At 46.7% G+C, this 529083-nt stretch overlaps 4 protein-coding genes, 1 long non-coding RNA gene and 2 pseudogenes across 6 annotated transcripts; 5 read left to right on the plus strand and 2 right to left on the minus strand.

Annotated features, from left to right (window-relative positions):
- The first annotated feature begins 32038 nt into the window (after window positions 1-32038).
- Window positions 32039-143683, plus strand: LOC138657448 (oocyte zinc finger protein XlCOF22-like). Its single transcript, XM_069745242.1, has 7 exons — window positions 32039-32195; window positions 53461-53610; window positions 53740-53919; window positions 54002-54125; window positions 54205-54299; window positions 54499-54589; window positions 138998-143683. Exons 2-7 carry the CDS (start codon window positions 53533-53535, stop codon window positions 140332-140334), a joined length of 1905 nt encoding a protein of 634 aa, XP_069601343.1. The 5' UTR covers window positions 32039-32195; window positions 53461-53532; the 3' UTR covers window positions 140335-143683.
- On the minus strand, window positions 63840-183103 carry LOC138657476 (uncharacterized). Its single transcript, XR_011317049.1, has 5 exons — window positions 183014-183103; window positions 180097-180246; window positions 137678-137893; window positions 67382-67534; window positions 63840-64778 (listed from the first exon to the last, which is right to left on the minus strand). It is a non-coding gene; the product is annotated as an uncharacterized lncRNA (long non-coding RNA).
- A 19-nt stretch (window positions 183104-183122) lies between these two features.
- LOC138657461 (gastrula zinc finger protein XlCGF66.1-like) lies at window positions 183123-198503 on the plus strand. 2 transcript variants are annotated; one of them, XM_069745257.1, is made up of 6 exons: window positions 183123-183256; window positions 191350-191496; window positions 191799-191978; window positions 193133-193256; window positions 193421-193518; window positions 198060-198503. In XM_069745257.1, exons 2-6 carry the CDS (start codon window positions 191407-191409, stop codon window positions 198183-198185), a joined length of 618 nt encoding a protein of 205 aa, XP_069601358.1. In that variant the 5' UTR covers window positions 183123-183256; window positions 191350-191406; the 3' UTR covers window positions 198186-198503. The 2 variants fall into 2 exon arrangements, with proteins under 2 accessions (XP_069601358.1, XP_069601357.1); XM_069745256.1 differs by lacking the exons at window positions 183123-183256; window positions 193133-193256; window positions 193421-193518; window positions 198060-198503 and having other exon boundaries at window positions 191295-191496; window positions 191799-192562.
- A 1724-nt stretch (window positions 198504-200227) lies between these two features.
- LOC138657472 (zinc finger protein 850-like) lies at window positions 200228-322298 on the plus strand (annotated as a pseudogene).
- Window positions 322299-401840: 79542 nt separating this feature from the next.
- LOC138658423 (zinc finger protein 84-like) lies at window positions 401841-415660 on the plus strand. Its single transcript, XM_069745841.1, has 2 exons — window positions 401841-402034; window positions 414484-415660. The coding sequence occupies exons 1-2, from the start codon at window positions 401845-401847 to the stop codon at window positions 415500-415502; spliced, it is 1209 nt and encodes a 402-aa protein (XP_069601942.1). The 5' UTR covers window positions 401841-401844; the 3' UTR covers window positions 415503-415660.
- A 20447-nt stretch (window positions 415661-436107) lies between these two features.
- On the minus strand, window positions 436108-439135 carry LOC138658455 (uncharacterized protein C6orf62 homolog pseudogene; annotated as a pseudogene).
- Window positions 439136-478292: 39157 nt separating this feature from the next.
- Window positions 478293-524200, plus strand: LOC138658395 (oocyte zinc finger protein XlCOF22-like). Its single transcript, XM_069745838.1, has 7 exons — window positions 478293-478410; window positions 479686-479832; window positions 480135-480314; window positions 495268-495391; window positions 501858-501955; window positions 502078-502195; window positions 522946-524200. The coding sequence occupies exons 2-7, from the start codon at window positions 479743-479745 to the stop codon at window positions 524151-524153; spliced, it is 1818 nt and encodes a 605-aa protein (XP_069601939.1). The 5' UTR covers window positions 478293-478410; window positions 479686-479742; the 3' UTR covers window positions 524154-524200.
- Window positions 524201-529083: the final 4883 nt, after the last annotated feature.

The following is a 529083-nucleotide window of genomic DNA, read 5'->3' on the forward strand; positions in this document are numbered from 1 at the left end:
TGCTGGAGACACTGGGGCAGATTGCTGGAGACACTGGGGCAATGCTGGAGACACTGGGGCAATGCTGGAGACACTGGGGCAGATTGCTGGAGACACTGGGGCAGATTGCTGGAGACACTGGGGCAGATTGCTGGAGACACTGGGGCAGATTGCTGGAGACACTGGGGCAATGCTGGAGAAACTGGGGCAGATTGCTTGACACACTGGGGGTAATATGCTGGACACACTGGGGCAGATGATTGCTGGAGACACTGGGGCAATGCTGGAGACACTGGGGCAATGCTGGAGACACTGGTGGTAATATGCAGGACACACTGGGGCAGATTGCTGGACACACTGTCTGGGGGCAATATGACGGACATACTGGGGCAGATTGCTGGACACACTGGGGGTAATATGCTAGACACACTGGGGGTAATATGCTGACACACTGGGGGTAATATGCTGGACACACTGGGGCAGATGATTGCTGGAGACACTGGGGCAATGCTGGAGACACTGGGGCAGATTGCTGGAGGACACACTGGTGGCAATGCTGGAGACACTGGGGCAGATTGCTGGAGACACTGGGGCAATGCTGGAGACACTGGGGCAATGCTGCAGACACTGGGCCAGATTGCTGGACACACTGGTGGTAATATGCTGGACACACTGGGGCAGATGATTGCTGGAGACAGTGGGGCAATGCTGGAGACACTGGGGCAGATTGCTGGAGGACATACTGGGGGGCAATGCTGGAGACACTGGGGCAGATTGCTGGAGACACTGGGGCAATGCTGGAGACACTGGGGCAGATTGCTGGAGACACTGGGGCAGATTGCTGGAGACACTGGGGCAGATTGCTGGAGACACTGGGGCAGATTGCTGGAGACACTGGGGCAGATTGCTGGAGACACTGGGGCAGATTGCTGGAGACACTGGGGCAATGCTGGAGACACTGGGGCAATGCTGGAGACACTGGGGCAGATTGCTTGACACACTGGGGGTAATATGCTGGACACACTGGGGCAGATGATTGCTGGAGACACTGGGGCAATGCTGGAGACACTGGGGCAATGCTGGAGACACTGGTGGTAATATGCAGGACACACTGGGGCAGATTGCTGGACACACTGTCTGGGGGCAATATGACGGACATACTGGGGCAGATTGCTGGACACACTGGGGGTAATATGCTAGACACACTGGGGGTAATATGCTGACACACTGGGGGTAATATGCTGGACACACTGGGGCAGATGATTGCTGGAGACACTGGGGCAATGCTAGAGACACTGGGGTAATGCTGGAGACACTGGTGGTAATATGCAGGACACACTGGGGCAGATTGCTGGACACACTGTCTGGGGGCAATATGCTGGACATACTGGGGCAGATTGCTGGACACACTGGGGGTAATATGCTAGACACACTGGGGGTAATATGCTGGACACACTGGGGGTAATATGCTGGACACACTGGGGGTAATATGCTGGACACACTGGGGCAGATTGCTGGACACACTGGGGCAGATTGCTGGACACACTGGGGGCAGGACTGGAGGCATGGGCAGAATGTAGACACGGGGCATGATTGGAGACACGGGGTAGAATGAAAGACATGGGGCAGGATTGGATCATGGGGCAGGATGGATACGATGGAGACAGATGGGGCAGGATGGGGAGATCATATGGTGTAGAATAGATACTCATGAGTGCAGGATGGGAGAACATATGTGCAGGATGGGAGAACATATGGCTGGAGCCAGGAATGAGACACACGGGGCCAGGATGGGGAATATTATTACCATAGGTGCTAATTAAGGGATATTATTACTGCAGTGATGTATTTATTTTATTTTTTGAGTATACTGTTTTAAATGGGGGGGGGGGGCCGTCCTGTTACTGTGCAGAGTGACTATATCGCCTTTTTTTCTTCATGTGGTGTAATGTAGAAGTTGTGAAAAATTAAGTAATGTGTTCTGCAAGTGGAGCTCGAGATAACTTATTTCCTGCAGAGACGAGTCCTGGCTGGAAGAAATGATGGCGGTCTGTGCTGGATGAAAGATGAAGGACTTCACCTAGAGACGTCACTGGTGAGTCAGTGTTACCTATACACTGACACTATACACTGTATACTATATACAGAGGTCCTGTGTACAATGTCACCAGTGATCACTGTATTACCTCTACACAGACACAGCATACTAAGTACAGATCTCCTGTGAATACTGGCACTTATGGTGATAGTATTGTTTTTTTTTGTTTTTGTTTTTTATTACTGATCAGTATTGTAGTATTCGGTCACTATGTGGTGGTAATATGTGGTCTGGAAATGGTGTTGTGGTATTTGTCCCTTGTATGTGCTATTTGGTCACCAAGTGGTAATATGTGGTCTTGACATGGTGCGGTGGTATTTGTTCCTTGTATGTGATATTATTCGATCACTGTGGTTGTAATTTGTGGTCTTGACATGGTGCGGTGGTATTTGTTCCTTGTATGTGATATTATTCGATTACTGTGGTTGTAATTTGTAGTCTGGTCATGGTGCGGTGGTATTTGTTCCTTGTACGTGATATTATTGGTCAAGATATACCTAAATTGTATTGCAGATTTTAACAAATATTTAATAGGTTACAATAGAGTAGGGCCCGGCCATTTTTCTGGAATAATCTGGTTCGGGTATATCATGACCCCCGTCACATGACCCCCGTCACATGACCGTGGGGGCCCACAGTGTGTGAACAGCCCGGGGCCCTGGCTACCCTTAATCCACCCTGGGCTCCTTGCATCTTCTCGCCCGACCACTTGCACCAGTGACCCCATTTCATCACATCTCCTCCAGTCCCTTTCCCCGGCAGTCACCTCTCACCTAACAAAAATATTCAACCTTTCCCTCACTTCCGGTATTTTTCCCTCCTCATTTAAGCATGCCATCATACAACCATTATTTAAAAAACTATCCCTCGACCAAAACTGTGCCGCTAATTATAGACCTGTCTCTAATCTTCCCTTCATCTCTAAACTCCTCGAACGCCTGGTCCACTCCTGTATTACCCGCCATCTCTCAGATAACTCTCTTCTCGACCCTCTTCAATCTGGCTTCCGCTCTTTACACTCTACTGAAACCGCCCTCACTAAAGTCTCTAATGACCTACTAACAGCTAAATCTAATGGTCACTACTCCATGCTAATTCTCTTGGATCTCTCTGCAGCATTCGATACTGTGGATCATCTGCTCCTCCTCACTATGTTCCGCTCCATCGGCCTCAAGGACACCGTTCTCTCCTGGTTCTCCTCCTATCTCTCTGACCGATCCTTCACTGTATGTTTTGCTGGTTCCTCCTCCTCTCACCTTCCCCTTACTGTTGGGGTTCCTCAAGGATCAGTCCTAGGCCCGCTCCTCTTCTCTTTGTATTCTGCCCCTATTGGACAAACAATCAGTAGATTTGGTTTCCAGTACCATCTCTATGCTGACGACACCTAATTATACACTTCTTCTCCTGTTATCACGTTGACCTTTTTAGAAAACACCAGTGATTGTCTTACCGCTGTCTCTAACATCATGTCCTCCCTCTATCTGAAACTAAACCTGTCAAAAACTGAACTCCTCGTGTTTTCTCCCTCTACTAACCTACCTTTGCCTGACATTGCCATCTCCGTGTGCGGTTCCACCATTATGCCCGCTGCCTTGGGGTCATCCTTGATTCCGAGCTTTCATTCACCCTCCCCCCCCCCATCCGATCACTGGCTCGCTCTTCTTATCTACACCTCAAAAACATTTCTAGAATTCGCCCTTTTCTTACTTTCGACTCTGCAAAAACTCTTACTGTTTCACTTATTCATTCTCGTCTGGACTATTGTAACTCTCTACTAATCGGCCTCCCTCTCACCAAACTCTCCCCGCTCCAATCTGTCCTGAATGCTGCTGCCAGGATCATATTCCTCACCAACCGTTACACCGATGCCTCTACCTTGTGCCAGTCATTACACTGGCTACCCATCCACTCCAGAATCCAGTACAAAACTACTACCCTCATCCACAAAGCACTCCATGGCTCAGCACCACCCTACATCTCCTCTCTGGTCTCAGTCTACCACCCTACCCGTGCCCTCCGCTCCGCTAATGACCTCAGGTTAGCATCCTCAATAATCAGAACCTCCCACTCCCGTCTCCAAGACTTTACACGTGCTGCGCCGATTCTTTGGAATGCACTACCTAGGTTAATACGATCAATCCCCAATCCCCACAGTATTAAGTGTGCCCTAAAAACTCATTTGTTCAGACTGGCCTACCGCCTCAACACATTTACTTAACTATCCCTGTGTGGCCTATCATAAAAAAAATAAAAAAAAAACATAATCAGGTTCCTCGTATCATGTTCTCATACACTTTATGCAGTTAATAGCCCTCTGTGTCTGTACTGCTACATACTTAGGCAGTTAACTGGTTCATGCAGCTTTACATGAACACCCGAGCCTTACACTATGGCCGGTCCGAACAACTAAAGCAATTGTTACCATCCACCTCTCGTGTCTCCCCTTTTCCTCATAGTTTGTAGCTTGCGAGCAGCAGGGCCCTCATTCCTCCTGGTATCTGTTTTGAACTGTGATTTCTGTTATGCTGTAATATCTATTGTCTGTGCAAGTCCCCTCTATAATTTGTAAAGCGCTGCGGAATATGTTGGCGCTATATAAATAGCATTAAGCTACTTACTGGTAGCGGCATTTTTCAGAGGCCCATGACAGCACACGAGAGAGGGGATCCGCCCTTAAGGAACAGGAAACCTACAGATACAAAAGGGCGGCACCTCTCCCCATGCATCAGTTGTATTTCAGAGCCTGAGAGGACTGCCGCGGTTAGTGGTACACAAATATACATTATATACATTATATACATTTTGAAACAAAATAACCCATTATTGTAATAAGACACCATACGTGAGATTTACATATTACGCTATATACATATCAGGAAGTGCTACCCCAACGTGATTAGGGAGGGAACTAAGGGTGCTGTCATGGGCCTCCGAAAAATGCCGCTACCAGTAAGTAGCTTAATGCTTTATTCGGACTCCCATGACAGCACACGAGAGATTTACAGAGATGTAAGCTACCTTAGGGAGGGACTATAGATTGTAGCACCCTTAACCCAAAGGAAAGATCAGAGGAGGACCCCAAATCCAACCGATAGTGTTTAAAGAAAGTGGAAGGGGATGACCATGTGGCCGCCTTACATATCTGCTCCACTGACACTCCAGATCTTTCCGCCCAGGATGACGCCATGGCCCGGGTGGAATGTGCCTTTAGATTCTGCGGAGCTGGCCCCCCACCTGCTGTATAAGCTAGAGAGATAGTTCCCCCAATCCATTTAGCCAGTAAATATTTTGATACTCTAAACCCTTTCCTTGGACCTTGGAAGGAAAGAAGCAGTGCCCCATCTTTCTTCCAATTATCAGTAGCTGAAATATACTGAAGAAGAGATCTCCTGACGTCTAACGTATGAAGCTCCTGCTCTTTAGGATTAGAGGGATTAGGAATAAAGGACGGCAAAACTATCTCCTGTGATCTATGGAAACGTGTCGCCACCTTTGGTAGATATGCTGGGTCTGGTCTAAGGACTACTCTGTCTGACAAGATTTCAGTGTATGGAGGAGCTCTGGAAAGTGCCTGTATATCCCCTATCCTGCGAGCTGAGGTTATGGCAATCAGGAAGGCTGTTTTGAGTGTCAACATTTTGATCGAGGCCTCCTGCAGAGGTTCAAAGGGGGGTTTAGTGAGAGGACAGAACTAAATTTAAATCCCATGGAACGGTTCTGTCTTTATGCAGTGGTGTAGATCTACTAACTGCCTTCATAAACCTCGCTATCCAGTAGTTATTAGCTATATTACAGGAAAACAGGGCACCCAAAGCTGAGACCTGTACTCTAAGGGTACTAGGAGAGAGTTTTAACTCGAACCCCTTTTGTAGGAACTCTAAGATTTGTTGTATTGGCACCCCGTCTTGGATATTAAATTTTGAACAAGTCAAGAACTTTCTCCAAGTCCTAGAGTAGATTCTCGTAGTTATTTGCTTTCTACTCTTTAGGAGTGTCTCTACTAAGTTTGGAGAGAAGCCTTTCCCCACTAATAGTGACCGTTCAAACTCCATGCCGTTAAATGGAGCGCCGCCACTTGTGGATGGGAGATCGGTCCCTGAGAAAGCAAGTTCGGGATCTCTGGCAGTAACCAGGGGACCACTACGGACATTGTCTTGAGCCAGGCAAACCAGGTTCTTCTGGGCCAAAAGGGGGCGATAAGGATGACTTTCGCTCGATCCTCCCTGATTTTCCTCACCACTAGAGGTATCAGGTTCAGTGGTGGGAAAGCATAGGCCAGTGGAAAATCCCATTTTATCAGAAACGCGTCCACCGCCAGGGGATTCTCCCTGGGATTTAGGGAGCAAAAGAGTTTTACTTTTCTGTTGTTTCTGGTGGCGAATAGATCCACCACTGGTTGACCCCATCTGCGGACGATAAGATTGAAAATGTCCTCGTTGAGAGACCATTCTCCCTGTTTTAACACATTTCGGCTGAGGAAATCTGCTGCCACATTTTCTTTTCCTTTGATGTGAAGAGCTGTCAAAGATAGAAAATTGAGCTCTGCCACCTGGAACAACCGACCCGTGATCTGCATTAAAGTTTCGGAACGAGTTCCCCCTTGCCGGTTTATGTAAGCGACCGCCACTCTGTTGTCCGACAGAATTCTGACGTGCTGGCCCTGCAGATATACGAGGAATTTTTTAACAGCCAATTCAACCGCCAACAACTCCCTTTGGTTTGATGAGAATGTTGTGAAGGGTTCCCACTGTCCCTGGACCACCATGTCCCCCATATAGGCTCCCCACCCTGAAGAGCTGGCATCCGTGGTTATCACGTGGGTGACATCTACCATCCAGGGAACCCCTGCTGATAGATTCCGTTTATCTAGCCACCACCTAAGGGAATTCAATGTTATCGGCCCCAACGTCAATTTTCCATTCAATGCGCCTCCTAAGGCTTTGTCATTGAACAGGACTTCTTTTTGTAGGGACCTGGTGTGGAACTGAGCCCACTTAACTGCTGGAATGCAAGATGTGAGTGACCCAAGTAGAGACATTGCTTGCCTAAGTGTCATGGAAGGTGTATTGATTGCTCTTAATACAAAACTCTGAATTTGGTCTATTTTCTCTATAGGGAGGAGACACTGCTGTGTCACTGAATTCAACATTAACCCTAGGAATTTTTGAACATTTAGGGGCTGTAATTTCGATTTTTCAAAGTTTATGATCCAACCCAACCGTTCTAGTTTGGTTCTAGCAATCTCCCATTGTGACAGACAATGATCTACCGAGTTACCTACAATGAGGAAATCGTCTAAGTAGGGGACTCCGCGTCTGTATCCGGGCACACTTCTCCTCTCACGCTAACAGCTGGGATTAGGTCCCTTAGTTTACGTTACTCAAAGTTCTCCAAGACGCTGCGTTCAGTGTGCACAGAGACACGTTTGTCTCTCCATTTATCTCTAAGTACGTTACTGATGAAGGTCCTGTTGTATTGGACCGAAACGTTTATGAGTACTACATTAAATAATTTCACCAGAGCATCTAAGTTGAGTGCAAGGTCTTTCTTTATATAGCTGTAAGATTTATCAGGCTTCTGGATTAGGAACAGGGGAGAGTAAAACCCTTTCCCTGCCTGAGAATACGGCATTTCTACCAAAACATTTTTGGAGCAAAGAGTCTTCACTTCTTCTTCTAGGGCGAATTGTTCAGTGGGAGATGAGCGCCAGGGTGTTAAACTAAATTTGTCCTGTGGAATATGAACAAATTCCAGCTTGAGACCATGGGAAACAGTGTCTTTTATCCAAACGCTGTTTGTAATTTTCGACCACTCTGCCGAGAATTGCAATAGTCTCCCTCCCACTGGAATTGCCAGTCATTGGTCTTGTTTTTTGTTTTCCGTTTGGTTACGGCGAAACATGAGACCTGTACCTCGTTTTCGCCTATCCTCCCATCTGGGACGATCTCTCCCTGGTGAAAAGGTGCGCTTTCCTCCCCGGTTGAACCTTCTTTTGTTGAAGGGACGACGGTATGGATTGAACAGGTTGGGAAACTTTTTCTTATCATCTCCTGCTTTCTCCAGGAGTTCATCCAGGGTAGGCCCAAACAAATACTCGCCTTTACAAGGGATAGCGCAGAGCTTTGTTTTTGCCTGCATATTCCCCGGCCAGCATTTCAGCCATAGGGCTCTCCTTGCAGCATTAGAAAGTCCTGCTGCTCTAGCTGCCAATTTTACGGAGTCAATTGAGGCGTCCGATAAAAAAGCCGCCCCCTCCTGGATTACAGGTAATGCTGCGAGTATGGACTCTCTAGAGGCCCCTTGTTTTAATTGGGTCTCTAACTGGTCGAGCCAGACCATCATTGACCTTGCCGTGCAGGTTGAAGCTACCGCAGGTCTTCAGGAGCCAGCTGCCATTTCCCAGGTCCCCTTTAGGAAGGTATCTACTTTCCTATCCAGAGGGTCTTTAAGCGTTCCCATATCCTCAAATGGGAGAGAAGATCGTTTCGCAACCTTGGCAATTGCTGCATCCAGCTTTGGTGCTTTCTCCCAGTTACCTACTGCTGGGTCATCAAAAGGGTACCGACGTTTTTGCGCAGGTGGTAAGGAGCCTTTTCTCTCCGGTTTTCTCCACTCCCTATTAATAAGATCCTGTATTTTCTCATTTAAAGGAAACACTCTGCGCTTTTTCTGCTCCAATCCACTGAACATCATTTGTTCTTTGGATAGTTGAGGCTTGGGTTCCGATATACCCATTGTGCCTCTGACCGCCTTTACCAATTTGTCTATTCTTTCTATGGGTAGGCAAAACCGAGCAGCGTCTTCTTCCGAAGAGGAGGATGATGCTGAATCGTCCGATTCTTCAGACTTGTCCTTTTCCACAGATGAATCAGATGCCCACTCAGTTCTCTGCCTAGAACCTCCTGACTGTGAAAGGTTTTTAAAGGACTCCTTAACCTCTATCCTAATCATCTCTTTGAGACTGGCCGTAAGAGAGGAGGATTCTTCGGCTACCTACGGGGATAAGTAAGGTAGACTAGAGTGTAAATCTACATGTTATACCCCCTCCCCTCCTTCCAGAACCTCACCGTCTGCTGGATACAGGGGTCACATAGTTTTTTAGGGTGTGAGTCAGGCAAGGGAACCCCGCAGATGGCACATTCCCTATGCTTCGCCTTACTGACGTTTTTCCTTCCCTGCATAAGACATATGAGGGGAGACTAGTCACTAAGTGAACTTTCTCGAAGATCACTTACCAGTGGCTGTTCACACCCAGAAATACCGAAGCACGAGGGGGATCCTTTTTGGCTGATCCTCCAGACCCCTGTCTGGAGGAGCTTCTGCGGCCCGAACCATCGCTCCTCTTTTCATGTTCCTTCTCCTTGGGTTTCTGGGATGCTTGTTCCAGCAGCACAACCTGCTGATCCTGATCCGAATCCATTTTTAGTAAATTGGAGCCAGAACCCGGGAACATGCCGCTGGAGCCGCCTTATAAAGCCCCTCCTTCGGTCAGCGCACCTTGCCCAGCTTGCTCGTTTAATTTTCCCGCCCTCCCGCAGCTGTGGGGGATCAATCGTCGCTCAGGAGGGATTGCGGCATGATCTCCGGTGGGCGCCGCCATCTTGGAGCCCCTGCGCATGCGCAGGAGCTCACCGACCCGGAAGTCGTCACAGGCTCCGCCCCCGACGTCACCACAGCTTACAGCGCTCCTGTCAGCGCTGCAGCGATCGTGGAACGCCGAGGCCGGCCAGCTACGTTCCGATCGGCGCCCCCTAGACGCTGCCGCGCCCCCCCTGCACAGAGAGACCCACAGCACACGGGAAGAGCGACTTACCATATGCTGGCCCCGGAGACCGGACACCCCCTGGCGACCGCTCCACGCTGTCTAGTCACCGCCGTGCCGCCCTGCCAGGGCCACCGTGACTACTTCAGGTACCCGCACCGGCCGAAGTGGGAGACCCCCTTGCCACCAGAATCGGTCCGGCCGGCCTGGACTCCTGTAGATTCTATAGGCATCCAGTCCCTTCAGGAACAGGAAACCAACTGATGCATGGGGAGAGGTGCCGCCCTTTTGTATCTGTAGGTTTCCTGTTCCTTAAGGGCGGATCCCCTCTCTCGTGTGCTGTCATGGGAGTCCGAATAAAAAATTATTATTATTATTATGGGTATATGGGCACTGGACTATGGGATGGAGGATATCTATGATGGGTATATGGGCACTGGACTATGGGATGGAGGATGTGTGATGGGTATATGGGCACGGGACTATGGGATGGAGTATGTGTGATGGGTATATGGGCACTGGACTATGGGATTCAGGATGTGTGATCTCGCGCTTCAACTACTTCAACATCCTTTTCTGTGGCCTCCCTGCTAAAACCCTTGCACCTCTCCAGTCCATCCTTAACTCTGCTCCCCGATTAATTCATCTCTCTCCTCGCTACTCCTCCGCTTCTCCCCTCTGCAAATCTCTTCACTGGCTCCCATTCCCTCTTGCCTTGTCCATGTATGGTTTGGACCAGTAGCCCATTTATCATCAGATTGTCCTGGTTCCTCGACATCTGACGCGGACCTTGTTAATCCAGGCGACGTCTGAGCCGGCATGACTCTCTTTGCTTGTGACACTCTCATGTTTATTGAGGTAGGCACCATAGTGTTATGGACCACTACTGGTATATTATGTCCACAGGGCAGAGCCAGGATTTGAACCCCAGTCTCCCACATTGGTGGCTGTGATTTTACTAAACGAGGCACATGTATTGCCGGCTTCTATTATGTCTTTTACCAAATGTTATCGACATTTTCCGATCTTAGGAAAAATGCTTGTGTTACTGAGAATGAATCTGAATGTACCATATTCGTGCTGAATTTATGTTTGGAGATCGTTTTCCGAACATATCCACTCATCTCTAATTATGGCCACCACAACCTGCTACACAAAATAAAACCCCCAATAAGTATGGAGGCATTTACCGTCCACCACAACCCCAGTATAATGGCCCCTACCAGCCACACAGTCAGTATGAGAGTCCCCACAGCTCTTCTCTTAATATGATGCCGCCACAATTCCTGATATAAAACCACACACTACCCAGCCAACCCGGATCCTGAGAAGCGCTGCTCTGGTCTGTGCGGTGTGAGTACTGAGGCTCCGCACTACAGGTGTGATGTAGTGACGTCATTGTGCCTGCAGTGCACGGAGTCTCAGACTCAGAAGTGAAGGCTGAATGGTGGATCAGGAGCTTTCCACTCCTGTTATGTCTGCTAATGAAAGGTGTTATGAAGGCAATCCAGAGACACAGTGTGCCTAGCAATCAGAGCGCACACAGTGATCTGACAAATACCCAAAAACAAAAGAACGAGCTCTGAGACGTGGAAACTCTGTAGACTGCACACCTGATCCTATCCTAAACACAACTAAAAGTGGCTGTGGATTGCGCCTAACAACTACCTATGCAACTCGGCACAGCCTAAGAAACTAGCTAGCCTGAAGATAGAAAAATAGGCCTGACTTGCCCCCAGAGAAATACCCCAAAGGAAAAGGCAGCCCCCCACATATAATGACTGTGAGTAAGATGAAAAGACAAAACGTAGGGATGAAATAGATTCAGCAAAGTGGGGCCCGATAATCTTAGACAGAGCGAGGACAGTAAAGCGAACTTTGCAGTCTACAAAAAACCCTAAAGCAAAAACCACGCAAAGGGGGCAAAAAAGACCCACCGTGCCGGACTAACGGCACGGCGGTACACCCTTTGCGTCTCAGAGCTTCCAGCAAAACAAAAGACAAGCTGGACAGAAAAAAAGCAACAAAATAGCAAAAAAGCACTTAGCTATACAGAGAAGCAGGTCACAGGAACAATCAGGAGAAGCTCAGATCCAACACTGGAACATTGACTAGGAGCAAGGATAGCAGCATCAGGTGGAGTTAAGTAACGAAGCAGCTAATGAGCTCACCAGAATACCTGAGGAAGGAAGCTCAGAAGCTGCAGTACCACTTGTGACCACAGGAGTGAATTCAGCCACAGAATTCACAACAGTACCCCCCCCTTGAGGAGGGGTCACCGAACCCTCACCAGAGCCCCCAGGCCGACCAGGATGAGCCGCATGAAAGGCACGAACAAGATCGGGAGCATGAACATCAGAGGCAAAAACCCAGGAATTATCTTCCTGAGCATAACCCTTCCATTTAACCAGATACTGGAGTTTCCGTCTAGAAACACGAGAATCCAAAATCTTCTCCACAATATACTCCAATTCCCCCTCCACCAAAACCGGGGCAGGAGGCTCAACAGATGGAACCATAGGTGCCACGTATCTCCGCAACAACGACCTATGGAATACATTATGTATGGAAAAGGAGTCTGGGAGGGTCAGACGAAAAGACACAGGATTGAGAATCTCAGAAATCCTATACGGACCAATAAAACGAGGTTTAAATTTAGGAGAGGAAACCTTCATAGGAATATGACGAAAAGATAACCAAACCAGATCCCCAACACGAAGTCGGGGACCCACACGGCGTCTGCGATTAGCGAAAAGTTGAGCCTTCTCCTGGGACAAGGTCAAATTGTCCACTACCTGAGTCCAGATCTGCTGCAACCTGTCCACCACAGAATCCACACCAGGACAGTCCGAAGACTCAACCTGTCCTGAAGAGAAACGAGGATGGAACCCAGAATTGCAAAAAAATGGAGAAACCAAGGTAGCCGAGCTGGCCCGATTATTAAGGGCGAACTCAGCCAACGGCAAAAAGGACACCCAATCATCCTGGTCTGCAGAAACAAAACATCTTAGATATGTTTCCAAGGTCTGATTGGTTCGTTCGGTCTGGCCATTAGTCTGAGGATGGAAAGCCGAGGAAAAGGATAGGTCAATGCCCATCCTACCACAAAAGGCTCGCCAGAACCTTGAAACAAACTGGGAACCTCTGTCAGAAACAATATTCTCAGGAATGCCATGCAACCGAACCACATGCTGAAAGAACAAAGGTACCAAATCAGAGGAGGAAGGCAATTTAGCCAAGGGCACCAGATGGACCATTTTAGAAAAGCGATCACAGACCACCCAAATGACTGACATCTTTTGAGAAACGGGAAGGTCAGAAATGAAATCCATCGAAATATGTGTCCAAGGCCTCTTTGGGACCGGCAAGGGCAAAAGCAACCCACTGGCACGAGAACAGGAGGGCTTAGCCCTAGCACAAATCCCACAGGACTGCACAAAAGTACGTACATCCCGTGACAGAGATGGCCACCAGAAGGATCTAGCCACTAACTCTCTGGTACCAAAGATTCCAGGATGACCAGCCAACACCAAACAATGAAGTTCAGAGATAAGTTTATTAGTCCACCTATCAGGGACGAACAGTTTCTCCGCTGGACAACGATCAGGTTTATTCGCCTGAAATTTTTGCAGCACCCGCCGCAAATCAGGGGAGATGGCAGACACAATGACTCCTTCCTTGAGGATACCCGCTGGCTCAGATAAACCCGGAGAGTCGGGCACAAAACTCCTAGACAGAGCATCCGCCTTCACATTTTTAGAGCCCGGAAGGTACGAAATCACAAAGTCGAAGCGGGCAAAAAATAACGACCAACGGGCCTGTCTAGGATTCAAGCGCTTGGCAGACTCGAGATAAGTCAAGTTCTTATGATCAGTCAATACCACCACGCGATGCTTAGCTCCTTCAAGCCAATGACGCCACTCCTCGAATGCCCACTTCATGGCCAGCAACTCTCGGTTGCCCACATCATAATTACACTCAGCGGGCGAAAACTTCCTGGAAAAGAAAGCACATGGTTTCATCACTGAGCAATCAGAACCTCTCTGTGACAAAACCGCCCCTGCTCCAATCTCAGAAGCATCAACCTTGACCTGGAACGGAAGAGAAACATCTGGCTGACACAACACAGGGGCAGAACAAAAACGACGCTTCAACTCCTGAAAAGCTTCCACAGCAGCAGAAGACCAATTAACCAAATCAGCACCCTTCTTGGTCAAATCGGTCAATGGTTTGGCAATGCTAGAAAAATTACAGATGAAGCGACGATAAAAATTAGCAAAGCCCAGGAACCTTTGCAGACTTTTCAGAGATGTCGGCTGAATCCAATCCTGGATGGCTTGGACCTTAACCGGATCCATCTCGATAGTAGAAGGGGAAAAGATGAATCCCAAAAATGAAACTTTCTGCACACCGAAGAGACACTTTGATCCCTTCACAAACAAAGAGTTAGCACGCAGGACCTGAAAAACCATTCTGACCTGCTTCACATGAGACTCCCAATCATCTGAGAAGATCAAAATGTCATCCAAGTAAACAATCAGGAATTTATCCAGGTACTCACGGAAGATGTCATGCATAAAGGATTGAAACACTGATGGAGCATTGGCAAGTCCGAACGGCATCACTAGATACTCAAAATGACCCTCGGGCGTATTGAATGCAGTTTTCCATTCATCTCCTTGCCTGATTCTCACCAGATTATACGCACCACGAAGATCTATCTTAGTGAACCAACTAGCCCCCTTAATCCGAGCAAACAAGTCAGATAACAATGGCAAGGGATACTGAAATTTAACAGTGATCTTATTAAGAAGGCGGTAATCAATACACGGTCTCAGCGAACCATCCTTCTTGGCTACAAAGAAGAACCCTGCTCCCAGTGGTGATGACGATGGGCGAATATGTCCCTTCTCTAGGGATTCCTTCACATAACTGCGCATAGCGGCGTGTTCGGGCACGGATAAATTAAATAATCGACCTTTAGGGAATTTACTACCAGGAATCAAATTGATAGCACAATCACAATCCCTATGCGGAGGTAGGGCATCGGACTTGGGCTCTTCAAATACATCCTGATAATCAGACAAGAACTCTGGGACCTCAGAAGGGGTGGATGACGAAATCGACAAAAATGGAACATCACAATGTACCCCCTGACAACCCCAGCTGGATACCGACATGGAATTCCAATCCAATACTGGATTATGGGTTTGTAGCCATGGCAACCCCAAATCGACCACATCATGCAGATTATGCAACACCAGAAAGCGAATAACTTCCTGATGTGCAGGAGCCATGCACATGGTCAGCTGGGCCCAGTACTGAGGTTTATTCTTGGCCAAAGGTGTAGCATCAATTCCTCTCAACGGAATAGGACACCGCAAAGGCTCCAAGAAAAACCCACAACGTTTAGCATAATCCAAATCCATCAGATTCAGGGCAGCGCCTGAATCCACAAACGCCATGACAGAAAACGACGACAAAGAGCATATCAAGGTAATGGACAGAAGGAATTTGGACTGTACAGTACCAATGACGGCAGACCTAGCGGACCGCTTAGTGCGCTTAGGACAATCAGAAATAGCATGAGTGGAATCACCACAGTAGAAACATAGCCCATTCAGACGTCTGTATTCCTGCCGTTCAACTCTGGTCATAGTCCTATCGCACTGCATAGGCTCAGGTTTAACCTCAGGCAATACCGCCAAATGGTGCACAGATTTACGCTCGCGCAAGCGTCGACCGATCTGAATGGCTAAAGACAAAGACTCATTCAAACCAGCAGGCATAGGAAATCCCACCATGACATCCTTAAGAGCCTCAGAGAGACCCTTTCTGAACAAAGCTGCCAGCGCAGATTCATTCCACTGAGTGAGTACTGACCATTTCCTAAATTTCTGACAATATACTTCTATATCATCCTGACCCTGGCACAAAGCCAGCAAATTTTTCTCAGCCTGATCCACTGAATTAGGCTCATCGTACAGTAATCCGAGTGCCAGGAAAAACGCATCGACACTACTCAATGCAGGGTCTCCTGGCGCAAGAGAAAATGCCCAGTCTTGAGGGTCGCCGCGCAAAAAAGAAATAATAATCAAAACCTGTTGAACTGGATTACCAGAAGAATGAGGTTTCAAGGCCAGAAATAGCTTACAATTATTTTTGAAACTTAGAAACTTAGTTCTATCTCCAAAAAACAAATCAGGAATAGGAATTCTTGGTTCTAGCATAGATTTCTGACCTATAGTATCTTGAATCTTTTGTACATTTATAACGAGATTATCCATTGAAGAGCACAGACCCTGAAAATCCATGTCCACACCTGTGTCCAGAAACACCCAAATGTCTAGGGGAAAAAAAAAAAGTGAACACAGAGCAGAGAAAAAAAAAAAAATGATGTCAGAACTTTTTCTTTCCCTCTATTGAGAATCATTAGTGGGCTCCTAGTACTGTTATGTCTGCTAATGAAAGGTGTTATGAAGGCAATCCAGAGACACAGTGTGCCTAGCAATCAGAGCGCACACAGTGATCTGACAAATACCCAAAAACAAAAGAACGAGCTCTGAGACGTGGAAACTCTGTAGACTGCACACCTGATCCTATCCTAAACACAACTAAAAGTGGCTGTGGATTGCGCCTAACAACTACCTATGCAACTCGGCACAGCCTAAGAAACTAGCTAGCCTGAAGATAGAAAAATAGGCCTGACTTGCCCCCAGAGAAATACCCCAAAGGAAAAGGCAGCCCCCCACATATAATGACTGTGAGTAAGATGAAAAGACAAAACGTAGGGATGAAATAGATTCAGCAAAGTGGGGCCCGATAATCTTAGACAGAGCGAGGACAGTAAAGCGAACTTTGCAGTCTACAAAAAACCCTAAATCAAAAACCACGCAAAGGGGGCAAAAAAGACCCACCGTGCCGAACTAACGGCACGGCGGTACACCCTTTGCGTCTCAGAGCTTCCAGCAAAACAAAAGACAAGCTGGACAGAAAAAAAGCAACAAAATAGCAAAAAAGCACTTAGCTATACAGAGCAGCAGGTAACAGGAACAATCAGGAGAAGCTCAGATCCAACACTGGAACATTGACAAGGAGCAAGGATAGCAGCATCAGGTGGAGTTAAGTAACGAAGCAGCTAATGAGCTCACCAGAACACCTGAGGAAGGAAGCTCAGAAGCTGCAGTACCACTTGTGACCACAGGAGTGAATTCAGCCACAGAATTCACAACACACTCCCTGATCCACTAATCTATTCAGCGGTATCACCGTCATGGGAATGTGGATATCGCTGACATTGTGATGATGGGAAGGAGAGGGTGACCAATACCGCACCCCACCGAGCCCTGTCAATTCATAGGCATCATAGCAACAGAGTGGGCTACCGTTATGGATGACACACTCCTGCCTATCCAACTATTGTATGGTAAATATCTCATAGATCCTGGGTTCATTAGTATCTGCACCAAGAATGAGGCTAAGTGAGAATTTTATTAATTGTCGGTGGTCGGAGGTAGTCAGTGAGGTGGATGGTACCATATTGTGCATGTAGGGGGCAGTACTGTGGGGACATTAGAAAGTGGGGGATGGCAGAACTGTGGGGACACACTGTGTGTGAGGGGGATGCCTGTACTGTGGAAATGCAACACCCCAGGTAACAGGTTGTTGCAGTGATGTTGCCTTCCTTTTGGGGTGGGCGATGTCATGCGTGGAGGCAAGGAGGATTCGCTTTACCAGGTAAGCACACGCATTCAACACATTCTGAATCCAGGCCAGGAGGGGGAGATCAGGACCCGGATTCAGGGGAGCTTCCCTCAAATATGGATATATATCCTGGTCTGGAGGAGTTAGGCAGTCTGAGAGAGACACAAAAGGAGAAGAAAGTCTGAGACAGCAGACATTGGAGCTGGCAGCCAGGATTGTGCTGCGGCTCCAGGGAAGAGAGAGAACCTGAAAGGTTGTTGCATGCAGTGGAGCATTGAGGAAAGGAGCACAGGAGTGGAACAGGGCTCAGAGGGGAACTAGACCGGGCACCCTCAGAGCCAAAGCACAGAAAACGGGTACCGGGAGCCTGAGGCTTTTGTGGGACTCTAAGACACGAAGCAGAAGCAGAGGGCAGTAGACTACAGCAGTACTCTAAGAGCCCGGGTCGTGGTAGGGACCCTATAAAAAGGCTGAAACTGCCCACCGTGCAGGCAACTGTCCCAGGACAGGAGAGAGAGGATTCCTTGCCAGCAAGCTACAAGCAGCAGGGACCTCGCCATCTTAGCGCAAGTAGGAATGGCTTACGGACCTCCCCTGTGAGAGGGATCACCTTTGCCTCCAAGCCGGCAGGACCACACCACAACCCGTGCCTGGTATCCTGGACTGTGGCCTGCTAATAACAGTAAACCAGGTAAAGACTTTACAACTTGTGTCCTCCACTTATTCATTGGCATACACCATTTTTGCCACACACCTAGGGAGCCCTGTGGACCCCGCTTCATTTGTGGGAAGCGTCACCATCATTGCTGCAACAACATCCCCCAGAGGACCCCTTTAAAGCAGCGCCGGTCACCCTGACCGAAAACCACAGGTGGCGTCACGACAGACTTTATCACAATTCCCCTTTAAAGCAGGTTCCCCTTTTACAGTTAGTCCCAGGGCAACAGAACGGGTCGCAGCCACCGTGACATCCCCTTTAACAGCGACCGCCCGATGCCGAGTATCCCGCTGCCCTGTGTCTGTAGTTAGCCACTATTGTTGGAACAAAATACTAAGTTTGGTGGGATGATGGTACTGAGGGAGCTTTATACTGTGTGTGGGGGTATGGCGGTACTATGAGAACATTATACTTTGTGTGGGGGTATGGCGGTACTGTAGGAACATTATACTGTGTGTGGGGGTATGGCGGTACTATGAGAACATTATACTGTGTGTGGGGGTATGGCGGTATTGTAGGAACATTATACTGTGTGGGGGTTTGGCGGTAATATGAGATTATACTGTGTGGTAGGATGGGGCACTGTAGGAACATTATACTGTGTGTGGGGGTATGTCGGTACTGTAGGAACATTATACTGTGTGTGGGGGTATGGCGGTACTATGAGAACATTATACTGTGTGTGGGGGTATGGCGGTATTGTAGGAACATTATACTGTGTGGGGGTTTGGCGGTAATATGAGATTATACTGTGTGGTAGGATGGGGCACTGTAGGAACATTATACTGTGTGTGGGGGTATGTCGGTACTGTAGGAACATTATACTGTGTGTGGGGGTATGGCGGTACTATGAGAACATTATACTGTGTGTGGGGGTATGGCGGTACTATGAGAACATTATGCTGTGTGTTGGGGTATGGCGGTACTATGAGAAGATTATACTGTGTGTGGTAAAATGGAGGTAATGTAGGAACATTATACTGTGTGTGGGGGTATGGCGGTACTGTGAGAACATTATACTGAGTGTGGTGGATGGAGGTACTGTGAGAGCATTATACTGTGTGTGGTGGGATGTAGGTACTGTAGGAACATTATACTGTGTGTGGTGGGATGGAGGTACTGTAGGAACATTATACTGTGTGGTGGTATGGCGGTACTGTAGGAACATTATACTGTGTGTCGGGGTATGGCGGTACTATGAGAACATTATACTGTGTGTGGGGGTATGGCGGTACTATGAGAACATTATACTGTGTGTGGGGGGTATGGCGGTACTATGAGAACATTATACTGTGTGTGGGGGTATGGCGATACTATGAGAACATTATACTGTGTGGGGGTATGGCGGTAGTGTAGGAACATTATACTGTGTGTGGGGGGTATAGAGGTCCTGTGAGAACATTATACTGTGTGTGGGGGTATGGCGGTACTATGAGAACATTATACTCTGCGTGGTGGGATGATGGTACTGTGAGAACATTATACTATGTGTGGGGGTATAGCGGTACTGTAGGAACATTATACTGTGTGTGGGGATATGGCGGTACTGTGGGAACATTATACTGTGTGAGGGGGTACGGCAGTACTATGAGAACATTATACTGTGCGTGGGGGTATGGCGGTACTGTAGGAACATTATACTGTGTGTGGGGGTATGGCGGTACTATGAGAACATTATACTGTGTGTGGGGGTATGGCAGTACTATGAGATTATACTGTGTGTGGGGGTATGGGGATACTATGAGAACATTATACTCTGTGTGTGGGGGTATGGCGGTACTGTAGGAACATTATACTGTGTGTGGGGGTATGGCGGTACTATGAGAACATTATACTGTGTGTGGTGGTATGGTGGTACTGTAGGAACATTATACTGTGTGGGGGGGTATGGCAGTACTATGAGAAGATTATACTGTGTGTGGGGGTATGGCGGTACTATGAGAGCATTATACTGTGTGTGGGGGTATGGCGGTACTATGAGATTATACTGTGTGTGGGGGTATGTGTTATGAAAGGCAATTCAGTTCCACAATGGACATAGCGGTCAGAGCACATACAGTGATCTGACAATAACCCAAAATCATAGAACGAGCTCTGAGACGTGGGAACTCTGTAGACCGCAATCCCTGATCCTCTCCAAACAACACTAGAGGCAGCCGTGGATTGCACCTAACTCTGCCTATGCAACTCGGCACGGCCTGAGAAACTAACTAGCCTGAAGATAGAAAATAAGCCTACCTTGCCTCAGAGAAATACCCCATAGGAAAAGGCAGCCCCCCCACATATAATGACTATGAGTTAAGATGAAAAGACAAACGTAGAGATGAAATAGATTCAGCAAAGTGAGGCCCGACTTTCTTAACAGAGCGAGGATAGGAAAGGTAACTTTGCGGTCTACACAAAACCCTAAAGAAAACCACGCAAAGGGAGCAAAAAGACCCTCCGTACCGAACTAACGGCACGGAGGTACACCCTTTGCGTCCCAGAGCTTCCAGCAAAACAATTAGACAAGCTGGACAGAAAAAATAGCAAACAAATAGCAAAGAAGAACTTAGCTATGCAGAGCAGCAGGCCACAGGAAAGATCCAGGGAAAAACAAGTCCAACACTGGAACATTGACAGGAAGCCAGGATCAAAGCATTAGGTGGAGTTAAGTAGAGAAGCACCTAACGACCTCACCGCATCACCTGAGGGAGGAAACTCAGAAGCCGCAGTACCACTTTCCTCCACAAACGGAAGCTCACAGAGAGAATCAGCCGAAGTACCACTTGTGATCACAGGAGGGAGCTCTGCCACAGAATTCACAACAGGTATGGCAGTACTATGAGATTATACTGTGTGCGGGGCTATGGGGATACTATGAGAACATTATACTGTGTGGGGGTATGACGGTACTATGAGAACATTATACTGTGTGTGGGGGTATGGCGGTACTATGAGAACATTATACTGTGTGTGGGGGTATGGCGGTAGTATGAGATTATACTGTGTGTGGGGGTATGACGGTACTATGAGAACATTATACTGTGTGTGGGGGTATGACGGTACTATGAGAACATTATACTGTGTGTGGGGGTATGGCGGTACTATGAGAACATTATACTGTGTGTGGGGGTATGGCGGTACTATGAGAACATTATACTGTGTGTGGGGGTATGGCGGTACTATGAGAACATTATACTGTGTGGGGGTATGGCGGTAGTATGAGATTATACTGTGTGGGGGGTATGGCGGTACTATGAGAACATTATACTGTGTGGGGGGTATGGCGGTACTATGAGAACATTATACTGTGTGGGGGGTATGACGGTACTATGAGAACATTATACTGTGTGTGGGGGTATGGCGGTACTATGAGAACATTATACTGTGTGGGGGGTATGGTGGTACTATGAGAACATTATACTGTGTGGGGGTATGGCGGTACTATGAGAACATTATACTGTGTGGGGGGTATGGCGGTACTATGAGAACATTATACTGTGTGGGGGTATGGCGGTAGTATGAGATTATACTGTGTGGGGGGTATGGCGGTACTATGAGAACATTATACTGTGTGGGGGGTATGGCGGTACTATGAGAACATTATACTGTGTGGGGGGTATGACGGTACTATGAGAACATTATAATGTGTATGGTGGGATGGCGGTACTATGAGAACATTATACTGTGTGGGGGGTATGGCGGTACTATGAGAACATTATACTGTGTGTGGGGGTATGGCGGTACTATGAGAACATTATACTGTGTGGGGGTATGGCGGTGCTATGAGAACATTATACTGTGTGGGGGTATGGCGGTACTATGAGAACATTATACTGTGTGGGGGTATGGCGGTGCTATGAGAACATTATACTGTGTGGGGGTATGGCGGTGCTATGAGAACATTATACTGTGTGGGGGTATGGCGGTGCTATGAGAACATTATACTGTGTGGGGGTATGGCGGTACTATGAGAACATTATACTGTGTGGGGGTATGGCGGTGCTATGAGAACATTATACTGTGTGGGGGTATGGCGGTACTATGAGAACATTATACTGTGTGGGGGTATGGCGGTACTATGAGAACATTATACTGTGTGGGGGTATGGCGGTACTATGAGAACATTATACTGTGTGGGGGTATGGCGGTACTATGAGAACATTATACTGTGTGGGGGTATGGCGGTACTATGAGAACATTATACTGTGTGGGGGTATGGCGGTACTATGAGAACATTATACTGTGTGGGGGTATGGCGGTACTATGAGAACATTATACTGTGTGGGGATATGGCGGTACTATGAGAACATTATACTGTGTGGGGGTATGGTGGTACTATGAGAACCATCAACAGCAGAGAAAAAGAAAATATGCGGCACTCACCCCGGGATAACTGTGAAGATTGTGGTCTTTATTGGAGAAAAATGCAAGTAACATCCATCAGGACATCAGGTATATACCAGGGTGCGGTATAGGAGCTCAGACGACGGCCGTTTCGCACACACAGGTGCTTCGACGGGTCCGGATAGTAGATTACAACACGTCATTTCCTTTTAAAGGATATCTGACGTATAATAAAGAACGTGATCTGAATAAACTAATCAATGTGCACAAACTGTGAAAGTGATAATGCATATAAATAATACATATAAATAATCTACATTGCAGACTGACATATATCTGAAGAATATATTAATCTAATAATCATAGTGTTATTTACGAGAATCATCCGGAATATCAATTATAACACTAACCAAGACTATTACCTATAAGGAATTTACAAGAATACAGACATATCAAGACGGTCATTTAGACCAATAGGTCCTTGTGCATTTGCATTAAGGATCCATTTGGCTTCTTTTTGTAATAGAATCCTATTTTGATCTCCTCCCTTTTGCGGGTATGGGACTATTTCAATGCCGGCAAAGCAAAGTGAGTCTGGGTTAGCGTTATGTTTTTCTCTAACGTGCTGAATTAATCTTAAGCACCCTTTTCCCGACATAATAGAGTTATAATGCTCTTTAAAACGCACAATGGCGGTACTATGAGAACATTATACTGTGTGGGGGGGGGTATGGCGGTACTATGAGAACATTATATTGTGTGGGGGGGTATGGCGGTACTATGAGAACATTATACTGTGTGGGGGTATGGCGGTACTATGAGAACATTATACTGTGTGGGGGTATGGCGGTACTAGTGCGAGCGATGTTCTTCGATTTCTCGTGTGCATTTAACTCCCTGCAGCCACTTTTACTACACAAAAAGATGACTGATATCAAGGTGGAGGAGGGGATGAGAAATTGGATAACTGACGACCTATCAGATCGGCCACAGTTTGTACAGATGGGAGCAGTGGTGTCAAGCAGATTATTGAGCAGTGTAGGTGCCCCCCAGGGAACGGTGCTTGCGCCCTTTCTATTCACACTGTATACTTCAGACTTTCAGTATAAATCTGAACTTTGCCATCTTCAAAAATTTTCGGATGACTCTGTGGTTGTGGGATGCATTAGGGGAGATCAGGGGGATGAGGAATACAGAAGGGTGGTGTCGAATTTCGTGGATTGGTGCAATGGTAACTATCTGCAGCTAAATGTTAAGAAAACTAAGGAGTTGGTGGCCAACTATAGCAGGATAAAGTTGGAATGCTTACCGATCACTATTGCTGGTCAGGAGGTCGAGCAGGTGGAGAGTTACAAATATTTGGGGGTCCATTTGGATAGCAAACTGGACTGGAGATGCCACTCAGAGTTTGTCTACAAGAAGGGGATGAGCAGATTGTATTTCCTAAGGAAACTGATGTCTTTTAATGTGTGCAGCAAAATGTTAGAAATGTTCTACCAATCTGTGGTGGCAAGTGCCATCTTTTTTGCAATCACGTGCTGGGGTAGTAGTGTGCGGGCCTCTGATGCTAATAAGCTGAATAAGATTATTAAGAAGGCAAGTTCTGCTGGGGGCTGCAATCTGGACTCTTTTGGGGAGGTAGTGGAGAGAAGAACTCTGAAAAAGTGTATAGCAATTATGAACAATAATGCACATCCATTATATGAGCTATTCATGAGACAGAAGAGCACCTTCAGCAACCGGCTTATACTTCTGAGGTGTAAGAAGGAAAAATATAGGAAATCGTTTGTGCCAACTGCCATGGGAATGTACAACAATAACATTAGGGTTAAACCACCGAGGTGAAAGTCTACTTATTTCTCTACATTCAGTTCACTCGTTGTGTATGTCCTATTCTAATGTATAATGTTCTTCTGTCAACAAACTGTCATGTCAACTATGGAATTCCTTTATGATTTTTATGATTTAAGTTGTGCTGCTGTGATACCATAATTTCCCACGGGATCAATAAAGTGTATCGTATCGTATCGTATCGTATCGTATCGTACTATGAGAACATTATACTGTGTGGGGGTATGGCGGTACTATGAGAACATTATACTGTGTGGGGGTATGGCGGTACTATGAGAACATTATACTGTGTGGGGCGTATGGCGGTACTATGAGAACATTATACTGTGTGGGGCGTATGGCGGTACTATGAGAACATTATACTGTGTGGGGGTATGGCGGTACTATGAGAACATTATACTGTGTGGGGGGGTATGGCGGTACTATGAGAACATTATACTGTGTGGGGCGTATGGCGGTACTATGAGAACATTATACTGTGTGGGGCGTATGGCGGTACTATGAGAACATTATACTGTGTGGGGGTATGGCGGTACTATGAGAACATTATACTGTGTGGGGGGGTATGGCGGTACTATGAGAACATTATACTGTGTGGGGGTATGGCGGTACTGTGAGAACATTATACTGTGTGGGGGTATGGCGGTACTATGAGAACATTATACGGTGTGTGGGGGTATGGCGGTACTATGAGAACATTATACTGTGTGGGGGTATGGCGGTACTATGAGAACATTATACTGTGTGGGGGTATGGCGGTACTATGAGAACATTATACTGTGTGGGGGTATGGCGGTACTATGAGAACATTATACTGTGTGGGGGTATGGCGGTACTATGAGAACATTATACTGTGTGGGGGGTATGACGGTACTATGAGAACATTATACTGTGTGGGGGTATGGCGGTACTATGAGAACATTATACTGTGTGGGGGTATGGCGGTACTATGAGAACATTATACTGTGTGGGGGTATGGCGGTACTATGAGAACATTATACTGTGTGGGGGTATGGCGGTACTATGAGAACATTATACTGTGTGGGGGTATGGCGGTACTATGAGAACATTATACTGTGTGGGGGTATGGCGGTACTATGAGAACATTATACTGTGTGGGGGGTATGGTGGTACTATGAGAACATTATACTGTGTGGGGGTATGGCGGTACTATGAGAACATTATACTGTGTGGGGGTATGGCGGTACTATGAGAACATTATACTGTGTGGGGGTATGGCGGTACTATGAGAACATTATACTGTGTGGGGGTATGGCGGTACTATGAGAACATTATACTGTGTGGGGGTATGGCGGTACTATGAGAACATTATACTGTGTGGGGGTATGGCGGTACTATGAGAACATTATACTGTGTGGGGGTATGGCGGTACTATGAGAACATTATACTGTGTGGGGGTATGGCGGTACTATGAGAACATTATACTGTGTGGGGGTATGGCGGTACTATGAGAACATTATACTGTGTGGGGGTATGGCGGTACTATGAGAACATTATACTGTGTGGGGGTATGGCGGTACTATGAGAACATTATACTGTGTGGGGGTATGGCGGTACTATGAGAACATTATACTGTGTGGGGGTATGGCGGTACTATGAGAACATTATACTGTGTGGGGGTATGGCGGTACTATGAGAACATTATACTGTGTGGGGGTATGGCGGTACTATGAGAACATTATACTGTGTGGGGGTATGGTGGTACTATGAGAACATTATACTGTGTGGGGGTATGGCGGTACTATGAGAACATTATACTGTGTGGGGGTATGGCGGTACTATGAGAACATTATACTGTGTGGGGGTATGGCGGTACTATGAGAACATTATACTGTGTGGGGGTATGGCGGTACTATGAGAACCATCAACAGCAGAGAAAAAGAAAATATGCGGCACTCACCCCGGGATAACTGTGAAGATTGTGGTCTTTATTGGAGAAAAATGCAAGTAACATCCATCAGGACATCAGGTATATACCAGGGTGCGGTATAGGAGCTCAGACGACGGCCGTTTCGCACACACAGGTGCTTCGACGGGTCCGGATAGTAGATTACAACACGTCATTTCCTTTTAAAGGATATCTGACGTATAATAAAGAACGTGATCTGAATAAACTAATCAATGTGCACAAACTGTGAAAGTGATAATGCATATAAATAATACATATAAATAATCTACATTGCAGACTGACATATCTGAAGAATATATTAATCTAATAATCATAGTGTTATTTACGAGAATCATCCGGAATATCAATTATAACACTAACCAAGACTATTACCTATAAGGAATTTACAAGAATACAGACATATCAAGACGGTCATTTAGACCAATAGGTCCTTGTGCATTTGCATTAAGGATCCATTTGGCTTCTTTTTGTAATAGAATCCTATTTTGATCTCCTCCCTTTTGCGGGTATGGGACTATTTCAATGCCGGCAAAGCAAAGTGAGTCTGGGTTAGCGTTATGTTTTTCTCTAACGTGCTGAATTAATCTTAAGCACCCTTTTCCCGACATAATAGAGTTATAATGCTCTTTAAAACGCACAATGGCGGTACTATGAGAACATTATACTGTGTGGGGGGGTATGGCGGTACTATGAGAACATTATACTGTGTGGGGGGGTATGGCGGTACTATGAGAACATTATACTGTGTGGGGGTATGGCGGTACTATGAGAACATTATACTGTGTGGGGGTATGGCGGTACTATGAGAACATTATACTGTGTGGGGGTATGGCGGTACTATGAGAACATTATACTGTGTGGGGGTATGGCGGTACTATGAGAACATTATACTGTGTGGGGGTATGGCGGTACTATGAGAACATTATACTGTGTGGGGGTATGGCGGTACTATGAGAACATTATACTGTGTGGGGGGTATGGCGGTACTATGAGAACATTATACTGTGTGGGGGTATGGCGGTACTATGAGAACATTATACTGTGTGGGGGTATGGCGGTACTATGAGAACATTATACTGTGTGGGGGGGTATGGCGGTACTATGAGAACATTATACTGTGTGGGGGTATGGTGGTACTGTGAGAACATTATACTGTGTGGGGGTATGGCGGTACTATGAGAACATTATACGGTGTGTGGGGGTATGGCGGTACTATGAGAACATTATACGGTGTGTGGGGGTATGGCGGTACTATGAGAACAATATACTGTGTGGGGGTATGGCGGTACTATGAGAACATTATACTGTGTGGGGGTATGGCGGTACTATGAGAACATTATACTGTGTGGGGGTATGGCGGTACTATGAGAACATTATACTGTGTGGGGGTATGGCGGTACTATGAGAACATTATACTGTGTGGGGGGTATGACGGTACTATGAGAACATTATACTGTGTGGGGGTATGGCGGTACTATGAGAACATTATACTGTGTGGGGGTATGGCGGTACTATGAGAACATTATACTGTGTGGGGGGTATGGTGGTACTATGAGAACATTATACTGTGTGGGGGTATGGCGGTACTATGAGAACATTATACTGTGTGGGGGTATGGCGGTACTATGAGAACATTATACTGTGTGGGGGTATGGCGGTACTATGAGAACATTATACTGTGTGGGGGTATGGCGGTACTATGAGAACATTATACTGTGTGGGGGTATGGCGGTACTATGAGAACATTATACTGTGTGGGGGTATGGCGGTACTATGAGAACATTATACTGTGTGGGGGGTATGACGGTACTATGAGAACATTATACTGTGTGGGGGTATGGCGGTACTATGAGAACATTATACTGTGTGGGGGGTATGGCGGTACTATGAGAACATTATACTGTGTGTGGGGGTATGGCGGTACTGTAGGAACATTATACTGTGTGGGGGTATGGCGGTACTATGAGAACATTATACTGTGTGGGGGTATGGCGGTACTATGAGAACATTATACTGTGTGGGGGTATGGCGGTACTATGAGAACATTATACTGTGTGGGGGTATGGCGGTACTATGAGAACATTATACTGTGTGGGGGTATGGTGGTACTATGAGAACATTATACTGTGTGGGGGGTATGACGGTACTATGAGAACATTATACTGTGTGGGGGTATGGCGGTACTATGAGAACATTATACTGTGTGGGGGGTATGGCGGTACTATGAGAACATTATACTGTGTGTGGGGGTATGGCGGTACTGTAGGAACATTATACTGTGTGGGGGTATGGCGGTACTATGAGAACATTATACTGTGTGGGGGTATGGCGGTACTATGAGAACATTATACTGTGTGGGGTTATGGCGGTACTATGAGAACATTATACTGTGTGGGGTTATGGCGGTACTATGAGAACATTATACTGTGTGGGGGTATGGCGGTACTATGAGAACATTATACTGTGTGGGGGTATGGCGGTACTATGAGAACATTATACTGTGTGGGGGTATGGTGGTACTATGAGAACATTATACTGTGTGGGGGGTATGGCGGTACTGTAGGAACATTATACTGTGTGGGGGTATGGCGGTACTATGAGAACATTATACTGTGTGGGGGGTATGGCGGTACTATGAGAACATTATACTGTGTGGGGGTATGGCGGTACTATGAGAACATTATATTATGTGGGGGTATGGCGGTACTATGAGAACATTATACTGTGTGTGGGGGTATGGCGGTACTGTAGGAACATTATACTGTGTGGGGGGTATGGTGGTACTATGAGAACATTATACTGTGTGGGGGTATGGCGGTACTATGAGAACATTATACTGTGTGGGGGTATGGCGGTACTATGAGAACATTATACTGTGTGGGGGTATGGCGGCACTGTAGGAACATTATACTGTGTGGGGGGTATGGCGGTACTATGAGAACATTATACTGTGTGGGGGTATGGCGGTACTATGAGAACATTATACTGTGTGGGGGGTATGGCGGTACTGTAGGAACATTATACTGTGTGTGGGGGTATGGTGGTACTATGAGAACATTATACTGTGTGTGGGGGTATGGTGGTACTATGAGAACATTATACTGTGTGGTGGTATGGCGGTACTATGAGAACATTATACTATGTGGGGGTATGGCGGTACTGTAGGAACATTATACATTATCGATGGTACACCTGGTCAGGAGACCTTGATGACGCAGTTACTGATATTATAAAGGCCGGAGCCCCAAAGGCAGAACAGATTTGGCGCCAAGCCGAGGAAAGGGGTGCGGGGAAGAATCTGAGGTACCAGCTCATGGTAAAGTGCCCGAGGCAGCTGGGTGTGGGGCAGAACCCCGCTTACAGGGCATAATGGGGGCATTACACTGTGTGGGGCCAAGAAAGGGGCCCTGTAGTAGGAGAACAATCCGCTCCCTCACTTCCTGTCCTCCATAGTTGGCTCGTATGTATCTATTACAGGAAACAGAACAAAAACGTTATGATTCTTATAAAGTGGCAACAACAACCCCAAAAGAGTCTCCGTGCAGAAGGGGTTAATGTCCCCGCGCTCAGTAAGGGGAATCTCCACATACCTCCACCTGCAGAGCCGCACTCCACATATACAGGTCCTTCTCAAAAAATTAGCATATAGTGTTAAATTTCATTATTTACCATAATGTAATGATTACAATTAAACTTTCATATATTATAGATTCATTATCCACCAACTGAAATTTGTCAGGTCTTTTATTGTTTTAATACTGATGATTTTGGCATACAACTCCTGATAACCCAAAAAACCTGTCTCAATAAATTAGGATATCAAGAAAAGGTTCTCTAAACGACCTATTACCCTAATCTTCTGAATCAACTAATTAACTCTAAACACATGCAAAAGATACCTGAGGCTTATATAAACTCCCTGCCGGGTTCATTACTCAAAACCCCCATCATGGGTAAGACTAGCGACCTGACAGATGTCAAGAAGGCCATCATTGACACCCTCAAGCAAGAGGGTAAGACCCAGAAAGAAATTTCTCAACAAATAGGCTGTTCCCAGAGTGCTGTATCAAGGCACCTCAATGGTAAGTCTGTTGGAAGGAAACAATGTGGCAGAAAACGCTGTACAACGAGAAGAGGAGACCGGACCCTGAGGAAGATTGTGGAGAAGGACCGATTCCAGACCTTGGGGAACCTGAGGAAGCAGTGGACTGAGTCTGGTGTGGAAACATCCAGAGCCACCGTGCACAGGCGTGTGCAGGAAATGGGCTACAGGTGCCGCATTCCCCAGGTAAAGCCACTTTTGAACCATAAACAGCGGCAGAGGCGCCTGACCTGGGCTACAGAGAAGCAGCACTGGACTGTTGCTAAGTGGTCCCAAGTACTTTTTTCTGATGAAAGCAAATTTTGCATGTCATTCGGAAATCAAGGTGCCAGAGTCTGGAGGAAGACTGGGGAGAAGGAAATGCCAAAATGCCTGAAGTCCAGTGTCAAGTACCCACAGTCAGTGATGGTGTGGGGTGCCATGTCAGCTGCTGGTGTTGGTCCACTGTGTTTCATCAAGGGCAGGGTCAATGCAGCTAGCTATCAGGAGATTTTGGAGCACTTCATGCTTCCATCGGCTGAAATGCTTTATGGAGATGAAGATTTCATTTTTCAGCACGACCTGGCACCTGCTCACAGTGCTAAAACCACTGGTAAATGGTTTACTGACCATGGTATTACTGTGCTCAATTGGCCTGCCAACTCTCCTGACCTGAACCCCATAGAGAATCTGTGGGATATTGTGAAGAGAAAGTTGAGAGACGCAAGACCCAACACTCTGGATGAGCTTAAGGCCGCTATTGAAGCATCCTGGGCCTCCATAACATCTCAGCAGTGTCACAGGCTGATTGCCTCCATGCCACGCCGCATTGAAGCAGTCATTTCTGCCAAAGGATTCCCGACCAAGTATTGAGGGCATAACTGAACATTATTATTTGATGGTTTTTTTGTTTGTTATTAAAAAACACTTTTATTTGATTGGATGGGTGAAATATGCTAATTTATTGAGACAGGTTTTTTGGGTTATCAGGAGTTGTATGCCAAAATCATCAGTATTAAAACAATAAAAGACCTGACAAATTTCAGTTGGTGGATAATGAATCTATAATATATGAAAGTTTAATTGTAATCATTACATTATGGTAAATAATGAAATTTAACACTATATGCTAATTTTTTGAGAAGGACCTGTATGGCCGCTCTGTGCGCACAGGACCTGTGATGAGGTCACAGGGGGAGGAGTCAGGGGTCACGTAATCAGGAGCCTCAGGGAATGCCTCGTCATGACGTCTGCAGAGGTCCTTCTGGCCACTTTGGATTTAGCCTCTACCCTCACCCCTCTGTGCCGCGCTCAGTGTCTTGTGCGCCTGCGCAGTGCCCGTCCTCTCCTCACACAGCAGCTCCGGGATACTATAGCCTCTAATGCTGAGAAGGGGGCGGGCTGTAGTAAACGAATGACGCCCAGTGAGCGGTGACGTTGTGCTAAGCCCCGCCCCTCTTTTCCATGTTGCAGAGCGACATATTCCCGCGGTTTCTATTCCAAGACGTAACTAGAGCGATGAGTGACGTTTCACGGAACCAATGAGGACTGCGAGTCGGGCGACCAATGCAGGTAGTGGGCGGGGCTGCAGCGTGAGTTCCGGGACTCCGGACTCTGCTGAGGCGTCATCGCTCCGGGCGGCCGGACTCTGCGTCCCCTCGTCTTCTGGTGGCGGAGCAGCGGCCATGCCCCCGGTAAAGAGACCCAAGATGGAGCACGAACGTCTCCTGCAGGCCTTCTAGAGTGAGTGCGGCCGCGTGTGCGAGAGCGGCTCGTGTGTGACCAGCGCCCAAGAGCCGCAGCGAGAGATCTGTGTTTATAACGCGCGTGTACCTCATATTACCGCTCATACTGCCTCGCCGGCACCTCATATTACCGCATGTACCTCATTACCTCATATTACCGCTCATACTGCCTCGCCGGCACCTCATATTACCGCATGTACCATATTACCGCTCATACTGCCTCGCCGGCACCTCATATTACCGCATGTACCTCAATACCTCATATTACCGATCATACTGCCTCGCCGGCACCTCATATTACCGCTCATACTGCCTCGCCAGCACCTCATATTACCGCATGTACCTCATATTACCGCTCATACTGCCTCGCCGGCACTTCATATTACCGCATGTACCTCATTACCTCATATTACCGCTCATACTGCCTCGCCGGCACCTCATATTACCACGTGTACCTCATTACCTCATATTACCGCTCATACTGCCTCGCCAGCACCTCATATTACCGCATGTACCTCATCACCTCATATTACCGCTCATACTGCCTCGCCGGCACCTCATATTACCGCATGTACCTCATCACCTCATATTACCGCTCATACTGCCTCGCCGGCACCTCATATTACCGCGTGTACCTCATACCTCATATTACCGCTCATACTGCCTCGCCGGCACCTCATATTACCGCATGTACCTCATCACCTCATATTTCCGCTCATACTGCCTCGCCGGCACCTCATATTACCACATGTACCTCATATTACCGCTCATACTGCCTCGCCGGCACCTCATATTACCGCATGTACCTCAATACCTCATATTACCGATCATACTGCCTCGCCGTCACCTCATATTACCGCTCATACTGCCTCGCCAGCACCTCATATTACCGCATGTACCTCATATTACCGCTCATACTGCCTCGCCGGCACCTCATATTACCGCTCATACTGCCTCGCCGGCACCTCATATTACTGCATGTACCTCATTACCTCATATTACCGCTCATACTACCTCGCCGGCACCTCATATTACCGCATGTACCTCATTACCTCATATTACCGCTCATACTGCCTCGCCGACACCTCATATTACCGCATGTACCTCATTACCTCATATTACCGATCATACTGCCTCGCCGGCACCTCATATTACCGCATGTACCTCATTACCTCATATTACCGATCATACTGCCTCGCCGGCACCTCATATTACCGCATGTACCTCATTACCTCATATTACCGATCATACTGCCTCGCCGGCACCTCATATTACCGCATGTACCTCATTACCTCATTTTCTGCTCGCTTTCTACAACTGAATATGGACAAAACAGAATTCATCATCTTCCCCCCATCTCACTCTACCCCTCCACCCGACCTATCCATCAATGTCAATGGCTGCTCACTTTCCCCAGTCCCACACGCCCGGTGCCTCGGTGTGATCCTCGACTCTGCCCTCTCTTTCAAGCCACATATCCAAGCCCTTGCTTCCTCCTGCCGTCTCAAACTCAAAAATATTTCCCGGATCCATGCTTTCCTTGACCGCGACACCGCAAAAACACTAGTGCATGCCCTTATCATCTCCCGCCTCGACTACTGCAACCTCCTACTCTCTGGACTCCCCTCTGGCACCGCTCCAATCCATCCTACAGTCTGCTGCCCGACTAATCTACCTGTCTCCCCGCTATTCCCCGGCCTCTCCCCTATGTCAGGCCCTTCACTGGCTTCCTATCACCCAGAGACTCCAGTTCAAAACCCTCAGGCTATGTGCACACGTTCCGGATTATTTGCGGATTTTAAGCGTTTTTGCGCTATAAAAACGCTATAAATCCGCAAATAATCCGCATATTTTATGCATCCTATCATTTTACATGAATTCCGCAATTTTAATGCACATGCTGCGCTATTTTCCGCGCAAAAAACGCTTTGCGGAAAAATAATGAGCATGTCCATTAATTTTGCGGAATTTGCGCGGATTTCCCACTGGCTAAGCAGTGAGAAATTTTTGGGAAAATCCGCGCAAATTCCGCGGTAAAACCGCGGTAATTCTGCATGCAGAATTGTTGCGGAATTCTGGCAGAAATGTCCGGATTTTCTCCGGAAATTTCTGCTTGAATTCCTGAACGTGTGCACATAGCCTCACAATGACATACAAAGCCATCCACAACCTGTCTCCTCCATACATCTGTGACCTCGTCTCCCGGTACCTACCTACACGCAACCTCCGATCCTCACAAGACCTCCTTCTCTACTCCTCTCTTATCTCCTCTTCCCACAACCGCATCCAAGACTTCTCCCGTGCTTCCCCCCATACTCTGGAACTCTCTACCCCAACACATCAGACTCTCGCCTACCATAGAAACCTTCAAAAAGAACCTGAAGACTCACCTCTTCCGACAAGCCTACAACCTGCAGTGATCCTGAAGTTACTGAACCGCCGCGCAACCTGCCCTACCCTCTCCTAGTGTTTCATCACCCATCCCCTGCAGAGTGTGAGCCCTCGTGGGCAGGATCCTCCCTCCTTATGTACCCGTGTGCCTGTTATCTGCTCATGTTTAATGTATTTCTCTATATTTGCCTCGTATTCACATGTAAAGCGCCATGGAATAAATGGCGCTATAAAAATGTATAATAATAAATAATAATAAATTACCTCATATTACCGCTCATACTGCCTCGCCGCAACCTCATATTACCGCATGTACCTCATTACCTCATATTACCGATCATACTGCCTCGCCGGCACCTCATATTACCGCATGTACCTCATTACCTCATATTACCGCTCATACTGCCTCGCCGACACCTCATATTACCGCATGTACCTCATTACCTCATTATTATTAAACATTTTTATAGCGCCAATTATTCCATGGCGCTTTACATGTGAATACGAGGCAAATACAGACAAATACATTAAACATGAGCAGATAACAGGCACACGGGTACATAAGGAGGGAGGACCCTGTCCGCGAGGGCTCACAGTCTGCAGGGGATGGGTGATGAAACACTAGGAGAGGGTAGGGCAGGTTGCGCGGCGGTTCAGTAATATTACCGCTGATACTGCCTCGCCAGCACCTCATATTACCGCTCATACTGCCTCGCCAGCACATCATATTACCGCGTGTACCTCATTACCTCATATTACCGCTCATACTGCCTCGCCGGCACCTCATATTACCGCATGTACCGCATTACCTCATATTACCGATCATACTGCCTCGCCGACACCTCATATTACCGCGTGTACCTCATTACCTCATATTACCGCTCATACTGCCTCGCCGACACCTCATATTACCGCGTGTACCTCATTGCCTCATATTACCGCTCATACTGCCTCGCCGACACCTCATATTACCGCATGTACCTCATTACCTCATATTACCGCTCATACTGCCTCGCCGGCACCTCATATTACCGCGTGTACCTCATATTACCGCTCATACTGCCTCGCCGACACCTCATATTACTGCGTGTACCTCATTGCCTCATATTACCGCTCATACTGCCTCGCTGGCACCTCATATTACCGCTCATACTGCCTCGCCGGCACCTCATATTACCGCGTGTACCTCATTACATCATATTACCGATCATACTGCCTCGCCGGCACCTCATATTACCGCGTGTACCTCATTACCTCATATTACCGCTCATATTACCACCTCATATTACCGCATGTACCTCATATTACCGCTCATACTGCCTCGCCGGCACCTCATATTACCGCATGTACCTCATTACCTCATGTTACCGATCATACTGCCGATCATACTGCCTCGCCTGCACCTCATATTACCGCGTGTACCTCATTACCTCATGTAACCGCTCATACTGCCTCGCCTGCACCTCATATTACCGCATGTACCTCATTACCTCATATTACCGCTCATACTGCCTCGCCGGCACCTCATTACCGCATGTACCTCATATTACCGATCATACTGCCTCGCCAGCACCTTATATTACCGCGTGTACCTCATTACCTCATATTACCGCTCATACTGCCTCGCCTGTACCTCATCGCCTCATATTACCGCTCATACTGCCTCGCCTGCACCTCATATTACCGCATGTACCTCATTACCTCATATTACCGATCATACTGCCTCGCCGGCACCTTATATTACCGCGTGTACCTCATCACCTCATATTACCGCTCATACTGCCTCGCCAGCACCTCGTATTACCGCGTGTACCTCATTACCTCATTACCGCTCATACTGCCTCGCCGTCACTTCATATTGCCACATGTACCATATTACCGCTCATACTGCCTCGCCTTCACCTCATATTACCGCATGTACCTCATATTACCGCTCATACTGCCTCGCCGGCACCTCATATTACCGCATGTACCATATTACCGCTCATACTACCTCGCCGGCACTTCATATTACCGCATGTACCTCATTACCTCATATTACCGATCATACTGCCTCGCCAGCACCTCATATTACCGCGTGTACCTCATTACCTCATATTACCGCTCATACTGCCTCGCCGTCACTTCATATTGCCGCATGTACCATATTACCGCTCATACTGCCTCGCCGGCTCCTCATATTACCGCATGTACCATATTACCGCTCATACTGCCTCGCCAGCACCTCATATTACAGCGTGTACCTCATTACCTCATATTACCGCTCATACTGCCTCGCCTGCACCTCATATTACCGCATGTACCTCATCACCTCATATTACCGATCATACTGCCTCGCCGACACCTCATATTACCGCGTGTACCTCATTACCTCATATTACCGATCATACTGCCTCGCCGGCACCTCATATTACCGCATGTACCTCATATTACCGATCATACTGCCTCGCCGGCACCTCATATTACCGCGTGTACCTCATATTACCGATCATACTGCCTCGCCGGCACCTCATATTACCGCATGTACCTCATATTACCGATCATACTGCCTCGCCGGCACCTCATATTACCGATCATACTGCCTCGCCGGCACTTCATATTACCGCATGTATCTCATTACCTCATCTTACCGATCATACTGCCTCGCCTGCACCTCACATTACCGCGTGTACCTCATTACCTCATATTACCGATCATACTGCCTAGCCGGCACCTCATATTACCGCGTGTACCTCATTACCGATCATACTGCCTCGCCGGCACCTCATATTACCGATCATACTGTCTAGCCGGCACCTCATATTACCGCATGTACCTCATTACCTCATATTACCGATCATACTGCCTCGCCAGCACCTCATTACCGCATGTACCTCATTACCTCATATTACCGCTCATACTACCTCGCCGGCACCTCATATTACCGCATGTACCATATTACCACTCATACTGCCTCGCCGGCACCTCATATTACCGCATGTACCTCATTACCTCATATTACCGATCATACTGCCTCGCCTGCACCTCATATTACCGCGTGTACCTCATCACCTCATATTACCGCTCATACTGCCTTGCCGGCACCTCATTACCGCGTGTACCTCATCACCTCATATTACCGATCATACTGCCTCGCCGGCACCTCATATTACCGCATGTACCTCATATTACCGATCATACTGCCTCGCCTGCACCTCATATTACCGCATGTACCTCATTACCTCATATTACCGATCATACTGCCTCGCCTGCACCTCACATTACCGCGTGTACCTCATATTACCGATCATACTGCCTCGCCGGCACCTCATATTACCGTGTGTACCTCATTACTTCATATTACCGATCATACTGCCTCGCCGGCACCTCATATTACCGATCGTACTGCCTCGCCGGCACCTCATATCACCGATCGTACTGCCTCGCCGGCACCTCATATTACCGCGTGTACCTCATATTACCGATCATACTGCCTCGCCTGTACCTCATCACCTCATATTACCGCTCATACTGCCTCGCCGGCACCTCATATTACCGCATATACCTCATTACCTCATATTACTGATCATACTGCCTCGCCAGCACCTCATATTACCGCATGTACCTCATTACCTTATATTACCGCTCAAACTGCCTCGCCGGCACCTCATATTACCGCATGTACCATATTACCGCTCATACTGCCTCGCCGGCACCTCATATTACCGCATGTACCTCATTACCTCATATTACCGATCATACTGCCTCGCCAGCACCTCATTACCGCGTGTACCTCATTACCTCATATTACCGCTTATACTGCCTCGCCTGCACCTCATATTACCGCATGTACCTCATTACCTCATATTACCGATCATACTGCCTCGCCGGCACCTCATATTACCGCGTGTACCTCATTACCTCATATTACCGATCATACTGCCTCGCTGGCACCTCATATTACCCCGTGTACCTCATTACCTCATATTACCGCTCATACTGCCTCGCCGACATCTCATATTACCGCGTGTACCTCATATTACCGATCATACTGCCTCGCCGGCACCTCATATTACCGCATGTACCTCATTACCTCATATTACCGCTCATACTGCCTCGCCGGCACCTCATATTACCGTGTGTACCTCATTACCTCATATTACCGATCATACTGCCTCGCCGGCACCTCATATTGTCGGGGTCGTCACGACAATACCCTTCATCCACCAGTCATTCCAAATCAGATTAGGAGCATGTTGGTACCGGATAAGAATGAGTCAGACACAATGCTGGTTCAAACTCATTGCACGCTCGTGTGTAACGTCACAGCAACAACTCAACTTTATTTCCTAAAACACAATATTACATGGTCCATTGGGGGAAGGTGTGCAGAGGGCGGGGTTAGGCGGGGGTTAAGCAATGTATCTAGTATTCAGTCCTTCTGATTGGCCTGACGTCATATGATGAATCTTTCTTTGTCCACATCTTGTTAAGTTTCCATTTCTCCAGGGACGATACTTCAGCTTCAGAAACGAAAGTAGATTCTTGGCAAGAACAAAAACTAAGGCATAATGTTAAGTTTCGGTTTACAGAGAAATCATCCTTGGCTTCTGGAATGTGAAACTTATTTCTTTAGCCTGAAAGTAGGGCAAAGGTGAATACTGGCAGCCATCTTAAAGGGACTCTGTCACCTGAATTTGTCGGGACTGGTTTTGGGTCATATGGGCGGAGTTTTCAGGTGTTTGATTCACCCTTTCCTTACCCGCTGGCTGCATGCTGGCTGCAATATTGGATTGAAGTTCATTCTCTGTCCTCCATAGTACACGCCTGCGCAAAGCAATCTTACCTTGTGCAGGCGTGTACTATGGAGGACAGAGAATGAACTTCAATCCAATATTGCAGCCAGCATGCAGCTAGCGGGTAAGGAAAGGGTGAATCAAACACCTGAAAACTCCGCCCATATGACCCAAAACCAGTCCCGCCAAATTCAGGTGACAGGTTCCCTTTAAATACAGTCAAATTTGCGTTAGCAAGCATAAGGGGAAAAACTTATTGTTTCACAGCATAAGAATATATATATAGTACAAAAGAGTATAAAGAAAATATATTTTCACCTTGACAATCCCCCCTAAACACTAAGTTTTTCCCTAAAAAGAAAGATCCTTCGAGACTGTCCATGTGATGGGGAAAGGGGAGGTGGATTTCTTCATCCAGACACCTCAGAAGCTCTCCCCTTGTGAGAGGCCACCAGGCAGCTGAACCCTTCACTAGCTTCACATGGAGTTCTCCCACTGTCCCTAAACTAAATCTCTTTACATCATCTGAGAATAAGGGGTTTTGTCTATCTTCTTGAGGGGGACGTACTTAGAGATTTCCCCTGGATCAGTGCCATCGCACTCTAGTGGGTCTACCTCTTGGTTGAGGAAGGTGCCAGTCGGAGTTGCCTTAGTGATAACCTTTTTATACAGGGGAATAACACAACAGAGGATTATCGATCCAACTACAAGGAGAGCAATCAGTGCTAGACAAGTTCGTTGAAGGAATCCTTTGAGCCCACCCAACCAACCGGAAAAGAAAGATGTGTCTACTCCAGCATTAGTTTTTAATTCTGCTGCTAACCCATTGATCTTTTTAAGGGCTATCATGGTCTTTCCATTTACCCCAGAGTTCTGAGGGATATAGGTACAACATTCCTCTCCCACCATCCCACAGACTCCTCCTTTCTCAGCTAAGATCATATCAAGGGCTAGTCGGTTTTGGAGGGTCATTCTAGTGTTAGGGCCCAATTCCTCAACTATACCCTGGAAAGCATCACAGATAAAATTAACAAACCTTTGTTCACTGTAATATATATAATTGATCCAATCAACATTTTTATTAATCTGCACTTGTGGAATTAAAGAAACAAAGCTAGCACAGATCTGGTTCTGGGCTTTAAATTGGTCAGGCACCCCCCTTGGCACTCCAATGCCATCGACATATACCAATGGATTTTCTTCATAACTCATATGGAGCTGATCGAGACTTCTCCTCTTTCTGGTACATTCATCAGGTATCTCTGGATCCCAAGGTAAAATCTTGAACTGCATAGCTAGTTTAACAAGGGTGCATTGACCTGTCCAGGTATTAGGCAACCTAGGACGGAGCTTACCATCTCCACACAACCAATAAATATCGTACATGTACTGTGTATGATTAGCTAGCAAGTCAGTATCCAGGGAACTGTTCCCTTTGCAGAAACCTGTCTCGAAGACCCCTACTGGTGTACCTGTAGTGTCGTGGGAATTATAACATGTATAATTATCAGCAAATACGGTTATCCCTCCTGGGACCTTTAGTTTAGGTTCTTCATGAATTAGTGGGACATAATCTGAGCAATCAGTGGGCTTTAGACCCTTCAACAGATTCATAACACAGGTAGTGGTGTTGTCATCAAGAAAAAAAAAAAAAAAAAAAAACAATGCATGTGTGTATAGATGTGTATTTGCTGCAGCACAAGCAATACATCCTACAGAGATATTCTAAACTCTTACATTGTATCTTACCCATTCTAACCATAAATTTTTCCTTGGGGCTGTTTGTGTTTCTATGGAGAAGACTTCTTGCCAACTGAGACCTGGAATGGGGATTACTTCGTTAACTATATTTTGCAAGCGTTCACCTGGGCCTGTTTTAGCTATACTGGTAACGGGGGCCTTGGTTGGTCTGAAGCTAATATCCTGGAGCTGTATATAGCCTAAATTCCCATAGTATCCACTATTAAACACATTATGAAAATATCTTTCCAGCACAATTGTTATCTCTGGTAACACATATACAATACTGGATAATTCCCTCTACCGCCCGCTGAGTCTCGGGGCACTTGACTACATCGCAGAAATCAAATCACCAGATATTTACCGGGGCCGTTAGGTTTACCCAGAGAATAGTGGCACCGGAATTCTTATTTACAATGGGGGCCGGAAAGGTAGGGTCGAGGATGGCCCCCGGCCTCAGGACCAAAAACAACAACAACATTTTCCTTCGATCACTACTGTGACTAAGCGCTGGTTCGGTCTCCTTTGCAGTGTAAAGCGTAGATCCAGGTGCTCTTTCCTTCAAGTTTTACTGACATAGCTTTTCACGACCATAAAACCACCAGGCTTCAAATTGTGACCAATATCGGTTTCTGCTGAATCTGGAAGGGAAAAAGAAACTAAAACATGGGTGTTAGCAACATTTTTACTAAACTGAATAACATATTGAACAGCACGGTCAGTTTCTTCTGACAACTACTGAGACTGAAAATTTGCAACTGAGAACCTAGCACCAAACAATATCTCCTATGGGGACAGGCCATGTTTTGCAATAGGGGTAGTACGAATATGTAAGAGCCCTGGCCATGGAGCCGTAGTCTCCTGCATCACTTTGGTCAATTGTTCCTTCAGTGTACCGTTCAGCCTCTTAACTTTCCCACTAGATTGTGGAGAGTATGGAGGGCTACAGTGGATCCAAGCATTGTCAGAACCTCCTGATACACATGAGAAGAAAAGTCCGGGCCTTGGTCACTTTCAGCAACTTCTGGAACACCATATCTGCATATAACTTCCATCACCAGTTTCTTCGCTGTGGTCTTTGCAGTCATGTTGGTAACGGGGAATGCTACTGGCCAACTGGAGAACATGTCGACAACCACCAGACAATATTCATACCTTCCAGACTTAGGCAACGTGAGGTGGTCCTGTCGTCCACCTGGAGCTTTTGGAAAGGATAGTCGGGCTTAGCAAGATGCTTCGGGGTTACACGTTGAGGTTGACCGGGATTGCAGATCTGACAGATACCTCGATATGTGGGCCCATGCGCCCACGTGGCAATAGCAGGGTACATCCGCTTAGGGAGACACAGAAGTTAGTCCTTTTTCCAGCGACCACGTCCATACGTGCTCCATCAGCTTTCCACTGCTTCACTTCTTCCTTTGGAGACATTCTCTGCATCGTCATTAAGCGGTCTTGCGGGGTCCGGCAGAAAACCTCAGTCTGTCGTAGATCATCAGGTTCCTGTAGAGTCAGTGTTTCTTGTAACTGTTTACGCTGAGAGCGTGTGGTCACCATAGCTGGTATGGTCTGTTCAACAGGCAGGAGAGCAGCAGCTTTTGCTTGCATATCCGCAAAGGCATTACCAACAGTCTGTGGACTGTTCCATAGTACCATGCTCCTTAACTTTGATAATGGCCACCTGAGTAGGTAATTTGATTGAGTCCATGAGGGCTTTAACAGCTTCAGCATTCTTCACTGAGTCCCGGCAGTAGTAACAAATCCTCGATTGGTCCATAGAGCTCCGAAATCATGAGCAATACCAAATGCTTACAGTGAGTCTGTGTATATTAGCCCGCCTGTCCTTGGCCAAAGTACATGCAGTAGACAGAGCCTGACGTTCTGCTTCTTGTGCTGACAGGATGGGAGGGAGTGCGGCTGCGTGCACTACAGTGTCTTCCGTAGTAACAGCGTTTCCGGTGTGGAGTCTGCCAAAATCCTCACCATATCTTGAACAGTCTTTCAGGGCCTTGTAGAGAGGCTGCATTATGCGGGATGCGTCCGGTATCCACTGACAACAATAAGTACATAGTCCAAGGAAACGCTGGAGCTCAGTCACATCTTTTGGGAATGGAAGGGAGCTGACGGCTATTTTTTTTCTTCTGTGAGGTGTCTGCCACCCTGAAGGAGACAGTGACCCAAAAATATCACTTGACCAAGGCAGAACCGAAGTTTCAAGGCCGAAACCCGACAGTTCAGATCTGCCGGATACTTGTGAAAACTAACAGTGGCAACAATGGCTTCCTGCTCTGTCTTCTGTCTGTGCACACAACAAAACAAAAAAAAAATTACCCACATACTGAAGCAGCATAACATAGGATATTCTAACTGACAGGGTTAAACACACTATCCCCCCTATTTTTTTTTTTTTTTTTAACGTCACAGGCATTATTGGGGGTGGATCTGGGCCTATCAGGGCCATCATAACCGTGGAAAGGGCATGTAAGATATACATCTCATTATACTCATCTACATAGGGGTTATATAACATAAATACCATCTGACCATCATCTTGGCTCACCAACTCTCTAGGTCTGCTTAGGTGCACTTATACGTCCATCATATTATCTTTGTCTGTATAATGGGAAAGGTTTGTTCTCAGGGTCAGCCAATTATTTTAGCGTAGCTAGCTAGTCAGAGGGCTTCCAGGGATAATATTCCTGTATCTGTCTTACACTACCTGGTGTGGTTGGTTCTCTAGTGGTGAGGGTGACTAGATGACCGGTTGGGGGTGACATGACATGCTGGTCTACAGCTCCTTCCCAAAATGATTACTGTCAGCCTACTCCCAAAGTTAATGTCCCCACTACCCACTATCCTGTGTCAGCTTCTTATATCACTACATGTGATAGGTTGAGTTGCAGCACAGATTATACAAGCATTTCTCCAGTCTGGGTTTGTCTGACCGCAAAATTTACAAATCCATCTGTCCTGTCTTGGTCTGAGAATTAACATGGCGAGAGAGATTTCCAGACACAGGGTTAAAATGAATATTGGAATATGAGACTAGATTTGTGTAAGGGAGGGGGAGCTGGAGCTGAAGTGTTCTGCTTCTTGGGCCACTGATAAGGAAGCGAGCTGCGAGTTGTGTCCTTGAAGCTGCGAGGGGAGGGGGACTAGAGAGCGAGTGAGGATCGCTGCAGCTGCTGATACAGACTGGGTTAAGTTCTTCTGGAAACTTTGGCCCCCCTTTTTCTGGCCGGCAGCACAAAGAGAAGTCAGAAAAACAATTTGCGCAGGGGTTCACCCCTCCCATGGGGTGTTTTGGAAAACCACAGTGACGGAATACAGCAATTCTCAGACTCATTTAATTTCTACAAAACCTTCACACAATTCCTATGCCAGAACACCTCAGAAAAACTAATAATTGAGGTATTTTATAACCAAACACTAGCTCTGCATCCTTTCATCTTTCCTCTCCATCAACCTTTTTGCTCGTTCTTTATGAGATGGTGCCATGTAGACAGCTGCAATCTCCCTGTCGAGGGCAATCCTACATGCTCGTACACCCTCTCGACATTCTTGACTGCCTTCTTGCCCTCCCGTGACTCTACTATTGTCTTGACTTCCACAGCATCCTCATCTAACTCGTGGGGCACAGACTTCTTCTTTAAGAGACGTAACATGACTCACAGAATACTACGCCCTTCTGCAGTAGGCCGCTGACAGCGACAGCAACACGTGTGTCCTAACACGGAGCCTCGCGCTCCACGTGTTATGAATAAAGAGCCTCGCGCTCAATATTTTTCCCTAACCTGAACACCAGTGATTACAGTCTGCCCTGTCACGATATTCTAAACATTGGGAGGCGGTCTCCTAGTGAGACCCCTCCACTGAGATTCTGGTGGTCCCCCACTCGGGACGTCTTAATTACCAATGCGTGCAAGTAAGTGATTCTGGTGGTCCCCCCACTCGGGACGTCTTAATTACCAATGTGATTCTGGTGGTCCCCCCACTCGGGACGTCTTAATTACCAATGTGATTCTGGTGGTCCCCCCACTCGGGACGTCTTAATTACCAATGTGATTCTGGTGGTCCCCCCACTCGGGACGTCTTAATTACCAATGTGATTCTGGTGGTCCCCCCACTCGGGACGTCTTAATTACCAATGCGTGCAAGTAAGTGATTCTGGTGGTCCCCCCACTCGGGACGTCTTAATTACCAATGTGATTCTGGTGGTCCCCCCACTCGGGACGTCTTAATTACCAATGTGATTCTGGTGGTCCCCCCACTCGGGACGTCTTAATTACCAATGCGTGCAAGTAAGTGATTCTGGTGGTCCCCCCACTCGGGACGTCTTAATTACCAATGTGATTCTGGTGGTCCCCCCACTCGGGACGTCTTAATTACCAACGTGTACAATATCACAGAGGCTGCGTCTCCTATCCCTTTCTCTCAGCCGCCCCCAATCCACAACTTCTTCAATCTTTCACTCTATCACTACTAGGCAACAGTCACGGGTAGGGTGGTTGAATGGAGTACAATGACCGGTGGAGGAGGCGTGGTGTACACGAGGACGCGCAGAGTGCGACGTCTCTCAGTTGCTGGTTCGAAGAGTGGCACGGGATCGCGCTCTGTCTCACCACTCGACCGGTCACTCCCCAGACCCAAGGAGACCACAGACTAACCAATAATGGCTGAAACACTAGCAAGTGTGACACATACATAGTATGCGATCTCCACTTACCGTGTTTGGAGGGTGATCAGTCCTCGAGGTCAGCCACTACGGGTGTCGTCCACGGACGTCCAGGCATGGGTCCAGGGGGTCTCGGATCGCGGCCACGCCCCACGTTGGGCGCCAAATTGTCGGGGTCGTCACGACAATACCCTTCATCCACCAGTCATTCCAAATCAGATTAGGAGCATGTTGGTACCGGATAAGAATGAGTCAGACACAATGCTGGTTCAAACTCATTGCACGCTCGTGTGTAACGTCACAGCAACAACTCAACTTTATTTCCTAAAACACAATATTACATGGTCCATTGGGGGAAGGTGTGCAGAGGGCGGGGTTAGGCGGGGGTTAAGCAATGTATCTAGTATTCAGTCCTTCTGATTGGCCTGACGTCATATGATGAATCTTTCTTTGTCCACATCTTGTTAAGTTTCCATTTCTCCAGGGACGATACTTCAGCTTCAGAAACTAAAGTAGATTCTTGGCAAGAACAAAAACTAAGGCATAATGTTAAGTTTCGGTTTACAGAGAAATCATCCTTGGCTTCTGGAATGTGAAACTTATTTCTTTAGCCTGAAAGTAGGGCAAAGGTGAATACTGGCAGCCATCTTAAATACAGTCAAATTTGCATTAGCAAGCATAAGGGGAAAAACTTATTGTTTCACAGCATAAGAATATATATATAGTACAAAAGAGTATAAAGAAAATATATTTTCACCTTGACAATATTACCGCATGTACCTCATTACCTCATATTACCGCTCATACTGCCTCGCCGGCGCCTCATATTACCGCATGTACCTCATATTGCCGATCATACTGCCTCGCCGGCACCTCATATTACCGCATGTACCTCATTACCTCATAGTACCGCTCATACTGTCTCGCCGGCACGTCATAGTATCGCGTGTACCTCATTACCTCATATTATTATTTATTATTATTTATTGTTATAGCGCCATTTATTCCATGGCGCTTTACATGTGAGGAGGGGTATACATAATAAAAACAAGTACAATAATCTTAAACAATACAAGTCATAACTGGTACAGGAGGAATGAGGAGCCTGCCCGCGAAGGCTCACAATCTACAAGGGATGGGTGAGAATACAGTAGGTGAGGGTAGAGCTGGTCATGCAGCGGTATTACCGCTCATACTGCCTCGCCGGCTCCTCATATTACCGCATGTACCTCATTACCTCATATTACCGCTCATACTGTCTCGCCGGCACCTCATATTACCGCATGTACCTCATTACCTCATATTACCCTCCATACTGCCTCGCCGGCACCTCATATTACCGCATGTACTTCATTACCTCTTATTACCGATCATACTGCCTCGCCGGCACTTCATATTACCGCGTGTACCTCATATTACCGCTCATACTGTCTCGCCGGCACCTCATATTACCGCATGTACCTCATTACCTCATATTACCCTCCATACTGCCTCGCCGGCACCTCATATTACCGCATGTACTTCATTACCTCTTATTACCGATCATACTGCCTCGCCGGCACTTCATATTACCGCGTGTACCTCATATTACCGCTCATACTGTCTCGCCGGCACCTCATATTACCGCATGTACCTCATTACCTCATATTACCGATCATACTGCCTCGCCGGTACCTCATTGCCTCATATTACCGCTCATACTGTCTCGCCGCCACCTCATATTACCGTGTGTACCTCATTACTAGTGATCAGCGAGTATACTCGTTGCTCGGTTTTCCCAAGCATGCTTGGATGGTCTCAGAGTACGGTATTTGTGACTGCTCTGACATTTAGTTTTCGTAGCCTCAGCTGCATGATTTACGGGTGCTAGACAGGCTGACTACATGAGAAATACCTGTTAGAGAATTCCGTCGTGTATTCAGCCTGTCTAGCAGCCACAAATCATGCAGCTGAGGCGACGAAAACTAAATGTCCGAGCACTAGGGTTGAGCGACCTTTACGAGCGACCTTTTACTTTTATAGGATCGGGTCGGGTTTCACGAAACCCGACTTTTTCAAAAGTCGGGTCGAGTGAAATCGGCCGATCCTATAAAAAAGTCGGGGTCGGCCGAAACTCGAAACCCAATGCAGTGCATTGGGTTTCCATGGTTCCCAGGGTCTGAAGGAGCGGAAACTCTCCTTCAGGCCCTGCGATCCATATTTTAGTGTAAAATAAAGAATTAAAATAAAAAATATCGCAATACTTACCCTCTGACGCGCCCTGGTACTAACCGGGAACCTTCCTTCCTTAGAATCAGCCTTCCAGGACCCTGCGGTGACGTCGCGGCTTGTGATTGGCCGCGCGGCCGCCCATGTGACCGCTCGCGCGGCCAATCACAAGCCGCGACGTCACCGAAGGTCCTGGAAGGGCTGATTGTAAGAAAGGAAGGAAGGCTGCCGGAAAGAAGCAGGGCGCGTCCGAGGGTGAGTATATACCTAATAGGAATATACTCACCCTCGGCCGTGCCCTGCTTCTTTCCGGCAGCCTTCCTTCCTAAGAATCAGCCCTTCCAGGACCTTCGGTGACGTCGCGGCTTGTGATTGGCCGCGCGAGCGGTCACATGGGCGGCCGCGCGGCCAATCACAAGCCGCGACGTCACCGCAAGGTCCTGGAAGGCTGATTCTAAGGAAGGAAGGTTCCCGGTTAGTACCAGGGCGCGTCGGAGGGTAAGTATTGCGATATTTTTTATTTTAATTCTTTATTTTACACTTAAATCTGAATTCCGATACCAATTCCCGATATCTTAAACATATCGGGAATCGGTATCGGAATTCCGATTCTAGATTCAAAAGATCGCCGACTTCATGGCCGACCCCACACTCGGGTCGGGTTTCATGAAACCCGACCTTGCCAAAAGTCGGCGACTTTAGAAAAATTTCGACCTGTTTCGCTCAACCCTACCGAGCACTAACAGATACTCGGAGATCACCCGATATTGCTCGAGAAACCCCAGTAATGAGTATACTCGCTCATCACTACTCATTGCCGCCTCACCGGTGCCTCATTGCCGCCTCACGGGCATACCTCCCAACCGTCCTGGAACCAGCGGGACAGTCCCAATTTTGAGCTTGTTACTTTTCCCGCACTGTCAGGGCCACCATCGGCATTACTGCCCTGATTGTCGTATGGGGCCCGATGACGAGAGGGCCCACATCGGGCCCTGTCTCTTCTGGTCATATGGCCCCAGTGGCAGGATCTTTACGGTTCGGTAGCTGAACCTGTATCTGAGATTCCGGTTTCGTTAAGCTCTAATTCTGTGCGGGCCCGGACCGCCATGGCAATAATTAAAAGAAATCCAGCCATATAATCTCATAGTACCGCCATACCCCCACACACAGTATAATTAATGTTCCTACAATACCACCATACCCCCACACAGTATAATCTTCTCATAGTACCACCATACCCCCACACACAGCATAAAGCTTCCACAATAGTGGCTAACCACAGGCACAGGGCAGCAGGATACTCTGCACAGGGTCCAGTCGCAGTTAAAGGGGATGTCATGGTGGATGCGACCCGGTCCGTTGCCCTGGGACTCACTGTAAAAGGGGAACCTGCTTTAAAGAGGAATTGTGATAAAGTCTGTCGTGACACCACCTGTGTTTTCGGTCAGGGGGACCGACGCTGCTTTAAAGGGGTCTTCTGGTGGATGTTGTTGCAGCAATGATGGTGACGCTTCCCACAGGTGAAGCGGGGTCCACAGGGCTCCCAAGGTGTGTGGCAAAGATGGTGTATGCCAATGAATAAGTGGAGGACACAAGTTGTAAAGTCTTTACCTGGTTTACTGTTATTAGCAGGCCACAGTCCAGGATACCAGGCACGGGTGATGTGGTCCGGCCGGCTTGGAGGCAAAGGTGATCCCTCTTCCAGGGGAGGTCCGTAAGCCTTTCCTACTTGCGCTTAGTTGGCGAGGACCCTGCTGCTTGTAGCTTGCTGGCAAGGAATCCTCTCTCTCCCGCGCTGGAACAGATGCCTGAACAGTAGGCAGTTTGAGCCTTTTTATAGGGTCTCTACCACGATTCCGGCTCTTAGAGTACTGCTGTACCTCATGCTTGGTTGGTGTAGGCAGTTAACGCGTAGTCTAGTGCCCTCCTGTTCTGCTTTGTGTCTTAAAGTCCAATAAAAGCCTCGGGCTCCCGGTACCCGTTTTCTGTGCTTTGACTCTGAGGGTGCCCGGTCTAGTTCCCCTCTGAGCCCTGTTCCACTCCTGTGCTCCTTTCCTCAATGCTCCACTGCATGCAACAACCTTTCAGGTTCTCTCTTCCCTGGAGCCGCAGCACAATCCTGGCTGCCAGCTCCAATGTCTGCTGTCTCAGACTTCCTTCTCCTTTTGTGTCTCTCTGACTGCCTAACTCCTCCTCCAGACCAGGATATATATCCATATATGAGGGAAGCTCTCCTGAATCCGGGTCCTGAGCTCCCTCTCCTGGCCTGGATTCAGAATGTGTTGAATGTGTGTGCTTACCTGGTAAAGAGAATTCTCCTTGCCTCCACCCATGACATCGCCCACCCCAAAAGGAAGGCAACATCACTGCAACAACCTGTTACCTGGGGTGTTGCATTTCCACAGGCCTGGCCTCCCCCTCACACACAGTGTGTCCCCACAGTACTGCCAACCCCACACTTTCTAATGTTCCCACAGTACTGCCCCCTATGTGCACAATATGGTACCATCCACCTCACTGACTACCTCCGACCACCGACAATAAATACTCACTTAGCCTCATTCTTGGTGCAGATACTAATGAACTCAGGATCTATGAGATATTTACCATACAATAGTTGGATAGGCAGGAGTTTGTCATCCATAACGGTAGCCCACTCGGTTGCTATGATGCCTATGAATTGACAGGGCTCGGTGGGGTGTGGTATTGGTCACCCTCTCCTTCCCATCATCACAATGTCAGCGATATCCACATTCCCATGACGGTGATACCGCTGAATAGATTAGTGGATCAGGGAGTGGAAAGCTCCTGATCCACCATTCAGCCTTCACTTCTGAGTCTGTGCCTGCAGTGCACGGAGTCTCAATGACGTCACTACATCACACCTGTAGTGCGGAGCCTCAGTACTCACACCGCACAGACCAGAGCAGCGCTCCACAGGAACCGGGTTGGGTGAGTAGTGTGTGTTTATATCAAATATCAGGAATTGTGGGGGCATCATATTAAGAGAAGAGCTGTTGGGACTCTCATACTGACTGTGTGGCTGGTAGGGGCCATTATACTGGGGTTGTGGTGGACTGTAAATGCCTCCATACTGAGTGGGGATTTATTTTGTGTAGCACCTTGTGGTGGCCATAATTAGAGATGAGCGAATATGTTCGAAAAATGATCGCCAAACATAAATCGGGCACGAATATGGTACATTCGGATTCATTCTCGGTAAGACGAGCATTTTCCTTAAGATCTGAAAAAGTCTGTAACATTAGGTAAAAGACATAATAGAGGCCCGGCAATACATGTGCCGTGTTTAGTAAAATCACAGCCACCAATGTGGGAGACTGGGGTTCAAATCCTGGTTCTGCCCTGTTGGACATAATATACCAGTAGTGGTCCATAACACTATTATTTATTTATATAGCACCATTAATTCCATGGTGCTGTACATGAGAAAGGGGTTACATACAGGGTTATAGATATCTTTACCGTAAACAAATTTACAGTGACAGACTGGTGCAGAGGGGAGAGGACCCTGTCCTTGTGGACTTACATTCTATGGGATAGTGGAGAAGAGACAGAAGGTCGGGGCGAGGCGGCAGAATGGTTATTGCAGGCTGTAGGCTTTCTTGAAAAGATGGGTTTTCTGGTTCCGTCTGAGGGTGGTGGATAGTCGGACGTGTTGAGTCGTGGAATTCCAGAGGATGGGGGATATTCGGGAGAAATCTTGGAGGCGGTTGTGTGAGGAACGAGTAAGTGTGGAGGAGAGTAGGAGGTCTTGGGAGGATCGGAGATTACGTGAGGGAAGATATTGGGTGCCTACCTCAGTAAACATGATGTCACAAGCAAAGAGAGTCATGCCGGCTCAGACGTCGCCTGGATTAACAAGGTCCGCGTCAGATGTCGAGGAACCAGGACAATCTGATGATAAATGGTCTACTGGACCAAAACTATACATGGACAAGGCAAGAGGGAATGGGAGCCAGTGAAGAGATTTGCAGAGGGCAGAAGCAGAAGAGGAGAGAGATGAATTAGTCGGGCAGCAGAGTTAAGGATGGACTGGAGAGGTGCAAGGGTTTTAGCAGGGAGGCCACAGAAAAGGATGTTGAAGTAGTCGAAGCGGGAGATCATCACACATCCTGAATCCCATAGTCCAGTACCCATATGCATATCATACATATCCTCCATCCCATAGCCCAGTGCCCATATACCCATCATACATCCTCCATCCCATAGTCCAGTGCCCATATACCCATCACACATCCTCCATCCCATAGTCCAGTGCCCATATACCCATCACACATCCTCCATCCCATAGTCCAGGGCCCATATACCCATCACACATATCCTCCATCCCAAAGTCCAGTGCCCATATACCCATCACACATCCTCCATCCCATAGTCCAGTGCCCATATACCCATCATGCATATCCTCCATCCTATAGTCCAGTGCCCATATACCATCACACATCCTCCATCCCATAGTCCAGTGCCCATATACCCATCATGCATATCCTCCATCCTATAGTCCAGTGCCCATATACCATCACACATCCTCCATCCCATAGTCCAGGGCCCATATACCATCACACATCCTCCATCCCATAGTCCAGGGCCCATTTACCCATCACACATCCTCCATCCCATAGTCCAGGGCCCATTTACCCATCACACATCCTCCATCCTATAGTCTAGTGCCCATATACCCATCACACATATCCTCCATCCCATAGTCCAGTTCCCATATACCCAACATACATCCATCCCATAGTCCCGAGCTGGGAGGCCCCCAAATACATTATATAGTCGCCCAAACCCCCGAAATCAGTGATTTCCTGGAACTTTAGTCTAATGTGTATGGGGGCGGTAAAAGGTAACTTATTGGATGCAGCCTCTGGCCTAATAGACCTTCATACATTGCAGCCCAGACCCCATTATTAGGCATGTAAGTATCGTAATAACTAGGCCGCCCCATACTATCCAGTACTTGGGGGCGGGGGGCGTTCAGCCAAACTCTGTCAGACCTGAGATGTAACGTGATAGAAGATTCCAGTGCGGGGAAGACGGGAAACCTTCATATAGAGGCCGGTGGTGATGGAGTCAGTGACCGACTCTGGCCAAATCTGTCTCTAGAGCCGTAGTAGAAGATGAAGATGATCGTCCTCATCATGGAGTAGTTATTTCTCATGTCGCGGGTAATGAATATCTCCTGCAGTATTGCTAATGCCGATTCCAGGTCGGTAAATGAGACGAGAATTAGTCTACGAGAAGATGAGTCTATGAGAAACGTATTCAGCTGCCGACTCCGAGGAGGAAACTGCTTGTTGTCTGTGGCCTAAATATATAGGATTTATTAGTAGATGTAAAGAAGGAAACTAAATACTGTAAAATAATAAATCTCCTCATATGTTTCCCTTATTATCTCCAGTAATTCTATTATTACACAGGATTCTTATGATACATCGGCTCATCTTCTCATTCAGGTCTCTACAATATCGGATCCGCTCAGTGAAGATCTTCCACAAAAGAGAATTTTCCTGATTTACCCATCAGTGATGGATATGGACAGAGACAAGATGGCGGAGAGGATATTACACCTCACCCTAGAGATCCTCTTCCGGCTTACTGGAGAGGTGAGAGATTCTGATGACGTCACATTACATCATTCTTATCTATGGGAATAACAGATGGACAGAACTGGAGAGGTGAGGACTCTGGAAATGTCTGTAGTGAGATTTATTAATGTGTCTCTCCATTACCAGGATTACACAGTGGTGAAGAAGACCTCTAGTGATCGCTGTCAGGACCCTGTGTCTGAGGGATGGGAAAGACCCCTGAGCCCAATCACGGGGCCTCCACCTCACCCCCTGATCCATGAGGACATCAATGACCAGAAGATCCTAGAACTCGCCTACAAGATGATTGAGCTGCTGACTGGAGAGGTGACACTGCTGGGAATGCTGGGACATTATACAGTAACACTATGAAGGGATCGGGGGATGACAGTATCATTGTATGTGTCAGGTTCCTGTAAGGTGTCAGGATGTCGCCGTCTATTTCTCCATGGAGGAGTGGGAGTATTTAGAAGGACACAGAGATCAGTACAAGGACGTCATAATGGAGGTTCCCCAGCCCCTCACATCTCCAGGTAATAGGACTAAATACACACGGCCTATAATTATCTGTATGTAAAGAATGAATTCACTCCCTGTATGTGTTTCCTCCAGATCTATCCAGTATGAGGACAACACCAGAGAGATGTCCCCGTCCACTTCCACAGGACTGTAACCAAGAAGATCCCAATGCTCCTCAGGATCACCAGGTAGATGGAGAGAAGGTGTCAGGAGATCTCCACTATGATGTGTAGACGCCGGTGAAGGTCTTGTGCTCAGTCTTGTTTTATCCACCAGTATTATATATTTTATACTTGTGTAATGAGAACGTTTGGAGATGGCAGGATTAGAGCTGATCATAGATGAGACTTCTCCATCTGTTGGTGACTTTGACAATATTTGTTTCAGGGTGAAGATCTGACCCATATTAATACTACAGAGACATATGTGAGGGGGGATGAGCGGCGTCAAGAGGAGATTCCTACATATGGCTACCCAGGTGAGTAGTAACCACTAAATGCAGAGAAGTCACAGATTTTTCTCAGTCACCGGCTGTGGCTGCTTTATCGGTGGTGTAGTCCGGCCGTATTACCATGATTGCCATTTTGCCTCTAGACCACAACATTCTCCTTCTATACACTGACCTGAGAGGCTTCCTGATCATCACTGCGCATGAGAGGAAGCCTCTCAGGTCTGGAGACCCGGATGTCGTCATGACTACATGGGGTCTCCATGGCAGTGATCGAGACCACTCATCATGCCACAGGGTCTAGGATCCAAAGGCAGAGGGGCTGTCGGCCCATGTAGTGAGGGACCAGCGACCTGTCATAAGCCAATACAGATGCATATGTAATCAGCACACCACATAAAGCCCTGCCCACAGCCCCATCTCAAGACTATCAAGGGATTCTAGAGAGAAATGTGCTGCCCAGTGTCAGAAAGTTTGGTCTCGGTCACAAGTCATGGGTCTTGCAACAGAATAATGACCCAAAACACACAGCTAAAAGCACCCAAGAATGGCTAAGAGGAAAACATTGTACTGTTCTGAAGTGGCCTTCTGTGAGCCCTGACCTAAATCCTATTGAGCATCTTTGGAAAGAGCTGAAACCTGCCGTCTGGAAAAGGCAACCTTCAAACACGAGACAACTGGAGCAGTTTACTCTTGAGCAGTGGCCAAAATACCCGTCGAGAGGTGCAGAAGTATCATTGACAGTTACAGGAATTGTTTGATTGCAGTGATTGCCTCAAAAGATTGTGCAGCAAGAGGGAGCGTGGCCAGCAGCCAAAGGAGCAGGACGTGCCTCTCTGAGCTCCCTAAGCTGCGGGGACAATCCGCCGGTTTTTCGGCACTTTAGAGGCCCATCCAAGCTGCAAAAAGCAGCAGCATATAGCCCCTAGGCCACAGAAGTAAAACCGGGCCGCGGTGGTGAGAGGCAGACTGGAGTTGCGGCGCCGGTTTGGGGCCTACTATCAGGCCTGAAGCCTGAGAGACGCTGGCGCAGCCCATCTCTGGCTGGGAGGCTTTTGGCGTCTCCCCGCCCTCTTGGAGCAGCCCATACTGTGCCTCCCCGGGAAGCCTGTACCAGCCGGAGCGGAGGGAACCGGAGGCCGCCGCACAGTAAGTCGCGGCAGCGCCGCGAGACCGCGCCCTGCTCCGCCTCCTCCCGCTCCTTGGGGGTGACGTCGCGGACCCCGGCTCGCGCTGCTGGAGCATCGGCGGTGCTTACCTGCCGGTGGCGGTCCCGGAACCTCTGCTGGACTGTACCGCCCGCTCCCCTATGCGCTCTCCTCTGAAGTGCGGGCCCTGCGGAGATCACTGCTGCCGCTGGGTGGCGGGTAGCCCACGCTGGAAGCCGACTGCCCAGGAGACACACAGCCACTAGCTACGGACTGGCGGGCGCAGCACACCGAATCCCTGGGGCTGCTGCCCTGACAGCTCTGCCATAGGAGACCCAGCACCCCCCGGTAGACGGCAGGCCTACCAGCACCCAATAGCAAAGGTGAGAGACTTTTGCTACACTCCCCCCCCCCCCCCTCCCCCTCTGCTTGAACTACCTGTGAGGAGAGTGGGATCTGGAGGCTGGGGAACTGTCATCCCCCTCGGCTAGGCGCACACGACCGTGAGAGTCTGGAACTTTTGCGGTGTTCTGCCTCCCGCAGAGAGCACCCCACGCCACCGGCCTCCCGATCTGTTAATCCTTCTCCACTGGCACAATTGTACAGGGGACTATTTTCTAATGCAACACCTACCTAGTAAGACCCAGCCTACAAAATACCCCGAAATCGCTGCAATGCCCTAACCTTCCCCTCATACACCTGCTAGGGGATACAGCGCAATATGCCATATCCTAGACTTCATTCTCTTTAACCCCTTCATGACCTTGGGATTTTTCGTTTTTCCGTGTTCGTTTTTCACTCCCCTCCTTCCCAGAGCCATAACTTTTTTATTTTTCCGTGAATTTGGCCATGTGAGGGCTTATTTTTTGCGGGACGAGTTGTACTTTTGAACAACATCATTGGTTTCAGCATGTCGTGTACTAGAAAACGGGAAAAAAATTCCAAGTGCGGTGAAATTGCAAAAAAAGTGCAATCCCACACTTGTTTTTTGTTTTGGCTTTTTTGCTAGGTTCACTAAATGCTAAAACTGACCTGCCATTATGATTCTCCAGGTCCGTACGAGTTCATAGACACTTAACATGACTAGGCTATTTTTTACCTAAGTGGTGAAAAAAAATTCCAAACTTTGCTTAAAAAAAAAAAAAATTGCGCCATTTCTGATACTTGTAGCGTCTCCATTTTTCATGATCTGGGGTCGGTTGAGGGCTTATTTTTTTCGTGCCGAGATGACGTTTTTAATGATAGCATTTTGGTGCAGATACGTTCTTTTGATCGCCCGTTATTGCATTTTAATGCAATGTCACGGCGACCAAAAAAACGTAATTCTGGCGTTTCGCATTTTTTTCTCGCTACGCCGTTTAGTGATCAGGTTAATGCTTTTTTTTAATTGATAGATCGGGCGATTCTGAGTGCGGCAATACCAAATATGTGTAGATTTGATTTTTTTAAATTCATTTATTTTGATTGGGGCGAAAGGGGGGTGATTTTAAACTTTTATATTTTTTTTATTTTTTTCACATTTTTTTTTTTTACTTTTTTTTTTTACTTTTGCCATGCTTCAATAGCCTCCATGGGAGGCTAGAAGCAGGCATAGCACGATCGGCTCTGCTACATAGCAGCGATCACCAGATCGCTGCTATGTAGCAGAATTGCAGGTGTGCTGTGAGCGCCGACCACAAGGTGGCGCTTACAGCTGCCGGGGATCAGTAACCATAGAGATCTCAAGGACCTCTATGGTTACTATTCTGACGCATCGCCGACCCCCGATCATGTGATGGGGGTCGGCGATGCGATCATTTCCGGCCGCCCGGCCGGAAGCGGTAGTTAAATGCCGCTGTCTGCGTTTGACAGCGGCATTTAACTAGTTAATGGGTGCGGGCAGATCGCGATTCTGCCCGTGCCTATTACGGGCACATGTCAGCTGTTCAAAACAGCTGACATGTCCCGGCTTTGATGCGGGCTCACCGACGGAGCCCTGCATCAAAGCAGGGGATCTGACCTCGGACGTACTATCCCGTCCGAGGTCAGAAGGGGGTTAATATGGAATATACATCACGGGGATCTACTTCCACCCATATTCTAATTGCCCTCATGCCTAAAGCGCGTAGAGCCAATTCAAAACAACCTAGTAACAGGTTTGCCGCATTAACAGACTTGGACGCCGACATGTCTTGTGGACCATTTTCCCAGTCGGAGTCCTCCAACTCTTCCATGCCTGACTGAGCAGACTCTGAGATGATTCCGGCTTCTACCACCAAAACCCCAAACACCCCTACTCCGGACCAAACGGCTCTACTGTCACAGTCCAATCTATCTTACATTCTGAATTGCTCAAGATTTCGGACAAGTTGACTAAGGACATAACCAAAGAGATCAGAGAACTTGGTTCCCGTACTTCCGACCTTGAAGATAAAATGGAGTCGACCCTTCTAAATCTAGCAACCCATGAAAAAGATATTGAAATGTTACAGGACGAGATCCTCACCCTAAACAGCAAGCTAGAAGACTTTGAAAACCGAGACCGTAGGAGCAATATTGGGATTAGGGGAATACCAGAAACAGTCACCGACCTCCAGTCCACTGCGACAGCTCTGTTTCAAGAACTACTACCGGGGATCTCCATCGAGCGCTTAGAAATGGACCGCATCCACAGAGCCTTAATTAAATGTAAGACAAATGGTCCGCCGCGAGACATCATCGTTAAAATGCACTTTGACAAAACTAAGGAACAGCTCCTACAAGCGGCAAGAAAATCTGCACCGCTATCATTCCAAGGCCACTCATTCGAGCTGTTCTCAGACCTGGCCCCTACCACCATCGCCAAGCGACGAGCTATGAAGCCATACCTGGAGATTCTACGATCCAATAACCTCAAATATCGCTGGGGATTCCCCTTTAGGCCGGGGTCACACTAGACCGTAATACGGACGAGTGCAATGCGATAAAAAATCGCATAGCACTCGTCCCAATGTTAATCAATGGGGCAGCTCCCATCATCCGATATTTTCTCGGCCGTATTCAGGATCCGAGTGAAATCGCAGCATGCTGCGATTGTCAGCGTTTCTCTGCCGAGAAACGCCAATGATAGTCTATGGTGGTGAGAAAAAATAGCACAGCACACGGACCATCAGTGTGCCTTGCGAGAAATTCTCAGGCATTGGGCAGGTGACAGGAAAGGCTCAGCCATTATTTGCTCATTTTGCAAGTGTGTTAGAAAATCTCACCATACGGATGCCATACGGATGTCACACGGATGTCACACGGATCATTTGATGCGAGAAAATCGCATCCTCGCACTGCACACGGATCACTGTTTTGGTAACATTTGTGCGATTCTCATCCGTTAAAAACGGACCGTTTTTTTATACGTTGTGTGTGTCCCCGGCCTTAGACTCATATTCTCCCACCTTTATATGACCCACACAGTTTTCTCTGCCAAAGTAGGGAGCCGTTGCTTGGCTAAACTACAAATCATGGATCCCTCTTTGCCCCCCCCCCCCCCCCCCGCTTGCTTCCTCTCAGCCTCGGCCAGAGAGTTGCCGATCATATATATATATATTCTATTCTACCGGAATGTTTCAAATACAACACAAAGTTTTATAACGGCTTCAGTTAGTTATGCTATTGGGCGTAGTTGTTATCTTTTGTAACCTGACCTATGCCCTCTATTTACTAGCCGCTACAATAGGTTGATAAGATAGAACATCATTGAACACCCCCTAGAAGGTTGAATCAGGCCCCCAGTTCGACTTTATCACGTATTTGATTACATTTCCGTTACGATCACATAAAGTTTTTTTCTTGCGCTGCCCCTAGCAGACCTTTATGACCCCACAGTGTCCTCACACACTGCCGCTCAGCACATAGTGCTTAGCCAACACTACAGTTACCCCTTCCCCCTTTACAGACTTTCTCACCCTACCCAAACTACAGGCACCTTTCAATCTACCCTATTCCCCAACCCAACCACTTACCCGGGCCCAAACTACCTGCTTAGTTCATTCTGCAATGCCTCCTCTGCTCCTACTGATAAACCACAATCAACGATAACCACAAGCAAATCACACAACCTTCTAAAATGCCACTCAAAATCATATCGCACAATGTGAGGGGACTTAACTCCCCACATAAACGCACCAAGGCCTTCCGCTACTATAGATCCCAGCAGGCAGATGTGGTATGTCTTAAAGAAACGCACTTTTCAACTAAATCTTGCCCTAGATTTTTGGCCGCTTCTTACCTGCTTTTTCTATACAGCAAACGCCCCAAACAAAACTAAAGGCGTAGCTATCTGTTTTAAGAAATCTGTCTCGTTTGTTTTTAAATCTTCAGTAGCCGATAAAGGAAGGTCACTATATCATGGTGACAGGCACAATAACTGACGAATTGGTGACCTTTGTTTCCTACTATGCCCCTAATACCCACCAAGCCGCCTTCTTTTCTCAACTACTAGAATTGATTTCAGAGTATGCCCAAGGCACCACAATCTTATGCGGAGACTCCAATTGTGTACTTAAAGCTAGCCTAGACAAGTCCTTAAGCCGCCACTCATCTACTCCTCCGCCACCATACCCTTCTGCAGACTCAGCCACCCTCAACAAACTCCTTTCCCAATACCACTGGATAGACCTATGAAGGGAACTTCACCTTTTTCTCTGCACGCCACCTAGTGTACACTAGAATTGATCATATTCTGGTTCATCCTTCCTTTATCCCAAATGTATCAAATATCTCAATCCAATCTACTCCCTGGTCGGACCATTCCCCAAATCTAATCACATGCTCAACACTCCACCCACGGCCCCGCTCATTCAATTGGACCCTTAATGATTCACTGCTCTCCTATCCTGAAATCGCCCAAAAATTGAAAAATCATATCGATGAATATTTCTCTTTGAACAAACAATCAGCCTCTTCGCCGATTTCCTTATGGAAGGCACACAAAGCAGTACTTAGAGGTCTCTGCATCCAAGAAGCCTCTCGCAAGAAAAAAGATAGAAATGCGAAAATAGCCGATTTGGAGAGCAGGGTGTCAGCTTTGGAGTCCCAGATGAAAACCACACCTTCACCCACCACATATCGAGACCTCCTCCACGCTCGGACAGAACTAGACCTTCACCTCTCCGAGAACGCCGACCGTGCTATACGTTGGTCACAGCAACGCTTCTACGCCATTAATAATAAAAATAATTCTAACCTCACCCGCCGCTTAAAATGCAATTTTCTACCTAGACCCCCATACGCTTGCGCACATCCACAGGTGTTACAACTAACCCACAGCAAATTATTCATGTTTTCCAGCAAAAACTAAAACAGCTGTATAATATAACGCCCCATCTACCACAAATATAGATACCGTGGAGAACTTTTTAGACTCTGTCCCCCTCCCGACCCTTAGTTCTGATATGGTCGAACTTCTTGACCAAGCCATAACCGCTAATGAAATCGAGATAGCCATTGAAAATTTGAAAATTAACAAAAAACCAGGCCCTGACTGGTTTATGGCCCTTCATTATAAAAAATATGCCCCGGCACTGACCCCGCACCTCACTAATTATTTCAACTCCCTGAGAGATGGTAATAAACCAGGCACAGCCTCATTAATGGCTGCAATATCCATGATGCCTAAGCCCAACTCAGATCACTTATTTTGGTCCAATTATAGACCAATATCTTTAGTTAACATAGATCTTAAAATACTGGCTAAAATCCTATCCCAAAGGTTGAATTCAGGCTTAGGTGCATTAATACAGAAAGACCAAGTAGGCTTCGTCCCGCGCCGACAAGCCTTAAACAACATACGGAGGGTCTCCCACTTACTACATCTCTGTAAGCATCGCAGCATATCAAGCGTGTTACTGTCATTAGACATCAAAAAAGCCTTTGACTCTGTATCGTGGCCTTATCTGTTTGCGGAGATGGAAGTTTCCGGAACACTTCCTCTCTTGGATCTACGCTCTCTATAGTTCCCCTTCCGCCAACGTGCGCTACAGCGGCTTCTCCTCTACACTAAGCAGAGGTACCCGACAGGGTTGTCCCCTCTCACCCCTATTGTTTCTCCTAGCGCTCGAACCACTGGCTATCCAGCTGCGACTCAACTCCAAAATACAGGGCGTAGAAGTGGCAACAGTCCCACACAAGCTATTCATGTTTGCAGATGATATTCTACTCCTTCTATCGTCCCCTCAGACGTCCTTACCGGCCCTTCTCCAGACCTTACAAGATTTTGAATCTATATCCGGTCTGCAAATAAATACCGCCAAATCTTACGCAATGAATATATCCCTCCCGCAATCAACTATAACACATCTCCAAAAAGATTTTCCGTTCCAGTGGGTTACTAAACATTTAGATTATTTAGGAGTAAAACTGACGACTAATTTAGACTCCCTCTACACAGCCAATTATCCACCCATGCTCCGAAAACTTCGCCTTTTGCTTCAATCCTGGGAGAAGCTGCACCTCTCATGGCTAGGCCGAGTGCGTGCCTTGAAGATGTCGATTCTTCCTAAGCTACTTTATCTATTCCGTGTCCTGCCAATCCCTATCCCTTCACACTTTCTTAAAATGGCCCAAAGATTAATAGATACTTTCGTTAGGAGGGGAGGTCTCCCCAGAGTAAATAAAGTCACCCTCTACCGTCACCGCCTGAAAGGGGGCTTGGGTGTTCCCAACCTTTCTGAGTATTACCGCGCCGCCCAGTTGGGCCAACTGACCCTATACCACGCCTACACTGAACCTCCATTATGGCTATCCATAATCCACAACCCGACACCATAGATACAATATTATGGATTCTCCCAACCCAACGAAAACATATCTCGAAACCCATTATAAAACTCTCTTGCAATCTGGGACTCACATAAATATTCTTCAAAACTAATTTCACCCTTTTTGCCCCTCGCTCCACTATGGGACAACATCCTATTCCCCCCAGGCATGAGATCCCTTAGATACTTCCATAAGTGGATTGAAGCGGGGATAACTAGAGTTCACCATCTCTTCAATGTGGACGGGATTATCCCATTCCTGGCTCTTAAAGAAAAACACGGTTTTCCCCCTGGAGAGATATTTAGATACTTACAACTAAAGAACTTTGTCTGCTCTTTATTAAAAAATTCTACCCCTCCATACTCCTTTACCTCATTTGAACAAAGGTGTCGTCAAAGCCCCCACGCCTCAGGTACTATATCTCTCCTCTACTCACAAATAAACTCCCCCTCACATAGAAGCTGCTTGAAATACACCTCTCGCTGGGAGTCCGATATTGGGTCTACCATGTCTGACTCAGAGTGGTCCCAAATCTGGTCCTCCTCCACTGGAGGAATACTAAATACCCTCATGCTGGAAACCAACTATAAAGTTCTGACCCGTTGGTATCTGACCCCAGCTAGAGTGGCCAAGGCAGTTGCCAACTACTCCCCAAACTGCTTTAGAGGTTGTAACTCTAATGGAGACATGTTCCATATCTGGTGGCTATGCCCAACTGTTATGAGACTATGGATCAGAATCTACCATTTAGTGTTCTCTGTCACAAATATAAATCTCAGAAAAAATTCCTTTGGAGGCCGTACTCAACAAACGCATCTCCAACATTCCCAAACACACCCAGGCTCTTATATCATTCATATTTTTAGCAACCAAGCAAACTATAGCTTTGGCTTGGAAAAAATCAACCATAGACTTCTCCGCAGTTAAAACACGCCTCTCTTGGTACATGGTCAATGCAAAACGGTCAGCTATTCTTATGGACAAAGTGGGTAAATTTGAGAAAGTATGGCTACCTCGGGCGGAATATAGTAATCACACTGCCTTTGCCGTACCTATGTTTTACTTAACTAACCCTGAACCATCTGACTCAGAATGATTTTCCGCAATTATCGCCCCCCTTTCCCCCTTCCTCCCCTCCCCCACCTTTTTCTCACCCCCCCCCTTTCCTTACCCCCTCCTCCCTTTACCCCCATTGTTGTTACTCATACAATCAAGAAGCACTCGAGTATGATGTACCGGAGAGCGAAAGGGCTCTGCTCTCCCTAGACACAAACAGGGTGTCCTATCACTGGGACCACTGCAAGCAAGGATAAATACGAATAGATAGTGATAAAGTCCACAAAGACATAATTCTATTAAAATATCAATAATATTTTTATTATAAACAGAATATACCAACAAACATATAAAACATGAGTCAAATGCTGCAAAAGTGTGCTGTATGCACCATGAAAGCTAGGGAGGGACAGTAAGGAGGAGACATGACGGAAATAGAGCAAAGGAGGGAACGCTCCTAGTATATCCTTATATCGGTGAGGAAGTGCTAATGCATTCTTTCTATACAGGGTCCCACAGGTATCCCATATACATAACTGGCAAAAAGTTACTGGTAACACATTGCAGGCTTACCCATTATAAGTCTCAGGAAGCACGCCCCCTCCTTCACAACACCCCCGAACGCACGTTTCGCCAAATGGCTTTATCAACAGGGTTCACAAGTGACACGTCCCATGCTGTTTAAATAATAATAGAACCGGAAGTAGCGCCGGACATACCGGCGCGCGTCTTCGCCGAGGCCGCTGCAGCTGGGCGTGCATGTAGGTGGAACTCCACCATGTGACGTCGGGTGACAAGCACGCCCAGCCCGTATCGGCGGCGGCAGCCAGGACGGGCAAACCAGGCCACAGCGGGCATGCGCACTGGCAGTGGCCATCTTTAAGAAGACCACGGTGGCGGCCATTTTATGGAAGAAGAAATCGCTACATACTCCTACAAGGTGCTGTTACATAGAAACAGTGCATCCATAAGGACAATTATAATGAGAAACATAATTATTAATACATTTATCAGAGAGAAGGCTAAAAAATCTACCCCAACTGGGGTTAAAGCACTAACATTATCAAGAAATAGTACAGTGAACAATTAAAGTGACAGTGCAGTATATAACGTGCTAAGATGTATGGCCGAGATAGACATATAGACATAAATGACGGCTTCAGTATCTTGACGTCCAACTGTGATAGAGGGAGTCCAATGTAGCCCATATAGCGTCCAAAAACCGTGGTTCTATAGGAAATAGACTGGAAATGAAGATAAAAAAACACACAAAACAGTTAATAACAACATATACTAAAAACAATGTTGGATATACTCCTTTTACTTCAGAGAGAGAAGAGGATAGAGGTCCCCAATATTACACATGTCCCACGGGCACGGCGAGGCAAAAATACGGTGTACCATAATACCCAAGCACCACAGGGCCAAACCAGTCAAAGGAAGGGGGCGAAGCTTAACTTCTCGTTTAGGCCCTTCGGAGTCAAGGTATCAAGGGTAAAAATCCACTTACACTCTCGTTGTGCTAGTAGTTTGACCATATTACCGCCCCTGATACCTCCGTGTATCCTGTCGATGCCTCTAACTTTAAGGCCTCGAGGATCAGAGCCATGAAAAGTCCGAAAATGTCTCGGCAAGGTCTTAAGACTCGACAAATCTACTGCTTCCTTAGCGGCCAGAATGTCCCGTACATGTTCGCGTGTCCGAACTTTTAACTCCCTAGATGTGTGACCGACATAGACCAAAGAACAGGGGCAGGTGGTGTAATATATAACGAATGATGTGTTACATGAGATAAATTCCCGTATTTTGAATTCCCTGCTCCCATCTGTGGTCCTGAAGGTCCCACATCTAAGGATGTTCGGACACGCGACACATGAGCCGCAAGGAAAGCACCCCTGTCTTGGGCTACTCGCACCCAGGAAGTTTCTATTATCATTTCTCGCCACATAATGGCTCCTCACCAGAGTATCTTTCAAATTTCTTCCCCTCCGTTGCGTCATTAGAGGAACCTCTGTTAAGTGTGAGGCCAAAATCCCATCCGTCTGTAACACAGACCAATGTTTATTGAATACTTCCCGGATGCGACCCCATTGACAGTTTGAGGTCGAGATAAATCTTACCCCGAGCTCATTATTCGATCTGGGCCTCTTTGGCTGAGAGAGTAAATCCTCCCTTCGTGTGGATTTAGCCCTTCCATACCCTGCCCTGACACACCTGCGGCTGTATCCCCGTGCTTGAAAGCGCTCCATAAGGATAGCGGATTGTCTCTCGAAGCGGGTCTCCGTGGAGCATACCCGCCTAGTCCTCAAAAACTGCCCAACTGGGATGGCTTTAATGGTGGAGTAGTTATGTGCCGAGGAGGCGTGCAACAATGAGTTGACAGATGATTCTTTGCGATAGGTCAGTTTCAACAGAGCCATCCTCGGCAACATATAGGGTAATGTCCAAAAAATTGATTCTACTTGCATGCCAGGTGTAAGTAAATTTTAAGTTGAAGTTATTATTATTCAACTCCTGCATAAATTTGGGTAGGCTGGCCTCGCCACCGTTCCAGATCATCAGAACATCATCAATGTAGCGAAACCAGCCCACCACTGGGTCTGCGGCGTGTGCTCCGTCCCCCTGGAAGATGTCTTTCCCAATAACCCACGAACAGATTTGCATATGACGGAGCACACGCCGCACCCATTGCAGTACCTTGTAATTGCAAGTAGAATCTGTCCTTAAAGGGACACTGTCACCTGAATTTGGCGGGAACAATCTTCAGCCATGGAGGCGGGGTTTTTGGGTGTTTGATTCACCCTTTCCTTACCCGCTGGCTGCATGCTGGCTGCAATATTGGATTGAAGTTCATTCTCTGTCCTCCGTAGTACATGCCTGCACAAGGCAATCTTGTCTTGCGCAGGCGTGTACTATGAAGGACAGAGAATGAACTTCAATCCAATATTGCAGCCAGCATGCAGCCAGCGGGTAAGGAAAGGGTGAATCGAACACCCGAAAACCCCGCCTCCATGGCTGAAGATTGTTCCCTCCAAATTCAGGTGACAGTGTCCCTTTAAAAACAAAATAATTATGATGTAAAATAAACTCAAGTAGCTCCAAAATAAATTCAGAAAGATGTCCATCCCAGTTGGCAGATTCAAGGAAAAAGCGGGCAGCCCTTAGACCATCTTCGTGTCTAATCGATGTGTACAAAGTCTCAATGTCAGTAGTGACAAGGATCATACCCGCCTCGAGAGACAACCCATCGACCCTTCTTAATACATCAGTAGTGTCCCTGACATAGGAGGGGAGTGTCTCCACTAAGGGTTTCAAGTAGAAATCCACGAATTTACAAATGTTTTCACACAACCCCCATATGCCAGAGACAATGGGGCGCCCTGGTGGATTAACAGCCTCCTTGTGTACCTTGGGCAGGGCATAGAAGGTAGCAATCCTAGGGAACTTAGGCAGAAGTCCATCAAGTACTTTTTTCGGGACAATACCCGACTCACCAACCAGATCCAGGATGCGTGTCAGTTTGCCAACAAAAATTTGGGTGGGATCCTGAGGTAGTGTGCGATACGTATCTTTATTCCTAAGTTGTCGCAGGACCTCTCTTTCATATTTATCAATTGGCCAGATCACTACGTTCCCCCCCTTTGTCCGCTGGTTTAATAACCACCGTATCCAGAGCTTGTAGTTCTCCCAATGCTCGTCTTTGGTTAATCGTTAGATTATCATTATATACCCCCCGCGGTATCTTCATAAGATCTTCAATTACCAATTTACAAAAAATATTGACCTGGGGGCATAGGGACAAAGGGGGGAACGTAGATGACCTGGGTGTGAGAAGAGGGAAATTTACCTATAGGATCTGGCTGTTGCTCTCTGAGTAGGTCCTCCAAGGCCGATAAGGCAATGGCCTCCGCCTCACTTAGAGAGTTAGCATCAAGGTTTTTCTGGCCATGCAGTCTCTTAAGGAGCAGTTTACGGCAGAACAGATGGGTATCCTTAACAGCTGAAAAAAGATCAAATTGATTAGTGGAAACAAAATTTAGCCCAAGTTTCAAAACCTCAAGTTTCAGTACTAAATACCCTCATGCTGGAAACCAACTATAAAGTTCTGACCCGTTGGTATCTGACCCCAGCTAGAGTGGCCAAGTCAGTTGCCAACTACTCCCCAAACTGCTTTAGAGGTTGTAACTCTAATGGAGACATGTTCCATATCTGGTGGCTATGCCAAACTGTTATGAGACTATGGATCAGAATCTACCATTTAGTGTTCTCTGTCACAAATATAAATCTCAGAAAAAACCCTTGGGAGGCCCTACTCAACAAACGCATCTCCAACATTCCCAAACACACCCAGGCTCTTATATCATTCATATTTTTAGCAACCAAGCAAACTATAGCTTTGGCTTGGAAAAAATCAACCATAGACTTCTCCGCAGTTAAAACACGCCTCTCTTGGTACATGGTCAATGCAAAACGGTCAGCTATTCTTATGGACAAAGTGGGTAAATTTGAGAAAGTATGGCTACCTTGGGCGGAATATAGTAATCACACTGCCTTTGCCATACCTACGTTTTACTTAACTAACCCTGAACCATCTGACTCAGAATGATTTTCCGCAATTATCCCCCTTCCTCCCCTCCCCCCACTTTTTTCTCACCCCCCCCCCTTTCCTTACCCCCTCCTCCCTTTACCCCCCATTGTTGTTAGTATATAGGATTGCGTACTACTCGTTTACATGCATTTCTGCACATATTGTATTTACAGCTTTGTAACGATACTTTATTACTGCACCATATGTAAATTGCAAATTTTCAGTAAAAATTTATTGTTGGAAAAAAAGATTGTGCAGCAAAATATTAACCCTTTTGCGCCAATTTTTTCAGTTCTGACCAGTGTCACTTTATGAGGTCATAACTCTAAAACTCTTCAACGAATCCTGGTGATTCTGAAATTTTCTTGGGACATATTGTACTTTATGATAGTGGTAAAATTTCTCTGATAGAACTTGCGTTTATTTGTTAAAAAAAATGGAAATATAGCGAAAATTTTGAAAATTTCAAAATTTTCATTTTTATGCCCTTAAATCAGTCATATCACACAAAATAGTTAATAAATAATATTTCCCTCATGTCTACTTTAAATCAGCACAATTTTTGGAAAAAAATTTTGTTAGGAAGTTATAAGGGTTAAAAATTTACCAGCAATTTCTCATTTTTACAACAAAATTTACAAAACAATTTTTTTAGGGACCACCTCACATTTGATGTGACTTTGGGGGGTCAATGTAACAGAAAATACCCAAAAGTGACACCATTCTAAAAACTGCACCCATCAAGGTGCTCAAAACCACATTCAAGAAGTTTATTAACCCTTCAGGTGCTTCACAGGAATGAATGGAATGTGGAAGGTAAAAATAAACATTTACTTTTCTTTCACAAAAATTTTCTTTTAGACCTAATTTTTTTTTACTAACGCAAGAGTAACGTGACACAATTTTGGAAACTAGACCCCTTAGGGAACTTATCTGGATGTGTATTGAGCACCTTGAACCCAGAGGAGCATCACAGAAGCTTATAATGTAGAGCTGTGGAAAGAAGAAAAAAATAACATTTTTCACAAATCTTTTTAGCTCCATATTTTGCATTTTCATTAGGGTAACAGGAGAAATTGCTCCATACAATTTGTGGTACAATTTCTCCTGAGCACGCCGATACCCCATATGTGGGGGAATACTACTGTTTGGGCGCATGGCAGAGCTCAGAATGGAAGGAGCGCCATATTGGAGAGCAGATTTTGCTGGAATTTGTGGGTGACATGTCACATTGTCAGAGCCCATGAGGTGTCTAAACAGTGGAAACCCCCAACAAGTGACCCCATTTTGGATACTAAACCCCCCCAAGGAACTTATCTAGATGTGTGGTGGGCACTTTGAACCCTCAGGTGCTTCACAGAAGTTAATTACGTAGAGCCGTGAAAGTAAAAAATATTTTTTTGTGGAAAAAATATGATCTTTTCGCCCTCAATTTTTTTTTTTCAAAAGGGTAACAGGAGAAATTGGACCCACAAAAGTTGTTGTTCAATTTCCTTTGAGTATGCTGACATCCCATATGTGGGGGTAAACCACTGTTTTGGCACATGGCAGAGCTCAGAAGGGAAGGAGGGCCATATTGGAGAGCAGATTTTATGGAATTGTTTGTGGGTGACCTGTCACATTGTCAGTGCCCCTGAGGTGCCAGAACAGCATAAGCCCCCAAAAGTGACTGCATTTTACAAAATACTTCCCTGAATGAATTCTTCTAGTGGTGCAGTGAGCAAACTGACACCACAGCTGTTCCATAGAAAATTGTACCATTGGGCAGTGAAGAAAAAATAAAATTTTACCACTAAAATGTTGTTTTAACCCCAGATTTTACATTGGAAAATAGGTAGATAGGTAAATGGTCACTATACCCATAGATGAATTCTCAGAGGGGTGTCATTTCCAAAATGGGGTCACTTCAGGGGGGATTCTGCTGTTACGGCACTTTGGAGAGCCGCTAAGTAACAGAATTCCCCCTGAAGTGACCCCATTTTGGAAATGACACCCCTCTGGGAATTCATCTATGGATATAGTGACCATTTTCTCTACATGGTTGATTTCCAGAAACACGTAGTGGAAGTTTTAGAGCAAAAATTGCAAAAATGTCATTGTAGTGCCCAATATATTGTGCCCAGCTTGTGTCTCTGGAGACATCCCCCCACCTACCCCTGGAAATTATGTCAGCTCTACTCAGATGTCTGTCACTAAATAAACCAAATGCTTGAATGTCAAAACAGTGTAAAAACGTGGTTCTGTGTGGAAGATTGTAAATCAGTCATGGAGGCATAAGGCCGGCAATGATGGGCATTGTGGGCAATAATAGCAGGTATCATGCCTCATTCCTCTCTTGGAACATACACGACATCTTCTCTGGGGGCTCTTTCTTGTTTCAGTTGCTGGGATAAGTGCAATAAAATGTCGCTCAATGAGTCTTCTGACATCTTCAGATTCTAAAGGATTGGCGGGGATAATATTTTCAAAAACAAGAATTTCAATGAGGTACCAAGAGGTTGCAGTCCAATAAGCTTTATTGCAAAATCTTCATTAAAAGCATGGACAACCGAGAATAGAAAAATGGCATAAATAGCAGGGGTCCCAGACACAGGTTTACACGTTTCAGGGCCAAATATGCCCCTTAGTCATAACCTAGTGTTATACCAGTGAGTCAGGGTTTATATAAAACGCCCCATCACATGGTTCAGTTATTTCACATCCACAACATTAAAACTTTTACCAGTACAAAAATACAAACTTAAAACCAACAATATGCTGCTGTGATTATACACAGTCAAGAGGTTGGTGAACAATATTAACCCCTTTCTGACCTCGGACGGGATAGTACGTCTGTCAGAATCCCCACTTTGATGCGGGCTCCGGCGGTGAGGCATTCCGTCACTAAGACCAAAGGAGCACCACCTCCCTCCTGTGACCTCACTGGAACGCTGCACGCCCACCCACTGGAGCGCAGGACTCACTTCCGGAACGTCACATCCGGTCTAGCGAACACAGGATTACCGCACTATTTCACTGGCGGTTGCACGGAGCAGGACACGCATCCCTCACTCCTTTGACAAGCGGTGGACACCGCGTCAGGCCGAGGACACACAGCCAGCAAGGTTCCGGAACGTCACATCCGGTCTAGCGAACACAGGATTACCGCACTATTTCACTGGCGCTTGCACGTAGCAGGACACACATCCCTCACTCCTTTGACAAGCGGTGGACACCGCGTCAGGCCGAGGACACACAGCCAGCAAGGTAATGGACACCCGGACTCTCTCCCACAGCTATGTGATGTCTATATACAGGCACGATCTGAGGGGAATTTTCATGCTTAATTTTACAGCATCTTGCGATATTTCACCCCTCTCCACCTGACCGGAGGGTCATACTTACCATAACCACCCAAGGTAATCCTACCTAGTAGTGAGCACTACTCACCACCACCGACCTCTGAATAACAGCACGTGCACATATATACTTTATTATATCTACAGAGTAGATGGCTCACGTTAGACTCTGACCAAGCTGCGGCATTCTCACTCCTAAAATTGCAGTCGGTATGCTACCCATTTACTTATGAATGTGCTATATATGCTATATACATGTGAATACAGAATATTTCATGGCTCCCTATCGCGGAGTTGAGATTTCCATATTTAACATACGACCGCATTACTATTTGTGTATATACTTTTGTTTGGTTTTTCTCTGGTTTTCCTGTTTTTCTATTTTCTCCTTCGCCTCATTGGGGGACACAGGACTATGGGTGTATGCTTCTGCCGCCAGGAGGCTGACACTAAGTAAACATTAAAAAAAAAAGTTTAGCGCCTCCTCCATCGTATACACCCTGACACTGGCTACCAGAGAATCCAGTTCATGCTTAGTGTCTGAAGGAGGCACACTTCTGGGTCCCGGATCCTTTGGACCCTTTTTTCATCTCTACATCATATGGATTGAGAGGGGCGACGGACCCTTTTTTGAGGGGGTCCGTTCTCCCCAAACCAGCAACGGGCAAGCACGTGCAAGTATCCTCCACGTATCCTTTCCCAAGACGTGGGATTGCAAACCGGACTTGGCCCTGACCACCCTAAGATATTTAAGACCATAGGCTGTACAGGTGCCCACAGATGTCCGTGTGACCCCCCTGCTTTTTACACCTATGTTTTGGCAGCGGTGATAGCGGGGTGGTGGACGGTCCCTCTCCTTATCCCAGGGCAGAAAATGGAGCTAGGGTTCCTGCACCGTCATGTATTCTGCTCTCCCCCCGCTAGATTTTTAAAACCCACGCTGGTCCTCTTTTCACAGAGGGTTCAGCTTGCAAAAGAGGGGCTCCTGATGCAGCACAGATTACCTTTTAGGCAGGTTCGAGCATCCCGGCGCCGGGTTAATATGCGGCGCCGCAGTCCTCCAAAGTTCCGGTCGGCGCTGCTGTTCGTCCGACGCTTGTCAGCGCTGCAGCTGTCCAGTGCGGCTTTCCAGAGGCTCCAGGCTCTGGCCTACCATCCCGGATACACTTCCGGGTCAATCAGGCCCGCCTTCCGTCCTGGACAGACGGCGCTGTGAGGCTCCGCCCCCTCCGGCGCATCTTCTTCCGGTCCTCCCCCTCCTCTCCTCGCTGGGGCAAATCGAGGCCCCGGCTTCGGCCCCCTGAGGTCAAGTGAAGATAAAGGTGGCACATTTGTTCGTCTTTCTGTGTTCGGACTGTATGCGGGGGACACAGGACTGGGGTAAGTGCTTCTCCCTCCAGCCTGACAGCAGAAGCATTATTTTTTCCCAGTCTAAGGCCATGGGTAGAGCATTTACAGATCACTGTCTAGAGGGATCAAGTCTCACACGGTCCTATATACCGTTTGTGTAGCCTGTCGTTCTGCCTTCCCGCATGCCCAGAGCAATTGTCTCTGTGAGGCCTGTGACTCCGAACGCGCTCAGGAGCCCCCCTCTGCTAGTTCCCCTGCAATCTCCCCGGCGGGTACTCCTGCCTTTCTGGCAGAGACTGGGGTGGTTCCACCGGCATGGGTCACGTCATTATCGCAATCTATGGCGTCCCTAACTAAAGCGATCGAGTCCCTTCAGTCCCCGGCTGGAGTCAGGGACAGCAGTTCATCTGTCTTAGAGAGAGCCTCGGATTCTCAGGGGTCTCTGGCCTGCAGGGGCCGCGCTCACACTAGGCAGACGCAGGGGAAGCGAAATCTCACAGCGTCTCCCGGGCCATCAGGTGCATCAGCATCCTGGAGTTCAGTCTCGCGCTCTCCTTCCCTAGCAGAAAGCGGGGAACTCTGGTCAGAATATGATTCAGAGGTGTCCCTTAATTTAGAGACTCCTGGGTTTCAGGAGTCAGTAGATAGCCTGATTGAGGCTGTCAATCAGACCCTGGGAATAGAAGACGAACCCTGTTATGAACAGGTAATTCAGAACCACAATGGACCTTGAAGTTCAGAGCACACAAGGTGACCTGACATTTACCAAAAACATAGGACGAGCTCTGAGACGTGGAAACTCTGCTGACCGCAATCCCTAATCCTAACACACCACACTAGAGGTAGCCGTGAATTGCGCCTAACGCTCCCTATGCAACTCGGCACAGCCTGAGAAACTAGCCCTGAAGATAGAAAAATAAGCCTACCTTGCCTCAGAGAAATTCCCCAAAGGAAAAGGCAGCCCCCCACATATAATGACCGTGAGTAAAGAAGAAATACAAACACAGAGATGAAATAGATTTAGCAAAGTGAGGCCCGACTTACTGAATAGACTGAGGATAGGAAAGATAGCTTTGCGGTCAACACAAAAACCTACAAACAACCACGCAGAGGGGCAAAAAGACCCTCCGCACCGACTAACGGTACGGAGGTGCTCCCTCTGTGTCTCAGAGCTTCCAGCAAGCAAGAAAACCCAATATAGCAAGCTGGACAGAAAATATAGCAAACAAAAATAACACAAGCAGAACTTAGCTTATGCAGGATAGAGAGGCCACAGGAACGATCCAGGAGGAATCAAGACCAATACTAGAACATTGACTGGAGGCCAGGATCAAAGCACCAGGTGGAGTTAAATAGAGCAGCACCTAACGACTTAACCTCATCACCTGAGGAAGGAAACTCAGAAGCCGCAGTACCACTCTCATCCACCAAAGGAAGCTCATAGACAGAACCAGCCGCAGTACCACTCACGACCACAGGAGGGAGCCTGGCCACAGAATTCACAACAGAACCCGTCTTACCCTCGGATCACAAGGTTTCTTTTAAGCGGGCCAGACTCTCATAGTGTTTTCCTCTCACCCCGAGTTTGAGGACCTGGTTCAGCGAAACCGGGAGCACCCGGACAAACGTACCCTTTTTCTCCTGAGCTACGTAGTAAATAATAATAATATAATAATAATTTGTATTTATATAGCGCCAACATATTCCACAGCGCTTTACAGTTTAACAGTTTCAAACACAACTGTCATAAGTAACATTAACAATACAATAATTAAAGCGAAAAAAGACGACCCTGCTCATGAGAGCTTACAATCTACAATGAGATGCGGGAGATACAAAGCACAGGTTTGTAGTTACAATTATGTATTTACAATGATGGTCTAGCCATCTTCAGGGGGTGGGTGATAGATGGAGATAGTGAATGGGCTACGCACACACAAACATAAAATGACTTTGATTATTGAATGTGATAGGCCGCTCTGAACAAATGTGTTTTGAGCGAGCGCCTAAAGCTATGCAAATTGTGGATGGTCCTAATATCTTGGGGTAGAGCATTCCAGAGGATTGGCGCAGCGTGGGAGAAATCTTGGAGTCGGGAGTGGGAGGTACGGATTAGTGCAGAGGTTAGTCGAAGTCATTTGCAGAGCGCAGCGGTCAGTTAGGCCGATAGACAGAAATGAGGGAGGAGATGTAAGGGGGTGTCGCACTGTGGAGAGCTTTGTGGGTGAGAAAAAGTACTTTGAATTGTATCCTGTAATGCAGGGGTCCCCAACTCCAGTCCTCAAGGCCCACCAACATGTCATGTTTTCAGGATTTCCTGAGTCTTGCCCAGGTAATAATTGCATCACCTGTGCAATGCAAAGGAAATCCTGAAAACATGACCTGTTGGTGGGCCTTGAGGACTGGAGTTGGGGACCCCTGCTGTAATACAGTGGTCCCCAACTCCAGGCCTCGAGGGCCGCCAACAGTGCAGGATTTCAGGATTTCCTTAGTATTGCACAGGGGTTGGATTCCAACCCCTGTGCAATACTAAGGAAATCCTGAAAACCTGCACTGTTGCCGACCCTCGAGGCCTGGAGTTGGGGACCACTGCTGTAATGAATGGGCAGCCAGTGTAACGACTGGCGAAGAGCGGATGCGTCCAAGTAATGATTAGCCAGATGGACGACCCTGGCTGCTGCATTAAGGATGGACTGGAGAGGGGAAAGTCGAGTGAGGGGGAGGCCAATTAATAGAGCGTTACAGTAGTCCAGGCGGGAGTGGATCAGGGCGACAGTGAGGGTTTTTGTTGTTTCCATGGTGAGAAAAGGGCGGATTCTAGAGATGTTCTTTAGGTGTAAGCGGCAAGAGATTGTATATGGGAGATGAAGGAGAGATCTGAGTCAAACATAACACCCAGACAGCGTGCCTGCTATCGGGGTGTTATTATGGTTCCACCCACGGAGAGGGAAATGTCAGATTTAGGGAGGTTAGTAGATGGCGGGAGCAGAAGAAGTTCAGTTTTGGAGAGGTTGAGTTTCAGATAGAGAGCAGACATGATGTTGGAGACTGCAGACAGTCAGTGGCATTCTGTAGTACAGCCGGGGTAAGGTCAGGGGATGATGTGTATAGTTGTGTCATCAGCATAAAGATGGTACTGAAAGCCAAATCTGCGGAATGGTCTGTCCAATTGGGGCCGCGTGGCGGAATCTCCTTCGGTAGATCCGCCTGTGTCCCGCTTAGCCTCTAACACTCTGTTATCCCTTCCAAACGGCTGTTCTATTAAGGATCCCACGGATCGTCTTAGAGAAAGTTTGGCCCGTTCTGTTTTTGCATCTTCAAGTTCAGCCCTGTTTCCCTCTTTTGCGGCAACTTGGGTTGCTAAGGCTATGATGTCTTGGTCAGAATTTTTGACAAAGGCTCTTCAAGAGAGAGAATTGCCAGCAGAATTGACAGAAATGTCAAGTCAGATAACCCTTGCTGGGAGCTATCTGATTAATGCATTGTTAGATGCGGCAGACTGTGCTGCTTCTGCAACAGCAAATGCAATTGCCATTAGAAGGGCTCTCTGGTTAAGAACTTCACGGGCAGACTCTACCTCTAAAAAATCTCTTACAACCCTCCCGTATCAGGGGGGTCGCTTATTCGGAGAGAAGCTGGATCAGCTTATCTCTGATACCACAGGGGGGAAAAGCAATTTTCTCCCACAGCAGAGGACTAGACAGCCTTTTCGTCGCCAATTTCATGCTCGTTTCAAACCCTTTCGCAATACCAGATGGACACCAGCATCAGGTTCCGCTACGCAGGTTTGACCCAATCTGGACCGAGACAATTGGATCTCCTATAGAGCCAACCCGGGGGAAGAAAACGTTCCCAGCCGCCTAGATCCAGGGGGTCCATGTTTTAAAGGTTTTCAGCTAAGTGACTGGAGGCATCCTCGGATTGCTGCCAACAGAGTAGGCGGGCGCCTACTTTTGTTTCACCAGGCCTGGCTCCATTCAATTCACGACAAGTGGGTAGGAGAGCTCGTGCCCTCAGGGTACAAGATAGAGCTGGTTTGTCAACCCCCACACCAGTTCTTCCCATCCCGTCTTCCCAGGTTCGAGTCCCAGCGTCAAGCCCTTTTTGATTCTATAGAGTCCCTTCGTCTCCACAGGGTCATCAGTCCTGTTCCAAGGGAGGAGAGATTTCAGGGGTTCTATTCCAACCTATTTGTAGTACCCAAAAAGGACAGATCAGTAAGGCCCATTCTGGATCTAAAAAGCTTAAACAGGTTTGTCAAGATTCGTCACTTTCGGATGGAATCTCTCCGGTCAGTCATTGCGTCGATGGAAAAGGGGGAGTTCTTGGCTTCGATAGACATTCAGGATGCCTACCTGCATATTCCCATTTTTCCTTCCCATCAAAGATTTCTACGGTTTGCCATAAACAACTTACACTTCCAGTTCACGGCTTTACCCTTCGGGCTGGCCCCAGGGTGTTCACAAAGGTCATATCAACTGTGGTGTCCATTCTGCACTCCCGAGGCATAGTAGTCTTGCCATATTTAGACGACCTTCTCATCAAAGGGCCGACCTTTTGTGCCTGCGAGGAGAATGTCAGCATTTCTCTAGACACACTTTTCGTCTGGGTTGGCTAGTGAATTTAAAGAAATCATCCCTGGTACCATCCCGGAGAATCTCATTTCTAGGGATAATTTTCGACACCTCTCAAACCCTCTCGATCCTTCCCCAGGACAAGGTCCTAGCCCTTCGGCGAGAGGTGAGGATCCTTCGACAACCATACTTTCATGCAATCCGGTCCTGCATGAAGGTCTTAGGAAGGATGGTTGCAACAATAAAGGCAGTACCATTTGCACAGCTTCATCTTCAGCCTCTCCAGCATGCACTTTTAGCAGCATGGGACAAGAATCCATTCTCCCTCAAACTCAGGTTCCGGTTTTCTCCCCTGGTCAGGCAGGCTCTTTCATGGTGGTTAAACAGCTCGTCCCTACAAAAGGGGAAACCCTTTCCTTCAACTAATTGGCTAGTGGTTACAACGGTTGCCAGTCTCCTAGGTTGGGGAGAGTTGTTCTTTCAAAAATAAATACCAGCAAAGTTGAGTTTGACTCAATTCCTCTCTCCTATAAGTATTGTCCAGCCAAGAGAAAATAATATAAAATATAACTTTTAATCATATTCAAATAAAAAAACTACCCAAAACAAGAAAAATAATGATAAAGTTAAAATCTCAATATCAGTATTTATTGTCCATCCGGACCAACATCACATAGGGATATGGATACCTCCTCAGAGGTCCCTATTAAACATATACTCAATTCAGTTCTGATCAGATTAGATGCCTGATCATAAATTACTGGACCGAAAATTAAACCATCCCGACATCATACATGATGCTCCTATTGAGGGGATATCTTAACGGTCCCTATGTGGACTAATTAGCTTGGTTACATACTTCATTAATTATACTCAAAAAATATAAAGGAAAGATCTCACCCATCAGTAGTGCAGGCATCGATCATCCCCTCTTTGTTTCCAGGCAACCAAGCTACTTCAGAGGGAGTGGATCCAAAAAATGACCTAGTATGCCCTGTATAGGCTAGTATGGCCCTGATCCCAAAACTCCCGCCCTTACAAGGGCAGTCCACATCTGACCCTTATATAAAATAGCCCTATTTGTCCCTGTATGTCCCGACGCGTTTCGTCTCTGCCACGACTCCTCAGGGGACCTATATGCTCAAATAGGGTACTTGGCTACTGCGTAAAAGACTAGGGTTCCATTCTGGTAATCCACGGGCTTGCAATGGCAATTCGTCACGCCCACTTTGATTACCTTTATAAGCTATACACAGCATGAAAATCAGGTGTCTAATCAAAATGACTCACCCAGTCCAATACCGCCGCTTGTGCACGCCATTACTAACACTCCACGTGTCTTCTAACATGGCCGCTATACTTCCGGTTTACTAATGTGAGATCACCATTCACCATGGTAACGGTTGCGTCCTCACAGCGAGCCGCTCCATATCCGGTACACCGCCCGGAAGTAGACGCTGGAACGCAACTTGCGCTTCAGAACAATCTATTACAGCGGCCGCAAATAAACTAACCACAGGTCGCCGCGTATACGAATCGCTATGGAGACCTACCTACGTCATACGGTGACCATGCCACTCATGACAACACCCGGAAGTCTCATCTGGAACGCAACCTGCGCTCCACAATACCTATTAAAGCAACCACTATTTATGACAGCTTTTTGCATCATCACATTTAACTTATTCAAGAATAAAGAAAACATGTCGCGGCGGAATTGTTATGTTGATGCATCTAAATTATGTACTTATAAACCATACCATAATATTCTAAAGCTCCGCTTAAAGAATGGTAATAGAATCGGTGACACAAATTCAGAATAACGGGTATAAAGCCTCAGAAATGAAACAAATAGGTAGTCCAGATCTTAACAAGTATTGACAGTACAGAAACCAGAAAGAAACTAACAAGCAAACTCTCATTTATAGTATCCTAGATAAAACAACTGTAATTAAGCTGCTCATTAAGCCCCCTCGGAGCTACAGTATTCAAGTGGAAAATCCATCTTGTTTCTTTTTGCAAAATGATTTTATCCCAATTTCCTCCTCGTATTGGTCTCGCCACTTTCTCGATGCCCATAAATTTGATAGAATCTGTATTACCTCCTTGACAGATATTAACGTGTCGTGCGACCGGGGTATCTCTCCTATGCACCACATCTCCAATGTGCTCCCCTATCCTTCGTTTAAACTCCCTAATGGTTTTCCCGATATATTCTTTCCCACATACACAGGAGGCTTTGTAAATGATCCCCTTCGTACTACAATTGATGAATTCTCTCACCATGTACTCTTTCCCAGTAACATTACTGGTAAACCTGTCACCTGTGATGATGTGGGAACAGGCAACACAATGACCACATCTAAAGCAACCCTTTGTGTCACTGGATAACCACGTTTTAGATATAGGGCTTTTGAAATGACTCTTGACAAACCTATCTTTTAGTGATCGACCTCTTCTATAGGTGATTAACGGTCGCTCCATTAGTTGATTACCAATGTCCGGATCCATCAACAAAATGGACCAGTGTTTAGTTAAGATCTTACGCACTTCCTGTGCACCATTATCAAACGTGGTGATGAGTCTCATTTGTCCCTCATTGTCAACTCTACGAGCTGGCCTCAACAATTCAGACCTACTCTTGGTTTTAACCTCCTTATACGCTCGCTTCAGGACATCAGGAGGGTACCCCCTTTCCAGGAATTTACCACGCAGCTCTTTTGCCTGTAATTCAAAATCTTCTTCTGTAGTGCAGTTCCTGCGGATCCTAAGATACTGGCTTTTGGGTATCCCTCGTTTTAAATGAGTTGGATGGCTACTCTCCCATTTAAGTAATGCGTTGGTTGCTGTAGGTTTTTTATATGTACATGTAGTCACAGTGCCATCTTCCCCCTTCTTAATCAAAATATCCAGAAATGGTAGTGTTGACGAGTCCATGACTGATGTAAAATACAGACCTAGGTCATTTTGATTTAGGGTGTCCACAAATGATGTAAAATTTGTTGCAGAATCACCCCAAATTACCAGGACATCGTCAATGTAACGGGTCCACAATTCAATGGACCCGATACACTCCATTTCACTCCTCAACACGCAAGTCTCCTCCCACCAGCCCAGGAACAAATTTGCGTACGTGGGGGCACAAGGGCACCCCATCGCAGTGCCCCTGAGCTGGTGGTAGAATTTTTGATCAAAAAGGAAAAAATTGCGTGTCAGGCAAAACCGCATTAATTTCAGCACAAACTCATTGTGGCTGCGAAATTGACAACCCCTAGTCCGTAGGAAGTATTGAATGGCCTCAAGGCCCTTCTCATGGGGTATAGAGCTGTAGAGAGCCTCTACGTCCACACTACCCAATTGTACCCCAGGGTCCACAATTAAACCCTCCAATCTACGGAGCAAATCAGGCGTGTCCTGTACAAAAGATTGCAAAGATGACACAAATGGTTTAAGTACCCGGTCAAGGTAAATTCCCACATTTTGGGTAACATTATCTATGCCTGCCACTATGGGTCTCCCTTTTAAGGGGGACACCCCTTTATGTATTTTTGGCAGGCAATAGAATGTGGCCACAACCGTATTCTTGGGCATTAAAAAATCATATTCCACCTTATCTATAACTCCAGCAGCAATACCTTCGTCCAAGATAACCTTTAACTCAGCAATATATTCAGCCGTTGGATTATTAGTCAAGATCTCATAGCTATTACGATCACTTAAAAGAGACTCACACATATTGCGGTATTCTGTAACATCCAGGACAACCACATTGCCACCCTTATCCGAGGGCTTTATGACAATGTGGCTGTCCTGTTCAAGTTGTCGAATCACCGCCATCTCTGCCCTGGTACAATTGTACTTCTTAAATATATTTCCCTCTTGCAGTTGTTTAAGGTCCTGCACCACCAGATTCTCAAAGACATCGATTGCCGAGATATCACCCATCTGTGGGGGCATCTTCACACTCTTATTTTTAAGGTCCGTATAAGGACCCTTACCCACTGAATTAGGGTTTACCTCCCCGATGCTCTGCAACAATCTCACATCTGGTAAAAGATCCATAGGTATACCCATATCGCCACAAGTACGTGTGTCCTGTTTGTAAAAAAATTTTTTCCAACGTAACTTACGCAGGAACAGGTTGAGATCCTTTATTGCTCGAAACACATCAAAGTTACTACTTGGGACAAACGAAAGACCTTTCTTCAGGACCCCTATTGCCTCTTCACTAAGTACTTTTCCAGAGAGGTTGACTACTTGTATATTGCCTTGGGCTGGACCACCTATACTTGAGGTGTCTATATTAGCTAACGTTTTCTGAATGGGAATATATGTTCTAAAGGGGTCCGCTACTTTCGAATCTGCAATCGATTCCTTAGAGGATAGCTTTGGTCTAAAAAAGTACCTCCTTGCGAACTATCCACTCTCTCAAATCCTCCTCGATTACCACGGCCCCTACCCCTTCCTCTACCTCTTGATGATTTACTACGTCCCTCAGTATCTGAGAATTCTGTATCAGTAGATGATAGATCTGTTTCTAGTTCCAAATTATTGGCCCTCTGTCCAATGACCATATAAGCTTTATTGTCTTTGAAGTCTTGTGTATCTCTCAAATATTGGCGGTGTTTACGCTCTTTGAGATGATACTGGAACCGTTCAAGGTTCCCCTGTAGTTTACTCTCTTTTACAGAAAAATCTGCCTCAGTTGAGAATTTTTTAGTTACTTCAATCTGTTCTCTCAACTGTTCATTAAGTATACTGAGGGTTTTTTTCTCTTCCTCAAGAAGGAGTTGCATAAGTCGCAGGGAGCTACTTGTTGCTTCCTTTTCCCATTTAGCTATAAAATTAGGATTTTTATGTCTAGTCCCTGTGGAGATGTTAATCCTCAACCCTCGTGGGACAATACCTGCCTTCAAATAATTTTCCAGGCTCTGTACCTCCCACCACGATGTTATCTGGTCCCTATAAATTTTTGTTAATTCTTTAAATGCTGAATTATATGTTGGAAGATACTTTTTTTGTGTGAAAGTCTGCTCTGAAAATACCTCTCTAGCTTCAACAAGCCACTGGTCCGTATTTAAGCCTGTTGATAAAAAGCCTGCCATACCAAATGCACTAGTATAAATACCAGCAAAGTTGAGTTTGACTCAATTCCTCTCTCCTATAAGTATTGTCCAGCCAAGAGAAAATAATATAAAATATAACTTTTAATCATATTCAAATAAAAAAACTACCCAAAACAAGAAAAATAATGATAAAGTTAAAATCTCAATATCAATATTTATTGTCCATCCGGACCAACATCACATAGGGATATGGATACCTCCTCAGAGGTCCCTATTAAACATATACTCAATTCAGTTCTGATCAGATTAGATGCCTGATCATAAATTACTGGACCGAAAATTAAACCATCCCGACATCATACATGATGCTCCTATTGAGGGGATATCTTAACGGTCCCTATGTGGACTAATTAGCTTGGTTACATACTTCATTAATTATACTCAAAAAATATAAAGGAAAGATCTCACCCATCAGTAGTGCAGGCATCGATCATCCCCTCTTTGTTTCCAGGCAACCAAGCTACTTCAGAGGGAGTGGATCCAAAAAATGACCTAGTATGCCCTGTATAGGCTAGTATGGCCCTGATCCCAAAACTCCCGCCCTTACAAGGGCAGTCCACATCTGACCCTTATATAAAATAGCCCTATTTGTCCCTGTATGTCCCGACGCGTTTCGTCTCGGCCACGACTCCTCAGGGGACCTATATGCTCAAATAGGGTACTTGGCTACTGCGTAAAAGACTAGGGTTCCATTCTGGTAATCCACGGGCTTGCAATGGATTTGAAAGTAGCGGACCCCTTTAGAACATATATTCCCATTCAGAAAACGTTAGCTAATATAGACACCTCAAGTATAGGTGGTCCAGCCCAAGGCAATATACAAGTAGTCAACCTCTCTGGAAAAGTACTTAGTGAAGAGGCAATAGGGGTCCTGAAGAAAGGTCTTTCGTTTGTCCCAAGTAGTAACTTTGATGTGTTTCGAGCAATAAAGGATCTCAACCTGTTCCTGCGTAAGTTACGTTGGAAAAAATTTTTTTACAAACAGGACACACGTACTTGTGGCGATATGGGTATACCTATGGATCTTTTACCAGATGTGAGATTGTTGCAGAGCATCGGGGAGGTAAACCCTAATTCAGTGGGTAAGGGTCCTTATACGGACCTTAAAAATAAGAGTGTGAAGATGCCCCCACAGATGGGTGATATCTCGGCAATCGATGTCTTTGAGAATCTGGTGGTGCAGGACCTTAAACAACTGCAAGAGGGAAATATATTTAAGAAGTACAATTGTACCAGGGCAGAGATGGCAGTGATTCGACAACTTGAACAGGACAGCCACATTGTCATAAAGCCCTCGGATAAGGGTGGCAATGTGGTTGTCCTGGATGTTACAGAATACCGCAATATGTGTGAGTCTCTTTTAAGTGATCGTAATAGCTATGAGATCTTGACTAATAATCCAACGGCTGAATATATTGCTGAGTTAAAGGTTATCTTGGACGAAGGTATTGCTGCTGGAGTTATAGATAAGGTGGAATATGATTTTTTAATGCCCAAGAATACGGTTGTGGCCACATTCTATTGCCTGCCAAAAATACATAAAGGGGTGTCCCCCTTAAAAGGGAGACCCATAGTGGCAGGCATAGATAATGTTACCCAAAATGTGGGAATTTACCTTGACCGGGTACTTAAACCATTTGTGTCATCTTTGCAATCTTTTTTACAGGACACGCCTGATTTGCTCCGTAGATTGGAGGGTTTAATTGTGGACCCTGGGGTACAATTGGGTAGTGTGGACGTAGAGGCTCTCTACAGCTCTATACCCCATGAGAAGGGCCTTGAGGCCATTCAATACTTCCTACGGACTAGGGGTTGTCAATTTCGCAGCCACAATGAGTTTGTGCTGAAATTAATGCGGTTTTGCCTGACACGCAATTTTTTCCTTTTTGATCAAAAATTCTACCACCAGCTCAGGGGCACTGCGATGGGGTGCCCTTGTGCCCCCACGTACGCAAATTTGTTCCTGGGCTGGTGGGAGGAGACTTGCGTGTTGAGGAGTGAAATGGAGTGTATCGGGTCCATTGAATTGTGGACCCGTTACATTGACGATGTCCTGGTAATTTGGGGTGATTCTGCAACAAATTTTACATCATTTGTGGACACCCTAAATCAAAATGACCTAGGTCTGTATTTTACATCAGTCATGGACTCGTCAACACTACCATTTCTGGATATTTTGATTAAGAAGGGGGAAGATGGCACTGTGACTACATGTACATATAAAAAACCTACAGCAACCAACGCATTACTTAAATGGGAGAGTAGCCATCCAACTCATTTAAAACGAGGGATACCCAAAAGCCAGTATCTTAGGATCCGCAGGAACTGCACTACAGAAGAAGATTTTGAATTACAGGCAAAAGAGCTGCGTGGTAAATTCCTGGAAAGGGGGTACCCTCCTGATGTCCTGAAGCGAGCGTATAAGGAGGTTAAAACCAAGAGTAGGTCTGAATTGTTGAGGCCAGCTCGTAGAGTTGACAATGAGGGACAAATGAGACTCATCACCACGTTTGATAATGGTGCACAGGAAGTGCGTAAGATCTTAACTAAACACTGGTCCATTTTGTTGATGGATCCGGACATTGGTAATCAACTAATGGAGCGACCGTTAATCACCTATAGAAGAGGTCGATCACTAAAAGATAGGTTTGTCAAGAGTCATTTCAAAAGCCCTATATCTAAAACGTGGTTATCCAGTGACACAAAGGGTTGCTTTAGATGTGGTCATTGTGTTGCCTGTTCCCACATCATCACAGGTGACAGGTTTACCAGTAATGTTACTGGGAAAGAGTACATGGTGAGAGAATTCATCAATTGTAGTACGAAGGGGATCATTTACAAAGCCTCCTGTGTATGTGGGAAAGAATATATCGGGAAAACCATTAGGGAGTTTAAACGAAGGATAGGGGAGCACATTGGAGATGTGGTGCATAGGAGAGATACCCCGGTCGCACGACACGTTAATATCTGTCAAGGAGGTAATACAGATTCTATCAAATTTATGGGCATCGAGAAAGTGGCGAGACCAATACGAGGAGGAAATTGGGATAAAATCATTTTGCAAAAAGAAACAAGATGGATTTTCCACTTGAATACTGTAGCTCCGAGGGGGCTTAATGAGCAGCTTAATTACAGTTGTTTTATCTAGGATACTATAAATGAGAGTTTGCTTGTTAGTTTCTTTCTGGTTTCTGTACTGTCAATACTTGTTAAGATCTGGACTACCTATTTGTTTCATTTCTGAGGCTTTATACCCGTTATTCTGAATTTGTGTCACCGATTCTATTACCATTCTTTAAGCGGAGCTTTAGAATATTATGGTATGGTTTATAAGTACATAATTTAGATGCATCAACATAACAATTCCGCCGCGACATGTTTTCTTTATTCTTGAATAAGTTAAATGTGATGATGCAAAAAGCTGTCATAAATAGTGGTTGCTTTAATAGGTATTGTGGAGCGCAGGTTGCGTTCCAGATGAGACTTCCGGGTGTTGTCATGAGTGGCATGGTCACCGTATGACGTAGGTAGGTCTCCATAGCGATTCGTATACGCGGCGACCTGTGGTTAGTTTATTTGCGGCCGCTGTAATAGATTGTTCTGAAGCGCAAGTTGCGTTCCAGCGTCTACTTCCGGGCGGTGTACCGGATATGGAGCGGCTCGCTGTGAGGACGCAACCGTTACCATGGTGAATGGTGATCTCACATTAGTAAACCGGAAGTATAGCGGCCATGTTAGAAGACACGTGGAGTGTTAGTAATGGCGTGCACAAGCGGCGGTATTGGACTGGGTGAGTCATTTTGATTAGACACCTGATTTTCATGCTGTGTATAGCTTATAAAGGTAATCAAAGTGGGCGTGACGAATTGCCATTGCAAGCCCGTGGATTACCAGAATGGAACCCTAGTCTTTTACGCAGTAGCCAAGTACCCTATTTGAGCATATAGGTCCCCTGAGGAGTCGTGGCCGAGACGAAACGCGTCGGGACATACAGGGACAAATAGGGCTATTTTATATAAGGGTCAGATGTGGACTGCCCTTGTAAGGGCGGGAGTTTTGGGATCAGGGCCATACTAGCCTATACAGGGCATACTAGGTCATTTTTTGGATCCACTCCCTCTGAAGTAGCTTGGTTGCCTGGAAACAAAGAGGGGATGATCGATGCCTGCACTACTGATGGGTGAGATCTTTCCTTTATATTTTTTGAGTATAATTAATTAAGTATGTAACCAAGCTAATTAGTCCACATAGGGACCGTTAAGATATCCCCTCAATAGGAGCATCATGTATGATGTCGGGATGGTTTAATTTTCGGTCCAGTAATTTATGATCAGGCATCTAATCTGATCAGAACTGAATTGAGTATATGTTTAATAGGGACCTCTGAGGAGGTATCCATATCCCTATGTGATGTTGGTCCGGATGGACAATAAATATTGATATTGAGATTTTAACTTTATCATTATTTTTCTTGTTTTGGGTAGTTTTTTTATTTGAATATGATTAAAAGTTATATTTTATATTATTTTCTCTTGGCTGGACAATATGGAGAGTTGTTCTTTCACCACACTGCTCAGGGGCGTTGGTCCCCCCGGGAGTCAGCTCTTCCTATCAATCTCTTGGAGATTCGGGCAGTTCGACTGGCTCTACAGTGTTTCCATCATCTTCTGGCGGGTCGCCCTGTCCAGATTCAATCGGACAATGCCACAGCTGTGGAATACATAAATCATCAGGGGGGCACCCGCAGCAGGGCGGCCATGCAGGAAGTAAAGCAAATTCTGTACTGGGCCGAGAGGAATCACTCAGTGATTTCGTCAGTCCACATTTCGGGCGAGGAGAACTGGGCGGCGGACTTCCTCAGTCGGCAGGGCCTGGCTTCTGGGGAGTGGTCCCTCCATCACGAGGTATTTCAGCAAATATGCCATCAATGGGGGACTTCGGACGTGGATCTAATGGCGTCCGGGAGGAATGCCAAGGTACCCAGATTTGTCACCCGGTATCGAGATCCACAGACAATCGCCGTGGATGCGCTAGTTCTGACCTGGAACCAGTTTCATCTCCCATATCTGTATCCCCCTCTGGCACTATTCCCGAAAGTAATCAAGAAAATCAAGTCCGAGAGAGTGCCTGCTATTCTGGTCGCCCCGGATTGGCCGCGGCGGTCATGGTACGCAGACCTAGTACAGCTTCTCTCCGGAGCTCCGTGGCGGCTCCCCGACCATCCAGATCTTTTATTTCAAGGGCCGATTTACCACCAGAACTCAGGAGTCCTGCGTTTGACGGCCTGGCTGTTGAATCTTGGGTGTTAACTCAGGCCGGGTTCTCCCAAGAGGTGGCTGATACCATGATCAGTGCCTGAAAGACAGTTTCGGCTCGGATTTATTATCATACTTGGAGGGTTTTTATTTCGTGGTGCAGAGAGCGCGGGCTGCCTCCTGCTTTTTTCCGTTCCAAATATTCTTGCTTTTCTCCAGGCAGGCCTGGATTCAGGACTGGCTCCAAGTACTCTTAAAAGGCAGATTTCAGCCTTGTCGGTCCTTTTTCAGCACAGGATTGCTACTAACCTGCAAGTAAGGACATTTTTTTCAGGGAGTTGCTCATAAGGTCCCTCCTTATAACACTCCGTTGGAAGCTTGGGACCTTAATTTGATCTTAAGGGCTATACAGGAAGTTCCTTTCGAACCTCTTCAGGATATTTCCTTAACTTTCCTTTCCTGGAAGGTCGTTTTCTTAGTGGCCATAACTTCCATAAGGCGGGTATCAGAGCTGGCAGCCCTTTCCTGTCGTGCTCCTTTTTTACGGTTTCATCAGGCTAAGGTGGTGCTCAGACCATCGCCCTCCTTTTTGCTGAAGATTGTTTCCTCATTCCACATTAACGAGGATATAGTTCTTCCTTTTTGTCCGCCACCGACGCACCGTGTGGAAAAAGCTCTCCATACGTTGGACCTAGTGAGAGCGCTGAGGAGGTACATTTCTTGAACAGCTCCTTTTTCGACAGACGGATGCTCTGTTTGTTCTCCCAGAGGGTCGCAGGAAGGGATTCGCAGCCTCGAAATCTACCTTGGCCATGTGGATACGTTCAGCTATTCAGGAGGCCTACTGCGCCAAGGGCATGACGGTCCCGGCTGGAATCAAAGCTCATTCACTAGAGCTGTAGGGGCTTACTGGGTGATTCGGCACCAGGCCTCAACAGAACAGGTTTGCAGAGCTGCGACTTGGTCTAGTCTGCATACCTTTGCCAAGCATTACAATGTCCACTCCCAGATCTCTGCAGATGCAATTCTGGGCAGAAGGATTCTTCAGGCAGCAGTAACGCACTTATAACGACAGCTGCTTGGTTAATTATAACGGTGAGTTAATTCCAGGGTGTATATGACGGAGGAGGAGCTAAACTTTTTTTTTTTTTTTTTATGTTTACTTAGTGTCAGCCTCCTGGCGGCAGAAGCATACACCCACTGTCCTGTGTCCCCCAATGAGCGTCTCGGGAAAAGGATTTTACGGTGAATAACGCAAAAATCCCTATTTTTTCCCTTTCCCGCCCCCCTCCCCCCCTTTTCAGTTTTTCTTATTTTTCATGTTAACAGACAGCTTAGTCTGTACACCATGTCTGTAACATTTTGTGAACTGTGGTATGTCACGTTATCTGTACCTCTGAATTACTGTTCTCTTGATTATTGTAGCAAATGAGGAAGGTCTCCTAGACCAAAATTTTTTATTGGTACTACAATAAAAATACGGAGTTACTCACACTTAAGTTGAGTGCCAGGTTCTTTTGTGTATCTGTGAACTCGTAATGACCTGGAGAATCATAATAGCAGGTCAGTTTTAGCATTTAGTGAACCTAGCAAAAAAGCCAAACAAAAAACCAGTGTGGGATTGCAATTTTTTTTGCAACTTCACCGCACTTGAAATTTTTTTCCCGTTTTCTAGTACAAGATATGGTAAAACCAATTATGTCATTCAAAAGTACAACTTGTCCCGCAAAAAATAAGCCCTCACATGGCCAAATTGATGGAAAGATTAAAAAGTTATGACTGAGTGAGGGGAGCGAAAATCCGAGAAGCTGGAGCCATGAAGGGGTTAACAAAACAATATTCTATCTGTGCGCTGATTTGCATCGGTGGGACGTGCGGTCTCTATCATTAGGATAAAGTGGTTTCTTGGCTAAGAAGTTTTTGTTGCAGAGTTCCGCCCCTTCTGGGCTTGCTGACCCATTCCATTCTGAATAACTGGAAACCGCTCAAATCGCCACCGTGCTCCTGATAAAATGTCTGGAAACATTAGAGGGATTAGGTCTCTGGTCACTGGATCCCTGAGATGTTCACTGAGGCTGCCGGAGTTCTCGTGTTCTGCAGCCGATATAGGAGAGATCAGATACTGCAGGTAACCATGTACAGCGCCTTGCGAAAGTATTTGCCCCCCCTGGAACTTTTCAACCTTTTCCCACATATCATGCTACAAACATGAAGATACCAAATGTAAATTTTTGGTGAAGAATCAACAAGTGGAACACAATTGTGAAGTTGAAAGAAATGTATTGGTTATTTTAAATTTTTTTTGTAAATACAACAACTGAAAAGTGGGGCGTGCAATATTATTCGGGCGGAGTCCTGGGTTCAAACCCCACCAAGGACAACATCTGCAAAGAGTTTTTGTATGTTCTCTCCGTGTTTGCGTGGGTTTCCTCCGGGCACTCCGGTTTCCTCCCACATTCCAAAGACATACTGATAGGGAATTTAGATTGTGAGCCCCATCGGGGACAGTGATGATAATGTGTGCAAACTGTAAAGCGCTGCGGAATATGTTAGCGGTATCTAAAAATATAGATTAAAGATTATTATTATTCAGCCCGTTTACTTTCAGTGCAGCAAACTCACTCCAGAAGTTCATTGTGGATCTCTGAATGATCCAGTGTTGTCCTAAATGCCTAATGATGATAAATATAATCCACCTGTGTGTAATAAAGTCTCTGTATAAATGCACCTGCTCTGTGATAGTCTCAGGGTTCTGTTTGAAGCACAGAGAGCATTATGAAGATCAAGGAACACAACAGGCAGGTCTGTGATACTGTTGTGGAGAAGTTTAAAGCCGGATTTGGATGCAAAATGATTTCCAAAACTTTAAACATCCCAAGGAGCACTGTACAAGCGATCATATTGAAATGGAAGGAGTGTCATACCACTGCAGATCTACAAAGACCTGGTCGTCCCTCTAAACTTTCATCTCAAACAAGGAGAAGACTGATCAGAGATGCAGCCAAGAGGCCCATGATCACTCTGGATGAACTGCAGAGATCTACAGCTGAGGTGGGACAGTCTGTCCATAGGACAACAATCAGTTGTACACTGCACAAATCTGGCCTTTATGGAGGAGTGGCAAGAAGAAAGCCATTTCTCAAAGATATCCATAAAAAGTGACATTTAAAGTTTGCAACAAGCCACCTGGGAGACACACCAAACATGTGGAAGAAGGTGCTCTGGTCATATGAAACCAAAATCGAACTTTTTGGCAACAATGCTAAACGATATGTTTGACGTAAAAGCAACACAGCTCATCGTCCTGAACACACCATCCCCACTGTCAAACATGGTGGTGGCAGCATCATGGTTTGGGCCTGCTTTTCTTCAGCAAGGACAGGGAAGATGGTTAAAATTGATGGGAAGATGGATGGAGCCAAATACAGGACCATTCTTGTAGAAAACTGTTATGATCCGGTGACCTTGGAGCCGCATGAAACTTTCTCTGGAGTAGGTGGTAACTGTACTGACCGCAAATCCTGAACTAACACCGCAACTGGAAGTAGCCGTGGAGTGTGCCTAACAATCCCTAGACACCTCGACACAGCCGGAGGACTAAATACCCCTATAGATGGAAATAGGAATTCTACCTTGCCTTAGAGCAGAACCCCAAAGGATAGGCAGCCCCCCACGAATATTGACTGTGAGTAGGAGAGGAAAGACACACGCAGGCAGAAAACAAGATTTAGCAAAAGAGGCCACTCTAGCTAAATAGGAAAGGATAGGACCGAATACTAAGCGGTCAGTATTAAAACCCTTCCAAAAATATCCACAGCAGATGATACAAAAATTCCACCATCTAACTAAAGACGTGTAACGTATATCTGCAACTCCTGAGAATCCAACTAGACTGAGTAAATACTGACACAATCTAAGCTGGACAAGAAAAAACAAATGAATAGCACTGAATTATCAAGCACACAGCATGTGTGCCACAGAAACAAAACCAGACACTTATCTTTGCTGATTTGGCAGCTAGGCAGGAGGAACCAGACAGAGGTCCAACACCTTCCAAAAACCATGGACAAATGGCAAGGACTAACGAATCCTGCACACCTAAATACCCCAGTCAGAACTGCAATCAGCAGATACACCTGACCAGGACTGCAACCCAGGGACAACTGCATTACCACCTACAACCACCGGAGGGAGCCCAAGGGCAGAATTCACAACAGTACCCCCCCCCCCTTGAGGAGGGGTCACCGCACCCTCACCAGAGCCCCCAGGCCGATCAGGACGAGCCAGATGAAAGGCACGAACCAAATCAGCAGCATGGACATCAGAGGCAAAAACCCAATAATTATCCTCCTGGCCATAACCCTTCCATTTGACAAGGTACTGAAGCCTCTGCCTCGAAAAATGAGAATCCAAAATCTTCTCAACCACATACTCCAACTCCCCATCAACCAACACAGGGGCCGGAGGATCAACAGAGGGAACAACGGGCACCACATATTTCCGCAATAAAGATCTATAGAAGACATTATGGATAGCAAAAGAGGCCGGAAGCGCCAATCGAAAAGACACCGGATTAATAATCCCAGAAATCCTATAAGGACCAATAAACCGAGGCTTAAACTTAGGAAAAGAAATCTTCATAGGAACATGACGGGAAGACAACCAGACCAGATCCCCAACCCGAAGCCGGGAAGCAACACACCGACGACGGTTAGCAAAACGTTGCCTCCTCCTGAGACAACACCAAATTGTCCACCACATGAGTCCAAATCTGCTGCAACCTGTCAACCACAGAATCCACACCAGGACAGTCAGAAGGCTCAACCTGCCCAGAAGAAAAACGAGGATGAAAACCAAAATTACAAAAGAAAGGCGAAACCAAAGTAGCCGAACTAGCCCGATTATTAAGGGCAAACTCGGCCAATGGCAAGAAGGCCACCCAATCATCCTGATCAGCAGACACAAAGCATAAGGTCAAACTCGGCCAATGGCAAGAAGGCCACCCAATCATCCTGATCAGCAGACACAAAGCATCTCAAATAAGTCTCCAAAGTCTGATTAGTTCGCTCGGTCTGACTATTTGTCTGAGGATGAAATGCAGAAGAAAGACAAATCAATGCCCAGCCTAGCACAAAAGGCCCGCCAAAACCTAGAAACAAACTGGGAACCTCTGTCGGACACAATATTCTCCGGAATACCATGCAAACGAACCACATGCTGAAAAAACAACGGAACCAAATCTGAAGAGGAAGGCAATTTAGGCAAAGGCACCAAATGAACCATCTTAGAGAACCGGTCACAAACAACCCAGATAACCGACATCCTCTGGGAAACCGGAAAATCAGAAATAAAATCCTTAGAAATATGCGTCCAGGGCCTCTCGGGGACCGGTAATGGCAAAAGCAACCCACTAGCACGGGAACAACAAGGCTTGGCCCGCGCACAAGTCCCACAGGACTGCACAAAAGAACGCATATCACGTGACAAAGAAGGCCACCAAAAGGACCTACCAACCAAGTCTCTGGTACCAAAAATACCAGGATGACCAGCCAACACAGAACAGTGAACCTCAAATCACTCTACTAGTCCATCTGTCAGGAACAAACCGTTTCCCCACTGGACAGCGGTCAGGTCTATCTGCCTGAAATTCCTGAAGAACCCGTCATAAATCAGGGGAAATGGCAGAAAGGACCACCCCTTCTTTCAGAATGCTGACCGGTTCAAGGACCTCAGGAGAATCAGGCAAAAAACTCCTAAAGAGGGCATCAGCCTTAATATTCTTAGAAAACGGAAGATACGAAACCACGAAATCAAAACGGCTAAAAAACAAGGACCATCGAGCCTGTCTAGGATTCAGACGTTTGGCAGACTCGAAGTAAATCAGATTCTTATGATCGGTCAAGACCACAATACGGTGCTTAGCTCCCTCAAGCCAATGTCGCCACTCCTCAAACGCCCACTTCATAGCCAACAACTCCCAATTGCCGACATCATAATTGCGTTCAGCAGGCGAAAACTTACAGGAAAAGAAGGCACACGGTTTCATCAAGGAACCAACAGGATCCCTCTGAGACAAAACGGCCCCTGCCCTAATCTCAGAAGCGTCAATCTCAACCTGAAACGGAAGAGAAACATCCGGTTGGCGCAACACCGGAGCAGAAGTAAATCGGCGTTTAAGCTCCTGAAAGGCAGAGACAGCCGCAGAGGACAAATTCGCCACATCAGCGCCTTTCTTCGTCAAATCGGTCAAGGGTTTAACCACACTGGAAAAGTTAGCAATGAAACGGCGATAAAAATTTGCAAAACCCCAAAATTTCTGAAGGCTCTTCACGGATGTGGGCTGAATCCAATCATGAATGGCCTGAACCTTAACCGGATCCATCTCCATAGATGAGGGAGAAAAAATGAAGCTCAAAAAAGAAACCACCTGCACCCCAAAGAGACACTTAGACCCCTTCACAAACAAACAACCGAAAAGATAATGGACACCAGAGCTAAAAAGATAACAACTTTATTAAGAAAAAATATATTAAAATGTTACACGTAAATATTAAAAACACAAGTAAAGACATGCAATGGAAAGGAGGGAGGTGAACCTAGTTCCACGCAAGGTTACAACTATCCAATGAGGAGCAAATCAGCAATACTGAGTCAGAAAACCGTACATCTAAACATAGTAACATAGTAAGGCCGGAAAAAGACATTTGTCCATCCAGTTCAGCCTATATTCCATCATAATAAATACCCAGATCTACGTCCTTCTACAGAACCTAATAATTGTATGATACAATATTGTTCTGCTCCAGGAAGACATCCAGGCCTCTCTTGAACCCCTCGACTGAGTTCGCCATCACCACCTCCTCAGGCAAGCAATTCCAGATTCTCACTGCCCTAACAGTAAAGAATCCTCTTCTATGTTGGTGGAAAAACCTTCTCTCCTCCAGACGCAAAGAATGCCCCCTTGTGCCCGTCACCTTCCTTGGTATAAACAGATCCTCAGCGAGATATTTGTATTGTCCCCTTATATACTTATACATGGTTATTAGATCGCCCCTCAGTCGTCTTTTTTCTAGACTAAATAATCCTAATTTCGCTAATCTATCTGGGTATTGTAGTTCTCCCATCCCCTTTATTAATTTTGTTGCCCTCCTTTGTACTCTCTCTAGTTCCATTATATCCTTCCTGAGCACCGGTGCCCAAAACTGGACACAGTACTCCATGTGCGGTCTAACTAGGGATTTGTACAGAGGCAGTATAATGCTCTCATCATGTGTATCCAGACCTCTTTTAATGCACCCCATGATCCTGTTTGCCTTGGCAGCTGCTGCCTGGCACTGGCTGCTCCAGGTAAGTTTATCATTAACTAGGATCCCCAAGTCCTTCTCCCTGTCAGATTTACCCAGTGGTTTCCCGTTCAGTGTGTAATGGTGATATTGATTCCCTCTTCCCATGTGTATAACCTTACATTTATCATTGTTAAACCTCATCTGCCACCTTTCAGCCCAAGTTTCCAACTTATCCAGATCCATCTGTAGCAGAATACTATCTTCTCTTGTATTAACTGCTTTACATAGTTTTGTATCATCTGCAAATATCGATATTTTACTGTGTAAACCTTCTACCAGATCATTAATGAATATGTTGAAGAGAACAGGTCCCAATACTGACCCCTGCGGTACCCCACTGGTCACAGCGACCCAGTTAGAGACTATACCATTTATAACCACCCTCTGCTTTCTATCACTAAGCCAGTTACTAACCCATTTACACACATTTTCCCCCAGACCAAGCATTCTCATTTTGTGTACCAACCTCTTGTGCGGCACGGTATCAAACGCTTTGGAAAAATCGAGATATACCACGTCCAATGACTCACCGTGGTCCAGCCTATAGCTTACCTCTTCATAAAAACTGATTAGATTGGTTTGACAGGAGCATATAAATCAGCCCCCAGGTATAGCAAACATAAAAGCCCAAAACCAAATTGTAACACAGGATAGTGATGGAAGAAAGTGGGCAACTCTTATCCACGCACGGCAGCAGCAGGTTGGTATATGGTTTATGCTATACCGGATACTTTTGAACCCTCTCTCCCCTATAGCTACTTGGTAGGCATATGTTTCGGCACAGCCCTCTCTTTCTCTATACATGGGATTTCCCAGGACTATTTTCTTAGTATATCTGTATGGGTGTGCCAAGATAGGGTGAGATACCATTTTATACATGTATTTATATATTCGGTTCATAACGTCTAATCTACTACCTTTACCCCCCTGCTGTCTGCATATATAGATTTATCTTGGAGCTTTCTCCCTGGTGTAGTTGCCCACTTTCTTCCATCACTATAGTGTGTTACAATTTGGTTTTGGGCTTTTATGTTTGCTATACCTGGGGGCTGATTTATATGTTTAGATGTACGGTTTTCTGACTCAGTATTGCTGATTTGCTCCTCATAGGATAGTTGTAACCTTGCGTGGAACTAGGTTCACCTCCCTCCTTTCCATTGCATCTCTTTACTTGTGTTTTTAATATTTAAGTGTAACATTTTAATATATTTTTTCTTAATAAAGTTGTTATCTTTTTAGCTCTGGTGTCCATTATCTTTTCGGTTGTTTATTATATTTAATATGGCGGAGCATTTATGTTGGTTGCCCCCTGTATAGGTTTACCTTCACAAACAAAGCATTGTCACGAAGGATCTGAAATACCATCCTGACCTGTTCCACATGAGACTCCCAATCATCGGAAAAAATCAAAATATCGTGCAAATATACAATCAAGAATTTATCAAGATAATTCCGGAAGATATCATGCATGAAGGACTGAAAAACAGATGGAGCACTAGTGAGCCCGAATGGCATCACAAGGTATTCAAAATGACCTTCGGGCGTATTAAACGCAGTTTTCCATTCATCACCCTGCTTAATACGAACAAGATTATATGCCCCTCGAAGGTCAATCTTCGTAAACCAACTAGCCCCCTTAATCCTAGCAAACAAATCGGAAAGCAAAGGTAAGGGGTATTGAAACTTGACCGTGATCTTATTCAAGAGGCGATAATACAGGGTCTCAAGGAGCCATCCTTCTTAGCAACAAAAAAAATCCCGCTCCCAACATTGAAGAAGATGGCCGAATATGCCCTTTCTCCAAAGACTCCTTAACATAACTCCGCATGGCGGTATGTTCAGGCACAAACAGGTTGAAAAGTCGACCCTTAGGAAACTTACAGCCTGGAATCAAGTCAATGGCACAATCACAGTCCCTGTGCGGTGGAAGGGAACTGGACTTGGGCTCATCGAATACATGCTGAAAATCAGACAAAAACTCTGGAATTTCAGAAGAGGAAGAAGAGGAGATTGACATCAAAGGAACATCATTATGAACCCCCTGACAACCCCAACTAGTCACAGATATGGACTTCCAATCCAACACAGGATTATGTACCTGCAACCACGGAAAACCCAGCACGATAGCATCATGCAAATTATGCAACACCAGAAATCGACAATCTTCCTGATGGGCTGGCGCCATGCGCATGGTCACCTGTGTCCAAAACTGGGGCTTATTTTTAGCCAAAGGTGTAGTATCAATGCCCCTTAAATGAATAGGGTTCTGCAAAGGCTGCAAGGGAAAACCACAACGCCTGGCAAACTCAAAGTCCATTAAGTTCAAGGCGGCGCCTGAATCCACAAACGCCATGACAGAAAATGATGAAAATGAGCAGATCAAGGACACAGATAACAGAAATTTAGGTTGTACAGTACTGATGGTAAATGAACTAGCGATCCTCTTTGTCCACTTAGGGCAGACTGAAATGACATGAGAAGCATCGCCACAATAATAACACAACCTATTCTGACGTCTGAAACCTTGTCGTTCCGTTCTAGACAGAATCCTATCACACTGCATTGGCTCAGGAATCTGCTCTGAGGACAACGCCACAGCGCGCACAGTTCTGCGCTCCCGCAAGCGCCGGTCAATCTGAATGGCCAGAGACATAGAATCACTCAGACCGAAAGGCGTGGGAAACCCCACCATAACATCTTTAACGGATTCAGAAAGAGCCTTTCTGAAAATTGCCGCCAAAGCATCATCATTCCATTTAGTCAACACAGACCATTTTCTAAATTTCTGACAATACAATTCTGCCGCCTCTTGACCCTGAGACAGGGCCAACAAGGTCTTCTCCGCTTTATCCACAGAATTCGGTTCATCATATAATAATCCTAAAGCCTGAAAAAAGGAGTCTACATTAAGCAAAGCCGGATTCCCAGATTCCAGGGAAAATGCCCAATCCTGTGGAACGCCACGCAGCAGGGAGATGACTATTTTAACCTGCTGAATGAAATCACCAGAGGATCGAGGTCTCAGAGAAAAAAACAGTTTACAGTTTTTAAAACTCAAAAATTTGGACCTGTCACCAAAAAACAAATCAGGAGTAGGAATCTTCGGCTCTAAAACAGGAGTCTGAACAATATAATCAGAAATTCCCTGTACCCTAGCAGCAAGCTGGTCTACATGAGAAGCTAATTCCTGAACATCCATGCTAGCACAAGACTCCTCAGCCACGCAGAGAAAGAGGGAAGAGAAGACAAAGCAGACTGCAGGAAAAAAAATGGCTCAACACCTTTCTTCCCTTCTTCTGAGATGCATTTAACTCATTATTGGCCAGTTGTACTGTTATGATCCGGTGACCTTGGAGCCGCATGAAACTTTCTCTGGAGTAGGTGGTAACTGTACTAACCGCAAATCCTGAACTAACACCGCAACTAGAAGTAGCCGTGGGGTGTGTCTAACAAACCCTAGACACCTCGACACAGCCGGAGGACTAAATACCCCTATAGATGGAAATAGGAATTCTACCTTGCCTCAGGGCAGAACCCCAAAGGATAGGCAGCCCCCCACGAATATTGACTGTGAGTAGGAGAGGAAAGACACACGCAGGCAGAAAACAAGATTTAGCAAAAGAGGCCACTCTAGCTAAGTAGGAAAGGATAGGACAGAATACTAAGCGGTCAGTATTAAAACCCTTCCAAAAATATCCACAGCAGATAATACAAAAATTCCACCATCTAACTAAAGACGTGTAACGTATATCTGCAACTCCTGAGAATCCAACTAGACTGAGTAAATACTGACACAATCTAAGCTGGACAAGAAAAAACAAATGAATAGCACTGAATTATCAAGCACACAGCATGTGTGCCACAGAAACAAAACCAGACACTTATGTTTGCTGATTTGGCAGCTAGGCAGGAGGAACCAGACAGAGGTCCAACACCTCCCAAAAACCATGGACAACTGGCAAGGACTAATGAATCCTGCACACCTAAATACCCCAGTCAGAACTGCAATCAGCAGATACACCTGCATTACCACCTACAACCACCGGAGGGAGCCCAAAGGCAGAATTCACAACAGAAAACCTGTTGGAGTCTGCAAAAGACCTGAGACTGGGACCGAGATTTGTCTTCCAACAAGACAATGATCCCAAGCATAAAGCAAAATCTACAATGGAATGGTTCACAAATAAACGTATCCAGGTGTTAGAATGGCCAAGTCAAAGTCCAGACCTGAATCTAATCGAGAATCTGTGGAAAGAGCTGAAAACTGCTGTTCACAAATGATCTCCATTAAACCTCACTGAGCTCGAGCTGTTTGCCAAGGAAGAATGGGCAAGAATTTCAGTGTCTCGATGTACAAAACTGATAGACATAACCCAAGCGACTTGCAGCTGTAATCGCAGCAAAAGGTGGCGCAACAAAGAATTAAGTTAAAGGGGCCAAATAATATCGCACGCCCCACTTTTCAATTTTTGAATTTCCACAAAAATTTTAAATAACCAGTAAATTTTGTTCACCTTTACAATTGTGTCCCACTTGTTCCTGACTCCTCACCAACAATTTACATTTGGTATCTTTTTGTTTGAGTATGATATGTAGGAAAAGTTTGAAAAGTTCCAGGGAGCTGAATACTTTCGCAAAGCACTGTATATGACACATGTACTACTGCAAGTCATAAAGTCACCAAAAACCATTGTTTCAGGCCTCACTTAATAAATTGCTTGGTATTTCCTGCTTATTTACATGCGGCACATTTTCCCCCGCAGCTGAAGAAACCTTTAGTAGACATCCAGGTCGTTCTACCAGGACCATCCATTACCAGACTAGGGGTCAGCAGATTAGGAAGGGTGGGAGCTCTCCTTGTGGAGAATAAATCCCCTCCTGAAGAATACTCTCCAGAGCAGGATCGCTTCTGAGCATTGGTGAGTATTTATTGAGAATCATCTTTGGGTGTATTCTCTGCTATAGGTGGTGACAAATGTGGGTTTTTGATCCTCTTGTTTCTTTGTTCTTTTTTTATGCAATTTTACCAGGTCAGTTCTGGGTATTTTTTCACCAGTTTTTTTTTTTTTGCTTTTTCCAAAGCCCAATTCTGATGACCTTTCTCCATCGCCACACTGGGGGACACAGGACCGGGAGTGTATGCTGCTGCCACTAGGAGGCGGACACCAAGTAAATACAAATCGGGTTAGCTCCTCCTCTGCAGTATACACCGCCCACTGGCTCCAGATAATACCAGTTCTTCCTTAGTGTCCGTAGGAGGCACACGGTGTCTGATTTTTTTTTTTCCCAGACGTTTTATTTTTTCATTTTTATTTTTATCTTTGCGCAAGAGGACGAAAGGGGCGAAGGAACCCTTTTAACCCTCTCCCAACCTTTGACGCACCGAATGCGTGATGAAAACCTGTGCCATTCCGACCTGTGACGCAGCATATGCGCCATGGCCGGATTGGGCTCCTGCAGGCCGGGTGAAAGGGTTAACTGTAATTTCACTCAGCCTGCAGGGACAGGAGTTGTACTTTAGCCCGGGGGGGGGGGGGGGGGGGGGTGGTGTGTGGCTTAACACCCTTTCCCCCCCCCCCGTGGTTGCGATCGCTCTGATTGGCAGTTTCACTTTCAACAGCCAATCAGAGCGATTTGTAATATTTCACCTAAAAAACTGGTGAAATATTACAATCCAGCCATGGCCGATGCTGCAATATCATCGGCCATGGCTGGAAACACTGATGTGCACCCACCCCACCCCACCGATCGCCCCCCCCCCACCGATCGCCCCCCCCCCAGCCCTCCGATCTGTGGTCCGCTCCCCTCCGTCCTGTGCTCCGCTCCCCCGTCCTCCTGTCTGCTCCCCCCGTCCTCCTATCCCACCCCCCGTGCTCCAATCCCACCTCCCTGCACTCCGATCCACCCCCCGAACTGCGATCCACCCCCCTCACTGCGATCCACCCCCCCATGCTCCGATCCACCTCCCCGTGCTCCCCCCGCCACCCCATCATACTTACCGAGCCTTCCAGGGTTCGTCTTCTTTCCTGGGCGCCGCCATCTTCCAAAATGGCGGGCACATGCGCAGTGCGCCCGACGAATCTGCCGGCCGGCAGATTCGTTTCAAGTGCATTTTGATCACTGTGATAAAACCTCACAGTGATCAAAATAAAAAAAATACTAAATGACCCCCAGCCCTTTGTCACCCCCATAGGTAGGGACAATAATAAAATAAAGAAAATTTTTTTTTCTTTCTTCCACTAAGGTTGGGATTAGAACTAGGGTTAGGGTTTCGGTATGTGCACACGTATTCTGGTCCTCTGCGGATTTTTCCGCAGCGGATTTGATAAATCCGCAGTGCTAAACCGCTGCGGATTTATCGCGGATTTACCGTGGTTTTTCTGCGCATTTCACTGCGGTTTTACAACTGCGGTTTACTATTGGAGCAGTTGTAAAACCGCTGCGGAATGTAAACCCCTGCGTTTCCGTGCAGTTTTTCCGCAGCATGTGTACAGCGATTTTTGTTTCCCATAGGTTTACATTAAACTGTAAACTCATGGGAAACTGCTGAGGATTCGCAGCGTTTTCCGCAGTTTGTGCACATACCTTTAGAATTAGGCTATGTGCACATGGTGCGGATTTGGCTGCGGATCCGCAGCGGATTCGCAGCAGAGTTCCATCAGGCTTACAGTACCATGTAAAACCTATGGAAAACCAAATCCGCTGTGCCCATGGTGCGGAAAATACAGCGCGGAAACGCTGCGTTGTATTTTCCGCAGCATGTCAATTCTTTGTGCGGATTCCGCAGCGTTTTACACCTGTTCCTCAATAGGAATCCGCAGGTGAAATCCGCACAAAAAACACTGGAAATCCGCTGTAAATCCACAGGTAAAACGCAGTGCTTTTTACCCACGGATTTTTCAAAAATGGTGTGGAAAAATCTCACACGAATCCGCAACGTGGGCACATAGCCTTAGGGTTAGGGTTGGAATTAGGGTTGTGGTTAGGGTTATGGCTACAGTTGGGATTAGGGTTAGGGGTGTATTGGGGTTCGTGTTGGAGGTAGAATTGAGGGGTTTCCACTGTTTAGGCACATCAGGGGTCTCCAAACGCAACATGGCGCCACCATTGATTCCAGCCAATCTTGTATTCAAAAAGTCAAATGGTCTTCCCTCACTTCCAAGCCCCGACGTGTGCCCAAACAGTGGTTTACCCCCACATATGGGGTACCAGCATACTCAGGATAAACTGCGCAACAATTATTGGGGTCCAATTTCTCCTGTTACCCTTGTGAAAATAAAAAATTGCTTGCTAAAACATTTTTGAGGAAAGAAAAATGATTTTTTATTTTCACGGCTCTGTGTTGTAAACGTCTGTGAAGCACTTGGGGGTTCAAAGTGCTCACCACATATCTAGATAAGTTCCTTGGGGGGGTCTAGTTTCGAAAATGGGGTCACTTGTGGGGGGTTTCTACTGTTTAGCCACATCAGGGGCTCTGCAAACGTAACGTGACGCCCGCAGAGCATTCCATCAAAGTCTGCATTTCAAAACATCACTACTTCCCTTCCAAATCCCGACGTGTGCCCAAACAGTGGTTTACCCCCACATATGGGGTATCAGCGTACTCAGGAGAAACTGGGCAACAACTTTTGGGGTCAAATTTCTCCTGTTACCCTTGGGAAAATAAAAAATTGCGGGCTAAAAATCATTTTTGAGGAAAGAATTTTTTTTTATTTTTTTTCATGGTTCTGCGTTATAAACTTCTGTGAAGCACTTTGGGGTTCAAAGTGCTCACCACACATCTAGATTAGTTCCTTTGGGGGTCTAGTTTCCAAAATGGGGTCATTTTTGGGGGGATCTGCAATGTTTAGGCACACAGGGGCTCTCCAAACGCGACATGGTGTCCGCTAATGATTGGTGCTAATTTTCCATTTAAAAAGCCAAATGGCGTGCCTTCCATTCCAAGCCCTGCCGTGCGCCAAAACATGGTTTACCCCCACATATGGGGTATCAGCGTACTCAGGACAAACTGGACAACAACATTTGGGGTCCAATTTCTCCTATTACCCTTGGCAAAATAGGAAATTCCAGGCTAAAAAATAATTTTTGAGGAAAGAAAAATTATTTTTTATTTTCATGGCTCTGCGTTATAAACTTCTGTGAAGCACCTGGGGGTTTAAAGTGCTCAATATGCATCTAGATAAGTTCCTTGGGGGGTCTAGTTTCCAAAATGGGGTCACTTGTGGGGGAGCTCTAATGTTTAGGCACACAGGGGCTCTACAAACGTGACATGGTGTCCGCTAACGATGGAGATAATTTTTCATTCAAAAGGTCAAATGGCGCTCCTTCCCTTCTGAACCTTACCATGTGCCCAAACAGTGGTTTACCCCCACATGTGAGGTATCGGTGTACTCAGGAGAAATTGCTCAACAAATTTTAGGATCCATTTTATCCTGTTGCCCATGTGAAAATGAAAAAATTGAGGCGAAAAAAAAAATTTTGTGAAAAAAAAAAAGTACTTTTTCATTTTTACGGATCAATTTGTGAAGCACCTGAGGGTTTAAAGTGCTCACTATGCATCTAGATAAGTTCCTTGGGGCATCTAGTTTCCAAAATGGGGTCACTTGTGGGGGAGCTCCAATTTTTAGGCACACGGGGGCTCTCCAAACACGACATGGTGTCCGCTAAAGAGTGCAGCCAATTTTTCATTCAAAAAGTCAAATGGCGCTCCTTCCCTTCCAAGCCCTGCCGTGTGCCCAAACAGTGGTTTACCCCCACATATGAGGTATCAGCGTACTCAGGACAAATTGGACAACAATTCGTGGTTCAGTTTCTCCTTTTACCATTGGGAAAATAAAAAAATTGTTGCTAAAAGATCATTTTTGTGACTAAAAAGTTAAATGTTCATTTTTTCCTTCCATGTTGCTTCTGCTGCTGTGAAGCACCTGAAGGGTTAATAAACTTCTTGAATGTGGTTTTGTGCACCTTGAGTGGTGCAGTTTTTAGAATGGTGTCACTTTTGGGTATTTTCAGCCATATAGACCCCTCAAACTGACTTCAAATGTGAGGTGGTCCCTAAAAAAAAAAATGGTTTTGTAAATTTCGTTGTAAAAATTAGAAATCGCTGGTCAAATTTTAACCCTTGTAACTTCCTAGCAAAAGAAAATTTTGTTTCCAAAATTGTGCTGATGTAAAGTAGACATGTGGGAAATGTTATTTATTAACTATTTTGTGTCACATAACTCTCTGGTTTAACAGAATAAAAATTAAAAATGTGAAAATTGGGAAATTTTAAAAATTTTCGCCAAATTTCCGTTTTTATCACAAATAAACGCAGAATTTATTGACCTAAATTTACCACTAACATGAAGCCCAATATGTCACGGTAAAACAATCTCAGAACCGCTAGGATCCGTTGAAGCGTTCCTGAGTTATTACCTCATAAAGGGACACTGGTCAGAATTGCAAAAAACGGCCAGGTCATTAAGGTCAAAATAGGCTGGGTCATGAAGGGGTTAAGGGGGCCGATCTCCCCCGAAACACCAACAGGCGAGCATGGCGAGTTTACTCCCCATACCCCTTCCTGCGACGTGGGATGTTCGGCCGTGAACTGGCCCTGTGAAATCCTAGGGGAGCGAACCCTTAGGATACACAGAGGCACTTTCCCTGAGCAGTCCGGCCGCCCTCCCTCTGCACCACCACTGTGGAACAGCGGTGCTGCATGGAGCTCCTCAGTCCCTCTCCACCCCCTCATCAAGAGGGGGGGAAAAAGGTTGACTGCACCTTCCCTCGTACCTCACCTGAAGAGGACCACAAGCGGTGAGTCTGATAGGGTGGGGGGGCTCCCAAGCCCACCGCGGGCTCGGCCGCATTTCGCGGCCGGGCATCGCTAATTTAGTCCCCGGCTTCAGCCTCAGCTAGGCCGCGTTCCGCTCATAGCGCGCGTCACTCGCGAGGCCCCGCCCACCGCTTCAGCGCTTCTCAACTCTCGGTGGCTATCTGGACAGAAGATAGAGCTCCCGGTGTCTCTCTGGAGCCTCAGAACGCCACCAAATCAAGGAGTACGTCCCTCTCCGGTCTCAGTGCGGCATCCGGACACAGGACCTAGGAAGGTGCGCTGCACACTTAACACAGGCCCTCCTACTCCTGCAAACAGTGCTCTGCTCACTAGCTGCACAGGTGCCCCACAGCCCTGCACGGAGGTTAACTGACAACATGTCTCTGCATAAACCCAAAAAGTCTGCAAAAACAGTGTTCTTCACTTCTTGCACCTCCTGTCAGGCTGCGCTACCAAGCGGGCATACTGCTCCGCTCTGTAATGCTTGTGACCCTAAATGCGCTCAGGAGCCCCCCGCCGCAAATGAGCTCGCGGTGACCAGTCCCCCTGAGTGGACTTTGTCACTTTCGCAATCTATGGCTTCTTTGACCAAAGCTATCCAACCTGGAGCCGGACCACTAATCCGCCTATTCAGGATGTTTCCCCTACGGCTGCGGAATCTTCAGCCTGCAGGGGCCGCTCTCATTCTAAGCACAAGCGGTCATCTAGGAAGCGCGTCCGTAGCTCGTCCCCCAGGCCCTCTGGTGCCTCGGCGTCCGTTAGCTCTGCTTCCCGCTCTCGCTCCCCAAGCACCTCTTCCGACCAGAACTCTGATCCTGAGTCTGATGGGCCTCTAGATCTGGAGTTGCCAGGTTATCAGAGCACTATAGATAGTCTCATCGAGGCTGTCAACCAGTCCCTTCAGGTTGATGAGGAACCGGCGACCATCAGTACGGATAATTCGGTGTCTTTCAAAAGGACCTAACGTACTCACAGGGTGTTCATCAATCACCCAGACATAGTCCAGGGACATAGGGAGCGTCCAGACAAACGCTTTCAGGGCCAGAAATCTCTGGAGTCCAAATACCCCTTTTCTCCTGATCTCCGCAAACAATGGACAGAACCCCTCCTGTGGATCCTCCTGTGTCATGTTTGTTTTCTAAAAACTGGGACAAGGCAACTATTTTCTCTAGTAGCCTTCCACGACAGCCACCAGGAGAAATGCCAACCAATTCTGTATTTAGGGAGGGACCACAGCTTGAAGAACCTTTCGGCCAAAAGCAAGATCCCGATTGGACCAGAAGTCCAATCTATAATGCTTAGTAAATGTGTGTAGAGAAGACCATGTTGCTGCCCTGCAAATCTGCTCTGTTGAAGCACCAGCCCTTTCAGCCCAAGAGACGGAAGTAGATCTGGTGGAATGAGCCTTTAGGTCCGCAGGAATAGCAATATTCTGAGTTAGGTATGCTTCAGAAATGGCCTTTTTTATCCAGTTGGCAATGGTACTCTTCGCTACCTTCTTGCCTTTGTTTCTGCCAGAAAGATGAACGAAGAGATTTTTGTCAATTCTAAACGATTTAGTATGTTCTAAGTAGTATAACACTATACGTCATACATCCAAGGTATGAAATCTGTGTTCTTCCGGATTTGAAGGATTGTGACAGAACGATGGGAGGACTATATCTTGTGATCGATGAAATTCTGACACTACCTTCGGTAGCAAACATGGATCTGGACGGAACACGATGGAGTCATCCCTTATGGTAAGATAAGGCTCTCTCACTGAAAGGGCTTGTATTTCCCCCACTCGTCTAGCAGTAGAAATTGCAACCAAGAAGGCCGTCTTGCAGGACAGAAGTTGCGAGGAACAAGATGATAATGGCTCAAATGGAGGAGCCGTAAGACCCTTTAGAACTATGTTTAAGTCCCATGATGGCACGAAAATTTGTTTTCTTGGACAATGTCTTGATGCTGCGACCATAAACCTCTTTATCCAACGATGACCCGCAAGGTCTTGATCGAAGACGGAGCTCAAGGCTGACACCTGAACTTTCAAGGTACTTTGCTTCAGGCCCAACTCTAATCCTTTTTGTAAAAAATCTAATATTTGTGAAATATTAGGATGAAAAGGGTCAGGTTTATGAGGATGACACCACGAGGAGAATCTATTCCAGATTTTGCCATATATGGCATTGGTAATAGGTTTTCTAGATTTCTGTAGAGTAGAGATTACTGACTCTGAAAGGCCCCTAGCTCTTAGTACCTGGGCTTCAATAGCCAGGCTGCCAGTTTGAACTTTTGTGGTTCCGGATGATAAAGGGGGCCCTGGCAGAGAAGATCTTCTGATGCTCGAAGAAAGACTGGACCGTCCACCTTCAGCTCTTCGATGAGGTGGTACCAGCTCCTCTTCGGCCATGCTGGAGCTACTAAGATAGCCTGGACCTGATCGTCCCGGATCTTCCGGAGGGTCTTCGCAAGTAACGGTATTGGAGGGAACACGTATGCCAGATGGAACCTCCAAGCATGAGCGAAGGCATCTACGCTCGTAGATCTGGGTATTTATTATAATGGAATATAGGCTGAACTGGATGGACAAATGTCTTTTTTCGGCCTTACTAACTTTGTTACTATGTTACTCCCTGAGACCTGTCCCTGGGGTTTAGGGAGAAGTAGTTCTCGACCTGTGCATTCTGGCAAGACGCTAGAAGGTCTATATCGGGAAGACCCCATCTGTCCGTCAACGTTCTGAAAACGTCCGCCTTCAGGCTCCATTCTGGATGCAAGTCGTGACAACTTAGGCGATCTGCATGAATGTTCACTGACCCCCTGAGGTGTATTGCTGAAAGTGAGAGGAGATGTTTCTCTGCCCAGCAAAATATTTTGTTTGATATTGGTCTTAATTGGTTGAACTTTGGACTTCCCTGGTGTTTTAGATGCGCAACAGTCGTCATATTGTCCGAGTAAATTCTGACATGCTGACCTATAATGAGACTGCTGGCTGCCAGAAGGGCCCTCTCCACTGCCAACAATTCTCTGGAGTTGGAGGAACTGGAGCTTTCTCTCTGATTCCAGTGACCCTGGAATGGGATTTGCGAGACCACTGCTCCCCAACCTTTTTGACTGGCATCTGTTGTCACCGTAATCAGCGGATCTTGCACCCAGTCTACTCCTTTCAGCAGGTTTGATTTGGATCGCCCACCAGGTTAACGAGGCCTTTACCTTCCCTGGAGTGTAAACTCTTCTGTCTAGGGAATTTGGACTCCCGTTCCAGTTCCCTAAGATGTGTGCCTGCAACATTCTGGAGTGGCTCTGAGCCCACTGGACTGATTGTATACAGGCCGTCATCGACCCCAGAAGAGACATCGCAGCCCGTAGAGTCAGAGAACGTTGTTTCCTGAAGTGTGAGACCTTGGAAATTAGATTTATCCGGTGTTCCCCTGGTAGGAAGGATTTTTGACCTTCTGAATCCAAGAGGACTCCGAGGAATTTCCTCACCTTTGATGGTGATAGCTGAGACTTTTTTAGATTTGGAATCCAACCCAAAAGCTGTAAGATGTTCAGGGTTTTGGAATTTCTCTGAGAACTTCGGCGGAAGGACCAATTATTAACAGGTCGTCAAAGTACGGTACTATAGCGATGTCTTGGCTCCTGATATGGGCTACTGCTTCCGCCATGACTCTGGAAAACACCCTTGGGGCCGAGGAGATCCCGAAGGGGAGAACATTGTATTGGAAATGTAAGATTTTTTTGGTTGAATTGGACCGCAAATCTTAGGTATTTCCTGTGACGAGGATGCATTGGAATATGGAAATAGGCATCCTTGAGGTCTATTGTTGCCATATATGAATGAGGAGCTATTAGAGGGATGGCTGTTTTTACTGACTCCATCTTGAACTTGCGGTAGGTTATGTATTTGTTGAGAGCTTTTAGATTTATTATAATCCAAGATTGCCCGGAAGGCTTTTTTATCATGAAGATACGGGAATAGTGTCCTTCCCCTTGCTCGTTCGCCGGGACCATGGAAATAGCTCTTGAGTCTAGCAAGTCCTGTATTCCAGCCATCATCAATTTTTGAGTCTCCCGAGATGACGGGGAGGTGACTCTTAAGATCCTGGGAGGAGGCGCATCAAACTATCAGTAGACCCTGTTGGATAACACTCACCACCCAGGGGCTGTTGGAGATATTCTGCCAACTGTGAACGAAGTTCGAAAGCCTCCCCCCCACCGGATCGGAGTAATTGCTTTTCTTGTTGTGTTTGTTGGGGAATAAGGATGTTTTTAGGCTTCCCCTTAGCATAACTACACCTCCCGGTTTTTCCTTTCCCTTTACCCTGGGAGGGCTGGGGCTGGGAGGGTCGAAAAAAACGCTTCCTGGGAGGTCTCTGTTCAGGAAGGGTTTTCTTTCTGTCTGTGGCTTTCTCTAAGATGTCATCTAAAGAGGGCCCAAACTCATAGTCATCTTTAAAGGGAATGGACCATAGTTTTATTTTTGAAGTAACGTCTCCGCTCCACATTTTTAACCAGAGAGCTCTTCTGGCTGAATTTGTCTGGACCAAGGATCTGGCGGCCACACGGATAGATTCCAGTGAGGCGTCTGCAAGGAACCCTGTTGCTTTGTGCAAGATAGGCAAGGAGTCCAGTACCTCCTCTCGGGGTACCCTGAGAGATGTGGCTTTCTAACTCTTCTATCCAACGGAAGAGAGAGCGGGCCACGCAGGTGGATGCTATATTGAATATGAGGGCCGAGGTAGACGTTTCCCAGGACTTTTTGAGAAGGCTCTCAATCTTCCTATCCAAGGGTCCTTTAATTGAGAAGAATCTTCGAACGGCAGAGCCGTCTTCTTAGCCACCTGGATATCAATTTTTGGGATGCTCCATTTTATTGAGTCCTCATCAAGAGGAAACCGATGTTTAAAATCTGGAGGCGTTGTTAGCCATTTCTCGGGCAATTCCCATTCATTATTAATCATATCTATTATGCTTTTATGGACGGGAAACCCAGGTTGTTTTTCAGTATGTATACCGAACAGTTCGTCTTGTATAGACTGAGGAACTGATTCCTCTTTTAGCCCCATGGTGTTCCTCACTGCAGACACCAATTCCTCAATATATTCAGAGGAAAAAAGGTATCTCCTAATTTCCGCAGATTTATGGGGTAACACATCTTCCCATTTGACAGAGGAAGACGTATAAGACCCCTCAGACTCTGACTCAGAATACTCCTGGATTTTCCTCTTTTTGGGGAGTGATGGACCAGGTGAGGATGGTGGTGGAGGTGGGGCGAGTGTGGCCAGAGGTTTGAACCTCCTGCCTAACCAAGGAGCGAATTTCATCAATCAATGAAGGGTGTTCCGCTCGGACGATTTTATCCTTACAAGGTTGGCATAACTTTTTCTCCCAATCTAGTGGCATTTTCACATTACAGGTGGCACATTTGCATTTGGAAATGCTTTTAGGGCCAGGCTTGACTCCCTGCAATGAGAGAGGAAGCAGTATAAGAAGGTATATTTAAATGTACCTTTAAATGGGACCCCCTCTGCCACACTTACTATGGCTTGAGGAGCGCTGGGCTCTGCAGCTGCAGGGCAAGACGAATCCATGCTACAGCTGGCTTACCTGGGACGTCTTCGCAGCTTATATAGAAAATAAGCCTGCACCAGCGCGTGGCAATTAGCCACCCCTCCGCAGTCCCAGGCAGGCGTGCGAGGATGCAGCGTGCCTCGCACGCCATTCGGTGATCCATAGCGCTGGACTGTGTCGCTCCTGTACAGGAGCGCCGACCCGGAAGTGGAGAGTCACCTGACTTCCGGGTCGCCGAACAGCGTGCGCTGGAGGGAGAGACGTCTGAGAGCTCAGGGAGGCCTCCGGGTGGGCTCACCGGCCAGCTTTGTCCCCGCAAGAGGACGCAGGTGGACCGGGAACGCGGTCCCAGAATCCAGAGGAGACGGGAGGCACAGCGCAGGAGGAAGCCACGGGGTGCCCGACCATTAGTGCCCGGCAAAGAAATAAAGAACAGGTACACTGCTAGAGCCGCCGCTGCAGCGCACCAGGAACCTCTCCATGCCCCATGGGGGACAGGAAAGACACTGGTTAATGGGAGGTGGGAGGGGTTTTTAACCTCTTGTGCTTCCTGTCCCCCATTAGGGTATGGAGACAACCTCCTGGTGGCTGTCGTGGAAGGCTACTAGAGAAAAAAGGTTAGTTATTATTGTTCAGATAAATCATAAGTTTGGGAATCTCAGAAATGTCAGTGCCAATGCTCAGAAACGATCCTGCTCTGGAGAGTATTCTTCAGGAGGGGGTTTATTCTCCACAAGGAGAGCTCCCACCCTTCGTAATCTGCTAACCCCTAGTCTGGTAATGGATAGTCCTAGTAGAGCGTCCTGGCTGTCTACTAAAGGTTTCATCAGCTGCAGAGGCAAATGTGGAGCATGTAAATAGTCAGGAAATTCCAAGCAATGTGTTAAGTGAGGCCTAAAACAATAGTTATTGGTGACTTTATGACTTGCAGTAGTACATGTGTCATATACATGGTTACCTGCAGTATCTGTGATCTCTCCTATATCGGCTGCACAACGAGATCTCCGGCAGCCTCAGTGAGCCCTTCAGGGATCAGTGACCAGAGATTCACCTAATGTATCCAAACATTTTATCAGGTGCACGGTGGCGATTTGAGCTGGTTCCAGTTTTTCGGAATGGAAAAGGGTCAGTAATCCCAGACTGGGTGGAGCTTGGTGACAAACTTCATAGCCGAGAAACCCATTGGATCCTGGTAATGGAGACCACCCATCCCACCGGTGTAAATAAGAGCACAGATAGAATATTGTGTTATTAATATTGTTCACCGCATGATATTGTTGGGTTTAAGTTTGTATTTTCGTACTGGTAAGAGTTTTAATGTTGTGGGTGTAAAATAACTGAACCATGTGATGGGGCGTCTTATATTATTTATTTATAGAGCACCATTGAATCAATGGTGCTGTACATGAGAATGGGTTACATACAAATTATAGATATCACTTACAGTAAGCAAACTAACAATTACAGACTGATACAGAGGGGTGAGGACCCTGCCCTTGCGGGCTTACATTCTACAGGATGGTGGGGATGGAGACAATAGGTTGAGGGTTGCAGCAGCTCCGGTGTTGGTGAGGCGGTATCTCCGGTAGTGGTGAGGAGGCAGCTGGGTCAGTGCAGGCTGTAGGCTTTCCTGAAGAGGTGGGTTTTCAGGTTCCGTCTGAAGGATCCGAATGTGGTTGATAGACTTGTTGGGGCGCAGAATTCCAGAGGATGAGGGATATTCGCGAGAAGTCTTGGAGGCGGTTATATAAACCCTGACTCACTGGTATAACGCTAGGTTATGACTAAGGGGCATATTTGGCCCTGAAACTCGTAAACCGGTGTCTCAGACCCCTGCTATTTATGCCATTTTTCTATTCTCGGTTGTCCATGCTTTTAATGAAGATTTTTGCAATAAAGTTTATTGGACTGCAACCTCTTGGTGCTGGATTTTTTACTACTTGTTGGATTTTCCTGGGATGGCAGCCATGCACAGAGTGGACAGATGAGCTGAAAAAATGCTTTTTTTTATTTACTTAAGAACTTCAATGACCGTTTCCTGATAATCAAGGAAAGTATCTGCATTTCTGGCTTTTTTGTATAACACAAAATAATTATATGTGGCCACCTGAAACAAATAAATGACTAACTTATTATACTAGATATATGATTTTCTTGATACCTGGTATGGCTTGCAGAACCTGATCTAGAAGGTCCGCACCCCCAATATACTTGTTGTAGTCAATGACAGACACAGGTTTTGAAGTGGTGGATCCCTGTTGGTCTGCAGTGGCCCTTGTGGTATCTGTGTGGATCGAGCTCAGGATAAAAATAACTTTTTTATCCTTGTGCTTGGGGGCAAGCATCTCTCCATTGCGTAAAGCCCCTGACTGGCCCTTTCGGAACTTTTCATTGACCAATGATTGTGGAAACCCCTGACTGTTTTTGCAAATGGTCCCACAAGCCCCCATGTTATGTTCAACCAGACTTTTAAAATAGGCGTATGCTGGTGTAGTAGTTGTCAACATACAGATCGTAGCCTTTATGTAATAATGGAGTTATCAGCTGCCCAAAATTTTTTCCAGATGTCCCCAGATAAGGAGGGCATCCTGGTGGGTTTAGTTGGCTATCTTTCCACTCATAAATGCAAAAAGCTGATGTGTATCCGGTTGAAGTCTCGCACATTTTATAGAGCTTTATTCCGAAACTTGCCCTCTTAGAAGGAATAAATTGCTTGAGCTGCAGTCTTCCTTTGAATTTTACAAGGGACTCATCAATGGAAATGTTTTCTGTTGGGGTGTAAAGCTTTAAAGGGAACCTGTCACCCCGTTTTTTGAAGATGAGAGAAAAATAGCGTTAAATAGGGGCAGAGCTGTGCTTTACATTAGTCTATATTTTGTGCCTTTATTGCCCCCTATGCTGCCGAAATACCTTTGTAACGTCGCCGTTTTGCGCTGTCACTCACGCTGGTCTGGTCATATGTGCGTGGTGACATCCCTGTTTGTCCCCCAGTTCTTGCTCATCTTTCCGCTGGTGGCGTAGTGGTTTGCGCATGCCCAGCTGCCCAGTCCACTGGGCAGCTGAAGAAAAAGAGCGCGATCTGCGCTATAGTATGGATTAGCGCTGGCGGCGGCCATCTTCCGGAGGCCACGCCTGCGCAGATGGTAGTGCTCGGCTTCCCGGGCTTCCGGTAAAATGGCCGCGGAATGCCGCGCGTGCGCAGATGGAGATTGTGGCGGCCGTTTTCCTGAAGCCAGTTAGGGATTTCCCCGGAATGATTTCTTCAGGGGCTGCCAGTTCGGGTCGGATGAGGGTTCGTTCAGCCCAGGTGTCCTTGAGGCCTGTAGCAACATGGCCTCCCACCGTGACGTACTGTACGTTGTCACACACCCTCCCAACCACACCACCCACCAAAAGAACTGCTGCATTAGGCCCTGGGGCCTTGGCTGGGAGGTTCTTCTGCTTGTCTGGACAGTAGGTACTGATATGACCAGGCCGCTTGCAGTGGTAACACTGGCGAGGTTCGGTGGTAGGTCTGGTGTTGTTGGCCACGGGGACAGGACCTCTGGTTTATTGGCTGGCAGGGGTACTGGCGTTGGTTGCAGGCTTACCCCCTCTCCAGCTGGTGGTGACTGGCTTCCGCACTTCCGATCTACGGTTGGCCTCATAGGCATCGGCAATCTGTGCTGCTTTCGTCACGTCTTTGGGTTCTCTGTCCATCACGAACTGTCGCACCTCAGCTGGGCAAAGATGGAAGAACTGGTCTTTGATCATCAGGTCTCGCAGCTGTGCAAAGGTGGTCACTGACAGTCCTTGGGTGCACAGGTCAAAGTGGGTCCCCAGTCCATGCACCACATCACTGTAACTGTCGTGTGGGCCACGTTGGAGGGTCCGGAATTTTCTACGGAACACCTCGGGTGTAAGCTGGTACTTGGCTATCAGAGCCTGCTTGATGGCCTCATAGTCACCATCTTGTTCTTGAGGGAGGGCAGCAAACGCCTCCAGAGCTTTGCCTCTCAGCCCTGGTGTCAGGTATCGGGCCCATTCATCTGTAGGCAGCCGGTACTGTCTGCAGGCTTTCTTAAAGGCCCGCAGAAACGTGTCCAAGTCCCCGTCCTTCCCCATAACAGGGAAGTGATCGGGCCGGGGCTTAGGTATCTGAGCGCTGCTGGGCTCACGACTCTGGGCGGTGGAGGGCATCCCCCCCCCCCTGCCGGAGCATCTCCAGTTCATGTTCTCGCTGGGCTTGGCGCTCGGCTCTCTCAGCCTCCCGCTCGGCTCGCTAGGCCTGGGCCTCTCGCTCGGCTCGGGCCTCGGCCTCCTGCCGGTATTGCTGGATCAGCTGCCGACGTCTCTCATGGTCGTTAGTAGGGAATTCTTTCAAGGCCGCCTGCAGGTGGGGTCCAATTCGCCCTGGTTGCTGGTCGGGCCCATATTCAGTAGTTGGACCTCTGCTGCACCACCTCTGCTCGTGCTGGCTTCAGCGGCCACTGGGCTCTGAGAGTGGTCTAGAGCGGCTTCCCATTGCACAAGATCTGCGACCAGTTGGGCTTTGTTTTTGCCTGCAAAGTCCATGTGCTGTGACTTGCATAAGGCAATAAGGGTGTCTCTGGTCTGCTGCTCATAAAAGGTTTCTCCCAGCACAACCATGGTTGCCAAATAAAAGATAGGACAGAAAAACAAAGAGAAAGGGAGGGGATAATTACCAGTACACAATTGTCTCAAGACTAATAAACACTGAGTTCATTCTCCAAACTTAAGGCCCCGTCACACATAGCGACGCTAAAGCGATCCCGACAACGATACGACCTGTCAGGGATCGTTGCTGCGTCGCTATGTGGTCGCTGGTGAGATGTCAGTGAGATCTCCCCAATGACGCAGCAGCGATGCGGCGACCTGTACAACGATGCTATTTCATGACGATTCAATGGGACGTCCTGTTAACGAGGTCGTTGGTAAGGTGTCAAACACAGCGATGTGTGCTACCCAGCGGGACCTCAACGATCAAAAAATGGTCCAGGCCATTCCGACACGACCAGCGATCTCACAGCAGGGGCCTGGTCGCTGCTACGTGTCACACATAGCGAGATCGTTACTGAGGTCGCTGTTGCGTCACAAAACTTGTGACTCAGCAGCGATCTCGCTAGCGATCTCGCTATGTGTGACGGGGGCTTTATTTGCGCAGAGTCCTCGCAAGAACTTTCTGCAAGTTGTGAGAGGAATGAATGCTTAAACCAAAACACTAATGCTCTAATATCCCACCACTGCCACCAATTTGTCACGATTCACACCGTGACAGTCACCCCTACCTCCCGAATCGGGGTGACTTTAGGCCAACAGACTGCTATCACATGTGCAGGGGGGCTTATCTTAGCTATCCCTCCACTCCACAATGTGATGAAAAATCACACAAGGCTATTGAACTCTTAGTTTACAGCAGGGGCTTATTTTAGGTATCCCACTGCTCTTCAATATACCACGAACTGCAGGGATTTATGTATATCCCGCTTACAGTTCCCCTTGAAACTTGCAGCTCTCTGGCGCCCCCCTTACACTCAGGTCAGATTAGGTACTGCACCCTGGGTAATTAGTCGCCAGAAAGGCTGCCTGCTATGTACTGGCTATTGGGCACGCTGCAGCGACGCGATTAACTACTCCCGCTCAGGCAGGAACAATAATTATCAACGCCGCAGTCGCTACGACATCACCCAAAAGCCTGCACATGGTAAGCTGCCACCAGCTTCGATTAAACGGGTCCGAAGCTAACCCAAAACAGTTGCGTAATTCCCTTCAGGAGACAGGGTACGTTTTAGAACAGGAGAACGAATCTAGTATATTAAATATTATACTCCATAATTTTTTTTTTTTTTTTTAATTCGTTTATTGATTACAGGATAGATCATACACACATTTGCTTGTATTCATCATTATCCATTAATTACAGAAAATTATCATACATAGCCATGTATAAAATATTATAAAGATAATAAACTGTGCATGTTGATCATTAACGTCTTATTTTGAACCTTAACCCCTTAATCCCATATGACGTACTATCCCGTCCAGGTGACCTGGGACTTAATTCCCAGTGACGGGATAGTACGTCATATGCGATCGGCCGCAATCACGGGGGGAGCGCGGCCGATCGCGGCCGGGTGTCAGCTGACTATCGCAGCTGACATCCGGCACTATGTGCCAGGAGCGGTCACGGACCTGGTCAACCTTTATCCTCGCTTGCCTACTCTGGCGCCATGGGGGTGACTCAGTATATGCTCCAGGTACAGCATGTTTTTAATGTGGTCTTGCATTTAGTTCATTTAGGAGGCCTTTATGGCACAGCGAATATAAAAAACGTAGTGTAGGACTGCCCCAATATGAGATTGCCGTGAAGAGGCGGGGTGGCTCAAAGAATTGATCAATTGTTTGCTAAATGTCTCATTTTGATAATACAGTTAGAAATTAATATGTGCATTTGCACTTTATGTATTGCGTCTTAACCTTAGGCTGCGCTGGCTTCTCCCCTTTTTTTGCTGCATTAAATATTATACTCCATAAATTTTTTTATTTTTTTTTAATTCGTTTATTGATTACAGGATAGATCATACACACATTTGCTTGTATTCATCATTATCCATTAATTACAGAAAATCATACATAGCCATGTATAAAATATTATAAAGATAATAAACTGTGCATGTTGATCATTAACGTCTTATTTTGAACCTTAACCCCTTAATCCCATATGACGTACTATCCCGTCCAGGTGACCTGGGACTTAATTCCCAGTGACGGGATAGTACGTCATATGCGATCGGCCGCGATCACGGGGGGAGCGCGGCCGATCGCGGCCGGGTGTCAGCTGACTATCGCAGCTGACATCCGGCACTATGTGCCAGGAGCGGTCACGGACCGCTCCCGGCACATTAACCCCCGGCACACCGCGATCAAAGATGATCGTGATGTGCCGGCGGTACAGGGAAGCATCGCGCAGGGAGGGGGGCTCCCTGCGTGCTTCCCTGAGACGATCGGTACACGGTGATGTACTCACCGTGTACCGAGCGTCTTCTCCCTGCAGTCCCCGGATCCAAAATGGCCGTGGGGCTGCATCCGGGTCCTGCAGGGAGCACTTCCGGGTCGCCTGCAGGTGCTGGTAAGCCTGCAGCGATGTGAGTGAGATCGTTGATCTTACAGAGTGCTGTGCAAACTGTAAGATCGGCGATCTGTGATGTCCCCCCCTGGGACAAAGTAAAAAAGTAAAAAAAATAATTTCCACATGTGTAAAAAAAAAAAAAAATTACTAAATAAATAAATAGAAAATATTATTCCCATAAATACATTTCTTTATCTGAAAAAAAAACAATAAAAGTACACATATTTAGTATCGCCGCGTCCGTAACGATCCGACCTATAAAACTGGCCCACTAGTTAACCCCTTCAGTGAACACTGTAAGAAAAAAACAAAGAGCCAAAAAACAACGCTTTATTATCATACCGCCGAACAAAAAGTGGAATAACACGCGATCAAAAAGACGGATTTAAATAACCATGATACCGCTGAAAACGTCATCTTGTCCCGCAAAAAACGAGCCACCACAAAGCATAATAAGCAAAAAAATTAAAAAGTTATAGTCCTGAGAATAAAGCGATGCCAAAATAATTATTTTTTCTATAAAATAGCTTTTATCGTATAAAAGCGCCAAAACATAAAAAAATTATATAAATGAGGTATCGCTGTAATCGTACTGACCCGACGAATAAAACTGCTTCATCCACTTTACCAAACGCGGAACGGTATAAACGCCTCCCCTAAAAGAAATTCATGAATAGCTGGTTTTTGGTCATTCTGCCTCACAAAAATCGGAATAAAAAGTGATCAAAAACTGTCACGTGTCCAAAAATGTTACCAATAAAAACGTCAACTCGTCCCGCAAAAAACAAGACCTCACATGACTCTGTGGACCAAAATATGGAAAAATTATAGGTCTCAAAATGTGGAGACGCAAAAACTTTTTTGCTATAAAAAAAAGCGTTATTGTGTGATGGCTGCCAATCATAAAAATCCGATATAAAAAATGCTATAAAAGTAAATCAAACCCCCCTTCATCACCCCCTTAGTTAGGGAAAAATAATAAAATTTAAAAAATGTATTTATTTCCATTTTCCCATCAGGGTTGGGGCTAGGGTTAGGGTTGGGGCTAGGGTTAGGGTTGGGGATAGGGTTAGGGTTGGGGCTAAAGTTAGGGTTGGGGCTAAAGTTAGGGTCAGGGTTTGGATTATATTTAGGGTTGGGATTAGGGTTGGGATTAGAATTAGGGGTGTGTCAGGGTTAGGGGTGTGGTTAGGGTTACCGTTGGGATTAGGGTTAGGGGTGGGTTAGGGTTTCAGGTAGAATTGGGGAGTTTCCACTGTTCAGGCACATCAGGGGCTCTCCAAACGCGACATGGCGTCCGATCTCAATTCCAGCCAATTCTGCGTTGAAAAAGTAAAACAGTGCTCCTTCCCTTCCGAGCTCTCCGGTGCGCCCAAACGGGTTTACCCCAACATATGGGGTAGCAGCGTACTCAGGACAAATTGGACAACAACTTTTGGGGTCCAAGTTCTCTTGTTATCCTTGGGAAAATAAAAATGTGGGGGGCTAAAAATCATTTTTGTGGGAAAAATAAGATTTTTTTTATTTTCGCGGCTCTGCGTTGTAAACTGCAGTGAAACACTTGGGGGTTCAAAGTTCTCACAACACATCTAGATAAGTTCCTTGGGGGGTCTAGTTTCCAATATGGGGTCATTTGTGGGGGGTTTCTACTGTTTGGGTACATCAGGGGCTCTGCAAATGCAACGTGATGCCTGCAGACCAATCCATCTAAGCCTGTATTCCAAATGGCGCTCCTTCCCTTCCGAGCTCTGCCATGCGCCCAAACAGTGCTTCCCCCCCCCCCACATATGGGGTATCAGCGTACACAGGACAAATTGGACAACAACTTTTGGGGTCCAATTTATCCTGTTACCCTTGTGAAAATACATAACTGGGGGCTAAAAAATCATTTTTGTGAGGAAAAAAAAGAATTTTTATTTTCACGGCTCTGCGTTATAAACTGTAGTGAAACACTTGGGGGCTCAAAGCTTTCAAAACACATCTAGATAAGTTCCTTAAGGGGTCTACTTTCCAAAATAGTGTCACTTGTGGGGGGTTTCAATGTTTAGGCACATCAGGGGCTCTCCAAACGCAACATGGCGTCACATCTCAATTCCAGTCAATTTTGCATTGAAAAGTCAAATGGCGCTCCTTTCCTTCCGAGCTCTGCCATGCGCCCAAACAGTGGTTTATCCCGACATATGGGGTATCAACGTACTCAGGACAAATTGTACAACAACTTTTGGGGTCCATTTTCTCCTGTTACCCTTGGTAAAATAAAACAAATTGGAGCTGAAATAAATTTTGTGTGAAAAAAAGTTAAATGTTCATTTTTATTTAAACATTCCAAAAATTCCTGTAAAACACCTGAAGGGTTAATAAACTTCTTGAATGTGGTTTTGAGCACCTTGAGGGCTGCAGTTTTTAGAATGGTGTCACACTTGGGTATTTTCTATCATATAGACCCCTCAAAATGACTTCAAATGAGATGTGGTCCCTAAAAAAAAAATGGTGTTGCAAAAATGAGAAATTGCTGGTCAACTTTTAACCCTTATAACTCCCTAACAAAAAAAAATTTTGGTTCCAAAATTGTGCTGATGTAAAGTAGACATGTGGGAAATGTTACTTATTAAGTATTTTGCATGACATATCTCTGTGATTTAAGGGTATAAAAATTCAAAGTTGGAAAATTGCGAAATTTTCAAAATTTTCGCCAAGTTTCCGTTTTTTTCACAAATAAACGCAAGTTATATCGAATAAATTTTACCACTAACATGAAGTACAATACGTCACGAGAAAACAATGTCAGAATTGCCAAGATCCGTTGAAGCGTTCCAGAGTTATAACCTCATAAAGGGACAGTGGTCAGAATTGTAAAAATTGGCCCGGTCATTAACGTGCAAACCACCCTCGGGGCTTAAGGGGTTAACTACACTAACTTCTAATAAAGCCTCTAAGACTAACATAGTGCCTCTTGCAGGAGAGTTCTAAATAGATTCCTCCCTGTGAGTAAATAGTGTCCGCATAATCGTACACCCTTTTCTTATGCGTATACTGAGTCATTTTGACCTAAACAGTATGACAGGATGAGTTCCATCTTCCCCATATCTTCTCAAATTTGGCTGGACAACCCCTATTTTGATACAGCGTCCGCTCATACGGAATAATTGAGTTCACTAAGTCAATCCATGCTCTAAGAGATGGACAAGAACCTCCCATCCAACGCATTGCCAACACCTTTCGCGCCATAAACAGCGATTCCCTCAGAAAAATTCCCGTGTGGTGATCCCAAGCCTCCGCCTCCCATACTCCAAACAAACATACCAGTGGCTCAAGTGGAACAGGGATCGACACCAAGGATGTCAATAGTACCGTCACCTCTCTCCAATATTGAAAAACAACAGGACATTTCCATATCATATGGATAAAATCTGCGTCACTGGAGTGACATCTCAAGCAGTCTGATGAATGAAGACGGCCCATTTTAAAAAGACGAGTCGGGGTCAAGTAGGATTGATATATGATATACAGTTGGATCATCCTATTATTGATTGATGGTAAGACCTTAGTTGGAGATTCCAAGATTTCATCCCATTCTTCTCCCAGAGCATCTGGAAGTAGCCTCCCCCATTTTCCCTTAATTGAATCTATGGTAGATTCTTCGCCTATGGATAACAGGTATATAAAGAGGAAATAAGTCCCTGAGGACCCTGTGAATTGAGAATTCCTATTAACGGTAGAGTTGAAATAGCTCGACTTGCACCCGTATTCCGTACATATGATTGGAAAGCAGATCTTAATTGTAAGTAGTGGAAAAATTGAGATCTCGGTATATTATGAGTATTTTGTAATTATTCAAAGGAAACAAAAATCCCCAGGCTATGTATATCACTCACTGTGAGGACACCATACGATATCCAAAATTCAGTAGACGGGTGGCCTAATAATCCCGGAAAATAGCCATTGTTCCATAGCGGCATTTCGGCTGCTATATCGACAAATTTTGTTACTTTTTTAATTTGCCTCCATATCGATCATGCCAATCGGAGCAAAGGAAGCAAACGAGGGACGGCAATTTTCTCCATCTCTAAAAAACCCAGCGGGCAATCAATTTTAGCTGAATGTAATATATGGCTTTCAGAGTTAGGAAGAGATTTCCCGGGCATCCACTTATTTATCATTTTAGCCTGCCCAGCAAGGTAATACAGATAGAAGTCCGGCAAGGCCGCCCCGCCCCCCTGTTTGGGTCTCTGCAGGGTGGATAATTTAAGTTTAGGCCTAGCCTTCCCCCATATGAAAGATGTAGTAAGGGAATTCAGGGTTGCAAAAAAAGATTTAGGTATTAAGACGGCACTATGTTGAAAACAGTAGCTCAATTTTGGGAGCAATATAATTTTGATCAGGTTGATACGACCAGCCACAGATAGCGGGAGCTTGTCCCAGGTAGCCAATTTAGATTTAACACTAGAACTACTGATGGAGTCATTTTGACTCCTTTCGTTTTTTATTTCTCTTCTGTGACTACATTTTTCAGAATTCCGGCTTGAAACTCGGTGACTTTTCCTCAAATATGATGTGAAAAAAGATTTTGTGAGAATAAATAATTTTGGTAAAAAATTTGCGCGTTTTTTTTCAAAATTTACCAAGAACTACTGAAGGGAGTCATTTTGACTCCCTACTATATTTTGAGGTCCTTTTGTCACTAAATGTTGCTATAAAGTTTTGTGCATAATTTTTTCACTGTCTTATTTACCCTGATGTACATATAGATGTAGTTCAATTTACATGTCAACTTTTCACATTTTCCTTGTGTTTTACCTGCTTGTATTACTGTGTAATGCTGAACAAAATAGCTTGTTTACTCTAGGCTCTTATCTTATGCTAATGAAGGATGGTGTTTTTCTAAGGTCCTAGCAGGAGACAGTATTCTGGATAGTAACTTTACTTTCAGTTCAGCTGAAGAGACAAAGAACAGACTCAGACATACGAGCTCTGAAGACTCATACAGGTATGAATTGTTACGAAATAGTTTAGCTGTCTGTCAACTGATTCAGCCCACCTACTTTTGAAGGTGGCAGAACAGTTATTATTTCTTTTAGTTTTCATTTCATTTCTATTTTTCAGCAGGGAACTATATAGAATTATGGAATTTGTGAGGAATATGGAGAGAAGACGTTTGATAAAGCCTCAGGATATTCTGGCTACTTTGCAATCCATACCGGAGGATGAATCGGAATCCGAATTGCAGGAACATGTATTTGATTCTGACAGTGATGAAGATTTCATTCCTCAGAACATATCAAGTGAATCTGAAGACTCAGAAGGAACAAACCAGAAGGTAAGTAGTTATGTGTATTTATTTGTTCTTCCACACTCTGAGTTAGGGCCTGTGCACACTAGCAGAATTCTGGCTCAATAGCCATCTGGATATTCTTGCCTCCAATACAGGCCGTACCTGCCCGCTCATGCCTGAAGCTCCGCTCCGAACCCCGGGCTGGAGCCGCTGTCAGGGACAGAGCAGCGCTTGCTTACGCGCGAGCACGGCTCCGTCCCAGACAGCGGCTCCAGCCCGGGGTTCGGAGCGGAGCTTCAGGTATGAAACTCCGCTCTGTACCTGAGCGGGCAGGTACGGGCTGGATTGTGGTGAGAATATCCGGTCGGATATTCCGCCGCTAATCCAGCCAGTGTGCACGGACCCTTACAAAACAAAAATTCTAAATATTCATCAACTTTTTTCCAGATATTCCAAGCACATCAACTGGGGATCGGGCTCATGCAGTTATGTTGCCTCGTGACCATCCTCCTGGTCGTGGACAGAAAAAATCAGCAAAACGTCCCAGAAATGAAAGAACAACAGATAACGATGGCGGCGAAGGTAATGCAACAACAAACACCAGAGAAGGCGAATCTGAAGGAATACTAGTTTCAGCGGATGGACAACACTTGCCTGGTAGGCGTGACAGCCAAAATATTCTTCGAGAAGCACCTGGCCCTACAGGATACGCCAGAAGAAATATCATTATCGATAGTCCTTTGAGCGCATGGCGTTTATTTTTTGATTCATATATATTGACACATATAAAGAACTGTACGCTTGCAGAAGCATGCAGGAATAATAATTTACAGTTTACTCTATCTGATGAGGAGCTAGATGCATTCATTGCGATATTCTATGCTCGTGGAATATCTGGCACGAACCGTCACTCGATTAGCAGTATTTGGTGTAATGACTGGGGAATACCGTTTTGCAAAGCGACAATGTCTAGGGACCGCTTTGTTGAAATTATGAGGTTTCTCAGATTTGATGAGAAATCTACTCGATCGGAGAGACTGCAAACGGACAAGTTTGCTCTATTTTCTACTGTGTGGGACAGGTTTATTGAAAATTGTATTGCGTGTTACAAACCTGGCCCATACATAACGGTGGATGAGCAACTTTTCCCAAGCAAAACTAGGTGTCCATTCACGCAGTACATGCCTTCCAAACCAGATAAATATGGCCACAAATATTGGCTAGCTGTTGATAAGGAGAGCAAATATCTGGCAAATGGCTTCCCTTATCTAGGCAAAGATGACACACGCCGTTCTGAGGACCGTTTAGCTGACCATGTGGTAATGAAGTTATTGGACCCGTTTTTGAAAAAAGGTCGCAATGTTACAACCGATAATTATTTTACTTCAGTAAAATTAGCTAAACAGCTAAAAAGCAAAGGAACAACCATCGTGGGAACACTGAATAAGATAAGGCGAGAAGTGCCTAAAGAAATAAAATCCATGAAAGAGGAATTGTACAACACTAAAGTGTTTAGAAATGAAGACAATTTTACACTTACAGTATATCAAGGAAAGCCCAACAAAAATGTTGTCATTTTGAGTTCCGTCCATCCAGATTTTGTTGTTGCGTGCTGATTCCGCTAAAAAAACCTCCAGAAACGGTAAAGTTTTACAATGAAACAAAATATGGAGTAGATGTAGTGGATCAGATGGCACGAAAATATACCACACGAACATCCACAAGGAGATGGCCTGTTCATGCATTTGAAAATGCCTTAGACTTTGCGGGTATAAATGCATGTATAATATTCAAGGAGATTACCCACCAAAAAATGTCACGCAAGGCATTTTTGCAAACGCTTGTGAGAGAGTTGAGTGGTCCTTATGTCACAGATAGGGAAAAGGGTTCCACGTCCCAAGTTTCTACATGTTCAGAAGTGATGGTTCAAACAAAATTTTGCCAGATCAAAGAAAAGTGCAAGAAAAATAGATCTGTCGGCAATTGTAAGACTTGTGGTAAGTCTTTGTGTGGGCAATGTACTGCCATAAATCAAAGGCAATGCCTAAAATGCGAAACACCAAATGTTTAGAAGGTGAATTCTGCGCCATATTTTCATTTTTATGCTCCTCCACCTACATTTTCTCTGCTTTTTGTTCTTCAGTTGTTGTTTATATGTGTGCACTTGAATAAAAAAAAATGTTTGAAAAACGTCTATTATAATTATTGTTATTTTCTGTAGAAAAATAAGAAAAGCAGAAAAAAAAACAATCAAAAGCATTACTGTTGGATCTCACAATAATACATTACAAAAAATATAATTATTAATAAATAACCACAAATGAAACTCTAAAAATAAACGAAAACAAGCAAGGAGTCAAAATGACTCCTTTCAGTAGTTCTAGGCGGGGTCACGAGTCCAGTAGTCCTAGTGTTAAACACGTCCAGTAGTGGATATATATTGACATGCAGATCAAGGTGACTGCGCTGAGACATATGTATTCCAAGATACTTAAAATTGGAGACAATGGGCAGCAGCGAGAGGGTTTCAAGGCATGGCATTGGCAGACTTATCCCAATTTATATATAGGCCAGAAAACTTACTAAATTTATCAAACATTATTACTTTTGGTAATGTATCTTCTGTCTGGTCCATAAACACCACCATATCGTCAGCATAAAGACCAATAATGTCCACTCGATCAGCAATATGTATCCCTTTAATGTCTACAGAGGACCTCATCCGTATTGCCAAGGCTTCTATAGCCAAGGCAAATAGAGCTGGGGAGAGAGGGCATCCCTGGCGAGTTCCCCTATGCAAGGAAAATGGTGCAGATATAGAGCCGTTTACCACCATACGTGCCCCAGGCTTCGCATATAGTGTACCTATCCCTCTCAGAAATTTATTCCCGAACCTATATTTCCGTAGACATGCAACTAAAAAGGACCACTCAAGGGAGTCAAAAGCCTTGGCTGCGTCCAGCGAAGCCAATGCCCACTTGTTATCCGGTTCTAGTGAACTATATTGAATGACCGATTGCACCCGTCTGATATTAATAGAAGTATTTTTCCCGGGCATAAAACCGGTTTGATCTAGGTGTATGAGATCTAATATGATCGCATTCAATCTAGTAGCTAGAATTTTAGTAAAAATTTTATAGTCCACATTCACCAAAGAAATTGGTCTATATGATCCACAATCCAGAGGATCCTTCCCTTCCTTCCTGAGCACGATGATAATAGCATCATAAAACGTTTCGGGCACAGATTCTCCCTCCCATATTCCCCTACGTACCTTCAGCAACATAGGTGCCAATTTACCACGGTATTTCCTATAAAATTGAATGGGAAACCCATCAGGTCCCCAGGCCTTCCCAGTAGCCATATCTGCTATAGCATGTTCTACCTCTTCCAGAGTAAATTCAGCCTCCATAAGGGCTCGTTGGGATGGGCTTAGCGAGGGGAATGTTATATCCGATAAATAATCCAAGCATTCATCAACATCAAAACCACTATTAGACTTGTACAGCGAAGTATAATAATCATAAAAGCCCTGAAGTATTCCATCAGTAGAGGACACCAATGAGCCATCGGACACCCGGATCTGCAATATTGTGTTGGAGATGCTATGCTGACGCACCAAGAAGGCCAGGAGTGTGCTGGCCTGATTCCCCAGCTCAAAATAGGACTGACAAGTGAAAAATAATTTGCGTTTTGACTTAGCGTCTGCATGTTGGGTATATAGTCTCTGGGAAGTAAGCCACTCAATTCTATTACTGCTGGACTGATTGGCTATATAAGTGGCCTCCGAGTCTTTTAATCTTTGCTCTATCTCCTCGTCCTCCCTCGCCGTCACCCTCTTGATATAGGAAATAGTAGAAGACAAGCATCCTCTCAAGTATGCCTTCAGGGTATCCCAGAATAAACCAAGGTTTTGGAGTTCCGAATGTGTTAGCATAAAACCATTCAACTGATCAACTGTCCTATCACTAGAGTCTATCAATTTTAACCAGAAGGGATTCAATTTCCAGGACCTATTGTTGTTATCGGATTGCCCATATTTAAGTTTAAGAATAATTGGGCTATGGTCTGAGATCCCCCGATTACCATGTTCAATGCTATCCACCCGTAATGCCAAACCACCCGACCCAAATATATAGTCTATTCGAGATAGAGACTGCCTAGTAGACGAGTGGCAGGTGTACCCTTTAACTTTTGGATGATTTATTCTCCATAAATCTAGCCACCCGCTCCCTTCCATAAACATTGCTAATTAAGAGGGGTGTTGAGGTAGAGCTTCCCCTGATGCTACGTCGTCCAATCTCAATCTATCCATGGATTGATTCATAATTAAATTAAAGTCTCCCATACAAATAACATTGGCTTCCGGATATTTTAAGGAGAAACCCAGAGCCATACATAGGATTGACATGTTGGCAGGAGGGGGGTTATAGATACATAACAACACATACTCTCGTGAGTTAATAAATGCATGCACAAAGACGAAACGACCCTCTGGATCACGTCTCGCCTCCTTGGCCTCCCATCTGACCTCCTTGTGTATCAGCAGAGAGACCCCTCTTGAATAGCTAGTGTGGAATGCGTGTAGGGACCATTGTACCCATGGCTTTTGCATACATCGAGCCGTGTCTCTTGTTAAATGTGTCTCTATTAGTGCTACAACATGAGGGTGATATCTTTTTATCTGCGAAAATACCTTAATTTTCTTTCGAGGGGTTTTTATACCTCGTATGTTCCAGGTCATACATATAAGTTCAACCCCCATGTTTACTCTTAAAGGGGGAATTAATGCATATCATTATTGTTCGGGTGCAGTTCAGCGGCATCACACAGAGCAAAGAGTTAGTATTAGAGGCAACCATATTTAGTAAACAACCAAAACTAGTACATAAAACTGAACTAAACAAAACTTGAACAGTAGGGGAGTATATTTCCATACTCCCACAGTCAAATTGAAAAGGGGATACCCTCACTGGATTCAGTGTCCGGTATTGTTGACATTTTCCGCACCCAGACAGAAAGCTCTATCTATATTGCCATTAATCAGGGAACCCAGGTTAGGAGTCTTCCGCATTCGACCCCCCGCGAGACCGCAGCCACTCGGTCGCCTCCGCTGGGTCCGTGAAGAATAAGGAGGAGCCCTTATGGACGATACGAAGCCGGGCTGGATAAAGCATGGAGTAGACGATGTTCTTATCTCTAAGTTTTCTTGACATCCATAAGTCGTGCCCGCTGCTTTTGAAGTTCCATGGAAAAATCTGGAAAGATCGATATGGTAGCATTATCGAATTTAATGAGGCCCTTCTGTCGCGCCAAGCGAAGGATGGCATCTCTGTCTCTACAATTAAGGAGACGTGCCAGGAAAGGCCGTGGTGGAGCTCCAGGAGGAAGAGGTCTCTTCAGGACCCTATGGGCCCTCTCCACCGAGAATGTCGAGGAGAATCCATCTCCCAATGACGACTTAAGCCATTCCTCCAGAAACTGCTCAGGCTGCTGACCCTCCGACCGCTCCGGGTGACCTATAATAAGGATATTATTGAGGCGCAGTCTATTTTCCAAGTAGTCTGCCTTTTGCTTCCAGGCATTTACGGATCCAGCAGCTTTAGTCAGTTTAGCTTCCATAGGGGTGATAGTGTCTTCTATATGAGACACCCTCGTTTCAACCTCTGAGATGCGCCCTCTCATAGCTTGCATGTCATGTCGCAGGCGTCCCACCTCAGTATGCACATCTTCTATTTTCTCCGTAAGAGATGATCTAGTGAGGGAGCCTGCATCAACTGCTCTGATGCCTGTTTAAGAGTCAGTTCATCCTCTCCTCCCTCCTCATTACTATCAGAGGGGTGACCTTTACGCTGGGATGGTGCAGGATTATTTCTAAGATTGCGCACATTATCATGAGGATCGTCTTTGGCATATTTGTTTAATTTTTCAGCAGCCGTTGTTCCTCTAGAGTGCTGCATGGTGGGTACTCACAAGGGGATCTCACAAAGCGACCTCAGGGGTAGTTATGGATAAGTTATATTCCGATTTCTAGTCTTGTACTATGAAGCCCAAAGTTATAAGACAAGAGTCCGCTGAGAAGGCAGCTTAGGGTATCCGGTATATTAAGTGTTATGACCTGGTGGTTAGGAGCACCCGGAATGACCTGATAGTTAAACCTCATACAGGACAAGCTCTGGGATGTGGGAGCTCTGCTGACCGCAAGCCCTAATCCTATCACACACACTAGAAATAGCCGTGGAGCGCTCCTGACCAGACCTAGGCGCCTCGTCACAGCCTAAGAACTATCTAGCCCTAGAGATAGAAAATAAAGCCTACCTTGCCTCAGAAATTCCCCAAAGGTAAAGGAAGCCCCCCACATATATTGACTGTGAGTAAAGATGAAAGTCACAAACACAGAAATGAAACAGGTTTCAGCAAAGGGAGGCCAGACTTACTAAATAGACAGAGGATAGGAAAGGTAACTTTGCGATCAGCACAAAAACCTACAAAAGACCATGCAGAGTGTGCAAAAAGGACCTCCGCACCGACTCACGGTGCGGAGGGGCCACTCTGCATCCCAGAGCTTCCAGCTAGCAAGACAAAATCATGATAACCAGCTGGACAAGAAAACAGTGAACAAATAATGACTATCAGGAACTTAGCTTCTGCAGGAGAAGGCAGGTCACCAGAGAGATCCAGGAGCGAACTGAACCAATGCAAAAACATTGACAGCTGGCATGGAGTAACGATCTGAGAAGAGTTAAATAGAGCAGCAAACCAAAGGATAAACCACGTCACCTGTGTAAGGAACCTCAGAAGCAGCAGCTTCACTCATAGCCACCAGAGGGAGCCCATAAACAGAACTCACCGAAGTACCATTCACGACCACAGGAGGGAGTTCAACAACAGAATTCACAACAATTAAGATAGCCGCTGTAACACAAGCCGTGCAGTTCCACAGTTACCATAAGGGGAGCAGCTAGAAAGGGGTTAATCCCTGTAATGTTATGGCGTTAGCAGGGAAAATGTCCACCCGACGGGGGCGCAGGTCCCACTTTCTCAGGGCACACGCTGCACCACCCCTACTTCTTCAGGCACACACTCACCGCCCAGCGCCGCTGATAAGATTAAAAGCGCAACTTCCCGGGGGGGCGTGTCCAGCAGCCGGAGAAGAAGGACGCATGGTGGAGAGCTCCAACAAAAAGGAGAAAAAAGGTCTTCCCCCGGACCTTAATCAAGCGTGGACCTCCAAATATCTCCAGGCAACTCACCCGGACCAAGGGAGACCCTCAGCCGGTGATCCCCTTCCACAAGGAGACACCGCACCGGAACCACAGGCCTAGAGCGGCCGTACAGCACAGCTCATCGAGCACAAGCCGGCACAGCGGGCGGCGCGTGGCGAGGTGAGCAGCGGCAGCAAGAAGCCCGCGGACCCCCGATGAGCTGAGGGGGGCAGTGAAGGAGAGTCCCTCTCGCCCCTGATTCCCTGCGAAGCTCGCCGAGGGAGCGCCGCAGGCGTGCTCTGCTGGGACCCCTGCGGGTGAATCCCTGGGGAGTGCGCGGTCTGCGCTCCATCGGCCCCCTCAGGCTCTGCGGGCGATACAGGAGAGCTCGGCAGACAGAGCGCGGTGAGCACCCGCGGGGAGAAAACAGCAGGCGTGCTCAAAAGGAACCCCTGCGGGTGAATCCCCGAGGAGTGCGCAGACTGCGCTTCACCGATCCCCCCGGGCCCTGCAGACGGCACAGAGAGGCTCGGCAGACGGCGCGTGGTGAGCGCTCACGGAGAGAACGCCGCAGGCATCCTGGAATCCCTGCTGGGGGAACCCCGAAGGGCACACCTCACTAAAGAGGAAGACAAGGAAGGTAGGACTGTTATAGGTGGGATAGGAGAACCCCTGGGGCACTCACCATTGTGCCGTCAGCGTGGATTGTTTTCCCGCCATTGAGAGGGTGGACGCCATCTTGGGGACGGAGCCCATCATAGAGAAGCGCCATTCCAGGGCGGGTGTATTCAAGATAACCGGCACCCCTGCATACCATTCTGCTTATCATCCCTGCTGTAGAAGCGGTGCAGCCACCCCACCATAGCCCCTTACTGGGCCGTCATTGTGCCTTATTTACATTATTATTAACAAACAGAACCCCAGCACACCACGTAACAAGTCTACAATATTCAAGCTCAGACCTCTGGTGACACCTAGTGCTGGAACTGTGTATAACATCTAAAGGCTCCCTTTCCTGGATCAAGTCATTGTATATGCCCCACTAACTTCAAGATCATAACTAACGCACCTCGGAGGGGGCTTGCTGATTGGGGGCTTTGCCTGATGTGGTGACTGATACTCCCTCATGCTCCCCTGAACATTAATATGGGCAATTTATAGCAGCAGACATATATGGGTAAAACTAAGAAGACTTCTGGGCAACCCACAAGCTTACACAAGGAGCATCCTATAGAGGATATGGAACGGTTCTTAAACCAGCCACTCCAAACAAGGAACACCAGATCAACAATGTCGCAAACCCCGCACAAAAATAGTTCCTCCTTAAAAGAGCCACAGACCTCACATACCTCTCCTAAAAAAACAACAGGCAACAATAGTGGAGATGGAGACATGCCTGAGGACATGAATATAGCTGATCTGAGTAAATACATTAAAGCTCTTCCAACTAAAACGGATCTGGAAAGTTTTGCGTGCAGGCTTGAGAACTCGTACAAAAAGGAGATACATAATTTACAGACAGAATTTACATCACGTATAGAAGAGGTGGAAAAGTCACAAGAGGATATCTCACAGGAGCTCCGGGCACACAGAGAAATCTTAATGGACCACACCATGAAACTGGAGAAAATGTCATCTGGCCTTGAAGACCTGGAGAATCGCAACAGGCGTAACAATATTCGTATTCGTGGCCTTCCAGAATCTGTCAGTCCTCAAGACCTAGACCGTACGGTCCAGAGAATATTTCTGGACATTCTCGGCGACCACGAGGATAACACCATTGAGTTTGACAGGATTCATAGATCCCTTGGTCCTAAACCCACGTCTGAGTCGCGCCCAAGAGATGTCATCTGCAGGGTGCATTACTTCAGAGTTAAGGAGACCATCATGATGGCCTCTAGGAAAAAGGGACCCCTTCAGTTTGAAGGCCATCCAATCTTACTCCTGTCAGATCTATCCAGGCGCACCCTATTCTTGCGCAAAGCTCTGAAGCCCCTGCTGGAGGTTCTCAAGGAAAGAGATATCCCCTACAGGTGGGGGTTCCCATTCCAATTAACAGCATCCAAAGGTGGCAAAAGCGCTTACTTCCGCCGGATTGGGGACTTGGCTAACTTCCTGGGCACGTTTGAACTTCCACTTATAGATCTTCCAGACTGGCCTTTGGTTCCGACACTCCCAGATATGCTCCTCCAAGGTGGCTCAAGGTTCCCCGTTCCAAGAATCGTCATACTAACGAAGGCTCCTCAGATCCTCCATGAAGTTCTTCTCTCATCTTTTATTCCATTTTCTTCTTAGTTTCAATTAGTTTCTATTCATTGTTGCTATGTACTCAGATACTCTGCTGCAGTTGAGTGGTTTCATGAACACTTATTGTTAATAGGCTAAGTCTTCTGGCGGGGCGGTCTGTTTCGCCATGGGCTGGCTTTGGAGGTTTGATCTTATTTAAGCACTCGGACGCGTGGTGTCCGGCATGTCATCGGTGAATTTGTCCCCTCTTCACCCCCCCCCCTTTTTTTTTTTTTTTTACCACTGTGTTCTCTGATGACATGCGGGACATATCGCTGGTGCAAGGACTATTTTTCTGTTCAACTAGACGTTATGTTTGAAAGTTCTCGTTCATGGGACCTATCAAGTTCGGGGGGGTTGGGGGAGATCGGTGTCTCCCTCGGCTTCCTTTATCCAACTAAGGTGCACGGGTGAAGGGAGGGGAGGAGACTTCTCCTTCTCCATTCTTTTGCCCTAACTACACGGATACATAGTCTGATTTGGTGCGTCAAATCTAACGCACCTTCTTTTATGTTTTCCATGTTCTATTATTTCTTCTCTACCCCACCTTTTTCTCTTCCCCCCCTATTGTTTCTTCCCTTCTACCCTTGGTTGTCGTGTGTTCTGGCGGATGGAGCGCATGGGATGGCGTAAAGGTATTTGATAATGGATGAAGTTAAATTTTGCTCCTTCAATGTAAAGGGGCTAAATATACCAGAAAAAAGACGGCGGGTCCTATTTGATAGCCACAAAAAGAAGGTCTCGGTGCTACTGCTCCAAGAGACACATTTCAAATCTGGGGTGGTACCACACTGTACCACGAAAAATTATCCCAAATGGTATCACTGCCCAAATCCATTTTCAAAGTCAAAAGGTGTCTCAATAGCCTTCCACAAATCCTTTATGCCTGAGATCTTAGACTCACAAATTGATAAAAATGGCAGATATATCTTCCTACTCATCACATGGGCAGCACGTAAGCTTGTAATTGCTAACGTATATTTCCCAAACCAATGGCAACAGAAGTTTGGAGCCGATTGCAAAAGACGTCTCGAGGAGTTTGCTGGTTCCTCTCCTGTGATACTTGGGGGCGACTTTAATATTCCTATGAACCCTGCAGTGGATGTCTCTTCGGGTAAGTCTTCATATCCTACATCTTCTATTAAAAAAATAAAATCCCAGCTGCGCAGCTTGAGACTGGTAGATGTCTGGAGGGTTCTTAACCCAACAACTAAAGATTATAGCTTCTTCTCAAAAATACATAACACTTAGGGTATGTGCACACGTCTGGATTTTTAGGGTTTTTTTTGCGGAATTTCGCTATAAAAACGCTATAATTCCTCATCAAAAACGCTAAAAATATGCATCCTATCATTTAGAATGCATTCCGGAATTTTTGTGCAGATGGATGCGTTTTTTTCTGCAAAAAAAACGCATTCCGCAAAAAAAATGAACATGCTCATTCTTTTTGCGTATTTTTTGCGGATTCCCTAATAAAAGGACTTTCAGGGAAAAAAAAACGCAAAAATTCCGCGCAAAAAACGCGAAAAATCAGCGCGGAAAAAAACGCGATTTTCTGCCAGAAATCTCCGGATTTTCTCAGGAAAAAACCTGACGTGTGCACATAGCCTTACAGTAGAATAGACTACTTTTTCGTCTCACATAAGTTGCTTGATATGCAGGTAAAGGCGGACGTGGGGTCAATATTGTGGTCAGATCACGCCCCTATTTACCTAACAATCTCACTTCATTCTGCCTTGAGATCAGGTTTCTCATGGCGCCTGAACGAAAATCTGCTACAGGATCCCATATGTAAATCTAAGATTCATCAAACAATCACAGATTTCCTGACCGACCACGAGGAAGACACCACGTCCCCCACTGTAAAATGGGAAGCTTTGAAAAGTGTAATAAGAGGCGTCCTCATCTCTCATGGCGCTAGGTTAAAAAAAGAAAGAGCAGCGGAAATACTTAGCCTAACAGAACAAATCCACCAATTAGAAAACAAACATAAACGAGACCTTGAGGCCAGCACATTTGCTAGGCTCTCCTCGGCTAAACAAAAACTGCTATCTATAATAGACCAAAAATCCAAATGCCTCAGAGAAAGACTCAAGAGTCGCTTCTATCAGCTCGGCAATAAAAGTGGTAGACTCTTGGCCAGAGCCCTTAACCAACGCAACCCCAATACCTACATTACTTTTATTAAAAACAAAGAGGGGAAGAAAGTGTTTAATACCAGAGATATTCTTTCTAACTTCAGTGAATACTACAAATCTCTATATAACATAGCGGGTCACTATAAAGAGGCTCCACTACATTCTCTCCGTAATAAAATCAAATCATATTTACAGGAACATAAATTACCCACACTGCCGGAAGGCGATTTACTTGATCTTGAAAAGGAATTCTCAGTGGAGGAGGTATCTGAGACCATCGGCGCCTTGAAACAGGGCAAGAGCCCGGGCCCCGATGGATTCTCAGCAGGCTTTTACAAGTCATTCAACACACTACTTAGTCCTATACTTCTGAAGGCGTGTAATTTTGTCTCTCTTGGAGGCTCTTTCCCTACTCAGGCACTCATCGCTCACATAACACTTCTCCCTAAGCCTGGTAATGACCCTTCTACATGCGATAATTACCGCCCGATCTCTTTCATAAACCTGGATATTAAAATATATGCAAAAATGTTAGCCAATAGATTATGTCCCCTTTTATCAAAACTAATAAACCAGGATCAGGTGGGCTTCGTTCCAGGGCGAGAGGCGAGAGACAACACAATCCGAACTATTTCTCTAATAGACAGCGGGCAGAGAGGGGGACCCCCTGTGTATCATGTCAATTGATGCTGAAAAGGCCTTTGACCGGGTCCATTGGGAATTTATTTCTCAGACCCTAGAGGAAATTGGCCTAAAAGAAAATATGCTGCGTAGGATCTCCGCCATATATTCTTCTCCTAGTGCTCAGGTTAAGATAAACAGCACACTATCAGATATGTTCCCGGTCAGAAATGGTACAAGGCAGGGGTGCCCACTCTCCCCCCTCTTATATATCCTAACAATGGAACATTTAGCTGTGGCCTTGAGAAACAACCCATCAATTAATGGTATAAAACTACGTTCTGACGAACATAAGCTAGCACTTTTTGCAGATGACATTCTCCTATATATCACGAACCCCTCTACGAGTCTGCCAAACATCATTTCGGAGTTACATAAATTTGGCCAACTAAGTAACTTCAAAATGAATTCTCATAAATCCGAAATCCTAAACATTTCACTCCAACTCCCCTTGGTGGATCAATTAAGGAAGACCTTCCCATTCAAATGGAGCTTTGATTTCCTTACTTATTTAGGTATTAAAATTACAAGCAAAACGTCTAAACTGTATGAAACCAATCTTGCGCCAATTCTACAGAAAACAAACTCAGACTTAGAGAGGTGGCACAGACTCCATCTGTCATGGCTGGGTAGGATCAATGCAGTTAAGATGGACCTCCTGCCCCGTCTCCTATATTTTTTTCAAACAATTCCCCTATATCTACCAGCCTCTTTCTTTTCCCGCCTCAAACAAATAATTACCCGTTTTATTTGGTCTCATAATCGGGCACGTATTTCATACACAACATTAAGTAGATCTAAACTGGCGGGTGGACAGGGTCTCCCGAATCTCGCGATTTATAGTTATGCATCAATGGGAACTTGTATCCTAGACCTCTATCACAGTAAAAACAACAAAAAGTGGGTAAACCTAGAAAACGATCTTAACGGGTGCGATTCCCAAGTTGTACTTTGGACAGGAGGCAAGGGGCTAGGGCCAGGCACCTATATACCCTTCCTCACACGAAATATATTGCTTCTTATTAAAAACCGAAACAAAGACCTTCAGATCACAACTCTCCCGGGCCCCTTAATCCCAATTTATAACAATTCTACTTTTCCGGCGGGGCTGAATAGAGAGACATTTCTAAATAAGAGAAAAGATTCCAAACCCATCATCCATGACTATTTAAAAGAAACTGGGATGAAGTCCCTTCGGGAACTATTCCCAGAGGAGGAAACACGCTCTGTTGACTGGTTCTTCTATGAACAACTTAAAAGTTATATCCACTCAATTTCTAAACAAACCAATATCTGCAGGCCGCTAACTCCCTTTGAGATGCTTTGCATATCAGCGAGCCCCCCAGACCATACTGTCTCGCTGCTATATAAGATCTTCCAAGAGGGGAGGGCTCCACTGCAGGGTTGGCCATTGTTTTTCTCGAAATGGGAGGGTGATTTGGGAAGGCCCTTGTCAGCTGAAGACAGAAGGAAAATTCTTCTCTTCTCGTCTAGATCGTCATTATGCGCGGTATCACCAGAGAGGAGCTATAAGATTCTAGCAAGATGGTATAGATGCCCCGTCATGGTGCATGCAGTGTTCCCCACGACCCCTGACACCTGCTGGAGATGCTTAAAGGAAATGGGCTCTTACATGCATATCTTGTGGGACTGCCCCCCCATAAAGGAATTGTGGTTGGCTGTCTTTGAACTCCATAACAAGCTATCTATTACACAGATCCAACCTTCAGCAAGTCTAGCATTGTTGTCCCTAAGCAATTTGTCAATATCTAGGTTCAAGAGGGGCATCCTTAGACACTTTCTTACCGCAGTCAGAAATCTAATACCTCGGTTTTGGAAACAAGAAAAATTTCCTACCCGTACAGAATTTGTGGCAGACATTTATAGAATGGAGCAGCTGATAAACCAGTCATCAGGTAATGTAGAAAAAACCTACAACATATGGGCCCCAAGGATCGCTTTTAGGGAAACTCCTGAACTAGATCTCTGGGTTTCCAGAACCCGACACAGTATGTAGCTTATTTTCGTCTACTTCCGGGCCGTTTCTCGGCATGCGTTCTGTCCGCTGGGATATGGAGGCAGCCACACTCCTTCCTTGAATTCCCCACACCCACATCCTTCCCTCTCTTCTTCTTTCTACCCCCTTTTATTTCCCCTTTCTTACTTTCTCTGTTTGTCTTCCTCATATCCAGTTTTGATTATACATATTGTATTTTAAATAACTACAAAGGAATCTAACAATGGTTGCCAAATATCCCGGCTACTCTTTATTGTTATCACCTCATAATCTCGGGATAGCCATGAGCATTATTAAACAGAAAGTTAAATCATAAGACTTAAATGCTGTAACTATGCTCTTCCTGTTTGACTTGAAACTATTGCATATCATTGCACAGATGTACCAGTTTGTACTGTTTACTTTTATTTTTTATTGCTGTGACCAATAAAAATGATTTATACAAAAGCGCAACTTCCCTACCTGTCAGGGTGTGCGCTAAGTTGATGGCCGCTGCCCCAGGCACGTACCGCCACTTGTCAGTCCTCACAGCTCTTGCGTGCAGGCACCCCGCCGCGCTCACCAGCACCATCCACCGCCGCTGCTTCTGAGATGAAAGGGACCCGGCTCCAGCAGAGAGCAGCGCCGCGTCCCGTATGCCTTCCCAGCTTCCACATGTCCATAAATGATTTTAAGGCACTGTTTATCGAAAAATATTACAAGGATGTTACAAAAGAGACAATTGCAAATATGTACAAGGTAATTATAAAATATACAGGGGTTAAATGAGAAGTAACACTTACATGTGCTCAGTTCATATCAGTTCAGGCAACCAGGCTAGTGGGCTTCCATCTGTCCCAATGAATTAGGACTGGTTAGGTACAGCCCTTCAGGTCAAACTCACATGGCTTCCAGCAGACAGACTCACTGTTGGAATCTGGCCAGAAATCTTATAGCTGCAGCTTGTGACATCACAGAAAGGGGTTGGAGTACTCCGTCCCTCCTACCTCCTCAGTCTTAGTAATTCAACCTTAAATTTGTCTAATTTCTATAACTCTGCTCCAGAACATGTCATAGTCATAACAAACCCAGCATTCATCTCGTATTAACGTTGGCATTCTAATGAGATCAAATATGTCCTAAGTAGAAATCCGTACTTTATTCCCTGATGGAGTTAGAAGCTCATGTTTACCGTGATGGATAGATGCTCCGATGGACTTTAGCAATATCTATCTAAGATTCTCTTGGCCCCAGTCATTGGCCCAATATCTTACAATAATGGAACAAAGGACTCTCATGGATTCTAGAAACTTCTAATCCAGTTTCTGCTAGAGGAAGATTCCAGCCTGGTCATAAATTCCTTTGCTCTCAGAGCTAGAGGCAATAAAATCTCCCCCACACGCATTGAAAAGGAAAGCTAAACACAGTGAAGGGGGGGTCGCCGCCCACACTATATGTGCTGGCAGGGAAACAAACTTATATGATATTTCATACAATATCGTGACAATGGACCTGAGTGGGGACTTGTTTTTTGTGAGAAGAGAATTGGTATTATTTTTGCCTACATAACATTGATTGGTTTCTTTTTATTCGATATTTGGGAGGCAGAATGAACAAACGGTTGATCACTACACACTACTTGTTCATCCAACAAGGTTTTCTATTAGACTGTGAACTGTCATTGTCTTGGTAAATAAAGTATTTTTTACATGGCTTGCCATTTTATGGACTGTTTAAGTAGAAATGTTAAAAAATATAAAATTCAAGAATATTTTTATAAAAAAAATTGTTTTTTTATCTTAGATGACTGTACCAGGAGATCAGAGGGACAGCTGACATCTTCAATTTTTAAATCTGATGATCTTGAAATCCTACAAGATACAACTGAAGTGATTGCTTTTACTCCAGATATACCATCATCCATTCACAGCAAAGATTTGTCATCTGATCCTATGAAACAGGTCCCATCTTCTGATTCATTACTGACTACTAAGGAAAGTCAAAGTAAAAAAAAAGGCATTAAAAAACTAACTGCTCCTAAAGCAAAGAAGTCATTTTCATGTTCAGAATGTGGCAAATGTTTTAGCAAGAAATCAGAATTCATTTATCACCATAGAACTCACACAGGAGAGAAGCCTTTTTCCTGTTCAGAATGTGGGAAATGTTTTGCGCGTAAATCACTGCTTGTTATTCACCAGAGAACTCACACAGGGGAGAAGCCATATTCATGTTCAGAATGTGGGAAATGTCTTAGCAACAAATCAGAATTGGTTTATCACCATAGAACTCACACAGGAGAGAAGCCTTTTTCCTGTTCAGAATGTGGGAAATGTTTTGCGCGTAAATCACTGCTTGTTATTCACCAGAGAACTCACACAGGGGAGAAGCCATATTCATGTTCAGAATGTGGGAAATGTTTTAAATTAAAAAATACTCGTGATAGCCATCAAAGAACCCACACAGGGGAGAAGCCTTTTTCCTGTTCAGAATGTGGGAAATGTTTTATCCAGAACTCACATCTTGTTAGCCATCAAAAAACCCACACAGGGGAGAAGCCTTTTTCCTGTTCAGAATGTGGGAAATGTTTTGCGCGTAAATCACTGCTTGTTATTCACCAGAGAACTCACACAGGGGAGAAGCCATATTCATGTTCAGAATGTGGGAAATGTTTTAAATTAAAAAATACTCGTGATAGCCATCAAAGAACCCACACAGGGGAGAAGCCTTTTTCCTGTTCAGAATGTGGCAAATGTTTTATCCAGAACTCACATCTTGTTAGCCATCAAAAAACCCACACAGGGGAGAAGCCTTTTTCCTGTTCAGAATGTGGGAAATGTTTTATCCGGAAATCACATCTTGCTAGCCATCAAAGAACCCACAGAGGGGAGAAGCTTTTTTCCTGTTCAGAATGTGGAAAATGTTTTAACCATAAAAGTAGTCTTGTTACACACAAAATAACTCACACGGGGGAGAAGCCTTTTTCTTGTTCAGAATGTGGAAAATGTTTTGCACATAAAAAAGTGCTTGTTAATCACCAGATAACTCACACGGGGGAGAAGCCTTTTTCCTGTTCAGAATGTGGGAAATGTTTTAACTATAAAAGTAATCTTGTTACACACACAATAACTCACACGGGGTAGAAGCCTTTTTCTTGTTCAGAATGTGGAAAATGTTTTAAATGGAAAGCGCTTCTTGTTAGACATCAGAGCAGTCACTCGGAAGAGAAGCCTTTTTCATTTTCTTAATGTGGGAAATATTTTACTTGGAAATCAACTGTTAATAAACATCAGAGACATCACTTGGGGAATGTTGGAATAGTTTTAACCAGTGATGCGCGAGCACTAAAATGCTCGGGTCGAGCAAATTGGAATTCTCGGGTACTCGACCAGAGCAACCAGCCCAATGTAAGTCTATGGGAAACCCGAATAATTTTACCTCGACCCCCTCGGGGGTCTTTTTAAGGTCTAAAAGTGTCTGAAAATGAAAACTCTGCTCAAGTGACCCAGGAACATCATGGGGAATCGCCCCTGGAAGCATTTCTGACTCCTAGGTCACAGCTGTAAGCAATGTTGTCAGAGTTTCACGCCATTTTTACAGGTGCACAAAAAACATACGAAAACTAAACGAAAATGGATTTTGCTGGGAAATATGTTAAAGTACATCCTTTCCAGGGTAATGAGTTGAATATAAGGCAAAATTATTAACCCCAGACCAAAATGTTCCTCCATCACTTGGACTATGTTCACACGCAGAGTTTTTGATGCGTTTTTCAACTGTAACATTGCTTTCAACCAATACAAATGCATTCACTGGGAAATGTCATTGTAAGATTTAACAACCCTAGCTGGCCATGTGGTGTATGACACATAAGGAGACATCTTGTTTCATTTATGAAGGAGGGACTCTTAAAGTCACAAAGCCTATTTTTAGAGGGGCATTAGGCGGCATTAATATTCTTAAAGGGCAATTATTAAACAGTGAGTCTCCTATGCTGTTACTGCCTATGAAGTGAGTGATTGGGCTGCCAAGAATTACAACGCACCCCAATACCCCTTTCACGAGAGGTACAGGAGTGCTTCCTTAAAAAATGTTGAATTGAAAGCAAGGCCTGCCCTGCTTTCAAGTCATATGCATCCCAATAAGTCTATGCACCCAGGTACTGGATGGCCACAGGAAAGCCCACTTCACATTATTCAGTTGGTCCTGCCATACTGTTTTCTTATGCATTGAATGCAAGAGCCGCCTTGACCCAAATTTGCACGCACCCCAATCCCCCTTTGGAAGAAACATGGAGGAGGGCCTCATAAAAAATAAAAAAAGTCCCATTACAAAGGAGCGGGTCTCCTAGACTCGTAATACCCATACACTAAGTGTATGGGCTGACAACCATTTCACCATGGGGGTACATTTTTAAACACAATTTTTTATGGGGATCATAGACACCCTTGCCAAAAAATTGACTGGCTGTAGCAGCACGGAACACGTTAACCCTGGTGATCTAGTGGCAGTGGATGATGAGATGTGGAGGAAGGCCCTTACACTGAGGCTATGTTCACACGTTGCAGATTTTGCTGCGGATCTGCAGCGGATTGGCCGCTGTGGATTCGCAGCAGTTTTCCATGAGTTAACAGTACCATGTAAACCTATGGAAAACAAAATCTGCAGTACACATGCTGCTGAAAAAAACGCGTGGAAACGCTGCATTGTCTATTCCACAGCATGTCAATTCTTTGTGCGGATTCCGCAGCAGTTTACACCTGCTCCATAATAGGAATCCGCACAAAAACTGTCACAATTCCGCAGTAAATCCGCAGTGCGAATTTCCTGCAGATTTACCAAAATCATTGCGGAAAAATCCGCACTTCTTTCCGCAACGTGTGCACATACCCTAAGTGTATGGGCTGACAAACATTTCCCCATGGGGTAATTTTTTATTTTTTTTTACATTCAGCCCAAAATAGTGTTTACTGTTTAGAGCTAGGGTAACACACAGCAAAAAAGGTGAATGGAAGCCTTAAAGACACTTTGTAGACCAAAGATACATGAGGTGTGTCACGGAGATACCACACTGTAAAATATGTGGCCTGTGTTTTTATTTTAGCCCCAAAATAGTGTATAGAAATCAGGTCAAAGGCAGCAAACAGTGGAATGTAGCTCTGAAATGCCACAATTTGTAGGCCACAGATTCATCTGGCGTTTGAGATACCAGATTATTTAATATGTGGCCTATATATTTTTTACTGCTAAATAGTTTTTATAGCTAGGGTAACACACTGCAAAAAAAGGAGAATGGAAGCCTCAAAAGCACACTTTGTAGCCCACCGATAGATGAGGCGTGTCACGGAACTACTGTACCACACTGTAATATATGTTGTTTTTTACCAAAATAGTGTATAGACCTAGGGTATTAGACAGACCAAAAATTGGAATGTATGCATGAAAAACAACTATTTTTAGATCACACATAGAACGGGCATCGGACGTAGGTAACAGACAGTTTCAATATGTGGCCTGTATATTTTTAAAACCACAAAATACTGTATACACCAAGGGTAGCAGACCAAAAACTGGAATGTATGCCTGAAAAGCCAAGATTTGCAGACCACAGATAGACTAGACGTGTGACTGAGATAACAGAGTGTTTCAATACGTGGCCTGCATTTTTCACAATTTTAAAAAACAACAAAATACTGTATACACCAAGAGTAGACTAAAAACTGGAATGTGTGCCTGAAAAGCCAAGATTTGAAGACCACAGATAGACCAGACTTATGACTGAGATAAGACTTTCAATATGTGGGCTGTATTTTTTACAATTTTAAAAACAAGAAAATACTGTATACATCAAGGTTAGCAGTCTAGCAGACCAAAAACTGGAATGTATGCCTGAAAATCCAATATTTGAAGACCAAAGATAGACCAGGTGTCTGACTGAGGTAACAGACTTTCAATGGCCTGTATTTTGTAAAAAATTTAAAAACAAAATTCTGTATACAGCAAGGGTAGCGGACCAAAAAATGCAATGCATGCCTGCAAAGACACAAAAGAGCACAGTGAGGCCAAAAATACTCTGTTGTAAAAAAAAAAATCACAGTAATAAGCAAGTGCTAGTTAACCCCTTCATGACCGGGGGATTTTTCATTTTTCCGTGTTCGTTTTTCGCTCCCCTCCTTCCCAGAGCCATAACTTTTTTATTTTTCCGTCAATTTGGCCATGTGAGGGCTTATTTTTTGCGGGACGAGTTGTACTTTTGAACGACATCATTGGTTTTAGCATGTCGTGTACTAGAAAACGGGAAAAAAATTCCAAGTGCGGTGAAATTGCAAAAAAAGTGCAATCCCATATTGGTTTTTTGTTTGGCTTTTTTGCTAGGTTCACTAAATGCTAAAACTGACCTGCCATTATGATTCTCCAGGTCATTACGAGTTCATAGACACCAAACATGACTAGGTTATTTTTTATCTAAGTGGTGAAAAAAAATTCCAAACTTTGCTAAAAAAAAAAAAAAAAATTACGCCATTTTCCGATACTCGTAGCGTCTCCATTTTTCATCATCTGGGGTCGGTTGAGGGCTTATTTTTTGCGTGCCGAGATGACGTTTTTAATGATAGCATTTCGGTGCAGATACGTTCTTTTGATCGCCCGTTATTGCATTTTAATGCAATGTCGCGGCGACCAAAAAAACGTAATTCTGGCGTTTCGAATTTTTTTCCCGCTACGCTGTTTAGCGATCAGGTTAATACTTTTTTTTAATTGATAGATCGGGCGATTCTGAGCGCGGCGATACCAAATATGCGTAGATTTGATATTTTTTTTATTGATTTATTTTGATTGGGGCGAAAGGGGGGTGATTTAAACTTTTATGTTTTTTTTATTTTTTTCACATTTTTTTAAACTTTTTTTTTTTACTTTTGCCATGCTTCAATAGCCTCCATGGGAGGCTAGAAGCTGGCACAGCACGATCGGCTCTGCTACATAGCAGCGATCTGCTGATCGCTGCTATGTAGCAGAATTGCACGTGTGCTGTGAGCGCCGACCACAGGGTGGCGCTCACAGCGACGGGCAATCAGTAACCATAGAGGTCTCTAGGACCTCTATGGTTACCATTCACAAGCATCGCCGACCCCCGATCATGTGACGGGGGTCGGCGATGCCGTCATTTCCGGCCGCCCGGCCGGAAGCGGTAGTTAAATGCCGCTGTCTGCGTTTGACAGCGGTATTTAACTAGTTAATAGGTGCGGGCAGATCGCGATTCTGCCCGCGCCTATTACGGGCACATGTCAGCTGTTCAAAACAGCTGACATGTCCCGGCTTTGATGCGGGCTCACCGCGGAGCCCTGCATCAAAGCAGGGGAGCCGGCATCGGACGGTATAGTACGTCCGATGCCGGAAAGGGGTTAAAAGATGGAAAAAAACAGGGTATTTAATTGATACTTTTTGTATACAAAGCTGCTCCACCAATCGTCAAGGTATACCCAAATAGAGCAGTCCTATCTAATGTATATAGTCCCTATCTGATGTATTTAAAAACCTGATCATCTGTATAGTGCCTGTATAAGCAGGGTTTAGAGAGGGAATATCCATGTGGACATGCTGGATGGAACAGCTTTAGTGCAAATGACCCATAAGGAGTGGTGGACTCCCCAATCTTGTAGAAACAAGAGAACAATTATCGAACCAGAAATTATCGAACCAGAAACACATGGACTGCTCTCTATGGGTATACCTTGACGATTGGTGGAGCAGCTTAGTATACATTTTATTGCAAAAAAAAGTATCAACTAAATACCCTGTTTTTTTCCATCTTTTGACTAGCACTTGCTTATTACTGTTATTTTTTTTTTTTACAACAGAGTATTTTTGGCCTCACTGTGCTCTTTTGTGTCTTCAAGTTTCTTGGTGGTGTGTGAACATGTTCCTACAGACTTGTTCAATGTGCAAGTAGCCCATGTGTTTCGGGTCCGTATGTCTGCAAGGCAAGGATTTGTGTCATGATCCCAATGGCAGGGGATCACTAAAGGACAAGCACAGATACAAACAAGCTCTAGGGCGATGGAACCTGAGCTGACCGCGACCCTGAACCTAACACACAAATAAAAGTAGCCGGGGAACGTGCCTACGATGATCCTAGACGTCTCGCTCCAGCCGAAGATCTAACTTCCCCTATTAGAAAAAACACAGACCTCTCTTGCCTCCAGAGAAATACCCCACAGAAATAGCAGCCCCCCACATATAATGACGGTGAAATGAGAGGAAAGCACATACGCAGTATGAAAACAGTTTCAGCAAAATGAGGCCCGCTAAAGCTAGATAGCAGAGGATACAAAAGTGAACTGCGCGGTCAGCGAAAAACCCTTCAAAAAACCCATCCTGAAATTACTTGAACTCATGTGCCAACTCATGGTACATGAGGAGCAATTTCAGCCCACTAGAGCAACCAGCAGCAAAGAATCACATATCTGCAGGCTGGACTAAAAAACCAAATAAAGCAAAACACCAAAACAGGAAAATCCAAACTTAGCTTGACCAGAAGGTTCTAGGAGCAGGGAGCAGAGGTAACAAGACACACTGGATACATTGATAACCGGCGAGGAAATGCCAGCAAAGCCAGGTTAAATAGGAAACTCCCATATCCTGATGGAACAGGTGGAACCCAGAGACCCAGGAAAGACAAGTCACCCAGTACCATCAGTAACCACCAGAGGGAGCCCAAAAACAACTCACAACAGTACCCCCCCCTTGAGGAGGGGTCACCGAACCCTCACGAGAACCACCAGGGCGACCAGGATGAGCCCTATGAAAAGCGCGAACCAAATCATCAGCATGAACATCCGAGGCAACCACCCAAGAATTATCCTCCTGACCATAACCCTTCCACTTGACCAAATACTGGAGTTTCCGTCTGGAAAGACGAGAATCCAAGATCTTCACAACATACTCCAATTCTCCCTCCACCAGCACTGGAGCAGGAGGCTCAAGCGAAGGAATAACAGGTACCTCATACTTCCGCAACAACGACCGATGGAACACATTATGAATAGCAAACGATGCCGGGAGATCCAAACGAAATGACACAGGGTTAAGAATTTCCAAGATCCTATAGGGACCGATGAACCGAGGCTTGAACTTAGGAGAAGAGACCTTCATAGGAACAAAACGAGAAGACAACCACACCAAGTCCCCAACAAGAAGTCGAGGACCCACGCGGCGACGGCGATTAGCAAACTGCTGAGCCTTCTCCTGGGACAACTTCAAATTGTCCACCACATGACTCCAAATCCGATGCAACCTATCCACCACCATGTCCACTCCAGGACAATCAGAAGGTTCCACCTGACCAGAGGAAAAACGAGGATGAAACCCCGAATTACAAAAGAGAGGAGAAACCAAGGTAGCAGAACTAGCCCGATTATTAAGGGCAAATTTGGCCAGCGGCAAAAAGGTAACCCAGTCATCCTGATCAGCAGAAACAAAACACCTTAAATAAGTTTCCAAGGTCTGATTAGTTCGTTCAGTCTGGCCATTCGTCTGAGGATGGAATGCAGACGAAAAGGACAAATCAATGCCCATCTTAGCACAGAACGTCCGACAAAATCTAGACACAAACTGGGATCCCCTGTCAGAAACGATGTTCTCAGGAATCCCATGCAAACGAACCACATTCTGAAAAAACAGAGGGACCAACTCAGAGGAGGAAGGTAACTTAGGCAAGGGTACCAGATGAACCATTTTAGAAAAACGATCACACACAACCCAGATGACGGACATTTTTTGAGAGACAGGGAGATCCGAAATAAAGTCCATGGAAATGTGCGTCCAAGGCCTCTTCGGGATAGGCAAAGGTGACAACAATCCACTGGCCCGAGAACAGCAAGGCTTAGCCCGAGCACAAACCTCACAAGACTGCACAAAAGAACGCACATCCCTCGACAAGGAAGGCCACCAAAAAGACCTGGCCACCAAGTCTCTAGTACCAAATATTCCAGGATGACCAGCCAACGCAGAAGAATGGACCTCGGAGATGACTCTACTGGTCCAATTATCCGGAACAAACAGTCTCTCAGGCGGACAACGATCAGGTTTACCCGCCTGAAACTCCTGCAAAGCACGTCGCAAGTCTGGGGAGACAGCAGACAAAATCACCCCATCCCTAAGGATACCAGAGGGCTCAGAATTTCCAAGGGAGTCAGGCACAAAACTCCTAGAAAGAGCATCCGCCTTCACATTCTTTGAACCTGGCAGGTATGAAACCACAAAATTGAAACGAGAGAAAAACAGTGACCAACGCGCCTGTCTAGGATTCAGACGCCTGGCAGACTCAAGGTAAATCAAATTCTTGTGATCAGTCAAGACCACCACACGATGTCTAGCACCCTCTAGCCAATGACGCCACTCCCCAAATGCCCACTTCATGGCCAAAAGTTCCCGATTACCAACATCATAATTCCGCTCAGCCGGCGAAAACTTTCTAGAAAAAAACGCGCATGGCTTCATCACTGAGCCATCGGAGCTTCTCTGTGATAAAACCGCCCCCGCTCCAATCTCGGAAGCATCAACCTCAACCTGAAAAGGGAGCGAAACATCTGGCTGACGCAACACAGGAGCAGAAGAAAACCGGCGCTTAAGTTCCTGAAAGGCCTCCACAGCCGCAGGAGACCAATTAGCAACATCAGCACCCTTCTTAGTCAAATCCGTCAAAGGCTTAACAACACTAGAAAAATTAGTTATAAAACGACGATAGAAATTAGCAAAGCCCAAGAACTTCTGTAGACTCTTAAGAGATGTAGGCTGCGTCCAGTCACAAATAGCCTGAACCTTGACGGGATCCATCTCAATAGTAGAAGGGGAAAAAATATACCCCAAGAAAGAAATCTTCTGGACTCCAAAGAGACACTTTGAGCCTTTTACAAACAAGGAATTGGCCCGCAGGACCTGAAACACCTTCCTGACCTGCTGAACATGAGACTCCCAGTCATCAGAAAAAACCAAAATATCATCCAAATACACAATCATAAATTTATCCAGATATTCACGGAAAATATCGTGCATAAAGGACTGGAAGACTGAAGGAGCATTAGAAAGTCCGAAAGGCATTACCAAATACTCAAAATGGCCCTCAGGCGTATTAAATGCGGTTTTCCACTCATCACCTTGCTTTATTCGTATAAGATTATACGCACCCCGAAGATCAATCTTAGTGAACCATTTAGCCCCCTTAATGCGAGCAAACAAATCAGTCAACAATGGGAAAGGATACTGATATTTTACGGTAATCTTATTCAAAAGACGATAATCTATACAAGGCCTCAAGGAACAATCTTTTTTGGCCACGAAAAAAAAACCTGCTGCCAAAGGGGACAAAGATGGACGGATATGTCCCTTTTCCAAGGACTCCTTAACATAATCCCGCATAGCAGTATGCTCTGGCACTGACAGATTGAACAAACGACCTTTAGGAAATTTACTGCCTGGAATTAAATTTATAGCACAATCGCAATCCCTGTGAGGAGGAAGCGAACTGAGCTTAGGCTCCTCAAAAACATCCCGATAGTCAGACAAAAACACAGGAATCTCAGAAGGAGTAGATGAAGCGATAGAAATCGGAGGTGCATCATCATGAACCCCCTGACAACCCCAGCTTAACACAGACATCGATTTCCAGTCAAGGACTGGATTATGAGTTTGTAACCATGGCAGACCAAGCACTAGGACATCATGCAAATTATACAGTACCAGGAAGCGAATCACCTCCTGATGAACAGGAGTCATACGCATGGTCACTTGTGTCCAGTACTGAGGTTTATTCATAGCCAAAGGTGTAGAGTCAATTCCCTTCAAAGGAATAGGGACTTCCAGAGGCTCCAGACTAAACCCACAGCGATTGGCAAATGACCAATCCATAAGACTCAGGGCAGCGCCTGAATCCACATAGGCATCGACGGAAATGGATGATAATGAACAAATCAGAGTCACAGACAGAATGAACTTAGACTGTAAAGTACTAATGGCAACAGACTTATCAACCTTTTTTGTGCATTTAGAGCATGCTGATATAACATGAGCTGAATCACCACAATAAAAGCACAACCTTTTTTTCCGCCTATAATTTTGCCGTTCACTTCTGGACTGAATTTTATCACATTGCATTATCTCAGGTGACGGTTCAGACGACACCGCCAAATGGTGCACAGGTTTGCGCTCCCGTAAACGCCGATCAATCTGAATAGCCATAGTCATAGACTCATTCAGACCAGTAGGCGCAGGGAACCCCACCATAACATCTTTAATGGCCTCAGAAAGGCCATCTCTGAACCTTGCAGCCAGGGCGCACTCATTCCACTGAGTAAGCACCGACCACTTCCGAAATTTTTGACAATAAATTTCTGCTTCATCTTGCCCCTGAGAGAGGGCCAACAAAGCTTTTTCAGCCTGAATCTCTTGGTTAGGTTCCTCATAGAGCAAACCCAATGCCAGAAAAAACGCATCCGCATTAAGCAACGCAGGGTCCCCTGGTGCCAATGCAAATGCCCAATCCTGAGGGTCACCCCGCAGGAAAGATATAATAATCTTGACTTGCTGAGCAGGGTCTCCAGAGGAGCGAGATTTCAAAGAAAGAAACAACTTGCAATTGTTCCTAAAATTCAGAAAACGAGATCTATCTCCAGAAAAAAACTCTGGGACAGGAATTCTAGGTTCAGACATAGGAGCATGTACAACAAAATCCTGTATATTTTGAACCTTAGCGGCAAGATTATTCAGGCTGGAAGCCAAACTCTGGACGTCCATGATAAACAGCTGGGATCAGAGCCATTCAAAGATTAAGAGGAGGAGGAAGTAGCCAGGCTGCAATAAGGCTAGGCAGCAAACTCTGAGGGAAAGAGAAAAAAAAAAAAAAAAACTTCCTCAGACTACTTATCCTCCTACTTCAGCCAATACAATTAACACTTTGTGGGCCGGTTATACTGTCATGATCCCAATGGCAGGGGATCACTAAAGGACAAGCACAGATACAAACAAGCTCTAGGGCGATGGAACCTGAGCTGACCGCGACCCTGAACCTAACACACAAATAAAAGTAGCCGGGGAACGTGCCTACGATGATCCTAGACGTCTCGCTCCAGCCGAAGATCTAACTTCCCCTATTAGAAGAAACACAGACCTCTCTTGCCTCCAGAGAAATACCCCACAGAAATAGCAGCCCCCCACATATAATGACGGTGAAATGAGAGGAAAGCACATACGCAGTATGAAAACAGTTTCAGCAAAATGAGGCCCGCTAAAGCTAGATAGCAGAGGATACAAAAGTGAACTGCGCGGTCAGCGAAAAACCCTTCAAAAAACCCATCCTGAAATTACTTGAACTCATGTGCCAACTCATGGTACATGAGGAGCAATTTCAGCCCACTAGAGCAACCAGCAGCAAAGAATCACATATATGCAGGCTGGACTAAAAAACCAAATAAAGCAAAACACCAAAACAGGAAAATCCAAACTTAGCTTGACCAGAAGGTTCTAGGAGCAGGGAGCAGAGGTAACAAGACACACAGGATACATTGATAACCGGCGAGGAAATGCCAGCAAAGCCAGGTTAAATAAGAAACTCCCATATCCGGATGGAACAGGTGGAACCCAGAGACCCAGGAAAGACAAGTCACCCAGTACCATCAGTATCCACCAGAGGGAGCCCAAAAACAGAACTCACAACAGATTTGGACACCACAGATACACCGTGCAATCAGGGCATTACTGCCCTGAGTGGCGTATGAGGCCCGGTGGGCAGAGGGGGCTCTGTCTCTTCTGCTCACCAGGCCCCTACCCACAGCCGCAGGCTAAACCGGGCCCTTAGGGTGCTGGCTGAGCACGGAACCCAAGCCCACTTATCATTTGAGTGGGAAAAAAAGACTCGAGGTGAAAGGTTTCCGCCCATCCTGACGTCACTGCCGCTTATTGGGTGCCTGTACTTGACTGTTGTGATAACTGATATGAAGGCAATTCAGTACCACAATGGACATAGCGGTCAGAACACATACAGTGATCTGACAGACACCCAAAATAATAGAACGAGCTCTGAGACGTGGGAACTCTGCAGACCGCAATCCCTAATCCTATCAAACCACACTAAAGGTAGCTGTGGAGCGCTCCTGAGCAGAACCTAGGCGCCTCGTCACAGCCTGAGAAACTAGCTAGCCCTGAAGATAGAAAAATAAGCCTACCTTGCCTCAGAGAAATTCCCCAAAGGAAAAGGCAGCCCCCCACATATAATGACTGTAAGATGAAAACACAAACATAGAGATGAAACAGATTTAGCAAAGTGAGGCCCGACTAGCTGAATAGAATGAGGATAGGGAAGATAACTTTGCGATCAGCACAAAAACCTATAAATAACCACGCAGAGGGGACAAAAAGACCCTCCGCACCAACTAATGGTACGGAGGTGGTCCCTCTGCGTCTCAGAGCTTCCAGCAGGCAAGAAAAACCAATAAAGCAAGCTGGACAGAAATATAGCAACAAAATAACATAAGAAACACTTAGCTATGAAGAGCAGCAGGCCACAGGAATGATCCAGGGAAAAACAAGTCCAACACTGGAACATTGACAGGAAGCATGGATCAAAGCATTAGGTGGAGTCAAGTAGAGAAGCACCTAACGAGCTCACAAGATCACCTGAGGGAGGAAACTCAGAAGCAGCAGTACCACTTTCCTCCACAAACGGAAGCTCCCAGAGAGAATCAGCCGAAGTACCACTTGTGACCACAGGAGGGAGCTCTACCACAGAATTCACAACACTTGACTCTGTTTGGCAGCAAAAGAGAGCTGGGTCTTCCTGTTTATGTGGCTGCTGTGAGGAAAGAACGGGCCGCAGGGACGAAGGACGGGTCCATGCACAGTGGGGGGGATGCGGGATGTGGGAAATGCAGGATGGGGGGAGCCGCTAGTGTGGACGGCTGATAGAGCAGGGCCGTGCCTACCGCAGAATATACGAGGTCGGTCACCAGGTCAGAAGTGGCCTGTGTCAGAGTGCATGTCTCATTTCCGCTGGGCATGCTGCCTCTGTGTTATTACTCCCTGGTCCCAAAGACATGGGCCTCTGTAGATAGTGCTGATGGTCATCATGGTCTTACAAGGGGGTGTGTCCAAGTAATATTCTGAGGGTGTGCCTTTTGACTGTGCCGCATTATTACAATGTGAGCCACGCCCTTTTGTATTTTTACTCTATATAAAAAGTCCTTGTGTGGGAAAAGGGCAGAACACTGGACACGGGTAGAATGCTGGACACACTGGGGCAGAACGCTGAACACATTGGGGCAGAATGGAGACTGGGCAGGATGGAAGACATGGGGGCATGACTGGAGACAGATGGGGCAGAATGGAGACACGAGGCAGGATTGCAGACATGGCATGATTGGAGACGGGGCAGAATGGAGATACGGGCATGATTGGAGACACTGGGGGCAGGATTGGGAGATCATATGGGGCAGAATGGATACTCATGAGGGCAGGATGGGAGAACATATGGCTGACGCCAGGAATGAGACACACCGGGGCCAGGATGAGGAATATTATTACCATAGGGGCTAAATAAAGGATATTATAGGGGGGCAGGCCTGGTACTGTGTAAAGCAGTGTTCCCCAACTCCGGTCCTCAAGAGCCACCAACAGGTCATGTTTTCAGGATTTCCTTAGTATTGCACAGGTGATTGAATGCTTGCCTGTCCAGGTGATGCAATTATCACTTGTGCAATAAGTAGGAAATCCTGAAAACATGACCTGATGGTGGCTCTTGAGGACCGGAGTTGGGGAACACTGGTGTAAAGTGATACTATGTCGCCTTTTTTTCTTCATGTGGTGTAATGTAGAAGTTGGGAAAAATAAGTAATGTGTTCTGCAAGCGGAGCTCGAGATAACTGTTATTTCCTGCAGAGATGAGCCCTGGCTGGAAGACGTGATGGTGGTCTGTGCTGGATGAAAGATGAAAAACAAAGATGAAGGACTTCACCTAGAGACGTCACTGGTGAGTCAGTGAGTTACCTATACACTGACACTATACACTGTATTCTATATACAGCGCTCCTGTGTATAATATCACCAGTGATCACTGGATTACCTATACACTATATACAGAGCTCCTGTGTATAATGTCACCAGTGATCACTGGATTACCTGTACACAGACACTGCATACTAAGTACAGATCTCCTGCGTATAATGGCACTGATGGTGATAGTAGTGTTTTTGTTTTTTTTTATTACTGATCAGTATTGAGTATTCAGTATTTTCCTCATAGTTTGTAAGCTTGCGAGCAGGGCCCTCATTCCTCTTTGTATCTATTTTGAACTGTGATTTCTGTTATGCTGTAATGTATATTGTCTGTACAAGTCCCCTCTATAATTTGTAAAGCGCTGCGGAATATGTTGGCGCTATATAAATAATTATAATTCAGTCAATATGTGGTGGTAATATGTGGTCTGGTCATGGTGTTGTATTTGTTCCTTGTATTTGATATTATTTGATCACTGTGGTAATATGTGGTCTGGACATGGTGTGGTGGTATTTGTCCCTTTGGATGTGATATTGGTCATTTTAAAGATTGAAAAAAAATAAAAATATACCTAAATTGTACTGCATATTTTAACAAATATTTAATAGGTTAGCGTAGAGTAGGGCCCGACCAAAAGTGTCTACCGTGTCAATTTTGGCGGCTTAAAAAAATCTTTTGGCCATAACAAAAGCTGCCGGCTATATGTGTGATCTGGTGATGGGAACTGTTAATGTGTGATAGGTGAGAAGTGGAGTTTTTCCAAGAGAGCGGTGGGACTGTGGACAGTTCGAGGGGTGGAGCCTGGGCGAAGTCTCAAGGGGGTCCCAAAAATTTTGCCAGTATGGGGCCCCGAAATTTCTAGTGGCAGCCCTGCGTGCATCTGACGGAGATGATAGATTGATTAAAATCTGGCCTTGATTTTTTTTGGGATGACCCAAATTGTGTCAATAAGTAGGCTATGACACTAAAATAAAAAATTTGGAGTAATAAAATTGTACAATAATTAGCGCAATGATATGCGATGCGTGTGGTGTACAAATCACAGTGCTAAATATAAGAACTGTAGCTAGATTTTTTTCCCAGCTAAAGATTTTTTGGTCACCAAAATGTTGCCAAAAATGTTGTAAGACACTCCCAAAAAAACTATAGTAAGGCCAGAATTTTATGCCCACTCACATCTGATGCCTGGGACAAAAACAACCTTTTTAAATTGTTCAATTTTAATGCTCTTGTATTAAAACTTCCTGACTGTATCCTGCAGTGTGCCCAAGCAAATAAATGTAGGGTTGAGCGACTTCTACTTTTTTAGGATCGAGTCGGGTTTCGCGAAACCCGACTATCTCAAAAGTCGAGTCGAGTGAAATCGGCCGATCATCGCGAAAAGTCGGGGATCGACCGAAACACGAAACTCAATGCAAGTCAATGGGGAAGCATAGTCTGCAGTGAGTGGAGGCCAGGAAACCACCTACAGTGCCCATTTTAATGGCACAAACATCCATTCTTGTTACTGAAGCTTGTCAATCTTAATTTACCTTATAATAACAGTTAGGCATTGGAAATTGGGGGTCATTTGGCTAAAGTTGTAGGGGGTAAGGCTGGTTCAAGTATTTAGTGGGCCCAGGAAATCTGGACCACGTCACGGCAGTGGAGCAGGGAGAGGTAAGTATTACAACTTTGCAAGTGCTGTGATCCTGAGCAAGCAGGGGGGGCCCACTCGTTCGTATTGGCACTGGCACAGGGCCCCTCAAAGTACGGCGGTGTGTTTGCATGGTGGGGGCGCCTCCAACCGGCAGCGACACTTTTGCGTACTATGAGGGGCCCTGTGCCAGTGACGTTGCCAACGAGTATTCCCCCCCCCACCTGATGAAGGAACCTGCACTTTCATCTGCACCTTCCTCTTTGTCCCCGTGTAAGGTGGTATGGTATGCGGGAAGGGGAACCTGACTTTCAGCAGGGTCACATTCTGGCTGTGTAGCGTGCAAGGGGAATGTAGTGGTCTGGGTCAATGTACCAGCAGACTCATCTAGCACTGGCTGGGCAATGGGCAGGATGAGGAGGAACCACAGATATAGGCCCAAATAATAAAGTGGGCTAAAAGCATTTCAAAATTGGTAACAGGACTAACCAGGCGGCATTCCTTTGTTCAGTGGAGGACAACTGTAATGAGAGGCTGACACAGTGAGTAGGCCCAAATCAGTAAGTAGGCTAAATGCAGTTCAAAATTGGTAACAGTAGTAAACAGGCGGCACTGCTTTGTTCAGTGGAGAACAGCAAGGAGTGGCAGACACCGTTAGTAGGGCCAACAAAACTAGTAGGCCAAATGCAGTGTTATATTAAAAACTATTTAACGAGGGCCTGAAGATTGAAGCTCAGGAAAGGCAACCTGGAAAACACCTTGGAGCGGCAGACACCGTTAGTAGAACCCAACCAAACTTGTAGCCCCAATGCAGTTGTTAGATTAAAATTGGCTGAAAACCTGACAATTGCAGCTCAGCTTTTTTAAGAGGACAGCTGTATTGAGTGGCGCAGACACTGGTAGTAGGCCTTACACCACAAAGTTGGCTCAATGCAGTTTAAAAAAGGTTACAGGGGTACACGGGCAGCATTGGTGTGGTCAGCGGAGGACAATTGGAAGGAGGGACCGCAGACAGACTAGGCCTAAAATAAGAAAAGTAGGCTCTATGCAGGTTTAAATAGGTTCCAAGGGTACTGTTATGATAAGGTAATTCAGTACCACAATGGACATAGAGGTCGGAGCACATACAGTGACCTGACAATAACCCAAAAACATAGAACGAGCTCTGAGACGTGGGAACTCTGCTGACCGCAATCCCTAATCCTCTCCAACCACACTAGAGGCAGCCGTGGATTGCGCCTAACGCTCCCTATGCAGCTCGGCACAGCCTGAGAAACTAGCTAGCCTGAAGAAAGAAAATAAGCCTACCTTGCCTCAGAGAAATACCCCAAAGGAAAAGGCAGCCCCCACATGTAATGACTGTGAGTTAAGATGAAAAGACAAACGTAGAGATGAAATAGATTTAGCAAAGTGAGGCCCGACTTTCTGAACAGAGCGAGGATAGGAAAGGTAACTTTGCGGTCTACACAAAACCCTACAAAAACCACGCAAAGGGGGCAAAAAGACCCTCTGTACCGAACTAACGGCACGGAGGTACACCCTCTGCGTCCCAGAGCTTCCAGCAAGCAGAAAAAAACAAATAGACAAGCTGGAAAGAAAAAAACAGCAAACAAAATAGCAAAGCAGAACTTAGCTATGCAGAGCAGCAGGCCACAGGAATGATCCAGGAGGAAACAGGTCCAATACTAGAACATTGACTGGAGGCCAGGATCAAGGCACTAGGTGGAGTTAAATAGAGCAGCACCTAACGACTTCACCACATCATCACAGGCAGCATTGGTGTGGTCAGCGGAGGATTATTGGAAGGAGGGACCAATATAATGCACAAGATAACCATAAAAAATACACTAATTTTATTAATAACCACAATGTAAGACAGACATATACCTGTTGCAGGTACTTTTCCCACTTCTGTCACACGCAGATGTACCACGTTCCCCCCCTTTTCACTTTGTCCCCAAATTGATATCTTTAATAGATTAGTACTGGAGGACTTGAAAAAAGTCTCGTGTGATAAGAGGGGTAACAACTTAACATCCGCACAGGGTAAAGCTATAAAAGAACTTAAAGCTATGCGTGATGTTGTAATCAAACCTGCGGATAAGGGGGGGAACGTGGTCGTCTGGCCGACAGTGAAATACGAGAAGGAGGCCTTCCGCCAGTTAAGAGATCGAGAGGCTTATACCCCTTTGGCGTGTAATCCATTATCCAGATACTCGAGTGAGTTGTTTGAGATTCTGGACCGGGCCCTGACACGTGGTATTATAACCAAGAAGGTATTTGAGGGCTTGCTTGTGGAACATCCGGTGGTCCCTACCTTCTACCTGCTGCCAAAAGTTCATAAAGACTGTTACGCCCCCAGGGCATCCGATTGTCTCGGGCATAGGGGGGCTATGCGACCCTGTGTGCAAATTTGTTGAACATTATTTACAACCTCTAGTTGAGTCGCTCCCCTCCTATGTCCGGGACACGACGGACGTCCTGGGTAAAATTGATGGCCTTACTTTGGAACCTGATATGGTTTTTGCCACTGTCGATGTAGAATCGCTCTACACTAGTATCCAACACGAGGATGGCTTGGAGGCAGCTGAATTATTCTTGGGTATGAGTAATCTGGATCCCTTGATACAGGCCCTGATCCTGGAGCTTTTACAATTCATCTTAACAATTTTTTCTTATTTAAAGATCGTTTTTTTTACAGAAACGTGGCACTGCCATGGGCGCGGTGTGTGCGCCTTCGTACGCTAACCTCTTTCTCGGACTTTGGGAGAGGGAGGTTTTCGGCGAGGGCGCATGCACCGCCTCCCATGTGCAGTGCTGGTACCGTTATATTGATGATGTGTTGATGATTTGGCAGGGTCCCGAGGCGGCACTCGTTGATTTCATCCGGGATCTTAATCAGAATAATCGTAACATCAGGCTGACCCACAGGATAGCGGGGAATGAGATTGACTTTCTGGACATTAAAATCATGAGATGTGTGGATGGGGAGATTCAGACCGACGTTTTCCGTAAGGAGACGTCGGTCAATTCTCTCCTACATTCCACCTCAGCACATACGCGGTCCACGATACGTGCTATACCTGTGGGTCAGTTCCTTAGAATGAAAAGAATTTGTTCTGCGGATGAGATCTTCGAGAGGCAGGCTCGGGACCTTGCCGAACGGTTCCAGGATCGGGGCTATAGTAACCGAGTCATTAAAAAGGGTTACTTTAGGGCCAGAGCATCACCCAGGAGTCAGCTGCTTCGGCGACCCCCACGATCCACTCCATCTAAAAAAATCTAGCCGTTGCGCTTTATCTCCACCTATAATAATAGGTGGGATGAGATTAGGGAGATTCTGCAGAGACACTGGTCCGTATTGAGAACGGAACCAACTCTTAATAAAATCTTGCCTGACCGCCCTCTTCTTACTGCAAGGAGAGGGAAGAGTCTAAAGGATCAGTTAGTTAGAAGCCAATATGTTCCGGCCACATCGGGTATTTTCGGATCAGGGCCCCAGAGATGGGGGTGTTACCCATGTGGGTCATGTAAGGCCTGTCAGAACATCATTAGAGCCACTAATTTCTCGGCGGCAGGGGGGGTAGGGATTTCCGTATTACGAGCTATATCTCTTGTAGCACCACTTATGTGGTGTACTACGCCACATGTGCGTGTAATTTAATTTATAACGGTCTTACATCCCGTGAACTCCGTGTCAGGGTCCGGGAACACGTTAGGGGGATTATAGCGGCGAAAGATGCACTTGAGATAGCGGAACTTCATACCATTCCAAGACATTTCAGGCTGTGTCATGCTTGCAATCCGTCATCATTTAAGGTACGAGGAATTGACAGGGTTCATGCCGGAAACAGAGGGGGAGATCTCAAACGCATTTTGGCACAAATGGAGTGCCGGTGGATAGTTGCACTGGGCACCATGTCCCCCAATGGTCTTAATGAGCAGCTGTCATTTGTTCCTTTCCTATAGACCTAATGGGGATATCCTCTGTTCTCTTGTTTTTAGTTTATCTGTTGTTTGGCTTGTTTTTAATTTTTGTGTTTGTTTCTGTGCTTTTTTTCAGTATTTTTTATTTTAGTTGTTTACGCTGTTTGATATTTCTTATATCTATACCAGTCTGGAGCAAGTGTCTGCGGCTTGAAAGTCTCTACAGATAGCTATGCCTGGGAACACTGGAGCTGTCTGCATCTATGTAACACCTTTCAACATGACGTGGACGTGATTTGTACAAACATCACCCAAGTGGAGCGCTGCGATATATTAAGATGTCCCGACATGACATGATATGGACTTGGTACTGGAAAAATTGGAACGTTCCATCTAAAGGGTTAAGGATTGAGTTTCGGTGCCAGTGTTATGTTAATTATCGGGATGTATTGTTTGCGATATGTCACTTGCTAGTATAGTACTCCTAGTGCTTTAACTGCAGTGTTATTTTGCCAGCATACTTGCCCTCTCTCGTAATGGTTCCCGCAGCGGTGCGCATGCGCGGTAGAGTGGTGGTGACGCCGCGCTGCTAAAGGCTTCCGTACATCGACGCCGAGCTATACTGACGTCACGAGGGACTTCCCTCTTTGCTCGGCGTCGATGGGAAGGCCGGAAGCTGTGCGGTGTTCGCTGCCTTCACTGCCCGCATGCGCCGTACATCGCTGTGGCTGATTAATTTCAGATGCACACACAATATAAAAACTGGGAACATTAGAGAGACCACACAGCCCCCCGAGGAAGCATCTTAATACGCGAAACGCGCGTCGGGGCTTCCAGCAGGACACTTTATTATTGGGCATCTATACGACATGGGTAAGCACTGGAGGGGATAACTTCGGACATTTCCGCGATGTTATTACTGGTTGGGTGGTAGAAGCAAGCGGCATTACACCGTAGAGGCATAGGTATTAGTACCATGTTGGGTGTTCAGGTTATATTATCCTTATACCTGGTATCTTTATTTAGCATGCATATGCAGATGCACTCTGCTTTTCTATGAACAGGCAGTGCCTCTCTTTACATCCAGGGCTGCGTTAGTGTAGTTTCTCTGCCGGTATACAATACGACCCAGTGTATGCACACAGGTGCGGGCTATTTACCCTGTGCACTTTGCACACGTCACTTTCTATGGCACTCGTTTTTTGTGCCTATGTGTCTGTATACATTCCCATAGGAGTGTTCGGCTTGTTTATCATTACCGTATTCTCATATGTATATGTCTGTCTTACATTGTGGTTATTAATAAAATTAGTGTATTTTTTTATGGTTATCTTTTGCATTATATTTATTTATGGGGCATTTTGCTCCCTGGTTCATGTAAGTTTAATATATTGTTGGGGAGTTCTGTCCCGCTTTGTCCCCGGTGGTATGCCATGGGCATGCCATATAGAAGGGATTTTTTTCACTTCTAGTCACGTCCGCAGTGTCGGTTTTTGTTTTCAGGTTTAAATAGGTTCCAGGGGTACACAGGCAGCATTGGTGTTGTCAGCGAAGGAGTATTGGAAGGAGGGACCGCAGACAGACTAGGCCTAAAATAAGAAAAGTAGGCTCTGTGCAGGTTTAAATAGGTTCCAGGGATACACAGGCAGCATTGGTGTGGTCAGCGGAGGACAATTTGAAGGAGTGTCTGACACAGTTAGTACTCCAAAATAATAGATGTTAATGTCTAAAATAAATAAACAGGTGGAATACTTAGGTACAGGGGTGGGCTCCTTTGCTGACTTTCAGACATTGGTATTTGGCGTAAAGTATTTACTGGTGTAAATGTAGGACAGGGCCCCTGAATATTTTAACTAGCATCATACAAATTGGTATTGCCAGTGCGATTGAAGGATTTAACCGCATAGACTAAACAGTGGTGGAGCAGTGAGAGATAATTTTGCAAGTGGTAGAGCACTGTTTGAGCGGGGGGGGGAACACTCTCTCGTGGTCGGCGGTACTGGCCCAGTGCCCGTCATGTTACAACGGTGTGTCTGACGTTGGGTGCGCACCACCACCGCCAGAGGCACTTCACTGTACTATGAGGGACCCTGTGCCAGTGCCGTCGCCCAAAAGTGGGCACACCCACCTCTTCAGACAAATGGCACTCTCACGGGTGCTTGCGTCAAGTGGTGACCATGGCCCCGTGGGGGGAGTCAGCCCATTTAGGGAGGTGTAAACATGTTTTATGCTGGACATACAGCAGCTGCAAATTAAGAGATTGGAACAGTCAGTGAGACCAGTCCAAAAGCAAGACCTTTTTACAGGAAAGCTAGGTGTTAGCCGGGAAAGGTGGGGCAAAATCATTAGAAATCCATGAGTGGTTCATTTTAATGAAGGTTAGATCATCAACATTTTGGGTAGCCAGACGAGTCCTTTTTTCGGTCAGTATTGAACCAGCAGCACTGAATACTCGTTCTGATAGCACACTAGCTGCTGGGCAAGCAAGCTCCTGCAATGCATATTCGGCCAATTCAGGCCAGGTGGCTATTTTGGATGCCCAGTAATTAAATGGGAATGACGGGTGAGGGAGAACATCGATAAGGGAGGAAAAATAGTAAACATACTGGACAAATGTCTCCTGTCACTTTGAATTGATGCTGCAGTACCTGTCCTGTCTGCGGTCATTGCGAAATCACTCCACAACCTGGTCAGAAAACCCCTCTATCCAACGCCACTTCTGATTTGTGCACCTCTAACACCTCTGCCCTGTTGCCCCCTGCAGCTCGTGTGAGAACCATCACCGCCGCTGTGTGCTGGGAATGCCTGAATCAAACGGTCTACAAGAGTTGCTTGTTTAGTTGCCAATATTTGTTCAAGTTTCTCATGTGGCATATTTTGCAATTTCCCTTTATAGTGTGGATCCAGGAGGCAGGCCAACCAGTAATAGTCATCGGTCATCATTTTTATAATGCGGGGGTCCCTTTTTAGGATACGCAAGGCATAATCCGCCATGTGGGCCAATGTTCCAGGTGTCAATTCAATGCTTGTGCTGGGTTGAGGAGCACTTTCTGGCAAATCAACGTCACTTGTCTCCATCAAAAACCCTTACCCTGGCCTTGAAACGCCACCAGTTTCTATTGCCCACTGAGAAGCTTCCTCATCCCAAAAATATTCATCCCCATCATCCTCGTCCTCCTCCTCTTCGCCCGCCACCTCGTCCAGTAGACTTCCCTGACCAGACAATGGCTGACTGTTATCAAAGCTTCTCTCGTCCTCGGCTGCAGACGCCTGCTCCTTTATGTGCGTCAAACTTTGCCTCAGCAGACACATTAGGGGATGCTCATGCTTATTATGGTGTCGTCTGCACTAACCAGGCGTGTGCATTCCTCAAAACACTGAAGGACTTGACACAGGTCTTGTAGCTTCGACCACTGCACACCTGACAACTCCATGTCTGCCATCCAACTGCCTGCCCGTGTATGTGTATCCTCCCACAAATACATAACAGTACGCCTCTGTTCACACAGCCTCTGAAGCATGTGCAGTGTGGAGTTCCACCTTGTTGCAACGTCGATGATTAGGCGATGCTGGGAAAGCTTCAAAGATCGCTGATGGTTCTGCATACGGCTGGAGTGTACGGGCGAACGGCGGATGTGCGAGCAAAGTCTGCGCACCTTCAGGAGCAGGTCGGGTAACCCCGGATAACTTTTCAGGAAGCACTGCACCACCAGGTTCAAGGTGTGAGCCAGGCAAGGAATGTATTTCAGTTGTGAAAGGGCTATGGCAGCCATAAAATTCCTTCCATAATCACTCACTACCTTGCCTGCCTCAAGATGTACACTGCCCAGCCATGACTGAGTTTCTTGCTGCAAGAACTCAGACAGAACTTGCACAGTGTATCTGTTGTCGCCCAAACACTTCATTGCCAACACAGCCTGCTGACGCTTGCCACTAGCTGTTCCATAATGGGACACCTCGTGTGCAACAGTGGCAGCTGCAGATGGAGTGGTCGTGCGACTGCGGTCTGTGGACGAGCTCTCGCTTCTGCTGGAGGAGGAGGAGGGGGGGCGAACGCCTACAGCCAACTGTTTCCTAGACCGTGGGCTAGGCAGAACTGTCCCAATATGGCTGTCCCCTGTGGACCCTGCATCCACCACATTAACCCACTGTGCCGTGAGGGACACGTAACGACCCTGGCCATGTCTACTGGTCCATGCATCTGTTGTCAGGTGCACCTTTCTACTCACAGATTTCCTGAGTGCATGGACAATGTGGTCTTTTACATGCTGGTGGAGGGCTGGGATGGCTTTTCTCGAAAAGAAGTGTCGACTGGGTAGCTCATAGCATGGTACAGCGTAGTCCGTCAGGGCTTTGAAAGCTTTGCTTTCAACTAACCGGTAGGGCATCATCTCTAACAAGATTAGTCTAGCAATGTGGGCGTTCAAACCCTGTGTACGTGGATGAGAGGATGAGTACTTTCTTTTCCTAACGAGAGTCTCTTGTAGGGTGAGCTGGACTGGAGAGCTGCATATGGTGGAACTAGCGGGGGTGCCGGTGGACATGGCAGACTGAGAGAGGGTTGGTGATGGTATTCTTGCTGTTTCCTACCACGAACCTGGTGATTCCCTGACTGCTTTGGCCTTGCGACGAAACCTCCACATTTGCTGCAGGTGGTGTGGTAAACGGTGGGCTTACAGTGAGGGAAGGAATGTAGCGTTGCTGACTAGATACATTAGGAGAGGGTGCAACAACGTTACGGGACGTTTGGTAGTTAGTCCAGGCTTGCAAGTGCATGGTGGTTAAATGTCTACGCATGCAACTTGTATTTAGATTTTTAACATTCTGACCTCTGCTGAAGGTCCTTGAGCATTTCTTACAGATGACTTTGCACTGATCATTTGGATCCTGTTTAAAAAAGTGCCAGACTGCACTCTTCCTACTATCGGATACCTTTTCAGGCATTGCACACTGAGCTACTTTAACCGGATAGCCACGCTGTCCTCCATCTGTTTTTGGTTTTGACACACGTTTTTGGCCAGATACGGACCTGCCAGATGGAAGCTGTTGCGATGTTGATGCCTGCTGCGGCTCCTCCTCCGCTTCAGAGCTACTGCCGGCGGCACCCTGTTCCCCCAATGGCTGCCAATCGGGGTCAACAACTGGGTCATCCTTCACCTCCTCTTCTATGTCCTGTGCACCTTCCTCTGTGTCACCATGTAAGCCGGTGCTATAGCGTTCGGGACGGGGCACCATAGTCTCATCAGGGTCAGATTCTGGATAAGTACACTGCGAGGGCAATGTTGTGATCTGAGTCAATGGAACAGCATAATAATGTGGCTGTGCATCTGTGCACTCCATGTCCGATTCATCTTGTAATGGGCATGGCCTGTTAACAATTTCCCTTTCTAACCCAGGCACGGTATGTGTAAAGAGCTCCATGGAGTAACCCGTTGTGTTGCCTGACGCATCCTTCTCTGTTGTTCTGGGTGAAGGACACAAGGAAGCGACTTCTTCCTGACCGGGAGCATCCACTGATGACGCACTGCTTTTAAATTTTGCACTTTCCGAAGTGGAGGCGAAAGAGCTAGAGGCAGAGTCAGCAAGGAAAGCAAAAACTTGTTCCTGCTGCTCCTGCTTTAAAAGACTCCCAGAAAAGCGAGCGTTCGAGGCCTTGTGTAGCCAGACGATGACGCTGGCTCAACAACTCGAGACTTAGGTGCTATATTGCTTTTCCCACGACCACCTGATGCTCCACCACCACTACCATCATCACCAGCTGGCAATGGCCGACCACGGCCTCTTCCACCAGACTTTCTCATTCTTGGAAAAATGTAACCAAACTAACAAACGTTATATGGTACTGTAAAACCAGTTAGAAGGCCTGCCAACTCTCCTGACCTGAACCCCATAGAGAATCTGTGGGATATTGTGAAGAGAAAGTTGAGAGACGCAAGACCCAACACTCTGGATGAGCTTAAGGCCGCTATTGAAGCATCCTGGGCCTCCATAACATCTCAGCAGTGTCACAGGCTGATTGCCTCCATGCCACGCCGCATTGAAGCAGTCATTTCTGCCAAAGGATTCCCGACCAAGTATTGAGTGCATAACTGAACATTATTATTTGATGTTTTTTTTGTTTGTTATTAAAAAACACTTTTATTTGATTGGATGGGTGAAATATGCTAATTTATTGAGACAGGTTTTTTGGGTTATCAGGAGTTGTATGCCAAAATCATCAGTATTAAAACAATAAAAGACCTGACAAATTTCAGTTGGTGGATAATGAATCTATAATATATGAAAGTTTAATTGTAATCATTACATTATGGTAAATAATGAAATTTAACACTATATGCTAATTTTTTGAGAAGGACCTGTATGTGCTCTGACCTCTATGTCCATTGTGGTACTGAATTACCTTTCATAACAGTAAGGGTTGTGATTATGGTTAGTGATTAGGATTATGGATCAGGTTGGGATTAGGGTTAGGGGTGTGTTGGGGTTAGGGTTGGAGCTAGAATTGGGGGGTTTCCACTGTTTAGGTACATCAGGGGGTCTCCAAACACGACAGCCAATTTTGCGCTCAAAAAGTCAAATGGTGCTCCCTCCCTTCGGAGCTCTGCCGTGCACCCAAACAGTGGGTTACCCCCACATATGGGGCATCAGCGTACTCGGGATAAATTGGACAACAACTTCTGGGGTCCAATTTCTCTTGTTACCCTTGTGAAAATAAAAACTTGTGAAAAAAAAATATTTTTCATTTTCACGACTCTGCATTCTAAACTTCTGTGAAGCACTTGGGCATTCAAAGTTCTCACCACACATCTAGATAAGTTCCTTGGGGGGGTCTAGTTTCCAAAATGGGGTCACTTGTGGAGGGTTTCTACTGGTTAGGTACATCAGGGGCTCTGCAAACGCAACATAATACCCGCAGACCATTCTTTCAAAGTCTGCATTCCAAAACGGCGCTCCTTCCTTCCGAGCTCTGCCGTGCGCCCAAACAGTGGTTTACCCCCACATATGGGGTACCAGCATACTCAGGACAAATTGGACAACAACTTTTGGGGTCCAATTTCTCTTGTTACCCTTGTGAAAATAAAAACTTGGGGGCTACAAAATCTTTTTTGTGGAAAAAAAAATATTTTGTATTTTCACGGCTCTGCATTATAAACTTCTGTGAAGCACTTGGGCATTCAAGGTTCTCACCACTCATCTAGATAAGTTCCATGGGGGGTCTAGTTTCCAAAATGGGATCACTTGTGGGGGATTTCTACTGTTTAGGCACATCAGGGGCTCTCCAAACGCGACATGGAGTCCGATCTCAATTCCAGCCAATTCTACATTGAAAAAGTAAAACGGCACTCTTTCTCTTCCAAGCTCTGCGGTGCGCCCAAACAGTTGTTTACCCCCACATATTGGGTATCGACGTACTCAGAAGAAATTGCACAACAACTGTAGTGGTCTAATTTCTCCTGTTACCCTTGTGAAAATAAAAATTTGTGGGCAAAAAGATCATTTTTTGTAGAAAAAATGCAAATTTTTTTTTTTCACGGCTCTACATTATAAACTTCTGTAAAGCACATGGGGGCTCAAAGTGCTCACCACACATCTAGATAAGTTCCACAAGGGGTCTAGTTTCCAAAATGGGGTCACTTGTGGGGGGTTTCCACTGTTTAGGCACATCAGGGGCTCTCCAAACGCGACATGGCGTCCAATCTCAATTCCAGCCAATTCTACATTGAAAAAGTAAAACGGTGCTCCTTCACTTCCAAGCTCTGCGGTGCGCCCAAACAGTGGTTTACCCTCACATATGGGGTATCGACGTATTCAGGAGAAATCGCACAACAACTTTTGTCGTCTAATTTCTCCTGTTACCCTTGTGAAAATAAGAATTTGTGGGCGAAAAGATCATTTTTGTGTAAACAAAAGCGATTTTTTATTTTCACGGCTCTACGTTATAAACTTCTGTGAAGCACTTGGGGGTTCAAAGTGCTCACCACACATCTAGATATGTTCCTTAATGGGTCTAGTTTCCAAAATGGTGTCACTTGTGGGGCGTTTCCACTGTTTAGGCACATCAGGGGCTCTCTAAACGTGACATGACGTCCGATCTCAATTCCAGCCAATTCTGCATTGAAAAAGTCAAACGGCGCTCCTTCACTTCTAAGTTCTGCGGTGCACCCAAACAGTGGTTTACCCCCACAGATGGGGTATTGGCGTATTCAGGAGAAATTGCATAACAAAATTTATGGTTACATTTCTGTTTTTACACTTGTGAAAATACAAAAATGGTTCTGAATTAAGATGTTTGCAAAAAAAAGTTAAATGTTCATTTTTTCCTTCCACATTGTTTCAGTTCCTGTGAAGCACGTAAAGGGTTAAACTTCTTGAATGTGGTTTTGAGAACCTTGAGGGGTGTAGTTTTTAGAATGGTGTCACACTTGGGTATTTTCTATCATATAGACCCCTCAAAATGACTTCAAATGTGATGTGGTCCCTAAAAAAAAATGGTGTTGTAAAAATGAGAAATTGCTGGTCAACTTTTAACCCTTATAACTCCCTAACAAAAAAAATGTTATTTATTAACTATTTTTCGTGACATATCTCTCTGATTTAAGGGCATAAAAACACAAAGTTTGAAAATTGCAAAATTTTAAAAATTTTCGCCATATTTCTGTTTTTTTCATAAATAATCGCAAGTAATATCGAAGAAATGTTACCACTAACATGAAGTACAATATGTCACGAAAAAACAGTCTCAGAATCAGCGGGATCCGTTGAAGCGTTCCAGAGTTATAACCTCATAAAGTGACAGTGGTCAGAATTGCAAAAATTGGCCTGGTCATTAAGTACCAAATTGGCTCTGTCACTAAGGGGTTAATATTAACTAAAGACACACACACCCATGTAGGAGCATTAACATAATTAACCTACATATGCTGTAAAAAAAAAAAAAAGTCAACTAAGAAACCTGCGTGAAATGTATTATTAATGCTTATTTTTCAAAAAAAAAAAAAAAACCTCCATGGACTCCCGCGTAATTTTCATAACCAGCAGAGGGAAAGCTGACAGCTGATGTTAATATTCTGGAGGAGCCAATAACCATAAAGATTCCCAGGCTATTAATATCAGCTCACAGCTGTTTGCTTAGACTTTACTGGCTATTTTACTGTGGGACACAATATTGACATGGGGACCCCCTATAAAAGCTGTAGGCTGATATTAATAGCCTGTGAAGAGGCCATGGATATTGGCAGCCCCAGAGGCTAAAAACCATCAGCTCTCAGCCATCTCAGAAATGGCGCATCTTATAGATCTGCCAATTCTGGAACTTAGCCTCGCTCTTCCCACTTGCCCTGTAGCAGTGGGGTTCATATTTGTGGGGTTGATGTCACCATTTTATTGTCAAGTAACATCAAGCCCACAGGTTAGTAATGGAGAGGCATCTATCAGACACCTCTCCATTAGTAAGCTGGCCTACTGTCACCTTACAATACAAAGGTGACATTAACCCCTTATTACCCCATATGCCACCGCTACAGGGCAGTGAGAAGAGAGGCTGAGTGCCAGAATTGGCGCATCTTACAGATGCACCTTTTCTGGGGTGGTAATAACCATATGTCCCTCTCTAGGCTATAATATCTGTCCTCAGTCACTGACTTTCCCTCTGTGGCACAGAAAATTGTGTGGGAGCCCACGCCAGTTTTTTCAGTGAAAACATTTTTATTAAATACATACAGGTCCCAAACTTTACACACACACATACTACTAACCGTATTAGTCACTGACCTATATAAATCTAACCGTTCTGCAATGGTTTACTGTATGTAAACCATGTCTCCTATCCTGCAATGATTTGACAGAAGCTGACAAATTAACTATTTGTAAATATTGTAAGCGGTCTGTGATTTTACTGTACATTGCACCTGAATTGCAAGCCTTTCAAAGGACACCGTTGCGTATTTCTCGCAAGTCACACTGATGGCCCGTGTGGTGTGAGTTTTTCTTGCATAAACAGACTTTCATTGGGGATTCTCGGCTGATATACGGTGCAAATCGCAGCATACTGCAATTTCACTCGCACATATAATACGGCCGTGAAAAAAAAAAAGTGATGGGAGCTGCCCAACAGATTAACATTGGTCCGAGTGCTATGCAATTTTTTTTTTCTCGCATAGCACTCGTCCGTATTCCTCTCTAGTGTGATTCCGGCCTCAAAAGGAAAATCATTCAAAATTTGAAAATTTCTATTTTTTTTTAATTTTTGATATTTTTACAAAAAATCAGAAATACATATTAGCCCAAACTTACCATTATCATAAAGTCTAATATGTCAGGAAAAAAAACAACCTCAAATTCAATAGAATATGTTGAAGCATTCCAGAGTTATTAGTACATAAAGTGACACTGGTCAGATTTTAAAAAATTGGCCCCATCACTAAGGGGTTAAATGCTTGTACAAGTGAACATTGTTTCAAAAGTGGTTTACCTGTCTAAGACTGGTTTCACACCAGCGTTCGGCAGCCTTCTTCCTCCGTTAAGCCCCGCCCACTGCTACACCTCTTCTTTCAGCTCCGCCTACATCTGCATGCATCCCCTATCTTTAACATTGGGTACACAGGCACGTGTCGTTTTGCGCTGAACTGCGTCGAACGCAACATGTTGCATTTTGTTGCGGTCGGCACGTTAAAACAACGCATGCAGAGGCATCCACTTGGCCTGCGTACCCAATGTTAAAGATTGGGTATGCAGGACGCATGCAGACGTAGGCGGAACTGAAGGAAGAGGTGCGGCATTGGGCGGGGCTTAATGGAGGAAGAAGGCTGCCATCCGCAGCCCTGCCGAATGCTGGTGTGAAACCAGCCCAAGGCTGTTATTATAGCACCTTACAAGTCTTAGGCTAGGTTCACATTGCGTTAGTGCAATCCGTTAAGCGCATAACGCTAGCGAATTGCGCTAACGCAATGCTTCTAGAGGGTCGGCGTTCACCCTCCCCGCTAGTGCAGATCCCCGATCTGCGGTAGCGAGGAACGGGCATCGGACGCACCTCAGATGCTGCAAGCAGCGTCCGAGGTCCGTCACAAAAGAACGGCACATCGCTAGCGCGTGCCGAAAATGGCATGCGCTAGCGATGCGCTTCAGCTAAAACTAACATTGCTGTCAATGGGTGCGCTAACGGACCCGCTGTACGGCGTTAATTGCGACATTTTTGCCGTTAGCATTAACCCATTAACGCAATGTGAACCTAGCTTTACACAGATACATCATGGGCTTGTCCTGCCCTACGCATGAAATGAAAGACAAATACAATGTGGAGACTTAACCCCTTAGCGACCGCCGATACGCCTTTTAACGGCGGCCGCTAAGGGTACTTAAACCACAGCGCCGTTAATTAACGGCGCTGTGGAAAAAGTGTATAGCGCCCCCCACAGGCCGATTTTCTCCGGGGTCTCGGCTGCCGAGGGTAGCTGAGACCCCAGAGAACATGATTCGGGGGGTTTTTAACCCTCCCCGCATTTGCGATCGCCGGTAATTAACCGTTTACCAGCGATCGCAAAAAAAAAAAAAAAGCGATCTCTTTTTAATTTCTCTGTCCTCCGATGTGATCGCACATCGGAGGACAGAGAAAAGGGGTCCCAGGTGGCCCCCCAATACTCACCTAGCTCCCCCGATGCTCCTCGTGTCTCCCGGTGGGCGCCGCCATCTTCAAAATGGCGGGCGCATGCGCAGTGCGCCCGCCGGCCGGCACCGGGAGAATCTTTGGGGTCTCGGCTGCCTGGGGTAGCCGAGACCCCAAAGAGCATGATCGGGGGTCGGTTTTAGCGACCCCTGTCTTGCGATCGCCGGTAATTAACTGTTTACCGGCGACCGCAAAAAAAAAAAAAAAAAAAAAAAAGTAAAGTGTAATTCTCTGTCCTCTGATGTGATCGCACATCAGAGGACAGAGAAATAGGGGGATTCGGGGACCCTAGCATACTCACCTAGGTCCCTGGATCCTCTTGCTGCTCCTCCTGGCCGCCGGCAGAAGAACATGGCGGACGCATGCCCAGTGCGCCCGCCATCTGTCTCCATCTGCCGGCCGGCAGGAGAACAGCAGTTAGGGCTAAAATTAGGGTTAGGGTTAGGGGTAGGGTTAGGGGTAGGGTTAGGGGTAGGTTAGGGGTAGGGTTAGGATTAGGGGTAGGGTTAGGTTAGGGTTAGGTTAGGGGTAGGGTTAGGGTTAGGTTAGGGTTAGGGGTAGGGTTAGGGGTAGGGTTAGGTTAGGGGTAGGGTTAGGGTTAGGGTAGGGGTAGGGTTAGGTTAGGGGTAGGGTTACGGCTAGGGTTAGGTTAGGGGTAGGGTTAGGTTAGGGTTAGGGGTAGGGTTACGGCTAGGGTTAGGTTAGGGGTAGGGTTAGGGGTAGGGTTGGGGCTAAATTTAGGGTTAGGGTTGGGGCTAAATTTAGGGTTAGGGTTGGGGCTAAATTTAGGGTTAGGGTTGGGGCTAAATTTAGGGTTAGGCTTCTTTCACACTTACGTCGGTACGGGGCCGTCGCAATGCGTCGGCCCGACATACCGACGCACGTTGTGAAAATTGTGCACAACGTGGGCAGCAGCTGTAGTTTTTCAACGCATCCGCTGCCCAATCTATGTCCTGGGGAGGAGGGGGCGGAGTTACGGCCACGCATGCGCGGTCAGAAATGGCGGATGCGACGTACAAAAAAACGTTTCATTGAACTTTTTTTGTGCCGACGCTCCGCCAAAACACAACTGATCCAGTGCACGACGGACGCGACGTGTGGCCATCCGTCACGATCCGTCGGCAATACTATGGGCAAAAAACGCATCCTGCGGGCACATTTGCAGGATCCGTTTCTTGTCCAAAACGACGGATTGCGACGGAATGCCAAACAACGCAAGTGTGAAAGTAGCCTTAGGGCTAGGGTTAGGGTTGGGGCTAAAGTTAGGGCTAGGGTTGGGGCTAAAGTTAGGGTTAGAGCTGGGATTAGGTTTAGGGTTTGGATTAGGGTTGGTATTAGGGTTAGGGTTGGCATTAGGGTTACGCTTGGGATTAGGGTTAGGTTTGGGATTAGGGTTAAGGTTAGGGTTGTGATTAGGGGTGTATTGGGATTAGGGTTAGGGTTGAGATTAGGATTAGGGGTGTGTTGGATTTAGGGTTTTGATTAGGGTTATGGTTAGGGTTGACATTAGGGTTGTTTTGGGGTAAGGGTTGTGATTATGGTTAGGGTTAGTGATTAGGATTATGGATCAGGTTGGGATTAGGGTTAGGGGTTGGAGCTAGAATTGGGGGGTTTCCACTGTTTAGGTACATCAGGGGGTCTCCAAACACGACAGCCAATTTTGCGCTCAAAAAGTCAAATGGTGCTCCCTCCCTTCTGAGCTCTGCCGTGCGCCTAAACAGTGGGTTACCCCCACATATGGCACATCAGCGTACTCGGGATAAATTGGACAACAACTATTGCAGTCCAATTTCTCCTGTTACCCTTGTGAAAATAAAAACTTGGGGGCTACAAAATCTTTTTTGTGAAAAAAAAAATATTTTTTATTTTCACGACTCTGCATTCTAAACTTCTGTGAAGCACTTGGGCATTCAAAGTTCTCACCACACATCTAGATAAGTTCCTTGGGGGGTCTAGTTTCCAAAATGGGGTCACTTGTGGAGGGTTTCTACTGGTTAGGTACATCAGGGGCTCTGCAAATGCAACATAATACCCGCAGACCATTCTATCAAAGTCTGCATTCCAAAACGGCGCTCCTTCCTTCCGAGCTCTGCCGTGCGCCCAAACAGTGGTTTACCCCCACATATGGGGTACCAGCATACTCAAGACAAATTGGACAACAACTTTTGGGGTCCAATTTCTCTTGTTACCCTTGTAAAAATAAAAACTTGGGGGGCTACAATATCTTTTTTGTGGAAAAAAAAAATATTTTTTATTTTCACGGCTCTGCATTATAAACTTCTGTGAAGCACTTGGGCATTCAAGGTTCTCATCACACATCTAGATAAGTTCCATGGGGGGTCTAGTTTCCAAAATGGGGTCACTTGTGGGGGATTTCTACTGTTTAGGCACATCAGGGGCTCTCCAAACGCGACATGGCGTCCGATCTCAATTCCAGCCAATTCTACATTGAAAAAGTAAAACGGCACTCCTTCTCTTCCAAGCTCTGCGGTGCGCCCTAGCAGTGGTTTACCCCCACATATTGGGTATCAGCGTACTCAGGAGAAATTGCACAACAACTTTTGTGGTCTAATTTCTCCTGTTACCCTTGTGAAAATAAAAATTTGTGGGCAAAAAGATCATTTTTGTAGAAAAAATGCGATTTTTTTTTTTTCACGGCTCTACGTTATAAACTTCTGTGAAGCACATGGGGGTTCAAAGTGCTCGCCACACATCTAGATAAGTTCCTTAAGGGGTCTAGTTTCCAAAATGGTGTCACTTGTGGGGGGTTTCCACTGTTTAGGCACATCAGGGGCTCTCCAAACGCGACATGGCGTCCAATCTCAATTCCAGCCAATTCTACATTGAAAAAGTAAAACGGCGCTCCTTCACTTCCAAGCTCTGCGGTGCGCCCAAACAGTGGTTTACCCCCACATATGGGGTATCGACGTATTCAGGAGAAATCGCACAACAACTTTTGTGGTCTAATTTCTCCTGTTACCCTTGTGAAAATAAGAATTTGTGGGCAAAAAGATCATTTTTGTGTAAACAAAAGCGATTTTTTTATTTTCACGGCTCTACGTTATAAACTTCTGTGAAGCACTTGGGGGTTCAAAGTGCTCGCCACACATCTAGATAAGTTCCTTAAGGGGTCTAGTTTCCAAAATGGTGTCACTTGTGGGGGGTTTCCACTGTTTAGGCACATCAGGGGCTCTCTAAACGTGACATGGCGTCCGATCTCAATTCCAGCCAATTCTGCATTGAAAAAGTCAAACGGCGCTCCTTCACTTCTAAGTTCTGCGGTGCGCCCTAACAGTGGTTTACCCCCACATATGGGGTATTGGCGTATTCAGGAGAAATTGCATAACAAAATTTATGGTTACATTTCTGTTTTTACACTTGTGAAAATAAAAAAAATGGTTCTGAATTAAGATGTTTGCAAAAAAAAGTTAAATGTTCATTTTTTCCTTCCACATTGTTTCAGTTCCTGTGAAGCACGTAAAGGGTTAATAAACTTCTTGAATGTGGTTTTGAGAACCTTGAGGGGTGTAGTTTTTAGAATGGTGTCACACTTCATTATTTTCTATCATATAGACCCCTCAAAATGACTTCAAATGTGATGTGGTCCCTAAAAAAAAATGGTGTTGTAAAAATGAGAAATTGCTGGTCAACTTTTAACCCTTATAACTCCCTAACAAAAAAAAATTTTGTTTCCAAAATTGTGCTGATGTAAAGTAGACATGTGGGAAATGTTATTTATTAACTATTTTTCGTGACATATCTCTCTGATTTAAGGGCATAAAAATACAAAGTTTGAAAATTGCAAAATTTTAAAAATTTTCGCCATATTTCCGTTTTTTTCATAAATAATCGCAAGTAATATCGAAGAAATGTTACCACTAACATGAAGTACAATATGTCACGAAAAAACAATCTCAGAATCAGCGGGATCCGCTGAAGCGTTCCAGAGTTATAACCTCATAAAGTGACAGTGGTCAGAATTGCAAAAATTGGCTCGGTCATTAAGTACCAAATTGGCTCTGTCACTAAGGGGTTAATCAGAGCAATGTTTTATTTACATTCAGAACTGGTTTTAGAGGTAAACAATTACCATTTCTCACAGAAATCTCAGACCTTTACTTATAGAAATACTGGATAAATATGATTTTAACATTAGATATAGAAATATTTCTAATTTTATAAAACTGCATTTTTTTGCATTGAAAAACTTTATGCCTTTCCTTGTTTAATTTTATGCATTTCTAAAGTATTGTAAAACTGTAATATGCTGTTGGTGCATGCGGGCAGGACTGTCGGTAGGGTATGCGGCTCTGAAGCCCCCCCCCCCCCCCAGGCCTGCCTCCGGTGTCTGAGGTTTCGGTGTCCCGGACCAGAGATCATAATACCGGCCTTGAATTGTGAAGGACACCGCAGCCGACCCTGAGAAACATCCAAGGTGGGAACGCCCCATCATGTCGAAGAGAGTCTGCTAGATCCAGGCCTAGCAGACCAGTGCTGGTGGGTTCATGGATGCCAGGAGGGAGCTGGCCTAAAGGAAGGTCTCGTCTTTTCCTGGTGGGTCGGAGAGTTGTCCCGTCGTTTTTTTGGACAGAACATTTCCAAAACAACCAAATTTGAACAGATCTCTTGGGAGGCAGACTTTAGTCCTCTGTTGCAGAAGCGAAGTACTCTTAAACTGATAGGCGCAGAGTAGGACGCACTAGAAAGTTGGCGTGCATGATTGTTCAGGGCGCTGGCAGTGTGGACCGGCCACCAGAGAAGGCCTAGACCAAAGCCTGGATATTTTAAGAGCAGAGTCACAGGAGCCTCTGGAAAACGTGGAGGCTGCATGAATAGGAAGGTTTCCTCAGGAGACGTCCACATTGCTCAGGGGAAAACTAGGACATATTTGTCTTTTTTTTTTTTTTTTTTAACCCCTTTACCCCCAAGGGTGGTTTGCACGTTATGGACCGGGCCAATTTTTACAATTCTGACCACTGTCCCTTTATGAGGTTATAACTCTGGAACGCTTCAATGGATCCTGGTGATTCTGACATTGTTTTCTCGTGACATATTGTACTTCATCACAATGGTAAAAATTCTTTGATAGTACCTGCGTTTATTTGTGAAAAAAACGGAAATTTGGCGAAAATTATGAAAATTTCGCAATTTTCCAACTTTGAATTTTTATGCAATTAAATCACAGAGATATGTCACACAAAATACTTAATAAGTAACATTTCCCACATGTCTACTTTACATCAGCACAATTTTGGAACCAAAATTTTTTTTTGTTAGGGAGTTATAAGGGTTAAAAGTTGACCAGCAATTTCTCATTTCTACAACACCATTTTATTTTAGGGACCACATCTCATTTGAAGTCATTTTGAGGGGTCTATATGATAGAAAATACCCAAGTGTGACACCATTCTAAAAACTACACCCCTCAAGGTGCTCAAAACCACATTCAAGAAGTTTATTAACCCTTCTGGTGCTTCACAGGAATTTTTTGAATGTTTAAATAAAAATGAACATTTAACTTTTTTTCACAAAAAATTTAATTCAGCTCCAATTTGTTTTATTTTACCAAGGGTAACAGGAGAAAATGGACCCCAAACATTGTTGTACAATTTGTCCTGAGTATGCCAATACCCCACATGTGGGGGTAAACCACTGTTTGGGCGCATGGCAGAGCTCGGAAGCGAAGGAGTGCCATTTGACTTTTCAATGCAAAATTGACTGGAATTGAGATGGGACGCCATGTTTCGTTTGGAGAGCCCCTGATGTGGTTAATCATTGAAACCCCTCACAAGTGACACCATTTTGGAAAGTAGACCCCCTAAGGAACTTATCTAGAGGGGTGGTGAGCACTTTGACCCACCAAGTGCTTCACAGAAGTTTATAATGTAGAACCGTAAAAATAAAAAATCATATTTTTTCACAAAAATTATCTTTTCGCCCCCAATTTTTTATTTTCCCAAGGGTAAGAGAAGAAATTGGACCCCAAAAGTTGTTGTACAATTTGTCCTGAGTACGCTGATACCCCATATGTGGGGGTAAACCACTGTTTGGGCGGATGGGAGAGCTCGGAAGGGAAGGAGCGCCGTTTGACTTTTCAAAGCAAAATTGACAGGAATTGAGATAGAACGCCATATTGCGTTTGAAGAGCCACTGATGTGCCTAAACATTTAAACCCCCCACAAATGACACCATTTTGGAAAGTAGACCCCCTAAGGAACTTATCTAGAGGTGTGGTGAGCACTTTGACCCACCAAGTGCTTCACAGAAGTTTATAATGCAGAGCCGTAAAAATAAAACAAAATTTTTTTCCCACAAAAATTATTTTTTAGCCCCCAGTTTTGTATTTTCCTGAGGGTAACAGGAGAAATTGGACCCCAAAATTTGTTGCCCAATTTGTCCTGAGTGCGATGATACCCCATATGTGGGGGGGAACCACTGTTTGGGCGCATGGGAGGGCTCGGAAGGGAAGGAGCTCCATTTGGAACGAGGACTTAGATGGAATGGTCTGCAGGTGTCACATTGCATTTGCAGAGTCCCTAATGTACCTAAACAGTAGAAACCTCCCACAAGTGACACCATTTTGGAAACTAGACCCCCTAAGGAACTCATCTAGATGTGTTGTGATAGCTTTGAACCCCCAAGTGTTTCACTACAGTTTGTAACGCAGAGCCGTGAAAATTAAAAAAAAAAATCTTTCCCCCCAAAATTATTTTTTAGCCCCCAGTTTTGTATTTTCCCGAGGGTAAGAGGAGAAATTCGACCCCAAAAGTTGTTGTCCAATTTGTCCTGAGTACGCTGATACCCCGTATGTTGGGGGAAACCACCGTTTGAGCGCATGGCAGAGCTCGGAAGGGAAGGAGCGCCATTTGGAATGCAGACTTAGATGGAATGGTCTGCAGACGTCACATTGCGTTTGCAGAACCCCTAATGTACATAAACAGTAGAAACCCCCCACAAGTGACCCCATATTTGAAACTAGACCCCCCAGGGAACTAATCTAGATGTGTTTTGAGAACTTTGAACCCCCAAGTGTTTCACTACAGTTTATAACGCAGAGCCGTGAAAATAAAAAATCTGTTTTTTCCCACAAAAAATGTTTTAGCCCCGAGTTTTGTATTTTCCCAAGGGTAACAGGAGAAATTGGACCCCAAAAGTTGTTGTCCTATTTGTCCTGAGTACGCTGATACCCCATATGTTGGGGTAAACCCCTGTTTGGGCACACGGGAGAGCTCAGAAGGGAAGAAGCACTGTTTTACTTTTTCAACGCAGAATTGGCTGGAATTGAGATCGAACGCCATGTCGCGTTTGGAGAGCCCCTGATGTGCCTAAACAGTGGAAACCCCCCAATTATAACTGAAACCCTAATCCAAACACATCCCTAACCCTAATCCCAACAGTAACCCTAAACACACCTCTAACCCTGACACACCCCTAACCCTAATCCCAACCGTAAATGTAATCTAAACCCTAACTGTAACTTTAGCCCCAACCCAAACTGTAGCCCTAGCCCTAACCCTAGCCCCAACCCTAACCCTAGCCCTAACCCTAGCCCTAACCCTAGCCCTAACCCTAGCCCTAACCCTAGCTCTAGCCCTAACCCTACCCCTAACCCTAGCCCTAACCCTAGCCCTAACCCTAGCCCTAACCCTAGCCCTAGCCCTAACCCTAGCTCTAGCCCTAACCCTACCCCTAACCCTAACCCTAGCCCTAACCCTAGCCCTAACACTAGCCCTAACCCTAGCCCTAGCTCTAGCCCTAACGGGAAAATGGAAATAAATACATTTTTTTAATTTTTCCCTAACTAAGGGGGTGATGAAGGGGGGTTTGATTTACTTTTATAGCGGGTTTTTTAGCGGATTTTTATGATTGGCAGCCGTCACACACTAAAAGACGCTTTTTATTGCAAAAAATATTTTTTGCGTTACCACATTTTGAGAGCTATAATTTTTCTATATTTTGGTCCACAGAGTCATGTGAGGTCTTGTTTTTTGCGGGACGAGTTGACGTTTTTATTGGTAACATTTTCGGGCACGTGACATTTTTTGATCGCTTTTTATTCCGATTTTTGTGAGGCAGAATGACCAAAAACCAGCTATTCATGAATTTCTATTGGGGGAGGCGTTTATACCGTTCCGCGTTTGGTAAAATTGATAAAGCAGTTTTATTCTTCGGGTCAGTACGTTTACAGCGATACCTCATTTATATCATTTTTTTATGTTTTGGTGCTTTTATACGATAAAAACTATTTTATAGAAAAAATAATTATTTTGGCATCGCTTTATTCTCAGGACTATAACTTTTTTATTTTTTTGCTGATGATGCTGTATGGCGGCTCGTTTTTTGCGGGACAAGATGACGTTTTCAGCGGTACCATGGTTATTTATATCTGTCTTTTTGATCGCGTGTTATTCCACTTTTTGTTCGGCGGTATGATAATAAAGCGTTGTTTTTTGCCTCGTTTTTTTTTTTTTTTCTTACGGTGTTTACTGAAGGGGTTAACTAGTGGGCCAGTTTTATAGGTCGGGCCGTTACGGACGCAGCGATACTAAATATGTGTACTTTTATTGTTTTGTTTTTTTTATTTAGATAAAGAAATGTATTTATGGGAATAATATTTTTTTTTTTCTTCATTATTTTGGAATATTTTTTTTTATTTTTTTTTTACACATTTGAAATTTTTTTTTTAAACTTTTTTACTTTGTCCCAGGGGGGGACATCACAGATCGGTGATCTGACAGTTTGCATAGCACTCTGTCAGATCACCGATCTGAGAGCAGTGCAGGCTGCTTCACAGTGCCTGCTCTGAGCAGGCTCTGTGAAGCCACCTTCCTCCCTGCAGGACCCGGATCCGCGGCCATCTTGGATCCGGGGCTCGAGCAGGGAGGGAGGGAGGTGAGACCCTCGCAGCAACGCGATCACATCGCGTTGCTGCGGGGAGCTCAGGGAAGCCCGCAGGGAGCCCCCTCCCTGCGCGATGCTTCCCTGCACCGCCGGCACATCGCGATCATCTTTGATCGCGGTGTGCCAGGGGTTAATGTGCCGGGGGCGGTCCGTGACCGCTCCTGGCACATAGTGCTGGATGTCAGCTGCGATAGGCAGCTGACACCCGGCCACGATCGGCGGCGCTCTCCCCGTGAGCGCTGCCGATCGCATATGACGTACTATTGCGTCCTTGGGAAGTAAAGCCCACCCCACATGGACGCAATAGTACGTCTAATGGCAGAAAGGGGTTAAAGTAGCCCCCTTACTGCCTCGTAGGATATACCAGTCCTTAAGATCACAAATCCAGATCACAAATCCTTTTTCGCAGACCGATGATTAAGGGTACGTTCACACTAGCGTTGCGCCGCCCTGCGTCGGCGACGCAACGCGCGACGCATCGAAAAACGCGCGCAAAAACGCGCGCGTTTTGCGACGCGTGCGTCGTTTTTGACCAAAATCGGACGCACAGAAAATGCAACTTGTAGCGTTTTCGTGCGTCCGACGCCAGCGTCGGAAACGACGCACGTGGCGAAAAACGCAACCAAAAAGACGCACGCGTCCCCTATGTTAAACATAGGGGCGCGTCGCCGCTGCGTCGCCGACGCAACAGCGGCGCAACGCTAATGTGAACTTAGGGTAAGATGGGCATGGAATAACCTGGACGCAGAGGGGCGAGAGGGTAGGGGGATTCGTGGCATGAACGGTCCTCTGGGGAACCCCAAACACTCTTGATGTGTTAGGGCCTTGCCTCGTAGACAACAGATGATACGGTAGTGACAATTCCACTGTCGCCCTCAAAAGCCATATCTGGGAAGAAAAAAAAAAAAAAAATCGTTAATAGAAAAAAAAAAACCCAAAACCTAAGGCCTAAACTGGGCTGGGCGGTCCAGACCCATGTCTTCCTCCTACTGACATTAAGTTAAAACGGATTAGCTTCGTGCCAGTTGGTGGTGTACCCTCCTCTACAGGAAATACCTAATTTATTTTTTTTGCATAGCATAAGCAGCATACACCCATTTTTTGTGTGTACCCCAATGAAGCATTAGCCACCCCACATCAACCAGAAGGCCGCACAGCATAACCTCGCTCCCCCAGTCAGAAACCTCCACCTCACATTAACCAGCGGACCCCACAGGATAAACCAAAAGCCCACCAGACATTCCCTCCCACAAGCGTAAATCCCCATATGACGCCCCCTGCCCCCAACCATAAATCACATCAGACACCCCCCCCCCCCCATCGGATGCCACCCCAGCTTAACTCCCCAGCATAAACCCCCATTGGACGTCCACCCCTCCTCCAAGCATAAACCCCCATCGGGCGTCCACCCCTCCTCCAAGCATTACTCCCATCGTACACCACGCCCACCCAAGAATAAACCCCCATCGGACGGCCGACCCCCCACCGGACGTGGACCCCCCACCCAGCACAAACCCTTATCGGGCGTCCACCCCCGACCCAGCCTAAACCCTTATCGGACGTCCACTCCACACAGCCTAAGCCCTCATCAGCCCCCCCAAACCCAACCCATAAGCAGGTTGTCCCCCAATAAAGGGGATCCCCCAGTAAGCAGCAGGTCATCCCCCAATAAAAGGGATCCCTCCGTAAGCAGCAGGTCGCCTCCCCACGTCCCACCACAGGCAGGTCGCCTCCCCACGTCCCACCACAGGCAGGTCGCCTCCCCACGTCCCACCACAGGCAGGTCGCCACCACAGGGGTCCCCCAATAGCCTGCAGCAGGTCTCCCCCCACATCCCACAAGCAGATAGCCCTCAAATCCCACCACAGGGGTACCCCCCAATAGACAGGTCACGCCCCCCCCAAACCAAACCACAAGCATGTCACCCTCAAACCCCACCACAGGTGTCCCCCACTAAAAGGGGTCCACCCCGTAAGCAGCAGGTCACCTCCAAACCCCACCACAGGGGTCCCCCCCAACAGCCAGCAGGTGCCCCCCAACAGCCAGCAGGTGCCCCCCAAAATATCACCACAGGGATCCCCCCACAATAGCCAGCAGCTGCAGGTCCCCCACAACAGCACACCACAGGGTTCCCCCACAACAGCCCACCACGGGGGTCCCCCACAACAGCCCACCACGGGGGTCCCCCACAACAGCCAGCAGCAGCGGTGCCCCCCCAAAAAAGCCCACCACGGGGGTCCCCCACAACAGCAGACAGCAGCGGTGCCCCCCCCCCAAAAAAAAAGCCCACCACGGGGGTCCCCCACAACAGCCAGCAGCAGCGGTGCCCCCCCCAAAAGCCCACCACGGGGGTCCCCCACAACAGCCAGCAGCAGCGGTGCCCCCCAAAAAAGCCCACCACGGGGGTCCCCCACAACAGCAGACAGCAGCGGTGCCCCCCCCAAAAAAGCCCACCACGGGGGTCCCCCACAACAGCCAGCAGCAGCGGTGCCCCCCCAAAAGCCCACCACGGGGGTCCCCCACAACAGCCAGCAGCAGCGGTGCCCCCCCAAAAAGCCCACCACGGGGGTCCCCCACAACAGCCGGCAGCAGCGGTGCCCCCCCCCCCCACAAAGCCCACCACGGGGGTCCCCCACAGCAGCAGCGGTGTCCCCCCACAAAGCGACCACAGGGGTCCCCCACAGCAGCAGCGGTGCCCCCCCCCACAAAGCCCACCACAGGGGTCCCCCACAGCAGCAGCGGTGTCCCCCCACAAAGCGACCACAGGGGTCCCCCACAGCAGCAGCGGTGCCCCCCCCCACAAAGCCCACCACAGGGGTCCCCCACAGCAGCAGCGGTGCCCCCCCCCCACAAAGCCCACCACAGGGGTCCCCCACAGCAGCAGCGGTGCACCCCCCACAAAGCCCACCACGGGGGTCCCCCACAGCAGCAGCGGTGCCCCCCCCCACAAAGCCCACAACGGGGGTCCCCCACAGCAGCAGCGGTGCCCCCACCACACAAAGCCCACCACAGGGGTCCCCCACAGCAGCAGCGGTGCCCCCCACAAAGCGACCACAGGGGTCCCCCACAGCAGCAGCGGTGCCCCCCCCCACAAAGCCCACCACAGGGGTCCCCCACAGCAGCAGCGGTGCCCCCTTCCCCACAAAGCCCACCACAGGGGTCCCCCACAGCAGCAGCGGTGCACCCCCCACAAAGCCCACCACGGGGGTCCCCCACAGCAGCAGCGGTGCCCCCCCCACAAAGCCCACAACGGGGGTCCCCCACAGCAGCAGCGGTGCCCCCAGCACACAAAGCCCACCACAGGGGTCCCCCACAGCAGCAGCGGTGCCCCCCACAAAGCGACCACAGGGGTCCCCCACAGCAGCAGCGGTGCCCCCCCACAAAGCCCACAACGGGGGTCCCCCACAGCAGCAGCGGTGCCCCCACCACACAAAGCCCACCACAGGGGTCCCCCACAGCAGCAGCGGTGCCCCCCACAAAGCGACCACAGGGGTCCCCCACAGCAGCAGCGGTGCCCCCCCCCACAAAGCCCACCACGGGGGTCCCCCACAGCAGCAGCGGTGCCCCCACCACACAGACAAGCAGGTCGCCCACCACAGAGCCTCTCCCCAATAGCGAGCAGCAAGTAGCATTTTTTCACCCTGAAACCACCAACCTCCATGTGCCATGGCGTCCACAAGCTACAATCAATCCTGCTGCTTTGCTTTGCCGCCTTCATGAAGTTCATGATGTGACTGAAAACACGCCCCCTCCCGATAGGACACGCCCCCGGAAATGACGTCACACCTGGAAGGAGCCCATACACTCTAGCATTTACCCTCAGTGCAGCAGCTCCGTCCTGGTTGTGTGCAGCTCGTGTTCTCTGGTGTCAGCCAGCAGCAGATTTCCCGCCATTCCGGTGAGATTACAGGAGGGTTTGTGGTAAATCTGTGAGAGGAGAGTGTGGGGTGAGATCAGAGCTGTTCCTGTGGAGGCTCCTGCTCCCTGTGACTGCGGCTCCTCACTGTTGGGGACGTTAACCCCTTAGTGACGGAGCCAATTTGCTACTTAACCCCTTCATGACCGGGGCTGTTTTCGTTCTTTGCTCCCCTCCTTCCCAGAGCCATAACTTTTTTATTTTTCCCTCACTATGGCCATGTGACGGCTTGTTTTGCGGGACGAGTTGTACTTTTGAACGACATCATTGGTTTTACCATGTCGTGTAGGAGAAAATCGGAAAATAAGTGCAATCCCACACTTGTGTTTTGTTTGGCTTTTTTGCTAGGTTCACTAAATGCTAATACTGAGCCGCCATTGTGATTCTCCAGGTGATTATGAGTTCACAGACACCAAACATGTCTGGGTTATTTTTTATCTAAGTGGTGAAAAAAAATTCCAAAATTTACTTAACCCCTTCATGACCCAGCCTATTTTGACCTTAAAGACCTTGCCGTTTTTTGCAATTCTGACCAGTGTCCCTTTATGAGGTAATAACTCAGGAACTCATCAATGGATCCTAGCGGTTCTGAGATTGTTTTTTCGTGACATATTGGGCTTCATGTTAGTGGTAAATTTAGGTCAATAAATTCTGTGTTTATTTGTGATAAAAACGGAAATTTGGCGAAAATTTTGAAAATTTCGCAATTTTCACATTTTGAATTTTTATTCTGTTAAACCAGAGAGGTATGTGACACAAAATAGTTAATAAATAACATTTCCCACACGTCTACTTTACATCAGCACAATTTTGGAAACAAAATTTTTTTTTGTTAGGAAGTTATAAGGGTTAAAATTTGACCAGCGATTTGTCATTTTTACAACGAAATTTACAAAACCATTTTTTTTAGGGACCACCTCACATTTGAAGTCAGTTTGAGGGGTCTATATGGCTGAAAATACCCAAAAGTGACACCATTCTAAAAACTGCACCCCTCAAGGTGCACAAAACCACATTCCAGAAGTTTATTAACCCTTCAGGTGCTTCACAGCAGCAGAAGCGACATGGAAGGAAAAAATGAACATTTAACTTTTTAGTCACAAAAATGATTTTTCAGCAACAATTTTTGTATTTTCCCAATGGTAAAAGGAGAAACTGAACCACGAATGTTGTTGTCCAATTTGTCCTGAGTATGCTGATACCTCATATGTGGGGGTAAACCACTGTTTGGGCGCACGGCAGGGCTTGGAAGGGAAGGAGCGCCATTTGACTTTTTGAATGAAAAATTGGCTTCACTCTTTAGCGGACACCATGTCAAGTTTGGAGAGCCCCCGTGTGCCTAAAAATTGGAGCTCCCCCACAAGTGACCCCATTTTGGAAACTAGACCCCCCAAGGAACTTATCTAGATGCATACTGAGCACTTTAAACCCCCAGGTGCTTCACAGAAGTTTATAATGCAGGGCTATGAAAATAAAAAATAATTTTTCTTTTCTCAAAAATGATTTTTTAGCCTGGAATTTCCTATTTTGCCAATGGTAATAGGAGAAATTGGACCACAAATGTTGTTGTCCAGTTTGTCCTGAGTACGCAGATACCCCATATGTGGGGGTAAACCACTGTTTGGGCGCACGGCAGGGCTCAGAAGGGAAGGCACGCCATTTGGCTTTTTAAATGGAAAATTAGCTCCAATTATTAGCGGACACCATGTCGCATTTGGAGAGCCCCTGTGTGCCTAAACATTGGAGATCCCCCACAAATGACCCCATTTTGGAAACTAGACCCCAAAGGAACTAATCTAGATGTGTGGTGAGCACTTTGAACCCTCAAGTGCTTCACAGAAGTTTATAACGCAGAGCCATGAAAAAAAAAAAAAATTCTTTTGTCAAAAATGATTTTTTAGCCCGCAATTTTTTATTTTCCCAAGGGTAACAGGAGAAATTTGACCCCAAAAGTTGTTGCCCAGTTTCTCCTGAGTAAGCTGATACCCCATGTGTGGGGGTAAACCACTGTTTGGGCACACGTGGGGGCTCAGAAGGGAAGTAGTGACTTTTGAAATGCAGACTTTGATGGAATGGTCTGTGGGCGTCACGTTGCGTTTGCAGAGCCCCTGGTGTGCCTAAACAGTAGAAACCCCACACAAGTGACCCCATTTTGGAAACTAGACCCCCAAAGGAACTTATCTAGATATGTGGTGAGCACTTTCAACCCCCAAGTGCTTTTCAGAAGTTTATAACACAGAGCCGTGAAAATAATAAATACGTTTTCTTTCCTCAAAAATAATTTTTTAGCCCAGAATTTTTTATTTTCCCAAGGGTTACAGGAGAAATTGGACCCCAAAAGTTGTTGTCCAGTTTCTCCTGAGTACGCTGATACCCCATGTGTGGGGGTAAACCACTGTTTGGGCACACGTGGGGGCTCAGAAGGGAAGTAGTGACTTTTGAAATGCAGACTTTGATGGAATGGTCTGCGGACGTCATGTTGCGTTTGCAGAGCCCCTGGTGTGCCTAAACAGTAGAAACCCCCCACAAGTGACCCCATTTTGGAAACTAGACCCCCCCCAAGGAACTTACCTAGATATGTGGTGAGCACTTTGAACCCCCAAGTGCTTCACAGACGTTTACAACGCAGAGCCGTGAAAATAAAAAATCATTTTTCTTTCCTCAAAAATGATGTTTTAGCAAGCAATTTTTTATTTTCTCAAGGGTAACAGGAGAAATTGGACCCCAGTAATTGTTGCGCAGTTTGTCCTGAGTATGCTGGTACCCCATATGTGGGGGTAAACCACTGTTTGGGCACACGTCAGGGCTCGGAAGTGAGGGAGCACCATTTGACTTTTTGAATACAAGATTGGCTGGAATCAATGGTGGCGCCATGTTGCGTTTGGAGACCCCTGATGTGCCTAAACAGTGGAAACCCCTCTAACTCTAACACACCCCTAAACCTTATCCCAACTGTAGCCGTAACCCTAATCACAACCCTAACCCCAACACACCCGTAACCCCAACACACCCCTAACCCTAACCACAACCCTAATTCCAACCCAACCCTAGCCCTAAGGCTATGTGCCAACGTTGCGGATTCGTATGAGATTTTTCTGCACCATTTTTGAAAAATCCGCGGGTAAAAGGCATTGCGTTTTACCTGCGGATTTACCGCGGATTTCCAGTGTTTTTTGTCCGGATTTCACCTGCGGATTCCTATTGAGGAACAGGTGTAAAACGCTGCGGAATCCGCACAAAGAATTGACATGCTGCGGAAAATACAACGCAGCGTTCCCGCACGGTATTTTCCGCACCATGGGCACAGCGGATTTGGTTTTCCATAGGTTTACATGGTACTGTAAAAATGATGGAACACTGCTGCGAATCCGCAGCGGTCAATCCGCACCGTGTGCACATAGCCTAATTCTAAAGGTATGTGCACACGCTGCGGAAAACGCTGCGGATCCTCAGCAGTTTCCCATGAGCTTACAGTTCAATGTAAACCTATGGGAAACAAAAATCGCTGTACACATGCTGCGGAAAAACTGCTTGGAAACGCAGCGGTTTACATTCCGCAGCATGTCACTTCTTTCTGCGTATTCCGCAGCGGTTTTACAACTGCTCCAATAGAAAATCGCAGTTGTAAAACCGCATTGAAATGCGCAGAAAAAACATGGTAAATCCGCCATAAATCCGCAGCGGTTTAGCACTGCGGATTTATCAAATCCTCTGCGGAAAAATCCGCATAGGACCAGAATACGTGTGCACATCCCGAACCCTAACCCTACCCCTAGCCCTAGCCCTACCCCTAACCCTATCCCTACCCCTAAGCCTATCCCTACCCCTAAGCCTATCCCTACCCCTAACCCTACCCCTAACCCTACCCCTAACCCTAACCCTAGTTCTTACCCCAACCTTAGTGGAAAAAAAAAATATATATTTTTTTTATTGTCCCTACCTATGGTCGTGACAAAGGGGGGGGGGGTCATTTACTTTTTTTTTTTATTTTGATCACTGAGATAGGTTTTATCTCAGTGATCAAAATTCACTCTGGAACGAATCTGCCGGCCGGCAGATTCGGCGGGCGCACTGCACATGCGCCCGCCATTTTGGAAGATGGCGACGCCCGGGAAAGAAGACGGACGGACCACGGGAGGCCAGGTAAGTATAAGGGGGGGGAGATCAGGGCACGGGGGGGGGGCGTCGGAGCACGGGGGGTGGATCGGAACACGGGGGGTGGATTGGAGCACGGAGTGGGGGATCGCTGTGCGGGCGGGTGGATCGGAGCACGGGGGGGATCGCTGTGCGGGGGGGGGATCGCTGTGCGGGGGGATCGGAGTGCGGGGGGGTTTGATTGGAGCACGGGGGTGTGATTGGAGCACGGGGCAGGGGGCAGGAGGACGGGGGAGCGGAGCACAGGACCGAGGGGAGCGGACCACAGATCGGGGGGCTGGGGGGGCGATCGGTGGGGTGGGGTGGGGGCACATTAGTGTTTCCAGCCATGGCCGATGATATTGCAGCATCGGCCATGGCTGGATTGTAATATTTCACCATTTTTTTTAGGTGAAATATTACAAATCGCTCTGATTGGCAGTTTCACTTTCAACAGCCAATCAGAGCGATCGTAGCCACGAGGGGGTGAAGCCACCCCCCCTGGGCCAAACTACCACTCCCCCTGTCCCTGCAGATCGGGTGAAATGGGAGTTAACCCTTTCACCCGATCTGCAGGGACGCGATCTTTCCATGACGCATATGCTGCGTCATGGGTCGGAATGGCACCGACTTTCATGACGCAGCGTATGCGTCAAAGGTCGGGAAGGGGTTAAAAAAATTAATATTTTGCGCCATTTTCTGATACCCGTATCGTCTCCATTTTTTGTGATCTGGGGTGTTAGGTCTCGAGTTCCCGCTTCTGCACAGGGGGAACCTCGGGCCGTCTCCGCTGCGGTCTCCCATTCTTGTCCAGCCGCAGTGGAGTCTGCTCAGCAGGGACGTCGGTCCCAGCGTCTTGCTCATTCTCACTCTGTACTGAGAGTTACTGCTGCTTCTTCAGTCTCTGCCATTAAAGTCAATGCTGGTCAGCAGCGAGCGGACTTCTCTGGGACTAAGTCCTTGTCTGCACACACTGAGCATGCCCAGGGCAAGATCTCCCGTTGGAGATCGAGGGTCATGTGCTCAGGCTCTGCAGCACATTCCATTGGTCGTCTTGGAAGGGCAAAGTTTCTGTGGCCACTTCCTGTGCTGCAACTATATAAACCGCATGACCGCACAGCCATGCGCTAGTGTACAATTGTTAATGTGTGTATGTTGTGAGTGCAAGTCGTCCTTGGATACCCCTACCCTATTGAATGTCTGTTCGCGGAAGGTGTATGGTTGCTATCTAGCGCACGACTTAGCCTACAGCACTAATCACACATTACAGCGTCCAGTTGCTGTGACCGCCAGTACGGCGCCGTGCACTTCCTCTGTGCTTTCCTTACCCAAGCCTGGGTGGTTAGTGGCGTTCGTCAGTGCGGCACCGCATGCACTCTTGTGCCTTAAAATTGTTATTGAGTTTCCTTACACACCCAGTTGCGGTGTTGTGCCAGCAAGGGTCTAATCGGACTTCAATCCTAGTTGGGGTTGAGTTCACTGACTACTTGCTCGCGCTCTATGTGCGGTACCGCGGTCCTGTGATGCAACAGGATCGCTTCTTTCACGCTGGGTGAAGTTTAACCCACGTGTGTATACTTATGAGTACCGCCATATAGTCCGTCATTACTTGGCAGCAGGTTCCATCTCTGCACGGTGGACCCCGGGCTGCGAACGCACCATACTCTCTGTCTTATTATTTGGTGCGTTCCGCTAGCCCTAACATGGGGTCGGGTGAGGGCTTATTTTTTGTGTGCCGAGCTGACTTTTTTAATGATACCATATTGGTGCAGATACATTTTACCAGCTATCATCACATCAGAGACCAGAGCAGAAGCCGCGTCTGTCCGTGTCCGATCCTCGTCTGGTCTCAGGTCCCAGAGATGAGAGCGGGAGGAATGGCTTCTTACATCACCTGATGGAGGAGAGATTTACGGTGGGAAATTATTATCAGACCAGTTCTCCCCAGATTACTATACTCAGAGACAAAGGATTGTATAACACACAGACCCTCTATATAGAGACATCATTTACCACCTTGCTATTCACAAGTACAATACTCTCTGTCTGGTGATGTAAAAGCCATTCCTCCCGCTCTCCCATCTCCGGGACCTGAGACCAGACGAGGATCGGACACGGACAGACGCAGCTTCTGCTCTGGTCTCTGATGCATCGTATTTATTTTAAATTTGGAGCAATAATCACAGATTAGCGATTGCAGGTATCTCAGCCAAAATTACCGTATATTTCGGACTAAGAGACGCACCGGACCATAAGACGCGCCTGTGTTTTAGAGGAGGAAATTAGGAAAAAAGAAACTGAAGCAAAAAATTTGGTCAATTCTGTACTTAATGGCCCCTATCCTGGTAAATAAGGTTCCCTCATACCCATCCTATTAAACATGGCTCCTCATCCCTATCCTGGTATGCATGGCTCCTCATCCCTATCCTGGTATGCATGGCTCCTCATCCCTATCCTGGTATGCATGGCTCCTCATCCCTATCCTGGTATGCATGGCTCCTCATCCCTATCCTGGTATGCATGGCTCCTCATCCCTATCCTGGTATGCATGGCTCCTCATCCCTATCCTGGTATGCATGGCTCCTCATCCCTATCCTGGTACGCATGGCTCCTCATCCCTATCCGGGTACGCATGGCTCCTCATCCCTATCCTGGTACGCATGGCTCCTCATCCCTATCCTGGTACGCATGGCTCCTCATCCCTATCCTGGTACGCATGGCTCCTCATCCCTATCCTGGTACGCATGGCTCCTCATCCCTATCCTGGTACGCATGGCCCCCTCATCCCTATCCTGGTACGCATGGCCCCCTCATCCCTATTCTGGTACACATGGCTCCTCATCCCTATCCTGGTACACATGGCTCCTCATCCCTATCCTGGTACACATGGCCCCCTCATCCCTATCCTGGTATGATTGGCCCCATCAGAAGAGATTAATAAAAGCAAACCATTACACTTCCTTCCTCCGCTCCCTCGCAGCGTCCTACTCCGTTGCCAGCAGCTGATTAATGCTTGTAAGCAGCACATGGCAGGAACGTCACAAGCAGAGCACAGCTGCCGGAATACTCACCGGGACTGTTCATCGCAGAGGGCAGTGAGTATTCATTGCTCTTCAGTAGCGCGCACTGTGAGCCGGAGCCTTCCTGCTGCTGCCGGCAGTCACGTCCCTGCCATGTGCTGCTTACAAGCATTAAGCAGCTGCTGGCACCGGAGCAGGACGCTGCAAGGGAGCACCGGGAAGGTAAGTGTATTGGTTTTGTTTTTAATCTCTTCTGATGGGGCCATGCATACCAGGATGCTAAAAAGAAATGAATTTTCATTGCCCTCCACGCCCATGGGTGTGGAGTGCAGTGAATATTAATTTCTCTTTAGCAGCTGCTGCTCTGCCGAAACCGCTCCTTACCACAGTCAGAGTCGGTATATCCGGATTATACGACGCACTCCCCATTTTTCTCCCCATTTTGGGAGGAAAAAAGTCCATCTTAAAGTCAGAAAAATACTGTAGCTCTCCTTGGAAGGGACTATAGCAACAGGGATGTACAGCATCTCCTCATCTCACAGCCTCCGCTGGCACTGTAGTTACCGCGTTGACCGTCCCCCTCTGGCGGTATAGTTACCATGGTGACCGACCTCTGCTGGCGGTGTATTTACCAAGGTGATTGACCTCTGATGACAGTGTAGTTACCACAGTGACAGTCCCCCACTAGCAGTAGAGTTACCACATTGACCGTCCTCTGCTGGAGGTGTAGTTACCACGGTGACCGTCCTGAGCGTCCTCCTACGAGGCTGATGATGAGCGGTCAGATCGACGGAGGAGGCCGCGATGGAGTTTTGAGTCTTTTCCTCCAGATTCCTCCTGATAAATGTTGATATTTGGCAGAATTTAGTGATTGTCGTTCTCTCGTCCCCTGTGATTTCCATCTTCTCCTTCATCATGAAGACGCCGGCAGGACGAGATCCCTCCAGCTGATCCAGTGCTCATCCCTCCTCCTCCTGAATGACCCCGAGGATGGACGAGGACAGGGATGAGACCACCAGAAGATTATTCCACTTCGCCCTGGAGATCATCTCCCTGCTGAGCGGAGAGGTAACTCCTCTACATTTCTATCAGCTTTATTGTGTTCTGTGACAAGTCCGACATCCAGAATAGAGAGAAGGATTCTTTACTGTAAGAGCAGTGATTGTGTGGAGCTCTCTGCCCGGAGGAGTTGTCATGGGGATTCCCTATAAGAGCTGTAGAGGGGCCGGGATGTCTGTCCGGAGGGGAATAATATTCCCGGTTATGGCCCCAGATTACTGGAGACGGTTATTGATCCCGGGATTTCTACTGATTGTCAGATCTGGAGTCGGGAAGGAATCTTCTCCCTAAGTGTCTCTCTCCATACACAGGATTACACAATAGTGAGGAAGACACCGGGGGACGGTGTGACTCCCATCATCCATCTCCAGGAGTCAGGAGGGCGGAGCCCGGGCCCCATCACAGAGCCTCCCCCGCACTCCCTGCTACATGAGAGGAACAAGAAGATCCTGGAGCTCAGCAACAAGATGATTGAGCTGCTGAGCGGAGAGGTGACTGCTGGGAGATTATACAGCACTGGAGGATTCTGGGTGATGAGCGGAGAGGTGACTGCTGGGACATTATACAGGACTGGGGGATTCTGGGTGATGAGCGGAGAGGTGACTGCTGGGACATTATACAGGACTGGAGGATTCTGGGTGATGAGCGGAGAGGTGACTGCTGGGACATTATACAGGACTGGAGGATTCTGGGTGATGAGTGGAGAGGTGACTGCTGGGAGATTATACAGCACTGGAGGATTCTGGGTGATGAGCGGAGAGGTGACTGCTGGGACATTATACAGGACTGGAGGATTCAGGGTGATGAGCGGAGAGGTGACTGCTGGGAGATTATACAGCACTGGAGGATTCTGGGTGATGAGCGGAGAGGTGACTTCTGGGACATTATACAGCACTGGAGGATTCTGGGTGATGAGCGGAGAGGTGACTGCTGGGACATTATACAGGACTGGAGGATTCTGGGTGATGAGCGGAGAGGTGACTGCTGGGACATTATACAGGACGGCACTGGAGGATTCTGGGTGATGAGCGGAGAGGTGACTGCTGGGACATTATACAGGACTGGAGGATTCTGGGTGATGAGCGGAGAGGTGACTGCTGGGACATTATACAGCACTGGAGGATTCTGGGTGATGAGCGGAGAGGTGACTGCTGGGACATTATACAGCACTGGAGGATTCTGGGTGATGAGCGGAGAGGTGACTGCTGGGACATTATACAGCACTGGAGGATTCTGGGTGATGAGCGGAGAGGTGACTGCTGGGACATTATACAGCACTGGAGGATTCTGGGTGATGAGCGGAGAGGTGGCTGCTGGGACATTATACAGCACTGGAGGATTCTGGGTGATGAGCGGAGAGGTGACTGCTGGGAGATTATACAGCACTGGAGGATTCTGGGTGATGAGCGGGGAGGTGACTGCTGGGACATTATACAGGACAGCACTGGAGGATTCTGGGTGATGAGCAGAGAGGTGACTGCTGGGACATTATACAGCACTGGAGGATTCTGGGTGATGAGCGGAGAGGTGACTGCTGGGACATTATACAGCACTGGAGGATTCTGGGTGGTGAGCGGAGAGGTGACTGCTGGGACATTATACAGCACTGGAGGATTCTGGGTGATGACGGTGTGATTGTTGTCAGGTTCCTATAAGGTGTCAGGACGTCGCTGTCTATCTCTCCATGGAGGAGTGGGAGTATCTAGAAGGACACCAGGATCGGTACCAGGATGTGATGATGGAGGAGCTCCGGCCTCTTACACCACGAGGTGAGAGGAAACCTTCCCCTGACATCAGATTGTCTCTTCAGCGTTGGTCGGTTGTTATTAGTGATGCAGACACAGATATTTGTGTTCTGTGGTCACCTACTACTACTCCCATCATCTCATCATCACATAACACAATCTATTCCATCACTGTGTGTCTCCTACAGATGGATCCAGGAGGAGGAATCCACCAGAGAGATGTCCCCGTCCTCTGTATTGCCAGGACTGTCCGGAGGAGAATCACAACATCCCGGAGGATCATCAGGTAGACGGTGCTGAGCCCTGTACCGGATCTGTATATGGGGGGACATTTCTGATCGAGGTCATAATGTCACAGAGTTTGGTGGTTTCTTGTATTTTTTTTATTATTATTATCATTATTTATTTCTATAGCAGCATTGATTCCATGGTGCTGTACATGAGAAGGGGTTACATACAAGTTACAGATATCACATACAGTAAACAAACTAACAATGACGGACTGATACAGAGGGGCGAGGACCCTGCCCTTGCGGGCTTACATTCTACAGGATTATGGAGACAGTAGGTTGAGGGTTGCAGGAGCTCCGGTGATGGTGAGGCGGTGGCTCCGGTGATGGTGAGGCGGTGGCTCCGGTGTTGGTGAGGCGGTGGCTCTGGTGTTGGTGAGGCGGTGGCTCCGGTGTTGGTGAGGCGGTGGCTCCGGTGTTGGTGAGGCGGTGGCTCCGGTGTTGGTGAGGCGGTAGCTCCGGTGTTGGTGAGGCGGTAGCTCCGGTGTTGGTGAGGCGGTAGCTCCGGTGTTGGTGAGGCGGTAGCTCCGGTGTTGGTGAGGCGGTAGCTCCGGTGTTGGTGAGGCGGTAGCTCCGGTGTTGGTGAGGCGGCAGCTCCGGTAGTGGTGAGGCAGCAGCGGGGTCAGTGCAGGCTGTAGGCTTTCTTGAAGAGATGGGTTTTCAGGTTCCGTCTGAAGGATCCGAATGTGGTTGATAGTCGGACGTGTTGGGGCAAAGAATTCCAGAGGATGGGGATATTCCGGAGAAGTCTTGGAGGCAGTTGGATGAGGAGCGGATAAGTGTGGAGGAGAGAAGGAGGTCTTGGGAGGACCGGAGATTACGTGAGGGAAGATATCGGGAGATTAGTTCAGAGATATATGGAGGAGACAGGTTATGGGTGGCTTTGTAGGTCAGTATTAGTAATTTGAACTGGATATGCTGAGGGAATGGGAGCCAGTGAAGAGATTTGCAGAGGGGGAAGCGGAGGAGTAGCGAGGAGAGAGATGAATTAGTCGGGCAGCAGAATTAAGGATGGACTGGAGAGGTGTAAGGGTGTTAGCAGGGAGGCCACAGAGGAGGATGTTGCAGTACTCAAGGCGGGAGATGATGAGGGCATGCACAAGCATTTTAGTAGATTGAGGGTTGAGGAAAGGACGGATTCTGGAGATATTTTTGAGCTGGAGGTGACAGGAGGTGGAAAGAGCTTGGATGTGCGGTTTGAAGGACAGGGCAGAGTCAAGGGTTACTCCGAGGCAGCGGACTTCCGGTACAGGGGAAAGCATGATGTCGTTAATTGCGATAAATACGTCAGGTAAGGAAGATCTATGAGATGGAGGAAAGATGATGAGTTCAGATTTGTCCACATTGAGCTTGAGGAAGCGAGAGGAGAAGGAGGAGGATATGGCTGATAGACACTCCGGTATTCTGGACAGCAGAGCTGGTACTGGAATCCATGGGACTTTGAGTTGTCCCAGGCCGAGTGTATAGATTGAGAAGAGTAGGGGTCCTAGAACAGAGCCTTGGGGGACTCCAACAGAGAGAGGGTGGGATGAGGAGGTAGTGTGAGAGTGGGAGACGCTGAATGTGCGGTTGGAAAGGTAAGAGGAGATCCAGGATAGGGCGAGGTCTTTGATGCCAAAGGAGGAGAGGATCTTTAGTAGGAGGCAGTGCTCAACTGTGTGGAAAGCAGAGGACAGGTCAAGAAGGAGGAGTACAGAGTATTGTCCGTTAGCTTTGGCTGTAAGTAGGTTGTTAGTAATTTTGGTCAGGGCTGTCTCAGTTGAGTGATGGGGGCGGAAACCAGATTGTAGATTGTCAAAGAGCAAGTTAGATGAGAGGTGGGAGGAAAGTTCAGAGTGGACGTGCTGCTCCAGGAGTTTGGAAGCGAATGGGAGTAGCGATATTGGGCAATAGCTGGACATAGCAGTTGGATCGAGGGTTGGCTTTTTAAGGATAGGCGTGATTGTGGCATGTGTGAAAGCAGAACGGAATGTGCCAGAAGTTAGTGATGGGTTGAAGAGGTTGGGTTAGGGATGGGATAAGAGTGGTAGTGAGGTTGGGGAGGAGGTGGGATGGGATGGGGTCGAGCGCACAGGTGGTGAGGTGCGATTTGGAGAGGAGACAATTAAGCCCCCCTTCAGTGATGTTGGAGAGGGAGGTTATGGGGTTTGGGCATTGGTCTGGTATACAAAGGGGTTGTGGTGGTTGAACAATGAAGACTTGCCTTGTTTGGTCGATCTTATTTTTAAAGTGTGTGGCAAAGTCCTCAGCAGAGATGAGGGAGGTTGGAGGAGGCAGTGGGGGGGCGGATGAGAGAGTTAAAGGTTTTGAATAACTGTTTTGGGTTGTAGGATAGGGAGGATACGAGGGTTGTGAAGTCGCCTGTTTAGCAGAGGTGAGAGTAGATTTTAAAGCGAGTGTTGCCTGTTTGAATGCAGTGAAGTCATCTTGTGAATTTGTTTTCATCAAATGCCGCTCCGCAACCCTGGACACTTGCCGGAGCTTTTTAGTGCTGTTATTGTGCCAGGGTTGTCTATTGATACGTCGCACTCTGCCATGGACGAGAGGGGAAACTGTGTCAATAGCTGATGCGAGAGTGGCATTGTAGAAAGCAGTGGCACTGTCTGTGTCGTGGAGTGAGGATATGGATGTCAGTGGTAGGATAGAGTCAGGGAGTGTGTGGGTATCTAGGTGTGCAAGGTTTCTGCGGGGGTGCGTAGGTTGCTGGACGTAGGTGACCGGTGAGGAGGACAGGGATGAGAAAGTGAGCAGATGGTGGTCGGTTAGAGGGAGAGGGGAGGTGGTGAAGTTAGATAGAGAGCAGAGATGGGTGAAGACCAGGTCTAGGGTATGTCCATCTGTGTGGGTGGCTGAGGAGGACCACTAAGTCCAACAGATGAAGTAAGGGATAGAAGTTTGGAGGCTGTTGACTGAAGGCCATCAGTGGGGATGTTGAAGTCACCCATCATGATAGTGGGAATATCAGTGGAAAGAGAGTGAAGAAGCCAGGTGGAGAATTGGTCAATAAAGGCAGTGGCTGGGCCCGGAGGTCGGTATATGACGGCCACTTGGAGGTTGGAGGGAGAGTAGATGCGGACAGAGTGGACTTCAAAAGCGGGGAGGGTAGGGGTGGGATTATGTTAAAGGTGCAGTTTGAAGGAAGAAGACCCACTCCTCCACCATGTCTGTTGCCAGGGCGAGGGGTGTGGGTGAAGTGGAGGCCGCCGTAAGACAGCGCTGCAGGTTAGGCAGTGTCAGAGGGTGTTAGCCATGTTTCTGTGAGGCTGAGGAAGGCAAACTTGTGAGAGAGAAAAAGGTCATGGATCACATGAAGCTTATTGCAGATTGAGCGGGCATTCCAGAGTGCTCCAGAGAGAGGGAGCAGGGAGGTGGGTGTCAGGGGCATGAGTTTTATGTTGGAAAGATTGCGGTAGTTCATATTAGATAGGGAGCGGTAGGAGGGGGTAGTAATGGGAGGTATGAGCTGTGAGGGTCCAGGGTTGGGAGATAAATCGCCAGCAGTGAGGAGAAGCAGAGAGAGGGAGAGCAGGTGGGAGAAGGAGAGTGGGCGGCTTGTTTTATGTTTTATTAGGACAGATTTGAGGTTGAGGCGCAGGTCAGCAGAGGAGGTCAGGTGGGGAGGAAAGAAGGAAGAGGAGATGATTATTTGGTTAGAGGGTGCTGGGGTTTGTGGATAGCAAAGGAGAGACAGGATTAGTGGAGCAAACACTGTAAGGGCGTATGTAAACATGGTGAAGGAGTAAGATGGGTTAATAGCAAAGCTAGATCCAAGTAAAAAGTGCTTACTCAGCAGACATACCCAAAGACAGATACATAGAGTGGGGTCCTGACTCCTGCCGTTGAAATAACTGCGGCGTCTCGATGCTTAGCTGCCGTGATGCTTTGCTGCAGGGATGTGCGTGCCTGATCCCACACGCGAGCACCCCTTAAGATGCTACTAAATTTATAGGACTGAGCAAAGCATCAGGTGAGGGGGATTGTGTGACCTTATTTGGGATAAATTGGCAATTGGCCAACACCCCAGGGGAGATTACAAGATCAAAGGCACCGGGTCTGGCTATATCCATATGCTGTAACACCTTGCACAAGATAATATTTCCTGTGACCCCGGCATGGATGTACAGCAGTAAGTATTTAATTCAATGCAACAAATGAATTTAGCAAACATTCAGCAGGCACTGGTATATACCAGTAAAGGGAATGTTGCAGGATGATGGGCAGCAGATGACAGGAAGCAGAGATTGTACCAGTAAAGGAATTGTTGCAGGATGATAGGCAGCAGATGACAGGAAGCAGAGATTGTACCATTAAAGGGAATGTTGCAGGGTGATAGGCAGCAGATGACAGGAAGCAGAGATTGCACCTGTGTGAAGAGAGGAGATGGATGTTAATTCCCGGCCATTGAAATAACTGCGGCGTCTCGATGCTTAGCTGTGTGATGCTTTTCTGCAGGGATGCGCGTGCCTGACCCCACACGTGTGCCCCCCTTAAGATGCTACTAAATGTATTGTGCTGATTGTTACGTCTGATATATCAGGAGGAAGATCCGACTAAGAATAAAGTGAAGGACGAGACAGAAGAAGAAGCGATGACGAGGGAGGATCAGCCGTGTGTGAGTGACGGGAAGGAGGAGATTCCGGGAGATGTTTCCACAGGTATGTAATAATGACCGGCACGTGATGATGACTGACATGTGATATTGTAGTAAAATCTCTGACATGGATGGAAACGGGGCTCAAGTGACAGAGGAACAGCAGGGGGAAGACGCCTGGACACATCTCTGACTCCCAGGTCACTACTGTGAACAATGTTGTCAGAGTATTGCGCCACTTTTATGGACTGACAATAAACCATACAAAACCGCAGATAAAATGGATTTTACAGGAATAAAAGGTTAGGAAACAACTTTTCCTGTATAACTTGTTTATATGGCAAAATTAATAGGAGAGAAAAAACCTCCTCCACCCCTTACGCTATGTTCACACTGTTTTTACTGCATTTTTGCGCTTTTTCAATGTTGAAAAAACACTGTAAGGCTACTTTCACATTAGCGACGTTCGACGCACCTCGCATTGCGTCGTTATGTAGAAAAAACGCATCCTGAAAAGTTGTCCGCAGGATGCGTTTTTTCTCCATAGACTTTCATTAGCGATGCATTGTGACGGAGTGCAACGGTTGCGTCGTGTTTTGGCGGACCGTCGGCACAAAAAAACGTTACATGTAATGTTTTTTTGTGCATCGTGTCCACCATTTTCGACCGCGCATGCGCTGTCGAAACTCTGCCCCCTCCTCCCCGGACATTACAATGGGGCAGCGGAAGCATTGTAAAACTGCTTCCGCTGCCCACGTCGGGCACTACTTTCACAACGTGCGTCGGGCCGACGCATAGCGACGGCCCCGTGCTGACGCTAGTGTGAAAGAAGCCTTAAATCACTGAAAGAATTGACATCCTACTTCTTTAAAAAAAAGCAGCAGTTTTCCATTTGTCAAGAAAAAAAATGAATCGTGTGCATGAGATTTCTGAATTTTTGGGACTCGTAGACTGCTGAAGCCTATGCACTAAGTGCAAGACCTATCAACAAGTAGAAGGAGGGAATGTAAGACCCCCCCGGAATATACGTAGAATAGGGCCTCAGAAAACATTTCATTTAGAAGGAGTGGGACTTCTGAGGCCAAGAACAAGGGGTCCCAGATCCAGGGGCACGGGATACAACTAGCACAACAAGGACCTTCAGGCATCGGACTCCATCTAAGGTGGGCGCCAGTTCCTCCTGTGCCGGCTCAGAGCATCAGGCAGCCCACAAGGCTTCACATAGATCAAAACGGGGGGTTCAAACATGTTTTTATCTCCTTGGAGACCTTTGCCAATGAATATTCATAAAACATGTGGGGGAACGTTCTCCAACCCATCCTGGTGACAGAACACCACCAGTCCCAAAAAACAATCACTGGTAAATGGTAACCGTCCTTCCCCCAATCTCCATAACGTGAATTAGGAGAGAAGAAACCGCTGGATAGAAATGTGGAGCTTTCTCCAGCTCCTCTGTGGTTCCATCCCTGGTGGAGAGGGAACTTGGAGAAGTTGTGTTTCTTAGTGTGGCTCCTCCATCTGACTGACGAGGGTCTTCTCTGTCCCCCTCCTCAGGGTCCTCATCCTCCGAGTGCAGAGCAGAGAGCATTAGGCTTTGGCCTCGTTGATCATCACTTCATACTTGGGGCCACAATGTGCTGGGACCTCGGTACCGGTGGTGAGGACCACAACAATGTAATTTAGTCCCTGATACATAAACCTAGAAAAACCGGTTCTGAGAGACGTCTCATGTATAGACAGATACACGGCAGGTCATGTATTCAGTCTGTGTCTCCACAGATGGATCCAGGAGGAGAAATCCACCAGAGAGATGTCCCCGTCCTCTGTATCCCCAGGACTGTCCGGAGGAGAATCACAACATCCCGGAGGACCATCAGGTAGATGACACTGAAGCCTCCACAACATCTGACCATGAAGTGATGGGACCTGAGCTCATCTTACATTTTACTTTTTAGGGTGAAGATCTGATTGATATTAAGGTTGAGGTTATACATGGAGCACAAGAGGCGATCGCAATATGGGCCGATCAGCAGGGTGAGGAGGGGAGACTGTCATGTCTGTGCTGTGGTCACCTACTACTACTCTCATCATCTCATCATCACATGACACAATCTATTCCATCACTGTGTGTCTCCACAGATGGATCCAGGAGGAGAAATCCACCAGAGAGATGTCCCCGTCCTCTGTGTCCCCAGGACTGTCCGGAGGAGAATCACAACATCCCAGAGGATCATCAGGTAGACGGTGCTGAGCCCTGTACCAGATCTGTATATGGGGGGACATTTCTGATCGAGGTCATAGATGTCACAGATTTTGGTGGTTTCTTGTGTTGTGCTGATTGTTACATCTGATATATCAGGAGGAAGATCTGACTAAAAATAAAGTGAAGGATGAGACAGAAGAAGAAGCGATGACGAGGGGGGATCAGCCGTGTGTGAGTGACGGGAAGGAGGAGATTCCGGGAGATGTTTGCACAGGTGAGTGATATTAACCGGCGCATGGTGATGATGATGATTGTTAGCTGTCGAGTTCCCGCCGCTGCACAGGGGGAATCTCGAACCATGTCCTCTGCGGTCTCCCATTTTCCCCAGCCTGCTCAGCAGAGACGTCGGTCCCAGCGTCTTCCTCAAGCGGATGCTGAGTGTCTGGTTACTGCTGCCGTTCCAGGTCCAGCAATTGTAACCAGCATTAATCAGCGGCGAGCAAACGCTCCAGGGACTAAGTCCTACATTTTTGTCTACTGAGCATGCCTGTGGGACGACCTCTCATTGGAGGCCGGAGGTCACATGCTCGGGTCCTGTAGCGGCTCTGATTGTACCACCAGGAAGGTTCCGAAAGGCTGCGACTATAAAAGATTTGCATGGCCGCTCGGCCATGCGCTAGAATGTATGACAATGTATGTGTGTGCTGTGAGATTGCTCCTAAATAATCCCCTTCCCTCTGATTGTTGTTTGGGTATTAGGGTGAGTGGAGCAAACAAGTCAGTGCCTAATAGTGGCTTCACAGCTGCGTTCACACTTCTGTCAGCGTAGGGTGGGAATTCCCGCTTGGACTCAGCATCTGCCCCGGGCATCCTCAGGCGCGGGCTCAAAAGCCACCGAGGGTCAGAGGGATTCCAACCACCAGTGTAGTGGGGTGAATTCTAGGGATCCCACTACCGTCCACGTGCTGCACCCTGTGACTGCTAACAGGGTACAGCGTTTCTACTGCGACTCTTTGAAGTAACAGAGTTCGCTTCTATTCACACCAGGTGACGCCATTACTTAGCAGCAGGTTCCATCTCTGCACGGTGGACCCTGGGCTGCGAATGCACCTTATTGCTATCTTTATTTATTTGGTGCGTTCCGCCAGCCCTAACGATGATGATGATGATGATGACCGATATGTAATAATGACGGCAGTATGTGACATCGTGTGGAATCTCCGGTGCAGTGAAGCTTTATCTTCTGTCCTCATCACAGCAGAAGCGTCCGGTGATGGCGCGTCTGCTCCTGTAGAGTCCGGCGGTGACCGATGAATAACTGGGCCGGCTTCACACCTCTTCTTAATGATTTAGGAAGCGCAGATTTAGTTTTTCTTTACCTTTGTTAATATTCCTTCCATCCTTTCCATCCGTATTTTTCTTCCACAAGTCCCGTGCTGCCATATAAATGACTGAGCTCGTGTTACAGGTTATGAATCTCCCCGTCCTATGGATCTCGGTGATGTAGCAGCCTCTGCCTGGTGCTGACGAGTGACGACACATGTCACATGTAGAGTCGTCCTACCTGTCCTCTCTGTTTGCCTCCCACTGCCTCCTACACTGAGGCTGATGTTCTGGTCCCTATACATCCAGGCCGGCCGCCCAGTGGCATGAAGAGCCCTGTGGTAAGTAAGGAAGTGCCGTGCTATGGAGGTGTGGGTCAGACATACGGCTGTCATCCCTCTGCCACTATGGAGGCCATCTTGGCTGTAGGAGGACCAGAACACTGGTCTCAGTCGGAGGCAAGCGGAGGACACCAGGTAGGTGACAGTACATGACAAATGTTTAGTTTCTCCTCTGTGCCGGGGTGGAGAATTGCTTTATAATAAAAGGGATTACGAGCTTGTATCTACAAACAGATGTGATACATCCGGCCCCATAGCCCCCCAGCGTATAATATCCGGCCCCATAGCCCCCCTGCATATAATATCCGGCCCTGTAGCTCCCACCCCGGTATATAACATGCGGTTCCTCCCCACATATGGGTTCACACTGGAACTGTCGGGTAAATAGAGCCTGGAGGGGCGTAATTAGGGTCTGATATGTGCCAAATAGGACAGATTTAAAAATGTATTATAATATCAAAATTTAAAAAAAAAACGTGATTTTTGGGAACATCCTTTTAAATGAATATTAGGTCCATGAACAAAAAACTACTCATCTGATCAGTCCAGGCGAGTTACGTTGGCCCGTGTGCCGTCTGTGTACAATCCGTTTTTTTTTCTTTACTCAACAACTATTAACTCCTTACACGACCATTTACAGTTTCCTGCTCCAGAATGGTAATCGCTGCCGAATACAAATGCGTATAAATACGAATAAGAAGAAAAAAATACAACTTAACCCCTCAGTGACTGAGCTAATTTCTCTATCGCTTCATTGGAGGACACAGGAGGTGATTTTTCTCCCGCAGGTCCACTCTCTCCAGTGTGTGTGCCGTAGTCCATCGGGAAAATTTTGAAACCCAGGAAAACATTGGGGTTCTCTGGTAAACTTATATATGTAGATATATGTTGTGGTAGATCATCTCACTCGGCTACACATAGAGGTAGACACAGGAACACTGTCTCTTTAAATCTTCCACTGGTTTATTAAGAGTGCTGCATAAACCAGTGCAAAATTAGGAAAACAAACACAGCCTTCCTGGCCTAACCGGAAAACAAAAACATAACCTGTCATAGTCTTAGTTGCAACGGGAATCCGTACATTTCAAGAACAAACTACACAAGGTTCAGCTTTCCTGATCATGAACATGCGGCTCCATAGCTTTCCCTCCAGGCGCACCCCACACTGAAGGCTGTAGAAGGCTGGGTATTTATCCTCTGGACTCCTCCCACTCTACAGCTGTTCAATCAACCCAACACTAAACATGGCTGATTAACCCCTCTCAGCACGTAGTGTGCTGGATCATTTTCCTAGGTTTATGTTACTGAAGCTAACAACCTCAGTGCTACATATCTCCCCTCCAGTACTTTGCCAGTGACTTTGTCACATATCCCCCACATCTGCCCAAAGCCTGGGGTTTTGGCACCTTCATTCACTAAACACGGAAGTCTAGACAAGGGCATCTACATTACTAAAGTGCTTCCAAGGCCTGTGTTCCACATGAAAGTTGAAGTCCTGTAGCCCTGAGTTTCATCTCTTGGACCGCCATTTCTGCTTCCAGAGACCATTTGGCCATTAACCTCTTTGTGCCCTTAAGAAGATCGGTCAGGGGTGTGGCTATCATGGTGAAATTTAGTATACACCACTGATAGGTTCCCACAATTCCTAGAAATGCCTGAGGACCTGTTTCTTGGAGATCTTTTTAGGCCAATTTTGGATTACCTCCACCTTACTCGTGGTTTTGCTTCAACTTTTACGACAATGTAGCCCAAGTAGTTTCCCTCTCTTTCCCCATGGCACACTTCTTTGGGTTTACGGTAACCTTTTCCCCCCCTTCCTCGGCACATCCAGCACGGCCTGGATCTTCTGCAGAAGACTACCCCAATCGGGGATGACAATCACAATATCGTCAAGGTAAGCTGCGACTTACTTTTTGTGAGGGGTTAAGATCCGGTCCATGACTCTCTGGAAGGTAGCACGGGCTCCAGGCTCCCCGAACGGCCTTCTGATATACTGGAAGCAACCGTCAGGTGTAGAAGAGGCCGTCATCTCCTTTGCACTGTGAGTTAGGTCAAGAGTGGTGATGTATCTAGCCGACCTTAGCTTCTCTACGAGTTCATAGACGTTGGGCATCGGATACGCTTCAAATTTAGCCAGCTCATATAGTTTCCTGTAGTCGCTGCAGAAATTCCCTTTTCCACCATGAGACAAGACAAAATTGGGGTCCCTTGCTGGGTGGACAGTCCACACTGCAAGCTGGATATGCGTAGAATGAACACCAGCGTCTTATGCTACAGTCCATTTGCTCGGTGGTCAGACGACAATCTGCAGCTATGTAACCTGGGCTGTGACATCTCCAGCAAATTACATTCCCTGATTAGGCCCTCGGCATGACCTCGACTACCCCCTTGGACTTTGGGCTCCCCACCCCTTTTTTAACTTCCGCCCCCCAGTAGGGAGTGGGATCTTTTGACCCTTGATACCTTTCGACCACTCCGTCCAAGTCATAGGGGTTCCGGGGATCTTCCTGGGCAACCCAAGTGTGCATCGGGCTCTGAAGGGAGTACACGAACCAGTCCATTAAAACTCGCTCCACCATCTGCTTTGGTGTAGAGGACTGTGGCTGTAACCACTTTTGCACGAGGTGCAGCAGATCAAACATTTGGGAGCGAGGAGATTTGTCACGGTGATATGCCCAGCAGTGGACCAGTTGTGCCCTGACAGACATTGTCAACCCCAAGTGCCCGAACATTTTTGTTTTCAATTTTGCATACTTGTGTCCTGTAAACCAAAATCATAATAGGCTTTTTGTGGCTCCCCCATTAAGTATGGCTTCAGGACTTCTACACCCACTACTCTGGTGGGAGTTTCTCCCTATCTGCGACCCTTTCAAAAACTGTTAAAAAGGCCTCTCTGTCATCACGTGGTGTCATTTTCTGCAAGGCTATCCTCACCACCTTCTGGACAGAAAAATCATCAGCTGACATTGGGGTTGAAGCTGCCGCTGTGCCATGCATTACTTCTGAGTAACTCAATCTGCAGTTGCTGGAGCTGTTGCATCAGCTGCTTACTTGTCTCCTGTTGTGCCAGCTGGTGCTGCTGCTCCCGGTGCTGCTGGAGCTGCTGGCTTTGGATTAGGTGCTTGATCAGCTCCTCCATTTTGTCTGACTGCTTTTCCATCCTTACAGCCGTCTTCACTCAGCATATGCAAGGACACTGTCTCTTTAAATCTTCCACTGATTTATTTAGAGTACTGCATAAACCAGGGCAACATTAGCAAAACAAACACGGCCTTTTTGGCCTAACAGGAAAGAAAAACATAACGTGTGTCACAGTCCTTGTTACTACAGGAATCCGTACTCTTCAGGAGCAAACACAAGGTTCATCTTTCCTTAACATGAACACTGGCTCCAGAGCTTTCCCTCCAGGCCCACCCCACACTGAATGCTGTAGAAGGCTGGGTATTTATCCTCTGGACCCTCCCACTATACAGCTGTTCAATCAACCCAGCACTAAACATGGCCGATTAACCCCTCTCAGCACTTAGTGTGCTGGATCATTTTCCTAGGTTTATATTACTGAAGCCAACAAGCTCAGTGCTGCATATCTCCCCTCCAGTGACTTTGTCACACTATATATAATATTAGTAATGCTTGTTTTTTTAATTCATTATTATTGCAGACATGTGGTTTCCTTCCCTTTCCTCATCCCTCGGTCATGCACAGCTCATTAGGGGCTTTTTTTCCTAGCCTTTTAGTCCAGCTATGACTCCCTCACCACCCTGGTTCTTCCCGGCGGTTTGGTTTCTAAATTTAGTCCCTGGCTCAGCTCTGGGCCTTCTCCTGGAACTAGGACACGCCCCCCCATCATCCCAGCCAGTCAGTCGCTTGGTCTCTCCAGCACTTCCTGTCCACCTTTTTCATCCAATCACAGCGCGCCTTGCTCCCGCTCTATCCGGGACAGCAGTGTGCTTTTTTTCTTTCTGTCTCGCGGAAACTCGTTCTGCTCTTTTCTGCCCTCGGCGCCATCTTTCCTCTCCAGAATCAGATGCCGGCATTACTCTGCATTATGAAGAGAGATGAGCTCCATCCAGGCCTACACCATTTTTATGCACCAGCTCCCGGATGACTACAAGCTCCATGCTCACCAGCAGTCTCCCTCTGGTCTGTAACCCCGGCTGCCCTGTCCTCAGGAGATATGGTAGAACAGGACATGCTTCAGGACAGAGTTTGTGGTGCTGTGCACAATATAGCTGGACGTCAGACACTGCTATTCTGTGTAACGCTGTCAGGTATCCTGACCTTGACCGCAGCACAGAAGTGCTCTTTCCTGTGCCCTTCCGGGTTATATCCACAGTCAGTCACAGGGTATTGAGAGCCGATTGCAGCAGTGGTACTAGTGTCCTGTCCCCTATCCGGCCAGTCAGACCCACCACCCGTCATGTACCTTATGGTCAATAGCAGCAGCTGTCTACCTTTCTTTCTCTCCACTATTTAGTGAATCGGACATGCCTTGAGATTGGTTGTCTCATCAGACGGATCTCCGTTTTGTTTCATCCAACTGTTCTTGTCCATAGTTGTTTATGGTGGAGCATACCCTACATCATCCTGAAGAGATCCAGGGTGCTCTACGAGGTTTTTCAGTCCTGTCTCAGATTCCACAACTCAGCGAATGTTCTCCAACACTCTCACAGTCGCCTACACGAACCCTCCCCCTTCCTCCCGCCTTCTTCTAGCATGGAGGTAGTCTACTTTCTTACAGTCTCCACTTGGAAACTTCTATATATGTTTTCCATATCCATCATCTTCGCTATTTTGACTATTCCAGATTCACGGACTGCTCGTGAAATGCAGCATTCAAGCTCTGGTTCCTCCGATCATGGCGTGATTATGATCTAAGTAGGGAAACCCTCTTATTTTCCCCTTACCCCCCTATTGTTTGATCTTTAGCCTAGTTTGTTCCTCAGCTCAGTTTCTACTTTCCTTTCAGGAAAAGCAGTTTTCCATTTCATTTGTTCGAGTTTTCCTGTGGGGTGAGCATGCTTACTAAATCTCTAAGGCTACGTTCACATTAGCGTTGCATCGGGGGCAGCCGCAGCAACGCATGCGTCATGCGCCCCTATATTTAACATGGGGGGGCGCATGGACATGCGTTGCTCTTGCGTTTTGTGACGCATGCATCACTGTGGCGCAACTGTCAGGGCGCAGAGGACGCTGCATGATGCAGTTTTTTCGGCGCCAAAAATCATGCAAAAGTGAACGCATGCATCACAAAACGCTGCGTTGTGCATGCGTTTACATGTGCGTTGCGTCACCGACGCTGCACCGCACAACGCAACTGTGAACGTAGCCGTATGTCCCTCCCTTGCGCCTTGGGGGGGCTGAGTTTGGTGTTGAACCAAATAAACCAATTCTTCACCTGCTGTTGATTTTTTGTTAGGACGTTATGAGGGTTAAAAGTTGAGCAGCAATTTCCAATTTTTCCAACAAGATTTACAAAACCATTTTTTTTTTATTTTTTTTTAATTCAAATAAATTTTTATTAAGAATAACAAGGCAATTAACATGTTACATTTACATTTTCAATATAGAGTATTTCCCCCCCTCCCCCTTCAAACAGCCCCCCACCCCACAAAGCAGCTCATCTTGTTAATTACTACCATCATTAAAACAATAGAGTATCTAATCCCTCAACCACTCGTATAAGCCACACTTCACATTACTATCCCATAGCAATCCATGGAGACCACATTTTATTGAACGTTTCAGTTTTCCCTTTCTTCTTATAAATCCCTTTTTCTAGTGTCAGGCCCTGTTTCACATACTGGAGGAACTCTCCTCTTGACGGAGGTTCTTCCCTAATCCAGTTTCGAGCTATCACCTTCCTAGCCATATACAACAATCTGGCTATAGCTATCTTTAGGTGTTTTATCCACTCCAATCTCATCCACGCATCCCAACAAACAGACAACTGGGTCCCTTGGCACCTTACATCCATACGCACCTTCCATACGACTCAAAACTACCACCCAGAAGGCAGCCAACCTCGGACATGTCCACATCATATGGAAAATGTCTGCATCCGTAGACTTACACCTCGGACATTCAGAGTCATTATGCAATCCTGCCTTATATAGCACCATCGGAGACTTATAAACCCTGTGTATCACATAGAGCTGTGACAGTCTATACGGTTCACTCAGCGACAGTCTTGGGATCCATTCCAACACCGACTCCCAAGTCTCGTTATCTATTGGGCCCAAATCCCTTTCCCATTTAGCTCTTGCCATTATTGGAAACCCCAATAGAAAAGTGTGCAACAGATCCCTGTACAGAGTGGATATGACTCCTCCAGTCGTCCCATCATTACACACATACTCCAGTACTATATCCCTTTGAATCCTAATACCTCCGTTCCTACCCTGAGCTCCAAAGGCATGCCTCATCCGCAAATATTGATACTCCCCTGCAGACCCAAGACCAAATTCCGCCTGCAATTGGGAAAATGATTTCAGTTCACCTTGTTCAATTATTTGATACACATACTGAATCCCTTTGCCCAACCACCCTATCAGTACCCCCAATGCCTCAAATTCTTTCAGATTGTTATGCCATAGCGGCGAGTATCTAGTCAAGTCCGTGATCCCACGTATGTGCCTCAATCTACTCCACAGCTTGCGTATCAACAGCAAAGTCGGATATAGCTTCCCCAAACTCTCCAAGGATCCATCCTCCAAACATTGCACCACTGGCCTTCTTTTTGTCACCACCTCCATCAACCGCTGTACTGCCCCAGATGACCCCCCCATGCGCCCAGCCCTTTAAATGCTGACTCTGGGCTGCAAGAAAGTACAACTCAGGGTTAGGCAATGCCAGACCCCCATCATCCTTGGGTCGCTGAAGTGTCTCCAGTTTGATACGCGGATGCTGCCTCCCCCAAATCAGATTCCTAAACAGAGAGTTGATCTGTCTAAATTTCCCACGTGGTATCCAAACCGGCGCATTGTGAAGAATATACAGTATTTTCGGCATCAGAATCATTTTGATAAGATTCACCCTGCCTACCACAGACAAATGTAGCTTAAGCCATGCATCCGCTTTTGCCTTGAGGGCACCCAAGATTGGAGTCAGATTCTCATGTGTATATAGTCAGTGACCGGCATAGATACCCATATTCCCAGGTACTTAAATTTACTCGTCACCTCCAGTCGCCCGTCCTCCAATGGCTCCCCATCCACATCGTCCACCTTAAACAAGATAGACTTACTCCAATTTATCCTAAGTCCCGACACTGATCCGAATCGTTCAATAATCCCAATGGCTCCCTCTAAGGATGCAACCGGGTCAGCCAGAAACAACAAAATATCATCTGCATACAACGCCACCCTTTCTTCAATCACCCCATATTTAAACCCCGTCATCTCATCAGACTGTCGAAGCGTTGCAGCTAGTGGTTCCACAGCTAGAGCAAACAAAAGGGGGGATAACGGACACCCCTGCCTCGTCCCTCTAGCCAATTGTATGGTCCGTGACAACTCCCCATTCACCCTAACCCTGGCCATCGGCATCGAGTACATTAATTGAATCCATGATATGAACTGCGGTCCAAACCCCATTCTTCGCAACACCTGCCAGAGATACCCCCACTCCACACTATCGAACGCCTTGTGAGCGTCTAAAGATGCAATAACTCTCTGGCTACAGTTATCGGCTTTGAGTTGCAAGTTCATATACAGCCTTCGTAGATTAATCGCAGTTGACCTATCAGGCATAAAGCCAGACTGGTCTGAGTGTATCAGGCCAGAAATAACACTTGTCAACCTCATCGCCAACACCTTAGCCAGGAGTTTAACGTCGATAGTAAGCAAAGAAATTGGCCGATATGAATCCGGCTGTGTCGGGTCTTTCCCCTCCTTTGGAATCACCACTATTGTGGCCTCCCGCATAGATGCCGGTAGCCTTCCACCATTCGTAGCCTCTTCCAAGACCGCCTTCAATTTAGGGATCAACACTTCCCCCAAGCTTTTATAAATTTCGGCAGGAAATCCGTCTACGCCAGGCGCCTTCCCATTAGCCATCGACTGCAATTCCCATCCCAGTTCCTCCTCCGTAATGGGAGCCTCCAAATCCTCCCTAGCTGTGTCACTCAGCCTCGGGAGCTCCAACTCCTCAAGGAACGCCACCGTGTCCTCCATTGACCCATCTACCCGAGAGGAGTATAAGTCTGCGTAAAAATCTGCAGAAGTCTCCAAAATCTCTGAAGTCTCAGAAACCGCAACACCACTCCCAGTCACCAAAGAGTGAACAAAGGAAGTATTTCTCTGGGCAGATGCCACCAGCGACAGCAAATGACCCACTGATTCACCCTCCTGGTAATAGGCCAAATTCATGAATTCCCTCTTCCTTTCAGCCTTACTCAGCAAGACCGCCTCTAGCTGGCTTTGAGCTGCCTTTAACCTCCTCCCAGCCTCCAAAGTACCCATTATTACCATCTCATCTTCAGCCACCCTCAGCCCATCTATCGCCAACCTCTCTGCCTCTCTCGATTTCCGCTTACACCTGCTAATAACCCTAAACAGCCCTCTCAAGTACGCTTTCATGGTTTCCCACACAGTAAGCACATCTACGCTACCCTCATTTATCTCAAAAAATTCCACCAATTCCTTCTTAATCTTCTCCAAGTCTATACTGTGTAGCCAATTAGGGTGAATTTTCCACTCCCTTCTGCTCCCGTTCCGTGTCCCCACTGATCGAAATTCCACTTCAACTGGACTATGGTCTGAGAGAGCCCTAGGTAAATATCTCACATTCCTTACCATCGTATCTAGTAATCGGTTACCCAGTGCCAGATCAATCCTAGACAGCGTACCATGAGCTGGTGAGTAGCATGAATACGCCCTTTCCCCGATATGCCTAACTCTCCATAAATCAACCATGCCCACTTCCCCGACATAAGTCCCAAACGTAGTGGTATGTCCCGCCGTCCTATTCTGGGGGTTTTTGTTCTTATCCCAAAAGTCATCACATATATTATTAAGGTCGCCGATAATTAGTAATGGTAACGGTCCCCAGCGCTCTACCCTCTCCAGCACCTCTTATCTTCTTACTTGAGTATGGGGGCGGAATATACATTGCCGCTATACACATCAACACTCCATTCATTTTACATTTCACCACCACATACTGACCATCCACATCCTCTTTTACCATTACCTCCTCATACTGCACCCCCGCAGGAATCAACACAGACACACCCCTAGAATACGTCGAGAAAGTAGAATGATACGCCCTCTGTATCCAGCGCCTATTCAATACATTCACCCTCTCCCGCACTAAATGTGTCTCTAGCAGACATATCATTGAGACCTTCTGTTCTCGGACATACTGCAGACTTGCCGCCCGCCGTGTTTTATCTGCCAGACCTCTCACATTCCAACTCAATATTTTAATACAATCTCCCATCATGTGGCTCATCATTTCTTAAAGTATGCAATTTCCCAAGTATGAGCTGCCCCAAACCCTCCCACCCCCCCTGCCCCCTCCCAACCTGCCCCCCTAACCCCCCCAATATAACGCATTCTTCCTCTCATCAAGAGTGGGGCTCCACTGCCCACTGCGAACACTCTCCCTTACTTAACCCTCTCCATTCGCGTCCCGCTGCCATAGCAATCACAATTTCCCCCCCAACTTTCACTTTATTGTATCTTAACATTTCAACTTATATTAACATATAGAAAAAGTACCAAACCAGTTCACAGTACCCAGCATAACCCTCCTCCCCCGTACTTAGTAGTTGGTACTGTCCCCTCCGGCCATTCCTTCAAAATGTCCCAGCAAAACCCCCAACAGTTGCTCAACTCTTTAACCATTGCTAACGAGCGCAGAACTCTCCTCCATCGACAGAGAAAACAAATCCCAACTGGATCTCGCCGAAATGTCAGTCGCCCATTCCCTTAAGTTTTTTCTCATGAGTATCAAGCCACTGGGTAGCGTCCTCCGGTGTCAAGAAAAAGTGGGTCTTATTAAAAGCCACCAGTCTCAGCTTGGCGGGAAACATCACTGAGTACTGCACTCCCAGCTCCCTCAGTCGTCGCTTGACTCCAGTAAACTTCATCCGCTGCTTCTGAACTGCAGCGGAATAATCCGGATAAATGGCGATTTTCTGACCTCCAGCCGTCAGATCCTCCATCTCTCTAGCCTTTCTAAGGATAATGTCTCTGTCCCTGTAGTTCAGTATTTTAGCAAGCATGGTACGGGGATTCGCTCCTGGGGCAGGGGGCTGCGGCGGGACTCTATGAGCACGTTCAACAGCAAAGACTTTTGTCAACACTGTGCTCCCAATCTTCTCCAGCAGCCAGTTCTCCACAAACTCAGTGGGATTTCTCCCCTCAGTCTTTTCAGGCAGCCCCACTATACGTATATTATTTCTTCTGGATCTATTTTCCAGATCCTCATTTTTGGCAGCGAGCTCGGCTATTGCTTGGGCAAACTTCTTTTCAGCTTTTTGTAGCTTAACTATGTGATCTTCTGCCGTGCTCACCCTCTCCTCCACCACTCCTATACGTTTGTCCATTTTCTGCAGAGCCGCATTAATCTGTGCCGTGTCCCCTTTAACTTCCTGCATCTGCTGGGCCAAGGAGTTCAGGGATTGCTGACATGAAGAGATCAGTGTGATAACATCTCTAAGAGTCGGCTCCTCTCCCTGTGATATGGCTTCAGGTCCCCCACTAGCCCCAGCCATGCTGCCTCTCTCCTTCCCCCTCTGTACCTCATGCTGCTCAGCCTTGCTTGCTTCCTCCTCCTCCTGGTCAGCTCCAGCTCCAGATCCTGGTTCTGCCTCCTCAGCAGCCTCCACTCTGGCATACTGCTGCAGCTTTGCGGCCACCTCCATGCGCCGCTGACATGCGGCGTTCTCCTTCTCGGCGTCCTCCCTAGCATCGGAGCCATCTTGGCCGGCTCCTGCATCGCTGGTGCCAGCGTCTTTCTGCCGCCTCCTGGTCATCGCTGCTGACTCCGGACCCGCTGCTCTGCACCGCTGCACTCTCCGGACCTTCAGCCAGCCGGATTTAGGTGAGTTTACCCGAAAATCGGGGTTAAAGCAGGATTTTTGTCCTTATGGCAGCAGGAGCACTCTTCCCTGCTTCCACTCACATGGCCAGCTAGGACACGCCACAAAACCATTTTTTACAGTACGTCCCTCCTGTCAGCACCATCAGGAGGTTGTCCTTCTTATCCTTAAAGGGAAACTGTCACCTGAATTTGGCGGGACTGGTTTTGGGTCATATGGGCGGAGTTTTTGGGTTTTTAATTCACCCTTTCCTTACCCGCTGGCTGCATGCTGGCCGCAATATTGGATTGAAGCTCATTCTATGTCCTCCATAGTACACGCCTGCGCAAGGCAATCTTGCCTTGTGTACGCGCAGTATGCATACACATGGTACCGCTGAAAACATCATCTTGTCTAGCAAAAAATCAAGCCACGATACAGCTCCATCAGCAGAAAAATAAAAAAAAATTATAGCTCTCAGAATAAAGTGATGCAAAAATACTTATTTTTTCTATAAAATAGTTTTTATTGTGTAAAAGTGCCAAAACATAAAAAAAAAAACCCGAAGCATAAAGCTGCCTTATCAATTTTTCCACACGCGGAACAGTATAAAAACAAAACAAAAATTAATTCTTGAATTGCTGTTTTTTGTTCATTCTGTTTCCCAAAAATCAGAATAGAAAGTGATCAAAAATGTCATGTGTCCAAAAATGGTAACAATAAAAAGGCAGCTCGTCCTGCAAAAAACAAGCCCTCACATGACTGTGGGCCAAAATATGGAAAAATTATAGCTCTCAAAATATGGTGATGTGAACACTAGTTTCCGCAATAGAAAGCATCTTTTAGTGTGTGGTAGCAGCCAAACATAAAAACCCACTATAAATCTGGTATCGCTGTAATCGCACCGACCCGAAGAGTAAATTCGCCTAATCACTTACACCGCACGATGAACCGTGTAAAAAAGAAATAAAGCCAATACTTCACATGCAGTTCATTTATTTTCATTCTGCCTCCCAAAGATCGCAGTAAGGCTCGGCTCACATTTATCCTGTGCTCTGCTATAACCCTGCTGTTCTGTTCGGTCTGGGGAGACCTATTTTGAACTTTGGTATTTTTTGGGGTGTTCAAGATGCGGTTCTGAAACTTGTGGTTGATTGACTTAAATGAGGATGGGTCTGTCGGCCACGGGTTTCAGAGCCGCATCTTGAATATTTTAAAGAATATTGAAGTTCAAGGTCGGTCATTTTTGACCAACAGAACAGCAGGGATAATGAGGCAGATGGAGGCACTTCTGAAAAGGACACCGCTGAACAGAGGCCAGACAGTCGAGAGTAACTCTGTTGCCTCATTATAGTGAAAGGATCCCTCGGGGGTTTCGTCTGAATCACGTCACTCAGAGATTTAGATGGAAACCCCAAAGTAAGTGCTCAGCGTAGCGTGCCGGATAAATGTGATCCCAAACGTTATCTAAAATATCCCAATAAAAGCTTCAACTCAATCCACAAGAAAGCAAGTCCCCACTCAGATCTGTCATCTGTTTATGGAAATATAGCATTGACTACGGCCAGAAGGAACACTGAAGCCCTCATCCCTGGATCCCCTGATGAACCCTTGGCTAAGAGGGAGCTAAGAATGGCAGATAAGTACCACGACTGTGTGGAATTTCTTCCTCATGGCTATTGATACTGGAATATGTACCCAGTTATGTGCTGGTTTCTGAAATTAGGAGAGGAGGAGAGTGGATTAATACCTATATTGTGAGGGATTTTTGTATGGCGAATTTATGTTCAGTTATGCACCCTTTTTTTGTGAGGGGGGGGCAAACAGAAGATATCACATTGGGCATTAGACTTTTGAATTAAGTGAACAGAAAGGAGCTAATTATCTAATAGTACCTTGTCATGTGATATCTGACTGTGCACCCATTTGATTGGCGTTCCATTAGTGATATTCTAAACCATGTAAATATTGTAGGCACTGTGTAATAGTGATATGGATCAATTTTCTTTGTCTAAATTGTAGCCCCAAAGATGACTATTAATGTGATTGCATGCTCTGGCCATATTATCTTTGTTGGGGTATTAATGTGACTACACTTCTCTGCATCCCTCCTGGAACATACAGCAATAACTATGAGATATTTATATCTTGGGTACTCCCTTTAATTGTTTTTGTATGTGTGTGTTTTTTGTGTCTATTATAGTGTGTAGGATGTTCAGGGTGCATTAAGGTCCCTAGGGCTAAGGACGTTCAGCGGGGGTGCCTGTTGTGAATTCAGCTTTTGGTCTCCCTCCGGTGGTTGTAGAGGGTAATGCAGTTGTGACTGGACTGCAGGATTGGACAGGTGTATCTACTAATTGCAAAACTGACTGGGGTATATAGCTTTGCTGGATCCTTTAATCAGTGCCAGTTGTCCATTGTTTTTGAAGGATTCACTTCCCTGCTGGTCTCTCCAGTTTGCTGTGCTTTTCTACAAAGATAAGTCCTGGCTTTGTTTTTGCTGTCCACCTGCTGTGGACCTTATAGTGTTGTGCATATTCATGTTTTTGTCTTGTTCAGCTTTGTCTGTGAAGGATTTTTTGCAGCTAAGCTGTGTCTCTGGAGATGCAGATATACCCCCCCATGTCTTTTTTTTTTTTTTTATTCAAATACATTTTTTATTAAGAATTAACAAGATAAATGACATGTTACATTCTCATTTTCAATACAAAGCTTCCCCCCCCCTTCAAACATTCCCCTTCAATCCCACCCCCCCCCCCCAACCCCACCCAACAAAGCAGCTCACCTTGGTTAGCGCTTCCATCATTAGACCAATATACTATCTAATCCCTCAGCCAATAATATAAGCCACATTTAACATTACCATTAATTAGGAACCTTAATTACCTCTCCCTCTATAATACCCCTATCCCATAGCAATCCACGGAGACCACATTTTATTGAACATTTCGATTTTTCCCTCTTTTTTTATAAAACCCCTTTTCCAGTGTAAGGCCCTGCTTCACATACTGGAGGAACTCTCCTCTTGACGGCGGTTCTTCCCTAATCCAATTTCGAGCTGTTACCTTCCTAGCCATGTATAACAATCTGGCAATAGCTATCTTTAGGTTGTTATCCACTCCAATCTCATCCACACATCCCAACAAGCACACAAGTGGATCCCTTGGCACCTTACATCCATACGCATCTTCCATACGACTCAAAACTACCACCCAAAAAGCAGCCAGTCTCGGACACGTCCACATCATATGGAGTATATCAGCATCTGCAGTTTTACACCTCGGGCATTCAGAATCATCACACACCAGCCTTATATAGCACCATCGGAGACTTATAAACCCTGTGTATCACATAGAGCTGTGACAGTCTATACGGTTCACTCAGTGACAATCGTGGGACCCATTCTAGCACCGACTCCTAAGTCTCATTCTCCATTGGACCCAGATCCCTCTCCCACTTAGCTCTCGCCATTATTGGAAACCCCAATAGGAAAGTATGCAACAGATCTTTATACAAAGTAGATATGACTCCCCCAGTAGTCCCTTCATTACACACATACTCCAGTACTATATCCCTCTGAATTCCAATACCTCCGTTTCTACTCTGAGCTCCAAAAGCATGCCTCATCTGCAAATACCGATACTCCCCTGCAGTCCCAAGACCAAATTCCGCCTGCAATTGGGAAAATGATTTCAATTCACCTCGCTCAATTATTTGATACACGTATTGAATCCCTTTGACTTGCCATTCTGTCAGTACCCCAGTGCCTCAAACTCCTGTAAGTTGCTGTTATGCCATAGCGGTGAGAATCTAGTCAAATCCGTGACCCCCCGTATATGTCTCAGCCTACCCCACAGCCTGCGTATCAACAACACAGTCGGGTATAATTTCCCCAGAGCCCCCAGGGATCCATCCTCCAAACATTGTACTACTGGCCTTCTTTTTGTCACCACTTCCATCAGCCGCTGTACCGCCCCAGATGACCCTTCATGCGCCCAGCCTTTTAAATGCTGACTCTGGGCTGCAAGAAAATATATTTCAGGGTTAGGCAATGCCAGTCCCCCATCTTCCTTGGGTCACTGAAGTGTCTCCAGTTTGATACACGGATGCTGTCTCCCCCATATCAAATTCCTGAACAGAGAGTTAATCTGTCTAAATCTCCCGCGTGGTATCCAAACTGGTGCATTATGAAGAATATACAGTATTTTTGGCATCAAAATCATTTTAATAAGATTCACCCTACTTACCACAGATAAATGCAGTTTAAGCCAAGCATCCGCTTTCGCTTTAAGAACACCTAAGATTGGAGTCAGATTTCTATCCATATTCCAAGGTACTTAAATTGGCTAGTCACCTCCAGGCGCCCATCCTCCAGTGGCTCCCCACCATCATCATCCACCTTAAACAAGACAGACTTACTCCAGTTTATCCTAAGTCCCGACACCGATCCGAAACGCTCAATAATCCCAATGGCTCCCTCCAAAGACGTACCTGGGTCAGCCAGAAAGAGCAGAATGTCATCCGCATACAACGCCACCCTTTCTTCAATCATCCCATATTTAAACCCCGTCACCTCATCAGACCGTTGAAGCTTAGCAGCCAGCGGTTCCACAGCCAGAGCAAACAAAAGAGGAGAGAGCGGACACCCCTGTCTCGTCCCTCTAGCCAGTTGTATGGTCCGTGACAACTCCCCGTTCACCCTAACCCTGGCCATCGGCATCGAGTACATCAGTCGAATCCAGGATATGAACTGCGGTCCAAACCCCATACTCCGGAGCACCTGCCAGAGATATCCCCACTCCACACTATCGAACGCCTTATGGGCGTCTAAAGATGCAATAACTCTCTGGCCACAGTTGTCGGATCTGAGTTGCAAATTCATATACAGCCTTCGTAAGTTGATCGCAGTGGACCTATCAGGCATAAAGCCGGACTGGTCTGAGTGCACCAGGCCAGAAATAACACTTGTCAACCTCATCGCCAACACCTTAGCCAGAAGTTTAACGTCTGTAGTAAGCAAGGAGATTGGCCGATATGAATCCGGCTGTGTCGGGTCCTTCCCCTCCTTAGGAATCACCACTATTATGGCCTCCCGCATAGATGCCGGTAGACGACCGCCACTCCTAGCCTCCTCCAGAAGTACCCTTAATTTAGGGATCAGCACTTCCCCAAAGTTTTTATAAATTTCAGCAGGAAATCCATCTACGCCAGGTGCCTTCCCATTAGCCATAGACTGCAGTGCCCGACCCAACTCCTCCTCCGTGATGGGAGCTTCCAAATCTTCTCTATCTATGTCACTCAGCCTTGGGAGCTCCAATTCCTCAAGGAACGCCACCGTGTCCTCCACCAACCCATCTACCTGAGAGGAATATAGGTCCGCATAAAAATCCGCAAAAATGTCCAAAATCTCTGAAGTCTCAGAGACAGCCACACCGCTCCCCGATACCAAAGAATGAACAAAGGAAGTGTTTCTCTGGGCAGAAGCCACCATCGATAGCAAATGACCCACAGATTCGCCCTCCTGGTAAAAAGCCAGATTAATGAATTCCCTCTTCCTTTCAGCCTTACCGAGCAATACCTCCTCCAACTGACTTTGAGCTGCCTTTAGCCTCCTCCCAGCTTCCGGAGTACCCGCTATTACCATCTCATCCTCGGCTATCCTCAGCCCTTCAACCGCCAACCTCTCTGTCTCTCTCGATTGCCTCTTTTTTTTTAATTCAAATAAATTTTTATTAAGAATAACAAGGCTATTAACATGTTACATTTACATTTTCAATATAGAGTATTTCCCCCCCCCTCCCCCTTCAAATAGCCCCCTTCGATCCCAAAGCCCCCCACCCCCACCCCACAAAGCAGCTCATCTTGTTAATTACTACCATCATTAAAACAATAGAGTATCTAATCCCTCAACCATTCGTATAAGCCACACTTCACATTACTATCCCATAGCAATCCATGGAGAACACATTTTATTGAACGTTTCAGTTTTCCCTTTCTTCTTATAAATCCCTTTTTCTAGTGTCAGGCCCTGTTTCACATACTGGAGGAACTCTCCTCTTGACGGCGGCTCTTCCCTAATCCAGTTTCTAGCTATCACCTTCCTAGCCATATACAACAATCTGGCTATAGCTATCTTTAGGTGTTTATCCACTCCAATCTCATCCACGCATCCCAACAAACAGACAACTGGATCCCTTGGCACCGTGCATCCATACGCACCTTCCATACGACTCAAAACTACCACCCAGAAGGCAGCCAACCTCGGACATGTCCACATCATATGGAAAATGTCTGCATCCGTAGACTTACACCTCGGACATTCAGAGTCATTACGCAAACCTGTCTTATATAACACCATTGGAGACCTATAAACTCTGTGTATCACATAGAGCTGTGACAGTCTATACGGTTCACTCAGCGACAGTCTTGGGATCCATTCCAACACCGACTCCCAAGTCTCGTTATCTATTGGGTCCAAATCCCTTTCCCATTTAGCTCTTGCCATTATTGGAAACCCCAATAGAAAAGTGTGCAACAGATCCCTGTACAGAGGGGATATGACTCCTCCAGTCGTCCCGTCATTACACACATACTCCAGTACTATATCCCTTTGAATCCTAATACCTCCGTTCCTACTCTGAGCTCCAAAGGCATGCCTCATCCGCAAATATTGATACTCCCCTGCAGACCCAAGACCAAATTCCGCCTGCAATTGGGAAAATGATTTCAGTTCACCTTGTTCAATTATTTGATACACATACTGAATCCCTTTGCCCAACCACCCTATCAGTACCCCCAATGCCTCAAATTCTTTCAGATTGTTATTATGCCATAGCGGCGAGTATCTAGTCAAGTCCGTGATACCACGTATGTGCCTCAATCTACTCCACAGCTTGTGTATCAACAGCAAAGTTGGATATAGCTTCCCCAAACTCTCCAAGGATCCATCCTCCAAACATTGCACCACTGGCCTTCTTTTTGTCACCACCTCCATCAACCGCTGTACTGCCCCAGATGACCCCCCCATGCGCCCAGCCCCTTAAATGCTGACTCTGGGCTGCAAGAAAGTACAACTCCGGGTTAGGCAATGCCAGACCCCCATCATCCTTGGGTCGCTGAAGTGTCTCCAGTTTGATACGCGGATGCTGCCTCCCCCAAATCAGATTCCTAAACAGAGAGTTGATCTGTCTAAATTTCCCACGTGGTATCCAAACCGGCGCATTATGAAGAATATACAATATTTTCGGCATCAGAATCATTTTGATAAGATTCACCCTGCCTACCACAGACAAATGTAGCTTAAGCCATGCATCTGCTTTTGCCTTGAGGGCACCCAAGATTGGAGTCAGATTCTCATGTATATAGTCAGTGACCGGCATAGATACCCATATTCCCAGGTACTTAAATTTACTCGTCACCTCCAGTCGCCCGTCCTCCAATGGCTCCCCATCCACATCGTCCACCTTAAACAAGATAGACTTACTCCAATTTATCCTAAGTCCCGACACTGATCCGAATCGTTCAATAATCCCAATGGCTCCCTCCAAGGATGCAACCGGGTCAGCCAGAAACAACAAAATATCATCTGCATACAACGCCACCCTTTCTTCAATCACCCTATATTTAAACCCCGTCATCTCATCAGACTGTCGAAGCGTAGCGGCCAGTGGTTCCACCGCCAGAGCAAACAAAAGGGGGGAAAGCGGACACCCCTGTCTCGTCCCTCTAGCCAATTGTATGGTCCGTGACAACTCCCCGTTTACCCTAACCCTGGCCATCGGCATCGAGTACATTAATTGAATCCATGATATGAACTGCGGTCCAAACCCCATTCTTCGCAACACCTGCCAGAGATACCCCCACTCCACACTATCGAACGCCTTGTGAGCGTCTAAAGATGCAATAACTCTCTGGCTACAGTTATCGGCTTTGAGTTGCAAGTTCATATACAGCCTTCGTAGATTAATCGCAGTTGACCTATCAGGCATAAAGCCAGACTGGTCTGAGTGTATCAGGCCAGAAATAACACTTGTCAACCTCATCGCCAACACCTTAGCCAGGAGTTTAACGTCGATAGTAAGCAAAGAAATTGGCCGATATGAATCCGGCTGTGTCGGGTCTTTCCCCTCCTTTGGAATCACCACTATTGTGGCCTCCCGCATAGATGCCGGTAGCCTTCCACCATTCGTAGCCTCTTCCAAGACCGCCTTCAATTTAGGGATCAACACTTCCCCCAAGCTTTTATAAATTTCGGCAGGAAATCCGTCTACGCCAGGCGCCTTCCCATTAGCCATCGACTGCAATGCCCGTCCCAGTTCCTCCTCCGTAATGGGAGCCTCCAAATCCTCACTAGATGTGTCACTCAGCCTCGGGAGCTCCAACTCCTCAAGGAACGCCACCGTGTCCTCCATTGACCCATCTACCCGAGAGGAGTATAAGTCTGCGTAAAAATCTGCAAAAGTCTCCAAAATCTCTGAAGTCTCAGAAACAGCAACACCACTCCCAGTCACCAAAGAATGAACAAAGGAAGTATTTCTCTGGGCAGATGCCACCAGCGACAGCAAATGACCCACTGATTCACCCTCCTGGTAATAGGCCAAATTCATGAATTCCCTCTTCCTTTCAGCCTTACTCAGCAAGACCGCCTCTAGCTGGCTTTGAGCTGCCTTTAACCTCCTCCCAGCCTCCAAAGTACCCATTATTACCATCTCATCTTCAGCCACCCTCAGCCCATCTATCGCCAGCCTCTCTGCCTCTCTCGATTTCCGCTTACACCTGCTAATATCCCTAAACAGCCCTCTCAAGTACGCTTTCATGGTTTCCCACACAGTAAGCACATCTACGCTACCCTCATTTATCTCAAAAAATTCCACCAATTCCTTCTTAATCTTCTCCAAGTCTATACTGTGTAGCCAATTAGGGTGAATTTTCCACTCCCTTCTGCTCCCGTTCCGTGTCCCCACTGATCGAAATTCCACTTCAACTGGACTATGGTCTGAGAGAGCCCTAGGTAAATATCTCACGTCCCTTACCATCGTATCTAGTAATCGGTTACCCAGTGCCAGATCAATCCTAGACAGCGTACCATGAGCTGGTGAGTAGCATGAATACGCCCTTTCCCCGATATGCCTAACTCTCCATAAATCAACCATGCCCACTTCCCCGACATAAGTCCCAAACGTAGTGGTATGTCCCGCCGTCCTACTCTGGGGGTCTCGATTTCCTCTTACACCTGCTAATATCCCTGAACAGCAGTCCCCTCAAGTACGCCTTCATGGCTTCCCACACAGTAAGAACATCTACACTTCCCTCGTTGATCTCAAAAAATTCCACCAACTCCTTCTTTATCTTTTCCAAGTCCATACTGTGTAGCCAATTAGGGTGAATCTTCCACTCCTTCGCGCTCCCGATCCGTGTCCCCACTGGCCGAAATTCCACCTCAACTGGACTATGGTCTGAAAGAGCCCTAGGTAAATATCTCAAGTCCCTTACCATCGTGTCCAGTAAACAGTTACCCAGCGCCAAGTCAATCCTAGACAAAGTACCATGAGCTGGCGAGTAGCATGAGTATGTCCTTTCCCCAATATGTCTCTCTCCATAAATCAATCATACCTACTTCCCGGACATAGGTCCCAAACGTAGTGATATGTCCCCCTGTTCTATTCTGGGGATTTTTGTTTTTATCCCAAAAGTCATCACAGATATTATTAAGATCGCCAATAATTAGAGATGGTAACGGTCCCCAACGCTCTACCCTCTCCAGCACCTCTCTTATCTTCTTGCTTGAGTATGGGGGCGGAATATACATTGCCGCTATACACATCAACACTCCATTTATTTTACATTTCACCACCACATACTGACCATCCACATCCTCTTTTACCATTACCTCCTCATACTGCGCCCCCGCAGGTATTAACACAGACACACCCCTAGAGTACGTCGAGAAAGTAGAATGATACGCCCTCTGTATCCAGCGCCTATTCAATACATCCACCCTCTCCCGCACTAAATGTGTCTCTAGCAGACATATCATTGAGAACTTCTGTTCTCGGACATACTGCAGACTTGCCGCCCGCCAGGTTTTATCCGCTAGACCTCTCACATTCCAACTCAATATTTTAATACAATCTCCCATCATGTGGCTCATCATTTCTTAAAGTATGCAATTTCCCAAGTATGAGCTGCCCCAAACCCTCCCACCCCCCCTGCCCCCTGCCAACCTGCCCCCCTAACCCCCCCAATATAACGCATTCTTCCTCTCATCAAGAGTGGGGCTCCACTGCCCACTGCGAACACTCTCCCTTACTTAACCCTCTCCATTCGCGTCCTGCTGCCATAGCAATCACAATTTCCCCCCCAACTTTCACTTTATTGTATCTTAACATTTCAACTTATATTAACATATAGAAAAAGTACCAAACCAGTTCACAGTACCCAGCATAACCCTCCTCCCCCGTACTTAGTAGTTGGTACTGTCCCCTCCGGCCATTCCTTCAAAATGTCCCAGCAAAACCCCCAACAGTTGCTCAACTCTTTAACCATTGCTAACGAGCGCAGAACTCTCCTCCATCGACAGAGAAAACAAATCCCAACTGGATCTCGCCGAAATGTCAGTCGCCCATTCCCTTAAGTTTTTTCTCATGAGTATCAAGCCACTGGGTAGCGTCCTCCGGTGTCAAGAAAAAGTGGGTCTTATTAAAAGCCACCAGTCTCAGCTTGGCGGGAAACATCACTGAGTACTGCACTCCCAGCTCCCTCAGTCGTCGCTTGACTCCAGTAAACTTCATCCGCTGCTTCTGAACCGCAGCGGAATAATCCGGATAAATGGCGATTTTTTTTTATTTTTTTTTCTTTTTTTTTTTTTTTTTTGACCTCCAGCCGCCAGATCCTCCATCTCTCTAGCCTTTCTAAGGATAATGTCTCTGTCCCTGTAATTGAGTATTTTAGCAAGCATGGTACGGGGATTTGCTCCTGGGGCAGGGGGCTGCGGCGGGACCCTATGAGCCCGTTCAACAGCAAAAACTTTTGTCAACACTGTGCTCCCAATCTTCTCCAGCAGCCAGTTTTCAACAAATTCTGTGGGATTTCTCCCCTCAGTCTTTTCAGGCAGCCCCACTATACGTATATTATTTCTTCTGGATCTATTTTCCAGATCCTCATTTTTGGCATCGAGCTCGGCTATTGCTTGGGCAAACTTCTTTTCAGCTTTTTGTAGCTTAACTATGTGATCTTCTGCCGTGCTCACTCTCTCCTCCACCACTCCTATACGTTTGTCCATTTTCTGCAGAGCCGCATTAATCTGTGCCGTGTCCCCTTTAACTTCCTGCATCTGCTGGGCCAAGGAGTTCAGGGACTGCTGACATGAAGAGATCAGTGTGATAACATCTCTAAGAGTCGGCTCCTCTCCCTGTGATATGCCTCCAGGTGCCCCACTAGCCCCCGCCATGCTGCCTCCTTCTTTCCCCCTCTGTACCTCATGCTGCTTGGCTGTGCTTGCTTCCTCCTCCTCCTGGTCAGCTCCAGCTCCAGATCCTGGTTCTGCCTCCTCAGCAGCCTCCACTCTGGCATACTGCTGCAGCTTTGCGGCCACCTCCATGCGCCGCTGACATGCGGCGTTCTCCTTCTCGGCGTCCTCCCTAGCATCGGAGCCATCTTGGCCGGCTCCTGCATCGCTGCCAACTCCGGACCTGCTGCTCCGCACCGCTGCACTCTCCGGACCTTCAGCCAGCCGGATTTAGGTGAGTTTACCCGAAAATCGGGGTTAAAGCAGGATTTTTTTCCTTCTGGCAGCAGGAGCACTCTTCCCTGCTTCCACTCACATGGCCAGCTAGGACACGCCCACCCCCCCATGTCTTTAGTCAGATGTGGTGATACGTATTTTCTGTGGTGGATATTTTCTAGCATTTTTATACTGACCGCATAGTACTCTGTTCTATTCTTTCTTTTTAGCTAGTATGGCCTCCTATGCTAAAATCTGATTTTATTTCTGCGTATGTTATTTCCCTCTCCTCTCACCGTCAATATTTGTGGGGGGCTATCTATCCTTTGGGGATTTTCTCTGAGGCAAGATAGGTTTCCTGTTTCTGTCTTTAGGGGAAGTTAGATCTTAGGCTGTGCCGAGTGGTCTAGGGAGTGTCAGGTACCCCCCACGGCTATTTCTAGTTGCGCTGCTAGGTTCAGGGTCTGCGGTCCTAGGCCACCAGATCATAACAGGTGCCATCACGTCTACAACTAAGGTGCCAACCTCCACTGGCAGGTAGGGTGAACTTTAGGGCTCATCTAGGGAGAAATTAGATCTAGATTTTTTTTTCCACTACTGACACTCCATTTTTTCACCTTTTTAAGATAATCAAGTATTTTCTCTTCGCCACGAAAGCACCCACTTGAGAGAGGGGATCCGCCCCTAGGAACAGGAAACCCTATGGAGAGAATAAAAGGGGAGATCCCCCTCGCTCCCACAGTTGGTTTCCTGTTCCTACGGGAGACCTGGAGAGAAGAAGATGCCCAGCCTGGATGCCGCTTGCGCAGTTTACCTGTATAGGGACGGCAAGGGCTCCAGAGCTGGAAGCAGCGTCGGGGGTCCTATGGCAGCTTCCCCCCTCTGCTGGCAGGTACCGTGAGGCCAGGATTGGGGAGTCGCCTGGCTCACTGAGGTAAATCCAGCTGACCTGCAGGGACCGGACCGCTGGGGTAAGAGAACCTGTGACGCCATTTTCGGTGGCGTACAGGCAGCGTGTGGCCCAGTGTTATGTCCCCCGGAAGTATTACTACAACTTCCGGGGTGATGCAGGAGGAGGACGGCGCCTGCGCGATCGCTGGATGGAGGCGCAGGCGCGTACAGCAGAGCCGCAACCCGGATGTAGTGGTCACTTCCGGGTGCGGCAGGAAGAAGATGGCGGCCCCCATTACAAAAGGACGCCGACGCTGATACCCGGCGTCCATCATGGCATCTCCCCAGGACACAGCGTTGCCTTCATCCGAAGTCACCGCTATTACACCTGGAAGCCGGACTAGCAGCAGCCGCAGATTGTCTTCTAAGAGCGCCAGAGAAAAGAGATCGGACTGGTCGGCTCCTCCATCTGTGCCTCCGTCTCCTCCTCTTCAGCCGGTATTATGACAACAGCTTCAGGGGTGAGTGTTTGTCTACCCTATTAAGCTGATTATACTCCCCTCTTTTGTCTAATTTCCTAGGCTAAAAGAACAGGGAAATCTAAACATAAGCAATGTGCTTTATGCTCTCAGCCGCTCCCGGATACTTATTTAAAAAAGCTGTGCCAGTCATGCATCGAATCCACCTTACGTGAGGAGTCTTCAGCAAAGGTACCGTCACACTAAGCGACGCTGCAGCGATACCGACAACGATCCGGATCGCTGCAGCGTTGCTGTTTGGTCGCTGGAGAGCTGTCACACAGACAGCTCTCCAGCGACCAACGATGCCGGTAACCAGGGTAAACATCGGGTTACTAAGCGCAGAGCCGCGCTTAGTAACCCGATGTTTACCCTGGTTACCATAGTTAAAGTAAAAAAACAAACGCTTCATACTTACCTACCGCTGTCTGTCCCCGGCGCTGTGCTTCTCTGCTCTGACTGTGAGCACAGCGGCCGGAAAGCAGAGCGGTGACGTCACCGCTCTGCTTTCCGGCTGCCCGGCGCTCACAGCCAGAGCAGAGAAGCACAGCGCCGGGGACAGCGGTAGGTAAGTATGAAGCGTTTGTTTTTTTACGTTAACGATGGTAACCAGGGTAAACATCGGGTTACTAAGCGCGGCCCTGCGCTTAGTAACCCGATGTTTACCCTGGTTACCATCGAAGACATCGCTGAATCGGTGTCACACACGCCGATTCAGCGATGTCAGCGGGAGAGCCAGCGACGAAACAAAGTTCTGGCCTTTCTTCCCCGACCAGCGACATCACAGCAGGGGCCTGATCGCTGCTGTGTGTCACACTGGACGATATCGCTAGCCAGGACGCTGCAACGTCACGGATCGCTAGCGATATCGTCTAGTGTGACGGTACCTTAAGGTCGGAAGATATACGAAGCATGATTAGAGAAGAATTACGAGCCTTTCGAAGCTCAGATTAAGTTCCTGAGAGTAGGAAGAAATATAGCTCTCCTAGATCTGAACAATCCTCTGATGTTGAGGATAAGGATTCGGACGGTTCCCAAGAGTTTATATCCTCAGAGGGTGAGCAGGATACATGCTTTCCTACAGACAGTATTGACAATCTAGTCAAATCAGTACGTAACACCATGGGTATGGAAGATATAAAAACCCTTAAAACACCACAGGACGTGATGTTTGCTGGCCTGTCTGAAAGAAAGAGACCTTCTTTTCCTGTTATTCCAGCGATAAAGGATTTAGTAAAAAAAGAGTGGGAAAGCCAGGGGCAAAGAGGGTTGCCGTCTTCGTCAAAACGACGCTATCCCTTTAATGACGAGGATTTCTCCAAATGGTCGAAAGCCCCGAAAGTAGATGCGGCAGTGGCATCCACTTCTAGGAAATCTTTACTGCCTGTAGAAGATTCAGGATCTTTGCAAGACCCGCTTGACCGGAAAGCTGATTCACTTTTAAAAAGAGCATGGGAATCCTGTACAGGAGCTTTCAGACCGGCTATTTCGGCTACATGCACTGCTAGGTCCATGCTAGTCTGGTTGAATGATCTAGAACAGTGGTTCTCAACCTTTCTAATGCCGTGACCCCGCAATACAGTTCCTCATGTTGCGGTGACCCCCAACCCAAAAAATAATTTTGGTGGCTACTTTAAAACTGTAATTTTATTAGTTATGATTCGGAATGTAAATATCTGATATGCATTATGTATAGAGGTAATACAGTGATCACTGGTGACATTATACACAGGACCTCTATATAGTATACACTGTATAGTGTCAGTGTATAGGTAACACTGACTCACCAGTGACATCTCTAGGTGAAGTCCTTCATCTTTCATCCAGCACAGACCGCCATCATTCCTTCCAGCCAGGACTCGTTTCTGCAGGAAATAACACAGTTATCTAGAGCTCCGCTTGCAGAACACATTACTTAATTTTTCACAACTTCTACATTACACCACATGAAGATAAAAAGGCGATATAGTGTCACTCTGCACAGTAACAGGACCGCCCCCCCATTTAAAACCGTATACTCAAAAAATAAAATAAATACATCACTGCAGTAATAATATCCCTTAATTATCCCCTATTATGCCTATGGTAACACTATTCCCCACCCTGGCCCCGTTTATCTCATTCCTGGCTCCAGCCATATGTTCTCGCATCCTGCCCTCATGAGTATCCATTCTACTCCATAAGATCTCCCCATCCTGCCCCACCAGCCTCCATCGTATCCGTCCTGCCCCATGATCCAATCCTGCCCCGTGTCTCCAATCATGCCCCGTATCTACATTCTGCCCATGCCTCAAGTCCTGCCCCCAGTGTGTCCAGCATATTACCCCCATGTTGTCCAGCAATCTGCCCCAGTGTGTCCAGCATATTACCCCCAGTGTCCAGCATTGCCCCAGTGTCCAGCATATTACCCCCAGTGTGTCCAGCAATCTGCCCCAGTGTCCAGCATTGCCCCAGTGTGTCCAGAAATCTGCCCCATAGTAGTCTCCTGTATTGCCCCAGTGTGTCCAGCAATCTGCCCCATAGTAGTCTCCTGTATTGCCCCAGTGTGTCCAGCAATCTGCCCCATGGTTGTTATGTCTGCTAATGAAAGGTGTAATGAAGGCAATCCAGAGACACAGTGTGCCTAGCAATCAGAGCGCACACAGTGATCTGACAAATACCCAAAAACAAAGAACGAGCTCTGAGACGTGGAAACTCTGTAGACTGCACACCTACCTATCCTAAACACAACTAAAAGCGGCTGTGGATTGCGCCTAGCAACTACCTATGCAACTCGGCACAGCCTAAGAAACTAGCTAGCCTGAAGATAGAAAAATAGGCCTGACTTGCCCCCAGAGAAATACCCCAAAGGAAAAGGCAGCCCCCCACATATAATGACTGTGAGTAAGATGAAAAGACAAAACGTAGGGATGAAATAGATTCAGCAAAGTGGGGCCCGATAATCTTAGACAGAGCGAGGATAGTAAAGCGAACTTTGCAGTCTACAAAAAACCCTAAAGCAAAAACCACGCAAAGGGGGCAAAAAAGACCCACCGTGCCGAACTAACGGCACGGCGGTACACCCTTTGCTTCTCAGAGCTACCAGCAAAACAAAAGACAAGCTGGACAGAAAAAAAGCAACAAAATAGCAAAAAAGCACTTAGCTATACAGAGCAGCAGGTCACAGGAACAAGCAGTAGAAGCTCAGATCCAACACTGGAACATTGACAAGGAGCAGGGATAGCAGCATCAGGCGGAGTTAAGTAACGAAGCAGTTAACGAGCTCACCAGAACACCTGAGGGAAGAAGCTCAGAAGCTGCAGTACCACTTGTGACCACAGGAGTGAATTCAGCCATAGAATTCACAACAGTACCCCCCCCCCTTGAGGAGGGGTCACCGAACCCTCACCAGAGCCCCCAGGCCGACCAGGATGAGCCGCATGAAAGGCACGAACAAGATCGGGAGCATGAACATCAGAGGCAAAAACCCAGGAATTATCTTCCTGAGCATAACCCTTCCATTTAACCAGATACTGGAGTTTCCGTCTAGAAACACGAGAATCCAAAATCTTCTCCACAATATACTCCAATTCCCCCTCCACCAAAACCGGGGCAGGAGGCTCAACAGATGGAACCATAGGTGCCACGTATCTCCGCAACAACGACCTATGGAATACATTATGTATGGAAAAGGAGTCTGGGAGGGTCAAACGAAAAGACACAGGATTGAGAACCTCAGAAATCCTATACGGACCAATAAAACGAGGTTTAAATTTAGGAGAGGAAACCTTCATAGGAATATGACGAGAAGATAACCAAACCAGATCCCCAACACGAAGTTGGGGACCCACACGGCGTCTGCGATTAGCGAAAAGTTGAGCCTTCTCCTGGGACAAGGTCAAATTGTCCACTACCTGAGTCCAGATCTGCTGCAACCTGTCCACCACAGAATCCACACCAGGACAGTCCGAAGACTCAACCTGTCCTGAAGAGAAACGAGGATGGAACCCAGAATTGCAAAAAAATGGAGAAACCAAGGTAGCCGAGCTGGCCCGATTATTAAGGGCGAACTCAGCCAACGGCAAAAAGGACACCCAATCATCCTGGTCAGCAGAAACAAAACATCTCAGATATGTTTCCAAGATCTGATTGGTTCGTTCGGTCTGGCCATTAGTTTGAGGATGGAAAGCCGAGGAAAAGGATAGGTCAATTCCCATCCTACCACAAAAGGCTCGCCAAAACCTTGAAACAAACTGGGAACCTCTGTCAGAAATAATATTCTCAGGAATGCCATGCAACCGAACCACATGCTGAAAGAACAAAGGTACCAAATCAGAGGAGGAAGGCAATTTAGCCAAGGGCACCAGATGGACCATTTTAGAAAAGCGATCACAGACCACCCAAATGACTGACATCTTTTGAGAAACGGGAAGGTCAGAAATGAAATCCATCGAAATATGTGTCCAAGGCCTCTTTGGGACCGGCAAGGGCAAAAGCAACCCACTGGCACGAGAACAGCAGGGCTTAGCCCTAGCACAAATCCCACAGGACTGCACAAAAGTACGTACATCCCGTGACAGAGATGGCCACCAGAAGGATCTAGCCACTAACTCTCTGGTACCAAAGATTCCAGGATGACCAGCCAACACCGAACAATGAAGTTCAGAGATAAGTTTATTAGTCCACCTATCAGGGACGAACAGTTTCTCCGCTGGACAACGATCAGGTTTATTCGCCTGAAATTTTTGCAGCACCCGCCGCAAATCAGGGGAGATGGCAGACACAATGACTCCTTCCTTGAGGATACCCGCTGGCTCAGATAAACCCGGAGAGTCGGGCACAAAACTCCTAGACAGGGCATCCGCCTTCACATTTTTAGAGCCCGGAAGGTACGAAATCACAAAGTCGAAGCGGGCAAAAAATAACGACCAACGGGCCTGTCTAGGATTCAAGCGCTTGGCAGACTCGAGATAAGTCAAGTTCTTATGATCAGTCAATACCACCACGCGATGCTTAGCTCCTTCAAGCCAATGGCGCCATTCCTCGAATGCCCACTTCATGGCCAGCAACTCTCGGTTGCCCACATCATAATTACGCTCAGCGGGCGAAAACTTCCTGGAAAAGAAAGCACATGGTTTCATCACTGAGCAATCAGAACCTCTCTGTGACAAAACCGCCCCTGCTCCAATCTCAGAAGCATCAACCTCGACCTGGAACGGAAGAGAAACATCAGGCTGACACAACACAGGGGCAGAACAAAAACGACGCTTCAATTCCTGAAAAGCTTCCACAGCAGCAGAAGACCAATTAACCAAATCAGCACCCTTCTTGGTCAAATCGGTCAATGGTTTGGCAATGCTAGAAAAATTACAGATGAAGCGACGATAAAAATTAGCAAAGCCCAGGAACTTTTGCAGACTTTTCAGAGATGTCGGCTGAATCCAATCCTGGATGGCTTGGACCTTAACAGGATCCATCTTGATAGTAGAAGGGGTAAAGATGAACCCCAAAAATGAAACTTTCTGCACACCGAAGAGACACTTAGATCCCTTCACAAACAAAGAATTAGCACGCAGGACCTGAAAAACCATTCTGACCTGCTTCACATGAGACTCCCAATCATCTGAGAGGATCAAAATGTCATCCAAGTAAACAATCAGGAATTTATCCAGATACTCACGGAAGATGTCATGCATAAAAGACTGAAACACAGATGGAGCATTGGCAAGTCCGAACGGCATCACTAGATACTCAAAATGACCCTCGGGCGTATTGAATGCAGTTTTCCATTCATCTCCTTGCCTGATTCTCACCAGATTATACGCACCACGAAGATCTATCTTAGTGAACCAACTAGCCCCCTTAATCCGAGCAAACAAGTCAGATAACAATGGCAAGGGATACTGAAATTTAACACTGATCTTATTAAGAAGGCGGTAATCAATACACGGTCTCAGCGAACCATCCTTCTTGGCTACAAAAAAGAACCCTGCTCCCAGTGGTGATGACGATGGACGAATATGTCCCTTCTCCAGGGATTCCTTCACATAACTGCGCATAGCGGCGTGTTCGGGCACGGATAAATTAAATAATCGACCTTTAGGGAATTTACTACCAGGAATCAAATTGATAGCACAATCACAATCCCTATGCGGAGGTAGGGCATCGGACTTGGGCTCTTCAAATACATCCTGATAATCAGACAAGAACTCTGGGACCTCAGAAGGGGTGGATGACGAAATCGACAAAAATGGAACATCACCATGTACCCCCTGACAACCCCAGCTGGATACCGACATGGAATTCCAATCCAATACTGGATTATGGGTTTGTAGCCATGGCAACCCCAACACGACCACATCATGCAGATTATGCAGCACCAGAAAGCGAATAACTTCCTGATGTGCAGGAGCCATGCACATGGTCAGCTGGGCCCAGTACTGAGGTTTATTCTTGGCCAAAGGTGTAGCATCAATTCCTCTCAATGGAATAGGACACCGCAAAGGCTCCAAGAAAAACCCACAACGTTTAGCATAATCCAAATCCATCAGATTCAGGGCAGCGCCTGAATCCACAAACGCCATGACAGAAAACGACGACAAAGAGCATATCAAGGTAATGGACAGAAGGAATTTGGACTGTACAGTACCAATGACGGCAGACCTAGCGGACCGCTTAGTGCGCTTAGGACAATCAGAAATAGCATGAGTGGAATCACCACAGTAGAAACACAGCCCATTCAGACGTCTGTATTCCTGCCGTTCAACTCTGGTCATAGTCCTATCGCACTGCATAGGCTCAGGTTTAACCTCAGGCAATACCGCCAAATGGTGCACAGATTTAAGCTCGCGCAAGCGTTGACCGATTTGAATGGCCAAAGACAAAGACTCATTCAAACCAGCAGGCATAGGAAAACCCACCATGACATCCTTAAGAGCCTCAGAGAGACCCTTTCTGAACAAAGCTGCCAGCGCAGATTCATTCCACTGAGTGAGTACTGACCATTTCCTAAATTTCTGACAATATACTTCTATATCATCCTGACCCTGGCACAAAGCCAGCAAATTTCTCTCAGCCTGACCCACTGAATTAGGCTCATCGTACAGCAATCCGAGCGCCAGGAAAAACGCATCGACACTACTCAATGCAGGGTCTCCTGGCGCAAGAGAAAATGCCCAGTCTTGAGGGTCGCCGCGCAAAAAAGAAATAATAATCAAAACCTGTTGAATAGGATTACCAGAAGAATGAGGTTTCAAGGCCAGAAATAGCTTACAATTATTTTTGAAACTTAGAAACTTCGTTCTATCTCCAAAAAACAAATCAGGAATAGGAATTCTTGGTTCTACAATAGATTTCCGATCAATAGCATCTTGAATCTTCTGCACATTTAAAACGAGATTATCCATTGAAGAGCACAGACCCTGAATATCCATGTCCAGAATCACCCAAATGTCTAGGGGAAAAAAAAAAAAAAATGAACACAGAGCAGAGAAAAAAAAAAAATGATGTCAGAACTTTTTCTTTCCCTCTATTGAGAATCATTAGTTGGCTCCTTGTACTGTTATGTCTGCTAATGAAAGGTGTAATGAAGGCAATCCAGAGACACAGTGTGCCAGCAATCAGAGCGCACACAGTGATCTGACAAATACCCAAAAACAAAAGAACGAGCTCTGAGACGTGGAAACTCTGTAGACTGCACACCTACCTATCCTAAACACAACTAAAAGCGGCTGTGGATTGCGCCTAGCAACTACCTATGCAACTCGGCACAGCCTAAGAAACTAGCTAGCCTGAAGATAGAAAAATAGGCCTGACTTGCCCCCAGAGAAATACCCCAAAGGAAAAGGCAGCCCCCCACATATAATGACTGTGAGTAAGATGAAAAGACAAAACGTAGGGATGAAATAGATTCAGCAAAGTGGGGCCCGATAATCTTAGACAGAGCGAGGATAGTAAAGCGAACTTTGCAGTCTACAAAAAACCCTAAAGCAAAAACCACGCAAAGGGGGCAAAAAAGACCCACCGTGCCGAACTAACGGCACGGCGGTACACCCTTTGCTTCTCAGAGCTACCAGCAAAACAAAAGACAAGCTGGACAGAAAAAAAACAACAAAATAGCAAAAAAGCACTTGGCTATACAGAGCAGCAGGTCACAGGAACAAGCAGTAGAAGCTCAGATCCAACACTGGAACATTGACAAGGAGCAGGGATAGCAGCATCAGGCGGAGTTAAGTAACAAAGCAGTTAACGAGCTCACCAGAACACCTGAGGGAAGAAGCTCAGAAGCTGCAGTACCACTTGTGACCACAGGAGTGAATTCAGCCACAGAATTCACAACACATGGTCTCCTGTATTGCCCCAGTGTGTCCAGCAATCTGCCCCATAGTAGTCTCCTGTATTGCCCCAGTGTGTCCAGCATTCTGCCCCATAGTAGTCTCCTGTATTGCCCCAGTGTGTCCAGCATTCTGCCCCATGGTCTCCAGTATTGCCCCAGTGTGTCCAGCAATCTGCCCCATAGTCTCCTGTATTGCCCCAGTGTGTCCAGCATTCTGCCCCATGGTCTCCAGTATTGCCCCAGTGTGTCCAGCAATCTGCCCCATAGTCTCCTGTATTGCCCCAATGTGTCCAGCAATCTGCCCCATAGTCTCCTGTATTGCCCCAGTGTGTCCAGCAATCTGCCCCATAGTCTCCTGTATTGCCCCAATGTGTCCAGCGATCTGCCCCATAGTCTCCTGTATTGCCCCAATGTGTCCAGCGATCTGCCCCATAGTCTCCTGTATTGCCCCAGTGTGTCCAGCAATCTGCCCCATAGTCTCCTGTATTGCCCCAATGTGTCCAGCAATCTGCCCCATAGTCTCCTGTATTGCCCCAGTGTGTCCAGCAATCTGCCCCATAGTCTCCTGTATTGCCCCAATGTGTCCAGCAATCTGCCCCATAGTCTCCTGTATTGCCCCAATGTGTCCAGCAATCTGCCCCATAGTCTCCTGTATTGCCCCAATGTGTCCAGCAATCTGCCCCATAGTCTCCTGTATTGCCCCAATGTGTCCAGCAATCTGCCCCATAGTCTCCTGTATTGCCCCAGTGTGTCCAGCAATCTGCCCCATAGTCTCCTGTATTGCCCCAATGTGTCCAGCAATCTGCCCCATAGTCTCCTGTATTGCCCCAATGTGTCCAGCAATCTGCCCCATAGTCTCCTGTATTGCCCCAGTGTGTCCAGCAATCTGCCCCATAGTCTCCTGTATTGCCCCAATGTGTCCAGCAATCTGCCCCATAGTCTCCTGTATTGCCCCAATGTGTCCAGCAATCTGCCCCATAGTCTCCTGTATTGCCCCAATGTGTCCAGCAATCTGCCCCATAGTCTCCTGTATTGCCCCAGTGTGTCCAGCAATCTGCCCCATAGTCTCCTGTATTGCCCCAGTGTGTCCAGCAATCTGCCCCATAGTCTCCTGTATTGCCCCAATGTGTCCAGCAATCTGCCCCATAGTCTCCTGTATTGCCCCAGTGTGTCCAGCAATCTGCCCCATAGTCTCCTGTATTGCCCCAGTGTGTCCAGCAATCTGCCCCATAGTCTCCTGTATTGCCCCAATGTGTCCAGCAATCTGCCCCATAGTCTCCTGTATTGCCCCAATGTGTCCAGCAATCTGCCCCATAGTCTCCTGTATTGCCCCAGTGTGTCCAGCAATCTGCCCCATAGTCTCCTGTATTGCCCCAATGTGTCCAGCAATCTGCCCCATAGTCTCCTGTATTGCCCCAGTGTGTCCAGCAATCTGCCCCATAGTCTCCTGTATTGCCCCAATGTGTCCAGCAATCTGCCCCATAGTCTCCTGTATTGCCCCAATGTGTCCAGCAATCTGCCCCATAGTCTCCTGTATTGCCCCAGTGTGTCCAGCAATCTGCCCCATAGTCTCCTGTATTGCCCCAATGTGTCCAGCAATCTGCCCCATAGTAGTCTCCTGTATTGCCCCAGTGTGTCCAGCAATCTGCCCCATAGTAGTCTCCTGTATTGCCCCAGTGTGTCCAGCAATCTGCCCCATAGTAGTCTCCTGTATTGCCCCAGTGTGTCCAGCATTGCCCCCAGACAGTCAGAGATAAAGAAAAAAAAAAAAAAGTAAAATCCTCACCTCTCCCGTTCCTAGCGCAGGTCCGGTGCAGCCAGTCAGCGTCTCTCCGGCTCTGCGACGCTCAGGACAGAGAGGCAGAGCGGCGCACACAGTAGTGACGTCATCGCGTCCTCAGCTCTGAGACGTCGTAGAGTCAGAGGACGCTGCAGCTGCCGGCGCCGCAGGAACCAATAGAGGTGAGTATTAGAGCGGGGGCGGGGCCCGGGGGTGGGGGGAGCTGGCCCTGGTCGTGGCGGCGGACGGCGCTGCCCGAAGATTTAAAGGGGCGTCTTTTTTTTTTTTTTTTTCTTCTTCTCCCCCCTTCCTACCCCACTGGTGGCGACCCCTGTGTTTTGGTCGTTCGACCCCCATAGGGGTCGCGACCCCCAGGTTGAGAACCGCTGATCTAGAAGAAGGTTTGAAAGGTGGCCTTTCCCGCAATAAACTCATGTCCACTATTCCATTGATTAGAGGAGCTACTGCCTTTTTGGCCGATTCTTCAGCTGATTCCATCCGATTAGCAGCCAAATCGGCAGGTCTGACCAACGCTGCTCGCCGCGCCTTGTGGCTAAAAGGATGGAAAGGAGATCCTCAAACGAAGTCTAAGTTATGTGGTTTGCCATGCCAGGGTGAGTACCTATTTGGTACTCAGTTGGATGAAATTATTACCAAAGCGGGTGAGAGGAAGAAAGGGTTCCCCAATAACACTTATCTTCCATCCTATAGGAGAGCGTTCCGAAAGCCCATGTTCAACAGAAGACGAGACTATAAAAACCAGGACCGGTGGGCTAAGACTTTAAGCAAAAAGGAGCCTTTTTCGGAAAACGCCCTTTCAAACCTGAGGATAAACCCGTTAGGACAGATCTACCTGTTGGTGGTAGGTTGTCCTTCTTCTCTACGCAATGGCTGGCAATAACTTCTAATCCATGGGCAACTAGCCTTATAACTACGGGTCTAAAATTAAGATTTTCCCGAGTCCCTCCGGACTCATTTTTACTGACTTCCTTAAGGGCACAATCACAACAAGAGGCCTTGGAACAGGAAATAATAACTCTCCTGTCCAAAGGAGTATTGGTGGAAGTCCCTTTTCATCAAAAAGGAAGGGGGTTTTATTCCACTTTATTTTTGATTTCGAAACCAGACGGATCATATAGAACAATAATTAACCTTAAGAGACTAAACGTCTTCTTAGAGAACCAAACTTTTAAAATGGAATCTATTCGGTCAACTATTAAGCTTCTGTTTCCCCATTGCTTCATGGCAGTTCTTGACCTTAAAGATGCATATTATCATCTTCCAATCTTCAGTGAGCATCAACAATATCTACGGGTGGCAGTTATGATCAAAGGTCAAATACGGCATTATCAATACGCAGCAATGCCCTTTGGACTATCAATAGCCCTAGAGTTTTCACAAAACTAATGTCTGAGGTAATGTCATATTTGAGGTTAAAAGACACCCTCATAATACCATATTTAGATGACCTTTTGATAGTCGGGAACTCCCTTTCTCAATGTCATCAACGTTTATCTGATTCAGTTTCGGGATTAGGGTGGTTAGTAAATTGGGAAAAATCTAGATTGTCCCCCACAACTAATCAAAAATTTTTAGGAATTATTCTAGACTCTATAAATCAAATGTGCTTTCTTCCCGAGTCTAAAGAAATAGCAATCATAAACAAGGTACAATCGGTGATTAACAACCCCCTAATTTCCCTAAGAGAAGGTATGTCCCTTCTTGGTTCCTCCACTTCTTGTATTCCAGCTGTTCCGTGGGCCCAATTCCATAGTAGGAAATTACAGTATACAATACTTCGGGAGGAAGAAAGATTACTTGGCCGATTAGATGCTCGTATTTCTTTACCAACAGACGTGTTACAATCTCTCACCTGGTGGTTAGATCCGGATCATTTTACCAGTGGGGTCCCTGGGTGGTTAAACCTTCAAAAACTATCTTCACTGATGCCAGTCCTAGTGGTTGGGGAGCAGACTTAGGAGATCAAATAGTGCAAGGTCTGTGGTCTCTTAGAGAATCGGATGATTCTTCTAATAAAAAAGAGCTGAAGGCTATCTATCATGCCTTATCTAAATTCCCTCCGCAGCTACACGGAACGCATACAAGAATTCTTTCAGACAACATGACAGCAGTTGCATATATAAACCACCAAGGAGGAACAAGATCAGAAGCTCTCATGTCTATAGCCGACGACATTCTAGCCATAGCAGAGGAGCACATTCTATCCCGATCAGCGCTACATGTGAGAGGAATCGACAATTCGAGAGCAGATTTCCTCAGTCGCCACACTCTCCACCGAGGAGAATGGGTTCTAAGTCATCGTATCTTTTGCATGATAGTAAAAAAATGGGGCACTCCCGAGATAGATCTCTTTGCGACAAAACAAAACAGGCAAGTCAAAAAGTTTGCATCATTGTTTCGATCCAACAATCCAGATATCCTCGACGCCCTTCAAGTGCCATGGGTATTCAAGAAGGCATATGCCTTTCCCCCGCTGATACTACTTCTGACAGTAATCAGGAAGATAAGGGAGGACAGAGCAAACGTGATCTTAATCGCTCCGTTTTGGCCCAAGAGGCCATAGTTTTCCTGGCTGAGAGCCATGTCAATCTCAGACCCATGGATCCTCCCGGAGGATCAGGATCTTCTTTTCCAGGGCCCCTTCAACCACCCTCATGTGAAGGGTCTACGGTTAACAGCCTGGAATTTGAGAGGCAGCTGCTAAAGATGAGAGGGTTTTCAAACAAAGTGATTGACACTCTGCTATTAAGTAGGAAAAAATCGACTACCTCCATCTATGCAAGAGTGTGGAAAAAATTTCTAAACCTCTACCCAACGGCCCTGTCAAGCGAAATTCATATTTAGGCCTGGCGGTCAGTACCTTAAAAGTACACATTTCTGCGCTGGGGGCTTTATATGGTCATGATATCGCAGGTAAAGTGGGTAGCCAGGTTTGTTGCAGCATGCTAGAGGTCAGAGACAGTTCGAATTCCCCATGTATCACCTTGGGATGTTAATTTAGTACTTGAAGCCCTAACAGACCACCCTTTTGAGCCACTACATTCAGCTCGCATAAAACATGTCTCCCTCAAGACTGCTCTTTTTGTCGCCTTAGTATCAGCGAGAAGAGTAAGTGACATACAGGCACTATCGATAGATCCTCCCTTTATGTCAATATTCCCAGATAGAGTTGTCCTAAAGACAGACCCTTCATACTTACCCAAAGTATGTACTAAATTTCACAGATCGCAAGTTCCTTCCTTCCTTCTATGATAACCCTACAAGTCAGGAAGAACAAAAATACCACACATTAGATGTGAAGAGAGCCATATTAGCCTATTTGGATAGGACTAGTGCCTGGAGGAAGAGCAGGGCTCTCTTTGTTTCCTTCCAGGGTCATAGAAAAGGAGCTGGAATCACGAAGGGTACTTTATCTCGGTGGATTCGAGATGCAATATGTCTGGCCTATTCATCCAAAGGGGAGAATCCGCCTGAGACCGTAAAAGCACATTCCACCCGGGCGATAGCATCATCCTGGGCTGAACGAGCGGAGGTTCCGATAGAACTGCAACCTGGTCTTCTCCTACTACCTTCTATAATCACTATAGATTGGACTTATCTTCCTCATCTGACTTGTCATTTGGTAGATCAGTCCTTAACACGGTGATCCCTCCCAAATGACTATCTCTGAAAGTCTCTCAAGTGGGTGCTGTCGTGGCGAAGAGAAAACACCGGATTACGTACCGTTAATGCTCTTTTACAGAGCCACGACAGCACCCCTTAATTTCCCACCCTTATAGGTTTTTTATTTAGGAGCACGGTTAAGGGTGTTTGGTTCTTGTAGTTAGCCATACTTAAGTTAACTAATAATAAACGATAATATTGAATGACCTACTAAAATCTGGTGGGCGGTTCCTCGCAATCTCTGTAACCCAACTGTGGGAGCGAGGGAGACCGCCCCTTTTATTCTCTCTATAGGGTTTCCTGTTCCTAGGGGCGGATCCCCTCTCTCAAGTGGGTGCTGTCGTGGCTCTATAAAAGAGCATTACCGGTACGTAATCCGGTGTTTTTGACCCTTTAAAAATTAACCTTTATTAATGTATTTTAGAGGTCTATTTGTGCCAATTTCACCATTTTATAAATGTTATTCTTTTTACCTATTGTGATAATGTTATGGCATGTTGTTGTCTTCCTTATTACCGGTACTTTCACTGACGAGGGTCTTCATTTTGAGCTCCATCAAATTTCATAATCCCTTTTGTGAATTTTGTCTTTCATCTTTATAGGAGCTCCTTGTGATAATAACAGTTTATCACTAAATTGTGAAAAAGAAGATATCGGGAAGCACTCTAATGGAGAAAGCCTCATTACCCTTCATGGACCTCCTGGACTTCCCAGCACTTCACTTTCTTATAATCCTCCTAATCATGAGGAACCCTCTCCTGAGCAATCTCGCATTGTTACCACAATTCCAGGTGGCAACGTGGATACAAGATTTCACTGTCATAAAGAATTTACTAAAAGCTCAGATTATCTTACTCAAGGCAAACATGAAGAAGAGAAGCCATACTCCTGTTCAGAATGTGGGAAATGCTTTACAGATAAATCAAAATGTGTCATACATGAGAGAATTCACACAGGTGAAAACCCATTTTCATGTTCAGAATGTGGGAAGTTCTTCAAAAATAAAGCGAGTCTTATTAGACATCAGAGAATTCACACAGGAGAAAACCCATTTTCATGTTCAGAATGTGGGAAGTTCTTAAAAAATAAAGCGAGTATTATTAGACATCAGAGAATTCACACAGGAGAAAGGCCATTTTCATGTTCAGAATGTGAGAAATCCTTCCCAGATAAAGTGAGTCTTATTAGGCATCAGAGAATTCACACAGGAGAAAAGCCATTTTCATGTTCAGAATGTGGGAAGTCCTTCATGGTTAAAGGGCAACTTATTACACATCAGATGAATCACACAGGAGAAAAGCCATTTTCATGTTCTGAATGTGAGAAATCCTTCCCAGATAAAGGGCATCTTATTAGACATCAGATGATTCACACAGGAGAAAAGCCATTTTCATGTTCTGAATGTGAGAAATCCTTCCCAGATAAAGGAAGGCTTATTAGACATCAGAGAATTCACACAGGAAAAAACCCATGTTCAGAAAGTGGGAAGTACTTCACAGATAAAGCGAGTCTTATTAGACATCAGAGAATTCACACAAGAGAAAAGCCATTTTCATGTTCGGAATGTGGGAAGTCCTTCGCGGTTAAAGGGCATCTTATTAAACATCAGAGAATTCATACTGGAGAGAAGCCATTTTCATGTTCCGAATGTGAGAAATCCTTCACAGAAAAAGGGCATCTTATTAGACATCAGAGAATTCACACAGGAGAAAAGCCATTTTCATGTTCGGAATGTGGGAAATCCTTCGCGGTTAAAGGGCATCTTATTATACATCAGAGAATTCATACTGGAGAAAAGCCATATTCATGTTCAGAATGTGGGAAATATTTTAACCAAAAAGCAAATCTTGTAACACATCTAAGAATTCACACAGAAGAGAAACTTTTCATGTTTACAATGTGAAGGAACAAATTAAGAAAGATTCTCCATTTTGTACTTTGACTCCATTTTGCTGTTTTGATATAAATTTTGTTACTAGGCCTAAAGTTCACAGCTGTTATGAGACCTTGATTGTTGCAACCTGGACAGGACATGAGACTGAGGGTGTATTGTTCTACTAGACTTTGACGTACAGACTGTTCCTGCATTCTTAAAGGTTAAGAACTGTGAGCGTGTTCTTATGCTGATTGGTTGAAGTATAATTTCTATGATTATGAAAAGTGATACACAATAAACGGGGGCCAGAGATCTGCGCGATCCCCCCAAAAAGAGACACATGTCTCCGTCTGGTCATTTTTAGTTGCCGGCAACTCCCTGTAGATTAATTTGGAAATCACTGAGTCAACTGTGAAGGATCACTTTAGATCCTCCCTCAACAACAATGTGGAAAATGCTTTACACAGAAATCACAACTTGTTAAACATCGTAGAACTCACACAGGAGAGAAGCCGTATTCATGTCCAGAATTTCGTAAATCTTTTATACATAAATCACGTCTTCTCTGAAGAGAAGAGAAGTCACACAGGATACAAGCCATATTCATGATCAATGTGTGGGAAATCTTTAGTAAACCAAATCTTGTTAGACGTGAGTGAAGTCATACAGATAAAAGCTGTTCTCATATTCAGAATTTGGGAAGTCTTTTTGTCATGGTTTCATCTTTACTATGGACTAGGGAGGCTGAGAGTGATGGCTCAACTTCACAATGGGATCTGGTGTATGCTGGACTGTCAGTATTGTGAGTGACAGTACATTCATCCAGTCTGATTCTGGGCTCGCAGCATTTTGATCAACAGCCCTGCTGCTCAATCTGGTCAAGCCTTCGGGCATTTCCCCAGATGCCTCTCATCCTTGATAGCAGATCGGTGTCAGCTGTAGCTGAGCTTAGTTTGGTGTGTGCTTAGCTCTGTCTGATTGTGTCTTTCTTTGTTCTTGTTGCCGGACGTAGGATTTGTCGTGACTATTCATGTGGATTATGCCCTCTGCTCTTGACGCTCTCTGACTGCAGGTACCTGACCCCGTACTTGGCCTCTGTCTGTTTTTTTTTACTCCCTAGTCTTGACGTACCCTCTTGGTATTTGACCCTGGACTGTTACCTGACCTCGACTTTCTCCTGCTTCTCTTTATCTTGTACCCTCCTGGTATCTGACCTCAGACGTCCTGTCTACCCTTTCTCTAGGCTTGTCCGTGAGTAGTGACTTAGGGTACCGTTACACTATACGATTTACCAACGATCACGACCAGCGATACGACCTGGCCGTGATCGTAGGTAAGTCGTTGTGTGGTCGCTGGAGAGCTGTCACACAGACAGCTCTCCAGCGACCAACGATGCCGAGGTCCCCGGGTAACCAGGGTAAACATCGGGTTACTAAGCGCAGGGCCGCGCTTAGTAAACCCGATGTTTACCCTGGTTACCAGCGTAAAAAAAACCAAACACTACATACTTACATTCCGGTGTCTGTCCCTTGCCGTCTGCTTCCCGCACTGACTGACTGCCGGCCGTAAAGTGAAAGCACAGCACAGCGGTGACGTCACCGCTGTGCTCTGCTTTCACTTTACGTCCGGCAGTCAGTCAGTGCGGGAAGCAGACGGCAAGGGACCTGACGGACACCGGAATGTAAGTATGTACTGTTTGGTTTTTTTTTACATTTACGATGGTAACCAGGATAAACATCAGGTTACTAAGCGCGGCCCTGCGCTTAGTAACCCGATGTTTACCCTGGTTACAAGCGAACGCATCGCTGGATCGGTGTCACACACACCGATCCAGCGATGACAGCGGGAGATCCAGCGATGAAAGAAAGTTCCAAACGATCTGCTACGACGTACGATTCTCAGCAGTGTCCCTGATCGCTGCTGCGTGTCAGACACAGCGATATCGTAGGGATATCGCTGGAACGTCACGGATCGTACCGTCGTAGCGACAAAAGTGCCACTGTGAGACGGTACCCTAAGTGTCACACATTTATACATATCTTAATCACATATCAGTACTGCACCTAAGATAGTCGCCAGAAGGGCTGCGTTACTATGTACTGGCTAATGGGCACACTGCAGCGAGGGCGAACTAACTACTGCCACTCAGGCGGGAACAATAATTATCAATGCTGTCTGTCGTTACCAGTTTTCCCAACGGCTCAGGACACTTTCCGCTGCCACCAGCTCCTATTCCTGAATTGGTAATGGATCAGGAGCCAACCCAATTAGTAGCATAATTAACTTCAGATGACAATACGTTATAGAGCAAGGAGGAATGAAGCTAGTAATTTTATATCTTTTACTCCAAAAGATAGACAGTGTTTACAAATGTTTAAAGAGATATTATGAAAGGAGATCCTATGTACAGAATGATTAGAAATAAAAAGGAATTAAAGTCGAAAAAAAACACAGTTCTCATATCATTTCAGATCATGGCTGACCATGTGGCTGGGGGAGTAGCAACATCAAAATGCACTAGAGCAGCTTTCAGAGCTGCTGTTAGCTTTTTTCCTGGGCAAAGACTAGTGAAAAATTAGCTCCCCCTCACTTATACCCCCTGGTCGTGACGTCACTGAGTGGGCGGAGCTATGGACTCCACTTCCCTTTCCAGAGAGACTCAGAACTTTATTAAAACTCATTCATCCTAGCAAGTGCTGGGAACCTCGTAGAGTGATGACTAACGTATTGCTCACGAGGTTAGCTTCCATTTAAGTCTAAACATGGGGTAGCCGGGTGACCTGGTTAAGTCATAATCCGTTCCTCCGTTTCTGCTAGGCGCTGCACTTAGAAAACGCACTGGGTGGTGGCCTGGCCGATGCAGAGGCCAAAAATGTATTTGTCCTGCTTCCAGAGCTAAGCTGCACGATTATATACCAATTTAAGAGAACATAGAGAATGCCCCCCAACTATTCTCTTAGACAAAGCGGAGTAGGCCTGCTCCCAGCACACTGGTTTCATATTACAGCTGTATTGTCAGCAGGGGGAAAGCTGGGAGGAAGGGGGGTCGGAAAAGCCCACAGCGTGTGTCTGTACTCAGCTCTTGGATGTAGCAGAGCTCAGTGTGCATGATAATAGACAATCAAATACATCATATTCCTGACACCTCCCCTTTTGGACTGCTATGGAGGCAGGAACGTTTGGTACATCTCCATGCGCACCTCTGAAGGTTCGCTGCGGCGCGATAGCCCGTCTGCATTGCCATGTTCAGTGCCAGTTTTGTGTTTGACTGTAAATTCATACTGCTGGAGGGCAAGGCTCCAGCGCAGCAACCTTCCGTTCGTGACAGACACAGGTTGTAGCTAGCGCAGAGGGTTGTGGTTGGTCACCACAGTGAAGGTGCGACCGTAGAGGTAGGGCTGCAAACGTTGCAGGGCCCAGACCATGGCCAGGCACTCCTTCTCGTTGGTGGAATAGGCCACTTCCTTCAGCAGACGCTTCCTGCTCAGGTACAACACGGGGTGCTCTTGGTTCCCCGAGTCGACCTGGCTGAGCACAGCACCAAGGCCAAACTTGCTGGCATCGGTCTGTTCCAGGAAAGGTCAACTGCTGTCGACTGCTTTTAGCACGGGAGAGTTGCACAGGGCTGTTTTCAAAGCCCGGAAAGCCACCTCACAGCTGTCCGTCCAGACAACTGGTGTAGCTTCTTCCTGGTGAGGTCCATCAAGGGTTTTGCCAGGCTACTATAGTTCTGTACGAAGCGCCTATAGTACCCTGCAGTGCCCAGGAAGGACGTCACCTGTTTCATGGTCCTGGGGGTGGGCTAGGACGCGATCGCGTCCACATTCCCAGTCTCTGGCATCCTAAATCCCATGCCTACCCGGTGCCCCAGGTAGTGGACCTCTCTTATGCCCATCTGGCACTTTCCCGGCTTGATGGTCACGCCTGCTTGGTGAATTCGCCTGAGTACCTCCTGTAGATGCTGCAGGTATTCCTCCCAGAAGTAACTGAAGACGGCAATGTCATCCAAGTACGCCACTGCGTACTTCTCCAGTCCGTGAAGCAGGTGGTTGAACATCCATTGGAAAGTGGCAGGGGCATTCTTCATGCCAAATGGCATGACCACGGACTCGTACAGTCTGAAGGGTATGTTAAAAGCTAAGTTCTCCGCCTTGGGGCTCAGGGGAATCTGCCAGTATCCCCGACTCAAATCAATAATGGACAGAAATTTTGCACCAGTCAACCGCTCAAGCAGCTCCTCAATGCGCGGCACTGGGTGCGGGTCAGAGGCTGTGATGGCGTTGAGCCCCCTATAGTCCACGCAGAACTGGGTGGTCCGATCCTTCTTTGGCATGAGGACTGCAGATGAGGCCCACGCGTTTTTGGACCATTGACTCACCCCCAGCTGTAACATCTCATTGATCTCCTGGTGCATAACCTGCTGCACCTCGTCGGAGATCCGATAGGGTGTTCGTTGTAGTGGGGCATGATTCCCGGTGTCCACCTCGTGGACCGCTAACTCAGTCCTTCCAGGTCATTTGTAAAACACGGCCCGGAACGATTCCAGCCTGGTTTGCAGCTGCGACCGCTGGGGTTCGGTTAGCAAGGCGTTTACATCCACGTCCTCGATGGACCCACCGGACTTGGCTTGGGCCAGCATGTCCAGGAGGGGGTCTTCCTCTCCGTCTTCGGTCAGGTTGCAGACTGGTAGGACGTAGGCTTCACGTTCATGATCAGCCTTCATCATAATGACATGAAAGGCTGTTCGCCTACCCCGAGCATGGTCAAGCGTGACCACGTAGGTGACTGGGTTGAGTTGTTGGTGGATGACGTACGGGCCTTCCCAGGCTGCCTGAAGCTTATCCTTTGGTACAGGGACCAGCACCCTCACCTTTTGACCCACCTGGTAGGTCCGCTCCTGGGCGTTCTGCTTGTACAAGTGCTTCTGGTCAGCCTAAGCCTGCGTTATGTTGTCATGCACCTACTGCATCAAGGTCTGCATTTTGTCATGGAAGCGCATTACATACTCCACTATGGACACTTCCGAAAGGTTCGGCACCTCTTCCCAGGATTCCCTTACCAACCCAAGGGGTCACCGGACTCGCCTGCCGTACAGGAACTCAAAGAGCGAGAACCCCGTTGAAGCCTGCAAAACCTCCCAGTAAACGAATAGCAGGTATGGGAGGTATCACTCCCAGTCGCGTCCTTGGGTCTCAACCAGCATGCGTAGCATCTGTTTGAGGATACCGTTGAAGCGCTCACACAAACCATTGATCTGTGGGTGATACACACTCGATATCAAACACTTCTCCTGCATTCTCTTACAGAGAGCCCCCATTAGGTGAGACATGAATTGGGTCCCTTGATTGGTAAGCATCTCCTTGGGAAACCCTACCTGTGAAAAGATGGTCAACAGTGCAGCCGCCACCTTATCTGCCCTAGTTGAGGACAGCCACTGCCTCTGGGTACCGGGTAGCGTAGTCTACCACAGTGAGGATGTATTGCTTTCCAGAGCTGCTGGGGATGGCCAGCGGGTCCACAATGTCCACCGCAATCCTCTGGAAAGGCTCCTCTATTACTGGCAAAGGGATCAGGGGAGCCTTAAGAGCAGGCCCCACCTTCGCCACTCTGACAGGTGATACAGGAGCGGCAGTAGTTTGACACATCTGTCCCCATCTTGGACCTATAGAAGTGTCAAGACAGCCGGGCCTTAGTTTTGCTGATCCCCAAGTGTCCAGCGAGTGGGATCTCATGGGCAATCAGCAACAACTCACCCCTGAATTGGTATGGGATGACCAGCTGTCTTTCCCTCAACCACTCCTTTTTGTATTGACCAGGGACTGTCTCCCGGTATAACCTCCCTCGTTCCCAGAACACCCTCTCCTTATCAGTCGCGGAGGTGGGCGCCTCGGCGAGGTGGCTCAAATTCTCCAGGCTTGCATCTGAGTGCTGAGCAGCCTGGAACTCCTGGCTAGGGATCCCTTCCCCACGGGAGCCCTTTGGGACCTGCTCTGGGTCCATCTCTGGTTCAGTCACCCATGTAACTTAGTTGGGTCCACTAGGCAGAATGTTATCTGCGTTCCGGGCACTCTGACTGCTGATGACAGCAGCTATGTAGGCTGTCTCCCCGGGGATTTCCACAGACTCAACAGCCGGCGCTGCTATGGGTACTACCTCCCCAACATCTCAGGAGCAGTGCTACCTGTGGGGCAGTTACCTTCCTCTGTGGCACTGGCCAGTTGCACGGCATCACCTTCCTCACGGTTCCCATGCATCTCCCCATTACCCTTAGCACCATCGCTTGCTCCTGTTAGGGGTTCCTTGGCCATCCCACCCCGCAGAGTGACGTGGCTGAGCACTCCTGCACCTGTGAACACATCATCCTTAGGAAATAAATGGCTAGCAGGTAAAACATGCACATTTTCATCATCATCAGTGCGAGATAAAGCATTTTATGGTATATCACTCTCAGGGACGCATGCAATTCCTCATCATTTTTATCCGCATTACCTTTGGGATGGGGGTCAAGGACATAATATGCAACCATCCGCCGCAAATCAGTCCCCAATAAAACATTGGGCAAGTTATCAGACAATCCCACTTCCTTCACCCCGGCACCCCACTCTATAAACACCCAGGCCATTGGCGGGGACAGCGAATGCCCCCAATCCCAGTGACGGTCAAGATTTTCCCCGGAATAATCTCTTCAGGGGCTGCCACTCCTGGTCGGATGAGGGTTCGTTCAGCCCCGCTGTCCTTGAGGCTTTTAGCGACATGGCCCCCCTCGGTAACGTGCTGCACGTTGTCATACACCCTTCTAACTGTCCCACCCACCAAAATAACTGCTGCATTAGGCCCTGGGGCCTTGACTGGGGGGTTCTGCTTTGGGCAGTTGGCGCTGATATGACCAGTCCTATTGCAGGCAAAACACTTGCGAAGATCGGTGGTAGGTCTGGTGCTGTTGGCAACAGAGACATGGCCTCCAGTGAGTTGGCTGGCAAGGGCACTGGGGTTGGTTGCAGGCTTACCCCCTCTCCAGCTGGCGGTGAGTGGCTTCCGGACTTCCGATTTACGGTTGGCCCCCTAGGCGTGGGCAATCTGCGCTGCTTTATCTGCTTCTTTGGGCTCTCGATCCATCACAAACTGTCACACCTCAGCTGGGCAAAGATGTAGGAACTGGTATTTGATCATCAGGTTCTGCAGCTGTCTAAAGGTGGTCGCTGACAGTCCTTGGATCCACTGGTCAAAGAGGGTCCTGAGTCCATGCACCACATCGCTATAACTGTCGCGTGGGCCACGTTGGAGGTTCCGGAACTTTCTACAGTAAACCTCAGGAATTAGCTGGTACTTCCTTGTCAGGGCCTGCTTGATGGCCTAATAGTCACCATCTTAGTCTTGAGGGTGAGCAGCAAACACCTCCACAGTTTTGTCTCTTAGCCCTGGGGTCAGGTATCGGGCCCATTGGTTCTCAGGCAGCTGGTACTGTTGGCAGGCTTTCTCAAAGGCCCTCAGAAAAAGTCCAAGTCCCCATCCTTTTTCCATCACAGGAAAGTGCTCTGGCCAGGGTTTGGGGAACTGAGCATTGCTGGACTCGCTGCCCCGGGTGATGAATGGTACTGCCCCAAGTTGGGCCATCTGCAGTTCATGGGCCCTCTGAGCTTGGGCCTCCCACTCGGCTCTCTCAGCCTCTTGGAATTTCAGGATAGAATCATAGAATGGTGGAGTTGGAAGGGACCTCCTGGGTCATCTGGTCCAACCCGCTGCTCAAAGCAGAATTCAATAAATCATCCCAGACAGATGTCTGTCCAGCCTGTGTTTGAAGACTTCCATTGAAGGAGAACTCGCCACCTCTCGTGGCAGCCTGTTCCACTCATTGATCACCCTCACTGTCAAAAAGGTTTTTTCTAATATCTAATCTGTGTCTCCTTCCATTCAGTTTCATCTCATTGCTTCTAGTCTTTCCTTGTGCAAACGAGAATAAAGATGATCCTTCCAGAATGTGACAGCCCTTGAGCTATTTGTAGACAGTTATTAAGTCTCCTCTCAGTCTTCGTTTTTGCAAGCTAAACATTCCCAAATCCTCATAGGTCATGGTTTGCAGACCGTCACCATTCTTGTCGCTCTTCTCTGAATTTGCTCCAGTTTGTTGATGTCTTTTTTTTAAATGTGGTGCCCAAAACTGGACACAGTATTCCAGATGAGGTCTGACCAAAGAGGAATAGAGGGCAATAATGACTTCACGTGATCTAGGCTGTATGCTCTGTTAATACATCCCAGAATTGCATTTGCCTTTTTTGCTGCTGCATCACACTGTTGACTCGTTCAGTCTGTGATCTATAAGTATACCCAAGTCTTTTTCACATGTGCTGTTGCTTAGCCCTGTTCCTCCCATTCTGTATATGCTTTTTTCATTTTTTATTGCCCAGATGTAGTACTTTGCATTTTTCCTTGTTAAAAACAATTTTCTTTGTTCCTGCCCACTGCTCCAGTTTATTTATATCTTTTTGAATCCTCTCTCTCTCTTCTCTAGTATAAGCTATCCCTCCTAGCTTTGTGTCATCAGCAAATTTAATCAGTTTACCCTCAATTCCTTCATCTAAATCATCGATAAAGATGTTGAACAATACAGAGCCCTGTGGTACCCCACTTGAGACATTCTTCCAACTGGATGTGCAGCCATTTATGACCACTCTTTGGGTCCGATCACTAAGCCTGTTATGAATCCACCTAACAGTTGCCTTGTCCATTCCATACTTAGTCATTTTTTTCAATAAGGATTGTGTGAGATACTTTGTCAAATGCTTTGCTGAAGTCAAGATATACTATATCTACAGCATTTCCCTGATCCACCGAGTCAGTGATTCTTTCAAAGAAGGAAATTAAGTTAGCCTGACATGACTTATTAGTTACAAACCCATGTTGACTCTGGTTAATCACTTCATTCTTATCCAGGTACTTACATACATGTTGTTTAATAATTTGTTCAAATATCTTTCCTGGTATAGAAGTCAGACTCACCGGCCTATAGTTCCCTGGGTCCACCTTCTTCCCCTTTTTGAAGATAGGAACAACATTTGCTCTTCTCCAGTCTTCTGGGACTTCTCCTGTTCTCCAAAAAGTTTCAAAGATTATGGAGAGTGGTTTAAAAATTTCTTCTGCTATCTCCTTCAGTACTCTAGGGTGCAATTCATCTGGACCTGAAGACTTGAATTCATTTATGTTAGCTAAGTGTTTCCTCACTATCGTTCTGTTTATAGATATCCTGGATTCTTCTATTCCCTTAATAGGACAGTGAATATCAGTTGATGTTCCATTTCCTTTCTGAGTGAAAATAGATGTAAAATAGGAATTTAAAAGTTCGACCTTCTGAACATCCCTTCTTACCATTTCATCATTTCCATCCTGTAAAAATCCTATAGCATCTTTGACTTTTCTTTTGCTTTTGACATATCCCCAAAATCCTTTTTTTTATTGCTTTTGACGTCTCTTGTAAGCCTTAATTCATTGTCTGCTTTAGTTAATCTGATTCCTGTCCTACAGGTTCTGCAGACAGCATTATATTCTTCTATAGATATGCCTCCCTCTTTTCATTTGATAAACATTTCTTTCTTCCTTTTTAGCAAATTGTCTCTTCAGAGAGGAAGAGGACTAGAACTCTAGTGCCACCTATTGGAAGTAGCAATCCTAACAGTCAATGTCGACTCTTTAATGAGCCTTGTCACATGACTTAGGATAATAGCCAAACCCAGGCTCGGACTGGCCCACTGGGGAATCGGTGGATCCCCCGGTGGGCCCCTGCCTCCGACAGTCTCTCTCCTGAGCATCGCTGCATGCCCGAATTAAGCTCCGCCTCTCCCCGCCCATCAGAAGAGGAGAGAAAAGCCGTGCTCCTGCATATGCCTGGTATAATGGTGGGGATCATTGCCTCAGACTGCAGCATTAGAGAGCAGGGTGCGGCTGGGGCTGGATCTCTTCCCTCCCGGGAGTCTCTGGCGAGGATGGGAGGAGGGAGGCTCAGCACAGCCATTTACCTGACCTGCACTCAGACGCAGCTCCTGGAGCCTGACAGCAGTAAGCCCCGCCCACCAGCATGGACCGGGTCATGCAACAGTCATGCGGCCAGGAGAGCTGTGCAGCCGCTGAAGCTAGCAGTGATGAAAGTGCTAATGGAAGTGAAGAGGTGTCCGCGGCTCCTGCACTTCTCCAAGCCAAGCTCTGAGCTATGTCGTCAGCACGGTCAGGAGGGGAGGGGAGGCCCCAGAGGAACACAGTGAGTGCTGACCTGAAGTGAGTACTGGAGCCTCCTGTTTATGTCTATCCCGACTTTCTCTCCTGGCATCCACACCAACAAAAGCTGTTTGTTTTTTCTGTTTGCCCCTCACCGCTGCACTCTTTCTGCCCCCTCTACCCTTTCTGCCTTCTAGTAGTTGTTGATATTGCTTTACCTTCCCCCCCACTGCTCAGCTGTGATGGTGACGAGCGTCCCCATCTTCTTCATGGCACTTGCTGCCCGAAATCCTATGTTATTTCTGTGTGTGCATAAGGTGTGTACACAAATCATAATATGTCCACTATCTAGAGATGTACAGTGTATGTCTGCGATGCACTTATGTCAATAAGTGACTGTATGTATACATGTGACATTTTCAGTTTATAGTCAGACATTAAAAAGCACCGCAACAAAACACATGTACTAAAGATACCTGGCATTTTTATATGCAGAATGAACAATGAATATATTTATAATGTCATTAATCACAGAAATATAACAGTAAAAAAAAAAAGCCATCTCTCCAGTTTGCATTGGGTGCTCTATAACAGTGATCAAAAGGAAAGAATAGGAAAGATGTCCTATTGTTGCCGGGTACCGGCTGACAGATCTTGGGGGGGTGATAACAGCAATCACATAATCAGCAGAAAATCCGGCCCTGATCATGTTCTCCGGGGTCTCGGGTACCCATGGAAGCCGAGACCCTGGAGATTTTCTGACTCTGAGGGGCGCTACAGCCTTATCCCTGATTGCCGTTTTAAAACGGCGATGAGGAAATAAGGACACGTAGCTTAATGAGTATCGGCGGTTGCTAAAGGTTTAAACTAAGGCTACGATCATGCAATCAGTATTTGGTCAGTATTCTACCTCACTATTTGTAAGCCAAAACCAGGAGAGGAACAGTCAGAGGGAAAGTAAAAGGTCGGGGTCATATTTGCGAGTGCAATGTGAGAGACTCGCACGAGTCTCTCACCTCAATACCCGACACTGCCGCCGGCACTCAGGACCGGAGTGTGCGGCTGCATAGAAATACAGTGCCAGGAATTGAGGCGAGAGACTCGTGCGAGTCTCTCACCTCAATACCCGACACTGCCGCCGGCACTCAGGACCGGAGTGTGCGGCTGCACAGAAATACAGTGCCAGGAATTGAGGCGAGAGACTCGTGCGAGTCTCTCACCTCAATACCCGACACTGCCGCCGGCACTCAGGACCGGAGTGTGCGGCTGCATAGAAATACAGTGCCAGGAATTGAGGCGAGAGACTCGTGCGAGTCTCTCACCTCAATACCCGACACTGCCGCCGGCACTCAGGACCGGAGTGTGCGGCTGCACAGAAATACAGTGCCAGGAATTGAGGCGAGAGACTCGTGCGAGTCTCTCACCTCAATACCCGACACTGCCGCCGGCACTCAGGACCGGAGTGTGCGGCTGCATAGAAATACAGTGCCAGGAATTGAGGCGAGAGACTCGTGCGAGTCTCTCACCTCAATACCCGACACTGCCGCCGGCACTCAGGACCGGAGTGTGCGGCTGCATAGAAATACAGTGCCAGGAATTGAGGCGAGAGACTCGTGCGAGTCTCTCACCTCAATACCCGACACTGCCGCCGGCACTCAGGACCGGAGTGTGCGGCTGCACAGAAATACAGTGCCAGGAATTGAGGCGAGAGACTCGTGCGAGTCTCTCACCTCAATACCCGACACTGCCGCCGGCACTCAGGACCGGAGTGTGCGGCTGCACAGAAATACAGTGCCAGGAATTGAGGCGAGAGACTCGTGCGAGTCTCTCACCTCAATACCCGACACTGCCGCCGGCACTCAGGACCGGAGTGTGCGGCTGCATAGAAATACAGTGCCAGGAATTGAGGCGAGAGACTCGTGCGAGTCTCTCACCTCAATACCCGACACTGCCGCCGGCACTCAGGACCGGAGTGTGCGGCTGCATAGAAATACAGTGCCAGGAATTGAGGCGAGAGACTCGTGCGAGTCTCTCACCTCAATACCCGACACTGCCGCCGGCACTCAGGACCGGAGTGTGCGGCTGCATAGAAATACAGTGCCAGGAATTGAGGCGAGAGACTCATGCGAGTCTCTCACCTCAATACCCGACACTGCCGCCGGCACTCAGGACCGGAGTGTGCGGCTGCATAGAAATACAGTGCCAGGAATTGAGGCGAGAGACTCGTGCGAGTCTCTCACCTCAATACCCGACACTGCCGCCGGCACTCAGGACCGGAGTGTGCGGCTGCATAGAAATACAGTGCCAGGAATTGAGGCGAGAGACTCGTGCGAGTCTCTTGCATTGCACTCAGAAGTGTGACCCCAGCTTAAGGCTAAGTTCACACTGGGCATCTTTGCTGTGTTTTAATGCATTTTTTATACTAATTTTCACCTGTGTTTTACAATAACAGCAAAGCCTATGAAATTTCAGAGATCTCATGCACATACATTGGTTTATTTTTTATCAGTATTTTGTGCTTTGCATGGTTTTTTGGATGTAGAGCATGTCACTTTTTTCAGCGTTTTTTTAGTGTTTTTCACGCATTGAATTGAATGGAAAAAATACATGAAAAAAAACGCACCAAAAATGCAGTGGAACCTGCCAAGCACTCAGGTTTTGCTGCAGAAACTGATGTAAAATACTGATAGGCTGTGTGCACACGTTGCGGATTTCCTGCTGATCCGCAGTGTTTTTTCTATGCAGAAACGCTGCAGAACTGCAAGTGATTTACAATATAATGTAAATCAATGGGAAAATAAAAGTGCTCTGCTAATGGTGCGGAAAAATCCGCACGGAATCCGCAGTGGATTAAAAAAAGGACCATGTCAATTCTTTGTGCGTTTCTGTACCCATTCCATTATAGAAAAGTGCAGGGCTAAAAACGCATAAAATCCGCAAGAAAAACGCGCAGATTTTGACCAGCGTTTTCTGGCAAGAGATGCAGAATCCGCACAGAATATTCCAGAGGCAAATCAGCAACGTGTGCACATAGCCATAGTGTGACCATAGCCGTAAAGAAATGGATCTGACAAAAATGGCGATGGAGAGAACCAATTAAATACGGTAATCAGGTCTTTGTTGTTTCCGTTAGTGTCCATTTCTTTAGCAGAACAAAAATGTGCAGCATGTTGTACCTGTACTAGTGAATATGATGAAACTTACTACTGAGCCTCCTAACACACACTACAACACAAAGGTGAACCTAGCCTGGGTATTGAAATATAGAGTGGGCCCCTGGAGTCAGTTCCACTGGTGGGCCCTAGCCACCCCAGTCTGACACTGGCCACACCAGAATCTCAAATTGTCATAGAGTGACAACGAATGTATTGCATGTCTTCTCACGAGGTTGGCTTCCAGTTAAGTCTACACATGCTAGGCGCTGCGCTTTGAAAACGCACTGGGTGATGGCCCGGCCGATGCGGATGCCAAAAATGTATTTGTCCTGCTTCCAGACCTAAGCTACGAGATTATATACCAGTTTAAGAGAACATAGGGAATGCCCCGACCATGATCTTACACAAAGCGGATTAGGCCTGCTCCCAGCACACTGGTTTCACATTACAGCTGTATTCTTAGCAGGGGGAAAGTTGGGAGGAAGGGAGGTCGGAAAGGCCCACAGCGTGTGTCTGTACTCGGCTCTTGGATGTAGCAGAGCTCAGTGTGCGTGATAATAGACAATCAAATACATTATATTCCTGACACCATAGTACCAGTGTGCTGGATGCAAGTGATTCAAGATAATGAAGTGCAGGTTTTAATTATTAGTGCCTAGGGTGGATCCAAATAAAGTCAATAGATATAAATACAAGTTTAAAGGAATTAGTTTTACCTAGAAGGGTATCCACTGGTAACAAAAGTCTTGCATCCCTCCACCCCTACATGCGTTTCGCTCTGCTTTTTCCGGGGGCATCACTATGGTCATTGGTCATTATGTATTAATTTTTGATGAAGTGTTACCCTCCGATTGGTTTGGGTTTTCTTTAGAGAGTTCTGATTATTAATTGTATATAAATTAGATTGTGAGCCCCATTGGAGACAGCGATGATAATGTCTGTAAAGAGCTGCGGAATAAGATGGCGCTATATAAGAAAAGCATAGTAATAAATCAAATCCTGTTAGACATGAGAGAAGTCATACAGGAAAGAAACTGTAATTATGTTCACTGTACTTTATAAACTTTAATAAACAGTATTAAGCATAAATGAGTACACCCACTGTGATAAGTAAGATTTTAATACCTCACTGAACACGAGAACACTTTCTAAAATGTTGCCAGTACGGAGGTTATTAGAACATTTTTATTACCCAATAACATGAAAGTTAGTTTAATCATATAACTCTCATTACAAAATCTTCAGTTTTACTCAAATAAGTTGATGCAAACAGGAGTCCACCCAACACCGAACACTGCTACAGCTAGTATTTTGTGTGGCCTCCATGATTTTGAAACCCCTTCATGACCAGATGTATTTTAGATTTTGCTTTTCGCTCCCTTTCTTCCCAGAGAAATAATTTTTTTTTATTTTTCCATCACTATGGCCATGGGAGGTCTTTTTTTTGCGAGACAAGTTGTACTTTTGAACGACACCATTGTTTTTAACACATCGTCTACTGGAAAAGTGGAAAAAATTCCAAGTGCGGTGAAATTGCAAAAAAAAAGTGCAATTCCACAGGTTTATTTTTATATTTTTTTTTACCATGTTCACTAGTTGCTAAAACTGACCTGTCGTTATGATTCTCCAGGTCGTTACGAGTTCATAGACACCAAACATGTCTAGGTTCTTTTATATTTAAGCGGTGAAAAAAAATTCCAAACTTTGGCAAAAAAAGGCGCCATTTTCCGAGACTAAGGTCCTTTGCGGCACGCAATCCATCCCTGGGAACGGAAGCCGCCGCATGCATCGCGGAGAGCTGGGAGAACTCCGGGGGCCGTCGGAAGGTAAGCATATCCGTATTTTTCAGTTTTATTCTTTTTTTTTTTTTTTTACACAAATATGGATCCCCGGGCCTGAAGGAGAGTCTCCTCTCCTCCAGACCCTGGGAACCATCCGGGACCGCTCCCTGCGCCATATGCAGCGACTCCAGAGCTCCGCACATGCTGTGCCCGGCGTATAAGACGACCCCCGACTTTCGAGAAGATTTTCAGGGGTTAAAAAGTCGTCTTATACGCCGGAAAATACGGTTCATTTAATGATAATTAGCTGGAGAAACCATATAGTGGTATAGATTTATTAAAGACAGGGACTAATACGAAGCCTCTTGTCCAAACCAAGTTGGTTGGCTCAATGACTCCATGGATACATTTCAAAATGCTGTAGAATTGGAATTGAAATCTGTTTCTGAGAATTCACTCAGCAAACCCTCGTCCAGTTCCAATTTATCATCCGATCTGAAAATAGCCCATGAACAATTGAAAATTAATGATAACCTTGTCTTTAAAAATTCTGACAAGGGTGGTAGTTATTATGAATAAAACCGATTACGTTAATTGGGTAGAGAGTATGCTGCATGACGATGTCATTTATGAGCGTCTGGGGAGCAATCCTACAGAGACTATCAAAGTGCGCACCCATAGAATTATTGATGAAGGTTTTCACTTGGGCTTTTTCAGCAAAAAAATAAATGGAATATCTAAAGGTGACAAACCCTGTAACCCCAATCCTTTATACTTTACCAAAAACGCATAAGGGCACCAATCCCCCTCCTATGAGACCAATTGTCTCGGGTATTGGTGCCCTTGGTGAGAAGTTAGGTGAGTGGTTGGATTTACTTCTACAACCCTTTGTTCAAAGGATTCCCGGTTACTTAAGGGATAGCTCGGATGTGTTGGATGCCTGGCAGAATTTCACCTGGTGTAGTGGGTTTTCTTGGATTACTTCAGATGTGGTCTCCCTTTATACATCTATACCTCATAAAGTGGCCCTACATGCACTAACATTTCATCTACAATTGTTTATTATTGTATGTAATATGATGTGTTTTTAATTCACTATCTCCTTTTAATTATAGATAATTCGGACAGGATATGCAGTGCGTTGATCATTTTCTTTTCCCCTACAGCCTGAGGATGGGTGTCCCCCTGATGAAGCATTATTGAGAGAAACGAGTTCCTTTCCTGTAGACATATATGAAGAGTCGAAGCCCTATATAAGAACAAGAATATCCCATGTATATAGGGCTATATGTTCCTCGTCTGTTCTGTATTAATATACTATGGGAGGGTTCCTTTTGATCTCTCCTTTATGGAAGTGGTATTCTCACTATGGAGACCTGTTGGGATTCATTCATACTTCACATGTCGTCATGATATATGTGCATTAGGACATTGATGGTAACTGTGTTCTATGGGGTATATTTATTTGTTATTTTTAATAACCATCTATTTGGATTATGAGGGCCTTCGTCTGGATTAAAACCTTACATTAGGATAATTCTATGACTCCTCTGAATGTATGCACGTTGGCACTTTATACAGGATTCTCTTGTACCCTCGGCGCATCACCTTTTTATATAATAAAATATTTTTTTTATATTTCACCTTTCTGATATCACTTCATTATTAATGCACACATCTTGTTTTACTGGTTCACTTTTAGTTGGTATCTATTTTAGGTACGTCTTCACGGCTTCTAATTCTGTATAAATAGAGATTGTGGCATAAATATGAATTCTAAGGCAATTTAGTCTGTGTCTTTTCACGTCACATTGCTCTTTTTTTCTATATTATATTAAGCTATATATTATGTATTTGTCCTCTACATTGAGCTTTAATGGCTCATATTGTTCTTCCACCGCTTTTTTCACGGTGTTATTTTTAACGGTACACCTTATGCTTATGTGCACTTCATCTTTAATGTAGTTTACTGTTAGTGTTAACTTACTGTGGCAGTGATGCCATCGCGTTTTTTCTATATTTATCTATTTCCTTCATGGTCGCTTTCCCCTAATGGCCCTCACCATAGTATAGTTACCACCATATTTATTTATGGCCTATATTGTAAAATACATTTACACATGGTCCTTTTAAACATTTTATTTGAATTAATGTTTCCTTGCTTTGTTGGTTATCAGGAACCCGTCTCTATTACTCCACTGTTATGACTCCTCTGTAGTGGCAGGTAGGCTCTTGTTTCTGTCATAGCTCCGTTTACCCCATGGAGCGAATTAGACACTATGCTTCTCCGCTAGTAGTTTGCCGCGTTCCCCGGGGCTGTGCGCATGCGCCCTATGGTTGTGACTCTGTGCATTCTGGGCGCGCTCTATTCTGGAGACGCTTGCGATTCAGCTTGCGTTCCAGTGAGCGCTGACCCGGAAATGCCCTTTTCTACATCCAGAGTAAACCAGGGCCGCATGCGCCGATGCATAAGGGGGACGTCGGCGCGTTGGGAGAAGTCACATCCCCTATTTACCCTTCCGTATTGCAATTGGTGGTGGGCACTTTAAAAGGTCAGCTACGTCCTCACACTAACCACGCCCCCGGAAGAAGCTTGGGCGAAACGCGCGTCGGGGCGCTTGGGGGAATTGAGACACACCGCACCATCAGGTAATATGCCCATTCCACTGTATAGTTGGTTTGCTGCATTTTGTGTAGTAAGGATATTTGGGTATGTAGCATAGTGCTAGGTATTTGGACAAGGACATTGCGCTGGTGTATAGGAGCATCTTTTGAGCTCCTCCTTGGATTTTTCCTTCCTGCACTGCATTTAAGGCATTAACATATGTTTACCCATCTCTGTTACATTACAGTAGCCTCTTTAGTGGTCAGAGCTAATTGTATTCGTATATTTATAGATTGTGCGGTGGATGTGGTTGTTGTCTCTCCCCCCATAGGACCCTTTGTTTTGTGTATATCAAATTCTGTCTTTTGTGTATGTTTTTATATTGAAATACCAATAAAAATGTTGTTTTTTTTTTTATTTGTATGGATCTCTTCATGCGGTGAATTGAATTTAAATCCGCTTTGTGATGATATAGTTGGTTGAAGTGCCATATATAGCCCATTGTTAGACATTTGTTGATAAGTACCTCATAAAGTGGCCCTACATGCACTAAAATTTCATCTACAGAAATATAGTAATTTCTCACAGGAATTTCAAGATTTTATCAGTGATGTTGTAATTTTCCTCCTCTACTATATAATTGTCTAAGGGTCACTTCCGTCTGTCTGTCTGTCACGGAAATCCCAGGTCGCTGATTGGTCGCAGCAAAACGGCCACGACCAATCAGCGACGGGCGCAGTCCGGCGGCAAAATGGCCGCTCCCTACTCCCCTGCAGTCAGTGCCCCGTCCATATTCCCCTCCAGTCAGCGCTCTAACAGGGTTAATGGCAGTGTTAACAGACCGCGTTATGCCGCGGTGTAACGCACTCCATTAACGCTGCTACTAACCCTGTGTGACCAACTATTTACTATTCATGCGGCCTATGCAGCATCAATAGTAACAAGATCTAATGTTAAAAATAATAATAATAAAAAAAAATCATTATATTCTCACCTTCTGTCGGCCCCCGGATACAGCGCAGGCCTTTCCCGCTCCTTGCGACGCTCGGGTCCATGCATTGCGGTCTCGCGAGATGATGACGTCATCTCGCGAGACCGCAATGCACTCTTGGGACCATAGCATCGTGAGGAGCATCGGTAAATGCCTGGGCTGGGATCCGGGGGCCGACGGAAGGTGAGTATATAACTATTTTTTATTTTAATTATTATTTTTTTTTTAACAGGGATATGGTGCCCACATTGCTATATACTACGTGGGCTGTGTTAGATACTGCGTGGGCTGTGTTAGATACTGCGTGGGCTGTGTTAGATACTGCGTGGGCTGTGTTATATACTATGTGGCTGTGGTATACATTACTCGGCTGGGCAATATACTACATCGCTGTGCTCTATACTACGTGACCTGGGTTATATACTGCATGGGCAGTGTTATATACTACGTGGCTGTGCTATATACTACGTGGCTGTGCTATATACTACGTCTCTGTGCTATACACTATGTGGCTGTGCAATATACTACGTGTCTGCTATATACTACGTGTCTGTGCTATATACTTCATGGCTGGGCAATATACTACGTAGCTGGGCAATATACTACATGGCTGTGCTATATACTACGTGGGCTGTGTTATATACTACGTGGGCTGTGTTATATACTAAGTGGGCTGTGTTATATACTATGTGGGCTGTATGCTAATTGGCTGTGCAATATACTACGTGGCTGTGCAATATACTACGTGGCTGGGCAATATACTATGTGGCAGGGCAATTGTTATGAACTGGTGGTTTAGGAGCAACATGGGACAAGCTCTGAAGAAGGTGGTACCTGTACTGACCGCAGTTCCTAAGCTCAACACCACACTAGAAGCAGCCGTGGGATGTTCCTATCACTCCCTAGACACCTCGTCACAGCCTGAGAATTAACTACCCCTAAAGATAGAAACAGGAAAGCTATCTTGCCTCAGAGAAAATCCCCAAAGAATAGATAGCCCCCCACAAATAATGACTGTGAGTGGAGAGGGAAAAGACATACGTAGAATGAAACCAGGATTTAGCATAGGAGGCCAGTCTAGCTAGATAGATAGAACAGGACGGAATACTGTGCGGTCAGTATTAAAAACTAGAAAAAACCACCACAGAGTTTACAAATATCTCCACACCTGACTAAAGGTGTGGAGGGTAAATCTGCATCCCAGAGCTTCCAGCTTAACTGAAATAATCCATACTGACGAGCTGGACAAAAACATAGAATGTACCGAACAATCAAGTCCACAACATGTGGACAGAGAAGAGCAAAGCAAGGACTTATCTTTGCTGAACTGGTCAGGATATCAGGGAAATCCAAGCAGAGATGTGAATCCAACCAGGAACCATAGACAAGTGGCACAAGCTAAAGGGAAGAGCCAGTCTAAATAGCCGAGCAGAAAGACAATTAGTGGAAGCAGCTGCTGACTGCTAAATCCAAGGAGCAGCCATACCATTAAAACCACCGGAGGGAGCCCAAGAGCAGAACTCACAAAAGTGCCACTTACAACCACCGGAGGGAGCCCAAGAGCGGAATTCACAACAGGCAATATACTACATGGCTGGGCAATATACTATGTGGCTGGACAATATACTATGTGGCTGGGCAATATACTATGTGTCTGTGCTATTTACTACGTGGGCTGTGTTGTATGCTACTTGGCTGTGGTATATTTCTCTGTTCGCGGCCGGGCGTGACCAATCAGCGACAGTCTCAGTCCGCCCGCGAATTGGCGTGGAATTTGAACCATGCTCCGCTAATTGGTCGCGGCCGGCCGAATCCTGTGTATAAATTATATTATTCTGAAAACTTCATAAATAAACTACATACATATTCTAGAACACCCGATGCGTTAGAATCGGGCCACCATCTAGTGTCTAATAATTACTTCTGCTTCAATGATATCTTTAATAGACAAACTAATGGCATGTCTATGGGGGCTAAATATTCCCTGTCTCTTGCCAATCTTGTTATGAGCTGGTGGGAAGAACTATTTATTTACACCGTTGACAATCCCCTCAAAGACCACATATTGTGGTACGGTAGATATATTGATGATGTCATTCTAATTTGGGGTCCTGACATTTCTGCGGCACAAAAATTTGAATCTTATCTTAATTGCAATTTTTTCAATCTCAGATTCACGGTCTGTCAGGAATACAATGAGGTAGACAAGGAAAATGGTGTGCACTCAGGTCAGGGACAAGGAGGTGCTGGTAAACTGACCGTGAGGTCAAGTCAATCATTCAAAAAAGATTACCGCACACTCAAGACTGGTAAGATGCAAAAGGTGTATGCCAATTTTATTGAAGAAAACAAAACAAAAAAGAAGTAGTTGCCACATTCATATTCATTTGAAATAGACGAAAAACCCGACGTTTCGACCCTCCCGGGTCTTACTCATGGGGTTACTCAAGTCCTTTGACATAGATGCATAATAGTGGCAGTGGTAGGGGGTGTACGACCGATCCCTTGTTAAGGCACAACCTTATAATAAAGCCAGTCCGGGCAGAAGTGTCCCGGGAGCACAGAATCTGGGTGGCGAGGACCGTTCGACACCTAGTGGGTCTGAAAAGGGTCCCTGGGAGGATTAGCGGCGCATCCCGCGCCTTGCTGCGATGTCCCACTAGGTGTCTAACGGCCCTCACCACCCAGATTCTGTGCTCCCGGGACACTTCTGCCCGGACTGGCTTTATTATAAGGTTGTGCCTTAACAAGGGATCGGTCGTACACCCCCTACCACTGCCACTATTATGCATCTATGTCAAAGGACTTGAGTAACCCCATGAGTAAGACCCGGGAGGGTCGAAACGTCGGGTTTTTCGTCTATTTCAAATGAATATGAATGTGGCAACCACTTTTTTTTTTGTTTTGTTTTCTTCAATAAAATTGGCATACACCTTTTGCATCTTACCAGTCTTGAGTGTGCGGTAATCTTTTTTGAAGGAATACAATGAGGTTAATTTTCTTGATTTAAAGTTAAGGGGTACACCTGGAGATACGGTTATCACCTCCACTTACAGGTAACACCATCCTGCATGTCCACAGCCATCATCAAAACATACTACTAAGAGCATTCTGGTAGGTGAAATGATCAGAGCCAAACGCAATTGTAGCTCACAAATAGATTATAAAGCTGAAGTTAATCAACTCAAAAAAAGATTAAGCAAAAGAGGGTTCACAAATAGGAATCTCGATCGAGCTGAGAAAATAGTAGAGGGGAGACCGCGCTTATACTCGAAACAAAAAAGAAAAGAACGCACGACTACGGGTCCAGTCACACTAGTTCTACAGTATAATAATCAGTTTCCGGCAATTAGGAAAATTATATGAAATCATCTGTGCATCCTAAACGAGGATCCTGACAGCAAAACTTCTACATGACGGGTCCAGAATTGTATCAGGGAGAGCACCGTCATTGGGGCACAGTCTCACCAATTATCTGAACTCCACACAAAGGGCTTCGTTAAATGTGGACAGAAAGTTTGCAAGACGAGTCCATTCTCCCTGAAATGCTCCAGATTTATGGATTCTAGGGAACAATTCACATTTCCCAGAAAATCCTTCTTGATCTGCAAAACCTGCAATGTCCCTTCCATCATGGAATGTGGATCTCGTCACTTGTCACATGTCGGTGCCACTAAGCGTAAAGATGGAGCCCGGGAACATTGATGATGGAGAGAAACATCACAAGGGTCAGAGCATTTATAGATCGTCACCGTGGAAAGTTCTAGACTCACTAAAAATAGAGAGAAAATATTCAACCCAAGAAGAGGGAGAAAGTATAATGACAAGCCGGGGGAGGCGGAAACACCGGATAGAGGAAGGACATGATGGGACTTTATTCATTGTATATCGTCTTTATTCATTGGGGTTTTTTTCTTTCCCATTTTATTTTGCGCTGATATCAGGAGTCGTCTGTGACCAGGAGAATTTATATCACAATAATAATAGAAAACCAAAGATTCTAAATCCTGCAGCCCCGCCCCCTGATCACATGACGGTGACGTCACCACAGGTCCTTCACCATTCTCCCCTGAGCCCCGCCCCCTGATCACATGACGGTGACGTCACCACAGGTCCTTCCGCTCTCAGTGCAGCAGCTCCGTCCAGGTTGTGTGCAGCTCGTGTTCTCTGGTGTCAGCCAGCAGCAGATTTCCCGCCATTCCGGTGAGATTACAGGAGGGTTTGTGGTAAATCTGTGAGAGGAGAGTGTGGGGTGAGATCAGAGCTGTTCCTGTGGAGGCTCCTGCTCCCTGTGACTGCGGCTCCTCAGTGTTGGGGACGGGCAGCATTGTATGGGGGATGTGCAGCGTCTGCTCCTCATCTCACGGCCCCGCTGGAGGTGTAGTTACCACGGTGACCGTCACCTGCTGGAGGTGTAGTTACCACGGTGACCGTCCTCTGCTGGAGATGTAGTTACCATGGTGACCGTCCCCCGCTGGAGGTGTAGTTACCACGGTGACCGTCCTCTCCTGGAGGTGTAGTTACCACGGTGACCGTCCTCTCCTGGAGGTGTAGTTACCACGGTGACCGTCCTCTGCTGGGGGTTCACGTACCACGGTGACCGTCCTCTGCTGGAGGTGTAGTTACCACGGTGACCGTCCTCTGCTGGTGGTGTAGTTACCCCGGTGACCGTCCTCTGCTGCGGGTGTAGTTACCATGGTGACCGACCTCTCCTGACGGTGTAGTTACCACGGTGACCTCTGCTGGCGGTGTAGTTACCACGGTGACCGTCCTCTGCTGGCGGTGTAGTTACCACGGTGACCGTCCTCTGCTGGCGGTGTAGTTACCACGGTGACCGTCCTCTGCTGCGGGTGTAGTTACCATGGTGACCGACCTCTCCTGACGGTGTAGTTACCACAGTGACCGTCCTCTGCTGGCGGTGTAGTTACCACGGTGACCGTCCTCTGCTGGCGGTGTAGTTACCACGGTGACCGTCCTCTGCTGGCGGTGTAGTTACCACGGTGACCGTCCTCTGCTGGAGGTGTAGTTACCATGGTGACCGTCCTCCTACGAGGCTGATAATGAGCGGTCAGATCGGCGGAGGAGGCCGCGGTGGAGTTTTGTGGCTTTTCCTCCAGATTCCTCCTGATAAATGTTGATATTTGGCAGAATTTAGTGATTGTCGTTCTCTCGTCCCCGGTGATTTCCATCTTCTCCTTCATCATGAAGACGCCGGCAGGACGAGATCCCTCCAGCTGATCCAGTGCTCATCCCTCCTCCTCCTGAATGACCCCGAGGATGGACGAGGACAGGGATGAGACCACCAGAAGATTATTCCACTTCGCCCTGGAGATCATCTCCCTGCTGAGCGGAGAGGTAACTCCTCTACATTTCTATCAGCTTTATTGTGTTCTGTGACAAGTCCGACATCCAGAATAGAGAGAAGGATTCTTTACTGTAAGAGCAGTGATTGTGTGGAGCTCTCTGCCCGGAGGAGTTGTCATGGGGATTCCCTGTAAGAGCTGTAGAGGGGCCGGGATGTCTGTCCGGAGGGGAATAATATTCCCGGTTATGGCCCCAGATTACTGGAGACGGTTATTGATCCCGGGATTTCTACTGATTGTCAGATCTGGAGTCGGGAAGGAATCTTCTCCCTAAGTGTCTCTCTCCATACACAGGATTACACAATAGTGAGGAAGACACCGGGGGGCGGTGTGACTCCCATCATCCATCTCCAGGAGTCAGGGGGGCGGAGCCCGGGCCCCATCACAGAGCCTCCCCCGCATTCCCTGCTACATGAGAGGAACAAGAAGATCCTGGAGCTCAGCAACAAGATGATTGATCTGCTGAGCGGAGAGGTGACTGCTGGGAGATTATACAGCACTGGAGGATTCTGGGTGATGAGCGGAGAGGTGACTGCTGGGACATAATGCAGGACTGGAGGATTCTGGGTGATGAGCGGAGAGGTGACTGCTGGGACATTATACAGCACTGGAGGATTCTGGGTGATGAGCGGAGAGGTGACTGCTGGGACATTATACAGGACTGGAGGATTCTGGGTGATGAGCGGAGAGGTGACTGCTGGGACATTATACGGGACTGGAGGATTCTGGGTGATGAGCGGAGAGGTGACTGCTGGGACATTATACAGCACTGGAGGATTCTGGGTGATGAGCGAAGAGGTGACTGCTGGGACATTATACGGGACTGGAGGATTCTGGGTAATGAGCGGAGAGGTGACTGCTGGGACATTATACAGCACTGGAGGATTCTGGGTGATGAGCGAAGAGGTGACTGCTGGGACATTATACAGGACTGGAGGATTCTGGGTGATGAGCGGAGAGGTGACTGCTGGGACATTATACAGGACTGGAGGATTCTGGGTGATGAGCGGAGAGGTGACTGCTGGGACATTATACGGGACTGGAGGATTCTGGGTGATGAGCGGAGAGGTGACTGCTGGGACATTATACAGCACTGGAGGATTCTGGGTGATGAGCGAAGAGGTGACTGCTGGGACATTATACGGGACTGGAGGATTCTGGGTAATGAGCGGAGAGGTGACTGCTGGGACATTATACAGCACTGGAGGATTCTGGGTGATGAGCGAAGAGGTGACTGCTGGGACATTATACAGGACTGGAGGATTCTGGGTGATGAGCGGAGAGGTGACTGCTGGGACATTATACAGCACTGGAGGATTCTGGGTGATGAGCGGAGAGGTGACTGCTGGGACATTATACAGCACTGGAGGATTCTGGGTGATGAGCGGAGAGGTGACTGCTGGGACATTATAGAGGACTGGAGGATTCTGGGTGATGAGCGGAGAGGTGACTGCTGGGACATTATACAGGACTGGAGGATTCTGGGTGTTGAGCGGAGAGGTGACTGCTGGGACATTATACAGGACTGGAGGATTCTGGGTGTTGAGCGGAGAGGTGACTGCTGGGAGATTATACAGGACTGGAGGATTCTGGGTGATGAGCGGAGAGGTGACTGCTGGGACATACAGCACTGGAGGATTCTGGGTGATGAGCGGAGAGGTGACTGCTGGGACATTATACAGCACTGGAGGATTCTGGGTGATGAGCGGAGAGGTGACTGCTGGGACATTATACAGCACTGGAGGATTCTGGGTGATGAGTGGAGAGGTGACTGCTGGGACATTATACAGCACTGGAGGATTCTGGGTGATGAGCGGAGAGGTGACTGCTGGGACATTATACAGCACTGGAGGATTCTGGGTGATGAGCGGAGAGGTGACTGCTGGGACATTATACAGCACTGGAGGATTCTGGGTGATGAGCGGAGAGGTGACTGCTGGGACATTATACAGCACTGGAGGATTCTGGGTGATGAGCGGAGAGGTGACTGCTGGGACATTATACAGGACTGGAGGATTCTGGGTGATGAGCGGAGAGGTGACTGCTGGGACATTATACAGCACTGGAGGATTCTGGGTGATGAGCGGAGAGGTGACTGCTGGGACATTATACAGGACTGGAGGATTCTGGGTGATGAGGGGAGAGGTGACTGCTGGGACATTATACAGGACTGGAGGATTCTGGGTGATGAGCGGAGAGGTGACTGCTGGGAGATTATACAGCACTGGAGGATTCTGGGTGATGAGCGGAGAGGTGACTGCTGGGACATTATACAGCACTGGAGGATTCTGGGTGATGAGCGGAGAGGTGACTGCTGGGAGATTATACAGCACTGGAGGATTCTGGGTGATGAGCGGAGAGGTGACTGCTGGGACATTATACAGCACTGGAGGATTCTGGGTGATGAGCGGAGAGGTGACTGCTGGGACATTATACCGCACTGGAGGATTCTGGGTGATGAGCGGAGAGGTGACTGCTGGGACATTATACAGGACAGCACTGGAGGATTCTGGGTGATGAGCGGAGAGGTGACTGCTGGGACATTATACAGCACTGGAGGATTCTGGGTGATGAGCGGAGAGGTGACTGCTGGGACATTATACAGGACTGGAGGATTCTGGGTGATGAGCGGAGAGGTGACTGCTGGGACATTATAAAGGACTGGAGGATTCTGGGTGTTGAGCGGAGAGGTGACTGCTGGGACATTATAAAGGACTGGAGGATTCTGGGTGATGAGCGGAGACTGCTGGGACATTATACAGGACTGGAGGATTCTGGGTGATGAGCGGAGAGGTGACTGCTGGGAGATTATACAGGACTGGAGGATTCTGGGTGATGAGCGGAGAGGTGACTGCTGGGACATTATACAGCACTGGAGGATTCTGGGTGATGAGCGGAGAGGTGACTGCTGGGACATTATACAGGACTGGAGGATTCTGGGTGATGAGCGGAGAGGTGACTGCTGGGACATTATACAGCACTGGAGGATTCTGGGTGATGAGCGGAGAGGCGACTGCTGGGAGATTATACAGGACTGGAGGATTCTGGGTGATGAGCGGAGAGGTGACTGCTGGGACATTATACTGCACTGGAGGATTCTGGGTGATGACCGGAGAGGTGACTGCTGGGACATTATACAGCACTGGAGGATTCTGGGTGATGAGCGGAGAGGTGACTGCTGGGACATTATACAGCACTGGAGGATTCTGGGTGATGAGCGGAGAGGTGACTGCTGGGACATTATGCAGGACTGGAGGATTCTGGGTGATGAGCGGAGAGGTGACTGCTGGGACATTATACAGCACTGGAGGATTCTGGGTGATGAGCGGAGAGATGACTGCTGGGACATTATACAGGACTGGAGGATTCTGGGTGATGAGCGGAGAGGTGACTGCTGGGACATTATACAGCACTGGAGGATTCTGGGTGATGAGCGGAGAGGTGACTGCTGGGACATTATACAGGACTGGAGGATTCTGGGTGATGAGCGGAGAGGTGACTGCTGGGACATTATACAGGACTGGAGGATTCTGGGTGATGAGCGGAGAGGTGACTGCTGGGACATTATACAGGACTGGAGGATTCTGGGTGATGAGCGGAGAGGTGACTGCTGGGACATTATACAGGACTGGAGGATTCTGGGTGATGAGCGGAGAGGTGACTGCTGGGACATTATACAGGACTGGAGGATTCTGGGTGATGAGCGGAGAGGTGACTGCTGGGACATTATACAGCACTGGAGGATTCTGGGTGATGAGCGGAGAGGTGACTGCTGGGACATTATGCAGGACTGGAGGATTCTGGGTGATGAGTGGAGAGGTGACTGCTGGGACATTATACAGCACTGGAGGATTCTGGGTGATGAGCGGAGAGGTGACTGCTGGGACATTATACAGCACTGGAGGATTCTGGGTGATGAGCGGAGAGGTGACTGCTGGGACATTATACAGCACTGGAGGATTCTGGGTGATGAGCGGAGAGGTGACTGCTGGGACATTATACAGCACTGGAGGATTCTGGGTGATGAGCGGAGAGGTGACTGCTGGGACATTATACAGCACTGGAGGATTCTGGGTGATGAGCGGAGAGGTGACTGCTGGGAGATTATACAGCACTGGAGGATTCTGGGTGATGAGCGGAGAGGTGACTGCTGGGACATTATACAGCACTGGAGGATTCTGGGTGATGAGCGGAGAGGTGACTGCTGGGACATAATGCAGCACTGGAGGATTCTGGGTGATGACCGGAGAGGTGACTGCTGGGACATTATACAGGACTGGAGGATTCTGGGTGATGAGCGGAGAGGTGACTGCTGGGACATTATACAGGACTGGAGGATTCTGGGTGATGAGGGGAGAGGTGACTGCTGGGACATAATGCAGCACTGGAGGATTCTGGGTGATGAGCGGAGAGGTGACTGCTGGGAGATTATACAGCACTGGAGGATTCTGGGTGATGAGCGGAGAGGTGACTGCTGGGACATTATACAGGACAGCACTGGAGGATTCTGGGTGATGAGCGGAGAGGTGACTGCTGGGACATTATACAGCACTGGAGGATTCTGGGTGATGAGCGGAGAGGTGACTGCTGGGACATTATAAAGGACTGGAGGATTCTGGGTGTTGAGCGGAGAGGTGACTGCTGGGACATTATAAAGGACTGGAGGATTCTGGGTGATGAGCGGAGAGGTGACTGCTGGGACATTATACAGGACCGGAGGATTCTGGGTGATGAGCGGAGAGGTGACTGCTGGGACATTATACAGGACTGGAGGATTCTGGGTGATGAGCGGAGAGGTGACTGCTGGGAGATTATACAGGACTGGAGGATTCTGGGTGATGAGCGGAGAGGTGACTGCTGGGACATTATACAGCACTGGAGGATTCTGGGTGATGAGCGGAGAGGTGACTGCTGGGACATTATACAGGACTGGAGGATTCTGGGTGATGAGCGGAGAGGTGACTGCTGGGACATTATACAGCACTGGAGGATTCTGGGTGATGAGCGGAGAGGTGACTGCTGGGACATTATACAGGACTGGGGGATTCTGGGTGATGAGCGGAGAGGTGACTGCTGGGACATTATACTGCACTGGAGGATTCTGGGTGATGACCGGAGAGGTGACTGCTGGGACATTATACAGCACTGGAGGATTCTGGGTGATGAGCGGAGAGGTGACTGCTGGGACATTATACAGCACTGGAGGATTCTGGGTGATGAGCGGAGAGGTGACTGCTGGGACATTATACAGGACTGGGGGATTCTGGGTGATGAGCGGAGAGGTGACTGCTGGGACATTATACAGCACTGGAGGATTCTGGGTGATGAGCGGAGAGGTGACTGCTGGGACATTATACAGCACTGGAGGATTCTGGGTGATGAGCGGAGAGGTGACTGCTGGGACATTATACAGGACTGGAGGATTCTGGGTGATGAGCGGAGAGGTGACTGCTGGGACATTATACAGGACTGGAGGATTCTGGGTGATGAGCGGAGAGGTGACTGCTGGGACATTATACAGGACTGGAGGATTCTGGGTGATGAGCGGAGAGGTGACTGCTGGGACATTATACAGGACTGGAGGATTCTGGGTGATGAGCGGAGAGGTGACTGCTGGGACATTATACAGGACTGGAGGATTCTGGGTGATGAGCGGAGAGGTGACTGCGGGGACATTATACAGCACTGGAGGATTCTGGGTGATGAGCGGAGAGGTGACTGCTGGGACATTATACAGCACTGGAGGATTCTGGGTGATGAGCGGAGAGGTGACTGCTGGGACATTATACAGGACTGGAGGATTCTGGGTGATGAGCGGAGAGGTGACTGCTGGGACATTATACAGCACTGGAGGATTCTGGGTGATGAGCGGAGAGGTGACTGCTGGGACATTATACAGCACTGGAGGATTCTGGGTGATGAGCGGAGAGGTGACTGCTGGGACATTATACAGGACTGGAGGATTCTGGGTGATGAGCGGAGAGGTGACTGCTGGGAGATTATACAGGACTGGAGGATTCTGGATGATGAGCGGAGAGGTGACTGCTGGGACATTATACAGCACTGGAGGATTCTGGGTGATGAGCGGAGAGGTGACTGCTGGGACATTATACAGGACTGGAGGATTCTGGGTGATGAGCGGAGAGGTGACTGCTGAGACATTATACTGCACTGGAGGATTCTGGGTGATGACCGGAGAGGTGACTGCTGGGACATTATACAGCACTGGAGGATTCTGGGTGATGAGTGGAGAGGTGACTGCTGGGACATTATACAGGACTGGAGGATTCTGGGTGATGAGCGGAGAGGTGACTGCTGGGACATTATACAGGACTGGAGGATTCTGGGTGATGAGCGGAGAGGTGACTGCTGGGACATTATACAGGACTGGTGGATTCTGGGTGATGAAAGGAGAGGTGACTGCTGGGACATTATACAGGACTGGAGGATTCTGGGTGATGAGCGGAGAGGTGACTGCTGGGACATTATACAGCACTGGAGGATTCTGGGTGATGAGCGGAGAGGTGACTGCTGGGACATTATACAGCACTGGAGGATTCTGGGTGATGAGCGGAGAGGTGACTGCTGGGACATTATACAGCACTGGAGGATTCTGGGTGCTGAGCGGAGAGGTGACTGCTGGGACATTATACCGCACTGGAGGATTCTGGGTGATGAGCGGAGAGGTGACTGCTGGGACATTATACAGCACTGGAGGATTCTGGGTGATGAGCGGAGAGGTGACTGCTGGGAGATTATACAGCACTGGAGGATTCTGGGTGATGAGCGGAGAGGTGACTGCTGGGAGATTATACAGCACTGGAGGATTCTGGGTGATGAGCGGAGAGGTGACTGCTGGGACATTATACAGCACTGGAGGATTCTGGGTGATGAGCGGAGAGGTGACTGCTGGGACATTATACAGCACTGGAGGATTCTGGGTGATGAGCGGAGAGGTGACTGCTGGGAGATTATACAGGACTGGAGGATTCTGGGTGATGAGCGGAGAGGTGACTGCTGGGAGATTATACAGCACTGGAGGATTCTGGGTGATGAGCGGAGAGGTGACTGCTGGGACATTATACAGCACTGGAGGATTCTGGGTGATGAGTGGAGAGGTGACTGCTGGGACATTATACAGGACTGGAGGATTCTGGGTGATGAGCGGAGAGGTGACTGCTGGGACATTATACAGCACTGGAGGATTCTGGGTGATGAGCGGAGAGGTGACTGCTGGGACATTATACAGGACTGGAGGATTCTGGGTGATGAGCGGAGAGGTGACTGCTGGGACATTATACAGGACTGGAGGATTCTGGGTGATGAGCGGAGAGGTGACTTCTGGGACATTATACAGGACTGGAGGATTCTGGGTAATGAGCGGAGAGGTGACTGCTGGGACATTATACAGGACTGGAGGATTCTGGGTGATGAGCGGAGAGGTGACTGCTGGGAAATTATACAGCACTGGAGGATTCTGGGTGCTGAGCGGAGAGGTGACTGCTGGGACATTATACAGCACTGGAGGATTCTGGGTGCTGAGCGGAGAGGTGACTGCTGGGACATTATGCAGCACTGGAGGATTCTGGGTGATGAGGGGAGAGGTGACTGCTGGGACATTATACCGCACTGGAGGATTCTGGGTGATGAGCGGAGAGGTGACTGCTGGGACATTATACAGGACTGGAGGATTCTGGGTGATGAGGGGAGAGGTGACTGCTGGGACATAATGCAGCACTGGAGGATTCTGGGTGATGAGCGGAGAGGTGACTGCTGGGACATTATACAGCACTGGAGGATTCTGGGTGATGAGCGGAGAGGTGACTGGTGGGACATTATACAGGACTGGAGGATTCTGGGTGATGAGCGGAGAGGTGACTGCTGGGACATTATACAGCACTGGAGGATTCTGGGTGATCAGCGGAGAGGTGACTGCTGGGACATTATACAGCACTGGAGGATTCTGGGTGATGAGCGGAGAGGTGACTGCTGGGAGATTATACAGCACTGGAGGATTCTGGGTGATGAGCGGAGAGGTGACTGCTGGGACATTATACAGGACTGGAGGATTCTGGGTGATGAGCGGAGAGGTGACTGCTGGGACATTATACAGGACTGGAGGATTCTGGGTGATGAGCGGAGAGGTGACTGCGGGGACATTATACAGCACTGGAGGATTCTGGGTGATGAGCGGAGAGGTGACTGCTGGGACATACAGCACTGGAGGATTCTGGGTGATGAGCAGAGAGGTGACTGCTGGGACATTATACAGCACTGGAGGATTCTGGGTGATGAGCGGAGAGGTGACTGCTGGGACATTATACAGGACTGGAGGATTCTGGGTGATGAGCGGAGAGGTGACTGCTGGGACATTATACAGGACTGGAGGATTCTGGGTGATGAGCGGAGAGGTGACTGCTGGGACATTATACAGGACTGGTGGATTCTGGGTGATGAGAGGAGAGGTGACTGCTGGGACATTATACAGGACTGGAGGATTCTGGGTGATGAGCGGAGAGGTGACTGCTGGGACATTATACAGGACAGCACTGGAGGATTCTGGGTGATGAGCGGAGAGGTGACTGCTGGGACATTATACAGCACTGGAGGATTCTGGGTGATGAGCGGAGAGGTGACTGCTGGGAGATTATACAGGACTGGAGGATTCTGGGTGATGAGCGGAGAGGTGACTGCTGGGACATTATACAGCACTGGAGGATTCTGGGTGATGAGCGGAGAAGTGACTGCTGGGACATTATACAGGACTGGAGGATTCTGGGTGATGAGCGGAGAGGTGACTGCTGGGACATTATACAGGACTGGAGGATTCTGGGTGATGAGCGGAGAGGTGACTGCTGGGACATTATACAGGACTGGAGGATTCTGGGTGATGAGCGGAGAGGTGACTGCTGGGACATACAGCACTGGAGGATTCTGGGTGATGAGCAGAGAGGTGACTGCTGGGACATTATACAGCACTGGAGGATTCTGGGTGATGAGCGGAGAGGTGACTGCTGGGACATTATACAGGACTGGAGGATTCTGGGTGATGAGCGGAGAGGTGACTGCTGGGACATTATACAGGACTGGAGGATTCTGGGTGATGAGCGGAGAGGTGACTGCTGGGACATTATACAGCACTGGAGGATTCTGGGTGATGAGCGGAGAGGTGACTGCTGAGACATTATACAGCACTGGAGGATTCTGGGTGATGAGCGGAGAGGTGACTGCTGGGACATTATACTGCACTGGAGGATTCTGGGTGATGAGCGGAGAGGTGACTGCTGGGACATTATACAGCACTGGAGGATTCTGGGTGATGACCGGAGAGGTGACTGCTGGGACATTATACAGGACTGGAGGATTCTGGGTGATGAGCGGAGAGGTGACTGCTGGGACATTATACAGCACTGGAGGATTCTGGGTGATGACCGGAGAGGTGACTGCTGGGACATTATACAGCACTGGAGGATTCTGGGTGATGAGAGGAGAGGTGACTGCTGGGACATTATACAGGACTGGAGGATTCTGGGTGATGAGCGGAGAGGTGACTGCTGGGACATTATACAGGACTGGAGGATTCTGGGTGATGAGCGGAGAGGTGACTGCTGGGACATTATACAGGACTGGTGGATTCTGGGTGATGAGAGGAGAGGTGACTGCTGGGACATTATACAGGACTGGAGGATTCTGGGTGATGAGCGGAGAGGTGACTGCTGGGACATTATACAGCACTGGAGGATTCTGGGTGATGAGCGGAGAGGTGACTGCTGGGACATTATACAGGACTGGTGGATTCTGGGTGATGAGAGGAGAGGTGACTGCTGGGACATTATACAGCACTGGAGGATTCTGGGTGATGAGCGGAGAGGTGACTGCTGGGACATTATACAGCACTGGAGGATTCTGGGTGCTGAGCGGAGAGGTGACTGCTGGGACATTATACCGCACTGGAGGATTCTGGGTGATGAGCGGAGAGGTGACTGCTGGGACATTATACAGGACTGGAGGATTCTGGGTGATGAGCGGAGAGGTGACTGCTGGGACATTATACAGCACTGGAGGATTCTGGGTGATGAGCGGAGAGGTGACTGCTGGGACATAATGCAGCACTGGAGGATTCTGGGTGATGAGCGGAGAGGTGACTGCTGGGAGATTATACAGGACTGGAGGATTCTGGGTGATGAGCGGAGAGGTGACTGCTGGGAGATTATACAGCACTGGAGGATTCTGGGTGATGAGCGGAGAGGTGACTGCTGGGAGATTATACAGCACTGGAGGATTCTGGGTGATGAGCGGAGAGGTGACTGCTGGGAGATTATACAGGACTGGAGGATTCTGGATGATGAGCGGAGAGGTGACTGCTGGGACATTATACAGCACTGGAGGATTCTGGGTGATGAGCGGAGAGGTGACTGATGGGACATTATACAGCACTGGAGGATTCTGGGTGATGACCGGAGAGGTGACTGCTGGGAGATTATACAGCACTGGAGGATTCTGGGTGATGAGAGGAGAGGTGACTGCTGGGACATTATACAGGACTGGAGGATTCTGGGTGATGAGCGGAGAGGTGACTGCTGGGACATTATACAGCACTGGAGGATTCTGGGTGATGAGCGGAGAGGTGACTGCTGGGACATTATACAGCACTGGAGGATTCTGGGTGATGAGAGGAGAGGTGACTGCTGGGACATTATACAGGACTGGAGGATTCTGGGTGATGAGCGGAGAGGTGACTGCTGGGACATTATACAGGACTGGAGGATTCTGGGTGATGAGCGGAGAGGTGACTGCTGGGACATTATACAGCACTGGAGGATTCTGGATGATGAGCGGAGAGGTGACTGCTGGGAGATTATACAGCACTGGAGGATTCTGGGTGATGAGCGGAGAGGTGACTGCTGGGACATTATACAGCACTGGAGGATTCTGGGTGATGAGCGGAGAGGTGACTGCTGGGACATAATGCAGCACTGGAGGATTCTGGGTGATGAGCGGAGAGGTGACTGCTGGGAGATTATACAGGACTGGAGGATTCTGGATGATGAGCGGAGAGGTGACTGCTGGGACATTATACAGGACTGGAGGATTCTGGGTGATGAGCGGAGAGGTGACTGCTGGGACATTATACAGCACTGGAGGATTCTGGGTGATGAGCGGAGAGGTGACTGATGGGACATTATACAGCACTGGAGGATTCTGGGTGATGACTGGAGAGGTGACTGCTGGGACATTATACAGGACTGGAGGATTCTGGGTGATGAGCGGAGAGGTGACTGCTGGGACATTATACAGCACTGGAGGATTCTGGATGATGAGCGGAGAGGTGACTGCTGGGAGATTATACAGCACTGGAGGATTCTGGGTGATGAGCGGAGAGGTGACTGCTGGGACATTATACAGCACTGGAGGATTCTGGGTGATGAGCGGAGAGGTGACTGCTGGGACATAATGCAGCACTGGAGGATTCTGGGTGATGAGCGGAGAGGTGACTGCTGGGAGATTATACAGGACTGGAGGATTCTGGGTGATGAGCGGAGAGGTGACTGCTGGGAGATTATACAGCACTGGAGGATTCTGGGTGATGAGCGGAGAGGTGACTGCTGGGAGATTATACAGGACTGGAGGATTCTGGATGATGAGCGGAGAGGTGACTGCTGGGACATTATACAGGACTGGAGGATTCTGGGTGATGAGCGGAGAGGTGACTGCTGGGACATTATACAGCACTGGAGGATTCTGGGTGATGAGCGGAGAGGTGACTGATGGGACATTATACAGCACTGGAGGATTCTGGGTGATGACCGGAGAGGTGACTGCTGGGACATTATACAGCACTGGAGGATTCTGGGTGATGAGAGGAGAGGTGACTGCTGGGACATTATACAGGACTGGAGGATTCTGGGTGATGAGCGGAGAGGTGACTGCTGGGACATTATACTGCACTGGAGGATTCTGGGTGATGACCGGAGAGGTGACTGCTGGGACATTATACAGCACTGGAGGATTCTGGGTGATGAGAGGAGAGGTGACTGCTGGGACATTATACAGGACTGGAGGATTCTGGGTGATGAGCGGAGAGGTGACTGCTGGGACATTATACAGGACTGGAGGATTCTGGGTGATGAGCGGAGAGGTGACTGCTGGGACATTATACAGGACTGGTGGATTCTGGGTGATGAGAGGAGAGGTGACTGCTGGGACATTATACAGGACTGGAGGATTCTGGGTGATGAGCGGAGAGGTGACTGCTGGGACATTATACCGCACTGGAGGATTCTGGGTGATGAGAGGAGAGGTGACTGCTGGGACATTATACAGGACTGGAGGATTCTGGGTGATGAGCGGAGAGGTGACTGCTGGGACATTATACCGCACTGGAGGATTCTGGGTGATGAGCGGAGAGGTGACTGCTGGGACATTATACAGGACTGGAGGATTCTGGGTGATGAGCGGAGAGGTGACTGCTGGGACATTATACAGGACTGGAGGATTCTGGGTGATGAGCGGAGAGGTGACTGCTGGGACATTATACAGGACTGGAGGATTCTGGGTGATGAGCGGAGAGGTGACTTCTGGGACATTATACAGGACTGGAGGATTCTGGGTGATGAGCGGAGAGGTGACTGCTGGGACATTATACAGGACTGGAGGATTCTGGGTGATGAGAGGAGAGGTGACTGCTGGGACATTATACAGCACTGGAGGATTCTGGGTGATGAGCGGAGAGGTGACTTCTGGGACATTATACAGGACTGGAGGATTCTGGGTGATGAGCGGAGAGGTGACTGCTGGGACATTATACAGCACTGGAGGATTCTGGGTGATGAGCGGAGAGGTGACTGCTGGGACATTATACAGCACTGGAGGATTCTGGGTGATGAGCGGAGAGGTGACTGCTGGGACATTATACAGGACTGGAGGATTCTGGGTGATGAGCGGAGAGGTGACTGCTGGGACATTATACAGCACTGGAGGATTCTGGGTGATGAGCGGAGAGGTGACTGCTGGGACATTATACAGCACTGGAGGATTCTGGGTGCTGAGCGGAGAGGTGACTGCTGGGACATTATACAGGACTGGAGGATTCTGGGTGATGAGTGGAGAGGTGACTGCTGGGACATTATACAGCACTGGAGGATTCTGGGTGATGAGCGGAGAGGTGACTGGTGGGACATTATACAGGACTGGAGGATTCTGGGTGATGAGCGGAGAGGTGACTGCTGGGACATTATACAGCACTGGAGGATTCTGGGTGATCAGCGGAGAGGTGACTGCTGGGACATTATACAGGACTGGAGGATTCTGGGTGATGAGCGGAGAGGTGACTGCTGGGACATTATACAGGACTGGAGGATTCTGGGTGATGAGCGGAGAGGTGACTGCTGGGACATTATACAGGACTGGAGGATTCTGGGTGATGAGGGGAGAGGTGACTGCTGGGACATAATGCAGCACTGGAGGATTCTGGGTGATGAGCGGAGAGGTGACTGCTGGGACATTATACAGCACTGGAGGATTCTGGGTGATGAGCGGAGAGGTGACTGGTGGGACATTATACAGGACTGGAGGATTCTGGGTGATGAGCGGAGAGGTGACTGCTGGGACATTATACAGCACTGGAGGATTCTGGGTGATCAGCGGAGAGGTGACTGCTGGGACATTATACAGCACTGGAGGATTCTGGGTGATGAGCGGAGAGGTGACTGCTGGGACATTATACAGGACTGGAGGATTCTGGGTGATGAGCGGAGAGGTGACTGCTGGGACATTATACAGGACTGGAGGATTCTGGGTGATGAGCGGAGAGGTGACTGCGGGGACATTATACAGCACTGGAGGATTCTGGGTGATGAGCGGAGAGGTGACTGCTGGGACATTATACAGGACTGGAGGATTCTGGGTGATGAGCGGAGAGGTGACTGCTGGGACATTATACAGGACTGGAGGATTCTGGGTGATGAGCGGAGAGGTGACTGCGGGGACATTATACAGCACTGGAGGATTCTGGGTGATGAGCGGAGAGGTGACTGCTGGGACATTATACAGGACTGGAGGATTCTGGGTGATGAGCGGAGAGGTGACTGCTGGGACATTATACAGCACTGGAGGATTCTGGGTGATGAGCGGAGAGGTGACTGCTGGGACATTATACAGGACTGGAGGATTCTGGGTGATGAGCGGAGAGGTGACTGCTGGGAGATTATACAGGACTGGAGGATTCTGGGTGATGAGCGGAGAGGTGACTGCTGGGACATTATACAGGACTGGAGGATTCTGGATGATGAGCGGAGAGGTGACTGCTGGGACATTATACAGGACTGGAGGATTCTGGGTGATGAGCGGAGAGGTGACTGCTGGGACATTATACAGGACTGGAGGATTCTGGATGATGAGCGGAGAGGTGACTGCTGGGACATTATACAGGACTGGAGGATTCTGGGTGATGAGCGGAGAGGTGACTGCTGGGACATTATACAGCACTGGAGGATTCTGGGTGATGAGCGGAGAGGTGACTGCTGGGACATTATACAGCACTGGAGGATTCTGGGTGCTGAGCGGAGAGGTGACTGCTGGGACATTATACAGCACTGGAGGATTCTGGGTGATGAGCGGAGAGGTGACTGCTGGGACATTATACCGCACTGGAGGATTCTGGGTGATGAGCGGAGAGGTGACTGCTGGGACATTATACAGGACTGGAGGATTCTGGTTGATGAGCGGAGAGGTGACTGCTGGGACATTATACAGGACTGGAGGATTCTGGGTGATGAGCGGAGAGGTGACTGCTGGGACATTATACAGGACTGGAGGATTCTGGTTGATGAGCGGAGAGGTGACTGCTGGGACATTATACAGGACTGGAGGATTCTGGTTGATGAGCGGAGAGGTGACTGCTGGGACATTATACAGGACTGGAGGATTCTGGGTGATGAGCGGAGAGGTGACTGCTGGGACATTATACAGGACTGGTGGATTCTGGGTGATGAGAGGAGAGGTGACTGCTGGGACATTATACAGGACTGGAGGATTCTGGGTGATGAGCGGAGAGGTGACTGCTGGGACATTATACAGCACTGGAGGATTCTGGGTGATGAGCGGAGAGGTGACTGCTGGGACATTATACAGCACTGGAGGATTCTGGGTGATGAGCGGAGAGGTGACTGCTGGGACATTATACAGGACTGGAGGATTCTGGGTGATGAGCGGAGAGGTGACTGCTGGGACATTATACCGCACTGGAGGATTCTGGGTGATGAGCGGAGAGGTGACTGCTGGGACATTATACAGGACTGGAGGATTCTGGTTGATGAGCGGAGAGGTGACTGCTGGGACATTATACAGGACTGGAGGATTCTGGGTGATGAGCGGAGAGGTGACTGCTGGGACATTATACAGGACTGGAGGATTCTGGTTGATGAGCGGAGAGGTGACTGCTGGGACATTATACAGGACTGGAGGATTCTGGTTGATGAGCGGAGAGGTGACTGCTGGGACATTATACAGGACTGGAGGATTCTGGGTGATGAGCGGAGAGGTGACTGCTGGGACATTATACAGGACTGGTGGATTCTGGGTGATGAGAGGAGAGGTGACTGCTGGGACATTATACAGGACTGGAGGATTCTGGGTGATGAGCGGAGAGGTGACTGCTGGGACATTATACAGCACTGGAGGATTCTGGGTGATGAGCGGAGAGGTGACTGCTGGGACATTATACAGCACTGGAGGATTCTGGGTGATGAGCGGAGAGGTGACTGCTGGGACATTATACAGGACTGGAGGATTCTGGGTGATGAGCGGAGAGGTGACTGCTGGGACATTATACAGGACTGGAGGATTCTGGGTGATGAGCGGAGAGGTGACTGCTGGGACATTATACAGCACTGGAGGATTCTGGGTGATGAGCGGAGAGGTGACTGCTGGGAGATTATACAGCACTGGAGGATTCTGGGTGATGAGCGGAGAGGTGACTGCTGGGAGATTATACAGCACTGGAGGATTCTGGGTGATGAGCGGAGAGGTGACTGCTGGGACATTATACAGCACTGGAGGATTCTGGGTGATGAGCGGAGAGGTGACTGCTGGGAGATTATACAGGACTGGAGGATTCTGGATGATGAGCGGAGAGGTGACTGCTGGGACATTATACAGGACTGGAGGATTCTGGGTGATGAGCGGAGAGGTGACTGCTGGGACATTATACAGCACTGGAGGATTCTGGGTGATGAGCGGAGAGGTGACTGCTGGGACATTATACAGGACTGGAGGATTCTGGGTGATGAGCGGAGAGGTGACTGCTGAGACATTATACTGCACTGGAGGATTCTGGGTGATGACCGGAGAGGTGACTGCTGGGACATTATACAGCACTGGAGGATTCTGGGTGATGAGCGGAGAGGTGACTGCTGGGAGATTATACAGGACTGGAGGATTCTGGGTGATGAGCGGAGAGGTGACTGCTGGGACATTATACAGGACTGGAGGATTCTGGGTGATGAGCGGAGAGGTGACTGCTGGGACATTATACAGCACTGGAGGATTCTGGGTGATGAGCGGAGAGGTGACTGCTGGGAGATTATACAGGACTGGAGGATTCTGGATGATGAGCGGAGAGGTGACTGCTGGGACATTATACAGGACTGGAGGATTCTGGGTGATGAGCGGAGAGGTGACTGCTGGGACATTATACAGCACTGGAGGATTCTGGGTGATGAGCGGAGAGGTGACTGCTGGGACATTATACAGGACTGGAGGATTCTGGGTGATGAGCGGAGAGGTGACTGCTGGGACATTATACTGCACTGGAGGATTCTGGGTGATGACCGGAGAGGTGACTGCTGGGACATTATACAGCACTGGAGGATTCTGGGTGATGACCGGAGAGGTGACTGCTGGGACATTATACAGGACTGGAGGATTCTGGGTGATGAGCGGAGAGGTGACTGCTGGGACATTATACCGCACTGGAGGATTCTGGGTGATGAGCGGAGAGGTGACTGCTGGGACATTATACAGGGCTGGAGGATTCTGGGTGATGAGCGGAGAGGTGACTGCTGGGACATTATACAGGACTGGAGGATTCTGGGTGATGAGCGGAGAGGTGACTGCTGGGACATTATACAGGACTGGAGGATTCTGGGTGATGAGCGGAGAGGTGACTTCTGGGACATTATACAGGACTGGAGGATTCTGGGTGATGAGCGGAGAGGTGACTGCTGGGACATTATACAGGACTGGAGGATTCTGGGTGATGAGAGGAGAGGTGACTGCTGGGACATTATACAGGACTGGAGGATTCTGGGTGATGAGCGGAGAGGTGACTGCTGGGACATTATACAGCACTGGAGGATTCTCTGTGATGAGCGGAGAGGTGACTGCTGGGACATTATACAGCACTGGAGGATTCTGGGTGCTGAGCGGAGAGGTGACTGCTGGGATATTATACAGCACTGGAGGATTCTGGGTGCTGAGCGGAGAGGTGACTGCTGGGACATTATACAGCACTGGAGGATTCTGGGTGCTGAGCGGAGAGGTGACTGCTGGGACATTATACAGCACTGGAGGATTCTGGGTGCTGAGCGGAGAGGTGACTGCTGGGATATTATACCGCACTGGAGGATTCTGGGTGATGAGCGGAGAGGTGACTGCTGGGACATTATACAGGACTGGAGGATTCTGGGTGATGAGTGGAGAGGTGACTGCTGGGACATTATACAGCACTGGAGGATTCTGGGTGATGAGCGGAGAGGTGACTGGTGGGACATTATACAGGACTGGAGGATTCTGGGTGATGAGCGGAGAGGTGACTGCTGGGACATTATACAGCACTGGAGGATTCTGGGTGATCAGCGGAGAGGTGACTGCTGGGACATTATACAGGACTGGAGGATTCTGGGTGATGAGCGGAGAGGTGACTGCTGGGACATTATACAGGACTGGAGGATTCTGGGTGATGAGCGGAGAGGTGACTGCTGGGACATTATACAGGACTGGAGGATTCTGGGTGATGAGGGGAGAGGTGACTGCTGGGACATAATGCAGCACTGGAGGATTCTGGGTGATGAGCGGAGAGGTGACTGCTGGGACATTATACAGCACTGGAGGATTCTGGGTGATGAGCGGAGAGGTGACTGGTGGGACATTATACAGGACTGGAGGATTCTGGGTGATGAGCGGAGAGGTGACTGCTGGGACATTATACAGCACTGGAGGATTCTGGGTGATGACCGGAGAGGTGACTGCTGGGACATTATACAGGACTGGAGGATTCTGGGTGATGACCGGAGAGGTGACTGCTGGGACATTATACAGCACTGGAGGATTCTGGGTGATGACCGGAGAGGTGACTGCTGGGACATTATACAGCACTGGAGGATTCTGGGTGATGAGCGGAGAGGTGACTGCTGGGACATTATACAGCACTGGAGGATTCTGGGTGATGAGCGGAGAGGTGACTGCTGGGACATTATACAGCACTGGAGGATTCTGGGTGATGAGCGGAGAGGTGACTGCTGGGACATTATACAGGACTGGAGGATTCTGGGTGATGAGCGGAGAGGTGACTGCTGGGACATTATACAGGACTGGAGGATTCTGGGTGATGAGCGGAGAGGTGACTGCGGGGACATTATACAGCACTGGAGGATTCTGGGTGATGAGCGGAGAGGTGACTGCTGGGACATTATACAGCACTGGAGGATTCTGGGTGATGAGCGGAGAGGTGACTGCTGGGACATTATACAGCACTGGAGGATTCTGGGTGATGAGCGGAGAGGTGACTGCTGGGACATTATACAGCACTGGAGGATTCTGGGTGATGAGCGGAGAGGTGACTGCTGGGAGATTATACAGGACTGGAGGATTCTGGATGATGAGCGGAGAGGTGACTGCTGGGACATTATACAGGACTGGAGGATTCTGGGTGATGAGCGGAGAGGTGACTGCTGGGACATTATACAGCACTGGAGGATTCTGGGTGATGAGCGGAGAGGTGACTGCTGAGACATTATACTGCACTGGAGGATTCTGGGTGATGACCGGAGAGGTGACTGCTGGGACATTATACAGCACTGGAGGATTCTGGGTGATGAGAGGAGAGGTGACTGCTGGGACATTATACAGGACTGGAGGATTCTGGGTGATGAGCGGAGAGGTGACTGCTGGGACATTATACAGGACTGGAGGATTCTGGGTGATGAGCGGAGAGGTGACTGCTGGGACATTATACAGGACTGGTGGATTCTGGGTGATGAGAGGAGAGGTGACTGCTGGGACATTATACAGGACTGGAGGATTCTGGGTGATGAGCGGAGAGGTGACTGCTGGGACATTATACAGCACTGGAGGATTCTGGGTGATGAGCGGAGAGGTGACTGCTGGGACATTATACAGCACTGGAGGATTCTGGGTGCTGAGCGGAGAGGTGACTGCTGGGACATTATACCGCACTGGAGGATTCTGGGTGATGAGCGGAGAGGTGACTGCTGGGACATTATACAGGACTGGAGGATTCTGGGTGATGAGCGGAGAGGTGACTGCTGGGACATTATACAGGACTGGAGGATTCTGGGTGATGAGCGGAGAGGTGACTGCTGGGACATTATACAGGACTGGTGGATTCTGGGTGATGAGAGGAGAGGTGACTGCTGGGACATTATACAGGACTGGAGGATTCTGGGTGATGAGCGGAGAGGTGACTGCTGGGACATAATGCAGCACTGGAGGATTCTGGGTGATGAGCGGAGAGGTGACTGCTGGGACATTATTCAGGACTGGAGGATTCTGGGTGATGAGCGGAGAGGTGACTGCTGGGACATTATACAGGACTGGAGGATTCTGGGTGATGAGCGGAGAGGTGACTGCTGGGACATTATACAGCACTGGAGGATTCTGGGTGATGAGCGGAGAGGTGACTGCTGGGAGATTATACAGCACTGGAGGATTCTGGGTGATGAGCGGAGAGGTGACTGCTGGGAGATTATACAGCACTGGAGGATTCTGGGTGATGAGCGGAGAGGTGACTGCTGGGACATTATACAGGACTGGAGGATTCTGGGTGATGAGCGGAGAGGTGACTGCTGGGAGATTATACAGGACTGGAGGATTCTGGATGATGAGCGGAGAGGTGACTGCTGGGACATTATACAGCACTGGAGGATTCTGGGTGATGAGCGGAGAGGTGACTGCTGGGACATTATACAGCACTGGAGGATTCTGGGTGATGAGCGGAGAGGTGACTGCTGAGACATTATACTGCACTGGAGGATTCTGGGTGATGACCGGAGAGGTGACTGCTGGGACATTATACAGGACTGGAGGATTCTGGGTGATGAGAGGAGAGGTGACTGCTGGGACATTATACAGGACTGGAGGATTCTGGGTGATGAGCGGAGAGGTGACTGCCGGGACATTATACAGGACTGGAGGATTCTGGGTGATGAGCGGAGAGGTGACTGCTGGGACATTATACAGGACTGGTGGATTCTGGGTGATGAGAGGAGAGGTGACTGCTGGGACATTATACAGGACTGGAGGATTCTGGGTGATGAGCGGAGAGGTGACTGCTGGGACATTATACCGCACTGGAGGATTCTGGGTGATGAGAGGAGAGGTGACTGCTGGGACATTATACAGGACTGGAGGATTCTGGGTGATCAGCGGAGAGGTGACTGCTGGGACATTATACCGCACTGGAGGATTCTGGGTGATGAGCGGAGAGGTGACTGCTGGGACATTATACAGGACTGGAGGATTCTGGGTGATGAGCGGAGAGGTGACTGCTGGGACATTATACAGGACTGGAGGATTCTGGGTGATGAGCGGAGAGGTGACTGCTGGGACATTATACAGCACTGGAGGATTCTCTGTGATGAGCGGAGAGGTGACTGCTGGGACATTATACAGCACTGGAGGATTCTGGGTGCTGAGCGGAGAGGTGACTGCTGGGACATTATGCAGCACTGGAGGATTCTGGGTGATGAGGGGAGAGGTGACTGCTGGGACATTATACCGCACTGGAGGATTCTGGGTGATGAGCGGAGAGGTGACTGCTGGGACATTATACAGGACTGGAGGATTCTGGGTGATGAGCGGAGAGGTGACTGCTGGGACATTATACAGCACTGGAGGATTCTGGGTGATGAGCGGAGAGGTGACTGCTGGGACATTATACAGGACTGGGGGATTCTGGGTGATGAGCGGAGAGGTGACTGCTGGGACATTATACAGCACTGGAGGATTCTGGGTGATGAGCGGAGAGGTGACTGCTGGGACATTATACAGCACTGGAGGATTCTGGGTGATGACGGTGTGGCTGTTGTCAGGTTCCTATAAGGTGTCAGGACGTCGCTGTCTATCTCTCCATGGAGGAGTGGGAGTATCTAGAAGGACACCAGGATCGGTACCAGGATGTGATGATGGAGGAGCTCCGGCCTCTTACACCACGAGGTGAGAGGCTCCTTGTTGGCTCCGGTGGATGTGATGACGTCTCTCCGGCGTCGTCCTATAATAGATGAGTTTTCTCCAGATTTCCTCCGGTTTTCTCTACATTTTCTCCGTCTGACAACAGCTTTCATTTCCTGATTATTTTCTTCTGATCTGTGAGTCGCGGTTTCTCCGCTGTCGTCTCGTCTTCATCAGTCTTGAGTCTTCGTCCTCTGCGGCTTCTTTCAGAATCTTTCTCCTTCCTTAGAGCATCGGTCACATTTTCTCTGTCCCGTCCTTCTGTCCGTTCTCTCCTGTGAGTTCTTTTCCTAAGTCTGTTGTGGATTGTTGCTCAGCAGAGTCGGGGTTAATTTACTGATCATTCTCCCCCTAATCCACTGTCGCTCGTCCGTCCCTCAGAATCTGTGCAGGCCCAATGTCGTCACCAGCCGTGGTCGGTGTCCGGCTCCTCCCTCTTGGCTGACACTTGTCTCCTTCATTCTTTCTCTCTTCTTTGTGACCAATCACTTTCTCCGTTCTGCGCACAAAGTCCTGGATAAATATCGGCACCGCACCGTCCCTCAGTCCGCACAGGGGACTAGGACACCGAACCACATAAAGGGAACCTGTCATGTAAAATAACATTATTAACCTTTACACAAGGGGTTAACCTGCACATTAATAATGTTTTGATCTTGCCCGGCCCCTGCACTGAGAGCCCCGTGTACATCAGTAAGCGCCCATGACCCCGGTGCCGGCTCTCTACTGTCCTCTTATATTACACATTGATAGGCGCTAACTGCTGCGTACCGGGGGCTCCCCACAACACCGTCCTCCCGAGCGCTGTGACCGTTAGTCGTACACGTGCACTTTTCTCCTTCAGAGTCAGGACTCCGATCTTTCCGCGCACTTTCTGCCTATTTTATTGTTTATATCGAGGCGAATGTGGAGATTTTTCTCTATTTAAGGAGGAATAAAAGCGCAGTAACTTGTCTTTTAATAGGAGGACGGCAGGTTCTCTCCTCTTAGGCTTTGTTCACACTGGGTGTTGTTGCTGCTTTTTTATGCTAATTTTCAGCTGCGTTTTACAGTACCAGCTATGTCTATGACAGTTCAGAAATCTCGTGCACACAGCTTGTTTATTTGTCATCAGTATTTTGTGCTTTGCATGGTTTCTTGGACATAGAGCAGGTCACTTCTTTCAGCAGTTTTTCAGTGTTTTTCACCCATTGACTTGAATGGGTGGTGAAAAAACACTGCAAAACGCACCAAAAACGCAAGTATCATTTTTTGTAGTGTTTTTTTTGTGCTAAATCCTCATTCTTTGGAATAGGACTTTTTTTTTTCTATACTAAAGTTTATCAGCATGCAAAAGAGACAAATCTAGTATGCCAAAACCCCCGCATCAAACAAGCAGCGAAAAATGCAAAGAAAATCTGCTTTTTTTTTTTCTGCAGCTGCTTTCCTGCCAAGAGATGAGGTTTTACTGCAGAAAATATGCGAATCAAAAACGCCCAGTGTGAACTTAGCCTTAGAGTGATCCCAGAGGATCCTGTCCTGGAGGGAGGCCGTGTCCTCATGGTGACCTCATGAGCTATCAAAAACAATCACTGGTAAATGGTAACCGTCTTTCCCCCAATCTCCATAATGGTGAATTAGGAGAGAAGAAAACGAAGTGTGTAGTGTCATGAATCGGGGTTGTTTGGTTGCCCCCGGTTCTTTTCTGAAGGGGATTTATTTATATCTCACTTCCCAGTTCTGGTTTGGAACTTGCAGCCCTCTGGCACCCCCCTTACCCTCAGGTCAGTCAGGGAACTGCGCCTAGAATAATTAGTCACCAGAAAGGCTGCCTTCTATGTACTGGCGGTGGGGCACACACTGCAGTGAGGGGGATATAATTATTCCCAGCCGCAGCCGAGCAATACACTATAAAAACCCCGTTCCGTCACTGCCAGCGTTGCCCAACCATGCAGGACACTTCTGCTGCCACCAGCTCCTATTTCTTAATTAATAACGGGTCAGTAGCCAGCCCAATTAGTAGAGTAATTTACTTCAGACGACGTGTAAGTACGTTATAGAGCAAGGAGAAACTAAGCTAGTAATTTTATATATTTTACTCCAAAAGGTAGGCAGTGTTTACTAAAGTATAAAAAGATATTATAAAATGAGACAAGTATTGTATGTACAGACAATTACGAAAATAAAAGGGATTAAAGATGAAAATAAACTTAGTTCTTTCATGTCATGTCTGACCATGTGGCTGGGGAGCATATGTCGCAATGCATCACAGAGTGTCTCTCTGCTAGTTCCCTGGACCAAGACTCGCGCAAAATGAGCTCCCACTCCCCTGGTCGTGACATCACTGAGTGGGTGGAGCTATGGACTCCACTCCACGTTCCAAAGAGACTCAAACTTTATTAAAACTCATATTCATACGCTGGGAACCTCGTAGAGTGACGACAAACATATTGCATATCTTCTCACGAGGTTAGCTTCCTTTTAAGTCTACACATGGGGTAGCTGAGTAACCCGGTTAAGTAGTAATCCATTTCTCTGTTTCTGCTAGGCGCTGCACTTAGAGAACCCCTGGTTTGTAGCCTTATTGTTGCACATCCCAAATATGTAACTTTCATATCTCTGTCACCACCTGGAGTCGAATTATTCATCATGAATAACTCTCACACATCCGAAAGCGCATGGCTGCAAACAAAAGAACTAGTTTTCTACTAACCCCCGCATTCTTGAGGGAGTGGGAACAGAGTCACACACTGGAATTTCACGTTACAGCTGTATTGTCAGCACAGAGAAAGAGCTGGGAGGAAGGGGGGTCGGAAAGCCCACAGCTTGTCTGTACTCGGCTCTAATGGATGTAGCAGAGCTCAGTGTGCGTGATAATAGACAATCAAATACATCATTTCTGACATGGAGCTTTCTCCAGCTCCTCTGTGGTCCCATCACTGGTGGAGAGGAAACTTCGAGAAGTTGTGTGTTAGTGCGGCTCCTCCATCTGACTGACGAGGATCTTCTCTGTCCCCTTCCTCAGGGTCCTCATCCTCCGAGTGCAGAGCAGAGAGCATTAGGCTTTGGCCTCGCTGATTATCACTTCATACTTGGGGTTCACAATGTGCTGGGACCTCGGTACCGGTGGTGAGGACCACAACAATGTAATTTAGTCTCCCTGATATATAAACCTAGAATTACCGGTTCTGAGAGACGTGTCTCATATATAGACAGATACACGGCAGGTGATGTATTCAGTCTGTGTCTCCACAGATGGATCCAGGAGCAGAAATCCACCAGAGAGATGTCCCCGTCCTCTGTATCCCCAGGACTGTCCGGAGGAGAATCACAACATCCCGGAGGATCATCAGGTAGATGACACTGAAACCTCCACAACATCTGACCATGAAGTGATGGGACCTGAGCTCATCTTACATTTTTCTTTTTAGGGTGAAGATCTGATTGATATTAAGGTTGACGTTCTACATGGAGCACAAGAGGCGATCGCAATATGGGCCGATCATCAGGGTGAGGAGGGGAGACTGTCATGTCTGTTCTGTGGTCACCAACTATTACTCCCATCATCTCATCATAACATGACAATCTACAGTGTCATGTAAAAGTTTGTGCACCCCTGGTCCAAATTACTGTTATTGTGAACGCTTAAGCAAGTTGAAGGTGAAATGATCTCTAAAAGGCCTAAAGTTAAAATGACACATTTCCTTTAGTATTATGCAAAATAATATATGTATTATCATTTGTTACACTTTAAAAATTTTAAAAAGGAAAATAGACCATTGCAAAAGTTTGGGTACCTTTGGAAATTTGTGTGCCCAGATAACTTTGACCAAGGTGTCGGACCTTAATCAGCCCGATATGGCTCGTTCACTATCATCGTTGGGAAAGGCCAGGGGATGCAGATTTCTCAGCTTTGTATAAACCCTGCCTCCTCTAACCTTGTGCCAAAAAAACAGCAACCATGGGTTCTTCTAAGCTGTTGCCTAGCACTCTGAAAATAACGGAGGCCCACACAGTAGAAGAAGGCTATAAGAAAATAGCAAAGCGTTTTCAAGTTGCCCTTCCCTCAGTTTGAAATGTAATTAAGAAATGGCCGTTACCAGTAACAGTGGAGGTCAAGATGAGGTCTGGAAGATCAAGCAAAATTTCAGTGATAGCTGCTCGTAGGATTTTTAGACAGGGAAATCAGAACCCCCTGCTTGACCGCAAAAGACCTTCAGAAGGATATAGCAGACTCTCTGGAGTTGTGGTACATTGTTCTGCTGCTCAGAGACACCTGTACAAATACATGTCAGAGTCGTCAGAAGAAAACCTCTCCTGCATCCTCCCCATACATTTTAGAGTCAGAAGTATGCAAAAGAACATTGAAACAAGCCTGATGCATTTTGGAAACAATTTCTGTATAGGTTAAAATAGAACTGTTTGGCCACAGTGATCAAAGGTATGTGTGGAGAAAAGTGTCACAGGTTTACAGCATTAGAGAGGAGCCAGAAGACCACAGCATCTAAGTTCACGTACTCCTGCACTAAATAGAAACACTTTTCACCTTGGCCACATTGGGGGACACAGACCGTGGGTGTATGCTGCTGCCATTAGGAGGCTGACACTAAGTGAATACAAAAAAGAGTTAGCTCCTCCACTGCAGTATACACCACCCACTGGCTCCAGACAGAATCAGTTCATGCTTAGTGTCCGTAGGAGGCACACTGGGGTCTGCTATTCAGACCATACTTTTTTTTTTTTTTTAATATCTTTTAAACTTTTTTGTGCAAATGGAAGACTGGGGCGACAGATCCTTTCAAGGGGCCGATCTCCCCCAACCAACAATAGGCGAGCACTGCGAGAATCGCCTCCCCGTACCCTCTCCTGCGACGTGTGATGCCATGCCTGAACTATACTAGGGGCAACGGTTCCCTTCAGGACTCCGATCTCCCCGCACCACCAACAGACGGGAACACGGTGTGTCGCCTCCATGCAGGGCCGGACTGACCATCTGGCAAATGCCAGAAGGGCCTGTCTGGTCTTGGGCCGCTTCGTCTGCTATGTTGCTAACAGAATCGGTGTTCTCAAAACATCCATATTATTAAGAGTTGTGGCGGAGCACAAAGTCGCTGACTCCGTCACTTACCCCAGCAGTTCAAGGGAATCATTAGAAATACTGGTCTTCTAGTAAATCTTCCTTTCCTCTAGCCAGGGTAATATTAGTAATATATCCCATCTGGGGCTCGTGGACGGGGACCACATGGGCCTGTGTGATTGAAATGCCAGGGATGAATTTCAGTCCCAGTCCGTACCTGCCTCCATGTACCCCCTTCTGAGCCAGGCTACAGCTGGACACAGCTCTGTGAAATCCTAGGGGAGTGAGCTCTTAGCATATACAGAGGCCCCTATGGCGTCCATGCTGCTCCCGCTGCACCACCACTGATTGAACAGTGATGCTGCAAGGAGCTGGACGGTCCCTCTCCACCTCCCCTCTAAAAGGGGATGGTGGATGGAGGGTTCCTTCACCGTCCGCATTGCAACCCTCACCTGCCAACAGAGTGCCGGCTCTACCATTCTTCCAGCTTCCGCGGTTAGTTTGGGATCCCAGGGGGCTCCTATAGCGCGATCCTTGGGATCTTTTTTTCCAACCGGGCATTTTTTTTTCCCCAGCTGGGATAGTCCCCATTGCGGCCCCTTTTATCCAGTCGGGTGCTGTGTAATTTTGTTCCCGGCTTCGGCCCGTGCAAGCCAGTAACTCTGCCGTGCTCCTGTATCTGTGACGCCGAAAAATTTACTCCCCGGCTTGCGGCCCACGTTAGACTGCAAACCGATAACTGTTCCGGCATGTGCTGAGAAATTTAGTCCCTGGCTTTCGGCCTGCGCTAGGCTGCAAGCCGGTATCCCCGTCTCTGTTCCGGCAGCGCCGAAAAATTTCTCCGTAGCTTGTGGCCTGCGTGGAGCGGGAGACTATGTAGTCCATGCATCTTTGGACGTGGCTAGTTGAGCGGCACTGTCAGCAGCAAATGCCATTACATTCGGAAGGTCATTATGACTCAGAGGATGGAAAGTGTGACTCTGCATCCAAAGAGCCGCTGACCTCACCCTCTTACCAGAGTGTTCAGTTACATTCCCCACGCAGGAACTAGGGTCACAAGTGTCCTATAGTCCCAACCAGCAGTGGACGAGTCATCCTGGACAGGCTAGGTCTCTGAGATCTAGGTTCCAATTAGAAGGACGGGAAAAGTTTGACCGATCATGGACCTCAAACTTCTGACAAGCTTGTCAAGGCCTGCCGTTTTCGGCTGGAGTCTCTCTCATTACCTCAATGGGAAAAAATCCATTGTCATTCGGGCTGTTGACTTCCACTTTCTAGTTAAGGGATCGTCCTTCCAGTCCTGCGCTGAGCCCATCTCTATCACTTGCATTACCCTTCTTAGTCTAGGCTGGCGGATAAACTTAAACAAGTCTTCCCCATTTCCGGCCCAACAGATATCTCTTTGGAGGATGATCCTGGCCCTCGTCCCCTTTTTCCATCCAATTTGTTATGAAGATTCGGCGGAAAATGGTGACAGCAATGGAAGTACTCCCCTTCGCTCCACTTGTCTCTGTGGGTCACTCAGGTTTCAGATGGTGAACTCAGGATCTCCCTTGGTTGAGGGAGGATCTCATTCTTCCGACCACTGCCTTTATTGATCAATTCTACACCTGGCTCCTTCACTTTATCTTTGCTGACATTCACACCATCATCATGGGTGACTTCAACATCCCCATTGACATCCACCAGTCAGCAGCCTCAAAACTCCTGTCCCTTACTTCATCTTTTGGACTTACTCAGTGGTCCTCCTCAGCCACCCACACAGACACACATTAGACCTGGTCTTCACCCGTTTCTGCTCCCTACCTAACTTCACAACCTCCCCTTTCCCTCTATCTGACCACCATCTACTTACTTTCTCATCCCTGTCCTCCTTACTTGTCACTATGTCCAGCAACATGCGCACCCATGCAGGAACCTGGCACACCTGCACACCTAGACACCCGCACACTATCTGAGCATCCATATCCTCACTCCACAACACAGACAGTGCCACTGCTTTCTACAATACCACTCTTGCATCAGCTATTGACACGATTACCCCTGTCATGCATAGCAGAGTGCGACAAATCAATAGACAGCTCTGGCACAATAACATAACTAAAAAGCTTCGGCAAGTATCCAGAATTGCAGGACGGCGTTGGAAGAAAACGCATTCGCAAGATGATTTCACTGCACTCAAACAAGCAACTCTCGCATTCAAATCAGCTCTCACTTCTGCTAAACAGGCCTATTTTACATCCCTCGTATCTTCTGTATCCCACAACCCCAAACAGTTGTTCAACACTTTTAACTCCCTCCTTCGCCCACCACTGCCCCCTTCGAGTTCCCTAATCGTTGCCGAGGACTTTGCCGCGCACCTCAAAAATAAGCTCGACCAAACAAGGCAAGTCTTTGTTGTCAAACGACCACAACCCCTTTGTATACCAGACCAATGCCCAAACACCATAACTTCCCGCTCCAAAATCACTGAAGGGGAGCTTCATCTCTCCAAATAACACCTCACCACAACACTAATCCCATCCCTAACCCATCTCATCAACTTATCACTAACTTCTGGTACCTTCCCCACTGCTTTCAAGCATGCCACAATCATTCCTATCCTCAAAAAGCCCCATACCTTTGCTTCCAAACACCTTGAGCAGCACGTCCATGCTTAACTTTCCTCTCACTTTGCATCTAACTCTCTCTTCGACAGCCTACAATCTGGCTTCTGTCCCCACCATTCCACTGAGACTGCCCTGACCAAAATTACTAACGACTTAAGGTACCTTCACACATAACGATATTGTTAACGATATCGTTGCTATTTGTGACGTAGCAACGATATCGTTAATGAAATCGTTATGTGTGACAGCGACCAACGATCAGGCCCCTGCTGGGAGATCGTTGGTCGCTGAAGAAAGTCCAGAACTTTATTTCGTCGCTGGACTCCCTGGAGACATCGCTGGATCGGCGTGTGTGACACCGATCCAGCGATGTCTTCACTGGTAACCAGGGTAAACATCGGGTAACTAAGCGCAGGGCCGCGCTTAGTAACCCGATGTTTACCCTGGTTACCATGCTAAAAGTGAAAAAAAACAAACACTACATACTTACCTACCGCTGTCTGTCCTCCAGCGCTGCGCTCTGCACTCCTCCTGTACTGGCTGTGAGCCGGAAAGCAGAGCGGTGACGTCACCGCTCTGCTTTCCGGCTCCCAGACAGTACAGGAGGAGAGCAGAGAAGCAGAGCGCAGCGCTGGAGGACAGACAGCTGTAGGTAAGTATGTACTGTTTGTTTTTTTTTACTTTTAGCTTGGTAACCAGGGTAAACATCGGGTTACTAAGCGCGGCCCTGCGCTTAGTTACCCGATGTTTACCCTGGTTACCGGCATCGTTGGTCGCTGGAGAGCGGTCTGTGTGACAGCTCTCCAGCGACCAAACAGCGACGCTGCAGCGATCCGGATCGTTGTCGGTATCGCTGCAGCGTCGCTTAATGTGAAGGGGCCTTTACAGCCAAAGCTAACAAACAATTTTCTATACTCCTCCTCCTAGACCTGTCCTCTGCCTTCAACACAGTTGACCACTGCCTCCTACTACAGATCCTCTCTTCCTTTGGTGTCAAAGACCTCGCCCTATCCTGGATCTCTTCATACCTTACCAACCGCACATTTAGCGTTTTCTACTCCCATACTACCTCTTCATCTCGCCCCCTCTCTGTTGGTGTCCCCCAAGGATCTGTCCTAGGGTCATTTCTCTTCTCAGTCTATACACTCGGCCTGGGACAACTCGTAAGGTCCTATGGATTCCAGTACCATCTATATGATGATGACACTCAGATCTACCTCTCTGGCCCAGATGTCACCTCTCTGCTCTCCAGAATCCCAGAGTATCAGCCATTTCCTCCTTCTTCTCCTCTCGCTTCCTCAATCTTAATGTGCTCAAATCTGAACTAATTATCTTTCCTCCATCTCGCATATCTTCCCTACCTGATCGATCGATCGATCGATCGATCGATCGATCTATCAAAATAAATTAATTCGCAGTTTCCCCTGACCCCAACATCTGCTGCCTCGGAGTAACCCTTGACTCTGCCCTGTCCTTCAAACTACACATCCAAGCTCTCGCCACCTCCTGTCGCCTCCAGCTCAAAAATATTTCCAGAATCCGTCCTTTCCTCAATCACTCTACCAAAATGCTTGTGCATGCCCTCATCATCTCCCGCCTCGACTACTGCAACATCCTTCTCTGTGGCCTACCTTCTAACACTCTCGCACCCCTCTAGTCCGTCCTTAACTCTTCTGCCCGACTAATTAATCTTTCCTCCAATTTCCCAGCATATCCAGTTTAAACTACTAACACTGACCTACAAAGCCATCCACAACCTTTCTCCTCCATGTATTTCAAAACTAATCTCTTACTATCTTCCCTCGTATAATCTCCCCCATCCTCTGGAATTCTGTGCCCCAACACGTCTGGTTATCCACCACATTTGGATCCTTCAAAAGAAACCTGAAAACCCACTTCATCAAAGAAGCTTACATGTGCCATCCTGTTTTTAAAGGGACCAAAAGTAATCAGACCGGCCAAGATCCATCTCGGCAAAGAAAAGGTGGTCATATCTGGCTTTCTGGACAGTGGGGCGCGGTTTTATTTGATCTACGCCAGGTTCGTCAAGGCTCAAAGCCTCAAACCACAAGTATTGTTTAAATCCATAACCATTATCGCTATGGACTCTGCACCCTTGAGCCAGGGATATTTTACTCAGGTCGTATGTTGCATTTACACGTAGGGGCCATGCACTCTGAAACTATAGACTGTTATGTGCTAGAGGGCTTGCCTTCTGTAGTTTTTGGACTACCTTGGCTTTTGCTACACAGCCCTGTGTTAGACTGACCGACTCAGGAGGTGGTCAAATGGAGCGAGTATTGCCAAGAACACTGCTTGACCACCATGCATGCCAGAGTGGGTACCCAATCTCTGCTTGAATACATGTCTGACTTCTGGGATGTGTTTTCAGAATAGGGTGTCAGGATCTCCCTCCACATCGTCCTTATGATTGTGCCGTTGATCTTAATCTTCGGGCTAAGCTGCCAAAAAGCAGGTTATACAACATCTCTGGACCAGAGAGGCAGTCCATGAAGTCCATATCACTAAAAATCTGGCAAAGGGTCATATCGGCCTTCTTCATTATCCGTTGCTGGAAGTTTTTTCTTTGTCTTGCCTAGACTTTCGCAAAGTCAATCGGATCACAGTCTGGGATCCATATCTTCTCCCTCTCACTTCGGACCTGTTTAATCAGATTCTGGGAGACAAATAGTTTTCTAAACTAGACCTCAGAGGGGCATATAATCAATTTTGCAGAAAAGAGGTGGATGAGTGGAAGACAGCCTTGAATACACCGGAGGGACACTAGAGAACCTAGTGATGCCATTTGGGTTGACTAATTCACCTGTCACCTTTCAACACTTTGTTAATGACTTCTTTAGTCACCTGGCAGGCAGGTTTGTTGTGATCTACCTTGATGATATTTTGATTTATTCACCTTGAGACACATCAGTTACATGTGAGATAGGTCATTCAGATACTTGGTCAATAAATGATTTGTAAACAGGAGAAATGCATATTCTCAGTTCAGGAGATCCCTTTTATGGGTTATTTTCTCTATCCCCATGATGGCACCACGGAGAGAGGGGTCCGCCCCCAGGGACAGGAAACCTACAGATGAAAAAGGGCGTACCTCTCTCCCACATCAGTTGGTTTCCTGTCCCTGACGGGGAACCTTCAGCACGTACCTGAAGGATTCTTCGTGGGATTCCAGGGAGCTGGCCGGTCGGTTCCTGACAGGGGGCGCCCTGTCACGGCTGGGTCCAGCAGGTTTTCGCCCCCCTTTTCATCCAACCCTGAAGCACCACCACGAGGGTCGGCGGGCCCTATGGGTGAGTGTTGCTGGGGGAGGCAGTGAAGAGGATCGAGCCTGCCTTCCCCAGGGAAAAAAAAAAAAAAAGGGGGAGGAAAGAGGCAGGTGACGGCGGTCACCGATACAGCCTCTGTACCGCTATTCGGTACATGGAGGTAGCGGCGGCTACGCTACCATAGCAGGCGCAGGAGCGCTAGATCGCGCAAAAGCGCCTCATGTCACCGCCGGACACCGCCGCCCAAACCGGAAGTGCGGGCCAGGGCGGAACGATAGAACGCGCGCACAGGCGTCCCCGATAATATCTTCCCTATAGGGCGCCTGTGCCGCGAACCGGAAGTGACGCGCGCGCATGCGCAAATGACCGCTTCTGCCGGCGGCAAGTTTAAAAATCAGCGTTCTCTAAGGAGGAAGCGTGGGAAACCCTCTTTGCGGAAAACGCAGAGCGAAACCACTATGAGCGATAAAGAGCAGCAAGAGGCACAGGAATGTGCACAATCATCACCTGAGCAAGTACTGCGGCATCCGCGTTCACAGCATCAGCGCAAGGGAAACACTTCCTCCCAGCAGCGCAGCAGCAGCGGACGCTCAGGGTCACAACGCAGCCGAGTCTCTGGGAAAAGTACGCGGCCGGCGACGAATCCAGTGGATATAGTCCCGAGGCCAGAGACGGTATCTCTTAGTCGTAAGGGGTGAGTGATCTGCGTGAAAGTAATAATGTAATACGAGATTACTTTTTTCTCCTAGGGAAAAAAATGTACAGGCAAATCAAAGCACAAACAGTGTGCGATATGTTCGGAAGAACTACCGTCCTCATGGGAAAAAAAGCTATGCGGGTCCTGCATAGAAAAAACCATTCAGGAGGAATCTCCGGCGTTCGCATCGGACCTGAAAACACTAATAAAGAATCAAGTTGAGAGTGCCCTCAAAGGCATTAAAATTCCGAGGAAAAAACATAGATCCGGTCATAAGTCTCCCGAATCCAGTGTAGAAGAATCAGAGAATGAAACATCTGACTCTAATGACTCATCGACATCCGAGACCTCTTCACTATCATTAGAGGGGGGACGCAGTTGCTTCCCCTTCGAGGAGACAGACGCACTGGTAAAGGCCATCAGAACAACTATGGGTCTGGTAGACGAACGTCCTAAAAGAACAGCACAGGACATAATGTTCAGCGGACTAGAACAAAAGAAAAGAAGAGTATTTCCAATAAATGAGAAAATTCATTCTTTGATCAAAAAAGAATGGAAGAGACCGGATAAAAAAGTTCTCTTGACCCCCAAAAGGAAGTACCCGTTCGATGACCCAGCCTGCTCATCCTGGAGCAAGGCACCCAAACTGGATGTGGCCATAGCAAAGGCCTCTAAAAAATTCGCCCTGCCCTTCGAGGACATGGGCACACTAAAGGATCCAATGGACAAAACGGCAGACACCTTTTTAAAAAACTCCTGGGAAGCAGCAGGAGGGGATCTAAAACCAGCCATCGCAGCCACCTGCACGGCCCGTGCTCTAATGGTATGGCTTGAGCATTTGGATTCGCAACTAAAAGAGAAAGTCCCAAGAGAGACAATACAAAAGTCAGTGTCCATGATGAAAGGGGCAGCAGCTTTTCTGGCGGACGCTTCGGTGGACTCAGCAAGATTATCAGCCAGGTCGGCTTCTTAAACGCCGCAAGACGCGCCCTGTGGCTGAAGTGCTGGCCGGGGGACCTGCAGACAAAGACCAAGCTTTGCTCAATACCTTGCGAAGGTGAATTCCTGTTTGGGTCAACGTTGGACGACATCCTCGACAAAGCAGGAGATAAAAAGAAATCTTTTCCCGGGTTCCCCAACCAGTCATATAGGCGCTCCTTTCGGAACAGAAAGTTCATGCGCAGAAGACCTCCAAAAGGAAATAAAGACGGATGGGAAGACAGAAGAAACAAAAACAGGGGCTTCTTGTTCAACAAACCCCCCCCCCTCCAGATAATAAAAAATCCCAATGAAGGTACTCCCCGGGTCGGAGGGAGACTAGCCGAGTTTCTTCCAGCCTGGGAAAGAATTTCAAACAGTCCTTGGATTCTAGGTATTATACGAGAAGGCCTCAAATTCAAATTTCATGTTCCTCCCGGCAACTCCTTCATGGTAACGCCTCAAAAACAATCACTCGAACAGTCAGCTCTCCAGAAGGAGATTCTGAGCCTAATCCAGAAAGATGTATTGCAAGAAGTTCCATACCAGGAAAGAGGCACGGGTTTCTATTCTCCTCTCTTCCTCCGCAAAAAACCGGATGGATCGTACAGAACGATCATAAATCTCAAAAAACTAAACAGTTTCCTGGAGATACAACATTTCAAAATGGAGACAATAAAATCTTGCGTGAGAATACTCTTTCCTTTGTGTTTCATGACTGTTCTAGATTTACGAGACGCATACTACCATGTGCCCATCCACAGAGATTACCAAAAATATCTCAGACTGGCAGTGAATATCCAGGGGGAAGTAAAACACTTCCAATTCCGGGCTCTCCCCTTCGGGATAGCTATCGCTCCTCGGGTATTCACGAAAATAATGTCAGAGGTAATGGCCCACATACGGGAACAGAATATCCTGATAGTTCCCTATCTGGACGTGCTCCTCGTGGTAGGGAACTCATTTCAACACTGCGAACAACAGTTGAATCTGGTCATTGCTTCTCTGTCGAGTCTAGGGTGGCTGCTAAACATACCCAAGTCCAAAATGGTCCCATCCCGGGTACAGGAGTATTTGGGGATAGTCCTAGACTCGATCACGCAGACATGCTATCTTCCTCAGGAGAAGGTACAAAAAATGACTCAGGCAGTGTTACAGCTGACGGTATCCCCAGTCACCACTCTGAGGAGAGCAATGTCCCTCCTGGGCTCTATGACTGCCTGCATTCCGGCAGTTCAGTGGGCACAACTTCACTCCCGGGATCTACAATGGGAGACTTTAGATTCAGGCATATCTCTGCACGGAAATTTAGACGGGCAGTTAGGTATTTCTCCAAACACGATACACTCCCTAGCATGGTGGGCAGACCCAGGGAATCTAACCAAAGGGGTTCCTTGGGCGCTACCGACGGAGAAGATTCTAACGACGGATGCAAGCCCCTGGGGCTGGGGAGCACATATAGGCGATCAAGTGGCACAGGGGAGGTGGAACAAAAGTCAAGAGCTAGACTCTTCCAACATGAAAGAACTGCTAGCGGTAAAACTGGCCCTAACACACTTCCTATATCTCCTTCACGGTCATCATGTAAAAGTCTTTTCGGACAACCAGGTAGTGGTTGCATATCTAAACCACCAAGGGTGAACCAGGTGTCGAGCTCTGATGGAGGTAACCCAATCCATCTTCCACATAGCGGAACACAGTCTAAAGTCCTTGACAGCTCTCCATTTAAAAGGCTCAGAAAACCAGACTGCAGACTTCCTGAGCAGAACATGCTTAAAGCAGGGAGAGTGGGAGCTAAACCAATCGGTCTTCGATCAAATCGTGAATCTCTGGGGCCTACCAGTAATAGACCTATTCGTGAACAGTCAAAACCTTTCTGCTCAATCGATCCCCGGGGGAACCCTGTAGCTCTAGACGCATTGACAATTCCTTGGAACTATCACCTCGCCTATGCGTTCCCTCCAATGTCACTCATCCCCTTAGTGCTGAGGAAAATTCGGGAGGAGGGGACTACAGTGATACTAATAGCGCCATTCTGGCCCCGCAGAATATGGTTTTCTTGGCTAAGAAAAATGTCCATATCAAGTCCATGGGTTCTACCAGACACGCCGAAATTTCTGTCCCAGGGTCCAGTATATCACCCCAATGTAAAAAATTTACACATGACAGCGTGGCTTTTGAAAGGAGGTTGCTAAGGGACAAAGGGTTCTCTCCTAACTTGGTGTCCACTCTATTACAGAGTAGAAAACCCGTAACCACTAGAATATATGGGAAAGTGTGGAAAAAATTCATGTCAGTATCGGGGGCAGACCCGTATGGGGAAATTCCTATAGGGAAAGTCCTTGAATTTTTACAGAAAGGTCTGGAAAGAGGTTTGGCTACAAGCACTCTAAAGGTTCAGGTAGCAGCCTTGGCAGCATTGTATAATTATGATCTGGCCAGAAATCGTTGGGTCATGCGATTTATTAAAGCCTCATCTAGGTCCAGACCCATTCCCCTCCACAACTCTCCCCCATGGGATCTAAACCTCGTACTAAACGCTCTAACCAAACCTCCCTTTGAGCCCCTGACAGAAGTTCCGTTAAAGATCTTATCTCTAAAAACCACACTCCCAGTGGCCCTAACCTCAGCTCGTCGTGTCAGCGATATACAAGCGTTATCTTCATGCCCGCCCTTTACTCAGATACTTGATGACAGAGTCATTCTAAAAACTGACCCGGCTTACCTCCCTAAAATAGCGTCACAGTTTCATAGAACGCAAGAGATTTCTTTGCCCTCCTTTTGTCCCAACCCTAAAAATGAGGGGGAAAAAACACTGCATACCCTAGACGTAAAAAGATGTCTGGTCCAATATCTATCAGCCACTAGGGAGTGCAGGAAGGATAGGGCTCTGTTTGTCTGCTTCCAGGGTCCACGCAAGGGACAAAAAGCATCAAAAGCCACGTTAGCAAGATGGATAAGAGACGCCATCGCCCTATCCTACTCATCCTGCTATCCCAGAGGACATAAAAGCTCATTCGACCAGAGCAGTGGCATCATCCTGGGCGGAGAGAGCTGGCGCTTCAATACAACAGATATGTAGAGCGGCCACTTGGTCTTCCCAGTCTACATTTTTCAAGCATTACCGCTTAGACTTGACCTCCTCTGATCCTACCTTTGGGCGAAGGGTTCTAGAGGCAGTGGTCCCTCCCTAAGAGCTATCTATTCAAATCTCTCCGTGGTGCCATCATGGGGATAGAGAAAATGGTAGTTACCTGCCGATAACGGTATTTCTCTGATCCCATGATGGCACCCGTATATTCCCTCCCTTTTCACACACAGGTGTGCACTTGATAATGTACTAGTAATTAATTTTAGTCACGGTGCCTCTGTTAAGTTAAATAGCTTAAGTTTAATTTGTGCAAATATTGAGTTGCAGCTGAAGTTCTGTATAAGGCTCTGTAATCCAACTGATGTGGGAGAGAGGTACGCCCTTTTTCATCTGTAGGTTTCCTGTCCCTGGGGGCGGACCCCTCTCTCCGTGGTGCCATCATGGGATCAGAGAAATACCGTTATCGGCAGGTAACTACCATTTTTTATCGTAAAAAAAAAAAAACAGGTAGTCAGCTCACCTGAATATCGGTGATTCCTCATCTGTTCCTGCACGAAAAAAGTTTGCGCAGCCAGTCCACAAGAAAAGGATAAGATGAATCCAGCAGGAATGTAGATTAAAATGTAGTATTTTATTTATCCATTTTAAAATTACTTGTCATTGCCTGGAGTCATGGCATGCCATGATTAAGACGTCAGTCGAAACGCATTGGACAAAAGCTGCTATATGTGCGTAATGCTGCAAAATACCAAGAATTTTCATGTGGTTTACCATAAGAATGACAAGTAATTTTAAAATGGATAAATAAAATACAAAATTTTAATCTACTTTCCTGCTTGATTCATCTCATCCATTTTTTATCGTCCACTGGTTTTCACATGGATCTGGCCAATGTCCAGGCGGTACTGGATTAGGATCGTCCTGGGGACCCAAAAGCCTTACATAGGTTCTTGGGTTTCGCCAATTACTACCGAAAGTTCATCAAAGGTTTTTTGGTGGTGGCCAAACCTTTGACGGATATGACCAGGAAAGGGGTGGACTTTTCCAATTAGTCCAGCCCAGCCCGAGAGGATTTTGATACCTTGAACACCTTGATACCTTGAAAAGAACATCTCAGCCAAAAAATTAAGCATGCTTTGAGTTGTGTTGCAGCCAATGGAGTGGGGAACATTTCATGTATAGAGGAAGAATGGATTCAATGAAACTTCAACAAATTCTTGATGCAAACATAACACCATCTGTAAAAAAGCTGAAGGTGATAAAATGGCCCGCAGGGTCCCCTAATCTGAGCATCATTGAAAATCTGCGACGAGACCTCAATATAGCAGAGGATGCAAGACGCCCCAGGAATCTCACAGACTTCGAGGAATTCTCTAAGGAAGAATGGTTGAAAATCCCTCAAACAAGAATTGAAAGATTCTCGTCTGGCTGCAAAAAGCTGTGATACTTGCAAAAAGGGGTGCTATTAGGTTCTGACCATGCAGGGTACCCAAACTTTAGAATTTTCTCATTTTCCATTTTTAAAATGGAAAATATGAAAATATATTTATTTTTTGCCTAAAATACAAAAGAAATGTCATCTTTAATTTTAGGCCTTTTAGATAACCTTTAATCTTCAAATTGCTTAACTGTCCACAATAACAGTAATTTTGTCCAGGAGTGCCCAAACTTTTATATGCCATTTTACTGTGTATTTCCTATAGATGAACTCCTGGAAAGAAATCCACCAGAGAGATGTCCCCGTCCTCTGTATTCTCAGGACTGTCCACCGGCGAATCACAGTGTCCGGGAGGATCATCAGGTAGACGGTGCTGAACTCTGTACCGGATCTGTATATGAGGAGACATTTCAGCCATGTGTGAGTGACGGGAAGGAGGAGATTCCAGTAGATGTTTCCACAGGTATGTAATAATGACCGGCGTATGATGATGATGACCGGTGTGTGATATCATGTAAATGTTCCGGTGCAGTGAGGCTTTGTCCGGTGTCCACATCACAGCAGAAACATCCGGTGATGGCGCACCTGCTCCTGTACAGAGTCTGGTGGTGCACTGATGAATAATGGGGCCGTCATCACACCTTAGAAAGCATATTTTTAATTTTCCTGATGATACCTTTTTTTTAATATTACTTCTATCCTTTACTTATATATTTTCTTACACAAGTCCCTTGGTGCCATATAAACGACCTGAGCTTGTGATTCAGACAGAATCTCCACCGGAAGATTCCCGATATTATAATAATAATAATAATCTTTATTTATATAGCGCCAACATATTCCGCAGCACTTTACAGTTTAACAGTTTCAAACAAAACAGTCATAAGTAACAACGTTAACAATATAATAATTAAAGCAAAATAAGACGATCCTGCCCATGAGAGCTTACAATCTACAATGACGTGGGGGAGATACAAAGTACAGGTGTGTATTTACAATTATATATTTATAATGATGGTCCAGCCATCTTCAGGGGTGGGGGATAGATGGAAGTAGTGAATGGGCTACACACACACACACACACACACAAACATAAAATGACTGATTTCTGAATGTGATAGGGCGCTCTGAACAAATGTTGTTTTGAGCGAGCGCCTAAAACTATGCAAATTGTGGATGGTCCTAATATCTTGGGGTAGAGCATTCCAGTGGATTGGCGCAGCACGGGAGAAGTCGGAAGTGGGAGGTACGGATTAGTGCAGAGGTTAGTCGAAAGTCGTTTGCAGAGCACAGTGGTCTGTTAGGCCGATAGACCGAAATGAAGGACAAGATGTAAGAGGGTGCCGCACTGTGGAGAGCTTTGTGGGTGAGAACAAGTACTTTAAATTGTATCCTGTAATGAATGGGCAGCCAGTGTAACGACTGGCGAAGAGCGGACGCGTCCGAGTAACGATTAGCCAGATGGACGACCCTGGCTGCTGCATTAAGGATAGACTGGAGAGGGGAAAGTCGAGTAAGGGGGAGGCCAATTAATAGAGCGTTCCAGTAGTCCAGGCAGGAGTGGATGAAGGCGACAGTGAGGGTTTTTGTTTCCATGGTGAAAAAAGGGCAGATTCTAGAGATGTTCTTTAGGTGTAAGCGGCAAGAGATTGTATATGGGATGTGAAGGAGAGATCGGAGTCAAACATAACACCCACAGAGCGCGCCTGCTGCTGGGGTGTTATTATGGTGCCACCCACAGAGAGGGAAATGTCAGGTTTAGGGAGGTTAGTAGATGGCGGGAGCAGAAGAAGTTCAGTTTTGGAGAGGTTGAGTTTGATAGAGAGGGGACATGAAGTTGGAGACTGCGGACAGATGGTCACTGGCGTTCTGTAGTACAGCGGGAGTAAGGTCAGGGGATGACGTATATAGTTGTGTGTCATCGGCATAAAGATGGTACTGCAATCTGCTGATGGTCTGTCCAGCTGGGGCCATGTAGAGGGAGAAGAGAAGGGGGCCAAGGACTGAGCCCTTAGGTACCCCGACAGCGAGAGGAAGAGGAGATGAAGTGGAGGCAGTGAACAAAACACTGAAGGAGCGGTCAGAAAGATAGGAAGAGAACCAGGAGAGTGCAGTGTCCTTAATGCCTAGTGACTGGAGCCTAGAGAGTAGGAGAGGGTGGTCAACAGTGTCGAAAGCTGCAGAAAGGTTGAGAAAAATGAGCAAAGAGTGGTCACCGTTACATTTTGCTGTCAGAAGGTCGTTGGTCACTTTGATGAGTGCAGTTTCTGTCGAAACCGGACTGTGAAGGGTCTAGGAGGGAATTAGTGGAGAGGTAACGGGTAAGGCGGGAGTATATCAGGCGCTCCAAGAGTTTAGAGATGAAGGGGAGATTGGAGACTGGTTTGCAGTTGTTTGTGCATGATGGGTTGAGGGTGGGTTTCTTTAGTAATGGAGTAATGATAGTGTTTGAAGGAAGAGGAGAAAATGCCAGAGGAGAGGGAGAGATTAAAGATTGTAGTTAGGTGAGTTGTGACGACTGGAGAGAGAGACTGGAGGAGATGAGAGGGAATGGGGTCAGTAGTGCATGTAGTCTGATGAGAAGAGGAACTTAGAGACTTCTTCTGTGATGGGATCGATTGTGAAGAGTGAGCCTGGGGAAATGCAGGGAGCTGGGAGCGGATTTCCTGACGGATATTATCTATGTGCTTTTGGCCTGAGGAGGGACTGAAAGGTGTTAAAAAGTTTCTTGGGGTTGTTGGATAGTGAGGAGATCAGGGTGGTGAAATAGGTCTGTTTGGCGAGGTGAAGGGCAGAATTATAGGTTCTTAACATAAATTTGAAGTAGATAAAGTCTTCAGGTGTGCGAGTTTTCCTCCATACGCGGTCAGAACACAAAGAGCATCGTTGGAGAAATCAAGTTTGCGATGTAAGCCAGGGCTGTTTTATTCTGTGTTTGGAGGTTCTGAGGGTGAGGGGAGCTACTTGGTCAAGGGTGCTTCTAAGAGTGTCATTGTAGTGATGTACAGCCAGATCAGGACAGGAAAAAAATGCGATTGGCGACAGTGATGAGTGTAGGGAGTCTGAAAGTGTGTGAGGGTTATTAGCATGTAGATTTCTGAATGTGTGGTATGTAGGAGTGGGCGAGAAATTGTGAGTGTGAAGGAGAGAATGTTGTGGTCAGAGAAGGGAAGCGGTGAGTTATCTAGGTAGGAGATTGAACACAGCCGGACAAAGACCAGGTCAAGGGTTTTACCCTCTTTCTGTGTTTCAGAGGTTGAGAGCTGTGAGAGGCCGAGAGAGAAGTGGTTAGTGATAGAAGCTGGGATGCAGATGTGGAAGTGGGGCTGTTAATGGGGATGTTGAAGTCTCCCATGATAAGGGTTGGGAGTTCGGAGGTTTGGCAGCCAGGCAGAGAAATGGTCCAGGAAGTGGGTGGGTGAGCCTGGCGGCCGGGATATGACCGCTACTGAGGGAGATGGGTCGGAAGAGCCTGATGGTGTGGACCTCAAAAGAAGGGAAATGAGAGTGATGGAACTGGGGGGATGACCTGGAAAGTGAATTGTGGGGACAGGAGTTGTTGACTCCACCACCATGTCTGTTTGTGGGTCTCGGGGAATGTGAGAATTGTAGGCCACCATGGGAAATGGCAGCAGGAAAGACAGTGTCAGAATCCTGAATCCAGGTTTCCGTGAGGGAAATCAGATTAAGAGAGTTTTTCAGAAAGTAATTGTATAGGAACGGAAGCTTGTTACATAAAGACCGTGGATTCTAAAGGGCACAATTAAAAGAAGGAGATGAAGGAGTGCAACTAATATTAGTAAGGTTTCGATGTGAGGTAGGGGTTGAGGTTGGTGGATTGTGAACCAGGGTTGGGGGAGATGTCTCCTGAAATCAGTAGGATTAGGAAGATAAAGAGCAAATAGTTTTTGGAATTGTACGAAGTTTTTTTCTGCGATGTGTTTGGGCAAGATGGGCTCAGGTTTTTCAGGAAGGTGAGAAGTGCATGGGAGCTATACATGGGAGAGGGGAGGAGAGAGGAGCCAATGTATATGAGTCGTGATGGAGGGGGGATGGGGCTATGAATGTGGATGGCAAGGGAACATAGGAGGATAGGAATAAAGCACAAGGTTAGAAGGGAGTGCAGAGTGTGGGTTACTTGACTCCTGCACTGACTAACTGCTTTATCTCGATGCTTATCTTCTGGGATGCTTTGCTTTGGGGATGCTTGCGTGCACCCCCACATGCGTGCATCCCTTAGGATGTTTCTAAATTTATAGACCACAATACAGGCTCAGGAGAGATGGATTGTGGGAACTGGTTGGGGATAATTTGGCAGCTGGGGCCAGCACACCAGGGGGTGGTTAGATGATCAAAGACATTGGGCCTGGCTACATCTATTTGCTATAGCACCTTCCACCAGATAACATCTACACTGATCCCAGTCATGCATATGCAACATTTTTTCCTTTCACGTTGCTTTTATTCCTGTGAAGCACCTGAAAGGTTAATAAGCTGATTGAATGTGGTTTTGAGCACTTTGAGGGGTGCAGTTTTTTGAATGGTGTCACTTTGGGTATTTTCTGTCACATAGGCCCCTCAAAGTCACTTCAAATCTGATGTGGTCCCTAAAAACAATAAATTGGTTTTGTAAATTTTGTTGGAAAAATTAGAAATTACTGATACAATGTTAAGCTTTCTAACTTCCTAACAAAAAAAGTTATGTTTTGAAAATGATGCTGATGTAAAGTAGACAAGTGGGAAATGTTATTTCTTAATTATTTTTGGTGGTATAACTATCTGGTTTAACCCCTTTACCCCCTAGGGGTTTGCACGTTAATTACCTGGACAATTTTTAGAATTCTGGCCACTGTCCCTTTTTGAAGTAATAACTCTGGAACGCTTCAGCGGGTCTTGGCGATTCTGAGATTGTTTTCTAGTGACATATTGTACTTCACGTTAGTGGTAAAATTTCTTCGACATTAACTTGCGTTTATTTGTCTAAAAAATGGAAATTTGGTGAAAATTTGGAAAATTTTGCAATTTTCGAACTTTGAATTTTTATGCCCTTAAAACAGAGAAATATGTCACACAAAATAGTACATAAATAAAATTTCACACACGTCTATTTTAAATCAGCACAATGTTGGAACCAAAATGTTTTTTGTTAGGAAGTTAAGGGTTAAAAGTTGACCAGCGATTTCTCCTTTTGTACAGCAAAATTTACAAAACCATTTGTTTAGGGACCACCTCACATTTGAAGTCCCTTTAGGGATCTATATGGCAGAAAATACCCAAAAGTGACACCATTCTAAAAACTGAACCCCTCCAGGTGCTCAAAACCACATTCAAGAAGTTTATTAACCCTTCAGGTGTTTCACAGGAGCAGAAGCAACATGGAAGGAAAAAATGAACATTTAACTTTTTAATCACAAAAATGATTTTTCAGCAACATTTTTTTTTTATTTTCCCTATGGTAAAAAGAGAAAATGGACCCCAAAAGTTGTTGTCCAATTTGTCCTGAGTACGCTGATACCCCATATGTGGGGGGAACCACTGTTTGGGCGCACAGCAGGGCTCGGAAGGGAAGGAGCGCCGTTTGACTTTTTCAAACTAAAATTGTCTGGAATTGAAATTGGATGCCATGTCGTGTTTGGAGCGACCCTGATGTGCCTAAACAGTGGAAACCCCCCAAAAGTGAGGCCATTTTGGAAACTAGACCCCCTAAGGAACTTATCTAGATGTGTGGTGAGAACTTTGAACCCCCAAGTGTTTCAATAAAGTTTATAACGCCCGGGCGTGAAAATAAAAAATCATATTTTTTCACAAACCTGATCGTTTAGTCCCTAATTTTTAATTTTCCCAAGGGTGACAGGAGAAATCGGACCCCAAAAGTTGTTGTCCAATTTGTCCTGAGTACGCTGGTACCCCATATGTGTGGTAAAAATACTATTTGGGCACACGTCGGGGCTCAGAAGGGAAGTCATGACATTTTTGGAATGCGGGCTTTGATGGAATGGTCTGCGGGCGTCATGTTCCATTTGCAGAGCCCCTGATGTGCCTAAACAGTAAGAAAAAAACCCACAAGTGACATCATTTTGAAAACTACACCCCCCAAGGAACTTATCTAGATAGTAAATTAGTAGTGCATGGAGGTGTGGTACAATTTGAAGCAATCCTTCATACACAGGCCAGGTTTTTCGGGGCAGGGTGTCGCATTGATAGATGGTGTCCTTGCGTATTCCCCTTTTCTAGCACACTCTGCACCTTTTTTGTGACTTACCTTTTCTTCCACTTGGCTGGACCTCCCCCGGGAAATGCTGACCTGGTATGATACGAGCACCTTCAGTTCCAGAAGTACTGGGGCCCGCTCCTTCCTGAGTGCCAAATATCAGGGCCTTAACCATTATCTCCTGGAAATGAAGGTACGACGTATGGGTGCTGTATGCACATCGTGAAAGCAGAAAAGCGTTGAGCATTGTCATTTGTACAATGTGCACGGACAGCTTTTTGTACCACACCCTGGCCTTTCTCTAAGCACTGTACGGTTGGAGGGGTTGATCGGAGAGATCAACGCCCCCCCATGTTTTTGTTGTACACCAGTATGCAGTCCGGTTTGCTGACCTGTGTAGAGGTACCCCATACAGTGCCGAGGGCGCTGCCATCACCGTGTATGGTGGTCAAGAGAAGGACATCCCTCTTGTCCTTGTACTAGACCACCAGCAGGTGGCCGCTACATTGGGCTCTGCTGTCACCCCTTATGAGCATCTGCCCAATCTGCCTCTCTGATTTTTGCGGACAATACCGCAGGCTGCGGTACCTCTCGCAGAGAGAGATTTGTAGAGTGGGATGCTGGAATAAAAGTTATCGGTGTAGAGGTGATGACCTTTATCCAGCAGTGGGTGCACCAAATCCCACACAATTTTCCCACTCGCTCCCAGGACAGGGGGACACTTAGGCGGTTCAATCCTGGTGTCCTTCTCTTCGTACACTCTAAAGCTGTAGGTGTACCCTGAGGTACTCTCACACAGCTTGTAGAGTTTAATTCCGTACCTGGCCCTCTTGCTGGGCAGGTACTGACAGAATCCGAGCCGTCCCTTAAAATGAACCAAGGACTCATCCACGCAGATGTCCCTTTTGGGGCACGTACACTTCGGCAAACTTTTTACTGCAGTGTTCGATGACTGGCCGAACTTTGAACTGATGGTCAAAGTTGGGGTCATCTCGTGGGGGACACTGTGCATTATCGGTATAACACACACTTAATGCCCCTGGTTTGATTATATTTTTAGTCTTCCACTTAGAGAGAGAGTCCTTATGGGTGCAATACATATGATGCCTGCCATATTATGAAATTTGATATGTGCACAAAATATATTAAATACATATATATTAAATTATTTGGTTTTTATTAATTCTGTATTTTTATGGTTTGTTAATCGCCACTAAATAAATAAACATCTATATATTCATATTCTCTGTTGTGATCATCTTTGGCCTTACTATGTTATGAGCACGATTTTTTTAGCTCTTTGTAGTGCTACACTACATTTTTTGCACATTTGGTGATTTCTGGGTATCTTAATATAGTCTGGACACTCTCATTAGTATTTTATATGATACTTTGGTATCACAGTGTGTTTAATTAATTATCGGTATAATGCATACAGGAAAGATGTATATCTTGTTACCGTGTTAGCCAGTAGCTAGATAAAAGATATCAACCACTGAGGACTCTCAATTCTAAATATTTTTTGGTATAATGCAGGAATTTGTGGATAGCCTTAAAATGCATCCGAGCCATGACCATTCGGAACACTGGAGTATTGTATAAAATATCAGCACTCCAATATTGCCGAAGTTCTGGCTTCTTCAGGAGCCCCATATGAAGGACCAGGCCCCAAAACTGTATAATTTCAACTGCGTCCACAGGAGATCAGTTAGAAAATGATGAACTGGGGTTTTGCGCCAAAAATTGCCGAGCATATAAATTAGTTTGCTCCACCATGAGATTAACAAAATCTTCAGAGAAAAAGACTCTGAAAAAGTCTATTTCTGTGAGTCGGTGGTGTCAAACTCGATTCCTGATTCTGACACAAATTCAAGAATCGGTGGCTCGTAATTTTCGGGGGGCGAGGTCTATACGGGGTCCAAAGAGGGGTGCGCTGGTTCATCTTCATGAAATGTGGGATCCTCTCCGTCGCTATCAGTGTCGGAGGCAAGGAAAGCATAGGCCTCTTCCAATGAATAGCGCTGTGATTGGTGCAAATTATCTGAAAAGAAAAAGCTAAAAGGAAAAGAAAAGTCTAAAACAGCAGGCCCTAGCTCTGATAAGTGAACTACGTCATTTATCAAAATTCGGCGGCTGCTGGATGTGCGCATGGGGGTGGCGCAAGGAGAGGGGGAAGAAAAAAGGAACACAGCCGACACGAGCTCTGATAAGTGAACTGCTTCACTTATCAAAGTTCGGGGGCTCTGGGATGTGCGTACGGAGTTGGCGCTAAGGGGGCTGAGGGAAAAAAAAAAGCGAGCACGAGTGTTGATCAGTGAACTGCGCCACCAATCAACGCTCGGCGGCTGCTAAATGTCCGCACGGAGGCGACGCAAAGGGAGGTGGAGGGGGGTGAAAAGAGGGGGAAGGGGATCTGGGGGGATTGGGGTGGATGAAGAGAGATCTGCAGGGCACCGCGCGGTAACACCACCGCTGTGCCCTGCGATTGGTGCGATCGTCCGAATCTAAGCAGTTTTGGTTGATGCCTGGCGTTGCCAGGCATCGGCCTAGGATCGAGTACATCGGTACTCGATCATAGCCTGGGACCTCACTGTTTCAGCCAATGAGAAAGGCTTCAATTGGCTGTTCAGAATTGAACAGCCAATCACAGCGATCGGGAGGCCGGATGGGGGAGGACGCAGCCTGGGATGCCTACACATCTTCCCTGACACCATCTTCCCTGAGGTAAGATGGCATCGGAATTTTAATGCGATCACCGCGACTTTAAGTTGCAGTGTCGCATTAAAGGGCATGACGTACTATTCCGTCCATGGGGATTAAGTCCCAGGTCACATGGACGGAATAGTACATCGGATGTCAGAAAGGGGTTAAGCACATAAAAATTTTAAAAGTTTGAATACTGCAAAATACTCAAATTTTAGTTAATTTTTTTTATATTTTTATAAATTAAAGCAAATAATAATGACCAGAATTTACCACTAACATGAAGTACAATATGTCACAAAAAAACATTCTTAGAATCACTGGAATCGTCAAATGAGGTTGGCCATTAAAGGGAACCTGTCACCCCCAAAATCGATGGTGAGGTAAGCTCACTGTTATCAGGGGCTTATCTACAGCATTCTGTAATGCTGTAGATAAGCCCCCGATGTTACCTGAAAGAGGAGAAAAAGATGTTAGATTATACTCACCCAGGGGCGGTCCCGCTGCTGGTCCGGTCAAATGGGTGTCTCTGGTCCGCTCTGGCGCCTCCTATCTTCATTCCATGACTTCCTCTTCTGGTCTTAAGCCGTGGCTCCGGCGCAGGCGTACTTTGTCTGCCCTGTCGAGGGCAGAGCAAAGTACTGCAGTGCGCAGGCACCGGGCCTCTCTGACCTTTCCTGCGCACTGCAGTACTTTGCTCTGGCAGACAAAGTACGCCTGCGCCGAAGCCGCGGCGTGAAGACCAGAAGAGGACGTCATGGAATGAAGATGGGAGGCGCTGTACCGGACCTGAGATGCCCATCGGAGCGGGACCGCCCCTGGGTAAGTATAATCTAACATCTTTTTCTCCTCTTTCAGGTAACATCGGCGGCTTATCTACAGAATTACAGAATGCTGTAGATAAGCCCCTGATGACGGTGAGCTTACCTCACCATCGATTTTGGGGGTGACAGGTTCCCTTTAACTTACATTTTGGAGGTGACCGGTTCCCTTTAACTTTAAGAACATTTCTAAAACAATCCACAGCGAGGAGATTGGAACAAAACAAAATCCTCTAAACTGCATGCTCGCAAACGCCAGAAGCCTGACAAACAAGATGGAAGAACTAGAAGCAGAAATATCTACAGGTAACTTTGACATAGTGGGAATAACCGAGACATGGTTAGACGAAAGCTATGACTGGGCAGTTAACTTACAGGGTTACAGTCTGTTTAGAAAGGATCGTAAAAATCGGAGAGGAGGAGGGGTTTGTCTCTATGTAAAGTCTTGTCTAAAGTCCACTTTAAGGGAAGATATTAGCGAAGGGAATGAGGATGTCGAGTCCATATGGGTCGAAATTCATGGAGGGAAAAATGGTAACAAAATTCTCATTGGGGTCTGTTACAAACCCCCAAATATAACAGAAATCATGGAAAGTTTACTTCTAAAGCAGATAGATGAAGCTGCAACCCATAATGAGGTCCTGGTTATGGGGGACTTTAACTACCCGGATATTAACTGGGAAACAGAAACCTGTGAAACCCATAAAGGCAACAGGTTTCTGCTAATAACCAAGAAAAATTATCTTTCACAATTGGTGCAGAATCCAACCAGAGGAGCAGCACTTTTAGACCTAATACTATCTAATAGACCTGACAGAATAACAAATCTGCAGGTGGTCGGGCATCTAGGAAATAGCGACCACAATATTGTACAGTTTCACCTGTCTTTCTCTAGGGGGACTTGTCAGGGAGTCACAAAAACACTGAACTTTAGGAAGGCAAAGTTTGACCAGCTTAGAGATGCCCTTAATCTGGTAGACTGGGACAATATCCTCAGAAATAAGAATACAGATAATAAATGGAAAATGTTTAAGAACATCCTAAATAGGCACTGTAAGCGGTTTATACCTTGTGGGAATAAAAGGACTAGAAATAGGAAAAACCCAATGTGGCTAAACAAAGAAGTAAGACAGGCAATTAACAGTAAAAAGAAAGCATTTGCACTACTAAAGCAGGATGGCACCATTGAAGCTCTAAAAAACTATAGGGAGAAAAATACTTTATCTAAAAAACTAATTAAAGCTGCCAAAAAGGAAACAGAGAAGCACATTGCTAAGGAGAGTAAAACTAATCCCAAACTGTTCTTCAACTATATCAATAGTAAAAGAATAAAAACTGAAAATGTAGGCCCCTTAAAAAATAGTGAGGAAAGAATGGTTGTAGATGACGAGGAAAAAGCTAACATATTAAACACCTTCTTCTCCACGGTGGAAAATGAAATGCTAGGTGAAATCCCAAGAAACAATGAAAACCCTATATTAAGGGTCACCAATCTAACCCAAGAAGAGGTGCGAAACCGGCTAAATAAGATTAAAATAGATAAATCTCCGGGTCCGGATGGCATACACCCACGAGTACTAAGAGAACTAAGTAATGTAATAGATAAACCATTATTTCTTATTTTTAGGGACTCTATAGCGACGGGGTCTGTTCCGCAGGATTGGCGCATAGCAAATGTGGTGCCAATATTCAAAAAGGGCTCTAAAAGTGAACCTGGAAATTATAGGCCAGTAAGTCTAACCTCTATTGTTGGTAAAATATTTGAAGGGTTTCTGAGGGATGTTATTCTGGATTATCTCAATGAGAATAACTGTTTAACTCCATATCAGCATGGGTTTATGAGAAATCGCTCCTGTCAAACCAATCTAATCAGTTTTTATGAAGAGGTAAGCTATAGGCTGGACCACGGTGAGTCATTGGACGTGGTATATCTCGATTTTTCCAAAGCGTTTGATACCGTGCCGCACAAGAGGTTGGTACACAAAATGAGAATGCTTGGTCTGGGGGAAAATGTGTGTAAATGGCTTAGTAACTGTCACGCACACGCCCAGACTGGTTGGCGCGGGCATACGGGGGTGTGGCCCCACTGGACCACAGACCAAACTTCCCTGGAAGGGGCGTAACTAAGTAGCTTCCTAGGTGTTCGCTGGAGCCTCTGATGGTGAGGTCAGACTTGTGCAATAGGAAGCTACCAGGTGCCACTCCAGGGTGATGTCTGGCTGTGGCTGCTGATCCCACTAAGGAACGGAGCGGGCACGGCTGGGACACAGGCAGGCAGATGGGTACAACAGACACTGGCAGGCAGGCGGACACGGCTGGCTCTCTGGTAGACAGGCGGGTACGGCTGGAAAATAGGAAGAACCAGTAGGGACCGGTCTGCAGGCAGGTATGTGAAACAGGTAGGAACCTGTTCAGACAAGAGGACTAAATAACAAATAGAGAAAGACCGCAAGAGCGGATGCAGAGCGAAAGCACAAGAGCTAGAACCAAGAACAGAAACGCAGGAGGCTGAGTACGAGGAGAAGGTGGAACGAAGAGAAGGAGAAGGCAGAGCCAAGAGCGGAGATGCAAGAGGCGGAGCCAAGAGCGGAGATGCTGGAGGCGGAGCCAAGAGCGGAGATGCTGGAGGCGGAGCCAAGAGCGGAGACGCTGAAGGCGGAGCCAAGAGCGGAGACGCTAGAGGCGGAGCCAAGAGCGGATACGCTGGAGGCGGAGCCAAGAGCGGAGACGCTGGAGGCGGAGCCAAGAGCGGAGACGCTGGAGGCGGAGTCAAGAGCGGAGACGCTGGAGGCGGAGCCAAGAGCGGAGACGGAGCCAAGTGCTGAAACACAGGAGGCGGAGCCAGATAGAACTGCAAAGAGCGGAGCCAGATAGAACCGCAAAGAGCAGAGCCACAGAGCAAAGCCAGAGAGTGCAAAGCAAGATCTGAGTGCAGAGCCGCAAGAGTGCGGAGTGTAAGCAGACTGAGAACACAAGGAAAGACAAAGCAGGGAAGGAAGCCACAGACAAGGAGACCGAGAAAAGACAAAGTACAGACAAGGCAATGGAACAAGACACAGGGACAAAGACACAGGGACCAGGATATTCTGCCTCCTGGAGGGCGGACTACAAGATCAAGGCAATAGCACAGAGAAAAGCCTCCAGAGAGGGAGTAACTCAGAGCAAGACCTGGCAAACTCAGAAGCAAGAAACAAACTGAGCTAACACATTGCACAGGCCCAGACCACAGGGTGGAGCTGCACTATATACAGGAGGCCTCTTGGTAATTGGTCAGGAACTGATTAGACAGATGCACCTGATTCCTATAAGAACCAGAGAGTTCAGGCGCCGGCCCCCTATACACATAGCCATGAGGCATGCAGAGAGCAGAGACACAGAACATGGAGCTGGCATGAAACAGAAACCACATCATGGCCTGGAGCAGTGGGTAAGATTGTGTGAGAGATGTGAGGCCATGCTGTGATGCCAGCAGAGTTGTTACAGTAACTGGCTTAGTGATAGAAAGCAGAGGGTGGTTATAAATGGTATAGTCTCTAACTGGGTCGCTGTGACCAGTGGGGTACCGCAGGGGTCAGTATTGGGACCTGTTCTCTTCAACATATTCATTAATGATCTGGTAGAAGGTTTACACAGTAAAATATCGATATTTGCAGATGATACAAAACTATGTAAAGCAGTTAATACAAGAGAAGATAGTATTCTGCTACAGATGGATCTGGATAAGTTGGAAACTTGGGCTGAAAGGTGGCAGATGAGGTTTAACAATGATAAATGTAAGGTTATACACATGGGAAGAAGGAATCAATATCACTATTACACACTGAACGGGAAACCACTGGGTAAATCTGACAGGGAGAAGGACTTGGGGATCCTAGTTAATGATAAACTTACCTGGAGCAGCCAGTGCCAGGCAGCAGCTGCCAAGGCAAACAGGATCATGGGGTGCATTAAAAGAGGTCTGGATACACATGATGAGAGCATTATACTGCCTCTGTACAAATCCCTAGTTAGACCGCACATGGAGTACTGTGTCCAGTTTTGGGCACCGGTGCTCAGGAAGGATATAATGGAACTAGAGAGAGAGTACAAAGGAGGGCAACAAAATTAATAAAGGGGATGAGAGAGCTACAATACCCAGATAGATTAGCGAAATTAGGATTATTTAGTCTAGAAAAAAGACTACTGAGGGGCGATCTAATAACCATGTATAAGTATATAAGGGGACAATACAAATATCTCGCTGAGGATCTGTTTATACCAAGGAAGGTGACGGGCACAAGGGGGCATTCTTTGCGTCTGGAGGAGAGAAGGTTTTTCCACCAACATAGAAGAGGATTCTTTACTGTTAGGGCAGTGAGAATCTGGAATTGCTTGCCTGAGGAGTTGGTGATGGCGAACTCAGTCGAGGGGTTTAAGAGAGGCCTGGATGTCTTCCTGGAGCAGAACAATATTGTATCATACAATTATTAGGTTCTGTAGAAGGACGTGGATCTGGGGATTTATTATGATGGAATATAGGCTTAACTGGATGGACAAATGTCTTTTTTCGGCCTTACTAACTATGTTACTATGTTACTATAATGTACAAAGTGGCTTGATCCTGAGGGGTTAATGTGCCTTTAGTGCTATTGCAGGCTTCTAAGGTTTCCTATCATGCAAACTGAGGACATGATTACAGTTGCTGGAGCTTGACTGCTCCTGGATTTAGAGCCATCTTTGTGATTAGTCAATCTCATTTGTATATGGTACTGAAATATTAAAATTCCATTTTTAATTGCATGTACACTTTTATACACTAAGGGCATGATAGAAAGCTTGCTACGGGAGTGCATGGCAATGGTAGTACATTAAAGGGGTAAATGACTGGTTCCTTTAAGAAATGTCTATTTGTTCTCTATGCCTCCTGTCACGACTCTGTTCTTGGGTCTCCCGGGAGCAGGCGCTCCTTCCTTGTCCCTAACCATAGGGACGCCTTAGCTCGCCCTGTTCGCTGGATTACTTCTGATGGTGAAAAGGCCGGGGCCACGTACCTTGCCTTACCTCCTTTATCCGCCCTCAGTCTGTACCCTTCTCCCCTCTTGCATGGGTGGGGCTGGTAGTGAACTGTAATACAATAACAAGAGTAACCAGGTAATACCAACAAGGGTAAATGAAAATACCAAACATAGAAATAAACTCACACAAACAGGAATGCATGGGGGAGTGGAGGATGGGGTAAAACCAAAGTAGGAGAAGAAAGGGAATTCTCACACACTGAAAACCTAGCAACAGTTACAGGTAAATCCACCAAACGTTTTTCCAGTAACAATTACCAAAAAACCTCCGCCATGCAGTATAAGCTACCTCTGCTAGCCAGGGCCCAGATTATATAGGGGGATGGGAGGGGCTAACCGTGCACAGCTGAGAGCCTAAATGCTCTAGGAGCTCTCAACAGAGCAGATTAACCCCTACACTGCTAAAAAGAAACTTACACCGTTTAATATGAAGGTGAAGTGCTGCTAATCAGTGCAAGAATATGAGAAATCAGACACTGCGGTCTTCTGGCTCCTCTGTCGTGGTAAACCCGTGAAACTTGTGCCATTGTCAACTGTTTATAACTGGTATTCACTTTACCCATCATTGTGCTAATATTATGGCATATAAAAAAGGTATAAACTGGGATATAGACCGGTGAGCATGCAGCAATTAAGTGCATGTTCACACTGGCCACTGCACAGGAGAAAAAAACAAAGACAGAAACAATGATTGAATACCCAGAAGTAAATAAATAAACAGCAATAGTGCATAAAAATAATATAGGTTACTTAGTTAACATAGTTACATAGTTATTAAGGTTGAAGGAAGACTATATGTCCATCTAGTTCAACCCATAGCCTAACCTAACATGCCCTAACATGTTGATCCAGAGGAAGGCAAAAAAACCCCATGTGCAAAGAGTAAGCTCCACATTGGGGAAAAAAATTCCTTCCCGACTCCACATACGGCAATCAGACTAGTTCCCTGGATCAACGCCCTATCAAGGAATCTAGTGTATATACCCTGTAACATGTTTTTTGATAACAAAAAAAAAATGCAAAAGCCATCCAACCACGTTACGGTGACCGAAATTGGGACAGTCCTAATTCTAATATTAAAAATCTTACTGTTTGTCAAGTGGCATGTCGTTGTCTTCCTTATTACCTGTATTTTCACTGACTGGTGTTTTTAATTGTAAGTTCTATAAAATATATTTAGAAATCTCTTTTGTTTTGTAGATTAGATGTGATTTTTTCATTCCTTCATCCTCAGGAAATCCTTGTGAGAATAACGGTTTATCACTAAATTGTAAAAAAGAAGATATCAGGAAGCACTGTAATGGGGAAAACCTCATTACCCTTCATGGACCTCCTGGACTTTACAGTTCTTCACTTTTTTATAATCCTCCTAATCATGGGGAACCCTCTCCTGAACAATCTCGCATTATTACCGCAATTCCAGGTGACAAAGTGGATACAAGATTTCAGTGTGGCAAGCAACTTGCAAAAAGCTCAGTTTTTTTAACACAAAGAAAGCACAAAGGAGAGAAGCCATACTCCTGTTCTGAATGTGGAAAATGCTTTACAAAGAAAGGGAAACTTCTTATACATCAGAGAATTCACACAGGAGAGACTCCATATTCATGTTCAGAATGTGGGAAATGCTTTACAGATAAAGGGAATCTTATTACCCATCAGAGAATTCACACAGGAGAGACTCCATATTCATGTTTAGAATGTGGGAAATGCTTTACATGTAGATCAGCCCTTGTTAAACATGAGAGAATTCACACAGGAGAAAAGCCGTATTCATGTTCAGAATGTGAGAAATGCTTTACAAGTAAATCAAATCTAGTGCAACATGAGAGAAGTCATACCAAAGAGAAACCATTTTCATGTTCAGAATGTGAAAAATCTTTTTGCGCGAAATCAGACCTTCTTAAACATGAGAGAATTCACACAGGAGAAAAGCCGTATTCATGTTCACTCTGTAATAAAGGCTTTGCAGATATATCAAATCTTGTGCAACATGAGAGAAGTCATAGCGAAGAAAAGCCGTATTCATGTTCAGAATGTGTGAAATCTTTTAAGCATAAATCAAGTCTTGTAACACACGAGAGAACTCACACAGGAGTGAAGCCGTATTCATGTTCAGAATGCGGGAAATGCTTTATAGATAAAGGGGGTCTTATTAAACATCAGAGAATTCATGTAGGAGCGAAGCCATATTCATGTTCAGAATGTGGGAAATGTTTTTTAGATAAAGGGAATTTTATTAGACATCAAAGAATTCACACAGGAGAAAAACCATATTCATGTTCAGAATGTGGAGCATGCTTTATAGATAAAGCGAGTCTTATTACCCATCAGAGAATTCACACAGGAGAGAAGCCATATTCATGTTCAGAATGTGGTAAATGCTTCATAGATAAAGGGAATCTTATTACCCATCAGAGAATTCACACAGGAGAGAAGCCATATTCATGTTCATTCTGTGAGAAATGCTATACAGATAAATCAAGTCTTGTAGAACATGAGAGAAGTCATAGCGAAGAGAAGCCGTATTCATGTTCAGAATGTGGGAAATCGTTTAAGCATAAATCAAGTCTTGTAAAACACGGGAGAATTCACACAGGAGTGAAGCCGTATTCATGTTAAGATTATGGGAAATGTTTTATAGATAAAGGGGGTCTTATTAAACATCAGAGAATTCATGTAGGAGATAAGCCATATTCATGTTCAGAATGTGGGAAAAGTTTTTTAGATAAAGGGAATTTTATTATACATCAGATAATTCACACAGGAGAAAAACCATATTCATGTTCAGAGTGTGGAGCATGCTTTATAGGTAAAGAGAGTCTTATTACCCATCAGAGAATTCACACAGGAGAGAAGCCGTATTCATGTTCAGAATGTGGGAAATCTTTTAAGCATAAATCATGTCTTGTAAAACACGAGAGAAGGCATTCAGGAAATAAACTGTAATTATGTTCTGTTTTTTTTAAATGTTAATAAACATTGTTCAGCCTAAATGAGTACACCCCCTTTGATCGGTAAGATTTTAATTAATATCTCACTGAAAACAAGAACAATTTCTAAAATATTGCCAACACTGAGTTTCATAGAACATTTTTTTTAAATAAAAACATAAAAGTAGGGTTAATAATATAAATTTCATTACAAAATCTTCAGTTTTACTTAAATTAGTTGATGCAAAAATGAGTGCACCCCAAAAGCTATGTTTTATGGTTTCCATGATTTTTAAGTACAGCATCAAGTCATTCTAGGAATGGAATGGACAAGTTGGTTACATAATACATCATCTATCTTTTTTCCTTCTTCAAGAACTAGCTCTCTTTTTGCCTGGATGATGGATGGAGAGTGATGACAACTTGTCTCTTCAGGATTCACCATAGGTGTTTGTTGGGTGTCAGGGATTTGTCTATCCCACTTTCTGTTCCGGTTAGGAACTTGCAACTCTCTGGCGCCCCCTTACCCTCAGGCCAGTCAGGGAACTGCACCTAGGATAAGTAGTCGCCAGAAAGGCTGCCTTGTCGTGTACTGCCTGTTGGGCACTTTGCAGTGAAGGCGATATGTTTATCCCCAGTCTCTGTCAGGAGATACACACATAAACCTCCGTTCCGTCACTGCCAGGGTCTCCTAAATTCCCCAGAACACTTTGCAGCCACCAGCTGCTCGTTTGATATTAAAACTAATATCGGGTCAGGAACCCACCCACAAAGTAGTGGAATTTAGTGTGGAGGACGTGGCAGTTAGTTCATAGAGCAAGGAAAATGAAACTAGTACTTTTTATAGATTTAATCCAGAAAATATAGGCAGTTTTTACAAAAATACAAAAGATATTACAAAAGGAGACAAAATGCAGTATATACAAAACAGTTACAAAATAAGTAAGATAAGTAAGTAGTAAGATAAGAATTTACTACATCTCAGTCACTGGTATGACATGTGGATGAGGGGAGGAGAATGATGACAGGGCTATCATATGTTTGCTTACGAATTTCTTTTTCAGTTAAGACCAAGCATGGCCTACCTGCGGGGAACTGGAAGGCAGAAACCCTTTTCTCTGCTTCTGTTGAGCGCATAGGCTGCAAAATGTTGCTCTGTGTAGCTTCAATTATGCAGATTCTAAAAATATTAGTTTCCTGCCTCTAGGATTATTGTGTGTTGTTAAATTCGAATTTAAATAAACAAAGAACCATGTGGATCCTTGACGGGAAGAACTGTTTTTAACCAGGCATGAGTATTGCCAGCTGCTGTGAGGAAGGAAGCCGGGGAAGATGGGGTAGAATTACACATAGGCATACTGGGGAAAAGACTGCAGCTATCTGTCTGCACATGGGGGCTTCGTGTTTACATTGCACAAACCTAATGGAGATGGGGCAGCATGTCATTCACAAACCAAGGAAATGCAACAGGAGGCCCTGGCTGGCTGCTTCTGATATTTACTCAATATCTAATATTTTCTTGACAGTGGGGTTCAGACCAGAAGACTCTTGGCCACTGAATCACTTTCATCTTATGTCATGGTTCACACCGTGCTGCCAACACTAGGTCACGGGTCCCACCAATGTGTCAGGGATCCCGAGGAGGATATCTTTATCGTCCTCCCCACTACTTACACCAATTTGTCATGAACCAGGGTTGTTTGGTTGCCCCTGGATCCTTCTGAAGGGGATTTATCTATATCCCAGTTCCGGTTTGGAGCCTTCAGCTCTTTGGCGCCCCCTTACCTTCAGGTCAGACTAAGGTAATTAATCGCCAGAAAGGCTGCCTGCTATGTACTGGATATTGGGCTCTCTGCCGCGAGGGCAATATAACTACTCTCACACAGGCCGAAACAATAATTATCAACGCCGTCGTCGCTGCAAAGATTCCCAATCGCACAAAGTATGCTGCCACCAGCGCCGATTAATGGGTCCGGAGACAACCCAAATCAGTAGCGCAATTCACTTCAGAGGACGCACAGTCGTATAGAGCAGAAGAGACAAGCTAGCAATTAAATATTTTACTCCATGAAAAATTAGGCAGTATTTACAAAAATATTAAAAAAAGATATAAAGGAGACGATCATATGTACATTTCAACTACAAATAAAATAAGGATTAAAACAGAAGAGCACACGCACATTTTGCTTAGGTCATTGCACGCTAGCCATGCTGGTTGAGGATCCAGACATCACAATGCATGACAAAGGGTCTTCGTGCATTAAGGTCCCAGTCAAGAATGAAGGCTGGGCTATGTGCAGGAACTATTACTTCTGGGTTTGTGACATCACTAAGGGGCTGAGTAATGCTATGCACTGATCTGATTGTTATTTACGTTCTTGTAGTCTGGAGACAAAGGCATTCCAAGCCCAAGGGGAGAAGGGAATGAGTGGCCCTATAGGGTTGGTTGTCTGCAGTTTAAAAGCCACACCCTGCTCACACATTAGTTTCAAGTTGCATAGTGTTTTTATACCAGCGAATGCAGTGGGGGGAGAAAGAAGGGGGGTTGACTGCCTAGGACCATGGTCACACGTGCAAAAATCTCTCAGACCATGGAAATTTACATTATCCTGACTCCTTATTCTTCAGAAATACAACAGCAGTCTTAAATGTGTTTCGGATCATTGTCATGTTGGAGAAGTGCAGGTCTACCAAGAGCATGGAGTGATGGCAGCATCTTCTCTTTCACTGTAGAGCAGAGCATCTGTGAATTTATGATGCCATCAATGAAACTGTTTTATTTAAATGCACTTGCTTTTTACTTATATAGCTACTCTAACTAGCATAGCCAGCTCCTATATAAAACTTAACCTTTAATCTATATAATATTTAAAAGACAAATGGCAACCAAACAAAATAAAGTGCTCATAAATACCAGTGCATGTAATAAAATGGTACAGTCTCACCCAGTTGTTGATTCCTGATTTCCAAGATTGGACCTGGATTGGTGAGACCGAGGTAAAGAGAAAAAGGGGGGAGAATTCTCGGGGTCTGACTTCCCTGTCGTGCCCTCTGCAAGGAGACACCCGCCCTAACAAGGGCAGTACCCAAGTGTAAATCTACTTTATGGTGCCCATGATAGATATAGCCCCCCCCCCCCCCCTTTTTCTCTCTATCTCGGTCTCACCAATCCAGGTCCAATCTTGGAAATCAGCAATCAACAACTGGGTGAGACTACCATTTTATTACGTGCACTGGTATTTATGAGCACTTTATTTTGTTTGGTTGCTATTTGTCTTTTAGATATTATATAGATTAAGGGTTAAGTTTTATATAGGAGCTGGCTATGCTAGTTAGTGTATACATATACTAGTCAGATTGGTCTAGAGCAGATTGGCTCGGATTTGGTTTGCAGAGTAAACAATACTTATATAGTAACATAGTAAGGCCGAAAAAAGACATTTGTCCATCCAGTTCAGCCTATATTCCATCATAATAAATCCCCAGATCTACGTCCTTCTACAGAACCTAATAATTGTATGATACAATATTGTTCTGCTCCAGGAAGACATCCAGGCCTCTCTTGAACCCCTCGACTGAGTTCGCCATCACCACCTCCTCAGGCAAGCAATTCCAGATTCTCACTGCCCTAACAGTAAAGAATCCTCTTCTATGTTGGTGGAAAAACCTTTTCTCCTCCAGACGCAAAGAATGCCCCCTTGTGCCCGTCACCTTCCTTGGTATAAACAAATCCTCAGCGAGATATTTGTATTGTCCCCTTATATACTTATACATGGTTATTAGATCGCCCCTCAGTCGTCTTTTTTATAGACTAAATAATCCTAATTTCGCTAATCTATCTAGGTATTGTAGTTCTCCCATCCCCTTTATTAATTTTGTTGCCCTCCTTTGTACTCTCTCTAGTTCCATTATATCCTTCCTGAGCACCGGTGCCCAAAACTGGACACAGTACTCCATGTGCGGTCTAACTAGGGATTTGTACAGAGGCAGTATAATGCTCTCATCATGTGTATCCAGACCTCTTTTAATGCTACAGAAGAATTTTTGCTTATTTTGTTTCTCATAGGTTTTGTATGCTTTATGGCCAATGTGAACATGCGTTTATGTGCTGCATATATACCAACTCAAACGAAGCTCAATTTTTGTGTTTCTACTCTGTATTTTTGCATTCTGTGTAAGCCGGGGTGTGGCCTCCCTCTCCTGAGCTGGAAATTACATTTAAAGGCTTCCCTAGACTGGTGTTGGTGTTCACAGGTTGGGACCCGGTCGTTTTATCTGCCATTATTCACACAGTGAGGTCAACTCTGACACATGGTAAGGTTTTTAATATTAGACAGTGTAGGACCATTCCGATCAGTCACCTTGTTGACGGTGGGATGGCTTTTATGCTACGTTTGATCAAAAACAGTAGTACTAAGAACTTTGTGTTATTTAAATGCACTTGCTTTTTACTTATTTACAGGGTTTTTGCTCATTTTGTTTCTCGTAGGTTTTGTATGTTTTATGGCCAATGTGAACATGTGTTTATGTGATGCATGTATACCAACTCAAACCAAGCTCAATTTTTGTGTTTTTTTTTTTGCCATCAATGAAATGTTGCTCCTGACACCAGCAGCACTTGTGCAACCACCATGTATAACAGGGGTGTCAAACTGCATTCCTCGAGGGCCGCAAACCATGCGTGTTTTCAAGATTTCCTAAGCTTTGCACAAGGTGCTGTAATCAATATGTGTGTAGGTGATTAAATTATCACCTGTGCAGTACAAGGAAATCCTGAAAACATGACCTGTTTGCAGCCCTTGAGGATTGCAGTTTGACACCCCTGATGTATAATGTATGTACCATGCATTTCTCATTGTACTTCTCATCTTTGCAATGTTATACAGTTTTGGAGCTATCCGTTCCAAAAAAAAACATTTATTTTGGTCTCCTCTCCCCAGAGTATAGACTCCCAGGAGTCTTCATATGTATTACGTGTCCCCAATGCGGAGACTTAAGGTTCTGACCGTGCTTCCCACATGTTGCAGTGGACATGCTTCACACTGTATGATGTCAGTGACGTGTGGAGATACAACTAATGAGACGTCCAATATTATATTGTTCTGTTTAGTAGATGAAACATTTTTGTATTGGGCACATACTTGCACAAACCACATTTAGGTCGATCACATTCAATTAAACCTTTGGTATTTCTCACCCATGTGTCGGCTGACTTAAGAGATATAAGCTAGGAGAAATAATGTTACCGTAAATAACGTGAAAACCAAACCAGAAAAAACAAGGATCCCTAAAAAATAACTTTTAATCACAATAGTTAAAAATAGAAGACTTTATGTATCACATATAGTAAAAAAGTACAAAGTGTACCTAAAGAACCCTATAACGGACTACAATAAATCCTGCCTGTCAGTGGAGGTTGGCACCCTAATTTTCCGCGGTTGGCGCCCCCACTCCTCGACGGCTCACCCTTTTAAATCCCTAAAAAAGGCCTGTAATACAAGAAACCTGGTGAGCCCTGAAGTACAATCCTATACCGACAACTACCTAACAGTGGAGGTTGGCACCCTAATTTTCTGCGGTAGGCGCCCCCACTCCTCGGCGGCTGACCCTAGGGTCCCTAACAGTCCCTGTAATAAGGATAGACAAAAGATAATGTCCCAAATACACCTCCGATACCCGTGAAAAAAAAACACAAAAAAATTGAAAAATGAAATACAAAAAAATAATAAAAAGAAAAAAAGAGAAATCGATTGCTATTACAGCTTTATATAGCAATATATGGTGGGTGTAGCATAGCAATATATACCACCACAAAAATACCCTTACAGATAACTGGGTATAACGGAGTGTAAAGATATATCTTGTCCAAATTGGATTAATCTGACCAGCATAAAGTGCAAAAAAATAGACAGAATATGTATGATGTCAAAATGTGTATTGGTCACACTACTCCCGTCTTGTTACAATATTCAGCAAGAGACGAGTGCTCAATGCCACCAGAGTAGCCTTTCAAAAAACACTGGATCCACATCAATGTGCAACATTTATATACCAGTGGAAAGGCAGCATATCACTCATCATTATAGGACAGATACTCCTAAAAACATGGATCCACCAGGTAATACATAGGTATCCATGATAGGCAGGTAATTTTAACATAAATACACCTCTTTTACAATCCTCAAGGTACTCGAACACAATCGTTCTGACCACATAGACAGTACGCATAAAAATATGTCACCGCTCTACTCATCTATTTGTTGAGGTATTATGGCATTTCCAAGTAGATCCAGAAGTCCATGTGGAGGAATGGATGTCATCCTGACCATAGTCTGTCAGTAAGTCCCCAGGTAATGCCCGACGCGTTTCCCCCCCATTGGGGATAACAGGGGTTCATCAGGGGTTAGGCAGCTACACAGAACATACAGGAGCTGTAGAGGTGATAAGCACTCACCACATTCCCCTCTTTTATAGCGATGCCATGGTTAGAGAACGCCAATTCCACGTGGAGCAGGCCGGAAATGGCCTCACAGAGCCGCCTGGAACGCAATATGCGCTCCACAGTAGGAGACCGGCAGCGTTAATACACAAGCCGGATGTGACGTCCGCACATTAAGGAGTGCGCAGCTACGACGCTGAAGCCGGCTCACAATGGTAAACCCGCAGCGCCAGTGTAGGAGCCGGATATGACGTCCATACACTAGAGGGTGCGCAGCTGAGAAAATGGAACCGGCCACAAAAACAGGGCCGAAGCAGCTGCGCTTGCGCACTAGGACCACCGGGGACGATACCCCACGCTACAAGTAGAATGTCCAACGCTGTAAATTAAGATTTATAAACGTGAACATAAGCGCTCATAATTCAAGGGGGCATTAAGTGTGTGGTAGCAGCTGTACTACCAATGATACAAAAAACACACCCGCCCTACTAATTTATATTTTAATGCGCTGAGGGCGTCTCAAAATATACCAGACACGGGGGAAATCAATGGTGAATGACAATTGGACAAAAAGAAAAGAAGAAGACAAAGTCATATACAGGTCCTTCTCAAAAAATTAGCATATAGTGTTAAATTTCATTATTTACCATAATGTAATGATTACAATTAAACTTTCATATATTATAGATTCATTATCCACCAACTGAAATTTGTCAGGTCTTTTATTGTTTTAATACTGATGATTTTGGCATACAGCTCCTGATAACCCAAAAAACCTGTCTCAATAAATTAGCATATTTCACCCATCCAATCAAATAAAAGTGTTTTTTAATAACAAACAAAAAAACCAAGAAATAATAATGTTCAGTTATGCACTCAATACTTGGTCGGGAATCCTTTGGCAGAAATGACTGCTTCAATGCGGCGTGACACGGAGGCAATCGGCCTGTGACACTGCTGAGATGTTATGGAGGCCCAGGATGCTTCAATAGCGGCCTTAAGCTCATCCAGAGTGTTGGGTCTTGCGTCTCTCAACTTTCTCTTCACAATATCCCACAGATTCTCTATGGGGTTCAGGTCAGGAGAGTTGGCAGGCCAATTGAGCACAGTAATACCATGGTCAGTAAACCATTTACCAGTGGTTTTGGCACTGTGAGCAGGTGCCAGGTCGTGCTGAAAAATGAAATCTTCATCTCCATAAAGCATTTCAGCCGATGGAAGCATGAAGTGCTCCAAAATCTCCTGATAGCTAGCTGCATTGACCCTGCCCTTGATGAAACACAGTGGACCAACACCAGCAGCTGACATGGCACCCCACACCATCACTGACTGTGGGTACTTGACACTGGACTTCAGGCATTTTGGCATTTCCTTCTCCCCAGTCTTCCTCCAGACTCTGGCACCTTGATTTCCGAATGACATGCAAAATTTGCTTTCATCAGAAAAAAGTACTTGGGACCACTTAGCAACAGTCCAGTGCTGCTTCTCTGTAGCTCAAAAGTGGCTTTACCTGGGGAATGCGGCACCTGTAGCCCATTTCCTGCACACGCCTGTGCACGGTGGCTCTGGATGTTTCCACACCAGACTCAGTCCACTGCTTCCTCAGGTTCGCCAAGGTCTGGAATCGGTCCTTCTCCACAATCTTCCTCAGGGTCCGGTCTCCTCTTCTCGTTGTACAGCGTTTTCTGCCACATTGTTTCCTTCCAACAGACTTACCATTGAGGTGCCTTGATACAGCACTCTGGGAACAGCCTATTTGTTGAGAAATTTCTTTCTGGGTCTTACCCTCTTGCTTGAGGGTGTCAATGATGGCCTTCTTGACATCTGTCAGGTCGCTAGTCTTACCCATGATGGGGGTTTTGAGTAATGAACCAGGCAGGGAGTTTATAAAAGCCTCAGGTATCTTTTGCATGTGTTTAGAGTTAATTAGTTGATTCAGAAGATTAGGGTAATAGGTCGTTTAGAGAACCTTTTCTTGATATGCTAATTTATTGAGACAGGTTTTTTGGGTTATCAGGAGTTGTATGCCAAAATCATCAGTATTAAAACAATAAAAGACCTGACAAATTTCAGTTGGTGGATAATGAATCTATAATATATGAAAGTTTAATTGTAATCATTACATTATGGTAAATAATGAAATTTAACACTATATGCTAATTTTTTGAGAAGGACCTGTATACGCAATATGTTACACAATCAGATAATATGACCGACAATTTGTAAGAAATATATAAATATACATGGCTAACTTGAGATGCTCCAAACTGAAAGACCACATAAGACGGCTAAATGAAACTAACAAAGGATAACTGCTCATTGAGGCCCAAGGGGCTCATAGATTTTAACAAATAAATCCACCTTGTCTCTCGCTGTAATATACGTCTATCCCAATCCCCAAGTCTCACTGAGGACGTAATGACCTCAATGACCTTAAAAGAAAGGCATCCAAGGTTGCCCCCATGCACAGTGTTGATATGTCTGGCAACTGGGGTGTCCCTGCCATGTTTGATATCACCAAGGTGTTCACGAATGCGAACACGAAGTTCACGTTTTGTTTTACCGACATAATCCTTGGGGCAAGGACATGTACACAGGTATACCACCCCCACATTTCTACAGTTGGCGAATTGTCTTATTGAGAAGATCCTGCCAGTAACTGAGCTCCTGAATGTCCTTGACACCTCAACATGTCTACAGAGGGAACAGTGTCCACATCTAAATGTACCTGTAGACCTGTTGCTCAACCAGGTGCTTTGTTTTTCTGGAGGAATAAGGTGACTATGTACAATAGTATCCTTAATGGACTTCCCTCTTCTGTATGTAATTGACGGTTGTGAAGATACAAACCCCCCAATCTCAGGGTCTGATCTGAGAATCTGCCAGTGCCGTTTAAATATATCATACGCCCTTCTTGACTGGTCGTCAAAGGTCCCGATCAAACGTGTAATGGACGAATCTGTTTTAGCCTTAGGTACCATGAGAGTCATTCTATTAGACCTTAATGCAGAGCAGTAAGCAGAATTAATAACGTCATCCGGATAGCCCCTATCCTTAAAACGATATTTGAGTTCAACTGACAGTCTTAAAGTCACTCAAAGATGAACAGTTCCTACGTTAACGCAGGAACTGTCCTTTCGGGATCCCCCTCTTAAGCGGAAAGGGGTGGTGGCTCTCCCATCTTAAAAGACTATTGGTAGCTGTCGGCTTGCGGAAGATGGTAGTACTTAGAGAGCCATCCTCCTGTCGTTTAATGTGGACATCCAGGAAGCTGATGCTCTGTCCACCAACCTCAAAGGTAAAAAATAGACCTTCAAGAGTAGTGTTAAGGTATGATACAAAATCCGTGAAGGAACCTACATCACCCTTCCACAGGACCAGGATGTCGTCGATGAACCTGCCCCAGAAAATAATCCTGGGGCACCACGTCTCATCCTCGTCCCTGAAGACAAATTTGTCCTCCCACCAGCCCAGGAGCAAGTTTACATACGTGGGGGCACAAGGGCTCCCCATCGCAGTGCCCCTGAGCTGGTGGTAGTACCTCCCACAAAACAGGAAGTAATTCTGCTGAAGAACAAAATTAAGCAGCTCAAGCAAAAATGCATTGTGTGGTCCACACTGGATCCCTCTGCTACTCAAAAAGTGCCTAATAGCACTAAGACCGTCCTGATGACGAATACTACTATAAAGTGCATCCACGTCTATGGAGGCTATGATGGTATCCGGTTCGACCAAAACCCCTTCAAGTTTTGTCAAAAGGTCACTCGTGTCCCTAATGTACGAGGGGAGAGCTGTCACAAAGGGTCTTAATACCCTATCCAAGTAAACACTCGAGTTTTGGGACACTGCATCTACCCCTGACACGATTGGGCGCCCTTTGAAGGGATTTAACCCTTTATGGATCTTGGGTAGGGAATAAAACGTTGATACCATAGGTGACTTGGGTAGAAGGAAATTATACTCATTGTGAGAGACAAGCTTAGATCACAGTGCCCGTGTCAGGATATCCCTTAGTTCCGAAGTATACCCCTCAGTGGGGTCATTCCTGAGTACCTCATAGGATGACCTATCAGATAGAATTGACATGCTCATCTCAATATACTTAGTGTGATCAATAATCACTATATTGCCGCCTTTGTCGGAAGGCTTAATGACAATAGCAGTATTATTCTTACGATCATTCAGAGATTTCCTCTCTAAGGTAGTCAAGTTGGGATAGGTGGAGTCAAAACTGGGAACGATATTATTGATTTCGTCTGTCACCAGTTTTTGAAACACTTCAATACTCCCAAAATTGCTATATGGTGGCATCCTCTAACTGATGCGTTTCAGATCAGAGAAAGGACCCTCACCCGCAACCCTACTACCCTCCACACTAAGTTCTGTGAGAATATCGAGATCAGTCAAATCTTCGACCGAGATGCCCATCTGTTGGCACCTCTGTACGTCGTTTCTATGAAAAAATTGTCTCCACTTAAGTTTTCTAGTGAAGAGATTAAGATCTTTGATCCAGGTGAAAGGGTCGAATCTCGTTGTCGGAACAAAGGTGAGGCCCTTCCTTAAGACTTGGCTCTCAATCATAGTCAAAGAATGTGATGATAAATTAACAATCTGATTATCATTCACTTCAGGTCCAACACTCATTTCTGATAGTTTGTGGGATTTCGGCTCCTTAGCTGATACATAAACCCCCCCCCCCGATCCTCTAAAAAAGAGGAAGATGAAGAGGTAGAGGGTTGGTATCCTCGGTCTGAGCCATAGTTTTGCCATCGTCGTCCACCCTTGCGACCACGGTTTTTTGATCTAGAAATTGTTTTAATGATAACCCCCTTGGAGCCGAGTCTACGTCCGAGGAGTCGATATCAGAGGAGGAAGCCTCTATACCTGATACTGGAGTAGTCTGTAAGGAGGGATATGCCCTCTTTTCCTTAAATTCAGAACAGTCCTTAATGAACCGTTTATGTTTCCTCTCTTTAATTTCTAAATGGAATTTTTCCACCAAGTTTTTAAGAGTTTCTTCTCTGTTCGCAAAATCAGGATCACTCTTATATTTTAAAATGTTGTCAATAAGATCCTTTAATTTAGTAGAGGAATTCTCCAGAGTCTTTTTTTCTTCGTCCAAAAGTATGTGCATAAACCTTAATGATGATGATACCGACTCCTCCTCCCACCTTGATAGTAATGTGGTGGACACGCACCTCGGGGCTGGTACCAGATGTATTCTCAGTCCACGTGGTACAATCTTGTGTTTGATGTAATTATCGAGGGATTGGACCTCCCACCAGGACTTAATGTTATTTTTATATGCTGCCAACAAATCAGCAAAAAGTGACCTGAGTGTTGGGGCAGATGACGAGCTACTAGTACCATCAATGTCAGAAAAAACCTCTCTCGCATCATCAAGCCATCTCTTATTGTCTAGTGGTCCTGACAGAAAACTAGCCATCACTAAACAACACTGAAGAAAACCAAACAACTGAATAATTTGGAACCCTAGAGCAATAGAAAACCAAACCAGAAAAAACAAGGATCCCTAAAAAATAACTTTTAATCACAATAGTTAAAAATAGAAGACTTTATATATCACATATAGTAAAAAAGTACCCTATAACGGACTACAATAAATCCTGCCTGTCAGTGGAGGTTGGCACCCTAATTTTCCGCGGTTGGCGCCCCCACTCCTCGACGGCTCACCCTTTTAAATCCCTAAAAAAGGCCTGTAATACAAGAAACCTGGTGAGCCCTGAAGTACAATCCTATACCGACAACTACCTAACAGTGGAGGTTGGCACCCTAATTTTCTGCGGTAGGCGCCCCCACTCCTCGGCGGCTGACCCTAGGGTCCCTAACAGTCCCTGTAATAAGGATAGACAAAAGATAATGTCCCAAATACACCTCCGATACCCGTGAAAAAAACACAAAAAAATGGAAAAATGAAATACAAAAAAATAATAAAAAGAAATAAAGAGAAATCGATTGCTATTACAGCTTTATATAGCAATATATGGTGGGTGTAGCATAGCAATATATACCACCACAAAAATACCCTTACAGATAACTGGGTATAACGGAGTGTAAAGATATATCTTGTCCAAATTGGATTATCCTGACCAGCATAAAGTGCAAAAAAATAGACAGAATATGTATGATGACAAAATGTGTATTGGTCACACTACTCCCGTCTTGTTACAATATTCAGCAAGAGATGAGTGCTCAATGCCACCAGAGTAGCCTTTCAAAAAACACTGGATCCACATCAATGTGCAACATTTATATACCAGTGGAAAGGCAGCATATCACTCATCATTATAGGACAGATACTCCTAAAAACATGGATCCACCAGGTAATACATAGGTATCCATGATAGGCAGGTAATTTTAACATAAATACACCTCTTTTACAATCCTCAAGGTACTCGAACACAATCGTTCTGTGTTGTGAATTCTGTTGTCAAGCTCCCTCCTGTGGTCATGAATGGTACTTCGGCTGGTTCTGTCCATGGGCTTCCTCTGGTGGTTGTGAGTGGAGCTGCGGCTTCTGAGTTTCCTTCCACAGGTGACGAGGTTAATTCATTAGCTGGCTGCTCTATTTAACTCCACTTAGATCATTGCTCCATGCCACCTGTCAATGTTCCAGTATTGGTCTTGTTCTCTCCTGGATCGTTCTTGTGACCTGTCTTCCCAGCAGATGCTAAGTTCCTGCTTGCTTTTCTCTGGTTTGCTATTTTTCTGTCCAGCTTGCTATTTTGATTTTGTCTTGCTTGCTGGAAGCTCTGGGACGCAGAGGGAGCGCCTCCGCACCGTGAGTCGGTGCGGAGGGTCTTTTTGCGCCCTCTGCATGGTCTTTTTTTACTTTTTTGTGCTGACCGCAAAGTTACCTTTCCTATCCTCTGTCTGTTCAGTAAGTCAGGCCTCACTTTGCTAAATCTATTTCATCTCTGTGTTTGTAAATTTCATCTTTACTCACAGTCATTATATGTAGGGGGCTGCCTTTTCCTTTGGGGAATTTCTCTGAGGCAAGGTAGGCTTTATTTTTCTATCTCTAGGGCTAGCTAGTTTCTTAGGCTGTGTCGAGTTGCATAGGGAGCGTTAGGAGCAATCCACGGCTATTTCTAGTGTGTGTGATAGGATTAGGGATTGAGGTCAGCAGAGTTCCCACGTCTCAGAGCTCGTCCTATATTATTAGTAACTATCAGGTCATTCCGTGTGCTCTTAACCATCAGGTCCATTATTGTCCTTACCACCAGGTCATAACAGTTCTGACCACATAGACAGTACGCATAAAAATATGTCACCGCTCTACTCATCTATTTGTTGAGGTGTATTATGGCATTTCCAAGTAGATCCAGAAGTCCATGTGGAGGAATGGATGTCATCCTGACCATAGTCTGTCAGTAAGTCCCCAGGTAATGCCCGACGCGTTTCCCCCCCATTGGGGATAACAGGGGTTCATCAGGGGTTAGGCAGCTACACAGAACATACAGGAGCTGTAGAGGTGATAAGCACTCACCACATTCCCCTCTTTTATAGCGATGCCATGGTTAGAGAACGCCAATTCCACGTGGAGCAGGCCGGAAATGGCGTCACAGAGCCGCCTGGAACGCAATATGCGCTCCACAGTAGGAGACCGGCAGCGTTAATACACAAGCCGGATGTGACGTCCGCACATTAAGGAGTGCGCAGCTACGACGCTGAAGCCGGCTCACAATGGTAAACCCGCAGCGCCAGTGTAGGAGCCGGATATGACGTCCATACACTAGAGGGTGCGCAGCTGAGAAAATGGAACCGGCCACAAAAACATGGCCGAAGCAGCTGCGCTTGCGCACTAGGACCACCGGGGACGATACCCCACGCTACAAGTAGAATGTCCAACGCTGTAAATTAAGATTTATAAACGTGAACCTAAAGCGCTCATAATTCAAGGGGGCATTAAGTGTGTGGTAGCAGCTGTACTACCAATGATACAAAAAACACACCCGCCCTACTAATTTATATTTTAATGCGCTGAGGGCGTCTCAAAATATACCAGACACGGGGGAAATCAATGGTGAATGACAATTGGACAAAAAGAAAAGAAGAAGACATAAAGTCATATATACGCAATATGTTACACAATCAGATAATATGACCGACAATTTGTAAGAAATATATAAATATACATGGCTAACTTGAGATGCTCCAAACTGAAAGACCACATAAGACGGCTACTGTTAGGTAGTTGTCGGTATAGGATTGTACTTCAGGGCTCACCAGGTTTCTTGTATTACAGGCCCTTTTTAGGGATTTAAAAGGGTGCGCCGTCGAGGAGTGGGGGCGCCAACCGCGGAAAATTAGGGTGCCAACCTCCACTGACAGGCAGGATTTATTGTAGTCCGTTATAGGGTTCTTTAGGTACACTTTGTACTTTTTTACTATATGTGATATATAAAGTCTTCTATTTTTAACTATTGTGATTAAAAGTTATTTTTTAGGGATCCTTGTTTTTTTCTGGTTTGGTTTTCTATTGCTCTAGGGTTCCAAATTATTCAGTTGTTTGGTTTTCTTCAGTGTTGTTTAGTGATGGCTAGTTTTCTGTCAGGACCACTAGACAATAAGAGATGGCTTGATGATGCGAGAGAGGTTTTTTCTGACATTGATGGTACTAGTAGCTCGTCATCTGCCCCAACACTCAGGTCACTTTTTGCTGATTTGTTGGCAGCATATAAAAATAACATTAAGTCCTGGTGGGAGGTCCAATCCCTCGATAATTACATCAAACACAAGATTGTACCACGTGGACTGAGAATACATCTGGTACCAGCCCCGAGGTGCGTGTCCACCACATTACTATCAAGGTGGGAGGAGGAGTCGGTATCATCATCATTGAGGTTTATGCACATACTTTTGGACGAAGAAAAAAAGACTCTGGAGAATTCCTCTACTAAATTAAAGGATCTTATTGACAACATTTTAAAATATAAGAGTGATCCTGATTTTGCGAACAGAGAAGAAACTCTTAAAAACTTGGTGGAAAAATTCCATTTAGAAATTAAAGAGAGGAAACATAAACGGTTCATTAAGGACTGTTCTGAATTTAAGGAAAAGAGGGCATATCCCTCCTTACAGAATACTCCAGTACCAGGTATAGAGGCTTCTCCCTCTGATATCGACTCCTCGGACGTAGACTCGGCTCCAAGGGGGTTATCATTAAAACAATTTTCTAGATCAAAAAACCGTGGTCGCAAGGGTGGACGACGATGGCAAAACTATGGCTCAGACAGAGGATACCAACCCTCTACCTCTTCATCTTCCTCTTTTTTAGAGGATCGGGGGGGGGGGGGGGGTTATGTATCAGCTAAGGAGCCGAAATCCCACAAACTATCAGAAATGAGTGTTGGACCTGAAGTGAATGATAATCAGATTGTTAATTTATCATCACATTCTTTGACTATGATTGAGAGCCAAGTCTTAAGGAAGGGCCTCACCTTTGTTCCGACAACGAGATTCGACTCATTCACCTGGATCAAAGATCTTAATCTCTTCACTAGAAAACTTAAGTGGAGACAATTTTTTCATAGAAATGACGTACAGAGGTGCCAACAGATGGGCATCTCGGTCGAAGATTTGACTGATCTCGATATTCTCACAGAACTTAGTGTGGAGGGTAGTAGGGAGGCGGGTGAGGGTCCTTTCTCTGATCTGAAACCCATCAGTAAGAGGATGCCACCATCTAGCAATTTTGGGAGTATTGATGTGTTTCAAAAACTGATGACAGACGAAATCAATAATATCGTTCCCTGTTTTGACTCCACCTATCCCAACTTGACTACCTTAGAGAGGAAATCTCTGAATGATCTTACGAATAATACTGCTATTGTCATTAAGCCTTCCGACAAAGGCGGCAATATAGTGATTATTGATCACACTAAGTATATTGAGATGAGCATGTCAATTCTATCTGATAGGTCATCCTATGAGGTACTCAGGAATGACCTCACTGAGGGGTATACTTCGGAACTAAGGGATATCCTGACACGGGCACTGTGATCTAAGCTTGTCTCTCACAATGAGTATAATTTCCTTCTACCCAAGTCACCTATGGTATCAACGTTTTATTCCCTACCCAAGATCCATAAAGGGTTAAATCCCCTCAAAGGGCGCCCAATCGTGTCAGCGGTAGATGCACTGTCCCAAAACTCGAGTGTTTACTTGGATAGGGTATTAAGACCCTTTGTGACAGCTCTCCCCTCGTACATTAGGGACACGAGTGACCTTTTGACAAAACTTGAAGGGGTTTTGGTCGAACCGGATACCATCATAGCCTCCATAGATGTGGATGCACTTTATAGTAGTATTCGTCATCAGGACGGTCTTAGTGCTATTAGGCACTTTTTGAGTAGCAGAGGGATCCAGTGTGGACCACACAATGCATTTTTGCTTGAGCTGCTTAATTTTGTTCTTCAGCGGAATTACTTCCTGTTTTGTGGGAGGTACTACCACCAGCTCAGGGGCACTGCGATGGGGAGCCCTTGTGCCCCCACGTATGCAAACTTGCTCCTGGGCTGGTGGGAGGACAAATTTGTCTTCAGGGACGAGGATGAGACGTGGTGCCCCAGGATTATTTTCTGGGGCAGGTTCATCGACAACATCCTGGTCCTGTGGAAGGGTGATGTAGGTTCCTTCACGGATTTTGTATCATAACTTAACACTACTCTTGAAGGTCTATTTTTTACCTTTGAGGTTGGTGGACAGAGCATCAGCTTCCTGGATGTCCACATTAAACGACAGGAGGATGGCTCTCTAAGTACTACCATCTTCCGCAAGCCGACAGCTACCAATAGTCTTTTAAGATGGGAGAGCCACCACCCCTTTCCGCTTAAGAGGGGGATCCCGAAAGGACAGTTCCTGCGTTAACGTAGGAACTGTTCATCTTTGAGTGACTTTAAGACTGTCAGTTGAACTCAAATATCGTTTTAAGGATAGGGGCTATCCGGATGACGTTATTAATTCTGCTTACTGCTCTGCATTAAGGTCTAATAGAACGACTCTCATGGTACCTAAGGCTAAAACAGATTCGTCCATTACACGTTTGATCGGGACCTTTGACGACCAGTCAAGAAGGGTGTATGATATATTTAAACGGCACTGGCAGATTCTCAGATCAGACCCTGAGATTGGGGGGTTTGTATCTTCACAACCGTCAATTACCTACAGAAGAGGGAAGTCCATTAAGGATACTATTGTACATAGTCACCTTATTCCTCCAGAAAAACAAAGCACCTGGTTGGGCAACAGGTCTACAGGTACATTTAGATGTGGACACTGTTCCCTCTGTAGACATGTTGAGGTGTCAAGGACATTCAGGAGCTCAGTTACTGGCAGGATCTCAGGATCTTCTCAATAAGACAATTCGCCAACTGTAGAACTGTGGGGGTGGTATACCTGTGAACATGTCCTTGCCCAAAGGATTATGTCGGTAAAACAAAACGTGAACTTCGTGTTCGCATTCGTGAGCACCTTGGTGATATCAAACATGGCAGGGACACCCCAGTTGCCCGACATGTCAACACTGTGCATGGGGGCAACCTTGGATGCCTTTCTTTTAAGGTCATTGAGGTCATTACGTCCTCAGTGAGACTTGGGGATTGGGATAGACGTATATTACAGCGAGAGACAAGGTGGATTTATTTGTTAAAATCTATGAGCCCCTTGGGCCTCAATGAGCAGTTATCCTTTGTTAGTTTCATTTAGCCGTCTTATGTGGTCTTTCAGTTTGGAGCATCTCAAGTTAGCCATGTATATTTATATATTTCTTACAAATTGTCGGTCATATTATCTGATTGTGTAACATATTGCGTATATATGACTTTATGTCTTCTTCTTTTCTTTTTGTCCAATTGTCATTCACCATTGATTTCCCCCGTGTCTGGTATATTTTGAGACGCCCTCAGCGCATTAAAATATAAATTAGTAGGGCGGGTGTGTTTTTTGTATCATTGGTAGTACAGCTGCTACCACACACTTAATGCCCCCTTGAATTATGAGCGCTTTATGTTCACGTTTATAAATCTTAATTTACAGCGTTGGACATTCTACTTGTAGCGTGGGGTATCGTCCCCGGTGGTCCTAGTGCGCAAGCGCAGCTGCTTCGGCCATGTTTTTGTGGCCGGTTCCATTTTCTCAGCTGCGCACCCTCTAGTGTATGGACGTCATATCCGGCTCCTACACTGGCGCTGCGGGTTTACCATTGTGAGCCGGCTTCAGCGTCGTAGCTGCGCACTCCTTAATGTGCGGACGTCACATCCGGCTTGTGTATTAACGCTGCCGGTCTCCTACTGTGGAGCGCATATTGCGTTCCAGGCGGCTCTGTGAGGCCATTTCCGGCCTGCTCCACGTGGAATTGGCGTTCTCTAACCATGGCATCGCTATAAAAGAGGGGAATGTGGTGAGTGCTTATCACCTCTACAGCTCCTGTATGTTCTGTGTAGCTGCCTAACCCCTGATGAACCCGTTATCCCCAATGGGGGGGAAACGCGTCGGGCATTACCTGGGGACTTACTGACAGACTATGGTCAGGATGACATCCATTCCTCCACATGGACTTCTGGATCTACTTGGAAATGCCATAATACCTCAACAAATAGATGAGTAGAGCGGTGACATATTTTTATGCGTACTGTCTATGTGGTCAGAACGATTGTGTTCGAGTACCTTGAGGATTGTAAAAGAGGTGTATTTATGTTAAAATTACCTGCCTATCATGGATACCTATGTATTACCTGGTGGATCCATGTTTTTAGGAGTATCTGTCCTATAATGATGAGTGATATGCTGCCTTTCCAGTGGAATATAAATGTTGCACATTGATGTGGATCCAGTGTTTTTTGAAAGGCTACTCTGGTGGCATTGAGCACTCGTCTCTTGCTGAATATTGTAACAAGACGGGAGTAGTGTGACCAATACACATTTTGTCATCATACATATTCTGTCTATTTTTTTGCACTTTATGCTGGTCAGATTAATCCAATTTGGACAAGATATATCTTTACACTCCGTTATACCCAGTTATCTGTAAGGGTATTTTTGTGGTGGTATATATTGCTATGCTACACCCACCATATATTGCTATATAAAGCTGTAATAGCAATCGATTTCTCTTTTTTTCTTTTTATTATTTTTTTGTATTTCATTTTTCCATTTTTTTGTGTTTTTTTTCACGGGTATCGGAGGTGTATTTGGGACATTATCTTTTGTCTATCCTTATTACAGGGACTGTTAGGGACCCTAGGGTCAGCCGCCGAGGAGTGGGGGCGCCTACCGCAGAAAATTAGGGTGCCAACCTCCACTGTTAGGTAGTTGTCGGTATAGGATTGTACTTCAGGGCTCACCAGATTTCTTGTATTACAGGCCTTTTTTAGGGATTTAAAAGGGTGAGCCGTCGAGGAGTGGGGGCGCCAACCGCGGAAAATTAGGGTGCCAACCTCCACTGACAGGCAGGATTTATTGTAGTCCGTTATAGGGTTCTTTAGGTACACTTTGTACTTTTTTACTATATGTGATATATAAAGTCTTCTATTTTTAACTATTGTGATTAAAAGTTATTTTTTAGGGATCCTTGTTTTTTTCTGGTTTGGTTTTCTATTGCTCTAGGGTTCCAAATTATTCGGTTGTTTGGTTTTCCTTACCGTAAATAATGTGTCACGCTGTGACTGTCTTTGGTAAGGAAGGGGGGCCTCAAACTGTCCCTGGAAGTGGACCCTATCTATCCTTGTCCCGGGGGTACTCTTGAAGGTAGAAAGGCCTGAGTCTCCGACCTTACTGTGCTCCAGTTAACCCCTGATCTGTCCCCTCCCCCACCCTACGAGACATGGGACAGAAATATAAGGTAAATAAGACACAAGGACAAAAGAGGGATAACAGAAAGCAACAAACACCAAAAGGAAAGAGGTGGTAATGCCACTCACTCAGCTACTTACAGATGTAGACACAGGACCATTTATTCTGGTTTATTCAAACACAGCATAAACCAGGGCAGGGTTCAATAACACAAATGTGGCCTTTTCCGGCAAAATGGGAAAACAAACGATAACATGTAGAACAGTCCGTATGCCTGCGGCGATCTGCCCGCTCAGAGTACAAGCGACAGCGTCCAGCACAGTTGCACATAAACACTTCTCTGGAGCTTCCTGCCTCCAGATCCACAGACCGAGATAAGAAAAACTCAGTGGTCAGGCATTTAACTTGTGGAAACACAACCTTGGGGAGGATATATAAGGAGAAGCCATCCCACCCATTTCTTACAGACACAAGAAAGCCCAACCATGTCATGGCTGATTAACCTGATTCTCTCTCAGCACATAACATGCCGAGCAAAAGTTCTGGGTTTTCACATCACAGAAGATGGCAATCTTTGTGATACATACAGTACAGACCAAAAGTTTGGACACACCTTCTCATTTAAAGATTTTTCTGTCTTATACGAATGGTTGAGGGATTAGATACTCTATTGTTTTAATGATGGTAGTAATTAACAAGATGAGCTGCTTTGTGGGGTGGGGGTGGGGGGCTTTGGGATCGAAGGGGGCTGTTTGAAGGGGGAGGGGGGGGGAATACTCTATATTGAAAATGTAAATGTAACATGTTAATTGCCTTGTTATTCTTAATAAAAATTTATTTGAATAAAAAAAAAAAGATTTTTCTGTATTTTCATGACTATGAAAATTGTAAATTCACACTGAAGGCATCAAAACTATGAAATAACAGATGTGGAATTATATACTTAACAAAAAAGTGTGAAAAAAGCTGAAAATATGTCTTATATTCTAGGTTCTTCAAAGTAGCCACCTTTTGCTTTGATGACTGCTTTGCACACTCTTGGCATTCTCTTAATGAGCTTCAAGAGGTAGTCACCAGAAATGGTTTTCACTTCACAGGTGTGCCCTGTCAGGTTTAATAAGTGGGATTTCTTGCCTTATAAATGGTGTTGGGACCATCAGTTGTGTTGTGCAGAAGTCTGGTAGATACACAGCTGATAGTCCTACTGAATAGACTATTAGAATTTGTATTATGGCAAGAAAAAAGCAGCTAAGTAAAGAAAAACGAGAGGCCATCATTACTTTAAGAAATGAAGGTCAGTCAGTGCGAAAAATTGGGAAAACTTTGAAAGTGTCCCCAAGTGCAGTTGCAAAAACCATTAAGCGCTACAAAGAAACTGGCTCACATGAGGACTGCCCCAGGAAAGGAAGACCAAGAGTCACCTCTGCTTCTGAGGATAAGTTTATCCGAGTCACCAGCCTCAGAAAAACCAGGTTAACAGCAGCTCAGATTAGAGACCAGGTCAATGCCACACAGAGTTCTAGCAGAAGACACATCTCTACAATAACTGTTAAGAGGAGACTTTGTCCAGCAGGCCTTCATGGTAAAATAGCTGCTAGGAAACCACTGCTAAGGACAGGCAACAAGCAGAAGAGACTTGTTTGTGCTAAAGAACACAAAGAATGGACAATAGAACCGTGGAAATCTGTGCTTAGGTCTGATGAGTCCAAATTTTAGATCTTTGGTTCCAACCACCGTGTCTTTGTGCGATGCGGAAAAGGTGAACAGACTCTACATGCCTGGTTCCCACCGTGAAGCATGGAGGAGGAGGTGTTACTACAGCATCTTGTAGCGGCATGCTATTCCATCCAGTTTGCGTTTAGTTGGACCATCATTTATTTTTCAACAGGACAATTACTCCAAACACACCTCCAGGCTGTGTAAGGGCTACTTGACCAAGAAGGAGAGTGATGGGGTGCTACGCCAGATGACCTTGCCTCCACAGTCACCAGACCTGAACCCAATTGAGATGGTTTGGGGTGAGCTCGACCGCAGAGTGAAGTCAAAAGGGCCAACAAGTGCTAAGCATCATGGGAACTCCTTCAAGTTCAACTCCTTGTTGGAAGACCATTTCCGGTGACTACCTCTTGAAGCTTATCAAGAGAATGCAAGGAGTGTGCAAAGTAGTCATCAAAGCAAAAGGTGGCTACTTTGAAGGACCTAGAATATAAGACATATTTTCAGTTGTTTCACACGTTTTTGTTAAGTATATAATTCCATATGCGTTAATTCATAGTTTTGATGCCTTCAGTGTGAATTTACAATTTTCATAGTCGTGAAAATACAGAAAAATCTTTAAATGAGAAGGTGTGTCCAAACTTTGGTCTGTACTTTATCTGGGGGCTGGCTGGGCCAGGTGGCAGGGAGGCAAATGCCCCTCGGGCCGCTACCCCAGCAGCTGTGCTGGGCCAGCAGCAGACACGGCCAAGCACATCAGTCTGTCTCATAAGCTGCAGACCGCAGCATTTGAGACCTCAGCCTGCTCATGCAGTGGCTGCGATGACGTCATTCTCTCGCGCCGCTCTACAGGCCAGAAGAGAAGACGGAGGCTGTGGTGCCAGGAACCAGGATAAGGTGAGTATAAACTTCATTATTTGTTATATGAATAGGTTGTGGGGCCATCCTACTATATGTGTGTGTGTATATATACATATATACAGGTCCTTCTCAAAAAATTAGCATATAGTGTTAAATTTCATTATTTACCATAATGTAATGATTACAATTAAACTTTCATATATTATAGATTCATTATCCACCAACTGAAATTTGTCAGGTCTTTTATTGTTTTAATACTGATGATTTTGGCATACAACTCCTGATAACCCAAAAAACCTGTCTCAATAAATTAGCATATCAAGAAAAGGTTCTCTAAACGACCTATTACCCTAATCTTCTGAATCAACTAATTAACTCTAAACACATGCAAAAGATACCTGAGGCTTTTATAAACTCCCTGCCTGGTTCATTACTCAAAACCCCCATCATGGGTAAGACTAGCGACCTGACAGATGTCAAGAAGGCCATCATTGACACCCTCAAGCAAGAGGGTAAGACCCAGAAAGAAATTTCTCAACAAATAGGCTGTTCCCAGAGTGCTGTATCAAGGCACCTCAATGGTAAGTCTGTTGGAAGGAAACAATGTGGCAGAAAACGCTGTACAACGAGAAGAGGAGACCGGACCCTGAGGAAGATTGTGGAGAAGGACCGATTCCAGACCTTGGGGAACCTGAGGAAGCAGTGGACTGAGTCTGGTGTGGAAACATCCAGAGCCACCGTGCACAGGCGTGTGCAGGAAATGGGCTACAGGTGCCGCATTCCCCAGGTAAAGCCACTTTTGAACCATAAACAGCGGCAGAGGCGCCTGACCTGGGCTACAGAGAAGCAGCACTGGACTGTTGCTAAGTGGTCCCAAGTCATTTGGAAATCAAGGTGCCAGAGTCTGGAGGAAGACTGGGGAGAAGGAAATGCCAAAATGCCTGAAGTCCAGTGTCAAGTACCCACAGTCAGTGATGGTGTGGGGTGCCATGTCAGCTGCTGGTGTTGGTCCACTGTGTTTCATCAAGGGCAGGGTCAATGCAGCTAGCTATCAGGAGATTTTGGAGCACTTCATGCTTCCATCGGCTGAAATGCTTTATGGAGATGAAGATTTCATTTTTCAGCACGACCTGGCACCTGCTCACAGTGCCAAAACCACTGGTAAATGGTTTACTGACCATGGTATTACTGTGCTCAATTGGCCTGCCAACTCTCCTGACCTGAACCCCATAGAGAATCTGTGGGATATTGTGAAGAGAAAGTTGAGAGACGCAAGACCCAACACTCTGGATGAGCTTAAGGCCGCTATTGAAGCATCCTGGGCCTCCATAACATCTCAGCAGTGTCACAGGCTGATTGCCTCCATGCCACGCCGCATTGAAGCAGTCATTTCTGCCAAAGGATTCCCGACCAAGTATTGAGTGCATAACTGAACATTATTATTTGATGGTTTTTTTGTTTGATATTAAAAAACACTTTTATTTGATTGGATGGGTGAAATATGCTAATTTATTGAGACAGGTTTTTTGGGTTATCAGGAGTTGTATGCCAAAGTCATCAGTATTAAAACAATAAAAGACCTGACAAATTTCAGTTGGTGGATAATGGATCTATAATATATGAAAGTTTAATTGTAATCATTACATTATGGTAAATAATGAAATTTAACACTATATGCTAATTTTTTGAGAAGGACCTGTATATATATGGGCTGGGGCCATCAAGCTTTATATATGGAGGAACTGGGACCATCATACTGTATACAACCCCTGGCCAAAATCACCGGCCCTGGAGGATGTTCATTCAGTTGTTTAATTTTGTAGAAAAAAGCAGATCACAGACGTGGCACAAAACTAAAGTCATTTCAAATGGCAACTTCTGACTTTAAGAAACAGTAAAAGAAATCAAGAACAAAAAATGTGGTAGTCAGTAATGGTTACTTTTTGTAACCAAGCAGAGGGGAAAAATTATGGAATCCCTCAATTCTGAGGAAAAAAATTATGGAATAATGAAAAACAAAAAAAAAAACACTCCAAAACATCACTAGTATTTTGTTGCACCACCTCTGGCTTTTATTACAGCTTGGCGTCTCTGAGACATGGACTTAATGAGGGTCACACAGGATTCTTCATCAATCTGGCTCCAACTTTCTCTGATTGCTGTTGGCAGATCAGCTTTGCAGGTTGGATTCTTGTCATCGACCATTTTCTTCAACTTCCACCAAAGATTTTCAATTGGATTGAGATCCGGACTATTTTCAGGCCATGACATTGACCTTATGTGTCTTTTTTCCAGGAATGTTTGCACAGTTTTTGCTCTATGGCAGGAGGCATTATCATCTTGAAAAATGATTTCATCATCCCCAAACATCCTTAAAGGGACACTGTCACCTGAATTTGGAGGAAACAATCTTCAGCCATGGAGGCGGGGGTTTGGGGTTTTTTATTCACCCTTTCCTTACCTGCTGGCTGCATGCTGGCTGCAATATTGGATTGAAGTTCATTCTCTGTCCTCCATAGTACACGCCTGTGCAAGCATTTCCATGCGAAACGCGCGTCGGCTGAGGTGGGTCCCCAGGAGTGCTCCTTGGTAAATATACTACAACACTGATTCTTTATACACTTGTATTTTTACTGTCTAAGGCTGGTTTCACACTTGTGTTTCAAAACGCATGCGTTTTTTAAAAAAAAGCATGGTGAAAAAACGCATGTAAACGCGTGCAAACGCTGCGTTTTTTTGACGCATGCGTTTTTGCATGTGGTGAAAAAAACGCGGCGTTTTGACGCGTTTACTTGCGTTTTTTCATGCGTTTGCGTTTTTTAAACGCATGCAGATAAATGTGTGCCAATCATCAAAATAAAGTAAAAAACCCACTATAAAAAGAAAGAGCTAAAGTTAGGGGTAGGGTTAGGGGTAGGGATCCTAACCCTAACCCTAACCCTAAAGGGATCCTAACCCTACCCCTAACCCTACCCCTAACCCTAACCCTACCCTTAAAGGGATTAGGGTTAGGGATAGGGGTAGGGTTCCGGTTAGGGGTAGGGTTAGGGGTAGGATCCCTTTATCAATTTTATGGTGTGGGGTGGTTTATCAGTGTGTTTTTATGTTTTTTCAAAAAACGCATGCGTTTTTAACGCATGCAAACGCATGCACAAAAAAATGCATGCGTTCCCATTGACTCCAATGTGTTTTTTGACCCCAAAAAAAGCATGAAAACGCATGCGTTTTTTTCTGTCCAAAAAAACGCCTCTCAAAAATACTACAAGTTGCATTTTTGAAAATGAACGCATGCAGTAAAAAAACGCATGCGATTGAAAACGCGACCAAACGCGTACACAAAAAAACGCATGCGTTTTCAATGTTAAATATAGGGAAAAAAACGCATGCGTTTTTTTGTGCAAAAAACGCTGCAGACAAAAACGCAAGTGTGAAACCACCCTTATGTCTTGTGCCTGATTGTGCATGGCTACACAGTTGTCAGACATGGTACTTTTGTCAACTGTTATATAACACTTTTGTGAGCTATTATATATTTTTGTAAATTTTGGAGTCATTACCAGGGGTTTCCCACCTTCTGTTACCTGTGCCTGTGGTTATGTACTTGTTGTACCGATATATCTGTTTTTAAATATTTAATAAAGATTATATTTATTTTATTGGCCGTATGTGAAGATATTCTTCTTTTTTGGTGATCTATCTGGCATATTGCTTCATGGCCCTATATATAGGATATACTTAGGTGTGTTTATTTGGCATAAAACTAGATTGATCAGGATGGACCAGATTCTGGACCACACTTGCCAAACGGTTCGCCACTACTTTAGCCAAAATCTTAACATCCGCCGTCAGCAACGAAATTGGCCTATAGGATTCCGCCAATTCCGGGTCCTTACTTTGCTTTAAAATAACTACAACTGTCGCCTCTCTCATGGACGCCGGCAGCTCTCCTTCCCGTAGCACCTCATCAAAAACTATCTTTAATTTAGCCACTGAAATATCCAATAAATTCTTATATATCTCAACCGGGAGTCCATCAGCTCCAGGGGCCTTGTTGTTAGTCATTGACATGACAGCAAGTCTAATCTCCTCTTCCGTTATAGCGTCATCCAACCTCCTATCGCAATCCCCAATCCTAGGACGTTTCGCCTCACCAAGGAAGTTTTCAATATCCCCCAATGTAGCCCTCAACCCAGATGAATACAACTGTTCATAAAAACTTCTAAACTCGCCCAAAATATCCACTACATCTGTCAACACCGTACCTCCATCTGTTCTTAGTTTGTACACATTCGATGATTCTTTCTGTGCCGCCGTTACCACCGAGAGCAAATGCCCCACTCTTTCTCCTTCCTCAAAAAACTAATTTCTGAAAAGCTCTTCTTCTCTCCGCTTTTTTCATATACAACTTATTAACCGCTTCCTGGGCTTCCCTTAGTCTACATTGAGATATCTCTGATGGTCCGACACCATATCCCTTTCTGCTCTTTCTAATTTCTCTATGATCTCTTTATCTTCCATCCTAGTCTTGGATTTACATCTAGAAATCTCCCTAAAAAGAAGGCCCCTCGGAAAATCTTTCATTGCGTCCCAAACTACCCGCTTATCAGCGCTATCTTCATTAACCCCTTCACGACCTTGCCCTTTTCCGTTTTTGCATTCTCGTTTTTCGCTCCCCTCCTTCCCAGAGCCATAACTTTTTTTTATGTTTTCGTCAATATGGCCATGTGAGGGCTTGTTTTTTTGCGGGACGGGTTGTACTTTTCAACAACATCATTTGGTTTTAGCATGTCGTGTACTAGAAAACAGGAAAAAAAATTCCAAGTGCGGTGCAATGGCAAAAAAAAAGTGCAATCCCACACTTGTTTTTTGTTTAGCTTTTTTGCTAGGTTCACTAAATGCTAAAACTGCCCTGCCATTATGATTCTCCAGGTCATTACGAGTTCATAGACACCAAACAGGTTACGTTTTATTTAAGTGGTAAAAAGAAATTCCAAAGTTTGCTAAAAAATTTAAAAAAAAATTGCGATATTTTCCGATACCCGTAGCGTCTCCATTTTTCGTGATCTGGTGTCAGATGAGGGCTTATTTTTTGCATGCCGAGCTGGCGTTTTTAATGACACCATTTTAGTGCAGATATGATCTTTTGATCGCCCGCTATTACATTTTAATGCAATGTCATGGAGACCAAAAAAACGTAATTCTGGCGTTTCAAATTTTTTTCTCGCTACGCCGTTTAGCGATCAGGTTAATCCTTTTTTTATTGATAGATCGGGCGATTCTGAACATGGCGATACCAAATATGTGTAGGTTTGATTTTTTTATTGGTTTATTTTGAATGGGGCGAAAGGGGGGTGATTTTAAACTTTTATATTTTTTATATTTTTTTTTCATATTTAAAACTTTTTTTTTAACTTTTGCCATGCTTCAATAGCCTCCATGGGAGGATAGAAGCTGGCACAACTGGATCGGCTCTGCTACATAGCAGCGATCATCAGATCGCTCCTATGTAGCTGAATTGCAGACTTGCTATGAGCGCCGACCACAGGGGGGCGCTCACAGCAGGCCGGCATCAGTAACCATAGAGGTCTCAAAGACCTCTATGGTTACCATCCGGACGCATCGCCGACCCCCGATCATGTGACGGGGTCGGCGATGTGATTTAAACGGAAGCGCCGGTTAAATGCCTCTGTCAGCGTTTGACAGCGGCATTTAACTGGTTAATAGTGGCGGGTGAATCGCAATTTCACCCGCCGCTATTGCGGGCACATGTCAGCTGTTCAAAACAGCTGACATGTCCCGGCTTTGATGTGGGCTCACCGCCGGAGCCCACATCAAAGCAGGGGACCCGACCTCCGCAGTTATAGTACGGCGGAGGTCGGGAAGGGTTAATTAAACTGCCAGTACTCTGTGATCTCCTTCTTAATGTTATCCATATTAATATGTTCAAGCCACAGGGGGTGAAATTTCCACCCACCTACCCGTCCAGTCCTCCCACCTCCGTCTAATCAAGAGCTCTATAGGCTTGTGGTCCGAAATCACTCTCGGGAGATATTCTATCCCACAAATCATGCGCGTCATTAAATCGTTTCCCAGTGCTAGGTCAATCCTGGAAAGGGAACCGTGGGTTGCGGAATAACAGGAGTAACAGTCTACATTCTCATTCCTCATCCCCAATTCTGTCATATCATTCCCAAACGTCGAGTTTTTTAGTGCCTTTGCTTAAACCTTTCTTATACCTGTCCCACCCTTCATCCTTCACATTATTGACATCCCCAATAATTAACATTGGTAATCCCATACCCTGTTTATACAATTCAAATATTTATTGTACCTTTTTCCCAGAATATGGGGGTGGGAAGTAAACAGCCGCTAGTCATAACGGTTGCCCATAAAGTTTGCAGAATAACAGAACATATTGCCCATCTCTATCTACATGGCTCTCAATTTCTTCAAAAGGCGTGGACGCCACAATCCGTACCGAGACCCCCCCCTAGCAAATGAAGAATACGTAGAGTGATAAGACCTCCCTATCCACCATCTTTTTAACACTTCTTCCTTTTCTGCAAGTAAATGTGTCTCCTGGAGACGACATCCGGGCCCCATTTTCTCACATATTCCATAATTGCCGTTCTCTGAGTTCCCTCCGACAGTCCTCTTATATTCCAACTAACAACTTTAATTGTGTCTTCCACCATGAAACCGCACAAATACTGAAAAATTGGGGCGTGCAATATTATTCAGCCCCTTTAGTTTCAGTGCAGAAGTTTATTGTGGATCTCTGAATGATCCAATGTTGTCCTAAATGCCTAATGATGATAAATATAATCCACCTGTGTGTGATCAAGTCTCCGTATAAATGCTCCTGCTCTGTGATAGTCTCAGGGTTCTGTGTGAGGCACAGAGACCATCATGAAGACCAAGGAACACAACAGGCAGGTCCGTGATACTGTTGTGGAGAAGGTTAAAGCCGGATTTGGATACAAAATGATTTTCAAAACTTTACACATCCCAAGGAGCACTGTGCAAGCGATCATATTGAAATGGAAGGAGTGTCATACCACTGCAAATCTACCAAGACCCGGCCGTCCCTCTAAACTTTCATCTCAAACAAGGAGAAGACTGATCAGAGATGCAGCCAAGAGGTCCATGATCACTCTGGATGAACTGCAGAGATCTACAGCTGAGGTGCGACAGTCCGTCCATAGGACAACAATCAGTTGTACACTGCACAAATCTGGCCTTTATGGAAGAGTAGCAAGAAGAAAGCCATTTCTCAAAGATATCCATAAAAAGTGTCGTTTAAAGTTTGCAACAAGCCACCTGGGAGACACCAAACATGTGGAAGAAGGTGATCTGGTCAGATGAAACCAAAATCAAACTTTTTGGCAACAATGCCAAATGATATGTTTGGTGTAAAGGCAACACAGCTCATCACCCTGAACACACCATCCCCACTGTCAAACATGGTGGTGGCAGCATCATGGTTTGGGCCTGCTTTTCTTCAGCAGGGACAGGGAAGATGGGTAAAATTGATGGGAAGATGGATGGAGCCAAATACAGGACCATTCTAGAAGAAAACCTGTTGGAGTCTGCAAAAGACCTGAGACTGGGACGGAAATTTATCTTCCAATAAGACAATGATCCCAAACATAAAGCAAAATCTACAATGGAATGGTTCACAAATAATCGTATCCAGGTGTTAGAATGGCCAAGTCAGAGTCCAGACCTCAATCCAATGGAGAATCTGTGGAAAGAGCTGAAAACTGCTGTTCACAAACGATCTCCATCAAACCTCACTGAGCTCGAGCTGTTTGCCAGGAAGAACGAGGAGAATTTCAGTCTCTCCATGTACAAAACTGATAGAGACAAAACCCCAAGAGACTTGTAATCACAGCAAAAGGTGGAGCAACAAAGTATTAAGGTAAAGGGGCCGAATAATATTGAATTTCCACAAAAATGTAAAATAACCAATACATTTCGTTCAACTGCACAATTGTGTTCCACTTGTTGTTGATTCTTCACCAAAAATTTACATTTGGTATCTTTATGTTTAAAGCCTGATAAGTGGGAAAAGGTTGAAAAGTTCCAGGGGGCCGAATACTTTTGCAAGGCACTGTACATGTGGGAACTGGAGCCATCCTACTATATACAGTACAGACCAAAAGTTTGGACACACCTTCTCATTCAAAATATTTTCTGTATTTTCATGACTATGAAAATTGTACATTCACACTGAAGGCATCAAAACTATGAATTAACATGTGGAATTATATATTTAACAAAAAAGTGAAACAAGTGAAAATATGTCTTATATTCTAGATTCTTCAAAGTAGCCACCTTTTGCTTTGATTACTGCTTTGCACACTCTTGGCATTCTCTCAAGTGTTACCCTGGCCTAACAGAAAAAGTGACTGAAACATCGAGAACTAGTCTGAATAGCTGCACTCCGCCCTTCACCACGCGGTGATTTTAATTACGTCTGATCACATCAGGTTGCGACCAACTCATAAATGTAGGCTTTACCAAGAGAGGTGTTTATATTCACCCATACATTCAGATATTAGCCATAGGTAAGTGTTCACACTAGGCAGTTAGGTCGGCGACCCATCCGATTCATGAGATTACCTTGACGATGGGGGATGGGCTCACATTATTTGGCCAAATTTTGTGCTAAGCGTCTCGTGTATTTTTTCCTAAATTTCAAAAGCCATTTTGCTATTGACACTTCATGTATTTCACATTGACATGCTTTAACAATATTGACTGCAACCATTTTTTGTATTTTGAAATATAAGTAGTTTTTTGGTATGCGCCTATTCAGACTAGTTTTCGTTGTTTCTGTCAGTTTTTCTATTACTTATATATGGGGAGAACTGGGACCATCCTACTATATATATGGGAGAAATAGGGCCATCATACTATATATGTGGTGAAAACTGGGGCCATATATAGGGGTCAGTGGGGCCCATCATACTATACATATGGGGCAGTGGGGACATCACATTGTATATAGGGACTATGTAGCTATTTTGCTATATGGGGAGCTATGAGGTCCTCAATGTATAACAAAGCGCTTTGGGGACCACCATATTGTGTATTCGGAGCTGTAAGACCCTCATTCTGTATAGGCAGAGCTGTGCAGGCACTCAGGACATTATTTGTTATAAATGGGGACATTAATAGTTTTGATAGGGGCACTCAGGTTCCAGTATTGTTTTGGGGGGTGGGGACATTCTTAACTTGAAATGGACACTCAACGCTATTTGTTGCTGGACGGGGGCACATGGGACATGGGTTTATGGAGCTCTCCTCCTCCAAAACCAACTTCTCCACCATTACAGATTGACTTTCCACTCTACTCTCAAGATCACATCTCACCACCTGTGCACTTGACCCGATCCCTTCCCACTTCATCCCAAACCTCACCACAGTCTTCATTCCAACCCTAACCCATCTCTTCAACCTATCACTAACAACTGGTGTTTTCCCCTCAAGCTTTAAACATGCCTCCATCACACCTATCCTCAAAAAGCCTCCTCTTAACCCATCCTCTGTATCTAGCTATCACCCTATATCACTTCTCCCCTATGCCTCCAAACTACTGGAACAACACATCTACCTTGAACTGTCCTTCCATCTCTCTTCTTGCTCCCTCTTCGACCGCTTACAATCAGGCTTCCGGTCACACCACTCCACTGAAACTGCCATAACTAAGGTCACCAATGACCTCTTAACCGCCAAGAGCAAGCGACACTACTCCATCCTCCTCCTCCTGGACCTGTCGGCTGCCTTTGACACAGTGGACCATTCCCTATTATTACAGACCCTCTCATCCCTTGGCATCACAGACTTGGCCCTATCCTGGATCTCGTCATATCTGACAGACCGTACATTCAGCGTCTCCCACTCACACACCACCTCCTCACCTCGCCCCCTATCTGTCGGAGTCCCACAAGGTTCAGTCCTACGGCCCCTGCTCTTCTCCATTTACACCTTTGGCCTGGGACAGCTCATAGAATCTCATGGCTTTCAGTATCATCTCTATGCTGACGACACACAGATCTACATCTCTGGACCAGATATCACCTCCCTACTAACCAGAATCCCTCAATGTCTGTCCACTATTTCATCCATCTTCTCCGCTAGATTTCTAAAACTTAACATGGACAAAACAGAATTCATCATCTTTCCCCCATCTCACTTGACTCCCCCTACAGACCTATCCATTACAGTAAATGGCTGCCCACTCTCCCCAGTCCCACAAGCTCGCTGCCTCGGGGTAATCCTTGACGCTGATCTCTTTTTCAAACCACATATCCAAGCCCTTTCCACTTCCTGCCGACTTCAACTCAAAAATATTTCCCGGATCTGTAGATTCCTCAACCAAGAATCTGCAAAAACCCTAGTCCATGCCCTCATCATCTCCCTCCTTCACTACTGCAACCTCCTGCTCTGTGGCCTCCCCTCTAACACTCTCGCACCCCTCCAATCTATTCTAAACTCTGCTGCCCGACTAATCCACCTGTCCCCCCGCTATTCCCTGGCCTCTCCCCTCTGTCAATCCCTTCACTGGCTCCTCATTACCCAAAGACTCCAGTACAAAACCCTAACCATGACGTACAAAGCCATCCACAACCTGTCTCCTCCATACATCTGTGACCTCGTCTCCCGGTACTTACCTACACGCAACCTCCGATCCTCACAAGATCTCCTTCTCTACTCCCCTCTTATCTCCTCTTCCCACAATCGTATACAAGATTTCTCTCGCGTATCACCCCTACTCTGGAACCCTCTACCACAACACATCAGACTCTCACCTACCATCGAAACCTTCAAAAAGAACCTGAAGACCCACCTCTTCCGACAAGCCTACAACCTGCAGTAACCACCGATCAACCAAACCGCTGCATGACCAGCTCTACCCTCACCTACTGTATCCTCACCCATCCCTTGTAGATTGTGAGCCCTCGCGGGCAGGGTCCTCTCTCCTCCTGTACCAGTTATTACTTGTATTGTTCAAGATTATTGTACTTGTTTTTATTATGTATACCCCTCCTCACATGTAAAGCGCCATGGAATAAATGGCGCTATAATAATTAATAATAATACAGTTTTTTAAATATTGGGGTCAGTATTCTATGCCTCAGGTGCATGCAGAGTGGGGAGTTTTTGTAGGTTGGGAGTAGATGGAGACATCACTAGAAATGTGAGAAGTCAAATGTGTCTTTGTTGTTATCTGTGCAGGCGAGCTGTGGCTGGAGAAGTGGTAATGGAGGTCTGGGTGAGATGGAAAAGACGGGAAAAGTGAGCGACCCAAATCAGAAAGATCGTCAGCTGTAAGTCACTATATATAACTGTACTATACTCACGTGTATGTTCTGCGGGACTGGTATCTACCAATACAGTAAGGTGGGAATATTGCTGTTTTTAGTAGTCTTTATTTTATTTTTATTTAGTAACAGCTGATTTTGTTTCAGTCATTATGTAGTAGAAGATGTATGGTGGTGTCATAGGTCTCTGCATAGTGTTTTGTTATATAAAGGTAAAGGTCATATTATATTATATTATGTATTCACTGTGTAGTGGTGATGGTGGTGGACATTGAGTAGTTTTATTGTTTTGGTCTTTTATAGTAGTAATTTTGATAATATTGGTCTTTGCATTGTATGTTTTTGGTTAGCAACAGTGGTATATATGTATAGATGCTCTTTTAAATGGCTATAGGGGGGTTAGATGGGGAGACATGCACTTTGGGGCTTGGACCCCTGATCTTTTAGAACCCTAGCAACGCACCTGCCGTACTGTGTGTTTACTTGTCAGTGTGTAAGCTCAGTTATGCTAAGCTTGGTTTTGCTCCCATATCTCTGTAGTAAGCTCAGTTCTGCTCCCTTACATCTATAGTAAGCTCTGTTCTGCTCCCTTATCGCTGTAGTAAACTCCTTTCTGCTCTATTATCTCTGTAGTAAGCTCGTTTCTGCTCCCATGTCTCTGTAGTAAACTCCGTTCTGCTCCATTATCTCTATAGTAAGCTTGATTCTTCTCCCATATCTCTGTAGTAAACTCCGTTCTGCTCCATTATCTCTATAGTAAGCTCTGTTCTGCTCCCTTACATCTGTAGTAAGCTCGGTTCTGCTCCCTTATTGCTGTAGTAAACTCCATTCTGCTCCTTTATCTCTATAGTAAGCTCAGTTCTTCTCCCATATTTCTGTAGTAAGCTTGATTCTTCTCCCATATCTCTGTAGTAAGCTCTGTTCTTCTCCCTTATCTCTGTAGTAAGCTCTGTTCTTCTCCCTTATCTCTGTAGTAAGCTCTGTTCTGCTCCCTTACATCTGTAGTTAGCTCTTTTCTGCTCCCTTATCGCTGTAGTAAACTCCATTCTGCTCCATTATCTCTGTAGTAAGCTTAGTTCTGTTCCCTTATCTCTGTAGTAAGCTCTGTTCTGCTCCCTTACATCTGTAGTAAGCTCTGTTCTGCTCCATTATTGCTGTAGTAAACTCCATTCTGCTCCATTATCTCTGTAGTAAGCTTGGTTCTGTTCCCTTAGCTCTGTAGTAAACTCCATTCTGCCCCATTATCTCTGTAGTAAGCTTGTTTCTGCTCCCTTAGCTCTGTAGTAAACTCCGTTCTGCTCCATTATCTCTGTAGTAAGCTTGGTTCTTCTCCCATATCTCTGTAGTAAGCTCGGTTCTGCTCCATTATCTCTGTAGTAAGCTCGGTTCTGCTCCAATATCTACGTAGTAAGCTTGGTTCTGCTCCATTATCTCTGTAGTAAGCTTGGTTCTGCTCCCATGTCTCTGCAGTAAGCTTGGTTCTGCTCCATTATCTATGCAGCAAGCTCCATTCTATTTATATATCTATGTACAAGCCTGTTTTTAAAGCCTGTTATCTCTGTTGCTTTAATGCAGCAGCCAGCGATAAGTAGGGCAAAGGTGGGCGACTGCAACTCAAGGGCCACTGACTTGTGATTGCCCCCCAAGCTGACAAGTGCCAGCCAGCCCCTGTACATATCTCCTGTCACTTACATTGTCAGTGACCCTGTCACAGTATATAGGGGAGGATAACAATGTACCAACCAAATGAGAATAGGACAGTGAGGAAAGCATACGCCCAAAAACAGCACACAACAATCTCCAGTAGCAACAACAAACTCCTCTTCAGCACAGCGACTCCAAGCAGCTAAGAAGCAAAGCTTTCATTTTTGCCAGCACCCACGTCCTTCGGACCGTACCCCTTCTAATGTACCAAGTGCTGTATAGAACGGCGAATCATACCAGAATCAATGATTTTTGCTACCTGAAATTCCAAACAGATGGCGGCGGCGGCGGCAAAAGGTGACGTTTCCACAGACGCAACTATTTTTTGAGCAAAGACCTGTGGAAAATATTATGGATCTTGAGAGTCGGCTGAAGTTGGAGACGAAAAGCTACAGAGTTGATTACGGCGACCGCAGTATAAGGATCAATAAACCTAGGACCTATTTTCCCAGAAGGAACTTTAAGTTTAATATTTTTGGTGGCCAGCCATACTAAATCATTCACTCCCAGCAGAAGCGTAGCTAGGGGTTCAGCTCAGGTGGGGAGCGAAACATGTGAGTGGCCCCCTAACAGGAGGACATATCATTTGGCGCAACCTGCGTGGCCACACTTGGGCGCAAGAGGTAAGGGGGCCCATTTCTACCTCCAAAAAAGGTGAACCCGCCGAGGAAATTGTTGTGAAACGCACGTAGAGGCGCATTTTTATTCCCATGGATGCTGATATGGGTAAGAATTAATGGGTGTAACCATGTCTTCCTCATGATTTAGGCTGTAATAGCCATATGGTCACTGACCAGTAATAATAATCTTGATGATGGTGATATATTAGCTTACTAATAATGTGGTCCTCCCTATTTAGGACTGTATAGAATGAATGTAATTTAGTGCACTGTCACTTTATATTATATATTTAAGCATTGGCTTTTTCGGTCCTGTGAGATCATTTTCTTTCCATGTCATTGTTCCTGGGGCAACACTTTGTTTTTTTTGTGGACCCTTAACTGCAGTCAATTGCTCTGTTTTCAAATGACTATTCTGAGATTTAGATTCCTATTATGTGTCATAATTGATGTGAAATAAAACTGTATTTTTTTATGATACCCCATTTTTTGGTGGTTACTAGTGATGAGCGAGCACTAAAATGCTCGGTTGCTCGGGTCGAGCAGATTGGAATACTCGGGTACTTGGACAGAACAACGAGCCCAATATAAGTCTATGGGAGACCCGAGTATTTTTACCCCGATTCCCCCGGGGTCTTTTAAGGTCTAAAAACGTCTGAAAATGATGGAAACACTGCTCAGATGACACAGGGACCTCATGGTGATCGCCCCTGGAAGCATTCCGGACTCCTAGGTCACAGTTGTAAGCAATGTTGTCAGTTTCACACCATTTTTACAGGTGTACCAAAAAACATACAAAAACGTAACCAAAATGGATTTTGCTGGGAAATATGTTAAGGTTCATCCTTTCCAGGGTAATGACTTGTATATAAGGCAAAATAATTAACCCCAGACCAAAATGTTCCTCCACCACTTGGGCTTTGTTCACGCACAGCGTTTTTCAACTTTAACATTGCCTTCAACCAATACAAATGCATTCACTGGGAAATGTCATTGTAACATGTGACCCCCCTAGCTGGCCATGTGGTGTGTGACACATAAGCAGACCCATCTTGCTTCATTTACGAAGGAGTCACAGCCTATTTTTACTGGTGCATCAGGCGGCATTAATCTTCTTAACCCCTTAGTGACAGAGCCAATTTGGTACTTAATGACCGGGCCAATTTTTACAATTCCGACCACTGTCCCTTTATGAGGTTATAACTCTGGAACGCTTCAACGGATCCCGCTGATTCTGAGATTGTTTTTTCGTGACATATTGTACTTCATGTTAGTGGTAACATTTATTTGATATTACTTGCTTTTATTTATTAAAAAAAACGGAAATATGGCGAAAATTTTGAAAATTTAGCAATCTTCAAAATTTTAATTTTTATTCCCTTACATCAAAGAGATATGTCACACAAAATGGTCAATAAATAACATTTCCCATATGTCTACTTTACATCAGCACAATTTTTGAAAAAAAAAAAAATTTTATTAGGGAGTTATAAGGGTTAAAATTTGACCAGCAATTTCTTATTTTTACAGCAAAGTTTACAAAACCATTTTTTTTAGGGACCACCTCACATTTGAAGTCAGTTTGAGGGGTCTATGTAGCAGAAAATGCCCAAAATTGACACCATTCTAAAAACTGCACCCCTCAAGGTGCGCAAAACCACATTCAAGAAGTTTATTAACCCTTCAGTTGCTGCACAGGAACTGAAACGATGTGGAAGGAAAAAATGAACATTTTACTTTTTTTCACAAACATTTTACTTCAGAACCAATTTTTTTTATTTTCACAAGTGTAAAAAAGGACAAATTGCACAACAAATTATGTGGTTCATTTTCTTGAGTATGTCGATACCCCGTATGTGGGGGTAAACCTCTGTTTGGGTGCACAGTAGAGCTCAGAAGGGAAGGAGTGCCATTTGACTTTTTCAACATAGAATTCTCTGGAATTGAGATCGGACACCATGTCGTGTTTGGAGAGCCCTTGATGTGCCTAAACAGTGGAAACCCCCCACAAGTGACACCATTTTGGAAACTAGACCCCCTAAGGAACTTATCTAGGTGTGTGGTCAACACTTTGAACCCCCAAGTGCTTCACACAAGTTTATAACGTAGAGCCGAAAAAAATTAAAAATCATTTTTTTTCACAAAAATGATCTTTTCACCCCCAATTTTTTAATTTCCCAAGGGTAGCAAAACATAATGGACCCCAAAAGTTGTTGTGCAATTTGTCCTGAGTATGTCGATACCCCGTATGTGGGGGTAAACCTCTGTTTGGGTGCACAGTAGAGCTCAGAAGGGAAGGAGCGCCATTTGACTTTTTCAACATAGAATTCTCTGGAATTGAGATCGGACACCATGTTGCGTTTGGAGAGCCCCTGATGTGCCTAAACAGTGGAAACCCCCCACAAGTGACACCATTTTGGAAACTAGACCCCCTAAGGAACTTATCTAGGTGTGTGGTCAACACTTTGAACCCCCAAGTGCTTCACACAAGTTTATAACGTAGAGCCGAAAAAATTAAAAATCTTTTTTTTTTCACAAAAATGATCTTTTCACCCCCAATTTTTTATTTTCCCAAGGGTAGCAAGACATAATGGACCCCAAAAGTTGTTGTGCAATTTGTCCTGAGTATGTCGATACCCCGTATGTGGGGGTAAACCTCTGTTTGGGCGCACTGCGGAGCTTGGAAGGGAAGGCGCGCCGTTTGACTTTTTAATCTCTTAATTGTGAGAGCGGACGCCATTTTGGGTTTGTAGATGTGCCTAACAGCAGAAACCCCCCACAACTGACCCCGTTTTGGAAACTACACCCCTCAAAGATTTTAATCCGGGGTATTTTGAGCAATTTGAACCCACATGTATGACACAGAGTTTGATAACATTAGGTCGTCATATTGAAAAAATTCATTTTTTTCCACGAGAATCTTGTTTTAGACCTGAATGTCTCACTTTTTCAGAAATAACATAAAAAAGTGGACCCCACAATTCGTTACCCACTTTATTATGAGTGCAGCGATATCCCATATGTAGTAAAAAAGTTCTGTTTGGACAAATGGCAGGGCTTGGACAGAAAGGGGCACAATGTGCCAAATTTGGCTTTATTTGAAATTGAAGATCCAGGACCCATTCAAAGCTTCTAGAGACATTGAGCAAAAAAGAAAATCCTTCCAGGAATTATTATTCACAGAGGGAGGCATGCTCCTAAAACACAATGGCTGACTATAAAATTGGTCTTGCTAACAAAACAGTTGTCCCGCATTTGCGTATATTGTAGCAGGAAGAAAAACTGTACTGGAATGAAGGGCAAAATGTGTAGGAAAATGCAGCCAACTATGTGGCAAAGCGGAGTTTGTTCCAAAGATGAAAGAACACCATCAGGGCTAGAATGGCAGACACTTTCAGAGACTGGTCGTACAACGTCCTTTTAGCTCCATCAATCCCTATATGAGAGACGAATGTGCCAATAGACGTGGTACACCATAGCAAGCTCCCACCCGCCAAGGTCAGAACCGCTATATGCACAAAACAACCTGTTCTCTATAGAAAGTATTGTCTGGTACCAGAGGTTCGGCAAGAACCATAAAGTAAAGCCCATAGTGTATAAGTACGGAACTTCCTAATTTTTTTAGAAATCCTACAATAAAATGATCATGCCCGTATCATCAACATAAATATAAGTAATATAAATGGAAGCCAAAGTTTTGTGTAGCAAGACAGTTATAAAAACAGTCAAAGTTAGATAAATGGTCAAAAATGTTTGTGAGTGATCAAGTCCTAGAATTCATTTTCAGATAATCTCACTTTTCAAGATCATTTCTGGGGTCCACATTCTAACGCTTATTGACATAGGTACGTGGACGAGAATTTGTTGGAATAGTAGTTTGGTATGGGATTGATCGAGTCGTAGAATTTTCAGATGACCTGACTTTGCAAGAACATTTGTGGGGTCCACACTCTAGAGCGTACAGACGTGGGTACGTGGATGAGAATTTGTTGGGATAGTAGTTTGGTATGGGATTGATCGAGTCGTAGAATTTTCAGATGACCTGACTTTGCAAGAACATTTGTGGGGTCCACACTCTAGAGCGTACAGACGTGGGTACGTGGATGAGAATTTGTTGGGATAGTAGTTTGGTATGGGATTGATCGAGTTCTGGAATTAATTGTGAAATGGGGTAAAATGGGATCTACTAATTAAAATATTATTTATCAATTGTTCCAAATTGTACTACTGGGGCCACTAAGCAGAAAATAAAAATTATTGAAAAAAAACAAACTAATAATTGGAGGTGGTGTGGCAGGTCTCAAAACGGGGGAGATACAAACGCCTGGTTGGGATGGGCATGTGGGGCAATAGAATCGGGAATCACTCCGCCTGCCATGCTTTCTGCAAACTCGGCGCCTTTTTTGAGGATACCTTTGGGTGGGAGTGACAGGGACAGGGTGAGGAAAATGGCGTTCTGAAAGTCTCCGGGAATCCTCAGAGTCGAAGGCTTCCCCCGGTGCCATGGACTGAAATATGAGGCTCTCTACTACTTTTTCCTGAAAGTGCAGGAACGTAAGTGGTCCTTGAGATTTTTTATATAGGACAAAACTGTTATATGTGGCAGTTTGAATTAGATAGATTGCCACCTTTTTATACCACGCCCTGGTCTTCCTCTTGACCAGGTATGGTTGCAGAACCTGGTCTGACAGGTCTACGCCACCCATATGTCTGTTATAGTCTGTGACGCAGGCAGGTTTTTCTTTGTCCCTGGTGGCACCCCTCTCTCTGACCGTCACAGTGGTGTCCGTATGCAGTGTGGAAAGCATATAGACGTCCTTCCTGTCTTTCCACTTCACTGCAAGAAGTTGATCGCTTGCAAGTGAAAATGACGCCCCCCTCTCCAAACGTCTGGACACCAACTGTGACGGAAACCCCACTCTGTTTTTCCTCACTGTCCCACAGGCCCCTGTATTTGCAGCATGGAGGGATTTGTATAGGGGGATGCTCGTGTAATACAGTGTTTCCCCGATAGTAAGACACCCCCGAAAGTAAGACATAGTGGGGGTTTTAGCGGGGTCGGCTAATGTAAGACGTACCCTGAAAGTAAGACGTAGTAAATACCGTAGTGCTGAGTAGTGTCGGGGTCAGCCGAAACTCGATGGTTCCCAGGGTCTGAAGGAGAGGAAACTCTTCTTCAGGCCCTGCGATCCATATTTAAGTTTAAATTAAAGAATTAAAATAAAAAATATCGCTATACTTACCCTCTGACGCGCCCTGGTACTAACCCGGAACCTTCCTTCCTTCGAATCAGCGCTTCCAGGACCTGCGGTGACGTCGCGGTGACGTCGCAGCTTCTGATTGGTCGCGCGAGCGGTCACATGGGCGGTCGTGCGACCAATCACAAGCCGCGACGTCACCGCAGGTCCTGGAAGCGCTGATTCGAAGGAAGGAAGGTTCCCGGTTAGTACCAGGGCGCGTCAGAGGGTAAGTATAGCGATATTTTTTATTTTAATTCTTTATTTTACACTTAAATATGGATCGCAGGGCCTGAAGGAGAGTTTCCTCTCCTTCAGATCCTGGGAACCATCCAGGGATACCTTCCGATACTTGTGTCCCATTGACTTGTATTGGTATCGGTATCGGCGATATCCGATATTTTTCGGGTATCGGCCGATACTATCCGATACCGATACTTTCAAGTATCGGACGGTATCGCTCAACACTAGTACGGTAGTAAACTGTACGTTGGAAAAAAAAACGCAGCGTTTTTTTTTCCAATGTAAGACATACCCCGAAAGTAAGACATAGTGGGACTTTTGAGTGGTAAAAGAATGTAAGACACTGTCTTACTTTCGGGGAAACACGGTAGTTGTCGGTATACACGTGGTACCCTTGATTGAGAAAGGGCGTCATTAGCTCCCAGACAATTTTGCCTGGGATACCAATTGTCTGGGGGCAGTTTGGGGGGTTTATTTGGCGGTCCCTACCTTCATAAATTAGGAAGGTGGACGTGTACCCTGATGAGCTCTCGCAAGTTTTGTATGATTTTATGCCGTATTTGGCTCTCTTGGAGGGAATAAATTGGCGGAATAACAGACGGCCCTTGTAGCTCATCAAGGACTCGTCGACTGCCACATTTTGCTCTGGGGTATAGGAATTGAGAAAGGAAGTTTTTAGGAGGGAAATTAGGGGTCTTAATTTATTTAGCCGATCGTAGTTGGGGTCAGTTCTTGGGAGAGCTTGGGAATTGTCACTGAAGTGGAGGAATCTCATCAGGGCTTCGTAACGGGCTCGGGGCATGATGGCTGCAAATACAGGGGTGCAGTGGACAGCTTTTGTTGCCCAGTAAGAGCGGAGAGTGGGTTTTTTTACTATACCCATATTCAGGGTGAGGCCTAAGAATTTTTTAATTTCGGGGACATTTGTGGGGATCCAGGAACGGGAATGAAAGGCAGTGGGTTTTTGGGAAATATATTGCCGGGCATATAGGTTTGTTTGGTGGACGATTAATTGCAGGACTTCGGGGCTAATGAAAATTTCAAAAAAATCAATGGGGGTAAAATTGGCGACATCTACTTTTATTCCAGGGACTGCAGAAAAAGGGGGAATTTGAGGGGAAAATGAGGTGTCATTATACCACAGCGGGGGGGGGGACTGCGGTACTTGGTCCTGCCTCTGAAGCTTCAGCAGTGACGACCGACTCCGCTACCACCGGGCTGGGGGATCCCGTGGAGGAAGAGTCATCATCACTGTCTGAAAGCTGCTCAGCTTCAGGGGCAGAATCTGTTTCGCTGCCGGAGCAAAGCAGGCTGTAAGCTTGCTCCGCGCTAAAAGTTCTGTGGGCCATTTTATCTAATTCCTCCCCTAACCCTAAAAAATGTTTAAAAAAAATTATATTTTTTTTTTCTTTTTTTTTTAATAATCCTCTGCTGATGATGCAGGGATTACGGAGAACGGGGGTGGGTAAATGGGATGCTGGCGGAGGCAGATATTATGTTTTGTGAATAACTGACAGGGCAGCACTTGAACTGTAGTCTCTCTCTCTTCTCTCCTAGAACAACTACAAGGAGAGAAGAGAGAGGTACAGCCCAAGTGCTGCCATATTTATTAAATATTAGGGGTTTTGATCACTGTAATTGGACATATTACAGTAATCAAAACCCAGCAGCCAATGAGAAAATTCTCATAGGTTGCTGGGTCTCTGCTGGCAGATCATGGCAGGCGCACTGCGCATGCGCCCGCCATTTTCTTCCAGCAGAGAAGAAGAAGGGGGGCCAGGAGCCGTGGGCTGGGGACCGGGGACAGGGGGACATCAGCCGGACCACTAGAGGTATGGTGGGGGGCTCGGGGGCTCTATTTCTCTCCCTTCTGATGTGCGATCACATCAGAGGGGAGAGAAATGCAAAGCATTTTTTTTTTTTTTTTTACAAACTATTAGCAGCGATCGCAACCCCGGGGGTCTGTAAAGACCCCCGGGGTTGCGATCGCTCCAGGGGGTCGGTAAAGACCGACCCCAATACACTGGGGGACGTAAGGTTTTGGCGGGCACATCTGCACATGCGCCCGCCATTTTGGAGCCCGGACAGGAAGGAGGAGGGTCTGGGACCGGGGGGGCACCTTCTCCGGTACATAAGGTACCGTGGGGGGCTCGGGGGACCCTATTTCTCTCCCCTCTAATGTCCGATCACATTAGAGGGGAGAGAAACACAATACTAATGCGTTTTTTTTTTTTGCGATCACCGGTAAATGGTTAATTACCGGCGATCGCAAAAGCGGGGTCAGTGAAAACCGACCCGAATCATGTTCTCTGGGGTCTCGGCTACCCCCGGCAGCCGAGACCCCGGAGAAAATCGGCCTCTGGGGGGCGCTATGTACTTTTTCCACAGCGCCGTTAATTAACGGCGCTGTGGCTTAAGTACCCTTAGCGGCCGCCGTTAAAAGGCGTATTGGCGGTCGCTAAGGGGTTAAAGGGCCATTATTAAACAGTGGGTCTCTTATACTGTTATTACCTATGCAGTGGCTGGGCTGCCAAGAATTACGACGCACCCCAATACCCCTTTCACGAGAGGTACAGGAGGGCTTCCTGAAAAAAAGTTGCATTGAATGCAAGGCCTGCGCTGTTATCAAGTCATATGCATCCCAATAAGCCTTTGAACCCACGTACTGGAGGCCACAGAAAAACCCACTTCACATTCTTCAGTAGGTCCTGCCATACAGGTTCCTTATGCATTGAATGCAAGGGCCGCCTTGACCCAAATTTGCACGCACCCCAATACCCCCTTGGATGAATCGTGGAGGAGGGCCTCATAAAAAAAACCTGTCCCATTACAAAGGAGCGGGTCTCCTAGACTCGTAATGCCCATACACTACGTGCATGGGCTGACAAACATTTCCCAATAGTGGGTACATTTTTTTTAAATATTTTATAGGCATCATAGACACCCGTGACGTGCCTGAGCATGTGCAATGTGATATTGAGGACAAGATCCGGCAGGTGAATGGTAAATATAACAGGAAATGGCCTTTGATTGTATACCGAAGGCTGGATATAAAAGGAAGGGTAGTGTGGGCTGAAGCTTGCAGCCTCATCGTATGGATAACTCTCCACTGCCATGTTATCGTATATCAGTCTCTCCTGATGATCCTGTTTTTAAGGGGAAACGCGTCGAGAGCTTACCAGTATGATATGAGAGTCTAATTCATCATGGCCTTCAGTCGCTTGGATGATGTACCACACGTAGACAGATAAGTAATAAAACGCCATAAGGACTGATTCAGTCTTGGAGATATTATCAGTTAGTATATAACTTGGAATTGATATTGTGGTATCCTTGCGTGGTCATCAGGGACGTATTTGAGGGCACGTGCCTAGGGCGGCAGGATGCGGGGGGGGCACACTTGAGCAAGGTTTTTTTTTTTTTTTCTTTTATATAGTCCGGGGTCAAGCACACGCCCCCACCCCCTCCCTCCCGCCCCCTCCCTGAAGACTTTATACTCACCCTCCTCCAGCGGTGCCTGCTGCAACTCCATCTCATCGCCGGCAGCTCGTCCTGTCCTCAGCGGTCATGTGGTACCGCTCATTAAGGTGATGAATATGGATGCATATTCATCATCTTAATGAGCGGTACCACGTGACCGTTCATACAGGAAGGAAGACGCTGCGGGGACAGAGATGCCGGGAAGTTCAGCGCCGCACGGTGAGAGAAAGGTGAGTATGACAGGGGAGGATAGAGGAGGATGGGGGGAGGATGGAGGAAGACGGAGGACAGGGGAGGATGATGGAGGAGTCATGTTTACAGGGTGGGAGGATGGGGAAGCCATGCATACAGGGTGGGAGGATGGGGGAGCCAAGCATACAGGGTGGGAGGATGGGGGAGCCGTGCACATAGGATGGGAGGATGGGGAAGCCGTGCATACAGGGTGGGAGGATGGGGGAGCCAAGCATACAGGGTGGGAGGATGGGGGAGCTGTGCCCACAGGGTGGGAGGATGGGGGATCTGTGCACACATGGTGGGAGGATGGAGGAGCCGTGCACACAGGGTGGGAGGATGGAAGAACCGTGCACACAGGGTGGGAGGATGGGGGAGCCGTGCACACAGGGTGGGAGGATGGGGGAGCCGTGCACACAGGGTGGGAGGATGGGGGAACCGAGCCATTCATACAGGGTGGGGGAGCCATGCATACAGGGTGGGAGGATGGGGGAGCCGAGCCATGCATACAGGGTGGGGGAGCCATGCATACAGGATGGGAGGATGGGGGAGCCATGCATACAGGATGGGGGACATGTATGAGGAAACAGTACTGGGGGATGGGGGGCATGTATGAGGAAACAATATGGGGGATGGGTGCAGACAGTATGGGGAGCGAACAAAGGAATGTGTGTGGACACAGTATGAGTAGCGATGTGAAAAATGGATGTGGACAGAGTACGGGGAGTGAGGGTGATGGGATGTGTGCAGACAAAGTATGGGAAGTCAGGTGAGCAGGCAGTATAGAAAGTGAGGGGGTAAATATATGAGGAGACAGGATGGTGATCAGGGGGATGTGAAAGGAGACAGTATGAGGAGGGAGGGGAATAGTGTGAGGAGACATTATGGGGCAGAAAAGTGAGTGGGCACAGAATAGAAACTGAGTAGTGGGGGCGTAGCATGGAGGGACAGTGTAAGGGCACAGCCAGGAGGGGACAGTATACCAAGGAGGGGGAGTGTGATGAGAGAGTACAGTACAAATAATGGGCCCTATAGGGGGGACACAGTGTGAGAGGACAATGTGAAGAGGGGGCCAGTATGGAAAGGAGAGGTCAGTGTCAAGAGCCTGAACCATAAGAGGGACAGTATGGGGGTCATATTTTGTGCAGACAATATAGTGAGGGGCAATTTTTTTATTCAGGAGCATTATAATGACACTTGTATCGTGGATATTTTCTGCAAAAGAGCGGAGAAGATGGAAGTCTGCAGAGACGGCTGTGGATGAGAAAACTCATCATGGGGTCTGGACAAGATGAAGGAAAGAAGGAGAACGACTCCAGAGACGACGTCATCTACAGTATAAGGTACCTGGATGTAAATGTTATTTGTGATACTGACTAACTCTCATGTTTTTATTTATGTTAGGAGCATTAAAGGGGATGTCCAGGTTTGTGATGAGTCTGCAGTCATTCTTTGTGACTGCAGACTTCTGAGTTCTCACAGTGCGCACTGCACGCTGTCAGGATTCTCTCGTGCTGGCGATTTACATACATGCGGTCACGTGCTGACTAGACTTATGTGGCCTCCGTCAATGAAAATGAACTGAGCGAGGCCGGGCACGTCTAGTCGGAATGTGGTCAGAAGTATACAAATCACATGCTTGTGCTGACATGACCGTCCACCGGCAGGGGAGAATCCTAAAAGTGTGCAGCGCATTAGTTGTGAGAATTCAGTAGCTGCGATGTCAGGATTCAGCTCTGCAGGTTCCAGTAGTCGTCACATGGACACTTCGCTCACATGTGATTTTCATACTTGTGGTCCTGTGACATCGAGCTTCTCTTCTGCTTCTCTGTTTTTTACTGAATATTGAGAGCATTAGGGAGAGGAGCTCGTGGGCACATGACTAAGTGTGAAAATCGCATATGTCCTGTGGGGTGGGCACCAAAATGAATTCTTGCCCCGGGTGCCAGACACCCTAGATACACCTCTTCCGGTATGCTACTGCGCGCGGTGATTACCGGGTCCGGTGGAGGGAGGTCTGTGCACAGTGCAGCACAGGCAGTGAGGCAGGGACTGAGGGTGTGCACAGAGAGGATGGAGACCCGGACACTGCCCGTCCCAGTCTACGCCGTAGCCTGGAGCCCTCATTATCATAGGAATATGTCAGGTAATAAATTGTTTTCGTAAAGCTTTATAGTGTAGTTTTAGGTCAGGGAGGGATGGTTGGGATGAGCTAGGAAGGTGCAGGGACAGGTAGTGATGGCCACTTGCAGACATGTGCGGCACTTGCGGTTTTGCACTGGCGGTGAGAAAAAAAAACACTGCTAGCGGCTTTTTTTTTCCATTGCTGCAAGTACCGCATTTGCCGGATCGCGGCAAAACCGCAAGTGCCGCACATGTCCGCAAGTCCCATAGGGAATGAATGAGGCCGAACGCAGCGTTGCCGTAAGTGATCCGTTACGCGGCAGATGCGGAAAAACTGCCGGATCTGCTGCAAAAGGCGACTTTCACATCAGCGATTTATGGCAAAGTCACTGCCGATAGTGTCATACTCACCAGAGGGGGAGGCAGCACTAAAAGTGCCTAGGGCGGCAGAAACTCTAAATACGGCCCTGTTGAAACGCGTAGAATAAACCACTGACAAACTTTAAGAACTTTCTGGAATCTCATGATTTGGGCAGCGCGGATGAAATCTACGTATTCCTTTGCAGAGTTCTTTGCCGACCTGCGGATCTGCGGCAGCCATTACCCACTCATGCTTTGAACACCTAATACCAGTTGAGCAGTTTTCTGTGGCATAGGACCCAATTTGCGCTTGTGTCTCCCTTCTTCCTCACAATACTAGTTGTTCACTGGCGGGATCCTTGGAATCCTCCCGGCTTAGAGATCTACCAGCAGCAGAGGGTCCGTTCCACTTTCAGCTTTTCCACCAACATGGATTACGTTCTGAATCGGCTAGCATCCAGGGAACGCTCGATTAACCAAACAATTGGGGTTATTAGGCCGACATTGTTCAGAGGATGAAACTACAAGACTTCAGAAGATTTCTTAGGACTTTAAAGAAGCACTAAAGGAAGAATTGCATTATAATCTGAGCGAAAATGTGTCACCTCTGCAGCGAGCGCGGCGTAAAATGTTACCGCTATATAAAATAGACTTTATTATTATTAACCCTTCATACCGCGCTCACCACGATTTTTTACGTTTTTTCAACAGTTTTCCGCTGCCAAAACGCTGACATTAAGCTTCCTATCATTTTTAATGCATTCTGCAATTTTTGTGCACGTTGTATTTTTCCCACGATAAAAAAGCATTGCGGATAAAAAAAAACGCAGCATGTTCATTAATTTTGCGGATTTTTTGCAGATTTCCCGGCTTATTATTGCATTGGGGGAAGCTCCGTAAAAAAAACCAAGAAAAATCTGCAAAAAAACGCACAAAAACAAACGCTCCAGGGTCCTGATGCCCCCACAAGCTCTGAGGAGCAGATACACAGCGGAGCCGGAGGGACAAAGACAGAAATCCACAGACACAGTCATTACTGCACCACGTCTCTCCTGAGCCCCGCCCCCGGATCACATGACGGTGACGTCACCACAGGTCCTTCACCACGTCTCTCCTGAGCCCCGCCCCCTGGTCACATGACGGTGACGTCACCGCAGGTCCTTCCTCTCTCAGTGCAGCAGCTCCGTCCTGGTTGTGTGCAGCTCGTGTTCTCTGGTGTCAGCCAGCAGCAGATTTCCCGCCATTCCGGTGAGATTACAGGAGGGTTTGTGGTAAATCTGTGAGAGGAGAGTGTGGGGTGAGATCAGAGCTGTTCCTGTGGAGGCTCCTGCTCCCTGTGACTGCGGCTCCTCAGTGTTGGGGACGGGCAGCATTGTATGGGGGGTGTGCAGCGTCTGCTCCTCATCTCACGGCCCCCGCTGGAGGTGTAGTTACCACGGTGACCGTCCTCTGCTGGAGGTGTAGTTACCACGGTGACCGTCCTCTGCTGCAGGTGTAGTTACCACGGTGACCATCCTCTGCTGGCTGTGTAGTTACCATGGTGACCGACCTCTGCTGGCGGTGTAGTTACCACGGTGACCATCCCCCCTTGGCGGTGTAGTTACCACAGTGACCGTCCTCTGCTGGAGGTGTAGTTACCACGGTGACCGTCCTCTGCTGGAGGTGTAGTTACCACGGTGACCGTCCTCTGCTGGCTGTGTAGTTACCACGGTGACCATCCTCTGCTGGCTGTGTAGTTACCACGGTGACCATCCTCTGCTGGCGGTGTAGTTACCACGGTGACCGGCCCCCTGCTGACAGTGTAGTTACCACGGTGACCGTCCTCTGCTGGCGGTGTAGTTACCACGGTGACCGTCCTCCTCCTACGAGGCTGATAATGAGCGGTCAGATCGGCGGAGGAGGCCGCGGTGGGGTTTTGTGGCTTTTCCTCCAGGTTCTTCCTGATAAATGTTGATATTTGGCAGAATTTAGTGATTGTCGTTCTCTCGTCCCCGGTGATTTCCATCTTCTCCTTCATCATGAAGACGCCGGCAGGACGAGATCCCTCCAGCTGATCCAGTGCTCATCCCTCCTCCTCCTGAATGACCCCGAGGATGGACGAGGACAGGGATGAGACCACCAGAAGATTATTCCACTTCACCCTGGAGATCATCTCCCTGCTGAGCGGAGAGGTAACTCCTCTACATTTCTATCAGCTTTATTGTGTTCTGTGACAAGTCCGACATCCAGAATAGAGAGAAGGATTCTTTACTGTAAGAGCAGTGATTGTGTGGAGCTCTCTGCCCGGAGGAGTTGTCATGGGGATTCCCTATAAGAGCTGTAGAGGGGCCGGGATGTCTGTCCGGAGGGGAATAATATTCCCGGTTATGGCCCCAGATTACTGGAGACGGTTATTGATCCCGGGATTTCTACTGATTGTCAGATCTGGAGTCGGGAAGGATTCTTCTCCCTAAGTGTCTCTCTCCATACACAGGATTACACAATAGTGAGGAAGACACCGGGGGACGGTGTGACTCCCATCATCCATCTCCAGGAGTCAGGAGGGCGGAGCCCGGGCCCCATCACAGAGCCTCCCCCGCACTCCCTGCTACATGAGAGGAACAAGAAGATCCTGGAGCTCAGCAACAAGATGATTGAGCTGCTGAGCGGAGAGGTGACTGCTGGGAGATTATACAGGACTGGAGGATTCTGGGGGATGAGCGGAGAGGTGACTGCTGGGACATTATACAGCACTGGAGGATTCTGGGTGATGAGCGGAGAGGTGACTGCTGGGACATTATACAGCACTGGAGGATTCTGGGTGATGAGCGGAGAGGTGACTGCTGGGACATTATACAGGACTGGAGGATTCTGGGTGATGAGCGGAGAGGTGACTGCTGGGAGATTATACAGCACTGGAGGATTCTGGGTGATGAGCGGAGAGGTGACTGCTGGGAGATTATACAGGACTGGAGGATTCTGGGTGATGAGCGGAGAGGTGACTGCTGGGAGATTATACAGGACTGGAGGATTCTGGGTGATGAGCGGAGAGGTGTCTGCTGGGACATTATACAGGACTGGAGGATTCTGGGTGATGAGCGGAGAGGTGTCTGCTGGGACATTATACAGCACTGGAGGATTCTGGGTGATGAGCAGAGAGGTGACTGCTGGGACATTATACAGGACTGGAGGATTCTGGGTGATGAGCGGAGAGGTGACTGCTGGGAGATTATACAGGACTGGAGGATTCTGGGGGATGAGCGGAGAGGTGACTGCTGGGACATTATACAGCACTGGAGGATTCTGGGTGATGAGCAGAGAGGAGACTGCTGGGACATTATACAGGACTGGAGGATTCTGGGTGATGAGCGGAGAGGTGACTGCTGGGAGATTATACAGGACTGGAGGATTCTGGGTGAGGAGAGGTGACTGCTGGGACATTATACAGCACTGGAGGATTCTGGGGGATGAGCGGAGAGGAGACTGCTGGGACATTATACAGGACTGGAGGATTCTGGGTGATGAGCGGAGAGGTGACTGCTGGGAGATTATACAGGACTGGAGGATTCTGGGTGATGAGAGGAGAGGTGACTGCTGGGACATTATACAGGACTGGAGGATTCTGGGTGATGAGCGGAGAGGAGACTGCTGGGACATTATACAGGACTGGAGGATTCTGGGTGATGAGCGGAGAGGTGACTGCTGGGACATTATACAGCACTGGAGGATTCTGGGGGATGAGCGGAGAGGAGACTGCTGGGACATTATACAGGACTGGAGGATTCTGGGTGATGAGCGGAGAGGTGACTGCTGGGACATTATACAGCACTGGAGGATTCTGGGTGATGAGCGGAGAGGTGACTGCTGGGACATTATACAGGACTGGAGGATTCTGGGTGATGACTAGAGAGGTGACTGCTGGGACATTATACAGCACTGGAGGATTCTGGGTGATGAGCTGAGAGGTGACTGCTGGGAGATTATACAGCACTGGAGGATTCTGGGTGATGAGCGGAGAGGTGACTGCTGGGACATTATACAGGACTGGAGGATTCTGGGTGATGAGCGGAGAGGTGACTGCTGGGACATTATACAGCACTGGAGGATTCTGGGTGATGAGCGGAGAGGTGACTGCTGGGACATTATACAGCGCTGGAGGATTCTGGGTGATGAGCGGAGAGGTGACTGCTGGGAGATTATACAGGACTGGAGGATTCTGGGTGATGAGCGGAGAGGTGACTGCTGGGAGATTATACAGGACTGGAGGATTCTGGGTGATGAGAGGAGAGGTGACTGCTGGGACATTATACAGCACTGGAGGATTCTGGGTGATGAGCGGAGAGGTGACTGCTGGGACATTATACAACACTGGAGGATTCTGGGGGATGAGCGGAGAGGTGACGGGATATTATACAGCACTGGAGGATTCTGGGGGATGAGCGGAGAGGTGGCTGCTGGGACATTATACAGCACTGGAGGATTCTGGGTGATGACGGTGTGGCTGTTGTCAGGTTCCTATAAGGTGTCAGGACGTCGCTGTCTATCTCTCCATGGAGGAGTGGGAGTATCTAGAAGGACACCAGGATCGGTACCAGGATGTGATGATGGCGGAGCTCCGGCCTCTTACACCACGAGGTGAGAGGCTCCTTGTTGGCTCCGGTGGATGTGATGACGTCTCTCCGGCGTCGTCCTATAATAGAGGAGTTTTCTCCAGATTTGCTCTGGGTTTCTCTACATTTTCTCCGTCTGACAACAGCTTTCATTTCCTGATTATTTCCTTCTGATCTGTGAGTCGCGGTTTCTCCGCTGTCGTCTCGTCTTCATCAGTCTTGAGTCTTCGTCCTCGGCGGCTTCTTTCAGAATCTTTCTCCTTCCTTAGAGCATCGGTCACATTTTCTCTGTCCCGTCCTTCTGTCCGTTCTCTCCTGTGAGTTTTTTCCCTAAGTCTGTCGTGGATTGTTACTCAGCAGAGTCGGGGTTAATTTCCGGGTGATTTTCCCCCTAATCCGCTGTCGCTCGTCCGTCCCTCAGAATCGGTTCAGGCTCAATGTCGTCATCAGTCGTGGTCGGTGTCCGGCTCCTCTTTCTTGGCTGACACTTGTCTCCTTCCTTGGTCTTCTCCTTCATTCTCTCTTCTTTGTGACAAATCACTTTCTCCGTTCTGTGCACAAAGTCCTGGATAAATATCGGCACCGGACCGTCCCTCAGACCTCGGAACCCGAGTCGCTGTCCTGACATAAAGATGGGACGTGGTGGAGCCGATCACCCGTCAGTCTGACATGGAGGCTTTCCAGCCGTTCTCCGGCCTCCGCGTCTATTCACCACTCGCTCTGCAGGTGTAGAAGCACAGAACTCTCCGTACAGGAGGAGAAGGTCAGACTAGGGCACCCAACCACATAAAGGGAACCTGTCATGTAAAGTAACATTATTAGCCTTTACACATGGGGTTAACCTGCAGGTTAATAATGTTTTGATCTTGCCCGGCGCCTGCACTGATCACTGAGAGCCCCTCTGCCAGAATGAAATTAGCTTTATTCTCCCGGCAGCATTCGGCTTACAGCCATAGAGGTGCGGTCGGTGCGGCTTCAGTGACCCCTCAGTATATAGTGAGCAGTGGCTGAATCTTCTCCCCAGCAGTGACTGACAGCCTGCTCTAATGCTGAGCCGGGTGTTGTGAATTCTGCTTTTGGGTTCCCTCCGGTGGTTGTAGGTGGTAATGCAGTTGTCCCGGAGTGGCAGTCCTGGTCAGGTGTATCTGCTGATTTGCAGTTCTGACTGGGGTATTTAGGTGTGCAGGATTCATTAGTCCTTGCCATTTGTCCATGGTTCAAGGAGGTTTTGGATCTTTGTCTGGTTCCCCCTGCCTTGCTGCCAATTCAGCAAAGATAAGTGTTTGTTTTTTTTTTCTGTGGCACACATGCTGTGTGCTTAATAATTTTGTGCTATTCATTTGTTTTCTCTTGTCCAGCTTAGATTGTGTCAGTGTTTTCTCAGTCTTGTTGGATTCTCAGGAGTTGCAGATATACGCTCCACATCTTTAGTTAGATGGTGGAGTTTTTTGTATCATCTACTGTGGATATTTTTTGGAAGGGTTTTAATACTGACCGCTTAGTATTCTGTCCTATCCTTTCCTATTTAGCTAGAAGTGGCCTCTTTTGCTAAATCCTGTTTCCTGCCTGCGTGTGTCTTTCCGCCACTACTCACAGTCAATATTTGTGGGGGGCTGCCTATCCTTTGGAGTTCTGCTCTGAGGCAAGGTAGAATTCCTATTTCCATCTATAGGGGTATTTAGTCCTCCGGCTGTGTCGAGGTGTCTAGGTTTTGTTAGGCACACCCCACGGCTACTTCTAGTTGCGGTGTTAAGTTCAGGATTTGCGGTCAGTACAGTTTCCACCAACTCCAGAGAAAGTTCCATGCGGCTCCAAGGCCACCAGATCATAACAGCCGGGTGTCTGTGACTGCCGAGGGCGCATTAACTGCCGCTCTCTATACACTGAGTGACGACTGTAGCTGTGGCGGCCAAAGCTATGACTGAAAGCTGAACATGCACGGGACAGGGTATTCTAACTTCAAGGGCTGAACGACCGCAAATTTCATGAGGTCTAATCAGAACAATGTAAGTGGGATAATGACGCAGGTTTTGGCCCTGCAGGGACATCGGGCCGCACAATGGTGGTAATAATCAGTGTAAGTCTCCCGTAAAGGGTTGTTTGTTCAGAAGAATATATATTATGGGGCTTTTCTGTGGAATCTGACCAGACAATCTCTCCTTGGCTCCCGGTGTTCATCAGTAAGCGCCCATGACCCCGGTGCCGGCTCTCTACTGTCCTCTCATATTACACATTGATAGGCGCTAACCGCTGCGTACCGGGGGCTCCCCACAACACCGTCCTCCCAAGCGCTGTGACCGTTAGTCGTACACGTGCACTTTTTTTCTCCTTCAGAGTCAGGACTCCGATCTTTCCGCGCACTTTCTGCCTATTTTAGTGTTTATATCGAGGCGAATGTTGAGATTTCTCTCTATTTAAGGAGGAATAAAAACGCAGTAACTTGTCTTTTAATAGGAGGACGGCAGGTTCTCTCCTCTTAGGCTTTGTTCACACTGGGTGTTTTGCTGCTTTTTTTTGCTAATTTTCAGCTGCGTTTTACAGTACCAGCTATGTATATGACAGTTCAGAAATCTCGTGCACACAGCTTGTTTATTTGTCATCAGTGTTTTGTGCTTTGCATGGTTTCTTGGACATAGAGCAGGTCACTTCTTTCAGCAGTTTTTCAGTGTTTTTCACCCATTGACTTGAATGGGTGGTGAAAAAAATGCTGCAAAAGGCAAGTATTTTTTGTAACGTTTTTCGGGCTAAAACCTCATTCTTTGAAATATTTTTTTTCTCCTATACTAAACTTTATCAACATGCACAAGAGAAAAATCTAGCATGCCAAAACGCATCAAACAAGCAGCAAAAAGCACAAGAAAAATCAGTTTTTTTCTGCAGCTGCTTTCCTGCCAAGAGATGAGGTTTTACTGCAGAAAAAGTATGAATCAAAATCGCCCAGTGTGCACATAGCCTTAGGGTATGTGCACACGATGCAGATTTAGTGCAGAACTGCAGCAGATTTTTCTGCAGCAGAAACGCTGCAGAACTGCACTGTGATTTACAGTACAATGTAAATTAAAAAAAAAAGCTGTGCACATGGTGCAGAAAAATCTGCGCAGAAACGCTGCAGATTTGAAAGAAGTGCATGTCACTTCTTTTGTGCAGTTCTGCAGCATTTCTGCACCCCTCCATAATAGAAATCCATTGGTAAAAAAAACGCACCAAAAACGCACCTGCGGATTCTGCCAGGAGATGCAGATTTTATGCAGAAAATTCTGCATCGTTTGCACACAGCCTAAGAGTGATCCCAGAGGATCCTGACCATGAGGGAGGCCGTGTCCTCATGGTGACCTCATGAGCTATCAAAAACAATCACTGGTAAATGGTAACCGTCCTTCCCCCAATCTCCATAACGGCACATTAAGAGAGAAGAAACCGGTGGATAGAAACGTGGAGCTTTCTCTAACTCCTCTGTGGTTCCATCCCTGGTGGAGAGAGAACTTGGAGAAGTTGTGTTTATTAGTGCGGCTCCTCCATCTGACTGACGAGGTTCTTCTCTGTCCCTCTCCTCAGGGTCCTCATCCTCCGAGTGTAGAGTAGAGAGCATTAGGCTTTGGCCTCGCTGATTATCACTTCATACTTGGGGCCACAATGTGCTGGGACCTCGGTACCGGTGGTGAGGACCACAACAATGTAATTTAGTCCCTGATACATGAACTTAGAATTACCGGTTCTGAGAGACGTGCCTCATATATAGACAGATACACGGCAGGTGATGTATTCAGTCTGTGTGTTTCCACAGATGGATCCAGGAGGAGAAATCCACCAGAGAGATGTCCCCGTCCTCTGTATCCCCAGGACTGTCCGGAGGAGAATCACAACATCCCGGAGGATCATCAGGTAGATGACACTGAAGCCTCCACAACATCTGACCATGAAGTGATGGGACCTGAGCTCATCTTACATTTTTCTTTTTAGGGTGAAGATCTGATTGATATTAAGGTTGAGGTTATACATGGAGCACAAGAGGCGATCGCAATATGGGCCGATCAGCAGGGTGAGGAGGGGAGACTGTCATGTCTGTTCTGTGGTCACCAACTTTCACTCCCATCATCTCATCATCACATGACACAATCTACAGTGTCATGTAAAAGTTTGTGCACCCCTGGTCAAAATTACTGTTATTGTGAACATTTAAGAAAATTGAAGATGAAATTATCTCTAAAAGGCCTAAAGTTAAAGATGACACATTTCCTTTGTGTATTATGCAAACGGCACAAAGAAAGCATCCGGGCATCCCAGGCAAATGCCAAACGTCCATTAAATCCAGAAAAATTGGAGGCAGCACACCGTTTATAGTGAAAAGGAGCTATTTAACCAGCCCAGAAGACCTTCTGGGCTGATTAAGTAGCTCCTTTTCACTACAAACGGTGTGCTGCCACCAATTTTTCTGGATATATATATATATATATATATATATATATATATATATATATATATATATATATATATATATATTTCATTTGTTACACTTTAGAAAGTATAAAAAGAAAAATAGGTCAATGCAAAAGTTTGGGCACCCTTGGAAATTTCTGTGCTCAGATAAATTTGACAAAGGTGTCAGACCTTAATTAGCCTGTTATTGTTATGAGTTGTTCACTAGCATCGTTAGGAAAGGCCAGGGGATGCACATTTCCAAGCTTTATACAAACCCTGCCTCCTCTACCTTGTGCCAAAAAAGAGCAACTATGGGTTCTTCTAAGCTGTTGCCTAGCACTCTGAAAATGGTGGAGGCCCACACCGCAGAAGAAGTGTTATGATTAGGTGGCCTTGGAGCAGCATGAAAACCTTCACTGGAGTAGGTGGTAACTATACTGACCGCAAACCCTGATCTTATCACCGCAACTAGAAGTAGCCGTTGGGTGTGCCTAACAAAACCTAGACACCTCGTCACAGCCGGAGGACTAAATACCCCTAAAGATGGAAATAGGAAAACTATCTTGACTCAGAGAAAATCCCCAAAGGATAGGCAGCCCCCCACAAATAATGACTGTGTAGGAGAGGAAAAGACACACGCAGGCAGAGAACAGGCTTTAGCAAAGGAGGCCACTTCTAGCTAAATAGAAAAGGACAGGACAGGATACTAAGCGGTCAGCATAAAAAATACTACAAAAATATCCACAGCAGAAAATACAAAACTCCACCACCTAACTAAAGATGTGGAGAGTATATCTGCAACTCCAGAGAATCCAACCAGACTGAGAAAAACAACTGACACAGTCTAAGCTGGACAAATAGAAACAAAAGATCAGCACTGAAAATAAGCACACAGCAAGTGGGCTTCAGAAAAGAAACAGACGCTTATCTTTGCTGAATTGGCAGCTAAGCAGGAGAGGCCAGGCAGAGATCCAACACTTCCAAAGAAACATTGACTACTGGCATGGACTAATGAGTCCAGCAAAGCTAAATAGCCCAGTCAGAGTTGCAATTAGCAGATACACCGGTCCAAGACTGCAGCCCAGGGACAACTGCATTACCATCTACAACCACCGGAGGGAGCCCAAAAACAGAATTCACAACAAAGAAGGCTATAAGATGGCAAAGTGTTTTAAAGTTGCTCTTCCCTCAGTTTGAAATGTAATTAATAAATGGCCGTTACCAGGAACAGTGGAGGTCAAGATAAGGTTAAAATTGAACTCTTTGGCCACAATGATCAATGGTATGTGTGGAGAAAAGTGTCACAGGTTTACAGCATCAGAGAGGAGCCAGAAGACCACAGCATCTAACTTCACGTACTCCTGCACTAAATAGAAACACTTTTCTTTCATATTATATGGTGCAGATTTTCTGTCAGCAGTGCAGGGTTAAACTGTTCAGCTTGGATTATCTGTAGCTTCCTGCTTGGAGGATTTCAGCTGTGCTGTATCCGCCACTGCCCTCTCCTATATATTCTCGCCTCTGGCTATATGGATTGCCAGTATTAAGTCTTGTGCTTCCTGATGTGGAGTGGAGGATTCAATCTTTGGTAGACGTGTTTAGGAGAGTTCTGTGACTGTTGCTTGGTGTTTCCGTTGTGTATATCACCCCCATCCAGTACTATTTTGTTTACCATCCAAATCCCTCCAGTGTCTCCCTCTGTTGTCTGTGAATGCATATTTTATATGTTTGGTATCTTTATTTATCCCTTAACGTCCTTTCTTGTTTTTCTGGTTTGCGTATATATACATAAACTATTCTTCCCCACTTCCCTGGGAGTGGGAGGGGACAGATAAGGACTGATTCAGGAGTGCAGCAAGATATGTGGCCCTTACATCTTCACCATCAGAAGTAACCTGGGGAGCAGAGATCGCTAGGTCTAACCTAGCATTAGGGACAGGGTGGGAGCCCCTGGCCCCAGGTTATCAGATAAGACTAGTGACAGTAACACTGGCCCATACTATTTTTTGATCCATCATAGACCATAGTACTGTTCTGGCTGGGCAACTGCAGCAACTCAGTCTATAGGTTGCAGATCTTCGCTCTGTTGATTTGCAACACCCAAACACACCCGGTTTGGGGTCTGCGACTCCCAAACAACTCCTGGTAGAGCACAAGGTCACTTTTGCCTGACAGGTTCTCTGGGGGTGTGAAAAGTTTATTGCTTTCAGGGAAGCCTGTAAACTATACTGTAAGGCTGAAGTCACACTTACCGTATAAAAAAAAAAAATCGGTCCGATTTTGACTGCCGAGAATCGCACAAATGTTCCCTGAACAGTGATCCGTATGTAATCGGTTTGCAATGCGTGGATGCAATTTCCTCGCACGTAGTAGCAGTGTGACATACCTGTGGTGAACTCTTGAACGTGGGAAAATTACAGTTCATTTTCCCACGCTTCCGAGTTCATCGCAGGTCAGGCTGGGAGGCTGCTCTGATGCCGTGAAAAGTTTATTCAATTTTTAGAAGTGATGTAGCGATAAGCAAAGACAGCGATAGGCAAAAACAACGTTTCGGCCAACCCGTGGCCTTGTTCACAATATCGCCTTATTGGAGGTTCTTTCTAGTATACGGTATAGCTGATTTATTCAGTGGAGCTGACACAATTCTCCTCTTCCCTGCTTAGACATGAATTGTGTCAGCTCCACTCAGCCACCAACACTGGTTCCCATGACCAGGACTGCGGTACCCACAGGACATGTGACATTTCTCCCACTACTAAGACCGCTCTGTACCTCTGCATATTCCCCTTTTGGGCACTAACACAATACAGCTATACCACATCTTGGATCTGGCTGGCTCCAAATCTTTTTGGCAGCTATTTGCCTTCTACCTCGTATGGCGATGCCATTTCAGCCGCCACATACCAGGCACAAATCGCATTAATACTATGCCGGCACATACATCTCTAAACCTAATTGAATAACTCAACTATACCGTATACTAGAAAGAACCTTCAATAAGGCGATATTGTGAACAAGGCCACGGGTTGGTCGAAACGTTGTTTTTGCCTATCGCTGTCTTTGCTTATCGCTACATCACTTCTAAAAATTGAATAAACTTTTCACTGGAAACAAATATTTTCCATTGTACGAGTGCAGTGATTATACATTTCTACGATTGATGGGACCATAGGCTCCGTTCACTAGCAATGTCACGTCCATAATAGTCGAGGGCTAGCCTTCTGTATTCTCTACGATATCCCTGATGCTGCCGCCAGCTTCTTACCATTCATTCCTCAGTAGTTTACAGCTGGGCCGTTCGCATTAGCACTGCTCCCGGTTGTAAACTGTATAGCCCAGATATGGATTACGGCATGGGACTGACTGAACGCCAGACAGATATGGGTATATTGTTGTTTTTTTTATTTATTAGAGGAGAACGAGAACATTGTTTGGATTAGCAGAAGAATAAAGATGGCAAAACTGTGTGGTCTTTCAGTTTGTTAAAATACTTTATTTTGCCTGTATGTGTGTTTAACCCTTTACAAACTTTGTGAGTAGTAATGGATAGGTGTCTTATTGACACCTCTCCAATACTAAAGGCTTAATGTCACCTTACATTGCAAAGTTGACATTAACCCCTTATTACCCCATATGCAATCACTACAGAGCAGTTGTAAGAGGGAGGCTAACTGCTGAAATTGGCGCATCTTACAGATGCGCCTTTTCTGGGGTGGCTGGGGGCAGATGTTTTTAGCCAGGGGGAGGCCAATAACCCTGGTCCATTTATAGGCTATTAATATCTGCCCTCAGTCACTGGCTTTCCCTCTCTGGCGCAAAAAATTGAGCGGGAGCCCACGCCAGTTTTTTTTCCTTGAATACATTCTTTTAGTAAATACAGGTCCTAAATTTTACACACACACACTACTAAAAGTATTAGACACTGACATCTATAAATCTAACTGTTCTGCATGGGTTTACTGTATGTAATTCAAGTCTCCTATCCTGACGGGTTCTGCAATGATTTTACAGAAGCCGACAAATGAATCGACTATTCTGCTCTCTATGAAATATAAAGATGTCACTGATATATATATATATATATATATATATATATATATATATATATATATATATATATATATATATATATATAGGGAACACTAAAATACCACATCCTAGATATCACTGAATTAAATATTCCAGTTGTAAATCTTTATTCATTACATAGTGGAATGTGTTGAGAACAATAAAACATAAAAATGATCAATGTAAATCAAAATGAATATCCCATGGAGGTCTGGATTTAGAATGATACTCAAAATCAAATAACAGGCTGATCCAACTCAGTGGAAATTCCTCGAGACAAGGAAATGATGCTCAGTAGTGTGTGTGGCCTCCAGGTGCCTGTATGACCTCCCTACAATGCCTGGACATGCTCCTGATAAGGCGGTGGATGGTCTCATGAGGGATCTCCTCCCAGACCTGGACTTAAGCATCTGCCAACTCCTGGACAGTCTGTGGTGCAACGTGACATTGGTGGATGGTGTGAGACATGATGTCCCAGATGTATTCAATCAGATTCAGGTCTGGGGAACGGGCGGGCCAGTCCATAGCTTCAATACCTTCATCTTGCAGGAACTGCTGACACACTCCAGCGACATGAGGTCTGGCATTGTCCTGCATTAGGAGGAACCCAGGGCCAACCGCACCAACATATGGTCTCACAAGGGGTCTGAGGATCTCATCTCGGTACTGTAATGTTGTACCCGCTCAGGTGCGTAGGAGGAAACAGGAGCCACATTCTCTTCTGCGTTCAAGTGGGTTTATTGCTCCATAAACCACATAACAGTGTGAACAACAGGTAAACAGTCTTTAGCTCAGGAAAGGAAAATACAAAAGTCCAGTCCTTCAGGCTCAGTCCTGCAGCCTTAACACACTTTGGAGGCTTTCTCCTCCACACACACAGACTCCTGTCTGTAGTGTCCCATCTGGACACAGGGACCTCTGTCCACCCTGACAGATTCCCAAACACTCACTTACCATGTGCTACACATCTCCATTAAGTAGCCTGAAACCACACCCATTGGTGAGGTAATGTCACATGATTAGACATGTGGTTATGACATCAGCACAGGTCCTGAAACAAACATAGACAGGCATGGTTATGCCCCTTACCCACGGGTGAGGTATATGGGTAGCCAGACCCTCCCATCTCTCATAGCTACCCGTAACCCGGACCCAAATATCCTAAACAATTACTTATTGCTTTATGTGTACTAAAGAAAACACTCCGGGTTACATCACAGCGACAAGCCTTCTCTGTGATACATACCTCCCGTCTCTTATATAACCTCTAGCCACGCTACATACCTCCCCCCTCTGCCTAAAGCCGTGAGGCTTGGCACTTGTCCTAAACCGACTAGAGACCCCTCTCAGTCGTCCCTGACAGTCAAACCGTCTGTCTAAGTCAGGGCCTGTTATTGAATCCTTTCGTCGGCATTCGTCATCCCTTTCCATCACATCCTTTGACAACGGGAAGAAAAACATTAGACTCGAACAAAGACGACCCAGGAAAACATACTCAGAAGGGAGGTAAGAACATTTCTAAAACAATCCACAGTGAGGAGATTGGAACAAAACAAAATCCTCTAAACTGCATGCTCGCAAACGCCAGAAGCCTGACAAACAAGATGGAAGAACTAGAAGCAGAAATATCTACAGGTAACTTTGACATAGTGGGAATAACCGAGACATTGTTAGATGAAAGCTATGACTGGGCAGTTAACTTACAGGGTTACAGTCTGTTTAGAAAGGATCGTAAAAATCGGAGAGGAGGAGGGGTTTGTCTCTATGTAAAGTCTTGTCTAAAGTCCACTTTAAGGGAGGATATTAGCGAAGGGAATGAGGATGTCGAGTCCATATGGGTTGAAATTCATGGAGGGAAAAATGGTAACAAAATTCTCATTGGGGTCTGTTACAAACCCCCAAATATAACAGAAAGCATGGAAAGTCTACTTCTAAAGCAGATAGATGAAGCTGCAACCCATAATGAGGTCCTGGTTATGGGGGACTTTAACTACCCGGATATTAACTGGGAAACAGAAACCTGTGAAACCCATAAAGGCAACAGGTTTCTGCTAATAACCAAGAAAAATTATCTTTCACAATTGGTGCAGAATCCAACCAGAGGAGCAGCACTTTTAGACCTAATACTATCTAATAGACCTGACAGAATAACAAATCTGCAGGTGGTTGGGCATTTAGGAAATAGCGACCACAATATTGTGCAGTTTCACCTGTCTTTCACTAGGGGGACTTGTCAGGGAGTCACAAAAACATTGAACTTTAGGAAGGCAAAGTTTGAACAGCTTAGAGATGCCCTTAATCTGGTAGACTGGGACAATATCCTCAGAAATGAGAATACAGATAATAAATGGGAAATGTTTAAGAACATCCTAAATAGGCAGTGTAAGCGGTTTATACCTTGTGGGAATAAAAGGACTAGAAATAGGAAAAACCCAATGTGGCTAAACAAAGAAGTAAGACAGGCAATTAACAGTAAAAAGAAAGCATTTGCACTACTAAAGCAGGATGGCACCATTGAAGCTCTAAAAAACTATAGGGAGAAAAATACTTTATCTAAAAAACTAATTAAAGCTGCCAAAAAGGAAACAGAGAAGCACATTGCTAAGGAGAGTAAAACTAATCCCAAACTGTTCTTCAACTATATCAATAGTAAAAGAATAAAAACTGAAAATGTAGGCCCCTTAAAAAATAGTGAGGAAAGAATGGTTGTAGATGACGAGGAAAAAGCTAACATATTAAACACCTTCTTCTCCACGGTATTCACGGAAAATGAAATGCTAGGTGAAATCCCAAGAAACAATGAAAACCCTATATTAAGGGTCACCAATCTAACCCAAGAAGAGGTGCGAAACCGGCTAAATAAGATTAAAATAGATAAATCTCCGGGTCCGGATGGCATACACCCACGAGTACTAAGAGAACTAAGTAATGTAATAGATAAACCATTATTTCTTATTTTTAGTGACTCTATAGCGACAGGGTCTGTTCCGCAGGACTGGCGCATAGCAAATGTGGTGCCAATATTCAAAAAGGGCTCTAAAAGTGAACCTGGAAATTATAGGCCAGTAAGTCTAACCTCTATTGTTGGTAAAATATTTGAAGGGTTTCTGAGGGATGTTATTCTGGATTATCTCAATGAGAATAACTGTTTAACTCCATATCAGCATGGGTTTATGAGAAATCGCTCCTGTCAAACCAATCTAATCAGTTTTTATGAAGAGGTAAGCTATAGACTGGACCACGGTGAGTCATTGGACGTGGTATATCTCGATTTTTCCAAAGCGTTTGATACCGTGCCGCACAAGAGGTTGGTACACAAAATGAGAATGCTTGGTCTGGGGGAAAATGTGTGTAAATGGGTTAGTAACTGGCTTAGTGATAGAAAGCAGAGGGTGGTTATAAATGGTATAGTCTCTAACTGGGTCGCTGTGACCAGTGGGGTACCGCAGGGGTCAGTATTGGGACCTGTTCTCTTCAACATATTCATTAATGATCTGGTAGAAGGTTTACACAGTAAAATATCGATATTTGCAGATGATACAAAACTATGTAAAGCAGTTAATACAAGAGAAGATAGTATTCTGCTACAGATGGATCTGTATAAGTTGGAAACTTGGGCTGAAAGGTGGCAGATGAGGTTTAACAATGATAAATGTAAGGTTATACACATGGGAAGAGGGAATCAATATCACCATTACACACTGAACGGGAAACCACTGGGTAAATCTGACAGGGAGAAGGACTTGGGGATCCTAGTTAATGATAAACTTACCTGGAGCAGCCAGTGCCAGGCAGCAGCTGCCAAGGCAAACAGGATCATGGGGTGCATTAAAAGAGGTCTGGATACACATGATGAGAGCATTATACTGCCTCTGTACAAATCCCTAGTTAGACCGCACATGGAGTACTGTGTCCAGTTTTGGGCACCGGTGCTCAGGAAGGATATAATGGAACTAGAGAGAGTACAAAGGAGGGCAACAAAATTAATAAAGGGGATGGGAGAACTACAATACCCAGATAGATTAGCGAAATTAGGATTATTTAGTCTAGAAAAAAGACGACTGAGGGGCGATCTAATAACCATGTATAAGTATATAAGGGGACAATACAAATATCTCGCTGAGGATCTGTTTATACCAAGGAAGGTGACGGGCACAAGGGGGCATTCTTTGCGTCTGGAGGAGAGAAGGTTTTTCCACCAACATAGAAGAGGATTCTTTACTGTTAGGGCAGTGAGAATCTGGAATTGCTTGCCTGAGGAGGTGGTGATGGCGAACTCAGTCGAGGGGTTCAAGAGAGGCCTGGATGTCTTCCTGGAGCAGAACAATATTGTATCATACAATTATTAGGTTCTGTAGAAGGACGTAGATCTGGGTATTTATTATGATGGAATATAGGCTGAACTGGATGGACAAATGTCTTTTTTCGGCCTTACTAACTATGTTACTATGTTACTATGACCCTTGTCATCTCGTCTGCTATAGGATCTCCCGCTTAGGTCACTGAGCCCTGAACTAACTGAGGAGTTACTACTTCTAGCTCTTCCATCTGACCACCTTCGGTTCTCTCTCGGTTCTTGATCTCTCCTATTGTCTTTCTTCGGAGAGCAGCTCTTCACTTTACCTCTATATCCTCTGTTAACTTCAGCTTGAGGACTTCCAGTCTTTAGAGAACTTCTTTGCCTCTCTAGACCACGAGTTGAAGGTGGTGGCAACCTGTTTGCCAATTCTTGCAGCTCTATATTGATCTGCTCCCTCTCACGTCTTAGCTGCTCTATCTGTTTCAGGTATGCCACACGATACCCCAGGAGCATTTGGATATTCCCAAGGCTCTCCATGGATCCGACGACAAGGAATGGAACCATCCCATCTTCACCCACGACCTGGGCTTCATCATCAGCCGGAATGCTCACTCTGATAACACCGGACCTATTCACCATCTCTTGCATCACCTTGCCAAATCTTCCGATGACTTTCCCCACCAGACCTCTGGGCACTTGCACAACATCTTCTACAATACCCAACCGACTTTGAGCTTCTCTCGCTAGCTCCAGACTTCGAGCGGCTTCCTCATTCTTCAACCTGATCATTTGTTTTGTGCGGAGGCATTGTAGATGCATCTCTCTCAGGACAGCCACCCGCTTCACTGTGACTTCCTTAGTGGACAGTATGACCAGTTGATGGGTCTCAGGTGCCCAGTGCACCCTACACGCGTCGACCGCCTTTTTAAACACTTCATGCACCTCTTCACTAGCACACGCTTCTTGCATGACTTTGGGTACGTCTATTACGCACTTGAAAATCGAAGTCTCACCTTCTTGGTTATATCGTTGGACCTCCTCGCCCTTAGCGTCAGCGCAGTTTTCCAAGACCTCGATGTCCTTTGTTCGGCCATCTGCATGGCACTTCCCTTGCTGGCTTTCTTCCTCCTTGGAGGCCCCTTCTTTGGTCAGCCTCTCCAGCTCACGCTCCTTCATAGCGATCAGATCGGGAGAGCACAACAGTTTGATTTCCCGGTCATCCATGGATTTCTGAGGCCGTTGATTAGTCTCCTTTGTCTTGAGCTCTTGGAGAACTTTATCTAGCTCCTCTACCAAGCAGCGACGCTCATCTTCTCTCTGGAGAAGTTCCTGCTGATTCTTCTCTTGGGCCTCTCTGAACACCTCCATATCTTTCAACATGGCTTTGTTCATGTTTTGACACGCTGATAGGTGACCTCTGAGCTCAGAGACTTCCTTCTCTAGGTCACCCACTCTGTGTTCAATTGCTTGCCTCAGGACCCTTTCTCGTTCGACTGCTTCTTTAAGCAGCTCTATGTTATGGTCCTGCTCTCTTTTGGCTTTCACATGTCGCACCAGCAGTTCTTTAATAAAAACTTTCAGATGGGGTCTCTTGCTCACCCACACTCTGCCACCTCAGGGTTCCACCTGTCTCTGCATCCACATCTATGGTCTCTGCAGGGCTCTCTATCTGTTTACTCTTAGGTACCCCTTGACTCTTGGTAACTTCAGAGTTCTCCATCTCTTCAGCATCAGGTATTCTGGAGCCTTCATCACACTGAGCCACTTCACCCTTTCTGGGCATTGCAGATGTGGATCTACTACAGGTCTGTTCTAACCCCAGCCCATCACTAACTACCTCAGTGCTAGGGTTTATCAGAGATAAAGTGACCTGCTCATCATCCCTCTTCTCAGAGGGTGTAACCTGTCCCGCCTTTCTGCGGCCCCCGCGACGAGATGAAGATTTGTGAGTTTTACTCGGCTCCTCCTTACTGCACTCTTTTCCCCTTGCGCTTGAGTCACAGTCTGAATAGGAGTCACCCCCTTTCACTCTGTCATCCTGGAACAGCAATTCCCCATTTAAACACGTGTCAGACCCACACTTTCTTCCAGTCACCCATAACTCGGGACTATTGACATTAGATGTCGCCATCTCCTTTTCACACGTCACATAATCCGGAACCACTACAGCCGCCTGTTGTGGTGGGGCTTCCCTAGAGTCATTCAGGCTCCCTTCTGAGCCATCAGACACTCCCCTTTCCTCCCACAAGTCCAAAAACCTTTCAAAGTCCTGGCCTATTACCACAGGGAATGGCAAGTCTGGGACTACAGGTACATCATGGCTGGCAATAATCGCGGGCGTCTCAATGATTACCCTGGACACCGGATAATCCCTAGCGACCCCATGAACGCAGTGGACTTCCATCTTCCTTCCAGGAATCAGATAGACAGGGAGTGTGGCGCTCACCAGCGTCGCCAGGCTCCCCGAGTCCAGAGAACCAGTCACGCACACTCCATTGACTTCTACAGAACAGCTCTGTGTCATCTTGCCAGATGAAAAGTCAGTACAATAATCTGAACATGTGCTGTTTGAACACTGAACCCGGCAACTGTCCATCAGTGCATTCACCGCCACCCCTTTTTGGGTCGCCGCCCCCTTTTTGGACTCCACCCCCTTTTGGGTTACTGCCCCTTTGTGGACCATTTTTTCCTTTAGGGCCACCGCCCCTTTTAGGGACACCACCCCCTTTTGGGCAACTACCCCCTTTTGAGACGCAGCCCCTTTTTGGCCAACCATAGTTATTTGGGGTCACCGCTCCATTTTTGGGACACCACCCACTTTTTAGGGACACCACCCCACTCTGGGGTACACCCTGTGGACTTCCCACAGTACTCTCAAGCCCCAGTTTGCACAGCACACCAAAGTGACTCTGGCCCTTTAAGAGTCTGCACCCTCTAAACCAGCAATCTCCTTTTTTTTTTTTTTTTTTTTAAATTCTCCAGCTCCTGCTGGTAATCACAAGCTGCTGCTGCTGAACCTCTTGCTGCAACTGCAGCCGCACTCCACAATGCTCTGCCGCAGACTTCGTGGACCCGCCGATCCACAGTAAGCCGCTTGTCACCTTCGTGGACCCGCCGATCCACAGCAAGCCGCTTGTCACCTTCGTGACCCCACCGAGTTACCGCCAGATGCCTTCAGTCTTCGTGGCCCCGCCAAGCCACAGCCAGTTGATCACAGAAGAAAGAGAAAAAAATACATGGACTCGCCAGTCCACAGCAAGCACCTGCACACGTGCTTCCCAGAGAAAAAAAAACACAGTCTTTCACTGACCCTGGTCAGAACAACACAGACACTGGTCTGTTTCACACCCGGCTTTACAGCCCAAACACAATTTTCACTGACTCCGGTCAGTATCACACGGTTTTCAGACCGTTACCCGTTGGCAACTTCACGGGCTCCTGGACACCCCTCAGCCTCAGAGATGCCCAGACGCACTGTCTCTGTTTTCTTCCAGTCTGACCCCGGTCAGTACACACGGACACCTGTCCGTTACCTGTTGGTGCCGGCCACACAGTTTCCCGGATCCCTCTTCTCAGAGGTATCCCAAAACAACAGTTCTCACTGATCCCGATCAGCACTACTCACAATTTTCAAGACCGTCCACTCCTCTGGGTCAGACCAGCCAGCGCTGCAACACGTGCTCCTTGGATCGTTGCCCGCATTTGAAAACACCAATTGTAATGTTGTACCCGCTCAGGTGCGTAGGAGGAAACAGGAGCCACATTCTCTTCTGCGTTCAAGTGGGTTTATTGCTCCATAAACCACATAACAGTGTGAACAACAGGTAAACAAACAGTCTTTAGCTCAGGAAAGGAAAATACAAAAGTCCAGTCCTTCAGGCTCAGTCCTGCAGCCTTAACACACTTTGGAGGCTTTCTCCTCCACACACACAGACTCCTGTCTGTAGTGTCCCATCTGGACACAGGGACCTCTGTCCACCCTGACAGATTCCCAAACACTCACTTACCATGTGCTACACATCTCCATTAAGTAGCCTGAAACCACACCCATTGGTGAGGTAATGTCACATGATTAGACATGTGGTTATGACATCAGCACAGGTCCTGAAACAAACATAGACAGGCATGGTTATGCCCCTTACCCACGGGTGAGGTATATGGGTAGCCAGACCCTCCCATCTCTCATAGCTACCCGTAACCCGGACCCAAATATCCTAAACAATTACTTATTGCTTTATGTGTACTAAAGAAAACACTCCGGGTTACATCACAGCGACAAGCCTTCTCTGTGATACATACCTCCCGTCTCTTATATAACCTCTAGCCACGCTACAGTACCTAATGGCAGTCAGGCTACCTCTGGCGAGCACATGGAGGGCTGTGCAGGTCTCTAAAGAAATGCCTCCCCACACCATTACTGACCCACTGCCAAACCGGTCATGCTGAAGGATGTTGCAGGCAGAAGATCGCTCTCCACAGCATCTCCAGACTGTCACGTGTGTCACATGTGCTCAGCGTTAACCTGCTTTCATCTGTGAAGAGCACAGGGCGTCAGTGGCGAATTTGCCAATCCTGGTGTTCTGTGGTAAATGCCAATCGTCCTGCACGGTGTTGGGCTGTGAGCACAACCCCCATCTGTGGACGTCGGGCACTCAGACCATCCTCATGGAGTCGGTTTCTAAATGCACATTTGTGGCCTGCCGGAGGTCGTTTTGCACGGCTCTGGCAGTGCTCCTGTTCCTCCTTGCACAAAGGCTGAGATAGTGGTCCTGCTACTGGGTTATTGCTCTCCTACAGCCCCCTCCACGTGTACTGGTGTTCTGGCCTGTCTCCTGGTAGCGCCTCCAGCCTCTGGACCCTATGCTGACAGACAGCAAACCTTGCCACAGCTCGCATTGATGTGCCATCCTGGATGAGCTGCACTACCTGAGCCACTTGTGTGGGTTGTAGAGTCCGTCTCATGCTACCACGAGTGTGAAAGCACAACCAACAGTGTTGCTTCCTAAGTGGACAGTTTGATTTCACAGAAGTTTGATTCACTTGGAGTTATATTCTGTTATTTGTGTTCCCTTTATTTTTTTGAGCAGTGTATAATATACACCTATACTATGTGTATATTTCTATTCTATCTAATCTATTGTAACCTGTCAGTGTGATTTTACTGTACACCGCACTGAATTGTCGGATTTTCAAAGAACACCGGTGCATATTTCTCGCAAGTCACACTGATGGTCCGTGTGGTGTGCGTGTTGCATTGGCAAGTCTCGGCCGATATACGCTGCAAATCACAGCATGATGCAATTTCACATGCACGTATAATACGGACGAGAAAAAATACAGTGATGGGAGCTGCCCCATAGATTAACAGTGGTCCGAGTGCTATGCGTTTTTTTTTTCTCTCGCATAGCCCTCGTCCGTATTCCTCTCTAGTGTGACTCTGGCCTTACTTGTATCCTCAGTCCTCTGGTACTGAGGAGCAACGGGTGGAGATCGGAATTTTGCACTTTCTGGATGACCCCCAAGCCTGAGCATTTTCTCTTGCGGACGACTGTCGCTATAGATGTTTGAGGAATTTTTTCAGACACTGGGTCACATGTACTTTGACCATGATCGCGCACTCCGTAGCCAGTTAATTCAAGGGTTCAAGAGCATGAGACTCCGGTCTCCCTGCAGTCGGCCATGTCTCTAGCCATCTGTGTGGTCTGCCTTCTACGTCAGAGACATTTGGAGTCACTACAGTTTAAGGAAAACCCAGAGTCAAGGGAACCTGGGTCTGAGTTTACCGTGGGGCGGCACGATCTGTGGGTTCAATAGTAGTTCAACATAAAGGAGGAGTGTGTTTTTTTTTGTTTGTTTGTTTTTGTGGATAGGGTCATTTTTGGGTTCGTGTCCCTCCTTATCCCCCTGTAAACTGCCGCCGGAAAACTAAGGAGCCCGGTTGTTTACTTATTTCCTCCCTTGGTAGATCTCAATTGTGTCTACCGGCCAAGATCCAGCTCTGGTGGTCATTTCTGCCTTTCTGGACCCTGGGGCGTGGTTTTATTTGATTTATGCCAGGTTTGTCCAGGCTCAAGGCCTCAAACCACAAGTATTGTTTAAATCAAAACCCATTAACGCTATTGACTCTGCACCCTTGAGCCAGGGATATTTTACTCAGGTCGTTCATATGTTGCATCTACAGGCAGGGGCCATGCACTCTGAATATATAGACTGTTATGTGCTAGAGGGCTTGCCTTCTCCTGTGGTACCTTGGCTTTTGCTACACAGCCCTGTGGTAGACTGACAGACTCAGGAGGTGGTTAAATGGAGCAAGTATTGCCAAGAATACTGCTTGGCCACCCTGCTAGCCAGAGTACTTATCCAATCTCTGCCTGAATACATGTCACATTTCAGGGATGTGTTTTCAGATCTGGGGTGTCAGTTTCTCCCTCCACATCGTCCTTATGATTGTGCCGTTAATCTTATTTTTCGGGCTAAGCTGCCAAAGAGCAGGTTATACAACATCTCTGGACCAGAGAGGCAGTCCATGAAGGACTATATCACTGAAAGTCTGGCAAAGGATCATATCAGACCTTCTTCGTCATCCGTTGCTGGAAAGTTTTTCTTTGTCAAGAAGTACAATAACAAATTGTATTAATAATAATAATAATTTTTATTTATATAGCGCCAACATATTCCGCAGCGCTTTACAAATTATAGAGGGGACTTGTACAGACAATAGACATTACAGCATAACAGAAATACAGTTCAAAACAGATACCAGGAGGAGTGAGGGCCCTGCTGCTCGCAAGCTTACAAACTATGAGGAAAAGGGGAGACACGAGAGGTGGATGGTAACAATTGCTTTAGTTATTCGGACCGGCCATAGTGTAAGGCTCGGGTGTTCATGTAAAGCTGCATGAACCAGTTAACTGCCTAAGTATGTAGCAGTACAGACACAGAGGGCTATTAACTGCATAAAGTGAATGAGAACATAATGCGAGGAACCTGATTTTTTTTTTTTTTTTTTTTAAATAGGCCACACAGGGATCGTTAGGTTAATGCATTGAGGCGGTAGGCCAGTCTGAACAAATGAGTTTTTAGGGTACGCTTAAAACTGTGGGGATTGGGGATTAATCGTATTAACCAAGGTAGTGCATTCCAAAGAATTGGCGCAGCACGTGTAAAGTCTTGGAGACGGGAGTGGGAGGTTCTGATTATTGAGGATGCTAACCTGAGGTCATTAGCGGAGCGGAGGGCACGGGTAGGATGGTAGACTGAGACCAGAGAGGAGATGTAGGGTGGTGCTGAGCCATGGAGTGCTTTGTGGATGAGGGTAGTAGTTTTGTACTGGATTCTGGAGTGGATGGGTAGCCAGTGTAATGACTGGCACAAGGTAGAGGCATCGGTGTAACGGTTGGTGAGGAATATGATCCTGGCTGCAGCATTCAGGACAGATTGGAGCGGGGAGAGTTTTGCAAGAGGGAGGCCGATTAGTAGAGAGTTACAATAGTCCAGACGAGAATGAATAAGTGAAACAGTAAGAGTTTTTGCAGAGTCTGTATTGTGGTACCGTGTTAGCCAGAAAAATCGACGTGAATATTTTTCTGCCCAATGATGACAGAAGTATTCTAGGAGTGATACCTTTATTGGCGTTCCGCCCTTGCTTAGGGTACCGTCACACAGTGCCATTTTGATCGCAACGACGGTACGATTCGTGACGTCCCAGCGATATCTATACGATATCGCTGTGTCTGAAACGCAGCAGCGATCAGGGATCCTGCTGAGAATCGTACGTCGTAGCAGATCGTTTGGAACATTCTTTCGTCGCTGGATCTCCCGCTGTCATCGCTAGATCGGTGTGTGTGACACCGATCTAGCGATGTGTTCGCTTGTAACCAGGGTAAACATCGGGTTACTAAGTGCAGGGCCGCGCTTAGTAACCCGATGTTTACCCTGGTTACCAGCGTAAATGTAAAAAAAAACAAACAGCACATACTTACATTCCGGTGTCCGTCAGGTCCCTTGCCGTCTGCTTCCCGCACTCACTGACTGCCGGCCGTAAAGTGAAAGCAGAGCACAGCGGTGACGTCAGTGAGTGCGGGAAGCAGACGGCAAGGGACAGACACCGGAATGTAAGTATGTGCTGTTTTTTTTTTTTTACGCTGGTAACCAGGGTAAACATCGGGTTACTAAGCGCGGTCCTGCGCTTAGTAACCCGATGTTTACCCGGGGACCTCGGCATCGTTGGTCGCTGGAGAGCTGTCTGTGTGACAGCTCTCCAGCGACCACACTACGACTTACCTACGATCACGGCCAGGTCGTATCGCTGGTCGTGATCGTAGGTAAATCGTATAGTGTGACGGTACCCTTAAGGTACCTTCACATTAAGCGACGCTGCAGCGATACCGACAACGATCCGGATCGCTGCAGCGTCGCTGTTTGGTCGCTGGAGAGCTGTCACACAGACCGCTCTCCAGCGACCAACGATGCAGGTAACCAGGGTAAACATCGGGTAACTAAGCGCAGGGCCGCGCTTAGTAACCCGATGTTTACCCTGGTTACCATCCTAAAAGTAAAAAAAACAAACACTACATACTTACCTAACGCTGTCTGTCCTCCAGCGCTGTGCTCTGCACTCCTCCTGTACTGGCTGTGAGCGTCGGTCAGCCGGAAAGCAGAGCGGTGACGTCACCGCTCAGCTTTCCGGCCGCTGTGCTCACAGCCAGTACAGGAGGAGTGCAGAGCACAGCGCTGGAGGACAGACAGCGTTAGGTAAGTATGTAGTGTTTGTTTTTTTTACTTTTAGGATGGTAACCAGGGTAAACATCGGGTTACTAAGCGCGGCCCTGCGCTTAGTTACCCGATGTTTACCCTGGTTACCAGCGAAGACATCGCTGAATCGGTGTCACACACGCCGATTCAGCGATGTCAGCGGGAGAGCCAACGACCAAAGAAAGGTCTGGCCCTCTAGCCCCGACCAACGACATCACAGCAGGATTCTGATCGCTGCTGTGTGTCAAACTAAACGATATCGCTAGCCAGGACGCTGCAACGTCACGGATTGCTAGCGATATCGTTTAGTGTGAAGGTACCTTTAGACTTTCACACAGTCCTTGATCCATATCTTCTCCCTCTCACCCTGGACCTGTTTAATAAGATTGTGGGAGACAAATGATTTTCTAAGCTAAACCTCAGGAGGGCTTATAATCTCATTTGCAGCATAGGAGGAGTATGAGTGCAAGACAGCCTTCAATACACCTGAGGGACACTATGAGAACCAAGTGATGCCATTTGGGTTGACTAATTCACCTGCCACCTTTCAACACTTTGTTAATGACCTCTTTAGTCACCTGGCAGGCAGGTTTGTTGTGATCTACCTTGATGATATTTTGATTTATTCACCTGACCTGGAGACCCATCAGTTACATGTGAGGTAGGTTATTCAGTCAATAAATGATTTGTCAAACAGGAGAAATGCATGTTCTCGGTTCAGGAGATCCCTTTTATGGGTTACTTTTTATCATCCACTGGTTTTCGCATGGATCTGGCAAATGTCCAGGCGGTACTGATTTGGGTTCGTCCTGTGGACCTAAAAGCCTTACAAAGGTTATTGGGTTTTGCCAACTATTACCAAAAGTTCATCAAAGGCTTTTTGGTGATGTCACTCAGCCTTTTATTGTAGAAGTTGATGCATCTGAATGGGGGTGTGGGCTGTGTTGTCTCAGGGTGCATCTCCTAGTAAATGGCATCCATGTGCATTTTTTTTAAAGAAACTATCATCTACTGACAAACTATGACATTGATAACAGGGAACTCTTGGCAATTAAGTGTGCTTTTGAAGAGTCGCATTGTTTTTTGAAAAAAGGCAGTTCATCCGTACATGGTAGTCACTGATCATAAAAATCTATTGTATTAAGAATCTGCTAAGCGTCTGACGTCTAGACAGGCAAGGTGGTCTTTATTCTTCACCAGATTCAACTTTTACCTGACGTATAGGCCGAGGGATAAGAATGTTAAGGCGGATGCCTTATATTTTTGTTTTCCTTGGGGATGGAGATAGTTGTGATCGTCGTGGAATAGTTACTGCTGCTATAAGTTCTGACCTTGAGAAAGAGGTTGTAGAGGCTAAGGGTACCGTCACACAGTGGCATTTTGATCGCTACGACGGCACGATCCGTGACGCTCCAGCATCGTAACAATATCGCTCCAGCGTCGTAGACTGCTGTCACACTTTGCAATGTACAACGCTGGAGCGATAATTTCATGACGTATGTGCGATGTAGAAGCCGTTGGTTACTATGCGCACATCGTATACAATATCGTGCACGCCTTTGTTACACCATGCGATCAATGCGATCATGCCGCCACAGCGGGACACTAGACGACGAAAGAAAGTTTCAAATGATCTGCTACGACGTACGATTCTCAGCGGGGTCCCTGATCACAGGAGCGTGTCAGACACAGCGAGATCGCTGGAACGTCACGGATATATCGCTGGAACGTCACGGATATATCGCTGGAACGTCACAAATCGTGCCGTCGTAGCGATCAAAATCCCCTTAGGGGATGCCCCAGCTGCCTTTTCTTTAGGTAAATTGTTCGTACCTGTGAATCTATGTCTAAATTGAAAGTGAACATCATGATTCGGTCTTGGCCAGACACCCTGGTGGTAAAACCACTACAGATCTCCTTACTCTGCATTTATGGTGGTCTGGGGTGCATCAGGATGTTTGGGAGTATGTAGCTGCCTGTAGTGTATGGTAAGTCCCGATTTTTCTGGACCTACGGTTTTCCTCCTCAGTTCAGCTTGTTTAATAGGATTTGTTCCTTGGGATTACCTGAAGAGGGACAATCTTCATAATCTAACACGTCTGTGTGGCAAGGGTTTTTTAATAATTTGAAGGATATGGGTCCAAATATGAGTGTGGCGGATCAGAGACGTTTGGTGGGTCCGGACCCGTGTGTTGATGACTTGATATGGTTGTCCTCGAATAACATTAAGTTGAAGGTTCCTTCTTGGAAACTGGGTCTCAGGTTCATTGGTCCTTATAAGATTTCTCCCGTCATCAATCCTGTAATATTTTGCCTTGCTTTGCCACCTACTTTTAAGATTCATAATGTGTTGCACTGGTGTTTCCTCAACAAATATATTGCGCCTTTTGCACCATCACCTCTACCTCCATCTCCGGTCATAGTTGATGGGAATTTGGAATTTCAGATAGCTAAGATGATGGATTCTCGCTGTGTTCGGTGGTCTCTTCAGTATCTGGTACACTGGAAGGGTTACGGTCCTGAAGAGAGGATGTGGATATCGGCATCTGACTTTCATGTGGTTAGGCTGCTCTGGTCCTTTCACACGGCACTCCCTGATAAAGCCCACCCTGAGTTTCCGGAGGTCCCTCCTAGAAGCGGGGTACTGTCACGGGGTTTACCGCGCCAGAGAGCCAAAACACTGCAGCGATCACGCACTCCTGCACTGAAAATAAGCATTTCTTCATATTAAACGGTGCAGGTTTCTTTCAGCAGTGCAGGGGGTTAAACTGTTCAGCTTGAGTCTCTGAAGCTTCCTGCTTGGATGATCTCAGCTGTGCAGTATTAGCCACTCCCTTTTATATGTTCTTGGCACTCACCATCTGGATTTCCAGTATTAAGGCTATGTGCACAGGTAGGAAATGTGGTGCAGAATTTTCTGCACTAAATCTGCATCTGCAGATTTGATGCAGTTTCTGTGCAGTTTCTATGCAGTTTATGTGCAGTTTCTATGCAGTTTCTATGCAGTACAATGTAAATCAATGTGAAAAGAAAAAAGCTGTGCACACGGTGCAGAAAAATCTGCGCAGAAACGCTGCAGAACTGCACAAAAGAAGCGACGTGCACTTCTTTGAAATCTGCAGCGTTTTTGCACAGATTTTTCTGCACCATGTGCACAGCTTTTTTCTTTTCACATTTGATTTACATTGTACTGTAAGGCTATATTCACACATTGCGGTTTTTACCGCGGAACCGCGGCGATTTTGCAGCTGCGGGTCCGCAGCAGTTTCCATAGCGTTTACAGTAACATGTAAACCCTATGGAAACCGCAAACCGCTGTGCACATGCTGCGGGAAAAACCGCGCGGGAACGCAGCGGTTTACAACCCACAGCATGTCACTTCTTTGTGCAGAATCGCAGCGATTCTGCACCCATAGAAATGCATTGATCCGCTTACTTCCCGCATGGGGCTGTGCCCACCATGCGGGAAGTAAGCGGATAATGTGCGGGTTATACCCGGGGTGGAGGAGAGGAGACTCTCCTTCAGGCCCCGGGAACCATATTGGAGTTAAAAAAAAAAAATTAAAATAAAAAATCATGATATACTCACCCTTGGAAGTCTCAGCGCTGCACGCGGCCGTCCGGTCTCAGGTTTGCTATGCGACCAGGACCTGCGGGGGAGTCGCGGTCACATGACCGTGACGTCACCGAAGGTCCTGGTCGCACAGCATCTTTGGAACCGGACCGCCGCCTGCAGCCCCGAGGAGATCGGGACGTCAGAGGGTGAGTATTCCATGATTTTATTATTTTTAACATTACTATTGATGCTGCATATTGCTGCATATGCAGCATCAATAGTAGGGGTAAATCCCGCAGCGGAACCCGCAGGACAAAACGTGATAAATCTGCAGGGATAACCGCAGCGGGTTTGCCCTGAAGATTTATCAAATCCGCTGCGGGAGAACCTGCAGGGACAGGACGCTATGTGTGAACATAGCCTAAATCACAGTGCAGTTCTGCAGCGTTTCTGCAGCAGAAAAATCTGCTGCAGTTCTGCACCAATTCTGCACTAAATCTGCATCGTGTGCACATACCCTAAGTCTTGTGCTTCCTGGTGAGGAGGGCAGGATTCAGTGTTAGGAGAGTTGTTCTGTGACTGTTGCTTGGTGTTTCGGTTGTTTGCATATTCTCCTTCCTATCTTATTTTGTTTAGCTTCCTTATCTCTATGGTGTTCCCCTCTGTTGTCTGAGTGCATATTTTGTGTGTTTGGTAATGTAATTTATTCCTGTGCGCCTGTCCTTGTATATACATACACTATTCCTCCCCACTTACCGAAGGGACAGATAAGGGCTGATTAAGTTCAGCAAGGTACATGGTCCTGACGTCTTCACCATCAGAAGTAACCTGGGAAGCAGGGATAGCTAGGGTGCCTATAGTTAGGGACAGGGAAGGAGCCCCTGGCCCTGGGTTTGCTGACATCAAAATTGTGACAAAAAGGGCACAGACTTTGAGGAAAAGAACATCTCAGCCAGAAAATTAAGCATGCTTTGAGTTGTGTTGCAGCCAGTGGCGTGGGGAACATTTCACGGTTAGAGGGAAGAATGGATTCAATGAAACTTCAACAAATTCTTGATGCAACCATAAGGCTATGTGCACACGTTGCGGATTTTGCTGCGGATCCGCAGTGGATCCGCAGCAGTTTCCCATGAGTTTACAGTACAATGTAAACTTATGGGAAACCAAAAACGCTGTGCAAAAAGCCGCGCGGAAACGCAGCGGATTATTTTCCACAGCATGTCACGTCTTTGTGCGGAATCCGCAGCAGTTTTCCATCTGCTCCAGTAGAAAACTACAGATGGAAAACCGCAGCACAATCTGCATTAAAAACCGCGATAAATCCGCAGTAAAAACCGCAGCGGTTTTGCACTGCGGATTTATCAAATCCGCTGCGGAAAAATCCACAGCGGATTTTTCTACGTGTGCACATAGCCTAACACCATCTGTAAAAAAGCTGAAGGTGATACAATGGCCCTCACAGTCCCCTGATCTGAGCATCATTGAAAAACTGTGGCGAGACCTCAATATAGCAGAGGATGCAAGACGACCCAGGAATCTCACAGACCTGGAGGAATTCTCCAAGGAAGAATGGATGAAAATCCCTCAAACAAGAATTGAAAGACTCTCATCTGGCTACAAAAAGCGTTTACAAGCTGTGATACTTGCAAAGGGGGCGCTACTAGGTACTGACCATGCAGGGTGCACAAACTTTAGCATTTTCTCATTTTCCTTTTTTTAAATATATAGTATTCTGTCACTGTGTATTTCCTATAGATGAACTCATGGAAAGAAATCCACCAGAGAGATGTCCTCGTCCTCTGTATCTCCAGGACTGTCCAGAGGAGAATCACAACATCCTGGAGGAACATCAGGTAGACGGCGCTGAGCCCTGTACCAGATCTGTATATGGGGCGACATTTCAGCCGTGTGTGAGTGACGGGAAGGAGGAGATTCCAGTAGATGTTTCCACAGGTATGTAATAATGACCGGCATGTGATGATGATGACCGGTGTGTGATATCATGTAAATGTTCCGGTGCAGTGAGGCTTTGTCCGCTGTCCACATCACAGCAGAAACATCCGGTGATGGCGCACCTGCTCCAGTACAGAGTCTGGTGGTGCACTGATGAATAATGGGGCCATCTTCACACCTTCTTAGAAAGCACATTTTTAATTTTCCTGATGATACCTTTTTTAATATTACTTCCATCATTTACTTATATATTTTCTTACACAAGCCCCTTGCTGCCATATAAACGACTTGAGCTTGTGATTCAGACAGAACCTCCACCGGAAGATTCCCGATATAGAGGCAGATGGAGGCACAGTGGACGCCATCTGTCCTATGATCTGACAGTGTCTATCTTTTTAGGCTTGCATAAAAGCACGGTCGACCAGTGTTGTGCACCTCTGAAAAGAAGGACACCACTGATCTGAGTCCACAGTAACTCTGCTGCCTCATTATAGTGAATGGCTCTCTCGGGGATGTCATCTGAATCACATATTCTTAGATTTAAATTGAAACCCCGATGTAAGTGCTCAGCGTAGAGCCTCACAGGAGAAATGCAATTACCTCAAAATGCCACCAATAAAAGCTTCTACTCAGCCTACAAAAAACAAGTCCCCACTCGGATTCCTCATTTGTTAACAGAAATAGTGGGGGTATCCACATTACTTGTAGCACAAAGGCTCTGGAAAAGTGACGTGGCTCCCACCAACAGAAATCCAGCAAAAACTGTGCATCCAAATACCTTCTCCTGAGCCCCACAGTGTGTCTAAACCACAGATAATATCCACATGTTTGGCATTAGTGTAGCGAGGAGAGCCCAATTAATTTACAGGGTGCCTATCTTCAGGATCACGAGCTGGGCATAACGTATGAACACTACAATGTACTGGGCACCATAATGTACGGCACTATAATGTAGTGTAATTTTCAAAATGGGGATAATTGAGGCAGATTATCTTCTGCCACTTAGGGGCTCTGTATATGGAGTCCTCAAACTATTCTACGAAAATTTGTTCTCAAAGAGTCAACTAGCGCTTCTTCCCTCCCGAGTCTCGCCATGCGGCTAAGCAGTACTGTACAGCCACATAAGGGGTATTGGCACGTTCAGCAGAAATTGAGTAACAAATTATGTGGTCATTTTTACCCTTTTTCCCTTGTACAAATGAAAAATTTGGGGCCAAAACAACATTTGGAGGGGGAGAATTCATTTTTAACCCCTTCAAGACCTTGGAGTTTTTTTGTTTTTGCGTTTGTTTTTTTGTTTCTTGTCTTCCCAGAGCCATAACTTTTTTGTATTTTTTTTGGTCAATATGTCCATGTGTGAGGGCTTGTTATTTGCAAGATGAGTTTTACTTTTGAACTACATCATTGGTTTTACCATTATGTGTACTGGAAAACGGGAAAAAAAATACAAAGTGCGGTGAAATTTCAAATAATTGCAATTCACCAATTGATTTTTGGATTTTCTTTTTTAGCATGTTCCCTAAATGCTAAAACTGCCCCGCCACTATGATTCTCCTGGTCATTACGAGTTTGCAGACACCAAACATGTCTAGGTTCTTTTTTATTTAAATGGTGAAAAAATGGTGAAAAAAAATCTAAAGATTGCAATAAAATATACCGTATATACTCGAGTATAAGCCGAGATTTTAAGCCCATTTTTTGGGGCTGAAAGTCTCCCTCTCGGCTTATGCTCGAGTCATACCCGGGGGTTGGCAGGGGAGGGGGGTGTAATTATACTCACCTGCTCCCTGCGCGGTCCCTGCACGTCCCTGCTTCTTCCAGCGCTGCGGCTTCTTCCTGTACTGAGCGGTCACATGGTACCGCTCATTACAGAAATGACTATGCGGCTCCACCTCCCATAGAGGTGGAGCCGCATATTAATTACTGTATGAGCGGTAACGGTGATCACTCAATACAGGAAGAAGATGCAGTGGTGGAAGAAGCAGGGACACAGCGCTAGGAGCAGGTAAGTATACGGGAAGGGGGAGCGCAGCGCTGCGCGATATTTACCGCTCCTCGTTCCGGTGCGGCTCCGTCTTCAGCATCCTCTGGCTGACGCTCAGGTCAGAGGGCGCGGTGACGTAGTCAGTGCACGCCCTCTGCTGAGCGTCAGTGCCGAAGACGGAGCCGCACGAGGAGCAGGTAAATATTGCCAGTGCCGGGGTCCTGAGCAACGGAGAGGTGAGTATGTGATTTTTTTTTTTTTTATGGCAGCAAAAGCAAATGGGGAAAGTGACTGTACGGAGCATCTTATGGGGCCATAACACTTGTGCAGCACTATATGGGGCAAGTGGCTGTATGGAGCATCTTATGGGGCCATAACACTTGTGCAGCACTATATGGGGTAAGTGACTGTACGGAGCATCTTATGGGGCCATAACGCTTGTGCAGCATTATATGGGGCAAGTGGCTGTACGGAGCATCTTATGGGGCCATAACACTTGTGCAGCACTATATGGGGTAAGTGACTGTACGGAGCATCTTATGGGGCCATAACGCTTGTGTAGCACCATATGGGGCAAGTGACTGTACGGAGCATCTTATGGGGCCATAACGCTTGTGCAGCACTATATGGGGCAAGTGGCTGTGCGGAGCATCTTATGGGGCCATACTTGTGCAGCATTATATGGGGCAAGTGGCTGTACGGAGCATCTTATGGGGCCATAACACTTGTGCAGCACTATATGGGGCAAGTGGCTGTACGGAGCATCTTATGGGGCCATAACGCTTGTGCAGCACTATATGGGGCAAGTGACTGTACGGAGCATCTTATGGGGCCATAACACTTGTGCAGCACTATATGGGGCAAGTGACTGTACGGAGCATCTTATGGGGCCATAACGCTTGTGCAGCACTATATGGGGCAAGTGGCTGTACGGAGCATCTTATGGGGCCATAACACTTGTGCAGCACTATATGGGGCAAGTGACTGTACGGAGCATCTTATGGGGCCATAACGCTTGTGCAGCACTATATGGGGCAAGTGGCTGTACGGAGCATCTTATGGGGCCATAACACTTGTGCAGCATTATATGGGGCAAGTGGCTGTACGGAGCATCTTATGGGGCCATAACATAACCAGGGATTCAAGCTTCAGGAGGCTAATTTGCATATTCCAGGTGCCTTCTGGGAGAAGCGAAGTCTCCCTAAGCTAGAAGATCGTTGGGTACAGCCGGGACCAGCTGCTTCGAAAGCATCACCAAACCAGGGATTCAAGCTTCAGGAGGCTAATTTGCATATTCCAGGTGCCTTCTGGGAGAAGCGAAGTCTCCCTAAGCTAGAAGATCGTTGGGTACAGCCGGGACCAGCTGCTTCGAAAGCATCACCAAACCAGGGATTCAAGCTTCAGGAGGCTAATTTGCATATTCCAGGTGCCTTCTGGGAGAAGCGAAGTCTCCCTAAGCTAGAAGATCGTTGGGTACAGCCGGGACCAGCTGCTTCGAAAGCATCACCAAACCAGGGATTCAAGCTTCAGGAGGCTAATTTGCATATTCCAGGTGCCTTCTGGGAGAAGCGAAGTCTCCCTAAGCTAGAAGATCGTTGGGTACAGCCGGGACCAGCTGCTTCGAAAGCATCACCAAACCGCGCGCCGTAAGAATTTTTGCCTGTAGGACATTATTGCAAGAGAGCTTGGCTGAGTAGATTACACAAGAAGGAAAACACACAGCAAGTCAGCAGGATCTAGGAGCAACATGGCAGATGTGACAACCTACATGGTGAGCTGCAGCATGTGCTACATGTTCACAGATCGACCAGAAGAAGAATCCAATTTCACCTGTCAGAAGTGTAGACTAGTGGCCCTTTTAGAAGAAAAGGTGCGGGGTTTGGAAGAAAGAATAGCAACTTTGAAACTCATCAAAGAGAATGAAGACTTTCTAGACAGAACAGAAGCATCTCTACTGGTCACAGAAGGTGCAAAAAGTGTCAGAGAACCTCCAAAAGCAGATGAGTGGAAGCATGTGACCAAAAGAAGCAAGAAGACCATGGAGAAATCACCAACCACACAACTGAAGAACCGATATCAAATCTTTGTAGAGGATGAAGATGGCACACCTAAGAATGAAGCAATACCAGCAAGCAAAAAAGAAAAGGGCACACAGCAACAAGTGACAGCAAAAAGTACAGCCAAGAAGCAACGAAGAGTGGTGGTGGTGGGAGACTCACTACTGAGAGGCACAGAAGCAGCCATCTGCAGACCGGACATAACTGCAAGAGAAGTATGCTGCCTTCCAGGTGCGATGATCAAGGATGTGACCGATAGGATACCAAAGCTCTTCAGCTCCAAGGACGTCCACCCATTTCTTCTGATACATGTTGGCACCAATGACACGGCAAGGAAGGACCTACCGACAATCTGCAAGGACTTTGAAGAGTTGGGGAAGAAAGTAAAGGAACTGGATGCACAGGTAGTTTTTTCTTCTATCCTTCCAGTAGATGGGCATGGCACCAGGAGATGGAACAGGATCCTTGATGCAAACAACTGGCTAAGACGATGGTGCAGACAACAAGGATTTGGATTCCTGGACCACGGTGTGAATTACTGGTATGATGGACTCCTCGCCAGAGACGGACTACACCTCAACAAACCTGGGAAACACACATTCGCCAGAAGACTCGCTACACTCATCAGGAGGGCGTTAAACTAGAAGAAGAGGGGACGGGAAGAAAAACATTAGACTCGAACAAAGACGACCCAGGAAAACATACTCAGAAGGGAGGTAAGAACATTTCTAAAACAATCCACAGTGAGGAGATTGGAACAAAACAAAATCCTCTAAACTGCATGCTCGCAAACGCCAGAAGCCTGACAAACAAGATGGAAGAACTAGAAGCAGAAATATCTACAGGTAACTTTGACATAGTGGGAATAACCGAGACATGGTTAGATGAAAGCTATGACTGGGCAGTTAACTTACCGGGTTACAGTCTGTTTAGAAAGGATCGTAAAAATCGGAGAGGAGGAGGGGTTTGTCTCTATGTAAAGTCTTGTCTAAAGTCCACTTTAAGGGAGGATATTAGCGAAGGGAATGAGGATGTCGAGTCCATATGGGTTGAAATTCATGGAGGGAAAAATGGTAACAAAATTCTCATTGGGGTCTGTTACAAACCCCCAAATATAACAGAAAGCATGGAAAGTCTACTTCTAAAGCAGATAGATGAAGCTGCAACCCATAATGAGGTCCTGGTTATGGGGGACTTTAACTACCCGGATATTAACTGGGAAACAGAAACCTGTGAAACCCATAAAGGCAACAGGTTTCTGCTAATAACCAAGAAAAATTATCTTTCACAATTGGTGCAGAATCCAACCAGAGGAGCAGCACTTTTAGACCTAATACTATCTAATAGACCTGACAGAATAACAAATCTGCAGGTGGTTGGGCATTTAGGAAATAGCGACCACAATATTGTGCAGTTTCACCTGTCTTTCACTAGGGGGACTTGTCAGGGAGTCACAAAAACATTGAACTTTAGGAAGGCAAAGTTTGAACAGCTTAGAGATGCCCTTAATCTGGTAGACTGGGACAATATCCTCAGAAATGAGAATACAGATAATAAATGGGAAATGTTTAAGAACATCCTAAATAGGCAGTGTAAGCGGTTTATACCTTGTGGGAATAAAAGGACTAGAAATAGGAAAAACCCAATGTGGCTAAACAAAGAAGTAAGACAGGCAATTAACAGTAAAAAGAAAGCATTTGCACTACTAAAGCAGGATGGCACCATTGAAGCTCTAAAAAACTATAGGGAGAAAAATACTTTATCTAAAAAACTAATTAAAGCTGCCAAAAAGGAAACAGAGAAGCACATTGCTAAGGAGAGTAAAACTAATCCCAAACTGTTCTTCAACTATATCAATAGTAAAAGAATAAAAACTGAAAATGTAGGCCCCTTAAAAAATAGTGAGGAAAGAATGGTTGTAGATGACGAGGAAAAAGCTAACATATTAAACACCTTCTTCTCCACGGTATTCACGGTGGAAAATGAAATGCTAGGTGAAATCCCAAGAAACAATGAAAACCCTATATTAAGGGTCACCAATCTAACCCAAGAAGAGGTGCGAAACCGGCTAAATAAGATTAAAATAGATAAATCTCCGGGTCCGGATGGCATACACCCACGAGTACTAAGAGAACTAAGTAATGTAATAGATAAACCATTATTTCTTATTTTTAGTGACTCTATAGCGACAGGGTCTGTTCCGCAGGACTGGCGCATAGCAAATGTGGTGCCAATATTCAAAAAGGGCTCTAAAAGTGAACCTGGAAATTATAGGCCAGTAAGTCTAACCTCTATTGTTGGTAAAATATTTGAAGGGTTTCTGAGGGATGTTATTCTGGATTATCTCAATGAGAATAACTGTTTAACTCCATATCAGCATGGGTTTATGAGAAATCGCTCCTGTCAAACCAATCTAATCAGTTTTTATGAAGAGGTAAGCTATAGACTGGACCACGGTGAGTCATTGGACGTGGTATATCTCGATTTTTCCAAAGCGTTTGATACCGTGCCGCACAAGAGGTTGGTACACAAAATGAGAATGCTTGGTCTGGGGGAAAATGTGTGTAAATGGGTTAGTAACTGGCTTAGTGATAGAAAGCAGAGGGTGGTTATAAATGGTATAGTCTCTAACTGGGTCGCTGTGACCAGTGGGGTACCGCAGGGGTCAGTATTGGGACCTGTTCTCTTCAACATATTCATTAATGATCTGGTAGAAGGTTTACACAGTAAAATATCAATATTTGCAGATGATACAAAACTATGTAAAGCAGTTAATACAAGAGAAGATAGTATTCTGCTACAGATGGATCTGGATAAGTTGGAAACTTGGGCTGAAAGGTGGCAGATGAGGTTTAACAATGATAAATGTAAGGTTATACACATGGGAAGAGGGAATCAATATCACCATTACACACTGAACGGGAAACCACTGGGTAAATCTGACAGGGAGAAGGACTTGGGGATCCTAGTTAATGATAAACTTACCTGGAGCAGCCAGTGCCAGGCAGCAGCTGCCAAGGCAAACAGGATCATGGGGTGCATTAAAAGAGGTCTGGATACACATGATAAGAGCATTATACTGCCTCTGTACAAATCCCTAGTTAGACCGCACATGGAGTACTGTGTCCAGTTTTGGGCACCGGTGCTCAGGAAGGATATAATGGAACTAGAGAGAGTACAAAGGAGGGCAACAAAATTAATAAAGGGGATGGGAGAACTACAATACCCAGATAGATTAGCTAAATTACGATTATTTAGTCTAGAAAAAAGACGACTGAGGGGCGATCTAATAACCATGTATAAGTATATAAGGGGACAATACAAATATCTCGCTGAGGATCTGTTTATACCAAGGAAGGTGACGGGCACAAGGGGGCATTCTTTGCGTCTGGAGGAGAGAAGGTTTTTCCACCAACATAGAAGAGGATTCTTTACTGTTAGGGCAGTGAGAATCTGGAATTGCTTGCCTGAGGAGGTGGTGATGGCGAACTCAGTCGAGGGGTTCAAGAGAGGCCTGGATGTCTTCCTGGAGCAGAACAATATTGTATCATACAATTATTAGGTTCTGTAGAAGGACGTAGATCTGGGTATTTATTATGATGGAATATAGGCTGAACTGGATGGACAAATGTCTTTTTTCGGCCTTACTAACTATGTTACTATGTTACTATGTTACTATGTTACTTGTGCAGCACTATATGGGGCAAGTGACTGTACGGAGCATCTTATGGGGCCATAACGCTTGTGCAGCACTATATGGGGCAAGTGACTGTACGGAGCATCTTATGGGGCCATAACGCTTGTGCAGCATTATATGGGGCAAGTGGCTGTACGGAGCATCTTATGGGGCCATAACATTTGTGCAGCACTATAATGGGGCAAGTGTCTGTACGGAGCATCTTATGGGGCCCTTATTACCCTTTATGCAGGATTATATGGGGCAAATGTGTCTATGGAGCATCTTTTGGGACCATCATGAACTGTATGGAGCATTATATGGGGCTCCTGATTCAATATGGATATTCAAAAACACTTAACCTTCTGATATCTCAATTCATTTTACTTTTATTGGTATCTATTTTTACTTTTGACATTTACCGGTAGCTGCTGCGTTTTCCACATTAGGCTTATACTCGAGTCATTAAGTTTTCCCATTTTTTTTGTGGCAAAATTAGGGGGGTCGGCTTATACTCGGGTCGGCTTATACTCGAGTATATATACGGTATATATATTGGGCTGGGTGAGGGTAGATACGATCTTTTTATCGCCCGTTATTGCATTATATTGCAATGTTGCAGGAACAAAAAAAAAACGTAATTCTGGGGTTCGATTTTTTAATCGTTACGCCGTTTATCAATCAGATCTATTATTTTTCTATTTTGATTCTGAACGCGGCGATACCAAATATGCTGTCTAATCTATGCCACCTGTCAGGACTCTGTTCTTGGGTCTCCTGGGACCAGGGGCTCCTTCCCTGTCCCTAACCATAATGACAGCCCTAGCTTCTGATGGTGAAGATGCAAGGGCCACGTACCTAGCCTTACCTCCTGAATCCGCCCTCAGTCCATACCCTTCTCCCCTCTTGCGTGGGTGGGGGTACTAGTGTACCATAATACAATAGCAAGTATAACAAGGTAATACCAACAAGGATAAAGGAAAATACCAAACATACAAATATACTCACACAACCAGAGGGATGCATCGGGGAGTGGAGGATGGGGTAAAACCAAAGTAGGAGAAGAAAAGGAATTATCACACACTGAAAACCAAGCGACAGTCACAGGTAAATCCACCAAACGTCTTCTCCAGTAACAACCACTAAAAACCTCCAGCCATGCAGCATAAGCCACCTCTGACAGTGAGTGCTATCCAGGACCCAGATTATATAGGGGATGGGAGTGGCTAACAGTGCGCAGCTGAGAGCCTAAATGCTCCAAGAGCGCTCAACAGAGCAGATTAACCCCTGCACTGCAAAGAGAAACTTACACCGTTTAATATGAAGGTGAAGTGCTTCTAATCAGTGGAGCAATAGGAGAAATCGGATGATACGGTCTTCTGGCTCCTCTCTGTCGTGGTAAACCCATGAAACCACACCTGACTTGTGCCATTAACAGTTTATAAGTGTTATTCACTTTACCCATCATCTATATATATATATATATATATATATATATATATATATATATATATATATATATCTATATCTAATATATAATTGCCTAGAATACTACTTCCTGCAATTTGTGCCAACTTCCGTGGCTTTGTCCGGAGCTAATGTCCGGAGCTAATGTCCGGAGCTAATGTCCGGAGATAAGTGACGTCAACAGTGTCCAGTGTCTGATTGGTTGCCGCCTGCTGCGAGCGACCAATCAGAAACGTGCCGTACTGTGACACACTCCGCCCGCCATTTTGGTGTGATTTTTGAATTTTTACCTCACAGCAAGTTTCTACTGCGTGGAGGCGGGCCCAGTGACGTTGCTTTTCAAGCTCCTGCCGAATTTCGTCAAAAAAATGATAATACCATTTACCAAAACTATATATATTTAGTTGTGAAGTGGTTCAGTGACATTTTCACACCAATTTTGAACTTTTGTTTGGTGTTTTCTCCATATACTGCCTATTATTTTTGTTCTTTCTTACTATTATTTATTAATTGTATTATTCTTACATTTGAATAAATAAAGTATATATGGATTCTAGACTCCCGATTCTTTAGAATCGGGCTGCCATCTAGTATATATATATATATATATATATATATATATATATATATATATATATATATATATTGTCAAGGGGTACTTCCGTTTTTCTGTCCCGGAAATCCCGCGTCGCTGATTGGTCTCGCCAGCTGCCTATGGTCGCAGCAGCCATGAATCAGCGACGGGCACAGTCCGATTAGTCCCTCCCTACTCCCCTGCAGTCAGTGCCCGGTGACCGCATACTCCCCTCCAGTCACCTCTCACACAGGGTTAATGCCATCGGTAACGGACCGCGTTATGCCACGGGTAACGCACTCCGTTACCGCTGCTATTAACCCTGTGTGTCCCTAACTTTTTACTATTGCTGCTGCCTATGGAGCATCAATAGTAATAAGATCTAATGTTAAAAATAATAAAAAAACAAAAAACCTGCTATAGTCACCCGCCGAGCTGCGCGCGGCCTCCGTCATCTTCCGTTCCCAGAGATGCATTGCGAAATTACCCAGAAGACTTAGCGGTATCGCAATGTATCCTGGAAACGCAAGATGGCGGCAGCCGCCCCCTCATCGCCTGCGCCAGAGGTTCGCTGGATTGGATCCCAGCAGGTGAGTATATAACTATTTTTTATTTTAATTATTTTTTTTTTAACAGGGATATGGTGCCCACACTGCTATATACTACGTGGGCTGTGTTATATACCGCGTGGCTGCTATATACTATGTGGCCAGTGTTAGATGCTATGTGGGCTGTGTTATGTACTGCGTGGGCTGTGCTATAACGTGGCCAGTGTTATATACTGCGTGTGCTGTGCTATATATTACATGGCCAGTGTTATATACTGCGTGGGCTGTGTTATATATTACGTGGCCAGTGTTATATACTGCGTGGGCTGTCTAATATACCGCATGACTGCTATATACTGTTAAGGGGAGAATGTATGGCATATGAAGATATACTGAAACCAAACTTATATGGACACTTTGCTTAATATTAGATTCATGTCACTTTAAGGTTGTCTGATCCACTGTTATAAGACTTAATTCTGTTTATTATTCCATCCCAGGATGTGCCAAGATATGCCAATGTCTAGATGGACTTTGTAATTTCACTAGTGTTATCAAGAGTAAATACACCTGTATGTAGGGAGATCAATTCCCAATAGACTGAAGATCAGTAGAATACGTGCATAGACAGATGCCAACCTGACCTAGAACAGGTCATTAGGTTGATAACGGTACGGAATAATCAATAAACAATATAATCAATCAAAAGTAACTTGTGATAGTTGTTATGTTAGAAAAATCCATGATGTAATGAGACTGCCCGATTACTCCTATAAAAGGAGGCCCTCTGCTAACGAATAAACTAGGCGAGAAGCATTTGATACATGATCTACTGTGTATTTTGTGTTCTTTCCTCCGTGCACGTATCTCTTTCAGAGACCCAATTTGGCAGCAGACAATTAAGGCTTCTTTCACACTAGCGTCAGAATCTCCCCGTCGCAATGTGTCGGGGAGAGATTCTGACGCTAGCGTTTAACGCATTGCACAATGGAGGCAGCGGATGCATTTCTCCGGCGCATCCGCTGCCCCATTGTAAGGTGCGGGGAGGTGGGGGCGGAGTTCCGGCCGCGCACGCGCGGTCGGAAAAAGCGGTCCGTCAGGAGCAAAAAACGTTACATGTAGCGTTTTTTGCTCCCGACGGTCCGCCAAACCACGACGCATTCGGATGCGACGTGTGGCAATCCGTCGCAAATGCGTCGTCAATACAAGTCTATGGGGAAAAAACGCATCCTGCAAGCACTTTTGCAGGATGCGTTTTTTCTGCAAAACGACGCATTGTGACGGATTGCAGAAAACGCTAGTGTGAAAGTAGCCTAAGACGGGTCGCACCCTAGTGTGACAGAATTAACAATACTACCTGGCCAGTGTTATATACTGCGTGTGCTGTGCTATAAAGTGGCCTGTGTTATATACTACGTGGCTGCTATATACTGCGTGGGCTGTGTTATATAGTACGTGGTCTGTTTTATATACTGTTTCGGCTGTGTTATATACTGCGTGGCCACTGTTATATATTGCGTGGCCTGTATTAACGCATCGGGTATTCTACAATATGTTTGTATATAGCAGCCACATAGTATATAGCACAGGCCACGTCGTATTTGTCTGCTATATACTACATGCCTCCTATATACTACGTGGCCTGTGCTATATACATACATACATATTCTAGAATACCCGATGCGTTTGAATCGGGCCACTATCTAGTTATGCTAATATTATGGCATGTAAAAAAAAACAAAGGTATACACTGGGATATAGACTGGCGTGCATGTAGCGTGTAAGCGCACGTTCACACTGGCCACTGTACAGGAAAAAAAAAAAAAAAGACAGAAACAATGATTGAATATCCTGAATTAAATAAATAACAATAGTGCATGAAAATAATATAGGTTACTTAGTTAACATGTTTTTTGATTAAAAAAAATGCAAAAACCATCCCACCACGTCACTGTGACCTTAGTTGGGACAGTCCTAACTCTAATATTAAAAACCTTACTGTTTGTCAAGTGGCATGTCGTTGTCTTCCTTATTACCGGTCTTTTCACCGACTTCTGTTTTTATTGTAAGCTTCATAAAATATATTTGAACTCTCTTTTGTGTTGTAGATTGGATGTGACTTTTTTCAATCTTTCATCCTCAGGAAATCCATGTGAGAATAACGGTTTATCACTGAATTGTAAAAAAGAAGATATCGGGAAGCACTCTAATGGAGAAAACCTCATTACCCTTCATGGACGTCCTGGACTTCACAGCACTTCACTTTCTTATAATCCCCCTAATCATGAGGAACCCTCTCCTGAGCAATCTCGCATTGTTACCATAATTCCAGGTGACGTGGATACAAGATTTCAGTGTGACGATCAATTTACTAAAAGCTCAGATTTTTTAACACAAAGAAAGCACAAAGGAGAGAAGCCATACTCCTGTCCAGAATGTGGGAAATGCTTTATAACTAAATCACAATTAGTTACACATGAGAGAAGTCACACAGGAGAGATGCCATATTCATGTTTAGAATGTGGGAAATGCTTTATATATAAAGGGAATCTTCTTATACATCAGAAAATTCACACAGGAGAGACTCCATATTCATGTTCAGAATGTGGGAAATTGTTTAGCCATCAATCACATCTTGTTAGACATCTGAGAATTCACACAGGAGAGAAACCATTTTCATGTTTAGAATGTGGAAAATGTTTTACAAATAAATCTGACCTTGTTAAACATGAGAGAACTCACACAGGAGAAAAGCCGTATTCATGTTCATTTTGTGAGAAATGCTTTACAGATAAATCAAATCTTGTGCAACATGAGAGAAGTCATAGTGAAGAAAAGCCATATTCATGTTCACAATGTGGGAAATCTTTTAAGCATAAATCATGGATTGTTAAACATGTGAGAATTCACACAGGAGAAAAGCTGTATTCATGTTCAGAATGTGAGAAGTGCTTTACAGATAAAGGGAGTCTTATTACACATCAGAGAATTCATACAGGAGTGAAGCCGTATTCATGTTCAGAATGTGGGAAATGCTTTACAGATAAATCAGGCCTTGTTAAACATGAGAGAACTCACACAGGAGAAAAGCCGTATTCATGTTCATTCTGTAAGAAATGCTTTACAATGAAATCAAGTCTTGTGAAACATGAGAAGTCATAGCGAAGAAAAGCCGTATTCAAGTTCAGAATGTGGGAAATCTTGTAAGTGTAAATCATGTCTTGTAAAATACGAGAGAGGGCATTCAGGAAATAAACTGTAATTGTTCTGTGTTTTTTAAATGTTAACAAACATTTCTCACCATAAATGAGTACACCCCTTTCATTTGTAAGATTTTAATTAATATCTGACTGAACACAAGAACAATTTCTAAAATTTTGCCAACACTGAGTTTCATAGAACTTTTTTTTTAATAACATAAAGTAAGACTAATAATATAAATTTTATTACAAAATCTTAAGTTTTACTTAAATTAGTTGATGCAAAAATGAGTGCATCCCAAAAGCTACATCTAGCATTTTGTATGGTTTCCATGATTTTTAAGCACAGCATGAAGTCTTTCTAGGCATGGAATGGACAAGTTGGTTGTATAATATATTATCTATCTTTTCTCTAGTCACCTTCCACAACACCCACTTCAGAGGTTGTCTTCCCCACCCTAATAGGGGACAGGAACACAAAGAGGTTAAATACCCCTCCCCTTCCTGCACCGCCAGCGTTTTCCTGTTCCCTATGGGGCATGAAGAGATTCTGAAGGGGCTGCCGAGGCCGGCGACCGGAGCTCCACTTACCAGAATAAGCCGGGCAGCTGGAGGTCGGGCGTTCCCTCCTCGAAAGCGCTGCTCCCGTCTCCTCTCTTCTGAGGGACTCGGGACCTTCCCTCCCCTCCTGCGCTCCCTTTGCTGAGTAATGCGGGGCGGTGATGTGCGTACCGGGGGCCTCCTGCAGCCCCCCGGTTTCCTCCTCTCTGGCTGCAGCGCTGGAGGTGGCGCGCGTCTCAGAGTCTGTAACCGGCCAATGGCTGGGTCACTTCCGGGTTAACGCGCGTCACTTCCGGTTCACTCAGGTGCATTCCACAATGGAGCACACGCCGACCGGCATGCTCAATGGCGTCCGAGCAGCAAACACGCCATGCAGGCAGCATTCTTGGGGGGCGTTCCAGTGGACCATACCCCAATCGGGCAACAGGGGGGAGGAGCACCATGACGCTGGGCCATCGATCCTACATAAGAGATCCGGGTAGCAAGGTAAGCTGTCTGACTGTTACACTACGTGACGGACATGGACGGTGACAGACCCCCCTGCTCTGCAGATGCCAGCGTCCCCCGTCCTACCAAAGTAAGTAGCAGGTGTCGGGCCCAGCTATGTATATATGTAGCTATATACCCCTAAGTGGCTTAGCAAACCCTCTTTCTCTCTCTTATAGGGAGAAAAGGTTTCTGATCCTAAGACGTCAAGCCGCAAATGTAAAGTGTGTACGGCCAAACTCCCATCAACATACGGGAAAAAGCTCTGCCAGCCCTGTACGGATGAGGTCCCCACCTTTAAACCAGAAAACAAAAAATACTATTTTAATTCTGAGGACATGGGTGACCTAATCCGTTTAGTAAGAGGCACCATGGGGGTAGAGGATGAAGAAGTTACACTCACAGTACAGGATGAGATGTTTGAGGGTCTGAAACCCAAAGATCAAAAAGGGTTTCCAGTACATAAGAATTTACGAGATCTAATTCTACATGAATGGGACCTCCCTGAAAAGGGTCTGACTGTGCCATCAGAGCTAAAGAACCGGTGTCCATTGGACGGGGATAACTCCTTATGGGAGACCCCGAAAGTGGATGTACAGGTGTCTAGGGTAACTAAGAAAACTGCCCTTCCCTTTGAGGACTCTTCTCAACTCAAAGATCCGATGGACCGTAAAATAGAGAGTTTATTAAAGAAGTCCTGGGACACCTCCACAAATTTACTAAAATCCAATATAGCCTCCACTTGCGTGGCCAGATCTCTGTTTGTCTGGTTACGCAAGCTTGAGGATCACTAGACACAGGGCACTCCAAGAGAGGAAATTTTAGACTCCCTACCCTTGCTACAGAAAGCAACGGAGTTCCTAGCCGATGCTTCTGCTGAATCGGTCCGAGTAGCCGCGAAAGCTGCCGTCCTCTCTAACTCATCCAGGAGAGCACTTTGGATAAAATCCTGGGGAGGCGATTTTGTCTCCAAGTCCAAATTATGTAGCATACCCTTTCAGGGTTATAATGTATTTGGACCCGTTCTGGATGATATTTTGGATAAAGCGGCAGATAAAAAAAAATCTCTCCCTGAGCAGAAAATTCCTAAAAAACGCTTTTTTCGTCCCTCCCATGACCAGTCTTCGCAGAGGTGTAAAGGCAAAACGGGAAGGTGGAGCTATCCCAAGGGAGGCAGGGGCAAAAATATCCTGGCCCCTCAGACCCAGCAAACCCCAGATAAGCATTGACTGTGCTCCGGTCGGGGGTCGACTCTCACTCTTTTTCACCAAGTGGCAGACCATCTCCACAAATCAGTGGGTCCTTCGTACCGTTCAAGAGGGACTAAAAATAGAATTCGTGAGACCACCCCCACAATGCTTAAGGATAACCTCCCTTCAAAACCCAGACCTCCAAAACTCCTTGTTACAAGATCTACAAAAACTACTGCAATCAAATGTGATCTCGCAGGTACCAAAATTGGAAGAAGGACGTGGTCATTATTCACACCTTTTTCTGATAACCAAGCCGTCGGGGAAGAACAGAATTATTATAAATTTGAAACCCTTAAACGAATCAGTCCGGTACAGGAGATTCAAAATGGAGACAGTCAAATCAGTAATCCCCCTCATCGGTGAAAATTGGATGATGGCGACTGTGGATCTGAGGGATGCGTATTACCATGTCCCAATCCACCCAGAACACAGGAAATTCCTCAGATTTGCAGTCTCCAATGGTCACCAGATCGAACATTTCCAGTTCAATGTCCTCCCCTTCGGCATCTCATCGGCCCCACGGGTTTTCACGAAAATTATGGCGGAAGCGATAATCTTCATCCGTCAACAAGGAATATGCATCGTCCCGTATTTGGACGACTTCCTTATTATGGCTCCATCTGCCCCCCGTCTGAAAACAGACGTATCAAAGACCCTAGAAATATTACAAACCCTGGGTTGGATCCCAAATCTGGAAAAATCAGAGATCCATCCTTCCACAAGAAGGAAATTTCTGGGGGTGCTACTGGACTCGGAAGAAAGAACATTGTTTCTGCCCAAAGATCACCAAATCAACCTTGTCCGCAAAGTAGCCAAATTCAGAGGCCAGCGTGCACCGACCCTCAGAGAATCGATGTCTGTACTAGGGTCCCTGACCGCATGTATACAATCAGTTTCCTGGGCTCAGGCTCACACACGAGCACTCCAGACGTACGTGCTTCTGCATTCCAGGAGACGACACACTCCATTGAGTCAAAAGATCCTTCTCACTGGCCATATGAAATCAGCTCTAAAATGGTGGCTAGATTACCAAAATCTCCAGAGAGGGGTCAGCTGGGATCACCTTCCCCTAAAAACACTCTGCTCAGATGCCAGCAAAAGAGGCTGGGGTGCGGTGGTAGAAAGTTTCCACTTTCAGGGACAATGGGCACCGAATATCAGCAGCAGCTCCTCGAATCTAAGAGAACTGAAAACTGTGGAGGAAGCCCTAAAGGCGTCATCTACACTGATCAAAAATCATCACGTTCGTATTTACTAGGACAATATGACCACGGTAGCCTATCTACGACACCAGGGGGGAACAAAGTATGCCTCTCTAAAGGAAGTAGCTGCAAGAATATTTTTCTGGGCAGAGAAAAACCTTCTGTCGGTCACAGCGGTACATCTGAGGGGGTTGGACAACACTCAAGCGGATTTCCTCAGCAGGAAAGACGTTCATCCAGGAGAGTGGTCCCTAGACCAAAAAGTGTTTCAGTCCCTAACCTCAAAATGGGGTACTCCAGAGGTGGATCTATTCGCCAACAGGCAAAATGCGAAGGTAGAAACATTTTTCTCCCTTCATCACAGAGACAAGGCACAGGGAATAGATGCCTTCTCACAGCAGTGGAAGTTCAATCTTGCATATGCCTTTCTACCCATTCCCATGCTGGCGAAAACTCTGCAAAAGATCAGAACAGACAGAGTGACCACAATCTTGATTGCCCCATTGTGGCCCGGGAGGAGTTGGTACGGTGCCCTATTAGATATGGCCCTGGAAGGTCCCTGCCTTCTACCTCAAAAACTCGATCTCCTACACCAGGGTCCACTATTACATCCGGACCTAAACAGGTTGAACTTGGCAGCATGGCTACTGAAGCCACAATCTTAAAGGCTAAAGGACTCTCGGATAACGTAATCCAGACCCTCCAAAAAAGCAGAAAGGTGGTAACCAATGCCATCAATACTAAGGTCTGGAAAAAAATTTACGTCCTGGTGCTCCCCAGAAGTTCCTGACCCCTTCAATCCTGACATAGCGAAAATCCTAGGATTTTTTTCAGAAGGGCTTGGAAATAGGCCTTACCCCTAGCACACTCAAAGTGCAAGTATCGGCCCTTAGTAGTTTTTTTATTTAAATTTAGCCAATCACCGCTGGATCAAACAATTTATGACAGCATCCAGAATTCGTCCTACGCTCCGAAGTAGGGTGCCATCATGGGACCTCAATACAGTACTTAACGCACTAACCTAGGATCCATTTGAACCCCTGGATGCTATAACCATAAAGAACTTAACTCTTAAAACAGTCTTTCTAGTCGCAATCACTACAGCTAGACGTATTGGTGAGTTACAGGCCCTGTCAATACAGGAACCTTATCTAACGTTCACTACGGATAGCATTATACTAAAACTAGACTGGTCCTTTTTTGGTCTCGAATTTCCACAGAGATCAGGACATTCTACTACCTTCATTTTGCCCGAACCCCTCCAACCCTAAGGAACAGACCTTCCACACCTTGGATGTTCGCAGGGTGGTCCTATCTTACTTACAACAGACTGAAGCCTGGCGAATTGATTAAAATGTATTCATCCAGTTCTCGGGACGAAACAAGGGAAAGAAGGCGGTAAAAAACAGTATCGCAAACTGGATCAAGCAGTCTATTGTCTAGCATATTCATCACAGGGACTAGATCCACCTGCCTCTCTGAAAGCACACTCTACCCGAGCGATGGCAACATCATGGGCAGTGGAGGGGGAATGCCTCATCAGAGCAGATATGCAGAGCCGCCACCTGGTCGTCCATCCATACGTTCACCAGACATTAACGGCTAAATTTCAATAGGCATTTAACATTTGGCAGACGTGTTCTGCAGGCCGTGGTCCCTCCCTAGAGAAATTAGCTGTTGGTACTACTCCGAAGTGGCTGTCGTGGAAGGTGACTAGAGAAAATAGAATTAGTTCTTACCGGTAATTCGGTTTCTAGGAACCGTCCACGACAGCACTAATTTCCCTCCCTATCTGATATTCTTATTGGATGATTCCTGCACTTTTGTGGTAATTATACATGCTAATGTGTCCAGGAAAACACTGGCGGTGCAGGAAGGGGAGGGGTATTTAACCTCTGTGTTCCTGTCCCCTATTAGGGCGGGGAAGACAACCTCCGAAGTGGCTGTCGTGGAAGGTTCCTAGAAACCGAATTACTGGTAAGAATAATTCTATTTTTTCCTTCTTCAAGAACTAGCTCTCTTTTTGCCTGGATGATGGATGAAGAGTGATGACAACTTGACTCTTCAGGATTCACCATAGGTGTTTGGTGGGTGTCAGGGATTTATTTGTGTATCCCACTTTCAGTTCCGGTTAGGAACTTGCATCTCTCTGGCGCCCCCCTTACCCTCAGGTCTGTCAAAGAACTGCAACTAGGATAAGTAGTCGCCAGAAAGGCTGCCTTGCCATGTACTGGCTATTGGACACTCTGCAGTGAGGGGGATATGTATATCCCCAGTCTCAGTCAGGAGATACAAAAACCTCCGTTCCGTCACTGCCAGGGTCTCCCAAATTCCCTAGAACACTTTGCTACCACCAGCTCCTCTTTTGATATCAAAACCAAAATCGGGACAGGAACCCACCCACAAGGTAGAGTAATTTAGCGCAGAGGACATGGCGGTTCGTTCATAGAACAAGGAAAAACGAAATTAGTACTTTTTATAGATTTAATCCAGAAAATATAGGCAGTGTTTACAAAAATACAAAAGACATTACAAAAGGAGACAAAATACTGTACAGTGTGTTCCAAATTATTATGCAAATTGGATTTAAGTGTCATAAAGATTTAATTGTTTTGTTTTTCAAATAAACTCATGGATGGTATTGTGTCTCAGGGCTCAATGGATAACTGAAATCAATCTTAAACATGTGATAATTAGTTTTCCAGGTGATTCTAATTAAAGGAAAACTACTTAAAAATTATGTTCCACATTATTAAGCAGGTCACAGGTTTCAAGTAATATGGGAACTAAAAAGGATCTCTCTGCTGCTTAAAAGCATTAAATAGTGCAATGCCTTGGACAAGGTATGAAAAAATTAGATATTCCACGAAAACTTAAGAGTGGTCATCATACTGTGAAGAGATTTGTGACTGAAACAGAGCACAGACAGACTTCATGCAGATAAAGGCATAATGAGGAAGGTTTCTGCCAGACAAATTCATGGGATTAAGAGAGCAGCTGCCAAAACTGTTATGTTCTGGTGGCCTTGGAGCCGCATGGAACTTTCTCTGGAGTTGGTGGAAACTATACCGACCGCAAATCCTGAACTTAACACCGCAACTAGCAGTAGCCGTGGGGTATGCCTAACAAATCCTAGACACCTCGACACAGCCGGAGAACTAAATACCCCTATAGATGGAAGTAGGAATACTATCTTGCCTCAGAGCAGAACCCCAAAGGATAGGCAGCCCCCCACAAATATTGACTGTGAGTAGTAGAGGAAAGACACACGCAGGCAGGAAACAGGATTTAGCAAAAGAGGCCACTTCGAGCTAAATAGGAAAGGATAGGACAGAATACTAAGCGGTCAGTATTAAAACCCTTCCAAAAAATATCCACAGCAGATGACTACAAAAAATTCCACCATCTAACTAAAGATGTGGAGCGTATATCTGCAACTCCTGAGAATCCAACAAGACTGAGAAAACACTGACACAATCTAAGCTGGACAAGAGAAAACAAATGAATAGCACAAAATATTAAGCACACAGCATGTGTGCCACAGGAGAAAAAAAAACAAACACTTATCTTTGCTGATTTAGCAGCAAGGCAGGAGAAACCAGACAGAGAACCTACTCCTCCCAGAACCATGGACAACTGGCAAGTACTAATAAATCCTGTACACCTAAATACCCCAGTCAGAACTGCAATCTGCAGAAACACCTGACCAAGACTGCACTTCAGGGACAACTGCATTACCACCTACAACCACCGGAGGGAGCCCAAAAGCAGGATTCACAACACAATACACCATTGCAAAGCAGCAGTTATTTGAAGCTGCTGGTGCCTCTGGAGTCCCTCGAACCTCAAGGTGTAGGATCCTTCAAAGGCTTGCTGTGGTGCATAAACCTAATATTCAGCCACCCTTAAACAGTGTTCAGAAGCAGAAATGTTTAAAGTGGGCCCAGACAGACATGAACACTAATTTCCAAATAGTCTTGTTTACTGATCTGTCAAGCAACCCCGGAGGGTCCAGATGGATGGAGTAGTGGATGGTTGGTGGATTACCACCATGTCCCAACAAGGCTGTAACGTCAACAAGGAGGTGGAGGAGTCACATTTTGGGCCAGAATCATGGGGAAACAGCTGGTAGGACGCTTTAAAGGGAACCTGTCACCTGAATTTGGCGGGACTGGTTTTGGGTCATATGGGCGGAGTTTTCAGGTGTTTGATTCACCCTTTCCTTACCTGCTGGCTGCATGCAGGCTGCAATATTGGATTGAAGTTCATTCTCTGTCCTCCATAGTACACGACTGCATAAGGCAAGATTGCTTTGCGCAGGCGTGTACTATGGAGGACAGAGAATGAACTTCAATCCAATATTGCAGCCAGCATGCAGCCAGCGGGTAAGGAAAGGGTGAATCAAACACCTGAAAACTCCGCCCATATGACCCAAAACCAGTCCCGCCAAATTCAGGTGACAGAGTCCCTTTAAGGTTCCGGAAGGTGTGAAAATGATCTCTGCAAAGTATTTAGAGTTTCTGACTGACAACTTTCTTCCATGGTCTAAAAAGCAGAAACGTGCCTTCAAGGGACTCTGTCACCTGAATTTGGAGGGAACAATCTTCAGCCATGGAGGCGGGGTTTTTGGGTGTTTGATTCACCCTTTCCTTACCCGCTGGCTGCAATATTGGATTGAAGTTCATTCTCTGTCCTCCGTAGTACATGCCTGCACAAGGCAATCTTGCCTTTCATTTAAGACCAAGCATGGACTACTTGTGGGCGACTGGAAGGCAGAAACCCTTTTCTTGGCTTCTGGTGAGCGCATAGGCTGCAAAACGTTGCTGTGTGTAGCTTCACTTATGCAGATTCTAAAAATAGAAGTTGAAAAATATATAAAGTATAGGAAGGCGCAAATGTCAGGGCAGGTGATTGGGAGTATTGTTGTGAATTCTGTTGTCGGGCTCCCTCCTGTGGTCATGAATGGTACTTCGGCTGGTTCTATCCATGGACTTCCTCTGGTGGCTGTGCGTGTTTCTGAGTTTCCTTCCACAGGTGACGAGGTTAATTCGTTAGCTGGCTGCTCTATTTAACTCCACTTAGATCTTTGCTCCATGCCACCTGTCAATGTTCCAGTATTGGTCTTGTTCACTCCTGGATCGTTCTTGTGACCTGTCTTCCCAGCAGAAGCTAAGTGCCTGCTTGTATTTCTCTGGTTTGCTATTTTTCTGTCCAGCTTGCTATTTTGTTTGTTGTCTTGCTTGCTGGAAGCTCTGGGACGCAGAGGGAGCGCCTCCGCACCGTGAGTCGGTGCGGAGGGTCTTTTTGCGCCCTCTGCGTGGTCTTTTTGTAGGTTTTTGTGCTGACCGCAAAGCTACCTTTCCTATCCTCAGTCTGTTCAGTAAGTCGGGCCTCACTTTGCTAAATCTATTTCATCTCTGTGTTTGTATTTTCATCTTTACTCACAGTCATTATATGTGGGGGGCTGCCTTTTCCTTTGGGGAATTTCTCTGAGGCAAGGTAGGCTTTATTTTTCTATCTTCAGGGCTAGCTAGTTCCTTAGGCTGTGCCGAGTTGCATAGGGAGCGTTAGGAGCAATCCACGGCTATTTCTAGTGTGTGTGATAGGATTAGGGATTGCGGTCAGCAGAGTTCCACGTCCCAGAGCTCGTCCTATATTATCAGTAACTATCAGGTCATTCCGTGTGCTCTTAACCACCAGGTCCATTATTGTCCTGACCACCAGGTCATAACAGAGTATACGGCTGCAAAACAGGGCAACACCACAACGTTGTCATAAATGAAAGAAAAAGAAAACAAGTTTGCGCCTATGTATACCCTAAAATGAGGAAAAAATGTGAGGGGGAAAAAAAAACTAATATATGAACATGTATAAATCCCCTAGGGAGCAGGATTGTAAACAGACTAGGTAAACTAGATATAAATAGTTCAGCAATTACTCCAGATGGCAACTATGAGTCAATTATTCACACCTGATTGCCCTTAACTGGGGATATATTCACATGCAGGAGTCTGCTACAGACGCAGTCTGCTGCAATTCATCTTTTAAATTACATCTTTTAAATTACATCTTTTTAATTATGATTTTGAATTAGACTGAATTCTAGAATGCATTTGGCTACTCATCACTACTACAATATTATCATCATCTGCACCATCTAATCGAGCTGTTCTCCTCTTCCCACAGGTATGCACTAACTTTCCCCAGCTCTCCCTGGCTCCTGAATGTCTCTGCATATTGCATTGATTTTCCATGGTATGCACTAACTTTCCCCAGCTCTCCCTGGCTCCTGAATGTCTCTGCATATTGCATTGATTTTCCATGGTATGCACTAACTTTCCCCAGCTCTCCCTGGCTCCTGAATGTCTCTGCATATTGCATTGATTTTCCATGGTATGCACTAACTTTCTCCAGCTCTCCCTGGCTCCTGAATGTCTCTGCATATTGCATTGATTTTCCATGGTATGCACTAACTTTCCCCAGCTCTCCCTGGCTCCTGAATGTCTCTGCATATTGCATTGATTTTCCATGGTATGCACTAACTTTCCCCAGCTCTCCCTGGCTCCTGAAGGTCTCTGCATATTGCATTGATTTTCCATGGTATGCACTAACTTTCCCCAGCTCTCCCTGGCTCCTGAATGTCTCTGCATATTGCATTGATTTTCCATGGTATGCACTAACTTTCCCCAGCTCTCCCTAGCTCCTGAATGTCTCTGCATATTGCATTGATTTTTCTATGCTTCCCCTGGATCTGAGTGTCTTGTTGCAGCACATATAATCCTTTTTTAGTACGCCTTCTTACCTAGCAGCTTGTTTCCATGTCTCTCATTGTGCTGTCCTGGCATCCCTGAGTGGTCACTCCAACCCGTCCCTCTATGACCTCTGCTTAAGTCTCTACATCTGGTCTCCCATACCCAGCCAAATCCTCATTCACACCTGATTGCCCTTAACTGGGGATATATTCACATGCAGGAGTCTGCTACAGACTCAGTCTGCTGCAAATCATCTTTTATCTTCCATCTTTTCAATTACATCTTTTTTAATTATTAATTTGATTTAGACTGAATTGGACCGGAATTGACTGGAAGGTAACAGAATACCAACCACTACAATGTTTCGGTTTCTTTTCTCTTTCACCCCCATTCTACTTTCCTGCGTACAATCTCCTGCAATCCCTCAACCTAGTAAAGAACTAGTCATTTCTTCATCCATCCTCCCCAGCCATCTCACCTTCTCCTCAGAACTGTTCCTCCACATACAATCCTTTTTCTCCAGACACATACGGCCGCATCATGTCCTATCCTGCTCCCACGCTCTGTCTGCTACTCCTCATTGATGGTGACATATCCCCCAAATCCCGGCCCTCCCCAACTCATCCCCACACTCGTTTCTAACCCCCTGCCATGATCCTCCACACGTTTTCCCAACCATGACAACCTCATACCCATTCATCCAGCCCCCACTCCCCCGGTCCACTTACCTGGAGCATTATGGAACGCACGCTCCATCTGCAACAAACTGACATTTATCCATGACCTCTTCATCACCAACAAATTCTCCTCACTGAAACCTGGCTCACCCCCTCTGACTCGGCCTCTCCTGCTGCGCTCTTCTATGGCGGATTCCACCTCTCTCACACCCCTCGCCCCAGCAACAAACGTGGTGGAGGAGTTGGCTTGCTACTGTCCGACACCTGCTCCTTCACTCCAATCCCACTACCACCCTCCGCTACTCTTCCCTCGTTTGAGGTGCACTCTGTCCGCATCTACTCCCCCTCCAACCTCCAGCTGGCTGTCATCTACCGCCCACCAGAACTAGCCATCTCCACCTTTCTCGACCACTTCACAACCTGGCTACTTCATTTCCTCTCTGTCGACATCCCCACTATCATCATGGGTGATTTCAATATCCCCATTGACACTTCCACCTCAGCTGCCTCTAAACTTCTATCACTGACTGCCTCCTTTGGCCTCACTCAATGGTCCTCTGAGGCCACTCACAAAGATGGCCACAAGTTGGACCTTATCTTCACCGGCCTCTGCTCCCTTACTAATCTCATTAACACACCCCTCCCCCTGTCTGACCACAACCTACTGACATTCCCTTCCCTCTCCTCTCCTAATGTGCAACCCCCACTCCACAAACTCCCTCGCAGAAATCTCAAACATCTCAACTTACAATCACTCTCGGAGTCCCTTCTCCCTCTCACAGACATAGCTTCCCTTCATGACACAGATGCTGCAGCCACTTTCGCCGTGTGCCTTATTTGCTCATGTTTAATGTATTTGTCTATATTTGCCCCGTATTCACATGTAAAGCGCCATGGAATAAATGGCGCTATAAAAATGTATGATAATAATTATTACCGTATCTTTAAGATGGTATTGGGGTCCAGCGTTAGATCGCCACAAGTTGCTTCATATCCTCCTTCAATGCGCTCAGTAGTTTTTTGACACACCAACTACTGAGCGCATTGAAGGAGGATATGAAGCAACATGTGGCGATCTAACTCTGGACCCCAATACCATCTTAAAGATACGTGTTATGACCTGGTGGTTAGGAGCACCCGGAATGACCTGATAGTTAAACCTCATACAGGACGAGCTCTGGGATGTGGGAGCTCTGCTGACCGCAAGCCCTAATCCTATCACACACACTAGAAATAGCCGTGGAGCGCTCCTGACCAGACCTAGGCGCCTCGTCACAGCCTAAGAACTATCTAGCCCTAGAGATAGAAAATAAAGCCTACCTTGCCTCAGAGAAATTCCCCAAAGGTAAAGGAAGCCCCCCCACATATATTGACTGTGAGTAAAGATGAAAGTCACAAACGCAGAAATGAAACAGGTTTCAGCAAAGGGAGGCCAGACTTACTAAATAGACAGAGGATAGGAAAGGTAACTTTGCGATCAGCACAAAAACCTACAAAAGACCACGCAGAGTGTGCAAAAAAGACCTCCGCACCGACTCACGGTGCGGAGGGGCCACTCTGCATCCCAGAGCTTCCAGCTAGCAAGACAAAATCATGAAAACCAGCTGGACAAGAAAACAATGAACAAATAATGAGTATCAGGAACTTAGCTTCTGCAGGAGAAGGCAGGTCACCAGAGAGATCCAGGAGCGAACTGAACCAATGCAAAAACATTGACAGCTGGCCTGGAGTAACGATCTGAGAGGAGTTAAATAGAGCAGTCAACCAAAGGATAAACCACGTCACCTGTGTAAGGAACCTCAGAAGCAGCAGCTTCACTCACAGCCACCAGAGGGAGCCCATAGACAGAACTCGCCGAAGTACCATTCACAACCACAGGAGGGAGTTCGACAACAGAATTCACAACAGTACCCCCCCCCCCTTGAGGAGGGGTCACCGAACCCTCACCAGAGCCCCCAGGCCGATCAGGATGAGCCAAATGAAAGGCACGAACAAGATCGGCAGCATGAACATCAGAGGCAAAAACCCAGGAATTATCTTCCTGACCATAACCCTTCCACTTGACCAGGTACTGGAGTTTACGTCTCGAAACACGAGAATCCAAAATCTTCACCACATACTCCAACTCCCCCTCAACCAACAGCGGGGCAGGAGGATCAATGGAGGGAACCATAGGCGCCACGTATCTCCGCAACAATGACCTATGGAACACATTATGGATGGCAAAAGAAGCTGGAAGATCCAAACAAAATGACACAGGATTAAGAACTTCAGAAATCCTATATGGTCCAATTAAACGAGGCTTAAACTTAGGAGAGGAAACCTTCATAGGAACGTGACGAGATGACAACCAAACCAAATCCCCAACACGAAGTCGGGGACCAACGCAACGCCGGCGGTTAGCGAAACGTTGAGCCTTCTCCTGGGACAATGTCAAATTGTCCACCACATGAGTCCAAATCTGCTGCAACCTGTCCACCACCGCATCCACACCAGGACAGTCCGAAGGCTCAACCTGCCCTGAAGAGAAACGAGGATGGAAACCAGAATTGCAGAAAAAAGGAGAAACTAAAGTAGCCGAGCTGGCCCGATTATTAAGGGCGAACTCAGCCAAAGGCAAGAAAGACACCCAATCATCCTGATCAGCAGAAACAAAGCATCTCAGATATGTCTCCAAAGTCTGATTAGTTCGTTCGGTTTGGCCATTAGTCTGAGGATGGAAAGCCGAAGAAAAAGACAAATCAATGCCCATCTTAGCGCAAAAGGACCGCCAAAACCTCGAAACAAACTGGGAACCTCTGTCCGAGACGATGTTCTCTGGAATGCCATGCAAATGAACCACATGCTGGAAAAACAATGGCACCAAATCAGAGGAGGAAGGCAGTTTAGGTAAGGGTACCAAATGGACCATCTTAGAGAAGCGATCACAAACCACCCAAATGACCGACATCTTTTGAGAAACAGGGAGATCAGAAATAAAATCCATGGAAATATGCGTCCAGGGCCTCTTTGGGATCGGCAAGGGCAAAAGCTACCCACTGGCACGAGAACAGCAGGGCTTAGCCCGAGCACAAATCCCACAGGACTGCACAAATGAACGCACATCCCGTGACAAAGGCGGCCACCAAAAGGATCTAGCCACCAAATCTCTGGTACCAAAGATTCCAGGATGACCAGCCAATACTGAACAATGAATCTCCGTGATAACTCTACTAGTCCATCTATCAGGGACAAACAGTTTCTCCGTAGGACAACGGTCAGGTCTATCAGCCTGAAACTTTTGCAGCACACGCCGCAAATCAGGGGAAATGGCAGACAAAATTACCCCTTCTTTAAGAATACCCGCCGGCTCCGGAACACCCGGAGAGTCAGGCACAAAACTCCTTGACAGGGCGTCAGCCTTCACATTCTTAGATCCCGGAAGGTATGAAACCACAAAATCAAAACGGGAGAAAGAGCAACCATCGCGCCTATCTAGGATTCAACCGTTTGGCAGACTCGAGATAAGTCAAATTCTTGTGATCCGTCAAGACCACCACGCGATGTTTAGCTCCTTCAAGCCAATGTCGCCACTCCTTGAATGCCCACTTCATGGCCAACAACTCCCGATTGCCTACATCATAATTGCGCTCAGCAGGCGAGAATTTTCTAGAAAAGAAGGCACAAGGTTTCATCACCGAGCCATCAGAACTTCTTTGCGACAAAACAGCCCGTGCTCCAATTTCAGAAGCATCAACCTCAACCTGAAAAGGGAGCGAAACATCTGGCTGGCACAACACAGGGGCAGAAGCAAAACGACGCTTCAACTCCTGAAAAGCCTCTACAGCCGCAGAGGACCAATTGACCACATCAGCATCTTTCTTGGTCAAATCAGTCAACGGCTTAGCAACACTGGAAAAGTTAGCGATGAAGCGACGATAAAAATTAGCAAAGCCCAGGAACTTCTGCAAGCTCTTCACAGATGTCGGCTGAGTCCAATCGTAAATGGCCTGGACTTTAACAGGGTCCATCTCGATAGTAGAAGGGGAAAAATGAAACCCAAAAATGAAACCTTCTGAACTCCAAAGAGACACTTTGACCCCTTCACAAACAAGGAATTCGCACGAAGGACCTGGAACACCATCCTGACCTGCTTCACATGAGATTCCCAATCATCCGAAAAGACGAAAATGTCATCCAAATATACAATCATGAATCTATCCAGGTACTCTCGGAAGATGTCATGCATAAAGGACTGAAACACAGATGGAGCATTAGAAAGCCCGAATGGCATAACCAGGTACTCAAAATGGCCCTCGGGCGTATTAAATGCCGTCTTCCATTCATCACCCTGTTTAATTCGCACAAGATTATACGCACCACGAAGATCTATCTTGGTGAACCAACTAGCCCCCTTAATCCGAGCAAATAAATCAGACAGCAGTGGCAAAGGATACTGAAATTTGACTGTGATCTTATTAAGAAGGCGGTAATCAATACAAGGTCTCAAAGAACCATCCTTCTTGGCCACAAAAAAGAACCCTGCTCCCAATGGTGACGACGACGGACGAATATGACCCTTCTCCAAGGATTCCTTTATATAACTCCGCATAGCGGCGTGCTCTGGCACAGATAAATTAAACAGACGACCCTTAGGAAACTTACTACCAGGAATCAAATCAATAGCACAGTCGCAATCCCTATGAGGAGGTAGGGCACCAGATTTGGGCTCTTCGAATACATCCCGGTAATCTGATAAAAACTCAGGGACTTCAGAAGGAGTGGAAGGTGAAATTGAGAGCAATGGAACATCACCATGTACCCCCTGACAACCCCAGCTGGACACAGACATAGATTTCCAATCCAACACTGGATTATGAACCTGTAGCCATGGCAACCCCAAAACGACCACATCATGCAGATTATGCAACACCAAAAAGCGAATATCCTCCTGATGTGCAGGAGCCATGCACATGGTCAGCTGGGTCCAGTACTGAGGCTTATTCTTGGCCAAAGGCATAGCATCAATTCCTCTCAATGGAATAGGATACTGCAAGGGCTCCAATAAAAAACCACAGCGCCTAGCATACTCCAAGTCCATCAAATTCAGGGCAGCGCCTGAATCCACAAATGCCATTACAGAATTGGACGACAGAGAGCAAATCAGAGTAACGGACAAAAGAAATTTAGGCTGTACCGTACCAATGGTGGCAGACCTAGCGAACAGCTTAGTGCGCTTAGGACAATCGGAGATAGCATGAGTGGATTCACCACAGTAAAAACACAGCCCATTCCGACGTCTGTGTTCTTGCCGTTCAGCTCTGGTCAAAGTCCTATCACACTGCATAGGCTCAGGCCTATGCTCAGAGAATACCGCCAGATGGTGCACAGCTTTGCGCTCACGCATGCGCCGATCGATCTGAATGGCCAAAGACAGACTCATTCAGACCAGCAGGCGTGGGAAATCCCACCATGGCATCCTTAAGGGCTTCAGAAAGACCCTTTCTGAAAATTGCCGCCAGGGCACATTCATTCCACTGAGTAAGCACAGATCACTTTCTAAACTTCTGACAGTACACCTCCGCTTCATCCTGACCCTGACACAAAGCCAGCAAGATTTTCTCTGCCTGATCCACTGAATTTGGTTCATCATAAAGCAATCCAAGCGCCAGAAAAAACGCATCAACATCACGCAATGCCGGATCTCCTGGCGCAAGGGAAAATGCCCAGTCTGAGGGTCACCACGCAACAAAGAAATAATGATTTTTACCTGTTGAACGGGGTCACCAGAGGAGCGGGGTTTCAAAGCTAGAAACAGTTTACAATTATTTTTGAAATTCAAGAACCTAGATCTATCCCCAGAAAATAAGTCAGGAATAGGAATTTTAGGCTCTAACATAGGATTCTGAACCACAAAATCTTGAATGTTTTGTACCCTTGCAGAGAGATGATCCATACAAGAGGACAGACCTTGAATGTCCATATCTACACCTGTGTCCTGAACCACCCAAAGGTCTAGGGGAAAAGAAAGACAAAACACAGTGCAAAGAAAAAAAATGGTCTCAGAAGTTCTCTTATCCCTCTATTGAGATGCATTAATACTTTGGGCCAGCTGTACTGTTATGACCTGGTGGTTAGGAGCACCCGGAATGACCTGATAGTTAAACCTCATACAGGACGAGCTCTGGGATGTGGGAGCTCTGCTGACCGCAAGCCCTAATCCTATCACACACACTAGAAATAGCCGTGGAGCGCTCCTGACCAGACCTAGGCGCCTCGTCACAGCCTAAGAACTATCTAGCCCTAGAGATAGAAAATAAAGCCTACCTTGCCTCAGAGAAATTCCCCAAAGGTAAAGGAAGCCCCCCACATATATTGACTGTGAGTAAAGATGAAAGTCACAAACGCAGAAATGAAACAGGTTTCAGCAAAGGGAGGCCAGACTTACTAAATAGACAGAGGATAGGAAAGGTATCTTTGCGATCAGCACAAAAACCTACAAAAGACCACGCAGAGTGTGCAAAAAAGACCTCCGCACCGACTCACGGTGCGGAGGGGCCACTCTGCATCCCAGAGCTTCCAGCTAGCAAGACAAAATCATGAAAACCAGCTGGACAAGAAAACAATGAACAAATAATGAGTATCAGGAACTTAGCTTCTGCAGGAGAAGGCAGGTCACCAGAGAGATCCAGGAGCGAACTGAACCAATGCAAAAACATTGACAGCTGGCCTGGAGTAACGATCTGAGAGGAGTTAAATAGAGCAGTCAACCAAAGGATAAACCACGTCACCTGTGTAAGGAACCTCAGAAGCAGCAACTTCACTCACAGCCACCAGAGGGAGCCCATAGACAGAACTCGCCGAAGTACCATTCACGACCACAGGAGGGAGTTCGACAACAGAATTCACAACAGATACGGTAATAATTGACTTATAGTTGCCATCTGGAGTAATTGCATGAACTATTTATATCTAGTTTACCTAGTCTGTTTACAATCCTGCTCCCTAGGGGATTTATACATGTTCATATATTAGTTGGTTTTTTTTTCCCCTCATTTTTTCCTCATTTTAGGGTATACATAGGCGCAAACTTGTTTTCTTTTTCTAAAAATATGTTTCCTGCCTCTAGGATTATTGTGTTATTAAATAAGCGTTTGAATAAACAACAATGTGGATCCTTGGTGGGAAGAACTGCTTTTAACCAGTCATGAGAATTGCCAGCTGCTGTGAGCAAGGGAGGGGGGTAGAATTACACACAGGCAGACTGGGGAAGGACTACAGCTATATGCCTGCACATGGTGGCTTCGTGTTTACGCTGTACAAACCTAATGGAGGTGGGGCAGGGCAGCATGTCATTCACAAACCAAGGAGATGCAACAGGGAGCCGTGGCTGGGTGCTTCGGTTATTTACTCAATAACTCATATTTTCCAGACACCTCTCCCTTTTGGACAGCGCTATGGAGGCAGTACCTCTCGGTATTCCTACAGGCGCACCTGTGCGGGCTTGCCCCGCCAGAATAACCCACCTGCATTGCCATGCTCGCTGCCCTTTTTGGGTTTCACAGTAAAGTTGTACTGCTGGAGGGCAAGGCTCCAGTGTAGCAACCTTCTATTGGTACCAGACATGGTGTGCAACCAGTTCAGGGGGTTGTTGTCAGTCACGATGGTGAAGATGCATCCTTACATGTAGGGCTGCAAACTTCACATGTCCCACACTATGGCCAGGCACTCCTCTATGGTGGAATAGGTCACTTCCATCGGCAGAAGCTTCTGGTTCAGGTACAACATGGGGTGTTCTTGGTTCCCCGAGTCGACCTGGCTAAGCCCAGCACCAAGGTCAAACTCGCTGGCGTTGGTCTGTCCTAAGAACGGCCGACTGTTGTCGACTGCCTTTAGCACGGGAGAGCTGCTCAGTGCTGTTTTCAAAGCCCTAAAAGCCACCTCACAGTTGTTTGTCCAATCGACTGTGTGGGATAGCTTTTTCTTGGTGAGGTCTGTCAAGGACTTCGTAAGGCGTCTATAGTTTTTTTTACAAAGCGCCTATAGTACTTTGCAGTGCCCAGGAAGGACATCACCTGCTTCTTGGTCCTGGGGGTGGGCCAGGATGCGATGGAGTCCACTTTCCCAGGGTCGGGCCTCATAGAACCCCCACCTACCCGGTGCCCCAGGTAGCAGACCTGGCTCATGCCCATTATTATTATTAACATTAAATTATTACATTATTTTGCAGAAAAAGATCTTGTTATCAATATATCTACTTTGAGGGTTCCAATTAATGTCTGTCACCCTCAAAAGGGGAATTGTTAAATATTAATTGTTAATATTTAAATTATTGTTACACTCAATTACTGTACTGAGCTTTATGGAAGGTTTCTGTTATGATTAGGTGGCCTTGGAGCAGCATGAAAACCTTCACTGGAGTAGGTGGTAACTATACTGACCGCAAACCCTGATCTTATAACCGCAACTAGAAGAAGCCGTGGGGTGTGCCTAACAAATCCTAGACACCTCGACACAGCCGGAGGACTAAATACCCCTAAAGATGGAAATAGGAAAACTATCTTGCCTCAGAGTAGACCCCCAAAGGATAGGCAGCCCCCCACAAATAATGACTGTGACGAGAGGAAAAGACACACGCAGGCAGAAAACAGGCTTAGCAAAGGAGGCCACTTCTAGCTAAATAGAAAAGGATAGGACAGGATACTAAGCGGTCAGCATAAAAAATACTACAAAAATATCCACTGCAGAAAATACCAAACTCCACCACCTAACTAAAGATGTGGAGAGTATATCTGCAACTCCAGAGAATCCAACCAGACTGAGAAAAACAACTGACACAGTCTAAGCTGGACAAATAGAAACAAAAGATCAGCACTGAAAATAAGCACACAGCATGTGTGCTTCAGAAAAAGAAACAGACACTTATCTTTGCTGAATGGGCAGCTAAGCAGGAGAGGCCAGGCAGAGATCCAACACTTCCAAAGAAACATTGACTACTGGCATGGACTAATGAGTCCTGCAAAGCTAAATAGCCCAGTCAGAATTGCAATTAGCAGACACACCTGTCCAAGACTGCAGCCCAGGGACAACAGCATTACCATCTACAACCACCGGAGGGAGCCCAAAAGCAGAATTCACAACAGGTTTCGCTGACATTACAAAAAGCTATGTATATTTAGCTCAGAGTAAAAGTTAACACCATATATAGTAGAGAGAACATGTGCTCTATAGGACATATAATCATGGCTCTTGGGAGGGTGGGGGCTGTCACTTGGGGCCGTCATTTGGGCCTTCTTCACTCTCTACGAACTACAGACTTCACACAGATGGAATGAACAGCTGGTATGTGAGTTAAGAAGGATGACTACTACCATACTCCATGACAGGGACAGACGCCATTTACCATTCAGAATCTCAAGAAAGATGGGGAACAATCTTTGATATGGACAAATGGACAATCTCTTTGTAACTACTTCACCTATTTTATGTTTTGCTGCAATGATGCTTTTTGGTGGACAATCCAATAAACCACTACATTTTCTATGAGACATCTGGTAAAGAGTCCTTATTAAATAAATATACGAAATAAGCATATTTAACACCTGTTCCCATAACGGAGGAACAAATAGATATTACTACAGAAGAACAGAAAAATGATTCTTTTTTTTTTTTTTTGAGATTTAAGCTTGTTTATTTTAGATTTTCAATGTAATCCAATTTCAAACAAAAGCTAGATACAAATTGAAACCAGGTAAGCACTAGTATTAGCCAACGGGAGCAGGCCTATACAAGTTTAATCAAAAAAGGTACTGAAACCCTTTGCGCAAAGCTTTCTTTCAATACAATACAGTAGTCAACTTTATTTTCATTGCACAAAATAAAAAAAATATCCTTATCCAACTTGGCACGCTTTAACTTTCCATTACAGTTTGCAACTGCTTTATAACTTAGTTTCAAGAACCCACCATGGGTTTACTATTATAGAAGTATTACTTTACTCTAGAAAAAGTAATAACTGCCCAGATACCAGCAGGTTTATGCATCATTTCCTCCATCCAGAGCGTGTTTTCCACAGTGTTCCCAAGTACTTGACTTACATTAATATAGCCTAGAAGTCTGCAGTGGCTATATTAAATGTTAATGCACTCACAGTGGGAAATGCAGATTGTATGCAGCAACTGGGATAAGAGATCAAAACTGTCAAGTGCCTGAACACTTTGTCTCATTCCTGCAATAAGAACTAAGGTATGAAAGCAAATTCTGAAGTAGCAGGATTTCTTATAAATCTGTCCAAGGCCAGCCTTTATTTACTGCGGAAAATCCTTACTTAAATGAAGTGATTCAGATAGTGCTTTCATAGTTTGGTAAAGCAGTTACGCATACCTGTTACTTTCATGTTTCACCCAACTATAGTCTAACAAACTTTGTTAGGGGGATATGACCAGTGCAAATGGGAAGACCACAAAAACAAATAATACCTTGTGCTTTCTGATACATTTGATTCAGTGTGCCAAAGTCCCATCATTTCACATTTTACAAGGCTAAAGCATAGATGTTTCAGAACATCCCTTCTTTCACAAGGTCCATGCAAAAAAGGAAGTAAAAGAAAAAAAAAAATTATTTCAGGTACTAAAGTGATGAAAAAAAAAACAAACAAAAAGACAAAAACAAAAAAATTATCCAGCATGACGGTTCACAACGTACAAGTGTTCGGAGCATGAGTCCATATTCTTCTTGAGATTGGATATGAACAAAAATTAACTGATCTTCCCAGTTTGACTGGTCACAACCTTACTCTGGCATGTATGGGCGAAGGTGATCCTCAATGGTGCCAACTGCCCAATGGGTGAGCTGTTCCTGTGGCAGGTAGAGGCAGATGCTGCATAGCTTGAGGATTGTGGCTTTGCTTTTAGGAGTCTGCAAGTGCTGTTTGTCTACGAAGAGGAACACTGACTGGTTAGGATTGTTCAGAACAATTCCAGTCTTGTCATTCCGGCTTAGTACATGCAGAAGATGTTTTTCATAATCACCATGATGAAATTCAAACTTTGCCAATACAGGCCTGTAGGGCTCCTCCGATCCCTTCCATCTTGAAAACAGAAGACAAACAATCTTCTCTATATCATTCCGAGGCCAAAGAATAAAGTCCATCTCTTGAGTACACCCAATTACATCCCTGCGCATTGACTGGTAGCGAGGTGCATGAAGCTGTACTACATCCTTCTGTAGAAGCTCAAGGGAACTCTCCAAGGAATAGCTGGAATCCCGCACGCCTTTCAGAATATTTTCTTCGTAGTTATTAGTCATAACTGATATAACATCAGCAACTTCAAAGAGAGCCGACTTCTTTTTCTTATCTTTGAACACAAAAGCGATGTACATCTTGAAGTCAAACTGGTCAGCTAGAGACTCTTTCTTCTTTCTTAGCTGAGAGCGCAGTCTGTTCAGAGCCTGCTTCTTCCGTGAGTTGGGGTCCCCCATTTTTTTTTTGTAATGCCGCCACAAAGGCCTACAAAACTTGTAAAATAATCGCTAAATTTTGGGTACTTTCTTTTTGTGCATGTGAGACACCCAAGTCAACAGAAACAAGCCATGCTACCTCCTTTCAATGACTCAGTCAGGTCAGCACTACTAGTGACAGGCCTGTCATACTACCGGGGTCAGGAAACGGAGCGGCCAGACAACCATGACAAGAAGGAGGTTAACATCTGATGAAACTAAGAGAGGCATCATATACATGGAGAAAACCAGAAACACAACTGTTAAAAAATGCTAGGGCGGGGGGGCCAACAATGGAAAAAAACAAAGATGTCACCGGCTACTAGCCTATACCATAAAATCAAAAGCCATCCTGCTTGGTAGGCCTCCCTGCTCACAGATCGGAAAACTGCTCAGCCGGCCCCGAGATTGCATCATATGAGAAGAGATGACGTCACTGACTTCTACAGATCCCCTTGTCCTCCTATTACAGTGCAAGAGACAGCTAGAGATTATTTCTCCGTCTGACAGGTGGGGGTGGGGTGTTCACAGCAGAGTCGCCCCAAAATACCGGGCTTGGGGGCAGAGAGGAAGCCCATGTGGAAGATCAGCCGGCACCCCATAGGGAAGAACACCATGATGGCGGGCGTACACTAGGAGAGGAACCCTGTCACCAGCCGGATGAGGGGGCACACGAGGGCATATCGTGATCAGAGGCGACAGAGAGGAAACAACGCGACTTGTATGTGTGGGATTGTGCGGGGCTTACACGGGGCTGCTGTCCTAGCCACGCCGGCGACCTGTCATGTCTGCTGGAGGCGGAGTGCTGCTGTCAGGGTGGCGGCTGTTCGGGGGCAGGCTGGCGGCGAGGAGAGTGATCACTCCGGGGGGATCCATGTCAAGAAAACACCAGGGACCCCAACGGACCCCTCTGCTTGTGAGCCGCACTGCTCAGCGGGCTGTACAGCCTACTCCACCCCGACCCACCCATACTCCGGACCGGGGGTCTCGCTGTGAGAGGGGAGGAGGCAGGCCAAGGCCTCGACACCACGCAGTCCAAGAACTGACGAAAACCCCGACCCGTCTTCCTTTATGTTCTCGAAGAAGGCAGCGCTAACACGCAGAGGCGTCCTCACAGCTCGGGAGCGGCCACAAACAGCCAGCAGCACCACACACAGAAGGAGAAGATGGCCGCCGCTGCGTCACCTCCTGCCCAAAAATGATTCTTTACAGTTAGATGATCTTGTTGAAGCTGCTTCACACCCCTTTCCTATTCATCACATGCGCTGTGTTGTTAATACGCTGCAGCTGACAATAAGAGACAGTCTGCGAGAGGGACATGCTGGAACTCTGATTAGCAAAGTAAAGAAATTGGCTATTGCTGCTAGAACCCCTAAAATTGATTCCATCTTGAAGAGATGTGCTGGAAAAGGGGCAATTGTGGATCAAGCCACTCTGTGGGGCAGCACCTATTTAATGATTGAGCGATTGCTTGAGCTGAAACCCTTTCTTGTAGATATGGCCAACCCTCAGGTCAACTACAACCCAACTACATGAAGGTCAATGGACACAGGTGGCTGAATTGAAGAAATGTCTTAATCACCCATTTACAGTGACTAAAAAGTTACAAGCTGATATTTAACTCCTGGCATTTTTATACAGGAGTGGAAGTACTTGTTGTTTTGCCTGTCCCAAAGAGGAGGTTTAATCGCAGATGGCATTGCTGCTTCAATGAAACAGAGAGAGACACTGCTATTAGAAAATAAAATTCTTCCGGAAGCTGTTTAAGTGGACCCGAGTTATCGTATATTGCAGGATGATCAACAGCTTACTAAAGGAAAAGAATCTCTGATTGAGGTAGCAGTTATGATGAGTGGGCTACAGGATGGCCAAGAGCAAGAGGACTCGGGTCCTGCCAGTGCTGCTGCTGCCGTTCCTTCATCCTCATCAGATGAGGAGTTTGATTTCGACAAGTAGTTGGACGACATGGAGCAGGCAAAGCGTTTCCGCAGAGAAAAAGATTCCACTCCCATAGAAAACAGATTGACCATATTTCAGCAACATTTTTCACTTGCTCTCAAAGTAGAGTTCAATAGTTCATAAAAACTGACTGTGCACGAGGCAATTCCTTTATACCCTCAAATTGTTAGAGATGTCACCCATGTGGTTACTGCTTTGCCACCAACCCAAGTTAGTTTTGATAGGTCGTACTCTAGCCTTAAAGGTAAGGTACCACGTTTGTAGGCAGGGGCGGATTATCAGAGGGTCACCAGTGGTGTGGGGGGGGCCCTGGGCTACCGCCCATATTGACCCTCTGATAATCATCTGTGAATGCCCGCCAGCCAGTAGCATAGCACAACACGCCGATATAGGTAAGCTCCACTGTAGTGCAGAGAGACATGATCTCCCTGCACTACAGCTGTCTGTTCTATAGACCGGGACGCTGAATGCCGAAACTGTACCTCTGCTGCAGGGGTCAAACTGCAGACACGCCCACATTGCAGGCTGTGTCTGCAGGGGAGACCTCACAGCACAGGGCACCTGCTTCTTCCTGCTGAGAGGAGCAGGAGAAAGTCAGGACGCTGCTTCTTCCCTCCCTGAGCCCTGCATACAGGAGCAGGACAGGAGATAGGACGAAGAGGAGCTCAGGCTGCGGGGGCTGGAGGTGACTGCACTGTGCAGTAAGGAGGAGGCAGGACACTGTTCCCCTCCTGACAAGTCCCTGAGGTCTCTTTCAGTCTCCCTCCCTCTCTGTCAGTCCCTCTCTGTCAGTCTGTCAGTCCCTCTCTGTCAGTCTGTCAGTCCCTCTCTGTCAGTCCCTCTCTGTCAGTCGCTCTCTGTCAGTCTGTCAGTCGCTCTCTGTCAGTCGCTCTCTGTCTCGCTAGAGGACACACTGGGGCAGATTGCTGGAGGACACATTGGGGCAATGCTGGAGACACTGGTCCAATGCTGGAGACACTGGGGCAGATTGCTGGACACACTGGGGCAATGCTGGAGGACACACTGGGGCAGATTGCTGGAGACACTGGGGCAGATTGCTGGAGACACTGGGGCAATGCTGGAGACACTGGGGCAATCCTGGAGACACTGGGGCAATCCTGGAGACACTGGGGCAGATTGCTGGACACACTGGGGGTAATGCTGGAGGACACACTGGGGCAGATGATTGCTGGAGACACTGGGGCAGATGATTGCTGGAGACACTGGGGCAATGCTGGAGACACTGGGGCAGATTGCTGGACACACTGGGGCAATGCTGGAGGACACACTGGGGCAGATTGCTGGAGACACTGGGGCAATGCTGGAGACACTGGAGCAATGCTGGAGACACTGGGGCAGATTGCTGTACACACTGGTGGTAATATGCTGGACACACTGGGGCAGATTGCTGGACACACTGGGGCAGATTGCTGGACACACTGTCTAGGGGCAATGCTGGACACACTGGGGCAGATTGCTGGACACACTGGGGGCAATATGCTGGAGTCAGACACTGGGGCAGATTGCTGGAGACACTGGGGCAATGCTGGAGACACTGGGGCAATGCTGGAGACACTGGGGCAGATTGCTGGACACACTGGGGCAATGCTGGAGGACACACTGGGGCAGATTGCTGGAGACACTGGGGCAATGCTGGAGACACTGGGGCAATGCTGGAGACACTGGGGCAGATTGCTGGACACACTGGTGGTAATATGCTGGACACACTGGGGCAGATTGCTGGACACACTGGGGCAGATTGCTGGACACACTGGGGCAGATTGCTGGACACACTGTCTAGGGGCAATGCTGGACACACTGGGGCAGATTGCTGGACACTGGGGGCAATATGCTGGAGTCAGACACTGGGGCAATGCTGGAGACACTGGGGCAGATTGCTGGACACTGGGGGCAATATGCTGGAGTCAGACACTGGGGCAATGCTAGAGACACTGGGGCAGATTGCTGGACACACTGGGGCAATGCTGGAGGACACACTGGGGGAGATGATTGCTGGAGACACTGGGACAATGCTGGAGACACTGGGGCAGATTGCTGGACACACTGGGGCAATGCTGGAGGACACACTGGGGCAGAATGCTGGAGACACTGGGGCAATGCTGGAGACCCTGGAGCAATGCTGGAGACGCTGGGGCAGATTGCTGGACACACTGGTGGTAATATGCTGGACACACTGGGGCAGATTGCTGGACACACTGGGGCAGATTGCTGGACACACTGTCTAGGGGCAATGCTGGACACACTGGGGCAGATTGCTGGACACACTGGGGGCAATATGCTGGAGTCAGACACTGGGGCAGATTGCTGGAGACACTGGGGCAATGCTGGAGACATTGGGGCAGATTGCTGGACACACTGGGGGCTGTTATGGCTGGCAATCAGGCAACACAGCGTGCAGTAATCAGCGCACATACAGAGATCTGGCAATAACCAAAAACAATAGGACGAGCTCTGAGACGTGGAATCTCTGTAGACTGCAGTACCTGATCTATCCTCACACAACTATAAGCAGCAGTGGATTGCGCCTAACAACTACCTATGCAACTCGGCACTGCCTGAGGAGCTGACTAGCCTGAAGATAGAAATACAAGCCTGACTTACCTCAGAGAAATACCCCAAAGGAATAGGCAGCCCCCCACATATAATGACTGTTAGCAAGATGAAAAGACAAACGTAGGAATGAAATAGATTCAGCAAAGTGAGGCCCGATATTCTAGACAGAGCGAGGATAGCAAAGAGAACTATGCAGTCTACAAAAAACCCTAAAACGAAAACCACGCAAAGGGGCAAAAAGACTCACCGTGCCGAACTAACAGCACGGCGGTGCACCCCTTTGCTTCTCAGAGCTTCCAGCAAAAGACAATAGCAAGCTGGACAGAAAAAAACAAAAAACAAACTAGAAGCACTTATCTAGCAGAGCAGCAGTCCCAAGGAAAGATGCAGTAGCTCAGATCCAACACTGGAACATTGACAAGGAGCAAGGAAGACAGACTCAGGTGGAGCTAAATAGCAAGGCAGCCAACGAGCTCACCAAAACACCTGAGGGAGGAAGCCCAGAGACTGCAATACCACTTGTGACCACAGAAGTGAACTCAGCCACAGAATTCACAACAGTACCCCCCCCTTGAGGAGGGGTCACCGAACCCTCACCAGAACCCCCAGGCCGACCAGGATGAGCCACATGAAAGGCACGAACAAGATCTGGGGCATGGACATCAGAGGCAAAAACCCAGGAATTATCTTCCTGAGCATAACCCTTCCATTTGACCAGATACTGGAGTTTCCGTCTAGAGACACGAGAATCCAAAATCTTCTCCACAATATACTCCAATTCCCCCTCCACCAAAACAGGGGCAGGAGGCTCCACAGATGGAACCATAGGTGCCACGTATCTCCTCAACAACGACCTATGGAATACATTATGTATGGAAAAGGAGTCTGGGAGGGTCAGACGAAAAGACACCGGATTGAGAATCTCAGAAATCCTATACGGACCAATAAAACGAGGTTTAAATTTAGGAGAGGAAACCTTCATAGGAATATGACGAGAAGATAACCAAACCAAATCCCCAACACGAAGTCGGGGTCCCACACGGCGTCTGCGATTAGCGAAAAGCTGAGCCTTCTCCTGGGACAAGGTCAAATTGTCCACTACCTGAGTCCAGATCTGCTGCAACCTGTCCACCACAGAATCCACACCAGGACAGTCCGAAGACTCAACCTGTCCTGAAGAGAAACGAGGATGGAACCCAGAATTGCAGAAAAATGGAGAGACCAAGGTAGCCGAGCTGGCCCGATTATTAAGGGCGAACTCAGCCAACGGCAAAAATGACACCCAATCATCCTGGTCAGCGGAAACAAAACATCTCAGATATGTTTCCAAGGTCTGATTGGTTCGTTCGGTCTGGCCATTAGTCTGAGGATGGAAGGCCGAGGAGAAAGATAGGTCAATGCCCATCCTACCACAAAAGGCTCGCCAGAACCTCGAGACAAACTGGGAACCTCTGTCAGAAACAATATTCTCAGGAATGCCATGTAAACGAACCACATGCTGGAAGAACAAAGGCACCAAATCAGAGGAGGAAGGCAATTTAACCAAGGGCACCAGATGGACCATTTTAGAAAAGCGATCACAGACCACCCAAATGACCGACATTTTTTGAGAAACGGGAAGGTCAGAAATGAAATCCATCGAAATATGTGTCCAAGGCCTCTTCGGGACCGGCAAGGGCAAAAGCAACCCACTGGCACGTGAACAGCAGGGCTTAGCCCTAGCACAAATTCCACAGGACTGCACAAAAGCACGCACATCCCGTGACAGAGATGGCCACCAGAAGGATCTAGCAACCAACTCCCTGGTACCAAAGATTCCTGGATGACCGGCCAGCACCGAACAATGAAGTTCAGAGATAACTTTACTAGTCCACCTATCAGGGACGAACAGTTTCTCGGCCGGACAACGATCAGGTTTATTAGCCTGAAATTTCTGCAACACTCTCCGCAAATCAGGGGAGATGGCAGACACAATGACTCCTTCCTTGAGGATACTCGCCGGCTCAGATAACCCCGGAGAGTCGGGCACAAAACTCCTAGACAGAGCATCCGCCTTCACATTTTTAGAGCCCGGAAGGTATGAAATCACAAAATCAAAACGAGCAAAAAATAACGACCAACGGGCCTGTCTAGGATTCAAGCGCTTGGCAGACTCGAGATAAGTCAAGTTCTTATGATCAGTCAATACCACCACGCGATGCTTAGCACCCTCAAGCCAATGATGCCACTCCTCGAATGCCCACTTCATGGCCAGCAACTCTCGGTTGCCCACATCATAATTACGCTCAGCAGCAGAAAATTTCCTGGAAAAGAAAGCACATGGTTTGAACACTGAGCAACCAGAACCTCTCTGTGACAAAACCGCCCCTGCACCAATCTCAGAAGCATCAACCTCGACCTGGAACGGAAGAGAAACATCAGGTTGACACAACACAGGGGCACAGCAAAAACGACACTTCAACTCCTGAAAAGCTTCCACGGCAGCAGAAGACCAATTAACCAAATCAGCACCCTTCTTGGTCAAATCGGTCAATGGTCTGGCAATGCTAGAAAAATTACAGATGAAGCGACGATAAAAATTAGCAAAGCCCAGGAATTTCTGCAGACTTTTTAGAGATGTCGGCTGAGTCCAATCCTGGATGGCCTGAACCTTAACCGGATCCATCTCGATAGTAGAAGGGGAAAAGATGAACCCCAAAAATGAAACTTTCTGCACACCGAAGAGACACTTTGATCCCTTCACGAACAAGGAATTAGCACGCAGTACCTGGAAAACCATTCTGACTTGCTTCACATGAGACTCCCAATCATCTGAGAAGATCAAAATGTCATCCAAGTAAACAATCAAGAATTTATCCAGATACTCACGGAAAATGTCATGCATAAAAGACTGAAAAACAGATGGAGCATTGGCAAGTCCGAACGGCATCACCAGATACTCAAAATGACCCTCGGGCGTATTAAATGCCGTTTTCCATTCATCTCCCTGCCTGATTCTCACCAGATTATACGCACCACGAAGATCAATCTTAGTAAACCAACTAGCCCCCTTAATCCGAGCAAACAAGTCAGAAATCAATGGCAAGGGATACTGAAACTTAACAGTGATCTTATTAAGAAGGCGGTAATCAATACACGGTCTTAGCGAACCATCCTTCTTGGCTACAAAAAAGAACCCTGCTCCCAATGGTGACGACGATGGGCGAATATGTCCCTTCTCCAGGGATTCCTTCACATAACTGCGCATAGCGGTGTGTTCAGGTACGGACAAATTAAATAAACGACCCTTAGGGAATTTACTACCAGGAATCAAATCGATAGCACAATCACAATTCCTATGCGGAGGTAGGGCATCAGACTTGGACTCTTCAAATACATCCTGAAAGTCCGACAAGAACTCTGGGATGTCAGAAGGAATGGATGACGAAATAGACAAAAATGGAACATCACCATGTACTCCCTGACAACCCCAGCTGGATACCGACATGGAATTCCAATCCAATACTGGATTATGGGTTTGTAGCCATGGCAACCCCAACACGACCACATCATGCAAATTATGCAGTACCAGAAAGCGAATAACTTCCTGATGTGCAGGAGCCATGCACATGGTCAGCTGGGCCCAGTACTGAGGCTTATTCTTGGCCAAAGGTGTAGCATCAATTCCTCTCAACGGAATAGGACACCGCAAAGGCTCCAAGAAAAATCCACAACGTTTAGCATAATCCAAATCCATCAGATTCAGGGCAGCGCCTGAATCCACAAACGCCATGACAGAATACGATGACAAAGAGCACATTAAGGTAATGGACAAAAGGAATTTGGACTGTACAGTACCAATAACGGCAGAGCTATCGAACCGCCTAGTGCGCTTAGAATCACCACAATAGAAACACAGTCTGTTCAGACGTCTGTGTTCTTGCCGTTCTACTTTAGTCATAGTCCTGTCGCACTGCATAGGCTCAGGTTTACTCTCAGGCAGTACCGCCAGATGGTGCACAGATTTACGCTCGCGCAAGCGACGACCGATCTGAATGGCCAAGGACATAGACTCATTCAAACCAGCAGGCATAGGAAATCCCACCATTACATCCTTAAGAGCTTCAGAGAGACCCTTTCTGAACAAAGCCGCTAGTGCAGATTCATTCCACAGAGTGAGTACTGACCATTTCCTAAATTTCTGACAATATACTTCTACATCATCCTGACCCTGGCATAAAGCCAGCAGATTTTTTTCAGCCTGATCCACTGAATTAGGCTCATCGTAAAGCAATCCCAGCGCCTGGAAAAATGCATCAACATTACTCAATGCAGAATCTCCTGGTGCAAGAGAAAACGCCCAGTCCTGTGGGTCGCCGCGCAAAAAAGAAATAATAATCAAAACCTGTTGAATAGGATTACCAGAAGAATGAGGTTTCAAGGCCAAAAATAGCTTACAATTATTTCTGAAGCTCAGGAACTTAGTTCTGTCACCAAAAAACAAATCAGGAATCGGAATTCTTGGTTCTAGCATCGATTTCTGATCAATAGTATCTTGAATCTTTTGTACATTTACAACGAGATTATCCATTGAGGAGCACAGAGCCTGAATATCCATGTCCACAGCTGTGTCCTGAAGCACTCTAATGTCTAGGGGAAAAAAAAGACTGAAGACAGAGCTAAGAAAAAAAAATGATGTCAGGATTTCTTTTTTCCCTCTATTGGGAATCATTGGTGAGGCTCCTTGTACTGTTATGGCTGGCAATCAGGCAACACAGCGTGCAGTAATCAGCGCACATACAGAGATCTGGCAATAACCAAAAACAATAGGACGAGCTCTGAGACGTGGAATCTCTGTAGACTGCAGTACCTGATCTATCCTCACACAACTATAAGCAGCAGTGGATTGCGCCTAACAACTACCTATGCAACTCGGCACTGCCTGAGGAGCTGACTAGCCTGAAGATAGAAATACAAGCCTGACTTACCTCAGAGAAATACCCCAAAGGAATAGGCAGCCCCCCACATATAATGACTGTTAGCAAGATGAAAAGACAAACGTAGGAATGAAATAGATTCAGCAAAGTGAGGCCCGATATTCTAGACAGAGCGAGGATAGCAAAGAGAACTATGCAGTCTACAAAAAACCCTAAAACGAAAACCACGCAAAGGGGCAAAAAGACCCACCGTGCCGAACTAACAGCACGGCGGTGCACCCCTTTGCTTCTCAGAGCTTCCAGCAAAAGACAATAGCAAGCTGGACAGAAAAAAACAAAAAACAAACTAGAAGCACTTATCTAGCAGAGCAGCAGTCCCAAGGAAAGATGCAGTAGCTCAGATCCAACACTGGAACATTGACAAGGAGCAAGGAAGACAGACTCAGGTGGAGCTAAATAGCAAGGCAGCCAACGAGCTCACCAAAACACCTGAGGGAGGAAGCCCAGAGACTGCAATACCACTTGTGACCACAGAAGTGAACTCAGCCACAGAATTCACAACAGGGGGCAATGCTGGAGGACACACTGGGGCAGATGATTGCTGGAGACACTGGGGCAATGCTGGAGACACTGGGGCAGATTGCTGGACACACTGGGACAATGCTGGAGGACACACTGGGGCAGATTGCTGGAGACACTGGGGCAATGCTGGAGACACTGGAGCAATGCTGGAGACACTGGGGCAGATTGCTGGACACATTGGTGGTAATATGCTGGACACACTGGGGCAGATTGCTGGACACACTGGGGGCAATGCTGGACACACTGGGGCAGATTGCTGGACACACTGTCTAGGGACAATGCTGGACACACTGGGGCAGATTGCTGGACACACTGGGGGCAATATGCTGGAGTCAGACACTGGGGCAGATTGCTGGAGACACTGCGGGCAGATTTCTGGACACTGGGGCAATATGCTGGACATACTGGGGCAGATTGCTGGACACACTGGGGGTAATATGCTGGACACACTGGGGCAGATTGCTGGACACACTGGGGGCAGGACTGGAGGCATGGGCAGAATGTAGACACGGGGCAGAATGAAAGACATGGGGCAGGATTGGATCATGGGGCAGGATTGATACGATGGAGACAGATGGGGAGATCATATGGTGTAGAATGGATACTCATGAGTGCAGGATGGGAGAACATATGGCTGGAGCGAGGAATGAGATACATGGGGCCAGGGTGGGGAATATTATTGCCATAGTGGCTAATTAAGGGATATTATTACTGCAGTGATGTATCTATTTTATTTTTTGAGTATACTGTTTTAAATGGGGGGGCGGTCCTGTTACTGTGCAGAGTGACACTATATCGCCTTTTTTTCTTCATGTGGTGTAATGTAGAAGTTGTGAAAAATTAAGTAATGTGTTCTGCAAGCGGAGCTCGAGATAACTGTTATTTCCTGCAGAAACGAGTCCTGGCTGGAAGAAATGATGGTAGTCTGTGCTGGATGAAAGATGAAGGACTTCACCTAGAGACGTCACTGGTGAGTCAGTGTTACCTATACACTGAAACTATACACTGTTATTGTGAATTCTGTGGTCAGGCTCCCTCCTGTGGTCATGAGTGGTACTTCGGCTGGTTCTGTCCATGAGCTTCCTTTGGTGGATGTGAGTGGGGCTGCGGCTTCTGAGTTTCCTTCCTCAGGTGACGAGGTTAAGTCGTTAGGTGCTGCTCTATTTAACTCCACCTAGTTCTTTGTTCCTGGCCTCCAGTCAATGTTCCAGTATTGGTCTTGCTCTCTCCTGGATCGTTCTTGTGGCCTGTCTGCCCTGCATAAGCTAAGTTCTGCTTGTGTTACTTTTGTTTGCTATTTTTTCTGTCCAGCTTGCTATATTGGTTTGTCTTGCTTGCTGGAAGCTTTGGGACGCAGAGGGAGCACCTCCGTACCGTTAGTCGGTGCGGAGGGTCTTTTTGCGCCCTCTGCGTGGTTGTTTGTAGGTTTTTGTGCTGACCGCAAAGCTATCTTTCCTATCCTCGGTCTATTCAGTAAGTCGGGCCTCACTTTGCTAAAATCTATTTCATCTCTGTGTTTGTATTTTCATCTTTACTCACAGTCATTATATGTGGGGGGCTGCCTTTTCCTTTGGGGAATTTCTCTGAGGCAAGGTAGGCTTATTTTTCTATCTTCAGGGCTAGCTAGTTTCTCAGGCTGTGCCCGAGGCGCCTAGGTCTGGTCAGGAGCGCTCCACGGCTACCTCTAGTGTGGTGTGATAGGATTAGGGATTGCGGTCAGCAGAGTTCCCACATCTCAGAGCTCGTCCTATGTTATTAGTAGCTATCAGGTCATTTTCAGTGCTCTTAACCACCAGGTCCATTGTGGTTCTAACACACCAGGTCATAACACACTGTATACTATATACAGAGGTCCTGTGTACAATGTCACCAGTGATCACTGTATTACCTATACATTATATACAGAGCTTCTGTGTATAACACCACCAGTGATCTCTGTATTACCGCTACACAGACACTGCATACTAAGTACAGATCTCCTGTGAATACTGGCACTAATGGTGATAGTATTGTGTTTTTTTTATTATTACTGACCATTATTGTAGTATTCAGTCACTATGTGGTGGTAATATGTGGTCTGGAAATGGTGTTGTGGTATTTGTCCCTTGTGGTATTTGTCCCTTGTATGTGCTATTTGGTCACCAAGTGGTGGTAATATGTGGTCTTGACATGGTGCGGTGGTATTTGTTCCTTGTATGTGATATTATTCGATCACTGTGGTTGTAATTTGTGGTCTGGTCATGGTGCGGTGGTATTTGTTCCTTGTATATGATATTATTGGTCAAAATACACCTAAATTGTATTGCAGATTTTAACAAATATTTAATAGGTTACAGTAGAGTAGGGCCCGGCCTTTTTTCTGGAATAATCTGGTTCGGGTATATCGTGACCCCCGTCACATGACCCCCGTCACATGACCCCCGTCACATGACCGGGGGGGCCCACAGTGTCTGAACAGCCTGGGGCCCTGGCTACCCTTAATCCACCCCTGTTTGTAGGTCATTAACCCCTTCACCCCCGGAGCTTTTTCCGCTTTTTCATTTTCGTTTTTTGCTCCCCTCCTTCCCAGAGCCATAACTTTTTTGTTTTTCCGTCAATATGGCCATGTGAGGGCTTATTTTTTGCGGGACGAGATGTACTTTTGAAAGATACCATTGATTTTACCATGCCATGTAACAGAAAATGGGAAAAAAATTCCAAGTGTGATGAAATTGCAAAAAAAGTGCAATCTCACACTTGTTTTTTGTTTGGCTTTTTTGCTAGGTTCACTAAATGCTAAAACTAACCTGCCATTATGATTCTCCAGGTCAGTACGAGTTCATAGACACCAAACATGTCTAGGTTATTTTTTATCTAAGTGGTGAAAAAAAAATCCAAATTTTGCTAAAAAAAAAAAAAAAAAAAAATGCGCGATTTTCCGATACCCGTAGCGTCTCCAATTTTCGTGATCTGGGGTCAGGTGAGGGCTTATTTTTTGCGTGCCGAGCTGGCGTTTTTAATGATACCATTTTGATGTAGATATGTTCTTTTGATCGCCCGTTAATGCATTTTAATGCAATGTAGCGGCGACCAAAAAAACGTAATTTTGGCGTTTTGATTTTTTTTCTCGCTACGTCATTTAGCGGTCAGGTTAATCGTTTGTTTTTATTGATAGATCGGGCGATTCTGAACGCGGCGATACCAAATATGTGTAGGTTTGATTTTTTTTTAAATTGTTTTATTTTGATTAGGGCGAAAGGGGGGTGATTTGAACTTTTATATATTTTTTATTTTTTTTTATATTTTTAACCCCTTCATGACCGGGGGATTTTTTGTTTTTCCGTGTTCGTTTTTCGCTCCCCTCCTTCCCAGAGCCATAACTTTTTTATTTTCCTGTCAATTTGGCCATGTGAGGGCTTATTTTTTGCGGGACGAGTTGTACTTTTGAACGACATCATTGGTTTTAGCATGTCGTGTACTAGAAAACGGGAAAAAAATTCCAAGTGCGGTGAAATTGCAAAAAAAGTGCAATCCCACATTGTTTTTTTGTTTGGCTTTTTTGCTAGGTTCACTAAATGTTAAAACTGACTTGACATTATGATTCTCCAGGTCAGTACGAGTTCATAGACACCTAACATGACTAGGTTATTTTTTATCTAAGTGGTGAAAAAAAATTCCAAACTTTGCTAAAAAAAAAAAAAAAAAAAAAAAAATTGCGCCATTTTCCGATACTCGTAGCGTCTCCATTTTTCATCATCTGGGGTCGGTTGAGGGCTTATTTTTTGCGTGCCGAGATGACGTTTTTAATGATAGCATTTCGGTGCAGATACGTTCTTTTGATCGCCCGTTATTGCATTTTAATGCAATGTCGCGGCGACCAAAAAAACGTAATTCTGGCGTTTCAAATTTTTTTCCCGCTACGCTGTTTAGCGATCAGGTTAATACTTTTTTTTAATTGATAGATCGGGCGATTCTGAGCGCGGCGATACCAAATATGCATAGATTTGATATTTTTTTTATTGATTTATTTTGATTGGGGCGAAAGGGGGGTGATTTAAACTTTTATGTTTTTTTTATTTTTTTCACATTTTTTTAAACTTTTTTTTTTTTAACTTTTGCCATGCTTCGATAGCCTCCATGAGAGGCTAGAAGCAGGCATAGCACGATCGGCTCTGCTACATAGCAGCGATCTGCTGATCGCTGCTATGTAGCAGAATTGCACGTGTGCTGTGAGCGCCGACCACAGGGTGGCGCTCACAGCGACGGGCAATCAGTAACCATAGAGGTCTCAAGGACCTCTATGGTTACCATTCACAAGCATCGCCGACCCCCGATCATGTGACGGGGGTCGGCGATGACGTCATTTCCGGCTGCCCGGCCGGAAGCGGTAGTTAAATGCCGCTGTCTGCGTTTGACAGCGGCATTTAACTAGTTAATAGGTGCGGGCAGATCGCGATTCTGCCCTCGCCTATTACGGGCACATGTCAGCTGTTCAAAACAGCTGACATGTCCCGGCTTTGGTGCGGGCTCACCGCGGAGCCCTGCATCAAAGCAGGGGAGCCGGCATCGGACGGTATAGTACGTCCGATGCCGGTAAGGGGTTAATCACTTTTTTTTTTAAATTTTGGCATGCTTCAATAGCCTTTGTGGGAGGCTAGAAGCATGCATAACTCGATCGGCTCTGCTACATAGAGGTGAAGTACAGATCACCTCTATGTAGCAGAAATGCAGGGTTGCTTTGAACGCCGTCCACAGGGTGGCGCTCAAAGCAATCGGCCATCAACAACTATAGAGGTCTCAAGGAGACCTCTGGTTGTTATGGCGATGCACTGCTGACCCCCGATCATGTGACGGGGGTCCGCAGTGCGAGCAGCTCCGGTCGCGCGGCCGGGAGCGCTAGTTAAATGCCGCTGTCAGAGCTTGACGGCGGCATTTAACTAGTTAATGGGCACGGGCGGATCGCGATTCCGCTCGCGCTCATTGCGCGCACATGTCAGCTGTACAAAACAGCTGACATGTCGCGGCTTTGAGGTGGGCTCACCGCCGGAGCCCACCTCAAAGCAGGGGATCTGCCAGCTGACGTACTATTCCGTCAGCTGGCAGAAAGGGGTTAATAAATCACTGTAATGTAGCATAACATGCTGCTAAAAGCAAGTTTGAAATGCATGTGAACCAGATTTCATGTGTTATATGAGTTTAAAGAATGCACTGAGGGCTGACATCTTGGTTTTGCAGCAGTAGCAGGGCACTATCAGTGTCAAATTACGGCACCCCATGGACATAGGCGATAATAGACCGGCGCTGACCCTATCTGTAACATTGCAGCAGCATTAGCAGTGAGCTGGGCACGCCTCTGTGGGCTGCACAACTCACTGCTGTAGGTGTGACTAGCTGCCATTTTATAATAGCCCAGTGCTATCTGCCGAGCTCCACTTACTCTCTATCGCAGGACAGAAGAAGCCCTCACTGCTCCTCTGTACTCCAAGCAGGCACACATCCTCTGCTCCTCACACGCTGCCCTGTGTGCTTCTCCTGCTGTGTCACTGCCTCCCCCTCACACACAATCCCTGTGATCTCCGGTAAGCTGCACTCACTGCTCCTCTGTACTCCAAGCAGGCACACATCCTCTGCTCCTCACACGCTGCCCTGTGTGCTTCTCCTGCTGTGTCACTGCCTCCCCCTCACACACAATCCCTGTGATCTCTGGTAAGCTGCACTCACAGCCTGCAGAGAGGGAGGCGACACCTGGGGGAGAGAGCAGGGCAGCTGACAGGACAGGGATTAAGGTGGGGGAAGGGGGGATGGCAAGAATGTTATTCACAAAAAATGCTGCTGAGCCCACTGTGTTCTGCTCCTCTGTAAACAAGCTGTGCCTCTGATGCAGTAACTGCTGGTGATAGCAGGTGACAGGGCAGTCACACACAAAATGGTGCTGCCCTGTGATGCTGCTCTTCATTCTGCCCCAGGGATATTAGACCACCCAAAAGGGGAGGGAAATGGTGATGTCAGCAGTTACTGCCCCAATTTTGCTGCCAACAGTAAAGCTGCTAAATCTTACTATAGCTGCTTGAGGTCTAAAACGGAAAATGCTCCCCCTAGTGGTAAATATGTATATTTGTAGAAAAATATATAATATTTTTCATATAGAAATGTTTGCAAACAGTACAAACATTGCATTAATACATTTTAATTACTATTTTAAGCTTAATTTCACAAAAAAACAAAATACAAGAAAACTGGTGGCACCTTCCCTTTAAAAAAAATTAGGTCAGATTTGAGGTCATCTATAAAGGAGGATTTGATGGAGGCAATACTATTTCTCAGAACAAATTCATAGACTGCACAAATGCTATTCAATACGTTGTTGTTGTTGAAAACTTTTTTTTCCACTTACTGCAGAGTGTATAATAAATTGTAAATATGAAAAAGTTTTTTGTTTTAAAGTTGTATTCCAATAAATATATTTTATGCTCTATCTAAATGGATTGATTATTGTATCATAATAATGAAAAAAAGCCTGACGTTACCATTTTACCACAGTAAATTTGTCACTTAAACATGAGCCATGTCTGAAGGAGTCGGAGTCGTGGAGTCGGTGTCATGGAAATTGAGGAGTCGGAGGTGGAGACGGAGATTTAGCCTACCGACTCCACAGCCCTGCTCCCAACCTCCCCACCCACAAACAGAACTGCTGCATTAGGCTCTTCTTCTTCTCCTCCGGACAAGTGGCGCTGAGATGTCCAGTCCGATTGCAGAAATAACACTCGTGAGGGTCAGATGTAGGCCTTGCACTGGCAAAGGGGACAAGGCTTCCAGGGGGTCAGTTAGTAGTTGTACTGGGGTTGATAGCTTACCCCCTTTCCAGCTGGCAGTGACTGGCTTCCACACATCCGGTTTCTGGTTGGCTTCAGAGGTGTTGGCGATCTTCACTGCTTTGTCTGCATCTTTTGGCTTCTGGTCCATCACGAACTGTCGCACCTCAGCCGGACAAAGATGTAGGAACTGGTCTTTTATCATCAGGTCCTGCAGCTGCTCAAAGGTGGTCACTGACAGTCCTTGGACCCCCTGAACAAAGTGGGTTCCGAGTCCATGCACCACATCGCTGTAACTGTTGTTTGGGCCATGCTGGAGGTTCCAAAACTTTTCACGGTAGACCTCAGGAGTCAGTTGGTATTTTTTATCAGGGCCTGCTTGATCGCCTCATAGTTTCCCTCTTGGTCTCGAGGAAAAGAAGCAAATGCCTCCAGCAGAGCTTTTCCTTTGAGTCCTGGGGTTAAATATCGAGCCCATTGGGTCTCAGGAAGCTGGCACTGTCTGCAGGCTTTTTTAAATTCCCACAGAAAATGTCCAAGTCCCCATCATTTTCCATCACAGGGAAGTGCTCTGGCCTGGGGTTTAAGGAACTAAATATTGCTGGACTCACTGCTAGGCTGGGAAGACCTCTGCCCCTGGCTTCAGGCTAACTCCAGCTGGCACTGTCTCTTGGCCTTTCGCTCAGTTCTTTCCTGGTATTGCTGGATCAGCTGCAGAAGTCTCTCCTGATAGTCTGCGGGGCAGTGTTATAGAGCCATTTGCAGATAGTGGTCCACGCTACCCTGGTTGCGAGTATGGCCGGCCTGCATCGGTTGGACCTCTGGTTCGGTAACATCCATACTTTGGCTGACCCCTGCCTCCGCTGGACTCTGGGAACAGTCTTGATCCGCTTCAAGTTGCACCAGTTCCGTGATCATTTGGTCCTTGGCTTTGCCATGGGAGTCAAGGCCTTGGAATGTACATATTTCAACAAGAGCATCCTTTTTCTGCTGGGTGTACCAGGATTCTCCCCTTGCCAAACAAAAGATAAGACAGAAAAAAACAAGAGAAGGGGAGGGGGTAACTGCTATACACAGTATTGTCCCAGAACTAAAAAACACGGAGTTCGATCTCCAAAACATTTTGCCCAGGGTCCTCGCAAGAACCGTGCACATTTTTAGAGAGAGGAATGATTGCTCAAACCAGATCACCAATGCTCTATGATCCCATTGTCTGCCACCAATATGTCAAAGTTGTATTTGTCTATCTCACTGCTGCCACCAATATGTCAGGGATTTATTTGTCTATCCCACTTTCAGTTCCGGTTAGGATCTTGCAGCCCTCTGGCTCTCCCCTTACCCTCAGGTCAGTCAGGGAACTGCACCTAGGATAAGTAGTCGACAGAATAGCTGCCTTGCCGTGTACTGGCTATTGGGCACTCTGCAGTGAGGGTGATATCTATATCTCCAGTCTCTGTCAGGAGATACACACATAAACCTCCGTTCCGTCACTGCCAGGGTCTCCCAAATTTCCCAGAACACTTTGCTGCCACCAGTTCCTCATTTAATATTAAAACCAATATCTGGTCAGGAACCCACCCACAAGGTAGCATAATTTAGCACGGAGGACTTGGCGGTTTGATCATAAAGCAAGGGGAAAAAAAAACTAGTCAGTTTTATAGATTTACTCCAGAAAATATAGGCAGTGTTTATGTAGCGCCCCAGGGTCCTGGTCGTCACAGTAGCATTGCTTTCCTTATAGTGATGTTTGGAAGCGATGAAAGATAACCCTCACCAGGTAATCACAATGCACACAACATGTTCACACTCCAGGCCACAAGGGGGAGCTTTTGATCCTATTTACTAGGTGATTCCCCTACATATGCATTTGTATTGTGGCTTGGAGGGAAAGTTAGTGAGAGAAAGTGCCAGGAACAGACTGGAGCAGTCTGAGGCAGAAGAAGGTGTAAGGAGCCGTGTAGCCACAGTTGCTACAGCTCCTGGAAAGGAGATATACAGAAAGAGAGGACATCGTTCAGTGAGCTTGAAGGAGAGCGAAGCACAGGAGAGGATATATCAGGGGAGACCAGCCACGAGCAGGCTGCCTCCTTCTGAAGCGCGGATTACCGGTAGCTGGACCACCGAGGTTGTAAGGGACTCTATGACTTACAGCAGAGACTGGCAGGACAGCTGAACTGCAGGTTACCTGTCCGCCACACACACCTGAGACACAGTAATATATAGAGCCCGGGGCGTGCTAGAGTCCCTGTAAAAAGGCTCGAGTTAGCTGTCATGAAGGTATTGTCCTATCCTAGAGAAGAAAGAGCACTACTGGACAATATGCACACCACAGCGACTATCATGATATAAAAATATCCACTTTATTGGTGCACAACAACATTAAAACATAATTAAAATAACCATACAACTGTCTCCACCCTGGGTGAATAACATCACACTTCAATATAAGACCTGGTATACAATAATACATACCGTGTTTCCCCGATAGTAAGACACCCCCGAAAGTAAGACGTAGTGGGGGTTTTAGAGGGGTCGGCTAATGTAAGACGTACCCCGAAAGTAAGACGTAGTAAATACCGTAGTGCTGAGTAGTGTCGGGGTCGGCCGAAACTCGATGGTTCCCAGGGTCTGAAGGAGAGGTAACTCTCCTTCAGGCCCTGCGATCCATATTTAAGTGTAAAATAAAGAATTAAAATAAAAAATATCGCTATACTTACCCTCTGACGCGCCCTGGTACTAACCGGGAACCTTCCTTCCTTCGAATCAGCGCTTCCAGGACCTGCGGTGACGTCGCGGCTTCTGATTGGTCGTGCGAGCGGTCACATGGGCGGTCGCGCGACCAATCACAAGCCGCGACGTCACCGCAAGTCCTGGAAGCGCTGATTCGAAGGAAGGAAGGTTCCCAGTTAGTACCAGGGCGCGTCAGAGGGTAAGTATAGCGATATTTTTTATTTTAATTCTTTACTTTACACTTAAATATGGATCGCAGGGCCTGAAGGAGAGTTTCCTCTCCTTCAGATCCTGGGAACCATCCAGGGATACCTTCCGATACTTGTGTCCCATTGACTTGTATTGGTATCAGTATCGGCGATATCCGATATTTTTCGGGTATCGGCCGATACTATCCGATACCGATACTTTCAAGTATCAGACAGTATCGCTCAACACTAGTACGGTAGTAAACTGTACGTTAGAAAAAAAAACGCAGCGTTTTTTTTTCCAATGTAAGACATACCCCGAAAGTAAGACGTAGTGGGACTTTTGAGTGGTAAAAGAATGTAAGACACTGTCTTACTTTCGGGGAAACACGGTATATTCATGCATAAATATACAACATTCCCCTTACTTAATGGCTCATGGGGCGCACCATATTCTTATCCAATTAAGAACTCTCAACACTCGAGTTCAATTGATGCACTCCTGAAAAATCCACTGGATGGGTGCCCTATCCAAGGCAACCAGCTCAAATCACTAGCCTGATGACCGGTGAAAATAACACCCCCAGCACTTATATAAAAGAGTAATCCATAATAGGAAATCAGTAAGAAGAAGGAGGATATATTACCCAGTATACCACGATTGCATGAACAATGACCATGCTCAAAAGGCCCAGGGTGGAAGGCAGGACATGGAACCACGCGTATCGCCCCCGCAAGTGAGGCTTCGTCAGGGGCAGTAAAAAACATGTGACCAACCTGTGAATAAATATCCCAAGATCCCGTGTCTAACAGCCTACTGGTGCAGGCTGGTGTGATCAATCCTGGAAGCGGACGGCAGGTAGAAAGCTACAGCTGCCATAGATGTCGAAGGGGGAAGGCGCAAACTGGAGCACAGCCGCAATTGCTGTGGAGGTCAAAAAGGGAGAGATGCGCAGGCGCGGGCCGGAGCGCGAACCGAACAGCCACACATGCGCAGTATAGTGACAGGGCACAAAAGCCCCATTCCACATAAGAAACTGCACGGCCAATGTAAGCATATAAAAAGAATATAAAGAAAATATGCGCACGCGTGGACTTAAGACATAGATCCAACCACCGTGCCTGCGGAAAATAAGCCACGACCACCCACAGCACAATTTCTCCACTACATACTCATGGCCCACCAGGCAGTACCATACATTCGTCCCCGAGGACTAACAATCCCACCATATCAGACAACCATACAAGGTAGAACATAGAAACATTAATTATTATAGACAAGTACCGAATATTACATGCCCAAATATATATATATATATATATAATATTTTATTATAAAAATGTCAATATATCAAGTAATAAAAATTTATAAAGACCACCCCATATGTTAGGGGTCCAAATACCATTAATTAAACCACAGTCAATGGTAATATCCATGGAACCAGAGGTGAAACCATGGATCACCATATATGCAGGAGGAACCTGTCAATAATACATATATGATGTGTGCAGTATTTCACTACCTACCTAACAGAACTACCAACTCCCCTGCCCCATGAGCCAATACTACAAGACTTATTACCAATGTCCAAATTCAAAACCACCAACTCTAAAGTAGACAATTCTATTTATGATCCCAGTTTCAATATATAAGGGCAAGGGCCAGTCCAATTCCATATAGCCATGACCAATAGATGATATCAAACGAGGATTCTTGATCGAAGTGTAGATCCAAGATATGTCATGCCAGATAAAACCTCATGATCGAAGTATAAATCCACGATACGTTATTCCGATCCATGCATAAACCCGACTTCAACCCAAGTATCCAGTAAAGAGCAATTTAACCCTGCTGGAATAATACATCCAAGATTAACCCCTATCTGACCTTGGACGGGATAGTACGTCCGAGGTCAGATCCCCTGCTTTGATGCAGGGCTCCGCGGTGAGCCCGCATCAAAACCGGGACATGTCAGCTGTTTTGAACAGCTGACATGTGCCCGTAATAGGCGTGGGCAGAATCGCGATCTGCCCGCACCTATTAACTAGTTAAATGCCGCTGTCAAACGCAGACAGCGGCATTTACATAGTAACATAGTAACATAGTAAGGCCGAAAAAAGACATTTGTCCATCCAGTTCAGCCTATATTCCATCATAATAAATACCCAGATCTACGTCCTTCTACAGAACCTAATAATTGTATGATACAATATTGTTCTGCTCCAGGAAGACATCCAGGCCTCTCTTGAACCCCTCGACTGAGTTTGCCATCACCACCTCCTCAGGCAAGCAATTCCAGATTCTCACTGCCCTAACAGTAAAGAATCCTCTTCTATGTTGGTGGAAAAACCTTCTCTCCTCCAGACGCAAAGAATGCCCCCTTGTGCCCGTCACCTTCCTTGGTATAAACAGATCCTCAGCGAGATATTTGTATTGTCCCCTTATATACTTATACATGGTTATTAGATCGCCCCTCAGTCGTCTTTTTTCTAGACTAAATAATCCTAATTTCGCTAATCTATCTGGGTATTGTAGTTCTCCCATCCCCTTTATTAATTTTGTTGCCCTCCTTTGTACTCTCTCTAGTTCCATTATATCCTTCCTGAGCACCGGTGCCCAAAACTGGACACAGTACTCCATGTGCGGTCTAACTAGGGATTTGTACAGAGGCAGTATAATGCTCTCATCATGTGTATCCAGACCTCTTTTAATGCACCCCATGATCCTGTTTGCCTTGGCAGCTGCTGCCTGGCACTGGCTGCTCCAGGTAAGTTTATCATTAACTAGGATCCCCAAGTCCTTCTCCCTGTCAGATTTACCCAGTGGTTTCCCATTCAGTGTGTAATGGTGATATTGATTCCCTCTTCCCATGTGTATAACCTTACATTTATCATTGTTAAACCTCATCTGCCACCTTTCAGCCCAAGTTTCCAACTTATCCAGATCCATCTGTAGCAGAATACTATCTTCTCTTGTATTAACTGCTTTACATAGTTTTGTATCATCTGCAAATATCAATATTTTACTGTGTAAACCTTCTACCAGATCATTAATGAATATGTTGAAGAGAACAGGTCCCAATACTGACCCCTGCGGTACCCCACTGGTCACAGCGACCCAGTTAGAGACTATACCATTTATAACCACCCTCTGCTTTCTATCACTAAGCCAGTTACTAACCCATTTACACACATTTTCCCCCAGACCAAGCATTCTCATTTTGTGTAGCAACCTCTTGTGCGGCACGGTATCAAACGCTTTGGAAAAATCGAGATATACCACGTCCAATGACTCACCGTGGTCCAGTCTATAGCTTACCTCTTCATAAAAACTGATTAGATTGGTTTGACAGGAGCGATTTCTCATAAACCCATGCTGATATGGAGTTAAACAGTTATTCTCATTGAGATAATCCAGAATAACATCCCTCAGAAACCCTTCAAATATTTTACCAACAATAGAGGTTAGACTTACTGGCCTATAATTTCCAGGTTCACTTTTAGAGCCCTTTTTGAATATTGGCACCACATTTGCTATGCGCCAGTCCTGCGGAACAGACCCTGTCGCTATAGAGTCACTAAAAATAAGAAATAATGGTTTATCTATTACATTACTTAGTTCTCTTAGTACTCGTGGGTGTATGCCATCCGGACCCGGAGATTTATCTATTTTAATCTTATTTAGCCGGTTTCGCACCTCTTCTTGGGTTAGATTGGTGACCCTTAATATAGGGTTTTCATTGTTTCTTGGGATTTCACCTAGCATTTCATTTTCCACCGTGAATACCGTGGAGAAGAAGGTGTTTAATATGTTAGCTTTTTCCTCGTCATCTACAACCATTCTTTCCTCACTATTTTTTAAGGGGCCTACATTTTCAGTTTTTATTCTTTTACTATTGATATAGTTGAAGAACAGTTTGGGATTAGTTTTACTCTCCTTAGCAATGTGCTTCTCTGTTTCCTTTTTGGCAGCTTTAATTAGTTTTTTAGATAAAGTATTTTTCTCCCTATAGTTTTTTAGAGCTTCAATGGTGCCATCCTGCTTTAGTAGTGCAAATGCTTTCTTTTTACGGTTAATTGCCTGTCTTACTTCTTTGTTTAGCCACATTGGGTTTTTCCTATTTCTAGTCCTTTTATTCCCACAAGGTATAAACCGCTTACACTGCCTATTTAGGATGTTCTTAAACATTTCCCATTTATTATCTGTATTCTCATTTCTGAGGATATTGTCCCAGTCTACCAGATTAAGGGCATCTCTAAGCTGTTCAAACTTTGCCTTCCTAAAGTTCAATGTTTTTGTGACTCCCTGACAAGTCCCCCTAGTGAAAGACAGGTGAAACTGCACAATATTGTGGTCGCTATTTCCTAAATGCCCAACCACCTGCAGATTTGTTATTCTGTCAGGTCTATTAGATAGTATTAGGTCTAAAAGTGCTGCTCCTCTGGTTGGATTCTGCACCAATTGTGAAAGATAATTTTTCTTGGTTATTAGCAGAAACCTGTTGCCTTTATGGGTTTCACAGGTTTCTGTTTCCCAGTTAATATCCGGGTAGTTAAAGTCCCCCATAACCAGGACCTCATTATGGGTTGCAGCTTCATCTATCTGCTTTAGAAGTAGACTTTCCATGCTTTCTGTTATATTTGGGGGTTTGTAACAGACCCCAATGAGAATTTTGTTACCATTTTTCCCTCCATGAATTTCAACCCATATGGACTCGACATCCTCATTCCCTTCGCTAATATCCTCCCTTAAAGTGGACTTTAGACAAGACTTTACATAGAGACAAACCCCTCCTCCTCTCCGATTTTTACGATCCTTTCTAAACAGACTGTAACCCTGTAAGTTAACTGCCCAGTCATAGCTTTCATCTAACCATGTCTCGGTTATTCCCACTATGTCAAAGTTACCTGTAGATATTTCTGCTTCTAGTTCTTCCATCTTGTTTGTCAGGCTTCTGGCGTTTGCGAGCATGCAGTTTTTGCAGGATTTTGTTTTGTTCCAATCTCCTCACTGTGGATTGTTTTAGAAATGTTCTTACCTCCCTTCTGAGTATGTTTTCCTGGGTCGTCTTTGTTCGAGTCTAATGTTTTTCTTCCCGTCCCCTCTTCTTCTAGTTTAACGCCCTCCTGATGAGTGTAGCGAGTCTTCTGGCGAATGTGTGTTTCCCAGGTTTGTTGAGGTGTAGTCCGTCTCTGGCGAGGAGTCCATCATACCAGTAATTCACACCGTGGTCCAGGAATCCAAATCCTTGTTGTCTGCACCATCGTCTTAGCCAGTTGTTTGCATCAAGGATCCTGTTCCATCTCCTGGTGCCATGCCCGTCTACTGGAAGGATAGAAGAAAAAACTACCTGTGCATCCAGTTCCTTTACTTTCTTCCCCAACTCTTCAAAGTCCTTGCAGATTGTCGGTAGGTCCTTCCTTTCCGTGTCATTGGTGCCAACATGTATCAGAAGAAATGGGTGGACATCCTTGGAGCTGAAGAGCTTTGGTATCCTATCGGTCACATCCTTGATCATCGCACCTGGAAGGCAGCATACTTCTCTTGCAGTTATGTCCGGTCTGCAGATGGCTGCTTCGGTGCCTCTCAGTAGTGAGTCTCCCACCACCACCACTCTTCGTTGCTTCTTGGCTGTACTTTTTGCTGTCACTTGTTGCTGTGTGCCCTTTTCTTTTTTGCTTGCTGGTATTGCTTCATTCTTAGGTGTGCCATCTTCATCCTCTACAAAGATTTGATATCGGTTCTTCAGTTGTGTGGTTGGTGATTTCTCCATGGTCTTCTTGCTTCTTTTGGTCACATGCTTCCACTCATCTGCTTTTGGAGGTTCTCTGACACTTTTTGCACCTTCTGTGACCAGTAGAGATGCTTCTGTTCTGTCTAGAAAGTCTTCATTCTCTTTGATGAGTTTCAAAGTTGCTATTCTTTCTTCCAGACCCCGCACCTTTTCTTCTAAAAGGGCCACTAGTCTACACTTCTGACAGGTGAAATTGGATTCTTCTTCTGGTCGATCTGTGAACATGTAGCACATGCTGCAGCTCACCATGTAGGTTGTCACATCTGCCATGTTGCTCCTAGATCCTGCTGACTTGCTGTGTGTTTTCCTTCTTGTGTAATCTACTCAGCCAAGCTCTCTTGCAATAATGTCCTACAGGCAAAAATTCTGCGCGCGGTTTGGTGATTCTTTCCAAGCAGCTGGTCCCGGCTGTACCCAACGATCTTCTAGCTTAGGGAGACTTCGCTTCTCCCAGAAGGCACCTGGAATATGCAAATTAGCCTCCTGAAGCTTGAATCCCTGGTTTGGTGATGCTTTCGAAGCAGCTGGTCCCGGCTGTACCCAACGATCTTCTAGCTTAGGGAGACTTCGCTTCTCCCAGAAGGCACCTGGAATATGCAAATTAGCCTCCTGAAGCTTGAATCCCTGGTTTGGTGATGCTTTCGAAGCAGCTGGTCCCGGCTGTACCCAACGATCTTCTAGCTTAGGGAGACTTCGCTTCTCCCAGAAGGCACCTGGAATATGCAAATTAGCCTCCTGAAGCTTGAATCCCTGGTTTGGTGATGCTTTCGAAGCAGCTGGTCCCGGCTGTACCCAACGATCTTCTAGCTTAGGGAGACTTCGCTTCTCCCAGAAGGCACCTGGAATATGCAAATTGGCCTCCTGAAGCTTGAATCCCTGGTTTGGTGATGCTTTCGAAGCAGCTGGTCCCGGCTGTACCCAACGATCTTCTAGCTTAGGGAGACTTCGCTTCTCCCAGAAGGCACCTGGAATATGCAAATTGGCCTCCTGAAGCTTGAATCCCTGGTTTGGTGATGCTTTCGAAGCAGCTGGTCCCGGCTGTACCCAACGATCTTCTAGCTTAGGGAGACTTCGCTTCTCCCAGAAGGCACCTGGAATATGCAAATTAGCCTCCTGAAGCTTGAATCCCTGGTTTGGTGATGCTTTTGAAGCAGCTGGTCCCGGCTGTACCCAACGATCTTCTAGCTTAGGGAGACTTCGCTTCTCCCAGAAGGCACCTGGAATATGCAAATTAGCCTCCTGAAGCTTGAATCCCTGGTTTGGTGATGCTTTCGAAGCAGCTGGTCCCGGCTGTACCCAACGATCTTCTAGCTTAGGGAGACTTCGCTTCTCCCAGAAGGCACCTGGAATATGCAAATTAGCCTCCTGAAGCTTGAATCCCTGGTTTGGTGATGCTTTCGAAGCAGCTGGTCCCGGCTGTACCCAACGATCTTCTAGCTTAGGGAGACTTCGCTTCTCCCAGAAGGCACCTGGAATATGCAAATTAGCCTCCTGAAGCTTGAATCCCTGGTTTGGTGATGCTTTCGAAGCAGCTGGTCCCGGCTGTACCCAACGATCTTCTAGCTTAGGGAGACTTCGCTTCTCCCAGAAGGCACCTGGAATATGCAAATTGGCCTCCTGAAGCTTGAATCCCTGGTTTGGTGATGCTTTCGAAGCAGCTGGTCCCGGCTGTACCCAACGATCTTCTAGCTTAGGGAGACTTCGCTTCTCCCAGAAGGCACCTGGAATATGCAAATTAGCCTCCTGAAGCTTGAATCCCTGGTTTGGTGATGCTTTCGAAGCAGCTGGTCCCGGCTGTACCCAACGATCTTCTAGCTTAGGGAGACTTCGCTTCTCCCAGAAGGCACCTGGAATATGCAAATTAGCCTCCTGAAGCTTGAATCCCTGGTTTGGTGATGCTTTCGAAGCAGCTGGTCCCGGCTGTACCCAACGATCTTCTAGCTTAGGGAGACTTCGCTTCTCCCAGAAGGCACCTGGAATATGCAAATTGGCCTCCTGAAGCTTGAATCCCTGGTTTGGTGATGCTTTCGAAGCAGCTGGTCCCGGCTGTACCCAACGATCTTCTAGCTTAGGGAGACTTCGCTTCTCCCAGAAGGCACCTGGAATATGCAAATTAGCCTCCTGAAGCTTGAATCCCTGGTTTGGTGATGCTTTCGAAGCAGCTGGTCCCGGCTGTACCCAACGATCTTCTAGCTTAGGGAGACTTCGCTTCTCCCAGAAGGCACCTGGAATATGCAAATTAGCCTCCTGAAGCTTGAATCCCTGGTTTGGTGATGCTTTCGAAGCAGCTGGTCCCGGCTGTACCCAACGATCTTCTAGCTTAGGGAGACTTCGCTTCTCCCAGAAGGCACCTGGAATATGCAAATTAGCCTCCTGAAGCTTGAATCCCTGGTTTGGTGATGCTTTCGAAGCAGCTGGTCCCGGCTGTACCCAACGATCTTCTAGCTTAGGGAGACTTCGCTTCTCCCAGAAGGCACCTGGAATATGCAAATTAGCCTCCTGAAGCTTGAATCCCTGGTTTGGTGATGCTTTCGAAGCAGCTGGTCCCGGCTGTACCCAACGATCTTCTAGCTTAGGGAGACTTCGCTTCTCCCAGAAGGCACCTGGAATATGCAAATTAGCCTCCTGAAGCTTGAATCCCTGGTTTGGTGATGCTTTCGAAGCAGCTGGTCCCGGCTGTACCCAACGATCTTCTAGCTTAGGGAGACTTCGCTTCTCCCAGAAGGCACCTGGAATATGCAAATTAGCCTCCTGAAGCTTGAATCCCTGGTTTGGTGATGCTTTCGAAGCAGCTGGTCCCGGCTGTACCCAACGATCTTCTAGCTTAGGGAGACTTCGCTTCTCCCAGAAGGCACCTGGAATATGCAAATTAGCCTCCTGAAGCTTGAATCCCTGGTTTGGTGATGCTTTCGAAGCAGCTGGTCCCGGCTGTACCCAACGATCTTCTAGCTTAGGGAGACTTCGCTTCTCCCAGAAGGCACCTGGAATATGCAAATTAGCCTCCTGAAGCTTGAATCCCTGGTTTGGTGATGCTTTCGAAGCAGCTGGTCCCGGCTGTACCCAACGATCTTCTAGCTTAGGGAGACTTCGCTTCTCCCAGAAGGCACCTGGAATATGCAAATTAGCCTCCTGAAGCTTGAATCCCTGGTTTGGTGATGCTTTCGAAGCAGCTGGTCCCGGCTGTACCCAACGATCTTCTAGCTTAGGGAGACTTCGCTTCTCCCAGAAGGCACCTGGAATATGCAAATTAGCCTCCTGAAGCTTGAATCCCTGGTTTGGTGATGCTTTCGAAGCAGCTGGTCCCGGCTGTACCCAACGATCTTCTAGCTTAGGGAGACTTCGCTTCTCCCAGAAGGCACCTGGAATATGCAAATTAGCCTCCTGAAGCTTGAATCCCTGGTTTGGTGATGCTTTCGAAGCAGCTGGTCCCGGCTGTACCCAACGATCTTCTAGCTTAGGGAGACTTCGCTTCTCCCAGAAGGCACCTGGAATATGCAAATTAGCCTCCTGAAGCTTGAATCCCTGGTTTGGTGATGCTTTCGAAGCAGCTGGTCCCGGCTGTACCCAACGATCTTCTAGCTTAGGGAGACTTCGCTTCTCCCAGAAGGCACCTGGAATATGCAAATTAGCCTCCTGAAGCTTGAATCCCTGGTTTGGTGATGCTTTCGAAGCAGCTGGTCCCGGCTGTACCCAACGATCTTCTAGCTTAGGGAGACTTCGCTTCTCCCAGAAGGCACCTGGAATATGCAAATTAGCCTCCTGAAGCTTGAATCCCTGGTTTGGTGATGCTTTCGAAGCAGCTGGTCCCGGCTGTACCCAACGATCTTCTAGCTTAGGGAGACTTCGCTTCTCCCAGAAGGCACCTGGAATATGCAAATTAGCCTCCTGAAGCTTGAATCCCTGGTTTGGTGATGCTTTCGAAGCAGCTGGTCCCGGCTGTACCCAACGATCTTCTAGCTTAGGGAGACTTCGCTTCTCCCAGAAGGCACCTGGAATATGCAAATTAGCCTCCTGAAGCTTGAATCCCTGGTTTGGTGATGCTTTCGAAGCAGCTGGTCCCGGCTGTACCCAACGATCTTCTAGCTTAGGGAGACTTCGCTTCTCCCAGAAGGCACCTGGAATATGCAAATTAGCCTCCTGAAGCTTGAATCCCTGGTTTGGTGATGCTTTCGAAGCAGCTGGTCCCGGCTGTACCCAACGATCTTCTAGCTTAGGGAGACTTCGCTTCTCCCAGAAGGCACCTGGAATATGCAAATTAGCCTCCTGAAGCTTGAATCCCTGGTTTGGTGATGCTTTCGAAGCAGCTGGTCCCGGCTGTACCCAACGATCTTCTAGCTTAGGGAGACTTCGCTTCTCCCAGAAGGCACCTGGAATATGCAAATTAGCCTCCTGAAGCTTGAATCCCTGGTTTGGTGATGCTTTCGAAGCAGCTGGTCCCGGCTGTACCCAACGATCTTCTAGCTTAGGGAGACTTCGCTTCTCCCAGAAGGCACCTGGAATATGCAAATTGGCCTCCTGAAGCTTGAATCCCTGGTTTGGTGATGCTTTCGAAGCAGCTGGTCCCGGCTGTACCCAACGATCTTCTAGCTTAGGGAGACTTCGCTTCTCCCAGAAGGCACCTGGAATATGCAAATTAGCCTCCTGAAGCTTGAATCCCTGGTTTGGTGATGCTTTCGAAGCAGCTGGTCCCGGCTGTACCCAACGATCTTCTAGCTTAGGGAGACTTCGCTTCTCCCAGAAGGCACCTGGAATATGCAAATTAGCCTCCTGAAGCTTGAATCCCTGGTTTGGTGATGCTTTCGAAGCAGCTGGTCCCGGCTGTACCCAACGATCTTCTAGCTTAGGGAGACTTCGCTTCTCCCAGAAGGCACCTGGAATATGCAAATTAGCCTCCTGAAGCTTGAATCCCTGGTTTGGTGATGCTTTCGAAGCAGCTGGTCCCGGCTGTACCCAACGATCTTCTAGCTTAGGGAGACTTCGCTTCTCCCAGAAGGCACCTGGAATATGCAAATTGGCCTCCTGAAGCTTGAATCCCTGGTTTGGTGATGCTTTCGAAGCAGCTGGTCCCGGCTGTACCCAACGATCTTCTAGCTTAGGGAGACTTCGCTTCTCCCAGAAGGCACCTGGAATATGCAAATTAGCCTCCTGAAGCTTGAATCCCTGGTTTGGTGATGCTTTCGAAGCAGCTGGTCCCGGCTGTACCCAACGATCTTCTAGCTTAGGGAGACTTCGCTTCTCCCAGAAGGCACCTGGAATATGCAAATTAGCCTCCTGAAGCTTGAATCCCTGGTTTGGTGATGCTTTCGAAGCAGCTGGTCCCGGCTGTACCCAACGATCTTCTAGCTTAGGGAGACTTCGCTTCTCCCAGAAGGCACCTGGAATATGCAAATTGGCCTCCTGAAGCTTGAATCCCTGGTTTGGTGATGCTTTCGAAGCAGCTGGTCCCGGCTGTACCCAACGATCTTCTAGCTTAGGGAGACTTCGCTTCTCCCAGAAGGCACCTGGAATATGCAAATTAGCCTCCTGAAGCTTGAATCCCTGGTTTGGTGATGCTTTCGAAGCAGCTGGTCCCGGCTGTACCCAACGATCTTCTAGCTTAGGGAGACTTCGCTTCTCCCAGAAGGCACCTGGAATATGCAAATTAGCCTCCTGAAGCTTGAATCCCTGGTTTGGTGATGCTTTCGAAGCAGCTGGTCCCGGCTGTACCCAACGATCTTCTAGCTTAGGGAGACTTCGCTTCTCCCAGAAGGCACCTGGAATATGCAAATTAGCCTCCTGAAGCTTGAATCCCTGGTTTGGTGATGCTTTCGAAGCAGCTGGTCCCGGCTGTACCCAACGATCTTCTAGCTTAGGGAGACTTCGCTTCTCCCAGAAGGCACCTGGAATATGCAAATTAGCCTCCTGAAGCTTGAATCCCTGGTTTGGTGATGCTTTCGAAGCAGCTGGTCCCGGCTGTACCCAACGATCTTCTAGCTTAGGGAGACTTCGCTTCTCCCAGAAGGCACCTGGAATATGCAAATTAGCCTCCTGAAGCTTGAATCCCTGGTTTGGTGATGCTTTCGAAGCAGCTGGTCCCGGCTGTACCCAACGATCTTCTAGCTTAGGGAGACTTCGCTTCTCCCAGAAGGCACCTGGAATATGCAAATTGGCCTCCTGAAGCTTGAATCCCTGGTTTGGTGATGCTTTCGAAGCAGCTGGTCCCGGCTGTACCCAACGATCTTCTAGCTTAGGGAGACTTCGCTTCTCCCAGAAGGCACCTGGAATATGCAAATTAGCCTCCTGAAGCTTGAATCCCTGGTTTGGTGATGCTTTCGAAGCAGCTGGTCCCGGCTGTACCCAACGATCTTCTAGCTTAGGGAGACTTCGCTTCTCCCAGAAGGCACCTGGAATATGCAAATTGGCCTCCTGAAGCTTGAATCCCTGGTTTGGTGATGCTTTCGAAGCAGCTGGTCCCGGCTGTACCCAACGATCTTCTAGCTTAGGGAGACTTCGCTTCTCCCAGAAGGCACCTGGAATATGCAAATTGGCCTCCTGAAGCTTGAATCCCTGGTTTGGTGATGCTTTCGAAGCAGCTGGTCCCGGCTGTACCCAACGATCTTCTAGCTTAGGGAGACTTCGCTTCTCCCAGAAGGCACCTGGAATATGCAAATTAGCCTCCTGAAGCTTGAATCCCTGGTTTGGTGATGCTTTCGAAGCAGCTGGTCCCGGCTGTACCCAACGATCTTCTAGCTTAGGGAGACTTCGCTTCTCCCAGAAGGCACCTGGAATATGCAAATTGGCCTCCTGAAGCTTGAATCCCTGGTTTGGTGATGCTTTCGAAGCAGCTGGTCCCGGCTGTACCCAACGATCTTCTAGCTTAGGGAGACTTCGCTTCTCCCAGAAGGCACCTGGAATATGCAAATTAGCCTCCTGAAGCTTGAATCCCTGGTTTGGTGATGCTTTCGAAGCAGCTGGTCCCGGCTGTACCCAACGATCTTCTAGCTTAGGGAGACTTCGCTTCTCCCAGAAGGCACCTGGAATATGCAAATTAGCCTCCTGAAGCTTGAATCCCTGGTTTGGTGATGCTTTCGAAGCAGCTGGTCCCGGCTGTACCCAACGATCTTCTAGCTTAGGGAGACTTCGCTTCTCCCAGAAGGCACCTGGAATATGCAAATTGGCCTCCTGAAGCTTGAATCCCTGGTTTGGTGATGCTTTCGAAGCAGCTGGTCCCGGCTGTACCCAACGATCTTCTAGCTTAGGGAGACTTCGCTTCTCCCAGAAGGCACCTGGAATATGCAAATTAGCCTCCTGAAGCTTGAATCCCTGGTTTGGTGATGCTTTCGAAGCAGCTGGTCCCGGCTGTACCCAACGATCTTCTAGCTTAGGGAGACTTCGCTTCTCCCAGAAGGCACCTGGAATATGCAAATTGGCCTCCTGAAGCTTGAATCCCTGGTTTGGTGATGCTTTCGAAGCAGCTGGTCCCGGCTGTACCCAACGATCTTCTAGCTTAGGGAGACTTCGCTTCTCCCAGAAGGCACCTGGAATATGCAAATTGGCCTCCTGAAGCTTGAATCCCTGGTTTGGTGATGCTTTCGAAGCAGCTGGTCCCGGCTGTACCCAACGATCTTCTAGCTTAGGGAGACTTCGCTTCTCCCAGAAGGCACCTGGAATATGCAAATTAGCCTCCTGAAGCTTGAATCCCTGGTTTGGTGATGCTTTCGAAGCAGCTGGTCCCGGCTGTACCCAACGATCTTCTAGCTTAGGGAGACTTCGCTTCTCCCAGAAGGCACCTGGAATATGCAAATTAGCCTCCTGAAGCTTGAATCCCTGGTTTGGTGATGCTTTCGAAGCAGCTGGTCCCGGCTGTACCCAACGATCTTCTAGCTTAGGGAGACTTCGCTTCTCCCAGAAGGCACCTGGAATATGCAAATTAGCCTCCTGAAGCTTGAATCCCTGGTTTGGTGATGCTTTCGAAGCAGCTGGTCCCGGCTGTACCCAACGATCTTCTAGCTTAGGGAGACTTCGCTTCTCCCAGAAGGCACCTGGAATATGCAAATTAGCCTCCTGAAGCTTGAATCCCTGGTTTGGTGATGCTTTCGAAGCAGCTGGTCCCGGCTGTACCCAACGATCTTCTAGCTTAGGGAGACTTCGCTTCTCCCAGAAGGCACCTGGAATATGCAAATTAGCCTCCTGAAGCTTGAATCCCTGGTTTGGTGATGCTTTCGAAGCAGCTGGTCCCGGCTGTACCCAACGATCTTCTAGCTTAGGGAGACTTCGCTTCTCCCAGAAGGCACCTGGAATATGCAAATTAGCCTCCTGAAGCTTGAATCCCTGGTTTGGTGATGCTTTCGAAGCAGCTGGTCCCGGCTGTACCCAACGATCTTCTAGCTTAGGGAGACTTCGCTTCTCCCAGAAGGCACCTGGAATATGCAAATTAGCCTCCTGAAGCTTGAATCCCTGGTTTGGTGATGCTTTCGAAGCAGCTGGTCCCGGCTGTACCCAACGATCTTCTAGCTTAGGGAGACTTCGCTTCTCCCAGAAGGCACCTGGAATATGCAAATTAGCCTCCTGAAGCTTGAATCCCTGGTTTGGTGATGCTTTCGAAGCAGCTGGTCCCGGCTGTACCCAACGATCTTCTAGCTTAGGGAGACTTCGCTTCTCCCAGAAGGCACCTGGAATATGCAAATTGGCCTCCTGAAGCTTGAATCCCTGGTTTGGTGATGCTTTCGAAGCAGCTGGTCCCGGCTGTACCCAACGATCTTCTAGCTTAGGGAGACTTCGCTTCTCCCAGAAGGCACCTGGAATATGCAAATTAGCCTCCTGAAGCTTGAATCCCTGGTTTGGTGATGCTTTCGAAGCAGCTGGTCCCGGCTGTACCCAACGATCTTCTAGCTTAGGGAGACTTCGCTTCTCCCAGAAGGCACCTGGAATATGCAAATTGGCCTCCTGAAGCTTGAATCCCTGGTTTGGTGATGCTTTCGAAGCAGCTGGTCCCGGCTGTACCCAACGATCTTCTAGCTTAGGGAGACTTCGCTTCTCCCAGAAGGCACCTGGAATATGCAAATTGGCCTCCTGAAGCTTGAATCCCTGGTTTGGTGATGCTTTCGAAGCAGCTGGTCCCGGCTGTACCCAACGATCTTCTAGCTTAGGGAGACTTCGCTTCTCCCAGAAGGCACCTGGAATATGCAAATTAGCCTCCTGAAGCTTGAATCCCTGGTTTGGTGATGCTTTCGAAGCAGCTGGTCCCGGCTGTACCCAACGATCTTCTAGCTTAGGGAGACTTCGCTTCTCCCAGAAGGCACCTGGAATATGCAAATTAGCCTCCTGAAGCTTGAATCCCTGGTTTGGTGATGCTTTCGAAGCAGCTGGTCCCGGCTGTACCCAACGATCTTCTAGCTTAGGGAGACTTCGCTTCTCCCAGAAGGCACCTGGAATATGCAAATTGGCCTCCTGAAGCTTGAATCCCTGGTTTGGTGATGCTTTCGAAGCAGCTGGTCCCGGCTGTACCCAACGATCTTCTAGCTTAGGGAGACTTCGCTTCTCCCAGAAGGCACCTGGAATATGCAAATTAGCCTCCTGAAGCTTGAATCCCTGGTTTGGTGATGCTTTCGAAGCAGCTGGTCCCGGCTGTACCCAACGATCTTCTAGCTTAGGGAGACTTCGCTTCTCCCAGAAGGCACCTGGAATATGCAAATTGGCCTCCTGAAGCTTGAATCCCTGGTTTGGTGATGCTTTCGAAGCAGCTGGTCCCGGCTGTACCCAACGATCTTCTAGCTTAGGGAGACTTCGCTTCTCCCAGAAGGCACCTGGAATATGCAAATTGGCCTCCTGAAGCTTGAATCCCTGGTTTGGTGATGCTTTCGAAGCAGCTGGTCCCGGCTGTACCCAACGATCTTCTAGCTTAGGGAGACTTCGCTTCTCCCAGAAGGCACCTGGAATATGCAAATTAGCCTCCTGAAGCTTGAATCCCTGCCGCTTCCGGCCAGGCGGCCGGAAATGACGTCATCGCCGACCCTCGTCACATGATCGGGGGTCGGCGATGCATCTGGATGGTAACCATAGAGGTCCTAGAGACCTCTATGGTTACTGATCACCGGTGGCTGTGAGCGCCACCCTGTGGTCGGCGCTCACAGCACACCTCCATTTCTGCTACATAGCAGCGATCAGCAGATCGCTGCTATGTAGCAGAGCCGATTGCGTTGTGCCTGCTTCTAGCCTCCCATGGAGGCTATTGAAGCATGGCAAAAGTAAAAAAAAAAGTTGAAAAAAATGTTAAAAAAATAAAAAATATAAAAGTTTAAATCACCCCCCTTTCGCCCCAATCAAAATAAATCAATAAAAAAAATATGAAATCTACACATATTTGGTATCGCCGCGCTCAGAATCGCCCGATCTATCAATTAAAAAAAAGCATTAACCTGATCGCTAAACAGCGTAGCGGGAAAAAAATTCGAAACACCAGAATTACGTTTTTTTGGTCGCCGCGACATTGCATTAAAATGCAATAACGGGCGATCAAAAGAACTTATCTGCACCGAAATGCTATCATTAAAAACGTCATCTCGGCATGCAAAAAATAAGCCCTCAACCGACCCCAGATCACGAAAAATGGAGACGCTACGAGTATCGGAAAATGGCGCAATTTTTTTTAGCAAAGCTTGGAATTTTTTTTCACCACTTAGGTAAAAAATAACCTAGTCATGTTAGGTGTCTATGAACTCGTACTGACCTGGAGAATCATAATGTCAGGTCAGTTTTAGCATTTAGTGAACCTAGCAAAAAAGCCAAACAAAAAACAAGTGTGGGACTGCACTTTTTTTGCAATTTCACCGCACTTGGAATTTTTTTCCCGTTTTCTAGTACACGACATGCTAAAACCAATGATGTCGTTCAAAAGTACATCTCGTCCCGCAAAAAATAAGCCCTCACATGGCCAAATTGACGGAAAAATAAAAAAGTTATGGCTCTGGGAAGGAGGGGAGTGAAAAACGAACACGAAAAAATGAAAAATCCCAAGGTCATGAAGGGGTTAAAAATCCAGCGTGATTCAGATTGTAATAACAACTTCCTTGGACAGCCTCCTCTATCGGAGAAGACTACCCTTTCCAGCCCAACCACCCGTGTATTAACTGGAGTTAAAGTTTTCCCCTTCAGGAGATCACTCGATGCCAAATTAATGGTTGAAAAGTGCTTCTGGACCCTACGTCGCAGCTCCTGAGATGTCTGGCCTACATACCCCTTATGGCATGGACAAATTAAGGCGTAGATGACATAATTTGTTTTACAATTGATATAATTTTTGCAGCTTATGTCTCTTGCCATCAATGGGATTGATAAAACAATCCCTGGAGGAGCCCATGTGGGAGCAAATATTGCAATCACCACAGGCAAAAGATCCCCTGAGCGATATCCCATGGTTAAATCTGGTAGTCTATAGTGGCTACTGATCGAGAGATCCCTCAAATTGGGAGCTCTCCTTGCCACAAGAAGTGGCCGTTCACCAATGGTTTTAGATGTATTCAGGTCCGATGTCAAAATGCCCCAATGTTTTTGCAAAATAGATCTCACTTGTGACCAATGAGTGTTATAACTAGTTATAAAACGAGGGCCACAGTCCCGTACCTTATTTCCTACGCTCAATAGGGATTCCTGCGTATGGACCATAGAGAAACTCCTTTGGGGATAATTTCTTTATCTGAAGCGAGTAGTGAGCTTCAAAGCCTCAGAACGAAAATCTTCATCACGCGTACAGTTCCTTCTAGTCCTTAGGAATTGACCAGTAGGTACCCCATATTTTGTATGCCAAGGATGAAAACTCCTAAAATCCAATAAACTGTTCGTTGCTGTTGGCTTGCGGTACAGCCTAGTAGAAATCGAACCATTATTCAGCAGGACTTGTAAATCCATACAGTTAACTGAGGAGGAAGACATGGAGTATATCAAAAAGATATTATACGGGTTGTCATTCAATAATTCAATAAACCCCCGACATTCCTCCTCCATCCCTAAAGAGATGAAAAAAAAATCATCAATAAAGCGCACCTTATCCTTGAATAGATCCAGTTGATAAACCTTGGTGACCTCCCACCAACCAAAAAAAAAGGTTGGCCAGGGCCGGGGCATACCTGGCCCCCATGGTCACACCCAATGTCTGGAGATAGTATGCCCTATCAAATAAAAAATAGTTATGTTTTAATGCAAATTCCAACAGGTCCACAATCAAAGAATCATGCATTCTTTCCGAATGCCCCAGTTGATCCAAAAAAATGTAGAACAGCTGCAATCCCATCATGGGCAATATTGGAATAAAGGGCTTCCACATCGCATGTGACCAGAAACACTTCTGATGTCAACGTAATGTCTCCACAATTCCTAATAAAGTGGGAGGAATCCTGTATGAAAGAGGGTAGATTTCTAACCAAGGGCTGCAAAAAATAATCCACATATATGCAAACTTTTTCACAGAGACTGCCAATGCTGGCCACCATGGGGCGACCAGGAGTGTTGTGAATTCTGCTTTTGGGCTCCCTCCAGTGGTTGTAGATGGTAATGCAGTTGTCCCTGGGCTGCAGTCTTGGACAGGTGTATCTGCTAATTGCAATTCTGACTGGGGTATTTAGGTATGCAGGACTCTTTAGTCCTGGCCAGTTGTCAATGTTTCTTGGGAAGTGTTGGATCTCTGCCTGGCCTCTCCTGCTTAGCTGCCAATTCAGCAAAGATAAGTGTCTGTTTCTTTTCCTGAGGCACACGCTTATATTTTGTGCTATTCATTTGTTTTCTTTAGTCCAGCTTAGACTGTGTCAGAGTTTTCTCAGTCTGGTTGGATTATCTGGAGTTGCAGATATACGCTCCACACCTTTAGTTAGGTGGTGGAGTTTTCGTATTTTCTGCTGTGGATATTTTTAAAAGGATTTTTATGCTGACCGCTTAGTATCCTGTCCTATCCTTTCCTATTTAGCTAGAAGTGGCCTCCTTTGCTAAATCCTGTTTTCTGCCTGCGTGTGTCTTTTCCTCTACAACTCAGTCATTATTTGTGGGGGGCTGCCTATTCTTTGGGGTTCTGCTCTGAGGCAAGGTAGAATTCCTATTTCCATGTATAGGGGTATTAAGTCCTCCGGCTGTGTCGAGGTGTCTAGGTTTTGTTAGGCACACCCCACGGCTACTTCTAGTTGCGGTGTTAAGATCAGGGTTTGCGGTGAGTATAGTTACCACCTACTCCAGTAGAAGTTTTCATGTTGCTCCAAGGTCATCTGAGCATAACACAGGAGGTTTACAAAGATCCTTGTGGACCTTGGGCAGCATGTAAAAAGTAGCTGTTATTGGATGCTCAACCCATAAAAAGTCAAATTCCTGGTTATTGATGATGCCCAGACCCTTAGCCCTCTCAAGAAGGTTCCTAAGTCTGACAGAAACCCCCCCGTAGGGTCAGATGGTGGTTTCTTATAAAATCTAGTATTGCCCAACTGTCTAGATAGAGGGCATGCAGCTATAAGACCACATTCCCCCCCCCCCCGTCTCCTTAATCAAAAATGCAGGATTAGATTTAAGACTAGTAATCTCCCGTTTCTCCTCAGATTATCAGGTAGAGATGAATGAGGACACAGCAAAAGAATTTCTTTCTTGACTTGATCTGCACGAAATCGCAACTTGTTGCGTTCGGCGCACCATCAAAACGACGCATGCGGTGGCATAGCCTGCGTGCCCAATGTTAAAGATAGGGTGCGCACGCCGCCATAGGCGGAGCTGAATGAAGAGGCGCGGCAGTGGGCGGAGCTTAATGGAGGAAGTCCGCATCCCTCCGGCTAAACGCTAGTGTGAAACTAGCCTTACTTGTTGCTGGTCCTTTCCTCGTGTTTTTCTTGCGTTTGTCTGTGCAGTGGCCGCAGTGTGAACATCGCCTTACACTGTGCACATGTTCCGCTGATCGTCCGGGTTTCGCTGTAGCTTCTTGCACTCTGTATAACGCGGGGTGCGGCCCCTGAGCTCTTCCACCTGCGCAGCTCCCCACAGACGGCGGCTTATCCGGCTCTGTCCTCCTCCATGACACATGGTGCGGGGTCAGTGCAGAGGTCAGGGCGTCCGCTGGGGTCACCGTGACAACGCCAGACACGGAGCGGGAGCGACTGCAGCGAGGACGACTGAAACCTCATGTGAGACCCTTCATGTCCACCATAAAAGCCCCCACAGAGGGTCTCCAGCACACGGCTGATAACAGAGAACAACAGATATCTATAACATACAGGAAAGATATAAACCTTCACACCGTGGTCGCCAGCAGATAGAAACAGACGTAGATGTGAGAGTCCTCGGGGGCTGATACCTTTTAATGACGAACTGAAAAGATGGAGACAAATCGCAGCTTCCGAGGCTCCTCCAGCCTCTTCATCAGGCGGAGAATAACAGGAAGTGTGAAGAGTCACATCCTACACAGGACACAGGAGTAATGGCGGGAAGAAGAGCGAGCAGTGAGGGAGACACAGGCATTCCTGCACCACAGCTCTCCTGAGCCCCGCCCCCTGATCACATGGCGGTGACGTCACCACAGCTCCTTCACCACTTCTCTCCTGAGCCCCGCCCCCTGATCACATGACGGTGACGTCACCACAGGTCCTGCACCACAGCTCTCCTGAGCCCCGCCCCCTGATCACATGGCGGTGACGTCACCACAGGTCCTTCACCACTTCTCTCCTGAGCCACGCCCCCTGATCACATGACGGTGACGTCACCACAGCTCCTTCACCTCTTCTCTACCGCAGCCCCGCCCCCTGATCACATGACGGTGACGTCACCACAGGTCCTTCACCTCTTCTCTCCTGAGCCCCGCCCCCTGATCACATGACGGTGACGTCACCACAGGTCCTTCCGCTCTCAGTGCAGCAGCTCCGTCCTGGTTGTGTGCAGCTCGTGTTCTCTGGTGTCAGCCAGCAGCAGATTTCCCGCCATTCCGGTGAGATTACAGGAGGGTTTGTTGTAAATCTGTGAGAGGAGAGTGTGGGGTGAGATCAGAGCTGTTCCTGTGGAGGCTCCTGCTCCCTGTGACTGCGGCTCCTCAGTGTTGGGGACGGGCAGCATTGTATGGGGGATAAACTCAAACTCACAGACAAAGCATGGGTTTTCTATGCTACATAATATCCTTGTGGTTGATAATATCTACCCATGAAATACTGACAGAGTGAGTGTATACTCCCAACACACATATATACCATCAAAAAATGGAGTTCCATACACAACATAAAAAATATATAAAGTTTATTGTAAACATCTATATATATATATAATTGTCTAAGGGTTTTTCCGTCTGTCTGTCTGTCCAGGAAATCCCGCGTCTCTGATTGGTCGAGGCTGCCAGGCCTCGACCAATCAGCGACGGGCACAGTGTGCCGCGAATTCTGGAATCATCATTGTCCATATACTACGGGGACATGCATATTCTAGAATACCCGATGCGTTAGAATCGGGCCACAATCTAGTACAACTATAATTCCAAATAAATACTAATTGAAGAAACAGAAAAGAAGAGGCCCTAGTACAAATCAAGTGAGACCTGGGCACAAACATCACTGAGCAGAATCATGGTATGAGTGATGTATCATTAATAATCATATGAATAACCAATGCATGCCGCAAACATCATAACATGGTGCACAAATTAACCCAATCAGCTCCTGAACTAGACTGTCAGGCTATGTGCACACGTCAGGATTTTTTCCTGGCAAAATCCTGAGAATTCTGCCAGAAATCCACGTGCTTTTTTCGCGCGGAATTTGCGCGGTTTTTTGCGTTTTTTTTTTTTTTTCCGGAATGACCTTTTTGATAGGAAATCAAGATAGAGCATGTCCGGATTTTTTGCGGTATGCGTTTTTTTGCGGATTAAAACGCTACCATATGCACAAAAAATGCGGAATGCATTCTAAAAGATAGGATGCATAATGTTAGCGTTTTTTTACCGGATTTATATCGTTTTTATGGCAAAATTCCACTAAAAATCCTGACGTGTGCACATACCCTTAAACAAGTCCCCTCAGGTTATTATATAGACCGGTGCCGTTACTGAGGGAAATACATATAGAGCCATTCAACTAGAACGGGAGCTTACCCATAGTGAGTGTGATGTGATGCCCAGGGACCGGATCCGGTCCTGATAAATGTTGATATTTGGCAGAATTTAGTGATTGTCGTTCTGTCGTCCCCGGTGATTTCCATCTTCTCCTTCATCATGAAGACGCCGGCAGGACGAGATCCCTCCAGCTGATCCAGTGCTCGTCCCTCCTCCTCCTGAATGACCCCGAGGATGGACGAGGACAGGGATGAGACCACCAGAAGATTATCCCACTTCGCCCTGGAGATCATCTCCCTGCTGAGCGGAGAGGTAACTCCTCTACATTTCTATCAGCTTTATTGTGTTCTGTGACAAGTCCGACATCCAGAATAGAGAGAAGGATTCTTTACTGTAAGAGCAGTGATTGTGTGGAGCTCTCTGCCCGGAGGAGTTGTCATGGGGATTCCCTATAAGAGCTGTAGAGGGGCCGGGATGTCTGTCCGGAGGGGAATAATATTCCCGGTTATGGCCCCAGATTACTGGAGACGGTTATTGATCCCGGGATTTCTACTGATTGTCAGATCTGGAGTCGGGAAGGAATCTTCTCCCTAAGTGTCTCTCTCCATACACAGGATTACACAATAGTGAGGAAGACACCGGGGGACGGTGTGACTCCCATCATCCATCTCCAGGAGTCAGGAGGGCGGAGCCCGGGCCCCATCACAGAGCCTCCCCCGCACTCCCTGCTACATGAGAGGAACAAGAAGATCCTGGAGCTCAGCAACAAGATGATTGAGCTGCTGAGCGGAGAGGTGACTGCTGGGAGATTATACAGCACTGGAGGATTCTGGGTGATGAGCGGAGAGGTGACTGCTGGGACATTATACAGGACTGGAGGATTCTGGGTGATGAGCGGAGAGGTGACTGCTGGGACATTATACAGCACTGGAGGATTCTGGGTGATGAGCGGAGAGGTGACTGCTGGGACATTATACAGCACTGGAGGATTCTGGGGGATGAGCGGAGAGGTGACTGCTGGGACATTATACAGCACTGGAGGATTCTGGGTGATGAGCGGAGAGGTGACTGCTGGGACATTATACAGCACTGGAGGATTCTGGGTGATGAGCGGAGAGGTGACTGCTGGGACATTATACAGCACTGGAGGATTCTGGGTGATGAGCGGAGAGGTGACTGCTGGGACATTATACAGCACTGGAGGATTCTGGGTGATGAGCGGAGAGGTGACTGCTGGGACATTATACAGCACTGGAGGATTCTGGGTGATGAGCGGAGAGGTGACTGCTGGGACATTATACAGCACTGGAGGATTCTGGGTGATGAGCGGAGAGGTGACTGCTGGGACATTATACAGCACTGGAGGATTCTGGGTGATGAGCGGAGAGGTGACTGCTGGGACATTATACAGCACTGGAGGATTCTGGGTGATGAGCGGAGAGGTGACTGCTGGGACATTATACAGCACTGGAGGATTCTGGGTGATGAGCGGAGAGGTGACTGCTGGGACATTATACAGCACTGGAGGATTCTGGGTGACGAGCGGAGAGGTGACTGCTGGGACATTATACAGCACTGGAGGATTCTGGGTGATGAGCGGAGAGGTGACTGCTGGGACATTATACAGCACTGGAGGATTCTGGGTGATGAGCAGAGAGGTGACTGCTGGGACATTATACAGCACTGGAGGATTCTGGGTGATAAGCGGAGAGGTGACTGCTGGGACATTATACAGCACTGGAGGATTCTGGGTGATGAGCGGAGAGGTGACTGCTGGGACATTATACAGGACTGGAGGATTCTGGGTGATGAGCGGAGAGGTGACTGCTGGGACATTATACAGGACTGGAGGATTCTGGGTGATGAGCGGAGAGGTGACTGCTGGGACATTATACAGCACTGGAGGATTCTGGGTGATAAGCGGAGAGGTGACTGCTGGGACATTATACAGCACTGGAGGATTCTGGGTGATGAGCGGAGAGGTGACTGCTGGGACATTATACAGCACTGGAGGATTCTGGGTGATGAGCGGAGAGGTGACTGCTGGGACATTATACAGCACTGGAGGATTCTGGGTGATGAGTGGAGAGGTGACTGCTGGGACATTATACAGGACTGGAGGATTCTGGGTGATGAGGGGAGAGGTGACTGCTGGGACATTATACAGCACTGGAGGATTCTGGGTGATGAGCGGAGAGGTGACTGCTGGGACATTATACAGCACTGGAGGATTCTGGGTGATGAGCGGAGAGGTGACTGCTGGGACATTATACAGCACTGGAGGATTCTGGGTGATGAGCGGAGAGGTGACTGCTGGGACATTATACAGCACTGGAGGATTCTGGGTGATGAGCGGAGAGGTGACTGCTGGGACATTATACAGCACTGGAGGATTCTGGGTGATGAGCGGAGAGGTGACTGCTGGGACATTATACAGCACTGGAGGATTCTGGGTGATGAGCGGAGAGGTGACTGCTGGGACATTATACAGCACTGGAGGATTCTGGGTGATGAGTGGAGAGGTGACTGCTGGGACATTATACAGGACTGGAGGATTCTGGGTGATGAGGGGAGAGGTGACTGCTGGGACATTATACAGCACTGGAGGATTCTGGGTGATGAGCGGAGAGGTGACTGCTGGGACATTATACAGGACTGGAGGATTCTGGGTGATGAGCGGAGAGGAGACTGCTGGGAGATTATACAGGACTGGAGGATTCTGGGTGATGAGCGGAGAGGTGACTGCTGGGACATTATACAGGACTGGGGGATTCTGGGTGATGAGCGGAGAGGTGACTGCTGGGACATTATACAGGACTGGAGGATTCTGGGTGATGTGCGGAGAGGTGACTGCTGGGACATTATACAGGACTGGGGGATTCTGGGTGATGAGCGGAGAGGTGACTGCTGGGAGATTATACAGGACTGGAGGATTCTGGGTGATGAGCGGAGAGGTGACTGCTGGGACATTATACAGGACTGGAGGATTCTGGGTGATGAGCGGAGAGGAGACTGCTGGGAGATTATACAGGACTGGAGGATTCTGGGTGATGAGCGGAGAGGTGACTGCTGGGAGATTATACAGGACTGGAGGATTCTGGGTGATGAGCGGAGAGGTGACTGCTGGGACATTATACAGGACTGGAGGATTCTGGGTGATGAGCGGAGAGGAGACTGCTGGGAGATTATACAGGACTGGAGGATTCTGGGTGATGAGCGGAGAGGTGACTGCTGGGACATAATACAGGACTGGAGGATTCTGGGGGATGAGCGAAGAGGTGACTGCTGGGACATTATACAGGACTGGAGGATTCTGGGGGATGAGCGGAGAGGTGACTGCTGGGACATTATACAGGACTGGAGGATTCTGGGTGATGAGTGGAGAGGTGACTGCTGGGACATTATACAGCACTGGAGGATTCTGGGTGATGAGCGGAGAGGTGACTGCTGGGACATTATACAGGACTGGAGGATTCTGGGTGATGAGCGGAGAGGAGACTGCTGGGAGATTATACAGGACTGGAGGATTCTGGGTGATGAGCGGAGAGGTGACTGCTGGGAGATTATACAGCACTGGAGGATTCTGGGTGATGAGCGGAGAGGTGACTGCTGGGAGATTATACAGGACTGGAGGATTCTGGGTGATGAGCGGAGAGGTGACTGCTGGGACATTATACAGGACTGGGGGATTCTGGGTGATGAGCGGAGAGGTGTCTGCTGGGAGATTATACAGGACTGGAGGATTCTGGGTGATGAGCGGAGAGGTGACTGCTGGGACATTATACAGCACTGGAGGATTCTGGGTGATGAGCGGAGAGGTGACTGCTGGGACATTATACAGCACTGGAGGATTCTGGGTGATGAGCGGAGAGATGACTGCTGGGAGATTATACAGGACTGGAGGATTCTGGGTGATGAGCGGAGAGGTGACTGCTGGGAGATTATACAGGACTGGAGGATTCTGGGTGATGAGCGGAGAGGTGACTGCTGGGACATAATACAGGACTGGAGGATTCTGGGGGATGAGCGGAGAGGTGACTGATGGGACATTATACCAGACTGGAGGATTCTGGGTGATGAGCGGAGAGGTGACTGCTGGGAGATTATACAGCACTGGAGGATTCTGGGTGATGAGCGGAGAGGTGACTGCTGGGACATTATACAGCACTGGAGGATTCTGGGTGATGAGCGGAGAGGTGACTGCTGGGACATTATACAGCACTGGAGGATTCTGGGTGATGAGCGGAGAGGTGACTGCTGGGACATTATACAGGACTGGAGGATTCTGGGTGATGAGCGGAGAGGTGACTGCTGGGAGATTATACAGGACTGGAGGATTCTGGGTGATGAGCGGAGAGGTGACTGCTGGGAGATTATACAGGACTGGAGGATTCTGGGTGATGAGCGGAGAGGTGACTGCTGGGACATTATACAGGACTGGAGGATTCTGGGTGATGAGCGGAGAGGTGACTGCTGGGACATTATACAGGACTGGAGGATTCTGGGTGATGAGCGGAGAGGTGACTGCTGGGAGATTATACAGGACTGGAGGATTCTGGGTGATGAGCGGAGAGGTGACTGCTGGGAGATTATACAGGACTGGAGGATTCTGGGTGATGAGCGGAGAGATGACTGCTGGGAGATTATACAGCACTGGAGGATTCTGGGTGATGAGCGGAGAGGTGACTGCTGGGACATTATACAGTACAGCACTGGAGGATTCTGGGTGATGAGCGGAGAGGTGACTGCTGGGACATTATACAGGACTGGAGGATTCTGGGTGATGAGCGGAGAGGTGACTGCTGGGACATTATACAGGACAGCACTGGGGGATTCTGGGTGATGAGCGGAGAGGTGACTGCTGGGACATTATACAGGACAGCACTGGGGGATTCTGGGTGATGAGCGGAGAGGTGACTGCTGGGACATTATACAGCACTGGAGGATTCTGGGTGATGAGCGGAGAGGTGACTGCTGGGACATTATACAGGACAGCACTGGGGGATTCTGGGTGATGAGCGGAGAGGTGACTGCTGGGACATTATACAGCACTGGAGGATTCTGGGGGATGAGCGAAGAGGTGACTGCTGGGACATTATACAGGACTGGAGGATTCTGGGTGATGAGTGGAGAGGTGACTGCTGGGACATTATACAGGACTGGAGGATTCTGGGGGATGAGCGGAGAGGTGACTGCTGGGACATTATACAGGACTGGAGGATTCTGGGTGATGAGTGGAGAGGTGACTGCTGGGACATTATACAGCACTGGAGGATTCTGGGTGATGAGCGGAGAGGTGACTGCTGGGACATTATACAGGACTGGAGGATTCTGGGTGATGAGCGGAGAGGAGACTGCTGGGAGATTATACAGGACTGGAGGATTCTGGGTGATGAGCGGAGAGGTGACTGCTGGGAGATTATACAGCACTGGAGGATTCTGGGTGATGAGCGGAGAGGTGACTGCTGGGAGATTATACAGGACTGGAGGATTCTGGGTGATGAGCGGAGAGGTGACTGCTGGGACATTATACAGGACTGGGGGATTCTGGGTGATGAGCGGAGAGGTGTCTGCTGGGAGATTATACAGGACTGGAGGATTCTGGGTGATGAGCGGAGAGGTGACTGCTGGGACATTATACAGCACTGGAGGATTCTGGGTGATGAGCGGAGAGGTGACTGCTGGGACATTATACAGCACTGGAGGATTCTGGGTGATGAGCGGAGAGATGACTGCTGGGAGATTATACAGGACTGGAGGATTCTGGGTGATGAGCGGAGAGGTGACTGCTGGGAGATTATACAGGACTGGAGGATTCTGGGTGATGAGCGGAGAGGTGACTGCTGGGACATAATACAGGACTGGAGGATTCTGGGGGATGAGCGGAGAGGTGACTGATGGGACATTATACCAGACTGGAGGATTCTGGGTGATGAGCGGAGAGGTGACTGCTGGGAGATTATACAGCACTGGAGGATTCTGGGTGATGAGCGGAGAGGTGACTGCTGGGACATTATACAGCACTGGAGGATTCTGGGTGATGAGCGGAGAGGTGACTGCTGGGACATTATACAGCACTGGAGGATTCTGGGTGATGAGCGGAGAGGTGACTGCTGGGACATTATACAGGACTGGAGGATTCTGGGTGATGAGCGGAGAGGTGACTGCTGGGAGATTATACAGGACTGGAGGATTCTGGGTGATGAGCGGAGAGGTGACTGCTGGGAGATTATACAGGACTGGAGGATTCTGGGTGATGAGCGGAGAGGTGACTGCTGGGACATTATACAGGACTGGAGGATTCTGGGTGATGAGCGGAGAGGTGACTGCTGGGACATTATACAGGACTGGAGGATTCTGGGTGATGAGCGGAGAGGTGACTGCTGGGAGATTATACAGGACTGGAGGATTCTGGGTGATGAGCGGAGAGGTGACTGCTGGGAGATTATACAGGACTGGAGGATTCTGGGTGATGAGCGGAGAGATGACTGCTGGGAGATTATACAGCACTGGAGGATTCTGGGTGATGAGCGGAGAGGTGACTGCTGGGACATTATACAGTACAGCACTGGAGGATTCTGGGTGATGAGCGGAGAGGTGACTGCTGGGACATTATACAGGACTGGAGGATTCTGGGTGATGAGCGGAGAGGTGACTGCTGGGACATTATACAGGACAGCACTGGGGGATTCTGGGTGATGAGCGGAGAGGTGACTGCTGGGACATTATACAGGACTGGAGGATTCTGGGTGATGAGCGGAGAGGTGACTGCTGGGACATTATACAGGACAGCACTGGAGGATTCTGGGTGATGAGCGGAGAGGTGACTGCTGGGACATTATACAGGACTGGAGGATTCTGGGTGATGAGTGGAGAGGTGACTGCTGGGACATTATACAGGACTGGAGGATTCTGGGTGATGAGCGGAGAGGTGACTGCTGGGACATTATACAGCACTGGAGGATTCTGGGTGATGAGCGGAGAGGTGACTGCTGGGACATTATACAGCACTGGAGGATTCTGGGTGATGAGCGGAGAGGTGACTGCTGGGACATTATACAGGACTGGAGGATTCTGGGTGATGAGAGGAGAGGTGACTGCTGGGACATTATACAGGACTGGAGGATTCTGGGTGATGAGAGGAGAGGTGACTGCTGGGACATTATACAGCACTGGAGGATTCTGGGTGATGAGCGGAGAGGTGACTGCTGGGACATTATACAGGACTGGAGAATTCTGGGTGATGAGCGGAGAGGTGACTGCTGGGACATTATACAGCACTGGAGGATTCTGGGTGATGAGCGGAGAGGTGACTGCTGGGACATTATACAGCACTGGAGGATTCTGGGTGATGAGCGGAGAGGTGACTGCTGGGACATTATACAGGACTGGAGAATTCTGGGTGATGAGCGGAGAGGTGACTGCTGGGACATTATACAGGACTGGAGGATTCTGGGTGATGAGCGGAGAGGTGACTGCTGGGACATTATACAGCACTGGAGGATTCTGGGTGATGAGCGGAGAGGTGACTGCTGGGAGATTATACAGGACTGGAGGATTCTGGGTGATGAGCGGAGAGGTGACTGCTGGGACATTATACAGGACTGGAGGATTCTGGGTGATGAGCGGAGAGGTGACTGCTGGGACATTATACAGCACTGGAGGATTCTGGGTGATGAGCGGAGAGGTGACTGCTGGGAGATTATACAGCACTGGAGGATTCTGGGTGATGAGTGGAGAGGTGACTGCTGGGACATTATACAGCACTGGAGGATTCTGGGTGATGAGCGGAGAGGTGACTGCTGGGAGATTATACAGCACTGGAGGATTCTGGGTGATGAGCGGAGAGGTGACTGCTGGGACATTATACAGGACTGGAGGATTCTGGGTGATGAGCAGAGAGGTGACTGCTGGGACATTATACAGCACTGGAGGATTCTGGGTGATGAGCGGAGAGGTGACTGCTGGGACATTATACTGCACTGGAGGATTCTGGGTGATGAGCGGAGAGGTGACTGCTGGGATATTATACAGGACTGGAGAATTCTGGGTGATGAGCGGTGAGGTGACTGCTGGGACATTATACAGGACTGGAGAATTCTGGGTGATGAGCGGAGAGGTGACTGCTGGGACATTATACAGGACTGGAGGATTCTGGGTGATGAGTGGAGAGGTGACTGCTGGGACATTATACAGCACTGGAGGATTCTGGGTGATGAGCGGAGAGGTGACTGCTGGGACATTATACAGCACTGGAGGATTCTGGGTGATGAGCGGAGAGGTGACTGCTGGGACATTATACAGGACAGCACTGGAGGATTCTGGGTGATGAGCGGAGAGGTGACTGCTGGGACATTATACCAGACTGGAGGATTCTGGGTGATGAGCGGAGAGGTGACTGCTGGGAGATTATACAGCACTGGAGGATTCTGGGTGATGAGCGGAGAGGTGACTGCTGGGACATTATACAGGACTGGAGGATTCTGGGTGATGAGCGGAGAGGTGACTGCTGGGACATTATACAGCACTGGGGGATTCTGGGTGATGAGCGGAGAGGTGACTGCTGGGACATTATACAGGACTGGAGGATTCTGGGTGATGAGCGGAGAGGTGACTGCTGGGACATTATACAGCACTGGAGGATTCTGGGTGATGAGTGGAGAGGTGACTGCTGGGACATTATACAGCACTGGAGGATTCTGGGTGATGAGTGGAGAGGTGACTGCTGGGACATTATACAGGACTGGAGGATTCTGGGTGATGAGTGGAGAGGTGACTGCTGGGACATTATACAGCACTGGAGGATTCTGGGTGATGAGTGGAGAGGTGACTGCTGGGACATTATACAGGACTGGAGGATTCTGGGTGATGAGCGGAGAGGTGACTGCTGGGACATTATACAGCACTGGAGGATTCTGGGTGATGAGCGGAGAGGTGACTGCTGGGACATTATACAGCACTGGAGGATTCTGGGTGATGAGCGGAGAGGTGACTGCTGGGACATTATACAGGACTGGAGGATTCTGGGTGATGAGGAGAGGTGACTGCTGGGAGATTATACAGCACTGGAGGATTCTGGGTGATGAGTGGAGAGGTGACTGCTGGGAGATTATACAGCACTGGAGGATTCTGGGTGATGAGCGGAGAGGTGACTGCTGGGAAATTATACAGCACTGGAGGATTCTGGGTGATGAGTGGAGAGGTGACTGCTGGGAGATTATACAGCACTGGAGGATTCTGGGTGATGAGCGGAGAGGTGACTGCTGTGACATTATACAGGACTGGAGGATTCTGGGTGATGAGCGGAGAGGTGACTGCTGGGACATTATACAGGACTGGAGGATTCTGGGTGATGAGCGGAGAGGTGACTGCTGGGACATTATACAGCACTGGAGGATTCTGGGTGATGAGCGGAGAGGTGACTGCTGGGACATTATACAGCACTGGAGGATTCTGGGTGATGAGCGGAGAGGTGACTGCTGGGACATTACACAGCACTGGAGGATTCTGGGTGATGAGCGGAGAGGTGACTGCTGGGACATTACACAGCACTGGAGGATTCTGGGTGATGAGCGGAGAGGTGACTGCTGGGAGATTATACAGGACTGGAGGATTCTGGGTGATGAGCGGAGAGGTGACTGCTGGGACATTATACAGTACTGGAGGATTCTGGGTGATGAGCGGAGAGGTGACTGCTGGGAGATTATGCAGGACTGGAGGATTCTGGGTGATGAGCGGAGAGGTGACTGCTGGGACATTATACAGGACTGGAGGATTCTGGGTGATGAGCGGAGAGGTGACTGCTGGGAGATTATACAGGACTGGAGGATTCTGGGTGATGAGCGGAGAGGTGACTGCTGGGACATTACACAGCACTGGAGGATTCTGGGTGATGAGCGGAGAGGTGACTGCTGGGAGATTATACAGGACTGGAGGATTCTGGGTGATGAGCGGAGAGGTGACTGCTGGGACATTATACAGGACTGGAGGATTCTGGGTGATGAGCGGAGAGGAGACTGCTGGGAGATTATACAGGACTGGAGGATTCTGGGTGATGAGCGGAGAGGTGACTGCTGGGACATTATACAGCACTGGAGGATTCTGGGTGATGAGCGGAGAGGTGACTGCTGGGACTTTATACAGCACTGGAGGATTCTGGGTGATGAGCGGAGAGGTGACTGCTGGGACATTATACAGGACTGGAGGATTCTGGGTGATGAGTGGAGAGGTGACTGCTGGGACATTATACAGGACTGGAGGATTCTGGGTGATGAGCGGAGAGGAGACTGCTGGGAGATTATACAGGACTGGAGGATTCTGGGTGATGAGCGGAGAGGTGACTGCTGGGACATTATACAGGACTGGAGGATTCTGGGTGATGAGCGGAGAGGAGACTGCTGGGAGATTATACAGGACTGGAGGATTCTGGGTGATGAGCGGAGAGGTGACTGCTGGGACATTATACAGCACTGGAGGATTCTGGGTGATGAGCGGAGAGGTGACTGCTGGGACTTTATACAGCACTGGAGGATTCTGGGTGATGAGCGGAGAGGTGACTGCTGGGACATTATACAGGACTGGAGGATTCTGGGTGATGAGCGGAGAGGTGACTGCTGGGACATTATACAGCACTGGAGGATTCTGGGTGATGAGCGGAGAGGTGACTGCTGGGACATTATACAGCACTGGAGGATTCTGGGTGATGAGCGGAGAGGTGACTGCTGGGATATTATACAGGACTGGAGGATTCTGGGTGATGAGTGGAGAGGTGACTGCTGGGACATTATACAGCACTGGAGGATTCTGGGTGATGAGCGGAGAGGTGACTGCTGGGACATTATACAGCACTGGAGGATTCTGGGTGATGAGCGGAGAGGTGACTGCTGGGACTTTATACAGCACTGGAGGATTCTGGGTGATGAGCGGAGAGGTGACTGCTGGGATATTATACAGGACTGGAGGATTCTGGGTGATGAGTGGAGAGGTGACTGCTGGGACATTATACAGGACTGGAGGATTCTGGGTGATGAGCGGAGAGGTGACTGCTGGACATTATACAGCACTGGAGGATTCTGGGTGATGAGCGGAGAGGTGACTGCTGGGACATTATACAGCACTGGAGGATTCTGGGTGATGAGCGGAGAGGTGACTGCTGGGACATTATACAGGACTGGAGAATTCTGGGTGATGAGCGGAGAGGTGACTGCTGGGACATTATACAGGACTGGAGGATTCTGGGTGATGAGTGGAGAGGTGACTGCTGGGACATTATACAGCACTGGAGGATTCTGGGTGATGTGCGGAGAGGTGACTGCTGGGACATTATACAGGACTGGAGGATTCTGGGTGATGAGCGGAGAGGTGACTGCTGGGACATTATACAGGACTGGAGGATTCTGGGTGATGAGCGGAGAGGTGACTGCTGGGACATTATACAGGACTGGAGAATTCTGGGTGATGAGCGGAGAGGTGACTGCTGGGACATTATACAGGACTGGAGGATTCTGGGTGATGAGTGGAGAGGTGACTGCTGGGACATTATACAGGACTGGGGGATTCTGGGTGATGAGCGGAGAGGTGACTGCTGGGACATTATACAGCACTGGAGGATTCTGGGTGATGAGCGGAGAGGTGACTGCTGGGACATTATACAGCACTGGAGGATTCTGGGTGATGAGCGGAGAGGTGACTGCTGGGACATTATACTGCACTGGAGGATTCTGGGTGATGAGCGGAGAGGTGACTGCTGGGACATTATACAGCACTGGAGGATTCTGGGTGATGAGCGGAGAGGTGACTGCTGGGACATTATACAGCACTGGAGGATTCTGGGTGATGAGCGGAGAGGTGACTGCTGGGACATTATACAGCACTGGAGGATTCTGGGTGATGAGCGGAGAGGTGACTGCTGGGACATTATACAGCTCTGGAGGATTCTGGGTGATCAGCGGAGAGGTGACTGCTGGGACATTATACAGGACAGCACTGGAGGATTCTGGGTGATGAGCGGAGAGGTGACTGCTGGGACATTATACAGCACTGGAGGATTCTGGGTGATGAGCGGAGAGGTGACTGCTGGGAGATTATACAGGACTGGAGGATTCTGGGTGATGAGCGGAGAGGTGACTGCTGGGACATTATACCAGACTGGAGGATTCTGGGTGATGAGCGGAGATGTGACTGCTGGGACATTATACAGGACTGGAGGATTCTGGGTGATGAGCGGAGAGGTGACTGCTGGGACATTATACAGCACTGGGGGATTCTGGGTGATGAGCGGAGAGGTGACTGCTGGGACATTATACAGGACAGCACTGGAGGATTCTGGGTGATGAGCGGAGAGGTGACTGCTGGGACATTATACAGGACTGGAGGATTCTGGGTGATGAGTGGAGAGGTGACTGCTGGGACATTATACAGCACTGGAGGATTCTGGGTGATGAGCGGAGAGGTGACTGCTGGGACATTATACAGGACTGGAGGATTCTGGGTGATGAGCGGAGAGGTGACTGCTGGGACATTATACAGGACTGGAGGATTCTGGGTGATGAGAGGAGAGGTGACTGCTGGGACATTGTACAGTACTGGAGGATTCTGGGTGATGAGCGGAGAGGTGACTGCTGGGACATTATACAGCACTGGAGGATTCTGGGTGATGAGCGGAGAGGTGACTGCTGGGACATTATACAGGACTGGAGGATTCTGGGTGATGAGCGGAGAGGTGACTGCTGGGACATTATACAGGACTGGAGGATTCTGGGTGATGAGGAGAGGTGACTGCTGGGAGATTATACAGCACTGGAGGATTCTGGGTGATGAGTGGAGAGGTGACTGCTGGGAGATTATACAGCACTGGAGGATTCTGGGTGATGAGCGGAGAGGTGACTGCTGGGACATTATACAGCACTGGAGGATTCTGGGTGATGAGTGGAGTGGTGACTGCTGGGACATTATACAGCACTGAGGGATTCTGGGTGATGAGCGGAGAGGTGACTGCTGGGACATTATACAGGACTGGAGGATTCTGGGTGATTAGCAGAGAGGTGACTGCTGGGACATTATACAGGACTGGAGGATTCTGGGTGATGAGAGGTGACTGCTGGGACATTATACAGGACTGGAGGATTCTGGGTGATGAGCGGGGAGGTGACTGCTGGGACATTATACAGGACTGGGGGATTCTGGGTGATGAGCGGAGAGGTGACTGCTGGGACATTATACAGCACTGGAGGATTCTGGGTGATGAGCGGAGAGGTGACTGCTGGGACATTATACAGCACTGGAGGATTCTGGGTGATGAGCGGAGAGGTGACTGCTGGGAGATTATACAGCACTGGAGGATTCTGGGTGATTAGCGGAGAGGTGACTGCTGGGACATTATACAGCACTGGAGGATTCTGGGTGATGAGCGGAGAGGTGACTGCTGGGACATTATACAGGACTGGAGGATTCTGGGTGATGAGCGGAGAGGTGACTGCTGGGACATTATACAGGACTGGAGGATTCTGGGTGATGAGCGGAGAGGTGACTGCTGGGAGATTATACAGCACTGGAGGATTCTGGGTGATGAGCGGAGAGGTGACTGCTGGGACATTATACAGGACTGGAGGATTCTGGGTGATGAGCGGAGAGGTGACTGCTGGGACATTACACAGCACTGGAGGATTCTGGGTGATGAGCGGAGAGGTGACTGCTGGGAGATTATACAGGACTGGAGGATTCTGGGTGATGAGCGGAGAGGTGACTGCTGGGACATTATACAGTACTGGAGGATTCTGGGTGATGAGCGGAGAGGTGACTGCTGGGAGATTATGCAGGACTGGAGGATTCTGGGTGATGAGCGGAGAGGTGACTGCTGGGACATTATACAGGACTGGAGGATTCTGGGTGATGAGCGGAGAGGTGACTGCTGGGAGATTATACAGGACTGGAGGATTCTGGGTGATGAGCGGAGAGGTGACTGCTGGGACATTACACAGCACTGGAGGATTCTGGGTGATGAGCGGAGAGGTGACTGCTGGGAGATTATACAGGACTGGAGGATTCTGGGTGATGAGCGGAGAGGTGACTGCTGGGACATTATACAGTACTGGAGGATTCTGGGTGATGAGCGGAGAGGTGACTGCTGGGAGATTATGCAGGACTGGAGGATTCTGGGTGATGAGCGGAGAGGTGACTGCTGGGACATTATACAGGACTGGAGGATTCTGGGTGATGAGCGGAGAGGTGACTGCTGGGAGATTATACAGGACTGGAGGATTCTGGGTGATGAGCGGAGAGGTGACTGCTGGGACATTACACAGCACTGGAGGATTCTGGGTGATGAGCGGAGAGGTGACTGCTGGGAGATTATACAGGACTGGAGGATTCTGGGTGATGAGCGGAGAGGTGACTGCTGGGACATTATACAGTACTGGAGGATTCTGGGTGATGAGCGGAGAGGTGACTGCTGGGACATTATACAGCGCTGGAGGATTCTGGGTGATGAGCGGAGAGGTGACTGCTGGGACTTTATACAGCACTGGAGGATTCTGGGTGATGAGCGGAGAGGTGACTGCTGGGATATTATACAGGACTGGAGGATTCTGGGTGATGAGTGGAGAGGTGACTGCTGGGACATTATACAGCACTGGAGGATTCTGGGTGATGAGCGGAGAGGTGACTGCTGGGACATTATACAGGACTGGAGGATTCTGGGTGATGAGCGGAGAGGTGACTGCTGGACATTATACAGCACTGGAGGATTCTGGGTGATGAGCGGAGAGGTGACTGCTGGGAGATTATACAGGACTGGAGGATTCTGGGTGATGAGCGGAGAGGTGACTGCTGGGACATTATACAGGACTGGAGGATTCTGGGTGATGAGCGGAGAGGTGACTGCTGGGAGATTATACAGGACTGGAGGATTCTGGGTGATGAGCGGAGAGGTGACTGCTGGGACATTATACAGGACTGGAGGATTCTGGGTGATGAGCGGAGAGGTGACTGCTGGGACATTATACAGCACTGGAGGATTCTGGGTGATGAGCGGAGAGGTGACTGCTGGGAGATTATGCAGGACTGGAGGATTCTGGGTGATGAGCGGAGAGGTGACTGCTGGGACATTATACAGGACTGGAGGATTCTGGGTGATGAGCGGAGAGGTGACTGCTGGGAGATTATACAGCACTGGAGGATTCTGGGTGATGAGCGGAGAGGTGACTGCTGGGACATTATACAGCACTGGAGGATTCTGGGTGATGAGCGGAGAGGTGACTGCTGGGACATTATACAGCACTGGAGGATTCTGGGTGATTAGCGGAGAGGTGACTGCTGGGACATTATACAGCACTGGAGGATTCTGGGTGATGAGCGGAGAGGTGACTGCTGGGACATTATACAGCACTGGAGGATTCTGGGTGATGAGCGGAGAGGTGACTGCTGGGACATTATACAGCACTGGAGGATTCTGGGTGATGAGCGGAGAGGTGACTGCTGGGACATTATACAGCACTGGAGGATTCTGGGTGATGAGCAGAGAGGTGACTGCTGGGACATTATACAGCACTGGAGGATTCTGGGTGATGGGCGGAGAGGTGACTGCTGGGACATTATACAGGACTGGGGGATTCTGGGTGATGAGCGGAGAGGTGACTGCTGGGACATTATACAGCACTGGAGGATTCTGGGTGATGGGCGGAGAGGTGACTGCTGGGACATTATACAGCACTGGAGGATTCTGGGTGATGACGGTGTGGCTGTTGTCAGGTTCCTATAAGGTGTCAGGACGTCGCTGTCTATCTCTCCATGGAGGAGTGGGAGTATCTAGAAGGACACCAGGATCGGTACCAGGATGTGATGATGGAGGAGCTCCGGCCTCTTACACCACGAGGTGAGAGGCTCCTTGTTGGCTCCGGTGGATGTGATGACGTCTCTCCGGCGTCGTCCTATAATAGATGAGTTTTCTCCAGACTTGCTCCGGTTTTCTCTACATTTTCTCCGTCTGACAACAGCTTTCATTTCCCTGATTATTTTCTTGTGATCTGTGAGTCGCGGTTTCTCCGCTGTCGTCTCGTCTTCATCAGTCTTGAGTCTTCGTCCTCGGCGGCTTCTTTCAGAATCTTTCTCCTTCCTTAGAGCATCGGTCACATTTTCTCTGTCCCGTCCTTCTGTCCGTTCTCTCCTGTGAGTTCTTCCGGTCCCTAAGCCTGTCGTGGATTGTTACTCAGCAGAGTCCGGGTTAATTTACTGATGATTTTCCACCTAATCCGCTGGCGCTCGTCCGTCCCTCAGAATCCTAGGCTCGGACATCACTGTTCTGATCGCCTGAAACCATGAGAATTGAACAGCCAGTAACAGTGATCGTGGATGCGGGAGGATGGCGACACCCCCCAGGATAACCAAGTCAAATAAGGCAGCACACTGTAAAGCCAAAACTTGGAAACATGAAAATTGAATTGCATTACTGCACTAGAAATATGAAAAATTGAAAAGGTTTAGCACATAAATTGGCCAATTTATGTGTACCTTGTAGCCACGATAAGGCATTTCTCGTATAGAAGGGCCTAACAGTGCCTGTCCTCTCTGAGAAGAAAGTCTTCATCTGAATGGGAACCTAATGTGAGTCCTCTGTTTGACAAAAATCTCTCTGTGGAGGGGTAGTGGTCCTACTGTGATTAAAAACACCTGTGGCTAAAAGGCGGAGTGCTCAGTCAGAAGGCTAATGAATGCAAACTGTAAAAAAAATGGTCGTCACATACAAACATAGACTTAGTGTGAACAGGTGCTGAACCTAGAGTCACCAACTCATATGAAAAATTGAGAAAGTTTAGCGCATAAATTGGCCAATTTATGTGTACCTTGTAGCCACGATAAGGCATTTCTCGTATACAAGGGCCTAACAATGCCTGTCCTCTCTGAGAAGAAAGTCTTCATCTGAATGGGAACCTAATGTGAGTCCTCTGTTTGAAAAAAATCTCTCTGTGGAGGGGTAGTGGTCCTGCTGTGATTAAAAACACCTGTGGCTAAAAGGCGGAGTGCTCAGTCAGAAGGCTAATGAATGCAAACTTAAAAAAAACTGGTCGTCACATACAAACATAGACTTAGTGTGAACAGGTGCTGAACCTAGAGTCACCAACTCATGAAAAATTGAGAAAGTTTAGCGCATAAATTGGCCAATTTATGTGTACCTTGTAGCCACGATAAGGCATTTCTCGTATACAAGGGCCTAACGATGCCTGTCCTCTCTGAGAATAAAGTCTTCATCTGAATGGGAACCTAATGTGAGTCCTCAGGATAACAGCACCATCTACCCACAGCGCCAGAATTTTAATGCGATCACCACGACTTCGGTCGCATTAAACATATGACGTAATGATCCATCCATAGTCAAACAGGCCCAGGTCACATGGACGGATCATTACGTCAGATATCAGAATGGGGTTAATCAGATTGTGGGAGAGAAATAGTTTTCTGAACTAGACCTCAGGGGGGCTTATAGTCTCATTTTCAGCAAGGAGGGAGGTGAGTGGAAGACAGCCTTCAATACACATGAGGGGCACTGAGAACCTAGTGATGCCATTTGGGTTGACTAATTCACTTGCCACCTTTCAACACTTTGTTAATGACCTCTTTAGTCACCTGGCAGACAGGTTTGTTGTGATCTACCTTGATAATATTTTGATTTATTCATCTGACCTTGAGACACAGCAGATGGGGGTGTGGGCTGTGTTGTCTCAGGGTGAATCTCCTAGTAAATGGTGTCCATGTGAATTTTTTTTTAAGAAACTATAATTTACTGACAAACTATGACTTTGGTAACAAGGAACTCTTGGCAGTTAAGTGCTTTTGAACAGTCGCCTTTTTTTTTTTTTGGAAAATGCAGTTCATCTGGTCATGATAATCACTGATCATAAAAATCTATAATATTAAAAATCTGCTAAGCGTCTGACATCTTGACAGGCAAGGGACCGAGGGATAAGCATGTTATGGCGGAAACTTTATCTTTTTGTTTTCCTTGGGGTGGAGATAATTGTTATTGGTTCCTATGCTACAGAAAGGTATAGTTACTGCTGCTATAAGTTTTGACCTTGAGAAAGAGGTTGTAGTGGCTCAGGGGGATGCCCAGGCTGCCTTTTCTTTTGCTAAATTGTTCTTACCTGTTCTTGTCCTTGTCTAAGTTGAAAGTGAACATCATGATTCGGTCTTGGCCGGTCACCCTGGTGGTAAAACCACCACAGATCTCCTTACTCTGCATTTATGGCGGTCTGCGGTGCATCAGGATGTTTGGGAGTATGTAGCTGCCTGTAGTATGTGTACATGTTCTAAGATCCCTCATACTCGTCTGTCTGGGTCTCTCCAACCATTGGTGATTCCCAGTAGACCTTGGACTCCTCTATCACTAGATTTCATTAATGATGTAGCCGGATCTGCAGGTGATAGTTATTTTGGTGGTGGTGGACAGGTTCAGCAAGATATCTAATTTTATTGCACTATTCGCTTTATCCGGTCCAAGACCTTGGCGCAAATTTTCATCAAATAATCTCACAATTTCTATCGGATACCTACTGATATTGTTTCTGACCCCAAGGGGGGTGCATTTTATTTCCTAGTTTTGGAAAGCATTTTGCGCCTGGTTGGGGATTCATCTATCTTTTTCATCCACCATCTAATGGGCAAACTTAGAGACTTATCTTAGATGTTTTGTATCTGAGAATCAGTAAAATTTAGTCACTTTATTTACCTCTAGCTGAATTTGCGGTGAATAACCTTTTGTCATGAGTCTACTGGTAAGTCCCCATTCTTCTGGGGCTACGGTTTTCCTCCTCAGTTTAATAGGAATTGTTCCTTGGGATTACCTGAAGAGGAACAATTTTCATAATCTAACACGTCTGTGTGGCAAGGGGTTCTTAATAATTTGAAGAATATGGGTCCAAATATGAGTGTGGCTGATCTGAGACGTTTGGTGGGTCCGGACCTGTGTGTTGATGACTTGATATGGTTGTGCTCGAATATTTCTAAGTTGAAGGTTCTTTCTTGGAAACTGGGTCCCAGGTTCATTGGTCCTTATAAGATTTCTCCCGTCAGCAATCCTGTTCAGGTTGTAGTCTCTGAAGCTTCCTGCTTGAATGATCTCAGCTGTGCAGTATTAGCAACTCCATTCTCTTATACATTCTTGGCACTGGCCATTGGATTTCCAGTATTAAGTCTTGTGCTTCCTGGTGAGGAGGGCAGGATTCGGTGTTTAGGAGAGTTGTTCTGTGACTGTTGCTTGGTGTTTCGGTTGTGTGCATATTGCCCATTCTCTCTTATTTTGGTTACCTTCCTTACTTCCGCGGTGTTCCCCTCTGTTGTCTGTGAGTGTATATCTTGTGTGTTTGGTATTTTAATTTATTCCCGTCCGTCCGTCCTTGTTTGGTTTGTGTAAATACATAGGAAAGCAGGGTAGGATTCATAAAATATAACTTGTAATAGCTAATGCTAAAAAAAAAAAAATTAAGAACAATACAAAAACAACGCACTTAAAAATATCACTAAGGCTAGGTTCGCATTTGTGGTTGAGTCCGCAGCGTATCGTCCGCATCCACAAACGCATGCAAATGCATGATAACGCAGCATTTTTTTTCCCGCATCAGCTTACGCATGATGCATGCGTTTGTGCTTTTTATGTGCATGCGTTCGATAGTTCCAGGAGGGCGTGTCTAAATCAGTTTCTGGACTTTCGCAATCCGAAGTACGCAAGCGCATCGAACTCTTGAGTATGCAAAGACATGCGTACGCATGCATTCCCAAAGACAGTAATGCGTTTTTTTAACATACTCATGCGCATGCTTGCGCATATTTGACGGAAATTTGCCGCTTCAAAAATTGCAACATGGTGCGTTAGACGTGCCCCGCCGCACACCGCGAAAATACGCATGCGTAAGCAAAAGTGGGCAAACGCATGCACCTGCGTCTACAATGTTAAAGATATGAAATCAAGAGGCATGCGGATGTATGCGTCAGAAACAGTGTGGACACAACCGCAAATGTGAAACCAGCCTTAGCCACAGTAATGAATACATATCCAGGTATACTGTATGTACTCGAGTAGAAGCAGAGGCACTTAATTTTGCCACGAAAAACTAAGTAAGCTTATTGACTCCAGTATATGCCGGGTATGCATTGTCCTATCATCCCTATCTCGCTATGCGTGGCTTTACCCCCCCCCCCCCCCCACCGCTGTCCTGGTATGTGGCTTCCCCCGTTGCTGTCCTGCTGTGCATGGCTTCCCTCGTCCCGTCATTGTATGCATGGCTCCCCTGGTCCCATCGTCGTATGCATGGCTCCCCCGGTCCCGTCGTATGCATGGCTCCCCTGGTCCCATCGTCGTATGCATGGCTCCCCCGGTCCCGTCGTTGTATGCATTGCTCACCCCCTCCCATTCTGGTATTCATGCTTTCCCTTAAAATTAAAAAAAAAATCCTCCCTCCTCTAGCGTGCCATCGCAGAATCTCCGTTGGTTCCAGCGCCTATGGGAGTGGAGACGCGTGCATATTCATTACCTTTAATGAGCGGTGCCATTTGATCACTCAGCACAGGAATAGCTGCCGGCGTTGGGACCAACACCAACGGAGATGCACCGACGGTGCGGAGGAGGGTGAGTATGATGTCTTCTGGAAGCCGGCGGCTGCAGCTGTCACTGCTATAAGAGAAATGAATATTCACTTCTTTTTAGCAGCTGCACATTTACAACTGCAGCTGACGGCAAGCTCCCCCTCCCCTGCCGGCTTTCTGGACAATGATTCATGTATAACCCAAGGAGGGCGTTTTCAGCTCAAAAAAATGTGCTGAAGAGCTCGGCTTATACACATGTATATACGGTAATTGTCATCGATATTATAGCTTTAACCCTTAGATCAATCCAAAGGGCAGAAAAAATCATAAGCGGTCAGGTATTATTCAAGTCAAATAGATCAAATGTCCTGGTCTAGATTCCAATGCGGTAAATGGGAACAATCTGGCCTCGTGTTGTTCCTCAATGATTCCTATATTCGCTGACCTCATAAGGATCCTGATTTGCATTAGGGAAGGGGAGGCACACACTTCTGTCCATACAATACCCCACCACAGGACATCACATAGGATCCATCATACCGTAATCCCCCAGTTGCCGATGCGTTTCATCAGTCAAATCAGGAATATTGACTTTCAAATGATTAATAGGGGTTGTATCTAATGATATGGGTATAAACCCATTACGTGCAGAGGCAAAGATCCGGTACGCTGGATCTTATGGTTAAGTGATATTTTTGTGTGTTTTTATGTGCTTTGTTTTTGTATTGGTTTTGATTTTTTCATATAAAGGGCTCTAATTTTAGCATTAACTATTAAAAGTTATATTTTATTAATCCTAACCTGCTTTCCTATAATACTTTAGATTGGTAGCTATTTTACTTAATTCCGTGTGTATATTCATATGCTATTCCTCCCAACTTCCCTGGGAGGGGACAGATAAAGGCTGATTCAGAAGTTCAGCAAGGTATGTGGCCCCGGTGTCTTCACCATCAGAAGTAATCTGGGAAGCAGGGATAGCTAGGCCCCGAGTTTTCTGACAACAAAATTGTGACAAAAAGGGCACAGAATTTGAGGAAAAGAACATCTTGCCAAAAATTAAGCATGCGGGTGGATTAATCATGCTTTGGCGTTGTGTTGCAGCCAATGGTGCGGGGAACATTTCACAGGTAGAGGGAAGAATTGATTCAATAAAACTTTAGCTTTTTTACAGATGGTGTTATGTTTGCATCAGGAATTTGTTGAAGGTGAAAAGAGGATGGCTTCTACAAATGGATAATGGTCCTAATCACACATCCCAATCCACAATAGACAACCTCAAGAGGGGAAACTGAAGGTTTTACAATGACCATCACAGTCCGTTGATCTGACCATTGAAAATCTGTGGCGAGACCTCAAAATAGCAGAGGATGCAAGACGCCCCAGGAATCTCACAGAACTGGAAAAATTCTCAGAGGAAGAATGGATGAAAATCCCTCAAACAAGAATTGAAAGACTGTTGTCTGGCTACAACAACCATTTACAATCTGTGATATTTGCAAAAGGGGGTGCTACTAGGTACTAACCATGCAGGGTGCACAAACTTGAGCATTTTTCAATTTTCCTTTTTAAAATGTAAAATATGAAAATATACCGTTTTTATTTTTTGCCTAAAATACAAAGGAAATTTGTCATCTTTAATTTTAGGCCTTTTAGAGAACATTTAATCTTCATCTTGCTTAACTGTCCACAATAACAGTAAGTTTGTCCAGGGGTGCCCAAACTTTTATATGCCATTGTATTCCATCACTGTGTGTTTCCTACAGACAAACTCATGGAAAGAAATTCACCAGAGAGATGTCGCCGTCCTCTGTATTCCCAGGACTCTCCAGAGGAGAATGACAACATCCCCGAGGATCATCAGGTAGACGGTGCTGAGCCCTGTACCGGATCTGTATATGGGGGGACATTTGTGATCAAGGTCATAGATGTCATAGATTTTGGTGCTTTCTTGTATCATGCTGATTGTTACATCTGATATATCAGGGTGAAGATCTGACTAACTTTAAAGTGGAGGATGAGACAGAAGAAGAAGCGATGATGAGGTGGAATCAGCCATGTGTGGGTGACGGGAAGGAGAAGATTTCAGTAGATGTTTCCGCAGGTATGTAACCGTCGTGTGACGATGATGACCGGTGTATGATATCATGTAAAAGTCTCCAGTGTAGTGAGGCTTTGTCAGCTGTCCACATCACAGCAGAAACATCCGGTGATGGCGCGGCTGCTCCTGTACGATGTCTGGCGGTGCAACGATAAATAATGGGGCCGTCTTCACACCTTCTTAATGATTTAGAAAGTATATTTTTAATTTTCCTGATTATGCCTTTTTTAATATTACTTCCATCATTTACTTACACATTTTCTTATACAAGTCCCATGGTGCCATATAAATGACCTGAGCTTGTGATTCAGACAGAATCTCCGCCGGAAGATTCCCGATATTGAGGCAGATGGGAGGCGCTGTGGAGTCGGAGTCTGAGCTCATTTCGGTAGAGTCGGTATAAAATGGACTGACTCCGACTCCTAAAATATATAATAAATTGGGTACAGTAGTTCAGTGCAGTTTGTGGGGAATAGTTTTTTCATAAAAATTTGGGAAAGTTATGAAATGTCTTATAAATGTCTGTCCTATTCCTGATCTAAGGTCTAGACTTTTAGCTGAGATGAATCTGCTGCAGTTTATGTTCATGATAAGTAGTGAAGCTCCTCCTCTACAGATAAGGGGAAAAAAATAACAAACACACATGGAAGGAATGCCTGCATTCATCTCAGAATTTCTGGAGTGAACAGGAAAGCAGGATTAAAGAAGGTAAGTATTTCCTAAAGCATATCTAAACTTTCTATAAACTGTGCATAAATCAATAGTCCAGTATATGTTGTATGCTTGATGTTTTAGTTTGTTTTTCCTCTTAGCTCGTGTTTGGAGAAATTAGCTGCCCTGATGACTTACATACACTATACTTATAATATAAGGGGAAAAACTGTTTTCTAACCTCTCAAATTCAGAAATACAGTAACAGAATCGATGAGAACATATATATTTGTGTGTGTGTTCTGCAATATGATTCAGCACAAACATACTCCCTCGCTCCTCCCCTCTTCATAGACTGTGAAAAAATACGATGTGAAGCATTTAGTGAGCTGTACCCTGAGACAAGCCTGACATTGAAAGTTCAGCATAAAGCTATCTAACATAGTTTACAAACTTTATACTTATCTATCCTATTGATTTATGCAAAGATTGTTTTATTTATATCCTAAATTATACAGTGTATGATTCCATATGCTTGCAAGAATTACAATATACCTTATTTTTTTACAGGACAAAAACATTTTGGATCGAATTTACAGAATTACAAAATGTCTAAGAAGCATCTTATGAAGTCAGCTGTATTTGAGCATTTTACAGTGACTCAAGATAAAAAAAACATTTTGTGTGTCAGTGTATAAGTGACCCAGATGAAAACAAATGTTGTGATGCCAAAATCAGTGCATACTCAGGCAGTGATAAAAATGCTCCTTCAAGAGCTTCCAATCTAAGAAGACATTTACAATGCTGCCACCCATAAAGTTACAAAGCTGTGATTGAAAAAGATCACAGCAGCACCAAGAAACCAGAGACCAGCACTTCCTGCCAGGTAAGGAGGAGGAAAGAGCGTCTCAAACATCAGTTACAATATATTTTGTAAGTGACAAAGTTACTGTAACAATGACAGAAGATGTGTTTGAAAAACAGCTCATCGAGCTTGTTGTGAAGGACTGTGTACCATTATCATTATTTGCGTGACCAGCTTTTACATCTCTTAATTGAGAAATGGCCCACAAACTTGGTGTTTCTCTTGAAAGAGAAAGTATTAGAAAATTAGTGATCGAAGAAGCCCTTAACCAAAAGGAAGATCTTAAAAAGACTCTCAAGAGATGCTTTGTATTTCTTAAAATAGATGTCTGCACACGTCACAGAGTGAACTGTTTCGGTATCAATGTTCGATGTTTGTGACAACAAAAAAATTGTTGCTAAGACGCTGCCAGTAAAAGATACGCTCATCACCGCAGCCAGTTTCTTCACACCTTAGTGGAAAAGTTCTGCAAGATTATGAACTAAAAAAAACAGCTGCTTCACACCTCTTTCCTATTCATCACATGCACTTTGTTGTTCACACGCTGCAGCTGGCAATAAGATAGTCTGCAAGAGGGACATGCTGGAAATCTGATTAGCAAAGTGAGGAAATTGGCTATTGCTGCCCTAAAATTGATTCCATCTTGAAGAGACGGGCTGGAAAAGGGGCAATTGTGGATCAAGGCACTCGGTGGGGCAGCACCTATTTAATGATTGAGCGATTTGCTTGAGTTACATAGTAACATAACATAGTTAGTAAGGCCGAAAAAAGACATTTGTCCATCCAGTTCAGCCTATATTCCATCATAATAAATCCCCAGATCTACGTACGTTGAAACCCTCCCTTGTAGATATGGCCAACCCTCAGGTAACACTACATGAAGGTCAATGGACACAAGTGGCTGAATTTCATCACCCATTTATAAAGGAGTGAAAGAACTTGTTGTTTTGCCTGTCCCAAAGAGGAGGTTTAATCGCAGATGCAATTGCTGCTTCAATGAAACAGAGAGAGACACGGCTATTAGAAAATAAAATTTTTCTGGCAGCGGTTTATGTGGACCTGAGTCATCATATATTGCTGGATGATCAACAGCTTACTAAAGGAAAAGAAGCTTTGATTGAGGTAGCAGTTAGGATGAGCTACAGGATGGCGAAGAACAAGAGGACTCTGGTGCTGCCATTCCTTCATCCTCATCAGATGAGAAGTTTGATTTTGACAAGTATTTGAATGACCTGGAACAGGCAAAGCGTTGCTGCAGGGAAAAAGATTCCACTCCCATAGAAAACAGATTGACCATATTTCAGCAACCTTTTTCACTTGCTCTCAAAGAAGTAGAAGAGTTCAATCAGGCATCAAAACTGACTGCACGATGCAAATCATTTATACCCTGAAATTGTTAGCGATGTCGCCCATGTGGTAACTGCTTTACCACCAACCCAAGTTAGTGTAGAGAGGTCGTTCTCGAGCCTTAAAGTAATTAGGTCAGATGTGAGGTCATTATGAAGGAGGATCTGATGGAGGCGATACTGTTTCTCAGAACAAATTCATAGACTGCACAAATGCTATTCAGTAAGTTTTTGTTGAAAAAAAAACTTTTTTTTTTATTACACTTACTGCAGAGGGTATAATAAATTGTAAATATGAAAAAGTTGTTTTGTTCTAAAGTTGTATTCCAATAAATATATTTTTATGTTCTATCTAAATGGCTTGATTATGGTATCATAATAATGATTAAAAGCCTGATGTTACCATTTTACCACAGTAAATTTGTCACTTAAACATGAGCCATATATGAGGGAGTCGGAGTCTCAGAGTCGGTGTCATGGAAATTGAGGAGTCAGAGTTGGAGTCGGAGATTTAGCCTACTGACTCCACAGCCCTGGTCTGTCCTATGTCTGTCCCACCGATGTCTCTCTTTTTAGGCTTGTATAAATGCACGGTCAACCAGTGTTTGCACCACTGATTAGAAGGGCACCACTGAACAGAGTCCGCAGTAACTCTGCTGCCTCATTATAGTGAATGGATCTCTCGGGGTGTCATCTGAATCACATATTTTTTTAGATTTAGTTGGAAACCCCGATGTAAGTGCTCAGCGTAGAGCCTCGCAGGGTAAATGCTATCCAAAAAGTTCTTTACCCCAAAATGCCACTAATAAAAGCTTCTACTCAACCCACAAAAAAACAAGTCCCCACTCAGATTCCTCATTTGTTAAAAGAAATAGTGGGGGTGTCCACATTACTGGTAGCACAAAGGCTCTGGAAAAGTGATGTGGCTCCCACCAACAGAAATCCAGCAAAATCTGCGCTTCCAAATACCCCTCCTCCTGAACCCCAGTGTGCCTAAACCACAGTTAGTATCCACATGTTTGGCATTAGTGTAGCGAGGAGAGCCCACTTAATTTACGGTTCAAATCTTCAGAATTACTGAGCAGCACAACATACTGGGCACTACAATGTACAGGCACTATAATGTACGGGGCACTACAGTGTATGGGGCACTACAGTGTACTGGGCACCACAATGTACTGGGCACTACAATGTACTGGGCGCTACAATGTACGGGCACCACAATGTACTGTGCACTACAATATACAGGCACTATAATGTACGGGACACCACAGTGTATGGGGCACCACAATGTACTGGGCACCACAATGTACTGGGCACTACAATGTACTGGGCACCACAATGTACTGGGCACTACAAGATACTGGGCACTACAATGTACGGGACACTACAATGGCATACTTTCATTTAGCAACATCCATTGCTGCTTGTCTCTGGAAAACACACATGGAGTCAAAATCGTCACCACACCTGTAGATAAATTCTCAGAGTGGTGTAATTTTCAAAATGGGGTCAATTGAGGTGGATTCTCTTCTTCTGCCACTTAGGGGCTCTGTATATGGAGTCCACAAACTATTCTACGAAAATTTGCTCTCCAAGTCTCAAATAGCGCTTCTTCCCTCCCGAGTCTGACCTTGTGGCTAAGCAGTACTGTACAGCCACATAAGGGGTATTGCCACGTTCAGCAGAAACTGTAACAAATTATGTGATCATTTTTACCCTTTTCCTTTGTGAAAATGAAAAAATTTGGGGCCAAAACAACATGAGGGGGGGATTCATTTGTAACCCCTTCAAGACCTTGGAGTTTTTAGTTTTTGCATTTCTGTTTTTTGTTCCTTGTCCTCCCAGAGCCATACATACATTTTTTTTTTTTTTTTTTTGGTCAATATGTCCATGTGAGGACTTATTTGCAAGAGGAATTTTACTTTTGAACTACATCTTTTTTTTTTTCCATATTGTGTACTGGAAAATGGAAAAAAATACAAAGTGCGTTGAAATTTCAAAAAAAGTGCAATTCACCGATTGCTTTTTGGATTTTTTTTTTACCATGCTCCGAAATGCTAAAACTGCCCCGCCACTATGATTCTCCAGGTTATTATGAGTTCCCAGACACCAAACATGTCTAGGTTCTTTTTCTTTTTTTTTTAAAGTGGTGAAAAAAATCCAAAGTTTGCAAAAAAAAAAAAAAAAACTATATATATATATATATATATTGGACTAGGTGAGGGTAGATACGATCTTTATATCGCCTGTTATTGCAGACTGTGGAGACCTGGGTGTCGTAACCAGTGCCTTCCCCCCTCCCATCAATCCCGTAATGAAACACACACAGTCCTAGGTGGGTTGAACAGGTCGGTCACAGTTTATTAATTAAATAATCGGAGAAAGGGCAATTACATATCGTAACGAGCGGCTCGGGCCGAGCTCCTGTCAGTGATCGACAGGGGAATTGGCCCAACGAGCGGTTACGACCTTTGCCCTCCTCCGCTTTTTCCGCTGTGACTTAATAAAGGTTACCAGGGTTAGTTATAACACCATACGTAATAAAAAATTTTTTTTTTTTTTTTTTTTAAATCTTATAACATAATTCACACATTTACATTCTCCTGGGGGTTAGTTTAATCATTAGCCTTTAAAAGGGAGGGTGGGTGGGACAAAAGCTTCCAGGTGTCCTGCCGAGAGTGAAAGAGAAAGTTCCTGGCCGGACACCTGGATTTAACCCCTGTAGGAGTGGCCGTAGGACCCCTCCCCTCTAGTGCCCACTGGCCGGCTGGGGGTCTTCCAATTAGTGCATCACTAAGGGGGGAGTGATGCTAGGGGGGAACTGGCACAGACATTCTTTTCGTGCAGCTCTCTGTGTGCTCCCCAGTCAGAGACGCGTACCTTAATCAGTACCGCGTCTGCCAGACTGTGGAGACCTGGGTGTCGTAACCAGTGCCTTCCCCCCTCCCATCAATCCCGTAATGAAACACACACAGTCCTAGGTGGGTTGAACAGGTCGGTCACAGTTTATTAATTAAATAATCGGAGAAAGGGCAATTACATATCGTAACGAGCGGCTCGCGCCGAGCTCCTGTCAGTGATCGACAGGGTAATTGGCCCAACGAGCGGTTACGACCTTTGCCCTCCTCCGCTTTTTCCGCCACGGAGGATCCCGTGTATTAACTACGCGGGACTCCGACCCCACCCCTCGATGTTAGGGCCTGTTCAACCCCATCCTGTAAACCAGACAGAAAAATATCGAGGCCAATGTCCGTTAGGTGAACTCCGTCCGGTCTTAATTGTGGCGTGTTATCCCCTTGTAGCGGGTGGTGACGGATCACGATACCGCCTCTTCCTCTCACATATTTTCCAATCCGCGCGTTGAATTTCCTTCTTGTCCGCTCCATGGCTTTTTTATCTCTTACTCCTCGCCAAACGGCCCGTGGTGTTATATCCGACCACACCAGTATCATGTTCCTGAATAGACAGCTGAACCTTTCCATATCAGTTGTCACCCATTTGTACAATTCGGCCACCTTTTGTTTGCCCAGGTCATTGCCACCCGCGTGTACCACCATTATTACCGGGTGTTCCGCCATCCTTGCTATGCCAACCATCTCCTTGAACACCTGTTTCCACTGGAGGCCTCTGACACCCCTCCATTTAACTTTTATGCCCGGGAGGTAAAGATTTGTTCCTCCTGGCCGCAGTTTGGCCCTCTTTTCGGCCCAGTAAACGTAGGAATCTCCTACAACCCAAACATCAACCCCTGAAAGAGACAACACATGTTAATTAAGCAAGTCGGGTCTTATGTATCTGGCGAAGCATGCTGACTTCCAACGACCCATTCTCTGCACCTCAGCCTCTGACACTCCTGCCCTGGCTGCTTCTGTGGCTGCCCCTATGCGGAACGAATGTGTTCCGTACTCTTTTGGATTTGCGCCGGTTTTTTCCAAGCATAGCTTGAACATCGCCTGGAATTGGTACTTGGTCAGAGGGGACCCGTCTGTATGAGTGAAGAAAAATCTACCAGCGTGTCTTATCCCGGCGTATCTTCTAACCATTTTTAGCGGGCAAGCTGGGCCATCTGTGGAGTTAACCAGTACCCATGTGCCCCTACCAGTGGGATCGCATTTGGATTTTCTAACCCTGATGCGCAGGGCGTCACTGCATATAACTATGTCCTCATTAATTAGGCCTCCTTCCGACGCGTTTTTTGACCGCGGTAGCAATTCGCTGATACGCAGCGCTCCGAAAAAGACGGTCGCAAAAGTTGCTGATATGAGGGCCGCCTCATATTGCGATAAGCAGACCGACGGGGATATCGCAATCAGGTCCTGCAATAGTCTCAGAGAAATGGGCGGCGACATTCTTGGCTTGGCTGAAGCCTTTTCCAAACCTTTTATGGCTTGTCTTATGCAAATGGACATAGTTACGTGTACCCAACCCAATAATTGAAAGAAAAATGCTAGCCCCGATAATTACCGTTGTGCCGAGGTGCCCGACGCCCCACTTTCCCTCATCCGTAATAAGAAATCGGTTGTCACCGCGCTTCGTGCTCGGTCGCATTTATCGACTGGCCTACCCCGAATTAGTGAGCACCACTCCTCCCAAGCCTTACCATACACGTGCCAGGTAGCTGGCGAAACGGAGGCCCGGATTAAGGGCATCAATGATTGGCCACTGTGTCCCACAGGGACTGTGGACACCGAATACCCCGGGGGTTGCGCGTTGGGCTGCTGGATTCTGAAAGCCTGCCAATTGGAAAATAACAATGGTTAATGATATTCTCGTCAACCTCCGCCACCACGGTGGCTCTACACCAAATATTGTTTTCAAGGCATAACAGCGCAAGCCGTCGCAAAAGAGCAAGTATGGGCAAGGATGAAGAAGACATGTGATTTAAACTCTTCGCTGTTTTCACATTTTTAGTTTGGAAACGAATGTTCATGTTCCTCAACTGATCGGCCCATATCTCCAACGCTGCTACAACCACAAACAATTCCCATAGGGCCGGGTCTTGCCCCCACATTGTTGTCGTCCATTTCTCTGGCCAACCAGATTTGCACCATTGGTTTTTATAGATTGCTGCGAAACCCTCTTTTTTGTTCCACCCTATTGTCAGCCCTAATTCCTCACATGCGATCTCTCTAGCCATGACGCACGTGTGACCGTTGTACGATTGTAGGAACGTCTGCCATACCAGCAGATCTATGGCCGGGCTGAGAAGCACCTTTTGTTGCCAGCGATATTCTGCGCGAGAATGCTCTGCCGACCGGCATTACCCGGCAGGCGAATGTCAGTAGACCCAATAACGCCTGCATTTGCTGTAGGGTTACCTTGTTAACTTCGAGGAAGCTTTTCAACCTTTGCAGGGTTTTTTGTATTTTATCCTCTGGTAATCAGAAAACCATCATCTTGGTATCTATTTCAATGCCCAGAAAGGGCAATACATTACATGGTCCCTCCGTTTTCTCCGGTGACAAGGGCACGCCGAATTTCAGTGAGATAGATTTGAATTTTTCTAGTAGATTGGTGCAGAGTTTAGGATTTCTGGGGCCGACAAACAGGAAATCGTCGAGGTAGTGAATAAGGGATTTACTGCCCGTTTCGTACCGAACTACGTGCTGAATAGCTCGAAATAGTGACATGAGATGGAACATCCCATTGGGAGGCACATGTCGAAGTAATAGTATTGGTCCACTTTGCAGCCCAGAAAGTGGAAACATTCGGGGTGCACGGTTAGTAAACGGAATGCCGATTCTATTTCGGATTTGGCTAGTAGGGCGCCGGGTCCGGCTGCCCGTACTAATTCTACCGCTTTATCGAACGACGCGTATGAGACGGAAGCTTCTTCTGGGAAAATTGCGTTGTTAACCGAATCGCCCTTTGGGTGAGATAAATGATCGATTAGGCGGTATTTACCGGGTTCCTTTTTTGGTATGATGCCTAATGTAGATATTTTAATGTTTTTGAAGGGGAGCGACTTAAAGGGGGGCTGCTACCCTACCCATTTCCACCTCCTTGATGATTTTTTGTCTAAGATTTTGGGGGATTCGCGAGCCGATTTTAGGTTATCAGATAGGGTTGGCGTTCTTGTTAACCTAAAGGGAAGAAAGAACCCGTCAGAGAATCCTGCCTGCAACTGCTGAGCCGCTTCCTTATTGGGGTAGAGATTTAGCCAGGGGGCCATCGCAGTTGCGCTCACTGGGGTTCTGCCTTGTAGGCCCTTTGTATGCCTGACAAATGCACCTTGACGCTGGGTGTCCCCCCCCGCAAGCGGAACAGTCATGTCTGAATTTGCATAAATTGTGGAAACGGCAGTTTCCCTCGTTATATAGCCAGCAGGCCCCGGGTTTTCGCACGACCACTGAGTTCTGACCTGCAGTTGTGGACTAATACTGCGAAGGCCTGGAGCCAATTATTCATGGTTAACCCGATTTTTGATCTCCCTCTATCGAAACCCCTTTCGTTAGCTCTATCAACCGTTTGTTGGTCCGTTGATAACAGCGACCAAATATCAATATAATCGTTGTCCCAGATTTTCTGTCTCGTTTCCTGGTCTATATGAGCGCCTAGCGGGTTGATCCCGCAGCAGAAGGCGTCTTTGTGTAGATTAGTGGACTGTGGTGTTGAATTGTTCACCACATTTCCCCTTGCATGAGTTAATTGTAGGATTATCTCCTTTAACGCTGAAGTTAGCTCCATTTCCTTTACATTAACCCCGTAGCGTAACGTTTCCTCGCTATCCTTGGAACACTCAGCGCTGTGTGACTCTGGACGAGTGTACACCGATCCTGGAGGAACCCCCGCAGATGTTGACGGGGGGATGTCGCAGGACGGGGAAACTCTGGCTCCCGCTACAGCGAGGGATTGGCCGATGCACTGATTATCGTGCGTTGGAGCCCGATTACTACCACGTGGTGGTGGATTGATGGCTCTGTCTTCCGTGACTGCGTGGTGGTTGTTGTGGCTGGAAGCCGCGGGGGATTGTTCTCCCCGGCTGATAGCCCTAGAGGGTGACCGTGATTTAGAGGACTTGCCGCGTGCATGATGACTCCTATCCGGACTTAGCGATACATCGGACCCCTCGGATGTTGCTGATGACAGCCATCCTGTGGCCGGGATCTGCGGCGGCTCCTATGGGAGCTGCGTCTGCGACGGTAGTGGCGTTTAGAGGAGTAGCGGGAACGGCGAAGGGAGTTATCGGAGGAAGATTGGGAGGACGTGCGGCGTCTACGCCTTCGTCCGCCGTTATAATGCGGTGTAATGGGGGGGATTCTATGAGTAGACAGAGGGGGATTATTGGCCGTAGATGGTCCTGCAGTGCTAATTAGAAGGGGGGGGGGGGCGTAAGGAGGTAACTGTATTCTTCCCTATTGCTGGGATTTGACGGGGCGGTGGTTAACGGAAGATTTTTATTAAGGTTTTGGGCAGTGGGGGGAGGTGAGAATGTGTCTGTGCTTGGTGCGTTTACTGAGATGTCGCCGTGATTCCCGCTTTGCGGCTGTTGAGCGCCTTGCTCGGTCCTAAGGGACCGAACAACGCGCTCTTCAGCCGCCCTATGACCTCTCTGGCCTGACCCCTGATACCCCCGTGCAGGCATCAGTGCTGCGCCTGCCGGGGGTAGGCTAGAGGTCACGCCCGGTGACAAATCAGAACGCTGTTCGGTCGAGTTCGACCGAACAGCGCGCTCTGGGGAACGTGAGGGGTTAAAACCAGACTCCAGGTTACCGCCTGCGGGCAGCGTACATGTGCCATCAGGGAAGGTAATGGAGGACTGGCTAGCGCTGTTCTCCTCGCTGGGATCCGATGACCGGAAGTGGGTGGGCGGAGACAGGAAGTTGGTGGGTGGAGCTTTTCCCCGGTGCCGGACTAAGCCCGAGGAGAGAGCCGGAAGATGCCGGCAGCTGCGAGGCGGTGAGGCCGCCCCCTCCCCGACCTGGAGCCGCTCTGGGGCGCGGAGTAAGCGGGCGGACCGCCTTTCCCCCTGTATCGCCCGCAGCGGCCCTGGAGCGGCCGGGGGTTGGGGCGATACCTCTAACCGCCCGGCGCTGCACACCCCCGCTGCTGCCCCCGGAGCTGCAGGAGGGGAAAGTGGCGGCGCCGCGGGCAGAACGGTGCGACCGGGGATTGGGGCGAGGGCTCTAACCGCCCGGCGCTGCACGCCGACACACCGCCTGCAGCCGGAGCTGCAGGCGGGGAAAGTGGCGGTGCCGCGGGCGGAACGGCGCGACCCGCCGCCCCCTCTGACAGGGGACTGCAAACATTTCTACGGCGGGTGCGTCGCCCGGCCCTACTCCGCCGCCTATGCCCGCCCGACGCTGGTCGGGCCCCGGACAGCTGCGGACCAGAGGGGGGCGCAGGCGCAGGTATCCAGGCAGCTCCACCCTCCGTACCCCCGGCACCCATCGCAGAACGACCCGTAGCCGGCGTGCCGATCCGCGGCTGAGGAGAGCCGGACATGGAGCGACCTGAGGGCCCAGGGGAGACGACTCTAGCCGGACCACCAGGTGAGGGGATTGTGAGCAGGGGGGAGGAGAGGGGACAGAAAGCTGAGCCCTGACCCCGGTAAAAATGGCCTGAAGCCAGTGCTCACCTTTCTGTGCCGCTCCCCTCAACAGGGCCGCAACCAGGGGGTCCGACATCACTGCAGGGGCACAGACAAAAGGTTCCAGGTGTCCTGCCGAGAGTGAAAGAGAAAGTTCCTGGCCGGACACCTGGATTTAACCCCTGTAGGAGTGGCCGTAGGACCCCTCCCCTCTAGTGCCCACTGGCCGGCTGGGGGTCTTCCAATTAGTGCATCACTAAGGGGGAGTGATGCTAGGGGGGAACTGGCACAGACATTCTTTTCGTGCAGCTCTCTGTGTGCTCCCCAGTCAGAGACGCGTACCTTAATCAGTACCGCGTCTGCCATTTTATTGCAATGTTGCAGCAACCAAAAAGCGTAATTCTGGCATTTAGATTTTTTTAACGTCACGCCGTTTACCAATCAGATTATTTTTACATTATGATTCTGAACGCGGCGATAAATGTGTATTTTTTTTATATATATATATATTTTTGATTTATTTTAAATGGTGGTGATTTGAACTTTTATATTTTATAATTTTCTTTTTGCTTTTCACTAACTTCAGTAGTCTCCATGGGAGACTAGAAGCTGTGATCATCTGATTGACTGCTACATGTAGCAGGGCTGAAACCCTGCTCTGTGTAGCAGAAATGCTCATCTGCTGTGAGGGCCGTCCACAGGAAGGCGCTCATTGTAATTTGATATTAACAACAACAGGGGTCCCCTGCAGATCCCAGGTTGTCATGCCAACCGATCGGCGGGGTTTTTGACGTGCTTCTAGTGGAAGCATGTTGTCAGATTGATAACGGCATTTAATATCGGTGCCCATAAATTCATAGCCATGAGTCTGACCAGACGTGTCTGACCATCTTAGAAATTGCATTTTTAAATTGCAGTTTTTTAATTGCTATGAATTAGACTAGAATTCCATGGGGCATTTGAGCATTCATCACTGCTGTACTTTCATCATCCTCATCACCACCTGTATCCTCTAATCAAGCTGTTTTGTCTACCCACAGGTATGCTGCTGTCCATCTACTCTGCCTTTCCTGCAATGTGTGTTTATGTGAACTGCATATAATTCCCACCTGGTATGCTGCTGTCCATCTACTCTGCCTTTCCTGCAATGTGTGTTTATGTGAACTGCATATAATTCCCACCTGGTATGCTGCTGTCCATCTACTCTGCCTTTCCTGCAATATGTGTTTATGTGAACTGCATATAATTCCCACCTGGTATGCTGCTGTCCATCTACTCTGCCTTTCCTGCAATGTGTGTTTATGTGAACTGCATATAATTCCCACCTGGTATGCTGCTGTCCATCTACTCTGCCTTTCCTGCAATGTGTGTTTATGTGAACTGCATATAATTCCCACCTGGTATGCTGCTGTCCATCTACTCTGCCTTTCCTGCAATGTGTGTTTATGTGAACTGCATATAATTCCCACCTGGTATGCTGCTGTCCATCTACTCTGCCTTTCCTGCAATGTGTGTTTATGTGAACTGCATATAATTCCCACCTGGTATGCTGCTGTCCATCTACTCTGCCTTTCCTGCAATGTGTGTTTATGTGAACTGCATATAATTCCCACCTGGTATGCTGCTGTCCATCTACTCTGCCTTTCCTGCAATGTGTGTTTATGTGAACTGCATATAATTCCCACCTGGTATGCTTTGCTTACCCATTGTTTTCTATCCATTCGTATTTCACTTCCCTTGCTTCTTGCTTGCATACCTGAGTGGCCATCTACCCCACCCCCTCTTTATGACCTGGCTTAACTGTGAACATGTGCTCTAGACACACACGCCCACATCCTCCCTCTCAGCTGTGAGCCCTTAGGTGCCCATAAATTCATAGCCATGAGTCTGACCAGACGTGTCTGACCATCTTAGAAATTGCATTTTTAAATTGCAGTTTTTTAATTGCTATGAATTAGACTAGAATTGGACTGGAATTGACTGGAAGGTAAAGGAATAGAAAACCACTATAATGTTTCGGTTTCTTTTCACATTCACCCCCATACTACTTTATTTCTTCCTAACTCCTGTAGTCCCTCCACCCAGTAAAGAACTAGTCATTTCTCCCTCCATCCTCCCCAGTCATCTCACCTCCTCCACAGAACTATTCCTCCACATACAATCCTTTCTCGCCAGGCACACACGGCCACATCATGACCTATCCAGCTCACACCTTCTAACGCTCTGTCTGCTGCTCCTCATTGCTGGCGACATATCCCCAAATCCTGGCCCTCCTCATCACATCCCCACACTCATTTCTAATCCCCTGCCACGATCCTCTACACGTCCTCGCAACCACAGTAACCTCATACCCATTCATCCAGCCCCCACTCCCCCAATTTCCCTATCTGGAGCACTATGGAACGCACGCTCTGTCTGCAATAAACTTCCATTTATCCATGACCTCTTTATCAATAACAAACTCTCCTTCCTCGGCATCACTGAAACCTGGCTCACCCCTTCTGACACAGCCTCCCCTGCGGCACTCTCTTACGGTGGCTTCCACCTTTCTCACACACCCCGCCCCAGCAGCAAGCATGGCGGAGGAGTTGGTTTTCTCCTGTCAGATAACTGCTCCTTCACCCCAATCCCACTGCCACCCTCTGTTATCCTCCCTTCCTTTGAGGTGCACTCTGTGCGCATCTACTCCCCCTCCAACCTCCAACTGGCTGTCATCTACCGTCCCCCAGGGCCAGCCACCACCTTCTTCGACCACTTCACCACCTGGCTACTCCACTTCCTCGCCGCTGACATCCCCACTATCATCATGGGCGACTTCAACATCCCCATTGACACTTCCCTCTCAGCTGCCACTAAACTTCTATCTCTCACTTCCTCCTTTGGCCTCACTCAATGGTCTTCTACAGCCACCCACAAAGATGGTCACACACTGGACCTCATTCTCACTCGCCTCTGCTCCCTATCTAACCTCTCAAACTCACCTCTTCCTCTTTCTGACCACAACCTACTTACATTCTCTTCCCTTTCCACTCCTTGTCTACAACCCCCACCCCACAAACTCTCACACCCTCGCAGAAATCTTAAACACCTTGATCTTCACTCACTCTCTGAATCCCTCCTCCCTCTCACAGACATAAGCTCCCTACACAATGCGGATGATGCTGCCACTCTATATAACACCACAATAGCTGCAGCTTTGGAATCTCTTGCCCCTCTCACACATACCAAAGCTCGCAAAATCAACAGACAACCCTGGCACACCAGCATGACAAAAGAACTGAGGCGAGCTTCCAGAGCTGCTGAGCGCAGATGGAAAAGATCCCACTCCATCGAGCACTTCATCGCATTCAAACAGTCCCTCACTGCTTTCAAAACCATGCTCGCCACAGCAAAACAAACCTACTTCTCATCTCTCATATCCTCCCTGTCTCACAACCCCAAACAGTTATTCAACACCTTCAACTCTCTCCTCCGTCCCCCAGCACCTCCTCCCTCCCCACTCATCTCAGCTGAAGACTTCGCCTCATTTTTCAAGCAGAAAATTGAGAACATCAGAGACAATTTTAGTAAACAACCCCCAGAACCCTTCCTCCCAACTACCCAGCCCTCCACCTCCAAAACCAACTTCTCCACCATTACAGAAGACGGACTCTCCACTCTACTCTCAAGATCGCATCTCACCACCTGTGCACTTGACCCACTCCCATCCCACTTCATCCCAAACCTCACCACAGTCTTCATCCCAACCCTAACCCATCTCTTTAACCTATCACTAACAACTGGCATTTTCCCCTCAAGCTTTAAACATGCCACAATCACACCTATCCTCAAAAAGCCCTCTCTTGACCCATCCTCTGTATCTAGCTATCGCCCTATATCGCTTCTCCCCTTTGCCTCAAAACTACTGGAACAACATGTCCATATTGAACTGTCCTCCCATCTATCTTCCTGCTCCTTCTTCGACCGCTTTCAATCAGGCTTCCGGTCACACCACTCCACTGAAACTGCCCTAACTAAGGTCACCAATGACCTATTAACCGCCAAGAGCAAGCGACACTACTCTGTCCTCCTCCTCCTGGACCTGTCCTCTGCCTTTGACACAGTGGACCATTCCCTGCTGCTGCAGACCCTCTCATCCCTTGGCATCACAGAATTGGCCCTATCCTGGATCTCATCATACCTAACTGACCGTACATTCAGCGTCTCCCACTCACACACCACCTCCTCACCTCGCCCCCTATCTGTCGGAGTCCCGCAAGGTTCAGTTCTAGGACCCCTGCTCTTCTCCATCTACACCTTTGGCCTGGGACAGCTCATAGAATCTCACGGCTTTCAGTATCATCTCTATGCTGACGACACACAGATCTACATCTCTGGACCAGATATCACCTCCCTACTAACCAGAATCCCTCAATGTCTGTCCGCTATTTCATCCTTCTTCTCCACTAGATTTCTAAAACTTAACATGGACAAAACAGAATTCATCATCTTTCCCCCATCTCACGCGATCTCCCCAACGAACCTATCCATTACAGTAAACGGCTGCCCACTCTCCCCAGTCCCACAAGCCCGCTGTCTTGGGGTAATCCTTGACACTGATCTCTCCTTTAAACCACATATCCAAACCCTTTCCACTTCCTGCCGCCTCCAACTCAAAAATATTTCACGGATCCGCACATTCCTAAACCAAGAATCTGCAAAAACCCTAGTCCATGCCCTCATCATCTCCCGCCTTGACTACTGTAACCTCCTGCTCTGTGGCCTCCCCTCTAACACTCTTGCACCCCTCCAATCTATTCTAAACTCTGCTGCCCGACTAATCCACCTGTCCCCCCGCTATTCCCCGGCCTCTCCCCTCTGTCAATCCCTGCACTGGCTCCCCATCACCCAGAGACTCCAGTACAAAAGCCTAACCATGACATATAAAGCCATCCACAACCTGTCTCCTCCATACATCTGTGACCTCGTCTCCCGGTACTTTCCTGCACGCAACCTCCGATCCTCACAAGATCTCCTTCTCTACTCCCCTATTATCTCCTCTTCCCACAATCGCATACAAGATTTCTCTCGTGCATCCCCCCTACTCTGGAATGCTCTACCACAACATATCAGACTCTCGCCTACCATCGAAACCTTCAAAAAGAACCTGAAGACCCACCTCTTCCGACAAGCCTACAACCTGCAGTAACCACCGATTGACCAAACCGCTGCACGGCCAGCTCTACCCTCACCTACTGTATCCTCACCCATCCCTTGTAGATTGTGAGCCCTCGCGGGCAGGGTCCTCTCTCCTCCTGTACCAGTTGTGACTTGTATTTTTCAAGATTATTGTACTTGTTTTATTATGTATACCCCTCCTCACATGTAAAGCGCCATGGAATAAATGGCGCTATAATAATAAATAATAATAATAATAATAATATGTTAACAGCCGCGGGTGGATCACAATTCCACTGGCCGCTGTTACGGGTACATGTCAGCTGATGAAATCAGCAGACGTGCCAGATAACAAGCGGGCTCAGCGCTGAAGCTCCCACATAAAGTGATAGTGGTCAGAATTGTAAAATGAGTCTTGGCCATTAACTTACATAATGAACAAAGTGGCTTGATCCTGAAGGAGTTAATGTGCCTTCAGTGCTATTGCAGGCTTCTAAGGTTTCCTATCCTGCCCTTAGGTAAACTGAAGACATGATTACAGCTTTACTGCTCCTGGATATAGGGCCACCTTTGTGACTAGTCGATCTCATTTGTATATGGTACTGAAATGTTAAAATTCCATTTTTAATTGCATGGACACTTTTCTACATTAAGGGCATTATCGGAAGCTTGCTACGAGAGTGAATGGATATGATGGTACATTAAAGGGGTAAATGACTGGTTCCTTTAAGAACTGTCTCTGCTGTCTAATCTATGCCACCTGTCACAACTCTGTTATCGAGTGTCCCGGGACCAGGGTCTCCTTCCCTGTCCCTAACCATAGGGGGCGTCCTAGCTCGCCCTGTTCCCCGGATTACTTCTGATGGTGAAGATGACAGGGCCATGTACCTAGCCTTGGCTCCAGAATCCACCCTCAGTCTGTACCCTTCTCCCCTGTTCCCTGGCTGGGTGTAGTAGTGTACCATAATACAATAACAAGAGTAACCAGGTAATACAAACAAGGGTAACGTAAAATTATTATTCATTTTTATAGCGCCATTTATTCCTTGGCGCTTTACATGTGAATGGGGCAAATATAGACAAGTACAATAAACATGAGTAAAACAAGGCACACACAAGTACAGGAGGAGAGGACCCTGCCCGCGAGGGCTCACAGTTTACAGGGGATAGGTGAGGATACACTAGGTGAGGGTAGAGCTGGTCATGTGGCGGTTCAATAGACTGGGGATCACTGCAGGTTGTAGGCTTGTCGGAAGAGGTGGGTCTTCAGGTTCCTTTTGAAGGTTTCCGTGGTAGGTGAGAGCCTGATGTGTTGGGGTTGAGAGTTCCAGAGTATAGGGGAAGCACGGGAGAAGTCTTGGATGCGGTTGTGAGAGGAAGAGATGAGAGAGGAGTAGAGTAGGAGATCATGAAATGAAGGTTGCGTGTAGGTAGGTAACGGGAGACCATGTCACAGATGTATGGAGGAGTCAGACTGTGAATGGCTTTGTATGTCATTGTTAGTGTTTTGAACTGTAGCCTCTGGGCAATAGGAAGCCAGGGAAGGGCCTGGCAGAGAGGGGAGGCTGGGGAGTAACGGGGAGACAGGTGGATTAGTCGGGCAGCAGAGTTTAGGAGGGATTGGAGTGGTGCCCGATTGCTAGAGGGGAGGCCAGAGAGTAGGAGGTTGCATTAGTCGAGGCGGGAGATGGTAAGGGCATGTACTAGTGTTTTTGTGGTTTCATGGTCAAGAATTGTACGGATCCGGGAAATGTTTTTGAGTTGGAATCGGCAAGAGGAGGCAAGGGCTTGGATATGTGGCTTGAAAGAGAGGGTAGACTCAAGGATCACCCCAAGGCACCGAGCTTGTGGGACCGGGGAAAGTGAGCAGCCATTGACATTGATGGATAGGTCGGGTGGAGGGGTAGAGTGAGGTGGGGGATGATGAATTCTGTTTTGTCCATGTTCAGTTTTAGAAAACGAGCAGAAAAGAAGGATGAAATATCAGACAGACATTGTGGGATTCTGGTCAGTAAGGAAGTGAGGTCGGGTCCAGATAGGTAGATCTGCATGTCATCAGCGTAGAGATATTGTAAACCGTGGGATTCTATGAGCTGTCCCAGGCCGAAGGTGTAGATGGAGAAGAGTAGGGGTCCTAGAACTGAGCCTTGAGGAACACCGACAGACAGGGGGCTAGATGAGGAGGTGGTGTGGGAGAGGGAGACACTGAATGTCCGGTCTGTTAGATATGATGAGATCCAGGATAGGGCCAAGTCTGTGATGCCAAAGGATGAGAGAATCTGTAACAGGAGGGAGTGGTCCACAGTGTTGAAGGCAGAAGACAGGTCCAGGAGGAGGAGGACAGAGTAGTGTCGCTTGCTCTTGGCGTTTAGTAATAATAATAATAATAATTTTTATTTATATAGCGACAACATATTCCGCAGCGCTTTACAAATTATAGAGGGGACTTGTACAGACAATAGACATTACAGCATAACAGAAATACAGTTCAAAACAGATACCAGGAGGAGTGAGGGCCCTGCTCGCAAGCTTACAAACTATGAGGAAAAGGGGAGACACGAGAGGTGGATGGTAACAATTGCTTTAGTTATTCGGACCGGCCATAGTGTAAGAATCGGGTGTTCATGTAAAGCTGCATGAACCAGTTAACTGCCTCAGTATGTAGCAGTACAGACACAGAGGGCTATTAACTGCATAAAGTGAATGAGAACATGATGCGAGGAACCTGATTTTTTTTTTTTTTTTTATAAATAGGCCACACAGGGATTAGTAGGTCATTGGTCACTTTAGTTAGGGCAGTTTCAGTTGAGTGATGTGTTCGGAAGCCAGATTATAACCGGTCAAAGAGGGAGCAAGAGGAGAGGTGGGAGGACAGTTCAAGATGGACATGCTGTTCCAGTAGTTTTGAGGCATAAGGGAGAAGGGATATCGGGCGATAGCAGGACACAGAGGATGGGTCGAGGGAGGGTTTTTTGAGGATAGGTGTGATTGATGCATGTTTGAAGGATGAGGGGAAGACACCGTTTGTAAGTGAGAGGTTGAAGAGTTGTGTTAGGGTTGGGATGAAGACTTTTGCGAGGTTAGGGATGAGGTGGGACGGGAGCAGGTCAAGAGTGCAAGTGGTGAGTTGTGATTTTGATAGAAGGATGGAGAGCTGGTCATCTGTCATGGTGGAGAAAAGTTCGAAAACATACAAATTCCAAACATACAAATATACTCACACAAACAAAGGAATGCACCAGGTAGTAGAAGATGGGGGGGGAACAAAGTAGAAGAAGATAGGAAATTATCACACACTGAAAACCTAGCAACAGTCACAGAAAAATCCACCATTCTCCAATAACAACCACCAACAACCTCCAGCCATGCAGCATAAGCTATCCTCTGACAGTGAGTGCTAGTTAGACCCCAGATTATATAGGAAAGGAGAGGGTCTGACAGGGCGTGCTAGCCAGGCCCCAGATTATATAGGAAAGGGAGGGTCTGACAGTAAGTGCTAGCCAGGCCCCAGATTATATAGGAAAGGGAGGGGCTGACAGTGCACAGCCGAGAGCCTAAATGCTCCTGGAGCGCTCAACAGAGCAGATTAACCCCTGCACTGCTACAAGAAACTTACACCGTTTAATATGACGTTGAAGTGCTTCTAATCAGTGCAGGAATAGGAGAAATCAAACGCTGCAGTCTTCTGGCTCCTTTCTGTCATGGTAAACCCGCGAAACCACCCCTGACTTGTGCCGTTGTCAACAGTTTATAAGAGTTTTTCACTTTACTCATCATTGTGCTAATATTATGGCATGTAAAAAAAAACAAAGGTATGAACTGGGATATAGACTGGTGAGCATGCAGTGTGTAAGCGCACGTTCACACTGGCCACTGAACAGAAAAAAAACAAAGACAGAAATATAATGATTTAATATCCTGAAGTAAATAAGTGTATGAAAATAATTTAGGGGACTTAGCTAACATGTTTTTTGATAAAAAAAAAAAATGGAAAAGCTATCCCACCACGTCACAGTGACCGGAATTGGGACAGTCCTAACTCTAATATTAAAAACCTTACCGTTTGTCAAGTGGCATGTCGTTGTCTTCCTTATTACCGGTCTTTTCACTGGCGTTTTTATTGTAAGCTACATAAAATATATTTAGAAATCTCTTTTGTGTTGTATATTAGATGAGATTTTTTACATTCTTTCATCCTCAGAAAATCCATGTGAGAAGAACGGTTTATCACTCAATTGTAAAAAAGAAGATATCGAGAAGCACTGTAATGGAGAAAACCTCATTACCCTTCATGGACCTCCTGGACTTCACAGTACTTTACTTTCTTATAATCCTCCTAATAATGAGGAACCCTCTCCTGAGCAATCTCGCATTATTACCACAACTCCAGATGACAAATCGAACACAAGATTTCAATGTGACAAGCAACTTGCAAAAAGCTCAGTTTTTTTAACACAAAGAAAGCACAAAGGAGAAAAGCCATACTCCTGTTCAGAATGTGGGAAATGCTTTATAACTAAATCACAATTTGTTATACATGAGAGAATTCACACAGGAGAAAAGCCATTTTCATGTTTAGAATGTGGGAAATGCTTTACAAATAAATCACAATTTGTCAGACATGAGAGAATTTACACAGGAGAAAAGCCATTTTCATGTTTAGAATGTGGGAAGGCCTTCTCAGATAAAGCGAGTTTTAGTAGACATTGGAGAATTCACACAGGAACGAAGCCATTTTCATGTTCGGAATGTGGGAAATGCTTTATAGATAAAGCAAGTCTTAGTAGACATCAGAGAACTCACACAGGAGTGAAGCCGTATGCATGTTCAGAATGTGGGAAATCCTTTGTAGATAGAGGGAGTCTTGCTAAACATCAGAAAATTCACACAGGAGAAAAGCCATATTCCTGTTCAGAATGTGGGAAGACCTTCGCTTTTAAAGTGCATCTTATTAAACATCAGAGTATTCATGCAGGAGAGAAGCCGTATTCATGTTCAGAATGTGGGAAAGGCTTTACAGAAAAAGGGAATCTTATAAAACATCAGAGAATTCACACAGGAGAAAAGCCATATTCATGTTCACTATGTGGGAAGTCCTTCACAGATAAAGGGCATCTTAGTAGACATCAGAGCATCCATACCGGAAAGAAGCCATGTTCATGTTCAGAATGTGGGAAATGTTTTAGAGATAATTCAGTGCTTGTTAGACATCAGAGAATTCACACAGGAGAGAAGCCATATTCATGTTCAGAATGTGGGAAATGCTTTACAGATAAAGGGACTCTTATTAAACATCAGATAAGTCATAGCGAAGAGAAGCCGTACTCCTGTTCAGAATGTGGGAAAACTTTTAAGCATAAATCATGTCTTGTAAGACACGAGAGAAGGCATTCCGGAAATAAACTGTAATTATGTTATATGTTTTTTTCATGATAATAAACATTGCTCAGCATAAATGAGTACACACCCTTTGATTGATAGGATTTTAACTCCTTAACCCCTGGAGCTTTTTTCGGTTTTCATTTTCGTTTTTCACTTCTCTTCTTCCCAGTGCCATAACTTTTTTTTTTTCCATCAATATCTCCATGTGAGGGCTTGTTTTTTGCGGGATGAGTTGAACTTTTGAACAACACCATTGGTTTTATCATGTCGTGTACTAGAAAGCGGGAAAAAAAAATTCCACGTGCGGTGAAATTGCAAAAAAAGTGCAATCCCACACTTGTTGTTTGTTTGGCTCTTTTACTAAGTTCACTAAATGCTAAAACTAACCTGCCATCATGATTCTCCAGGTCATTACAAGTTCATTGACACAAAAAAAACATGTCTAGGCTCTTTTTTATCTAAGTGGTGAAAAAAATTCCAAACTTTGTTAAAAAAAAAAAAATGCGCGATTTTCCGATACCTATAGTGTCTGTTTTTTTCGTGATCTCTGTTTGGTTGAGGGCTTATTTTTTGCGTGACGAGCTGACATTTATAATGGTTTTTTTATATATATTTTCTTATATATATATTTTGATTTACTTTAAATGGTGGTGATTTGAACTTTTATATTTTTTAATTTTCTTTTTACTTTTCACTAACTTCAATAGTCTCCATGGGAGACTAGAAGCTGTGATCATCTGATTGACTGCTACATGTAGCAGGGCTGAAACCCTGCTCTGTGTAGCAGAAATGCTCATCTGCTGTGAGGGCCGTCCACAGGAAGGCGCTCATTGTAATTTGACATCAACAACAACAGGAGTCCACTGCAGACCCCGGGTTGTCATGCCAACCGATCGGTGGGGTTTTTGACGTGCTTCCAGTGGAAGCATGTTGTCAGATTGATAACGGCATCTAATATGTTACGAGCCGCGGGTGGATCACAATTCCACTGGCCGCTGTTACGGGCACGTGTCAGCTGATTAAATCAGCAGACGTGCCAGATAACAAGCGGGCTCAGCGCCAAAGCTCCCATGGAGTGTGGGGACACATCCTGTGACGTACCTGTGTATGTCATAAGTCGTCAAGGGGTTAATTTTCACATTCCAATGTCTTAGAATTTTGTGAAGCATCTGTGGCTTCAAAATGCTCACCATACCTTTACATAAATTCCTTGAGGGGTGTAGTTTCCAAAATGGGGTCAGTTGTGGGGGGTTTCTACTGTTTAGGTAGATCAGGGGCACTACAAAAGCGACATGGCATCCGCTACCTATTTCAGACGATTTTACACTCCAAATGTGCCCAAACAATAGTTCTCCCCAACACATGGGGTATCGACATAATCCGGAGTAAGTGCACAACAGATTGTATGGTCCATTTTCTCCTGTTACCCTTGTGAAAACGTAAACTTTTCGGCTAAAGCAACATTGTCATTTTTTCTTTCCACATTGCTTTTATTCCTGTGAAGCACCTGAATGGTTAATAAGCTGATTGAATATGGTTTTGAGCACTTTGAGGGGTGCAGTTTTTTGAATGGTGTCGCTTTGGGTATGTTCTGTCACATAGGCCCCTCAAAGTCACTTCAAATATGATGTGGTCCCTAAAACAAAAAATTGCTTTTGTCAATTTTGTTGGAAAAATGACAAATTACTGATAAAATGTTAAGCCTCATAACTTCCTAACAGAAAAAGGTACAGTGTACAGTGGGTACGGAAAGTACTCAGACCCCTTTAAATTTTTCACTCTTTGTTTCATTGCAGCCATTTGGTAAATTCAAAAAAGTTAATTTTTTCCTCATTAATGTACACTCTGCACCCCATCTTGACTGAAAAAAACTGAAACATAGAAATTTTTGCAAGTTTATTAAAAAAAGAAAAACAGTAATCTCCCATGGTTATAAGTCTTCAGACCCTTTGCTCAGTATTGAGTAGAAGCCCTTTTGAGCTAGTACAGCCATGAATCTTCTTGGGAATGATGTAACAAGTTTTTCACACCTGGATTTTGGGATCCTCGGCCATTCTTCCTTGCGGATCCTCTCCAGTTCCATCAGGTTGGATGGTGAACGTTGGTGGACGCCATTCTCAGGTCTCTCCAGAGATGTTCAATTGGGTTTAGGTCAGGGCTCTGGCTGGGCCAGTCAAGAATGGTCACAGAGTTGTTCTGAAGCCACTCCTTTGTTATTTTAGGTGTGTGCTTAGGGTTATTGTCTTGGAAGGTGAACCTTCAGCCAAGTCTGAGGTCTAGAGCACTCGAAGATGTTTTCATCCAGGATATCTCGGTACTTGGCCGCATTCATGTTTCCTTCAATGACAACCGGTCATCATGTCCCGTCAGCTGAAAAACACCCCCATAGCATGATGCTGCCACCACCATGTTTCACTGTTGGGATTGTATTTGGCAGGTGATGAGCAGTGCCTGGTTTTCTCCACACATACCGCTTAGAAATATCACCAAAAAGGTCTATATTCGTCTCATCAGACCAGAGAATCTTATTTCTCATAGTCTGGGAGTCATTCATGGAATTTTTAGAAAACTATGCAGGCTTTCATATGTCTTGCACTGAGCAGAGGCTTCCTTCGGGCCACGCTGCCATAAAGGCCTGACTGGTGGAGGGCTGCAGTGATAGTTGACTTTGTGGAACTTTCTCCCATCTCCCTACTGCATCTCTGGAGCTCAGCCACAGTGATCTTGGGGTTCTTCTTTACCTCTCTCACCAAGGCTCTTCTCCCCCCCATCACAACTCATATACATCAGCTCCTCTCTCCCATGCACAGCTCCCATGCACTTCTCACCTTCTTGAAAAACCTCAGCCCATCTTGCCCAAGCACACTGCACAAAAAAGCTTTGTACAGTTCCAAAAACGACTCCCTCTTTATCTTCCTACTCCTACTGATTTCAGGGGACATTTCCCCCAACCCTGGTCCACCATCCCTCAACCCTAACCCTACCTGTCACGGAACCCTCTCCGTGCTGCCACTAATTTGTCACTTACTCATTCTCAGCACATGACTTGGGGTTGTGCCTGCAAGGGTTAAGCTATATCCCCTCTCAGTCCAGCATTCAACCTCTGTCCTATGCTGTGATGGGAGCATAAATCACACACCGACTGAGGCCACACACCCGCTCATACACGCTGCCACCACTCACCGAATACACGGGCGATGAGTCCCGGAAATATACTACTACTGTCTGCCACTCATAAGGCTATCACAGTTTAAGGCTATAGATTCTTTAGAACATACGAGGTTCAACTTGTTAAAGTTTTATGCTTTAATACAAAAAGGTTCAGTGCTTACAGTAAGAAAAAGGTATAAAAAATGATAATAAAAAGACATACACATATGCAAAACAGTATAAAATAAACAGGAGAAAACTTACAGAAATAACTAACTTGTAGTCTGCTTTCTGCTCCCTGAGGGTAGGATGAATATAGACTTGGTGGAATACATCAGCTTCTCAGGCTGCCCTCACATGTGAACCCGATTCTATGTATGCAGGCCTAATATATAGATTTACTCTGGAGGTCAGAGTTCCAGACCAGCCCCTCAGGCCAACATCATAACTGCTTGTTTTTTATTGGACCGCGGCCGCTCCCCCAATGAACACACCATTTGCTCCTAGACTCCCTGTGTAAAAGTTCCCACAGATAGACAGTGTCAGGCTGCAATTGACATCTCTATTCCAAAGAGCTAGGAGGTGTCAAGTGTTCTATTTCTTCTTGACCCCCTGGTGAGATTGGAGACATAAGTCTGCTGTCTCAGGAAAATAAATATTAACACCTGTGTGAGACCTGCAGCCTTCAGGACATATGTTACATTATTACTAGTCGCAAAATAAACCTATACATGGTTCAATGCACACACACACACTATAGATATATACAGTATACATACACTGCTCAAAAAAATAAAGAGAACACTAAAATCCCACATCCTAGATATCTCTGAGTGAAATATTCAAGTTGCATAGTGGAATGTGTTCAGAACAAAAAAACATAACAATGACCAACGTAAATCACAACTAATATTCCACGGAGGTCTGGAGTTGGAATGATGCTCAAAATTAAAGTGGAAAAACAAATTACAGGCTGATCCAACTACAGTGGAAATGCCTCAAGACAAGGAAATGATGCTCAATAGTGTGTGTGGCCTCCACGTGCCTGTATGACCTCCCTACAATGCCTGGGCATGCTCCTGATGAGGCAGCGGATGGTCTCCTGAGGGATCTCCTACCAGACCTAGACTAAAGCATCCACCAACTCCTGGACAGTCTGTGGTGCATGACGTTTGTGGATGGAGCGAGACATGATGTCCCAGATGTGTTCAATCGGATTCAGGTCTGGGGAATGGGCGGGCCAGTCCATAGCTTCAATGCCTTCATCTTGCAGGAACTGCTGACACACTCCAGCCACATGAGGTCTGGCATTGTCCAGCATTAGGAGGAACCCAGGGCCAACTGCACCAGCATATGGTCTCACAAGGGGTCTGAGGATCTCATCTCGGTATCTAATGGCAGTCAGGCTACCTCAGGCTAGCACATGGAGGGCTGTGCGGCCCTCCAAAGAAATGCCACCCCACACCATTACTGACCCACTGCCAAACCGGTCATGCTGAAGAATGTTGCAGGCAGCAGATCGCTCTCCACGGCGTCTCCAGACTCTATGACTTCTGTCACATGTGCTCAGTGTGAACCTGCTTTCATCTGTGAAGAGCACAGGGCGCCAGTGGCGAATTTGACAATCCTGGTGTTCTGTGGCAAATGCCAAGTGTCCTGCACGGTGTTGGGCTGTGAGCACAACACCCATCTGTGGACGTCGGGCACTCAGACCATCCTCATAGAGTCGGTTTCTAATTGATTGTGCAGACACATGCACATTTGTGGCCTGCTGGAGTTCATTTTGCTAGGCTCTGGCAGTGCTCCT

Source organism: Ranitomeya imitator, chromosome 1 (genome assembly GCF_032444005.1).
Source record: "Ranitomeya imitator isolate aRanImi1 chromosome 1, aRanImi1.pri, whole genome shotgun sequence".
NCBI lineage: Eukaryota > Metazoa > Chordata > Amphibia > Anura > Dendrobatidae > Ranitomeya > Ranitomeya imitator.

Coding starts and splice junctions, on each gene's coding strand:
- LOC138658423 (XM_069745841.1), top strand. CDS start 401,845: ATGGAAAGAAATCCACCAGAGAGATGTCCTCGTCCTCTGTATCTCCAG. Junction 402,035..414,483: donor TCCAGTAGATGTTTCCACAG/GTATGTAATAAT, acceptor TTTCATCCTCAG/GAAATCCATGTGAGAATAAC.
- LOC138657461 (XM_069745256.1), top strand. CDS start 191,407: ATGACCCCGAGGATGGACGAGGACAGGGATGAGACCACCAGAAGATTA. Junction 191,497..191,798: donor TCTCCCTGCTGAGCGGAGAG/GTAACTCCTCTA, acceptor CTCCATACACAG/GATTACACAATAGTGAGGAA.
- LOC138657448 (XM_069745242.1), top strand. CDS start 53,533: ATGGATATGGACAGAGACAAGATGGCGGAGAGGATATTACACCTCACC. Junction 53,611..53,739: donor TCTTCCGGCTTACTGGAGAG/GTGAGAGATTCT, acceptor CTCCATTACCAG/GATTACACAGTGGTGAAGAA. Junction 54,300..54,498: donor ATGCTCCTCAGGATCACCAG/GTAGATGGAGAG, acceptor TATTTGTTTCAG/GGTGAAGATCTGACCCATAT.
- LOC138658395 (XM_069745838.1), top strand. CDS start 479,743: ATGACCCCGAGGATGGACGAGGACAGGGATGAGACCACCAGAAGATTA. Junction 480,315..495,267: donor TTGAGCTGCTGAGCGGAGAG/GTGACTGCTGGG, acceptor GGCTGTTGTCAG/GTTCCTATAAGGTGTCAGGA. Junction 501,956..502,077: donor ACATCCCCGAGGATCATCAG/GTAGACGGTGCT, acceptor CTGATATATCAG/GGTGAAGATCTGACTAACTT.